Source organism: Neolamprologus multifasciatus, chromosome 3 (genome assembly GCF_963576455.1).
Source record: "Neolamprologus multifasciatus chromosome 3, fNeoMul1.2, whole genome shotgun sequence".
Taxonomy (NCBI): domain Eukaryota; kingdom Metazoa; phylum Chordata; class Actinopteri; order Cichliformes; family Cichlidae; genus Neolamprologus; species Neolamprologus multifasciatus.
The window spans coordinates 41,503,305-42,011,036 of record NC_140441.1 but is presented as its reverse complement, the minus strand read 5'-3'; the positions used below and the strand labels follow the sequence as shown (position 1 = coordinate 42,011,036).

Here is a 507,732-nt window from a genome sequence, read left to right as displayed (position 1 = left end):
TACACTTGAAAGTATAACATTTAAATATAGTTTAAATGAACGAACATAACTGACTGCAGGTTCCCCCAATCTTATAAACAGTACATTTGCACAATGACTGAAACTAGCACCACTGAATGAACAATGGGCTGTGAAGTCAGTTCCTTGATCAATATGCAAATTCTCATGACCAATGAAACAACCACTAATATCTAAGGTCAGCTGAGACTGAAGAAGTCACTTGGATAAGTGAGGAAATGTTTATCCCACTGAAAATGCTACGTCCAGATAAACAGAATCAACCTTTTGGGTTGGTTACATTCTCATTATCTATCAATAGATAGATGGATAGAGAGAGAGAGATAATTAGATAGACATATACATATATATCATATTTTGACCAACACTGACAGAGGATCTATTTACATTTCAAAACCTATAATTCTAAACATTTTGTTACATTGCTTTTACATGTTGGTACAAACATATGGCTTCTTCATAACTCAATGTTTGTAAATGAGGTTGTGTGCAGCTGCAGACCATAAGCAGACTGGTTAAGTTTGACATGGGAGACCTTTATGTGATCTCCCACGTGAAAGTGCTGCATTGCTGCCTCTCTCCACAGGGACACGGTCATGGTATAACAATCCTGAAATCACAAACATGACAGAACAAAATATGTTTTTATTAATTAATACGAAAAGCCACTAACACCAAAACCAAGCCTACAAGCTAATACAATCTGCTCATCTACCACCAATCTCAAATATGCCAAATGACTTTCACCACTTTCAGTTGTTTCTGTGAGACACCCTTCCTCACTGCCGAACACTGAAAATTCAATTAAAATACAATGTCAGGGATAGTGATTGTATAGATCTGTGATGGTTGTTTCTTTCTTAACTAATCTCAAACACTTACCTCCATGACCTCCCCGTCCACTGACATAAGCCCCCCCACAGTTGAGCTCATTCTCAGTGGCATTACAGGGGCAAAGGAATGCAGAAGGTCCTCCGCTTTTGCCATAAGCTACATTAGCCACTCCATCCTGCAGATCCCAGGTGATGACCCTGACCCTGTCCCGCACTTTTAAATCCCAGATGTGGATGGGTGGGGGCTGGAAGTAGGGTGTCTCCGGGAGGTTGTAAATTAGCTTCATCAAAGCCATTCTCAAAAATAAAAGCAACACAAACACATTAACAGTTTAATACTTTTCTGCTGGATCCAGTTTAGATATAATACAGTAACAGTGCCTGCCTGAGGAGAAGAGGGCTGTGAAGCAAAGTGGTTCAAGGTTATCAAGCAGTGACAGCATGTTTTTTTCAAATTTCACTGTTGAAGTGGGCCGTTGGCTGCATTCAGTGGGTGAAATAGGAGAGGACAGCAAGTTGGATGAAGGGGAATCCTTTGGAGAAGCAGGGGTGATCAGATTTAGTTTAGGTGTGGTGTAGATGTCTGAATGTTGAGAGGAGAGTAGATCAGGCTTTGGCGTGACGGGGAGCGAGTCAAACAGTGACCACATGTCTTCTTGAATTTCAGCAAAACAGATGGGCTCTTTTCTGTGTTCAAAGAATGTAACTGCAGATGAAAATTATGTAGATGAAGTAGAATTAACAGGAGAAGCAGGGCTGGTCTTTTTAAATAGAAGATCAGTGCCGGGGTCTGCACATGGACAGGGGGGCTGCTGAGATTGTGAGAAGGTGAAAGGATCAAGTTGAATTCAATGATCGCCTCCGTTAAAGGTGACCTCAGTGCGGAGCTGAACGGGTGCAGCAGAGGCAGCCAGTGACAGGAAGTGGGAACCTGATTTCCTTAACACACAGGTGTATTGAGTGATGTCTGTGTGTTTGGATTCTGCGCACACACTGACTGCTGGTGAGGCACTTTGCTAACATCTAGCTGTGGCTGCTGATCTGGGTCCTTCACAACTGAATAAGAGGAAGTGGATGGCTCTATCTCAGCTGGCCTCATACAAAGCCTCTTGGTTTGCTGTGCTTCATCTTTGGATTCAACTGCAGATGCCGCAAAACAAACAAAAACACCAAATTATTGTCTTGTTTTTATCACATTTTGCAATAAAAATAACTGAAATGTTTTTTTTCACTTGTGCTAGATGTGTGAGATGTCTTTTCCTCTTTTTGCCCTAAATACAAACACATTCGAATTTAAAAAAGTGATTCAAACGCTTTGCTGTGACTGTTTCATCATTTAGAGCAGTGATGGGCCCATGTATGAACTGCATATTGGCCCTTTGGACGTATGTAGTTGTCTTTGGTAGACCACGCTGGATTTTCTTTGGCATGACGACATCTTTCTGTTTCTGCCTGATCAAAATATTTCCTATGCTCATCCTTTGAAAGTGACTTCCACTGTGGACAGAAGAACACAAAAAAACACTCGGCACATAGAAATACACAGGTACACTGCTACTTCACATAGCTACAGCATGCATGCACAAACACAGGCATGAAACATTAGGAGATGCATAAATATATGGAGAGTTACAAACTTACTCTCTCTCCCACTTTTGCATTTAGAGTGACGTTTAGTTCAGCTTTGACCTTTGGCCTTTGCTCCTTAGGATAAAGCATGAAGACGTTTGGTGGCTTCTTGACGTATGGCCTGTCTTCATCTTGTTGGGACACAGAGTAAGAGCAAGCAGATTCTGCGTGAATCATTGTAGTCAGTTTCCAGAAAAAACAGCAGAGAAACTTACTTTGGAGTGGAGCTGTCGGGTGGAGGAGATACAAAATCACACACCTTCACACCGTGCTTACAGATATACAGAGAGACAGATATGAGATAACAGAAAGTTAATACAAATTTACAGATGTTCATCAGCTGTGTCCACTTGTGTATTTGTGTGTTTTACATACAGTTCTCCAACAGGATGCAGGTACTGGACTGTGTCATCAGAAATCATGAGGACATCACACTTGAAACGCACAAAACGTACAACAGACGATGAGAGAGATGCAACACTATGATTTCTCCACTAGAAGTGAGATCAGTGGGCTGTGCATAAAACTAAATTAATACATAGCTTCACTTTGCGCTGGTGAGTTATTCTTTTGAATTATGATTCGCTGGCAGTGATTTACTGATTAGCATCAGTACATACAAGGAAGGTGACCGCAGACTGATTTTAGAGTTAGGGTCCAGTGGGGAAAGGAGGAGGGCTGGGTAATGGCCCAAGAAAAAGGAGTACCTTCTGATCCCATGTTTACACAATATCGTCTAAATTTTCTCTGTTGTCCATTTTAATGACAGTTTAAGTGCTGTTCTTGTCAGCACTTAAACCTTGTGCAGAGTGGTGGTGATTTAACTAATTAAACTAAATCGTGCAGCAAAATAAACATGTATACATTTATATTTATAATATACATTTATAAGTGAAAGGTTACTGTGCAAATTTGAATTTTAAAGCCTTTCTTGGGATAAACTAATACAATATTAATTTTTGGAGAATAAAACATCTACAATTTTGATTAATCTCTCCCAACAGTTTACTGTGTGAAGGAAGTTGATGCTTACAGATATATTCAAATACTGCAGATACATTTTAAATACATTTTTCTTTAAATGTTAATGAAATTCTTGTGTTTTTGTATGATGTCAATTAATTTTTCACTGCTCGGTCACACAACATTACAATAATTCAAACTGAACTTTCTATACTTTTTGTTCAATTTGAAGGACAGTAAAACAACTACAGGATTCAAGAAAAATATTTATGCAGAAACAATAATTGTGGGGTTGAAAGAATTAAGTGTATAATTTCAGTGATCCACTGTATCAACCAATATTTAACCTTAATACTATCAGTACTTTCAAAAGAAGTTCAGTGATGGTTCGAACCATCACCATCACATCATCATCATTCAGCAGTGACGATCATTATGTTTGGATCAGACAGCCTGCAGGGAAGGACTTGGGTGAATTGGGATGAAAGATGTATGGAGCTCCTACTAGAAAGATTCCTCAAAGAACAAGTTTGGCATTGAATGAGACACATCAAACAAGAGTGTGACCCTAAATGGACAGAATATGCTGCCTGAAGAAACTGCTGTTTATTACTGTGTCCGATGCCACAGTAACACAAACCATCAGGGGATCTGAACTAAAGCTCCTTCGTGGCTGACAAATCGTAGCATGAAACCACAAGAGGAGGAACTTGAACACCAGTCATTTTGAAAGATTTTGCATTGTTTGTGTGTATGTGTGTCTCTAGGTTCTTGTTTATGTGCAACACCAAGGCTGGAGAGGTTCCCGCCCTGAAGTCAACCACACCTGCCAACAATCATACTCACCTGCTGCTGATGATCCTCGTCATAGGCTCACCATGAAACAGAGTGGCTGAGGTTTGGGATCACTGAGTGACACAGTCAGTAAACTCTGGCTCGCTCAGGTGAACCTGTCGTTCAGCTTTGTCAGTGAGATGTGAACTAAATTGTGTCTTGTTTTGCAAACAAACCAGAAGGGAGAGTGTGGAGGGAGCCGAGCACTTTTATAAATATTGCTGAGGGAGTTGTTTCTTGTACCACGGACCAAGAGGAGATGTCACTGTTCGGAAGTTGGGAGATTGTAATGGAGGAAACCATGTTATTCGAACTGTTTTTGCACATCTTTGCTTGTTTGTTCACTATTAAAAAAAATAAATAATTTTTTTTAACTCTCACCTATCCAGTCCTGTTTGGGTCCTATTTTCTCCAAAACCTGACAGGCTGAATTTTTTGGTAAAATGTTGCATATGACCTTGTTGTTTGCAAAACTTGTGCGTAACTTTTTAAAATTATAAGCAAATATAATTACAAAAAATTACACTCCAAGTTGACATCAAGGTTACTCACTGTTGGTTTCACATAGCTGGCATAGCACAGGCTTCAAGCGTGTGTGTGTGGGGGGGGGTTTCAGTCGGTTTTGTATCTTTCGATTCACTATTTTTCTTCTTTGCATGCAAGCTCTGTCCTAAGAGGTCTTTCTGGTCCATCATGAGTTTTGGTTTGCCCTCATGGATGAGGTGTTAGGACAGAGGCCTTTTACCAGGACTTCCAGTCCTAATGAACTACATCCAGGAAGACACTTCAGCTGCCCAGTTCAGCTGTGGGCAACCAAGTCCAAGCTCACAAAGAGCAGGAAGATGAGGGCCAGCTGGAGCCAAGAGCAGAAAGAAGGACAGGGATGATGAATTTTTTTGAAATGATAAGAGAGGCACTAGATTATTGGTAATTAACTTATCATTAAAGTCCAGGATTAACCTGAGTGTCCCAGTATGCACAGGCACTTTTAATCAGGCCTGATATTTGGCTGAGTATGAAGTCTCGAGCAGTGCTGCTGAATCTGCAGGACCAAAAAGATGAAGGAGGTGCCACAACTGAGACCCTTGGTTTGCGTTTCCAGCTACTGAGTGGAGCATCATACAGGGTGGTCTCCACTTGTGTTCAGGGATGCTCTTCTCCATTGTCCACTGCATCATGTATCACTTGGGTTTGCAGGGCTGATGTAACTAATGGCTGCCATGTCACTAAAATGTATTCAGAACGATGCAAGACCAAAGTGGTGCAAACAATCCTGTTAATAAAGATATGACACGTGACATTCTAGAACTACAAAAAAGCACTATTAAAGAATACCTGCCTGTTCACAACAATTGTGGTCCAGGGGTACCTCCTCCAGGGCAGACACCTCAGCAAATAGCTGGTCCTGCCAGAGAGCACCACTGACGGCCTCCAAACCAGTCTCCCCCTCATCTTGCACAACATCCTTGGGCTCATCCCCCGGGGCCACAATGTCACCAGCACCGAGGCAGATGTTATGCAGAACAGCACATGCTGCTATGAGCTGAAACAGATATTTCATTCTGTAAATAAAGTGTTTATACATGCACATACTCTAAAAACAATGACGATGTATTCTAATGACTTACATATGGTACAAAGGTGTGGTGCACCTCCAGCGCTTGGAGGAAGATGGCATGGAGCCTCGTCTTCATCATTCCAAAAGCATGCTCTATAATAGGCCATGCCCTGGAATGATGAGAGTTGAAGCGCTGGGCACCCACACCTTGGACTGGCCTCTTGTAGGGAGTGATGAGAGGGAGTGGATGTTGGAGACATGGGTACCCTCCATCTGTGAGAATTAAATGCACTGGAGGAGGGTAAATGGCCTGCCAGTACAGCACCCTGGAGTCATGCACTGACCCCAACCAGCCCACATATGTACTGATGAAGCGGTCCTGATGGTCACAAATCGCCTGCTGGAGTATGGATGGGAACAATTTCCTGTTCCTGTAGCACTGACCAATCAGGGCCTCTGGGAGGCTTGATGCGGACATGGCAGCAGTCAATTGCACCAGCAGCTTTCAAAAAGGCTATGTGTCTTGCCAGCCCTGCAAACCTATGAGACATGGCATCTAGATCTTCAGGAGTCCGAGGGAGGTGGATGACCTGATGGAGAATGGCCACCACCTCCTCTGTGACCCTGTGACACAATGCGGTGAACAGTGGAACGAGGTATTGCAAAAAGCAACACTGAAGGATGCTCTGCTGGCCAGCCAGAAAAGAAACATAAGGACCTCAATTGTGGCACCCCAACCATGTCTCTGATCCTGGTTAAGTAGATTCAGCAGCACTTTCAGAGACACCCTGCTCAGGCAAAAATCAGGCATAGTGTTTTCAATATTAAAAAACTTGTCCAGGACTTGGACACTCAGGTGAATCCTGCAGTACAGTAGTCTGGTCTGGTGAAGGAAATTATGGAAAATAATAAACATTCTTTTATTTTTGTCATCATTATGAATGTTGCTGTTGTTGTTCTTTACAGAAATGATTTTACATGTGAAAACATTATTGCACTTGAGTAAAATGCACTGAAATAACTCCTATAGTAAAATCAAGTCTACAGTGGTAAATATCGGAGTTTTAAGTTAGTAAACAAATACACACGTCAAATATATGAATCAAAAAAAAAAATGACGACATGTATTTTTCAATGTACGTGAAAGTGGTTATCTTTTAGTCGCAACAAAATCACTCGTCTGTGATGAGTGATTTGTTGTAGCCCTTCAATTACGACAAAGATGAGACAAGCGAGAAGGTTGTCCGAATTCACCGATCGGGAGAAATGGTAATGGCGGGAACAGCTGGTGACGCAAATCTGAAGGCTAGACCGTCCAATTTCACAAGCCTCGCACTTCCGGCCTTCTGAAGGATGCAGACCCTGAATTGGGACACAGCTAGTGTTTACACTGCAATCTGCCTTCGTGACATACACTACACAAGACAACACAACACACTAACTATACACTCCCAACATGCTAAAAACCACAAATCTCTAACATCTAAAAACTCTTTCTCCCTCTGGCTCTCGCTGCTGTCCAAAACGTTCCCCTCTACCTAAACAACCAAATCCTACATGTTGCTATTTTTTTTTATTGGTCAACATGGTACATTAAGGACTTGGCACTAAGTCACGATAGCGAAGATGGGTTTTTGGTGGGCAAATTAATAAACAGAATCCTAAACAACAACTTTTTAAAAATGTAGTCAGTTCTGTGTTAATGAATTTCACTTACCAAGGCTGAAGAGAAGTAAACCTATTACAAATGTGACGTTCCTCATTCTGCACACAAATGACACCTATAAATGGCGCTTTACAACAGTCAGTGCTTATAAGTGGTTTTGAAGAGGCGGGCTTTCAGCGTGTAGCTTCTGTCTATGTTGGGTTTATCTAGGCACAAACCCCACTGGAACACAAAACCATCAACTACACGGTAAACCAGAAGGCGCTCTTTGTGTTTTTGAAGTCAGCCAAGGTCAAGGAAAAGATCTCTTCACCCGAACTGCTATTTTTATTCTCAACAAGCAGTCATACATGAATATGCAATTATCAATACACGCGACAGTCTTAAGCAGGCGTGTGTGTGAGCAACATCAGTGTCTGTATTATGTGTGGGTGTGTGTAAGTGCATGTGTGTCTGTGTGTTTTCAGCCATAACATACATAGACATACAACCTTTCAATGAACTTAACTTGTGTGTATGAGGTATGCTCAAAAACAGAAATAAGCGTCTTGCTAAACTATAAAAACACGGACTTGCAATAGGTCATATCTCAAATGAACATTTAAAGGTGTGAAGTCTTGAATTTTAATAGAACAGTCTGGTTTCTAAAGTTATAATTATAACGTCGCGGCTGCTTCCTCTCATCTCATGGTACACAAGTGCACACAGGATCTTATCAGCTTATTTTATCATGCTTCCAAAGATCCAAGCTTTCTGAAAGTTTTTCAAACTTATTTTCGACCTTGGCTGTTTTACTCTCATTTTCAGTCAATAATTGTACCTGACAATTTTCAGAGGAGTGCTTTGTTTGTCAAGCCATTGAGCTATGAATTATTCAAACACAAAAAGGCACCTAACTCAAGGGATGAACCAGTGTTTGTCATGTAACATATAACATACATGCCATGATAATTCAGCCAAGAACCAATTTAAAGGGTGACTGTCAGGAAGCCAGTACAGAAGAACTGGACAGAAGATCAGTGGCAGTAGGTCTCGTGGAGTTGTCTTCTTCTGTCTGCTGCTTTAGTGCCACCACAGCAGATCATTTGCTGATCATTGATGTGAAAGCATCCCCCCCTTACACATCAACCCTCTGCATGTCCTTGTTCATTACATCCATGAACCTTCTATGAGGTCTTTCTCTTCTCCTCCTGCCTGGCAGCTCCATCTTCAACATCCATCCTGCCCAATATATGTAGAAAGAGAGAGAGAGACAAACACTGAAAGTGCAAAAATAATAGTACACAGCAACAGTCCGTAATCAATGGCCTTATTCCAGGTTTGATCAGCACCATGGACAACAACCTCAGTCAGAGGTTGGGTGAACAGACACATTTATTTAAACTTATGTTACACCATCTCCTTCATCTAGGCTACCACAATCCCCATTTGGTAAAATAACATAAAGACCACTGTAATGTATATTACCATAGAACAAAAGAGATATATAATTCCCAAACAAATGCTTCAAAGCAGATAACTCTAAGCCCGCCATAAAGCTATGACATCTTACTGTTCATCACTGATAACAGCACTGTAGCCACGGTGACACAAAGTCAGAACTCCCATAAATGGTAAACACGTGACTTCATGAATTTTTTCACAAATTAAACTTAACCCTTAGAGAAAAAATAATTATTAACTGCATGGTTCTCTGAGCAGAAACGTTGACAAACTTAACATATCTCCTGAAAACGGCAGCTCTCCGCGGATACTAAACTTTGAGAGCGTGTGTGGGAAACCGTCCAGAAGTGGTGGCTCGTCATTTGCGACCTCTCGAAAACTCACAAGTTGACGTTTTTGAACCGTAGCGGTGAGAGAGAGAGGAAGGACGCTAGCATCAACTAGCTAGCCGGTCGTCACGGCAACGCTACAAGCATGGGCCCGAAAAAAGTTCTGTCAGCAGAGGAAGGTGACGATATTAAGAAGTCGCTGGAGTTTATGACAGAGGAGATTTCTACTGTCAAACTGCAGCAGAAAGCCATCCTGGACCTGGTCGAGGAAGTTAAGGCTCTCCGCATCCAGAACGCCGAGAAGGATCGGCGGCTGGCGTACCTGGAGAACAGAGTGGCGGATTTGGAGCAGTACACCCGGATGAACGATGTCATCATCACGGGGCTTCGCATCAAACCCCGGTCATACGCCCGGGCGGTCGCCGCCGACAATGTAGGAGGGCCAGGAGAGGAAGATGTCAACTCCACGGAGCATCAAGTGGTTACCTTTCTACGGTCCAAATGTGTGGAAGTGGATTATAACAACATTGAGGCTTGCCACCCTCTACCCCGAAAAAATGACAGTGACAAACCAGCCATCATTGTGAGATTTGCAATACAGAAAACACAAAACAGCACTGTTAAAACAAGGAAAGAAACTGAAAGGATCCAATGTCTTCATGAATGAACATCTGATAAAAAGAAATGCGGACATTGCCAGGAAGGCACGTTACTTGAAGAAACAGGGAACAATTCAAAATACATGGACCACCAACTGCAAAGTATTCATTAAACTCAACGGAACACCGGAACAAGCCAAAGTGTTGGTCATCAGAAATATGGAGGAGCTGGACAAATACTGAGGTTCAACTTACTCTGGAGGTATGAATACACATGTGACGTGACACACAACACAACACATGGCACAGTCCAAAAGAACTTCATCTGCATCCAACAACAATATCAATATAACTCATTGGAATTCTCTTTATGATAATCTTGAACTGAAAACATTTCGATACACAGACCATAATGTTCTAGACTTAGAAAAGGATATAGACCCGGAAAATAACTTCTTCTACAACATCAGCAGTAACTGCTGCTACTTCACTGATGAACAGTTTAAGCACACCATCAACACGGAAAATAAATTATCAATAATCCATTTTAATAGCAGAAGTCTGTATGCCAACTTCAACAATATAAAGGAATATCTAAATGAGTTGACAAATCCATTTGGAATTATTGCCATTTCTGAAACATGGATCAATGCGGAGAAAGGACTGGACTTTGGACTGGAGGGATATGAAGTGAATTTTGTAAATAGAAGGAACAAGAGTGGAGGGGGAGTAGCTGTGTATGTGGATAAAAACCTAAATTACAAGGTGGTAGAAAGCATGACAACTGTAATTGATAATTTATTAGAATGTATAACAATTGAAATTTTTAAGGAAAAAGAGAAAAATGTAATAATTAGCTGTATATATAGAACACCTGGCTCTAGTATTCAAGTATTTAATGACTTCATAGAGGAAATGTTCTCTAAAACAAATCAAAAAGTTATGTTTATCTGTGGGGATTTTAATATTGACCTGTTGAATCCGAAAAAGCATAAAATGACCGACGAATTCCTAAACACTATGTACAGTTTGAGTTTACATCCTAAAATAACCAGGCCTAGTAGAATTACACCACATTGTGCCACCTTACTTGACAATATTTTCACTAACAATATGGAAAACAACATTGTGAGCGGAATATTAATTAATGACATCAGTGATCACCTACCAGTTTTTGCAGTTTATGACACTAATTATAAGAAAAATCAGCATGAAGAACAACTGAGATACAGACGTGTAAGGACAGAAGAAACTATGAATGCACTTAAGAATGATCTACTAAATCAGGACTGGGACAATGTGTACAAAGAAACTGATATTGATATTGCATATGGCATATTTTTAAGAATATTCATGGAATTGTACGATAAAAACTGTCCAACAATAAAATACAACAGAAAGCACGAATATTCAGATAGACCATGGATCACTAAGGGTTACAAAATGCATGTAAAAAGAAAAATACACTCTATAGGGAATTCCTAAAACAACGAACAAAAGATGCTGAAAATAAATATAAAAAATACAAAAATAAGTTGACCAATATTATACGTGTATGTAGAAAGGAGTATTATAGTAAAATATTGAACAACAATAAACATAATATGAAGGGAATATGGGATGTTTTAAATGGTATCATTAAAAATAATTCTGGACAGCAAAGTTATCCTCAATACTTTATCGACAATGGCAATATTATGGAAAACACTGCTGATAAGGTCAACAGCTTTAATCATTATTTTGTAAATATTGGACCAAAACTGGCAGAACAAATTCCTGAGTCACTGCCATCAGTAGACTGTAGTGAATACCTGATTGATAGGAACCCTAACTCAATGTTCCTCACATCAGTGGAGGAAAAAGAAATAATTGACATTGTACACATGTGTAAATATAAAACATCAACTGATTGTAATGATATTGACATGAAAATCGTCAAGAAGATCATTGAAGGAATTGTAGGACCTCTAACATATATTTGCAACTTATCATTTCAGACGGGAAAAGTGCCAAACAAAATGAAAATAGCTAAAGTTGTGCCGCTGTATAAAACTGGGGATAGACGCCACTTCACAAACTACAGGCCTGTTTCTTTACTACCACAATTCTCCAAAATCCTAGAAAACCTGTTTAATAAACGATTAGACAAATTCTTAGATAAATATAAATTACTCTCTGACAGTCAATATGGATTCAGATCAAAAAGATCAACATCTCTGGCATTAATCGAATCAATTGAGGAGATCACGAATGCTATAGATCAGAAACAGTATGCAGCTGGAGTATTTCTGGATCTCAAGAAAGCATTCGACACAATCAATCATGACATATTAATTAATAAACTGGAACGGTACGGGATCAGGTGGGTTGTACTGCAATGGGTGAAAAATTATTTAAGTGACAGGAAACAATTTGTGAAGCTGGGTGTCCATTCCTCATCATGCTTGGACATTGCTTGTGGTGTTCCACAAGGCTCTGTACTGGGTCCAAAATTATTTATTATTTATATAAATGATATTTGTAAGGCATCTGATATATTAAAATTAGTATTATTTGCAGATGACACAAATATTTTTTGTTCTGGGGGGAATCTAAAGGAGCTGCTGGATACAATTACATCAGAAATGTGCAAAATTAAAAAATGGTTTAACAGGAACAAACTATCGCTAAATCTAAGTAAAACTAAAATAATCTTATTTGGGAATTCCCTTAGAAATGCACAAGTGCAGATTCATATAGATGGTGTGGAAATTGAAAGAGTACTTGAACATAAGTTTCTTGGTGTGATTATAGATGATAAATTAAACTGGAAGTCTCATATAAATCATATACATAACAAAATTTCAAGAAGTGTCTCAATCTTGAGTAAAGTAAAACACATTCTGAACCACAAATCACTCCACATTCTCTATTGTTCCCTGATTGCACCGTATTTGAATTACTGTGCAGAGGTGTGAGGCAATATTTACAAATGTTCGCTATCATCAATCTTTATATTACAAAAAAGGGCCATAAGGATAATCCATAAAACCGGTTACAGAGATCATACAAATCCACTATTCTTAAAATCAAAAATTCTCAAATTCACAGATCTGGTTCATTTTCTCACTGCACAAATTATATATAAAGCAATAAATAACCTGCTTCCTGACAATATTCTAAAAATGTTTTCTAAAAGGGAACGGGGATACAATTTGAGGGGGGAATTAAATTTAAAACATCCTCGTATCCGTACAACATTAAAAAGTTTTTGCATCTCTGTGTGTGGAGTGAAACTGTGGAACAGACTAAGTAAAGATATAAAGCAATGTCCGAGCATGGCACAGTTTAAAAAGCGGTTTAAGGAGATGGTTTTTACAGGGTACAGGGAGGAGGTAGAGATTTGATAGGGTGTTCTTGTCTAATATTTTCATGTGTGTGCGGGTGCACGGGTATGTTGGTATGGGTATATATATATTTGTAGGTTGTGTATCCTTTGAGGTGTTAATGGGGTTATTGAAAATGTGTATATGTGCGTATGTGTAAATACGTACAGTGGGGCAAAAAAGTATTTAGTCAGCCACCGATTGTGCAAGTTCCCCCACTTAAAATGATGACAGAGGTCAGTAATTTGCACCAGAGGTACACTTCAACTGTGAGAGACAGAATGTGAAAAAAAAATCCATGAATTCACATGGTAGGATTTGTAAAGAATTTATTCGTAAATCAGGGTGGAAAATAAGTATTTGGTCACCTCAAACAAGGAAAATCCCTGGCTCTCACAGACCTGTAACGTCTTCTGTAAGAAGCTTTTCTGTCCCCCACTCGTTACCTGTATGAATGGCACCTGTTTGACCTCATCATCTGTATAAAAGACACCTGTCCACAGCCTCAACCAGTCAGACTCCAAACTCCGCCATGGCCAAGACCAAAGAGCTTTCGAAGGACACCAGGAAAAGAATTGTAGACCTGCACCAGACTGGGAAGAGTGAATCTACAATAGGCAAGCAGCTTGGTGTGAAAAAATCAACTGTGGGAGCAATCATCAGAAAATGGAAGACATACAAGACCACTGATAATCTCCCTCGATCTGGGGCTCCACGCAAGATCTCATCCCGTGGGGTCAAAATGATCATGAGAACGGTGAGCAAAGATCCCAGAACCACACGGGGGGACCTGGTGAATGACCTGCAGAGAGCTGGGACCAAAGTAACAAAGGTCACCATCAGTAACACACTACAACGGCAGGGAATCAAATCCCGCAGTGCCAGACATGTTCCGCTGCTGAAGCCAGTGCATGTCCAGGCCCGTCTGAAGTTTGCCAGAGAGCACATGGATGATACAGCAGAGGATTGGGAGAATGTCATGTGGTCAGATGAAACCAAAGTAGAACTTTTTGGTATAAACTCAACTCGTCGTGTTTGGAGGAAGAAGAATACTGAGTTGCATCCCAAGAACACCATACCTACTGTGAAGCATGGGGGTGGAAACATCATGCTATGGGGCTGTTTTTCTGCCAAGGGGACAGGACGACTGATCCGTGTTAAGGACAGAATGAATGGGGCCAAGTATCGTGAGATTTTGAGCCAAAACCTCCTTCCATCAGTGAGAACTTTGAAGATGAAACGAGGCTGGGTCTTCCAACATGACAATGATCCAAAACACACCGCCCGGGCAACAAAGGAGTGGCTCCGTAAGAAGCATTTGAAAGTCCTGGAGTGGCCTAGCCAGTCTCCAGACCTCAACCCCATAGAAAATCTGTGGCGGGAGTTGAAAGTCCGTGTTGCTCGGCGACAGCCCCAAAACATCACTGCTCTTGAGAAGATCTGCATGGAGGAATGGGCCAAAATACCAGCTACTGTGTGTGCAAACCTGGTAAAGCCTATAGTAAACGTTTGACCTCTGTTATTGCCAACAAAGGTTATGTTACAAAGTATTGAGTTGTATTTTTGTTATTGACCAAATACTTATTTTCCACCCTGATTTACGAATAAATTCTTTACAAATCCTACCATGTGAATTCATGGATTTTTTTTTTCACATTCTGTCTTTCACAGTTGAAGTGTACCTCTGGTGCAAATTACTGACCTCTGTCTTCATTTTAAGTGGGGGAACTTGCACAATCGGTGGCTGACTAAATACTTTTTTGCCCCACTGTATGTATGGATAGATAGAAACATATATGCCATTCAGGACATTTACCTCCAGCGATGCCTCCGTAAAGCACACAGCATCATCAAGGACCACAGCCACCCAGCACATCAGCTGTTCTCCTTGTTACCATCTGGCAGACGTTACAGGAGTCTGTCTGCTCGGACTACAAGACTTAAAAACAGTTTTTACCACCAAGCCGTACGACACCTCAACCACAACACTTAAACACACACAACACAGCACTCAGAAGCTACCCTGTAGCTTCACAAGTACTCTGTTTAATCTGCACTGGTCACTTCACTTTATTGTCATTGATATTTATATTTAAAGTGCAATACTGTAATTTTCTGCTGCTCATTCCTGTGCAATATCCCATCTGCCCTCCCGTCATATTTCTTTTCAAGATTTTCTTATTTAATCACTAGTGTACATATATTTATATTTATAGATACATATATATTTAGTCATCTTTTCTCTTTTACCATGTCTCTCTAATATTTAGCTCCTTACTATTTTTATATTTTTATATTTTATTTTATTATATTTTCTGTACTGTATCATGCTGCTGAGTGACTGCTGCTCGTCAAACACATTTCATTGCAATGTTGACCCTGTGCTAACTTGCATATGACAATAAAACTTGAAACTTGATATATGTATATATATTAAAAATAAAAAATAAAAAAATAAAATAAAATAAATAATAAAAAAAAATAAAAAAAAATAAAAAAAATAAAAATACACATGACATATAATGTGATTGCAAGGAGGTATTTCGGTAGTCTATAAATTACTAGATAGTGGAAAAGGGGTGGGATTAAATAAGCTCATGCTTCTTCCTGCTCCTTTTTGAACATAAAAGATATTTGTAGTTGTGGTTGCTCGTTTTCTTTTTGTTTTGCTTTGTTTATTTGTCTCTTTTAATTCTATGTTGTTGTACTTTTTTAACATGTTCAAAATAAAGATTCAATCAATCAATCAATCAATCAATGCCATCACATACATCAACTTTAATAATTGCCTGTATTGACTTAGACCGTTTGTCTCCAGTAAATCTTTCCAAGTTAACGTCATTAATTACTTTCTCTATGCCACTAACATGTCTGTTACACTCCATTACAAGAATGCTCAAAACCTCTTATCATTATTTACTGCTTTAATTTTAAATATCTCTTTCAAGACAGAATGGAGGAATGGTTCATTTGAATATTTTTAGAGTTTTAGAGTGAATCTTAGCACAGAAACAGCAGTAAAGGTTACTAATGACCTTGTTATGGCCTATGCCAGGTGGCTCATCTTTGTGCTTGTCCTGTTGGACATCAGTCCAGTATTCAATACCACTGATCTTATTACAAAGACTAGAACACACTTCATTGGTTTGAATAATTTGAATATCTGATATATTCCAATTTCTGCATGTAAATGGGGAGTCACACAAAAGGTTCATCTTTTTAATGTCTTTAAAACAAAATCAGCACAGAGCACGTTTGACATAAATTTTGTTTGATTTGAAGAAGGTGGGGGCAGGGCACTTCACTCACGTCTGTTAGACCTGTTTTATTTGACCCACACAAAATGTGGAAATTGGAAACAGCTAAAAACGAAAAAAAAAACCATGCCTGGAGCAATCCACTTATCAAATACATTGAAAGATTGTGTGCCAGTAAAGGTTCCCAAGGTTGTTCAGTCTGAAGCCGCATATAGATACTGTAGCTTCTTATTTGAAGCAGCAGCTTATAGGCAGACTGTGTACTTGTGCACCAGCACCTTTGCTGTGGCTATCACCCTGGTACAGACCGGAGAATATAATCTGAGGCTGTGCAACTGCCACGCGACATCTCACACTTATAGACAGGTTAAATAACAACAGGAAGTCCACCAAAAGATACAGCGGCTTGCTGTATGTGGGTGTGACTCAGGCAGCTGAAGACCTGATTCAAGATATAGATAGAAATACCGCACTGGTGTGAATGTTACCACAGAGTAAATGCAATAATGGACAGGTGAGGTCATATGCAAAAAATAGATAATCTCTTAGAAAAGCAAAAATGTTACACACCGGATAAAAGGTCAATAAATGCTCATTTGTACACAGAAATCTCAATAGGAGTTTAATCTGAAAGATTAATGGTTTATTCCTGAGCTGCAGTTACATTTATGGTGGAAAATAAATAATGGATGAAAAATAATGACTCTAGGGAAAAAAGAAACAATTAACCTATTCTGGTCCCCAAACAGACTTTTTGTGTCTTTTACCACTATCTTAGATATGTTTTAATTGCTGACCACTAGAGGGTGATATCTGTACAACTAGTAACTATATAAGTTGTAATTAAAGAGCAATTCCTGGGGCTGGAAAATGAAACCAAATAGTAAAGAGCTAAAAACTCCTCTTAAATATGGCTCTAAAAGGAGTAATTTCCCCAAGACTCCCTCATCCATTTAGACATTCTTAAGGCTTAAAATGATGGACTTGGTCACTTTGATTGACAGGTATGTGAGTGTAGGCAGCTCTGGCTTCTAGCTGACTGCTAGGCCTCACGTGACAGTACTAAACCCGACATGTCCATGATGTTCATCTTGTTGGAACATTTTTAATATAATTATCCAATAAATAATATACTATAAAAAAAGTTGCCATCCCATTGGTTTCTGTATTTTAACGCCTGAGCGTTTGCATTCTGTGGGTCACCACGTTGGGGTTTTAACATCTGAGGTGAGAAAGCACTGTGTGCTATTTCTCAAATAACGTTAGCTGGCTCTGTTAACTAGCTGGATTCATATACTGTGACTGTGTATTGCACTGACACAAACGTCATGGATATGCATCCGCAGCTATATTATTTATCGGATAATTATATTGAAAATGTTCCGACAAATGATATGAATCTCCAATAAACATTGCATACATAATTTCCTGGATTGTTATACTTTTATTATTATTATTATTAATTTTTGACCTTGAAATCACTGTGTTGCAGCATCAGAAAAGTTGTCCAAACTCAAAAAACACTCATTACACCAGCGTTACACCTGCTCTGTCATAGCATACTGAAGACAGGTGGTTCTGCTGAGAAACAAAATTTTTTTTATTCAGAAAAAACCCCCAAACAAGACAACAACAGACAAACAAGAGACAGATATTTGATGTGACAGACCTCACGATCTCTTTGCTCAGACCACACCGCGTTATTGTTTCCTGTTGCTCATGATGTATATCTCGCTCTCTCCTCGACTGCTGCAAACCTCCATCTTACTCTCAGCTTAAGAAACACTTGACAGTCTTTAATGTCCTGACTTATGTCCTTCAACATCAAAATTAATAAAGACAACAATATCATGTTCATCATATTTATTACAAGCTTAACTTTTAATCACAATACAGAAGCGATCTTATTTTTTTGGGACAGACACAACGTATCAACGCTATCTTAAAAAGTTGGTTGTGTTCAGGCTGTCTGGTCACAGCATGGATAACACGAGTTTCTTATTTCTCCCCTGATGCATGCCTCCTGGTTTTAATTGTTCCATGCGGATGAAGTGTTACATCCTGATGATCATCAGAGTCTAGATCAAGAGCTGAGTCATAAGAGTCAAACACGATTTCCCTTTATGAGATGCAACTAAACAACAGAGCTTAAATGCTCTCAGAAGAGAGCATTTAAGCTCATCATCTAATCCTCCTGGTGCCCTCACTGTCCTTTTACGCTAGCTTTCTATTGATTGGCCGCCCTTCATAAACAGTAGATTTTGACGACTTTTGTCCTCGCAACCAGACCTGTGTAGGTGAGATTAGTTATATCTGTGACATCAAACTGATGCATTTATCTCTGAACAGTCAGCCGTCTGTACTTATGACTCACGGGGGTTATTCATACATAAGACGACCTCATTATCTGAAATATGAACATACACAAATGTACCAGTATATGTGAGACAGATGGTAAGGAGATTTATGAAAGGTCTTCTTTAAAGATAAGCATTAATTTATTTCAAATGTCTGTGTTTGCTATGCTGTGTCACCTGTTTATTCTCATCTCTACATTGTTTGTTAAGATTCTTATTTCCACCTAAATGATAAAATTGATGTGCCCAGTTTATTACTTACTACAGCCATTATCACATTAATACTTTGAATACTTTGTTGAATGCACATAGGTCAGACAAATAGGACTGCTTCTGTTTATGTATCTAAGGCAGAATATCTGAGAAGAAGTTTGCAGTGGAGCAGTTTGAGTTCTTCACCAAACTGAACTGCCTGGGCTGAAACAAACAAAAGAGACATAAATTCTTTGGATAATAAAGAAAAAAAATTAGCAAAAGAAGAGAAGAATAATGAATAAAATCAGTGATTTGTAGGTATTTCAGTTCCAGGACTTACAGAAGCTGCAGAGAAGTAAATCTCGTACATGAAGTTTGAAGATCGCCACAGTGTGTGAAACAGTGGCTGCTTGTTATGCTTGATTTCTCAGAGAAGTCGTGTGTGTGAAATTAGGATATAACAAATTCAGTTTGCTGTTTGCTTAATTAGTAGAAATATCTTTTTAGTTTAAAAAAGAATATATATTTCATTTTACCTTTTATCTTATTACCTTAGAATAATACTTTAGAATAAAAATTTATACAAATTAATATTATTATATATTATTATAATAATATACATGCAAATAGAAACTGAATTTTCAGATAGTGCTAAAAAAAGGCATTTTCTCAGTTACAGTTACAACTAGAAAGTTGTGAAAATGGCCCAAAATTGGGTTGCTCTTTCTTTCTTTTTGATAGATAAAGTTTGAAAAGTGTAAATATTATTATCATTATTGTGTTATACAGTTGTAATATAATAAAATATAATATAATCATATGTTATATATTATAATCCTTGAGATATTCATGTTCATCCGTTCAGTTCATCAGATTTTAATACTCAAAAAACAGGACTGTGTGTGTGTGTGTATGGGTCAAATCCCTCACAGAGATCAGTGTGACAGCTTTCACTCTGTGCTGATGTTCCTGTTGTTTTTCAAGTGTTTCGTAGAAGCATACACCACATTTGTGTCCAGCTCACTCTGTGGTACAGGCCTTCTGATTTTAGCTTTGGGATGGAAATTCAGTGCTGCATAGTTCATGTCATCAGAGTCCACATTCTGTAAATGAAAATGTTCAAAGTCACTAATCCTGCACATTACTTGTTAACCTCTTAACATCCAGAAGGTCACAGGGAACCCATCTAGTGTTGGGGTCCAGCTACTGAACTTTCATCATTAAAATGAAAGAGCATTTGACAGAAAAACTACAATGCCAAAATGAATATATGAAACTTAATTTGGATGTTAGCATCCTGTAATTCCTTAAAATGTGCATATTCAAGCATGGTATGGTCAGGCACGGCTTCCAAGTGTTACCCTAAATGGGTTCAAGGCAGTTTAATATCTTGCTTGGTGAGAATAAATCTTAAATAGATTACCTCACTCTGTTGTGGATTCTGTCCATCATCTTGAGCTAAATTACAGGAACAATCCATCCGTCAGTAATTTGCTTTTGTATTTGTAATTTAAATGAAATCAAATCATATAAATACCTGAGTGAAATTTCCTGAGTTGGACAGCCAGACCAATGATGACCAGTAGAAGGAGAACAATTAAACTGCTCAGGATCACAGGCATCACATTTGTTAATCCACCAAACACATCTACAAAATGGACAATTTAAATAAAACTTTGTGTAATAAACTGCCTGTGACTGTAAAAAGTCATGCAAAATGACAAGATTTAAATGACAGAAAACATAAATACACTCTTACCTTGCACCTTTAAATATGTTCCACTTGAAATTACCGTCTTTTCATCTTTGTACTCTCCACAGAAATACAAGCCAGAGTCAGATGAATCCAGGTGTTTGATCTTGAGAAACAGCACAGAGGTGTTGGACGTCATGTTAAATTTGCCAGCTTGAAAACCATCTTGGAGAGAAGCATTTCCTTCAGCACTGACCAAAGATGAGATTCTGCTCACGTTGGGTCTGTTGGTCATTTTGAACCAGGATATGTGACCAGTATGTCTGCTAAAGTTGGAGCACTCCAGTGTGACTTCTTCACCAGGCTGAACCTCCACAGCATAAAACTGTGTGACTATGAAAGAGATCCAACCTGAACCAAACAACAAAATAAACTTCAAACTCCACCAAAACCAAACAACCAAACAATACCTATGAACTACACTGTCCATTCAGTGTCTCAAGATTCAGTTCTCTTCGATTACTCAACAAAAAGTAATTCTCGTATGAGGAAAATAAGTGATAGGTCTACTTACTGAAGGTGTAGAGTAAAACTGCAATCCACTTAAATTTCAGCATTGTGTGTATGACCACTGCAATGTTGCTAACTGAACTGTGCTCCAGCAAAAGTGATCTCTACATAAAGAGGCGGGCTGCTCTTTTATATGTACCGTTCCTCAGCCTGACGGTGCCACCAGATTTAGGAAAATGGTGCAAACCTACAGCTTTAGGAAGAACAGAATATCAGTATTTTATTGTTTGACAGCATTTCAGATAATGCTGGTTAATAGGATATATTTAATAGATGACGTATTTTAAAATACAGTCTTAGTTTTACAGTCTCAAGTTTAAAATACATCTACAAAAGCAGTCAGTCTGTATCATTTTGATATATTAGATATTTGTTGTCTTTACCATTGGATGTTTTAAATAAGACTTTGCGCTAGTGTTTACGCAGCTCTTTGAAAAGGTTTAACTCTACATTTTTCTGCTCAGTACCAGCCGTGTCAGTAATAATACGTGACAAAAATTCCTGATATCAAGCACTCACTGAGGTTCTCTGTTGATTCTGTAACTGCTAACATTGCATGAAGCAGACTGTTGGCCCCAAACTAAATAAAGTATTAATACTATAATCAAGTATCTTTTTTCATCATGCATGATTATATTATGTTAGCAAGGCTTAGTAGGTTCAAGTGCATCTCAGTGTGAAGCCTTTAGCTAGTGTGGGTTTGAAATGTACAGCCTGTGGAGGAGTAAACCCTTTGATATGAGGCTGTGCAAGTGTCACCCTGCTACAGCAGAGGGTAGTGATGTGAGTTTGTGTGAATAACAGCGTGAGATTGATTTACCACGAAGATGTGTCCTGATCTAGATTTGTTTAGCATGCAGCAACACAAATGCTCTTCGAGTGAACCGACTGAATCAGACCTGAATAAATTAGCAACTTAGTGAAGGTCCTTGTTGATCACAAAGACCTCAATTGTCAGGTCAGCTGGTGAACTCATCGTTTACTTTTTCGAATCAACAGGTCCTTTTTGTCCAGTCTGACAAAATTTGGGCAAAAATGTATTTAATCCGCTTTAACTTGGAATGATTGTTGGTACTAAACCCACTCATCTAAAAATTATGAAACTGCTTATCATTGTTAATTTTTGCATAGCGGTGATTAGAGCTCATTCAGAATGATGTGACCAATGTAAAACATTTGGCGTCTGGGTCTGTCTGAGGGATTTATTTCCTCCTCTTGATGCCTTTTTTTTTTTTTTTTTTGCTGCTTCTCTTTTAAAGTCCTTTCAGAGACGCAAAGATCCAACCAGGTAGCTCATTTAATGATGGAAGTGATGTTTCAGTCACAACACATGTCGGTTCTTCAGCATTAGTTAATGTTTGTGTTTTGACACATCATAGCAGTTTCTTTAGCAGACAGATTGCCTATAAACTATGTTCAGACATTCAGATGATGCATTCAGTCCACTGCATTGTGTTAAATAAATAATTTTATTGGAAATGAAAAAAATACACTTCAAACATGCAGTATGAAAAATGTCTCAACATAATAAAATAACATAATATTAACCTTTTTGTGCTGACCGTCAAGTCTACTTCATATAACAACAGAAGCTGACCCAGAGTGCTTTAAACACAGATTTGCATCACAGGTCTCCAAACAGGCATTTTCACAATGAAACTGAAAGGCGTGTTTTGTTGTCTTAACTCTGGAAAGTAAAAGTCACAGAGATTCAGTTGTCATTAAAATGTCTTCAGATTTGGCAAACTCATGATCTAATCAGTCATGACAGACCAGCCTCCCCTACATAAGCTGCCTTTATAAGTTGGAAGTATTGGTACCACTATTGTTTCATTAGGAATAAGACACATTGGAATATTCTCATTGTTTAACATAAATGACAGAATGTTACATAAATGTTATATAAATTAGCTTAGATACAAAACTGTAACGTTTGTGCACCACTACAACCCTGGTCCATAGCAACGAATCGTTGGCTGCCCTCTGCCACCCTTGGAAGCCATCGCTAGATCCTCTTGTTTCAGGAAAACCAGGGCCACAGGTGTCCTCACGTCAATCAGGTCCCAAACCTTCAGACTCACAAACTGGCCCATGCGTGGATTACCTCTGGCAAAATAAAGGGCCGTAATTTTTTGCGGTATGTGGGCCATGTGTAAGTTGTGTGCAGCCACGGGCCAGTTGCAGACACACTGCTGGACCTGTGCTGGCCCAGAACAGTTTCATCTCTGGCCCCAGATGTCAGCCTAATGTTTACCTTAATCAAGCCATGTAATAACAACATGTGCTGGAACATAATAGTGCAAAAGTAACACAATGAAACTCTATTCAGACAGTGAGTGGACTGACTCTTACGCAGAGCTTTTCTACTCTCCTGGATTACTTAAAGTGCTCCATATAACATTCACCCACTTTCTCTAAACTGAGTGCTTTCTAACTACATTCACACTCTTGACATGCAGACTGGAGGAGCCAGAGATCGAACCACTAACCTTCCGATTAGTAGGTGACCTACTCCTGAGCTACAGCCACCCAGTAGTAAACATGAGTAAACCCTCACTAGGTTTTGGATAAAGTGTACACTCAAACCTGTCAAACCTGCATTTGAAACTTCGGCTACCATAGCAGTATAGTATTGCAACATGGCATTTGGGTCTTCTAACTAAAATAGGAAAATAGGAACATAAATAGTGCCATCATTGCCAGACCTGGCCCACATCTGGTTGACATACACCCTCCATGACACCAGTCAGTCAGAAGTGCCAGCTTGATGCCGGATCCGGGCCAGACCTGTTTTCTATGAGCCTGGGCCACATACACCAAACCACAATCGGGCCAGATGTGGCATGCCATCACATAAACAGTGCCATCATTGCCAGACCTAGCCCATATCTGGATGAAATACCACTTACCAAAAATAACTGTACACCATCTGTGAATGTGCTATTGGGTTAGTTCATCATTTTGGTACAACGTAAATAGATCTAACCGTAGTCTTCATCAAGTACCTATCTGAAATCTCCAGAGTTTTGCAGCCATAGCAGTGATAACGGGGATGAGAACAACAGTCACAACAACCAGTTTCAGTTTCATTTGGCATGCTGAATTTAGCACATCAGACTTACAATTATCTCCTCCCAATCTGCCAGTCAGCAAGAGTTTGTGGGTCACATTCATAATGCAACTTTGTCTTCTGACTCTTCCAACACTGAAGACATAGCTCAAACCAAAGTTGTGGTAACATCGGCAAAGTCAGTTCATTTTTATTTTGGAGCTATGTTTTAACCATGACAAACAAAACATGAATGGCAGCTGATGGCGATTCAGAACTATGTGTCATGGTTCTGGGTCATTTGACCGACCACTTTGAGAGCGCGTTTTTGTGATTTATTTGTGTTGTAATGTAATTTCTGGTTTATGTTCTCTTGTTTGTTGGGTCCATTTTGTTACTTTTGTCTTTGTGTCTCCCTCTCTTGTAGTCTCTGTTTATGTGTCTGTATCGCTCCTCGCACTTCTGTGTGTCTTGGACGGGTCGTTGCGTTTTTTTTCCTTTTTCTGTTCACATTTCCCTCCTTGTGTTTCATTCCATCTTTCCCCTTCCGTCATGTGCATTCATGTGTCCCTCTCCCACAGTGTCTCGTCTCCCTTAACTGTTTTCTTGTCTCCCTCTTTGTGTCTCCTCCCTTTGTCTTCCCGGTCTGTCTTGTTTCCATGTGGGTTTCTTCCTTCCGGCCCCAGAGTCTGAACCAAAAGTTTGGTGCAGAAACCTGTGGTCGGGACTGTGCAGAGCTTGCAGCAGGCTCTGGATGCTGCGGCTGGATCTTGAGTTGAGGGCTTAGCCGTCTATTCCTGGGAACCGGAATGGGTGGAGGAACTGGCCAAACCCCATCCATTACCACCCGAGAAACAGGTATGGGTGCAGGGAAAGGTTCAGGTCCTGGCCACCCTCACCCTAGGAGCAGGCGCAGGCGCGGGAGCTAGCTGGACACCAGCCACCCCCACCCAAGGAACAGATACGAGTGCAGGAGTGGACTAAGTGTCAGCTGCCTTTGCCCTGGGAACTGGTGTGGGTACAGGAGCCTGCTGGACACCGGCCACCCTCACGCAAGGAACTGGTACAGGCCCAGAGGTGGACTGGCCTCACCCTAGGAGCAGGCAACGATGGACACCAGCTGCCCCCACCTGAAGAACTGGTATGGATGCGGGGACACACTGGGCCCTAGCTGCTCTAAGAGCCAGGACAGGGACCGGCTGGGCCCTGGCCACACTCACCCAGGTGCACCCACAATGGGTCCAGTGGAAGGCAGGGTCCAAGTCACACTGCCAGCAGGAACAGGCTGAGCGACATGTCTTGATGCATGCTCAGTCATCCAGGTAAGTAAATCCATAAAAGTTGATTCCATTCATCTGGACATACTGTTTTCAATGGGAGAAACGTTTCATCACTGATCCAAGTGACTTCTTCTGTCTTAGCTGACTGTAGGTTTCCCCAGACTTATAAACACAACATTTGCACAATGACTCAAACTAGCACCACTGAATGAACAATGGGCTGTGAGGTCAGTTCCTTGATCATTAATATGCAAATTGTCATGGCCACTGATCAATGGCCGTGAGCACCATCCACAGAGAGTTGGGAAATGGCTGCATTTTAAGATGGGGAATAATGTACCCTTAGGCCTCCTCCTCGATTCAGAGATGGTTTTTCCCTTTTCACGTAAATGGCCTCCTTGACTCCACGCTCAAACCAGCATTCCTCCCTGTCCAGGATGTGTACATCCTCACCATTGAAAGAGTGTCCAGTAGGTGTAAATAGACTGGGAGTCCTGGCCTGACGAGTTAGCTCTTCAAACGTGTTTACCATTGAAACCGCTGAGAGGCTGAGAGACAGGTTCTGAGATAAACACAGGAGATCAGAAATTATCAGTTTGAGAAACATAATGGTCTGTAATTAGAGTCTCAGAGGGCAGAATAGTTTTTATGGAAGCAGGATGAATACGACCAGTCTTCTGACAGCCCAGCACGGGCTAGTCATTAACCCTTTTGCAGAGTGAACAGGAGTTTTTGACTTTCACTCACCACAGGAAACTACTTTAAATTGTTCTTCCTGTGCTACTTCTGTTTCATTGGTGAGTGTTAACCTCACCTTTGTGTTTCAGGGGCGGGACCTTTCCTGGGTTTCCACCCTCTACATCCACACACTTTGAGGTAACAAGTTCACCAATTGAAAATCTCATTTCCAGCAATAACTTAAGATTAAGGAATTCCTTCAGTCTATACTGGATTGTTGAACTAACTGCTTTCATGAAGCTGGTTCTTGTTGCTTGAATGTTTGCTCAGTATTTGCCCTGTGAATTATTCACCCTTTTTTTCCTCTTCTGCACAGAAATCTTAGAGTTTTGTCTGAGACAGAAAGACAGAGAAAATGATTTGTGGTTTATTGCTGTGCTGTAAATAAACCTTTATTGAGTTACATCTGCATTCCAGAACTACAGTTATGATTCAGTGTGTTTCTGTCACGAAAGAGACAACTGACATACATGTAGCACTACAATTTTACTTGTAACTTAAATAAGAATATTCTCATAACGTTTGGTCTGCTGTGGTTTGAGGCAAGTAATTATCATAAAATTAGTAAAATATGAATGTGTATTTTATTGGGATGTCTTAAAAAAAGCTCTACCTTAAACCGTTAAATGTGTTGCATTAGTGTTAAATTCACCAAAGAAATACACTAAGTCAAATGAGTCCAGCTGTTTGATCTTAACAAACAGCACAGTGGACATCATGTTATATTTGCCAATTTGAAAACCAACAAGGAGAGAAGCATTGATATCAGCACTGCATATAAACAAGATGCAGCTCGTGTCGGGTCTGTTGATCATTTTGAACCAGAATATGTGACCAGGAGTTGGAGCACTCCAGTGTGACTTCTTCACCAGCCTGAAACTCCACAGCATGAAACTGTGTGACTATGGAAGAGCTCCAACCTGAACCAAACAACACGTTTTCATAAACTTCAAATTCCACAGGAACCAAACAATGCCTATGAATTATTGTCCAAGACGTATCTAGAGATGCAGTTCTCTTGAAATACTCAACAACAAGTAATTCTTTCATGAGGAAAAAAGTGATAGGTCTACTTACTTAAGGTGTAGATTAAAACTGCAATCCACTTAACTTCCAGCATCGTGTGTATGACCACTGCAATGTTGCTAACTGAACTGCGCTCCAGTAAAAGTCATCTCTTTGTAAAGAGGCGGGCTGCTTTGTTATATGTACAGTTCCTCATACTCACAGTGTCACCAGTTTTAGGAGAATGGTACAAACTGACAGCTTTAGGAACAAAATAATATAATAATTTTTTGACAGCATTTCAGATAATCTAGATAATATCTTTTTTTTAGAAGTTTACATACATGAAAAAGCTGTCGGTCTGCATAATTTTACCCAGCATTTGTTGTCGTCACCATTAGATGTCAAACATTTTTTAAAATAAAAATGTATACTAGTTGTTACACAAGTCTTTGCAGAGGTTCAGCCCTACTTTATGCCAGAAATAATAATCTGATATCAAGCACTCGCTGAGGTTGTCTGTTGATTTTGTAACTGCTAACACTGCATGAAGCTGACTATTGGCCCCACACTAAAACACAAATTAAACATGTTTTTTCACCATGCTTGATTATATTATGTTAGCAAGGCTTAGTAGGATCAAGTGCATGCTAGTGTGGACCCTTCACCTAGTGTGGCTTTGGTGTGCAGCACGTGGACGAGTAACCACATTGATTCGAGGGTGTGTAGGTGTCACCCTGAGAAGCAGAGGGTAGGGATGTGAGTTTGTATGAATAACAGAGTGAGGTTGACTTACAGTGAAGATTAATCCTAATTTAGGTTTTGTTAGCAAGCAGAAACACAAATGCTCTTCGATTTCTTCCAGCTGACTGAATCAGTCCTCACTCTCTGAACAAATTAGCAGCTTTTAACAGTGAAGCTCCTTGTTGACTATGAAGAGCTCCATTGTTACGTTGTCTGGTGCTCAGAGCACACTCACCATGTACGTTTTTTAATCAACTATTCATTTTCTATATATCCATTATCAAGCCAGATTAAGTCAGATTTCTAAGATTAAAGTGGGGCATATATACATATCATATATACATATATAGTCTCTCTCATAGATTATGGTATAATGGTGGATGTTAAATATTGGCCACAAAACTCAAATAATTTGTCTACAAGCGACCTTAGAAAAAATGAACTAAAACAGAATCAGATAGAAAACGAATGAAGTACATATATGTTGAGAGATTATATATATATATAATCTATATATGTTATTATATATATATATATATATATATATATATATAATTCTATAGATTTACTTTTATTAGCAGTAACATTTACAGATTTTATGATAGTTAAAATATTCAGTTTTGAATGTGCAGTGAATAACATGAATATTCTCAGCTGGTGTTTACTGCTTCCTTTTCAGGTTTGACTTTTGCTCTTACAGTCCTCATTCTCCTCACTTCAGTTGTGTTCGACCACACCATGTTGCCTCTTCCTGTCAAACACTCATTTCAGCCCTACTGCAAACTCCCCTCTAATTCTGACTTCTGACTCACTGCTTACTCATATGATTTGCATGTCCCGCATTGAAACACAAAAGCAGACAAAATTAATTAGAATAAACACAAATAAAGACAGGTGAGATCAAAAGCTGCTGCTGGTATAAAAATCATCTCTACTTCTCCACCTGCTACAGATCTCCTGCTTCTTATTATGGAACTGGACATGCTCAGTGCTTTCATTGGAGTCTAGGTTTTGTAAATAAAGTACATGCACTAAATAACTGAGTTGATGTAATTAAACAAGCCTGAAAGCACTACATTGAAAGAATATTATGTTAAAACATATGCAATAGATTAATCTTTATGATGCATGAAACTGTCTGCGAGTCTTTCCCCTGTGTGGAAGGGAAATTCTGTGGATGGGAAAACCAGCAAAATAACATCACGACTTTTATAAAGATGCAAATTGACACCCGGCAAGTGGATCATGATGTTGTCAGTATTGCTGACTGATACTCATCAATGTACCGTTGATGCGACTGTCCACATATTTATAAAGAAAGACATGAAATATAGCTCACCAATGACATTTTTCATCTCAACCTTGTATTAAGCAAATGTTTGGCAATGTACGTCTCATTTCAACAGCTGTAGTTAACTGTAGCTGTAGATGAAAATATTAACACCTACAAGCAATTAACAGTAACAAAGTTACTTGTCTCTAGTTTTCAGTGTGTTTTGGAAAGTGTATAAAATACAAAATAAATACAAAATAAAATAAAGTGTATAAAAGTTGTGATTCTATAAAAATAAAAAATAAAATAAAAAAATAAAACTGCTTACAATGATTTGCAATTTCATAAGCCCATATTTTATTAGCAGCAAAACACAGAAAACATCTAAATTTTTAAACTGAGACATTTTGTTGTTTCATGAAAACTATTAGCTCATTTTAAGTTGATTACAGCAGCACGTGTCAAAAAAGTTGAGAGAAGGTAAAAAAGGTTGGAAAAATAAGTAGCACCAAAATAAACATGGAGAAATATTTCACAGCTAATTATGTTAATTGGCAACAGATCAGTGACATGACTGGATACAAAACGAGCATCTTAGAGAGGCAGAAGATGGACAGAGTCTCACCAGTCACTCTCTATCTACCCCCCAAAACTATAACTGTTTCTATAAATTATTGAATACTTTAAGAATCATTTTTGAGTATCTCATTATCTACAGCAGCGGTCCCCAACCTTTTTTGCGCCACGGACCGGTTTATGCCCGACAATATTTTCATGGACCGGCCTTTAAGGTGTCGCAGATAAATACAACAAAATAAAACCAGTACCGGTACCAAAAAAAAGAAAATTTATTCATAACACACGTGAAAAGACCCAGGAAAACCGAGTAAACGATAAAAACGATAACAAAATAACGATGAAAACCGATAAAAACCCTGAAAACTATACATTTCACACCTGAGCCTCAACTCTTGCGGCCCGGTACCAAATGACTCACGGACCGGTACCGGTCCGAGGCCCAGGGGTTGGGGACCGCTGATCTACAGTACATAATATTATGATTATATTAAGGGAATATGGAAAATTGCAGAAGGGACAAGTCCAAAAATCAGTATTGGATATCCATCATCCTGAGACCCGTCAGGGCATGATTGTGTCATGGAAATCAATGTAGTGGCTCAGGAACACTTTCAGAAGTCATTATTTATTATTTATACAGGTAGTTCAATTGAGACTTTGTGTCTCATTTACAATAGACCTGTTTCAGACAAACATATTGAAAAAAGAAACAATGAAATAGCTAAGATTATCTAATGTTTACACAGTCATATCATAAACAGGAAGAAGTTCCCAGTAATTATTTCACAAGCTCATTTGTACATCTTTTAAAGTCTGGAAGTGAAAGCAGTTCAGAGAACTTCAACTTCCGTAATGTATACCATGAGGATGGAGGTTTGATGGAGCGGTGAATCCAAGGAATTCCAGAGATCACACACTATAAATAAAATGTTTATGTAACATCTAATATCTGTGAACACAGTTAAAGTTGGGAATTGTGGGGCAAAAAACATCTGGAGCTTCAAAATGGTCTTAATCATTTCAGTTTGATTAAGATCGAGTTTCCTCTTCTGTTTTGCTCGATGACAATCAATACTCGGGACTCGATTCGGATTCTGTAAGGAAGAGACAGATTTTTTATCCCCTAAAACAGTACAATATATCTTCCACTGAATATTACATTCGATATTGAATATTACAAACAGATTATCTGGTTGATCAGTTATTTAGGCACAGACAAATTTTGTTATCTATCTTTAAATTGAACTTATGCTGCTTTTTGATGTGCTGTTGATACAGAAATCTTTAAAGAAGAAAGAAAATGGAACAGATATTAACAAGTCCTTGAGCAGTACCTGTCTGAAGCCTCATTTTCACTACAAGGCAAATGATGACCTTAGTGAGAACGACAGTCACAGCACTCAGGATCAGGGTTGTCAGGTTTGTTGTTTCACCAGCTTCCTCTAGAAGAAACGTGCCTACACTTGATGTCATGAATGATATGTTTTGTTGCAAAGATTGACAGAATTCTTCAAATGTGATCCAAACTCTTTACATTACCACATTTCAATCTGACTGTGGTGAAATAAGCTGCGTATCTCATTCTCTTTGTTATTTCTTATCTCACCATTCTTACCTTGAACCTGCAGATCAGTTGAATTAACAATCACTGGGAGTCCGTTTGTGTAATATCCACAAAAATAAAACCCAGCATCAGACAAATCCACATGTTTGATTTTGAGGAAGATCGTTGAAAAGTTGGATGTCACTTCAAATTTTTCCTGATCAACTCCGTCGCAGAATGATGGTGGCTCAATAGAATTGTAAATGCTAATGCAACAAGGCTGGGTTCTGTTCACTAGTCTGAACCAAACTGTGTGAGTAGGAAAACTTGAAAGTTTGGAGCACAGCAGTGTGGCATTTTCTCCAGGCTGGACTTCCACAATCGAGGACTCTGAGCGGGAGATCCAGCCTGAAACAAATGGCAAAGAAATATATTTTTGATCCAGTAAAACCAAAACAGAAAAAGGTTTTGGTAGCTTTTAAATTCAGGTTTATTACTGGCTATTAAGTTAAACACACCTTTACCACAGACATTTTGAGATAAAATGAGGTCTGTTACTTACGGAGGCTGCAGACCAGCACAGCAGTTCTTATAGTAAAGCTCATCACTGTTGATATGAAATCACGGAGCTTCACTAAGGAAGGTTCAGTATAGAAGAAGGTTCCTATTTTTACCCTGTTGCTCAGACAAGATAAGTTGCCCACACAGCAGCTCTAAAATCACTCCCACGTTACGCGCCACAAGTACCAAAATGAGCCAGGGGTCGTGAGGTGCACCTTTCCTGTCTGGTATTATGAGTAACCAGTGTTTTCACCACTTCACAATTTTCCTTTTTTTGTTGTTGTTTTTTCTCCGAAGCAAAAAACAAAGAAATAAAAAAGATAAAAACTGTACATTAGTTTGGTAAAGGAGGTAATCGTTCGAGAAGATAATGAGTTTACTACTCATTCAAGGCTGTTTGATTAGGTATAGCTTGATGGTATCGAGCTGGACCAGATGCTTTAGTTTAGACACAGCAAGCGGCTGAAAACATTCCTCAGAGACTGTCATTGCTGTAGAACTGATGACAGGACCTTCATTTAGCAAATCTTCAGTTCCATCACATCTCCAAAAGATGTGATAGGTTGAGATATAGTCACCTTACTAACCATTTGACAGCAAAAAGATATGTTGACGAGAGCATTCTGAAATAATATAATCTTTGTGACACATTGCATTGTTGCATGCTGCAGTGGTTCTCAGACTATGGGGTGGACCCCTCTGATAGGGGCGCAGTGTGAAGGCAAAATAAACAAATGTAACTTTGCTGTTCTCCTGTTTGTAAAAATGCATTTTAAACCTTTTTTAATTGCTTATAATTAGCAAAAGATGTGGGGTCTGCTTCTGAATATAGCAAGAGGTGAAACCTCCTAAAAATGAAGGCCATTGTAGAAGTGCTCAAAACTGCTGTTTTTGAAGCAAATGCTGCACGGAAAGCACTGCAGCATTTGTTGCATGGGGTTTTATTGCAGAGCTAAATGCTTGCCTTTCTGTGGGTTTCAAGTTGGGTGACACACAGTGTTGTCACGGCGATGGAAAATGACAGTAGGAGGGGGCGCAAAAAATGTTGCTTGCCCACAAAGCTGCCCCCATTTTCTTTTGTATATGTATTCAATGTTACAGGTTACAATAAAATAAATAAATAAAATGAAAAGGGCAGTGTATACACCATTCATCCATCCTAAGTAAAATCATCTGTATGTGTGTCCTAAAACTTTACTTACTTTACTAAAACATCCCTTTTGGTTTAGATTCCATAATTTCTTTTTTTTTTTAAAGGAGACTCTTGTTCTTTATTCCTCATATATATATATAAGCAGAACAGTAATGAGATAACTGATAACATACACATTCTGAATACATATTGTAGATTGTAGCAGATGTTCACAAATCTTTTACAGGTTTACAGATGTATTTATACATTTACAAATCTACAAACATGTATGTGATGCGTGATATGCACAAATGAATCTCAGTGCACAGCATCTTGATACACATACACTAATTACAACATGCACACTCACAGATAGTTTTGTTATAAAAATAGACTCATATTCTTCTTGTGCACCTTGAAAATTGAATAATTTACAGAAATACCTGAACTTAAACATGCTCTGTTGGTGAATTTTAAATCACCATGATGGTGATTGAAAGTGCGTAGTACAGCACTTTCCATGCCTTTCATGATATAGCTGGTCTTTAAGTAATGACGTGATGAATCCTGCTTCTGGGCCCAAACTACTCCATGTTTAATAAGGCTTTTGTGTTTTTTTACATGTTTTAATGCTCTGTATCTTGTTCTATTTAATCTCAACAAGCCCCTAAAAGCAGTCAGTGATCACTGTTGGCCTCTCTCGGTTTTTATTACCGCTATTCATTTTAAATCTCATTTTTGTAAAACCTGTATGATGTAACTACACCCCAGCAGTATATTAATGACTAACCTCGTATTGTGAATGGATTATTGTCCCTAACCTTCGGGAACCCTCACATTAACTCTTGGAGTGGTAAGAAGGTTAGCATTCATCCTGCAGCTTCACTGTTTATATTATGCTAACATAGCTGTTTTGCTAGCGATCACGTAGCGCATTATTATATACCAGCTAGCCAAACTTCAGTAACCCTACAAACGTCACTGCTGTTTACTTTCCTGTCTTCATTTATGTTGGAAGTGATAGCGGAGCTGTATGTCTTAATTTTTTCAGAAATCCCTCAGTCAGAACATGCTATATTATATTTAGATGGAAACTAGCAAGCTAACTTCCTGCTAACTTCTAACTCCATTAAATTTCATGAATTCCATTTTCATGGATGCCTGGATGTTAAACTTAACTGTTACACCAGGTAGAGCAGCCATACTGATCATTTTATTACAGATGCAAGAATTTAGACAGCTTTTAACTCTCAGTTATGCCGCAGTGTTTGTGTGACTTAGGGATCTGCTGCGGAGTTTGGGTCCAGACATGGCTAATGACGTCAGACTTAAAGACCGGATTACTTGATAAAGTTTCATGACATTTTTTTTCCACGGTTAACTTTGACCTGCTACGCTAACAGTGAAACTCAAGGTCAAGTGCATAAGCCAACCTAGGTACTCATGTCCCCTAAGGCCTAGTATTTGGGTGAGAACTTTGAAGAATATCTAGAAAAAACTGTGGGTAATATGAACTTTTCACTGATTTTCACATTGTGGACTTTTACCGTTACCTGATTTTGAACAAAATAAATCAGCTCAAGCTGGTATTGGTATCTTGAAAAATGTGGATGCAGACAGACAGACAAAATTAACGTGGAACAAAAAACAAAACAAACAATTAACTATGAACAAAAAAATTTTTTTCATAACCTTTATTAAGCTCCTTTATTTATTCACCTCCATATTTCCAGCTATACAAAACTATCCCCGAGGGTCTGTTACTTTTAGAAGGCTGATGTATAAAAGTAAAGCTATTTATACTAATGTGGATTAATACTGAGGACTTTTACCTTTTGCTGTTTCACGAAGGGTTAAAAAGGGAACGTCCACAATTTAGACTTCTTTAATGCAGAAGATTTTATTAAAGCAATTTAGCAGGATCAAAGGAAAAGCAGATTTAAATAATAATAATCACAGAATCTAATCACTCGGATCACTAACCTATTTTAAGCTAATCCTGACTTTGTTCCAGTCTTTGGGAGCAGAGAAGTTGGAGAAGAGAATGAAGATGCCTTGACTGCAACACACTCTCTGTGTGGATATAATACAGTGGGAAAAGAGGCACTGCAAACCCATTAGTGGCAGGAAATTGCTGCCTCGGACAAGTTAAATGCATGATATGCAAATAAAACTTCTCTGCTTTTATATGCAAAACATTTGTGCTCTCGCTTATTTGCAAATCAGAGACTGCCTACCGCTCTCTCTCGACCCCTACCAGGTAGCTTACAAAGCAAATCGGTCCATGGAGGGTTTCATCACCTTTACGCTTTGCAAAGCACTGAGCCATCTGGAGAACAGGAAGAGCTACGTGAGGATGCACTTCGTGGACTATATTTCAGTGTTCACCACCATAATCCCAGACATCCTCACCACCAAACTGGACCACCTTAAGATTCCACCTGCTCCTGGATCAAAGATTTCCAGACTAACTGGCCCCAGTCAGTCAGACTCAGCCTGAACCTGAACCCCCCCCAGAGAATTTGTCCAACCGGTGCTCAGAAAACAACCTGACACTTAACATCCTTAAAACGAAAAAACCTATCATGGACTGGAGGAGACACAGAGAGGTCCACTCCCCTCTCAAATGGAGAATGGGTGTAATGTCTCCACCTTCAGGTTACTGGGCACCCAGATCTCTGCTTATCTCACCTGGACCCACAACACCAACACCCTGATAAAGAAGGCCCAGCATATTTTTCCTGTAACTGTAAATATAAAACAAGTGTATACAAAAGTTTACACGTGAAAAATACAAGTTCAAATTATTTCTACACATTCTCACTTTTTATTCTGCAAGCTCTCACATCACATCAAAGTATTTACCTTCATAAAGAGCAATTAAAACAATCAGTGCTATGTGAATGTCAATGGAGGTCATCATGGTTTGTGGAATTGTGCCTCTGGAATTACTGAGTACCAGAAAAAGTTTTTCATTCTTGAGACTTGAGCTTTTGTTTTTCTTTTGTTTTTATTCTGTCATTCAACTTTTGGAACTTGTTTGGATAAACCAGCATGAATGGATTAATAAGTTGTTTTTAAATTTATAATGTAGTAATGTTGTAGTGGTGGATGTTCATACTAAACATGGCCAACATGTTTAGTATGAACATGTTGGCCAAAGTTATAATTTGATCCAAAAGTTATAATCCAAAGTTATAATTTGATATGAAAATAAATTACCTCACTGTGTTGTGGATTTTTTTCATCATCTTGAGCTGAAAGAAACAGTACATCCTTAAGTTATGAGGGCAATACCTTTGTATCTGCTATTTAAATTAAATCATATGGATACCTGTAGGAAATTTCCTGATTTTGACAACCAGAACAATGATGACCAGCAGAAGGAAAACAGTTAGCCCACTCAAGATGATACTTAACGGATTTGTTAATCCATCAGATAATTCTAAAAAATAGAAAAAAGAAAATTATACTATCCTACCTGTTTTAACTAAACACATATATAAAAAGACAGAAACAGTGTTATTTACCTTGAACCTTTAAATATGTTCCAGTTACAATTACTAGCTTCTCATTGAGTTTCTCTCCACAGAAATACAGCCCCGAGTCAGATGAATTTACTTGTTTGATCTTGAGAAATACCACAGATGTGTTGGATGACGTGCAAAATTTTTTTCCATCACAGGAAAAAACCTTTTCAGAAGTTAACATAGACGAGATGCAACTGATGTTGGGACTGCTGGTCATTTTAAACCAAAATATCCGGGAGTGAAATCTGCTGAAATTGGAGCACTTCACTGTGACTTCTTCACCAGGCTGAACCTCCACAGTGTAAAACTGTGCGACTGAGGACGAGATCCAACCTAAAACAAACAAGGCATCCTAAATTTGAAATCCAACAGGAACCAAACATCGAATTACACCATCCATGAAGTGTCTACACGATTCTTTTTGGCTCGATTATCGTACAGAATAAAGGGTTGAAACTGTACTGAGAAAAAAGTGAAAAGTGTACTTACTAAAGATGCAGGGCAAAAGTAGCATCAAGGTAAAGTTCATCATTGTGCATACCACCACTACAAGGTCTGTAAGTGAACTGTGCTCCAGTAAAAGTTGTCTCTATGTAAAGAGGCTGGCTGCTCTTTCATATGGGCGGCTGCTCAGTGGCAATGCTTTTTTAGCAAATGGTGAAAACTGACAGCTGAAAACAAAAAGCAGAATATCATTATCATTATTGTATGACAGATTTTATATAATTTAGATCGTTTTTTTGCTGAAGCTTACATGTCTACAAAAGATATTTCACTCTACATATTTTTATACATTTTGTCTTCACCTGATATAAACACTGTTTAGTGAGGTTCTGTCGTGATTTTGTAACTACTAACATGGCATGAAGCAAAAATACTGATCTCATAATTGTACTATATTATATATGCTTGATCGGGTTGTAATTTATCTTTAGCACTAGACAGCCTGCGAGTCTGTATTTCCCTTTGTAATTTCGAACAGCTACTTGTGGAGTGATGCCTATGTTAATTATAGAAGTTATTAGCTCCATGGAATGAACACTGGTATGAATGCGCGTGACATTCAAGTTGATGACATGTTCACGAAAACCAGCAGAAATCTAACATGGTCAATGATAGCTACGAGAATAATGTCCTCAAGGCTTAGTAGATTCAAATGTGTGTTAGCATGGAAACTTCAGCTGATGTGGTGGCGTCATAGCTTGAAATGTGCAGCCTTTTAAGGAATACATGCTTTTGGTTGTTTGTCACCTTGCTGCACGATGTGAGTTAGTGATAGTAAGACAGTAAAGTGTAACCAAAAGCATAAGCTTGATTTAAAACAAGGATTTGACTGGATATATGTCCGTCTAGCACACAGAAGCAAAAAAGCCACAAAAAAGACGCTTTTAACTGTGGAGCTCCGTACAAAATACAGGCTCCACTGTCTGGTCAACTTGTACTGACAGCACACCCACAATACTTATTAGAAACAAATGTAGACCTTCCTGTTTTTGCATTAATAGAACCACTTTCCAGTTATGAAACCGTTGACCATCGTAAACGTCTGCAAAGCAGTCACGAAAGTTAACTCAGGATGACGTGACCAACAAAAAACATACAATAAGCAACAGCTTTGTAAGTCATCTGCTGACATCCTGTGGATGGGCACAAGGTGACCTTTGTGACTGATGCCTTAATGCACCAACTGTGGTGATATCTGACACTTAAAAATAACAATTCTCATTTCAGTAATTACTAAGTCAACATCAGAAGGATGGCAGTGGAGCAAGTAAAAAAAGTTATTATTATTATTATTATCATTTGTTTAAACAGGTAATTTCAGATTAAAACAGATTTTTTCAAATAGTGCTATTTGTATGTGTCTAAAATTCCTGTCCTTATATTGAAGTATGTCAAAATCATTCAGAATTCGGTCATGTGTTTCTTGTCTGCGTCACGCCTATGTCCCTCCATGTTTCCTGTTTTATTTTGAAAGTCTTCCATGTTCAGTGCGTTTAGTTTTACTTCCCGTGTGGCGTCATCATGTTCATTCGTATCAGCTGTTTCCCCATGTGTTTCCACTTCCCCTTTGATCACCTGCTGTGTGTATTTAGCCTCTGAGTTTTCATTCATTTTTTTTGTCCGATCATCTGCTATTCTGCCATGCTCATGCCATGTTTCAAGATCTTTATGTACTCATCCCAAGTCTTCACATTTCATGTTTTTCTGTGCCAGGTTTCCATGTTCACGTTCCAGGTTGTTTTTATGTTTTGCCTTAGTTCTCCCAGTTTATGTTATTGCTTAGTTTCACCTTTGCCCTTTTGTTTTGTACTGTTAACCAGCCTTAAATAAACGGCTCGCCTTCTGATAAGATGTGTTTTGTTTTTTGCGTGTCAGCACTTGGGTAAAACTTCCCATAAAATGTCATCAGATGCATCCTTTAAGTCTGCATCAGATATAAGGAAAAACAAATTGACCCACGTAGGATGAAGATGGATGTTTCTTTCAATTTTCATCAAGTTATCCATGACTACTTTGTAATGTTCATGGTGTATATTAGGACTGGGCGACCAAAATTCATATCTCAATATTTTTTAGCTGGATGGCGATATAAGATATATATCTCGATATTTTTTTAATCCCATGAAGTAAGAACAAAAAGAGAGTTCTTAGTCAAAGGTACTTGTCCCAGATGTCACACAGGCACTTTTATTAACATACAACTGTAGATGTACATGAAAAAATAGTCAAAAATAAATTGTCAGCATTTATTAAATAATAATGCTCCATTTTTTCTTTTCATGCATAGCAAAAAGCTAAAAATTGTAAACTAAATGTAAAATGTAAACTAAAAAGATGCAGATAGAAAGATAACAAAGGCAACTTGCTCTTTAAAAAGTGCTTACACTGAAGTAAAGTTTTCTAAAGTGCTTCTTTGTGTGTATTCCTGAACAATCATCTGGTACTTTGTGCAAAAAACACAAAACATTACAGATTGAACGAAATTAACAAAATTCCATTCTTTGGTCTTTGTGCAAATCTCCAATGACAATAAAAATATAGAAAGAACACAAACAATTGGCAAGGCCAACTACTGTACAGTTTACAGATTTTATGCCAGGACAACTAATCTGTCAACAGTATCAGGCTTCAAGGATGCCCTGTGGCAGGTTACAATGTTTCCACTGCAACTAAAAATCCTTTCAGAAGGGGAGCTGGTAGCTGGCACACAAAGGTATTTCTTGGCCGGGAGGCTCAGTGCTGGATAGGCAACTTCATGTTCCCTCCACCATTTGAGAGGGTCAGCACCACTCTCTACACAAACTGACAACAGGTAGCTAGAAAATCCATTTTCAATTGCCCCCCTCTGTGGGAGGCAAGCTTCTTCACTCCTGGAAGAAGCTTGCCAGTGATCTCTTTTTTTTTTTTTTGCTGTGTGTCCTACTGCTGCTTCTTCACGGTCTGCAGACTCAGGCATGGCTGGATCAGGCAGCTCAGACAAACAGCTACCCTGATAGCTGAGCAGACACTCTGCCTCCAAGATGAGTTTATGTTTCAGTGCATTAATTTTCTCACTTGGGATGTATTTCGCCCTGAACCGTAGATCCACAAAAGAAGCAATGTCCAACAGGTCACTGGTAGATGGATCTGCATATTTATTGTTGAGGTAATCCACAATGCGGGTCTTGATGGATTTACACAGCTCACTATCGTCCGCTCCAGGTGCCAGGAGACTAGTGTTAAACAGGTGTAGCACAAGTCTGACATATGACAGGGTCACATACTTCTCTCCTGAAAGTGCATCAGTGAAGTCCTGACAGGGTTTGAGAGCTTTCTGAACTGCTTCCAGGACCTCTATGTCCTGCCAAGTATGGACTAGAGGTCTGGTTTTCATGTTGACATAGAGGACTTTAGAAAGTGATCTTTCCTGCTCCAGAACCCTCTCTATCATGAGAAGCCTTGATCCCCAGTGAGTTGTTGCCTCTGTGATTAGCTGGTGACTTGGAAGACCCAGCTGTATTTGCACTTCAGCCAGCTCTCTTCTCTTCCTCCAGCTGTAGGAGAAGCTGCTGACGACTTTCTTACACAGAGAAATAACCCGGGTAATGCGGGCATCATCTATAGCATGTCCTGTGACACACAAAATACAAACTTTTAAAATCACTTTAATTGATATGTTAAGAGGCAAATTAACATCCATCTCAGTTGTATAGAATGTGATTCATAAGACTTAACAATATTTGCAAAATGTGTCGTGTAATGTATAACCTAGAAATGGTTCTCGTTAAACTATCTTGGTAAAATCACCAGCAAATGATTGGAACATGTATATTTTTACATCTTTTCAATCTCACTATGTATTTAAAAATGTATCCCTGTCTTGTCTTAGCTGGGGTCCTCATTTCATGTGTCACAATCTTCAATCTAATACAAGCACAAAATACACTCCAATACGTTTATTGGATTTAATAGGGATAGTTTATTTATTTATTCAACTAACTTTCAATTTCTAAGTGATAGATGTATATGCTGGCTATGACTTAGGCTTCATCTGGCCATTGGTCAGTGCAATACTGAATCTGTTGATTTGAAAAAAAAAAATGCTAATAAATGAAAAGTTTATAGAGTCACTTGCAGAGCTAAACATGCCTATGGACCACAAGACAAATATTTTTATGTGACCAAACCACTGGATCCTCGGCCACTTGTTCAGCTGAACTGCCTTGACAATATTTGCCCCGTTGTCAGTTGTTATAGCAACCAGTCCCGCCGGGCTGAGCTTCCAGGTTTTGAGGACATCCTGCAGGGCTTCAGCTATATGCTCTCCGGTGTGGCCTTGAGGAAAGTAGCTGGTCTGGAGCAGTGTTGGTCAAGTTACTTGAAAAAAGTAATCAGTAACTAATTACTGATTACTTCCCCAAAAAGGTAATCCCGTTACTTTACTGATTACTTATTTTCAAAAGTAATTAATTACTTAGTTACTTTTTAAAAACACGATTTACAACCTGAATAGGTGATAAAGCGATAGATAATTCAGCCCAATTCTACTTTTTCTACATAATCCATCATACAAAATGTAATCAAATGGAAAAGTCCCTTTTTAAAACTTGTTTTATTAGTTTTAATCTTTTAACTTTATGCATCAAGCAAAAACTTAATTATATGCAACATTCTCTGACTGGAAGAAATTTGTTTAACATTTAAACCTATTTTCTGCACATTCCAGCACATTAAAAAAATATATTTTTTGTGTGTTTACACTCACTCTTTCAAATAAATGCAAGTAAAACACAGCAGAAAATAAATAAAATCAAAGACTAGCAGTCCTGTTGCTCTATTTTCACCTATTTTCAGTAGGGTAGGCAGAGGTTTACCCTGGTGCAGGTGTGCCACAGCGGTCAGTTGAAGAATCCGCGAGTTTCTCTGTGAATTTCCCAATTACGTCATAGCGCACTCGATGCTTGCTTGGAAGTTTAGGGGTTTTTTTTCAATGTAAAAAGAAGTTTTCTTCCCACGCACAACAGACACTAATGTTTTTGTCACTTTTTATGGAATCAAACTCAAAATAAGGTCAGTACTTCCATGCTTTAAACACTGCACGCTCATACTCTCTCCCGCATTCGATATATGATCCACTGTTGATCTGTACACAGCTGTTGTCACGAACGTCGCACTCGCTTACGTCACTGTCATAAGACATTCTTGCAAAAAAATCATGGTTTTAGTAACACAGTAACGCAGCGTTCCTACGGGAAAGTAACGGCAATCGAATTACCGTTTTTGCAATAGTAATCCCTTACTTTACTCGTTACCTGAAAACGCGTTACTGCCCATCTCTGGTCTGGAGACAGGCAGTTTTCAGTGCCCAGTCTTCCATGAAATGTATAGTCACACTTATGTATGGCTCGCACGTCCTGCTGGACCACATGTCGGTGGTCAGTGCGAAGTGAGACACTTTGGTGAGCTGGGCAGCGAGACTAACTTCAGTATACATTTTTGGCAGTGCTTTTCTGGTAAAGTATTTCTGGCTAGGTAACTGGTATCTTCGGTCAAGAGTTTTTAGCAGCTGTATAAAGCCCTCTTGTTCCACAGTTGAGATGGGGACCACGTCTTTAGCGATATGATAGGCCACTGCTTTAGAAATTTCCCCCCACTTCTCACTTTTTCTATCATATGGCACAGCACGAGCATATGAGTGTTGTAAGGTGGTCTATTTCGCGGCAGGAACCTGGGAAGACTTTGCGGTCTGGGATACAGCACCCAGTTTCACACACTCTTCATACTGCACTTTATGGCGCTGTTGTAAATGGTGGAAAGGATTAGTAGTGCTCGAACCTTTCGTCGGGACGCTTTTTTGACATTCTCTACAGAATACATTATTCTGCTGCTCATCTGACACTTTGAACCCGAACCATCTCCAAATAATCGAACCATTGGTTTTCTTTTTCCGACGAGCTCCTCTTCGCTAGCTACCGTGTCCATCTTGTTGCCAACTGGAGGTGTAGCGATGGGGGAGGGGGTGTTGTGTTCAGTGAGGGAGAGAGGCGGGGCAGACAAACCCAGACGAGAGAGAGGCAAAATAGCGGCTCCACAAGTGTAATTATAACGCAACATATACTATATCGATATAAACAATATTGTCACATCTTATGTCTTGTATAAAAGTATATCGATATTTTTTAAAAACTCGATATATCACCCAGTCCTAGTGTACATCGTGAAGAAGTTGCCCATATGTCAAATTGTGCATATGTTCGTGCTTTTGGTTTTGTTTTGCATTCACAACACGTTCATCATGCCATCACGTTCATACCTTTTCTAACACTGCTGGTACTCCATGCAACACATGTCATTTTTTTTTATCATTTATGTCATTAAATGTGTTTAAGATTGAATAGTAAGAGTCCATTTTTCTTTTAAGCACACTCTGGATGTGACTACAGCCTCCTTATTTAATGTCTCCCGATATATGTTACGTATCTCAGCGGCAAGGTGGTTCAGATTTTAGCACTTGTGGTAAATGGGTTGGTTCTTATATAGCGTTTTTCTACTATATCTGAGCACTAAATGTGCTATTATGTTATTTCTATGCCCCATTTCAGTGCTTTCTAGCATTAACATGCATTCACACTCCATGGGATGGATTGGCGAGCAACTGCCAAGGATATTTGTCATGCAGACTGGAGCAGACAGGGATTGAAACGCCAGCCTTGTAATTATTAGGTGACCTGCTCTACCAAATGAGCTACAGCTACCCCATTGTGACTGACAGGAAGGTTCTATATTCAAAGCTTTGTGGGACCTTTCTACCTCCTGTGCTTACTGAGTTTTCTCCAAGTACTTTAGTTTCTTCCATCTCTACTTCCAGGAGCTCAGCAGCTATAAAGGTCATCTACCAACCAGAAGGTTGGTAGTTTAATCCCTGGCTGCTCTAAATATCCTTAGGCAAGATACTAACCCCAGATTGACCTCTAATGTATCCATTAGATTATGAATGTGTGTGAATGTTTAAACAGAAAGCACTTAAGCATAGAAAAAAAGTGCTTGTATGAGTGGGTGAATGAAGTTGAGTAAAGTAGAGACCGTATGAGGACCAGTTTCTCTCACAGCCCAAAGACATGCGCAGTTAACTACACATTCAAAACTGGATGCAGGTGTCAATAAATAAATAAAGTTTTAACTTCTTAGCATCAGCCAGATCTTCAGGTATCCATTTAAGGTTTGGTTATGTTTTGGATGTGTTTACTGTATATCTGAGTGTCAAACACATGAAATTTCCAAACATAAAAACACATGTTGATGTTATGAGGTTAGCAATATTTGAGAATAGTGGTCAGTAATACTAGAAAAATACCTGAAAGTATAAAACATCTCAAGCACAAGTTGTTGTGTTAACAAGGTATTTGATCTTCTAAGAATGAGCACATAAAAATGGATTTCATGCATGAGTGTAGAGTGTTGGAAAGCCTCATGGATGTAATTAGACTGACCCAAAGAAATCCATATAACTATAATCTAATATATATTGTTGGAATAATTGAATGTACTGTGAGGGGCGTGCATGTCACAGGGACTGCAGCTGCACCCGCTGCATCTTTCCTTTGATCTGTTACTGCTGGAACATTCACAGTGTGGACCAGAGTGAGTGGTTTCAGATGAGGCTGTAAACGTTTCACGCTGCTTTAAGCACTTCGCAAGTTCACAAGTTTTATGGACGCTTATACATGTTGAGTAAAGTTACTGTAAACCTGTTAGACTTTAACACGTATACATCTGACTAATGCAGACAGTGCCGAGTGTTACAACTGTCAAAATGCAACAGCAAGCTTGTGTCATTCATTTGATCTTTTTAAAATTCTGCAGATTATGCAGCTGTGACAATAGTGTTTGCACATTTCACCGTAAGGAGACTTCAGTCCCATATTCTTCTTTCTTCAAATAAAAGTTTTCGTTTTCAAAAATTATAAGGCCTCAAAATAAAAAAAATAAAAAAAGCCAGCTACCACAACAGCTTTCTGACAAAGAGCAGAGTAAAGGCACAGTTCCACTCTGAGCTGAGGTTCAGCTGCTTCCTGAACTGGTGGCAGCGAACACAACATTTAGCTCTGGGTCTCCAGAGTTTTAGTCCAAAAGCCACTGTGCCATAGTTCATCAAAGCACAGATTCTGTAAATTATTTTTAGACAGTATAGTTTGAGAGAGAAAGTGCAGGAAAAAAATCGTGTTGGATATCTATACTGATATGGACTGGGTAATATGTTAGGAGTGAAACGCTGCGACATTGTGTGATGGAAGACATCCTAAAAAATCAAATAAATACAATGATGGGGCATTTTTTCTCACACTTGGACAGTCGAACGTTCGTCCTGATGCCGTTGGATGGACTGAAACATAATGTCCCAGGGGTGTTCTAATGGATTTGGATTTGTTATGGAAAATGCCAATAGGGCTTCACAGTGAAAGGCAGTGATCAGAGGATCCACTACAGGACGTCGGCCCTCAGGGCAGTCTGTATATTTTGTTCAATTCAAGTTCTCCAATTAAAAAAATTATGAATATTACAACTGCCTATAAATGCAGTGTGTGAAAAATTACATTTGCATTGATTGTGACTGATGTTACAACATGGAGCTGCAAGTATTCATTTTTAATGACACAATTATGGAGCCTTTTCACTTAGTTTTAGGAATCAACAGCAAAATGTAATTAAAAAAACATAATTCAAAGTTGACTGTTTTGAGTTTTATCTGACTTGTCTTAGGCTTTAGAGAAGGAGGGTCTGATTAATAATTATATGCTCTCACTTTTATCAAACACTGCCTCAGATTTAGATTGTTACATTAACTGGGTAGCCATGACTAGCTATAGGATACAGAAAAATCATATCAGTCCTCCTTTAAACAGCAGCACAGTCCAAATTGGAGTTCTGAGGGGTGGCAGTGGATTAAGTCAAATAAAGCTGTTTGTTGCTATTCTTGAGAACATGTTTTTTCAGCTGGTTTTTACTGCTTTATTGTAGGTTTGGCTTTTGCTCTTACAGGCCTCATTCTCTTCACTCCATTTGTGTTCAAACCACACAGGGTTGCCTCTTCCTGTTAGACACTCACTTTGCCATTGCTGTAAACTCACATCAAACTCTTACTTTTGACTTACAACTTGTTTTTATGACTTCCTTGCTCATCATGTAAAATGCAAAAATAAGAACAGAACATCATTAAGAAAAAGCACAACAGCAGATGAGGTGGATCAGCTGCTGGTGTTAAAAAAAGTCTAAACTTTTGCTCCACCTAGAGGCCTCCACCTTTGAAGTCCAGTGGTTTCATAACTAATTATAAATCCTGGAAAACAGTACATTCAAACTCTGAAGCCTATCACAAAATATATATGCATTATTCCTTTTGATGCATGAAACAGACCTTAAGTCTTTTTATTGTATGGTCTTGTGATTTTTAGTGTTTCCTAAATGTGTGGATGGGATCATTTGTATAGACATGCAGCAAGTTACTGCAAAGCACACCAGCAATTCGACAGACACACACAATAATGATTAATGGCTATTCTTCACACTCACCTATGATATGTGAGCCTCATACTAAGTACGTGTGCAAGTGTTTGGTAATGGGCCTTTTGTTTCAGCAGATCAGATTTCAATGTGAAGACCAGTCAGGTGGTATAAATTCAGTTAAACACAGTGGTTGACTGTTACAGAGAGTGTTAAAGGTAAAGTAACTCTTTAAGTATCATCTGCCAGGCCTTTGATGTGTGTGGTTACAGGTACAAACTAGTCTTCCTGTGGTTTAGACTATTCCATTGCTATTTGTTGTCTTCTTAGTTTGTGCAATTCTTTTTCTTCCCCAGATGATTTGCACAAATATAGTCACTTTTTATGAACTACTTTCTCTTTCATTTTAGCTCTGCACATTTCTGACTTTAGTCATGCGCGGTTTTTACATTAGCTTTGCTCGACACACAAACTGTCAAATGATTCATAAAGAAAAGGGGGAAAAAAGCATCATAAAGAAAAAGATGCAGCTTTTACCACAACATCATGACCACATCATAGCTTTTAGGCAAGAAACAGGTTGACAACAAATGAGCAAAATCTATACTGATACTTGCTGTTTTAAGCGCGCGTGTGCGTTCAATCATTTGTGTCAGATTAAAAACAACTGTAAGACAATTTAAAAGAAAATGAAACACAATTTTTCAACAAAAAAGGCAGTTTTTATGCTGACTGCTAAGAGTGATCAAGGATTAATATAATCACTTTCAGTGTCCACACAATGTGTTAGCAGAGATCTGGCCTACCGATCAGCCACACTTCTTGTGATGAGGCACCTGTTAGTCATCCTCGACTGTAATTCCTGCTTCCAAATAGTTCAGATTGCTGCTCTGAGCCTGGTTCTGCTGCAGGTTTTCCTACCCACTGCAGCCAAAGTGCTTGCTCATTGGGGTTAAATGATTGTTGTTTTTTTTCTATGTATGTAGTATTTCAGGGTTTATCTTACAATATAAAGTGCCTTGAAGGGACTTTTTTTGTGATTTGGCGCTGTATAAATAAAATTGAATTGAATCGAATTGAATTAAAATCCCTCCCCAGGTGGTGGCTGAAATGTGTATAAGAACATGGACAGAGAAGAAAGCTGCATCTTTTGTATTTTTCATATAAACAACAAATGTTTTAGGATACAATAGAGACAATTTAAAAACTTAAATGTCAAAGTATCCATTGAAATTAAGAAATATATATTCTGATGAAAACACTTGTTTTAAATCACACCCAGACCACATAACCGTATTAGAAAGATTCATGTTGTGGCTTCATTATTTATTAGTCTCGGTAGAATGAAGTTGACGCCATAACCGCATTAACGCGACAAATCTCCGTTAGCGAGTTAGCGCGTATCGCCCCGTCTGTGCGGCTGGACGGTGCAAACGCGTTAAAGAGCTAGTCGCGCTATATCATTGATGCCGTACCTTTAATATTTAAGTGTATCACTCAAAACAAAGCAAAACCTGGACATCTACATAAAATCCATAGAAATACATTCCAGAGTCAAAAACATCCACATGTTTGATTAGGCAGAAGATGGTTGAGAAGCTGAAAGTCATTTCAGGTGATCCCCTTATTGAAACCCTTTGCACCATTCACTACTTTTACCAGGAGTAAACATGAGTCTGATCCAGCTGTACCAGTGAACCAGAATGTTATGGAACTGGATGTTGGAGCGCTGCAGCATGATTTCTTCTGGAACGGCCTCCAAAATCTGAGACCCACTGATGGAGATCCAGGTTGAATCAAATTAAATGCGTTCTTAAACAAGAAAATGCCATACATTCAGTAATAAAATATATAAAATAAGTCAGCACATACACAGGCTGCAGAAACGGTCTTAAGAGACAAAGCTGTTATCAAGTTGAAGTTAATCACTGCACACACGACTGAAGCTTTGCAATGTCTGGAATTATGTGAGACCCAGGAAGGAGGGGGGGGGGGTCTTTCAATAAAAAGAGGAGGGTGTTTTTCTCAAATGACAACAAAAACGCTACCAGGAAAAGCCACCGATACTACACTTTTACCCACATGACATACAAATGATATTTTCTTCAGTTTCTCAAGGTTAAAAAAGCAGCCACATAAAAACATCTTGTTAAAAAAGATCCAGTTCATTTCCATGCTCAAAAGACTTGCTAAATAAACTCAGATAATGAAAAAAAAATAGTGTAAAATAGACAAGAAATGTGTGTAGAGGTGTGTATAGGTTGTCAAAACATGGTTTCCTGTGTCAAACGTTAATTATTTCTTTGAACCTTTATCATGATGACTGACTTCTTCCTGTGTTATACAATAACTATGACCACTAGAAGGTGCTGTTATTATGAATAGAAATTATGTAAGTTGTAATTAAAGAGCAAACTCTTTGGCTGAAAACCCATAATTCATTAATAAACAATTAAAACAATTTCCCTTGGGATAAATAAAGTATTATCAATCAATTAATCAATACGGATACTGTTAAAGTTTAACTTACTGGCTGCTGCTAGTATTGGCAGCTCTCTACCCAGTCTACAGGATATTTACACCTCACGCTGCATTCATAAAGACACTAGCATCATGGCTAACCTGCATGACCCCTCCAACCAACTGTTTACTCCTCTTCCATCTGGAAGACTTGAAGGAAGACAGTTGCCGGAAACAGAGGGGGCTGGCAGCCCAGACAAGCCTCTAATTGCGACATCCCAGTGGCTGACTAAATGTGATTATTATGAGCGTACTTGACCTAGGAATGGTGTGTACTCCAGGTGTTTTGTTTAATGGATGCCAGGCAGGGTGGTTTCCAGCACTTGGTTAAGCCACTCCATCTGGCCATTAGTCTGGGAATGATAACCAGAGGACAGACTAACCTAGGCGCCAATCATCATCATTATCGTTTATTTATATAGCACTTTAAAAACACACCTGGTAGACCAAAGTGCTGTACAATACAAATATAAATATAGTAATAAAATAGCAGAAACCAGACATAGCAATAACTGTTAGGATGCCTGGGTCGTTGACCCAGGGTTTTGAGTTTATTGTATTATTTATCTTTTCTATTCTTTGGTTTCTTTGTTAGAGTTATGTCTTATGGTTTGTCTCTGTGTAATCCTTAGTTGCTATATCCCTGTGTCCAGTCAGTGTCTGTGTCTGCCCTGGTCCCACGTCTCTGTTCCCTCTGTTGCAGTGCACGCGTGTTAGTCTGTGTCTTTAGTTCAGTCTGTGTCATGTTTCCTGTTTTAGTTTGAAAGTCCATGTCTGATGTTAATGTGTCTGGTTTTGCTTCCCTTTGTCTCGTTAGGCCTGATTTGCCCCAGCTGTGTTTCCCTCCTGTTACCCATTCCCTGATTGCTCCCTCTGTGTATTTAAGCCCTGTGTTTCTTTGTGTCTGTGTCGTGATCTACTCTCATTTATGCTGTGTGTTCTGTCTGCCTGTTCATGTAAGTTTATTTGGATTTTTGGGTTTTTGTTACGTTTTGCAATCCAGCAATAAAAGCTGAGTTTTGAGTTACTTTCCGTCTCCGAGTGTCTGCACATTGGGTCCTTCTACTTCCACTCCTGCCTGCACACAGCCCTAACCTGACAATAACATTCATAAAAATGTCAGGTACCCACAGAGTAAGAATAAAAATAGGTTTTTAATCTGGACTTAAAAACTGGCACTAATGTAGCTTGTCTAATATGGAGAGGAAGGCTATTCCAAAGCGTTTGAGCTGCTACAGAGAATGCTCCGTCTCCTCTAAGTTTCATCTGTGACTTAGGGACAGAAAGCCACAGTTTCTCAGCTGACCAAAGCGAACGAATGGGGACATGGGGCTTCAACAAATCAGAAAAAATAAACAGGTGCCAGACCATTTAGAGATCTAAAAACCAATAAAAGGACTTTAAAACGAATCCCAAATTCAATTGGAAGCCGATGTAGAGAAGCTAAAACCAGAGTGATGTGGTCGAATTTCCTTCTGCCTCAAAAATATATCGGTTAAAGATCTGGAGCACATTCTACCAGATATTGTCCATATTTGTGGCGAATACAAAGGTATCACTACCTCAAATAGTACAAAATTTTAAGTCTTATTCTAATCAAAATAAACAGATACAAAAATGACATGAACAAGAGAAGTCTATTGAGAGTTTATTGAGCTTGTTTTAGAAAAGTGAATATGCTTGGCCTTGAAAATTTCAGCTTGAAAAACACTCATATCATTGAGGCCTAGACTGAAGATTAGTTTTTGCAATTTTTGAAAAGTTACTTTTGGATTTTTTATAGTTTAGTTTAAAATTGTGCACGGACTGCCAAAATAAACACATCTATCCACCCTTTTGAGGACATATGTAGGACAAAAGAATATTAATCATGTTCTTGATAATTGAAGGTTGTGGGTGGAGCTCATGTGGCAGATGGTGGGCCACAACCATCTCCCAGGCATCCACTAGATGGACATTCAGTTCTTTGAACATATCCCTGAGCACCTTGTCCTGCTGTAATGAGTACCAATCACTGTTAGTAGATGCATGAAGGAAGGTCGTCAAACTTTTGGGGTTTCCAGTCCGAATGACAATCATTGTGTCTGGAGCCCTGGACAGCAGCCGGACCATTGCTCTGCGGATGGTCTGCAGCCGGCGGATAAAGAACTCAATAGGGAAAGTGCCAAAGTGTGCCCAGATACCAAGTACTATGACCGTGTCCCTGCCTCCAGCCACCTCGTCGAGCTCATTGGCAATATAATGCAGCTCAATGGCTGGGACACTGACGGATCGTAGAGGAGGACCGTGGGTGCGGTATGTCACCAAAATGTTGTTTTTGTGGTCCAGGGACATCAAAGGTCCAATTGTTTTCTGGATATGCATGTTAAATGCCTTTAGATCTAAAAAGGATTACACAGGGAATAAGTTAAGCAGCAATAAATCAGTCGATGCCAGAAAGGTTTAGTAGATCTGCTACCTGGTAGTGCTGCATCAAGGTACTCAAACCACTGCCTCATGGTGGAATCTCCATACATATGAACGGTTTTTCCTTTTAGACACTGAGTGATGGCTGAGGAAGAGTTGAACTGATGAATTGGGGTCACACCTAGTCCTCTCCACACACCCTGAAAGTAATAGCCAGAGGGTCCAGACCCCACTCTGCTGCTAGGCACCTCTGACTCACCTGACCAATAAAACAAACAAACAATTGTATATTAGTGTATTTATTATATACACAATGTAAACATCAGATGATACAATGATACAATCACTAAAGAGAGAACACATTTTTACACTGCTAAAGTTAAAGATATTTCTCTATTCAGATTTGATATCTGATGTGTGATTAAGACATTATAGGGAGCAGCCCACAGTGGTCCTAAACCTAACTAGATTTTAATGTGGTCTATTATTCGTTGAAGAATTTCCAAGCACTTTTACCACTACTGTTGCTAAGTGTGGGTAACTTTCAGGAAGCTTTATCACTATGCTCTGCGATTTTATGTCCTGAATGTGCGCAGAGTGAAAAGAAGTGGTTATGTCTTAAATTTATTTTAATTTTAATTTTTTAATTTTGTGCGGAGGACCGAAGCTAGTAATGAGAGCTAGGATTCCAGCCGCAACTCAGGAGATTAACCCCCTGGTTTTGTGCATAACCTTGTGAGACAACTGAGGGAGAATGTTCAGGGGACAACCAGAACTGTGGTGCCTACCAGTGTGCCAACATGTGCTGGAACAGAGCACATTGAAAAAGTAGAAGATTTAACGACAACAATCCCTATACTTGCCTAATTTTGACTTATGTGAAGTTACTTAAAACTCAAGTTGAACAACCACTGTTTGACTAAGCGAGGGAAATCCGGAAGTCACTTCAAAGACAAATCCAAGAGAACTGAATGAGACTTCAAGGGAGCTATCTATGCCAAACAATATTACTGAAAGCAAGCTGAAGGTAATCTTACAAAACACAAAGGAAGATCAGCCTAATTCAAATCTGGGAAGGGGTTTAATTTTTACTGGCCTATTCCATATCTTGTATTTTCATAATAGACCTCCTTATTTTAGGAGATAATAGAATAGTAAAATGAATAATAAACTGCTTGCAATTAGTGCAACATCCATAGTGTTTTAGTTGAATACTGTAAGTACTCCACTTACTCCTTTCAGTTTTTTTTTTTGTTAGAGACACCAATAGTAAAGAATCAGGCTTTACCGTTCTGTTTGGGCAAAACGTTGACACTCGCCACTCCTGAAGGAGGAATAGCGACTTTCAGATTGACACCACTTAGGGAAAGAACACATATTGAAATATTTTAACAAAAATGGCAGAGAAATTTTATTTTTTCTAAACTAGAATTGAATCAAACACAGCAGTCAGCAAAAACACTTGGGTTTGACACATCAGCTGGTGACCCCCCCCCCCCCCCCCCTTCAGGCACATTACCATAAAAAGAACATCACAATACAGTTTAAAAGTAAACTTCTTTCACTGTCACAACAAATCGTGAGTTACTCATTTATGCTTTGCCCAACTCTGCTCACATCCTCTGGCTGTAGTTTGTTGCATTGCAAATGCATGTTGTTAATAGGGAAGTTGCAGTCTCTCTGGTGCCACATACATACTCATAACATGGTTGACAGTTGCTTCTCCCGTCTCTTCTTCACTATTTAAAATTTCACCTATCAGCCATCAGAAATGCCAATACTGATGATAATATCAGATAGCTAAATAATTGACAGCTGCCTGCTAATACATCAGTAGGGCTGTAATAAAATTCTTTTACTTTGATTCTAATTGATTAATTTTAGTTCTGCCTCTTCATACATAAAACTCCAGAGATTTACCACCTTTAGAATATAGGAAATGCTTACCTCTGAAAGAGCTTCTCCATGGTGCTAATTTTTTGTTTATATCCTCCATTGAAGTTGCTGATCCTGGTATCACAGCTTAGACTTTTTGGCTTGTAGCAGAACCATGGCTCATTTGTATGGAGGTCAGTGTAGTTGCACACAGGCTGCTGGGTTGGACGTAGACATACATTACAAGTGGTAGTTTCAGTGACTGAGCCTAAGTGGAACTGGCTCTTGAAGAAAATCCTGTCAGGATGTTCTGTGTTCAGCCTTCGCAGCTCTGTGACTGCCTCACTGGGGTGAACCAGTATCACCTAGTAGGACAAATAATTAGAATTTTGTAACCTGCTCTGTTTGTTTTATAGACCGCACTTGTCACCAACAGAACAATCAAATGAAATCAAGATTTATCACAGACTGGCAAATGGTCTGCAGATGAAAAATGAAGCTAATGTGAAGTGCCACAAAGTGAATCTTGTGATGTGACCACTTGATGTTAGCTTCAAAAGCAAACAAGCAATAATAGTTAACGTAGTAAGCGTCACCTGAACCTGTGCGTTTCCTTCCCAAAGTAAAGTGAATATAGCAGAGTAGGAGCCATTAAGATGATCTAACACTTGCCCTGCCACACCAGCACCAAGGGTTGGGTTATGCAGCCGGGCAAGTAAGACATCTCCCCCAGACCTCTTCAAGTGTCCCTGGAAATCATGCATTTGAATCATAACCTCAAGTTTGTCTCCCATGTGCCACTGTCCCCCTCCCCACCTTGGGAGAATGGTGAAGGCACTGTGGGCTGGGTGACTGGTACTGCTCAGGGAAAGAGGTGATGGTAAAGATGGAGTTTCAGGCCAAGCGATGGAATCTAATAGGCGTTGTTCTTCAAGAGCTTCCTTGGTGGATAGTGGTTTTAACTTGCAGAAGTCATAATGCATGTCAGCAGGTGGAGTGACAGTGGCAGTTCTTGGAATGATGAAGGTGGTGTTCACTTTAATCTGAAACTGGAAAAAGGAGAGAGTATGACATTGACAAAAGGACATTCAACCAGGTATACATCATACAGCTATTCATCTTTAGTTCCTAGCACAGTATGGTGGGCGTACATATTGGCTTTTCTAGCAGAGAGAGGAAGAGAGTGATGAGCCTTGGTAGGGTTATATAAAGTCTGCACAGGTTGAGACTAAATTTAATCCAACTGTTCCAAACCTGATAAAAGACATATTTCTGATTTCTAAAACTATATGTCAGCTTTTTCAATGTAAATATTTTTACAATATTACATCATGCCAATTATCTATTGTTCGTGGCCTCGAGCTTAGCCATTTTCTTGTAACAGTCTTTTTACTGCCCACCAATAGTGCCTGTAGTCTAAAGCAGGGGTGTCCAACTCCAGGCCTCAAGGTCCAGTGTGCTGCAGGTTTTAGGTGTGTCCTTGATCCAACACAGCTGATTTAAATGGCTAAAATACCTCCTCAACATGTCTTGAAGTTCAGAGACCTAGTAATGAACTAATCATTTGATTGAGGTGTGTTGACCTAGGGTGAGATCTAAAACCTGCAGGGACACCGGATTTCTGTTATGGCTGTGGTGGCTGACGCGTGGAGCATTGAGAGGAGGACCCAAGCGCAAGTACTGACTAGGAGTGAGCTTTTTTTGTTTTTTTTTTACAGTGGCCAAACGAAAAACAAATGACAGCTGAGCATGGCAGCGACTAAACTAACAAAACAACCTAAACTGGAAGGAGCAGGAAACATAAAAACCTGAAACGGGGAAACATGGAACATGCAGACCAACGGCGAGAGACACAGGACTGAGAACATGAAGAACTCAGCAGGTGATACACTTGAGAAATGCAAGAGAACATGCAGATGAACGAACAACAAACAGAAGAAGACACAGGGCTAAAATACACGAGGAAACAGGAGGGACTAATCAGGCATCACGAGAAAGGGAGGAGGCACACAGACATAAGACAAGGACTATCAAAGCATTATTTGTGACGAGCTCATCGGCTTACTAAAAAAGAATGGTAGCTAGCTTGTACTGTTGGGACGTAATATTGTTATAAGCTAAGATGACCTTAAAAGAGCGGGGCTACATGTGGTGATGCTAGCTAGCGTTACAGATGTGTTGATGACACCTGGGTCAAAATCAAAACCCAAGAAGTAGAATCCTTCACTGCACACATTAACTCTGTGGATAAAAACATAAAGTCCACCAGCAAAGACACAAAGGATAACTATTTGCCATTCCTGGACTGTGCCGTGTGCATCGAAGAGAATGGAAACCTCAACACTGAAGTTTACTGGAAGCCCACACACACGGACCAATACCTCGTCTTTGGCTCCCACCACCCTCTGGAACACAAACTTGGAGTAATCGGGACCCTACAACACCGAGCAGAAAATGTTCCCTTTAAGTCTGAGGCGAAACCCAGGGAACACACACATGTAAAGGAAGCTCTTAAAACATGCGGTTATCCTAATTGGGCTTTCATCAAGTCAGCAAAGAGGCACAGAAAAGAAGATCAGACACCAACTAGGGAGGATCAGAAAGACAAATGCAACAAAATTGTCATCCCCTATGTAGCCGGTGTATCAGAGAAACTCAGGAGAGTCTTCTCCAAGCACGACATCCCATTTTACTTCAGGCCCAGCAACACACTCAGACAGAAACTGGTTCATCCCAAAGACCAAACTCCTAAACACAAGCTCAACAACATATTGTAGCTGTACAGTGCAGCTTTCATACCTTGGCTCGTGTGATTAGGTAGAGGATCAAGAGGGGGTCCATGACCCTCCTGCGGACACTCCCATAGGGCTTAAAAGCTGGGACTCTCCACCAATTGTGCTCAGAACTGAAGAAGCTTCTCGAATGAGAGGTGAAACGTCTTCAAGAAAACTTAAAGAAGTCCAGACGCTTTTCTTTTCAAACTCCTTAGATTACGATGACCTGGATGACTGAGAACCTTCACAGACATATAGCTAGCGTTTGCCATTTTAGCTAATTACCTTCACCAGGTGGGCCACAGGTGTATAGTGGGAGGTTCAGCTCTCCATTTCACTGCAGTCCCTTCATTCTTTATATATCCGTGTTGGACTGAGTGTAAATACAGAGGCTGAATGGCCTTTGCACTGGTACGAAGTATGTGCGCTTGTACAAAGCTTTTGGCACCATCAGCACTGTAAAATAGCCAGGCAACAAGCCTGTGTCTGTCAAACCAATTAGAGAACTTACATTACACTGTATGGCTAATTTGCATTACTTTGGGATTTCTGAAATGAGATCCAATAGCTAATCTATTTTCAAACAGAGTCCCACAAATAACAGGTATCCCTTTAGAAATAAACAGTGATACTTCTAAAAACCGTGTATTCCCACACAGCATTTAATTTAGCTAGTTTAGGAAGATTTCACTTTTCTAATAGTTTCACAGGCTAATAGTTTTTAAACAGAATACCACAAACAACATGTATCCCTTTAGAAATAAACTGTGATACTTCTAAAAGCACATATTCACACCTAGCCACACTAGCACTGTATCAACCCCCAATGTTCCTTTAATGCAACTAGCCCTATAATTATCTACTAGTCACAAACACACTGCAACAGTAAGACTTGTTGATTACACATGGATGATTTAACTACTTTAGGGGCATTTTACTTTTTTCTTTAGCGCTCCGAAAAGACACAGAGGCTAATAGTTTTAAATAGAGCACAACAAACAACAGGTATTCCTTTAGAAATAAATTTTTCTTGTGTTACTTCTAAAAACTACAGATTCTTAACTCTGCAACAGTTAGACAGAGTGGGTTACAGTTAGGCCCCCAACAGTCAGCAAAACAAGTCATAAAACAATAAAAGAGGCTCCTTTTATCAAGAGCATCCCGGCACACATCTCAACTGTAGTTCCATAGTTTCCACATTTTTTAATTACAAACAGTTCCATTATCTTATCTTATCATATCAGAGGTCAACTGAAACCTTGTCCAACTGAACCTCCAAAGGTTTTTCACATTTTCTTACACCCCACACCTTTATCTCTACAGGCAGACAATTACACCTCCTACTGACCAACCGAACCACCATATCGTTTTAACTTTTTATTTTTTCACCTGAATGTGCGTTGGAGCTGACTTTGCTACCCGCACAGAGCATTTCTCACAGTCGGGCGCTGCTTATACAATAGAGAAAAGCAACAATACAGCGTGTTTCTCTGCTCCAAGAAATCCGAGGGCCTTTCACAAGCTAAGCATGTCTGTTATACCCAGCGCATAAATGTCTGTATGTCAGCGCTGATTATTCAAACCCTGTTTAAAATGTGACACACATATGTTGTCCGAAAACAATTCCTCTAAATTTGCAAAGTTACTGATTTTAAAAAAAGATATTTTCAAATTTTTAGTTGCATGTCAAACAACATGCATAGCTAAATTCACAATGGTATAACCGTGCTAAATAAAAGAGGCCCAGGCACCAAAGCACTCTAATGCAAACCTCTAAACTGTATGTTGATAAGTACATGAAGTGTATCTCTACCTCTACAGCTGAAAACAGTTTGTATCTGCACTCTGAGGGTCTGCTGAATTGTTTTTTAATACGGCACTTTTAGACGAACTGCAGATGAAGAAATCCTCTTTATTGTAGAAACTGTCCCTAAGCTATTGTTGCTCATACTTACTGAGTTCCCTAGCTACTTCTTTACTATGTCAGTAAACGTTTTGAAAAGGAAGCTGTTGTAGATTTAAAGAAACATCTTAATTGAAGCAAAGGCTAAAAATTGGAATAAATTTTATGTGACTGTTCATATTAAAGCCAACAACAAGTGAAAATCTAAAAACCGGCTCCAAGCCGTTGTATTAATAATCCCCCCCGCCCCCCTCTCTCTCTCTGTGTGTGTGTGAGTGTGAGTGTCCGCCCTCACAGACGGAAGGTCACAGCAGGAGGTTTTCTCAAACGCATTACCAATCAGTTTATTTTTTACAAGAAGTGTAGCTCATACAATGGTATAAATGTATTCTTTGCGATACTTTATAAATATGAAACTCTTTTGAGTTCAGGCACATTGTGAAACAAGAATCTAAATATTTGTGTCACAATTTCTATAAAAGCATGTTGTTTACGTGGATAATGCAACAAATCTTTTGTGCGTCCTATTAATGATCAATGGTAATTGAAGAGGAAGCTTGAACCCTGGCTCAGGACATTTTCATGACAAGTGTCAGCGCAGACATGTGCTAACGAGAGAACATGTTTTATCATCATAAAGACTGTGATATGAAGCATTGTTAAAGTGTCACTTCAGTAATGTTGACTCATGTTTTTTAATAATGACTTTAAAACACTAAACACTAATTTATGTGGTTTATTTTAAGTTTACAGAATAAAATGTGGTAAGACGATGAGTTTTACTTCTCACTGACCGTGTTATGTGTATCTATTTATCATGTATGCTACTTTGCTCTGTGGACTGTAAAATGTTTCATTGTGTTCATAAAATAAACCAGGCTTTCACTGTCTGCATCTTTTACTGTTTTTCTGCGTTTGTTCACTCCAAGTTTGACAAAACCTACAGATATCCAGAGTTAACTCGCTAACAAATGTGGAGCAGTCTCAGTGTATTTAGCTGCTTTTTCCCTAAACACAACCAACTGAGAGAAACGCCTGTAGTCCTCACTTTGGTCATTTGAATGTTGAAGGAGATTTGTTCCATAGACACCTAATACTAGTGTTTCCTGCACTTAATCCATCACTGCTATGTTCTATTTAGATCCAGATTCCTTTTATAGTTTGTAGTTTCTTTACTAACACATTTGTAGATGAGTTTATTGCTGAACAACACAGCTAGCAGTCTCACACACTCTTTAGGTTTTTCAAGTTTTGTGTGTAATGGTTTAGTCTCTCAAACCTTATCCTTTTCTCCCCAGTATCACAACAGTATGACTCCCAAAGTACGGCTCAGTAAACAACCTATGATTCTAAAGCCAGAACAGAAAGATACAGTTGGAAGATGAATGATTGTGTTTTTATGATGCATAGTAAAACTACCCCCTCTTGTTCTTCTCTGTGTTGTTGTTGTTCTTGTGTGTGTGTGTGTGTGTGTGTGTCTGGTTGTGTGTGTGTGCCTTAGAAGTCAAATAATACACTAGCCATACTTAAAAAAAACATCTGAATTTCATTTAGGTGTGAAGGGCAAGCTTTACTTACTTAAGTACTGAATATTATGTCACTTATTTATGCGCAAATGTTTTTATAATGAAGAACATTAAAACATTACTGTTGGCCACATGTCGGGAAATGGCCATCACACTGTCATTTAGAATTGTTTAAATAACTCGTGTCTTAAGTCCTTCCATCAAACAGAAAATAAAAAAAAAGTCGCATGGTTCACTTTTATATCACAAAATGTTAGAAATACAAGTCGTTCATAACAAACTGAAAGGCTGGGAGTTTAAAATGCAAACCAATGGAAGCAGAAGTAGAAGACTATAATGTCACAGAGCATACGGTGTCTATTATTGTGTAGACATGTATAAATAAGAGCTTAATTTCTTAAGAAATAAACAGGTGGAGTGATCTTTATCAAAAGTGGATGTTGCATCTGTGGCTAAACCACTGTACCCAAAAAACTTTAAAAATCTACTGCGTGTGAGGCTGTGTAAGTAAAGCTTGCCCTTCACACCCGCGTGTAACAAACCATTTGTTGGGGGTTGTGGATTTGGCACGCCAGCATTGTGAAAGTGGGGAAACATGTTTCTGGCTGAGCATAAGATTTCTGCTTACTACTTAGAATCTCAGTTCTAAATGAAATTCAGATGTTTTTTTTAAGTATGGCTAATGTATTATTTGACTTCTAAGACATACACACGCACACACACACACACACACAGACACACACACAGACACACACACACACAGACACACAGACACACACACACACACACAAGAACAACAACAACACAAAGAAGAACAAGAGGGGGTAGTTTTACTATGCATCATAAAAACGCAATCATTCATCTTCCAACTGTATCTTTCTGTTCTGGCTTTAGAATCATAGGTTGTTTACTGAGCCGTACTTTGGGAGTCATACTGTTGTGATACTGGGGAGAAAAGGATAAGGTTTGAGAGACTAAACCATTACACACAAAACTTGAAAAACCTAAAGAGTGTGTGAGACTGCTAGCTGTGTTGTTCAGCAATAAACTCATCTACAAATGTGTTAGTAAAGAAACTACAAACTATAAAAGGAATCTGGATTTAAATAGAACATAGTAGTGATGGATTAAGTGCAGGAAACACTAGTATTAGGTGTCTATGGAACAAATCTCCTTCAACGTTCAAATGACCAAAGTGAGGACTACAGGCGTTTCTCTCAGTTGGTTGTGTTTAGGGAAAAAGCAGCTAAATACACTGAGACTGCTCCACATTTGTTAGCGAGTTAACTCTGGATATCTGTAGGTTTTGTCAAACTTGGAGTGAACAAAAGCAGAAATAGGGGTTGGTACAGTGCTAGTGTGGCTAGGTGTGAATATGTGATTTTAGAAGTATCACAGTTTATTTCTAAAGGGATACATGTTGTTTGTGATATTCTGTTTAAAAACTATTAGCCTGTGAAACTATTAGAAAAGTGAAATCTTCCTAAACTAGCTAAATTAAATGCTGTGTGGGAATACACGGTTTTTAGAAGTATCACTGTTTATTTCTAAAGGGATACCTGTTATTTGTGGCACTCTGTTTGGAAACTATTTGCTTAGCTTAGTGCAACCACCCCAGAAAATTGCAAGGCAAAGAAATGGGCTATTGCACAATGGCCAAGTCAGTTACTGAATATGCTTTCCAGTTATTAAATACAAAACTAAAGGCAGAAAGACCTACAAACAAGCTGCAACAGAACTTGGCTGCAGTAAAAGCCTAGTTAGTAGAGCATCTGAGTGGGAACACAGCATTTTTATTTAATTTCTATGGGTTTTAAGCTTCTGGCAGTCACACACACACACACACACACACACACACACACACACACACACACACACACCTGCACATGCACATACACAAAGTAGTTTGAATTAAGCAAAAGTCCTCACCTCCAGGATATCCATGATGTACAGCATTAAGATAAAGATAAACACAACCAAGAAGAGGAAGATGTATCCATGCTTTGGAAGGCAAGTGCGAACTTTCTCGTTACAAAGGTTAAACTTCATGATTGCTAAACTCTCATCATCTCCGGCTGCAGTGTTGTACGGTGACCTGGTACTGGATTTGAGAACGAGAATATTAACTAATAACTGCTCAAAAAAATAATACATAACATTAAACAAAGGCAAGTACATTAACAATGCTAAATACATAAAAATCTTTCCTACCTCAAAGGAGGTGACTCTTTGAGTCCCTGTGACGAAGGTGATTGTGCTGCTTTACAAGTAATTATTAGTTCTCTTTGTTTGGACTTCTTGGTTTCCAGGTAGTTATTGCAAAAGGGTGGTAACATGAGACAAAATACATACAATATCTAATCCTTATGCAACAATGTAACAAGGTACTTTTATTACCAATGTTGTTATGTGTGAAAAGATTTTACCTTATTACCTCTATGTTTAGCTTATTTAAATTGCAGAGTAATGCCTGTACATAGCGTGTCAGCAAAAACAAAGTGTCTGCTCAAGTTTAGACAAACACCCACATGTATTGTTTTAACCCACTACAAGATCGTTAATCAACTTGTCCTCTTCGTCTTGCAAGCTTGCATCCTGTGCAGCCTCGTATGCACGCAGCAGATAAGAAGTTGTTTTTTTCCTAACTTGTACTCCACCCATGAGTGTTACGTGAGAGGGCAGTATATAATAAACTCTGAGTGAACGCCTGGCGCGCTTCCTGCATAGGATTCGCCCATGTACATGAATTAACTCTGGGCCCGTGGTTCTTTGCTTTCCTGAAGTTTTTCTCCTTACATTTCTTGGTCCTCCGAGTCGGACAGCCTCCTCAAGGGAGGAGCAAAAGCCCTGGAGCGTAAAAAAAAAGTTAAGCGGTCCACGACGCTGGGATCCAGTGTAAGACCTCAAACATAGATGGAGAGATCTTGGAAGGTAAAGATTCCACTCAATCACACTCGCGTAAAATGAAAGGGTTGACAGTCTAATCCACTGTACGGATTTCTACGTGTAATAAGGTTGACCCACTGTAAGAGCTCATAGGACTAATCCGCCGAAAGGATTGTAAAGTAAAACACGTTAAAGGTCTCACCCGCCGTAAGGGTTTAGGAGTGATCCGCCGTAAGGATCTGCGCGACTGTGTATAAATGTCTGTTTTCTGTGTGTCGGAAGTAAGTTAATTTTTTTTTTACAGCACAGTAAGATGCTGAACTACTTCCTTTGTTACTGTCAAGGAGCTCAAGTACTGGTGACAAAGCGGAAAGGTTGGGTTTCATCCCATAAAACTGACACCGCTTCCTGATTAGCAGGAAGTGAAGGGCGTGTCAGCAACCACCCCCGCGTCTCGTGCCAGAGACGGCTCTGCAGTTGTGTGATAATGGGTCTTCAGCCCACCAAATTCACTGCTGAGGAGCAGTGGCTAGAGAAAAAATGTCCAGGCGCCGGACAAATTAGTGTTTGTAGATGGAGAAATTCTAAGAAAACAAAATGTCCCAGCTGGGAAGGAAAATGCAACCCCCCAGCTGTAACTCAGCTAAAAGAAGCTTTAGTAGAGGAACTAAATGACACAAAGAACTTAAAAAAGAAAGGTAGACGTGCACACGAATTGCAGCTTCATGCAGCCTGGGAGGAGGAAGTAAATAGACGTCAAGAAAATAAAAATAAAAAACAGCAACGGAAAGCTAAGCAATCAAAAATGCAAAATCCCCTTTTAGGCGGAACTCAAGCTGTGTGCGCCACCCTCCACCTTATGCACCAGCATCGCTTCCTGCACCAACGGCAGCAATGCCTGCCATAAAAACATACGTAGAGAAACACTGGGTGACCAGGAACACAGGGCCTCTGCCTGAGGCTTTGCAGTATGCAGAACATGCTTTCCGTGTAGTTACAAAAAAAAGGAGAAAGACGCAGGTATTTTCACAGTAGATCCAGCCACAGGATTTATTGCATTTTCAGAAGGATTCAGGGGACAAAGGCAGGGACAGAGAAGAGGCAGAGGAAGTTACAGAGGGAGAGGTTACAGACGCTCAGAACAAGATGGTGAGGAGAAAGATAACAAATGCTGGACATGTGGAGAGGAAGGTCATTTCTCAAGGAATTGCAGGTCAGGGACAGGAAGGCGTCAGCATGAGGATGAATGACTAGAGGATAGAGAACAAGCTGAGGAAAGTGAGGAAGACACAGAGGTGTTCAATGTTCACCAATTAGTTTCACAAGCTGTAGACAAACCCGAGATCACAGTACACGTTCACTCTGTGATACGGGGGCGTGTAAAACAGTATTCAACGTAAAATCAGACGAGACACTGTGCAGTCCTCGAAATCCTTTTATTAATCCACCACCCGTTCCTGCAGCCGCATCTGCAGCACCACCCGTTATACATTCACCCATATCAGGAAGAACATAATAATCCCTCATCAAGTAAAAACTGGAGATCAAAGTAGTTTAAAAAGGGTTGGAAACAGACCCGACTGAATAGATATAAATACAAGAGGAATAATGAAAAATAAACGAACGGCAAAATTAAATTACAACTTATCATTAATGTATTCATACTAATATGCTGAACCCTGTATGAAATAGCTGTAAACTACATGACGGAGAAGCTGAATTGAATATGAAAGTGCAAGTCTTTGCCACTGTGGGGCAAAGCACGCAACCACTGTGTGAGGTTGCGTTTTGGTCTTTTCTGAGCTGATGAGCAAGCTACACATTATCAGATCAGGAGCTGGCTGAGAACTCTTCAAAGAGAGGGAAATAGAACTATGATAACTGGAGTGTGCAGAGTTTCCTGAGCAGTTTTCCTGCATCTTGACTCATGTGTGTGGAGTGTTCATAGCATCATGTTTTTGTTTATTTGTTTTGGAGGGTGGCACAGTGGTTAGCACTGTTGCCGCACAGCAAGAAGGTCCTGAGTTCAATTCCACCATCAGGCCGGGGTCTTTCTGTGTGGAGTTTGCATGTTCTCCCCGTGTTTGCGTGGGTTCCCTCCGGGTACTCTGGCTTCCTCCCACCGTCCAAAGACATGCAGCTTGTGGGGATAGGTTAATTGGATAATCCAAATTGCCACTAGGTGTGAATGTGCGAGTGAATGTGAGTGTGAATGGTTGTCTGTCCCTGTGTGTTGGCCCTGCGACAGACTGGCGACCTGTCCAGGGTGTACCCCGCCTCTCGCCCTATGACAGCTGGGATAGGCTCCAGCGACCCTGAAAAGGATAAGCGGAAGCGAATGGATGGATGGATGTTTTGGAGGGTTAAAAAATAGTTAAATAAATTTGTGATCATATTTATGAATCACGATAGTACATGCCATTGGCCAAATGATTTATTTACGCAGATGAAAAAGAAAAAAGTGAGTGTTAATGTGTCTGACGTCACAGTGTTTTTGTGCGCTGTGTAAAAATAATTGCCTCTGATTGTGAGAGCGGTGATTCTGCAGGTCACCAGCTATTACAAAAAAAAAAAAAAAAAGAGTAAAAAAGAGACAAAATTTACATTGTAGATGAAAAATAATCATAGGAAAAAGGTTTTGTGTTGATCAGCCAAGAGCAACTACAATCTCATTTTCTGATTTTAAGAAAGGACAATTCACAAAAAACAGAGAGAGAGAGAGTTGTGTGTGTTGGTTAAGCAGTGATAATAATAATGAACATGTTTTAGTTTGTCACTTTCAGGCGACAAACAGACCTGAATCAATTTTCCACATGCAGCGGTCGGAAGAAAGTTATAGTTTAACATCATTAGAAACATTCAGGCCAAGTTTCTGGCTAACTTATTTACAGCTCCATGTGTCCCTCAACCTCACAAGCGAGCTCTCACTCCTCCCTGAAGACAAGGAATGCAGCTCCAAAGAGCAATAACATGGCAGATAAAGAGACAGCAGCAGAGTCCTGGGCAAAGAGTCCCAGCAAGCAGCAGCAGTGTGGACAAACAGCATCACAGAAGAAGAGCAAACCCATCATCCTGAATGATTGGATGAATGGCACTGTGTTCCCAACAAGCTGCAAATTCACTGTGCATGTGAAAAGAACGTTTGAGGAGAACTGAGGAGACTGTTGGAGTTTGACATTTGCCACTTTTGGAGAAAATGGCAAGAAGAGACAGTGAAACACAGGACAAAGCTGAAGGAGAACTGCCGGCTATTGGACTGTTGAAGTGGGAGAGGACAACAGAGTGAGAGAAGTGGTGAGAACACATAGGAATTTTGTTGTTTAATCTGGGAAATCAAAATTTGGGTTAGCAAACCTGGGAAAAACAAAACTGACTGCTTAAGTGAGAAAATTGTGAAAGAGTCTGAAACACTGCAAAAAGAAACATACAAAAATCACACACACACAAGCAGAACATGCATTAACCCTACTAACACTTCCAAATACAAGAGAGCTCATGAAGATTAGACAACATCTTAAGCATGTGAGTCTGTTTACCATCTTATCCAAGTCACTTAGTGTGACGAGAAGTGATGCAAAGACCAGTGGACTCATAGCACATTAGTTACAAAATGATTAAATAATAGCAGAGAAATGTGTAGGAAAGGCAGTTTTAAGAACATGTTCTGCTGGATATGCAGCTCCACAGACATGCATTAAACCTGCCTAATAACACAAACACACATGCAATGAAAATTAGCTTGTTATCTCTCATCAGTGTTAAAATAGGGTAAATTTAACAGACACTTGTTATCAAATGCTGAATTTATCCAATAATAATAATAAAAAAAATGACTCTCTAGGTTGCAGGACAACAGTTTAACTTTTGTGGGAAAAAAGATTCTGGTTTGACCACCCAGTGATCAGACAATAAATTTAGTTGTTAATACAGTAAATTGGGAGATGTTTTCTGCTTGTTTTGATGCAGCACAAGTAATTTACTGTATGAGGGAAATTCTATTTTTGTGATAATATTTTGAACATGCATTTCTGTTGTCCTGTCATCTTAGTGGGTTAATAGCTGATATGCAAATTAGTTGATCGTTCTTAGATTGAGGAAAGGTGACTGAATTTTAGCACGAGTGAATGGGATGTGTTGGAGTTTGTTAGAGTGGAGACTCTAAAACACTGAGTTTCCTGTTTTGATGTGTGAGTGTATCCTGTACTTAGATACACAACTCTGAATACGTCAGAACAAACTTCTTTTGTGAAGTGCATGACAACATGTCACATGTTTTATGATGACAGGAAAAAAGGAAAACTGAATAAAATGGGTGTGTGTGGCCTAAATGAGTGAGAAGCACAGATCTGGGGATTAAACTCATAGCTAATAATATATTAGGCTTATGTTGTGTGTTGTGCAGCTGATGGTTGGTTCGGAGTGAATCTAGCTGATGATTTTTCTTTTGTTGTGAAGTTGAGCCTGCCAATTAGTATGATAGTATGATAAACCATGCTAATGGTATGATTTACCCTCCTGAGATGAGGAGCTTGTGTCATGACGTAACAAGGCCTTTTTTATTTTGATACTTTCACAGTGCACTGAAAGTTTTGTTCGATAATCTCTCTCAGCAGATCTGCACGATTAGAAGCGCTATACGATACGTCGTCAAGAAAATTGTTACAAGTGAGTTTCTCCACATTGAAATGGGCTCGGGAGAAAGCCACTTATTTGGGACGATTAGAAAATGAGAGTCCCTGCCCAAAAAGGATTCAGCGAGGTAATCCGATCTAAAATTCTTCTTTTTCTTTTGAAATGACGTCATTTTGCTGAGGGTGGAAATCAAATGCGGCGATAGTTTCCACTATCAGCAAAGAAAGAATGGATGAATGAATGAATGAATAAATGGAAATAAAAACAAACTGACTGACTGATAAAACCTGACAAGACTTGACTACGACTCAAAGTTAACCTCCACCTAGACAGGACAAAAGGGTGGATGAATTTATGTGTTTCTTTTTACAGGAGCAGAAAGATGCCAGCAACATCTGAGGTTGCATACCGATTTAACTTTTAAATGCCACTTTCTGTGTCTGTGAATCTACCAGGGGTGTGTTATTCATGGGTTTGTGTTGTTCATAGAGATTACTGTGAGAAAGTGTGTATACACCTGCGCAGCGTTAACATTTACATTTCTTTTCTACAGCATTACAGTTCTTCATGTGACTTGATCATGTGATTTATACCAGAACAACTAGTTAATGTTTTTCTACTACAAGATTTCTGGGTTTATGTGTGAAGAAACTGTGTTTATAGGTTATGAGTGGTGATGCTGTTACACTGTGTTTTAGGGAAAATGTGAAGGTTATTTTGATTTCACTTCCAGATCTTGTTTTTCAGGCCATGATGGTGTGTATGCAGGCTCCTGGCGGAGCCAGTTTTTAAAGCAAACTTAATATGCAAACACACTAACATCTTTTACTGCAGGATTATAGGTCCGAGGTGGTGCTGCTCCAGAGGGGGAGATGCCCTGATGTTGCCTGGGACATGATCTAGCTAACCTTTTTCTTTAAGACAGGAATCTGGTTTTGATGAGTTGACTCATGGGAGTGTCCATGCGTCAAGAGGAGGGGTCCAGGATTAACATGAAACAATGAATTAACATTAAACTATATTTTATATGATTTTTGCAGCGATTTGTGTGATTAATAGTTCATTCAACGGGTATCAAACCTATGCAAGTGGTGCAACCATGTTCAGATGAGGCTTTGATGGCCTGTAAGTGAAGTTCACTGAACTAAAGAATGTGGTTTGATGATTGTTGACATGCTCTCCAAATAGAAGTTTTCCTCATAGCAAGGAAATACAGGTGCAGCAGTCATCTCCTGAGAAATCTTCAGAGGCCCGGTGAGAAGCAAGAACCATTCCAGGCATAGCTGACAGCCCAGGCAGTGGTTGAGGTCAAAGGTCGAGCTGATTGGGGCCCATCATGAGATTAGACTTTGGAGCCGCAGCAAGGACCACGAAACTGTGTTGGAATGAGAGCTGTGCCAAGGGGGCTTTCCAGAGGCCAACAGAGGAGATTGTGGACAACAGACGGGCACCTGAAGGATGAGGGGAGCGTGCCAAGCTCCATCGACAGCGCAGAGGGAGTCCGAGGATGACATCATGATTCTGTGAAAAGCACAGGAACCAGAAGCTATGGTGGTGATGACAGCAGTTTCCTATGAACATCACCTAATGCTGTGTCACTGTACTGTGCATACGATGACACTCTGAAGACTGCTGGGATCATAACAGCAGTAAGATAACTGGACCCAGCACCCTTTCCACAGAGGGTTTTTTTTTCTGCAGTAGAAGAGTCATAGGTATTCCTATCACAGGACAGAAAGTTCTCCACGCCCTTTTCCCATGGGTAGGGACTGGAAAACATACTGGACTATAGATTCGGCTTGTTCCTCAATGAATCCTGCAAGGTCAATGAGGGACATAACCAAGAAATGGACGCTCTCTGAATTGCTGTAATGCAATATCGTGTAGCACTGGACATGATCCTGGCTGAGAAAGGAGGACTGTGTGTCTTATTCAACACCATGTGCTGCACCTACATACCAGATAATGTACATTCTTTAAACATGGCTTCAGATTCTAAAGAGACTGTTGATCGGCGTTGGAGTTTTCCTGGTTTTATTTTACTTTACTTTATTATATTTTATTTTATTTTGCTTTTCTTTACTTGTGTTATACCTTGTTTAAAGGCTGTAATTTCACAGATGATAAGTTTATCACTCACAACATACGCAGATGTACCACAAACCGATGAAGATCATGAAGACTTCTTTTCCTATTTGTTAAATGAAGATGAAGTGCAACTAATTATGTAGTAACTGAAAATGTGAAAGACAAGTAGTTACTTACTGATGACTATGATGTAGACTCTGATACAAGTATCTAAGTTGCCCATAAAAACCAGCAAATGCATTCTATGATAAACTAACTGAAAATACATGTTGTAAGAATTTATGTCCTGATAAATGATATGCGTTTTGCCGTACAATTCAAATTGCTAAACACAGGCTGGAATGTGAAAAGATTTTACCTTATTACCTCTATGTTTAGCTTATTTAAATTGCAGAGTAATGCCTGTACATAGCATGTCAGCAAAAACAAAGTGTCTGCTCAAGTTTAGACAAACACCCACATGTATTGTTTTAAGATAAGAAGTTGTTTTTTCCTAACTTGTACTCCACCCATGAGTGTTACGTGAGAGGGCAGTATATAATAAACTCTGAGTGAACGCCTGGCGCACTTCCTGCATAGGATTCGCCCATGTACATGAATTAACTCTGGGCCCGTGGTTCTTTGCTTTCCTGAAGTTTTTCTCCTTACATTATGTGGGTGGAGTTGGAGGAGGAGTTGGAGGTGGAGTGAATGAAAGAATAACTGATGACGTCCTATTAAAACAATGGCCTATGGCTAAAGAGATACGTTATGTATTTGTATGAATATATAAAATACATTTATAAGTATATGAAATAGTGTTACAGTGAAACAGTGACTAGCTATTCCTGTAACACTAAGCAACAAAACAGTCATATAAGTCAAACTTCACTCAACTCATTCTTCTCGCTTCCTCCACTTCCGTACCATTGATTCATTAATGTTGAATTCCCTTGCAGCTGCTCTATTCCCATGTTGTTGCAGTATATTAATGACTAACTTCGTACTGTGGATAGATTATCTCAGTTGTTCTCCTGACTGAAGTTTGGTCTGTTTACAGCATCCTGCCATGCGATTGCATTTGCCTTTGCATGTTATATATTTGTATGAATATATAAAATACATTTATAAGTATATGAAACAGCTATTCCTGTAACACTAAGCAAAACACTAAGCTGTACTAAGTAAAAACCCACAGTACACCCATACTAAGAGGGACAAAAAGTATATGCACAGACTAATTAGTAAGGTTTTATTCTAACACGTTGTAATAGGTATCCCTTTTAGGGCAATAAGTCATCCTACCACTAATTGTGTTTTCAGGAAAGCCAACATACCATTAAGAGGCAAGTTCCCCTAGCTCCCATGTATTTTGGTCCCTGAACAACAAATAGGTCACTAGATAGGAAGAGACAAAAATGTAAACCTGTGACTATTATAAAAGGCATTTCTACTCGTAATCTGGATATACACCTGTGGTAGAGTCTCAAAAAAGGCAATAATGCTGAAGCCCTCTACAGGAAAGGGCAGAGCAGGCTGTACCTGCTGCGGAGACTCAGGTCTTTTGGAGTGAAGGGCCCACTCCTGAAGACCTTCTATGACTCCGTGGTGGCCTCAGCCATTTTTTACAGTGTTGCCTGCTGGGGCGGCAGCATCTCTGCTGTAGACAGGAAGAGACTGAACAGGCTGATCCGCAGGGCCAGCTCTATTCTAGGATGCCCTCTGGACCCAGTGGAGGTGGTGAGTGACAGGAGTATGATGGCTAAGCTGTCATCCCTGATGGACAACATCTCCCACCCCATGCAGGAGACTGTGACAGCACTGAGCAGCTCCTTCAGTGGCAGGCTGCGGCACCCACGGTGTGGGACGGAGAGATTTCGCAGGTCTTTCCTCCCCACTGCTGTCAGACTCTACAACAAAGACTTTGCAGCTGATGTGCAATAAGACTATGTGCGATACTCTTTTTCTGACAAAGTTGTATTTTTACTCAGTTGTATATAGCATTTGTATTCTATTTTTATCCTATTGTACATATTGTTTTATTTTATTTTAATCTATTGTATATAGTATTTTAATTTTATTCTATTCTATACCGTACAGTTGTGTACAGTATCTTCTTCTTCTTCTTTCAGTGTTCTCTAATTTTTGATGTATAATTTTGCACTGTCTACTTTCTGCTGTAACAAAACAAATTGTTTGTCCTGACTCCGTGTGTGTGTGTGTGTATGACATTCTGCAGCTTGCTTGCAGTTGTAGGGTATTGCGATCTGATGACGTGCAGTTAACATACCAGACAGTGGTGCACCTGCTCAGGACACTGTCGATACTCCTTCTGTAGAAGGTGGTGAGAATAGATGGTGGGAGATGGGCTTTCCTCAGCTTCCGCAGGAAGTAGAGATGATCTTCACAGAGGATCTATCAATGTTCAGTGGACCATGATCTCTCCTTGCACCCAGGAAGTCAACAATCATTTCCTTTTTTTTGTCCATGTTTAAAGACAGGTTGTTTACTTTACACCAGTCTGTTAGCTGCTTCGCCTCGTCTCTGTATGCTGACTCGCCATTCTTGCTGATGAGACCCACTACAATCGTGTCATTGGCAAACTTGATGTGGTTCACACAGTGCATTGCTGCACAGTCGTGAGTTATCAGAGTGAACAGCAGTGGGCTGAGCACACAGCCTTCAGGGGCTCCATGGACATGCTGTTACCGATCCAGACTATCTGCCTACTCCCAGTAGGCAGCAGTTTGCCACATATTGGCAACCAACTCTTTGCAGGCTGTTTCTATTTATGCTTATTACACCTTAACTACCACAAGTGTTCCCAGGTAATAATCACACACTTTTTAAATTTGCTTTAATAGGTAGTTAATATGTTATTAAATAGAGATGGGCAGTTTTGCATTTTGGTTTTTTCCTAACTATAACTCAGAAGCTTTCACAGGTAATTGACAGTCTTTTATTTTAACAGAAGAAAACCGCCGTAGCTTTAGCATAACAACAACAAAAGCGCTCTCTCCACCCAAAAAAACCACACACAGTCGCAGGGAGAGAGCGTCACACTGTAACCATGGCAACATAACGCTGTCGCCTGGAACAACAGAACATAGCTGTTGAACCCCAAACAGTCTGGACCTGCTACAAGAATCCTGCTCATGTTGGTCAATTTAAATCGCTCATACTGTAAACTGTAAAGCTGCTACGCTGGTCTTTTTAAACCACTTCAAGGTCACTTTAAATGGTCACCACCCATCTTGAGGAGTTTGCCCCCTCACATATACTAATGTGCCACAAACAGGACTTTAATATCACCAACCATTCCCATTTTATTACGGTGTGTCCATATAAATGGCCCACCCTGTATATACTGTACCATGGCAATAAAAAAATAGAACTTTGCCTTTCTGTTTTGACGGCAAGTTGACATTATCAGACTAAAAAAGCTGTCAAGCTTGTCACCGTGACACCACTGGCACATAAAAAAAATAACTTTGCATTTATGATTTTACAACTTGTGTTTCATAGCAGATTGTACTAGACAGAGTAGGCAGCCACACAGCCCTACAGGACTGTTTTGATAACACTGTTTGGAGTGTATTTGCAGAAGAATCAGACTTGGAGGGCCACATATCTGCTGTCAAAGTTAAAAAGGGGCACATTGAACCAGGTTGAGTAACAACAACACCAATTCATCAAGAATCTAATATGGGATCGCATCATACTATATCACTGTTGTGAGGTGGCAACAAGGCAAAGCAAACGTAGCCTATGTTTTACCTGATGGGTACAATGTTGCTGTTGAGGGGTTTCTGCTGCTGATTGTGCAGGAGGGCAGGGCTGTGTTGATCTCAGACTGTAGACATTAAAAAGTCCATAGGAGAGATGGTAGCTGATTAAACAAGTGTTATGAGATAATAACAAATTGCAAAGATTGGTGACAGTGCTTGGAACCATAAGACAACAAAAACTGTGAGAAATAAACTAGGCTCTGCCTGTGAATCACTCTTTGTCTCTCTTCCTCTTTCATCTCCTCATCTCATCTATCACTCTCCACTTGCTGTCCATCTGAGAACAAGGCACAATTTGCTATTGCAATAAAATATCATGTAATTATCCACACTTAACAACTCTTGCACTTAATCTATAATAAAATGATGACAGAAAAATGTTATAGAAGCAAAGCATTCCTGGAATACCTCTCCAACAACTGGCATATGTATTAATGTTACCTGTGTCAAGTCAAGTCAACTTTATTTATATAGCACATTTAAAAGACATCAAGTGTCGGCCAAAGTGCTGAACAGAGGAATAATATAATAAAAGAATTAAAAAATTAAAAATTAAAAATTAAAAATTAAAAATTAAAAATTAAAAATTTAAAAATTTAAAATAAAAATAAAAATAAAAAATTGTAAGACATGTAATATCAACGAGATCCGAAAGCCTTGGAAAATAAGTAGGTCTTGAGATTCGATTTAAAGACTTCCAAGGATGAAGAGAATTTTATGAAGGGGGGGAGACTATTCCAGAGTCTCGGGGCGGCAATGGAGAAAGCCCTGTCACCTCTAGATTTGAGCTGGGAGCGTGGAACTGATAAAACCATCTGACTGGAGGAGCGCAGAGATCGAGTGGGCAAGTGCAGGCTAAGAAGATCTGAAATCTAACCTGGAGCCAAACCATGGAGGGCTTTAAAAACAAATAATAAAACCTTAAAATCAATTCTATGTTTAACTGGTAGCCAATGTAGAGATGCGAGTACCGGGGTAATATTCTCTCTCTTTCTAGTACCCGTCAGGAGACTTGCGGCTGCATTTTGAACAAGTTGCAGGCGTGACAGGCTTGAGTGACAAATGCCTAAATAGAGAGAGTTACAATAGTCAAGACGTGACGATATGAAAGCATGGATAACAGTTGTGTGCTCTTTGTAATCCAGCTGCTGAGGGATCCACTGCCTTTATTAGCCCCACACAGCTCCTACTGTTTCCTCCTCATGTCCTTACCAGGCATGTCTGGACAATATTATATCATGAGTAATAATTTAAAAAAACTATACACATAAAATACACACACGCACGCACACACAGTGACATTTTAGACCTTCTTCAGAAAACTGTATATACTATGGCTACAAGTTTCCATCATGGTGCTGATCCAGAATCCTTCCCTTATTATTTATTACTAGAGCCACAATAATACAGTAAAAGGAATACAAAAATAAATAATAAATATAAAATAATGTATGTTTGACTATCCACTCTGTACAGGCAGAAAGTTTATTAAATGTTTAAACTGTAGAGATACAATAATTTTGCTGCTGTAAAATAAACATTTTGTCATATTTAAAATATAAATCTAATATCATCTGTTTCTTAATGTATGTTCTTTAAAATACAGTGTGTGTGTTTTTTTTAAATATCGTAATTATAATCAATTCAATTCAATTCAATTTTATTTATATAGCGCCAAATCACAACAAAAGTTGCCTCAAGGCGCTTTATATTGTACAGTAGATACAGAGAAAAGCCCAACAATCATATGACCCCCTATGAGCAAGCACTTTGCTGCGACCGGTTGGGGTGAGAGAAGGAAAACAGGATAAAGACATGCTGTGGAAGAGAGACAGAGATTAATAACAGATATGATTCAATGCAGGGTCTATTAACACATAGTGAGTGAGAAAGGTGACTGGAAAGGAAAAACTCAACGCATCATGGGAATCAGGCACGTGCAGAGGGGGGGGCTAGAGGGGCTTGAGCACCCGCCCCTTTCCTGATGGGTGCCCAAAGTGCCCTTTTGCTGAGGCAACTTTTTAAAAAAAAAATTATTATTTTTTTTAATGTGTGTGTGCGTGTGGAGTCCTGTCTGTGCCCCTCAACAATAATATTTAACTATTAATCACAGTTTTGCTAAATAAAAGGATCTGGCTTGCATCAGTCACATGATCACATTTAACCAATGATCGCCCTTGACGGCAGAACGCGCTGGTTACGAGCCGGGAACGAGCTCACAAAGAGCACGCGCATTTTTAGCGGTCCGGAGCTGCAGGAGAAACACAAGTTAACTCAGAGACACAGACTGATGCGACAAAACCAGTAAGTAGGTGTACACTGTAGTGTGTAGCACACAGGAGTATTAGCTTATTATGTACACGTTGGTAAGCTGTCTTGTTGCAACTGACGAACTGAAACAAACGAGCGTGCTGTGTGTGCAACAGCCCGACAAACATTACCTGTCCTTTTATTAACTGCACAAGTAGTGCTGGTCATAGCTGCTGGCTACCTGTGTAAGGCTGTCATGGGTCTGTAGCTCTGTCACCGTTTTAGGGAACATATTTAGTTTTAAAGGAAGTTTCCGGGCTTTTTCTGCCTTTCTGGAGGGATTATATTTCACTAAAAAACGATCTAATATGCATGTCCACATAATTATGCAGTATTATAATTATAATATATTAAAAAACACACGCTGTATTTTAAAGAACATACATTAAGAAGCAGATTATATTAGATTTATATTTTAAATAAGACAAAATTTGGTTTTTACAGCAGTAAAATGATTGTATCTCTACAGTTTAAAAAAGCTTTGCCCCTGCACAGAGTGGATAGTGAAACAAATGGAATCATAAATACATTATTTCATATTTATTACTTCCCCCTCCTCATTGCTTTATTATTGTAGCTCTAGTAATAAATAATAATGTAAGGATTCTGGATCAGCACCGTGATGCCCATAGTATATACAGTATTCTGAAGAAGGTCTAAAATGTCACTGTGTGTGCGTGCATGTGTGTGTTTTATTTAGATGAATTAAAAATATATATATTACTCATGATATAACATTGTCCAGACATGCCTGGTAAGGACATGAGGAGGAAACAGTAGGAGCTGTGTGAGGCTACTAAAGGCAGGGCTATAACATTTTTCTGTCATCATTTTATTATAGATTAAGTGCAAGAGTTGTTAGGTGTGGATAATTAGATTATAGTTTATTGCAATAGCAAGTTGTGCCTTGTTCTCAGATAGACAGCAAGTGGAGAGTGATATATGAAATGATGGGATGGAAGGAAGAAGAGAAGCAAAGAGTGATTCACAGGCAGAGCCTAATTTATTTCTCACAGTTTTTGTTGTCTTATGGTTCCAAGTGCTGTCACCAATCTTTGCATTTTGTTATTATCTCATGACACTTGTTTAATCAGCTACCATCTCTCCTATGGACTTTTTAATGTCTACAGTCTCAGATCAACACAGCCCTGCCCTTCCCATATTAGATTCTTGATGAATGTCTGTTGTTGTTATTCAGCCTGGTTCAATGTGCCCCTTTTTAACTTTGAGCACCCGCCCCTTTAAACCTCTCTGCACGGCCCTGATGGGAATCCCCCTGCCTAGTCTATTGCAGCATAACTAAGGGAGGATTCAGGGTCACCTGGTCCAGCCCTAACTATATGCTTTAGCAAAAAGGAAAGTTTTAAGCCTAATTTTAAAAGTAGAGATAGTGTCTGTCTCCCGAATCCAAACTGGAAGCTGGTTCCACAGAAGAGGGGCCTGAAAACTGAAGGCTCTCCCTCCCATTCTACTTTTAAATACCCTAGGAACAACAAGTAGGCATGCAGTGCGAGAGCAAAGTGCTCTAATAGGGTGATCATCCATAATTATGTGGATATGCATATTACATCGTTTTTAGTGAAATATAAGCCTTCCAGAAAGGCAGGAAAAGCCCTGTAACTTACTTTAAAACTAAATATGTTCACTAAAATGGTGGACAGAGCTGCAGACCCATGACAGCCTTAACCAGTTAGCTAGCAGCTATGACCAGCACTACTTGTGCAGTTAATAAAAGGACAGGTAATGTTTGTCGCTGTTGCAAACACAGCACGCTCATTTGTTTCAACTCGTCAGTTGCCACAAGACAATTTACCAACGTGTCCGTAATAAGCTAATACTCCTGTGTGCTATACACTACAGTGTACGCTGTACACCTACTTATTGGTTTTGTTGCATCAGTCTGTGTCTCTGAGTTAATTTGTGTTTCTCCTATAGCTCCGGACCACCCAGGCAGCAAAAAATGCGCGTGCTCCTTGTGAGCTCGGTCCCGGCTCGTAACCGGCGTGCTCTGCCGTCAAGGGCGATCATTGGTTAATGGTCATCATGTGACTGATGCAAGCCAGATCCTTTTAAATATTAGTAGTTAAATATTATTGTTCAGGGTCACAGACAGGACTCCGCATGCACACACACATTTAAAAAAAACTGTAACAATTAATAAAAACCAATTGCCTCAACAAAAGGGCACTTTGTTATGGCAATTGTTGCCCCCCTTGCACGTGCCTGCTTTAATTGTCCCACGAGGGGAAATTTGGCTGTAACAGCGGCAAGAAAGACACATATACAAACAAACAATACACAGGACACAGAACAGAAACATACACAATTTCTTACATATTTACATCAAGGACAATAGTTACCTTCCTGCAGACCCACCACCTGCAGGATGCACCGTAGGGGTTGAATGCAATGTGAGTCGGGCGGCGGCCAGGAGCGGAGGTCCTGGCGGACCGATTCTTGGCTGCCAAGATTGGCAATTGGGACATGGAATGTCACCTCTCTGGTGGGGAAGAAGCCTGAGCTAGTGTGTGAGGTTGAGAGGTATCGGCTAGATCTAGTCGGGATCACCTCAACACATGGCCTGGGCTCTGGAACCAGTCTCCTGGAGAGGGGCTGGACTCTGTCTCAGTCTGGAGTTGCCCCTGGTGAGAGGTGTCGGACTAGGGTGGGTATCTTGGTATCCCCTCGGCTTGCTGCTGGTATGTTGGGGTTTCTCCCAGTGGACGAGAGGGTTTGTTCCCTTCGGCTTTGGGTCAGGGAATGGGTCCTGACTGTCATCTGTGCTTATGCGCTGAGTGGCAGATCAGAGTACCCAGCCTTCTTGTAGTCCCTGGGTGGGGCACTGGAGGGTGCTCCCCCTGGGGACTCTGTTGTCCTACTGGGAGACTTCAGTGCTCACATGTGCAACGACAGTGAGACCTGGAAGGGTATGATTGGGAGGAATGGCCTCCCTGATCTGAACCCGAGCGGTGCTTTGTTATTGGACTTCTGTGCAAACCACAGTTTGGCCATAACGAACACCATGTTAGAACATATGAGTGTCCATAAGTGCATGTGGCACTAGGACACTCTAGGCCACAGGTCGATGATCGATTTTGAGGCCACATGTTTTGGACAGAGGGGCTGAGCTGTCAACTGATCACCACCTGGTGGTGAGTTGGATCAGGTGGTGAGGGAAGACGCTGGACAGACCTGGCACGCCCAAACATACAGTGAGGGTGTGCTGTGAACGCCTAGCAGAGGCCCCGGTCCGCAAGATCTTCAACTCACACCTCCGGCAGAGCTTCAACCGCATTCTGAGGGAGACTGGGGACATTGATTACAAATGGACCATGTTCAGCACCTCCATTGCCGAAGCCGCTGGACTGAGTTGCGGCTGCAAGGTAATTGGTGCCCGTTGTGGTGGTAATCCCCAAGCCAAATGGTGGACATCAGAGGTGAGGGGAGCCACCAAGCTGAAGAAGGAGTCCTACCGGGCTTGGTTAGCCTGTGGGACTCTGGAGGCAACTGATAGGTACCGACAGGCCAAGCGGAATGCGGTGGCGGAAGCAAAAACTCAGGTGTGGGAGGAGTTCGGAGAGGCCATGGAAAAAGACTTTCGAACTGCCTCGAAGAGATTCTGGCAAACCGTCAGGCGACTCAGGAGGGGAAAGCAGTGTTCTACCTGCACTGTGCATAGTGCGAGTGGTGCTGCTGACTTCGACTGAGAAAATTGTCAGGCAGTGGAAGGAATACTTTGAGGATCTCCTCAATCCCACTGGCCCATCTTCCGCGGCGGAAACAGAGTCTGGGGACGAAGGGGATGATCCGCCAATCTCTGGGGGCGAGGTCACTGAGGCAGTTAAACAACTCCTTGGTGGCAGAGCCCCTGGGGTGGACGAGGCTCTGGATGTTGTAGGGTTGTCTTGGTTGACACTGTGAATGTTGCGTGGAGATCTGGGGCAGTACCCCTGGTCTGGCAGACCGGGTGGTGGTCCCCATAGTTAAGAAAGGGGACCGGAAGGTGTGTTCCAACTACAGGGGAATCACACTCCTCAGCCTCCCTGGGAAAGGTGGGTGCTGGAGAGGAGATTCCGTCCATTAGTCGAACCTCGGATACAGGAGGAACAATGCGGTTTTCGTCCTGGTCGTGGAACACTGGACCAACTCTTTATCCTCTCGACGATTCTCGAGGGTGCATGGGAGTTTGCCCAACCAGTCTACAAGTTGTGGACTTGGAGAAGGCATTCGACCGTGTCCCTCGGGGGGTCCTGTGGGGGGTGCTCTGGGAGTATGGGGTGTGTGGCCCATTGCTACGGGCCATTCAGTCCTTATACGACCGTTGCAAGAGCTTGGTTCGCATAGCCGGCAATAAGTCGGACTTGTTCCTGGTGGGTGATGGGTTCCGCCAGGGCTGCCCTTTTTCACCGATTCTGTTCATAATTTTTAAGGACAGAATTTCTAAGCGTAGCCAAGTGGTGAAAGGCTTTCAATTCGGTGGTCTCAGGATCTCATCTCTGCTTTTTGCAGATGATGTGGTCTTGTTGGCTTCATCAGGTGATGGCCTCCAGCTTGCCTTACCACTTCACACAGCCGAGTGTGCAGTGATGCTGTACCGGTCTGTTGTGGTGAAGAGAGAGCTGAGTGTAAAAGTGAAGCTCTCAATATACCAGTCGATCTACACCACTACCCTCACCTATGGTCACGAGCTGTGGGTAGTGACCGAAAGAACGAGATCGCAAATACAAGCGGTGGAAATGGGCTTCCTCTGACGGGTGGCTGGCCTCTCCCTTAGAGATAGGGTGAGAAATTTTGCCATTCGGGAGGGGCTCAGAATAGAGCCACTGCTCCTCCACATCGAATGGAGGGGTTTGGGCATCTGACAAGGATGCCCCCCTGGCGGCTCCTGGGTGAGGTTTTCCAGGCATGTCCAACCGGGAGGAGGGCCCGGGGCAGAGTCAGGACATGCTGGAGAGATTATATCTCTCAGCTGGCCTGGGAACGCCTTGGTGTTCCCCCGGATAAGCTGGAGGAGGTGGCTGGGGAGAGGGAGGTCTGGGCTTCTCTGCTTGGGCTGCCCCGGATAAGCGGAAGAAAATGGATGGAGGGGCAATAGTTACCAAAAGCAGAGTATTGTACAGTGTCAGGGACCAAGCAATAAAGCATAAAGGTGTTTATTTCAAAAAGGGGTTTTATTGACCCAAAAATATGAAAATATATTTAACAAAGCCAAAACTTAAACAGGCAGGCCAATAAAAGAGGTCAACTAAATAGACTAAACTCAAGATAACAATTAACAAAATCTCAAACAAACATAAGATAAACTGACCTGCTGAAATGACACACGGGGGAACTTAAATACTGGTTTAGCTAAACCAAATGACACACACGGGGGAAAACAAAATGGCTGCCATATAACCAACTAATACAAAACAATTAAACAAACATGAAACACCCCACAGGCAATGAAGCATGTGGTTCTATCCAATTAGGCTGTCAGTGGTACTTCAGCTCTCCCAGCCCTTTGCCACACCTTTTGCCAGACAGGAGGAGAATCCAAACCCCAGGTAACTCAAACAAAGAAAGATATATTAATATAACAAAACAGAACTTTGACCTTGCAGTGTTAATATGTGTGCACACCATATAAACATTGGAAGGTGTCATAGAAAAATAAATACACTTAATAAAGAAACAATATTGAACAATAAGTAGAATATATTAAAGTAGTGACTGTAAATTAACTGTGAATCAACTGGTGGTGAGGTGTGGAGCTTACCATGTGTGGCATGCCATCACATACAGTTATTATAATTAAATAAAATTAAATACAGATAAGAGGCAAACCCAGGTCGTAGTGTGAGAAAAATCTAAATTGCCTATATGTGTGAATGCGGGCGTGAATGTGAGTGCGAATGGTTGTCTGTCCCCAGTAGCGGTTTTTGATACGGGCGACACGGGCGTGTCATGGGCATCGGCAAAAAAATAAAATAAAAAATTGCTTGTACTCATGCTGCCCCGACATCAGCCAGCGCATATTGGGAATGGTACAGGCCCCGATTGGTTTTCTATCGCCCATTTGCTGGGAGTAAGGGCGCCCTCCGTTTGCGAGGTGCGCCTGCTGCTTGCGGCACAGGGAGGAGAGGGCGGGGCGGCGGGAAACATTTGGATCCAGCAGGCAGGCTCCTGCTGGTGTAGCATCAAACTGTGTGGAATCAGGATTAAGAATACCAGCAAACCATTCTCTTAAAGACTTCAGAAGCACTTGAGCTAAAGGATTCCTAAAAAGAACTCGTCAGCAGATGTGCCTCAAAGTTGAGCAGACATGGCACTACTTGTGAGAGTGACTGGCTGTCACTCTGAAGCTGGTCTGTATGAATGGCAAAGGGTTTAAACAGCTTGACAAGGTTCTCCATCTTGGTCCAATCACGTGTGAGAAGTGTATCCATCTCCAGCTGCTCAAGCAGTTGGTTTAGTTCAGCTCTGGTTTCTAGCAGTCGTCTCAACATGTCAAAAGTACTGTTCCAACGAGTGGTACAATCCCCGATCAGAGTTTTGCCACACCTTTTGATCATTTCTTCATTTGCCACTGATGATTTTCTTACAGCATGTACCAGTTTTCTTGCTTTAGTTATGACTGAACAGCAGTTGGGTGTTTCATGGCATCTTTGATTGTGAGCTGGAGAGTGTGTGCTAGGCACGGCATTCTGTGGAACTTGCTGCTCTCCCCATATTCTTGCAGCTCAAGGTCTTAAAAAAACAAAACAGACAATTATAAAACGTGTAAACATTATAAACATAGAAGCAATAGTCTAAAAATTTTGTTATATTTCCACTTGAGGTATGTATTTGATTTAATAAAAACGATTTCGTAAACTATGGACATTAGCTCTGTGCTGCAGGTATCTAAGTAAGCAGACCTGTTTCAATACATTTTATTTCTTAATAGTGTTATCCCCATAGCCATGAGTAGGATCACAGCAGAAGCACTGATTAAAGCTTTTACTGGGGATTGTGAGTCAAATAATGTGGGCAGCCGTTTATGTGAATAAAGCATAAACAGCATTGCAATTATTTAGTTTAAATTAAAAAAAAGTTAGGGAACTTTCGTTTACAAAAACATAGTGAACCTTTACCAGCTACAGCTAGTTTCCATTTCCAGCCTTTCTGCAGCATATATGCTGTCTGCAATGTAGCTACAGTAAATGAGAGGAAGTAGATTTCTTCTATATATTCACGTGCATCAGAACATTCACTAGGAAACTCTAACATTATAGCTGCAAATGCTGTTGATTAATGCAACTGTTTACATGAGTAAAAAGAAAAAAATGACAATGTGTTTGCTCCTATAAAAACACACCAAAATCTTCACGTTCCTCACACTCCGTGTCTGACTCCTCCGACTCAGACTACATCCACATTTCATTTTGGCCTTCTCCAGCAGCTCTTTGCTCATCCTGAGAACCGTTGGTATCATCAGTTCTCCTGCAATTCTGAAGAAGCCATACGGCTTTGACGATGTTGGCCCCGTTATCGGATACAACGAGCAGCACCTTCTCGTTCCCTACAGCCCACTCTTCTAATGTCTGATCAATGCAGCGGGCGATGGCCTCACCGGTATGTGGGTGCTCCAGTCGGTGCAGGTTAAGCAAAGCATGTTGGACCTGGCCTCCAGGTGGGTGGTAAAAACAAGCCGACACACCCATGAAAGATGCTGTTAATCCCCTTTTGCTCTAGCCATCTACACACACTGTTAGCTTCCTCGCTTCTTTTATTAGTTCTTTTAGTTTCTGCTTTGCTATATCCATCTTGGTCCCAATGAGACTATTACCTCTTGCAGCGCCTGGTGTTCGGAATTTTGGTTCAAGTGAATTGCTGAACTTTTTGAAGGCAATTGACTCACACAGTGGTGTAGATATCCCAGTCTCAATAAACATATTCACCAACGCTTCCTCTCGCTTGTGATGTTCCTGCGAATTGACCAACCAGCAGCCATCAGGTCGCCGTTGGAAGCACTGCATTAATGTTTTTTGTGGAGTTGTCTTGGGATGCATCACGCTGCCTTGCCTGGGGTTAGCTTCTGTTTCTGGGGATGAGGCTTGGGCGTGCTCCCTTACCTTCTCAAGGTAAGCTAGGTTAGCTTTCTTGTGCGAACTTTTCAAGTGCACTTTAAGGTTTGTGGGATTTTTCCCCTTTAGAAATGTCCCACATATTTTATCTCTTTCCACTACAAGACACTTGCTTTTATCTAAAACACAGTCATATTCAAAGTAATCCCAAATTGGACTCTGGCGCTTTCTCCCGACTTTTGCTGACATGATGCTACGCGTGGACGGAGCGGCAACACAGATGACCCGACTGAGGTACTTGCCACCTGCTGGCATAATGAGGCACAGCAAGAACATAAGCTGGAAACTACACTTCATTCTCACCCTAGACTAACGTATGACACATGACGCATGACAAAAACTAAACACATCTTCTCTATAAATTCAGTTAATTTTAGTTAGTTTTGTGAACCGTCATTTCAGTTTTAGTTTTTCTTTTTTTGCAAAGTCTCATTTTTATTTTTATTTCTGTTAACGAAAATGTTTTTTATTTCTAGTTTTCGCTATTTCGTTAGTTTTCGTTAACGATAATAACCTTGGTAATCATGAGAATTTGCATATTAATGATCAAGGAAATTACCTCCCAGCCCGTTATCCATTCATTGGTGCTAGTTTTAGTCATTGTGCAAATGTACTGTTTATAAGGTTGGGGAAGCCTGCAGTCAGCTAAGACTGAAGAAGTCACTTGGATTAGTGATGAAATGTTTCTCCCACTGAAAACAGTACATTCAGATGACCAGAGTCAACCTTTTGGGATTTACTTACCTGGATGCATCAAGACACCCCTACCTCTATTTACAGTGGGATGCAAAAGTTTGGGTAACCTTGTTAATAGTTATTATTGTCCTGTATAAATTGTTGGTTGTTACAATAAAAATGTCAGTTAAATAAATCATATAGGAGACACACACAGTAATATTTGAGAAGTGAAACAAAGTTTATTGGATTTACAGAAAGTGTGCAATAATTGTTTAAACAAAATCAGGCAGATGCATAAATTTGGGCACTGTTGTCATTTTAGTGATTCCAAAACCTTTAGAACTAATTGGAACTCAAATTGGCTTGGTAAGCTCAGTGACCCCTGACCTACATACACAGGTGAATCCAATAATGAGAAAGAGTATTTAAGGGGGTCAATTGTAAGTTTCCCTCCTCTTTTAATTTTCTCTGAAGAGTAGCAACATGGGCGTCTCAAAACAACTCCCAAATGACCTGAAGACAAAGATTGTTCACCATCATGGTTTAGGGGAAGGATACAGAAAGTTGTCTCAGAGATTTAAGCTGTCTGTTTCCAGAGTTAGGAACATATTGAGAAAATGATAGACCACAGGCTCAGTTCAAGTTAAGGCTCAAAGTGACAGACGAAGAAAAATCTCGGATAGACAGAAGCGACAAATGGTGAGAACAGTCAGTCAACTCACAGACCAGCACCAAAGACCTACAACATCATCTTGCAGCAGATGGAGTCACTGTGCATCGTTCAACCATTCGGGGCCCTTTACACAAGGAGATGCTGTATGCGAGAGTGATGCAGAGGAAGCCTTTTCTCCACCCACAGCACAAACAGAGATGCTTGAGGTATGCTAAAGCACATTTGGACAAGCCAGCTTCTTTCTGGAATAAGGTGCTGTGGACTGATGAAACTAAAATTGAGTTATTTGGGCATAACAAGGGGCGTTATGCATGGAGGAAAAAGAACACAGCATTCCAAGAAAAACACCTGCTACCTACAGTAAAATATGGTGGTGGTTCTGGAGACCAATGTCCAGGAATCAGTGACAAAGTTGAAGCTGCGCTTGGGCTGGATCTTTCAACAAGACAACGACCTGAAACACTGCTCAAAATCCACTAAGGCATTCATGCAGAGGAACAAGAACGGCCATCTCAGTCCCCAGACCTGAATATTATTGAAAATCTGTGATGTGAGTTAAAGAGAGCTGTCCATGCTCGGAAGCCATCAAACCTGAATGAACTAGAGATGTTTTCTAAAGAGGAATGGTCCAAAATACCTTCAACCACAATCCAGACTCTGGAACCTACAGGAAGCATTTCGAGGCTGTAATTTCTGCAAAAGGCCGATCAACTAAATATTGATTTCATTTCTTTTTTTGTGGTGCCCAAATTTATGCACCTGCCTGATTTTGGTTAAACAATTATTGCACTCTTTCTGTAAATCAAATAAACCTCATTTCACTTCTCAAATATCACTGTGTGTGTCTCATATATGATATATTTAACTGACCTTTTTTTTTTTTTTTTTTTTTTTGTAACAACTAACAATTTATACAGGAAAATAATGACTATTAACAAGGTTGGTAGGACTAAATTTGCTAAAAAAAGCAAATTTGCTTTTTTAGCAAATGGTGAAAACTGACAGCTGAAAACAAAAAGCAGAATATCATTATCATTATTGTATGATAGATTTTATATAATTTAGATCGTTTTTTTTGCTCAAGCTTACATGTCTACAAAAGATATTTTACTCTACATATTTTTATACATTTTGTCTTCACCTGATTTAAACACTATGTTTAGTGAGGTTCTGTCGTGATTTTGTAACTACTAACATGGCATGAAGCAAAATACTGATCTCATAATTGTACTATATTATAAATATGTTTGATCGGGTTGCAATTTATCTTTAGCACCAGACAGCCTGCAAGTCTGCATTTTCCTTTATAATTTAGAACAGCTACTTTTGCAGTGATGTTAATTATAGAAGTTATTAGCTCCATGGAATGAACACTGGTATGAATGCGCGTGACATTCAAGTTGATGACATGTTCAGTCTAACCTGGTCAATGATAGCTACGAGAATAATGTCCTCAAGGCTTAGTAGATTCAAATGTGTGTTAGCATGGAAACTTCAGCTGATGTGGTGGCGTCATAGCTTGAAATGTGCAGCCTTTAAGAAATAAATGCCTTTGGCTGTTTGTCATCTTGCTGCACTGTTCACCTTGGTGAACAATAATGTGAGTTAGTGATAGTCAGAAAGTAAAGTGTAACCAAAAGCATGAGCTTGATTTAATCATGATTATGCAAATTCTCATAAGCTTAATGCCCCAACCCTCAAACAATGTTGCAGAGGCATATCAGTCAGGGCAACCATACAAAATCCAGAGCCTTCAGGAACTTAGAGCAAATCTCATCCACCCCAAGGGCCCTGCCACTGTGCACTTGTTAAGCCACGTCAGTGACTTCCCCCTCAGTGATGGGCGAGTTGTCTCTCTCTGCTTTCTTGGTGGAAGGCATGACTATGGGATTGAGAAGTTTGTCAAAGTGTTCCTTCAACTGCTTGACTACATTCTCAGTCGAGGTCAGTGAGTGTGTGTGGGATACAAACATTGGCGTTAGTTATGGACAAACTGTGGTTCACACAGAAGTGAAATAACAGAACTCCATCAGACAGGCTGTTCCAATCACACCCATCCAGGCCACATTATCATTGCTGATGTGAGCATTTAAGTCCCAGAGCAGAACAACTTAGTTTCTGGGTGGAACGCTGAATTTTTATTTGGAGCACAAACAATACTCAGGACCTGAGGTACAGGGAACAGCCCTCTTGTACACTGGGGAAAAGCCCAACATATAGGCAGCAAACTGGGGGGATACAATTATACCCACCCTTGCCCGTTGTGTCTCCCCGAGGGTAACTGCAGAGTGAAACCACTCTCTAGGAAACATGTTCCAGAGCCTGAGCCATCTGTTGAGGTAAACTGACTATATCTAGTTGTTATCTCTCAACCTCATACACAAGCTGGGACTCCTTTCCTGTCAGTGTGGCAACATTCCATGTAGCACAAGACAGTTTTGGAAGCCAGGGATCAGCGTGCCAGGACCCCCGCATCTGACTGCCACCCAATCCACCAAGCATCAAACCCATGTGCCCACCCCTGTCGGTTGGGGCCCACAGAATGACAGATTCAGATTGCGTTTTCACACACACCAACACACCCACCCAATGTACCTTCAACACGAAACAAGGTGTTGTCATTTCTAAATAAAGATATACATACAGTTTTTTAAATACAGATATGTTTGTCCATCTGTTACTATTACACCAAGTTCAGCTATCTCTGCTGTATATGATGTAACCATGTATAAGGTATAAGGACCAGTCTCTCTCACAGTCCAAAGACATGCACAGTTAGACACACACATTCTAAACTGGATGCAGGTGCCAATAAATAAATAAAGTTTTAACTTCTTAACATCAGCCAGATCTTGTGCTCTGAGGGCCTCTGGATGTCTGGAGCCTGGATCTCCTCCATACCTGCTTCATGCCCTGGAGGACGGGGCCATGGCCCCCACACCCTCTAGCAGATCATGACATGAAGGAACCCTTTAAATACAAGCGCGCTCATGCTCACAGGTGTACACACGGGTGCTCATAGACACAAACTACACCCTTTTTGGCTACTACCTCAAAGCACACTGTGCACTGTCTATCCTTTGTGCTGCACAATAATATTCAATATTTAGTATTTACTGTTATATTCACATAGATTATTGTGATGATGTTGTTTATTATATTGCACTGAGGGTATAAACCGTCTCAAGCACAAGTTGTTGCGTTAACAAGGTATTTGATCTTCTAAGAATGAGCACATAAAAATGGATTTCGTACATGAGTGTAGAGTTGTTGAAAAGCTTCATGGATGTAATTAGACTGACCCAAAGAAATCCATATAACTATAATCTAATATATATTGTTGGAATAATTGAATGTACTGTGAGGGGAGTGCATGTCACAGGGGAGATGAACTGCAGCTGCACCCGCTGCATCTTTCCTTTGATCTGTTACTGCTGGAACATTCACAGTGTGGACCAGAGTGAGTGGTTTCAGATGAGATGTGTTACTGTAAACCTGTTAGACTTTAACACGTATACGTCTGACTAATGCAGACAGTGCCGAGTGTTACAACTGTCAAAATGAAACAGCAAGCTTGTGTCATTCATTTGATCTTTTTAAAATTCTGTGCATATTCACAGCTGCAGCTGTGACAATAGTGTTTGCACATTTCACCCTAAGGAGACTTCAGCCCCATATTCTTCTTTCCTCAAATCAAAGTTTTATTTTTCAAATATTATAAGGCCTCAAAATAAAAAAAATAAGCCAGGGTAACAACCAATGTTCCCTCTAAGCTGCGCACATGCGCGATTGCGCACTGCTGGCACGGTCTCTGCGCACAGAAAATTTGCGTTGCGCACAAAAAAAATCTAACATGAATTAAAATTAAAATTAATACTTTAACAATTCTGTTTTGCAGTATTAGTCAGAAAGTGACTGGCTGCTCCCGTATGGGATTAGAACGATGCCACCTTATCCCATAGTCCAGCCAATGATGCGATTCACATTCGCAGCTAATCAACGTCGCTGACAGGCTATGACAGCGTCTTTATGTGCCGACACCGGTGTTTTAGCTTGCAAAGCAGCGTGGCTGATGTGGAGTGAAGCCACATTAATGACAACGTGTACAACCATTGGAGATGTGAGCAGGACCGACGGAACAATTGACGGGAAAAGTGTGGACTTTATACCAGCTTTTAAATTGTGTTGATAGGCCACGTAAAACCAGATGTTGGCGTGACCACAGTGCACACGTCTGATGTCGCTCACAGTGCTCCAAGGGACCGCTCAGGGAGTTTGTGTGTTTGCTCAGACACATGAAAAATTAGAGGGAACATTGGTAACAACTACCACCACAGCTTTCTGACAAAGAACAGAGTATTTTTGACTTTTGACTATTTTGACTTTTGTTGCCATGATGCCAGGTCTCTCTTGAAAATGAGATTTTTAATCTCAATGAGATTTTTTACCTGGATAAATAAAGGACTAATAATAAAGGCAAAGTTCCACTCTGAGCTGAGGTTCAGCTGCTTCCTGAACTGGTGGCACTGAACACAACATATGGCTCAGGGTCTCCAGAGTTTTAGTCCAAAAATCACTGTGGCATAGTTCATGTCATCAACACGTAGATTCTGCTAATTATTTTTTTTGAAAGAGAAAGTGCAGGAAAAAAAAAATCATGTTGGATATCTATACTGATATGGACTGGATAATATGTTACTAGTGAAGGGCTGCCACATTGTGTGTTGGAAGACATGCCAAAAATTCAATGAGAAAAAATGTCAGTTAGTTCAAAACGCAGCTGTGCGTGTTAGGGTCCCTGGGTCGTCGACCCAGTGTTTTGTGTTTTTGGTTCTTTGATTTTGTTATTTCATTATATTCTAGCTTTGCTTTATGGGTTTAAGGATTATTCTTAGTTTAGGTTCTCTGGGTGGGGTTTGGTTAGAGTTTTAGTGTTCTGGTTTTCTGTGTTCCATAGTTGCAATCTACCCTTATCTAGCTGTGTGTTTTGTCTGCCTGTGTAAGTTATTTGGGTTCTTACTTTTGTTCTGTTTGAGTTCAGCATTAAAGCTGTTTGAGTTTACGTTTGTCTCTGGAGTCTGCACTTTGGGTCCTTTTCCTGCCTGCACACAGCCGTCACATAACAGTGCGTCTCTTAACTGGTACTAGAAATTATACCCACATCACACCAGTTTTAGCCAACCTACATTGGCTCCCTGTTGATTATTGTATCAATTTCAAAATTATTTTCCTTACCTTTAAAATTCTAAATAATTTGGCTCCCAGCTATTTATTTGAACTCCTTCATTTGTATATCCCTAATAAGGCACTTAGACCTTCCAATCAAATGCTCCTGACACAAGGTGGTTGGGTCTTTGCTGTCGTAGCTCCCAGACTCTGGAATAACCTTCCTCCTTATATTCGTTCCTTCCAGTCCATCCAGTCTTTTAAATTGCGTCTTAAAACGTATTATTTTAGTCTGGCTTTTGATACAAACTAGTATGTTATTTCGTGGCTAGTTTTGTTTCAAACAATTGTCATATTGTTTCCGGCCCTCCTTTTAACTGTTTCTTTTTATTCTGTCTTGTTTCCCTCCACTGACACGTTTCTCCAGACTGTCACTGACCCGCAACCAAACCGTTCATGCAAAAATGATGTTACAGGCAGTATAATGATCTCTCATTATCTTTCATGTCTGTCACATGTGCTCAGGGTGAACCTGCTGTCATCTGTAAAAAGCACAGGGGCCCAGTGGTATGTTATGGAAAATGCCAATAGGGCTCCACAGTGAAAGGCAGTGATCAGAGGGACCACTACAGGACGTCGGACCCTCAGGGCAGTCTGTATATTTTGTTCAATTCAAGTTCTCCAATTGAAAAAATTATGAATATTACAACTGCCTATAAATGCAGTGTGTGAAAAATTGCATTTGCATTGATTGTGACTGATGTTACAACATGGAGCTGCAAGTATTCATTCTTAATGACACAATTATGGAGCCTTTTCACTTAGTTTTAAGAGTCAACAGCAAAATTTAATTAAAAAAATATAATTCAAGTTGATTGTTTTGAATTTTATCAGTCTTATCTTAGGCTTTAGAGAGGGAGGGTCTGATTAGTAATTATATGCTCTCACTTTTATCAAACACTGCGTCAGAATTACTTTGGATTGTTCCTTTAACTGGGCAGCCACAAAGAAATCATATCAGTCCTCATTTAAACAGCAGCACAGTCCAAATTGGAGTTCTGAGGGGTGGCAGTGGATTAAGTCAAATAAAGCTGTTTGTTGCTATTCTTGAGAACATGTTTTTTCAGCTGGTTTTTACTGCTTTATTGTAGGTTTGGCTTTTGCTCTTACAGGCCTCATTCTCTTCACTAGGGATGGGTATCGAAAACCGGTTCTTGTTGAGAACCGGTTCCCACTGTTTCAATTCCTTGGAATCGTTTGCCATTTTTGCAAACGATTCCCTTATCGATTCCAGTCGCCCCGAATGACGTCACCACGTTGCGGAGCGTCATTTACCTGGCATGAAACATGGCGGCTCAAACGCTAAAAAGTTTGGTTATACTTTACGAGAACGGATGACAACAGGGCAACTTGCAATACTTGCACAGTAGATATTTCATTTAAGGGAGGAAACACTACGAATATGCAAAAGCATTTGCTCACAAAACACGCGATAACCTTAAATGAATGTCGTGTTTTTAATTCCGCTCCGGACTCGTGAATCTCAACCCAGCAGCAGCGGTAACGTTTGCACGTCCTCTCCCGTTAATGCGGCAGGTAAATCATCAACTAACGGTGCATATTATGTTAGCGCGATCTGCCTTATTACAAAACCTGCCATTACTGTGCATTTAGGTGACCATGATGAGACAGACAGACAGAGTCTGGCTCAGATGCTGGCAGTTCTCGCTGCAGTCTACCGGTAGCGTCTCCTTTCAGGCCAGGATAGACGAATGTCACCGAGCAGTGACTAAGTTTGTGGTAAAAGGCTTGCACCCATTTGCCACAGCAGATGCCCCCAATTTTCGGTAAGTGAATGTGTTTAATTGTAGGCAGGAACATTACTGGATATTCTTGTGTAATTGCTACAGAAGAATATTTATTTTATTATTTTACATTCACAATTTTCTTTCCTGGGGACCCTGTGACACCCCATTGAAGAGCGTTAGGTTGGATCTGTTAAGATCTCACTGTTGGGTTTGTAAGGCCATGTTACTCCTAAATTTCTATCTTGTTCAAAGAGAAGATATAAAACAAAGATCTAAGCTAATTGACCTTTGTGTTCTCCTTTTTTTTAAAAAAAATAATCGATAAGAGAATCGATAAAGAATCGAATCGTTAAACAGAATCGAAAATGGAATCGGAATCGTGAAAATCTTATCAATACCCATCCCTACTCTTCACTCCATTTGTGTTCAAACCACACAGGGTTGCCTCTTCCTGTTAGACACTCACTTTGCCACTGCTGCAAACTCACATCAAACTTTTACTTTTGACTTACAACTTGCTTTTCCCCCCTTGCTCATCATGTAAAATGCAAAAATAAGAACAGAACATCATTAAGAAAAAGCACAACAGCAGATGAGGTGGATCAGCTGCTGGTGTTAAAAAAAGGTCTAAACTTTTGCTCCACCTATAGACACCTTTAAAGTCCAGTGGTTTCATAACTAATTATAAATCCTGGAAACCAGTACATTCAAACTCTAAAGCATATCACAAAATATATAATGCATTATTCTTTTTGATGCATGAAACAGACCTTAAGTCTTTTTATTGTATGGTCTTGTGATTTTTAGTGTTTCCTAAATGTGTGGATGGGATCATTTGTATAGACATGCAGCAAGTTACTGCAAAGCACACCAGCAATTCGACAGACACACACAACAATGATTAATGGCTATTCTTCACACTCACCTATGATATGTGAGCCTCATACTAAGTACGTGTGCAAGTGTTTGGTAATGGGCCTTTTGTTTCAGCAGATCAGATTTCAATGTGAAGACCAGTCAGGTGGTATAAATTCAGTTAAACACAGTGGTTGACTGTTACAGAGAGTGTTAAAGGTAAAGTAACTCTTTAAGCATCATCTGCCAGGCCTTTGATGTGTGTGGTTACAGGTACAAACCAGTCTTCCTGTGGTTTAGACTATTCCATTGCTATTTGTTGTCTTCTTAGTTTGTGCACTTTTTTTTCTTCCCCAGATCATTTGCACAAATATAGTCACTTTTTATGAACTACTTTCTCTTTCATTTTAGCTCTGCACATTTCTGACTTTAGTCATGTGTGGTTTTTACATTAGCTTTGCTCGACACACAAACTGTCAAATGATTCATAAAGAAAAGGGGGAAAAAAGCATCATAAAGAAAAAGATGCAGCTTTTACCACAACATCATGACCACATCACAGCTTTTAGGCAAGAAACAGGTTGACAACAAATGAGCAAAATCTATACTGATACTTGCTGTTTTAAGCATGCGTGTGCGTTCACTCATTTGTGTCAGGTTAAAAACAACTGTAAGACAATTTAAAAGAAAATGAAACACAATTTCTTTATTAAAGGGGGAGGGGTGTTACAAATCAGTTTTTATGCTGACTGCTAACAGTGATCAAGGATTATGACAATGACTTTCATTATTCACACAATGTGTTAGCAGAGATCTGGCCTACCGATCAGCCACACTTGTTGTGATGAGGCACCTGTTAGTCATCCTCGACTGTAATTCCTGCATCCAAATAGTTCAGATTGCTGCTCTGAGCCTGGTTCTGCTGCAGGTTTCTTCCCGTTAAAAGGGAGTTTTTCCTTCCCATTGCAGCCAAAGTGCTTGCTCATCAGGGTTAAATGATTGTTGTTTTTTTTCTTTGTATGTATTATTTCAGGGTCTATCTTACAATATAAAGTGCCTTGAAGAGAATTTTTTTGTGATTTGGCGCTGTATAAATAAAATTGAATCGAATTGAATTAAAATCCCTCCCGAGGTGGTTGCTGAAATGTTTATAAGAACATGGACAGAGAAAAAAGCTGCATCTTTTGTATTTTTCATATAAACAACAAATGTGTCAGGATACAATAGAGACAATTTAAAAAAAAAATTACACCCAGACCACCTAACCATATTAGCAACATTCATGTTGTGTCTTCATTATTTATTAGTCCTTTCAATATATATATAATCCTTGTAAATACACCAGCAAAGATGAATTTAATTTTTGATATTACTTTTCCAAAACTTTGTACAACTACAAACACTGATTTTATCAAGTCAAACCAACTAGGTCAAGTTTCACTGTCTCTTCTTCTTCTAAAAGACTACTGACTGTTGATGCTGTGCAATTTCAGCTGAAGTGATAAGTATTTGTTCCTTTAGCCAGTTCTGCAGCTGGTGGCCAGGGGGATAAAGGACAGCATCTTAAGCACACAGTGCACTTAAAAGATGTATGTAGCTTTTGGGTCTGAAAATTGAAAACTGCTTATACTGGTATTTTTTCTAATGACCAGCAGGGTGTGACTTTTCCACCCATGTTCCAAAGACATGCATGTTTAGTTGCAGCCTACAGTACAAGTGAAAAAGCATTTACCTCTTTGCTGTTTCCTGTTTTGCATATTTGTCACACTTAATTTTCAGGTAATTTATTACTGACAACTCATACAAGTGGTCACAAAAGAACCCAGATCAATATCTAAAGAACCGCAGGCATCACTTGTTTCAGTTAAGCTCAGTGTTCATGATTCAACAACAAGAAGAGACTTTGCAAAAATGGCATCCATGGGGGTGTTTGAAAGTGAAAGCCACTGCTGATGTAAAACTAACCCATCATTTCATAGAAAGAACATCATACCAGCAGTCAAACATGGTGGCGGTAGTGCGATGGCCTGGAGAAAATACTTTTTCACAGCACGGAGGAATGATGATTGTCTGGTTATGTGATGGACTTGCAACCTTTTCAGGGTGTACCCTGCTTCTGTCCCTATGGCAGCTGTGGCCTTAAGGTTGAGCTCAGATCCACGTCCAGAACTTCATCTAACTCTCATTATAAGAGAATCAGGATAGACTGTTGTGATTGTTCCAGCCTCCTCCAACAAACAAAAATTGGATCTAATTCAGTGAAAAGCCAGGCAAGAGAGAAAATATTTAATGAAACATTTTCTTTACTCTGACTAATCAGTCACACACAAACAATATAAAACAACAATTTAACCCTGAGTTACATAAACAAGTATCCACTTCTTTATCTGATGCCGACTTCTGTTTCTTATTCCAGCTGCTTCAGGTGAGTCCAGATTCTTCAAAGTACAGTAACAACTCACTTAGCACTTAGTTCCTCCTACGCCGGGCGGCGCATCGGGCAGCTAGTGATCTCCATCGATGTCGGTCAGCAGCGACTGCTTCAGCTTCGTCCCAGGCAATGTCGACAGTTCTCAGATCGTCCATGAATGTTCAACGCCATGTGGTCTTTGGTCGGCCTTGCTTTCGCTTGCCAGTGCGTGGACGCCATGTCATGGCAATCTTAGCTGGGCGATGAGGGGGTAGGCGTAAAATATGGCCCGCAAAGCAGAAGTGCCTTTCTGCAACAACATCGGCTAATGGGCGGGTGCCTGCTCTTCGTAGGACCTCCTCATTTGTTATTCGGTCCCGGTAGGAAATTCTCAGGATTCGCCGCAGGCCACGTTGTTGAAGCACATTCAGGTGTTGAATAATTGCACTTGTTGAGCGCCAGGTTTCACTAGCGTAAAGTGCAGTAGGGAAGACGATAGAGTTCAATAGTCTGATCTTGACCCTAACATTCAGGGAGGTCGAGTTCCAAATAGGTTGGAGTCGTTGCAGGACACCAACTGCCTTCCCTACTCTGGTGTTGACATCCCGATCAGAGACCCCGTCATTCGAGATGATGCTGCCAAGATATGTAAAATTTTCCACCTCTTCAGCACGTTGTTGGTTGATCATGACAGGAATGCGGGCACGTGCATAGCCAACTCGGAGTACCTTGGTTTTTTTGGCGCTGATTCTTAATCCAACTTTCGTCGCCTCCCTCTGCAGGGCTGCGGTCAACACAGTAACAACTCGCAGTGTCTTAATTAATTAATGAAAAAATAGCATAAACAGTGAACAAAAAAAGAAAATAAAAATTTATGTAGTTTCTATCCTTCAGCAGCAGCAGCTACATTACAGAGACAGAACAACATGGCATCAGTGTAAATCATTATGCTAAAACCTCTTTCACACTTTGCAAAAAATGATCATATAAATCCTCTTGGTGCCCATATGGAGTTTCTTGACTTTAACAGCCATACCACTGATGATATTTACAAGGAAAACAGTCAGAGGAGCCAGAATCAGCTTTGCCATCAAATTATTCTATGACAGGATCATTTCATTGGTTCGAATTCAGGTCTCTCTGTCGGTCACTCTTTTCTTTGCTAGTTGTCCACATCATCAAATTCACTGTTGCCGTTTGATAAAATGACATCTTTTGACATCTGGATAAATTTTTTTTGTGCATTTTAACATTTAAAAAAATCTGATGAAAAGAAACTTTGAATTTTTCTTACCTTTAATATTTAAGTGTATCATTCTAAAACCTGGAATTACATCTGCATTAAATCCATAGAAATACATTCCAGAGCCAAATACATCCACATGTTTGGTTAGGAAGAAGATGGTTGAGATGCTGAAAGTCATTTCCGATGATCCACTCTGAAATCCTTCGCAGCATGCAGCACTTTTATCAGCTGCAAACATGACTCTGATCCAGCTGGATGAGTGAACCAGATTGTTAAGAAGTGGATGTTGGAGCGATGCAGCATGATTTCTTCTGGATGGATCTCCACAGTCTGAGACCCGCTGATGGAGATCCAGGATGAAACAAATCAAATGTGTTCTTAAACAAGAAAATGCCATGCAATTAAAATTAATCAATTAATTGAATTAAGTCTTAATTAAAGCTAGGTTAACAGAAATATGACGTCAAATGTAATTAAGTTAGCACAGGCTGCAGAGACTGTCTTAAGAGACAAAGCTGTTATCAAGGTAAAGTTAACCACTGCACACACGACTGAAGCTTCGCAATGTCTGGAATTGAAGTGAGACCCAGAAAGGGGGGTCTTACAATAAAAAGAGGAGGGTGTTTTCTCAACCGACCACAAAAACTCTACCAGGAAAAGACACTGATACTACACTTATACCCACATGATGTACAAATGACATTTTTTCCAGTATGTTGGAGCTGAGGATATATATATATATATATATATATATATATATATATATGTATATATATGTATGTATGTATGTGTATGTGTATATATATATATATATATATATGACTTTCTCCACACTATGCACTTGATGATGACCTCTTTCATTTAATTTTGAGTGTTTAAATCAACCTTGTTACATCTGTGGTGTCCGCCGTAGGAAATTAATGGGAATCCACCCCCAATTATGACTCAGTGCTTGTCTACATATTGTCAATTAAGGCTTTAAAAACCAGCATGGTAGTAGCAAAAATAAAAAACTCTGAGGCTTTAAAATATAAAGTTCAGAAACCAGTGGGTAACATCATGGTGAGTGCAACCATCCTTTATATATAGTCTGTGGTTTCAATAGATCAGGGGTCTCAAACATACAACTTCCAGCCCACTGCATGACTTTATAACGTGTGGAAATTGTGGTGAACGAGGCATCATTTCTTTGTCTTTGTGTGTTTATTGCACCAGGAAGCATTATGTTGTAAGTTATTACAAATTCATCTCTGTATGAGTAGTTGCCCACCTTTTTAATTCCACCCAAGTACAAATACAGGAGCATTCTTAATGTATTTCCTGTCAGCATAGCCATTTGATAATTACAGTTTCACTGACGAGACAAGTTAAGTCATCTCCAGCTGTGTACTCTCATTTTTTTTGGCAAAAAGAAAGGAAAATATTTATAGGTAATAATTTATGGTTTACTTGAAATAAAATGAGTTTGACACTGCTGATCTAAGGGTAAGGCCAGTTTCCACAGATGTTAGTTTTGTACTGCATACTGCAGATGGTGGGAGCTACTTCTGCTATGAGTCTTCAGAAGCACATGCTTTTACTTAAGGGTGAGAAAATGTCACACTGCTGCAAACATCTCTTCACAAGTTTGAACACGCGATGCAAGTCGTAGAGCTTTACTGGTGATGTGGGTCTAAGTAAGTGAAACCTGTTACAAACCCTCAGGCAGCTGTATGGTGATACAGCTTTAGAGAGGTTTGCGTTTCTTCTACAAACTTGCTCACTGTAAATACTATATGAAATATACTGTATCTTCACGTTAAGAGGTCTGACGTTGGTGTTTTTTTAATTCTCTGAAAACTTTTGTTGAAATGATTCTGTGGGTTCCAGACTTTAGACAGTCATCGACTGATGTTGTCTGATTTAAGTCTCTGTACGTGGTGAAAAGTGTACAAAAATGGCTCTAAAAAGTAGATTTTCAAAACTCTCAAATTAAATCTGAAAGTCTGCACTTCAATCACACAGTGATTGTTTGATCTCAGTTGGTGTACAGAGGCAAAACTACGAGAGATGCGTTTTTGTCCAAGAAATTATAGACTGTACTGTGCAAAATGTCAGAAAACAATGAGAAGCAATTAAAATACGTCTTCAAAATAAATATTTTAATTTAATGTTATAATGTGGTATAACATTAAATTAACCCATGGTTTGTCCTGTAGTTTCTCTGGAAATTAGAAAGTGTGAATGAGAAAAATAATTTCATGTATTTATTGATCTCCATATTTCTACCTAAATGGAAAAAATTATGAATCTTAATTATTTATCACTACCATGATCATATTCATATTTAAAATGCATTTTGTCAAATATATATCTGAGATTCTTTATTTAGAAGAATATAACAAGTGAATGAAAGCTCTTGCTCTTTTAACTTTTCACAGTTTGGTCATTTCGGCAACCAGACCAGTGATTCGCACTACAATGAAAGAACGATAAGCATCGGGCTTTGGATTCTGATAGAAATCTCTACAAGCAAAAGAACAAAAACAAAAACTCTTTACAATAAACCAACAGAAGAAAGGGACTTAAATATGTCTAAATATATGTATTGAAAATTACTTAATAGTTACTCATGTAATATATACAACAATATCGCCAAGAGAGGGTGTAGTGTAGTAGAACAGAAGGACAACGGCTTGAAATGTGCATTATAGGTCATCTTTAATCAACAGACTATAAAGTTCAGATAAAAGTTCTGTAACATTTGGGTTCTTGCCAAAATTGTATTTTGGAATGAAAATTTATTATTGTCTTATAAATCAATTAACAGTGGTGGCATAAATTTTACATAATTAATAATTACAACTCTTCTCACACACCAACGGTACAAAACCCCACAAGCAGTTCATGTTCCACTCTGAGCTAACGTTTGGTTTGGTTTGTGAGTCTATCTCGTAGCAGCGTACACAACATTAGGCTCCAGCTCCCTCGGTGGTTCAGGCCTTCTGATTTTAGCTTTGGGATGGAAACTCACTGATGTATAGGTCATGGCATCAGAATCCACATTCTGTAATTGAAAATGTTTAAATTCAATAATCCCAAAACATCATATGTTAACATCCACCAGGACAGCCATTATCTAAGTATCAGGTTCGGTTAAGGTTAAGGTTAGATTCAGCACTTTCCAATCAAATTTTCACCTTTTTTGGAAGCACCAATGAAAACTGTTGACAGAAAAACTGAATATAGAAAGAATATATGAAACCTAATCTGAAAAGTAACCGTTTCTAGTTTCTAAAAACAAAAACAACAAAAAAATCTAACATAATTAAATAAAAGCAACTCGAACCCTCAGTGGGTTCAATTTGAAAGTCTTTGTTATCCTCTTATGAATCTTAAAGTCAAAAACTAATATTAAAATAGATTACCTCACTCTGTTGTGGATTCTGTGGATCATCTTGAGCTAAATGACAGGGACAATGCATCGGTCAGTAATTTACCGTGAATGTTTGATTGGACAATTAAATGAAGTCATATAAATACCTGTATGAAATCTCCTGATTTTAACAGCCAGACTAATGATGACCAGCAGAAGGAAAACAGTTAAATTGCCCAGGATCACAGTCATCATTTGTTCATATGTTAATCCATCAGCCACGTCTACAAAATAGACAATTAATATGAAAACTTTACAAATTCTACTGCCTGTTTTTACAGTTACTCAAAATGGTATATAATTTTCTTTTCTATTTTTCTTTATTTTCTTTACAATAAAATACCATAAACAGCATTACTTACCTTGAACTTTTAAATATGTTCCACTTGAGATGATTGTCTTTCCATCTGACTGTTTCTCTCCACAGAAATAAAGCGCAGAGTCAGAAGAATTCACTTGTTTGATCTCAAGAAATAACATAGAGGTGTTGGATGTCATGTGAAATTTGCTTTTTTTAAATCCATCACAGAAAGAAACGTTGCTATCAGAGCTGGACATAGCTGAGATGCAGCTGGCATTGGGACTGCTCGTCAGTTTGAACCAAAATATGTGGGAGAGATATCTGCTGAAATTGGAGCACTTCACTGTGACTTCTTGACCAGGCTGAACCTCCGCTGTGTAAAACTGTGTGACCGAGGAAGAGATCCAACCTGAAACAAGCAAATATTCCTAAATGTCAAACTCCACACAAACCCAACAATGCCTATGAGTAAAGTTGGCTACAATATTTAAATCACTTGGATTGTGGTAAAGATTTAACCATTGTGTGAGAAAATAGTGAAACGTGTACTTACTCATTGTGCAGAATAAAACTGGCATCAAGGTAAAGTTCACCATTGTGTGTACCACCACTACTGCAATGTTTGTAAGTGAACTGTGCTCCAGTGAAAGCAATCTCTGCATAAAGAGGCGGGCTGTTCTTTTATATGTACAGCTGCTTTGACTGAGAGTGCCAGTGCTTTTAGACGAATAGCTGCAAACTGAAAGCTGTAACAAGAACAGAATATCAGTATTTTAGATTACCTAGCTTTTACACAAATTTGGACATCTACAAAAGATTAGTCACTGTATAATTTTATACAGTGTTATATAGCTGTGCCTTTACCATAAAATATCCAACATGTTTTAAAATAAAAGTTTATGTATTTACGTCTTTGGAACAATCTTTAACCACAGATATGTCAGCATAAGACAAATACTCCTGATATTAATACTTAAGTCAAAGTTCTCTGTTGATTTTGAAACTCATAACATGGCATAAAGTAAACTACTGACCACACAGTCAATACAATCTTCATGTTATAGATGAACATGTTCAAATAAAGCACATACAATTCTTAAAGGGGAAAGTCTACTGTTTACTTAGTAACTAATAAACAGTTATTTGTGTGGTGATGTTAACATTAATCATACATTATTAAGGGAGTACTTAAAATGCAATCTTGTATGAATGTGCACAACATGCAAATTAATGACATGATCAGAAAAAGCAGCAGAAACCTTACCTGGCCATTGATAACTACTGGAATAGACTTAGCAAGACTAGGGTTCACAAAGGCATGCTAGTCTGGAACCTTCACCTGGTGTGGTTTTAGTGTGTGATAACATCTTAAAATGTGTAACCAGGAGAAAACGCTTTGATATGAGATTGTGCAAGTTTCACCATGCTAGAGCAGCGAGTAGTGATGTCAGCAAGTTTTAAATCAGTTAAGTGTGACCAACAGTATTTACCACGCGGATGTGAACTGATCTATGTTTGTCTAGCACATGGAGATGCACAGTCTGAACAGCTCGTCCAAGTAAACTGACTGAATAAGTTTCCGCTGTCTTAACAAATTAATAGCCTTTAAATGTGGAGCTCCTTACTGAACACGAAGAGCCTCATTGTCAGGTCAATTGTGACTTACAGCACACTACTACTCTCGCCTAGTGACTGTAGGCAAGAGTAGAGATGTACATCAACTAGGAAATTGGCAGCTTTCCATTGATGCTCACCTCTTTCTTCACTGCAAAGCACTGATACATCCGTCTCTGCCTTCTCCAAGTCCACAAAGCACTTGTAGATTGATTAGGCAAATCAATGCAGACATAACTCAAACACATCCACTAAATCTTCCACTCCCCTCTTGTTCATCTGTGAACAAGAACGAGATACAGAAATCCTCCATTTAAGGAAGCAACTCGTCCCTGACCTGAAGTGGACTCTTTTCTAGCTGAGAACCATGGCCATCAAGTCGGAGGTGCTAGTCCTCATTCCCGCTGCTTCACACTTGACTGCAACACTGAAGATGTTGGCTACTGAACGCAACCCGATTATCTGCAAAAAGCTGAGACGAGATCAGAAACGAGATCAGAAAAGCCTTCTGTCACTTGGCTCCACCTAGAAATACTGTCCATAAAAATTATGGATAGAATAACAAAGGGCAGCCCAATTGGAACTAATCCAGTTTACTATCGGCAATGCAGGTCAGACTCTTTTTGCAGTTGTAAAGGGCCTGAATGGCTTGTAGCAATGGTATCCATACTTCTAAAAGACCCTTCCCAGCATCGCCTGACAGATAAAGTCAACTGCCTTCTCCAAGTCCACAAAGCACTTGTAGATTGATCAGGCAAATTGCTAGGCACCTCTGAATTTATTCGATAGGCTAAAGAGCTGCTCTAGCAGACTCCTCTTCAGTACTCTGGTGCAGACCTTTCCAGGGAAGTTGAGTAGTTTGAAGCCATTATAATCCGGTCGTTAAGTCTGACGTCACTAGCCGTGTCTGGGCCTAAACTCCGCTGCAGGTCCATATATCAAATGATCACTATGGCATTACTGAGAGTTGAAAAACTGTCTAAAGTCTTTCATCTTTAATAAAATGATCAGCTTTCTGCTCTACCAGGTGTAACAATTGAGTTTAACATCCAGGCATCCATGAAAACGGAATTTATGACATTTAACGGAGTTAGAAGTTAGCAGCAAGTTAGCTTGCTAGCTTCTATCTAAATACAATATAGCATGTCCTAACTGCGGGGTTTTGGAAACAAATTAAAACGTACAGCTCTGTTATCACTTCCAACATAAATGAAGACAGAAAACTAAACAGCAGTGACGTTTGTAGGGTTACTGAAGTTTGGCTAGCTGGTATTTAATGATGTGCTACGTGACCGCTAGCGACACAGCTATGTTAGCATAATATAAACATGCTAACTTTTTTTCCACTCGATAAAAGTTAACGTGAGTGTTCTCGGTGGTCAGGAACAAATGTAATCGCATGGCAGGATGCTGTAAAAGGACCAAACTTCAGCCAGGAGAACAACTGAGATAATCCATCCACAATACGAGGTTAGTCATTCATATACTGCTGCATGGGCTGGGCTGTAGTTACATCCTAAGGTTTTAAAAACTGAGCTTAAATAAATGATTAGCGGTAATAAAAGCCGAGGGAGGTCAACAGTGATCACTGACTGTTTTAGGAGCTTTTTGAGATTAAATAGAAGAAAATACAAAACATTAAACATGTTAACAACACAAAAGCCATATTAAACGCAGACTACTTTAGGCCCGGAAGATTCGTCACGTCATCACTTAATGACCGGATAGGAGCACACCCTCCGGTCACCACTCTTAAAGTTGGGAATGCCAATACACAGGCACTGCATCTGATCTCAACGCAATGGTGCAAAGGGCATACCAATCAAAACACCACCACCACTCCCAGAGCCTTAAGAAACTCAGGAGCGAATTTCATCCACCCTATGGGATGCAATTTTAAATGTGTTTATTTATTACTTATATTACGTACTTTTTGAATTATTGTTTTAGCAATGTGACCTTTCTTTTTGCAGAAAAATAAAAAATAGGTAGTTAACATTATTTGAGTATGATACAGGTAACTGTATTGGAAAAGTAGTTTGTTTCACAGAAGACCTGCATCTGACATGTTTATGTTATCAATCACTGTTAAGGCGTTAAAGCCTGGAGCAGGGTAAGTAGTTTACGATGAAGATCTAAAAGTTTCACAATGCTTTCACAAGTTTGCAAGTTGTAGTTGTAGATGTTTATACACTATGTAGATGAAATTGCTTTAAGTCACTTAGAAATGTAAAGAAGTGTCACAACTGTTAAAATGCAACCGTTCAAGAGTGGGCTTTTATGTGTCTTTCATTTAAAAAAGTACAACAATCAAGATTTTTTAAATGGACTGAATACTTTATTCAGGCATGCAGCACACTGACATTACAGTAAAACAAAAACCAACTTATTTCTAGGCCCTTTTAAATCTAAAAAAAAGTACCTGTTTAAACTCTGTGCAAACAAGCTACTACTGAGCTATTCTCAGGCCTCACTGTGATGTCATCTCTTCCTGTCAAACAAGCCTCACTACCTCACTAAACCCTCGACAGCTGCATATTCTCACAATACAGAAGGCCCTAAACAGATATCAGCTTCTTCAAACACAAATCTTATTGCAAAAGAAAAGTAAAAGTAAAAAATCCACCCACAGGTCTCTCACAAAGAGCAGAATAAAAAGGCATCAGTTCAACTTTGAGATGCAGATCTGGTGGCTGCATACACAACATTAGCCTGTGGCTCTATTCTTCGTGGTTTTTGTCCAAATGTCACTGTAGCATAGTTCACATTATCAGAGGCCGGATCCTGTAAGGTATAAAAAGTCATGATGTGGAGTTTGAGAGAAAATGTCATGTGTGGCTGTTTGGCAGGATGAAGGATCCCAATGCAGGACTCACAAGAAGCCAAGGAGTGGACTCAGGGAGCAGGGCTCTACACTAACCTTTTTTTATATAAAATGAAAAGAAAGTCAAAATTAAAAGTGCCTCAAAGGCTTCGAACTAAACATCTCAGTATCTGAACATCTTACCTTGGGCATGGGCATCTGAGAGGTTCCGCCCTTGACTAGCTCTGATTGGTCTAGACCACGATAATGTTGTCTGCTGCTGGCCACACAGAGACTTTCAGAGCTATGGAGACTTTTTTTTACTCAAATGGCTGGTTGCACTGGTGTGACACTGTGCACTGTTTTTTTTTGCAGAACATTGGCACATTGGCGGAATGCGCAGGTGCCGCTATCCACTATTTGATTATTGTGGAAATACCCTACGTCATTTCCCCTTTCTGTGCATGTGTGCACAGACACATGCGTGACACACAAATTGATCAAACAGCAGCAGCGGCAGCGGCACGTTCAGCTTCTCTAAGCAGCACCTTCATGATTGGTTTAGGGCCTAAACCAATCTCAGTGGGCAATCTCAGTCCACGAGGGCCGGTGTCCCTGCAGGTTTTAGATGTGTCCTCGAACCAACACAGCTGATTTAAATGGCTAAATTAGCTCCTCAACATGTCCTGAAGTTCTCCAGAGGCCTGGTAACGAACTAATCATGTGATTCAGGTGTGTTGACCCAGGGTGATATCTAAAACCTGCAGGGACACCAGCCCTCGTGGACTGAGATTGCCCACCCCTGGTTTAGGCCATGATATGGGCATAATGTTGTCTGCTGTTGGGCACACAGAGACTTTCAGATTTGCTGCGAATTTTTTTTTTTTTTTTTACTCGAACGGCTGGTTGAGTAGGATATTTTTAGTCACACCACTGAGAAATTTGGTCGCAAATGCGACCTAATTTCTCAATTGGTTGCACTCTAGAGTCCTGGGGAGGCAGCTTTAATGCTGAATATAACATGACATGCAGAAAACAATGAGAATCACAAACATGAAAACCAACAAATCCAAACATAAATAATCAAAAATACAACAGACCCCAAAGTCAGTCTTTCACTTTTATATATATACATATGAAATAGAAGGAAACACTGAAGCTGGACTCACCTCACTCTGCTGTGAATATTGTTCTTCACCATCAGCTTAGTGAGACACAGAACACATCAGGTCAGATAACTAGCAGCTATAAAATATTTAGTGGTACTTTCTGTGCTGGTTTCCTTTTGTTTAGGTTTTAATTAATGACCAGAGATCAGTTATCACACTTTGATAAACTACAGCAGGTTAACATTAAACTGTCATTGGTTTTCATTGATGTTACACAACGGAGCTGCATGATTTTACTCAATTTCGCAGTGATGCAATCAGAGTTTTTTCACTCAAAACTGGAGTTTCATCATTGTTCTTCCAATTAACAGCTTATTATATTTCTTTAAATAATAAATACAGTTATATAGCTTATACACTGCTATTACAAGACCACATTATTTGAATTATGTGAAAAATTTACCAATGTACGGTAGCCAGAGTAGTTTCTTGATTTTAATGACCAGCCCAATGACGACTGCTATGAGGAAAAAATTCAGAGCACCCAGGATCCCACACACCAGCTCCATTTTGTCATCTGACATTTATGCAACAAAAACAATTTAATCAGATAATTTAAAAAACCCCAATAACAACAACAATCTGTGACTTGACATTTGACGAACAATACATTTTTGCATGGCCCCGTTGTGCAGTCTGAACCAGAATGTTGCAGTATTACCTGTGGAAATGTTGGCGCACTGTAAGGTGACTTCTTCGCCTGGCTGGACCTCCACATTTTGAGAAACTGACATAGATATCCAGTCTGAAGAAAGCAGAGACGAGAAACAATTTACTTTCACTGAACCCAAGGCTGCATAAACAATTCATCTGAATAAACATTAAAAGAGTCGAGTTTATACAGTTTACATGTTCAGGACCAATACTCACTGAAGCTGCAGAGCAGTAAAGCTGTTATCAAGATAAAGGTCTTCATGGTGAATGACTGCAGCAAAGCAATGTGTACTAGTGAACTGTCCTCTGGTAAGTGCGTCTGATGTAAAGAAGCTGTGTGTGTGTGTGTGTGTGTGTGTGTGTGTGTGTGTGTGTGTTTGTGTGTTTAACACCCCCACACAAAGATGCTCATTCTGTATCTTTAATCAACCACATGAGTGCTTTCTGTAAAACAGAGGTCAAAGTTCAGAGTAGTGGTTTTATGTTTTATGTGACCATATTATTTGGAGCATGTTTAAAACAGAACTGTTATAAAACTTAATAAAAGAAAATATATAGGGTGCTTAAGTAACAAATCAATAAAATTCCTTAAATTAAGTCTCAAACTTGGAAAAAAGTTCTCTGAACTTGCAAAGTCCAGTTCAGTAAGTGATGAGGCCAGCAGATAGCTAGAAGCTATACCACTAGTGTATGTGCCAACACAAATATCAATCAAAGCTGCTGCCACACCACTAACTTTAAAGTAGTGATGTGCGGATCGATCCTGAAATATCGATTCCTCCGATACCAGTCATTTATGTTCTAGAATCGATTCTCACATTAAAATATCGATATTTTAGAAATTTAGGGTAAATTTGTAGTTTATCATTAACAGAAACACAGTGGAAAGAAACTATAACCTTCGGATTGTCTACATTCAAAGGAACTACTTCCTCTTCCGCCTTTCATAGTCATGTGCGAAATACGGCTGTCTGTCTCGCAGCCCTTTGGCGTGCGCACTCACAACAATGGCTGAGCATAATTGGAGTCATGTGCGAACGTATTTTACCTCCACAAAAGCTGAAACGTGGTTTGCGATACATGTGGCAAAAACGTGAGGTGTTGTGGCCACACTAAGCAGATATTCAAAAGGGCTGCTGGGGGGATAAAAACATTTTACAGTGTTTATTTATCGGATAAAATACGTTAAATGTCCGGAAACAGTGGGGGTGTCCAAATTCAGAGGCTGCTTCCACCTTAGGACCCGGCCTTCGCGGTCTAAAGAAAGCCGGGTAGTACGCCACGAACTCCCTCGGTGGAGTGAAACATTCATTAAGTGCATAGTAATTACATACATTGCAAAAAAGTGCAATAAACTACAAAAAAAAATGTAAAATCGTTTTTGTTTTTTTAACATATACCTCTAGTTAGAGAAATTTAAGAGGCTTATCCCTCAAAACTGTAAATACAAAAAAGTTGCACAAAATAGTTTCCCACCACAGGAAATTTATTTTAAGTGTCTTCATAGTTTTATTTTTGAAATACACCAATTTTCATATACTGCAGGAAAAACGAAAATAAATATTATAATGCAAATTTGCAAAAAAAGCAGCATGTGCATCAAAATAAACTATTTCCAGCAGCGCAATATGAGTCCTAAGCATCCCAGAAACGACACAGGAAGTCATAAAGTCAAAGATAACCTAACACCAGTATAGGCTCATGAGGCCCTGATGGTGAAAAAGTACATTTCCGCAAAATGACGTCACTTCTGGTTTCGGGCAGGTCATGGTGGACATGCGATAGTTCGTGCTGATGGACGTAGGAAGTGTTATGAACAGCTGATCGGATCGGCAAAGCGTGTTTCTGGAATATTATGTTTTTGTTGCTGCAAGTGCTTTTTATGCAGTTTTTGCAAAGCTATATGTGGAAGGAAATCGTGACTTAGGACAAGCTGATGGCATAAGATGTAAGTACAACTTCTCCGGTTTCATATGCAAAAAAGAAATATTGCGCTAGCTTACGTGGTTGCAGTGCTACCGGGATTTAAAAATAGTTACGCAAAACGCCCGCTCCCACCGGCTTTAAAGGGTTAATAGGTTTTGAATTTTGTGTCGTTAAAATATTTATTATATAGCACAGACAGTACACAGACAGTTACATCAGGGTTAAACATTAGTTACACCGTTTTTTCAAGATTGTTTGTAGTCAGCCACTATTCACTGCTTTGTTTGTGTGTTTTGTTAGTGTTGCCCTTTGTTATTTGTCTCCACCAAAGCCACACTAAGCTGCAAAACAGCACATGTAATATTATATGCATATTGTTTGTTCTTAGTCAAAATGTCACACAGTGTAGTTTTCATAATCAGAACTAATGTTCATTTCTTATTTTTTATCAATACACATAACTAATACATATCAATCTTAGAAGGCCCTGAGTAAATGTGGTCATCCCAGATGGACTTTTGTCACAGCTGGAAAGGCACCTAAAGAAAGCTCCAGCCGATCCAGGAGAGAAGGACGACTGCTGCCTAAGCGCAAACCTGTAGTGATCCCGTATGTATCAGGAGTATCGGAGCAGCTGAAACACATTTTTTCTAAACACCGGGACTCTGTGGCTTTTAGACCCCAAAACACGCTGCGCCAAAAATTGGTCCACCCCAAGGATCGTGTCCCCCGACACAAACAGAGTAACATAGTGTACGCTGTTAAGTGCCAGGAGGATTGCCAGGATTTATACATCGGGGAAACCAAACAACCTCTGGCGAAGCGGATGGCACAACACAGAAGAGCTACCTTGTCAGGCCAGGACTCTGCAGTCTATTTACACCTACAGGCCAGTGGACACTCTTTCAATCATGAGGATGTAACATCCTGGACAAGGAGGAACTGTCATGGTCCCTGTGCCTCCCCGGCCAGCCCAGTGTGGCCTCAAGTGTTGTTGTTTTTCTCTCGCTCTCTCTCTCCTACCTGTCTGCCTGGGCGGAGCTCTGATTGGGCTCCTGCCCTTGGCCACGCACCTGCAGCTGATCTCAAGCGATTGCAGTTCTCTGGCTCTTCTTAAGGCTGGGGCTCTGAGCTATTCGTCGCTGGAATATTGAGTAACTCTCGTTAGTATTGCCTGGCTTCTTTGCGATTCTACTGTTCCCGTGTTTGCCTTCGACTTACCCTCGTCTGTGTAAATAGGTTTACCTGGATCAGCCCTTCTGTGACCCCTGGACCCCGTGAGTGAGAGTGAGCTGCTTGTGTGGAGACTGTTTGGACGAGGAGCAGAGCGAGTGCGAAGAAGTGTGTCTCCCCAGCCTTTTGATCCCCGGGACCCTGGTGTTTTCCCCCACCCCTTCACGTGTATATAGCGCACCAGTGTGATTAATAAAGTGTCGTTGAACCGTGCTACCTCCGTCTGCGCCTGAGTCCGTTCCACTCCCGTGACAGGAACACTGGTTTGAGCGCGGAGTCAAGGAGGCCATTTACGTGAAAAGGGAAAGACCATCTCTGAATCGAGGAGGGGGCCTAAGGGTACATCTTTCGCCATCTTACAATGCTGTGATCGCAGACATTCCCCAACTCTCTGTGAATGGTACTCATGGCCATTGATCAGTGGTCTTTGATCAGTGGGTTTTGGTCAGTGGTTGTTGATCAATGGTCATGAGAATTTGCATAATTAAGATTAAGGAACTGACCTCCCAGCCCATTGTTCCTTCAGTGGGCTGGTTTCAGTCATTATGCAAATGTATTGTTTATAAGATTTGGGGAAACCTGCAGTCAGCTGAGACTGAAGAAGTCACTTGGATGATGACGAAATGTTTCTCCCACAAAACACTACGTCCAGATGAACAGAATCAACTTTTGGAGAAATACATATCAATAATAATAAAAGTGTTTCAAAAATACATTAACTCTCTTGCCAAACCAGTTTTGCATTGATTAAGACTAAAGTGAGGCGATTGTGGCTCTAGAGTTGGGAGTTCGCCTTGTAATCGGAAGGTTGCCGGCTCGAGCCCCGGCTTGGACAGTTTCGTTCGTTGTGGCCTTGGGTAAGACACTTCACCCGTTGCCTACTGGTGGTGGTCAGAGGGCCCGGTGGTGCCAGTGTTCGGCAGCCTCTCCTCTGTCAGTGCACCCCAGGGCGGCTGTGGCTATAATGTAGCTTACCATCACCAGTGTGTGAATGGGTGGATGACTGGATGTGTAAAGCGCTTTGGGGTCCTTAGGGACTAGTAAAAGCGCTACACAAATACAGGCCATTTACCATTTACCATGAACACAGGTTTTAGCTCCCTTAAAGTACAAGTCTGAATTTGAAATTTGGATTTTGCAAAAGAGATTCCAAGCTCCATAAACTGTAACGATAAACACTTTAAGTGCTCAAGAAAATAATGTCACAAATAGTTCAAGAAAAACTCTGAAGTTCAATTCCAATCCTGTTTCTAAAAAAATACTGTGGAGGTGTGTAAAATCAATATTCATGCAGAAAACAGAAATGACAATAATCCTGGATGTTGTGAACTAAGTTGCCCTTGTCTCCTGTTCTGTGATCCAGTGGAGACCTATGTATCTAAGTGGAGTTCAAGTTCGAATCTAATGGCACAGACCTTGTTTGCACTGTCTTTATTCTCAGACTCATTTTTCTCCTTAAACTTTGAATTCAGGGAAATTACTGGAAATGTGTTATAGTAGATTAAAAATACAAGCTTAGTGACCAAATACACTATACAAGATAATGTTCATAATTGTTAAGGAAATTGCTTTGTGGCAGCTGTGGTCCAGGCTGCATGGCTTTTTATTGTCATGGGCTTCTTTCAAAACGAGGACTGTTTTAGCACTGCTTTTTTTTTCTTTACACAAAAGAAGAGGTTTGAGCCAAAAGCAGACAGGTGAGGACCCACCAGTAGGGATGGGTACGGGTATCCATTATGCCATTATGGATTCTGACATAAACAGTAGTAACCAGACTGAAAAGCAGCGCACATTTCGGTGCTTTATTTCGGTGCTTTTCTTTCCTGAGATGTCATACACTTTGGATTCTAGCCAATCATTTTACGTTTCCGAGGATAGTAGGCGGGTCCAGGTACGTACGTTCTTTTAGAGCAGAGCTACAGATTAAAAACGCCCAAGGCGAAGCGGTCAAAGTCTGGCTGTACTTCACAGCAAAAGATGCAAACTCAGCAGCCTGCAACAAGTGCTTTAAGGTGATACTGTGATACTGTCAAAGGAGATAACTCCTCGAATCTGATGAAACACCTGGTGACGCATAGCGCTTTTTTAAAAGCTGAGAAATGCACCGTATTTGATAGCTTGCTGCAAGACCGAGCACCGAGTGCGGGTGGGTTGCCAGTTATCGGATCCGGAGTTTGCAACATCCCCCAAAAACCCGAAGAGTAGAGTCCTGGCCCCTAGCCCTGCCAGTGTAGCAGAAATGATGACGGATGATGATGACAGCAGCAGCCGTTCTTCTCTGAGTGAGTAGCTTAATGTTGTCCGTGTGTAATTTACGTTGAGTAGGCTAACCATGTTATTAAATTAATTAATTAATTAAATTAATAGGTGAACTAGCAAACACCGTCGTAGTTACATGCGGCTGTCTTCTTGTTTGATGGCAGATACTCCCTTCACCCTGGCAATAAAAGGCTAAAATGACCAAAGAAAAAGTGGAAAACAGTTAAACATGAGAGGTTTTTGGACAAAGTTTGTGTTTTTTCCATTGTTTAAGCACTGCTTCCAGCCAAGAGTGATACCATATATGCCCCATAGCTGCAGAAAAGGCTAACATTGTTATCTTTTGTTATCTAACATTCCACAGCACATCACGTATCTTCAGTCCACCTCATCCCTGTTCTTCATCTTGGGCCTAGCAGCTGTTTTTACCTGCTGTGTTCCTACCTTTTCCACTCACCTGACCTCCCACCTGCCTGGACATTAACCCTCATCCCATTATCCCTTACCTGCACCTTACAATAACTGGCAAAATTATTGCCAGTTATTGTAAGTGCTTGATTGTAGTTCTTCCTGCTAAGGGTGAAATAACCAGTTTTCAGACAAGTACTTTTAAACATCTGAATAGTTTCCCCCTACTTTCTGAAGTCATTATTTCCAAACTGCAATCTTTTCAATTTTTTCTTTTCTTTGTCTAAAATGAAATTTGTTTGATGACCTGAAACATGTAAGTGTGACACATATGCAAAATAAAGAAAAAACTCAGGAAGGATGAAAATAGTTTTTCACAGCACTGAAATTCATATAAAATAAATTTAATGTAATCCCTCCTTAAATTGTTGAGTAGTTGTTGTTAAATTGAACAGCAGAGTGCATGTCACAGAGGAGATGGACTGCAGCTGTATCCGCCATACTTTGCTTCGATCTGTCGTTGCTGAAACGCTCACAGTCTGGACCAGAGTGAGTGGTTTCAGATGAGGCGGTAAACATTTCACACTGCTTTGAGCATTCACAAGTTTCACAGAGACGTGTGGACTGTGTGAATTCAGTTGGTGTAAATCTGTTAGAAGTGTAAACCTGCAGACACCTCACTCATGCAGACAGTTGGCTTGTCCTTGTCATTATTTTTAGTAAGTACAACAAAAAAACGGTTTTAAAATATGTTGAATATTTTAATCAGACATGCAGCAAAATGACACAGTCATGGTGATTTTTGGATTTTCTCAGCTTTTCATACTTTTTATTCAAAAAAAGGCCTCAGGATTTTAATATCAGCTGTTCTTAGCCTTTACTGTGTTGATTCTCCCCATCAAATGCCACAAACCTCACGTGCACCTCACTAAATCTCCCACAGCTCCATATTCTATCACACAAGTGACCCTAAGCACACATGAGTAACTGAAGTCTTCCGTCTTAAAACACAAATCTCATTCTTCAGATCAAACAGGTCTTCAATGCAAAATGAAAAGTAAAGTAACAACTCCCCCCACAGGTCTGTCATAAAGAGCAGAGCAAAAGGACATTGGTTTCACTCGCAGCTGCAGTTCAGTTGCCTCCTGAATCTATCTGGTGGCTGCATACACAACATTTGGTTCAGGCTCTCTTCTTCGTGGTTTTCGACCAAAGGTCACTGTAGCATAGTTCACGTCATCAGAGTCCAGATTCTGTAAAGTGCAGAAATTCATCACATGTACTTTACAAGAGAAAATGCAGGTTTGACATGTGCAGCATCATATATATATATATATATATATATATATATATAGCAGGAAGCCGGACTCACCTCACTCTGTCGTTGATCTTGCAGTTCATCTTCAGCTTAGTGACAAACAGAGAGAAACAGAGTGAGAGGTACAAAACACATCTGCTCAAATAACTGTTAAAAATCTTCCAGAAGAATTTTCTTATTAGCTGTACTTCATATTAATTTAGGTTTTCCATTGCAAATTTACACAAAGTGACATCACATCAGCTTCACTGTAGTTTTTGTAAAATCCAAATTCTTAAATACTTAAAATATTAAAAGGTTATAGTAAATTTAGTAAATACTACATGGACCGCCTGAAATCTGGTGGATGCTGAGAGGTTAAATAGTAACTCTGCATGGCAAAAATTATGTTAACATAATGTTTTTACATGTGATGCTTACAGGTTGTCTTCAGTGACCGATCCATCACATTTTTGCCATAAACCTGGGTGTCACGGCAACAAAGTATTATGTATTTCTATGCCTCACGGGGTTTGATTAAACTGCAGTATTTGAAGTTCTAGACTTTAGAACAAAAGCCTACATTTTGGAAATAGTCACATTAGGAAGACTCTTGTTGTGATTTGGTGCTGCATGAAGAAAATTGAATAAAAAACTTGAATTAAATTGAACTGAACTGAATTGAGGAAGAAGCAGTTTCCATGTTCTGCTGTGACCCTCTACTGTGCTCTAAGTTTCTCATGTTCTAATGAAACAATGTGATTAAGCATGAAAGCCATGTGCAGTTAAAGATATTGGATTTTTTAAAAAAGATATTGGTGTTCTAATGAGTGGGTTTGTATAAAAAAAAGTTTTAGCTTTGAATTTTTGCTCTTTTGAAGAGTAAGGTCGCCTTTTTTATTGTTAGGCTAAATGGTTAACTAAATGGGCAAAACTATATTCTTCGTAGATGGTGATATTATAACGTTATTTTTTTGCATATTTCTTGTTCACGGCTTGTTTTAATAATAATAAATCCTGTTGTTCCAACCTTTCTGAAAAAGGCACAATGTTGGAAAGAAAAATTAAGACAGACATGAAAAAAGCCAGAGGAATACCTTTCTGATGCTTTTTGATTTTAACAAGCAGCCCAGCGATGATCAGTATGAGGAAAACAGTCAGAGTAGCAAAAATCGCACACATCACCTCCATTTTGTCACCAGATATGTCTGCAACAAAAATCGGTCATTATAATTTTTTTTTCTTTTTCTGGGTTTGGCTAACAGACTAAAGAAAGGACTCTTACTTTGAGACATGTTGTTGATGTCATCATCAAGTTCATCATAGCCTTTGAATGTAATGAGCAATTGTTACTTTGATGTCATTTGAAATAATCACAGTTTGGTTTTATACTGGTTTTAAGAAACATATTAAAGGAAGGAAAAACACAGAAATCTAAACAATCACACAGATTAAATATTACCTTGAACTTTTAAACGCTTCACGCTAAAAAGTGGACGTCCACTTGTGTAAAATCCACAGAAATAGAGTCCAGAGTCAGATACAGCCACCTGCTTGATTTTGAGAAAGACAGTAGAGATGTTGGAGCTCATTTCAAAGGACCCGTTTTGAAATCCATCGCAGTATGAAATGCTCTGTGTACTAAACATGACCGCGATACAGCTGACATTTGTTCTGTTGATCAGTCTGAACCAGAATGTAAAACCACTATATGAAGAAATGTTGGTGCTCTGCAACGTGACTTCTTCACCAGGCTGGACCTCAACAGTCTGAGAAACTGACATGGATATCCTGCCTGAAACAAGCACAGATGACAAAAAAATAACAATTTCTTTGAATAAACATGTAAATGTTTATTCCAGGTTAGCGTAATTAAAGACCAATACTCACTGAGCCTGCAGAAAAGTAATGTAGCTATCAAAGTAAATGTGTTCATGGTGTATGACTGCAACAAAGCAATGTCCGGTAATGAACTCTGCTCTAGAAAGTCTGCTTTTAATGTAAAGAGGCGGGGTGAACCTCTGTCTTTCCTTGTTCTTTCCTTTTTCTTTTCTTTTCTTTTCTTTTCTTTTCTTTTCTTTTCTTTTCTTTTCTTTTCTTTTCTTCTTGTTAAAAACACCCCCACAGGTTCTGTATTGTGCTTGTTAAAGTAAGCACATAAATGCTTTCAGGAAAAAGACATATTGAGTATGTTGGCTTTATTTTAAAGATGTGTTTGGTACTGTATTTACTATTGAAGTTAATTTTATTATTAAAAAAAATATATGCATATAACTTTTGTTGACCATAAATGGACTTTCGGATACTGCTCATATGCTGTACATAGTTCTTTAAGCCTGCCACATGTTCTTTTTTGCGCCACCCTATACACCACACAACACCAAGCTTTTGGCTAATAGCTCTTTGGAAATCACATTGTTGGTTTGTCAACCTGTGTTATCTTTTGAATTTTCCATTGAAATGGGAACATATTATGTGTTTATTTGACAGGTTGCTGCTAAAACAGTGCTTAAGAACAAAACAGAACAAAACCAAGCACACCATTGTTTTTCTTGTGACATTACCAACAAGTTTGATGTGTCACATGGCCCTCTTCCTATTGAAAAAACAAAGTTGTATCCAAGATGGCCGACTTCTAAATGGCCACCATGGTCACCACCCATCTTGAGGAGTTTGCCCCCTCACATATACTAATGTGCCACAAACATTCCAACCATTCCCATGTTATTACGGTGTATCCATATAAATGGCCCACCCTGTACTGTAAGTTGAAATGAAATGAAAAAAAAAACCCCCACTTAATTACAAAAATCCCAAATAATTAATGACAGTTTTATTATATTTAATACTGTTAAATTAAGATGTTTGCTTAACAATGCGAAGATTGGTTCTGGTACTTCAATAGAAGTGAAGGAATGAAAGCAACCAAAACACTGTCAAAAAGTTGGGAGTGACAACACTGAAAATAGATTTAACAAGCTGCCTTAATCCAAGATTTAGAACACAACATAAAAATAAAACGACACTGTGCTGCACACTGAATTAAAAACCATCAGCATGTAAAACATGGCTGTAGTCGCTGTGATGTCACTCACTCGTCATGTTTGGTTTGAGATCTGTTTCACTTTGTCAGCTCTTATGAGACATGCTACATCATTCTTACCATGAACCTTTAAATATGTTGAGTTGACTATCACTTGGTGTCTGCCACAATAAAATCCACAGAAATAAAACCCAAAGTCAGACAAATCTGTGTATTTGATTTTAAGGAAGACAGTTGAGATGTTGGATGTCACTTCAAACTTTTCGTGTTTAACTCCATTGCAGAATGAGATGGGAACAGTAGGGATATAAATGGATAAAATACAGCGAGCCTGGGTTTGGTTGACTAGTCTAAACCAAATAATTTGAGTAGGAGAACTGGAAAAGTTGGAGCACAGCAGTGTAGCATCTTCTCCAGGCCAGACTTCCACAGTCTGAGACTGTAAGAGAGAGATCCAGTCTGAAAAGAACAGGAAAGGAATGAAGTTCAGAGCTGGTAAGACCAAAACAGATACTAATACCTCCCAAAGGTTTTAGTAGACTTTAAATTCAGTTTTTAAAATTCAGTTCAACATGTTTTTGCATTTTGGATTTTGAGAGAAATTCAGTGCCAGTACTTACTGAGACTGCCGAGCAGTAAAGCTGTTCTTATACTAAAGCTCATCGCTGTGCATAAGAAATCTTTCAGCTTCAAATAAGAAAGTTTCATCATGAAGTGGTGTTATTTCCTATTTTGACCACATTGCTCAGACAAAAGAACTTGCCCACCACCAAAAAAACACCACAGCTTTGTGCGCTTCTTTTTCTTTTTCTTGCATTTATGCAGGTTTGCGTTGGAAGAGGATAAAGTTTGGGCCTAAGGACACTTTGTCATTGGGGAAGATTTGCAATTCTTTTCCCCCCCGGCTTGACCAGGGTGCTCCACCTAATGGCTGTGGTAGCTGGGATAGACTCCAGGCCCTCTTTGGGACCCTTGTAAGGATAAGCGAAAGAGAATAGATTCAATTCAATTCAATTTTATTTATATATATTTACAAATCACAACAACAGTCGCCTCAAAGCGCTTCATAGGTACAGAGAAAAACCCAACAATCATATGACCCCCTATGAGCAAGCGCTTTGGCGACAGTGGGAAGGAAAAACTCCCTTTTAACAGGAAGAAACCTCCGGCAGAACCAGGCTCAGGGAGGGGCGGGGCCATCTCCTGCGACCGGTTGGGGTGAGAGAAGGAAGACAGGATAAAGACATGCTGTGGAAGAGAGACAGAGGTTAATAACAGATATGATTCAATGCAGAGAGGTCTAGATGAATATACCAATGAGCTCCACTGGATCTAGATGACTGAATACGAATGACATGTTGCAGAAAGCGGTCTGAGATTCTATCAGCTTTGTGGCATCATGCCACCCTGCTGCACTGGTTCTCAGATAGTGGGGCGGGGCCAGTGGTGGGGGTGGGGTGGTGTGTGGATGACAGAATGAAAAATGTATGTCAAAGGGAAAGTAAATAAAAATTACTTTACTGGTCTTTTCTATAAATAAAGTACAATTTGGACCATTATGAAATTATGGCTCATTTTTAACAAAAGGTGAGGAGTGTGAAGATTTTGTCAGATGCGGAATGAAACAAGGGCAGACTCCTGCAAAATTTGGTCAATGTGAATAGTTGTTCCTTAGACTTTCTGTAGAAGTGACTCTGGCTAACTAATTTTCCATGGCTGTAATGGGAAAAAACTTTTCACTAAGAAAACAGCCTCTTACCGGATGTCCCTTTCTCTTTCTCTAAAATCTCCATCAGTGGTGACTGATAGTGATATTGGGTTGGCTAACAAATGCATTATATAGTTCACACTAACAGCAGCAGCATTGCATCCTCGATACCACATTGCAGCCACAACACCTCGTCACAGCAACACAAACAAAACTATATAGAGAAATACCCAGAATGCCACTCACACACACACATTCTCTCTCACACTTACCCACAAACCTTTTGACTATTTGTTTCTGTGCACACTAGCACATGGCATTTTTTTTCTAGGAAAAACTAAATATTCAAGAGTGATGTAATGATGGTTGAATGATCAGAATGCTACAATGCCAGAAAAATCTATTCACTTACTGTTGATGCTGCTAGGGATGTTATGCAAAATGTGTGGAACTGTAGAAACTGCCAATACACTGCAATTGCAATCACAACAATTTTGCAGCATAGTGACTCAAACAACTTGTTCCCAATAAAAGGAGTTGGTATGTACAGCAGAAAAAAATTGGTCTTTAAAGAAAAGTAGTAGGCAACAGGAGGGAAGCAAACCTACTGGAATGAAGGACGGCACTTTACTGATGAATTTTTAGGTTTAATGGCAATAAACCCTCAATCTCACCATCAGAACTGGGGATGTGTACACAAAAACAGTGTATAAGTCACAATCCATACACTTACAAGTGTTAACGTTTACAACATAAAATAACTTAACCTTCTACACAACATTTAACAAATGCGCAGTTTTGGTCACGCAAAATATTTCAACATGTACTTATTTACATCATTGTGTCTTTGTCAAGGGGGCTGCTAATGACAAAATAAACTTCCATAAACACAGTTACAACTCCCCCCTCCAACATCCCCTGATTGCTGCCAAATTGCGCTGCGACACCAGTTACACAGGAAGTCATTCCTTCAAAATAATAGCATTAAAACTCAAACGGGAAGTTAATCGCAGCTAATGGTAAATGAAGGCGATAAGCGCCAAAATAAGATGATAGCAAATAAATAAACATATTTAGGGTTATTTATAGAGTTTGTTACGGTATTTTATAGGGGGAGAGAGATGTCCAGCTTATCTGGCTAACATTATTTAGAGTGAAGCTCACATTGTCTTGCAGCTTTCTGGAATACATATTAATAACATAACATATTAATCACCTTGTGATTGAAGTCTGGTGGTTTTTTGGATTAAGTCCCACTCAGTACACAGTACACCCAGTGCATTCAGCCTGTCGCACCCTGTAGTACTTCAAAGAAAGGATTTGATCCTCTTCAGTGTACTAAAACACAGCTCTGCATCTGCTGATGTCAGATGGTTTCTGATGTTTCTGAAATGTGTTCACTTCAGCATTTCAGAAAAAGTGTCCTGAAGTTTGCTCTCTGTCAGCATCCTCAGAAGTGACACTGCAGAGTGTAATCCTGCAAACTCCGCTCCAGTGTAGGATACTTTCAGTTTCTCTTTACATATCAGTGGGAAATGTTTGATTGCAATGTCCAGCTGCTTCTGGGGGAGGCTTTCCTTAAACTGCAGAAAGAGCTCAGGATCAATAAGCTCAAACGACACTAAGTGCTGTGTTTGCTCAAAGTGAGCCTTTGACTGCTCCATCATTACATCACAGCACTGTGCTACTATACTGACACTTTGTCAGCCCACTGCGTCTTGCACGGCCTTGCTGCAGCTTCAGCTCTGGATGTGACGGTGCGGTATCTGTGGTCAGCTTGTTCTTCAGTTCACCGATGGAGCAGAAAAACCTCTCCAGGGCCTGTCTGCTTTGAGAGCATCTGTGGTCTGTTTTTCAAGAATGTTGTATAAAATATCAACAGTGCTTTAGTAAAGGTTTTACATTTGTTTCATACAATGTTCGTTATCCAACAGTGTGTTTTGATTTTCATATTATCGCACATATACTAGCAAAATCCCAGCCTTCTGGCATTTTTGCCAGACCTGTGGCACTAAAATTGTTCAGTCTGTTTTGTAGTCAGTCAAAATGCCATTATGGATACAAATTTCTTGACTTTGTAGTTACGTACAGGCATCCACTGAACATGACCTGTGAAGCAAATTCAAACCATATCCTGTTGTAGCAACCCTGGCTTCAACCTCCTGAAATAGCCAGGCACACCTTGAGTTTGTTTTACTTTTGCCTCGTATGTCCTGGAATCTTGTAGTTTGTTCAGATGTGACTTTGAAACCCTAAGCTGTTGTTTTTAAAGAGAAGAAGCTTTTATCCTGGCAGCCCTTCTGAACATGATGTAGTTGTTCACTGTCAAAGACTTTGACATGCTAACTGAGGCCTTCAGAAGCTGAGATGTAGCTCTTGGTTTTTTTTGTTAAATAATAATGTATACTTTATTGATCCCCGTGGAGAAATTACTTTATCTGCGTTTAACCCTTTCACTCAGTGAAGCAGTGGGCAGCCACCAATCAGGCGCCCGGGGAGCAGTTTGTAGGGACGGTAGCTTGCTCAGGGGTACCTCAGGATAGCCGTTCAGTGGATTTGAACCCACTACCTTCTGATCATGGGGCAACCATGCTACCTACGGAGCTACCCCTGCCCATTTTTTGGCCATTTCTAAGCATTGCACAGTCTGATTGTGGGGTTAGTTTGCTGCGACGTCCACTTCTGGGAAGATTGGCAGATGTCTTGAATGTTTTCCACTTGTGAATGATCTTTCTCGTTGAATGATGGACTTTTTGTTTACTCTAGAAATGGCCTCATAACTCTTGATGGGCAGCAACAATTGCTTCTTTAAATGCAAGATACTGCCGATGTGTTTCTTTCTTGGTTTGTGTTACAGTATCCTTGAATGATTCAGACCAAGAAGCTGTGAAAATGTGGGCCACTGATGATCAATTAATCATACACATTCCTCTGTCAGCACCTGACTGCTATGCTTTTGGTTCGGTTTTGTGCTTGTAATATATCACACAGATGCCAATCATACATTTCCCAACACTCCTGTTTTGGTGTGCAAAAAAATCAATCAAATAATAATTATTAAAATAATTAATAAACACATTAATTTTTTGTTTTAATGCTATTAACTCTGTAGGGTGTGTTTCTATGCCTACAATTCACACCAGTGTACCTTCTATGGCTAATTCTTGGACCTCATAGTGAGGAGCTTTTGTGTTTTTTGCCCTGGAAGCATCCATAACCTCCTGTTCACTGTTTAAGTGTGTTAAAGCTTCTCAAGTGGTCAAGATTATAAAAATGCTCTACAAATGCCTGTCACCATTCAAAGTCTACAAACCTAGACGAATACATTAATGTCTCTTCACCTATTTTTAAAGATTCATCTTACATTAAGGTACAGTGTTATCAACAGAGATTCAAAACTGGTCTCCAAAAGGTTCAAACCAAAAGTTAAAAACCTCACGCTTCAACAAAGCAACTTTCTTTTGATTGGCTGTCCCTTTAGAGGGTAAGAGGTCACACCTGTGATCACACAGTTAAAATGACATTTTCAGCTTTGTGGTGGTTTTTATTCTTCTACTTAACTTGTATAGAGGTCTTGAGAACATCTCAGCTGGTGTTTACCGCCGTCTTTCAGGTTTGACTTTTGCACATACAAACCTGATTCTCTTGACATCAGCTGACCACGCTGTGTTGCCTCTTCCTGCCAAACACTCACTTCGCGACTGCTGCAAACTCCCCTCCATTTTTGACTCCAACTTACTACTGGTATGAATTACTTGCTCGTCCCACATTCACACATAAGAACAGACAAAATTAGAACAAGCACCACAGCAGATGAGTTGAGTTAGCACCTGGTTTTATAAATAGAAACCATCTCAACTTCTCGTTCTTTTTCAGGCCTCAGTGTTTTGTGCACATTTACTGTTGAGCCAGTGGGGCCAAAACACTAACAACTTCAGGTGCTTTAACCTCTAAAGCATGCACGCCTAACCCCAAGTGCGATCTCCTCCCTTTTGTCCTGGTATCTGGGTGTTTAAACACCCTTCATGTCAACTATGAGCAATTAAATAATTGTCTGCAGTTATCACTATAGGAGGATTTTTCCACAAGTCTTTGCAAATATCGTTGTTTTTATTCAAGGTCAGTCAGTTTGTATACTTCAGTGTAGTAAAGTGTCAAATAAAAGGTTTAATCAGTAAAGTAAGAGTTTTAAACACAGCTAGGTCTTTGATGTGTGTGATTAAGCTCAAAACCAGTCTTCTTGTGGTTGAGATCATTTCCTTGCTGTTTGTTGCCTGCAGGTTAGTTTCTACACTGTTTTTCTTCTTCCGCATTTCTAAACATAGCCACAGACCGTACACTACTTTTTTTTCACTTTAGTTGTACATGTTTATAAAGCTTGTTCGTAATATCAGTAAGGAAGATCTGTGATCACTCATTTGCTTGCTTCTCTTGGTGTTCACGCTGCTAGTCTTTTTTTAACATTTGTCTTTCCCTCAACTCAACAATGATAAAATTACTCTAGTCTAATAATTTTCTTGCCTGCCTGCTGTAAACCAATCAGAACCTGTTGCTCTGATGGTATTGGGGTCTACTTGCCAAATAGTTTAATTAATTATGTATCTCAATAAATGCCCAGTTCTTAAACATTGATCTTTCCTAAATAAAGTGACTTTAGTCATACGATTTCCATCTCGGCTTTGCTCAAAAACATTCTCTTAAATAATGTCTCTCTATCTAAATTTTAGCAGTCATCAAAAGGCCAAAATATTAAAAGGGAAACCATCAATAACCATCAAAACTTCCTGAAACCAAATGGATGAGTTTTAGTTGACAGTAGTTACCAGGAGGTTAACAAGAAGCAAAACACATTAAAGAAGCTTGCATTTGTGGTTTAATCAATCATGTTCTCTTCACACAACACAGCGGGATCAATACTGAGCAGTATGGACGCAATTGCCCAGACCTGATAGATGAGAGCAGTGTAACTGAACTAGATGATGCCCAGGCAGCTGTAATGACAAGATTATGGCCAAACTCAAAGTAGCAACCCAGTCAAGAACACAACTCCCCCGCTCATTGAAAAAGTGCCATCAGAGGAAATGCTTGCAGATGTAAACACTACTTTATTAATACACAACATCTCATAAGTTTTTGCAAAACGGTTTTACTAGAACATTACACACATTTACATTTGTTGGCACATGTAAACAGAAAATAAATTTAAACTAAAATTTAAGCCAGCAATAGACAAATATCCTAACCCATTGCAGGCCTGAGCAGCTGATGCTTGAGTATGATGGATGTTAACAAACACACTGTCCTTTGTAGTGTGAAGCACAAGAAAACTGACCTCAGCAGTCCTCAGACCTTTATTGTTGTTAGCAGTTCTACAAACCACTCTGTTGTGTTGTGATGCCGAAGAGGGAAACCGCTCTGAAATGTGGTAGTGCAACACACAGCCCAACTGTGTTTCACTTGGTCTTCGGGAGAAACAATGTTAACAACCGATTTTTACTGTTTTTCTCAAGTGTTAGTAGCTAGTTGCTACTAGCTGCTCACTCAGGCTACGTTCACACTGCAGGTCTTAATGCTCAATTCCGATTTTTTGATCAAATCCGATTTTTTTGTCTGCTCGTTCACACTACAAATAAAATGCGACAGCAAACGCTCTCTAGTGTGAACGCTCAAAGCAGCCCGCATGCGCAAAAGAAGATGTCACACACAACGTGCTCTGTTTAGACCCAAAGCAAACAATATTGTTTGACTGATGGCCTTAATATAAAGACTTCGGACTTCACGTTTCCCAATTTTTGCTTTAAGTTATTTTGTTATTTACATAATAATGTAAATAACCTAATAATTATCCTTATTGCTGTTTTAGAGGAGCGGTGCTTCAAAGGATAGCTGCAGATTTCTGTCAGAATCTGCAGATTATACAGTACAAATAAAATGTTCACGTTTCTCCAACGTTGTCTTCCCAGCAGTTTCACGGGATGGCCAGGAAGCGTTCGCGATGTCTTCTCCGGCGCTGATAATTGGCATCTGTCTTGTGTCGGTGACGTAAAAGACGGATTTAATGCGACATGACCATTCAAACAGCAGTCGCTTTCTGAAACATCGGATTCAGTACCACATATGAAAGTGACCCAGATCGGATTTGAAAATATCGGATTTGTGCCGTTCACACTGTCACACCATGATCGGATATGGGTCGCATAGGGTAAAAAAAAATCAGATTTGATGCGCTTTCGCCTGCAGTGTGAACGTAGCCTCAGTCTGCCATAGAGCACCTTGGCCTATTCCTCTCTCAGGTAAATATACAAACAATTTACAATTGCAACAAAACAGTCAATCATGCAGTAAATGACATGATAGACATACCTTTTGTATATTGTTACACCAACAATGGAAACAAGGAAATCTTAAAGTGGTATAAATTATTCTTATTCAAACTGTAAGTTCAACATGTTAATGAGCTTTAAACAATGTGGTTTTAGCTGGTTATACCAATCACTAAGATTGGCCAAGTGGCCAGCTCTAGGAAAAGTCACGCTTGTGGTTTCACGCTTCATCCATGCATGGATGATGGAGACCACTATGCCCATTGGGACCTTTAATGGTCCAAAAATCCTTTTGTACCCATCCCCAGCCTAGGGTCTACAGACAATCCCTTGGACTTCAATGCTTGGTTTGTGCTCTGTCATATATTGTCAATAATAGGAGCATATGTAGATTAGTGTGTGTCTTTTCAAGTCATTTACAATCAACTGAATTTACCACAGGTGGATTCTTTCCACAGCTTTTAGACAAATAACAGGATGAATTAGTTAGCTTCTTTGGCCAAACTCCAGGAAGCGGCTTTCTAGAAAGGCTTGTCAAAGCAAGTTCAACCGACTTTGAGTATATTTATCCTGAGTTAAGCACATGCAGCAGTGCCAATACGGCTCTCATGTCAGAATTTACCATGGCAATGAGTAAATAAAGTACAAATCCTCCATTTCAATCCAGTGGTCTGAGGAATATGAAAATTGTTAGTGTTGATCGTTTAACCTAAAATTTGAAGATAAGAGGAGTCATACTAATCAGCTTGTGCTTATCTGTCATCAACATTTGCTCTGCTCTTAGCCTTTGTATCAACTTTATAAATCAGGAAATGTAACCAAGGCTCAGCCAGCTGGTTTAGGTGCAGCAGGAGGCGAGCAGGACAGCTATTTGTTTAAACTTTGTGAAACGTTGTGTCAAACTACTGCGTTGCTATTTGTTTAAATGAACATATGATAAGAAACGAGTAGGAACTTTGTGTCAAACTACTGAGCTTTGTTGCTTGTGGTTTCGTTGCAGAGTTGAAGGCTGTCTTTGTCTTGCTTTCGATTTTGCTGATACATAGTGTTGTCACCACAGTGGAAAATGGCGGGGGGAGGATGCACAAAACCTGCTTCCTGAAATAAACACAATAACAACTGTGGACAGGAAAAAAAAACGTGCCGGTAGAAAAGTTAATTAGAAATTTTAAAGATCTGATGAAATTAAAATAACGTCCAATGAAAACACATGTTATATGACTTTTGTAGAAATACACATGTTGCTACAGAACTCGGTTTCATCTTTTAATCAGTAAACTATATTTTGCTCTTGTTCATAAAATCTCCAGCAAAGATGATGTGCTTTATAAAAGTAACATTATTCTTGGTCTTACAGTCATGCCATTTGATGTTTGTGGTCAGGGTATTAAGTCTTCCTGTGGCACACTTCATTTTAGATTCATAACCTATTTTCATTCAATCCTACGATCCTTCAAGGGTGAAGGATTTTAATTTTCTTCATTATTTATCATTAAGTCTGTACAAATACAAAGACTAGTCAAAACTGAGGGGGGCAAGTTTCATTGCTCCTTTTTAAACTTTGTTCTAAAGCTGTATTGACTGTGGAGGCCATTTCAGTTGTGCTCAGACCACACTGCACTGTCTCTTCCTGTGAATGGGTGAGTATTTTCTATTTGACTCTCCCTGTGAGAGTTTGATATGCATCAAGTACGCCCTTATTCTGTTTAGATGCAGACCAATTAAGACAAAAAATAGATATAAAAAAAGAATAGATACACATTTTTATATTATAAACACAGAAAATCCATTTTACCTGCTGGCAGAATAAAGCAACATGAGTTTCAACATCATCTCTCTGTTGCTGGACTTCTGCTTCTTGTTGACAGAAGCCTTTGTGCTATTTCAGTTATTTCAGGGCACAAATTGTTTCAATTAGGAATTTTGAATCACATACAAGCACAATCTGCACTTGCTTAAGTGTCCTAAGTTCATGAAGGTCTCGTACTATAAGACAGCATGGGCTGTGATGTCCAAACGGCAAAAAATTCAGGAGTTTAAGAAAAGTCTCAAAGTCTTTATAATAACCAGTATTATAATATGGACTGAATATTCTTCAGCTAATTATATACTGTTTGTATACTGTATAAACTTGTGTTTGCAGATTTGAATTATAGGAACATATGCTTTCAGGCTTTGATCAGTGGACACCTTACAGAGGTGTCATTAAAGCTGGTTGAGAGCCATTTACTCCCACATAGGCACAACACACACTGTGGGCTACAAGAAAACCACAGACCATCTTCAACCAGCCTGCACTGTCCTAAAAGAAAGTTAAGGAGACATGAGATGAATTATCAGTGCTATTCAGTGTTTCATTAGTGACCTTTAGATTAGTGTGTCATACAACTGGCAAGAAGTAGGATGATTTACATTATTATTATTGAACATGATTTTTTAATCTTAATAATACTCTGTTATGACTTCTGCCACTAGTTTCATTTGGTGTACATAGTGTTTCCTGTCATGGAAATGTCTGTACTCTGTGGGGAGAGTATGATAATCTGACTGTGCAGCTGCCTCAGTGCGGTTAGACTACAGCTCAGAGACGATTAGCTCCAGCCTGATGTCCACACCCCATATAAGGAGATAAGATGGCCGCTCTCTCATTTGACTAGCCACATTAAAGACTGACGGCAGAATGGACTAAGCTACTTAAAATGACTTGTTGTCATCACTCTGGTTAAGTGGTGCAATCATTTTATTACCTGCTTGCTGCAGGACACCAACCCCTGCTTTATAGCTATTAGAAGATTGTGCTGATACGGCACGATCTATGCCAGGGGTTTGGCAACTCCAGGCCTCGAAGGCCGGTGTCCTGCAGGCTTTAGATGTGTCCTTGATCCAACACACCTGATATAAATGGCTAAAGGACCTCCTCAACATGTCTTGAAGTTCTCCAGAGGCCTGAAGAACTCATAATTTTTGCTATATAACTGCACTGTCCACTTCCTGCTGTGACAAAACTAATTTCCCACGTGTGGTACTAATAAAGGTTATCTTATCTTATCTTATCTTATCTTATCTTATCTTATCTTATCTTATCTTATCTTATCATTTGAGTCAGTTGTGTTGACCCAGGGTGAGATCTAAAAGCCGCAGGACACCGGCCTTTGAGGCCTGGAGTTGTCCACCCCTGCTCTACGCAAACCACCAACCAACATCAGCAGGCCAGCTCTCGGGTGGAACCCCCAAGATAAGTGAAAGAGAGGCTGCCCAAGAAACACCTGGCGACGAGACCTTGAGGCAGAAGCAAAAAAGATGGGTTACACCTGGAGCCAACTAGAAAGAAGGGCCTAGGGCAGAAATCTGTGGAGATCTACCTTTGGTGACCCATGCCCTGGGAGGAGTGACGGGCAGCAGTAGATGTAGATTACAGCTATTCTTATATAAATATTTATAAAAGTAGGCATTGGGACTGAAAATGCTGAAATTCAAAAATGAAGAAGAAGGCTCTTAACAAAGACACGAAAAAGAGAGCACATTAACCCAGTTTTACTCTCATTACACTGGCTTCCGGTACATTTTAGAATTCATTTTAAAATCTTAGTACTGACTTTTAAAACTCTGAGTTGTGACGCTCCTGCCTACATCTGATCTTTTAGATCCCCACGATTCCTTTGGCAGGCTGAGATCATCTAATAAGTCCCACGAACACGTTTTAAGACCAGAGGAGATCTTTTAGAGCAGATGGAAGCAAGATGCGTTGCCTTCCAGTTCTTAATACTGAAACAAAACCCATTAACTTTTTTACTAAATTATTATAGAATAATACTATATAGTAGTATATTAGAGTAGTATTTCTTTTACCTACTCACTCCTGCACAGCTGCAGATCTCCATCTCTTACAAAATGACAACCTGAACAGTCAGTTAATGTCATAATAGACACTTCCTGAAAGAAAAACCTGATTTTATTGTTCCAAACAAGACAACATTTCATTAAACGAAACTTTGTCAATGTATCAAACATTTTTTTTCTACATTACAGTAGACTCTTTAACTACACACAAAATCCCAGTTGTAGATTTATCGGAAACCTTATCAATGTTTCCCCGAGCATTTACTGGGCTACGTAAAAAACATGAGTCTCGACTTCTCTCTGTGATGCAGGCCTTCTCATTATTATTGCTGCTGGGTACAAAGTCATTGCTGCTTCATCAGAATCCAGGTTCTGAAAACAAGAACTCAGAGTTACAAAGGTCTCATCATTTCATTTCAAATATTGAAACACATTATCATGGACAGTAAAAATGGATTCACCTCACTTTGCTGTAGTATCTGTCCTTCAGCAGCAGCTTCGCCACAGAAATAAAACATCCAGTCAGTCATGGCAAAATCTTATTTATAAATTAACCAAAATTAACCAGTGGCTGTTTCTAGTACCTGTCTGTAGTGTCCAGATTTTAAAAGCCATGGCGATAACTGCATTTATAAGGAAAACAGTCAGAGGAGCCAAAATCAGACCGGCCAGCTTTGATATTCCATCACACTCTTCTACAAAGACAGAATCATTGCATTAGTTTAAGTTCAGCTCTCGGTCTTGGTCACTTTCTAACAAAATTAGCAAGCAAACATAGAAACCAGATGATTAGTAATTAGGCTAAACTTACTTTTGGTGATGCTCTCAGTCTCATCAGTATCACTGAAGTCTTTAAATAAAGCGAATATATAATTTGACAAATAAATAAATAAATACATACAGGACTGAAACCTCCCACAAAAACTTTTAAATGTTCTTACCTTTAACATTTAAATGTATCACATTAAAAACTGGAAAAATTGTGAAAAATCCACAGAAATAAGGTCCAGAGTCAGAAACACGCGCGTGTTTAATTTTCAAGAAGATAGTGGAGCTGTTGGAAGTCATTTCAAACGATCCGTTATGAAATCCATCACAGTATGCCACACTTTTATCAGCTCTGAACATGACAGAGATACAGCTGGCCATGGTTCTGTTGACCAGTCTGAACCAGAACGTTAAAGAACTGTGCTTGGAAATGTTGGAGCATTGCAGTGTGACTTCTTCACCTGGACGGACCTCCACAGTCTGAGCCCTGCAGACTGCAATCAACACTGAAACAATAAAAGTAATATAAAAGTACATTACCACTTAATTTAGGTAAATAATAAAAGCAACAGCTAGGTAAACATAACAAAAATAAGGTTAGCAGTGAAGTTGAATGTAATTACAAGTCAGTACGCACAGAGGTTGCAGAGACCTAAAGTCGAAATCAAACTAAAGTTCATTACTGCACAGACCAGTGAACCTTTGAAATGTCTGGGACTGAAGTGAGACCCAGGAAGTGTGTTTTTACACATAAATGGGTGGGTGTTTGTTTTTTCTTCTTCTATTTTTAGGTCTGCCCACAAAAGCTAGCATGATGTACTGGACTTTTGTCAACTGTCAGTATTGCATGAACACACTTTATAAAACTGTCCTCTAGCCTGAATGTCCAGGTTTTTTATTCACGTTTTTCTAAATAACATTATATACTTGTGAGCCATTTCATTGGGTGAACCTTGCTAGTACCAGATTTGATGCCCCTTTGGCTTCAGAGCTGCCTTAATACATCATCAGAGGTGGAAAAAGTAAGGACTTTCTTTACTTTGTCAGAACTTCTGACACCTGGCTTAATAAAATTCCAGGGAAATGGTAAATGGCCTGTATTTGTATAGCGCTTTTACTAGTCCCCTCTAGGGACCCCAAAGCGCTTCACACACCCAGTCATCCACCCATTCACACACTGGTGGAGGCAAGCTACAGTTGTAGCCACAGCTGCCCTGGGGCGCACTGACAGAAGCGAGGCTGCCATATTGCGCCATCGGCCCTCCTGGCCACCACCAGTAGGCGGTAGGTGAAGTGTCTTGCCCAAGGACACAACGACCGAGACTGTCCGAGCCCGGGCTCGAACCGGCAACCTTCCGATTACAAGGCTCCCAACTCTTGAGCCACGATCGCCTAGTGGTGGAGGACAGTGATGAACCCATGATAGGATTAATGTGTTATATTTGAGACACGATTAGTGTTTTGGAAACTGGGTCCAATTCACCAATCCAAAACATTACTTACAGTTGTAGCTGCTGTTATGTGTCATTGCTGCTTTTTTAAGTTTCAGATGAAATGCATTCTGGGCTACCTGACTGCACAAAGTACACACCAGTCACCACTGATGCATGCTCGATAGAATGGGCGGAGTGCGGACAAATCTGGACATTTGTAGCGTACCTGGCTTGATGCACACTTTGAATTTGAACAGTACTTGGAAAAACAGAAAAGTACACATACTAAGTAAAGTATAGTCTCAGTGTTTATTTCCAATCTTATTTTGATAGTCTCATCCTGTCTCATTATTTAGATTCTGTTCAGCTGTGTTGCTCAGTCGTGTCCCTTCTCATCTCATCTCATTTTCCTTGTCTTCTTTTTGTGTCCTCTCTCTGTGTTGTGTAAACCCCTGTTCAGAGGTTCCTCCTCAAGAGCTCTAGTTTGTGAATGCCTGCCTCATGTTCTGCACATGTTTTGTATTTTTTGCTTTTTGAAGTCTTCACCATTAAAGTTGCTTTTTTAAAAAAATCTGACTGTCACACAGTCATTACATGACAGATGTAGTCCACCTGTATCTACCTTCCTGCACTCTTATGCATTATCCAGTGTTCCTCTCTCATCACAGACATTTCCGTGCTGCTGGCAAAATCCATTACCATGTTTTCTCCTTATCACCTCTGTTCCCTTCACCTTTCTATTGAAGTCTCCTCCAATCATCAGTCTCTCCCTCAGGGGATACTTTCTACCACTTTGTCCATCTTAGTTCACAATTCCTTTCTCTTCTAGTACTTCTGGGACACGCACACTGACAACATTCAGTGTAGACCTTTTTATGTCCGGCTTCAAAGTCATGATCCTTTCTGACACTCTCTTCACCTTCACAACACTAACCACAAATTCTTCCTTAAAGGTTACTCCTACTCAGTTTCTCTTCCTGTCTACACCACCGAAGAACAGCTTGAGTCCACCTCTAGTGCCCCTTAGCGTTGCTTCCCTTCCACTTGATCTCCTGCACGCACAGTAAATGTGCCTCTCCTCTTATATAAATGTGAATTTTGTGGACTTTTTATTGCTAAAGGGTAAGGACAATGTTTGTAGTGGTTATTCAGTTCTGTAATGTTCTTGTTTTTTTCCCCGTTTCTATAAAATATGATTAATTCTTTCCAAAATGACCTGTTGGAGTATTTTGGATTCACGGTCAGTCTATGTTATGTCACTGACTGAGATGTTAGTAGAGTCAGTTTTGCATTGATGGGAGCTGCTCCTGCTGTGTGTTGCTAACAAAAGAACTGAGCCTGAAGCAGACAACATAAAGTTTGGGAGCTCAAAAGACACGTTTTAGAAGAGCGGGCTGTTTCAAGGTCATAGTGTAAGAAAAACAGCATATTTTCAACTGTGTATTTTGTAAAGCTACTCTAGTAAAATTCAAGAATGAAAATATGAACTTTGAAATTTTCCTAATAGGTTCATTTTAATTACCTTCATTTTAGTTTATTTGTTCCGCACATCAGACTTGGTGGTTCTTTTGTGTTTGTCTGACTTGTGTTCACACTACAGCTTATTAACTTTTGTGAAGTGCATTTTAACCCCGAGTTTAGCCAGGAGTCAGAACGTGTCTGTCAGACCACTGCATGCTCTCTCTTTCAGTTTCTCTCTGATTCTGATCTCTCTTTCTCTCTCTCTCTCTCTGTCTCTCTCTCTCACCATTAAGCAACGGCAGAGCCTCACTCACTCTCACTATGAGGTAATCTGGGCTGTTCATTTTCCACACTGGCTCCTTCTCCATCAACCACCACTTATACTGTTTTGCCCTTCGATAAAGAGCTACTGGAAACTGTGGGTGCAGGGTTAAAATAAGTACTTTCTGTTTGGAGACACCATTGATTCCTGTTCTGTTCATGGCTATAAATTTATATAGTCTTCACTACAAAGCAAAATATGTTGCTGCCGTGTCTAAAAGCTGCTCTGCTTCTTTGGTATTCTTGTATACAGGCATTGTACTGGGAAAGATTTGCAAGACGTGTTTTAATGGATTAAAGATTTGAACACTTAGTCAGCTAAGTGCAACATTTTTTTTGACTCTTAAGATGTATGATGATTTTCTTATAATAGATAAGGCTTTTCCCTTTTTGAAAATATGAAGGGTATAATTTTATAAAAGAATTAAGTGTACCAGAGACTGGACTTAAACTCAAAATGCAGCTTTATTTGCTGGAAACACGTTTCAAGGCATTAACTTTACAAAACAAACCAAAAACCTCAAACATGAGCTCGAAACTAAATCAGGGAATGGGAGACAGGAGGGAAACACAGATGAGAGAAACCAGACAAAAAAGGCAATATTGAGCAAAAACAGGTACATTATAACAAGTTAAAATGTTTGGTGACAAAAATATGTTGACGAGACCAATGTCACATATGAAACCATGTTCTTCTGCCTGTTTTTCTAAGTTTAAGCTGAATTTTTTTCTCCTGGCCACTGCAAGGTTCCAATCTAGATGCAACAAAGGAGTGCTAATCTGTACCCCAGTAACTTGGGTATCCCTCTCAGTGTATGTTAAATTTAGGAAAACATGGTCAAACGATCATCTTTTCCTTTACATTCACAACTTACCATTTAACTTGAGATACCTTTAGCCTGTTTAAATACACACACCACACAAGTGCACAGACCACAGGTAATAACAGAAGTGACCATAAAACAGTCTAGCTGTTGGGAGTGAATGAAAAGATTTGATTCTTTAAATATATATGTATGTATGTGTATATATACATATATGTGTATATATAATCTTTTCTCTAAGTTAGAGGAAAAAATAAGAACTCTCTTTACTACAAAGTGATTAAGAGATGAAAAACAATGACTATAGCTATAAAGTATAAATGCAGCCACTAAGATGTCACCGTTTAAGGTTTGAACTGAGGACATTTTGAAGCCACAGTGTTAGTGTTCTGGTAACAGACATGTCAGATACAGGCTACAGCTGCATGTGTTGGGAACGTTTAAATCCAAAATGTCAATATTCCAATGGAACAGTTTTATAAAGGGTAAACTTGATAAAAAGATTTAAGCCATTTTTTTAGCACTATATCCTGTTCTATATTTAAGATATAAACTATATGTTCTAATGCACTGATCATCTTTTTACTCTGTTGTCCAGCTTGCATCATTGTAAAATTATAATTATAAAATGTCAGATGGCTTGTCAGGAATGTGACAGCAGCATGACTAAGACTGATTCTCCTCTTCTTTTAGTTGATTCGATGAAAAAAAAAAAAAATCAATTCTCAGGCTGGATACTAGATTCTGTAAAAAGAAAAAAGATAATTTTCTTATAGATTTGTCTTTGACTATGTCTTTGAATTGCATAAGTGGACTTTTTAAATTAAACATGAAGAGATAGGACCGAGTTCCTGAGCAGTACCTGTCTGAAGCCTCATTTTGATAACAAGGCAAATGATGACCTTAGTAAGAACAACAATCACAGCGGTCAGAATTAAGCTCGTCAGGTTAGTTGTTTCATCAGCTCCTCCTACAAGAGAAATGCCCACATTTGACTTGAATAACACATTTTGTGCAAAAACTGAAAAGATTCTTCAAATGTGATCCAACCTCTTCACAGTACTGCATTACAATCTGACTGTAATGCAAGACACACATCTGTTTCCTGTGGTTAACTCTCATATGAAATGTTACATCATTCTTACCTTGAACCTTTAGATATGTTGAGTTAACGATCACTGGGTGTCCGTTTGTATAATATCCACAGAAGTACAACCCAGAATCAGACAAATCTACTTGTTTGATTTTGAGGAAGATAGTCGAGATGTTGGATGTCAATTCAACTTTTTCACGTTCAATTCCGTTGCAGAGAACACTGGGCTGAGCAAAATTATAAATTGATGAAATACAAATAGGCGAGGTTTGGTTGACTAGTCTAAACCAGATTGTGTGAGTAGGAAAACTGGAAAAGTTGGAGCACAGCAGTGTGGCATTTTTTCCAGGCTGGACTTCCACAGTCTGAGAATCTGAGTGGGAGATCCAGCCTGAAACAAACAGCAAAGAAATGTAGTTCTGAGCTGTTAAGACCAAAACAGATACTAATAGACCTCAACAGCTTTTCTTCTGGTTATTAAGTAAAACATTACCCTCACCCATGGAATTCATTTGGAGACTCATTGCCAGTACTTACCAAGGCTGAAGAGAAGTACAGCTGTTCTCATAATAAAGCTCATCGCTGTTCTTAATAACTGAGCTTCACTAAGGAAGTTTCAATAAAGAACAACTTCTATCTGTCTCGCCACTGAGATACAATAACTTGCCCACAAAATGTTGCAGCACAAACATCTGCAGGAGCACTAAAATGAATGAGGTGTGTTTTGCCTGTTTCGTAACACGCATTGTTAACACCTTCACCACTTCTTTGGATTGTGATCTCACTGCTTTGAAGCTCCGTCCCAGCATGTAATATTGTAGACTTTTAAAGTATGTACCAAGACTGAGGCCAACACTGTCATCAAGTCTTTACAAGATTTTTTTTCCAAGCACAGTTTTCCTGTAATATATAAGTAGAAGACAAATAAAATGCATTAACAGATTTGACAGAAGATAAAAGATCGGAATTAGTTTAACAAAATCATAATGAATACATGAATTTATCGCTGACGAGATTATGAGTAGTTTCTTTCTTATACATACAAATACAAATACTCTTACTTGGCATTTTATTAGGAATACCTTACCTGGTAGGACTCCCACCCCACACTTCCCCACCTGCCTTTGTGGTAACATTGCTGTGGTACAGATCCAGCAAGCTGCTAGAATCCGTCTTTCATGCACGTTAAGGCAGCATCATTTCACTGCTGCAGATTTAATGATGGAATCATGTCTGATATTTGGAGACTGTGGAAACCGTTCAAGTCATGTGGATGAAAGCAGTCCAAGATCATATGAAATTTGTGACATGCTGCATTATCCCACTGCCATGTTTCTCATAATGTGGGGAGGTGTGGGCAATGGACGATGGCTTATGGTGGGGTGCCACAGCTAAATGACCATCAACAGATTAATGCATATAATTCTGGTTATATGCATTAATCTGTTGATCTAAACAGCCAAAAAGAAAGACATCAAGCGTTTGTGCGAAAGCAACAGCTTATTTGCATGTGGTTTTAATGCAGAGCTTAATGTTTATCTTGCTGTGGCTTTCAGTTTAGCTGATGCACCGTTTTGCCACCAAGGCGGAAGATGGTGGGTGGAGGGGCACAATCTGTAGCATGTTCATGGAAAGAAAGCTGCACACTTTGTATTTCACTCTTACAGTCACTGTTAATCATAATTAAAAGTAAACTGAAATCACTTTTATGTTTCTTATCCTAAAACTTGATTACATGAATTTAGAAAAAGAAAGGAAAGGAAAACACTGTTGACTGTTGTTGTTGGCAAACAGAAGGCTGTACTCATACTAAGCAATTCACATTGTTCTTAACCATGGTTGCTTTCATGTTCATTCATCCACAAACAGTTGAACTGTCTTTCTGAGCTCATTGGCTTTACATAACAGGTTAAGAAAAGATTTGCTTGGGGTAAAATAAGTCCTTTCTTGAATGAGTATTGCTACAACCCTGTGCTTTTGATGCAGAACAGCAGCTTTGACACTGATTTTAATCATTGACCCGGGAATGCTACTTTGTTGTTTTTGATGCTGAGCTCGAAGGGAAACACATATCCTTTACATATCTGGATGCAGCCCAAAAAGAGTGACATGAACCCACACTTCTGTGGGCCCATAAACTGGACAGATATCGTATTGAGTGCCATGTGGAATGGGAAGCAGTCAGGGATGGAAGCCTGGCAATCAAATCAGTTTGCCAAGTTTGGCTTTAGATAAATGGAAAGTCATCTCTTTAGATGGAAATGATACTATGCTGGGTGAAGAAATGCTAGCTAGATATAATTGGGACAACGCTCATCTGTGCTTTTAGGACCAGGACATCCTTGTCATGGTCCGGGTGAGTGGCAGTTTTTTTCCACAGATATGTGGTCTCCACCTCTGGGCGGAGCCCTCATCATCTCACCTGTTGTCCACACCTGGTGGTGATTCTAGCCGGCTCTACTTAAGACCTGTGCATACAAATAGTCTTTGCAAGTTTGTCTGCTAACCCATGTTAGTGCTCCGACTTCAGGTTTCGTAGTGCTTCAAGTTCTACTTTATGTTTACCTTGTGTTTTAGTCTCTTCATTGATCTCCAATTCTCCAACCTGGATGCACTCTCACTTACCTGGACGCTGGTCATTGCTGTGCATCACAAGCTACAGTTTCATGCTCTTTTTGCCGTCTAACTTCATCTGCCTGCCCTCCTGTCACCATCGTCCTGGATGACTGGATCACCCAGGCTGGACTCACTGCTCACTCTCATGCCATCTCAATTGAAAAAGGCTTTCATGGCAAGGTTATTCTGAAATTCCAGTTTTTGGAAGCTATTACAAAAATAACAGTGAGGTTCTATACATGGAGTTTACAATAGCGACAGGATCATCCACAATTCATCAGTAAAGATATTATATCTGCTCATACAGACTGGTAGTTCAGTTCGGTTTTACACATATGTTGTGAGCAAACCAGAAAAAAACTCAAACACATTTTAGTGACGTCTGTTTTATTACAACCTGCAAGTCTGTTGCTTTAATGACTTTTTATGTGTGATTATATACATGCATTTTTGTAATAAGATTCAAGTTCAAAATTAATTAGAGCTTTAACGGCCCAGAGAAGAGTCTGTAGCTGTGGCAGGTGGATGTCACAGTGGCAAGGCTTTGCAGCAACCAAACAACCAAAAAAAAAAAAAAAGCCAATGCAGAGTCTGGCCTTACATGCTTGTAAAAAGTTGCAGGTCTTTTACCAGCAACAATGTCTGTAAAATTAGCATCAGAGATAAGATGAGATTTTCATTGACTGTCAGACCACAGTTGCTCTCTTTATCTGTCAAACAAGGCAAACTACATCTGTGTTATTATTTCAATACAGCAGAGCCTCACTCACTTTCAATGTAATATAATCTAAGATATACATCAAAGTCCTCACTAGCTCCACCCTCATCAACCATCAGTGACAATGTTTTTTTCTCAAGTAATGTCAACATGTGTGAGAGATCTTTTGTGTTGCATTTCCTGTGAGTCTATTTCGTAGCAGCGTACACAACATTTGGCTCCAGCTCTCTCTGTGGTACAGACCTTCTGATTTTTGCTCTGTGAGGGAAACTCAGTGCTGCATAGTTCATGGCATCAGAGTCCACATTCTGTAATGAAAATGTTCAAAGTCACTAATCTTACACATTATTTATCTCTTAACATCCACTAGGTCAGAGGCAATCTGTGTAGACTGATGTGTGGATGTTTTAGTTTCTAAAAATGTACATTTTCAGCAACATAACTCAAACCTAATTCAAGACTGATTGCTGGTGACTGGTGGATGTCAACAGATGAATGACTGAATCAAACAATATATAAATCAATCGATCTGAATCTACCGTTAAAACAGATTACCTCACTGCGTTGTGGATTCTGTCCATCATCTTCAGCTATTTGATAGAAAAGCTACATCTGTTAGTTATTCACTAAAAACCTTTGCATGTTTAGTTTATGTTTAAATAAGTCAATACCTGTATAAAATTTCCTGATCTTGATAATCAGACCAATGATGACCAGTAGAAGGAAAACAGTTAAACTGCCCAGGATCATAGTGGATGGATTTTGTGATCTACCTTCTACAAGAAAGAGAAAAAATTTACAATAGTTAATGAAAATAAATAATAATAAATATGAGTATCTGTAGTTTTTTGACAGGTACTAAAAATAGTACATATCCTAATTCAATTTATGCTGTTAATTAATCAACAGAGAAAAAAACAATCTTACCTTGAACCTTTAAATTTGTTGCACCATAAACTATCAACTTTTCATTCTTGAGTTCGCCACAGAAATACAGCCCAGAGTCAGATGAATCCACTTGTTTGATCTCAAGAAATAGCACAGAGATGTTGGATGTCATGCTGAATTTGCCATTTTGAAATCCTTCATAGAAAGATGCATTTTTATCAGAGCTTTCCATAGACGAGATCCTGCTAGCATTGGGTTTGTTGGTACTTCTGAACCAGGATAAGTGAACACGATAACTGCTAAGGTTGGAGCACTGCAGCGTGACTTCTTCACCAGGCTGAACCTCCACAGTGTGAAACTCAAAGGCTAAGACAGAGATCCAACCTGGAACAAACAACGAGTATTAATGACATGTGCGCAAAGTTCAGTTCTGCTGGATTACTGTATAGAAGTAAATGTAAAAAAAGTGATAGATGTACTTACTGAAGGTGCAGAGTAAAACTGGTTTCATGTTCATCATTCAGACAAGCACCACCTCAATGTCACTAACTGAACTGTGCTTCAGCAAAAGTGATCTGTAGGTAAAGAGGCGGGCTGTGCTTTTATATGTACAGTTAGTCAGACTGACAGTGACGGTGCTTTTACACTGAGGAAGAAAAACCAGGTTTCATTAAAATCCAGTTTGATACCATTTTTCATGTGAGTAAAGTTTTAGGGTAAAGGGCTAACTGTTTACTAGAGACATGTCAGTAAATTTATACAGTATTAGATATTCCTTGTTGTTGTATTCAAATATTTATGACAATCATTACTTAGTTGCTGATTTTGTTACTGTTCATAAGTTTTGGTGCAGGCTGTTTACTTCACATCTGTCTGCAGACATAGAGCACAGATAAAAACTGACACTTAGTAAGAAAAACTTTAATTAAATCCAGTTTGATACCATTTTTCATGGAAGTAGAGTTTTTACAAAAGGCTGACTGTTTATAAGAGTCATGCCAGTAAATGTATACAGTAATAGATATTCTTTGTTGTTGTATTAGAATATTTATCACCGTTTTTATTCAGTTGCTGATTTTTTAGTGCATCTGTCTACAGATCTAAAGTTCAAGTGTAACTTCAGTAAGTAAGCTCTGTTAATCACTCATTTGCTTTTCCGGCATTTGGCTGACGGTCTATTCTTTATCTCACCTCTACTTTCCCACACTGTAAAGCTCAATGCTGACATCATTGCTCCAGTCCAATCATCTTTTTGGCTGCCTACTTCAAGTCAGTCAGCCTCCACTCTGTGTACTTGAAATCACACTGCTCATCTTTCGTTCTTGCTTGCATCCTGCTTCATAGGGACCCTCCAAGTCTTTCAGTGCTCCCGCCAACCCTCCATCTTCCTTCAACACCACACTCTGGAGGGTCCTGTCCTAATTCCAAACCCCATTTTTATTTAGTTCTGCTGTAATGAGCCACAGAGTCTAACTGCCAAATACCACCATTGAATTCTGTTTATTAATAAATTATGTTCAGTGTCTTCTAATGACCTGTTCTTTTTTAAATGCTGTGCACATCATTTATCATATAGGTGTTACTGTACCCTTCATATTCCATGGGAGAGTCTGGAGATTTTTCAGGGTGTGTCAGAGGTGTCCAGATGATCCTCCAAGGCAGAGTTTTCGGCACCTCACCTGCTCCTCATCCAGGAGCAATCAGAAGGAGGGTTTTTAAACCAGCACTGCCTGCATCTCATTGCCAGTTCGTCCTGCTACCGTCCTGTATCTAACATTGCTCCCTGTCCCCAATTCCTACCCGATTCTCCTCCTGCAATGTTCACACTTCAGTGGTGGTCCAATCCAGTCCATGTACTACAATCAAATGTCAAACCAAAAACTTCCATACTCACCTCCTTCACCCGTCTGCCCTCCTTCCTGTCGTCACTCCTCTGGGACTGGATATCCTCCTTCACTGTGCTCACCCCACTGAACACTCTCATGGAAACCTCACCGAGACTCAATATCTCCAATATGCAAGTAAGCACAACCCACGGCTAATCATTCACTTGCCTTCCTGCCCAGTAACCTCCCTCTACTCTGATGCAGAGCTCCCCGTTCCTTGGCTCTCCATGTGCTCCCTGTGTTTAAGCGTTTCTCCGCCCTTGATCTTCCTCAGCTCTAGGTCCCCTGTTTAAGTTTCAGTTTCTAGCCATGTTATTGTTTAAGTTCACATTTTGTAAAAAAACATTGTAAATAATTCCACACATGTCATTGAGTTTGCTCTTGGGTCCCATTCTCATATTTCCTCCTGTTTATGATAAGATAAGATAACCTTTATATCCAAATGTTCCGCTAGTATTTTTATAAAGAGTTACCTGTGCAGTGATGCTAAAGTTAATGATACATTAAACCAGTAGCTCTATAAATGCACAGTGACTTGAGAGTTGATGACAGAAAGCTTGGCCATGATAATGCAAGTGAGGTTTAGTAGATTCAAATGCATCTTATTGTGACACTTTCACCTGGTGTGGTTTTGACATCTAACTTCACTTCCTGAAATGTTGTGCAAGTGTCACCTTACTATAGCTGAGAGCAGTGAAGTGAGTTTGTGAAGTTAGGTGGGACCAGTAATCTTGAGTGCAGTGAAATAATGTGAAGGTAATTTACCACCAGCATCATGTGACCTGGCCTATGTTTGCTGAGCACACAGGAAAAAACAGCAGCTTTTCTAACAGACTCAACTCAGTCTCCACTGTTTCTGAAAAAAGTAGCAGCTGCATAGTGACCATAACAAGTTCCATGATCATATCAACCCTAACTGACAGTATACACAGTCCTTATTAATATATATGTACATCTGCCTGTTTGATACTTCATGAGTCAACCTTTCCTGTCAGTTTAGTTTGAACCTGGACTGGATTGAAACAGACCCATTTCTTTCTTTGTTTCGACACAAAAACAAACCTAAATTAGAGGATGTAAAAATTTTGAGACCAAGATCACAATACAAATACAGCCGAACACATAGTAACAACCACAACACTGCAGGACCTAGTTCAACCTTTAAGCCAGCGAGTCATGATTGCGGATGCCACTCAGTGTGTCCGCCTTCCCTGCAGTGGGTCCGCAGACTATGCCCCGCCACATATATGTATATATGTAGATTATTATATATGAGGTTTTGGCCATGATAGAAGACATAGCATACATTTTCACTGCTATGCAGGCGACACCCAACTTTATCTATCTATGAAGCCAGATAACACACACCATTTAGTTAAACTGCAGGAATGTCTTAAAGAAATGGATGGCCGCTAACTTTCTGCTTCTTAACTCAGATAAAACTGAGGTTATTGTACTCGGCCCTGAAAATCTTAGAAATATGGTATCTAACCAGATTATTACTCTGGATGGCATTACCTTGGCCTCCAGTAACGCTGTGAGGAACCTTGGAGTCAGTTTTGACCAAGACATGTCCTTTAATGTACATATTAAACAAATATGTAAGACTGCGTTCTTCCATTTGCGCAACATCTCTAAAATTAGAAATATCCTGTCTCAGAGTGACGCTGAAAAACTAATTCATGCATTTATTACTTCCAGGCTGGACGACTGTAATTCATTAATATCAGGATGTCCAAAAAACTCCCTGAAAAGCCTTCAGCTAATCCAAAATGCTGCAGCAAGAGTCCTGACAGGGACTAGAAAGAGAGAGCATATTTCTCCTGTTTTGGCTTCCCTTCATTGGCTTCCTGTTAAATCCAGAATTGAATTCAAAATCCTGCTCCTCACATACAAGGTCTTAAATAAACAGGCCCCATCTTATCTTAATAACCTTGTAGTACCATATCACCCTATTAGAGCACTTTGCTCTTGCACTGCAGGCCTACTTGTTGTTCCTAGAGTATTTAAAAGTAGAATGGGAGGGAGCGCCTTCAGTTTTCAGGCCCCTCTTCTGTGGAACCAGCTTCCAGTTTGGATTCAGGAGACAGACACTATCTCTACTTTTAAGATTAGGCTTAAAACTTTCCTTTTTGCTAAAGCATATAGTTAGGGCTGGACCAGGTGACCCTGAATCCTCCCTTAGTTATGCTGCAATAGACGTAGGCTGCCGGGGGATTCCCATGATGCATTGAGTTTTTCCTTTCCAGTCACCTTTCTCACTCACTATGTGTTAATAGACCTCTCTGCATTGAATCATATCTGTTATTAATCTCTGTCTCTCTTCCACAGCATGTCTTTATCCCGTCTTCCTTCTCTCACCCCAACCGGTCGCAGCAGATGGCCGCCCCTCCCTGAGCCTGGTTCTGCCGGAGGTTTCTTCCTGTTAAAAGGGAGTTTTTCCTTCCCACTGTCGCCAAAGTGCTTGCACATAGGGGGTCATATGGTTGTTGGGTTTTTCTCTGTATCTATGAAGCGCCTTGAGGCGACTGTTGTTGTGATTTGGCGCTATATAAATAAAATTGAATTTAATTGAATTGAATAAGGAAAGCAATCAATTTGAATACATTACTGGTTTAATGTGTGTGTGTACTGTATGGCCGCATGTCTGGTTGTACATTAAATACATAAAGAAACTTACATACCAGGTAATATCAATCTACAGTTTACAGTCCCTCTGTCATTTCCTTATCGCACTACGTCTCCTGTGACTGAATCTATCTTGACTGAAAGGGGTGGTTATTTAGTTATATACAGTGGGGCAAAAAAGTATTTAGTCAGCCACCGATTGTGCAAGTTCCCCCACTTAAAATGATGACAGAGGTCAGTAATTTGCACCAGAGGTACACTTCAACTGTGAGAGACAGAATGTGAAAAAAAAATCCATGAATTCACATGGTAGGATTTGTAAAGAATTTATTCGTAAATCAGGGTGGAAAACAAGTATTTGGTCAATAACAAAAATACAACTCAATACTTTGTAAAATAACCTTTGTTGGCAATAACAGAGGTCAAACGTTTACTATAGGTCTTTACCAGGTTTGCTGGTATTTTGGCCCATTCCTCCATGCAGATCTTCTCAAGAGCAGTGATGTTTTGGGGCTGTCGCCGAGCAACACGGACTTTCAACTCCCGCCACAGATTTTCTATGGGGTTGAGGTCTGGAGACTGGCTAGGCCACTCCAGGACTTTCAAATGCTTCTTACGGAGCCACTGCTTTGTTGCCCGGGCGGTGTGTTTTGGATCATTGTCATGTTGGAAGACCCAGCCTCGTTTCATCTTCAAAGTTCTCACTGATGGAAGGAGGTTTTGGCTCAAAATCTCACGATACTTGGCCCCATTCATTCTGTCCTTAACACGGATCAGTCGTCCTGTCCCCTTGGCAGAAAAACAGCCCCATAGCATGATGTTTCCACCCCCATGCTTCACAGTAGGTATGGTGTTCTTGGGATGCAACTCAGTATTCTTCTTCCTCCAAACACGACGAGTTGAGTTTATACCAAAAAGTTCTACTTTGGTTTCATCTGACCACATGACATTCTCCCAATCCTCTGCTGTATCATCCATGTGCTCTCTGGCAAACTTCAGACGGGCCTGGACATGCACTGGCTTCAGCAGCGGAACATGTCTGGCACTGCGGGATTTGATTCCCTGCCATTGTAGTGTGTTACTGATGGTGACCTTTGTTACTTTGGTCCCAGCTCTCTGCAGGTCATTCACCAGGTCCCCCCGTGTGGTTCTGGGATCTTTGCTCACCGTTCTCATGATCATTTTGACCCCACGGGATGAGATCTTGCGTGGAGCCCCAGATCGAGGGAGATTATCAGTGGTCTTGTATGTCTTCCATTTTCTGATGATTGCTCCCACAGTTGATTTTTTCACACCAAGCTGCTTGCCTATTGTAGATTCACTCTTCCCAGTCTGGTGCAGGTCTACAATTCTTTTCCTGGTGTCCTTCGAAAGCTCTTTGGTCTTGGCCATGGCGGAGTTTGGAGTCTGACTGGTTGAGGCTGTGGACAGGTGTCTTTTATACAGATGATGAGGTCAAACAGGTGCCATTCATACAGGTAACAAGTGGGGGACAGAAAAGCTTCTTACAGAAGACGTTACAGGTCTGTGAGAGCCAGGGATTTTCCTTGTTTGAGGTGACCAAATACTTATTTTCCACCCTGATTTACGAATAAATTCTTTACAAATCCTACCATGTGAATTCATGGATTTTTTTTTTCACATTCTGTCTCTCACAGTTGAAGTGTACCTCTGGTGCAAATTACTGACCTCTGTCATCATTTTAAGTGGGGGAACTTGCACAATCGGTGGCTGACTAAATACTTTTTTGCCCCACTGTATAATCAGTTTACTGAAATACACTGACCAGTCTGTCTGGCACCAACAGCCATGCCATATTCAAAGTCACTTAAATCACATTTCTTCCCCTTTCCTATGCCCAGTTTAAACTTCAACAGGTTGCCTTGACTTTGACTATATGCCTATATCTGGTGGCGGCCATGTGCCATGTTGGCTGATTAGTCTAGTACAAGCAGCTGAACAGGTTTACCTACAGAGTAGTGAGTGAGTGTCTTTTCTTAATGTGTATACATTAGTTTTGATATTAAATATAGTAAATTAATATTAAACATGGCTAAATTAAAGAAGTCTGTGTCTGTAACAGTAACCCCTGTGAACCTTAACTTTAGGCTTCACATTTTGATTCAGACAGTTCTAGCATTGCACATATTTCACCTGCTCTTCAAACTCTTTGTTTAAGAGTGCTGATCGATGAACCAGCACCCCAAAACATGAAGTCTGGATCGGGTCTTTGTTTAAAAAGTCCTAATATCTAAACCTATTGGTATTACCCAGCAGGAAATGCAGAGTTCACTCAGTCAGGGCACTTGACCTGTGATAACTGCATCTGTTATCCATGTGTCTACCCTGCCACCTCTGATAAAAAGCTGATGCACCGTTTTGTCACCACGGCAGAAGATGATGGGTGGAGGGGCACAATCTGTAGCACGTTCATGATGGTCAGGAAAGAAAGCTGGCCCTTTGTATTTCACTCTTACAGTCACTGTTAAACAAAATTAACTGTTAAATCACTTTTATGCATTTTATCCTAAAACTTGACTACATGACTTTAGAAAAAAGAAAAGAAAGGAAAACACTGACATTGTTCTACTGATTTGTCTTTTTTTCAATGATCCTTTATTGTTCATTTCACCACATCAGCAAAGAGACAGACTTTCTGTGTTGGTTTTTACAAAGTCTTTACTCTTTTCTTTAAAGCTCTGACCTTGTGTTGTCACTGTGCTGCATCTTTCTCTAGTGTGATATGCACTTGTATCTCACTCAACTCTCCTCCCCCCTGCAGACCATTTGACTCACCCTATGACTAAGTTTGACAGTCTTAAGCCACTTTTGTGCCTCTTTGGCAAACATTACAGCTGTACTCATACTAAGCAATTCATATTGTTCTTCACCATGCTTGCTTTCATGTTCCTTCATCCACAAACTGTTGAACTGTTTTCTTTTTTGAGCTCATTGGCTTTACATAACAGGTTGGGAAAAGATTTGCTTGGGGTAAAAAAAAGTCCTTTTTTGAATGAGTATTGCTGTAACCCTGTGCTTTTGCTGCAGAACAGCAGCTTTGACATTGATTTTAATCACTGACCTGGGAATGCTGCTTTGCTGATTTTGATGCTGAGCTCAAAGGCAAACACATATCTGGATGCAGCCTGAAAAGAGTGACATCAACACACACGTTGGCCAACAAACTGGACACAATATCGTATTGAGTGCCATGTGGAATGGAAAGCAGTCACGGATGGAGGCCTGGCAATGAAATCACAGTTTGCCAGTTTGGCTTTAGATAAATGGAAAGTCATCTCTTTAGAGAGAAAATTATGTTGTTAGGTGATATTAGGTGAAGAGATCCTAGTTAGGAATAGTTGGGCTAAACTCTCATCTGTGTGTAACATGGTAGACTAATGTGCCTGTGTTAATTCAGCTCCATATTATTGTGTGAAGTTGCACTGGGTTGGGAGTGGTTGTGTGTGTGTGTTACATTTTTGGTGAGCCAATGGCTGGAATGGGGTTGGACTAATTAGAGGCAGGTGTACTTGATTGCACTGATACACTGGTCTACTTATAGCCCAAACTACAAACACTGCTGTGTCGTTTTGTCTCTCTGTGCAGGTATGTAATGTGATGATATCGGATATGTTTGGGATGCATGGGTTTTGCGCTATGAATTCTATAGTGAATGTGTCGTTTTGTCTCTCTGTGCAGGCCAGGGCCTATTATATGCCACAGCCTAAAGGCAGCAGAGTTGCTGAGGCTGGAGTGACCACTGGCTATATGCTTGGAGGGTGGTGGGTCTCAGAGGACAACTTCTAACCCTGTTAAAGGCAACACGTGGAGTGCAACTGGCCGTGTGGCATAGCTGGCTCTGGCCTTGGGACTTTGTGTTTTTATTTGATTCATAAATGGGACACTGGACTGTTTTATCTTTTATCTCTTGATTTTTTGTCAATAAATTATCTTTTAGAATTTTATTGACTGTCATCTTTTTGCCCATGACTGAGACGGTTGGTCAGACCTAGAATCTTTCTTTGGGTGTGTTACATGTGCTTTTAGGACCAGGACACCCTTGTTATGGTCCGGGTGAGTGGCAGTTTTTTTCCACAGATATGTGGTCTCCACCTCTGGGCGGAGCCCTCATCATCTCACCTGTTGTCCACACTTGGTGGTGATTCCAGCCGGCTGTACTTAAGACCAGCGCATACAACTGTAAAATAATATGTGTCTTTGCAAGTTTGTCTGTTAACCCACTTTAGTGCTTCAACTTCTAGTTTAGGTTTACCTTGTGTTTCCTTGTGTTTTAGTCTTTTCATGGATCTCCAATTCTCCAACCTGGATGCACTCTCACTTACCTGGACGCTGGTCATTGCTGTGCATCACAAGTCACAGTTTCATGTTCTGTTTGCCTTCTCGCTTCATCTGCCTGCCCTCCTGTCACCGTTGTCCCGGATGACTGGATCACCCAGGCTGGACTCACTGCTCACACACACAACGGGCTACGATTGCTATCATTCGCCGCCGCCAACAAACTGGTCCTCGGGAACACGCTATTCCAACACTCGCTCAAACACCGTACGGCTGAACGACAAGACTACAGGGTATTGTACCAGACCATACGTAGTCTCAGTGGCAAGTGCAAGACAATGAATGATAACATCAGGAAGGTGGATGGCTCGTTTGTAAAGTCAACTGCGGAGCGCCTGCAACGGTGGAAAGAATACTTTGATGAACTCTACAATCGCGATCCACCCCAAGGTCCGGCCGCAGCGCCGCCCATCATTGACCCTCCTGCGGCGCCGATGTCTGATGCAGAACCAACGGTAGAAGAAGTCGAACTCGCAATCCATTTGCTAAAGAACAACAGTCCTCGTCATATGTCTACACTCATTATTCAAACTGATCTGGACATCAAATGTGATACCAGCAAATTGAAAAAAGGCGGCTGTCATTCCCATCCTAAAGAAAGGCGACAACCGAGAATGTAAAAACTACTGGGGCATCAGCTTACTGTCCATCGTCGGCAAGGTCCTTATGAAAATAATTCAATCGCGCCTTCAAAAGCACCGTGAGATGACCAGCCGGGAAGAACAGGCTGGGTTCCGACCCAGACGAGGCTGCAGCGACCAGATCTTCACCCTACGTCGACTCATGGAGGAACGGATCAGATGCGGACGCCGAACAGTCATCATCTTCATTGATTTCAAGTCTGCGTTTGATTGCATCGACCGGCCGGCCTTGTGGAGGGCTTTGGCAGCCGAACACATACCCGTGAAGATCATCGAGCTACTACAAGCCGCCTACGATGGCTCGACCAGCCAGATACGTATTCATGACGAAGTGTCCGAAGAATTCCCCATCATGACTGGGGTCCGGCAAGGCGATGTGGTGTCACGGCTGTTGTTCAACATCGTCATCGATGCGATAATGCGCAAAACATTCGAGGGCCGCTGCGGAGTCCAAGCCTCGACCAGTCAATTTATCACCGATCTAATGTTCGCTGACGATAGCGCCATTTTTGCCGAAGACAACACCGAGGCAACTCACATCCTCTATGACATCAGAATTTAAATATCTGGGGTCCCTCGTTGAGGAGAAGAAAGTGGCATCATCAGTGGAGATACGCTCCAGAATTGGGAAGGCGGCGGCAGCGTTAGCTTCCCTGCACTGGTGCGTTTGGAAGAAGAACAACATCTCATTGGCGAAGCCTGATCCTGCCCATTCTACTTTACGGCATGAAGACAATGCTCAAACACGACCTGAGCAAGCTCGAAGTTTTCCAAATGCGTTGCCTTAGATGCGTTTCCCTTCGCGACCGTCATTCGAATGACACCATCCCCACCAGCTGCGGCAGCCAACCAACGATCAGCGACCTAATCCAGCGCCGCCGACTCCGTTGGTTTGGCCACATTTGTCGAATGGACCAGAGCCGCTACCCCCATGGCCTACTCTGGTTGACCCGCCCCACTGATGGGAGGGTGCATCGAAATGCACCAAAAAAGACATGGATGAAACAAATCCAGGATAATTTGAAGGCCCTTCGACTTCACCTCGAGCAGGCAAGAACCATCGCCTTAGATCGAAAAGAGTGGAAGATAATCGTTGGTCAAGCAAGAGAACCTGCGGCACCTACAGCAGCGTACTGGTTGTGCGGCCGACCACCGCCGCTGGTTGCCTGCTAAAGGACAAGAGTGCTCACACTCATGCCATCTCAATTGACAAAGGCTTTCATGGCAAAGTTAATCTGAAAATTCCAGTTTTCAGAAGCTATTAAAAGAATAACAGTGAGGTTAACTACATGGAGTTTACAAGAGCAAGAAGATTAGCCACAATTCATCAGTAAAGATATTATATCTGTTGATACAGAATGGTAGTTCAGTTCAGTTTTACACATAAGTTGTGAGCAAACCAGAAAAAAACTCAAACACATTTTGATGACTTCTGTTTTATTACAACCTGCAAGTCTGTTGCTTCAGCTTTAATGAGATTTTGTGTGTGATTATATACATGCATTTATGTACTAAGATTCAAGTTCAAAATTAATTAGAGCTTTAACTGCCCAGAGAAGAGTCTGTAGCTGTGGCAGGTGGATGTCACAGTGGCAAGACTTTGCATCGGCTTTTTAGATTATGAATTTGGATGTTTGGTTGCTGCAGAGTCTGGCCTCACATGCTTGTAAAAAGTTGCAGGTCTTTTACCAGCAACAATGCCTGTAAAATTAGCATATGAGATGAGATTTTCATTGACTGTCAGACCACAGTTACTGTCTCTTCATGTCAAACAAGGCAAACTACATCTGTGTTATTATTACAGTACAGCAGAGCCTCACTCACTTTCACTATAAGACAATCTAAGCTATACATCAAAGTCCTCACTAGCTCCACCCCCATCAACCATCAGTCACACTATTTTTATCAAGTAACAACAAAATGTGTGAGAGAGTTTCTGTGTTGCTTTTCTTGTGAGTCTATCTCGTAGCAGCGTACACAACATTTGGCTCCAGCTCTCTCTGTGGTACAGACCTGATTTTTGCTCATAGAGGGAAATTCAGTGCTGCATAGTTCATGGCATCAGAGTCCACATTCTGAAAATGAAAATGTTCAAAGTCACTAATCTTACATATTTATTTATCTCTTAACATCCACTAGGTCAGAGGCAATCTGTGTAGACTGATGTGTGGATGTTTTAGTTTCTAAAAATGTACATTTTCAGCAACATAACTCAAACCTAATTCAAGACTGATTGCTGGTGACCAGTGGATGTTAATAGATGAATGATTGAATCAAACAATATATAAATCAATCGATCTGAATCTACAGTTAAAACAGATTACCTCACTGCGTTGTGGATTCTGTCCATCATCTTCAGCTATTTAATAGAAAAGCTACATCTGTTAGTTATCCACTAAAAATTTTCTTTGTTTAGTTTAGTTTAAATAAATCAATACCTGTATAAAATTTCCTGATCTTGACAACCAGACCAGTGATGACCAGTATAAGGAAAACAGTTAAACTGCCCAGAATCATAGTGGATGGATTTTGTGATCTACCTTGTAGAAGAAAGAGAAATAAATACATTACTTAATAAGAACAAATAACAGGAATAATAATTAAGAGTATCTGTAGTTTTTTGACTGGTAATAAAAACAGTACATGTTTTAATTGCTGTTAATGAATCAATAGAGAAAAAAACAATCTTACCTTGAACCTTTAAATTTGTTGCACCATAAACTATCAACTTTTCATTCTTGAGTTCGCCACAGAAATACAGCCCAGAGTCAGATGAATCCACTTGTTTGATCTCAAGAAACAGCAAAGAGATGTTGGATGTCATGCTGAATTTGCCATTTTGAAATCCTTCATAGAAAGATGCATTGCTCTCAGGGCTGAACATAGATGAGATCCTGCTAGCGTTGGGTCTGTTTGTCACTCTGAACCAGGATAAGTGAACACGATAACTGCTAAGGTTGGAGCACTGCAGCGTGACTTCTTCATCAGGCTGAACCTCCACAGAGTGAAACTCGAAGGCTAAGACAGAGATCCAACCTGGAACAAACAACGAGCATTAATGACATGTACGTAAGGTTCAGTTCTGCTGGATTACTGTATAGAAGTAAATGTAAAAAAAGTGATAGATGTACTTACTGAAGGTGCAGAGTAAAACTGGTTTCATGTTCATCATTCAGACAAGCACCACCTCAATGTCACTAACTGAACTGTGCTTCAGTAAAAGTGATCTGTACGTAAAGAGGCGGGCTGTGCTTTTATATGTACAGTTATTCAGACTGACAGTGACGGTGCTTTTAGGAGCACGAGTGCAAATTGACACTGAGTAAGAAAAACTGTGTATCATTAAAATCCAGTTTGATACCATTTTTCAAGTAAAGTTTTTACAAAAGGCTGTTTACAAGAGACATGTCAGTAAATTTATACAGTATTAAATATTCTTTGTTGTAGTATTCAATATTTATCACAGTCATTATTCAGTTGCTGGTTTTGTTAATGTTCACAAGTTTTTGTGCAGACTGTTCACTTCACATCTGTCTACAGACATGAAGTCTAAGTGTAATTTCAATAACTAAGCTCTGTAATCACTCGTTTGCTTTCCCGGTGTTTGGCTGCTGGTCTATTCTTTGTCTCACCTCCACTTTCCCTCCACTGTAAAACTCAATACTGACATTATTACTCCAGTTCAATCATCTTTTTGGCTGCCTACTTCAAGTCAGCCAGCCTCCACTCTGTGTACTTAAAGTCACACTGCTCATCTTTCATTCTTGCTTGCAACCTGCTTCGTAGGGACCCTCCAAGTCTTTCAGTGCTCCAGCCAAGCCTCCATCCTACCTTCAACTCATGTATTGAGTTTGCTCTTGGGTCCCACTCTCATATTTCCACCAACTGGTGGAAATATGAGACAGTACCTTTATATCTAAAAGTTCTCTTAGTATTTTATGAGGAGTTACCTTTGCAGTGATGCTAAAGTTAATGATATATTATGATATATTAAACTAGTAGTTCTATAAATACACAGTGACTTGAGAGTTCATGACTGGCTTGGCCATGATAATGCAAGTGAAGTTTAGTAGATCAAATGTAGCTAATTGTGAAACTTTACCCTGATGTGGTTTTGACGTCTAATTTCACATCTTAAAATGTAAAAAAAAAAAAAGCAGACCAAAGGCTGTACACGTGTCACCTTACTATAGCTGAGAGCAGTGAAGTGAGTTTGTGAAGTTAGCTGTGACGAAGTACTGCAGAGTGCAGTGAAATAATGTGAAGGTAGTTTAACACCAGCATCATGTGACCTGGCCTATGTGTGGTTAGCACAGAGCTAAAAAAAACACTCTGAGCAGCTCTTCTAACCAACTCAACTCAGTCTCCACTGTCTCTGAACAAAGTAGCAGCTGCAAAGTGATCATCAACACATCCTATGATCATATCAACCATAACTGACAGTATATACAGTCCTTATTAGTATGTATGTACATCTGCCTGTTTAATACTTCATGAGTGCACCTTTCCTCTCAGTTCAGTTTTAACCTGGACTGGATCAGTTTAACGAGACCTGTTTGTTTCTTTGTTTTGACACAAAAACAAACTTAAATTAGAGGATGTATGAATTCTTAGACCAAGATCACAATAGAAAGACAAAAAACTATTTTTGGGGTCTCTTTAACCTTCTCTCTCTTTTTTTAAAAATTAATAACATAATGGAAACAACAACAACAACAACAACAACAACAATAATAATAAAATAATAATAATAATGACAATAGGCATTGTCATTGCCCTCCCCCCCCAAAAAAAACAACAAAAAAACAAACAAACCAAGAACTCAAAAAAGTCAGCAAAACAAAAAGCACAGAACACGTTATACGAACCCCTCCCACCATCCCCCCATCCCTTTACCCCTGTATGGCTCTCAACCCCATCACATTCGTATATCCAGACAGCCCATATTTACACCTATGTATAGAAACTCCCATGCACAGGAATTACAGATAAAACCACAGCATTCAGGAAGTCGAGTCAGGAAAGCCCAACCGAGGATCAACTCAAAGCAGACCCAGGGGGGTTTGCATCACCTCTATGATCTGTTAGGTTCAGAGACGGTAGTACTGCCAGGAAGGGGCCCCAGATTTTTTCAAAGGTTCCATATTTCCCTTTTACATTATACGATATCTTCTCAGGTGTGCAGTAGGACGCTAGCTTGTTAATCCAGTGTCTCAATGTTGGAGAATTTTCAGATTTCCATTGTAGCAGAATACATTTTTTCACTGCTGTACTCGTAAGTAAAATAAAATATTTCTTATGATAATTCACATTGATAGAACCTGTGTCACCTAGAATCCATAGTTTTGGGTCCAGTTCAATTTGGATTCCCATTACCTTTGATATTATTTCAATGGCCCCTCTCCAAAATTCTTCTATCACTGGGCAATTCCACAGCATGTGCAGGAGATCGCCATCTATCACCTTACATCTCAAGCATCTGGGGGAATAATTACTATCAATTTTATGTTGCCTGTAAGGGGTGTAATATATCCTATGAAATATATTAAATTGCATTTGCCTGTGTTTTGTAGTAATTAACATGGTCTGTGCCTGTTCCAATAAGTGGTGCCATTCTACCTCTTCATAGACATAGCCCAAGTCTGTCTCCCATTTTCTTTTTATAGACGCTTTGTTGTGATCAGGTAACTTTTCCTTGATAATAGCTTATATAGAAGATGCTATTCTTTTTATTGACTTCCATGGTTTGGTGCAAATATGGGTTTCAAGAAGAGTTTCTTTTGGTATCTTGGGGAAAGCCCCTTTGGATTTCTCTTTGACCCAATCTCTTATTTGTAGGAATTTGAAGAAACTTTTTCCTGGAAGTTTGAATTTTTCCTTTAGTTGTTGAAAGTCAATAAATGTATCATTATTGTATAAGTCAGCAGCAGTTCGAATATTCCTGTCCTTCTATTCCCACAATATTGGGTCGGCAATATGATGAGAGAGGCCAGGGTTGCCCCATAAGGGTGTCCTTCTAAGAAAAGAGATATTTATTTTCATACGCGAGTGAAATCCCTGCCATGTGCTGAAGGTGTTTAATATTATCAAATTGTTTGTGAGCTTGGATAGACATTTTTTTTGTACCTAAAAATGGAACATCTTTTAATGGTATGGGGTTCACCTCATGTTGTTCTATTGGAACTAGGGATGCACCGATGCCGATACTGGTATCGGGTATCGGGGCCAATACTGTAAAATGTGTGTGTACTCATACTTGTAAAAGTTAACCGATACCATGAACCGATACTAACTTATTTCATTAGTCAGAGGGTGGCTTGTCAATTCTGTTGTAGTTTTTTAGATTGGTCACTAGGGGGACATCCCACGCTAAACAGGCACAGGGTTAGGCGAGTGAGACTGGCGGCTCCAGATAAAAAAGAGAAAGTGGAGGCTGCTGTAGCTAGGCTAAACAAAATGTCAGCAGTGTGGACCGGGACACCAAACTTTAACTCAGGTTTTGGAAAAGCGATGAAAAATGTCAAGAGAAAATCCACTGGCAGTTAAAATAACAGAAGCTCTGACTCATTTTATTTCTCTGGATGACCAGCCAATGCCGGTCGTGGAAAGCATAGGATTGAACCGTCTTCTCAGCATACTCGAGCCGCGATATGAAATTGGACACTCTGCAATAATTGAAAAGTTTATTTTATTCTCAAACCTAATTTGTATTTATTTTATTCCAAACAGAAGTGTTTATTTATTATTCTGAAAGCTCGAGACAGTGCCCAATAGTTCAGTGATATTTTGTTAAATTACAATGTGGATACTCCGCAATATTTTAACAGAAGTGCTTATTTTTCACTTGAAAATTTTTTTGTGGTCATTTTTATTACGATTTTATTTTTTATCGGCAGAGAATAAAATAAGACCTGTCTTCCAATTCATTGCATTTGTGTATGTGTGTGTGTGTGTGTGGGGTAGAAGTATCGGTTTTTGTACTCAGTATCGGCAAGTACTCAGATCCAAGTATCGGTATCGTATCGGTTTGAAAAAATTGGTATCGTTGCATCCCTAATTGGAACCCATCTAACCTCACTCCTCTCTGCATGAAGCCAGATCCAAATTGATCGGTACTGGGAGGCAAGATAATAGTTCCTAAAGTTTGGTAAATTAAGTCCTCCCCTTGAATATGGGGCCTGTAGTGAGGAGAGTTTGACTCTTGGATTTTTCTTTTGCCATATGAAAGAAATTATGAGTTTATTAAGCTCTTTGAAGAAACTTTTGGGAACATTTGTAGGGAGACATTGAAATAAGTAAATGAACTTAGGCAAAGTATTCATTTTAATAACATTAATTCTACCTATGAGGGATAATGGGAAATCCATCCATCTCTGAATATTAAGTTTGGTTTGCTCCAACAGTTTGATATAATTTAGTTTGAATATTTGATCTTCGGATTTACCAATTTGTATACCCAAATACATGAAACCATTATTACGCCACTGTAATGGGTGAGTAAGAGCTCTAATACGGCTATCTTGTATATTTAATGGCATAATCTCACTTTTGGTATAGTTTAACTTGTATCCTGAGGCTGCACTGTATTCTTTGAGACACTTCATTAAGGAGGGAATTGATTTAAGTTGGTCCATTATGTATAGTAGGAGGTCATCTGCATATAGATAAAGTTTATGTTCACTTGTACCAAATTTGATTCCAGATATGGAGGCACTAGTACAAATGGCAGCGGCTAGTGGTTCGATCGCAATCGCGAAGAGCAAGGGGGAGCTTGGACAACCTTGTCTGCAGCCTCTGGTTAAAGAGAAAGTGCCTGAGAGCACATCATTTGTTATGATATTGGCTCTGGGGGCATTAAAAAGTGTCCTAACATAGCGGGTGAACTTCTCTCCAAAGCCCATAGCTTCCATTGCCCGAAATAGAAAGTTTGGCTCAATCCTGTCAAATGTTTTATTAGCATCCATAGAGATTATTAGCAGGGGGTCATGATTTTTTTGAGCAGTGTTCAATATATGGAGCAAACGTCTCACATTATCTGCTCTGTGCCTGTTTTTAATAAAGCCTGTTTGGTCAGTGTGTATTATCTTGTGTCGAAAGTGTCGAAAATTATAACTTGCTATACAGAAGTTTCCTTAGTAACTTTGCCTCTTGCATATGGTCCAGAATTATGTGAGGGCAAGTCAGGATAAAGATAGATACATTCCTGGGCCTACCACAGAGAGCTCACGAATACATGTTTACTCTCCTCCGCTGTATCCGGGAACTTCTTTAACCTTCTCTTTTTCTGTTTTCAGGATACATTGTGCATTAGAACTGTGTACAATAATACCCAGGATGGGGGCGCACCACTGTAATACTCACAGCAGATTCATCCACATTTCCATGCTTTTCAGCATTCTTTTTTCCACACACACAGTTGCAACTTTTCAGCCACCAGCCGAACACATACCAACAACAACACTGCAGGATCTAGTTCAGCTTTTAAGCCGGCGAGGCGTGACTCGCCACATATCTGTAGATTATTTAATTGAGTTTTTGGCCATGATTCTTTGTTAAATGTATTTTTTATGAGCTACATTTTGGGGTGGGTCATTCACGGATGTGTTCTGTGACGCAATTTGAGTTATTTTTGTTTGTTAGTGCTCAGAAGTCATCTGGTCTTCATATTGTCCTGGCTGTTTTCCTTGTTTTTTGCTGAAGATGGCTTATTGTCATGGTTGACTGAACGGATTCAGGCGTAGATTTGAGGAAAAGTGCAAAGATGGTTTATTTAAAAAACACTGAGTGACTATATACAGAACGTGAAGGGAGTTCAGGGGTTCAAGGGTTCCATGCGGTATGGTGAGGGAAATTACACACAGACTGTAACAATTTGTTTTGTTGCAGCAGAAAGTGGACAGTGCAAAGTTACATAGCAAAAATTAGAAAAACACTAGAATAGGATAAGAATAAGATACTGTACACGACTGTACACAATAGATACAATAAAATAAAATACTATATACAATTGAATAAAATAGAATACAAATGCTAAATACAACTGAGTATAATACAACGATGCCAGAAAAGAGTATTGCACTTAGTGTTATTGCACATGTGTGGATGTGTGTGTTTGGTCAGTTTGAAGTATTTGTTGTGGAGTCTGACAGCAGTGGGGAGGAAAGACCTGCAAAATCTCTCCGTCCCACATCGTGGTCAGTGCTGTCAGAGTCTCCTGCATGGGGTGGGAGATGTTGTCCATCAGGGATGACAGCTTAGCCATCATTCTCCTGTCACTCCCACCTCCACTGGGTCCAGAGGGCATCCTAGAACAGAGCTGGCCCTGCGGATCAGCCTGTTCAGTCTCTTTCTGTCCCCAGCAGAAATGCTGCTGCCCCAGCAGACCACACCGTAAAAAATGGCTGAGGCCACCACAGAGTCATAAAGGTCTTCAGGAGTGGGCCCTTCACTCCAAAAGACCTGAGTCTCCGCAACAGGTACAGCCTGCTCTGCCCTTTTCCGTAGAGGGAGTCTGGGGTCCAGTCCAGTTTATTGTTCAGATGAACACCAAGGTACCTGTAGCTGTCCACAGTCTCAATGTCCATGTCTTGGATGTTCAGTGGTTGCAGTGGAGGATGTTTGTGCCTGCGGAAGTCTACCACCAGCTCCTTGGTTTTACTAGTGGTGATCTGCAGGTAGTTCTGCTGGCACCAGTCCACAAAACCATGGAACAGTTCTCTGTACTCCCTGTCATCCCCATCAGTGATGAGGCCGACTATTGCAGAGTCATCAGAGAACTTCTGCAGGAAGCACTGGGTGGAGTTGTGGGAGAAGTCTGCAGTGTAGATGGTGAAGAGGAACGGAGCCAGAACCGTTCCCTGTGGGGCCCCCGTACTGCAGACGACCCTGTCCTACACACAGCCCTGAGTTTTCACATACTGTGGTTGGTTGGTGAGGCAGGCCAGTATCCAGGTAGTGAGGTGATGGTCCACTCCTGAGTTCTCCAGTTCTCCCTCCAGTGGGAAGAATGGTGTTAGAAGCACTGGAGAAATCAAAGAACATGATTCTCACAGTGCTCCCAGCGGTCTCCAGGTGAGCAAGGGAACGATGTAGGAGGTAAATGACGGCATCATCCGCTCCAATGCCAGGCTGGTAGGCAAACTGAAGTGGGTCCAATGATGAGCTCACCAGGTGCCGAAGCTGAGCCAGGACCAGCCGCTCCAGGGTCTTCATCAGGTGGGATGTCAGAGCCACCGGCCTGTAGCTGTTGAGGTCCTTGGGGCGTGAAGTCTTATGGTCTGGTACAACACAGGAGGTTTTTCAGAGCTGTGGGACTCTTCCCAGCCTTAGGCTCAGGTTGAAGAGGTGCTCCATCACCCCACACAGTTGGTCCGGCAGGACTTGACGACCCTTGAGCTGATGCCATCTGGACCGCTGCCTTCCTGGCTTTAATCCTCCTCAGTTCTCTCCTAACCTGGGTGGTTGAGAGAGAGGGGTGAGCAGGGTGGATAGAGGAGATGTGAAGTGTCTGAGGTGTCAGAGGTGGAACAGCAGCAGTGGGGGTGGGTGAGTCTGCAGCCGATGTTGAAGACTGCCTCATGGATGAACCAAATCCGTTAAACAAATGACTCAGATCATTTTCCCACCTCACAAATAATCCTTAAGAGCCTCCTTGCTCTCCTCTGAACATCTCTGCACTGTGTGGGTGTCTGGTGGCTCCCTGCGCACTAAGGGCTCATACACGGGAAAAAGGTGCACTAGGTTGTGATCAGATCTGCACAGGGGAGGGAGAGGTGATGAACTGTATGCCTCTTCTGCGTTGGCGTACAGTAAGTCCAGTGTTTTATTGTCTCTGGTTGGGCACTTGTAGGAATGTTTAGCTTATTTTAGAGTTTAGGAATGTGTTAGAAGGATATAGAATTAGTGTAAAGACACGGACACTGCCCTGGATGTAAATAAAGGCCTAACGGTGTGTTCACACCGAACGCGATGGACGCGAACAAAAACGCCCCAAACGCCCCTAATTTGATGCGTGCACATTCGCGTCTCAACGCGTGTCCAAGAAAAATCCATCGCGCTTCAAAATATGATATTTTGACGCGCGTGAACCGGAAATGTGGGAGGGATGTGGGAGGAAGTTGTGCCAGACCGGTATCTTTGCAAGATGGCAGCTGTCGAGTTAGCGCTTGAAGAGAGAGTCTCCCTTCTCTATGTACTGTGGAGAGCAGAGCAGCGGCGTAAAAGACGCCCTCGCCGTACCTGGGTCCATCAGGTCCTCCAGAGGCGTGAGCAGTTTGGTGAGTTTCACCATTTGCTCCAGGAGCTGCGCCTGGATGACGGCCGATTTCAGCGATATCACCGTCTTTCACTCAGCCAGTTTGAGGACCTGCTTTCCCGCGTCGGTCCCAGAATCGCCCGCCTAGACACCAACTACAGGCGCTCAATCCCACCTGCAGAGCGCCTGTCCATCTGCCTGAGGTTAGTAAAAGTATTTAATATGGTAGTCCTTTATTGATACCTGTGCTAATATATGCTAAACTATCCATTTATACACTGCTAACGTGGATGTGCTATGCTAACAGTGAATGCTCTCTGTGTTTACTGAAAGCAAACTGTGGTACGGAGACGACTGTTTATAATATTTCTAGTGATACTCAGAAGGTCTCATCAAGTCCCGATTTAATTCGATTTATGCTGTTATCAGTGTTTGCAATGATAGCATGGCTGTGGTGTCATATCAATGTATGCGCTCGGTGTTTGCTGATATCAAACTGTAGCATTAGGACCACTGAGTTAACCTTTGTAGTGATACTCACTCCTTTTTATTTAGACCTGGTTTAATTCTGGGATAGTTGAATATTTGTATATAATCACCGCAGACTGTTTTAGATTATATCTAATATATATCATGTAATTATTCTTATAATTACAAAATGTTTTATGTAAGATTTATGTTTTGTAATTTTGTAATTTCAATAATGTATTTTGTAACTGCAGTACACATAATACTCATTTTAAACAATTTTGTCCAGGTTCCTTGCCACCGGGGACTCCTTCAGGACCATTGCGTTCAGTTTTCGAGTTGGTGTGTCCACTGTGAGCCAGATCATCCCCCAGGTAGCGACGGCCATCTGGGACTGTCTAGTGGACGATTTCATGGCTGTGCCTTCAACTGAAGACTGGCAGTCCATCGCAGAGGGATTCCAGGAACGCTGGAACTTCCCTCTCTGCTGTGGAGCTCTGGATGGGAAGCACGTCCAGACGAAGGCACCCCCCAACTCAGGATCCATGTTCCACAACTACAAGGGAACTTTTTCCATTGTTCTCCTTGCGGTTGTGGATGCAGAGCATCGCTTCCGCGTCATTGATGTTGGGGGGTACGGGAGGACCAGCGATGGTGGTATTCTGGCCAACTCCACCTTTGGTCAGGCTCTTCGGGCTGGGACTCTCCATCTGCCTCCTGACCAGCCTCTACCCGGTGGAGAACACCGTGGAGCCCAGCCCCATGTCTTTGTGGCTGATGAAGCGTTCCCGCTGCGGCGTGAGCTCATGAGGCCTTTCCCTGGACGCCTCCTCCCTTTAGAGAAGAGGATCTTTAACTATCGCCTTTCCAGGGCCAGGATGATAGTGGAGGGTGCCTTCGGTATCCTCTCCTCACAGTGGAGGTTGTATCGGCGCTCCATGGAGCTCCGTCCTGAAATTGCGGAGAAGTGTGTGAAGGCGACGTGTGTTCTCCACAATTTTCTGCGCTGTGTGGACGAGAGAGGGGCACCTGCTGTGAGGGGTGTGGCACCTGCTGTGGTGGAGCCGTTGCAAGGCCTGGGTCGTATGGCAGCAAACAACTCCTCCAGAGAGGCTGTCCTGGTGAGGGAGAAATTCATGGCCCACTTCTCGGCGGAGGGAGCTGTGTCTTGGCAACCAAAGGAGTAGCCTGTTTGAAGTCCGAGTGACTTCCCCACAACGGCTCTTTTAAGAGCCACCCACAAACCTCTAAAGAGTGTTCCTGTCCTTTTAATTTTTTCTTAATAAATGGAGCTCTACTCCAAAATAAACTAACCTCTTTTTACTCTCTTAAGTAACTTGTCTTCACTATGTTCCTATATACAGTGTGGTGCACAAGTTTGGGAAACCTTATTAATAGTCATTATTTTCCTGTATGAATCACTGTTACAATGAAAAATGTCACTTACATATATCATATAGGAGACACACACATTGATATACACTAAATATTTATTTCATTTCTTTTTTTGTGTTGCCAATTTATGCACCTGCTTGATTTAAACAGTTATTGCACACTTTCTGTAAACTGCATTTCACTTCTCAAATATCACTGTGTGTGTCTCCTATATGATATTTAACTGACTATTTTTATTGTGACAACCAATGATTTGTACAAGAAAATAATTACTTTTCACAATGTTGCCCAAACTTTTGCATCCCACTGTATTAGTATGTTTTGTCATTAGTATATGAAATAAATTCTACTTGTGTCAAGTCGGGTGCCAATATTTGCTGTGTAGTAGAACAGAGACATTTTGTCATTATAAATGTTTATTTGAAAAAATATAAATTCATTAACAAAAACATTTATCATAAATATATGAAATTTAACTATTTACAGAGAGACAGGAATAAAAAGGACCCAGCTTGGAGTGGAAGAGCCTCAGGGAGAAGGAGGAGAAAAATAAGAACATTGTTTCTGCCCTGGAGAGCTGCTGCCTCATCAGAAAACTACTGATCATTAGGGTCCAATGTTTCCAAATTTAACACAGCTGTGCTGTTTTCAAAAACTAATTTATAAATTTGAAATTTCACGAATTCTCGTGTCTGAGGCGGCATGCTCTCCAGAGCAGGAACAAGGCCGAGGAGGAAATGTTCAGTTGGAGACGGGCGTGGCCTCTTTAGGGACTCCAGGATGGCCAGCTCCACCGCCGATGGACCGTCCTGGGACCCGTCCCTCGCCCGCCTTCGAGCTGTCCTCCTCTGTGGGCCTGTAAAACACAGCACAAAACAAACACAAAGTAATGAGAAGGCTGCTACTAGATTTTCATTTTCAAAATTGAAAAAAAAAACAGGATATAAACAGATTGGTTGTAGATATTTAGTAAAGGTGATCACAAGGGAATTCAAGCAAGTAAAAAGCTGTCAGTGCTTGATGTTCATACCTGTGGGTGCAGCAGCAGGAGCTGAGGGACCAGGGACTGGAGAGCCAGGAGAAGAGACAGCTGAGGACTCTGCTGCATGATTACTTGACTCTATGAAGACAATATTAAATGTTAATATTATTATTAATGTTAATATAGGTTGAAGACAATAGTCATAGAGAATATTATATTATTATATACTTATATACTTATTATTATATACAGTGGTCTCTCATTTATTGCAGCACATGAACAGTAGTCACAGTTCTCACAAGTTGATTCTCAAAGTGAAAACCTTTGTCGATTTTAAAACGTAAAAGTATTATGCCGCGCTTTTTCTCCGTCTGCGGCGCCACTTTTGTGCGCCTTTTTTGCTCCCGGTGCAGGTGTCTATTTCCGAATGAGGGTCATAGTTATGAGTGTTTTTGTGCTGTTTTTTTCTATTGGACGTGATGGTTATCAAAACCAAACATGATAAGTTTGGCAAGCGCAGGAGACACAACACGGAGGAGATTTGTCATTTGGGCTGCAGAATGCAATGCGCATTGTTGAAAGCTGTACGGTGCAATAAAAAAAATCAGCGAAAAGGCGAGGCAGTGACGGATGAACAGCGGGACTACTGTATACTGTTTATTAATAAACAAAATATGTTCCTGTATGACAACACGCATAAATTAACTGCCTACATTAACTCAATGTAAACATACCTTCTGACTGACACTCCCCTGCTGCCTCTTCGGGCTGTCCCTGGTCCTCGGGGGAGAAGTTCTCCACGGTCCGCACCATATTGCCGCTAGTCTCCCGCGGGATGAGGAAGGGGTCCAGAAACCCCATGACCGCGAAGAACTTCCATCTTCTCCCCGATCCTGCTGCAGACCCACTCCTCTTCTCCTTCTCTGCCTTCTTCTCCTTATTATAAGTGTCCCTGAGGCTCTTCCACTTTCTCCTGCAGATGTCCTCTGAATAAACGCATTATCTTGTTAGCGGAAAGGTATTTGTACATCAGTGGGAAAATAGCGGGACAGTAGGCGGGCTTGCTAGCTTTTGCGCGGGTTCATCGGGTCAGTCTGAAAATTAAAAAGAAGGAATGAACTTACCAGGTTGCCCGATCTCCTCACTTATGTGTCTCCAAGCTAGGTCCTTTTTATTCCTGTCTCGGTAAAAGTAGTAGCTAGCATCGTACAGCTCCGGGTGATTAGCCACGGCACTGATGAGCTTTTCCTCCATACTGAATGAAGAATGAAGGGCTTTGGCTGGATCTGCCCCTTTGACCTAGGTCAGAGCCACGTCACCAGGCTCCTGATTGGTTGTCGCGGCGCGATTTGATGCTGGAGTTCAGCTTTTTCCAACTCGAGCGGTAGACGCGAAACGCGCGTATGCACAAAATGCAACACAAAAACTCACGCGCGTGGTTTTATTCGCGAGTCAAACGCGCCAGACGCGCTACACTGACGCGCGTTTCACGCGTTTTGGCGTTTTCGCGACGCAAATCTGCTTCCGAATTTTCGCAGGACCCGCAATCGCGCGTCATCGCGCTTTTCCATTGACTTTACATGTAAACCTGACGCTCTATTCGCGTCCATCGCGTTCGGTGTGAACACACCGTAAGTGTGTCATAAGCTTAGGAGTAGATTTCTAGGAGACCCTCCCCAGTTGAACTGTGAAAGTAAGACAAAGAGGAGTGAATACTGAGTGGAAATTCCCCAGAGGATACCTGGGTGGGGGTCTCAACATTTGTAACTGGATAACTGTGGTCTGGAAGGGAGATGGACTTTTATGACCGGCAGGGAGTCACCTACGCAGAGACACACACACACAGTGCTTAAACTGTTACACTCACACATCGACACGCACACTCACTCACGTGCACTCACACATACACACAGGTACGCGCATATGCTCAGTCACTCACGTGCACTCACATAGGCATACGGATATGCGCACACACAGGCACTCACGTGCTCGTGCATACACACACAGACACACAGAGTTTGCAGCACACCATGGGGGGTTTATGATGGGGTCGCTTCTATAAAGCTGGCTGTAACTAACAAAGGGGTGAAGATTTTGCAGAGGGACACACCGGCCTCGTCTTCCCTTCTAGAAGTGCATGCTTAAATGAAGATGAATAAAGATGAATAAAGGTTTTGTGAAATAACTACTGAGTTCCGGTGCTGTCTCTGGAAGTTTCGACGAATAAAAGAACCGGGGTAAAACTGATTTCGCAACACATGTCACATACTGGGTGAAGGTGGGCAGTGTGGAATTCAGTGAGAGATGATTAAAGTCCCCTGATATTAGAAGGGCTCTCAGATATTGTGTATGCAGTCTGCTGACCACAGAGTGGCTGACAGCACAAATTTAAGTTGGTATGACGGTTTGCCACTTAATTCTGCCCATCAGAGTATGCTTGTAGCTCATATTCACGAAGGTAGGATGGCTTGGCACTAAACTTTACCCGTCAGAGTATTTTTCTGGCTAATATTCACAAAGGTAGTACGGTTCACCACTTATTTTCGTGTTGTGCGCATGCACAGAAACAACGGGTAGGATGGTTTGTCAGGTAGGATGGATTCCCAGAACACACTCCCTCTGTGACTAGGTTAGCGATGTGAGCTCATCCATCTTATTGGGCAGCGATCTTACATTTCCAGTGATTAAAGAAGGGAGAGACGGTCTATAATGTCTTCTTCTTGGGCGACAGCACTCCCTCTCAGCACGACACACACATCTTTTAGCAGCATAACAAGCCACAGGTGAGTAACTGCTTCGAGATGTTTTGTCCAACGGAAGCCCACAATGAGCTCCGCCCAGGCAAGGAGGAGACAGTAGAAATAGTGAGAGAGAAGAAAAACCCTCATGAATACCTGTAGCCTTATTGAGCTGGCCGGGCAGACACAGCGACTGTGAAACTTATAGCTGAAATGTGTCCAGTTATTGTGTGACACACTGTAATGTGTGGTCACATTATGTGATTTAATTTTTGTATATTGTATAAGCTTTTAGGTGTAGTTTTGTTAAGGAAGGACCTTAATCTTGTGATTTTTGTTGGAGAGCCAACATGTGGTGTGATCCCTAGTTATGCCACAAGGGGGCACTTCCGCCCAGTGAGATGGTTTAGTGCAGGGGTGTCAAACTCAAATACACAGTGGGCCAAAATTCAAAACTGGAACAAAGTCGCGGGCTAACGTTAATATTTATTGAAAAAAAAATCTTCCTCCAGATTTAAGAATGAATCTCTTCTTATGGACTCAAACAAGTTTTGCTGAAAAACTGAATATGGAACAAGCAAAGCTTAATACTAAACAATATATATATTAGCTGTATAATACCAGTAGGCCAGCTCTGATAGTAATAATAATAATTTGGTATGGGCTTCGCGGGCCAAATGTAATTAGGCTGCGGGCCAAATTTGGCCCACGGGCCAGAGTTTGACACCTATGGGTTAGTGTGACGCTACTGCTTGTCTTCTGATCTGGCAAAAGCGAGAGAGGAAACACACTACCTGTCGTCCATCTCATGATTTATCTGTTTTTTTCAGGTTAGTAAGTAATAAGGCCACACATTTGGTCCACATAATTTACATGACAAATAAGGGTAAAACCCAACCAGTAGTTTGTTTTGCTGAGATCTGTATTCGTCTGTTTCGCTCATTGAAATGTGTTACGATCGAGAGTAGGAGCTAGCTTAGCTCGCCACATCCTGGAGTAGCTGTCAGCTTTGTTGTTTTCTAAACTTAAGGCACCCTCTTGTAACAAAAGTACACCATGGCTCCTGTATATTTGAGTTAATGTGTTCGCAGAGACAGTTTGATGTGTTGTCACTGTTATTGTCTAAAGTTAGTGTAATAACCTATAATAATTCTGATCGCTCTGCAATGTTGATGTGGAGATTTCCACTATACAGATACGCCATTAGTATATGGTACAGTACCGGAATGTTTGCTTTATCAAACTATGTGTGAAAAAAGTGTGATTTATAGCTCTTAGTAACAAACAACAGAGATGACTGTTTAGATTTTTGTTTATAGTATTTTAGTTTATTCTGATTTTGGGCTTTGGGAATGTGAGACAGAGATGTTAAGAAGTTTTTGCAACCTGTTGTGAACGCATGAATGTGTTTAAATAAAGATCTGGCAGAAGCGAGAGAGGAAACACACTACCTGTCGTCCATCTCATGATTTATCTGTTTTTTTCAGAACCAGACATAATCTGTCAGCCGCCCTCTTGCTTGGGGTGTGTTACAATTGCACTATAAGAAATATAGTGATGTGTCTTCATTCATTTTTTTCTGATGTGTGAACTAAACTAAAGGTTTTTAACCCGTATCACTCCTTGCACTACTGCTTGACCAATGGCTGATTGGATGCTTAGACTAATAAGCAAAAAAGTCCAAGTGCTCCTAAAAATACCAATTATCAGCTTTATAGGGAAAGCAATCAAATTCAATACATTACTGGTTTAATGTGTGCGTGTACTGTATGTCCACATGTCTGGTTGTACATTAAACACATGAAGAAACTTACATAGCAGGTAGAATCAATCTACAGTTATCAGCCCCTCTGTTATTTCTGGTTGGCTCAATACTTTCTATCTGTGTCTCTCTCCTTATCGCTCTAACTCTCCTCTGATTGACTCTATCTGGACTGAAAGGTGTGGTTATTTAGTTAAACATCAGCAGATTATTGAAATACATTGACCAGTCTGTCTGGCACCAACAACCATGCCATATTCAAAGTCCCTTAAATCACCTTTCTTCCCCTTTTCTTAAAATTGTTAAGTATTATTATTATTTTAACTAACACACGTAAATATACTTAAACTGTTGAATTATTTTTCTGATATAGTTGGGCTGAACTCACTGAACAGCACAGGATTCTGGAATATATTGTTAATAAGGTTGCAGGCAAACATCTCTGGCTGTGAGTACAGCTCCACATACCACACGGTTGTCTTTTGGTTTTAATATAGGTTGTAATCACATGTTAATTAATTTACTTTTGTGTGGTGATTTTAACAGAGGATTAGCCAGAATTCATCAATAAAGATATTATATCTGTTCAAACATAATGGTAGTTCAGTTTAGTTTTTACACATAAGTTGTGAGCAAACCAGAAAAAATTACAAATTTTTATGACTGCATCAGCTTTAATGAGATTTTATGTGTGAAAATATACATGCATTTTTGTCTTTACCCATATGGAAAAGAAATAGTAAAAACTTACAAAAGACTTGCATAAGACGTGGCCTACTTCATATAGTAATCATAGAAGGCTTATATGATTTACTCATGAAAGTGGCCACTTCCTCATTACTTTCATATATTGTTTTAGTAAGTATCCAAAACATACAAGTTTCATTTATGTAATTTTTCAAGGGATCTTACATCTGTTTTCACTCTTGTATGCTTTTCATTTAAGTTTCACACAAGACAGATACAAACTTTATAAGATTTATATATATCTTTTCCATTTAGATTCAAGTTAATTAATTAAAGCTTTAACTGCACAGAGAAGAGACTGTAGCAGTGGCAGGCAGATGTCACAGTGAGGAAACCCAACAACAAAGTGCAGCAATCAAACAACCAAATTCATAGTCTAAAAAGCTGATGGAGAGTCTGGCCACACATGCTTGTACAATGGTGCAGGACTTTTACCAGCAACAATGGTCTGACAGTCAATGAAAATCTCATTTCATCGTTTTACAGACACAGTCGCTGTCTCTTCCTGTTAAATAAGGTAAACTGCATCTGTGTTACGATTACACTACAGCAGAGCCTCACTCACTTTAACTGTAAGACAATCTAAGCTATACATCAAAGTCCTCACTAGCTCGTCCGCCATCAACCATCAGTCACATTTTTTTTTTGTCAAGCAACGTCAACATGTGTGAGAGATCTTTTGTGTTGCTTTTCTTGTGAGTCTATCTCGTAGCAGCGTACACAACATTTGGCTCCAGCTCTCTCTGTGGTACAGACCTTCTGATCTTTGCTCTGTGAGGGAAACTCAGTGCTGCATAGTTCATGGCATCAGAGTCCACATTCTGTCAAAATGTTCAAAGTCACTAATCCTGCACATTATTTATCTCTTAACATCCACTAGGTCAGATACAATCTGTGTAGACTGATGTGTGGATGTTTTAGTTTCTAAAAATGTACATTTTCAGCAACATAACTCAAACCTAATTCAAGACTGATTGCTGGTGACTGGTGGATGTTAATCGATGAATGATTGAATCAAACAATATATAAATCAATCGATCTGAATCTACGGTTTAAACAGATTACCTCACTGCGTTGTGGATTCTGTCCATCATCTTCAGCTATTTAATAGAAAAGCTGCATCAGTTAGTTATTCACTAAAAACTGTTGCATGTTTAGTTTAAGTTTAAATAAGTCAGTACCTGTATAAAATTTCCTGATCTTGATAATCAGACCGATGATGACCAGGAGAAGGAAAACAGTTAAACTGCCCAGAATCATAGTGGATGGATTTTGTGATGAATCTTCTACAAGAAAGAGAAATAAATACATTATTTAATACAAATAAATAATAGGAATAATAAACAAGAGTATCCTTAGTTTTTTGACAGGTAATAAAAATAGTACATGTTTTAATTGCTGTAAATGAATCAATAGAGAAAATATAAAAACAATCTTACCTTGAACCTTTAAATTTGTTGCACCATAAACTATGAACTTTTCATTCTTCGGCTCGCCACAGAAATACAGCCCAGAGTCAGATGAATCCACTTGTTTGATCTCAAGAAATAGCACAGAGATGTTGGATGCCATGCTGAACTTGCCATTTTGAAATCCTTCATTGAAAGTCACATTGCTCTCAGGGCTGAACATAGACGAGATCTTACTAGCTTTCGGTCTGTTGGTACTTCTGAACCAGGATAAGTGAACACGATAACTGCTAAGGTTGGAGCACTGCAGCGTGACTTCTTCACCAGGCTGAACCTCCACAGAGTGAAACTCGAAGGCTAAGACAGAGATCCAACCTGGAACAAACAACGAGCATTAATGACATGTACGTAAGGTTCAGTTCTGCTGGATTACTGTATCGAACTAAATGTGAAAAAGTTATAGATGTACTTACTGAAGGTGCAGAGTAATATTGGTTTCATGTTCATCACTGTGGCAAGCACCACCTCAATGTCACTAACTGAACTGTGCTCCAGTAAAAGTGATCTGCACGTAAAGAGGCGGGCTGTCCTTTTATATGTACAGTTAGTCAGACTGACAGTGACGGAGTGCAAACTGACACTGAGTAAGAAAAACTGGGTATTATTAAAATCCTGTTTAATGAGATAATCTGGGTAATGTTGCAAAAGTCTGTCTACAAAAGATGTCAGCCTGAATAATTATAAACAGTATTAGTCTTTATCTTTCTCTGAATAGGACTCCCTAAAGTCTTATCATTTCCCATCCTACGCAGTAGTGTTGTTAAATAATAATAATAATGTTGATTTACCTCGAGCAAGAAGTGACGTCATTTAGATTTGTTTGACACACAGGAGCACGTATGCTCTGAGCAGCTCTTCCAAATGAACTAACTGAATCGCCTCGTCTTTAAACAAATAGTAGCATTTAACAGTTGAACTGCTTACTGATCAGGAAGAGCCCCATCATGTGGTCAACTGTTATTCACAGCACATGCAGTACTTATTAGAAACATCTATGCATGTCCCCAATAATACATTAATCCAGGCAGTCAATCATCTTGTTAAAAATAAAAATCTTTCACAATGGTTCATGGCTTCTAAAAGTTTGCTAGTTTAATCAGATTGGGGCAGACAAAATCCTTTAGTAGGAAAAAAAAATGCTTTATTGATGAGGGCATCAAATACTCTCATTTTGTCAGATATTGAAATTATGAAATGAGCAAATTTTTATGCTCAGAAAACAATTTTCATGTCACAGTTGGTGACCATATAGAAATACGGCTGCTTTCCCTCTATGTTGTTGAATTAAAATTGCGTATACATGCTGAATGTTGTTCTTGTATCACCATTTATGTTTCTCTACTTGACTCACTGATATTTAAACTGGTAAGATCCATTTGTAAAGCATTTTTTCTAACTCTTTTAAATACAAGCAGCATTTTGTTGTAAACCATCATGTGTGTAAATATATCCTTTGTGCTATGTGACTACCTGATTAGATATTTCTGTTAACTAGCAGTTCAACAGGCCTACTAACAAAGTATGCTAACAATAAAGACATTACAGAATATCTATTTATAAACTCAATTTTAATACTAGAATATTAAAATACAGTTGAACTACTCCTTGTATAATTCCTACAGTGGTTTCAACCTTTATGTTCAAAGGCACTGCATGACCATAACCACAGTCATTTTAAGACAGTCATGGCGCTCAGAAGATTATGACCTAAAAAACAAATGTTTGCAAGACAGCCCTGTGATATTTTCCGTGGTATTCAGACCACAGAGTTTTGTCTCTTCCTGTTGAACATATCTCACACACCTTTATGCCCCTCTCACTATTAAACTAAAGCAGAGCCTCTTAATACAAAAAATAGTCTCCATTATTTATCAGTCTTCACTAACTCCTCCTCCATTACCTACCAATCACAATGGTTTGCTCTCAGATAAAGTCATAGCAGCTGTGGTGGGAGACGGAGAGATAGCTAGAAAGTGAGAAAGTATTAGAAGTTACTGCATTGTATTAATCTTTATTAGAAAAAGTGTTTTTTTGTTAAAAGTGGTTGTAAAGATTTGCATACACCAACTGTACAGAACATTACAAGCAGATAAATATGATAGCTGTCACTTTGTGCTGATGTTCCTGTTATTTTGTGAGTCTATCTCGTAGCAGCGTACAAAACATTTGGCTCCAGCTCCCTCTGTGGTGGAGGCCTTCTCATGTTTGTTCTGGTTTGGAAACTCAGTGCTGCATAGTTCATGGCGTCAGACTCTGCATTCTGTAATGGAAAATGTTTGAAGTCACTAATCTCAAAGCATTAAATGTTAACCTGTTGACATCCACCAGGTCACAGGCAGCCCATCAATAGATAAGATTAACATCCAACTGCTATTTATTGAAATTTAATCTTTTGGCAACGTCCAAATGGGAGAGATGGAAATATGGTAACATTTTCTGTTTTCTGCATTTTCAGCATAGCTAAAACAATTAAACCTAAACTTAGATGGATTGCTGTTGACTGATGGAAGCTAACAGTTTAAATAACTGAATCAGACGATATATCAATAAATCAACTGGAATCCAAGGTTAAAATAGATTACCTCACTGTGTTGCAAATTCTGCATCTTGTCATGAGCTAAATGACAGAAACAGTACATCTATCAGTTCTTTTCTCAAAACCTTTGCAATTTCAGTTTAAATTCAAACACATAAATACCTGTATGAAGTTTCCTGATGCTAACAACCAGACCAATGATGACCAGTAAAAGGAAAACAGTTAAACTCCCAAGGATCACAGTTGATAGATTGGTTAATCCATCTTCTAAAAAACCGTCAACTGAAAAAAAAGTAGCACATATAGGATATTCTGCCTTTTTGACAATTACTCAAAAATTAAAGTAAAAGAACAATCTTACCTTGAACCTTCAAATATGTTGCAGTGAAAACACTTGGCCTTCCCATGTGCAACTCTCCACAGAAATATAACCCAGAGTCAGATGGATCCACTTGTTTAATTTTGAGAAATACCACAGAGGTGTTGGATGTCATGTTAAATTTAGTATCTTGAAATCCATCACAGAAGGTAGCACGACTATTAGCAGTAGACATAAAAGAGATGCGACTGGCATTGAGTCTGTCGGCCAGTCTGAACCAGAATATGTGGGTTGCAAAACTGCTGAAGTTGGAGCACTGCAGTGTGACTTCTTGTCCAGGGTCAACCACCACAGTGTAAAACTGTGCGAGTGAAACAGATATCCAACCTGAAACAATCAACAAGTATTCATAAAAGACAAATTTCCAAAGAACAAAACAAAACCTAAAACTTATGTTGTCAATAAACTTTTGTGAATTTAATTTAATGGCAACAACAAATCTAAACTAACTACTGATAAAAATAGATAGGTGTACTTACTGAGAGTATAGAGTAAAAATGATAGCAAGTTGAAGTTCACCATTGTGCACATGGCCACTGCAACGGCACTAACTGAATGGTGCTCCAGCAAAAGTGATCTCTAGACAAAGAGGTGGGCTGTTCTTATATGTGTAGACTGACTGCAGACCAACTGCACTGGTGCTTGTAGAAAAGCGCAGCAACAAAAATCAGGATATCATCGCTTCTTTGTTAGGTTTGTTTGTTAGACAGTCTCAGTAATGCTTTTGTAAACCTTTCCTGACACTGGCACATTAAGTTTGTCTTTGATTTTTATAACTGCAGGACATGATAATAGTCTATGTGATTAAGCTTTGACTAAACCAGCATCTCTCTATCTAGCTAGCTGGATAGCTACTGCAGTTAAAACTTTATATTCAGGTTAGTATTTTAGAAACAGTTATGCAATAAGAAAGCCAGTTGCTTCATAAATTGCAGGCTGGCGTGCATGTGCACAAATATCACAAGTAAATTAACAACATGATTATATCTTTAGTGGATATCTGACCTCTATAAAAGTGATTAATTGATAGCAATTGAATGATACCAGTATAAGTTTAACATTGAGGGTAGTGATGTTAGTTTATGCAAGTCTTACAGTGGCTTGCAAAAGTATTCGGCCCCCTTGAACTTCCACATTTTGTCACATTACAGCCACAAACATGAATCAATTTTATTGGAATTCCACGTGATAGACCAACACAAAGTGGTGTACACGTGAGAAGTGGAACGAAAATCATACATGATTCCAAACATTTTTTACAAATAAATAACTGAAAAGTGGGGTGTGCGTAATTATTCAGCCCCCTGAGTCAATACTTTGTAGAACCACCTTTTGCTGCCATTACAGCTGCCAGTCTTTTAGGGTATGTCTCTACAAGCTTTGCACATCTAGAGACTGAAACCCTTGTCCCTTCTTCTTTGCAAAAGAGCTCCACAACTGCCCTGTAACGGCCTCTAAGGTTGTCTAAGAGAAAATTGGGAGCAACAACACCATGAAGTCCAAAGAACACACCAGACAGGTCAGGGATAAAATTATTGAGAAATTTAAAGCAGGTTTAGGCTACAAAAAGATTTCCCAAGCCTTGAACATCCCACGGAGCACTGTTCAAGCGATCATTCAGAAATGGAAGGAGTATGGCACAACTGTAAACCTACCAAGGCAAGGCCGTTCACCTAAACTCACAGGCAGAACAAGGAGAGCGCTCATCAGAAATGCAGCCAAGAGGCCCATGGTGACTCTGGACGAGCTGCAGAGATCTACGGCTCAGGTGGGGGAATCTGTCCATAGGACAACTATTAGTCGAGCACTGCACAAAGTTGGCCTTTATGGAAGAGTGGCAAGAAGAAAGCCATTGTTAAAAGAAAACCATAAGTAGTCCCATTTGCAGTTTGCCACAAGCCATTTGGGGGACATAGCAAACATGTGGAAGAAGGTGCTCTGGTCAGATGAGACCAAAATGGAACTTTTTGGCCAAAATGCAAAACGCTATGTGTGGCGGAAAACTAACACTGCACATCACTCTGAACACATCATCCCCACTGTCAAATATGGTGGTGGCAGTATCACGCTTTGGGGGTGCTTCTCTTCAGCAGGGACAGGGAAGCTAGTCAGAGTTGATGGGAAGATGGATGGAGCCAAATACAGGGCAATCTTGGAAGAAAACCTCTTGGAGTCTGCAAAAGACTTGAGACTGGGGCGGAGGTTCACCTTCCAGCAGGACAACAACCCTAAACATAAAGCCAGGACAACAGAGGAGTGGTTTAAAACAAAACATATCCATGTGTTAGAATGGCCCAGTCAAAGTCCAGATCTAAATCCAATCGAGAATCTGTGGCAAGATCTGAAAACTGCTGTTCACAAACGCTGTCCATCTAATCTGACTGAGCTGGAGCTGTTTAGCAAAGAAGAATGGGCAAAGATTTCAGTCTCTAGATGTGCAAAGCTGGTAGAGACATACCCTAAAAGACTGGCAGCTGTAATTACAGCAAAAGGTGGTTCTACAAAGTATTGACTCAGGGGGCTGAATAATTACGTACACCCCACTTTTCAGTTATTTATTTGTAAAAAATGTTTGGAATCATGTATGATTTTCGTTCCACTTCTCACGTGTACACCACTTTGTACTGGTCTTTCACGTGGAAATCCAATAAAATTGATTCATGTTTGTGGCTGTAATATGACAAAATGTGGAAAAGTTCAAGGGGGCCGAATACTTTTGCAAGCCACTGTAAGTCGGTTAAGTGTGATCCGTACTCAGGATGTTGTGAGACAATGTAAGGCTGACTTACCAAGAGTGTGAAGTGATGTCAAAAAGTTGTTTATTGTGTAGGAATAGATAATTTCTGAGCAGCTTTTCCAGATGAACTGACTGAATCAATCTCCTGAACAAATTAGTAGAATCAGCAATAAAACTGAGATACCTTACAGACCATGAAAAACCCAATTTTCACGTCTGTATGTCTCTTGATGCATGAATCCAATCAGACAATCATTGGATGAAAAAAACACCTTCATTAACTTTGACCTTGCCATGATTGTTGGTGGCAGAACAGTTAGTTCTGGTTAAAAATAAAAAAGACCCAATTACAACAGGTCAAACAACTCCTTTATTGAAGAGGATAATAATTCCAATATATCCTCACGTTTTTCTTGATAGAGTATACAAGATGGGCATGTCGAGATTATTAGGAAGCTGCACTGACTGTCAAAAATACAGATAACATATACCTTCAATGGTGTTTGTGTAAGGCCCACAGTATAATCAAGAATTACAGACATCTAGCAAAAACACTCACAAAGCGCATGGAAATTTAATTACTTTAGTTATTTTTTATCCTGTGACAATTTCTGATGCAGACTTTTTGTCTCATCAGACACACATTATTGCAATTTGGACTCTTTGCTTACTTGCGCACAACAAAAAAAACTGAACTGAACCTGCCAACATGATGCTGACACTTTCTACCTCAGACCAATAGACCAAGCAGGAAGTTTAGCTCACACCCTTCATTCTTCACCGTAGTTGTTCAGCTCTCCAGCCTCATCTGTCCAATCTTATTTCACCACTCAGCATATTGCATGTATATGTGTATTGCATATAGAAAAATTAAACCCAGCAACTTTTGCCTCCATTCCCTATCAACAGCTCCAATGTCTACACCACACAGTGTTACAACCTCCAGTGTTAGAACCCAGGTTCCAGCAGCTGTTCCTGCACCAGAACTGCCAGCCTACTACTCATCCATTTACTTCCACTTTCTCTTGTGACCTTGGGTACCAAGCTCTCATCAAACAAATATCAGATCATATACATCATCAGCAGGTGAACCTGAGGCTTTGAGCAGATTCCATTTGTAGTTCACAAAACAGGAACGCTTTATTTTTATTAGTAAGTATTTGACTATGGTGTCCACAGTTATCTGTTCTGTTCAGTCTACACCATAGGTACATCATAACCAGAAACTCTTCTGAAAAACATGTGATATACCCTATGTTGTAACCTATAACATTGTAACCTTTTCTTATTCCTAGATCTATATCAATCAATCAATCAATCAATCAATCAATCAACCAACCAATCAATCAATCAAGGCTTTATTCGCCACGTGCAGGTTGCCCTGCAGTGAAATGGGACACCCCCTCTACTTTACACACACAACACAGAGATTACATGGGGATACAGGCCGGAGATCGGTAGCGTTACAGAAAAAACACTGAAATATACACTACAATGGGAAAGTACAAGAGGAAAAAAAGAGACCTCTACTCATGCTGGGCTCCTGGGAGGACAGCATGAGAACAGGAAACAAAAAAACTCCTCTGCACAAAAAAGCACAAAAATGTCCACAGCACAACATTATGAAACACGTGACAAGCCACAGGGTTGGGTGGGGAGTGAGTAGTAATCCGTAGCAAACACAGCAGCCATCCTGCCCAGCGCTACCATTCCAGCGCGGGCTCAGACACACGGCGGGAACATTGAAAAATACTTGGTCAACTTTACTGTTATACCACAAATTAATGCTACCTGAACTTTTCTGCCCCGACACTGCAAATGTCCAAGTCAACAATATGTAAGATTTACATGTGGTAGTTTGTTTAAGCTAGCTATGTAGCACTGACCTTTGCTTTAACAATGAACATTTCTTTTGTTCTTTTCCAACACAGTGGAATTACTTACATAATCAGACTGAAAATACATGTAGCTGTCTGTACTTGCTTGACTCTCACTCTTACACACACAACTTAAAGCATTTAACACAAAATCTGATGAGGTTTACACTCATTTAAAAAATCATCAATTGGCCAGGAAAAGCTGTTTGTTAGCTATTAAAAAAGCCCTCAGCAAAGCAAAGTCATCTTATTATTTATCACCGATAAAAGGAAATAAAGATAACCCAAGGTTTTTTTTAGTGCTGTACCCAGGCTGACAAGGAGTAAGTCTGTCTGAAGTTTTAAGTGTTGAACATGCATGCATTTATCCTGTTGTGTAGAGATATTTACACCAGAAGTATCAATGAGAATTAAAAAAAAAAAAACACATTTGTTATGAGGATGATCTAATTATTGGATATTGCTTCTAAATATGTTTATTTAGGCTTTCACAGTTTTTTTTCCCTACACAGAAAAGCTGCCTGTTTTATCATCTACTTGAAACCACAGACTGTTTCTATTGTGATTGTCATACTGCAGTTTGCTGCTCTCTGCTGATAGAAGCCAATGGAACTCACCCATTTGTCTCTTTCTTTCTGCAAATTAGGATGTCCGGTGCAAAATGAAAAGCAGAAGTGACAACTCCACCCACAGGTGTCTCACAAACAGCAGGGGGGAAATAGCCATTCGTTACACTCTGAGCAGCAATTCACTTCCCTTCTGAACCTGTCTGGTGGCAACATACACAACAGTTGCCTGTGGCCCTCTTTTGTTTTTGATAAAAAGTTAGTGTGGCATCGTCCCTAAATATAGCATGTTTAAGGTATGTTAGTTTTGTTTAACTAAGTTGTATGTTTAAAATATCAATAAAAGACAGTATGCAATAACTTGCAAATATCATAAAACTGCATTTTATTTGACACAGAACACAGAAACACACATGTTTAAGCTTTTTAAGTAAAAAAGAAAGGTAATTTTTTTTAACAAGTTAGGTATAAACAAAGTAAGTGTATGAGTGTAAAAGACAGCATAAAATCTTTTCAGTCATGAAGACAGATATATATCTAACTGACACACAGCGCTGTGTGCTACCACATCGGTTCACATGTATTTGTATTAACTGGTAGCTTTGATTCAGATTCAGACATGTGGTTGCACATGTAGTATGCACAATATACATGTCAAAATTTGATCCAGGTTCCACAATGAAATACTCTGTTGTTCAGAAATATAGGTGGCATTTACTGTTTTATTAGAGATTCTGTAACAAGAAAAATGCAAGTTAACAAGTGTCAGAATTTTCATCACAGTTATGTTTAAACCATGCACCAAAAAAGTGCCACTAAAAAAGGCGAAAAACTAGAGACTATCTGGTAGCAGCATAGATCACATTTGACTCCATTTGGTTTCTTTTTGCTTTCGGCTGAAACGTTACTGTAGCATAGTTCAAGTCATCATTGTCTCGACTCTGTGAAAAGAACATTCACAATGAATAACAATTACTTATAAGGTGATTATTTGCTTAGTAGATCATATATTTGCAATACAACATACAGACAATGCAAATATATTTACTATAACACATATAGGAACACATCAAATGTTAGTGGTATGTGAGCTAGTTTTGTTTGGGCCTTGTCAAAGTACAAAAGTACATTTTAAATTTAGTCACCTCATTTTGGTCAAGATTTTGTTGTTCTTTAGAAGCTAGAAGGCAAAAACACCACAGTTACTCTGTCTGTTCATTAGTGCACATCATGAAGATTAAATACAGGAAAAGCTGTTGTATGTTTTAAAAAGTACCTTGCTTAAGTTTCCTGTTTTGAACAACCAGTCCAATGATGACCATTAGGAGGAAAACAGACAGAACTCCCAAGGTGACGCTCGTCAGCTTAGCTGCAACGTCAGGCTCTTCTACAAGACAAATGCAGAAAATTAAAGCCTCCAAAACTGTTTTTGGCTTTTAAATCATGTGCACATGCACAATAAAATACATTTTTAGAAAAATCTTACGTTTACATTTGCTGTCCATGTCATCCGCAGGCTCATCAGTGTCTTTTGAAAACAAGACACTGAATTAGTTTTTTATTGATTCAATAATTATAATTATAAAAATATAGAGCATCCACATTGTTGTACAGTGGAACCCCGACTTACGAAATAAATTCGTTCCAGAGGGTCTTTCGTACGTCAAAATTTTCACAAGTTAAAGCACCTTTTTCCATCGCCTTTTGAGTGAGGCGATGCTGGCTAAAGACGAAGTTCTTGGTGGAGGAGGACTTCGCTCATATTTATCAATAATTCAATATCAATAATCTCTTTGTTTCCATCGAGAGCACTTTATGCTTCTTTTTTTCACTCGGATCACTTGCAGAAAGTTTTTTCCGCACTATGAATGAACGATAGGCTAATTGCAAACGAAAAGCACACAAAATAGCGCAATGCAACAACAATATGTCTTTCATGTGGAACAGCGAAGCGCAAGTACAAAAGCCAAGGAGTTATCACATCATTCGGAAGGCATTGTGGGCATTCTGAGCTCAGCCAGCGGATTTCGTTACTTGGGCATTTTGCCGTACCACGGGCAGAAATATTACCGTTAAGTGCCTTTGTAACTTGAATTTTTCATTTAATGGGGTCTTTGTGAGCCGGGGTTCAACTGTATATGCAATGTAGGAAGTGTAGCTTAATGATAAAGAGAAATATTCAAACAGTGGGAACCAAATCAAAACAAAGACTACAATAATACAATAATCTTACCACCAACGTTTAAATGCGTCACACTGAAAACCAGACATCCATCATAAAATCCACAGAAATACAGCCCAGAGTCAGATTGATCCACTTTCTTGATTTTGAGGAAAAGAGTGGAGATGTTGGTTGTCATTTCAAATTTTCCATTTTGGAATCCATCACTGTATGTAACCTCACGTTCAGAATTTAAAGAAAGAGAGATGCAGCTGACTGTGGTACTGTTGACCATTCTGAACCAGAAAGTCAAAGAGTCCCATTTGGAGTTGTTAGTGCACTGCAGAGTCACATCTTCACCTGGCTGGACTTCTACAGTCTGAAAATCAGAAGCTGAAATGGAAATTCCCCCTGAAACAATGGAACAAAACAGACAAATGTTCTTTAGAGACTTACTGTAAGATAACATGATGGGGAATTCGATATCTCTAAATAGTAAAGTTGGTAATAAGCAAATGTAGTTGATGATGGGTTAAACAAACAATAATAAGTTAATATTGATGTTAAGTGTAATAAACTATACTTACAGAAGCTACAAAGACTTAAAGCTGTTATAAAGCTGAAGTTCATCGTTGTGTGTCTAACGCTCTTCAAGCCCGCAGTTGTTGTGTTCACTAGAAAGGTTGCTCTCAGTGTACTACTGTGAATGCGATAGAGGCGGAGTGTCATGTTTTACTTAAATCATTTCAAAGGGGCCATGTGAGCTTTCTCAAGACAGTGTTTATTCCTGTTTGGCCATTTTGTAGATAGCAACATCGACCCACACATTACTGTTAACAAGTAACAGCAAATTTAATTTAATCTTCATTTCATTTCACTTCATTTCCCAAGATGAATATCTATTTGATTTACCACTTTCTAAATACAGATGTTTGCCAATAGGGTCAAGAAAGACTCAGCACAAAATAAGAATATATTAGATGTGAGCAAACAGGTCAGTAACTGCACCCTAATTTAATTACCCTGCTAACCCTGATAATACTAGCAAGTTTTAGAGCTTGAGCATGTTTGGATCACTTCCTCGAAGTCCTTTCTTGATACTTAGAAGAATTTACTCCACTATTCAAAATGAGCTTTGTAGCAGGGTACCTCAGTCAAACATTGCATTTCTGTACTGAAAAATCAATGAAAGTGTTGTGAGAACTGCAGAAGGTGTATAGCCAGCTTCTGTCTTCAAGTAACTGGTAGTGATGGGATTTCCGGCTCTTTTTAGAGAACCGGCTCTTTCGGCTCGGCTCACTAAAAAGAGCCGGCTCTTTCGGCTCCCAACCGGATCTTCAGGTTGTTTTGCTACTTTACAGTGGCTTGCAAAAGTATTCGGCCCCCTTGAACTTTTCCACATTTTGTCACATTACAGCCACAAACATGAATATATCACTGAAAATCCACATGAAAGACCAATACACAGTGATGTACACGTGTGGTGCTATATTAAAAAGCTGGCAGTTGTTACAATGCTGATAGTGTCATGGTTGGCTGTGTGGCAGGCAAAGGTTGGACCCAAATGAAGGACGCAGAACACAAAGGGATGTACAAAAGGAGGGAGTTTTATTGCTGTAAAGTTATAAACCATAGCTAAACAAAAAACTTTAAAATGAGAAACTAAGAACTGGAAACAAAGAGCTAGAATAAAGGAGCAGCAATGGAAACAAGGGAAACAAGGAAACAAACAGCTATGTGAACGACACGTAAGCAGAGGAAAACATGGAACACAAGTAGAAATAATCAAACCAACAGGATAGTAGGAAGCAAAACTGAACAGAACCTGTCAACCCCCCCCCCCCAAAAAAAACCCCCAACCAAACAAACAAACAAACAAACAAACAAAAACCCAAAACAAACAACAAACAACAAACAAAACAGGAAACAAACATAGAAACACTGTGTCATGGACCGGGAACCATGACAGATCTTTAGTCAAAGAGTCCTTCAGTTAAGATAAGTCAACACTTTTTTGACAACAAAAGATATGCTGTTATATAATGAAGTTGTGCTTCAACTTCCATTTGATTTACAACTTCATGGGACATAGCAAATGTTTTTTAAAAAAAGAATACATGATCAAAAAATGCCATCTACAAAAGACAGAAACACAGTGACAGGAGGTCACTGAAAAAACTGTTCTCCATCATGGACAACCCATCACACCCAGTCCACTGTGGTCTGAAACTTAGAACCTAAGACAGAAATCCAGCCTGAAACAGTAGAAAGATGTTTCAAATGAACATGATGCAAAATCTGTTGTAAATTTACTTTACAGCTACCACCTCCATGCTTAAAAGCTGGTACAGTTTGAAAGACTCACCAGTCCTCCAAACATACCTCAGTTTTTGTCTTATCTGCCCATAAGACCTTTCTCCAGAAAGCAATTATTCTTTATTATTCTGATAAATCACTAGAAAGAAAAAAAAAAACAGAGAAACATTTTAGCAGGTGTGGTCTGCGATGCTGCTGCATGTGAGATGGATGCACCTGTGTGGTGGCCGAAACCTGCACAGCCCGACGTTGGGGAGATGGAGGGACTGACGCTGGCCGAGCCGCCTGGGAGCCCCGGTGCACTTCCACGGCTCCTGCGCCTCCGCTGCCACTGGATGCACGGGCAGCCCAACAGAATCCAGGCAGCACAAACAGCCAAGAAAAGGATCCAGCAGCACAAGAGTCAAGGGACAGTGAACTGACCAGAGGCCCATGAGGAACACCAGTCGGGTTAATGTGACACGATGAGATAGAGATGATGCTCTTATTTCCCTTTCTTGCAAATAAGATGCAGGTGCAGTAGCAATAACCTTACTACATAAACTTGATGACATGACTTTAATAGAAATACCATAGATCCAAGTAGAGCCATCATAGAGTTCATGTTATTTTTTATTAGGAGACTCAAAAACACATCAGGGTGTTTAGTTTTTAAGTACCATCACTTTTGTATCTGAAATCAACAAAGTCATTTGATAGTTGTTGTCAGTGGTTAAGTTCTCCTGTGACAGACAGACTTTGATATCAAAGCATAAGTAATAAATAAAGTTTTAGAGGTGCAGGAAATTTAATTTTGTATTACTTGACTTAAATTTAATTATATCCCAAATATTTATACGCATACAAAGTCTCATATTATCGGGTCATAGTGTACATTTGTTTTGAACTTGGCTATAATGCTCTGCTGTATGTAGAGGCCTTGTGAGTTCACTTGTGCTCAGGCCACAGTGAGCTGTCTCTTCCTGTGGTATGATGTCTCTCACTCAGCCCTGGAGGATTTGACTTGATTTTGACTTTGATTTTGATTTGACTTTGATTTGATTTGACTCTCCTTTTGAGTACAAATAACAATTATCATTTTCCATTTTGTCTGCTCACCAAAAAAATGAATATGCCCTTTTTTTCTTCTTCTCTTTTTTCAAATAAAGATCAGGGGCAAAAAAAAATATGAAACTAAATAGAAAAAGGGACACTAACATTGAAAATTTTGGACACACATTCTCATATAATGGTAAATGGCCTGTATTTATATAGCGCTTTACTAGTCCCTAAGGACCCCAAAGCGCTTTACATATCCAGTCATCCACCCATTCACACACTGGTGATAGCAAGCTACATTGTAGCCACAGCCACCCTGGGGCGCACTGACAGAGGCGAGGCTGCCGGACACTGGTGCCACCGGGCCCTCTGACCACCACCAGTAGGCAACGGGTGAAGTGTCTTGCCCAAGGACACAATGACCGAGACGGTTCAAGCCAGGGCTTGAACCGGCAACCTTCCGATTACAAGGCAAACTCCCAACTCTTGAGCCACGATTGATATAATGGTTTTTCTTTATTTTCGTGACTATTTACATTATAGATTATCAATGAAGGCATCAAAACTATGAATGAACATATTATGTAGTAAACAAAAAAGTGTGAATTAACTCAAAACACATTTTATATTTTATATTCGTCAAAATAGCCACCCTTTGCTTTGATTACTGCTTTGCACACTCATTCCCTAATGAGCTTCATGAAGTAGTCACCTGAAATGTTTTTCCAACAGTCTTAAAGGAGTTCCCAGAGATGCTGAGCACTTATTGGCCCATTTGCCTTCAATCTGCGGTCCATCTCATCCCAAAAAATCTCGACTGGGTTTAATCTGAGCAAAACCTTCCTTAATTGTATTTGCAACATATCCTGCTGTGAATTCTTTATCTTGTGACACGTGGATGATGCATTTAGTCTTTCTGAGGTTTTAACTGCTGAACCTGCATACATTTATCCTGTTGTTTAGAGATATTTACACCAGAAGTCTCAATGGGAATAAAAAGAAACCAAACCCGCATTTGTTATGTGGATGATCTAATTATTGGATATTTCTTTTCTTGAATGTTTATTTATGTTTTTACACTGTTTTTTTCCCCACACAGAATATGAGTAATGGGTTAAAGTGAGAATTCAGTTACTTCTCAGGTTTAATTGTTTGAACATGTAAAAAAAATGGAATAGATGGGAGTTAGAGCTAAAAGTCCTGCCTGTTTTATCATATCTACTCGAAACCACAGGCTGTTTCTACTGTGATAATTTTATGAATTCATACTGCAGTGTGCTGCTCTCTGCTAATAGAAGTCAATGGAACTCACCCAGATGTCTCATTCTTTCTCTAGATGTCATCAATCATTTGAATATGACAATATTTATGTAATTACCTTTTGAATCTCAACGTTTAAATAATTTGATTGCCTATATTGTTTTCTACGGAGCCCCGCAAGGGACATGGGAGAAAAAGAAATTAAGATAAACTTTCGCGAGATCTTGCAAAAGTTTTAGCTGCATTCGGAGGCTGCCAGGTCGAAGACGACCGGGAGGTCGAGGCAGGATGTGCCGGGAGAGCGGTGTTCCCCCCGGCTATAGTAGGTCTCTACCTAGCTTCTTGACTTAGCTTCGAGATGGTGGGTGTCAGATGTCTCCGAAAACGTCGGAGCACTTTTGCAAATATGTGATGTGTTGTAAATCGAGCAGATATTTGACATTTACACAGCTACATTCACGCCTCAAAATATCTTAAAAGTTTATTTTGTGACCCAGAAAGAGTAATATTACAGCTAAGTAGCTGCCGCCATTGTTGGAATTCAACTTTTGCGAGACCCCGAGTTACCTTTGCGAGATCCCGCAAAACTTTTGCAAGATCCCGAGTTTGTTTTGCGAGATCTCGCAAAAGTTCATCTTAATTTTTTTTCTCCCATGTCCCCTGCGGGGCTCCGTAGTTTTCAGAGTCTACAGTAAAAAAGTCAGAAATTGGGTAGTTTTTTAATTTGTGTGCACACGTGTGCACAAAATCAAATCCTTGCTCCTCACCAGCTGTGAGCACCAAGCATCTTGTTTCTCTATAGTAGTTTGTTCACGTCTGAGGTGACTCTGGGGTAAAAACTCAGACTATTACATGGACACAGAACTGTTTTTTATTCCTGATTTATTGCTAAGTGTAGATATTATTAAAGTTACAATATTGTGTGGACAAGAAAGTGTTTTCTTGCACTTTGAATGTGCACAAAGAGAAATTAGGATCTCCAGTGCATTATGAAAAGTAACAACCTCATCCACAGGGGTCTCACAAACAGCAGGTGGGAAAAGGCATTTCTTCTACTCTGAGCAGCAATTCACTTCACCCTGAACAAATCTGGTGGCATACACAACAGTTGATTAAAAGTCACTGTGGCATAGTTCATATGTGTAGCATGTTTAGGTTATGTTAGTTATGTTTAACATATAAATAAAAGAAGTATGCAATAACTTGCAAATCTCATAAAACTGCATTTTATTTGCAACAGAACACAGAAACATAGCATGTTTAAACTTTTTAAGTAAAACTTTAAAAACTCCGCAGTTGGTGTGTTCACTAGAAAGGTTGCTCTCAGTGTACTACTGTCAATGCAATAGTGGCAGAGTGTCACGTGGTGCTTAAACTATTTCAAACTGGCTCTCTCAAGACAGTGTTTATTTCTGTTCAGCCATTTTATAGATAATAAAATGAACCCACACATAACTGTTAACAAGTAACAGCAAATTTATTTTAATCTTCGTTTCATTTCACTTCCTTTCCCAAGATGAATCTATTTCAGTTATCACGTTCTAAATACAGATGTTCGCCAATAGGATCAAGAAAGACTCAAACAGCACAAAATAAGCTTTAGGTTTTCCTGCCAGAAGAGCAGGAAAACACGAGGGACATAACTGGATTTAACAAAAAGCAAGCCTTTAATTATGGCTGACAGAGAAACATAGAAACAAAAGGCAATGATGAAACTAAACTATAGCCTAAACTGGGGAAGCTAGGATTAACTATGAGAACAGTGACATGAAACATAAACATGAACATGAATCTGAACCCAAGCTTGAAAGTAATCCTGTGACTTGAAGTACATGATGCTAGAAAAACAGATGACCCAACACTTAACAGAGGAAGACAGGGGCTGTGTCCCAATTCAGGGTCTGCACGCTTGAAGTACGCATTTTAAGTGTGACTACGTCACCGCCACACGACAACGTATGTCCCAATCCGAAGTATACTTCAAATGCATACTCCAAATGCGCCGTCGATTTCCCTAAATATCAAGCGTGGTCCGGTGCACGCTTCGTGGTCCCATATATCCCACAATTCATAGCGCAACGGTGGGTGTGGATAATTTTGCTGCAAAATACGGCAGAAGGGTACGGAGCCCCGCAGGGGACATGGGAGAAAAAAAAATTAAGACGGAACTAAACGGAACAAAACAAACTCGGGATCTCGCAAAAAAGTTTTAGCCGCATTCTTCAAAGCCGACCGGGAGGTCAAGGCACGATGTGCCAGAAGAGCGGTGTTCCTCCCGGCTGTAGTAGATCTCGACCTCTGGTTAGCTTCGAGATGGTGGGTGTATATATATATATATATATTAGGGGTGCAACGATACTCGTATCGATATCGAACCGTTCGATACAGTGCTTTCGGTTCGGTACGCACATGTATCGAACGATACAACATTTTTAATTTATTTTATCAACTTTCCTTCTGACGATGCTGTCTGTGTTGAGCGCTCAGTGGATCTGCGCTCGACAGTGCAGCCTAGGCGGAGTAGTCGAACACAGATTCACTGAGCGCAGGGCAAGCTAGCGAGACAGAAGCTAGGCTAGTTGCAACATGGCAAATTGAACCTCCCCCACCCTCATTCAGATCTGGCGTTTGGAACTATTTTGGTTTTCATGTGACGTATGATCCTGAAGGTAAGCGCGTCATGGACAAAAGTAAAACAGTATGTTGGATGTGCCAGCAATGCTCAATTGGTGGGAACTAGGGTGTTAGCGCAGTTAGCTCGTTAATGTGTTGACGTCTTCCAGCCCCACTCATGAGGCGATCCGCTCGTTAACGGAGATTTGCCGTGTTGTGACATTAATGTCATTTCAGATTAACGCTGACAGCACTAGTGGGAACACAACCAATATGACTGCACATTTACTCCGACATCATCCTAGTGCAAAGACAAGTGGAAGCAGACAAAAACAAGCATGCATGCTACAAACTTTACCCGAGTCATTTAGACAGCCGTTAGCACATGATTCTCCTTATGGGGACCTGATATGTTTAATATGCTGCTGAGAATATAGCCCAGAAGAAGCGTATAGTATAGCTTTTATTTTGGAAAGAGACATTTCTCTGTAATAAACTCTCTTTCCCAAAGATGAGTGATTCCTCAATCAGATACAGGGCTCGCAAAATCGCTAGCCCGACGTCCTGGGGCTTTTTTCCAGTCGGGCTACCAAAATCTCTCTCTGCCCTGCCCGTCGGCCTATCGTAGGAAGGAAAAATATATGTCAATGCTTTTGCATTCTTTCGGAAATGTAGCTGGGTAATTATGTCATTGGCATCGGCCACTGTCAATATGTGACATACTGAAATCGCGTTTGAATTTGCGCTTTTTTTTTGCTTTCACTTTGCAATCGCGTGAACTGTGTATAGAGAGCGACAGTACTGATTGGTGAGTGATGATAATTTGCGCACCAATTCCTCTGACATCGTCTTATCAATCGTTAGCTTACTATGCAAACATGACAAGTGAAATCTCCCCCAGCTTAAACATGTGAGAGGTTGATCACGCAGAGAATCGCTGAGCGTTATGTTAGTGCGTGTGTAAAAGCAGCAGGATATATATTTTAGTTCTGCTGAGCCAAATAAGACAGGTCAGGGTGAAGAAGTGACAAAACGCAAAAGTTATGACAAATCAGACTATAAGACAAAAAGAAAGTGCAGCTTTATGGTTTCATGGACAAAAGAATTTCTGTGGCTGCAATATGACGAGCTAAATAACCAGGGCTGCACATAAGTGGTCCGCAGGTGCGCATTCGCTGTCAAAATAAAAACCCGCACAAGATAAGAAGTTGCAACGCGTGTTTGCGTACATAAGATTTTCAGGAGGAGGACAGACATTTGTTTTGAACTCTTAAAGATGTCGAAGAAGCTCCTTTAAGCAGTTACTGTGATGTTCCTCCACCTCCAAAGAAATGTCAGGAGTCCGAACCACAAAAGAAGCGCGTATTCTCGGAAAAGTGGTTGCAGGAGGTGAGCTGGCTTCAAACAAATGATGAACGCACAGAGAGGTGGTGCAGAATGTGCCGTGAAAATTTAATAAATGACAAATTAATAAAAAGGCATGAACATTTTTTTTGTATCGAAAAAATATCGAACCGTGACACCAAAGTATCGAACCGAACCGAACCGTGAATTTTGTGTATCGTTGCACCCCTAATATATATATATATATATATATATATATATATATATATGGCCAACAAAACATTTTTTCTCCTTCATTTATGTCACACAATGCTGTATGTAACGTTTCTCGCGGTTAGTGTCATGGTTGCTAGGCAACCTGAACAGCGCCACGAAGGCTAGACCGTCCCATTTCACAAGCCTCTTACTTCCGCACTTCTCGTACTCATAGTACGCACCGTACGTAGTACGTGTAGTGGGTGTACTTCAAGCGTGTGGTCTCTTAATTGGGACACAGCCAGAGGACTTAAACACACAAAGGTAATGTGGGTAGTGGAAACACCTGGAGAAACACAGCTGACACAAATCAACATGACGCTACAGGGAAAGCAAAACTAAACACACTGAACATGGAAACACAAGACTTTCAAAATAAAATAGGAAGCATAATGAGACATTATGAGCATAATAGACAGGACAACACAAGCTCGACACCTCTGTCAACCACTGCATTTCTGTACTGAAAAATCAAGAACTACAGAAGGTGTATACTCTTAAATCAATTCAATTCAATTCAATTCAATTTTATTTATATAGCGCCAAATCACAACAAATGTCGCCTCAAGGCGCTTCATAGATACAGAGAAAAGCCCAACAATCATATGACCCCCTATGAGCAAGCACTTTGGCGACAGTGGGAAGGAAAAACTCCCTTTTAACAGGAAGAAACCTCCGGCAGAACCAGGCTCAGGGAGGGGCGGCCATCTGCTGCGACCGGTTGGGGTGAGAGAAGGAAGACAGGATAAAGACATGCTGTGGAAGAGAGACAGAGATTAATAACAGATACGATTCAATACAGAGAGGTCTGTTAATACATAGTGAGTGAGAAAGGTGACTGGAAAGGAAAAACTCAATGCATCATGGGAATCCCCCGGCAGCCTACATCTATTGCAGCATAACTAAGGGAGGATTCAGGGTCACCTGGTCCAGCCCTAACTATATGCTTTAGCAAAAAGGAAAGTTTTAAGCCTAATCTTAAAAGTAGAGATAGTGTCTGTCTCCCGAATCCAAACTGGAAGCTGGTTCCACAGAAGAGGGGCCTGAAAACTGAAGGCTCTCCCTCCCATTCTACTTTTAAATACTCTAGGAACAACAAGTAGGCCTGCAGAGCGAGAGCGAAGTGCTCTAATAGGGTGATATGGTACTACAAGGTCATTAAGATAAGATGGGGCCTGATTATTTAAGACCTTGTATGTGAGGAGCAGGATTTTGAATTCAATTCTGGATTTAACAGGAAGCCAATGAAGGGAAGCCAAAACAGGAGAAATATGCTCTCTCTTTCTAGTCCCTGTCAGTACTCTTGCTGCAGCATTTTGGATTAACTGAAGGCTTTTCAGTGAGTTTTTTGGACATCCTGATAATAATGAATTGCAGTAGTCCAGCCTGGAAGTAATAAATGCATGAACTAGTTTTTCAGCGTCACTCTGAGACAGGATATTTCTAATTTTAGAGATGTTGCGCAAATGGAAGAACGCAGTCTTACATATTTGTTTAATATGTGCGTTGAAGGACATATCCTGGTCAAAAATGACTCCAAGGTTCCTCACAGTGTTACTGGAGGCCAAGGTAATGCCATCCAGAGTAAGAATCTGGTTAGATACCAAATTTCAAAGCTTTTCAGCGCCGAGTACAATGACCTCAGTTTTATCTGAGTTGAGAAGCAGAAAGTTAGTGGCCATCGAAGTCTTTATGTCTTTAAGACATTCCTGCAGTTTAACTAATTGGTGTGTGTTATCTGGCTTCATGGACAGATAGAGCTGGGTGTCATCTGCATAGCAGTGAAAATGTATGCTATGTCTTCTAATGATGCTGCCTAGGGGAAGCATGTATAATGTAAACAGAATTGGTCCTAGCACTGAACCCTGTGGAACTCCATAATTAACCTCAGTGTGTGAAGAGGACTCTCCATTTACATGCACAAATTGGAGTCTATTAGATAGATATGATACAAACCACTGCAGTGCAATACCTGTAATACCTACAGCATGTTCTAATCGCTCTAATAGAATATTATGGTCAACAGTATCGAATGCTGCACTAAGGTCTAGAAGGACAAGCACAGAGATGAGTCCACTGTCAGAGGCCATAAGAAGATCATTTGTAACCTTCACTAAAGCTGTTTCTGTGCTGTGATGAGCTCTGAAACCTGACTGAAACTCTTAAAATAAACCATTCCTCTGCAGATGATCTGTTAGCTGTTTGACAACTACTCTTTCAAGGATTTTTGATATGAAAGGAAGGTTGGAGATTGGCCTATAATTAGCTAAGACTGCTGGGTCTAGAGATGGCTTTTTGAGTAAAGGTTTAACTGCAGCCACCTTGAAGGCCTGTGGTACATAGCCGATTATTAGAGATAGGTTGATCATATATAAGATCGAAGAATTAATCAATCGCAGAACTTCTTTGAGCAGTTTTGTAGGAATGGGGTCTAAAAGACACGTTGATGGTTTGGAGGAAGTAATTATTGACGTTAACTCAGAAAGATCGATTGGAAAAAAAGAGTCTAACTTAACATCAATGGAACTACAAGTAGCTGTAGATAATATTACATCTGTGGGATGATTATTGGTAATTTTTTCTCTAATGATAAAAATTTTATTTGTGAAGAAGTTCATGAAGTCATCACTAGTTAACGTTAAAGGGATGGTTGGCTCAAAAGAGCTCTGGCTTTTTGTCAGCCTGGCTACAGTGCTGAAGAGAAACCTGGGGTTGTTCTTATTTTCTTCAATCAGTGACGAATAGTAAGCTGTTCTGGCTTTGCGGACGGCTTTCTTATAAAGCAACAAACTATTTCTCCAGGCTAAATGATGATCCTCTAAATTTGTGACACGCCATTTCCTCTCCAGATTACGAGTCGTCTGCTTGAGGGTACGTGTTTGAGAATTATACCACGGGGTCATGTACTTCTGATTAGAGACCTTAGTTTTCACTGGAGCTACAGTATCCAGAGTCGTACGTAGTGAGGAGGTGAAATTATTAACAAGATAATCGACCTCTGTTGGGGTAGCGTTCAGATAGCTGCTCTGCTCTGTGTTGGTACAGGGCATTGACGATGATAACAGTGGCTGGATTATATTCTTAAACTTAGTTACAGCGCTTTCAGAAAGACATCTACTTTGATAAAGTCCACTCTCCACTGCTGCGTAATCAATTATTGTAAATGTAAATGTTATCAAGAAATGATCAGACAGGAGAGGGTTTTCAGGAAACACTGTTAAATGTTCAGTTTCTATGCCATATGTTAAAACAAGATCTAGAGTGTGATTAAAGTGGTGGGTGGGTTCTTTTACATTTTGAGAGAAACCAATTGAGTCTAACAACAGATTAAATGCCATGTTGAGGCTGTCATTTTTAGCATCTACATGGATGTTAAAATCACCCACAATAATTATTTTATCTGAGCTCAGAACTAAATTAGATATAAAGTCTGAGAAATCAGACAGAAACTCTGTGTAAGGCCCAGGTGGACGATAGATGATAACAAGTAAGACTGGTTTCTGAGTTTCACAGCTGGGGTGGATAATGTTAAGCATCAGGCTTTCAAATGAATTAAAAGTCTGTCTTGGTCTTTCGTTAATTAATAGACTGGTGTGAAAAATTGCTGCCACACCGCCCTGTGCTTCGAGATTTCTGGTAGTTAGAATGACTCGGGGGTGTTGATTCATTTAAGCTAACATAATCATCCTGTTGCAACCAGGTTTCTGTAAGGCAGAGTAAATCAATTTGTTGATCAATTATTAAGTCATGTACTAACAGAGACTTGGAAGAGAGAGACCTAATATTTAATAATCCACATTTCACTGTTTTACTCTTTGGTTCAGATGTGGATACTGTATTGTTCTTTCTTTGTAAATGTTTAAGTTGTTTGTTGCTGGTTTTTAGTTTGTTTTTTGTCTTTTTGGAAGCAGACACAGTCTCTATGGAGATGGGTTTTTGGGGGGGTAGCAGGAGGAGAGAAGCTGCAGAGAGGCGTGTAAGACTGCAACTCTGCTTCCTGGTCCCAACTCTGGATAGTCATGTTTTGAGGGGTTTAATAAATTTGTCGATATTTCTAGAAATGAGAGCTGCTCCATCCAAAGTGGGATGGATGCCATCTCTCCTACCAAGACCAGGTTTCCTCCAGAAGGTTTGCCAATTATCTATGAAGCCCACATCGTTTCTGGGACACCACTCAGACAGCCAGCAATTTAAGGAGAACATGCGGCTAAACATGTCACTCCTGGTCTGATTGGGGAGGGGACCAGAGAAAACTACAGAGTCCGACATTGTTTTGGCAAAGTTGCACACCGATTCAATATTGATTTTAGTGACCTCCGATTGGCGTAACCGGGTGTCATTACTGCCGACGTGAATTATGATTTTATTGAATTTACGTTTACCCTTAGCCAGCAGTTTTAAATTTCCTTCAATGTCGCCTGCTCTGGCCCCTGGAAGACAATTGACTATGGTTGCCGGTGTCTCTAGCTTCACATGTCTGAGAACAGAATCACCAATTACCAGAGTTTGACCCCCAGCGGGTGTGTCACCGAGTGGGGAAAAACGGTTAGACACATGAACGGGTTGGTGGTGTACCTGGGGCTTCTGTTTAGGACTACGCTTCCTCCTCACCGTTACCCAGCCTTTCCCCAGCTGCTTGGGGTCTGCCGGGGAACAGCTAGCGGGGCCTATGCTATCTTCGGCTGCACCAGCTACAGGGGCCTGGCTAGCTAAGGGTGAGTGCAAGGTGCGAAGCCGAGTCTCCAGATCAGTAATCCTGGCCTCCAGAGCTGCAAATATGCTACATTTGTTACAGATATCATTACCGCTAAAGGAGGCCGAGGAGTAACTAAACATCTGACACAATGAGCAAGAAAGTGCAGAAGGGACAGGTGAAGTAGCCATGGTGCTAACGGGTCGGCTACGAGCTAAGCTAGCGAAACAGTACAGAGACAGTGAGTGAATACTTTGGCTATAAATTAGGTAGTGAGTACACAGAAAGTGTGCTTCGGATGAAGCACGTGAAGATTATACTGTGAAAAAAAGAATGTATTTAGAAGTTGTTAATTAAACTGCTAAGCAAATAAGCTACTCAGAAACACCACTGTGTTTGAGCAGGAACAGGAAGCGATACTATACCACAGAGCGAGCGAACACCAAGTGAACACCAAGAGCGCTGAAATGTTGATGGCAATGTGTTCAGCTGGTGCTAATTGGCCACACCTAGTCAGGTGTGGATAAAAGCATACCTGAGGCAAGCTTCCCAGAAGCACACTTGTCTTTGCCTTGGTGGCACCAGCCATTTCAGCCAACCTGCTACGCATTTTAGGATTAAAACCTCTTCTCACCTACAATCTGATGTTCGTCTCCTTATTTATTTTGCGGCTTTTGAGCCGGGTCGAAAAACACACACACACACACACACACACACACACACACACACACACACACACACACACACACACACACACACACACACACACCATTAGTTTTTGTGACCATACCAACAGTAGGAGTCAGACCATGTTTCTTTTTAGCTGAAGAACATTACATCCAGGTAACCTACAGTGTTGAAAACGTGTTTTCCGACGATGTTTGCTACCCTACAATCCGTCCTGTTCTGTAGTAAAATCAGTGACGTTTGACCGTCCCGTTGCTCCCATTGAAATTTATATAGCCTATTTACAATCTAAAAATCTAAATCTCTGCACTGTTTGAAATAGAATGAGAGAAGTTATTTTGTCATATGCACACGTGCCTATATCAAACCCAAGGTACTAACTAGCTAACTGACTGGATGCCCATTAACCTGCTAACTCCTGTTCTGTGTGTGTGTGTGTGTGTGTGTGTGTGTGTGTGTTTGTGTACAGAGAGACAGCAGGGCTTTTTCAAAAAAAGGAGCCACATTCAAGTAAAAGTGTAAGATCAAATGATCTGTCAGTCAAGAAAAATGTTGGATCAGTGTCTCACTATTTATATCTTTTATTAGATGTACACGTGTGTGAAGAGACAACGCCGGTCTCTCTCCGATTCTTTATATCTTGGTAGAGATCACGCAGAGATGTTTCCATGTGTTACACAATCCTTTTATTATCCATTTTCCTTACAGATGCATCTGGAGATCAGCACACTGCAGTCCTATGCTAAAGGCTGATCTAAAGAATTCCACACAACAGTTACAGTTTGTGAAGGTTCTCAGTCATCCAGGTCTAAGGAGCTTGGAAAGAAAAGCGTCTGGACTTCTTTAAGTTGCTTGAAGACGTTTCACCTCTCATCCGAGAAGCTTCTTCAGTTCTAAGGGTCAAATGGTGGAGAGTCCCAGATTTAAACCCCGTGGGAGTTTCTCCTCAAAGAGGGACAAAAGGACCTCCTGATGATCCTCTACCTTATCACATGAGCCAAGGTGTGAAAACGGGTGTGGGTCACAATCAGCCAGGGTTTCGGGTGAGCTCATTGTGAAACCTGGCCCCACCTTATCATGTGATTTCCTGAATGTATAAAATGAAACATTATCCAGTGTCACTAAGTCATCCTTACCTTTAAACATAACCTCATTTCTTACTCTTCTGCCAAGTATCCTTGGCCGAGTTGCTCTATGTGTGTATATGTATGAATGTATATGAATATTAAATAGAAAGCACTTACCTGGAGGAAGCTTATAAAAAAGTGCTTTTATGAATGTGTGAATGAAGCAAGTTGTACAAAGCGCTATAGAAGAACCAGGCCATTTACCATCTCTGAGTAAAATTATCTCACACTTTTTTCTCTCCCCGGAAACACAGCAGCTGTACCTTTTGCTAGCATATGGAAATGACACAGATGTACAGTCTGAAACAAGCAGAAGCAACAAACAGTTTAGCTTCAACTAACCAAAAGATGCATGAACAGTTCCTGAACAGCACTAGAGAATTTCTACATTTGATAGTAATTCATGACAAGAAGTTACTGAAGCTTAAGGAAAGTAAAGTTGTTATAAAGATGAAACACTTCCTAATGAATGATTGTTGGAAAGCAATGAAACACTTCAGAATTGTGCTGTTAAATTTTTATAAGATTATGTTATTTTGGAGCATGTTTACAAATGTATTTATATTACCAGAAATGATGAGAATTAATAAAACAGCACATACAAATGTACAATTACAGTAGCATTGTTTCTTCACTGGAGAGTTAGATTTTTTTTGTTTTATCAAGAGTTGCTGCACTATATCATTAATATGATAAAGCAGCATTTCCATTTACACAGCGAGTCCATCTGGTGGCAGCATAGATCATATCTGACTCGATCTCTCTTCTTTTTGCTTTTGGTCAAAATATGCTGCAGCGACATTTTGACCAATAGCGAAAAGAAGAGCGATGTTCAATTTTTTATGATTAGTAATACAATAAGTAAAATAAGTCAACTGAACCCATCACTAATTTATTGATCTTTAGGCTAATTTTTGGTAAACAAAAACAGAAGCTGCCAGAACTCTTGCTAAGTCACCACCAACAAGGACAAGCTGAGACATCTCAGCTTATTTTTATCTGCATAGATAGCAAGGTTTCAACCAGAGGAAATGTTTCATATAAGTGTGAAGTCAGCAGTAATAAAAAACAGGTCTTTTGCAGGAAGATGAAGTATAATCTTGCGTTGTTTTGTCTTTTGATCAAGACATATAAGAGCATAAGATAATACATACGGTATCCAGTCACAGTTATATCCATGTACCACATGAATGTAGTCTTTATTTTTCAAGAACATTTGTAGTCACCAAGAATCGACTGTTTCTGTTCAGGTCGTGTGCAGATTTCCATTTCATTAAAAATCACGTTACATGTTTGTTTGGCTAAATAGACTTTGATGGATGAAGTAAGAACTCAGAATTAACAGGAAAACGCATATGAAAATTCAGTTAGCATTGGTTCACCACAGCAAAGTTGTTTTTTGTTTCTTAACAAGAGTTTTTCATTTCCCCAATAAGTCATGATAACCTCATCAGTCAGTTTAAGTCGCCTGCTGATTCTATCTGGTGGAAGCATAGATCACATTCGGCTCGATCTCTCTTCTTTTTGGTTTTGGTCGAACTGTCACTGCAGCATAGTTCACCTCATCAGATCCATGATTCTGTGAAAAGCACATTCATAGTCAGTGTTCATTTATGAGCACTATATACATATTAATTATAATTATAGACAGATATAAGCAATAACAGTGAAGTGTTTATGTTACATTTCTAAAGGAAAGAGGATAATTAGTTAACAGCTACTTGGAAAATACAAACCAAAAATCTTATTTCTTCCTTTATACGATATGTAATGTAATGGTGTACAATAACATTTTGTTTAAGCGCTGCCAATCAGACCATAAAAGTACATTTTTAGACTGACTCACCGTGTTCTGGTCCAGATTCTGTTCTTCTTTATTTGCTAATCCATGAATAAAACAACATACTTACTCTATTTCAAAAAGCAATTATAAATTTAAGAAGATCAATAAAAAGTAAAGATTTTGAGAGAGATTGTGTAGATGTTAAAAAGTACCCGTCTGAAGTTTCCTGTTTTGAACAGCCAGACCAGTGATGACCATTAACAGGAAAACAGACAGAACACCCAGGGTGACACTCGTCAGCTTTGCTACTTCGTGAGCCTCTAATAAAAAAATAAAATAATTTACATTCAAATGTTTCTAATCATCTGCGCAATAAAAGAAATGTTAACTTACGTTTAGAGATGCAGTCCATGTCATGCTGATGCTCATAGGTGCCTATTAAAAAAAGCTTTGATTTTATTCGTCCTCATTTCTATATTTATCTTGATATAGAACCACCATATACACAGTGTGTTGACAATAATTACACTGTACATGCAATATAAACAGAAAGAGCAAATAACCAAAGAATGAGGAGGCAAAGACTTTACAATAATCTTACCTCCAACCTTTAATTGCATGACGCTTAAATTTAGATGTCCTTCTGAGAAATATCCACAGAAATACAGCGCGGAGTCAGACACATCCACTTGTTTGATTTTGAGAACGACATCAGAGGTGTTTTGTGTCATTTCAAATTTTCCAGGTTGAAATTCAGCATTGTAGTTAACATCGTTATTAGACATAGCAACAATAGAGTTGACTGTGGTTCCGTTGACCAGTCTGAACCAGAAGGTCAAAACGTCACGTCTGTAAATCCTGGCACACCGCAGAGTCACAGTTTCACCTGCCTGCCCCTCTGAGGTTTGAAACTCAGAACCTGAGACAGCAATCCAGCCTGAAACAGTGGAAACAATGAGATGTTTAATTACTTCAAAAGAACATGAGGCTAAACCTGTAAAGTTACTAATAAGCAAATGTGTTTAAATTATTACAGGTTAAAAATGCAATAATAGATTAGCTAATGATGTCAAAGAGTAATAAAGAATACTTACAGAAACAAGAAAGGGCTAACGCTGTTATTACATTCACCATCCTGCACATGACTGCTGCCCTGCAATTTCCGCAGATGGTGTGTTCACCAGGAAGGGTGCTCTCAGTGTGATAAATGTGATAGAGGTGGGAGTTTTGTGTTGCTTTCAAAGCTAAATGCATTTAGGTCATAGGGTCATGACACACGTGTTTAGTCATAAGTGTTATTTCAAGGTTTTATGTTGTCTTTATTTTAAAAAAGAAGAACAAGAGTGATGTTTCAGTTTTCTCAGTTTTAAAAACATGCATTATTAAAAACCTGGCTGTTGTTACAATGCTGATAGTGTCAGGGTTGGCTGTTTGGCTGGCAAAGGCTGGACCCAAATGAAGGACTGAGAACACAAAGGGTTTAATAAAAGGAAGGAGTTTTATTGTTGTAAAGTTAGAAACCATAGCTAAACACAAAACTCTAAAACTATAACTAACAAAGAACTGGAAACAAAAAGCTAGAAACCACGAGCTAGGAAGGAGTAGCGATGGAAACAAGGAGAACAAGGAAACACACAGCAATGTCACTGACATGACAATAAGCAGAGGAAAGCAGGGAACATAGCTGGAAGCAATCAAACTAACAGGATATTAGGAAGCAAAACTGAACACAGAATGAGAGCCTGTCAAAAATAAAACAGGAAACGCATGGAGACGCAAACCAAGACACACAGGCTTAACACTTGGGTAAGAAACAGGCATAGGTGAGTGACATGACAGGCTGAGGAGAACACAGACGACACCAATACAACCAGATCACAAAAGGGAGCAGATTAAATGAAGAAGACACTAAGAAGTAGAAAAACATGATTAAAGTAGGAAGAGCAAGAAAATATCAAATGAGAACTAAAAAATGTAGAAACACTGGGTCACGGACTGGGAACCATTAAAGTCACAGTCAAAGAGTCCTTGAGTTAAGATAAGTCAACACTTTTATGACAACAAAAGCTGCTATAAGACAAAGTTGGGTTTCAACTTCCATTTGACTTAAAACTTCATAGGCCATAGTACTTTTATTATTTTAATTTTTTAAAAGAATACATCAAATAATAATCAAATAATGCCACCTACAGATGCACACAAGAAAGAACCTAACTTGAACTAAACTGGGAAAACTAAATGCTAAACACAAAAGGTAAAGAACAAAACCTTGAACATTGCAAAAAACCTCCATCCATCCTTATCCGCTTTATCCGAGGCTGGGTCGCAGGGGCAGCAGCCTAAGCAAAGAGGCCCAGACCTCCCTCTCCCCAGCCACCTCCTCCAGCTTATCCGGGGGAACACCAAGGCGTTCCCAGGCCAGCTGAGAGATATAATCTCTCCAGCGTGTCCTGGGTCTGCCCCGGGGCCTCCTCCCAGTGGGGAACACCTCACCCAGGAGGCGCCCAGGGGGCATCCTTGTCAGATGCCCAAACCACCTCAACTGGCTCCTTTCGATGTGGAGCAGCAGCGGCTCTACTCTGAGCCCCTCCCGGATGGCCGAACTTCTCACCCTATTTCTAAGGGAGAGGCCAGCCACCCTTCGGAGGAAGCTCATTTCCGCCGCTTGTATCCGCGATCTCGTTCTTTCGGTTACTACCCACAGCTCGTGGCCATAGGTGAGGGTAGGGACGTAGATCGACCGGTAAATTGAGAGCTTCGCTTTTACACTCAGCTCCCTCTTCACCACAACGGACCGGTGCAGCGTCTGCATTACTGCAGCTGCAGCCCCAATCCGTCTGTCGATCTCTGGCTCCCTTCTCCCATCACTCGCGAACAAGACCCCGAGATACTTGAACTCCTCCACTTGGGGCAGGAACTCATCCCCGACCCGGAGTGGGCACTCCACCCTTTTCCGGCTGAGAACCATGGCCTCAGATTTGGAGGTGCTGATCCTCATTCCTGCTGCTTCACACTTGGCTGCGAACCGCTCCAGTGCGAGCTGGAGGCCCTCACCCGATGAAGCCAACAGAACCACATCATCCGCAAAAATCAGAGATGAGATTCTGAGGCCACCAAAGCGAAAGCCCTCCGCCACTTGGCTGCGCCTAGAAATCCTGTCTATAAAAATTATGAACAGAACCGGTGACAAAGGGCAGCCCTGGCGGAGCCCATCACCCACCGGGAACGAGTCCGACTTATTGCCGGCAATGCGAACCAAGCTCTTGCAACGGTTGTATAGGGATCGAATGGCCCGTAGCAATGGGCCAGACACCCCACACTCCCGCAACACCTCCCACAGGACACGCCGAGGGACACGTTCGAATGCCTTCTCCAAGTCCACAAAACACATGTAGACTGGTTGGGCAAACTCCCATGCACCCTCAAGTATCCTCGAGAGGATGAACAGCTTGTCCAGTGTTCCACGACCAGGACGAAAACCGCATTGTTCCTCCTGTATCCGAGGTTCGACTAGCGGACGAACTCTCCTTTCCAGCACCCTGGCATAGACTTTCCCGGGGAGGCTGAGGAGTGTGATCCCCCTGTAGTTGGAACACACCCTCTGGTCCCCCTTCTTAAAGATGGGGACCACCACCCCGGTCTGCCAGTCCACGGGTACTGCCCGTGATCTCCACGCAACATTGCAGAGGCGTGTCAACCAGGACAGCCCTACAACGTCCAGAGCCTTCAGGAACTCGGGGCGGACCTCATCAACACCAGGGGCTCTGCCACCAAGGAGTTGTTTAACTGCCTCAGTGACCTCGCCCCCGGAAATTGGCGGGTCATTCCCCTCATCCCCAGACTCTGCTTCCTCCTCGGAAGATGCGTCAGTGGGATTAAGGAGGTCCTCGAAGTATTCCTTCCACCGCCTGACAATTTTCTCAGTCGACGTCAGCAGCGCTCCGCCAGCACTATACACAGTGCAGGTAGAGCACCACTTTCTCCCCTCCTGAGATGCCTGACGGTTTGCCAGAATCTCTTCGAGGCAGTCCGAAAGTCTTTTTCCATGGCCTCTCCGAACTCCTCCCACACCCGAGTTTTTGCTTCAGCCACTTCCCGAGCCGCATTCCGCTTGGCCTGTCGATACCTGTCGGCTGCCTCCGGAGTCCCACAGGCTAACCAAGCCCGATAGGACTCCTTCTTCAGCCTGGTGGCTCCCTTCACCTCTGGTGTCCACCATTTGGTTCGGGGATTACCACCACGGCAGGCACCAACCACCTTGCAGCCGCAGCTCAATGCAGCAGCTTCGGCAATGGAGACGCTGAACATGGTCCATTCGGACTCAATGTCCCCCGCCTCCCTCGGAATGCTGTTGAAGCTCTGCCGGAGGTGTGCGTTGAAGATCTCGCGGACTGGGGCCTCTGCTAGTCGTTCCCAGCACACCCTCACTACGCATTTAGGTGCACCAGGTCTGTCCAGCGTCCTCCCCCGCCACCTGATCCAACTCACCACCAGGTGGTGATCAGTTGACAGCTCAGCCCCTCTCTTTACCCGAGTGTCCAGAACATATGATCGCAGGTCTGGTGATACGATTACAAAATCGATCATCGACCTACGGCCTAGAGTGTCCTGGTGCCACGTGCACTTATGGACACTCTTATGTTTGAACAAGGTGTTCGTTATGGCCAAACTGTGATTAGCACAGAAGTCCAATAACAAAGCACCGCTCGGGTTCAGATCAGGGAGGCCGTTCCTCCCAATCACACCCCTCCAGGTCTCGCTGTCGTTACCCACGTGAGCATTGAAGTCTCCCAGCAGGACAACAGAGTCTCCAGGTGGAGCACCTTCCAGCACCCCCCCCCCCCCCCCCAGGGACTCTAAGAAGGCTGGGTACTCCGATCTGCCACTCGGCGCATAAGCGCAGATGACAGTCAAGACCCGTTCCCCGACCCTAAGGCGCAGGGAACAAACCCTCTCGTCCACCGGGAAAAACCCCAACGTACCGGCAGCAAGCCGAGGGGATATTAGAATACCCACCCCAGCCCGCCGCCTCTCACCAGGGGCAACTCCAGACTGAGACAGAGTCCAGCCCCTCTCCAGGAGACTGGTTCCAGAGCCCAAGCCATGCGTAGAGGTGAGCCCGACTATATCTAGCCGGTACCTCTCAACCTCACGCACTAACTCAGGCTCCTTCCCCACCAGAGAGGTGACATTCCATGTCCCTATTGCCAGTCTTGGCAGCCGGGGGTCAGTTCGCCAGGGCCTCCGCTCCTGGCCGCCACCCGGCACACAATGCACTCAACCCCTATGGCGCCTCCTGCGGGTGGTGGGCCTGCGGGAGGATGGGCCCATGTCTCCTCTTCGGGCTGTGCCCGGCCGGGCCCCAGGGTCTTCTGAATCGCTCTTTGTCTGGTCCCTCACCCAGGACCAATTTGCCATGGGAGACACTACCAGGGGGCAAAAGCCCCCAGACAACATAGCCCCTGGGATCCCTGGGACACACAAACCCCTCCACCACGATAAGGTTGCGATTCACAGAGGAGGAGGAGAAAAAACCTAATCATGGAAAATTCTGGAAACATGACATGGAACAACAGACGACCTGACAAGGAATGAACAGAAACACACAGACGACACACAAGGGTGATTAGGGGAAGTGGAAACACATGGGGAAACAGCTGACACTAATCTGACATAACGAGACAAAGGAAGCAAAGCTGACTACGCTGAACTAGGACAGACTTTCACAATAAAACAGGAAACATGAGACGCAGACATATAAACTTGATACTTGACAACATAAGACATGCAGCTTGAACACATAAAGGAGACTAAAACACAGGGGTAGAAGACACAAGGGGAATCGAAATAAACAAATGAGCTTAGATAATCTAATGAACTTAAAAATAAACATCAAACAGACTAAAACTTAAAGTGCTGGGTCAAAAGACCCAGGATCGTGACACAGTGAAATCCAAAAACCAAACACTAAAGCAGGCACAGAGAAACAGGGAGTGTGGTGGTCCACACTGTGGTAGGTGTGGTCTGCAGTGCTGCATGTGAGATGGACGCATCTGTGCATCCCAGGACTGGGCCTGCCAGGGAAGGAGCTGGCCCAAATGGTGGCCACATTGCGGGACCAGTGTCATGCCATCAGTGGTTGGGAGTCCAAGACCAGCTTGAGCACGGTGAGCAGAGGTTCAAGAATCTAGCAGCTCCCGGCTGCCACTGCTGCTACCCCCAATGGCGTTTCCTGGAGGAAGGGGAGTGGAGGGTGTTCGGACCGTTCTGACGCCACCCAGTCTGCTGCCGCACCCATCCCCACTCCTCGGGTGGGATGACTCTGCCTGGCATGGGCCTGCCATGCTGTAGCTGGAGGCGCCTGCCAGAGGTAGAGGAGGAGCTGCGCGAGGGGCTGCTCCAGCCGGAAGTAGATGAAGAGCTGCACAGGTGGTGGTGGAGGAGGTGTGCGAGGCGCAGATCCAGCCGGGAGCGGTGGAGGAGCTCTGCGAGGAGACAGAGGTCCACTTGCCAGGGGGGGCTGCTTGGCCTGAGCCTGAGGTCAAGGCGCCCGAAAGACCTGCGCGGTCCGAGGTTGGGGAGATGGAGGGACTGACGCCGGCTGGGAGCCCCAGTGCACTTCCACGGCTGCTGTACCACCTTAAGGGAGTCCAGCTCCATCCCCACGACATTACTGGCCTTACGGATCAGTTTATTGAGTCTGTTAGCATCAGCAACCTTCAATCTGCTCCCCCAGCATGCAATGGCGTAGAGGATTGCACTGGCCACAACAGACTCGTAGAAAATCCTGAGCATAGTCTGGCAGATGTTGAAGGACCTCAGTCGCCTCAAAAAATAGAGACGACTCTGGCCCTTTCTGTAAAGTGCTGTGGTGTTTTTAGCCCAGTCCAGTTATTGTCAATGTATACTCTGCGGTATTTATAGTCCTCCACAATGTCAACACTGACCCCCTGGATTGAAACAGGGGTCAAGTGTTTCCTGGTCTTCCTGAAATCCACTATCAGTTCCTTGGTCTTTGCCATGTTGAGCTGCAGATGATTCTGCTCGCACCACGTGACAAAGGAGTCGACCACAGCCCGGTACGCTGTCTCATCATCCCTGCTGATGCATCCAACCACTGCAGAGTCATCAGAAAACTCCTGAAGATGGCAGGTCTCTGTGCAGTGGCTGAAGTCTGTGGTGTAGAGGGTGAAGAGGAAGGGAGAGAGGACGGTCCCTTGTGGTGCCCCTGTGTTGCTGATTACCTTGTCAGACATACACTGCGGAAGACACACATATTGTGGTCTTCCTGTCAGGTAATCAACAATCCAGGACACCAGAGAAGCATCCACCTGCATCGTTGTTAGCTTATCACCCAGGAGGGTCGGCCTGATGGTGTTGAAAGTAGAGATGGCACGATACCACTTTTTTATGTTCAATACCGATACCATAAATTTGGAAATCGGCCGATACCGATATGAATCTGATATAGTGTGTTTTTTAATCAATAAAACTGTTTTTTAAATATCTTGCTGCATTTTGTATAAGTTCAAACTCAAGTTTAAAAAAAACACACTAAAGCTATTCTGTTATACCTGTATGCAAAAAATACACTGCACCCAAAGTATTTCATAGTTCAGCAATACTGATCAATCTAATAAACTTAACCTACTCCATCCTCCCTATTCTGGTATTTTAAAGAGTAAGTAACCTAACTAATAGGGTTGCAAACTCCCAGCAAAAAAAAAAATAGGGAACCAACCACCCCCACCTCATGATGCTTAATCGACGTAATCAACTTTAATTTGATGCAATGTGAAAAAAAATGCACAGAAATAAATTATTTTTCTACAATATTTAAATAGATTCAACATCTTTCTTCAACAGAACTGCAGACTGCACAGATGGTACCTTTCCAAAGGAAAAAGTACTATAGCTTACTAGGGTATATTAGACTTAATAGTTACTATATACAGTGATGGACTTCTATACATTTTACATCAGATGAAAACTTTGGGTGTAAAATTCAGATAATTTTTTATTAAAAGCTAGACATTTTAAATGAGAATAAGAAAGAAAAGTATGTCTTTGTGCCCCCTTTTCCCTGTTCATGCCCTATCGGCACCCCTGGCTAAACTTTGCTAGATCCGCTCCTGCACAGTTACCAGCCGTCAGCTACGTAGAAAAAGATCCTGGTGTAGAAAGTAATATTAAATAAATTCAATCAATCAATCAATCAAGGCTTTATTCGTCACGTGCAGCTTGCCCTGCAGTGAAATGGGACCCCCCCCCCCCCCCCCCGACCTTACACACACAACACAGACATCACATGGGGATACAAGTCGGAGATAGTTAGCGTTACAGAAAAACACTAAAATATACACAACAATGGGAAAGTACAAGAGGAAAAAAAGAGACCTCTACTCATGCTGGGCTCCTGGGAGGACAGCATGAGAACAGGAAACAAAAAAACTCCTCTGCACAAAAAAGCACATAAATGTCCACAGCACAACATTATGGAACACGTGACAAGCCACAGGGTTGGGTGGGGGGTGAGGAGTAATCCAAAGCAAACACAGCAGCCATCCTGCCCAGCGCTACCATTCCAGCGTGGGCTCAGACCCGCCGTGTTCCCAGGAGGGAACAAGCATCGAAGGTGTTTGGAAAGGGAGGGGGGATGAGTGTGTGCATATCAGTGTATATGTATGTGTGTGCCTGTCCAGAGTTCAGCTGAGACAGTGTCCTTCGCCTAACAACAGCTTATCAAGCTTAAACGTGCTGCTGTTGTTCAGCCGCTGGTTTCCTCTTTCTGGCGTGAAGTGGGCGATGAACAAACAAGAGAGACGGACTCGCGACAGTAAAGCCGATCAGCTGATCATTAATCAGTTTTAGTCGCCCCATATATCGGTTGTTAAGCTTAACGCTGGAATACTTTACAAACATTCAGAGATGAACTTACACGCTTGCTTTACTTCTCTCTGGGATTGGTAGCGAGGCTCTGAATGCTCAACCAGACCGCCAACAGGTCCCGCACGCCACAGCCGCTCTATCACGTGATGCATAATGCTCCAACGTGCTACAGTTATGAGCCAAGTTATGCCATGTCACAAGTTTTGTGAGGTGCTTTATTGATAATTAATGGATCGGATTATATTTTTTATTTCTCTCCGATATCCGATCCGGTAATTTAGATCAGTATCGGACCGATACCTATACTAATATCGGATCAGTCCATCTCTAGTTGAAAGCACTGGAAAAGTCAAAAAACATGACCTTAACAGTGCTCGCCGGCTGGTCCAGATGGGTGTAGACACGATTAAGCAGGTAGATGATGGCGTCCTCAGTTCCAAGACGGGGCTGGTAAGCGAACTGAAGGGGATGCAGATTTGGTCTGACAATGGGTCGGAGCTGGTCCAGGATGAGCCTTTCCAGGGTCTTCGTCTTTGGTACGAGGCATGATGTCTTCCACAGCAGTGAGACCCTCTGCAGACTCAGAATGAACAGTTTATGGAAGACTCCACACAGCTGGGGGGCAGAGGCCTTGAGGACATGGGGACACACGTCTCCAGTAGACTTGCCTGAGTAACATTGTAAATGATTAACCTTTACAAGCTCATTGAGTATGAGGAACAATTTAAAGGACTCAAAGAGGCACAACTTAGTTTTGCTGCTTTGTGTCAAATGAAACCAGCCTGGCCTTTCTTCTCTAAACTCTGTCGCTAATGAGGCATTTGGATTCAGAGTAGAGCCTCTTACTGGACCAGTATGTTTTTTCTCTAAAACCCTGTCACCCTTTTCAAATGCATTAAAGCAGTTAACCTAAACAGCTGAAAGAGAGATGTGAAACTTTTGTGTGAAAGCAGTTCAGCTATTTTTGTGTGTGGTTTCATTGCAATGCTAAAGGCCTTTGATAAACAGTGTTGCTACAAACTTTCTGTTTGTTCAAATGTCAAGAAAGACAACTTCCCTTTTTCTCATACAAGATAATAGAAACTGTGAAACAATTACAAATGTCAATGTATTCAAACTAAAATCACTTTTGTGTTTTATATAAAACGTGATGGGATTAATTTAAGAGAAACATACCTTACACCATAGCTCCTATGATTTCATTATTTTTGTTTTTTGCGTTACTCATATAAGACCAGCAAGAGGAAAGTTTTGTAAATAACGTCTCTCTTAGTCTTTGAATCAATAAAGTAATTTCATATTTGTTGTTAGTGCTGAAATCTTCCTGTGGCACAGGCTTTCTCCGTTACCTGCAACATTTGTCTTCAAAGGGTGCATGGCTGCAGTTTTAATTACTTTCATTAAATAATTGTAATTATTCTTCTCAAAGTCTGCAATCTTGGACATTATGTAATCAAAACAAGTAGATGAGGTTTCACAGCTTCTTTTTAAACTTTACTATCACGTTACTATCTGCTGGCAGCTTAAACAACATCAATTTTACTTCTCTCTCAACTGCAAGCTCTCTGTCTCCTGTTGGTTTGAGGTTGAGGTAAACAGAACAAAAAATCTAGAATCACATACTGAAAAAAAATGTCTGATCATGTCTTTTAAAGGACAGTGTACAGCAGCTCCCTCCATACAGTGGCAGGCAGTCTATGTAGCAAACAAAACAAATAGTGGCTGATGGGATGCAGATGCAGCCGAAACACACTGTGCTAAATAATTAGCAGAAGTGCTGAGATAAAGTTTAAAAACTAGCTGAGGACCTGCTTGCTATATAACTCTCTTGTCAGGTGAGGAACATAGGTACTGCAGAAAATGGACAAGAAACAGAAACATAAGCAGAAATTATGTTTATGTGGGGTGGCTGTAGCTCAGGCCCCTGGTCAAGGGCTGAGCGGATCAGCCCCTAACCAGAAGGTTGGTGGTTCAATCCCAGGCTGCTCCAGTCTGCATGCCAAATATCCTTGGGCAAGATACTAACCCCACGTTGCTCTCCAAAGCATCCATCGGAGTGTGAATGTGTATGAATGTTAGATACTGAGCACTTAAGCTTAGTAGTGAATGGATGTGATTGGGTGAATGAATTAGCTGTATAAAGCGCTTTGAGTGCTCGGACAGAGTAGAAAAGCGCTATATAAGAACCAGTCCATTTACCAAATTAGTATTAGCTACAACAAAACATGGCAATGAATTTTAAAATAAAAAATGTTTATGCACAGTCATAAAAGGACTATACTGGCAGATGTAGATATCCATTCTAGACTCCCATCCTGAAAAAAAGTTAAGATTATTCTTTCCTCACGGTGCCAGAGTCTAAATTTCATAAAAGAATGTACACTGACTTGAACTGGACTAATGGTACAAGCATCAAAATATTTAAACATTAAAACCAGTATAAAATGGACCCCAACTGTTGTTTCAGATACTTGTCTTCTTCTTTAGTTGCTAATCTAAAGAGACAGTATAACTGATGAGTTAACAGAGCCATGTGGTGACATTAAAAGATAAAACTTTGGTCTGTTTTTGCAGCAACATTCATACTTTTTCCATTTGTAGGTTGTAGATCTAAAACATGTCTGTCTGAATGTTCTTTGTTTAAACAACCAAACCAGCGCATATCGTTAACAGGAAAATAGTCAGACCACTCAGCTTAACACTCATCAGCTTTAAGGGATCTCACAATTTTTATTTACTCTCTCAACCTTCTGGGCAAGAAGGAATTTCAAGAAACCCAACCTGAAAGTTTAAGATATCCATCCATCCATTCTCTTCCGTTTCGCAAGGGAGCTGGAGCCTATCCCAGCTAACATAGGGCGAGAGGCAATGTACACTCTGAAAAGTCTGTCACAGGACTAACACATACAGATAAACAACACTAACATACATTCACCAATTAACCTAACCCCACTAACTGTCTTTGGACTGTGAGAGGAAGCCTGAGGACCCGTAGAAAACCCATGCAACCACGAGGAGAACATACCACCCACCAGGTGGTGACATCGAACTCAGGACCTTTTTGCTGTGAGGCAATAACTAAACCACTGTACAGCGAACTGTGAGATAATTATCAAAATTTATAAAATGATTGCCTGAAATTTAACTTACAGATGGAAAAAATACTGTTCAAAGTGCTAATGTTGGAAAAAATAAATACATACAAAGTTATCATTGAATTAATTCAGTTCAGTTAAATTCAATTACATTTTTTTCATTGTTTGTTTAAAGGACTAGGTACATTATTTATATCACTAAACTGTATACATGAAACCTGCAAGTTAGACTCTATGGAGCTGTCGACTGAGTGGTGGAGTCTTTTTCGATTATCAAATGGGCGCCCTCCTTCCTTGATGTTTCGCTGATAAGCCCACCACATCTCCGGAAGGTTTAGCGGTCAATCCCAGTGTCCCAGGCTCACCCCCAAAACACCATCTACCCAGTAGACGCCTGGCTGAAGTCCGGCAAGTGTTTATGTTTCTTACACAATGGAGACCAAACTAAATGTCTGTGAAGGTTCTCAGTCATCCAGGTCATCGTAGTCAAAGGAGCTTGCAAAGAAAAGCGTCTGGACTTCTTTAAGTTGCTTGAAGACGTTTCACCTCTCATCCGAGAAGCTTCTTCAGTTCTAAGGTCAAATGGTGGGGAGTCCCAGATTTAAACCTAGTGGGAGTATCCCCCCACAGAGGGACAAAAGGACCCCCTGATGATCCTCTAATCGCCTGAGCCAAGGTGTGAAACTGGGTGTGGGTCCAATCAGCCAGAGTTTCGGGTGAGTTCATTGTGAAACCTGGCCCCACCTTATCATGCGAATTCCTGAGGTCAGATGGCCCAGGATGTGAGTGGGCGTTAAGGCATCTGGGAAGGGATCTCAAAACTGGATTATAGATGGCAGAGAGTTGGTGTCGTAAACCACCGCCTCTGTTCAAAGATGGTCGCTCACAGTGGACATAGATGGCTTCTTTCACTCCTCTTTCAAACCATCTGCCCTCTCTGTCCAAAATGTGAACATTGGCATCCTCGAAAGAGTGACCTTTGTCCTTTAGATGCAGATGGACAGCCGAGTCTTGTCCTGTGGAGGTGGCTCTTCTATGTTGTGCCATGCGCTTGTGAAGTGGCTGTTTGGTCTCTCCGATGTAGAGGTCTGGGCTCCCCACCATTTGACCTTAGAACTGAAGAAGCTTCTCGGATGAGAGGTGAACATCTTCAAGCAACTTAAAGAAGTCCAGATGCTTTTCTTTGCAAGCTCCTTTGAAGACCAAACTAAAGTTCAGTCTTTTGAGCCAGAACCAATGACTGCCTTTATCAGCACTTCTGGATAGTTTCTTCACCACTTGCTGATCTACTCTCACACTCCCAACTCCCGGAAAAGCCTTGCAACCTGTTCATCAGCCTCCTCCAGTGCATCATCTTATGGTACAGTAAGGTCAATGATATAAACAAACTGGAGTGATGCCCACCATTGCACAATGTCAGGTCTCAGGTTAGTGTAGACAATCTCAGGTGTGAAGTACAGTTTTTGGCCCAGGTCCTCCAGCAGCTACCAGTCCTGTGTACCACTTGGCTAACCAATGTCTGCTTCAGTGTTGATGGTGATGAGTAAAACAAGCATGTGAATCTCCTCCATACCACTGGCTAAGATTTTTGGAGATGGAAATATATCATAGCTAAGCAGCCGCTCCAGCTTCTCCAACTTGGTGACCAGAACCTCACATGAGGTTAGTGGCCACATGAGACATGGAAAGAGGCAAAGGTCCGAAGCACCAGAGGTTCGGTTTGCCAGGGAGACTAGTTTGTCAGTAGATTCCAGGTCATTGATGGCATCCTTCCTACCCTGCTCTACCTGGTCAGTGTGCTTGAGGGGTGCATCATAGTAAAACCCTAAGCTCTTCACAAGGTTATCACATGGGAATCAAATCTTCACCAATGTGAAAGTATTTTTCAGTCAACATTTCAGCCATCTCGATGTTATCTTGGAGCTTACCGAGAAGGCTCTGAGTACACATATTGGTTGTGGTAAGAGTTGTGAGGTCTTGGTGAGATCCAGACACACCACATGAAAATTTCTTCCCTCTTTCTCTGCAACCTCTGCAGATGAACACAGATCTGGTGAAGGTCAAAGTGGTGGAGGATTGGCCGGTCACTGAGTCTCAGAAAGAACTCCAATGTTTCCTAGGGTTTGCAAATGTCTATAGGTTGTTCATCAAGAACTACAGTCAAGTACCTCCTCCAGTTACCAGTCTCACCTCCGCTAAGGTACCGTTCACTTGGTATTCTGAGGCCCACACAGCCTTCAAAGTATTAAAGCAGCTTTTTAGAACCACTTCAACTGTAATCCACCCAGACACCAGTAATTAATTCATCAGATATTCAGATTTTCCTCAAAGGTCAGAGCCACAAGGTAAACTCCAGCCGTACGCCTTCTTCTCCCGTCACCAGCCCAAGGAGCAGAATTACGACGTGGGGGGTAGAGAGCTCCTGGTAATAGAACTAGCCTTGGTAGAATGGCATCACTGGCTGGAGGGAGCTGAGCACCTGTTTCTCATTTGGACAGACCCAAGAACAGTCACTCAGTGTCATTGTCAGCCTTGAGTAGTCTAACCATGTGCGTTCAGTCTGCATTTGGATACAAGCCAAAAATATATGTAATATTTTTCCTGTACACTATAGTGAAGTTTACTGTCTGTCTGTCTGTTAATCTGTGCTTGTGAGCACCCCCCCCAAGAACCAAAACACCCCTTTCCCAATCAAAACATTATATAACAACTTGTGACATTTGGTTGTTCAGGAGGAGGGAGAAATTGAGGGAGTGAGGGCAGAGAGAGAGAGACTGAGTGAGTAAAAGAGAGAGTAGATGAGGTTTCACAGCTTCTTTTAAAACTTTACTATCACGTTACTATCTGCTGGCAGCTTAAACAACATCAATTTTACTTCTCTCTCAACTGCAGGCTCTCTGTCTCCCGTTGGTTCGAGGTTGAGGTAAACACAACAAAAAATCTAGAATCACATACTGAAAAAAATGTCTGATCATGTCTGTTAAAGGACAGTGTACAGCAGCTTCCTGCATACAGTAGCAGGCAGTTTATGTAGCGTAGGGAGAAACTGAGGGAGTGACGGCAGAGAGAGAGAGAGACTGAGTGAGTAAAAGAGAGAGATGGCAAGCTTTGAGATGTTTGAGATTTGTGACATTGAGCGTGTTTGGAGTGTGTAGTTAGTGTGTTTTCTTGTTTAGTTAGTGTGTAGTGCAGTCGAGTGTTTTGCTTTGTGTGTGTACACACACACACACACATATATATATATATATGTATACATATTGCTCGCTTTTTCAATAATACTGTAATGTCCTCTGCCTGTAACACATTGCTAGAGTCGACATTCAGACAAAACTCTTATTCAAAATGACCACGCAGACAAGAGGGTTTGACTTCACTCCCTTTACTTAGGCCAGTTGAAGTAGGGTAAAACTGAGAAAACAACATGAAATGCTCTTAGAAATCATAGACAACGACAAATACACAATGACAGTACAAATGACTTGTTTAGCCAAAAGCATTAGAGAATCCTCTCTTTACAAATACTTCTATTAAGCAAACACTGCAATCGCATTTCTTCAAGTAGATTTTGTTCATCAGTAAGGATGGAACAGAATGACATACCGACAATGCCCTTAAAGACCATTTTAAGGGAGACAATTGTCACTACAGCAGAGAACAGGAGTGTCACTACCCGATCCGTACCGGAAACCCGATCGGTACCCCGCATGCGCGAAAGATGTCTACTTCCGGTCGTAGCGTTTTACGATAGTTATGGGTCAGAGTATCTGTTAAGATGTTAAGAATAATAAGTATATCTTAAAATGTTTGCAATAATGAAGCATTTCAGTACAATGTAGACAAAAACGAAAAATAAAAAGATAGTTACGGATCGGGACTCCCCGATCCTTACTGCGCATGTGCAAAGTCGGACCGTACAAATCGGGTCTACCCGATCCGTACGGCGCATGTGCAGGGGTTTTCTTCTTCTTCTGTTCGTTTAATAGCAGTTTACTCCACAGTGTACAAGGATACTGCCACCTGCTGACTGAGCGAATGAACCCTATTGTAAACTGAATTAGCGTCATTACAAACGTGTGTTTAATTTGATTTAGTGATAATCGAGTGTGTTTATGCTTGTCTGTGTGGAGAGGATTGTTGGAATAGTGATGATGATGTCCGCTATCACTGTCAGTTGTCAGTAAACACTTCATCTGGCTGCTGAATCTTCACGTGACATATTACAAAGTCTGTATTATTAACTCTGTAATTAGGCGCCATTCTTCTTATTTTACGGCGCTGTTATTCAATCGGGAAACGCTCTCTGTTCAGGAGAAAAGCATGAATTTGTTTGTATACGGATTATCCATTGTTTAAATGTCCCGGTAGTCGGAAAGGAGGCAGAGCTGCTGAGAAATGCTAGGAGCTAACTGGGCGCTAACCGTATCATTCAAATATATTGAATGTCGCAATGTTGGCAAAGAGAGGAAGTGACGTAAGATTTGCGCATGCGGGGTACCGATCGGGTTTCCGGTACGGATCGGGTAGTGACAAGGAGAACAGGAGAAGTCTTTTCCCCAAACAATAGCATGCACTTTCTGATGACATCATAGAATAGAGACAGATTCGCGCACGTTACATCAGGTCATGCCAGAAGGAGGCACTAAAGAGCAACTTTCTCAGGGAAAATCTATTTAAACAGAACACGGTTACATGGTAACAGAACAAATACGATAATTACAATCTCTTTTTTTTCATACAGTACTTGATGTATTTAAAATATGTATACATTTTGTGGTCTGCTGCGAGACCAGTTTTACAATGTATGCCTGCTCTTAAAATGTAGGCAGTGAGTTTTTGACTATCTGTTACTGTTAGGAGTTGGTGGGGTTTCTCTGGTGTGGTGTCACGGGGTCTGCTTCTGTTTTCAGCTCAGGTAGGCGGGGTGGTGTGTCACGGGATACTGACACACCGGCGGTGCATCAGACGTCATTTGATGGACCGTTACTTAGGAGCAGCGCGACTGACGTCTGGTGTCGGAGTATTGCCACCTCCTTCAGTGGTAACGTGTTTAATTCTCCGCGGTGTGCATTACGGCCAACCTATGTCTTGGATTTTGTTTGCTTACCTGTTATCCTGTATCCTCAGCCGGATCCATCACCCGCTTACCTGTCAGCTGTTTGTGAAGCCGCATTTCCGGGATCACTACGGAGATCAATTACAGCGTTTCTCCCACATCCTGAGATGTGGGAGAAACCCTAAAGTTTTGTTTTTCTTTGATGCGTTGATGTATTTGGTTGATAAATTTTTCCAGTAGTTATATGTTTTTTGTAATCATTTCAAAAGTTTAAACATGTTTTTCTTGAGAAAGCTAAAGGCAACATTGATAAAATTATCAGAGTAATTCTCACATCAGCCTATACCTTTCAAATCTGAGCAAAACATTCCTAAGTTTATTTGCAACATATCCTGCTGTGAATTCTTTATCTTGTCACAAATGCATGTCGCATTCAGTCTTTCTAAGGATTTAACAGTTGAACCTGCATGCATTTCTCCTGTTGTTTAGAGATATTTACGCCAGACGTCTCAATAGGAATAAAGAGAAATCAAATGAGGATGATCTAATTATTCGATATTGCCTTTTTGAATGTTTTTTTTATGAATGTTTTTTTTAGGATTTCACAGTTTTCCCCCCCCACACAGAATATGGGTAATGGGTTAAAGTGAGGATTCAGTTACTTGATGCAGCAAATAAGTTTAATTGTTGATCGTCTGTATTGTTTTCAGAGTCTATAGTAAAAATAGTGAGAGATAGTGTAGTTTTTTTATATACATGTGCATGTGTCCACCGCACATGTGTTCACAAAATTGAATTCTTGCTCCTCACCAGCTATCGAAAATGTTGAAATATCAGCACCAAGCATGCTGATTCTCTATAGTAGTTTATTCACTTAGTGCTTGAGTCTGATAACGTTAGATCCTGTCCTAAGAAAGTTTCACCAAAGTTCAGCAAATCCTCAATAACTCACCTAAGTGTCAGGGGGTTGGGAAGCGCATCTGTAACCGGAAGGTCACCAGTTCGATCCCTGGGCTCTCTGTCCTGGTCGTTGTGTCCTTGGGCAAGACACTTCACCTACCGCCTACTGGTGTTGGCCAGAGGGGCCGATGGCGCAATATGGCAGCCTCGCTTCTGTCAGTCTGCACCAGGGCAGCTGTGGCTACAACTGTAGCTTTCCTCCACCAGTGTGTGAATGTGAGAGTGAATGAATAATGGTATTGTAAAGCGCTTTGGGTGCCTTGAAAAGCGCTATATAAATCCAATCTATTATTATTATTATTATTATTATTATTATTATTATTATTATTATTATTATTATTATTCACTGACTCATCGACCTGTTTTACAAATAAATCGACGTGTACACCCATCATATAGACAGCTGAGGTAAACAGTGGATTGGCAGGCTGTCTTCACTACTGATGAACACTGGCCAGTAGGGGTGGGGGAAAAAATCGATACTGTGTAGTATCGCGATATTTTGTTTGCTAATAATGTATCGATACAGGGACAGCAGACATCGATATTTTGTTCCAAAAACTTCCAGTCCACCAGATGGTGCGGTTGAGGTTGAGGAAGAGAAAGAGATCAGGAAAGCGCCATCTGCATTTAAATCAAACGTCTGGACGTACTTTGGATTTTTTAACAAGGATGGAACAAATGAGATGGATATGACACACGGGATTTGCAAGGCGTGTCGTATGAAAATAAAGTACTCTGGGAATACTACGAACATGATGGCCCATCTTACACGGCTCCATCCAAAAATAGCATTAACCGCGGACGGGAAAGCTAGCTCTAAATCAGCTCCACTGAAAAATCAACCAACGCTGGACACTCTTAGCTTAGCAAAGCTATCTCCCAATTCAGAGCGAGCTAAGAAAATAACACAATCTATCACGTACTTCATCTGCAAAGACCTGCGTCCTTACAACATTGTGGAAAACGAGGACTTTCCTACATGATCAAGACGCTGGACCCAGGTACAGTGGGGCAAAAAAGTATTTAGTCAGCCACCGATTGTGCAAGTTCCCCCACTTAAAATGATGACAGAGGTCAGTAATTTGCACCAGAGGTACACTTCAACTGTGAGAGACAGAATGTGAAAAAAAAATCCATGAATTCACATGGTAGGATTTGTAAAGAATTTATTCGTAAATCAGGGTGGAAAATAAGTATTTGGTCACCTCAAACAAGGAAAATCCCTGGCTCTCACAGACCTGTAACGTCTTCTGTAAGAAGCTTTTCTGTCCCCCACTCGTTACCTGTATGAATGGCACCTGTTTGACCTCATCATCTGTATAAAAGACACCTGTCCACAGCCTCAACCAGTCAGACTCCAAACTCCGCCATGGCCAAGACCAAAGAGCTTTCGAAGGACACCAGGAAAAGAATTGTAGACCTGCACCAGACTGGGAAGAGTGAATCTACAATAGGCAAGCAGCTTGGTGTGAAAAAATCAACTGTGGGAGCAATCATCAGAAAATGGAAGCCATACAAGACCACTGATAATCTCCCTCGATCTGGGGCTCCACGCAAGATCTCATCCCGTGGGGTCAAAATGATCATGAGAACGGTGAGCAAAGATCCCAGAACCACACGGGGGGACCTGGTGAATGACCTGCAGAGAGCTGGGACCAAAGTAACAAAGGTCACCATCAGTAACACACTACAACGGCAGGGAATCAAATCCCGCAGTGCCAGACGTGTTCCGCTGCTGAAGCCAGTGCATGTCCAGGCCCGTCTGAAGTTTGCCAGAGAGCACATGGATGATACAGCAGAGGATTGGGAGAATGTCATGTGGTCAGATGAAACCAAAGTAGAACTTTTTGGTATAAACTCAACTCGTCGTGTTTGGAGGAAGAAGAATACTGAGTTGCATCCCAAGAACACCATACCTACTGTGAAGCATGGGGGTGGAAACATCATGCTATGGGGCTGTTTTTCTGCCAAGGGGACAGGACGACTGATCCGTGTTAAGGACAGAATGAATGGGGCCAAGTATCGTGAGATTTTGAGCCAAAACCTCCTTCCAACAGTGAGAACTTTGAAGATGAAACGAGGCTGGGTCTTCCAACATGACAATGATCCAAAACACACCGCCCGGGCAACAAAGGAGTGGCTCCGTAAGAAGCATTTGAAAGTCCTGGAGTGGCCTAGCCAGTCTCCAGACCTCAACCCCATAGAAAATCTGTGGCGGGAGTTGAAAGTCCGTGTTGCTCGGCGACAGCCCCAAAACATCACTGCTCTTGAGAAGATCTGCATGGAGGAATGGGCCAAAATACCAGCTACTGTGTGTGCAAACCTGGTAAAGACCTATAGTAAACGTTTGACCTCTGTTATTGCCAACAAAGGTTATGTTACAAAGTACTGAGTTGTATTTTTGTTATTGACCAAATACTTATTTTCCACCCTGATTTACGAATAAATTCTTTACAAATCCTACCATGTGAATTCATGGATTTTTTTTTCACATTCTGTCTCTCACAGTTGAAGTGTACCTCTGGTGCAAATTACTGACCTCTGTCATCATTTTAAGTGGGGGAACTTGCACAATCGGTGGCTGACTAAATACTTTTTTGCCCCACTGTATGTGATACCATCACGACGTTTTTTCGCGGACACAGCCGTACCCAATCTCTACATAGATGTGAAGCGTAAAGTTGAGGAAAGTTTGAGCACAGCAGAAAGGGCTGCATTAACTTGCGACGCATGGACCTCGCGGGCTGTTGATTCATATGTGACTATAACAGCTCATTATCTCACAGCGGACTGGCAACTGCTGTCTTACGTTCTCCAAACTCGAACATTACATGAAAGTCACACCGGAGCGAACATTGCAAATCTCCTGCAAAATGCAGCACAGGAATGGGGGATTGCCGACAAAAATCTGGTGGTTGTCACTGACAATGCTTCTAATATGACAATTGCCACTCAGCTAGCGGGATACCTGCATGTGAAGTGTTTCGCCCATACGCTCAATCTGGCATCACAACGAGCCTTAAACCTGCCTGCAGTAGCCATGGTCTTGGGGAGAGTGCGGCGCATAACTGGGTTTTTCAATAGAAGCACAGTGGCAAACCATGCTCTGGAGCAAAAACAGAGAATGTTACAGCTCCCGACTCACAAGCTCAAGACCGACGTCTGCACGAGATGCAACAGTGCTTATGACATGCTCCAGCGTTTCCTTGAACAACAACCTGCGATTTGTGGAGCGTTGCTGTCTCCCGAAGTCAGAAAGAGTAGCACAGATATCTTTACTCTAAATGAGACGGATATTGGGAACACTGAAGAAATTGAAGTCAATGCAAGTCGCGACTACTGTGATGTCTGAGGAAAAGAATCCTACTCTGTCTCTCGTAGCACCGCTGCTAGCACAGCTGTTGCACGACACCCAAGACAACATTGGTGACACAGCGCTGGTCAGAAACATCAAGCAAAGTATCAGTCAAGACCTTAAGAAGAGATATGCCAGCACAGTCGAGAGGAACACCCTCTACACAGCATCAGCTCTCAACCCACGCTTTAAAACCCTGCCGTTCCTGTCACTGGAGGAAAGACAGGAAACCTATGCCAGAGTGGTTGCTGAGGCTATAACCCTTCAGGTAAGCAAACATTCTGGTGTTATAATTTAAATAACTTACTTACAATATTAGTAGATCGGTAATATTTTTGTCATATTGGTAATATTCTATTTAACAATTAAATACATTAATTATAATTTGCTAACATATTACTGCATACTAAAAGATATAAAATATTTATTTTCTCCCTCTCTCTGTATGTGTGTGGGTTTTCTACAGGAGGAAAAGAGGCAGCAACCCATCTGTGAGCCAGAAGCCCATGAACATCATGAGAAACCTGACGAGACTGAACAAAATCCCAGACCCCCTCTCATACCAGCCAAGATGAGGAAGTCTTGTGGGTTAACAGACTTTCTTGGTCAGACTTATGGTGATGTTGGAGCCCCACCAAAATCATTATCTGCCACAGCTGAGGAGGAGGTGAAAAGATACCAGGAGGTCACATCACTGGCACTCACAGAAGACCCACTAAGCTGGTGGAGATCCCATGAAGAAGTCTATCCTTTCCTGGCCACGCTGGCAAAAAGATACCTTTGTATCCCAGGTACTAGTGTCTCGGCTGAAAGAGTCTTCTCAACCGCTGGAGACATCGTCACAGCAAAACGGAGCACTCTGACTTCAGAGCATGTTGATCAGCTCCTTTTTCTGAGCAAGAATGCTGACATTGCTTCACTGTCCAAATGTGTTTAACTTTTTAGGGCAGCAACAAACAGGACAGTTTACTTATTTTAATTTAAGAAATGTTTTATTTTATTTAAATTTAAAACTTTTTTATTTAATGTAAAATTATATTTTGTTTTAAGCTATAATTGTACCAGATAGTTACGTTCAGTTAAGTTGGACTAGACTGTTATACAAACCGTTCACTTTGTCAGCAATAAAACTGACTGACATGAGAGAAAGACTGAGTGTGAGACTTTATTATTAGATAAAATGAATATTGATAAAATTTACCTTTATGGACAAAATCTGCAGTAGAAAAAATATGTGATAAATCACAAAATGTCGTATTGCAATACTCAGAATATTGCAAAAATATATATATAAAAAAAATCGCAATAATATCGTATCGTGAGTTAAGTATTGTGATAATATCGTATCGTGGGGTGTATGGTGATTCCCACCTCTACTGGCCAGAGTGTTTGAGGTGATTCTGGGGTAAAAACGCAAAATATTGCACAATATTGCAAAATATTACATTGGCACATAACTGTTTTTTATTCCTGATTTATTGCTAAGTGTAGATATTATTCAAGTAAAAATATAGTGTGGGCAAGAATATTTTTTCTTGCACTTTCACAAAGACAAATTTAGGATCTCCAGTGCATTATGAAAAGCAAAAGTAACAACTCCACCCACAGGGGTCTCACAAACAGCAGAGGGGAAAAGGCATTTGAGCAGCAATTCAATTCCCTCCTGAACCTATGTAGTGGCAGCATACACAGCAGTTATGGTTCTCTTTGTGGTTTTTGATAAAAGGTCACTTTATAGTTTATTTTAAAAAAAAAAGTAAAAAAAAGAAAAGTAAAAAAAAAAAAAAAGTAATTAATTGTCCAATTTTGTGTCAGTAAATATGACCGTGGTAGACTTACTGAGTCCCCGATGCTCCGTGAGTGGTTTGTCGCAAGCTGGGTGAGGCGTTACTCAGAGTCCTAGCGGCATCTCCGACTAACGCATGCTTCGCGTCAATGTGATATTTCAAGCTGGAAGTGCTTTGGTGACAAGAAAATTCCTTCTTCCACAATGTGCATAATGTCGGTCGACTGTTCCGTCTTGTAATTTTTTTAATACTCAAATTTCCCATCGAGAGGGCCAATGTGCGTTTATCATCTTCCATACTGAGTTGACTGGTTCAGCTGCCCGTCACTACCCGATCAACTACCCATTTGCGCATGTGTGAAGGCAACTGTACTTGGACAAACTGCCGGAAATGCGTTGACAGTAACATTTCAGGGATTTTGAGTCATTCTGCACTCCAGATGCGTTAATTGTGTTAAAAATTTTAATTGCGTTGACCGTGATGGAGGATAAATTTGCGTTAACACGTTAATTTTGACAGCACTAGTATGTTTCAGTTATGTTAAACCAAGTTATATGTTTCAAATATAAATAAAAAAAAGTGTACAATAACTTGCAAACCTCATAAAACGGCATTTTATTTGCAACAGAAACATAGCATGTTTAAACTTTTTAAGCAAAGATAGAAAGATATATTTTTTTAAAAGTGTATGACTCAAACTATATAAGACAGCATTAAATCTTTCCAGTCATGAACAAAGATATATATTTAACTCAAACACAGTGCTGTGTGTTACCTCATCGGTTCACATGCGTTTGTATTATTTGGTACCATATGAACTTTTACCATATGGTTCCACACATGATATAAACAATATACAACTCAAAGTCTGATCCAGGTTCCACAACAAAATACTCCCTGTTGTTCAGAAATATAAGCGGTATTTACTGTTTTATTAGAGATTCTGTAACAAGAAAGATGCAACTTAACAGGTGTCAGGATTTTCATCTCAGTTGTGTTTAAACCATGCACAAAAAAGTGCCACTATAAAAGGCGAAAAACTAGAGACTATCTGGTAGCAGCATAGATCACATTTGACTCCATTTGGTTTCTTTTTGCTTTCGGCTGAAACGTTACTGTAGCATAGTTCAAGTCATCATTGTCTCGACTCTGTGAAAAGAACATTCACAATGAATAATAATTACTTATAAAGTAATTATTATTTTTCATTAATTATTTTAAGTATATGATGGATAAACATCCATTAAGTTTTGCTTAGTAGAACATGTGCAATACAACATACAGACATACACAAATAGATTTACCATAATACATATAGCAACACATCAAATGTTAGTTTGTGGTATATGAGCTAGTTTTGTTTTGGCCTTGTCAAAGTACAAAAGTGCATTTTAAATTTAATCACCTCACTTTGGTCGAGATTTTGTTGTTCTTTAAAAGCTAGGAGGCAAAAACAACACAGTTACTCTGTCTGTTCAGTAGAGCGCATAATAAAGATTAAATACAAAAAAAGTTTTGTAGGTTTTAAAAAGTACCTTGCTGAAGTTTCCCATTTTGAACAACCAGACCAATGATGACCATTAGGAGCAAAACAGACAGACCACCCAGGGTGACGCTCGTCAGCTTAGCTACAACGTCAGGTTCTTCTGCTAGAAAAATCCAGAAAATTAAAACCTCCAAAACTGTTTTATGGCTTTCAAATCATGTGCACATGCACAATAAAATACATTTTTAGGAAAATCTTACGTTTAAATTTGCTGTCCATGTCATCTGCAGGCTCATCAGTGTCTTTTCAAAAACAAGACACTAAATTTGTTTTTTTATTGATTCAATAATAATCAAATTATAGAAAATCCACATTATTGTATATGCAATGCAGGAAGTGTAGCATAATTAGAAAAAGAAATATTCAAACAATGGGAACCAAAACAAAGACTACAATAATAGTCTACAGAACAATAATGCAATAATCTTACCACCAACGTTTAAACGCGTCACACTGAAAAGCAGACGTCCAGCTGAGTGAAATCCACAGAAATACAGCCCAGAGTTAGATTGATCCACTTTCTTGATTTTGAGGAAAAGAGTTATGATGTTGGTTGTCATTTCAAATTTTCCATTTCGAAATCCATCACTGTATGTAGCTTCACTTTTAGAATTTACCAAACGAGAGATATATCGGACTGTGGTACTGTTGACCAATCTAAACCAGAAAGTCATAGAGTCCATTTTTGAGTTGTTAGCGCACTGCAGAGTCACATCTTCACCTGGGTGGACCTTTGTGGTCTGAAAATCTGAAGCTGAAATGGAAATTCTCCCTGAAACAATGAAAAAAAACCAGACAAATGTTCTTTAGAGACTTACTGTAAGATAACATGATGGGGAATTCGATATCTCTAAATAGTAAAGTTGGTAATAAGCAAATGTAGTTGATGATGGGTTCAACAAACAATAATAAGTTAATATTGATGTTAAGTGTAAGAAACTATACTTACAGAAGCTACAAAGACTTAAAGCTGTTATAAAGCTGAAGTTCATCGTTGTGTGTTTGATGCTCTGCAAGCCCGCCGTTGGTGTGTTCACTAGAAAGGTTGCTCTCAGTTTCCTACTGTGAATGCGATAGAGGCGGAGTGTCACCCGGTGCTTTTTTTTAAACTTGCTTTTGGTTGATTTTTATTTTTAGGTTTTAGCTTCTGTGCAGCACTTTGTGATTTTTATCTTGAAAGGTGCTATATAAATAAAGTTTTACTTACTTACTTACTTACTTAAGTAATTTCAAACTGGCTCACAGACAGTGTTTATTCCTGTTCAGCCATTTTATAGATAGTAACATGAACCCACACATTACTGTTAACAAGTAACAGCTAATTTAATTTAATCTTCATTTAATTTCACTTCATTTCCCAAGATGAATCTATTTCAGTTATCAATCAGATTTGAAAAAACCTCCATAGTGCTGAGTCAGCACTCTTAAAGGTTATTAATGGGTGTGAATGGGTGAATGACTGAATGTAGTGTAAAGCGCTTTGGGGTCCTTAGGGACTAAGTAAAGCGCTATACAAATACAGACCATTTAAATTATATTTTCCTTCTCTGTTTAGGTTTTGTTAGTTTAATTATTGTATTTCTGAGTTTTTGTTTATGTTTGCTCTGCCTCAATTAAAGGCATGTTTTCAGTTTAAGAATGTTGTCAGTGTTTGCTTATGGTCAACATTTTCTCTACTATATGGCAGATGTGACACTGGCAGATTTATCTGCCTCTGAAGCAGAAAGATATTTCTACTTGTCTATTAAACCGCTTCTGGCATGTCTAGAAGATACCAAAACTTTGATGGCCCTAAACTTTTTTAAAATGTAATTCATTCAAGCAGAGGTGATTGTGTTTGGTCCGAGCGGACCTTGTGATTCTTTTTCGTCTCAGGTTCAGAATGTATTGAATATAATCTTTTTTGGACCTTCCTCCCAGTTTTGCTTAACCCTTTATGGCTGGTCAGAGCAGGCACGCTCCATTTTACGTAACTATTTTTAAATCCCGGTAGAACTGCAACCACATAAGCAAGCGCAATAAAGTTTTTTTTACATATGAAACCGGAGGAAGTGTACTTCCAATTTATGCATTCAGCTTGTTCTAGGTCACGGTTTCCTTCCACATATGGCTTTGCAAAAGTTGTCTAAAAAGCATTTGCAGCAACAAAAACATAATATTCCAGAAACACCTTTTGCCGATCTGATCAACTATACATAACTCTTCCTACGTTGGAATAAATGTCAGCACGATCTGTCTCATGTCCGCAATTACCTGCCCGAAACCGGAAATGACGTCATTTTTGTGGAATATCCTTCAGAGGCATCTTTCTGGCTCTGAAGCAGAAAGATATTTCTGCTTGTCTATTAAACCACTTCTGGCATGTCTAGAAGATATTAAAACTTTGATGGCCCTAAATTTTTTCAAATGTAATTCATTCAAACAGAGGTGATTGTGTTTGGTCCTAGCAGACCTTGTGATTCTTTCTCTATTGATTTGGGACCCCTGGCAAAGTATTTTAAACTTGTTGTTACTAACCTGGGTTTTAAGATGGACTGGGATTTTAAACTGGACACTCGAATTAGGGCTACTGTCAAGTCCACTTTTTACCATTCAAGGCATTTGGCAGAGGTAAGACCTATTTTATCCAGGCCTCATTTTGAAACAACAATCCATGCTCCTGTTTCATACAGAGTGTACACCTCAGTTTGTTTTTTGGATGTTTTACAATATGAAAAAGATGTAATTTCACATACTGTAAAGATTCAATACCGGATTTAAAAATGATGTATTATCCAATGTCACTAAGTCCTAAGTCCTTACCTTTAAACATAACCTCACTTATTCCTCTTCTGCCAAGTATCCTTGGCCGAGTTGCTGTGTGTGTGTATGTATGAATGTATATGAATGTTAGATAGAAAGCACTTACTTGGAGGAAGCTTATAAAAAAGTGCTTTTTGAATGTGTGAATGAGGCAAGTTGTACAAAGCACTTGTTCTCAGAGTAGAAAAGTGCTATAGAAGAACCATCTCTGAGTAAAATGATCTCACACTTTTTTCTCTCCCTGGGAAACACAACAGCTGTACCTTTTACAAGCAGACACACTGTGACAAACTACTACAGACGCAACAAACAGTTTACTTTCAAATAACCAAAAGAAGCATGAACAATTCCTGAATAGCACTGGAGAATTTATACACTTGATAGTAATTCATGACAAACTGTTTCTGAAGCTTAAGGAGAGTAAAGTTGTTATACAGATGAAACACTTTATAACTGTTGGAAAGCAATGACCACTAATGAACACTTCAGGATTGTGCTGTTATTTTGCAGCATGTTTACAGCAGGAATCAATGTTATGTACAAATGGATATAAAAGCAATATGCAACAAGGGTGATATTGTCACCCTGTGTTTTTGTTTTTTGTACTTTTACTTTTTTTATTATTATGAATCATGACTGTTGGTGTTTTGGTTTCCCAGAGTTTATTCTGTGCTCCCTCTGTTTTGTGTCATCCCTGCCTGTGTGTCCCCTCTAGTGTAGTCAGGTCTCTGTGTTAAGCGTCTCTGAGTTTGTGTCTTTGCGTGTTTCCTGTTTTACTTTGAAGGTCTGTGTCTGATGTCAGTGTGTTTACGTTTCCCCCTGTCGTGTCTGATTACTCCCAGCTGTGCCCTCCTTCTTTGTCTCATTCCCTCGTTATCACTCTGTGTATTTAAGCCTTGTGTCTGCGTCCTTTAGTTGCTGGTTCGTCTGCGTTATCCCCCTCCGTCATCCGAAGTGGTTTCCCTGCATCTGTCTACGTCTCCTTGCATCTCCATTTGTGTCTCTAGGTTTCAGGTTTGTTTAATGTGTAGTTTTCCCAGTTTGGGTCCAGGCTCAGTTCTGTTTTTCGCCACCCTTGCCTTTTTCTATTGTCAACCTCCATTAATAAAGCTCCCTCACATCAGACGTGCCTGCATCTTGGGTCCTTTAATAATTCCACACAGCTTGCCCCGCGAGCCTTGACAGATATATGAGACCTTATGTTGTATCGTCTGATGAAAGAGTTTCAGATGTATTTATATTAACTGGACTCTATTGTATTTATATATGTTGTGTTTGTTCAAGACATTTAGCATCATGTTTGTTTGGCGACAAAGATTTTAAATGAGCAAGAAAATATTAAGAATTAATAAAACAGAACATACAAATGTACAATTACAGTAGCATTGTTTCTTCACTGCAGAGTTAGAATTGCTGCATCATATCATTAATATGATACAGCATCATTTCCAGTTACATAGTGAGTCCGTCTGGTGGCAGCATAGATCGTGTCTGTCTCGATCGCTCTTCTTTTTGCATTTGGTCGAAATGTCGCTGCAGCATATTTTGGGCCGTCAGAGCCATGAATCTGATATGAATAATCATAACCAGTGTTCAGTTTTTTATGATTGATAATACAATAAGTTAAATAGTTCAACTGAACCCATCACCAATTTATTGATCTTGAGGCTAATTTTCGGTAAACAAAAATGAAGCTGCCAGAACTCTTGCTAAGTCACCAACAGCAAGGACAAGCTGAGAAAACTCAGCTGATTTTATCTGCATAGATAGCAAGGTTTCAACCAGAGGAAATGTTTCATATACGTGTGAAGTCAGCAGTAATAAAAAACAGAAGGTCTTTTGCAGGAAGAGGAAGTATAATTTTGTGTTGTTTTGTCTTTTGATCAAGACATATAAGAGCATAAGATAATACATACAATATCCAGTCACAGTTATATCCATGTGCCACATGAATGTAGTCTTTATTTTTCAAGAACATTTATAGTCAGCAAGTATCGACTGTTTCTGTTCAGGTCGTGTGCAGATTTCCATTTCATTAATAATCACGTTACATGTTTGTTTGGCTAAATACACTTTGATGGACAAAGTAAGAACTCAGAATTAACAGGAAAACACATATGAAAATTCAGTTAGCATTGGTTCACCACAGCAAAGTATTTTTTTTTTCTTAACAAGAGTTTTTCATTTCCCCAATAAGTCATGATAACATCATCAGGCAGTTCAAGTCGCCTGCTGATTCTATCTGGTGGAAGCATAGATCACATTCGGCTCGATCTCTCTTCTTTTTGGTTTTGGTCGAACTGTCACTGCAGCGTAGTTCACATCATCAGATCCATGATTCTGTGAAAAGCACATTTATTATGAGTATTATATACATATTAATTATAATTATAGACAAATGTAAGCAATAAGAATGAAGTGTTTATGTTACATTTCTAAAGGAAAGAGGATAATTAGTCAACAGCTACTTGCAACACACAAACTAAAAATCTTATTTCTCCCTTTATACGATATGTAATTTGCACTGTAATGCTGTAAAGGCACATTTTGTTTAAGCGCTGCTAATCAGAGCATAAAAGTACATTTTTAGATTGACTCACCGTGCTGTGGTCCGGATTCTGTTCTTCTTTATTTGCTGATCCACAAAAAACAAATTAGTGTTATTCTAAGAGCGATTTTGTAGCTGTAAAAAGTACCCATCTGAAGTTTCCTGTTTTGAACAACCAGACCAATGATGACCATTAAGAGGAAAACAGACAGACCACCCAGGGTGACGCTCGTCAGCTTTGCTACTTCGTGAGCCTCTAATACAAAAATAAAGGTAAAAAGCAACATGGCTGAAATTTATTTCACATTCATGTGTTTTTAATCATCTGCACAATAAAAGAAATGTTGACTTACGTTGAGAGATGAAGTCCATGTCATCCTGAGGCTCATCGGTGCCTATTCAAAAATAAAGCTTTGATTTTTTTTAGTCCTTATTTATATATTTATCTTAATCTATAACCACCATAGTCTTTGTATACAGAGTGTTGACAATAATTACATTGCATATGTAATATAAATTAAAAGAGGAACAACCGAAGAATGAGGAGGCAAAGATTTTACAATAATCTTACCTCCAACCTTTAATTGCATGACGCTTAAATTTAGACGTCCCTCTGAGAAATATCCACAGAAATACTGCCCAGAGTCAGACACATCCACTTGTTTGATTTTGAGAACGACATCAGAGGTGTTTTGTGTCATTTCAAATTTTCCAGGTTGAAATTCAGCATTGTACTCAACATCGTTATTATACATAAAAACAATAGAGTTGACTGTGGTTCCGTTGACCAGTCTGAACAAGAAGGTCATAACGTCATATTTGTAAATCCTGGGCCACTGCAGAGTCACATTTTCACCTGCCTGCACCTCTGAGGTCTGAAACTGAGAACCTGAGGCAGCAATCCAGCCTGAAACTGTGGAAACAATGAGATGTTTAATTGCTCTACATGGTGCTACACCTGTGAGTGTAAAGTTACTAATAAGCAAATGTGTTTAAATTATTATAGGTTAAAAATGCAATAAAAGATTAACTAATGATGTCAAAGAGTAATGGAGCAAACTTACAGAAACAAGAAAGAGCTAAAGCTTGTATCACGTTCATCATCGTGCACATGACTGCTGCCCTGCAATGTTCGCAGATGGTGTGTTCACCAGGAAGGGTGACACAGTGTGATAAATGTGATAGAGGGAGGAGTTTTGTGTTGCTTTCAAAGCTAAATGCGTTTAGGTCATAGAGTCATGACACAAGTGTTTAGATGTAGCTGCCATCACCAGTGTGTGACTGTGTGCGTGAATGGGTGGATGACTGGATATGTAAAGCGCTTTGGGGTCCTTAGGGACTAGTAAAAGCGCTATATAAATACAGGCCATTTACCATTTACCATAGTCTTAAAGGGCTTTTTGGAAGATTTTTATTTATTTTTTGTCTTTACTTTAAAGAAGAAGAAGAAGAAGAAGAGTGATGTTTCATTTTTTCTCAGCTTTAAAAACATGCATTATTAAAAAATTGGTTGTTGTTAAAATGCTGATACTGTCAGGGTTGGCTGTGTGGCAGGCAAAGGGTAGACCCAAAAGAAGGGAGTTTTATTGCTGTAAAGTTATAAACCATAGCTAAACACAAAACTCTAAAACTAGAAACTAAGAACTGGAAACAAAAAGCTAGAAACAAGGAGTAGCGATGGAAACAAAGGGAATAAGGAAACACACTGCAGCAGGAATGACACGACAATAAGCAGAGGAAAACAGGGAACACAGCTGGAAATAAACAAACTAACAGGACAGTAGGAAGCAAAACTGAACACAGGATGAGAGCCTGTCAAAATAAAACAGGAACCACGCAGACCAAGACGCACAGGCTTGACACTTGGGGAAGAAACAGGCATGGGTGATAGACATGACGGGCTGGGGAGAACACAGACGACACCAAAACAACCAGAGCACAAAAGGGAGCAGATTAAATGAAGAAGAAACTAAGAACTAGAAAACTAAATGTTTAAACTAGGAAGAACAAGCAACCTAAACAAAATATCAAATGAGACCTAAGAAACATTTACTATCTGTCATGGGAACCATGAAAGATAGTAAAAGTCAAAGAGTCCTTGAGTCAACACTTTTATGACAACAAAAGACATGCTGTTATATGACAAAGTTGGGTTTTAACTTCCATTTGATTTACTACTTCATGGGCCATCGTACTTGTATTTTTGTTTTTTAAAGAATACATCAAATAATAATCAAATAATGCAACCTACAAAGAACAGAAGGTAACTGAAAAAACGGTTCTCCATCATGGACAACCAATCACACCCACTCCACTGTGGTCTGAAACTTACAACCCAAGACAGAAAATACAGCCTGAAGCAGTAGAAACAACAAGATGTTAGTTTGCAGCCTGCTGCTGCCTCCTTTAAACCTGCCTGGCAGCGGCTTGTGCCTGGCGGGGGCCTGCCACGCAGTCACTGGAGGTGGAGGTGCGTCAGGGTCTATGCCTGCCGGAGGTGGAGGAGGAGCTGCTCCAGCCGGAGGTAGATGAAGAACTGGACCAGCTGATGGTGGGGGAGCTGTGCGAGGAGATGGAGGTCCACGTGCCACAGAGGGCTGCTCGGCCTGAGCCTGAGGTCAGGCTGCTGCGCCGCCGCTGCCACTGGATACGCGGGTGGCCCCAAACCTACGACACCGGCACCGCTGGATGCGCGGGCGGCCACCAAGAACGACACCTCCCCATTGCTGGGCCAGAAGCTGGGGGCGCCAACGGTCCGGGCCAATTCAATCTCTGGCTTGCAGGAGGAGGGAGTAGGTTCACCTGGATGTTTTCCTCGGCCTCAGTTGGATGATGGAGGTATGTGGCGGGGCGTGGTCTGCAATGCAGCTGCAGGCGAGATGCGCTGCTGGCAGCTGGAAAGTTGCTGCCGTGTTGTAACAGCAACATTGAGCGTTAATAAAGCGTGTGAGATTCTGAAAAGCATGAACATGTGGACGGGTCTGTCATAGTTTTGTTACACGAAGGCTTCTCAAATCACTAGAGTTTGAACACCAACACATAAAGTGTTAACAAAAACCCAGATGAGGCAAGAAACCCCAGGTGGCCCCAACAAAAACAAAGACCAAATCGCAGTGCATGCCATCAGCATGTCAAGCTTGAAACATACAGGAAGACCAGTGCCCAGGGCCCCTGCTGAGAACCAACAGAACCCAGACAGCACAAGAGTCAAGGGCAGTGAACAAACCAAAGGCTCATGAAGGACACCAGCCAGCTTAATGTGACACGATGAGTTAGAGATGATGCTCTTATCATGCTACACTGACACATGGAAAGAACCATGTATTAAAAGGAGGGATTTTACAACAAATACAGCAACAGTGGTTTACAAAGAGATTCTGTAATTACCCTTTCAATAATCTTTTAACTCTTGTATGATTTGTGCAGTAATAATACAAGCAGAGGAATTCAAAGGCTACAGGCAGCACATCCACACCCAGATAAGCCTTTTTATCATCAACACATGGACTTTGACATTGATCTCAGGCCATGTGAACGTAAAAAATAATGCTCAGTGTTTGCTGACATGTTCTCAAATTAAGCAGCAGATTTCCTTGCAAATAAGATGCAGGTGCAGAAGCAAAAACCTTGCTCAAAGAAACCCTTTCAAAGTGGCGAATTCCAGATAAGCTCAGCACTAGTTTTGAAACAGTAGGTTAAGGCACAATGTGCATAAAAAACCCCACACCCTTACAAACCAGAACACTGATAAGAGATCTTCAAAGACGATTCCAGATACTTCTGTGAACCCAGACTGAGGTTAAAGTCAAAGTTGCACAGCTTAAGATTCATGCCAGCAATAACAAGAGGATTCAAGAACCACAAAACTTACTCAGAGTTTTAAAGATTTGCACACTGATGCTGAGGAAGACAACAAGGTTGATCAACGCGCTTTGGCCTTTCAATCTACAGCTGCGTTGGAACAAAAGTAAGAGTGTTGGGTGAAAAAGTGCCCCAACAAGAGCTTATCAAGCTCCAACTAAGTGACACACGGGGGGAAAGTCTGTCACCAGGTATCAGCAGTTGAACACAGACAATAGCTGTTTAGGATGGTGTGACCTGAGAAGTTTTTCAGTTGTGTTGTTTTTTCTGTGATTCGTGATCATTTTCACATATGATCAACATCCACATAAACACAAACGCTGGAAAGGCTTGAAGACTCAGTCAAGGTGCTTTCTTCCTGAGAGTTTCAGCTTCTTCTCTAGTCCTAAATTTTATCCAAATAAATTTGTGCGTACATTATTTGAATCTCACAACTACTTCACTAATAAATTCTTAGTGAATTTTCTGTATGGCAGTTAGACCTACTTATAATGGTCAACCCTAATAATAATAACAATTACTGCTGTGAGTTCATTTGTTATATCAACCACACAAATTTTGACTCATCATCTTAAATTCCAGTCATTTCATTCCCACAAGTGATTTTGCGAGGCCTCCAAAATGCTTTGAACCCCCACAGGGTGTATTTACTCCTTCAGAGATAAATGTGACTGATTGTTTCATCTCCCCCTGTCATGTGTTTGCTGGGAGCTCTCCAGGTCTCCAACAGATTCATGCATGCAGTGCAGACATTGATGATTTCATTGTCAGTCTTCTGTCTCCTACCAACAGCACTGAGTCAATGGGCATGACAGAGCTGGCCTTCCTGATGAGCTTATCCAACCACTTCCTCTCAGCTGCAGATAAGCTGCTGTTTCAACAGATATCATAGAAGATGGCTGATGCCACCACAGAGTCAGAAAAGGTCTTCAGGAGCACCTGCTGCACTCCAAAGGCTTCCTGAGCAGGTAGAGTCTGACCTGACCCTTCCTGTAATGAGCATCATTCCACTATCCCACTGTCAGTTCCCCAGATGTTCACTGGTGTCGGTGTGGTGGGTCTGCACCTGTGGAAATCCACCACCAGCATCAGCATGATGGTAAGAATTCCAAACCATGGAAAAGAAAGATCCTTTATGCCCACTCTATCCACACAATGAGTATAAAGGAGCTGTTATAATTTTGCTTTTTGGCCAATCCTTGTGATAAGACTGTTCATGCAGTATTGATGTCTTTACAAAGGCTTCAACAATCTTTCAATAAATATCTGAAAATCAGTTTGATTTTGGTTCTTAGTCAATTTGTTTCACATCACATGTCTTACCCAGTCTGACACATACTTGCAGTAATCCTCTCTAAATATGATGATTAACCTTTACAAGCTCATTGAGTATGAGGAACAATTTAAAAGACTCAAAGAGGCCAAACTTAGTTTTTGCTGCTTTCTGTCAAATGAAACCAGCCTGGCCTTCAGAGTAGAGCCTCTTACTGGATCAGTGTTTTTTCCACTAAAAGCATGTCACCCTTTTCAAATACATTAAAGCAGTTGACCTAAACAGCTGAAAGAGAGATGTGAAACTTTTATGTGAAAGCAGTTCAGCTATTTTTGCGTGTGGTTTCATTGCAATGCTAAAAGCCTTTGATAAACAGTGTTGCTACAAACTTTCTGTTTGTTCAAATGTCAAGAAAGACAACTTCTCCTTTCTCATATAAGAGAATAGAAACTGTGAAACAATTACTAATGTCAGTGTATTCAAACTAAAATCATGTTTATGTTTTATATAAAACTTGATGGAATTAATTTCAGAGAAACATACCTTACACCATAGCTCCAATGATTTCATTATTTTTGTTTTTGCATATAAGACCAGTGTAGCCCAGTCATAGATTACATATTGTTATAATTACACAAAACGTGTTCTTTATACCTGACTGTTAGGACCTTCAAGCCTGTAGTTATATTCATTATCAGTTAGAGCCCCTCCTCATTGTTCTTCTTCTTCTTTGGTGCAACCCTATGAATACAGTGTCCGTCCCTTTGGCCCCTCCCCTTTTTCTAAAATTCCCCTGTGGGGGAGGAGCTGGAGCGAGTAAGTTATTTACTTGGAGGTCTTTCTTTTTTTTACCCTTCTTTGTCAGACACAACACAGAAACACACCGGTTACACCAGCAAGACGAGAGTTTTGTAAATAACGTCTCTATTAGTATTTGAATTAATGAAGTCATTTCATATTTGTTGTTAGTGCTGAAATCTTCCTGTGGTGCAGACTTTGTCCATTTATTTGTCTTCAAAGGGTGCATGGCTGCAGTTTTAATCACTTTCATTAAATAATTGTAATTATTTTTCTACAAATCTGCAAAGTCTGACATTATGTAATCAGTGTTGGGAAGGTTACTTTTAAAATGTATTCCACTACAGATTACAGAGTACATGCCCCAAAATGTATTTTGTAATGTATTCTGAATACTTTGGATTACTTAATATATTATCATGCTTTTTACAACTACATGAATGTACTATTGCTTTGTGCGGGCGACCGTGGCTCAGGGGGTTGGGAAGCACATCTGTAACCGGAAGGTCGCCGGTAGTCCTGGTAGTTGTGTCCTTGGGCAAGACCCTACTGCCTACTGGTGTTGGCCAGAGAGGCCGATGACGCGATATGGCAGCCTCGCTTCTGTCAGTCTGCCCCAGGGCAGCTGTGGCTACAACCGTAGCTTGCCTCCACCAGTGTGTGAATGCGAGAGTGCATGAATAGTGGCATTGTAAAGCGCTTTGGGTGCCTTGAAAAGCGCTATATAAATCCAATCCATTATTATTTATTACTATTACTGAAGGTCTGCGGCTCCGAACCGTAGCAAAGGGACCTCTGGCTAATACGTCGGATTCGTAGCCGAAAAATAGCTTTACTTTGTTGTCTGGGTCAACTTTGCTTGTGAGGCGAGAGACAGAGAGAGGCGTTGAAAGGCTGCTCCAACAGAACTTATTGTTTCGGAGGAAACAAGCCAAACATACTGTGGCAAGCTCAGACAAGGAGGAGACAGATGTGTCGTTTGGTCTTGCTACCCTGAGTTGCCAGGGAGCACAGCCATTTATTTTCCAACAGAAACACACTGCTGTTACCAAACTGCTCGGCATAGCTTAGCACAACAACAACAAAAAGGCGCTCTCTCACACAGGAAGCACACAGTCGCAGAGAAAGCGCGTCGCCCTGTAAATATGGCAACCGTAACGCTGCCGCCTGGAACAACAGAACGTAGCTGTCAAACAAAACCCAAACAGTCCTGACCCGCCACAATATGAAACAGGAAAATACCGCCGTGTAATCCATTTATTTCAACAAAGTAACTGTATTCTATTGTAATTATTAACTGTTTTCTAAATACCACAAAACAAATAGGGGCTGAGGGCGTGAAGATGCAGCTGAAAGTATAGAGGAAATAGAAATAAAAACAAGAAGCAGTACGAACACCAGTCAAACAGGGAAATGAGTTTATCTGTTTGTAGTATAAATAACATGAGTTTCTGCTGCAGGCCTCCTGCGTCTTTTTACTGCTGATTGCAGTGCTGGATCCTTCAGGGTGCCAGGGTCCAGACTCTGTAATTAAAAGTACAGAAATAAAATAACTGAACTGGCTTAAAGCTGCAAGCATCAAAATATTCAAACATTACAGCATACTGTATAAAAAGGCTCCCACCTCAAATTGTTCTGGATTCTTATTTTCATGTTCTTTAGCTGATAATTCAAAGACATGATCATCAATTCAGTGAACAATACAGTGACATTAAAAGCTAAGACTTTGTGGCAACATTTGTATTTTTTCATATAGTTGACGTTTCACCAAATATGAGAAACACCGAGTTGAAGTAAAAAGTACCTGATTTCCCGAGTTGAACAACCAGACCAACGATCTGGTTAAGAGGACAACAGACAGACCACCCAGGGTGACGCTCGTCAGCTTTGCTACTTCGTAAGCCTCTAATACAAAAATAAAGGTAAAAAGCAACACGGCTGAAATTTATTACACATTCAAATGTTTCTAATCATCTGCACAATAAAAGAAATGTTGACTTACGTTTAGAGATGAAGTCCATGTCATCCTGAGGCTCGTCGGGGCCTATTCAAAAATAAAGCCTTGATTCTTTTAGTCCTTATTTATGTATTTATCTTAATCTATAACCACCATAGTCTTTGTATACAGAGTGTTGACAATAATTACATTGCATATGTAATATAAATTAAAAGAGGAACAACCGAAGAATGAGGAGGCAAAGACTTTACAATAATCTTACCTCCAACCTTTAATTGCATGACGCTTAAATTTAGACGTCCTTCTGAGAAATATCGACAGAAATACAGCCCAGAGTCATACACATCCACTTGTTTGATTTTGAGAACGACATAAGAGGTGTTTTGTGTCATTTCAAATTTTCCAGGTTGAAATTCAGCATTGTACTTAACAACGTTATTAGACTTAACAACAATAGAGTTGACTGTGGTTCCGTTGACCAGTCTGAACAATAAAGTCATAACATCATATTCGTAAATCCTGGGCCACTGCAGAGTCACAGTTTCACCTGCCTGCACCTCTGAGGTCTGAAACTCAGAACCTGAGGCAGCAATCCAGCCTGAAACTGTGGAAACAATGAGATGTTTAATTGCTCTACATGGTGCTACACCTGTGAGTGTAAAGTTACTAATAAGCAAATGTGTTTAAATTATTATAGGTTAAAAATGCAATAAAAGATTAGCTAATGATGTCAAAGAGTAATAGAGCAAACTTACAGAAACAAGCAAGAGCTAAAGCTTGTATCACGTTCATCATCGTACACATGACTGCTGCCCTGCAATGTCCGCAGATGGTGTGTTCACCAGGAAGGGTGACACAGTGTGATAAATGTGATAGAGGGAGGAGTTTTGTGTTGCTTTCAAAGCTAAATGCGTTTAGGTCATAGAGTCATGACACACGTGTTTAGTCTTAAAGGGCTTTTTGCAAGAATTTTATTTATTTTTTGTCTTTACTTTAAAGAAGAAGAAGAGGAAGAATGATGTTTCATTTTTTCTCAGCTTTAAAAACATGCATTATTAAAAAGCTGGTTGTTGTTAAAATGCTGATAGTGTCAGGGTTGGCTGTGTGGCAGGCAAAGGGTAGACCCAAAAGAAGGGAGTTTTATTGCTGTAAAGTTAAAAACCATAGCTAAACACAAAACTATAAAACCAGAAACTAAGAACTGGAAACAAAAAGCTAGAAACAAGGAGTAGCGATGGAAACAAGGGGAACAAGGAAACACACTGCAACAGGAATGACACGACAATAAGCAGAGGAAAAGAGGGAACACAGCTGGAAATAATCAAACTAACAGGACAGTAGGAAGCAAAACTGAACACAGGATGAGAGCCTGTCAAAATAAAACAGGAACCACGCAGACCAAGACGCACAGGCTTGACACTTGGGGAAGAAACAGGCATGGGTGATAGACATGACGGGCTGGGAGAACACAGACGACACCAAAACAACCAGAGCACAAAAGGGAGCAGATTAAATGAAGAAGAAACTAAGAAGTAGAAAACTAAATGTTTAAATTAAGAAGAACAAGCAACCTAAACATAGGTTCAAATGCGACCTAAGAAACATTTACCATCTGTCATGGGAACCATGAAAGATAGTGAAAGTCAAAGAGTCCTTGAGTCAACACTTTTGTGACAACAAAAGACATGCTGTTATATGACAAAGTTGGGTTTTAACTTCCATTTGATTTACTACTTCATGGGCCATCCTACTTGTATTTTTTGTTTTTTAAGAATACATCAAATAATAATCAAATAATGCAACCTACAAAGAACAGAAGGTAACTGAAAAAACGGTTCTCCATCATGGAAAACCAATCACACCCACTCCACTGTGGTCTGAAACAGGGGACTGGAGGGCAGGAGGAGACTGAACTACAGGGGACTGGAGTGAAGGCTGAACAGCAGGTGGGACTGGAGCAGGAGTGTGAACTGATTGGACTGAGGAGGCTAATGGATAAACAGAGGTCGGTGAGGCTAATGGTTGAGCTACAGACTGAGCTAGCGAAGGAGATAGAGCTATAGCCTGGGCTAGTAAAGCTGGTGCCTGAGCAGGGGACAGGTCAGCTAATCTAACTAGGGACAGTGCGAGGGCGTGAAAGGCTGGGTCAGGAGGTGGAGGAAGTGGTGAAGTGGCCGGTGGACAAGTTAGGTATTCCATGCCTCCAGAGCATGAGGGCGCCGGCTGCGGAGCCTCAGCTGAGTCTCTAGGGGGGTCAGGTCGGATCCTGGCCGCCCTCAGCCTGGGCGCTGGGACAGGCATGGGAGGTGGCTGGACACCAGTCACCCCCACCCGAGAAACAGAAGCGGGTGTGGAGGTAGACTGGGTCGCAGCTGCCCTCCTCCTGGGAGCTGGCACTGGTGTGGGTGTAGACTGGGCCCTAGCCATCTGAGGAGGTGAAACGGGTGAAGGGGAAGGCTGAATCTGGGCCGCCGTGCTGGTGGGAAATGGCTTCCATTTGATTTACTACTTCATGGGCCATCCTACTTGTATTTTTTGTTTTTTAAGAATACATCAAATAATAATCAAATAATGCAACCTACAAAGAACAGAAGGTAACTGAAAAAACGGTTCTCCATCATGGAAAACCAATCACACCCACTCCACTGTGGTCTGAAACAGGGGACTGGAGGGCAGGAGGAGACTGAACTACAGGGGACTGGAGTGAAGGCTGAACAGCAGGTGGGACTGGAGCAGACTGGACTACAGGCTGGACTGGAGCAGGAGTGTGAACTGATTGGACTTAGGAGGCTAATGGATAAACAGAGGTTGGTGAGGCTAATGGCTGAGCTACAGACTGAGTTAGCGAAGGAGATAGAGCTATAGCCTGGGCTAGTAAAGCTGGTGCCTGAGCAGGGGACAGGTCAGCTAATCTAACTAGGGACAGTGCGAGGGTGTGAAAGGCTGGGTCAGGAGGTGGAGGAAGTGGTGAAGTGGCCGGTGGACAAGTTAGGTATTCCGTGCCTCCAGAGCGTGAGGGCGCTCTAGGGGGGTCAGGTCGGATCCTGGCCGCCCTCAGCCTGGGCGCTGGGACAGGCATGGGAGGTGGCTGGACACCAGTCACCCCCACCCGAGAAACAGAAGCGGGTGTGGGTGTAGACTGGGCCCTAGCCATCTGAGGAGGTGAAACGGGTGAAGGGGAAGGCCGAATCTGGGTCATTCTGTCAGGGGTTGTGTCGTGGATGAGAAGGAGGACCCAAACGCTGGACTCACAGGTAGGTAGGTGAAGGTTGGTGTTTTATTATGAAGGAGTGAACAAACAGAACAGAGGAAGGAAATGGCTGGCTGGACGACTGACTGAAAGACTGACTGAATGGCTGGCTGACTGAACGAAGGCGGAAACGACAACATAACATCACAGGAACATCAATGACACGACAAGGGCTGAAGGGAAAAGAGGGCTTAGATACATGACTAGTAATGATAACGACTGGAGACAGGTGAGTGAACAGCTGAACATAATGAACTAATGATAAATGGGAAGAGGACTGAACATAATGCACAAAGACTAAGGCTAACACAATAAAACAGGAAGTGGAACAGGCAGTAGATAAACGGTGAATGTGAACTGAAAATACTGGGTCAACGACCCAGAAACCCTGACACCCGTCATGTATGCAGCTGAGATGAACAGTGGACTGGCAGGCTGCGTTCACTACTGAAGAACAGAAGGTTTGAGGTGACTCTGGGGTAAAAATGCAAAATATTACATTGACACAGAACTGTTTTTTATTCCTGATTTATTGCTAAGTGTAGATATTATTCAAGTTAAAATACAGTGTGGGCAAAAATATTTTTTCTTGCACTTTCAAGGTCCAAAAAGAAAAATGAGGATGTTCAGTGCAAAATGAGAAGCAACAGTAACAACTGCACCCACAGTTGTCTCACAAACAGCAGGGGGAAAACGTCATTCAGTCCACTCTGAGCAGGATATCACTTCCCTCCTGAACCTGTGTGGTGGCAGCATACACAACAGTTTCCTGTGGCCCTGATGAGAGACAAAAGAGCCTTTTGTCTCTTCCTGTTGAACACATCTCACACACTTTTATGCCTCTCTCACTATTACATTGAACGAGTCTCACTCACTCTCAATATAATTCAATTAAATTTTTCAATTCAATTTTATTTATATAGCGCCAAATCACAACAAAGGTCGCCTCAAGGCGCTTCATAGATACAGAGAAAAACCCAACAATCATATGAGCCCCTATGAGCAAGCACTTTGGCGACATAAAATAGTGGCAATATAAAATAGTCTGCATTATTTATCAGTCTTCACTAACTCCTCCTCCATTACCTACCATCTACAGTGGTTTGCTCTCAGATAAAGTCATAGCAACTGTGGTGGGAGACGGAGATATAGCTAGAAAATCAGAAAGTATTAGCAGTTACAGCACATTTTGTTTAAATCTTTATTAGAAAAAATGTCTTTTTTGTTAAAGGTGGTTGTAAAGATTTACATACACCAACTGTACACAACTCTGCAAACAGAAAATAACAGAAATATGATAGCTTTCACTTTGTGCTGATGTTCCTGTTATTTTGGGAGTCTATCTCGTAGCAGCGTACAAAACATTTGGCTCCAGCTCCCTCTGTGGTGCAGGCCTTCTCATGTTTGTTCTGGTATGGAAACTCAGTGCTGCATAGTTCATGGCATCAGACTCTGCATTCTGTAATGGAAAATGTTTGAAGTCACTAATCTCAAAGCATTAAATGTTAACCTGTTGACATCCACCAGGTCACAGGCAGTCAATCTATGGATAGAGGCGTGCTTACTATAAGATTAACATCCAACTGGTATTTATTGAAGTAACGCCCAAATGGGAGAGATGGAAATATGGTAACATTTTCTGTTTTCTGCATTTTCAGCATAGCTAAAACAATTAAACCTAAACTTAGATGGATTGCTGTTGACTGATGGAAGCTAACAGTTTAAATAACTGAATCAGACGATATATCAATAAATCAACTGGAATCCAAGGTTAAAATAGATTACCTCACTGTGTTGCAAATTCTGCATCTCGTCATGAGCTAAATGACAGAAACAGTACATCTATCAGTTCTTTGCTCAAAACATTTGCAATTTCAGTTTAAATTCAAACACATAAATACCTGTATGAAGTTTCCTGATGCTAACGACCAGACCAATGATGACCAGTAAAAGGAAAACAGTTAAACTGCCGAGGATCACAGTTGATAGATTGGTTAACCCATCTTCTAAAAGAACATCAACTGCAAAAAAAGTAGCACATATAGGATATTCTGCCTTTTTAACAATTACTCAAAAATTAAAGTAAAAGAACAATCTTACCTTGAACCTTCAAATATGTTGCAGTGAAAACACTTGGCCTTCCCATGTGCAACTCTCCACAGAAATATAACAGAGTCAGATGGATCCACTTGTTTGATTTTGAGAAATAGCACAGAGGTGTTGGATGTCATGTTAAATTTAGTATCTTGAAATCCGTCACAGAATGTAGCACGACTATTTGCAGTAGATATAAAAGAGATGCGACTGGCATTGAGTCTGTCGGCCAGTCTGAACCAGAATATGTGGGTTGCAAAACTGCTGAAGTTGGAGCACTGCAGTGTGACTTCTTGTCCAGGCTCAACCACCACAGTGTAAAACTGTGCGACTGAAACAGATATCCAGCCTGAAACAATCAACAAGTATTCATAAAAGACAAATTTCCAAAGAACGAAACAAAACCTAAAACTTATGTTGTCAATTAACTTTTGTAAATTTAATTTAATGGCAATAACAAATCTAAACTAACTACTGATAAAAATAGATAGGTGTACTTACTGAGAGTATAGAGTAAAAATGATAGCAAGTTGAAGTTAACCATTGTGCACACGGCCACTGCAACGGCACTAACTGAATGGTGCTCCAGCAAAAGTGATCTCTAGACAAAGAGGTGGGCTGTTCTTATATGTGTAGACTGACTGCAGACCAACTGCACTGGTGCTTGTAGAAAAGCGCAGCAACAAAAATCAGGATATCATCGCTTCTTTGTTAGGTTTGTTTGTTACTCAATCTCAGTAATGCTTTTGTAAACCTTTCCATAACACTGGCACATTAAGTTTTTCTTTGATTATTATAAATGCAGATCATGACGATAACTACTGACTTCACAGTCTATGTCATTAAGCTTTTTTACTAAACTAGCAGCTTTGTCATTATAAAGGTACAGTATCCAGCTAGCTAACTAGATAGCTCCTGCAGTTAAAAGTTTATGTTCAGGTTAATATTTTTAAAACAGTCATGCAATAAGAAAGATATATGATTATATCTTTAGTGGATATCTGACCTTTATGAAAGTGATAATTAATTGACAGCAATGGAATAATACCAGTATAAGTTTAACCTTGCTATAGCAGAGGGTGATGTGAGTTTATGCAAGTCTTAAGTCAGTTAAGTGTGATCAGTACTCAGGATGCTGCGAAACAATGTAAGACTGGTTTACCGTGTGTGAAGTCACGTCAACAAGTTTTGTTTACTGTGTAGAAATAAATTCACTCTGAGCAAGTTTTCCAGATAAACTGACTGAATCAATCCCATTTGTGCCTGAAGAAATGAGAAGAATCAGCAATAAAACTAAGACTCCTTAAGACCATGAAAAACCCAATCTTCAGGTCAACTGTATGTCTATTTATGCATGAATCCAAACAGCCAAACATTGGATGAAAAAAACTCACCTTGATTAACTTTGACCTTGGCATGATTGTTGGTGGCAGAACAACACGGCATTATTTTCCTGTTTGATATGTTCGGCTATGCTCTCTCTATTTTTGGTAATTCCATGCTGGTGGAAACGCAAACAGAAGACGCATTAAGAGGCTCAAATGCCTGTGTTTTATCTGGCAGCCCATGTCACTAGGGGTGCAACGATACACGGCCAACACGTTAACGAGCTAACTGCGCTAACGCAGTAGTTCCCACCCTTGTAATTGAGCATTGCGTGGCACATCCAACATACTGTTTTACTTTAGCCCATGACGCGCTTACCTTCAGGGTCATACTTCACATGAAAACCAAAATAGTTCCAAACGCCACATCTGAATGAGGGTGGGGGGGGGTTCAATTTGCCATGTTGCAATGACAGCTTAACTTCTGTCTCGCTAGCTTGCCCTGCGCTCAGTGAATCTGCGTTCGACTACTCCGCCTAGGCTGCACTGTCGAGCGCAGATCCACTGAGCGCTCAACACAGACAGCATCGTCAGAAGGAAAGTTGATAAAATAAATAAAAAATTTTGTATTGTTCAATTCATATGTGTACCGAACCGAAAGCACTGTATTGAACGGTTCAATATCGATACGAGTATCGTTGCCCCCCCCACATGTAACCTCTACTTGCGGCCGCATAATGACGTGAAGAAATATTTTTAAAAATTATTGCTCAAAAACTGATTTAATATGAAGGCAATAGGCAAAGTGTTACAGGCATAGCCCTAAAGAATGTAGCCTCATGGGCAGTGTAGTCCAGTTGTAAGTAAGCTATTAAGACTCGACTGTACACCGTGTTCGTGTTTTCCTCTGAAACAATAAGTTTCGTTGGTGCAGCCTTTCAACGCCTCTCTCTGTCTCTCGCTAGCAAATTTGAACCAGACAACAAAGTAAAGCTAGTTTTCATCTAAGAGCCCAACACGGAGCCCGACGTATTAACCAGAGGTCCCTCTACTACAGTTTGAAGCTGCGGACCTGTTTTATATACGCGTGGAATAGTTTTCTATACGAGATCGCTGCAAAAACCCACCCAACAGTCCACCCTACTGTTTCTCATTTTTATTATTTATAAGATTTAAAAATCCAGTTGTTATTGGTATGGCGATTCACCTTCAGTAATTGTAATAAATCACACAGCAATAGTATATTCACCTAATTGTAAAAAGCATGATAATATATTAAGTAATCCAAAGTATTCAGAATAACGTAACGGAATATGTTACAAAATACATTTTGGTGCATGTATTCTGTAATCTGTAGTGGAATATGTTGAAAAGTCACCTTCCAAACACTGCGTATAGATTACTTTTTTGTTGAGAAAAAACTTCATCCTAATATCAAGACTTGTAAATATGATAGTATTGTAATGTCTGATAGTCCACTTGTTTTGAACTCAGCTTCAGCTTCAACCTTTTGTGTACTTCTGGGGATTCAATCCTCTTCTTTTGTCAGATAAAGAGTTTGTGGAATATATTTCCAAACAAACTGATATCTTTATAAGAATAAACATTACGCCTGACATGGCCTACAGTACGGTTTGGGAAAGCCATATGATACCATACTGTTCATATACTAGAAAACAGAAACAGAAAAACAGAAACAGAAATCTGAATTGATGTACCTTATTTCGCAATTGGAAGAGCAACACTCTACAACCCCCTCTCCAGATACGTATAAACAAAGATTAACTTAAAAAACGGAATTTAATTGAATTGAAGCAGTAGTGACACTTTTCTTTGGTAACCACTGGCTGTCTCAGTGATGCCCATAACACAATGTAGGCTGTGTTTGCATTAGGATCCACACTCTCTCCACTCTATTGCAGATGTGACACTGCCCGATTTATCTGCCTCTGAAGCAGAAAAATATTTCTGCTTGTCTATTAAACCGCTTCTAGCATGTCTAGAAGATATCAAAACTTTGATGGCCCTAAACTTTTTAAAATGTAATTCATTCAAACAGATGTGGTAGTGTTTGGTCCGAGCAGACCTTGTGATTCTTTCTGTACTGATTTGGGACCCCTGGCACAGTATTTTTAAACTTGTTACTAACCTGGGTTTTAAGATGGACTGGGATTTTAAACTGGACACTCGAATTCGGGCTACAGTCAAGTCCACTTTTTTTTTTTTTTTTTTTTTTTTATCATTTAAGGCGTTTAGCATAGATAAGACCTATTTTATCCAGGCCTCTTTTTGAAACAATAATCCATGCTCCTGTTTCATACAGAGTATACACCTCAGTTTGTTTTTTGGATGTTTAACAATATAAAAAAGATGTAACTTCACATACTATGAAGATCCAATACCTGATTTAAAAATCATTTATTATCCAATCTCAATAAGCTGTCCTTACTTTTAAACATAACCTCGCTTCTTCCTCTTCTGCCAAGTATCCTTGGCTGAGTTGCTCTGTGTGTATGTATGAATGTATATGAATGTTAGATAGAAAGCACTTACCTGGAGGAAGCTTATAAAAAAGTGCTTTTTGAATGTGTGAATTAGGCAAGTTGTACAAAGCACTTGTTCTCAGAGTAGAAAAGTGCTATATAAGAACCATCTCTGAATAAAATGATCTCACACTTTTTTCTCTCCCTGGGAAACACAGCAGCTGTACCTTTTAGAAGCAGATACACTGTGACAAACTACACACAAGCAGTTTGTGTGTTTGTACTGATTTCTTGAGCGCTTCAGTTTGTTGTCCACATGGAGCTGACACACATGTACTGTCTGAAACAAGCAGAAGCAACAAACAGTTTACTTTCAAATAACCAAAAGAAGCATGAACAATTCCTGAATAGCAATGGAGAATTCACACATTTGAGAATAATTCATGACAAAACGTTACTCAAGCTTAAGGAGAGTAAAGTTATTATAAAGATGAAACACTTTATAATGAATGACTGTTGGAAAGCAATGACCACTAATGAACACTTCAGGATTGTGCTGTTATTTTGCAGCATGTTTAAAGCAGGAATCAATGTTATGTACAAATGAATATAAAAGCAATATGCAACAAGGGTGATATTGTCACGGTCCTGGGTCGGAGACCAAGTGTTTTTGTTTTTTGTACTTTTACTTTTGATTTTATTATGAATCATGACTGTTGGTGTTTTGGTTTCCCAGTGTTTATTCTGTGCTCCCTCTGTTTTGTGTCATCCCTGCCTGTGTGTCCCCTCTAGTGTAGTCAGGTCTCTGTGTTAAGCGTCTCTGAGTCTGTGTCTTTGCGTGTGTGTGTTTCCTGTTTTACTTTGAAGGTCTGTGTCTGATGTCAGTGTGTTTATGTTTCCCCCTGTCCTGTCGTGTCTGGTTACTCCCAGCTGTGCCCTCCTTTTGTGTCTCATTCCCTCGTTATCACTCCGTGTATTTAAGCCTTGTGTCTGCGTCTGTTAGTTGCTGGTTCGTCTGCGTTATCCCCCTCCATCATCCGAAGTGGTTTCCCTGCATCTGTCTACGTCTCCTTGCATCTCCATTTGTGTCTCTAGGTTTCAGGTTTGTTTAATGTGTAGTTTTCCCAGTTTGGGTCCAGGCTCAGTTCTGTTTTTCGCCACCCTTGCCTTTTTCTATTTTCAACCTCCATTAATAAAGCTCCCTCACATCAGACGTGCCTGCATCTTGGGTCCTTTAATAATTCCACACACCTTGCCCCGCGAGCCTTGACAGATATATGAGACCTTATGTTGTATCGTCTGATGAAAGCGTTTCAGATGTATTTATATTAACTGGACTCTATTGTATTTATATATGTTGTGTTTGTTCAAGACATTTAGCATCATGTTTGTTTGGCGACAAAGATTTTAAATGAACAAGAAAATATTGAGAATTAATAAAACAGAACATACAAATGTACAATTACAGTAGCATTGTTTCTTCACTGCAGAGTTAGAATTGCTGCATCATATCATTAATATGATACAGCATCATTTCCAGTTACATAGTGAGTCCGTCTGGTGGCAGCATAGATCGTGTCTGTCTCGATCGCTCTTCTTTTTGCATTTGGTCGAAATGTCGCTGCAGCATATTTTGGGCCGTCAGGGCCATGAATCTGATATGAATAATCATAGCCAGTGTTCAGTTTTTTATGATTGATAATACAATAAGTTAAATAGTTCAACTGAACCCATCACCAATTTATTGATCATGTGCCACATGAATGTAGTCTTTATTTTTCAAGAACATTTATAGTCACCAAGTATCGACTGTTTCTGTTCAGGTCGTGTGCAGATTTCCATTTCATTAAAAATCACGTTACATGTTTGTTTGGCTAAATACACTTTGATGGACAAAGTAAGAACTCAGAATTAACAGGAAAACACATACAAAAATTCAGTAAGCATTGGTTCACCACAGCAAAGTATTTTTTTCTTAACAAGAGTTTTTCATTTCCCCAATAAGTCATGATAACATCATCAGGCAGTTCAAGTCGCCTGCTGATTCTATCTGGTGGAAGCATAGATCACATTCGGCTCGATCCCTCTTCTTTTTGGTTTTGGTCGAACTGTCACTGCAGCGTAGTTCACCTCATCAAATCCATTATTCTGTGAAAAGCACATTTATTATGAGTATTATATACATATTAATTATAATTATAGACAGATATAAGCATTAACAGTGAAGTGTTTATGTTACATTTCTAAAGGAAAGGAGACAATTAGTCAACAGCTAATTGCAACATACGAACTAAAAATCTCGATATGTAATGTGCACTGTAATGCTGTAAAGGCACATTTTGTTTAAGTGCTGCTAATCAGAGCATAAAAGTACATTTTTAGATTGACTCACCGTGCTGTGGTCCGGATTCTGTTCTTCTTTATTTGCTGAGCCACAAAAAACAAATTAGTGTTATTCTATTTCATAAACAAATTATACATTTGTGAAGAGTAAAGATTATAAGAGCGATTTTGTAGCTGTAAAAAATACCCGTCTGAAGTTTTATGTTTTGAACAACCAGACCAATGATGACCATTACAAACATTACAGCATACTGTATAAAAAGGCTCCAACCTCAAATTGTTCTGGATTCTTATTTTCATGTTCTTTAGCTGATAATTCAAAGACATGATCATCAATTCAGTGAACAATACAGTGGCATTAAAAGCCTTTGTGGCAACATTTGTATTTTTTCATATAGTTGACGTTTCACCAAATATGAGAAACACAGAGTTGAAGTAAAAAGTACCTGATTTCCCGAGTTGAACAACCAGACCAATGATGACCATTAAGAGGAAAACAGACAGACCACCCAGGGTGATGCTCGTCAGCTTTGCTACTTCGTGAGCCTCTAATACAACAATAAAGGTAAAAAGCAACACGGCTGAAATTTATTTCACATTCATGTGTTTTTAATCATCTGCGCAATAAAAGAAATGTTGACTTACGTTTAGAGATGCAGTCCATGTCATCCTGAGGCTCATCGGTGCCTATTCAAAAATAAAGCCTTGATTTTTTTTTGTCCTTATTTATATATTTATCTTAATCTATAACCACCATAGTCTTTCTATACAGAGTGTTGACAATAATTACATTGCATATGTAATATAAATTAAAAGAGGAACAACCGAAGAATGAGTAGGCAAAGACTTTACAATAATCTTACCTCCAACCTTTAATTGCATGACGCTTAAATTTAGACATCTTTCTGAGAAATATCCACAGAAATACAGCCCAGAGTCAGACACATCCACTTGTTTGATTTTGAGAACGACATAAGAGGTGTTTTGTGTCATTTCAAATTTTCCAGGTTGAAATTCAGCATTGTAGTTAACAACGTTATTAGACTTAACAACAATAGAGTTGACTGTGGTTCCGTTGACCAGTCTGAACAAGAAAGTCATAACATCATATTCGTAAATCCTGGGCCACTGCAGAGTCACTTTTTCACCTGCCTGCACCTCTGAGGTCTGAAACTCAGAACCTGAGGCAGCAATCCAGCCTGAAACTGTGGAAACAATGAGATGTTTAATTGCTCTACATGGTGCTACACCAGTGAGTGTAAAGTTAATAATAAGCAAATGTGTTTAAATTATTATAGGTTAAAAATGCAATAAAAGATTAGCTAATGATGTCAAAGAGTAATAGAGCAAACTTACAGAAACAAGAAAGAGCTAAAGCTTGTATCACGTTCATCATCGTGCACATGACTGCTGCCCTGCAATGTCCACAAATGGTGTGTTCACCAGGAAGGGTGCCACAGTGTGATAAATGTGATAGAGGGAGGAGTTTTGTGTTGCTTTCAAAGCTAAATGCGTTTAGGTCATAGAGTCATGACACACGTGTTTAGATGTAGCTGCAATCACCAGTGTGTGACTCTGTGCGTGAATGGGTGGATGACTGGATATGTAAAGTGCTTTGGGGTGCTTAGGGACTAGTGAAACCGCTATATAAATACAGGCCATTTACCATTTACCATAGTCTTAAAGGGCTTTTTGGAAGATTTTTATTTATTTTTTGTCTTTACTTTAAAGAAGAAGAAGAAGAGTGATGTTTCATTTTTTTCTCAGCTTTAAAAACATGCATTATTAAAAAGCTGGTTGTTGTTAAAATGCTGATAGTGTCAGGGTTGGCTGTGTGGCAGGCAAAGGGTAGACCCAAAAGAAGGGAGTTTTATTGCTGTAAAGTTATAAACTATAGCTAAACACAAAACTCTAAAACTAGAAACTAAGAACTGGAAACAAAAAGCTAGAAACAAGGAGTAGCGATGGAAACAAGGGGAACAAGGAAACACTGCAACAGGAATGACACGACAATAAGCAGAGGAAAACAGGGAACACAGCTGGAAATAATCAAACTAACAGGACAGTAGGAAGCAAAACTGAACACAGGATGAGACCCTGTCAAAATAAAACAGGAACCACGCAGACCAAGACGCACAGGCTTGACACTTGGGGAAGAAACAGGCATGGGTGATAGACATGACGGGCTGGGGAGAACACAGACGACACCAAAACAACCAGAGCACAAAAGGGAGCAGATTAAATGAAGAAGAAACTAAGAACTAGAAAAACAAATGTTTAAACTAAGAAGAACAAACAACCTAAACATAGTAAATGTTTCCTAGGTCTCATTTGAACCTATCTGTCATGGGAACCATGAAAGATAGTAAAAGTCAAAGAGTCCTTGAGTCAACACTTTTATGACAACAAAAGACATGCTGTTATATGACAAAGTTGGGTTTTAACTTCCATTTGATTTACTACTTCATGGGCCATCGTACTTGTATTTTTGTTTTTTAAGAATACATCAAATAATAATCAAATAATGCAACCTACAAAGAACAGAAGGTAACTGAAAAAACGGTTCTCCATCATGGACAACCAATCACACCCATTCCACTGTGGTCTGAAACAGGGGACTGGAGGGCAGGAGGAGACTGAACTACAGGGGACTGGAGTGAAGGCTGAACAGCAGGTGGGACTGGAGCAGGAGTGTGAACTGATTGGACTGAGGAGGCTAATGGATAAACAGAGGTCGGTGAGGCTAATGGTTGAGCTACAGACTGAGCTAGCGAAGGAGATAGAGCTATAGCCTGGGCTAGTAAAGCTGGTGCCTGAGCAGGGGACAGGTCAGCTAATCTAACTAGGGACAGTGCGAGGGCGTGAAAGGCTGGGTCAGGAGGTGGAGGAAGTGGTGAAGTGGCCGGTGGACAAGTTAGGTATTCCATGCCTCCAGAGCATGAGGGCGCCGGCTGCGGAGCCTCAGCTGAGTCTCTAGGGGGGTCAGGTCGGATCCTGGCCGCCCTCAGCCTGGGCGCTGGGACAGGCATGGGAGGTGGCTGGACACCAGTCACCCCCACCCGAGAAACAGAAGCGGGTGTGGAGGTAGACTGGGTCGCAGCTGCCCTCCTCCTGGGAGCTGGCACTGGTGTGGGTGTAGACTGGGCCCTAGCCATCTGAGGAGGTGAAACGGGTGAAGGGGAAGGCTGAATCTGGGCCGCCGTGCTGGTGGGAAATGGCTGAGTAATGGGTGTGGAAATGGGGCGGGGTACACAGCCGAGCCTCCGGCGCGGGCGCCTCTGTTGAGCCGAGGTGGGAGGCGGAGCTGCTGTGCCATGGCGAGGTTAAAGGTCCGGTGAATGAGGCAGGTGGCGTGTGAGCGAGGAGCGGATCCGCGAGAGGGGGAGCCGCCGAAACGCGGCGCGAAACGCCCACTCTCCGCGGCAGATGCTCCGGTGCATGGGAGGTAGCAGGTGGGTGAACGCGGCGTCTCCGAGGCCCGCCTAGAGCCAAGCGAGTGCCCTCGAAGACGTGCTCTCGCTCCGCGAAGAGCCGCTGTCTCTCCTTGAGCTTTTCCGCCCACAAGGAGAGCGCTGCCTCCTGCCGCTCAAAAAGGTCCGAGTCCGCTGGGTCCACAACGCGGGGTCGTGTCATTCTGTCAGGGGTTGTGTCGTGGATGAGAAGGAGGACCCAAACGCTGGACTCACAGGTAGGTAGGTGAAGGTTGGTGTTTTATTATCGATGGAGTGAACAAATAGAACACAGGAAGGAAATGGCTGGCTGGCTGGACGACTGACTGAAAGACTGACTGAATGGCTGGCTGACTGACTGAACGAAGGCGGAAACGACAACATAACATCACAGGAACATCAATGACACGACAAGGGCTGAAGGGAAGAGAGTGCTTAAATACATGACTAGTAATGATAACGATTGGAGACAGGTGAGTGAACAGCTGAACATAATGAACTAATGATAAATGGGAAGAGGACTGAACATAATGCACAAAGACTAAGGCTAGCACAATAAAACAGGAAGTGGAACAGGCAGTAGATAAACGGTGAACGTGAACTGAAAATACTGGGTCAACGACCCAGAAACCCTGACACCCGTCATGTATGCAGCTGAGATGAACAGTGGACTGACAGGCTGCGTTCACTACTGAAGAACAGAAGGTTTGAGGTGACTCTGGGGTAAAAATGCAAAATATTACATTGACACAGAACTGTTTTTTATTCCTGATTTATTGCTAAGTGTAGATATTATTCAAGTTAAAATACAGTGTGGGCAAAAATATTTTTTCTTGCACTTTCAAGGTCCAAAAAGAAAAATGAGGATGTTCAGTGCAAAATGAGAAGCAACAGTAACAACTGCACCCACAGTTGTCTCACAAACAGCAGGGGGAAAACGTCATTCAGTCCACTCTGAGCAGGATATCACTTCCCTCCTGAACCTGTGTGGTGGCAGCATACACAACAGTTTCCTGTGGCCCTGATGAGAGACAAAAGAGCCTTTTGTCTCTTCCTGTTGAACACATCTCACACACTTTTATGCCTCTCTCACTATTACATTGAACGAGTCTCACTCACTCTCAATATAATTCAATTAAATTTTTCAATTCAATTTTATTTATATAGCGCCAAATCACAACAAAGGTCGCCTCAAGGCGCTTCATAGATACAGAGAAAAACCCAACAATCATATGAGCCCCTATGAGCAAGCACTTTGGCGACATAAAATAGTGGCAATATAAAATAGTCTGCATTATTTATCAGTCTTCACTAACTCCTCCTCCATTACCTACCATCTACAGTGGTTTGCTCTCAGATAAAGTCATAGCAACTGTGGTGGGAGACGGAGATATAGCTAGAAAATCAGAAAGTATTAGCAGTTACAGCACATTTTGTTTAAATCTTTATTAGAAAAAATGTATTTTTTGTTAAAGGTGGTTGTAAAGATTTACATACACCAACTGTACAAACAGAAAATAACAGAAATATGATAGCTTTCACTTTGTGCTGGTGTTCGTTTATTTTGTGAGTCTATCTCGTAGCAGCGTACAAAACATTTGGCTCCAGCTCCCTCTGTGCTGCAGGCCTTCTCATGTTTGTTCTGGTATGGAAACTCAGTGCTGCATAGTTCATGGAGTCAGACTTTGCATTCTGTAATGGAAAATGTTTGAAGTCACTAATCTCAAAGCATTAAATGTTAACCTGTTGACATCCACCAGGTCACAGGCAGCCCATCAATAGATAAGATTAACATCCAACTGCTATTTATTGAAATTTAATCTTTTGGCAACGTCCAAATGGGAGAGATGGAAATATGGTAACATTTTCTGTTTTCTGCATTTTCGGCATAGCTAAAACAATTAAACCTAAACTTCGATGGATTGCTGTTGACTGATGGAAGCTAACAGTTTAAATAACTGAATCAGACGATATAACAATAAATCAACTGGAATCCAAGGTTAAAATAGATTACCTCACTGTGTTGCAAATTCTGCATCTCGTCATGAGCTAAATGACAGAAACAGTACATCTATCAGTTCTTTTCTCAAAACATTTGCAATTTCAGTTTAAATTCAAACACATAAATACCTGTATGAAGTTTCCTGATGCTAACAACCAGACCAATGATGACCAGTAAAAGGAAAACAGTTAAACTGCTGAGGATCAGAGTTGATAGATTAGTTAATCCATCTTCTAAAAGAACATCAACTGCAAAAAAAGTAGCACATATAGGTTATTCTGCCTTTTTGACAATTACTCAAAAATTAAAGTAAAAGAACAATCTTACCTTGAACCTTCAAATATGTTGCAGTGAAAACACTTGGCCTTCCCATGTGCAACTCTCCACAGAATTATAACCCAGAGTCAGATGGATCCACTTGTTTGATTTCGAGAAATACCACAGAGGTGTTGGATGTCATGTTAAATTTAGTATCTTGAAATCCATCACAGAAGGTAGCACAACTATTAGCAGTCGGCATAAAAGAGATGCGACTGGCATTGAGTCTGTTGGCCAGTCTGAACCAGAATATGTGGGTTGCAAAACTGCTGAAGTTGGAGCACTGCAGTGTGACTTCTTGTCCAGGCTCAACCACCACAGTGTAAAACTGTGCGAGTGAAACAGATATCCAACCTGAAACAATCAACAAGTATTCATAAAAGACAAATTTCCAAAGAACGAAACAAAACCTAAAACTTATGTTGTCAATTAACTTTTGTAAATTTAATTTAATGGCAACAACAAAATGCAACTAACTACTGATAAAAAAATAGATAGGTGTACTTACTGAGAGTATAGAGTAAAAATGATAGCAAGTTGAAGTTAACCATTGTGCACACGGCCACTGCAACGGCACTAACTGAATGGTGCTCCAGCAAAAGTGATCTCTAGACAAAGAGGTGGGCTGTTCTTATATGTGAAGACTGACTGCAGACCAACTGCACGGGAGCTTGTAGAAAAGCGCAGCAACAAAAATCAGGATATCATCGCTTCTTTGTTAGATTTGTTTGTTACTCAATCTCAGTAATGCTTTTGTAAACCTTTCAATAACACTGGCACATTAAGTTTTTCTTTGATTATTATAAATGCAGATCATGACAATAACTACTGACTTCACAGTCTATGTCATTAAGCTTTTTTACTAAACTAGCAGCTTTGTCATTACAAAGGTACAGTATCCAGCTAGCTAACTAGATAGCTCCTGCAGTTAAAAGTTTATGTTCAGGTTAATATTTTTAAAACAGTCATGCAATAAGAAAGATATATGATTATATCTTTAGTGGATATCTGACCTCTATAAAAGTGATAATTAATTGACAGCAATGGAATAATACCAGTATAAGTTTAACCTTGCTATAGCAGAGGGTGATGTGAGTTTATGCAAGTCTTAAGTCAGTTAAGTGTGATCAGTACTCAGGATGCTGCGAAACAATGTAAGACTGGTTTACCGTGTGTGAAGTCACGTCAACAAGTTTTGTTTACTGTGTAGAAATAAATTCACTCTGAGCAACTTTTCCAGATAAACTGACTGAATCAATCCCATTTGTGCCTGAAGAAATGAGAAGAATCAGCAATAAAACTAAGACTCCTTAAGACCATGAAAAACCCAATCTTCAGGTCAACTGTATGTCTATTTATGCATGAATCCAAACAGCCAAACATTGGATGAAAAAAACTCACCTTGATTAACTTTGACCTTGGCATGATTGTTGGTGGCAGAACAATTAGTTCGGGTTAAAAACAAAAAAGATCCAGCTACCCCTCCACTAAACAATATTCCTTTTTTTCTGCAGTGCAGCAAACATATTCTCGTATAGACAGTGTTGGGGAGTAACAGAATACATGTACCAGCGTTAAGTATTTAAAATACAAAATATGAGTAACTGTATTCTGTTACAGTTACCGTTTAAAAAGGTGGTATTTAGAATACAGTTACTTTGTTGAAATAAAGGCATTACACGGCAGTATTTTCCTGTTTGATATGTTAAGCTACGCTCTCTCTATTTTTGGTAATTCCACGCTGGTGGAAACGCAAACAGAACACACATTAAGAGGCTCAAATGCCTGTGTTTTTTCTCTGGCGGCCCATGTCACTAGGGGTGCAACGATACACGGCCAACACGTTAACGAGCTAACTGCGCTAACGCACTAGTTCCCACCCTTGTAATTGAGCACTGCGTGGCACATCCAACATACTGTTTTACTTTAGTCCATGACGCGCTTACCTTCAGGGTCATACTTCACATGAAAACCAAAATAGTTCCAAACGTCACATCTGAATGAGGGTGGGGGAGGTTCAATTTGCCATGTTGCAATGACAGCTTAACTTGCCCTGCGCTCAGTGAATCTGCGTTCGACTACTCCGCCTAGGCTGCACTGTCGAACGCAGATCCACTGAGCGCTCAACACAGACAGCATCGTCAGAAGGAAAGTTGATAAAATAAATAAAAAATTTTGTATTGTTCAATTCATATGTGTACCAAACCGAAAGCACTGTATCGAACGGTTCAATATCGATACGAGTATTGTTGCCCCCCCACATGTAACCTCAACGTGAAGAAATATTTTTAAAAATTATTGCTCAAAAACTGATTTAATATGAAGGCAATAGGCAAAGTGTTACAGGCATAGCCCTAAAGAATGTAGCCTCATGGGCAGTGTAGTCCAGTTGTAAGTAAGCTATTAAGACTCGACTGTACACCGTGTTCGTGTTTTCCTCTGAAACAATAAGTTCCGTTGGTGCAGCCTTTCAACGCCTCTCTGTCTCTCACTAGCAAAGTTGAACCAGACAACAAAGTAAAGCTAGTTTTCATCTAAGAGCCCAACACGGAAACTGACGTATTAGCCAGAGGTCCCTTTACTACAGTTCGGAGCCGTGGACCTGTTTTATATACGCGTGGAATAGTTTTCTATACGAGATCGCTGCAAAAAGTGCAGCCTTACCTACTGTCCACCCTACTGTTACTCATTTTCATTGAGATTTAAAAATCCAGTTGTTATTGGTATGGCGATTCACCTTCAGTAATTGTAATAAATCACATAGCAATAGAATATTCACCTAATTGTAAAAAGCATGATAGTATATTAAGTAATCCAAAGTATTCAGAATACGTTACTCTCATTGAGTAACGTAACGGAATATGTTACAAAATACATTTTGGTGCATGTATTCTGTAATCTGTAGTGGAATATGTTGAAAAGTCACCTTCCCAACACTGTGTATAGATTACTTTTTTGTTGACAAAAAACTTCATCCTAATATCAAGACTTGTAAATATGATAGTATTGTAATGTCTGATAGTCCACTTGTTTCGAACTCAGCTTCAGCTTCAACCTTTTGTGTACTTCTGGGGATTCAATCCTCTTCTTTTGTCAGATAAAGAGTTTGTGGAATATATTTCCAAACAAACTGATATCTTTATAAGAATAAACATTACGCCTGGCATGGCCTACAGTACGGTTTGGGAAAGCCATATGATATCATACTGTTCATATACTAGAAAACAGAAACAGAAAAACAGAAACAGAAATCTGAATTGATGTACCTTATTTCGCAATTGGATGAGCAACACTCTACAACCCCCTCTCCAGATACGTATAAACAAAGATTAACTTAAAAAACGGAATTTAATTGAATTGAAGCAGTAGTGACACTTTTCTTTGGTAACCACTGGCTGTCTCAGTGATGCCCATAACACAATGTAGGCTTGACTCTTTGGTATCACTCTTAAACACACAACTTAAAGCATATAATGCATAATCTGATGAGGTTTACACTCATTTAGAAGATCTTCAATTGGCCAGGAAAACTTGTTTTTTAGCTATTAAAAAAGCTTTCTGCAAAGCTAAGTTATCTTATTATTCATCACTGATAAATGAAAATATAAATAACCCAAGATTTTTTTTTCAGTGCTGTACCCAGGCTAACAAGGAGTCAGTCTGTCTGAGGTTTTAACTGCTCAACCTGCATGTATTTTGCCCTGTTGTTTGGAGATATTTACACCAGAAGTGTCAACGGGAATAAAAAGAAACCAAACCCATATTTGTTATGAGGATGATCTAATTATTGGATATTGCTTTTCTTGAATGTTTATTTAGGCTTTCAGTTTCAGACTCAGATAATTTTGCAGTGGTACCTGAAGTGCTTGTGTAACTCTCTTCCTTCTGTCTCTTCTAGCTTAAAACCCCTTGCCTGTTAGTGAAGATCCTTTATGGTCACATGAGTGAAGGGATGCTGACAATTAAATTTCAACAGCTGTCCTGTCAAATATACTACATCTACATACATAAAACCTGGAGAGAAGCAGGGAACAGATGTTGCCATCCAGCACAACAGCTTTTCCTCATGTACTATGCCCCTAGAGCATACAACCTTTATACAGCACAATGTTGATACTGCCCAGGTGTGATGGTGCATTTGTTGCCCAAATGTGCCTGAATACTGAAGGAATCGGATGCTTCCCTGGAGATATGAGTAACAGAAGAGCTTTTGGTGCAGCCCACAATCGTGACTCCACACATCCATCAGGCTGTTTGGAGGCCTCTCTGAAAATACCTAATCATTTTATGTTTTTTGATAGGTTGGAACTACGCAGCCTCTCATCTCTGCCCCCGAGTCTGACCCCTCTGTCTCGATCCCTTGCTCTGCTGTTTTTGACCAGTTTGAGCTTGTGAGCCTGTCAGATTTTGAAAACCTCCATAGCACTGAGTCAGGACTCTTAAAGGTTTTTAATGATATTTTCCTTTCCTGTTTAGGTTTTGTTAGTTTAGTTATTGTATTTCTGGGTTTTTGTTTATGTTTGCTCTGCCTCAATTAAAGACGTGTTTTCAGTTTCAGTATGTTGTGTTTGCATTAGGATCCACACTCTCTCCACTCTATGGCAGACGTGACACTGCCAGATTTATCTGGCTCTGAAGCAGAAAGATATTTCTGCTTGTCTATTAAACCGCTTCTGGCATGTCTAGAAGATATCAAAACTTTGATGGCCCTAAACTTTTTAAAATGTAATTCATTCAAACAGATGTGGTCGTGTTTGGTCCGAGCGGACATTGTGATTCTTTCTGTACTGATTTGGGACCCCTGGCAGTATTTTTAAACTTGTTACTAACCTGGGTTTTACAAACTACACACAAGCAGTTTGTGTGTTTGTACTGCTCTCTTGAGCGCTTCAGTTGACACAGTTATACAGTCTGAAACAAGCAGAAGCAACAAACAGTTTAGTTTCAACTAACCAAAAGATGCATGAACAATTCCTGAATAGCACTGGAGAATTTATACATTTGAGAATAATTCATGACAAAAAGTTACTGAAGCTTAAGGAAAGTAAAGTTGTTATAAAGATGAAACACTTTATAATGAATGACTGTTGGAATGCAATGACCACTAATGAACACTTCAGGATTGTGCTGTTATTTTGCAGCAGAAATCAATGTTATGTACAAATGAATATAAAAGCAATATGCAACAAGGGTGATATTGTCACGGTCCTGGGTCGGAGACGAAGTGTTTTTGCTATTTGTACTTTTACTTTTGATTTTATTATGAATCATGACTGTTGGTGTTTTGGTTTCCCAGTGTTTATTCTGTGCTCCCTCTGTTTTTGTTAGGATGCCTGGGTCGTTGACCCAGGGCTTTTGAGTTTATGATATTATTTATAATTTCTAGTCTTTGGGTTTTTGTGAGTCATGTCTTATGGTTTGTCTCTGTGTAATCCTTGGTTGCTGTCTCCCCTGTCTGCTGTATCCCCGTGTCCAGTCTGTGTCTGCCCTGGTCCCACATCTCTGTTCCCTCTGTTGTAGTGCCTGCATGTGAGTCCGTGTCTTTTGTTCAGTCTGTGTTTTGTGTTTCCTGTTTTACTTTGAAGGTTTCTGTCTCTTCTCAGTGTGTTCAGTTTACGCTTCCTTGTCTCGTCAGTTCTGATTTGCCCCAGCTGTGTTTCCCTCCTGTTGTCCATTCCCTGATTGCTCCCTCTATGTATTTAAGCCCTGTGTTTCAGTTTGTCTGTGTCGCGATCTACCGTTTAGTTAGCTGCGTGGTTTTTTCCATTCCTTCGGTGTAAGTGTATTTTGTTTTTCCCTGTTATGTTATTTGAGTTTAAGATTAAAGCAGTTTTTGAGTTTAAGTTTTGTCTCCGGAGTCTGCACTTTGGGTCCTTCTCCTGCCTGCACGCAGCCCCCACATAACAGAAGATCGCGACCATAACATGGACCCCGCAGACTCTTTTTCCTCGGAGTTCGACGGCGAGATGATGCGGATGGTGAGTCTGCTCGACCACATTGCCCAGTCGCAGGATTTACGGACTATGGCAGTTGGGCTAAGTGCAGTCGATGCCATCATTCGTTATAACCCTCAGCTCTCTCAGTTTGCTAAGGACACTCAGTTGGATGGCACCATTACTGCCTGGAGAGAGCAAGTCAAGGCTGGTGAGCTTGCTCTCTCACTCACTACATCTTCCCAACCGCTGCCCCAGGACAACACACACTCTCCACCTGTCTCAACACTGCCACGGACTTCCTCCCCCTCCCCACACCAGCCGGGTCCTCGTTCGCCTGCCTTTTTCCTGGCGGCTATGTGGTCAGAGGATGAGGGGGAGGTCTCCTTTTCTCCACCAGTTCCTGTTTCCTCATCCCGAAGGAAACGGCGTTCAGGCCGCCGCCGCTCCAGGACAGTTGAGTATTCTGACTCTGGACATTCTGACATCACACCCACTTCATCTGTTCTGCAACCTGGTCCTGCTGGAGGGTCCCAGGGGCCCGTCCGGCCTTCATCTGTTGGTCCCGCTGGGGGTTCTGGAGAATCGCTCCAGCCATCTTCAGTCTCCACTGGAGGGGCTGAGTGGCCCGTTCAGCTTTCTGTCTCCACTGGAGGGTCCGAGGGACCAGTCCGGCCGCCTGCCTCTGCTGGAGGGTCCGAGGGACCGCTTCAGCCGCCTGTTCCTGCTGGAGGGTCCAAGGGGCCCGTCCAGCCGCCTGTTCCCGCTGGAGGGTCCGAGGGGCCCGTCCAGCCGCCTGTTTCCGCTGGAGGGTCTGAGGGGCCCGTCCAGCCGCCTGTTCCCGCTGGAGGGTCCGAGGGGCCCGTCCAGCCGCCTGTTCCCGCTGGAGGGTCCGCGGGGCCCGTCCAGCCTCCTGTTCCCGCTGGAGGGTCCGAGGGACCGCTTCAGCCGCCTGTTCCCGCTGGAGGGTCCGAGGGACCGCTTCAGCCGCCTGTTCCCGCTGGAGGGTCCGAGGGGCCCGTCCAGCCGCCTGTTCCCGCTGGAGGGTCCGAGGGGCCCGTCCTGCCGCCTGTTCCCGCTGGAGGGTCCGAGGGGCCCGTCCTGCCGCCTGTTCCCGCTGGAGGGTCCGAGGGGCCCGTCCTGCCGCCTGTTCCCGCTGGAGGGTCCGAGGGGCCCGTCCTGCCGCCTGCCTCCGCTGGAGGGTCTGAGAGGCCCGTCCTGCCGCCTGTTCCCGCTGGAGGGTCTGAGGGGCCCGTCCAGCCTCCTGCCTCCGCTGGAGGGTCCGAGGGGCCCGTCCAGCGACCTGCGGCGCCACCACCTGCGGCTCCCACGCCGTTCCCTGCAGCTTCGCCCTCGCCTGGTCCGGCCTCCGAGTCTTCGCCCTCGCCTGGTCCGGCCTCCGAGTCTTCGCCTGGTCCTGCCTCGCTCCGTCTATCTTCGCCTGTGCCTGAGGTCCCCGTGCCGTCTGGTCCTGTCCGGCCTGCTCGTCCTGCACGTCCTGTCCGGCCTGCTCGTCCTGCACGTCCTGTCCGGCCAGTTCGGCCACTTTCCGGGCCGATGACTGAACATCATTGCCGTCACGGACAGCCCCCTGACCTGCGTCGCCGCCGGCGTCTCCCGCCCGGCCGGCCTCCTGACCTGCTCGGTCGCCGCCGGCGCCTCCCGCCCGGCCGGCCTCCTGGCCTGCTCCGCCGGCGCCTCCCGCCCGGCCGGCCTCCTGGCCTGCTCCGCCGGCGCCTCCCGCCCGGCCGGCCTCCTGACCTGCTCCGCCGGCGCCTCCCGCCCGGCCGGCCTCCTGACCTGCTCCGCCGGCGCCTCCCGCCCGGCCGGCCCCCTGAACTACCCGGGTTTGGACTGTTGTGCCGTCAGCCTCCGGGCCGGCGTCCTGAACTTTTTCGGGACTGTTGCCTGGGCCTCTGCGCCTTTCATGGGCTTTTGTCTGTTTTCGTTTGGACTGTTGCTGGGCCGCAGTGCTGTTTTGTTCTGTTTTGGGTTTTTTGCTTCCTGTATTTTTTGTCTTTGGCTCCGTGTGTTTGTTTCGTTTCGGTCCCTCCATCCTGTTCCCCCGCCGCCCGCCCTGGTTGGGTTGTTTTTTTTTGTTTTGGTGTTTCGGGTTGGGCTGTCTGGGAGCCAGCCCTTTAGGGGGGGATACTGTTAGGATGCCTGGGTCGTTGACCCAGGGCTTTTGAGTTTATGATATTATTTATAATTTCTAGTCTTTGGGTTTTTGTGAGTCATGTCTTATGGTTTGTCTCTGTGTAATCCTTGGTTGCTGTCTCCCCTGTCTGCTGTATCCCCGTGTCCAGTCTGTGTCTGCCCTGGTCCCACATCTCTGTTCCCTCTGTTGTAGTGCCTGCATGTGAGTCCGTGTCTTTTGTTCAGTCTGTGTTTTGTGTTTCCTGTTTTACTTTGAAGGTTTCTGTCTCTTCTCAGTGTGTTCAGTTTACGCTTCCTTGTCTCGTCAGTTCTGATTTGCCCCAGCTGTGTTTCCCTCCTGTTGTCCATTCCCTGATTGCTCCCTCTATGTATTTAAGCCCTGTGTTTCAGTTTGTCTGTGTCGCGATCTACCGTTTAGTTAGCTGCGTGGTTTTTTCCATTCCTTCGGTGTAAGTGTATTTTGTTTTTCCCTGTTATGTTATTTGAGTTTGAGATTAAAGCAGTTTTTGAGTTTAAGTTTTGTCTCCGGAGTCTGCACTTTGGGTCCTTCTCCTGCCTGCACGCAGCCCCCACATAACAGTTTTGTGTCATCCCTGCCTGTGTGTCCCCTCTAGTGTAGTCAGGTCTCTGTGTTAAGCGTCTCTGAGTCTGTGTCTTTGCGTGTGTGTGTGTGTGTGTGTGTGTGTTTCCTGTTTTACTTTGAAGGTCTGTGTCTGATGTCAGTGTGTTTATGTTTCCCCATGTCCTGTCGTGTCTGGTTACTCCCAGCTGTGCCCTCCTTCTGTGTCTCATTCCCTCTTTGTATACACTCTGTGTATTTAAGCCTTGTGTCTGCGTCTGTTAGTTGCTGGTTCGTCTGCGTTATCCCCCTCCGTCATCCGAAGTGGTTTCCCTGCATCTGTCTACGTCTCCTTGCATCTTCATTTTTTGTCTCTAGGTTTCAGGTTTGTTTAATGTGTAGTTTTCCCAGTTTGGGTCCAGGCTCAGTTCTGTTTTTCGCCACCCTTGCCTTTTTGTATTTTCAACCTCCATTAATAAAGCTCCCTCACATCAGAAGTGCCTGCATCTTGGGTCCTTTAATAATTCCACACAGCTTGCCCCGCGGGCGTTGACAGATATATGAGACCTTAGGTTGTATCATCTGATGAAAGAGTTTCAGATGTATTTATATTAACTGGACTCTATTGTATTTATATATGTTGTGTTTGTTCAAGACATTTAGCATCATGTTTGTTTGGCGACAAAGATTTTAAATGAACAAGAAAATATTGAGAATTAATAAAACAGAACATACAAATGTACAATTACAGTAGCATTGTTTCTTCACTGCAGAGTTAGAATTGCTGCATCATATCATTAATATGCTACAGCATCATTTCCAGTTACATAGTGAGTCCGTCTGGTGGCAGTATAGATCGTGTCTGTCTCGATCGCTCTTATTTTTGCATTTGGTCGAAATGTCGCTGCAGCATATTTTGGGCCGTCAGGGCCATGAATCTGATATGAATAATCATAACCAGTGTTCAGTTTTTTATGATTGATAATACAATAAGTTAAATAGTTCAACTGAACCCATCACCAATTTATTGATCTTGAGGCTAATTTTCGGTAAACAAAAATGAAGCTGCCAGAACTTTGGCTAAGTCACCAACAGCAAGGACAAGCTGAGAAAACTCAGCTGATTTTATCTGCATAGATAGCAAGGTTTCAACCAGAGGAAATGTTTCATATACGTGTGAAGTCAGCAGTAATAAAAAACAGGTCTTTTGCAGGAAGAGGAAGAATAATTTTGTGTTGTTTTGTCTTTTGATCAAGACATATAAGAGCATAACATAATACATACAGTATCCAGTCACAGTTATATCCATGTGCCACATGAATGTAGTCTTTATTTTTCAAGAACATTTGTAGTCACCAAGTATCGACTGTTTCTGTTCAGGTCGTGTGCAGATTTCCATTTCATTAATAATCACGTTACATGTTTGTTTGGCCAAATACACTTTGATGGACAAAGTAAGAACTCAGAATTAACAGGAAAACACATACAAAAATTCAGTAAGCATTGGTTCACCACAGCAAAGTATTTTTTTCTTAACAAGAGTTTTTCATTTCCCCAATAAGTCATGATAACCTCACCAGGCAGTTCAAGTCGCCTGCTGATTCTATCTGGTGGAAGCATAGATCACATTCGGCTCGATCTCTCTTCTTTTTGGTTTTGGTCGAACTGTCACTGCAGCATAGTTCACCTCATCAGATCCATGATTCTGTGAAAAGCACATTTATTATGAGTATTATATACATATTAATTATAATTATAGACAGATATAAGCATTAACAGTGAAGTGTTTATGTTACATTTCTAAAGGAAAGGAGACAATTAGTCAACAGCTAATTGCAACATACGAACTAAAAATCTCAATATGTAATTTGCACTGTAATGCTGTAAAGGCACATTTTGTTTAAGGGCTGCTAATCAGAGCATAAAAGTACATTTTTAGATTGACTCACCGTGCTGTGGTCCGGATTCTGTTCTTCTTTATTTGCTGATCCACAAAAAACAAATTAGTGTTATTCTATTTCATAAACCAATTAAACATTTGTGAAGAGTAAAGATTATAAGAGCGATTTTGTAGCTGTAAAAAGTACCCGTCTGAAGTTTTATGTTTTGAACAACCAGACCAATGATGACCATTACAAACATTACAGCATACTGTATAAAAAGGCTCCCACCTCAAATTGTTCTGGATTCTTATTTTCATGTTCTTTAGCTGATAATTCAAAGACATGATCATCAATTCAGTGAACAATACAGTGACATTAAAAGCCTTTGTGGCAACATTTGTATTTTTTCATATAGTTGACGTTTCACCAAATATGAGAAACACAGAGTTGAAGTAAAAAGTACCTGATTTCCCGAGTTGAACAACCAGACCAATGATGACCATTAAGAGGAAAACAGACAGACCACCCAGGGTGATGCTCGTCAGCTTTGCTACTTCGTGAGCCTCTAATACTACAATAATGGTAAAAAGCAACACGGCTGAAATTTATTACACATTCATGTGTTTTTAATCATCTGCACAATAAAAGAAATGTTGACTTACGTTGAGAGATGAAGTCCATGTCATCCTGAGGCTCATCGGTGCCTATTCAAAAATAAAGCCTTGATTTTTTTTAGTCCTTATTTATGTATTTATCTTAATCTATAACCACCATAGTCTTTGTATACAGAGTGTTGACAATAATTACATTGCATATGTAATATAAATTAAAAGAGGAACAACCGAAGAATGAGGAGGCAAAGACTTTACAATAATCTTACCTCCAACCTTTAATTGCATGACGCTTAAATTTAGACGTCCTTCTGAGAAATATTCACAGAAATACAGCCCAGAGTCAGAACCATCCACTTGTTTGATTTTGAGAACGACATGAGTGGTGTTTTGTGTCATGTTAAATTTTCCACGTTGAAATTCACCATAGTAGTTAACAACGTTATTAGACTTAACAGCAATAGAGTTGACTGTGGTTCCGTTGACCAGTCTGAACCAGAAGGTCATAACGTCATAGTTGTAAATCCTGGGCCACTGCAGAGTGACATCTTCACCTGCCTGCACCTCTGAGGTCTGAAACTCAGAACCTGAGGCAGCAATCCAGCCTGAAACTGTGGAAACAATGAGATGTTTAATTGCTCTACATGGTGCTACACCTGTGAGTGTAAAGTTACTAATAAGCAAATGTGTTTAAATTATTATGGGTTAAAAATGCAATAAAAGATTAGCTAATGATGTCAAAGAGTAATAGAGCAAACTTACAGAAACAAGAAAGAGCTAAAGCTTGTATCACGTTCATCATCGTGCACATGCATTATTAAAAAATTGGTTGTTGTTAAAATGCTGATAGTGTCAGGGTTAGCTGTGTGGCAGGCAAAGGGTAGACCCAAAAGAGGGAAGTTTTATTGCTGTAAAGTTATAAACCATAGCTAAACACAAAACTCTAAAACTAGAAACTAAGAACCGGAAACAAAAAGCTAGAAACAAGGAGTAGCGATGGAAACAAAGGGAACAAGGAAACTCACTGCAACAGGAATGACACGACAATAAGCAGAGGAAAAGAGGGAACACAGCTGGAAATAATCAAACTAACAGGACAGTAGGAAGCAAAACTGAACACAGGATGAGCGCCTGTCAAAATAATACAGGAACCACGCAGACCAAGACGCACAGGCTTGACACTTGGGGAAGAAACAGGCATGGGTGATAGACATGACGGGCTGGGGAGAACACAGACGACACCAAAACAACCAGAGCACAAAAGGGAGCAGATTAAATGAAGAAGAAACTAAGAATTAGAAAAACAAATGTTTAAACTAAGAAGAACAAGCAACCTAAACATAGGTTCAAATGAGACCTAAGAAACATTTACTATCTGTCATGGGAACCATGAAAGATAGTAAAAGTCAAAGAGTCCTTGAGTCAACACTTTTATGACAACAAAAGACATGCTGTTATATGACAAAGTCGGGTTTTAACTTCCATTTGATTTACTACTTTATGGGCCATCCTACTTGTATTTTTTTTTTTAGGAATACATCAAATAATAATCAAATAATGCAACCTACAAAGAACAGAAGGTAACTGAAAAAACGGTTCTCCATCATGGAAAACCAATCACACCCACTCCACTGTGGTCTGAAACTTACAACCCAACACAGAAAATACAGCCTGAAGCAGTAGAAACAACAAGATGTTAGTTTGCAGCCTGCTGCTGCCTCCTTTAAACCTGCCTGGCAGCGGCTTGTGCCTGGCGGGGGCCTGCCACGCAGTCTCTGGAGGTGGAGGTGCGTCAGGGTCTACGCCTGCTGGAGGTGGAGGAGGAGCTGCTCCAGCCGGAAGTAGATGAAAAACTGGACCCCTCGATGGTGGAGGAGGCGTGCGAGGGGCTGCTCTAGCTGAGAGTGGTGGATGAGCTGTGCGAGGAGATGGAGGTCCACAAGCCACAAAGGGCTGCTCGGCCTGAGCCTGAGGTCAATTAGTCTGGAGGATCTGCGCAGTCCAAAATTGGGGAGATGCAGCATGACACCGGCCGAACCACCTGGGAGCCTCAGTGCACTTCCACGGCTGCTGTGCCGCCGCTGGATATGCGGGTGGCCCCAAACCTACGACACCGGCACCGCTGGATGCACGGGCGGCCACCAAGAACGACACCTCCCCATTGCTGGGCCAGAAGCTGGGGGCGCCAACGGTCCGGGCCAATTCAATCTCTCGCTTGCAGGGGGAGGGAGTAGGTTCACCTGGATGTTTTCTTTGGCCTCAGTCGGATGATGGAGGTATGTGGCGGGGCGTGGTCTGCAATGCAGCTGCAGGCGAGATGCGCTGCTGGCAGCTGGAAAACTGCAGCCGTGCTGTAACAGCAACATTGAGTGTTGATAAAGTGTGTGAGATTCTGAAAAGCATGAACATGTGGACGGGTCTTTCATAGTTGTTACACAAATCAAGGCTTCTCAAATCACTAGAGTTTGAACACTAACACATAAAGTGTTAACAAAAACCCAGATGAGCCCAGAAACCCCAGGTGGCCCCAACAAAAACAAAGACCAAATCGCAGTGCATGCCATCAGTACGCCAAGCCTGAAACATACAGGAAGACCAGTGCCCAGGGCCCCTGCTGAGAACCAACAGAACCCAGACAGCACAAGAGTCAAGGGCAGTGAACAAACCAAAGGCTCATGAAGGACACCAGCCAGCTTAATGTGACACGATGAGATAGAGATGATGCTCTTATCATGCTACACTGACACATGAAAAGAACCATGTATTAAAAGGAGGGATTTTACAACAAATACAGCAACAGTGGTTTACAAAGAGATTATGTAATTACCCTTTCAATAATCTTTTAACTCTTGTATGATTTGTGCAGTAATAATACAAGCAGAGGCATTCAAAGGCTACAGGCAGCACATCCACACCCAGATAAGCCTTTTTATCATCAACACATGGACTTTAACATTGATCTCAGGCCATGTGAACATAAAAAATAATGCTCGGTGTTTGCTGACATGTTCTCAAAATAAGCAGCAGATTTCCTTTCTTCCAAATAGGATGCAGGTGCAGAAGCAAAAACCTTGCTCAAAGAAACCCTTTCAAAGTGGTGAAATCCAGATAAGCTCAGCACTAGTTTTGAAACAGTAGGTTAAGGCACAATGTGCATAAAAAAACCCCACACCCTAACAAACCAGAAAAGTGATAAGAGATCTTCAAAGATGATTCCAGATACTTCTGTGAACCCAGACTGAGGTTAAAGTCAAAGTTGCACCGCTCAAGATTCATGCCGGCAATTACAAGAGGATTCCAGAACCACAAAACTTACTCAGAGTTTTAAAGATTTGCACACTGATGCTGAGGAAGACAACAAGGTTGATCAACGTGCTTTGGCCTTTCAATCTACAGCTGCGTTGGAACAAACGTGAGAGTGTTGGGTGAAAAAGTGCCCCAACAAGAGCTTATCAAGCTCCAACTAAGTGACACATGAGGGGAAAGTCTGTCACCAGGTATCAGCAGCTAAACACAGACAATACCTGTTTAGGATGGTGTGACCTGAGAGGTTTTTCAGTTGTGTTGTGTTTTCTGTGATTCGTGATCATTTTCACATATGATCAACATCCACATAAACACAAACGCTGGAAAGGCTTGAAGAATCACTCAAGGTGCTTTCTTCCTGAGAGTTTCAGCTTCTTCTCTAGTCCTAAATTTTATCCAAATAAATTTGTGCGTACATTATTTGAATCTCACAACTACTTCACTAATAAATTATTAGTGCATTTTCTGTATGGCAGTTAGACCTACTTATAATGGTCAACCCTAATAATAATAACAATTACTGCTGTGAGTTCATTTGTTATATCAACCACACAAATTTTCACTCATCGTCTTAAATTCCTGGATTGAAGTGATTTTGCGATGCCTCCAATATGCTTTGAACCCCCACAGGGTGTATTTACTCCTTCAGAGATAAATGTGACTGATTGTTTCATCTCCCCCTGTCATGTGTTTGCTGGGAGCTCTCCAGGTCTCCAACAGATTCATGCATGTAGTGCAGACATTGATGATTTCATTGCCAGTCTTCTGTCTCCTACCACCAGCACTGAGTCAATGGGCATGACAGAGCTGGCCTTCTGGCTTTCTGTCAAATGAAACCAGCCTGGCCTTCAGAGTAGAGCCTCTTACTGGATCAGTGTTTTTTCCACTAAAAGCATGTCACCCTTTTCAAATGCATTAAAGCAGTTGACCTAAACAGCTGAAAGAGAGATGTGAAACTTTTATGTGAAAGCAGTTCAGCTATTTTTGCGTGTGGTTTCATTGCAATGCTAAAAGCTTTTGATAAACAGTGTTGCTACAAACTTTCTCTTTGTTCAAATGTCAAGAAAGACAACTTCCCCTTTTCTCATACAAGATAATAGAAACTGTGAAACAATTACTAATGTCAGTGTATTCAAACTAAAATCATGTTTGTGTTTTATATAAAACTTTCAGAGAAAACATACCTTACACCATAGCTCCAATGATTTCATTATTTTTGTTTTTGCATATAAGACCAGTGTAGCCCAGTCATAGATTACATATTGTTATAATTACACAAAATGTGTTCTTTATACCTGACTGTTAGGACCTTCAAGCCTGTAGTTATATTCATTATCAGTTAGAGCCCCTCCTCATTGTTCTTCTTCTTCTTTGGTGCAACCCTATGAATACAGTGTCCCCCTTTGGCCCCTCCCTTTTTTCTACAATTCCCCTGTGGGGGAGGAGCTGGAGCGAGTAAGTTATTTACTTGGAGGTCTTTCTTTTTTTTTTACCCTTCTTTGTCAGACACAACACAGAAACACACCGGTTACACCATCAAGACAGGAGTTTTTTTTAAAATAACGTCTCTCTTAGCATTTGAATTAATGAAGTAATTTCATATTTGTTGTTAGTGCTGAAATCTTCCTGTGGTGCAGACTTTGTCCATTTATTTGTCTTCAAAGGGTGCATGGCTGCAGTTTTAATCACTTTCATTAAATAATTGTAATTATTTTTCTACAAATCCGCAAAGTCTGACATTATGTAATCAGTGTTGGGAAGGTTACTTTTAAAATGTATTCCACTACAGATTACAGAGTACATGCCCCAAAATGTATTTTGTAATGTATTCTGAATACTTTGGATTACTTAATATATTATCATGCTTTTTACAACTACATGAATGTACTATTGCTTTGTGCGGGTGACCATGGCTAAGGGGGTTGGGAAGCACATCTGTAACCGGAAGGTCGCCGGTAGTCCTGGTAGTTGTGTCCTTGGGCAAGACACTTTACCCTACCGCATACTGGTGTTGGCCAGAGGGGCCGATGGCGCGATATGGCAGACTTGCTTCTGTCAGTCTGCCCCAGGGCAGCTGTGGCTACAACCGTAGCTTGCCTCCACCAGTGTGTGAATGCGAGAGTGCATGAATAGTGGCATTGTAAAGCGCTTTGGGTGCCTAGAAAAGCGCTATATAAATCCAATCCATTATTATTTATTACTATTACTTAAGGTCTGCGGCTCCGAACCGTAGTAAAGGGACCTCTGGCTAATACGTCGGGTTCGTAGCCGAAAAATAGCTTTACTTTGTTGTCTGGGTCAACTTTGCTTGTGAGGCGAGAGACAGAGAGAGGCGTTGAAAGGCTGCTCCAACGGAACTTATTGTTTTGGAGAAAACAAGCCAAACATACTGTGGCAAGCTCAGACAAGGAGGAGACAGATGTGTCGTTTGGTCTTGCTACCTTGAGTTTGCAGGGAGCACAGCCGTTTATTTTCCAACAGAAACACACCGCTGCTAACCAAACTGCTCGGCATAGCTTAGCACAACAACAACAACAAAAAGGCGCTCTCTCACCCAGGAAACACAAAGTCGCAGAGAAAGCGCGTCGCCCTGTAAATATGGCAACCGTAACGCTGCCGCCTGGAACAACAGAACGTGGCTGTCAAACAAAACCCAAACAGTCCTGACCCGCCACAATATGAAACAGGAAAATACCGCCGTGTAATCCATTTATTTCAACAAAGTAACTGTATTCTAAATACCACCTTTTTAAACGGTAACTGTAACGGAATACAGTTACTCATATTTTGTATTTTAAACACGTAACGGCGGTACATGTATCCCGTTACTCCCCAACACTGTATGTAATCAAAACAAGTAGATGAGGTGTCACAGCTTCTTTTAAAACTTTACTATCACATTACTATCTGCTGGCAGCTTAAGCAACATGAACTTTACTTCTCTCTCAGCTGCAGGCTCTCTGTCTCCTGCTGGTTTGAGGTTGAGGTAAACGCAACAAAAAATCTAGAATCACATACTGAAAAAAAGTGTCTGATCATATATGTTAAAGGACAGTGTACAGCAGCTTCCTGCATACAGTGGCAGGCAGTCTATGTAGGAAACAAAACAAATAGGGGCTGATGGGGTGAAGATGCAGCTGAAAGTATAGAGGAAATAGAAATAAAAACAAGAAGCAGCACGAACACCAGTCAAACAGGGAAATGAGTTTATCTGTTTGTAGTATAAATAACATGAGTTTCTGCTGCAGGCCTCCTGCGTCTTTTTACTGCTGATTGTAGTGCTGGATCCTTCAGGGTGCCAGGGTCCAGACTCTGTAAATCAAAAGTACAGAAATAAAATAACTGGCTTAAAGCTGCAAGCATCAAAATATTCAAACATTACAGCATACTGTATAAAAAGGCTCCCACCTCAAATTGTTCTGGATTCTTATTTTCATGTTCTTTAGCTGATAATTCAAAGACATGATCATCAATTCAGTGAACAATACAGTGACATTAAAAGCTAAGACTTTGTGGCAACATTTGTATTTTTTCATATAGTTGACGTTTCACCAAATATGAGAAACACAGAGTTGAAGTAAAAAGTACCTGATTTCCCGAGTTGAACAACCAGACCAATGATGACCATTAAGAGGACAACAGACAGACCACCCAGGGTGATGATCGTCAGCTTTGCTACTTTGTGAGCCTCTAATACTACAATAATGGTAAAAAGCAACACGGCTATAATTTATTACACATTCAAATGTTTCTAATCATCTGCACAATAAAAGAAATGTTGACTTACGTTTAGAGATGCAGTCCATGTCATCCTGAGGCTCATCGGTGCCTATTCAAAAATAAAGCCTTGATTTTTTTAGTCCTTATTTATGTATTTATCTTAATCTATAACCACCATAGTCTTTGTATACAGAGTGTTGACAATAATTACATTGCATATGTAATATAAATTAAAAGAGGAATAACCGAAGAATGAGGAGGCAAAGACTTTACAATAATCTTACCTCCAACCTTTAATTGCATGACGCTTAAATTTAGACGTGCCTCTGAGACAAATCCACAGAAATACAGCGCAGAGTCATACACATCCACTTGTTTGATTTTGAGAACGACATGAGTGGTGTTTTGTGTCATGTTAAATTTTCCACGTTGAAATTTAGCATTGAAGTTAACAGTGTCACCCCCTGGCTTAACAGCAATAGAGTTGGCTGTGGTTCCGTTGACCAGTCTGAACCAGAAGGTCATAACGTCATAGTTGTAAATCCTGGGCCACTGCAGAGTGACATCTTCACCTGCCTGCACCTCTGAGGTCTGAAACTCAGAACCTGAGGCAGCAATCCAGCCTGAAACAGTGGAAACAATGAGATGTTTAATTGCTCTACATGGTGCTACACCTGTGAGTGTAAAGTTACTAATAAGCAAATGTGTTTAAATTATTATAGGTTAAAAATGCAATAAAAGATTAGCTAATGATGTCAAAGAGTAATAGAGCAAACTTACAGAAACAAGCAAGAGCTAAAGCTGTTCTCACGTTCATCATCGTGCACATGACTGCTGCCCTGCAATGTCCGCAGATGGTGTGTTCACCAGGAAGGGTGACACAGTGTGATAAATGTGATAGAGGTGGCTAAATGCATTTAGGTCATAGAGTCATGATACACGTGTTTAGTCTTAAAGTGTTATTTTGAAGTTATTCTATATCAAAATGTCAATCATATAGATTTCACCTCTGTCATATTCTCAACATTTATAACTGAGCTACTCGTGTATATAAGAGGTCTTTCTTATACTTTGTAAACATTGTAATATTGTAATATTTAATTTAGTCCATTCTGTTACTGTTCTTATTGTCTTGGAGCAATAGTAACCTTCATCATCCTGAGTGTTTATCTTTTATTATTAATATTCTTTGTTTCATTCTCGTCCTAGTTCTTTGGTTTTGTCCCTATGCGTCTCCTGTGTTTCACGCCTCTTCTTTAGTTTCCTGTCTAGCGTCTCCCGTGTGTCCCCAGCCAGCCGTGTCCCTGTGTTGCAGTTTGTTACTCTTGTCTCTCTGCTCCATGTTCGCTCTGTCTCCCCTCTTTGTGTCTGTCTCCTGTTTCCTTTTTTTCTTTGATAGTCCTGTGTCCTTTGTTCAGTCTTGTGAGTTCTGCTTTTCCCCTGTCTCTTTACGTCTGACTAGTCTCAGCTGTGTTTCCACCTGTTCCCCATCCTCTTGTTATCCTACCGGTGTATTTTAGTCCTCAGTCTTCCCCTGCTTGTTGTTGTGTCATTAACATTCATGTGGTCTCTTGGCTCTGTGTTTTCCTCTGCACTTCCTAGTTCTCCTCCTTCTCCTGCCTCCCATACAGACGAATCATGATAGGTAACCACATAATTTTCTTAGGAATTAATAAAGCATTCTGAGTCTGATTATTTTCAGAAAATGCAACTCTACATATAATGATTAACACGCACAGTAGTTGGAAATTTAATCTTATTTTAAAGAAGAAGATTTGTCAGTTTATTTCAGCTTTGAAAACGAGACTCATTAATATAATGCCACCTACAAAAGACAGAAAATAACCTACTGCAGAAGCAGGGTCTGGCAAAATAGCCACCTGATTTATGAAAGTTGAGAGATGACAGAGAAAAGGATGGGCATTCCATGAAAAATTAACCTCCCATCTGACATACTGACTTTATTTATTACTTACGCGTTCAAATCAAAGTGTCAGAGCTGCAGCAGTCAACAATCTCTTTATAATTATATCCCAAATATCTATACGTGTATGCAGTCTCATGTTATCTGGCAATAGTGTATTTAGTTATTTGGTCTTGAACTCGGCTATAAAGCTCTGCTGACTGTAGAGGCCTTGTGATTTCACTTGGTCTCGGGCCACAGCGAGCTTTCCTCCTGTGGTATGATGTCTCTCACTCAGCCCTACCTCCCCCTGGAGTATTTGACTCTCCTTCTGAGTACAAATAACAGTAATTTTCCATTTTTGACCAATTCAAATAGGAGACAGTATTGTCTCAAAGGTCAGAGCCACAAGGTCAACTCCAGTCATTGTGCCTTTTTCTCCTGTTGCCTGCCCAACGAGCAGAATTATAACATGGGGGATAGTGAGCTCCTACCAATGGGAAGAATGGCGTCACTGGCTGAAGGGAGACGAACACCCATTTCTCATTGGACAGACCTGAAATCAGTCACTCAGTGGCAAACGATTTTCCTTTGGTTTCTGCTCTCTGCTGACATTTTTAGCTCTAGCCACATTCTTCATTCCTTCCGTGTAAATAAAGTCTGGTAAACAGTTTAATTGTGTGCACCGAGTCTGCATTTGGGTCCAAGCCTTGTGTGAACCACGGGTTCATGAAAAAATGTATGTGATGTTTTTTCATGTATACTAATGTCACTTTTAAAAACAGCATTTTCGAAGCACTCTCTACTTGCGAGCAAAAAGACCCCATCCCTTTCCTATTGGTGGAAAAATGTAATATGACAACCAATCAAAAATTATGAGAAATTGTGGCAGTTGGTTGTTTAGGAAGAGGGGAAAGATGTGGGAGTGACGGAGGTGAGAGAGATGGTGAGTTTTGAGATGTGAGAGATTTGTGGCATTTAGCATGTTTGGAGTGTGTAGTAAGTGTGTTCTTTAATTGTGTGTACCACTGTCGATTGTTTTGTTTTGTGTGTCAAAACAATGAGGTGACTGCTGAAAAGTTGCTAGCCGAAAAGCCACCAAAGGCAGTTTTTGAAGTGCTATATAAGAATCAGTCAATTCACCATTTACCTACGGCAACCAGCTGGGGGTGAGGGGCAAGGACAGGGCAAAGGAATGATCACTGACACTGTGGAAGTGTCAGTGATTAATAATAACTAACTGCAACATGTTATAATAAACTGTGAGATTATCCTTTTTTATTATGGTTTGGTATTATGATCCTTTTGTTATGCTTTGTTTATTAGTATTATTCTATGTTCTTTGTGAGGGGTTAGTTCTTGGGTTGTGTCTCGTGTTTAGTATAGGTTCAGTTCAGTGTCAAGTCTGTGTCTGTTTCTTGTTTCCTGTTTTATTGTGAAAGGTTGTGCCTCATGTCAGTGTGTCTAGCTTTGCTCCCCGCGTCTCGTTAGCCCAAACCGTCTCAGCTGTGTCTCCCTCCTGTTTCTCATTCCTTGATGACTCCCTCAGTGTATTTAAGCCCAGTGTGTGTTTGTGTCAGTGTCGCGTCGTCAATGTCTACTCACCCCCAGTTTCCGCTTTGTGTTCTGTTACCTGTTTTTGCCTGCCTGTTAGTTTATATTTTCCAGTTTAGTTAGTCTTCTGTTTGATCAGCAGCCTGCAATAAAGCAGTTTATTCTGAGTTTACTTTCGCCTTCGTGAGTCCTGCATTTTGGGTCCTTCCTCTCTGCCTGCCTGCACACAGCCATGACAGAACGACGCGACCATAACCTGGACCCAGCGGGCTCGTCCCGGGACAGCGATCTCGCCCGCATCATGAGCTTAATGAAACGGATTTCCCACACAGAGGATACTAAGGCGATGGCAATTAGGATAAATGAATGACCCACCCATTCTGGTTGACTCCGACTGTCGTTCACCTGCCTCTTTTCTGGCAACAATGTGGTCGGGGGACGAGGAGCCAGCTTCCACTAATTCGCCATTACCGGTCTCCTCTACATCTCCAGCCCCTGTTTCCAGGAGAAAGCGACATAAGCCCCACCTGCGCTCCACCCCTCAGCCGCATTCCAGAACTTCCGAACCGCCAGTTGTGGTGAGTGAGAAAGACTCTCTCGGTTCTCTCCCTAAGAGCAGGAATGCAAACACCAATGTATCTGGGTCCACAGACTCCAGCTCAGAGGATTTAAGGACTGATTTTCACCCAGATGCTAAAGTTGAGGGGCTAAAGGACTTATCTTGTGTTACTTTTCCTAATCTTGGGACAAATCCCTCTGAGACAGCCAGCCCGGATTGTGTTAACCCTGAGTCAGTTTCTCCTCTATGTGACAACCCCATATCGGACTTTTCAGGTTGTGCCAAAACTGAACTTAGAGGTCTCAAAACTGTCTCAGCTGACATATCCGTCTCAGACACTGATAGTTCAGATGCTGTTTATTCCCATTCTTTGGACGTTAAAGACTCTTCTTTTTGTGCTCTTTTGGGGCCTGGGAATATAAAAACTATCATCCCAGAAACTGTTTCTTTTGCCGGGGAAGCCCAGCCAAAAACTGTTTTTTCAGAGGCTGCGTTGGGGTTAAGGGACGGTGTGTATTCTGCTCCCCCTGAGCCAGGGAATATTACTATGAGTACTACCACACACCTGTCACTCTGGTCATCAGCTCAGTTAGACGCTCAGCAGCCCTCAGCTCAGTTAGCCGCTAAGCAGCCCCCTAGGAACTGCACCGTGCCAGCGCTGCCTGAGCAGAGCCAGCGCCCAGTTCTGTGACTTTTTTCACTGGGGGGCCCGAGGAGCCTGTCCAGTCCCATGCCACGTCAGCTGGGGGGCCCGAGGAGCCCGTCCAGCAACCTTCCTCGTCAGCTGGGGGGCCCGAGGAGCCCGTCCAGCAACCTTCCTCGTCAGCTGGGGGGCCCGAGGAGCCCGTCCAGCCACCAGCTGCTCCACCACCTGCAACATCCACGTCGCCTGCAGCAGCAGCAGTTTCATCCACGTCGCCTGCAGCAGCAGCAGTTTCATCCACGTCGCCTGCAGCAGCAGCAGTTTCATCCACGCCGCCTGCAGCAGCAGTTTCATCCACGCCTGCAAGCAGCAGTTTCATCCACGCCTGCAGCAGCAGCAGTTCCATCCACGCCTGCAGCAGCAGTTTCATCCACACCTGCAGCAGCTGCTGCTTCCGCCTCGCCTGGTCCAGCTGCAGCCTCTTCCTCCTCGCCTGCAGCCGCCTCCTCATCACCTTCAGCGTCGCCTGCAGCAGCCTCCTCATCAGCTTCAGCGTCGCCTGCAGGAGCCTCCTCATCAGCTTCTGCGTCGCCTGGTCCAGCTTCCGCATCAGCCTCGCCTGGTCCAGCTTCCGCATCAGCCTCGCCTGGTCCAGCCTCCGCATCAGCCTCGCCTGGTCCAGCCTCCGCATCAGCCTCGCCTGGTCCAGCCTCCGCATCAGCCTCACCTGGTCCAGCCTCCACATCAGCCTCACCTGCATCGGCTTCAGCTTTGCCTGGTGCAGCCTCCGCTTCAGCTTCTGCCTCTGCCTCATCTGGCCCAGCCTCTGCATTGCCTGGTGCTGCAGGGGCCACGCCGTCTTCAGTACCCCAACTGCCACCTCAGCGTCGCCAGCCACTTTCCAGGCCTTTGGTCGGACGTCATCGCCGTCAAGGGCGGCCCCCTGAACGAGGCCGTCTCCGCCACAGCCTTTGGCGTGGCCGGCCTCCGGACCTGCTCTGTCACCGCCGCCACTGCCTTCAGTGTGGTCGGCCTCCGGACCTGTTCTTTCACTGCTGCCACTGCCGCCACTGCCTTCTGCGTGGCCGCTCCCCGGATTTGTTCCACCGGTGCCGCTGCTGCTGCTTTTCGCAAGGTCGGCCCCCAGAACTGTTTGCCCGTCGCCACCGTTGCTGTCCGCACGGTCGATTCCCAGAACTGTTTCACCGTCGCCGCCGCTGCCGTCCGCACGGTCGGCCCGTGGAACTTTCTCGTGGAATTATGATGGATCTGGTTCTGTGTTGAACTGTTTTCTTGTTTATGAACTGCTCTGGACTCATGCTCCTTGTTTTCTGTGTTGTTCTTCCTTCAGTCCAAAGATCAAAGAATTGAGAATTTAACAAAACACATAGTAAGTGAAAAAGGTGAGTGAAGAAGAAAAACTCATGGGAAGCTCCCAGCAGCCTAGACCTATTGCAGTATAACTAACCCTCCAGTTTTGTGCACCCCCACCTTATTATTTTGTAAATTGTTGTTTGTTGTTGTTGTTGCTTGTGTACAGCGTCCTTGAGGGTTTTGAAATAAAATGTATTACTATTAATATTTTATTATTAACTCTATAAAAACAGAATGTTTTCAGCCTAATCTTAAAAGTAGAGACAGAGTCTGTCTCCCGAATTCAAACTGGGAGCTGGTTCCAAGTAAGCCTGCAGTGTGAGAGCGACATGCTCTATATGGTGATATTGCACTACGAGGTCTTTAATATAAGATGGGGCCTGATTATTTAGGACCTTGAAAATGAGTAGAAGGATTTTAAATTAACTTCAGGGTTTAACAGGGAGCCAATGAAGAGAAGCCTGTATGGGAGAAATATGCTCTCTTTCTAGTGCCTGTCAGAACCCTCACTGCAACATTTTGGATCAACTGAAGGGCTTTTCAGGAAACTTTTAGGTCATCCTGATCCAGCCTTCTCTGGCCTAGAAGTAATCCATGCATGAACTAGTTTCTCAGCATCACTCTGTGAGGATGTTATGCTGTTGTACATGACAATAAAACATTATAGCAACTTTACACCTCTGATGAAAAAAATGTCTTGACAACACATTCACTGTCTCTAAAGCAGAGTGCTTGCACTTCTCATTTTAACTGCATATGAACATTCACACTGACAATTGCAGGAAGTGAAAACACTTTATTTATATAGCACATTTAAATAAAACAGGCCTGCTGACAACTGAAATCATTTAAGCCATTGACAAACATTAAAAACATTAAAATACAAATATGAAAAATAAAAGCAATTTAACAATTAAGAAAAAATTAGAGAGATTTGGACATTGGCGTAACAATGCAAATCAACTGCCATGGGAATGTTAATTTCTTTAGAGTAATCTACAGGGTGGGCCATTTATATGGATACACCGTAATAACATGGGAATGGTTGGTGATATTAAAGTCCTGTTTGTGGCACGTTAGTGTATGTGGGGGGGGGCAAACTCCTCAAGATGGGTGGTGACCATGGTGGCCATTTAGAAGTCGGCCATCTTGGATATAACTTTTTTCAATAGGAAGAGGGCCATGTGACACATCAAACTTATTGGTAATGTCACAAGAAAAACAATGGTGAGCTTGGTTTCAACGTAACTTTATTCTTTCATGAGTTATTTACACGTTTCTGACCACTCATAACATGTGTTCAATGTGCTGCCCATTGTGTTGGATTGTCAATGCAACCGTCTTCTCCCACTCTTCACACACTGATAGCAACAAGGGAAGCAAAACTAATCACACTGAGAATGGAAAACGAGACTGTGAAAATAAAACAGGAAACATAATGAGATGTAGAAATGACAACACAAGCTTGAGAATAAGATGTGGAACACGCAGACATGAAATACATAACAGACTGGGAACACAAGGAGAGGAACATGGGATCAGATAACAGGGACAAGGGACGGACATAACTAAAAGTATAGCGGAAAAGAGAGAATTAGACAGGAAACGGGAAAATGACACAAGCGAGGGAGCATGGAAGATAATATTAACTAAAACCTATGACACACTAAATAATAACTCGAGAACTTAATATCCTAGTACATCATAAGAACTCAAAAATACAAAATAAACTCACATTGTCGAGCGCCCTGATAAGTGCGCTTAATCAGTATGAAGTCATACTCTGCCTCTTGTTGTCCCTGGGTTTTTTTGGGAGTTTTGCTTGTTGAATGTTTCTTTTGTCTGCCCCTTTTCGCTTTGCCTGTTACAAAGACTGTCTTCCCGTATGACTGTATGAAGGAAGCTGCCATATACTGGCCTTTAACAGACTGGATTAGCCACTTTTTAAAAAACTTATGGCTCTAAATTATTCATTGAGAGAGCTATAGCTCTGTTCAAATCACACAAAAACAACAAGAGTCAGAAGACATGAGGGAGGCTGAAATTCATGTTGCTTAAACTGCCAACAGATATTAGCTCTATAGTATTATTTATTAAAACAAATAAAAAAAATATTTTACTAAAATCCATATATCTATCAAAATTACATTTTTATGGTTGTTTCTTCAGTTGTTTTTCCTCTGATTTTCATCTGAAAGGAACCTATTATTAACCTATTTTTATTAAATGTGTGGTAAACAGAAACAATGGAACCTGATGACTGTCATACTTAGAGTGAGAGTCAAATGGTCTGAAGGGGGAGGAAGAGAGGGTGAAATGACTTATCACTTCACAGGAAGAAACAGCACAGTGTGGTCTGAGAGCAGCTGAAATCACAAGGCCTCTGCAGCCAGTAATGCTATAGTGAAACCTGGCCTACCTATTGTTTGGTTTTATAGGAACAAGACAGATGTTGCAGGTAATGAACAAAGTCTATGCAACAGTAAGACTTCACCAATAATAAGAAATTTCAGATGTTGTTATTGATTTCAACGGAAGTGCTCCTTGAAAAAGCTTTCCACTTGCTGATCTACTTATGAATGTGACTTAATATTATATCCAGTATCTAATAAGTGTATGTATGTATGTATGAATGACAAAAAGGATAGCTTTCTCCCTTGATATTTGAACATGTGTAGTGGCCCACCCCATTTCCTGCTGTGTTGACAACACTGTACAATGAAGCCCACACACAGAAATAGCATTAACTGCTTTCACATTAAAGTTTCACATCTTTCTTTTGGTTGTTTAAATCAACTTTTTGAATACATGTAGACAAGATCAAAACAGTCAGTTGAGGTTTAAGTATCACAAGGTATTATTACCACTGCACTCAGTGGTAATAATACACTGGTTATAAACACTTCAGTACATGAAGATTTGTCCTACATAATAAACTCTACTATCAGCAAGTATTTTTAAGAGTAAGGGTACAGCCTCGGACTGGATCCATTTTTTTATTCACCAGAAGGATGCCACACTTTTCCTCCCCATTGTGATACTTAAACCTCAAACTGACTGTTTTGATCTTGTCTACATGTATTCACTATTTCTGTATGTGGGTTTCATTATACAGTGTTGTCAACACAGCAGGAAATGGGGTGGGCCACTACGCATGTTCAAATATCAAGGGAGAAAGCTATCCTTTTTGTCATACATGCATGCATACATACATACATACATTTATTAGATACTATTTATTAAATACGTTTTTTAAAAAGTGGCTAATCCAGTCTGTTAAAGGCCAGTATATGGCAGCTTCCTTCATACAGTCATACGGGAAGACAGTCTTTGTAACAGGACAAGCGAAAAGGGGCAGACAAAAGAAACATTCAACAAGCAAAACTCACAAACAAACCCAGGGAAAACAAGAGGCAGAGTATGACTTCATGCTGATTAAGCGCACTTATCAGGGCACTGGGCAATGTGAGTTTATTTTGTATTTTTGAGTTCTTGTGATGTACTAGGATATTAAGTTCTCGTGTTATTATTTAGTGTGTCTTGGGTTTTAGTTAATATTATCTTCCATGCTCCCTCGCTTGTGTCATTTTCCCGTTTCCTGTCTAATTCTCTCTTTTCCGCTATACTTTTAGTTATGTCCGTCCCTTGTCCCTGTTATCTGATCCCATGTTCCTCTCCTTGTGTTCCCAGTCTGTTATGTATTTCATGTCTGCATGTTCCAGATCCTATTGTCAAGTTCGTGTTGTCATTTCTACATCTCATTATGTTTCCTGTTTTATTTTCACAGTCTCGTTTTCCATTCTCAGTGTGATTAGTTTTGCTTCCCTCGTGGCATCATGTTTATTTGTGTCATCTGTGTTTGCTATGTGTTTCCACTTCCCTCATTACTCTTCTGTGTATTTATGTCTTCTGCCTCCAGTTGGGGTGGCTGTGGCTCAGGTGGTAGAGCAGATCAGCTATTGAGTGGAAGTTTGGTAGTTAAATCCTTGGCTTCCCCAGTCTGCATGCCAAATATCCTTGGGCAAAATCTTAACTAAATACTGCTCTCCAATGTGGCCATCAGAGTATGATTGTTGGTTAGATTGCACTTGATTATAGAAGGAAGTGATTGGGTGAATGAGGCATGTTGTATACAGCACTCTGGCAGAGTAGACAAAAGTGCTATATGAGAATCAGTCTATTTACCACTTTGTTCATTTTTGGGTCCCTTGTCCATCTTATCCTATTTCTTTCTAGTCAAAAACTACATTGTCGGGTTTATATTGTTGAACACACACACACTTACCTACACAACGCACAGACTGGTACTCTTTATTCACATGTATACCTATGTAAGACGTCATATGTTAATAAACCTATGCATATTCATGTAACCTCAATAAAGAGCAGTGTTATGAGGGAGCAGACGAGAGCAACTGAGGTCAAGCAAAGGAACAGCGCTCGTCCAGTTCTCTCCTTCATGCATGAGTAACACAAAGAACTTTGCCTACTTGTGTCTTGCTTTGCTGTGCAGTAGAATTTTCTTGTTCCAGTGGTGGGGTTGTGCTAGACAGACCCATCATACATATAGACAACAAAAACTACAACAGAATAAGTGAAAATTATTTTCTTTACAAATAACTCTCACTAAACTAACACAGCCAATCACTCAATATGTTTGTACTCTCGGCTCAAATTGACTTCATAGTCAGTGATTTTTTTGCTTTTTTAAGAACTTATTTTAACATTGCACTCAAAAACAAACAAATCCACCCTAACAAAAAAAAAGTAAGTTCAAGGACCAAATTGCATTAGATTTCTTCACGTCAAGGTAGGGGTGACATGGAAGTGGCCCCCGGGTCACGAGTTTGAGACCCCTGCTTTAAATGAAACATTCAGGATGCCATTGTTTCGCACTTTATCTGCCAACATAATAAACAACGTGAGTTTCCACTTTTCTCTCTATTGCAGGCCTTCTGCTTCTTGTTTTGGCAAGAAGCCACAATGCTGCAGAGTCCAGGTGAAGAGAGCCCTCATCCTGTAAATGAACAGTTTAGAGTCACATACAAAAACAAAAGCAAAAAAAGAGACTGTCATTGAACCCATCTTTTTCATGACAGTCTGGTGCTCTGTAAACAGATAATTTTGGACTTTTAAAAAGCCATGACTGAGTGCACATCTGAGTGATACTGCCGAACAAGTACAAAAATTGCTTTCCTTGAGTGTCATCTACTTAAATCAGAGATATCAGAGAAAAATCTGATGAAGCTCTAAAAAGAGTAGAAGAAATCTAACATCAAAAGTCAGAATGAGTGCTACAAACAGGATAAGACAGCTTTGCTGGCAATACACGGTTAATGTTGCAAAATCATACTTATGTATATATATATATATACATATATATATTGAAATTACTCCTTTTTTCTAATATAAAGGCTATCATAGTTATAAATTACCTGTAACACAGCTTTCGAGTAACAAAAAATGTGCTCCATCTTGTTTCTTTCAAGATGCAGCTCGTTCTTTGAAGCTAAAACACAAAGTAAAAAGTTAGAAGTTTGTACATGATTGTTACAGATATATGAGGATGTTTAATAAATCACTTGTTTCTGTACCTGCATGAAGCTGCCTGACTTTAATAGCCAAAGCAGCAGAAGTCATCATGAAGAAAACAGCCATGCTGATAAACATCACAGTGCCAGCTTTTGTATTTCCATTACACTCTTCTGCAGTAAAGATTGAAAAGGTATTTAAATGGTGTTAGAAAGTTACCCTAGCATGCCAAACTGTTTAAGTGGATGTTTATCAATTGCAAATACAAAACCAATCAGACCAGGAGTGACATATTTAGCCGCATGTTCGCCTTAAATTGCAGGCTGTCTAAGTGGTGTCCAAAGTGGTGTTTCCAGAAAACCCTCTCCTGTCTGATCATTTCCTGATAACATTTACATTTACAATAATGGATTACACAGCAGTGGAGAGTAGACTTTATCAAAGTAGATGTCTTTCTGAAAGCAAAGACATCTTAACTCAGTTTAAGAATATAATCCACCCACTGTTATCATCTTCAATGCCCTGTACCAACACAGAGCAGAGCAGCTACCTGAATGCTATTCCAAACGAGGTCGATTATCTTGTTAATAATGTTACCTCCTCACTATGTACAACTCTGGATACTGTAGCTCCAGTGAAAACTAAGGCCTCAAATCAGAAGTACTTGACTCCGTGGTATAATTCTCAAAAACGTAGCCTAAAGCAGATGACTCGTAATCTGGAGAGGAAATGGCGTGTCACAAATTTAGAGGATCATCATTTAGCCTGGAGAAATAGTTTGTTGCTTTATAAATTCAAATTCAAATTCAAATTTTATTTGTCACACACACACAACCATACACAGTATGACATGGGGGTACAATGCCCGACCATTAAATGACAGAAAAAAGTTTTACAGTATTTACAATTTACTACAAAATTTACAAATTAACTTAGGAATTTACAGTAAAAATAAAAATAAAAAAATAAATAAAAATGTGCAAACAGCAGAAAGAGATTATAAAGATTATAAATTATAGGAAATGTGTGGTGGTGCGTGTGGTGATGTGATGTGTGTGAGAGTCCAGTCTTATAGTGATGTGTGTGGGAGAGTCCAGTCCTACACCTGGTTCAGGGCCCGAATAGCCTGGGGGAAGAAGCTCCTCCTCATTCTCTCTGTTTTGGCCTTAAGGGAGCGGAAGCGCTTCCCAGACCTCAACAGTGAGAAGAGTCCATTGTTGGGATGGGAGAGGTCCATCATAATCTTCCTAGCTTTGGACTTGCACCGCTTGGTGTAGATGGACAGCAGGTCAGGGAGCTCTGATTGAATGATGCGTTCGGCTGAGCGCACCACTCTTTGCAGATCTCGTCTGTCCTGCTTGGTGCTGTTCCCATACCAGGTGCAGATGTTTGCCGTCAGGACGCTCTCGATGGTGCAGCAGTAGAAGTTCTTGAGCACCTTCAGTGGCAGATGGAAGTCTCTAAGTCTTCTGAGGAAGAAGAGACGCTGACGGGCTTTCTTAACCTGGGTGTTGATGTGGCAGGACCATGACAGGTCCTGAGTGATGTGGACACCCAGGTATCGGACACTGTCCACTCTCTCCACTGGCGTGCCACTGATGATGAGGGGTTTGTAGTTCCTCGCCTGCTTTTTGGTGAAGTCCACGATCAGCTCCTTAGTCTTGCTGATGTTTAGGAGGAGGTTATTCTCCTGGCACCAGGTCTCCAGGTTCCTAATCTCCTCCAGGTAGGCCGTCTCGATGTTGTCGGAGATCAGGCCTACAACAACAGTGTCATCAGAAAACTTGACAATGGAGGTGGTGTCTGATGTGGCTACACAGTCATAAGTGTACAGTGAGGACAGCAGGGGGCTTAAAACGCAGCCCTGAGGCACTCCAGTGCTGAGTGAGATGGAGGGGGAGACTTGTTTGCCCACCCTCACTGATTGGGGTCTGTCTGTGAGGAAGTTGAGGATCCACTGACACAGTGATGAGCTGAGTCCTAGATCCGTCAACTTGGTGAAAAGCTTAGAGGGAATTATTGTGTTGAATGCTGAACTGTAGTCCACGAACAGCATCCTAACATAATTCCCGCTGCCAGTGTCCAGGTGACTCAGGGATGTGTGGAGCAGGTGAGATATGGCATTGTCTGTGGAACGATTAGTCCGGTAAGCAAACTGAAGTGAGTCGATGGTGGCAGCAAGTGAAAAAGTGATGTGATCTCTCATCAGTCTTTCAAAACACTTCATCACAATTGAAGTCAGTGCTACTGGACGGTAGTCATTGTGGCAAGCGGGCTGTTGTTTCTTTGGAACAGGAACTATAATGGACTGTTTGAAGCACGTGGGAACCACAGCTTGGGCCAGGGAGAGGTTGAAGATCTCCGTGAACACCGGTGCTAGCTGGTCAGCGCAGGCTCTCAGGACCCGGCCAGGGATTGGATCTGGTCCTGCTGCCTTCCTGGTGTTCACCCTCCTGAAGGTGTTCCTCACGGCATGCTCTGTGATGATGAATGCATTTTCTTCACTGGTGCACTCCAAGCGCGCGCAGCCATTTGTTGTTTTAATTGCTGCGGCGTCAAAGTGAGCATAAAACGTGTTCAGCTCATCAGCCAGTGAAGCATCGGCATTCATCATTGAAGAAGCTGGTTGTTTATAGTCCGTTATAGTCCGCAGTCCTTTCCACAGACTCCTAGAGTCGCACTGTCGTAGCTGTGACTCTAGTTTCCCCCCGTAGCTCCGTTTTGCCTTTCTGACCGTGCTGTGCACGTTGTAGGACGCAGCCTTGTATAGGTCCATATTACCGGAGACGAGCCCTTCATTGTAGGCAGCGGTGTGTGATCTCAGAGCGTCACGGCTTCTGGTTGGGAAACGTTCGGATGATAGTTCTTTCTGCTGTGTCGTCCGCTAGTTTCCCGATAAATCCCACAACCGCTTCCGTAAACATGTTGATGTCATCAGAGCTGCGCCGAAACATGTCCCAGTCTGCATCATCCAGTGCGTCCTGCAGTGCGGCTACTGATTAGTCCGTCCAGCGAGCGACCTCCCTCCTGATTGGTGGTTGCTGCTTTAGCCTTTGTTTGTAAGCAGGCATGAGGTAGATGCCGACCATGCCGAAAGTCGGCATGGTCCGACTTTCCAAATGCCGGCAGGGGCTAAACCTTGTAACAGTTCTTGAACGGGATGTAGCAGTGGTCTAATGTCCTAGTGCCCCGGGTGGGGCAGTTGATGTGCTGGTGAAGGTTGTGAAATGTCCGTTTGAGATTCACTCTATTAAAATCTCCCATAACAATGAATGCGACATTTTGGTGAAGTGTTTGTTGATGTGTGAGAGCCTCATGTAGCTCACATAAGGCAGTGTCCGAGTCCGCGTGAGGCGGAATGTAAACAGTGCAGGCAATGACCGCAGTGAATTCCCGAGGGAGATAGAAAGGGCGACATTTAATGATCAAAAGTTCCAGATTGGGCGAGCAAGAGCGTGTGAGTGGGGAGATGTTTGTGCTGTCGCACCATCTGTTGTTCACCATCAAACACACTCCACCACCTCTTTTCTTCCCCGACTCCATTGTCCTGTCCATGCGGTAAACCGAAAAGAACCCCGTCGGCTGCATGGCGTGGTCTGGTATCGCTGGGTTCAGCCAAGTCTCGGTGAAGCAGAGGAGGTTGCAGTCCCGAATGTCTCTCTGGAACTTGATTCTGGCTCTGAGGTCATCAAGCTTGTTCTCGATGGATTGAACATTGGCTAGCAGGATACTGGGCATGGGTGCGCGGTGTGCGCGAGCCTGTAGCCTGTTTCTGATGCCGGCTCGTTTACCTCGAGGCCGTCGCTTAGGGTCACGTCCTTTGTTCTCTCTCAGGATCTCCTTTGGCCAGGTTGGGTCCGGAGTTAAACATGGTGAAATGTTCGTGTATTGTAGACCAATAGAAACCAAAGTGTCTCTACTGTAGCAAATTTGTGTGTTTTGCATGATGCCCATGCAAGATTATGGCAGATATAGCAAAAAATGACGAAAAACTGCAAAAAGTGGAGAAGTTGGGGCAGAGCATCCAACACGGCAGCCGACCTCACCGGTGCCATTTTAGCCCTCCGCAAAGCCAGAACATCTTACTATTCGTCACTGATTGAAGAAAATAAGAACAACCCCAGGTTTCTCTTCAGCATTGTAGCCAGGCTGACAAAAAGTCAGAGCTCTTTTGAGCCAACCATCCCTTTAACGCTAACTAGTGATGACTTCATGAACTTCTTCACAAATAAAATTTTTATCATTAGAGAAAAAATTACCAATAATCATCCCACAGATGTAACATTATCTACAGCTACTCTTAGTACCATTGATGTTAAGTTAGACTCTTTTTCTCCAATTGATCTTTCTGAGTTAACTTCAATAATTACTTCCTCCAAACCGTCTTTTAGACCGCATTCCTACAAAACTGCTCAAAGAAGAAGAAGAAAGAAGAACCTTCCTTTCATATCAAACATCCTTGAAAGAGTAGTTGTCAAACAGCTAAAAGATCATCTGCAGAGGAATGGTTTATTTGAAGAGTTTCAGTCAGGTTTCAGAGCTCATCACAGCACATAAACAGCTTTAGTGAAGGTTACAAATGATCTTCTTATGGCCTCTGACAGTGGACTCATCTCTGTGCTTGTCCTGCTAGACCTTAGTGCAGCGTTCGATACTGTTGACCATAATATCCTATTAGAGCGATTAGAACATGCTGTAGGTATTACAGGTACTGTGCTGCAGTGGTTTGTATCATATCTATCTAATAGACTCCAATTTGTGCATGTAAATGGAGAGTCCTCTTCACACACTGAGGTTAATTATGGAGTTCCACAGGGTTCAGTGCTAGGACCAGTTCTGTTTACATTATACATGCTTCCCTTAGGCAGCATCATTAGAAGACATAGCATAAATTTTCACTGCTATGCAGATGAAACCCAACTCTATCTATCCGTGAAGCCAGATAACACACACCAATTAGTTAAACTGCAGGAATGTCTTAAAGACATAAAGACCTGGATGGCCGCTAACTTTCTGCTTCTTAATTCAGATAAAACTGAGGTTATTTTACTCGGCCCTGAAAATCTTAGAAATATGGTATCTAACCAGATTCTTACTCTGGATGGCATTACCTTGGCCTCCAGTAACACTGTGAGGAACCTTGGAGTCATTTTTGACCAGGATATGTCCTTCAACACACATATTAAACAAATATGTAAGACTGCGTTCTTCCATTTGCACAACATCTCTAAAATTAGAAATATCCTGTCTCAGAGTGACGCTGAAAAACTAGTTCATACATTTGTTATTTCTAGGCTGGACTACTGTAATTCATTATTATCAGGATGTTCTAAAAACTTGCTGAAAAGCCTTCAATTAATCCAAAATGCTGCAGCAAGAGTCCTGACAGGGACTAGAAAGAGTACTCTCCTGTACTGGCTTCCCTTCATTTGCTCCCTGGTAAATCCAGAATTGAATTCAAAATCCTGCTCCTCACATAATAACATACTCATAAATATCTTAATGACCTTATGTACCACATCACCCTAATAGCGCATTCTTTCCTTTTTGCTAAAGCATATAGTTAAGGCTGGACCAGGTGACCCTAAATCCTCCCTTAGTTATGCTGCAATAGGCATAGACTGCTGGGGGATTCCCACGATGCATTGAGTTTTTCCTTTTCAGTCAACTTTCTCACTCACTGTGTGTCAATCCGGTCTTTAAGTCCGATGACATTAGCCATGCCTGGGCTCAAACTCTGCTGCAGGTCCCTAACTGTGGCATCACTGAGAGTTAAAAACTGTCTAAATCCTTTCATCTGTAATAAAATGATCACAGTTGCTGCTCTAAGTTTAACATCCAGGCATCCACGAAAACAGAGTTTAAGGAATTTAGCAGAGTTAGAAGTTAGCAGGAAGTTAGCTCGCTAGTTTGCATCTACGTGATTGCTAGTGACACAGCTATGTTAGCATAATATAAACAGTGAAGCTGGAGGATGAACGCTAACTTTTTTCCACTCGATAAAAGTTAAGGTGAGGATTCCCGAAGGCTCGGGACAAATGCAATCGCATGTCAGGATGCTGAAAATGGACTGAACTTCAAGTGGAAGAACAACTGAGATAATCCATGAACGATACGAGCTTAGTTATCAATACACTGCTACATGGGCTGAGCTGTAATTATATCGTAAGGTTTTAAAAAATGAGCTTTAAAATGATTAGCGATAATAAAAACCGAGAGGGGCTGCCAGTGATCACTGACTGCTTTTAGGGGCTTGTTGAGATTAAATAGAACAACAAATAAAGCATCAAAACATGCAAAGAACACAAAAGCCTTATTAAACGTGGAATTGTTTGGGCCCAGAAGGAGAATTCATCACGTCATCACTTAAAGATACAGAGCTCTCTGCATTGAATCATGCTTGTTATTAATCTCTGTCTCTCTTCCACAGCATGTCTTTTATCCTGTCTTCCTTCTCTCACCCCAACCGGTCGCAGCAGATGGCCCTGCCCATTCCTGAGCCTGGTTCTGCAGGAGGTTTGTTCCTGTTAAAAGGGAGTTTTTCCTTCCCACTGTTGCCAAAGTGCTTGCTCATAGGGCGTCATTTGATTGTTGGGATTTTCTCTGTATGTATTATTATAGGGTCTACCTTACAATATAAAGCACCTTGAGGTGACTGTTGTTGTGATTTGGCTATATAGATAAAATTTATTTGAAAAATTGAATTGAATTGAATAGTTAGGATTATGTATTTCAGTTGCACATAAAAGTTTCATACATTTGGATTTGATAGTTTAAAAAAAAGATGTAATACACTTGGTCAATCAAAAATTAATAATGAAGTAACCTAAATTGATGTTAAATATTTTTACACAGCAAATGTATTTAAAACGAAATATGTGGGTTTATTTGCTTGATTATTGCTGTGTTTTAAAACATAGAAAACAGATGCTTAGTTTATCTTTAAATGGCAAATATACACATTGAGTTACACTGTTACACTCTTTATGTTAAAATCATATAATCCAAATTTGATAGTCTAATATAAGATTTTAGATACGCTGACCTGTACAATAACTGTTGATAAAAAAAAAAAAAAAAAAAAAAAAACTTAATAAGTTACAAAACTTAAATAGTGCTGAACTAAATCTAGTGAACTACTGTTTAATGTATCGGTCTCCTTGAAATAATATTGACATGGAATTGATTAATTAAAGCAAATCACTACACAGGAAATAACAGATATAAGATCATGACTAACCGAGCCTGATTATAAGAGTAACTTAATTAGCTTTAAGCTACACCGAGACAGACCATCAGATCCATAATAATATTTACTTATATGGAAATAAGATTATAAATAAATACACTGAAAGACATGGAATTACATCACCCAAGTTCTGTATGCTTAAAACGTATTTTAAGCTACTCACTCTTAAACAGATCTTTTGCCCAGGACTCTGGAATGACCTGTCTGACATGCAGCTCACAAGTCATCAGTGCATTTTCTAAATACTTGTCATTACATGACATATCTCTTATACTATTTTATTCTCTGTTATAGAGGCTAAGACCACAGTTGAAGCCACGGTGGTGTTCATTGGTGGGGGTGACACAATGCCACTGTTATGAATGAAACTTGTAACCAAGTCCAATAACTCCAGCCGTACTTATGTTGTCCATTTAACATCTTTATGGAGTTCCTTCAGTTGCATTTGTTTTTGAACACAGTTCTCTTTATCCAAAAACATTTATCACAACAGCACGACAGTCACAAACTGGTTCTTCTTGCGACCAATAACACCTGGCGCCAATTACGTATGTCTACCTTAAATATGGTCCCATAAACACACCATACTGTTAAACACATTAACACCTAGCAGCGCATATAAGGTAACAACACAAAAGTGGCTTCTACATCAGTTTTCTTGTTTCAGTTGTCTTGTTCAATATTCATTAAATATTTTATGTTTTATTTTCAAAGGTGATATATAAATACATTTTTACGAGATCCTTTTTTTACTCATCCATGTATGTGTTACTGTGAATGTGTTTCTAATTTTTACTTCTTTTAAATTTGAGGAAATAAAGTGCAAAGTCATATTAATCCACTTGTATTACTTTAGGAATGAAAATTATGCTACAAAACAGGTCAACAAAAGAAAAACATTTTAGAGAGATAAAATTAACCATACCTTGACTACTGAGTTTCACTTCATCATTGGGTTCACCATTTCCTGTAGGCATGGTGTAACTTTATACATGACAATTTGATGATAAATCATGTGCAAGAAATAAGCCTTCACCCCACAAGCTTACCTTGAATTCTTAACTCTACTGCATCCGAAATAACTGTGTGTTTATTTGTGTAAAATCCACAGAAATACAGCCCAACATCAGATAAATTCACTTCCTTGATTTGAAGAAAGACAAAGGTGATGTTGGAACTCATAATAAATTTTCCATTTTGAAATCCATCGCAGAACGATGCTGGGCCACAAGATCCAAACATAGAAGAGACACAAGTGGGCTTAGTTTGGTTGACCACTTTAAACCAGTCTGCCTGTGTTTGATGGTTGGAGGTGTTGGTGCACTGCAGTGTCACTTCTTCACCGGGCTGGACCTCCACAGTCTGAAACCCTGAACCTGAGACAGAGATCCAGCCTGAAACAAACACCACAGACAAATTAGTATTAAATTAACTGTAATCATTTTCACAGGGTTCCAAAAATATTTAAATTCTGGTAGGAACCATGTCTTAGACTGAGAATCATTAGATGCCAGTACTTACAGTGAATACAGAAAAACAACGCTGTTATAACGGTGAAGCGCCCCATTGTATGCTTAATCCAGCTGCTACTCGGACATTTAGTAAACCACACAGCTATTACAAAGGCTTTTAGAGGGCGAGGTGTTTCTAGTTTTTCATCCTGTCAGTGACCTGTTAACACATTGCAGTACCTTGGCTTAAAAATCATCAAGCCACTTCCTCTTGGTGGTGACGTGCTATTGGATCACAGTCTTGTCATATGACTTCCTTTGCTACACACAGTGGTGTTTTTTCTAATCAGCGCATTTAGTTGCAAACCTTAACATAACAATTTAGTAACAATGTTTATTTACTCCTTGGCCACCTATAATAAATTTAGCCTGGTTGTACCTTTGGAGATCACACTCAGTTAACTGAAGACCCAGCTCTGCACCGTTGACAACCCTGTAACCAGCCAGGCCCCTGTGATTGGTGCAGGTGAAGGAAGCTAAGCCACTGTTAGGTATTCTCCACCAGATTATGTGTGGGCCTGGACCTTCTCCCTGTATGTTGCTGAATTGTTGTTGATTATCATCTCTGCCATGGATATGTTATCTGCAAAGTTATATATGAAATTTGTGCTATGAATGGGATTGTAGTCATGTGTGAACACTGAATATAAGAGTCGACTGAGACCACAGCCTTGAAGGGTGCCAGTGTTAAGGATGGTATGACTGAAGAAGAGAGAATGAAGGAAAATAGCATTATTTCATTCATTTTTTGCTAAAAAGAAGAAGAGGGTTTTGTTGCTCTGTACAAATTATTATAAAACATCCCTAAAGCTAAGAAGCCCATAAAGCCAGGACAGCTTACTGTTGAATAAAATAAGAATTACTGAAGAAAGTAAGAACTCCAGGTTTCATTTCAGCACCGTGTGAAAACTCAGAGTCAGAGATCTGTTGAACCAAGTATTACTTTACTTTACTTTATGAAGCTTAAAAGCCAAATACTACTAGCCCTCAAGGTAGCTGTAAATAAATCATTACCTAACGCATCACTTGATCTGTTTTTTATATACTGTGGCCCACACTGGGATGAAGAGAGGCCTGCTGCTGTGTGTCCACTGATTTTACTGCTGCATTTTGTCTTTTGTAAAATAAAACCATATTTTGCAACCAGTCCCTGTTTTTCATCACAAGGCAGTCTGCCATTTGAAATCTGCTACACAAGCAGAAAGATAACATCCTGAAACAGGATGAACAGCTTAAAAGGAAAGCAGTTTTGGATGTGACTCTACACATACTCAAATCACAGAAAGCAGCTGCAGCTGTATTAGGTGAGGCTCAAGCTTGGGAAAATTCTGATCAAGAAAGTGAACATCCAAAACAGCCCCAGCTGGGCAATATGCAGCAAACCAACCCAACAGAACAAGTGCAAGAGTATGTTTGGCAACAATCAGTACTCAATAATGATCTGCAGACTCCACAATTGGGCAGCCACTGCCACCGAGGCAACAGCAAAAGCTTGCAAAGAACCAAGTATCTGTCAGCCCAGTATGACCAACAACCAAGAGTTCACTCCTTTGCCAGTCATCTGTGTTTTGAACCCAAAGAGAGAATCTTGCAACTGGAGTTATGGTGAACAACCAGCAAATAATGATCGATTTCACCATCATCAGTCCAAGATTTGGGCACCCATACATGTAAGGGGTAGACATGCTGACTCTTCAGATCTAACAGGATATCTGATATGAAAGGGAAATGAGCTCCACTCCAGCATCTGCCCCACGGTGTGTGGTTCTCCAGCTGCACCACAGCACAGAGAAAGGCACTCCAGAGGGTCATCAATATGGCCCAAAAAATTCATTGGACATCCTCTTCCCTCCCTGAAGGACCTGTACAGCACTCGCTGTCTCAAGAGGGCACGCAGCATCCTACGGGACGGCACACACCCAGGACACCGGGTGTTTAAGCTGCTGCCGTCCGGCAGGAGGTTCAGGCTGCTGAGGTCCCGAACAAATAGACTCAAGGACAGCTTTTACAACAGGGCAATAGCCCTGATCAATGCAAATAGCTGACCTGACTGGCTACCTCCCTGGACTTTTTTTGGGGGGGTTAACAATGTTTAAAACAATAACAATAATAATATTTATATTTATAACAAGGTGCAATAATAATTAATGTGCAATAATAACAGTGTGCAATACAAATACACTTATTCTTCTTTTTATTGCTAAGTTATTATACTGTGTTGTGTTGTTTGTGTTGCGTTGTGATGTGTCGTATCGTGTCGTGTTGTGTTACATGTAGTGCCGACGTAGGACAGTTTTCCAATTTCATTGTACTATGTATGACTGTGCAATGACAATAAAGAGTTATCTTATCTTATCTTACTTCCTTCTTCCACTTTATGGTATGATGCTAGTATGTCTTTGCATGTGATTATCCAGATAGGCCCTTAGAGCTGATCATTCACAAATGACACATTTGCTATACAGTAGGGGAGTTAGTTTTGCAACATGCATTCAGACAACACGAGTGGTTATTTGAGTTGCCTTTCTGCCACTTTGGTACTTTGTAGTTTTTGGCAAAGGAACCTACCAGTTAAAAAACATGCTGTTAAAAAATGTAGAAAAAGAAATTGTGTGCAAATAGTACAGGATGTGTTGTTTGTGGTTTGAAAGGCTAGTCCGTCTGTGGCTTTTTATTTGGCTTATACACAGAGCCACTGCAGTGGAAAAAGACAGGGGGAGGTGCATAAAACTTGCCAAGCTTTGCACATAGACCATGGTCAGGGAAGAAAGCTGCCCATATAAACACTGCCTGTGTCTTTATTTGCCCCTTTTGCCAGTATGCAACAGAGGTAAATAAAAAAAACAAATTACAATTTCAACATATCTAGTTAAAGAACACATCTAAAAACATATGAAAGGATATACCCACACAAAATAATTCTAGCAAAAACACTGATGTTGCCACAGAATTTATGGTTTTATCATTTACATCAAGAATGAAACAACAGCGTTCTTTTTAATGTAGCATTATTCTCGGTGTTGAAATCAACAGTTATTTGATATTTGTGATGAGTGAAAAGTCTTTTTCCTTAACTGTCTACAAGTACAAAGGCTGATGCGAACTAGTAAAAAGCAGAAAGTCAAATTTCACCAGCTGTAGAGGCCTTGTGAGTTCAGCTGTGCTCAGACCACACTGTGAAGTCTCTTCCTGTGAAGTGATCAGTATCTCACTCATGCCTCCACCCAAAGACTGCCTGACTCCCCCTATGAGTAACTTTGTGTACTCTCATTTTATTGAGATGAAGACAAATTAAAGCAGAAAAAAAGACATAAATGTTTAGTACAGGGTTAAAAAAAAAAACTTAACCACTAAACGTGCTTTCTCATCATGAACACAGAGAATCAGCTCTATGCACTGGCAGCATAAACAACATGAGTTTCCACTTGTGTCTCTTTTGCAGGCCTTCTGCTTCTTGGTGTTTGTGGGTGGAGTCTCAACGCTGCAGAGTTCAGGTCAACAGAGTCCACATTCTGCAGGTGAAAAATTTACAGTCACATAGCAAAACAACCACAGACTCAGTACTTTCACTATCCTTGACTGTGACAGGCTTAGCATATGCTAGATTATTCTAGGCTAGACTCCAAAAAAGACAGAAAGAGAGCCAAATGAGTTTTGTTTTAAATGTACCTCTGAGTGATACACTACCAAATAAGTGTGGCATTCATTCATTACATTCATTTGAAACCTTCAGATAGAGATAATAGGGATTGGGACTATCAACATTGTTTTACAATAACTCCAGGTTTCTACTTCAGACTTTGTGTCCACTCACACTAAATGTGGTGTTTGAGGTACAATATTTTCTTCACAAAATTGACCCAGGGCTACCTGCTTCTTAGTGGTTGGTAGATATCTTCAGAACAGAAGAAATGTAACATAAAAATAAGATAAGAGATCTTTTCTTCAATTTTTTTCCAGCCCTTATCCTATTCAGGGTTGTAGAGCACCTGGAATCTATCCCAGTTATCACTGGACAAGATCTGGCTAGGCTTTCCTTTCATACATAGAAGGAGCCAAGCCACTGGATTCAAACACTTCATTAAGTGAATTTATGACTATATGATATATACAATTCATGCTGTAACTTTACAACAGAGCGTCTTTTCGTGGTCAACAAGGAGCAATGCAATAAGCTGCACATGTGAAATAAATGCATCTCCAAAGTGCAACTTTTTCATTTAGTGAAAAAGTTGCACCTAATTTGCAACTTAATTTGAGGTGACCATTGTTTTGATTTGCTGCTATATAACTAAAACTGAACAAAATAATAGATGTAAGAGGTTTCAAGCAAAAGGTTTCCAAGCACCATAGTGTTCCAGCAGGGTACAAAGAGCCATGATAATGATAATTCCAGCCCATTCACACTCAATATGCTGTTTGGATCACCTTCTCTAACATCGTCAATGCTGCTCTGCACTGACCTTAGTAGCTTCCTTGGGATATTTGAAGACTTTGAAGTGATTATGATTATTTCTTACACAGCATTATAATCACAATCTATTCTTAGCTTTTTTTAGTAAATGTAATTTGCATTTTTTTTTAAGCGTCACCTTGTTCCTAGGAGTATGCTGTTCTTTGTCCACTGCTGAAAGATAATATAAAAAGTTACATTTTGAGTCATTGTATTTAAAAGTCATTGTATCACATGTAATAACTCTTAATAAATCACGTGTTGTATGTACCTGAAAAAAGCGGCACAATCTTAACAGCCAAACCAACGACAGCCATCACAAAGAAAACAGCCAGTGTGGCAAAGACCACAGGCACAAAGCTGGACTCTGCAACATAAAACAGCATTGACTGATAAAATATGTTGTTAAAATGCTATAATATATATAATAATGTGTATTTGCAAAATACTTTTTAATGTGCTTTCATGCAAAAAGTCACATTTACTAACTTAAATACAAATCCATACACTGAAAAATAACAAAATAGGAAATGCCTTTAAAAAAATAGATTAGATAGTTTTAATGTAATCAAAATAATAATGGATTGGATTTATATAGTGCTTTTCAAGGCACCCAAAGCGCTTTACAATGCCACTATTCATGCACTCTCGCATTCACACACTGGTGGAGGCAAGCTACGGTTGTAGCCACAGCTGCCCTGGGGCAGACTGACAGAAGCGAGGCTGCCATATCGCGCCATCGGCCCCTCTGGCCAACACCAGTAGGCGGTAGGGTAAAGTGTCTTGCCCAAGGACACAAGAAGCAGGACAGAGAGCCCGGGGATCGAACCGGTGACCTTCCGGTTATAGATACGCTTCCCAACCCCCTGAGCCACGGTCGCCCTATCAAAACTGATGTGGTTATTTATTAGTCCAAACTGAAACTGGTAAAACAAACATTATTACATGTTTAAAACACTTGCGTTTATTTGTTTAGTTCATGATTTATTATCATTAGTAATGGTTATGGTTATGAATATTCATACTGAGTACACTGAATACTATATGTAAAAACTTCCATTAATATGTTTTATTAATGTTTATGTCTTTAATTAAAAAAAACAAAACTGTAAATAATGACCAAAATCAAAGTCACTCTCACTGTAAAGCAACCACAAATGTAATTTTACTTTGTAGTATGACTATTATAAATATAGCAAATTAAAATTAATGTAAACTGAAATTTAAGACCACTCTCTTGGGCCTCTTCTGCTTTCAGCAGACAGCTACTTCTGCTGGCTCCCTTTCAAATTGTTACAAATAATTTTAAAGCACATTAATTTCTCTGTCAAAACACTTGAACCTATAAACTGAAGTTTATTATAGCTGTGTTATTGTGTATCATCTTATAATGTCGATTAATAATATTATTAGCGATGATTAGATGCTTATTTATGTAAAGTTCAAAGAAACATGTACATGAAATGAAGGAAAGAAAACTGGAACTCATTTCAAATGTTGATATAATTAAAAACCTAAACCTAACTTTTAAGAGAAAGGAAAAGATGCCTACTTTCCACTCCATTCACTTGATCATTAAATTCCACTCCATCATTTGTTTCATCCGTATCTGTGAAGAACCATGGCCATTAATTTATTTTTATGCATAAAAATATTCTGTTACTCTTTCAGCTCATTTCATGCTACTGGAAAAATAAAATTGATGAGAAAAAACTAAACATTACACAAACGCATAGGAACAAATAAATATATCATTAACTCCAATCTTACCTTGAATTCTTAACTCGACTGCATTAGAAATGACTGTGTGCCCACTCATGTAAAATCCACAGAAATACAGCCCAGCATCAGATAAATCCACTCGTTTGATTTGAAGGAAGACAAAAGAGACGTTGGAACTCATATTAAAATTTCTGATTCTAAATCCATGACAGAAAGAAGCTTCGCTGTCCGATCCATACATAGAAGAAACACAGCTGGGCTTAGTTTTATTGACCACTCTGAACCAGTCTGTCTGCGTTGGATAGGCAGATATGTTGGAACACTGCAGTGTGACCTCGTCTCTGTGCTGGACCTCCACAGTCTGAAACTCAGAAGCTGAGATAGAGATCCCACCTGAAATGAAAGAGCACATAATTTATTTCTGTCTCTACAGTGTTAAAGTTATTGTGACTGGAAAATTGTCAATTAGTTCTGTTTAATGACGTTTAACAATTTACAAGGTAACAAGAAGACATACCGAGGCAGAGAAACAAAGTTGTTATCACGACAAAGCTCTTCATCATGCGTTTAATCCTGTCACTGCTTTGATAGTTTCTAACACACAGCTCTTATAAAAGGGTTCAGAGGGGCGGAGTGTTTCTTTTCTTCTTCATCCCACCAATGACCTGCAAACATTTTCACTTTTGTCCCTCGTTCAACAGGTTCTTTTTAGGGTCTTCCAGCTGTGTGGTGCATGTGAAACCTGATATCTAGTTGTAGTTACCTGTGACAGTAAACAGGAAAGCAGACAGATGACTTTTATTACTCAATTTACAATACTGGAGAACGTCTAACATAGGTTGGTAGCTGGATTTTGACACAGCACTTGATTGTAAATAACTGCTGCAAATTGATGTTTACAAGTTCATTATATTGTGCAGAGAAACACAGTTGTGAGCTACTCCTGTGTCTGTGTTGTCCTTATACAATTATTGGTTTGCCATACACCTTTCAATTTTTCTAACCTGCCACTCATCTTGCATTTGTAACAGTAAGGTGGTCTTTACTGGTATTTTAATGGGCTCGGAGAATCTCAGATTATGTAGAACAAAACTGCAATCTTGGAAAGATTAAAGTTTTTTGAGAAAACTTTAAAAAACCTCAGAAATGTATTTGTTTCTTTGAACTTCTTTTTTGAACATCTGCATCATTTTGTGATTAAACAAGAGCTTCAGACAGCTGACAGGGTTCTTGCGTTATTGGTATTATCTGGTACACCTACAACTCTGCTAGACTTGCCTATACAAAGTCCTCAGACAGCAGGCCGAAGCTAACCATGTTATCAGCAATCCTCACAAGAAACACACAAAACATGCTGAAATTATATCGCTCCCGCAGAGCCAATACTGAGTCAACTTCAATAACTAGACTCAGCTGTAATTCAGACTGAAACAGATAAGCATAACCAGTTATCCACAATTTAACTTATTTCCTGAATTACAAATTGAACTTACCAGCATCCATACCAGCATGATTTTGAGAGGTTAAAGTTCCTCCTCGTTTTGCTCCCAATGCTCGGTTCCATTGACAGTTGATGTCGGTGTTGTAGGGACATGCACGGTGCTCTTGAGCATGCTCAAAAAGTAGACCACCCAGTTCCTTATTTTTCTCACAAATAAATAACCAACATGTCAAATAATCTACTACTGACAACGAGACAAGACTCAGGTTCATGATGTCAGGAAAAAACTCAGTAAATTATTCTTAAAATTAGGAACGTGTTCATGCTTTAGCAAAATCTGTTCTTGCTGTTTATTTTTTAACAAAAAAGACATCATGTTTGTGTGAATTTTAAAAAGCTTGTGCAATGTAATGGTCTGTGAAGTGATTGACAATGCCAGATGCGACTGATGGAGGGAACTCTTTGCTCATACCTCAAGGCACCGACTTATTGTATTGTTACACAATTAAGATGTGGAAACACAGCAGCTGGTTTAAATAGATCATAATTCTGTTGCTTTTATGCTGTTTAAGAAACTCCAACTTTAGATTTTCAACGCAGTTCTGCTCAGATCACACTGTGCTGTCTCTTCCTTACTACCTGACTCGTTCCACAGCAGACATTTAGACTCTCCCTATGAGATGTTTTCACAGTCATCAGTGTCATTTCTGACTTCTCCTCTATATTTACACTTTAACACATGTTTTTTCTCACACAAACGGTAGACAAAGAGAAATAAAGCAATGGATGAAAAGCTGGAAAAAATGTTTTTATTTTCCAAGGACTCGTGTCAAAAAATATATCAGCATGTCTATTCCTCTCCTCCCAGAACAGACAATGAGACATTCCTCATAAGAAAAGTTCATACTCAGCGTCAGATCAATAACTTTTCCATCATCAACACACTTAAAAGAAAAGATGCACAATAAAAAAGACAGAGGCACAAAAGTAAAGATACAAAGACAACTTCAATGCAAATTTTGTTATTTTTATTTTTGTTAGTACGTTTTGCCACATCATCCACAACACATACACAAAACTACATCAGTGGGTTATTATGATAAAGCATGAGCTCCACTTCCTTGTCTACCGTGTGGCAGCATACACAACATGAGACTCCAGCTCTCTGTGTGTCGCAGGCCTGAGACTTCTTTTGAGTTTTGTCTGGAAACTCATAGCTGCGTAGTTCAGGTCATCTGAGCTCTTATTCTGAAAATCAAAATATTGTAGTAGTGGATTTGTGGGTTACATGACGAAAGATTTGATTTAAAGTAACATTTTAAGAGTTTTAAAGTAAAATATGAAAACAAGATGAATAATGACACTTGGATTCCAAATAATGGGTTTAAATACTGTTTTAATTTGTCAGTGCGCCCCAGGGTGGCTGTGGCTACAATGTAGCTTGCCATCACCAGTGTGTGAATGTGTGTGTGAATGGGTGGATGACTGGATGTGTAAAGCGCTTTGGGGTCCTTAGGGACTAGTAAAGCGCTATACAAATACAGACCATTAACCATTTAACTTGAAGGCTTTATGTACAGCACTTTTCTACTCTACTGAGCATTTTAAACAATTTGCGTCATTCACACTAGCACTTTTCTTTATGCCTTTCTATGTCACACTCCATTGAACACACTAGAGTGCAACTTGAGATACTTGGCATGCACACTGGGAAAGCCGGGCATCAATCTACCAACATTCTTGCTAGTAGATGGCCTTCTCCTGAGCTACGGCCACCCTAAATTATACTTTTTCAAATTCAACTATTATTTTAATGTTATCACTGAGTCGTTTCCGTGCATGCATGTTTTGATTATCCACGTACTTTTCAGCTGAGTTAAATGAATGAAATGAAAGGATAACATTACTTGCTTGCCTGAAAAAAATGTTCAGGCTGATATAATTCACAGAATAATTACAAGGTTAAATGGTCTAAGGAGCTTGGAAAGAAAAGCGTCTGGACTTGTTTAAGTTGCTTGAAGACGTTTCACCTCTTATTCGAGAAGCTTCTTCAGTTCTAAGGTCAAATGGCAGAGAGTCCCAGATTTAAACTCAGTGGGAGTTTCCCCCCAAAGAGGGACAAAGGACCCCCTGATGATCCTCTATTTGTCCCTTTTTGGGGGGACAAATAGAGGATCGTCTTCAAGCAACTTAAACAAGTCCAGACGCTTTGCTTTGCAAGCTCCTTAGACTACGTTGACCTGGATGACTGAGAACCTTCACAGACATACAAGGTTAAATTAATCTTTTCAGTCATGACATACAGTGTGAGTAAAAACACATTTACCTTGATGTTTCCTGGTTGGGGATCTGGAGTTAAATTGAAAATATAAAAGTGTGTTTAGTTTCTTTCTAGCAACCATAGAAATTGTCTTTTAAAAGCAACTTTACCTGTCTGAGGTGTTTTGATTTTTAAAACCAGAATGATGACCAGTATAATGAGTAAACCAGTCAGACTACCTGGGATGATGTTCAGTGGGTGTATCATTCTATCAGACTCTGCAAAAAAATTACACTGACACATTTCAGGCTGTGTACTTCAGGTATAATACTGACAATAGTGAAATAACTATGATCCCAATAAAAATCTAATTTTTTATAGACAGGAAAATAATCTTACTTTCAGTCTTAAAGTCTTCATCATTGGTTTCACCACCTGTAAAGAAACATGGGTATTATAATAATTTGTGACTTCCCGTTCTTATTGAAAGTCTCATCATGTTGTTCTGCTACTAAGGAAAGCTTACCTTCAAATCTTAACTCTACTGCATTGGAAATAATAATATGCACATCCATGTAAAATCCACAGAAATACAGCCCAACATCAGATAAACCCACTTGTGTGATTTTAAGAAAGACAGAAGTGACATTCGAACTCATATTGAATTTTCCATTTTGAAATCCATCACAGAAAGAAGCTTGGCCATGAGACCCAAACATGGAGGAGATGCAGCTCGTTTTAGTTGTGTTGATCACTCTGAACCACTCTGTATGTGTTGGACTTCTGGAAATGTTGGAGCACTGCAGTGTGACGTCTTCACCAGGCTGGACCGTCACAGTGTGAACCCCAGAGCCAGAGACAAAGATCCATCCTGAAACAAACAACAAAGACAAAATGAGATTCAACTCAAAGTGTACGGTACAACAGACGCTGTAACAGGGCAACAACTTTTCGTCACTGCTTTCTAAACTCAAATTTAAAATCTGTTGTGCTCCTCGTTCCATTACTTATTTTAAGCTGTGAGTAGCAATGTGCCAGTACTTACTGAGGCTGCAGGAAATCAAAGCTGTTATCAAGACGAAGCTCCTCATCGTGTGTTTAATCCTTCACTGCTCGGACAGTTAGTGAACCACACAGCTTTTATAAAGGGGTTTAGAGGGGCGGGGTGATTTAGTTTGTCATCTTGCCAATGACCTGCCAAAGCAATGCAATGCATTTGTAGATATTTTAGCTTTATTCACTATGAGATAACTGAAAGATTTTCACTTGTGATTTCTGAGCTTTGAGACTCACGGACTTATAATACCATGTTACATCCATTTCAGAACATATTAAACAGAGTCAAACAATGAGTCACTGATCAATGAGCTTCCTCAAAAACTCAAAATATTCTATTTTAGTCCCTAAAAGTCTGGTGTGAAACATAAAAGAAAGGAAAGGGGGATTTACAGAGGTCTCCCCCTTTTTTGGCAGTTATCCAAGGATGCCATTTAGATTTGATCATAGAGATGAGATAAGGAAGTAACTTTGTATCCTAAAGTTGTAAAATTGTTTAAAGTCTTACTGTTTTCTTGGTGATTTTTGTGCTCATTCTTGACATGACAACATCTAACATTTTTAGATTTCTGTATGAAATTCAGCTTCTTTTTTCAGACTTTTTAAACTGCTTTTTTGATTACATGTAAAGCTGGTGTGGAAACTTGAGTTATAGTTATAGTTATACAACAAACAGCAAAAGATGAGTTTTTGATCTTTCTATTTAATGGTTATAAATGTTATATATAGAGAGGTCTTTTTTCTGAATTACTGGTTGAAAGTGGCACAATGCTCTTTATAAACGTAATTATTTTATGCACGCTTTCATGGTCTATAAATGTTTAACTGAGATGAAAATCAAAGCGTGAGTTTAAAGATGTGTGTGGTCAGACCCATGATTACTAAAAATTGGCTGCATGTACATGTCACCATTGTGTTGTCACCAATGGTGACCACTAGTTTCTGGAGTCAGTAAAAGATTTTGGTCACAATCATGTTGTTTTAATTCGGGCTGGATGTTACTGTATTTAAAAGAGAGGTTGGATTTCTAAGTTCATCAGCTAATATTCTGAAGCTCGGTAAGCATGCTGCATGAAGACATGTTGGAATGTAGACATGTAAATATGCTGACTGACAATTAAAAGAACACCAACTTTGAGTTAAAGCCCTATAATAATTCAAATAATTGAGTTACTAACAAAAAAAATCACTCACAGCATTTACAAAGGGCAATAACGAGCCTACTCCTACTCCTACTGGCAGTTCCAAGCCCAGACTAGTAGGATTGAGTCAGAATGCTTTACCAAATCAAACTTGCAGCTCATCAAGAATGAAATTTCAGTATTAGATATTTGGGTCTAAGTTAACAACAATAACCACCTCTAGTGCTGTTGGCCAACAGGCTGCAAGTGGAAACTGTGCTACAGTTGGCCAAAGACAAAAGAAGAAGAAAGGGGGTGTCCTGCTAGGAGGCAGTGGTAGAGAAGAAAAGGCAGGAGTGTGGAGGTGAGAGTAAGAGTTTAACGCCTGATCCCTGTTTCAATCCAGGGGGTCAATGTTGACATTGTAGATGACTATAAATACCTCGGAGTATACATTGACAATAAACCGGACTGGGCTAAAACGCCTCAGCACTTTACAGGAAAGGCCAGGGCCGACTCTATTTTCTGAGGCGGCTGAGGTCCTTCAACATCTGCCAGACAATGCTCAGGATTACGAGCTGGATTCTCTTAGGGTGGTGATGGAGAGGCGAATGTTATCCAGGATAAAGACAATGTTGGATAATTCCTTCCACCCACTGCATGACGTGCTGGCTAGCCACGGGAGCACGTTCAGTAAGAGGCTAAGATTACCAGAAAGCACCACTGAACGACACAGGAAATCATTCCTGCCTGTGGCCATCTCCATGTACAACTCCTCCATCTAACATGTACTGCTACTGCTAATAGCTACACCTTTTTTGCACATGCACTTCTTTCTTATTCAGATATTTATTAGTAAGTGACTTATATATATATATATATATATATATATATATATATATATATATATATATATATATATATATATATATATATATATATATATATATTGTGCTATTTCTTATTTCTTGTATTGTCTGTTTTGGTTACTGTTTGTACTGGAGCATCGTAACCAGCATAATTTCCCCTAGGGATCAATAAAGTATACTGATTCTGATTTAAATGTTGGGCCCATGACTGGTAAAAGGAGAGATCCAGCTGATGTAATGGTGAGAAGGAAGAGAAATGGGCTGAGAAGAACTTGTCTACTCTCCTGGAGTACTCAAAGCGCTTAATACACCACACCGCTTCCCTCTATGATTTTTAAGTGCTTATTAACTAACATTCACACATAGAGCAACTTATAGTTACGCCAGGGATTGAACTACCAACCTATCAATCAGTAGATGATCTGCTCTGCCTCCTGAGCTACAGCCACCCATCAGTAAGCCGCATTTACACGAGAGCAGCTGTGAAGTAAGGCCAGGAACACTGGAGGTGGGTTCAATCTGTTCTACAGCGTAGATATAAAGATAAATGGAGTAATGGTAATCTTTAAGGAAGAATATGTGACTAGTGTTGTGGAGATTGTCAGACAGGATCATGAGTTTGAAAAGGGTTGATGTTGAATATTGTCAGTGTGTCCCACAGGTTAGATGCCAATTCTCGTGATTATCTAAATGAAATTGAATTGAATTGAATAACATTGAAAAAAAGGTATCTATGCTTTAATCACATGCAAACTGGAAACTGCTGCTTCTGTATATATGTTGGCTTGGGCAACAGGATTGGAGCTGATGTTGCTGCACCATCTCCTGACTGGTAGACAAAAATATTGTTGGCAATGTTACACTGGCTGCCTTATGAAGTTATTTTCAAAAACTCCTACTTGTGAATAATAATTCAAAAGGTCATCAGCTTTTCAAGTTTGCCTCATAGCTGTGTCTTACTGTGAACAGCAGAAGTTGTATATGTTAATTTATTGTCTTTATTGATTTTATAGCTTGTTGTGTATTTATCGCTGTGTCTTTTTCTATGGATTGTACAATACAGTAATAATGTCCATCTATAGCTTAACTAACAGAACTCACTGCTAAATGGAGTCATAGTTTCCACACAATAAAGGGCGGTACCTAAGATGGGAATGCCACACCCCCTCACAGGCACCTCCCATAGGAGACCAGATAGTGCAGTTAGGGTCACAACATGTGTTCGGAGAACCTGAGTTGTTATTTCAGTTGTGTGTCTGTCACCTCAAGCTAGTCTGGCACTAATAATGTACTGTGACAAAGAGTACTGCTTCTCACTCGCGTTTTATGTTATGAAGTTGTTTTTAATCTCTAAAACTCTATCAGTGAATCCATTTGAAAACGGTGAAACCAGCTCGTGGTTAAAGTCACACCTTTGTTCATTCCTCTGTTGCAGGCAAAAAAAGGAGAACGAAAGCAACACATTTCTGTGAAAACAGCAAAGCATTTGTTGCGTGTGGTTTTAAAGGCTAGTGTCTGTGTGGTTTTCAGTTCATCTGATACACAGTGCTGTCACCGCAGTGGAAAATAACAGGGGGGGATGCATGAGATTTGTTTCACCCCACAATGTGCACAAGAACGTGGTCAAGCAAGAAAGCTGCCCATATACACACTGACTGTGTCAGGGTGTGATAGAGGTGTAATTAACATTTACAAAGTTAAAATAAATTTAGATGGCATCCATTTAGTACCACTTATGTGGGAGTAATGTTGTATTAAATCTGTGGTTTTTCCATCAGCAAAGAGAAAACTGTTGCAAGATTTTCTGTGTTTCTTAATCATCTGTAGTCTTAAAATCAGCAAATTCTTACTGTTCCACAGATTTTATTCGTGACTCTTACACTGCTTTTCATCAAAGTTTGCAGGATCAAAAAGTATATTTTCAATTACATTTCATTATAAAACATATTACTGTCTTGGAATATTTTTCTAAAGTCTGTGAAAGTACAAAGCCTGACGTTATCTAGCTCATGCTTCAATGCCTCTTCTTAAACTTTACTGTGAACCATTACTGACTGTACTGAGCTGTGCTCAGACCACACTGTGAAGTCTCTTCCTGTGAAGTGATCAGTATCTCGCTCATGCCTCCTTCCCCCTGAAGACGACATGACTCTCCCTATGAGTAACTTTATATGCCCATATTTTATTTGATATGAAGACAAATTAAGGCTGAAAAACAAACATAAAAATGTTTAGTCAAGGGTTATAAAGACTAAACCACTAAACACGTTTTCCCATCACAAACACAGAGAATCAGCTCTATGCACTGGCAGCATAAACAACATGAGTTTCACTTCTGTCTCTATTGCAGGCCTTCTGCTTTTTGGTGTTTGTGGGTGGAGTCTCAACACTGCAGAGTTCAGGTAAACGGAGTCCACATTCTGCAGGTGAAAACATTTACAGTCACAGACCAAAAAAAACACAGAGTCAATACTTTCACTATTCTCGACTGTGTCAGTTTGATAGCGAGAGATAATTGGACTTGGCTTCAAAAAAGTAGGGTGAGAACCAGTTGATGTTAGATTTCAGATGCTTGTGATTTAGGAAGCATCTGATATCTACCACAGGTGTCAGTGGTCAAGAGGCTAGGTAGAACCTGACCAGGCTTTCATTATGTAGAAGTGGCCCAGCCAGGCAGGGGAATCAAACCCCACATTTGAGCTGCAAAAGTTTAACCATGATACATGAGCTTACTCAGTGTGACTGAATTACAGTCTAATGAAGACAATGCAGAAACAGGAGAAGGTGTTGGGTAATGATAAGGAAAGAAATGCAGACTGCCAGATAGCAGTGGATTTTTCAAAGGGATAAAAAAATAAAAGCTGTGGTGATGACATACACAAAGAGGGAGGAACATAAGATGATGCAAAAAGGCAAATGATGATTTTTATGTGAGGCTGTACACTAAGGAAACTGTAAATGACTTCTGTTGGTTGCCAAGGCAAAGATCTTGAGGTGGAAAGGGCCCAGGCAACATGCACATATGGGCCTCACCTGGGATTTGCTCGGGGTGGATGGGTACCATGTGGGCACTGGCTCAAAATGGGCTTTTTGTATGGGTTCCACTTGGGTTCCTCACATTAAACCAGTATGGACAATCCAAAGTGGGCACATATAGTAGGTCCTTGCTGGGTCAAAGATGGGAAATACTTAACTTGGTTCGAAATGGGAAAGACACGTTCACGGACTCACTGGGGTCAGTTGGGGCCCATTTAGTTTCAGATTTCCCCAACATAACACCAATATGAGTTTATAAAATTGGGGCCATTATGGAACCCGTGTACAATCCCACTTAAAACTCAATTTTTAGCTGTTGTGTTACCCAAATGGTACCCACACAAATTTGAAAGATGGGACCCGGATGGGTTTTTGTGTACTTTGCCCAGTTGGGGCTCATTTAGTGACCAAATTTTCTCAACATAACACTTATATGGACATTTAACATGGGGCCATTACAGATCCGTGGTCATTCCTGTATGGGTCCATTTTTCAGCCCATTTCTAAACCATATGGGCCCCACATGTAAATGTTGGCTAGAGACGTGCAGCAGGTTAGGGTGATTTAGACGTAAATGTCATGTACGGTTTTAAATACTTTTTATACACAATAAATATTGAACACTTTGAGGCAAGTTAGTTGCATCAAGAAGCCCTTTTTGTTGAAGACTCATTTCTTCTGTTCATTAGCTAGGTTACAAAATTGTCTTTTGTTTGCCTTTGGTTCACATTTTGTGATATTGCAAAATGTGAGCTTGCTCCTGAGGAAATACATTGAGACATTTTCATTATGTGTCAATTATTGAGCAGAAATGAGACTAAAAGTCTTAAATACTCAAATTACATCATCTGCTTAAAAAAAATAGATGATGCATATTTTTGCATTTTGTTTTCACCAAGTGAAAAAAAAGTAGAGCACGAGAAATGACTGGGACTCTTTGCTAAGAATCCAGGATAAGGAGACAGGTAAAAGTTACAGGACACAGCCAGAGCTCAGGCACCACAATCTCTCAATCTCTCAATCTCACAATCTCTAATCAAATCACCTGGTAGCAACTATCACAGCCACATCAGGCTGCTTTTATGGCATTAAATTCGGTGCAATTTGCAGAAAATCATTTAAATAATATTTTATTATGATTTAAATAATAAAATGTAAAAATACAGCAGCCTGTTTAAATGGTAAATGGCCTGTATTTGTATAGCACTTTACACATTCAGTCATCCACCCATTCACACACTGGTGATGGTGATGGCAGCTACATTGTAGCCACAGCTGCCCTGGGGCACACTGACAGAGGCGAGGCTGCTGGACACTGGTGCCACCGGGCCCTCTGACCACCACCAGTAGGTAACGGTAAACAGTAAGTGTCTTGCCCAAGGAGACAACGACCAAGACTGTCCAAACCGGGGCTTGAACCGGCAACCTTCCGATTACAAGGCGAACTCCCAACCTAAATCACAACCTTGCCATCTTTATGCTTCCTAAAGAGCTCTGACTTCAAAAATTGCATGAATTTCATCTCAGTTGTTGTCAGACAACACTGTGTATTGCTTGCAAGGAAATGTGTATTGCTCTTCTCCCAGAGCAGACCATGAAACATTCCTTGAAAGAAAATTTCACTATCAGCGTTAGACCATTGTCTGACTTCTGCTATATCTACACATTTGAAGCTTAGTGTTTTTCCTTTCAAACAAATGTGCACAATAAAAAAGACAGAAACACTAAAGTAAAGAGACAAAGACTTTAGTAAAAATTTTATTATTTTTATTTTTTGCCAGCCAGTTTTTGCCATGTCATCCACAAAACATACACAAAACTACATCAGCAGGTTACTATCATAAAGCATGAGCTCCACTTATTGAGTCTATCTGGCGGCAGCATACACAACATGTGTCTCCAGCTCTGTCTGTGCCACAGACCTGCAGCTGTTTTTGACCTTCATCTGTATATTCATCCCCGTGTACTTCAGATTTTCTGAGCTCACTTTCTGAAAATCAAATAGTTACACAGACTTTACAACACATATGTGAAATGTTATTGAGTTGTGGTTTGTACCAAAAAAATATTGTGCATTAAATGGGATTTTTTAATTTTAATTCCCTAATAATACCTTATCTATACCAGCTGGGCAGCACAGTATTAAACAAAATTAAATTAAGAATCCAAGTTAAGTTAAAATATTATCATATCCAGTGAACTAAAAGAAATGAGGAGAATTTTAATGACATAAGTCCTACTGATGTTACAGTACTAAAACGTTTCCCTGCTGTGAGTAATAACATTTTGCCTGATTCAGATAATATTTGGGATATTTGTTTTCAACTCATAACATTAAGCTTATAAATTCTAATTTAAGACAATTTAAGACATTTTTTTTTACCTTGTTTCTCTCTGGTTTAGGTTCTGCAGATAAGGAGCAAATATAAACATGTGATTAGCTCTTTAATACCACCATACTTTGCTTTGAATTTCAAATCAACTTATAAGAGGAGGCACAACAATTACAGCAAATTTTACCTGTTTGAAGTTTCCAGATTTCTAGAACCAGAACAATGACCACCACAGCGAGTAAACCAGTCACACCACTCAGGACGATGCTCATCACATGTGTATTACCAGGCTCTTCTGTAAAAGAGATTATAATAGAACATCACTTTAATTCAATCTGTTTGATTTACACGTAATATTAATAATAATAATGATCACAATGAAAAACAAAAAAGTGTCAGAAAAGTAATTTTACTTTCAGTCTTAAAATCCTCTCCTTCATTGGTTTCACCGCCTGTAAAGAAACATGGCTATTATAATATTTTGTGATTTCCTTTATGTCTGTGAGCTGATTTTGGATTACGCATGACAAGACAAAAGTCCTCCTTACAAGCTTACCTTGAATTCTTAACTCAACTGCATTGGAAATGACTGTATGCTTATTCACATAAAATCCACAGAAATACAGCCCAACATCAGATAAATCCACTTGTGTGATTTTAAGAAACACAGAGGTGTTGTTGGAACTCATATTGAATTTTCCATTTCGAAATCCATCACAGAATGAAGCTTTGCCCTGAGATCCAAACATAGCAGCAATACAGCTGGGCTTAGTTCTGTTGATAACCTTGAACCAGTCTGTCTGTGTTGGATGACTCGAAATGTTGGAGCACTTCAACGTGACTTCTTCATCAAGTTGGACCTCCACAGTCTGAAACTCAAAACCTGAAACAGAGATCCAGCCTGGAATGAAAGAACATAATGTTCATGTTTGAGCCTACAGTGTTACAGGACAACAACATCCATTGTATCTGTTTAATGACTTTACTTATTCCATTATTTGAGAGTACTGTGGTGCCAGTACTTACTGAGGCTGGAGAGAAATAAAGCTGTGCTCAAGACGAAGCTCCTCATCATGTGTTTAATCCTGTAACTGCATGGATATGTTGTACAACACAACTCATATAAAGGGGTTCAGAGGGGCGGAGTGTATTTTTCTTTTTTTATCTTACCAGTGATCTGCCTATACAATGTAATGCTTTTGCATACATTTCTGTTTATAAAACCAGTTACAAAGTTTCCAAATGTTACCAAAGTGTGGTAGAAATTCATAAAAAGTAACTCAGAAACTCCCACAGTCCTCTTCTCGGCCCTAAAATGGTTTACATTTAAAACGAAACAAGAATGTGGTACTTTGGCATCATAGTGAATTTGTTGTTGAATTTCAGCTTTACTGAAAATGCGTTGGAACAGACATTTATGAGAGATGTCCTGAAACATGTCATAAGTTCTTATTTGCAGTGTGAGCTAAGTATTTATTCACTCAGTCAGAGGCAAAACCATGTGCTTTGTTTGTGGAGAACAGATTAATGTATTTAAAGTGGACACTTTACACCACATTTATTAAGGCTATTTTACACCATAGAGCCCTACTCTCAAAAACTGTCATAGATGTAACACTGTCTGTGCAGCTGGATTTAAGAAATAAGTGCTTAAAGTCAAAGTTTTCAAAACATGTTTAGTTGGTTGGTTGCAGTCAATAGACTTACTTTATTTATGTTAGCTAACTAATAATAGAACCAATAACACGACGACCCCAAAACTAAGGATATACTGTCCACTTTCACTCTCTGTCTTATTAAGAGGTTCTTCATGGTTTGGCTAGCAGAACTGAGACAGAAAAACCTAACTGTTAGCTGTAATTTTCGGTTTGTAAAACACTTTATAACACAATGTCTTTTCAGCTACTCCAAGCCGCTCTGCTCTTCCCAACCCGAGAAGAAACAATAGACGTTCGTCTTTATATATATATGTGTATATATATATATATATATATATATATATATAAGAAATCCTACCAGTGGCTGGACAAAGCTGGACTGAAAGATAGCACAGAGGCACTAATCATGGCAGCACAAGAGCAAGCTCTGAGTACAAGATCCATAGAGGCTGGGGTCTATCACACCAGGCAAGACCCCAGGTGCAGGCTGTGTAAAGATGCCCCAGAGACAATCCAGCACATAACAGCAGGGTGCAAGATGCTAGCAGGCAAGGCATACATGGAACGCCATAACCAAGTGGCCGGCATACTGTACAGGAACATCTGTGCCGAGTATAACCTGGAAGTCCCGAGGTCAAAATGGGAAATGCCCCCAAGGGTGGTGGAGAATGACCGAGCTAAGATCCTGTGGGACTTCCAGATACAGATGGACAAAATGGTGGTGGCTAACCAACCGGACATAGTGGTGGTAGACAAACAGAAGAAGACGGCCGTAGTGATCGATGTAGCGGTTCCGAATGACAGCAATATCAGGAAGAAGGAGCACAAGAAGCTGGAGAAATACCAACGGCTCAGAGAAGAGCTCGAGAGGATGTGGAGGATGTATATATATTTATATATATATATATATATATATATATATATATATATATATATAGTCACTTATTAATAAATAGCTGAAAAAGAAACGTGTAGTTGTAGCAGTAAACAGTGTGTTAAGTGGATGCATTGTACAGGGAGATGGCCACAGGCAGGAAAGATTTACTGTGTCGTTCAGTGGTGCTTTTCGGTAATCTCAGTCTCTCACTGAACGTGCTCCTGTGACTGACCAGTATGTCATGGAGTGGGTGGGAGGTGTTATCCAACATTGTCTTTATTTTGGACAACATCCGCCTCTCCGACACCACCTTGAGGGAGTCCAGCTCCATCCCCACAACATTACTGGCCTTACGGATTAGTTTATTGAGTCTGTTGGCATCTGCTACCCTCAGCCTGCTCCCCCAGCATGAAACAGCATAGAGGATCGCACTGACCACAACAGACTCGTAGAAAATCCTGAGCATTTTCTGGCAGATGTTGAAGGACCTCAGTCGTCTCAAAAAATAGAGGTGACTCTGGCCCTTTCTGTAAAGTGCTGTGGTGAAATTTGGTATATGTTTAAATTTCTTCAGTACTGAACAGCAGAAATAAGGATTTCTTGTTGGAGGTCATTTTTGAAAAAAAAATAAAAAAAATAAAAACAGCGGTCGACACTCGACAGCACTGAACACGGCAGCAGACTGGTGCTTAGTAAGCGAGTGAATAATGCAGAAAATAGACATTTTTAATGGGAAACTGGTCTTGAAGTACACTGAGAAGGAAGTGTGATTTTATCATGGTGGAAGCAAACAGCAAAAGTAAGAGCGAATTCAAGCATAGTTTTGATCTTCTTTAGCCGCTGGTTGAGTGAATTTTGGTCGGAGAGTGACGAAACCTGCTGTTTCGGAACCTGTAAGATTTCAGTTTTCAGCACCCGATAGTATATATATATATATATATATATATATATATATATATATATATATATATATATATATATATATATATATATATATATATATATATATATATACCTTTCCACATATAAGCATACATGATCAGAAGATGTTAGTTTTCTTTGAACCTCCCTTCATATTTGAATAAGCAATGATGAAACAGTTCTAAGTGATGAAGTCTAATAAATCCAGATATAGATCTTCTTTCAGTAACAATCACTGTCCACTATGCTTCGCATTTACAGCTCAGACATTGTCCAAAACACACTCAATTTCACCCACTGTAAATGAAAAACGAAAAAAAGATAGCAATGGTAGCTAAAGTTAAGCGCTTTAAGATTTTGTCAAAACCTGCAAATTTTTGTGTTGTCCTCGGGTCAAAAATGACCCCAGGTGTATGGCAAACAAGTGTATGGGAATCCCGAGGACATTACAAGGGTTAACTAGTGATAAAATATTGGCTAATTCATATTTTCATTGTGTAATTGTAACATCTACCCATACCTGTAGGGGATTTTTGAGCCTGATGTTTATATAACTCTAAATATTTATATAATCAATAAATTATCAAAAATAGAAGAAGATTTTAAGACCGCTCCTTGCTGAATATCTTTTGCACACACACACATGTACTGAATGTGTTCTGTGAACATGGCAGATACATAACTTGCCTCTCTAAATATTCAAGGCTTGTGGTCCCTCTTGGTTAAAACACATTCAGACTGCTGTCATGCTGTCTGTATTGCTGTTTGTTGTCTTTGTAAAGATGAATAAAACTCATAAAGAGATCTTGGTTTGTGAAGTGCATTGAAGATGTCCACAACAAACTCTCAAGCACCTGTGTGATGATACAGCTTGAGGGAAGATCAGTTTACTTCCACTACCATCTTCACTAACCACACACTTTTTTGGCTTTTATGGCAATGGTTCTCATGCAGAAGGCTGATGGCCAAACTTTCTGCACCTTCCTGATAGAGACTCTTGTTCAGATTCAGTAGCACACTAGACTTATATACTCTCCTTTAGCAATCAAAGTGCTTTATACTGCATGTATCTATTTACACAAGCACTTTTTTCTACACTTAAGTGTTTTCCATCCAATATTCACGCTCCAGTAAAACATTGGGAATCAATGCGGGGTTCAGTATCTTGCCCAAGGATACTTTGGCATGCAGACTGGAACAACAAGGGATTGAATTACGAACCTTCTCAAGAGTTGATGACCTGCCTCCTGATCTACAATTACCTTGTTTTTACATGCTATGATTAGTGTATGATAGGTGGTTTTTAAGGGTACATCTATAGCCTTAAATTGAAGACTGACTATATCTATCTATCTATCTATCTATCTATCTATCTATCTATCTATCTATCTATCTATCTATCTATCTATCTATCTATCTATCTATCTTCATAACTACACTGGAGAAAGGAAGAGTGTCATCGTGTTTCACTTCCTGCCTACCTGAATGTGGAACTGTGCATTCTATGTACAATGCATGAAGTTGAGTGGAGTGAGCATGTCAGTGGCAGCAGAATAAAGGGCGGAGCCTAAGATAAGAATGCCACACCTTCACACTGGCACCTCCCACAGTAGAACATTTAGGAAAGTTAAAGTCATAGCATACATTCAGAGAACATGAGTGCTTAACTGAGTTGAATTTTTGTCACCTCAAGTCAGCCTAGCATTTTGAGGCATTTTGACAAAAGGAAGCGCTGCTCACTGAAGTTTTCTCTCAGAGCCCTTTTTTTCCCCTACCCCTATCAGTAACCCTATCAGTAACCCTATCAGTAACACTATTAGTAAGCCTATCAGTAACCCTATCAGTAAATGCATGTGAAAACAGTGAATCCAACCTCTGCTCATGGTTACAGTCACTTAGATCAACTATATTCATTGTTCTGATGCATGCAAAGAAAGAATGAAGTGAAATAAGTGTGAAAACAACACAGTATTTGTTGCGTGTGGTTTTAAAGGCTAGCGTTTCTGTGGCTTTCAATTCGGCTGATAAACAGCGCTGTCACCACAGTGGAAAATAACAGGGGGAGGTGCACAAGACCTGTTGCGCGCCAGAATGTGCTCAAGAATATGGTCAGGCAAGAAAACTGTTGATATACACACTGACTGTGTCAGGTTGTAATAGAGGAAAATGAAAAAAAAAAGTTAAAATAAATTTAGATGATGTAACTTTAGTATAACTAATGTACTTTTAAATCTGTGATTTCATCGTTTCCATCATTAAAGAGGTAACTGTTGCAGGATTCTCATACGCTGTTTTTCATGAAAGCTTGCAGGATTGAAAAAAATGTTTTAATTACATTTCATTATAAAACATATCATTATATTTTTCTAAAGTCTGTGAAAATACAAAGGTTAGTGTTATCTAGTCAAAAGACAGTACTTTAATATTCGCTGCCTCTTCTTAAACTTTGCTGTGAACCATTACTGACTGTACAGGCCGTGTGAGTTCACCACACTGTGAAGTCTCTTCCTGTCAAGTGATCAGTATCTCGCTCATGCGTCCTTCCCACTGAACAACACTTGACTCTCCCTATTAGTAAACTTTATATGCCCTTCTTTTATTTGATATGAAGACAAATTAAGGCAGAAAAAAACAAACATAAAAACGTTTAGTCCAGGGTAAAAAAACTTAACCACTAAACATGCTTTCTCATCATGAACACAGAGAATCAGCTCTATGCACTGGCAGCATAAACAACATGAGTTTCCACTTGTGTCTCTATTGCAGGCCTTCTGCTTCTGGGTGTTTGTGGGTGGAGTCTCAACACTGCAGAGTAAACAGAGCCCACATTCTGTAGGTGAAAACATTTACAGTCACATACAAAAACAACCACAGTCATTACTTTCCTTATTCTCGACTGTGACAGTCTGATAGCATGTGAGAGATCATTCTGGGCTTGGCTTCAAAAAATGTAGGGTGGTCAAGAGGCTAGGTAGAGTCTGATCACGCTTTCATATGCAGAAGTAGCCCAGTCAAGGCAGGCGAATCAAACCTCACTGCTATGAGGCAACAGTAGCAACACTGCACCACTAGATATACTGTAGCACTACTTTAACATACTAGCTGCACATTTGAGCTGGAAAAGTTTAACCATGATACATGAGGTTACTCAGTGTGTTGAGATTTGACACAGTGCCACAGCCTAATGAAGAAAATGCTAAAAACACATTAGTCTGGTTCATTTTTAACTGTGACATTTGTTCTTTACATTAATTTGAAGCCACAGTCAGTGATAACAGGTGTCATGATGGTGTTTACCAGCTACAATGTCTACATCTCTGTGTACACTTACACTAAATGTGATGTTTGATACATATTTTTTTTCTGGACACAATTGATAGATACGGTATCGAAGTGTCGTGAACTGGCTGTGTGAAGCAGGCAAGATAGGACCCAAAACAGACTCACGGAGGCTCAGAATGCAGCTTTATTGCTAAAAACCAGAAATACAAAAACTAACTAAACAGATAAGCATGCAGGTAGAACACACGGCGGGGAATGAGGGAGATTGCAAAGCAGCATAGAGTGTGTCATAAAACAGTGTGTCGGATTTTATTTTTTAATAATTTTGTTGCTTCAGCAACATTAAATTTAAAAACTGTACTTTTGAGTTAAAATATATATTTATAATTTTAATAAATGATAAATTAAAAAGGCATGAACATTTTTTTGTATCGTAAAAATATCGAACCGTGACACCAAAGTATCGAACCGAACCATGAATTTTGTGTATCGTTGCACCGCTAATATATATATACTTCATTAAGCTAACCCCACTTAGCTTCTGAGAGCAGATGAGATCAGACATCCATGAGTGTGTATGTGATTGTACATTTAGTTGATTCTCTATGTGCATGAGGGTAAAACATGTATGTTAGTGAAGTCATTATAACATTTTTGTGTCCGTTTTTCTGCTGGTTTGTTTGTTTCTATCTTAATGAAACAAGAGCATACAAAGTTACTCATAGGGGGAGTCAAAAAGTCTTTGGGGGAGGGAGTTGTGAGCAAAATACTCGTCGCCTTACAGGAAGAGAGTGCACAGTGTGGTCTGAGTACAGTCAAAAGAGGTTCACATGAAGTTTAAGAAGAAGAAATGAAACTTGAACTACTTGCTTTTGACTAGATAAATCCAGCCTTTGTACATTTACAGATTTTTGTTTTACCTATTTTAGAAAAAACATTGAGAATGAGAAATTACACACACATACACACACACACACACACACACACACACTCCTCGTGCCTATGGTACAACAACTTTTCTCCGTGCCCCTGGTACACTGCGCAGGAACACCTTGCCGCACACACACAGACACACACACATATGTCTATATATATATCTATATATACATATATATAGATATATATAGATATACTTTTTAAAAGAACAATCTGGCATGCTTTGATGAAAAATTATGTGTTGGTCATGACACTTAGCACAACGGCTAATGAAAATTATGCAGCCAGGGATTGCACTAGAGCTGTTTCTTAGTACTGAATTAAATAATATCTTATGTGTATTCATTTTCATTTATTTTAACTTCATCACGTGTTTTCATTTTTCATTGTCCTCTATTACATCCTGACACAGTCGGTGTGTGTATGGGCAGCTTTCTTGCCTGACGATGTTCTTGTGTAGTCTTACGCTCCTCCCCCTGTAATTTTCCACTGTGGTGACAGCATGTTCTATCAGCTAAAACGAAAGCCTTTTTCTTGCCTGCATCGGAAGGATAAATAAACAAAGGTGATCTGAGTAACTTTGACCATGAGTAGAGGCTAGTTTCACTGTTTTCAAATTTGAGGGTGTTTTTGTTTGACTGATACTTGATCATTTTGCTTCATCTGTTTTTATTTATCATCTGTTTGTTATTTATGTTCCTTTCTCTCCATCATTCCCTGAATGTGCATTATGCCACTTTACAATATGTGTGGTTACATCTGGTTATAAACATTCCAATATTATGTCGTCTGCAGAGAGAACGAGAGGGGCAGGTATGTGGTGCATCATGTGTCTTTGAGGAGTGGATGAAAACTGTTGCAAGAGCATTCAGTTTATGTCTCTAGGTGAGGGTGGCAGACTCATGCCTGATGGATGGAGAGGTTTATCAGTTTCATTCATACATCCTCTTCTTCTTATCCTTGTGAGGGTCGCTGGAGGGGTGGGGGGGACTCCGAACCAAAAGCACTGTATCAAACGGTTCAATACTGATACGAGTATTGTTGCACCCCTAATATATTTATCAGATTACCCTGAATTTCCAATTTAGCTATGTTGCAATAGGCCTAGACTTCTGGGGAGGCTTCCCATGATGCATGTTTGTGTTTTTGTTCACTTTCTATAGGCTTATAGATCACTGTGGATTTAGTCATTAGTAGGGATGGGTATCATTTAGGTTTTATCCGATACCGGTGCCAAACTGGTACTTTTGAAACGGTGCCGGTGCTTAAACGGTGCTCGAACCGGTGCTTAAAGAATGGAATACACAAAATTGGTCCAAAAACCTCTCATGTTCAGCAGGTTTTTTGTAAAAAGATAACAATGTTAGCCTTTTCTGCAGCTATGGGGCATATATGGTATCATTCTTGGCTGGAAGCAGTGCTTAAACAATGGAAAAAACACAAACTTTGTCCAAAAACCTCTCATGTTTAACTGTTTTCCACTTTTTCTTTGGTCATTTTAGCCTTTTTGGCCAGGGTGAAGGGAGTATCTGCCATCAAACAAGAAGACAGCTGCATGTAACTACGACGGTGTTTGCTAGTTCACCTTACATGCATTAATGTAATAACGTGGTTAGCCTACTCAACGTAAATTACACACAAGCAACATTAAGCTACTCACGCAGAGAAGAACGGCTGCTGCTGCCATCATCCTCATCATTTCTGCTACACTGGCAGGGCTAGGGGCCAGGACTCTCCTCTTCGGGTTTTTGGGGGATGTTGCTAACTCCGGCTCCGATAACAGGCACCACACCTGCAGTAGATGTGCACGGTGTGAGGTCTCGCAGCAAGCTATCAAATACGGCGCATTTCTCGGCTTTTAAAAAAAATGCTATGCGTCGCCAGGTGTTTCATCGGATTTGAGGTGTTACCTCCTTTGACAGTATCACATTATCAGCTTAAAGCACTTGTTGCAGGCTGCTGAGTTTGCATATTTTGCAGTGAAGTACAGCCAGACTTTTGACCGCTTCGCCTTGGGCATTTTTAATCTGTAGCTCTGCTCTGAAAGAACGTACGTACCTGGACCCGCCTACTATCCTCGGAAACGTGGCTAGAATCTAAAGTGTATCACAGCTCAGGAAAAAAAGCACCGAAATGTGCACTGCTTTTCGGTCTGGTTACTACCGTTTATGGACCCATCCCTAGTCATTAGTCATTTTTACTCCACAGCATGTCTTTGTCCTGTTTTCTAACCATGGCAGATGGCTGATCCCTGAGCCTGGTCGACACAGGTTTATTAGTGTTAAAAGAGAGTTTCTCCTTCCCACTGCTGCTTACTCATTCCCTTATGCGTAAGCAGCAGTATCTTGAGCTGAATATTGGAAAAAGTTTGCCAGTCTAATGAATCTTGGTTCCTGTTATGACATTTTGATAGTAATGTCCGAATTTGTTAGAAACAACATGAAAGAATTAATGCGTCCTGCCTTATTTAAGGATTCAGGCTGTGGGTGGCTGTAGCTCAGGTGGCAGAGCAGGTCAGCCACTAATCAGAAGGTCGGTGGTTCAATCCCAGGCTGCCTCCTGGCTGCATGCCAAATATCCTTGGGCAAGATACTAACCCCATCTTTGCCTACTGGTTGTGGTCAGAAGGCACGGTGGCGCCAGTGTCTGGCAGCCTCGACTCTGTCAGTGCGCCCCAGGGCAGCTGTGGCTACAATGTAGCTTGCCATCGCCAGCATGTGAATGAATGGGTGAATGACTGAATGTAGTGTGAAGCGCTTTGGGGTCCTTAGGGACTGAGTAAAGCGCTATACAAATGCAGGCCATTTACCATTTTACCCTGGTATAAAATGGGTATCATTTGAACACTACGGCTTATCTCAGTTTGTCCAGTCCACCTATCTTTTCATGGCTGCTTCCATCAGGATAATGTTCTACAACAAAAAGCTCAGATCATCTCAAACTAGTTTGTTAAACATGCCAGTGAGTTCATTAATGCTTTCTTCCATCTCCAAATCCCAATCAAGTTGTGCACTGCTGGATATGGTGGAACAGGAGATTTGTATATAGATGTGCAGTCAGCACATCTGTAACAATTTTGTGATGCTTTTTATGTTAATATGGACCAAAATCTCTGAGGAAAGTTTCCAGCACCTTGTAGAATGCCACAGAAAATTGAGGCACATCCAAAGGCCGACATGGCTCAGAGCTAGCTGTACCTAAAATGTCTCCCACACACCCACGGGAGCTTTTCACCTCAGCTGTACTGTCAGGCGCTGTGATGTTGCTTCCTTTCAGTGGTCTCTTAGACCACTATGGTCTACATTTTTCGACTCAGACAAACGTCTGACAAATAAGAAAGACACAGAAACACAATAAGGAGTACCCAAACATGGCCCAAATGCAAGTTTTATTTATGCTTTATTTATTCTTAATTCTTTGCAGGCAGGCAGACAAAGGCTATCCTGTGAGTCTATCTTGTGGCAGCATAGATAACATGTGGCTCCAGGTCTCGTGTGGTAGGTCCACAGCTTCTTTTGGCTTTTTTTTTGGAAACTTAGAGCTGCATAGTTCAGATCGCTTGAACTCATATTCTGAAATATCAAAGAATTTAGGTGAACGCTGTGTTTGTTAAAAATATGAAAGGTTGGTGGAGTTATAATATCTCAATAATAATACCAGATATACATAACATCATTACATATGCAAATCTGTAACACTCAGATTAATGACTATAGAGTCACCATATTATCATATACAGAAAACCATTGAGTGGAGATGGAATGACCCAAGCCATCACTGTGACATACAGTTCTTCCTTTCTTCTTCTTCGACTTGACAAACTTCATGCTAATGCTTCTGCTTTCTAAAAACAGAAGAACTAAGAACAGAGTTATAACTAGCATTTTATTGTTATTGCATTTCATTTATAATCTTCGACTAATTGATTATATATAATACAATAAAATTTCTTTATTCTTTTATAATTTACAACTTTGACAGTTTTAAGTGACAACTACTACACAATATCTCTGCTGGGATCAATAGTGTTATATTGTTATAATAATTCATTTTTGTTCATTAAAATAAATGGTTTAGAGTTCTTTTTTCTTGCTTGAAGGTCGAGGTTTTCATAGAGTCATCAAATGTCTAATGGTTCTGTTAAATCATAAACATTTTATATATAGAGAGAAAAGATGCATTTACCTCACTGCTTTGCTCTGGTTGCTGTTGTGGACCTAAAGGCCAAATATGAAATTGTAATTAGTTTATTAGGAACACAGTACTTTGCTTTGGGTTTGTTGATCAGCAGCAAGAGAAGGTGAAACTAATCATAGCCACATTTACTTGTTTGAGGTTTACTGATTTTTAAAACCAGAACAATGACGACCATAGTGAGTAAACCAGTCAGACCAGCCAGGATGATGCTCAATGGTTGGGTCGTTCTGTTGGACTCTTCTAAAAAGTGTGGTTAAGATATATTTTTACAAGATGCTGAACGTACTGCACAGTGAAGATTAAAATCTTTCCACTCATCACAGAATCTCACCTTCAGTCTTAAAATCCTCTCCTTCACTGGTTTCACCACCTGTGACCACGATTGTTGTATTATTTTACAATTTGCTGTTTGTAGTTACTGTGTTTCCACATTACATGATGAGAAACACGAAAGTTGCAGAGAAAGGTTTTTAACCAAAACTCACCTTGAATTCTCAACTCTACCCTAGTGGAAATAATTATATGATAGTCCATGAAAAATCCACAGAAATACAGGCCAGCATCAGACAGATCCACTGGCTTTATTTGAAGAAAGACGGTGACGTTGTTGGAAGTCATATTGAATTTTCCATTTTGAAATCCATCACAGAATAAAGCTTGTCCATTGGAGCCATACATAGAGGCAATGCAGCTCAACGTAGCTCTGCTGACCACTCTGAACCACTCTGTATGTGTTGAACTTCTGGAAATGTTGGAGCACTGCAGTGTGACTTCTTCACCAGACTGGACCTCCACAGTCTGAAATTCAGAACCAGAGACAGAGCGCCAGCCTGAAACAAACACAAGATTCATCCTAGAGAGTGCAGTACCAGAATATTGTAACAGTGAAACTGTTTTAATGAATTTGCGGTGTCCTAATAATCAAATTGAAATACTGGAAGGTTAGCTGTTGCATAATTTGGAGTAGAGAGTAGTAAGGTACCACTACTTACTTATGCCGCATTGAAACAAAGCTGTTATAAAGATGAGGCTCCTCATTGTGTGATTAAATCTGCCACTGATCGGATAGTTTGTAACACACAGCTCATATAAGGGGTTTAGAGGGGCGGGGTGTTTTTGTTTAACTTGCCAATGACCTATCGGTAGTGTGCAATGCATCTGCATGTAGTCAAGTTTCATCTGTTATCAATAGATACATAAAGGTTTTGTACATGGAGATTGGAGAATATCTCCTATGACATTTTTATTCTTTTAAACTATTATCCTTTTCTAGTCCCTAAGCATCTGGTATAACATGGAAAAGAATACCTGCAGTATCATTATGTTATATTGGGTACAGTTTTCTATGGTTTCTATTTGGAGTTTTCTTGTTGAGGCTGATATGTGTCCCTGGTGAAGCACCAACATTTTCACATTTCTGGTGCACACTCAGCTCTTTCTTAAATTTTACATGTAAAACAAGTGTGTTCTGGTTACATACTTGTTTCAACTTAGTACATAGTTTAGCCAAGGTACATTATATAACTGTGTGTGTGTGTCTACATCTAAGGTAAAATTTGATTTTGTCTGACGGACGCAAAAGTAGGTTTACATAGTTTTCTGGGCGATACAGTCATGAAACTTTACAGGCGTCTAGCTCAGTACAGAGAACTTCTGAACATTAACATTAGCATTTTAATTATGCTGGTATTTTTGCCCCAGAAGTGACAACATTTAGACAGGAGTGGATAGTGCTATGTTATGAATGCTAACATTAGCAGGCTTGATTATTCAGCAGCATTTAAAAGTTACAGACAAGAATTACAAAAAGTACAATTTACATTCATACCTGCCAACTACTAAACCTTTTTTTTTAGTTCATAGTGACTCCATGACCACAGAATCACATACCTGTTTTAGTGTTTTTCACATGGTTCTTCATACAGCATTGTAGTTACACAAAGACCAAATCCTTAACACTGCAATTTTAAGCATGTTTTCATATAAGGGTCTAACACTGAGGCAGAGACAGAGTTTGCAGTTTATATTTTCTGACAGAAAAGACTGTCTGAAGAGGGACTATTCAGACGTTAAGTGGGAATAACTGAGCTTAATAACTTTTGTGTTTCTCTCAGGGCAGCAATGACTACAGTTGTGGTTTCAACGTGTGCTATATTAGATACCAAAGGTTTAGTCCAGACTTATTGAAAGGACCGATTTTATCTGGTTATTTTGTCCCATTTATAAACGCCTGTTTAAAGTTATTTTTAGAGCAATGCAGCATTTCCCTTTTTATCTATTTTTTAACTCAAGTCCAAGCTTGGCGAAGCCAAAAGTTATGGGTTTAATCCAATTTAATACAACTGAATCCTACAAAAGTGAGAACTCACCAGATGCTTTTGAAACCTCTCAGCTTTGATGGCTTTTATTGTACTCTGTACTTCCTGTAATTTCTGGTTTGTGGAATGATGATACTGTGTTTTTTCCACCTTTGTCAGGAATGGGAATGCATCTTCCACACAACAGATAGAGGTGTTAAAGCATCCACAAACCTGATACAATGGGTTAGATGTCATGGTCTCTTAGACATGCTTTTAGAGGAGTGGTACTCACTCCAGTTCATTTTCTTTTCTTTTGCTGAATAAAATATTTAAGGATAGCTTTTAAACAGCATCAGATTAAGAGTAGTGGTAATTTATTTGCTGATCACCTGAGTGATTACTAGTTGATGGACTGGGACAAAAAATCAGCCCTGGCATTTTTGGTCCTGGCAGCCCACCATGGTCACTCAAAAAAAGTTAAAAGTTTGGACACACCTTCTCATTTAATGATTTTGCTTTCATACATCGAATATATGATGCAAAATATATGTAGCAAAGATTGATAAATAACTCTAAATATGTCTTACATTTTAGATTGCTGAAAGTAGCCACCCTTTGCTTTGTTGACAGCATTGCAAACCCTCGGCCTGCCTCAGTGAGCTTCATGATGTGGTCACCTGAAATGGTTTTCCCTTCAAAATTTCAATCAATGTCGCCTGCTCTGGCACCTGGAAGAAAATTGACTATGGTTGCTGGTGTCTCTAGCTTCACATGTCTCAGAACAGAATTGTCAAAAACCTAAGTTTGATCTCAGTCAAGTGTGTCGCCGAGTGGGGAAAAGCGTTTAGAGGCTGAGGAGTAACTAAACATCTGACACATGAAAGTGCAGGAGAGACCGGTAAAGAGGCCATGCTGCTAGCTAGTCGGCTATGAGCTAAGCTAGGCTAGCAAAACCCTAAAGACACAGTGGGTGAATACTGTAACTATACATTTACGAGTGAAGCGAGTATGCTACGGTTGAAGCACATGAAGATTACACTGCTACGCAGATAAGCTACCCAGCACATCACCGTTTGATGGAAAAGGCAGGAAGTGATACTCTACCACAGAAAGAGTGAACACCAAGTGACAGCGCCTCAACCTAGAAATTTATACACACAGAAAGGTTTCTGAAAGTCAAAATTATTGGATTTATGAAGCTGAATTTAATAAATTGTGCATAAATTAGTATTTATTTTCCGATTTGGATATACGCATTTGTAAAATAGTTTTACGTGTAACCAAATTGCTGTGTATTTGTGGGTGGATTCAAGCATGTGCTTGGGAGTCTTCAGAAGTTGCACACAAATAATTGTACACATTCTTAAAGCTTATATATGTTGCACATTTGCAACCCTTTTGAGACATATTTCTCTCAATACAGCAGCAGCATACTGTCACTGTGAGGCCAGGTTACTAGCTGTAGCTGGTACTACTAGCCGCACTGACAGCTAACATGCAGGTTAATTTTGTACATTTTGCTGAATCTATTTTTAGTTTAGTTTCTTTTTATTGTTTTCTGTCAGCTTTTGACCTCCACCTTTTCATCACTTCTTCTAGAAGCTGCGTAAGCTGAGGTTTGATTAGGCATTGTCCAGTGTAAGTAATGAAAAAGAAGGAATGGATTGCTGTCAGTGCTTGTACGGCCAGTACATCAGCCCAAAAGTGTGTAGGCCCACCATGAAAATGCCCAGTAAGCCACATTACCAGTTCAGACCTGGTGATGCCCTGACTTTAAATCTATTTTCACAGTGCTTTTCATTTATGTTGATCTGATGTCTCAGCAACTCGTCCATGAATTTCAATGATATTTTATGACCCTGACACTTGGATTGTGATGACACTAATCATTGATAAAGAGCATCACTGAGAACACTGAGATATCTTTTTAAATTAAAAACTTGTTCATAATATGGCCAAAATATGTTCTGTGTTTAATCTCTAACCATAGGCATTATGATTGTATAAAACTGAAGCAACTCATGTAATAAAATGTTGAGTGACGTTGTTATTATTGCCCAGTAAGTTTCTTTGACAGCCTAAGGAATTTAAAGGACATTGAAGATAAAGTTAAGACATGTAAACACAGAAAGCTAGTTTGAATCGATCGATCATTATTCTGTTGCTTTTATATCGTCCACGAGCTCTGATTTTAGAGCCTTTGTGGTTTTCACCTCAGCTCTGCTCACACCACACTGTGCTTTTCTTATTATCTGTCTCCTCCAGAGCATTAGACTCTGAGAAAATTGCATTAATCAGTTATTTCTGAATCTTCTTTATCATGTCTACGTTTTTCTTCTCAGACAACATGTGAAAAAATAAGAAAAACAAAGAGGCACAAAGCAGGGATTTAGAAGAAAAAACAACCTTGAATGCAAATTTTATTCATAATTGTATTTTTTTTCCAAGATTCATGTCACCCACTACACACACACAGAAATATATCAGCAGGTTATATTAATAAGAACTAATTCTTCTTTCCAAGTCTATCGTGTGGCAGCATACACAACGTTAGGCTCCGGTTCTCTCTGTGTCGCAGGCCTGCGGCTTCTTTTAGCTTTTGTCTGGAAACTCAGAGCTGCATAGTTCAAATCATCTGAGTTCATGTTCTGGAAATTAAAATACTTTTTTAAACAGATGAACACAACACAATTTGTGAGTTACATGACATATATTTCAGTAAGATTTTATTAGTTGAATTAAACAAGAATCAATAATGATTCTAACGTCTTAGAGTGGTTGCATTAATTTTCTTTAAAACACTGTTTTGCAACTGCTTTACTGGTTTCATCTGCATTTCACAAACTACACACAACTAGCTTTAATGTAAAGAACAGCAGAGCAGAAACAGACATTTTTATCCTCCCCAACAAAGTAACTTCTAACCAACCAGGAACATTTATTTTGAGACATACTTTCGAAGAATAATTTATAATAATAATAATAATATAATATATTTATACGTTTTTCTACACTAACTTTTAAAGTTACAATTGGTGTTAGAAATCTAATTTCGCAGACAGTGTATCATAATGGTTTATGTATTCCTTGTATTTTTGTGTGTAATTTTTAAACTAAACTTACTTATTTGCAGCTATCATCAAGCTTTTTTTCTGCTGGGATTTTGTTTTACTTTTAAAAATGTCTGTCAGATACAGATTACTGCAGTTAATGAGGAGAAAAGACTGCTTTCTCGCTTGAATAACATGTGGATGCCATAGGTTGATATTAGTCATAGAACAATTACATGTTTAAATGCATCTTTTTAAATTCAGTTCACACAATATGAGTAAAAACACATTTACCTTGTGTTCTTCACCCCTAGGTTCCGTAGCTAAACAGCGAATAGAAAATTGAGATGAGTTAATTTTCACAAACATATTTTTTATCTTCTTGTTTCAGTTTACTATGGCAGGTGAAACATTTACAGCCAAGTCTACCTGTTTGTAGGTGCCTGACTTTTAGAACCAGAACAATGACCACCATGGTAAGTAAACCAGTCAGACTACCCAGCACGATGCTCATCAGGTTTATGCCTCTTTCAGGCTCTTCTACAAACATAATTGGAGTGGAATATTTCAGTCTGGGTGAAGTCTGAGCTCAACAACAATCAAAATGCTTACAGACGCTGAGAGAAATAATCTTACTTTCAGCCTTAAATTCTTCATCATTCGTTTCACCACCTGTAAAGAAACATGGGTATTATAATACTTTGTGACTTCCAGTTCTCATTGAAAGTCTCATCATGTTGTTCTGCTACTAAGGAAACTTACCTTTAAATCTTAACTCTACTGCATTGGAAATAATAATATGCACATCCATGTAAAATCCACAGAAATACAGCCCAACATCAGATAAACCCACTTGCGTGATTTTAAGAAAGACAGAAGTGACATTCGAACTCATATTGAATTTTCCATTTTGAAATCCATCACAGAAAGAAACTTGGCCATGAGACCCAAACATAGAGGAGATGCAGCTCGTTTTAGTCGTGTTGATCACTCTGAACCACTCTGTATGGGTTTGACTTCTGGAAATGTTGGAGCACTGCAGTGTGACGTCTTCACCAGGCTGGACCGTCACAGTGTGAACTTCAGAGCCCGAGACAAAGATCCATCCTGAATCAAACAACAAAGACAAAATGAGATTCAACTCAAAATGTATGGTACAACAGACGCTGTAACAGGGCAACAACTTTTCATTTGATTTAATTACGTCACTGCTTTCTAAACTCAAATTTAAAATATGTTGGGCTCCTCGTTCCATTACTTTTTTTAAGGTCGGAGTAGTAATGTAATCTCAATACTTACTGAGGCTGCAGAAAATCAAAGCTGTTATCAAGACAAAGCTCCTCATCGTGTGTTTAATCCTTCACTGCTCGGACAGCAGTGAACCACACAGCTTTTATAAAGGGGTTTAGAGGGGCGGGGTGATTTTAGTTTGTCATCTTGCCAATGACCTGCCAAAGCAATGCAATGCATTTACATATCTTTTAGCACTGGCTAATATCAAACAACATTAAAGTAGTTTGTTTATTTGTTTGTTTATTTCTTATTTTGTGCTAGGATATTCACACTCCTAGGATCCAGTGTTATATCTGTTTTTGATCAAGTATCCTATTTTAGTCCCTTAAGACCTGGTGAAGCATATAAAGGAAAACAAAAATGGGGATCAATAGTTTTTAAAATTTAATATACTTTTCACATATGATGTTTGCATTCAGTAGACCTAAGTTAAAGCTAATTTTATATATCTTAAAGGGTTAGGGTTAGGCTGTTTAACCCTGTAGTTGTTTTCCCATACTTTCTGTCAGCTTTTGCAATCAGAATTATGCAGATAACCCTGCAAAGTTGACAAACGATGCATGCAAATCACATGACCAATTTAAGATGATATAGCAGCAAGATCCACCCTTGATAAGTCTTTGTTTTAACTTGTGTTGAAAGTGCAGAGTCAAACTACCAAGTAATAAAGGCCAAATAAAAACAAAGTTATGATAAATGATTTACACCATACTTTGTCTCAATACTATCATCATTTAGTACAAGAAAAAACTAAAACCAAAAGTATTTTCTAAGAAACATGACTTAGTTAATGACTTTAAAGATGTAGGGATGTAGATCGGTAAACCAGTAACCAGTAAATTGAGAGCTTCACTCTTGCGCTCAGCTCTCTTATCACCACAACTGACCAGTACAGCATCTGTGTCACTGCAGCCGTAGCACCTATCTATCCGTTGATTTCCCCTCTCTCCTCACTTGTGGACAAGATCCAGAGAACTCTTCCACTTGAGGCAACAGCTCATCTCTTATCCGGTGTGGGCACTCAACCCTTTTCCGGTTGAGGACCATGGCATCAGACTTGGAGATGCTGATTCTCATTCCCACCATTTCACACTCGGTGTTAGGATGCCTGGGTCGTTGACCCAGGGTTTTGAGTTTATTGTATTATTTAGCATTTCTATTCTTTGGTTTCTTCATTAGAGTTATGTCTTATGGTTTATGTCTCTGTGTAATCCTTAGTTGCTATATCCCCGTGTCCAGTCAGTGTCTGTGTCTGCCCTGGTCCCATGTCTCTGTTCCCTCTGTTGCAGTGCCTGCATGTGTCTTTAGTTCAGTCTGTGTTATGTTTCCTGTTTTATTTTGAAGGTCCATGTCTGATGTTGATGTATCTGGTTTTGCTTCCCTTTGTCTCGTTAGGCCTGATTTGCCCCAGCTGTGTTACCCATTCCCTGATTGCTCCCTCTGTGTATTTAAGCCCTGTGTTTCTCTGTGTCCGTGTTGTGATCTACTCTCATCTTGCTGTGTGTTCTGTCTGTTTGCCAGTTCAGACTGTCTGCACTTTGGGTCCTCCTACTACCACTCCTGCCTGCACACAGCCCTCACACGACAGAAGATCACGACCATACTATGGACCCAGCAGACAATGAACTTCAGGAGCGACGCCGAGCAGCCTTTGCTCAGCTGGAGGAGGAACTCCGCTGGAAGCCATGGCTCACCCCGGACGTCGGGCGTATTTTCCATGGCTCTCGGTGGTCCCCGGAGCTGCCAGAAGTCTCCACCTGTTGCTCCGCTGGCACTCAAGATGCGGCCGCTTCAGTTGGGAGTCCTCCATGTGGTTTCAGGCGCTCACGCTCCAGCCCCAGCGTCACCTTTCTGTGCACCAGAGGCTCAGTTGCTCACATCGCCAGCTACCTCTGCCCAAAGGAAACGGCGCTCACGTCGCCGTCATATGGACACTTCTGAGCAACCTCCGGTGGTGAGTCAAAGGAACTCTTTTCAAAAGGACACTTTCCACACTCCACCTGAGCCGTTAAACAGTAAAGACTATGAACTCACCTCAGACACTTTCGGGATTTCTTTTCTCGACAAGGATTTGGATTCGGAGGCCAGTTTTGGTTTGAATCCTCCCGCGCTAGTTCATCACAATAAGCATTCTGTCACGGTCCTGGGTCAGTGACCCAGTGTTTTGAGTTTCTTGTGCCTCTGAGTTTTTTGTATTATGTTCTTAGTTCACTTTGTTGTCCCAGCTTATTCTTTTGTGTAGTGTCTTTGTTTGGTTTTCTTTTATTCTGTTTAGTTCTGAGTATTTAGTAGCTCCCCTCTGTGTCTCTTTGTTGTTGGTATTGTCTATGTTTCTTAGTTGCTCTGTCTCCCCTAGTCTAGTTTGCGTCTTCCTGTTTTACTTTGAAGGTCTGTGTCTCATGTGAGTGTATCCTACTTTGTTCCCTGTCTCGTCAGTTCTGATTTCCCCCAGCTGTGCTCTCCTTCTGTGTCTCATTCCCCTCGTTACTTCCCAGTGTATTTAAACCCCATGTTTCTCTGAGTCAGTGTTGCGTCGTCCCTCTTGATGTGTGGATCTCCCTGTGTCTCCCTTGTGAATTTAGTTTGAGTTTCCGGTTTAGTTTACTTTGTATGCCTTTCTCCCGTCAGCTAATAAAGCTGAGTTCTTTGTGTTTAAACCTCGTGCCTGAGTGTCTGCATTTTGGGTCCAACTCCTGCCTGCCACACTGCAATCCATGACACATTCATCTGAGATTTTTAGTTCGAGGTCTGCTCGTTGGGGTGGGAACAAATAAAACCCAAGTTTGCCGAGTCTGTTTTTTCTGAGACTGTGAACACTGCTAAACCTAAGACTGTACAGACTGTTAAACGTGGTGGGAAAGGGTTGTCACCTTTTTTTGATGGGCAGGTTTTCATTGAGCCTGCTCCTTTGCCTTCCTGTGCTCCTCCGCCCAGGAACCGCTCAAACATTAGCTCACCTATCGGCTCAGTTACCACCTCAGTCGTTCACTCAGCCAACTGTTCCTGCTGGAGGGTCCGAGGGGCCCGTCCAGCCACAGCCACCTGCCCCCGCTGGAGGGTCCCATCCAGCCTTCGTTGCCTGCAGCGCCACCACCTGCGGCTCCCACGCCGTCGCCTGCAGCGGCTTCCTCCTCGTCTGGTCCAGCTTCAGCTACGGCTTCAGCTTCACCTGGTTCTGCCTCACCTCGTCCTCCACGTCCTGTCTGGCAACTTTCCAGGCCAATGGCTGGACGTCATCGCCATCATGGACGCTCTCCTGAACGGTGTTGTTCTGTGCCGGCCTAGGGCCTGCTCCACCATGGTCACTGGCTTTTTGGACTTTTGTGTTGTTGACCTCTGGGCCGGCCCCCTGAACTGCCTGGTTCTGGACACTTGGGCCGTCGTCCTCCAGGCCGGCCTCCTGAACCTTTTCAAGACTGTTACCTGGGCCTCTGCACCTTTCATGGGCTTTTTTTGTCTGTTTTCTTTTGGACTGTTGCTGGGCCTCAGTGCTGTTGTTTTAGGCTTTTGTTCCCTGTATTTTGGTTTCTGGCTCCGTGTGTTTGTTTTGTTTCGGCTGCAGTGGGAGATGGAGGCCACCACCTGCTGAAACCAACAGAACCACATCATCTGTGAAAAGTAGAAACAACATTCTGAAACTACCCAAGCAAACTCTTTCTGCCCCTTGGCTACACCTAGAAATTCTGTCCATAAAAAATATTTTAATAAGTCAGAAAGTCCTAGCAGTCCAGGAACAAGTCTACATCGCCACTGACACTGACCTCCCACTAAGCCACCTGTGGCTCTGTTGTCACCATTCTCCTGTCAAGCCACCCGAGGCTTCCTGTTTCTGATGATGGCAACTTGCCAAACCCGAAGATCAGGACTCAGAGTCCTCAGCCTTTGAATGCTACTCTGTGGCCTGCAGACCACCTGAACTGACTTTGGGTTCTTTGGGTTTTTTTGGACTCTTGTGCTTCAGATTGTCTTTGTTCCATTCTTAATCTAACAAATGTACTTCTGGAAGAATGGTCAAAACTACCCATAAATACGCACCTAAACCTTGTAAAAGCCTTCCCAGAAGGTGCAAAGGGTGGGTTGGCATCACATTAGAGTGACAGCCAGTTAAGGCTTTGTCAGGAGAGGAAGGAGGAGTAATGCTGACTCTGGCATGCTGGATTTTATTAACAAAGAAAGAATGTGAAAAAACAAAAACAGTTCTTTCAGAAATAAAAAGTTTGGACCAGTTGGGTGGCATACTATACACAGTATATAGATTACCAGTCAAAAGTTGAAAAGCTGAAAGAGCAGTTCAACACACTGTTCTCCCGTAGAAGCTTGGATGTGCAGTAGAGGCTGACAATCATACACCTGGTAAGCAGAAATGCTATTACACCACCAGCAGGAAAACCAACAACCGAACAAAAACAACAACTGAGTAAAACCCGGGTCTTTTACCCCAACAGAGCAAACAGGCAGAGAGGTTTTCATTACTCTGTCAATTATTGCGTACCCTAAACATTTAGGATAAAGTATGGCAGTGAGAGAGAGACAGTGAAGAGTTATAGAATCTCTGCTTTGAGCCACTAAAACTCCTAATATTAGCTATTCCCGCCACATCAGGCAGCTTTTTGGGGATTAAATTTACTGCAACTGGAAATTCACTTTAATATCCAGTAAATTACAAGTGACTAATGTTACTGAATGAAACTCTGATGTTATCAAAATGTCTAAACATAACAACTGGTTTAAATTAGAACTATGTCACCTTTATACTTCCTGAAGGGCTTGGAAACCTTGTGATTTTAACCTCAGTTGGGCTCAGACCACACAGTGCTGTCTCTTCCTGTTAAAATGTATTTCTACTCTCCCACAACAGAGCATTAGACTCTCCCCCAAAAGAAAGTTCCACAATCGGTGTAAGACCATTGACTTCTCCTTCATCAACATACTTTAAATGTAGTGTTTTTCCTCTCCAACAAAAGGTGGACAAATAAAAAAGACAACGACACAAAAGTAAAGATACAAACACAACTTGAATGCAAATTTTATTTGTTTTATTTTTTGCCATATCCTCCACAAAACCACAAAGAACGAGTCTATCTGGTGGCAGCGTACACAACATGAGGCTCCAGCTCTCTCTGTGTCACAGGCCTCCGGTTTCTTTGGACGTTTTTCTGGAAGTTCAGAGCTGCGTAGTTCAGATCGTCTGAGCTCACATTCTGAAAACCAGAATATTTACACAGCTGAGTTTGCTACATATATATCATGCATTTGCTGATATGTTGGTTAAACAAAAAATGATTTTACATAAAATGTGATTTTTAGAGTTTAATACTAAAACATCATACTGGAAGAACACCTGTGCTGTTCAGTGTTAAACATAATTCAACTAGATTATACAGTAAAAAAAGAGTTTAGCTTCAGTAACATAGGCCAGAAATTGAAACTAATGCGGCTATCTATCTAGGTAAAGATGTCTTTAAAAAAACATTTTCAGAGAAGAAAACAAAAATTCAGAAGAAGGAAACTACTGAGCAGGGATAGCTCAGTAGGTAGAGTGGTTGCCCTACAATTGGGAGGTCGGGGGTTCAAATCCACTGAACGGCTACCCTGAGATACCCTTGAGCAAGGTACCGTCCCTACACACTGCTCCCCGGGCGCCTGCTTAGTGGCTGCCCACTGCTTCACTGAGTGAATGGGTCAAATGCAGAGAAAAACAAGCAATTTCCCCATGGGGATCAATAAAGTATACATTATTAATTCTACAGTTACCATGACCTTAACAAACTCTTAGACACTTCTCTTTCCAACATTAATATATCCTGACATATTGGTTGTGCATTCTAAGGAAAAAGAAAACAACAGTAACAACAAAAAACAAATAAACATTTACCTTGTTGCTTTTTGGTTCTTGTTCTGCCACTAAATACCAAATACAAAAGTGTCATTAGTTCATTATTACCAGCGTACAAGAGGAGGAACAAGATTTACCTGCCAAAAAGAGGTGAAACAAATTAAAGCCATGTGTACCTTTTTGAAGTTTCCAGATTTTAAAAGCCAGAATAATAACCACTATAGTGAGTAAACCAGCCAGACTACCCAGGATGGTGCTTAGCAGGTGTGTCATTCTGTCAGACTCTTCTGCAAAAAACAAATCAAAACAAAAACCCATGAGTCCACTTTAGTCGGGTTGATTGAAACATAATATTGATATTAACTATGAGCACATTGAAAAGCAAAATTTTAGAAGCCATAAAATATTTTTACTTTCAGTCTTAAAATCCTCTTCTTCATTGGTTTCACCGCCTGTAAAGAAACATGGCTATTATAATATTTTGTGATTTCCTTTTTGTCTGTGAGCTGATTTTGGATTACGTATGAACATAAAACTAACCTGGAAGACTAAAGTCCTCCCTACAAGCTTACCTTGAATTCTTAACTCGACTGCATTGGAAATGACCGTATGCTTATTCACGTAAAATCCACAGAAATACAGCCCGACATCAGATAAATCCACTTGTGTGATTTTAAGAAACACAGAGGTGTTGTTGGAACTCATATTGAATTTTCCATTTCGAAATCCATCACAGAATGAAGCTTTGCCCTGAGATCCATACATAGCAGCAATACAGCTGGGCTTAGTTCTGTTGATAACCTTGAACCAGTCTGTCTGTGTTGGATGACTCGAAATGTTGGAGCACTTCAACGTGACTTCTTCATCAAGTTGGACCTCCACAGTCTGAAACTCAAAACTTAAAACAGAGATCCAGCCTGTAATGACAGAACATAATGTTTATGTTTGAGCCTACAGTGTTACAGGACAACAACATCCATTATATCTGTTTAATGACTTTACTTATTCCATTATTTGAGAGTACTGAGGTGCCAGTACTTACTGAGGCTGGAGAGAAATAAAGCTGTGCTCAAGACGAAGCTCCTCATCATGCGTTTAATCCTGTAACTGCATGGATAGTTTGTATCACACAGCTCTTATATGGGGGTTAAGAGGGGCGGGGAGTCTTTTGTTTGTGTGTGTGTGTGTGTGTGTGTGTGTTGGTTTTATATTTTGTGTTTCATCTTGCCAGTGCCGCCCTATACAATGCACTAGCTTTGCATGTTTTAGCTTAAGCGAATATCCATTAACATAAAATTTCCACTTTATCATTTTACATTATGTCTGCTTGAGATAAGATTTTCAGAAAATTTTACAAATACTTAAAAATCCAGTCTGCAGCTTCTGCAGTTAGAAGTATTTATGCGTTTCTAGTCCTTAAAGGTTTAAAAAGGAAGCAAGAAGGGGGTGCATTAGTTTTATGCTTGGTGCATTTATTAAGGATCCCATTTATCATGTATTATAATGTATTATAATCCAAACTTCAACTCTAAATTGTCTTAGAGTTTTATTGTTAGTAGTGGTCTTTGATCTAGTGACACAGGACATATTCACATTTCCCTTTTACATGCCGCATCTCTTTTACATACATCTCTTTTACATGAGCTTATGTAATGGTGAGGAGCTGCAGCAAGAGTACTGACAGGGACTAGAAAGAGAGAGCATATTTCTCCTGTTTTGGCTTCCCTTCATTGGCTTCCTGTTAAATCCAGAATTGAATTCAAAATCCTGCTCCTCACATACAAGGTCTTAAATAATCAGGCCCCATCTTATCTTAATGACCTTGTAGTACCATATCACCCTATTAGAGCACTTCGCTCCCGCTCTGCAGGCCTACTTGTTGTTCCTAGAGTATTTAAAAGTAGAATGGGAGGCAGAGCCTTCAGTTTTCAGGCCCCTCTTCTGTGGAACCAGCTTCCAGTTTGGATTCGGGAGACAGACACTATCTCTACTTTTAAGATTAGGCTTAAAACTTTCCTTTTTGCTAAGGCATATAGTTAGGGCTGGACCAGGTGACCCTGAATCCTCCCTTAGTTATGCTGCAATAGATGTAGGCTGCCGGGGGATTCCCATGATGCATTGAGTTTTTCCTTTCCAGTCACCTTTCTCACTCACTATGTGCTAACAGACCTCTCTGTATTGAATCATATCTGTTACTAACCTCTGTCTCTCTTCCACAGCATGTCTTTATCCTGTCTTCCTTCTCTCACCCCAACCGGTCGCAGCAGATGGCCGCCCCTCCCTGAGCCTGGTTCTGCCGGAGGTTTCTTCCTGTTAAAAGGGAGTTTTTCCTTCCCACTGTCGCCAAAGTGCTTGCTCATAGGGGGTCATATGATTGTTGGGTTTTTCTCTGTATCTATGAAGCGCCTTGAGGCGACTTTTGTTGTGATTTGGCGCTATATAAATAAAATTGAATTGAATTGAATTGAATTGAGCCATTGCCTATCAGTCCAAAATTTACACTGGACACTACAAAATGTACATAAGTATTCAAAATAGAAAATATGAAATGTACACAAGTATTCACGACCTTTCCTCAATACTTGAAGCATTTTTGGCAAGCTCAAGCTGCATCAGATTGGACGGGGAGGATTGTGCACAGTGTTTAAAGACATATGTCTGAATACAGACAGTGGAAAAATGTCAGTCTTAGTTTTACTGGATCTGAGTGTGTTAGGGTACCTGGGTCGGTGACCCAGTGTTTTCAGTTTTCCCACATCAGTGTTTTCAATTCCTGTTTTTTCCCCATGTCAGCTTGTCTCTCGTGTCATTAGTCAGATTATGTTCAGCCCTGTACTCACCTGTTTCCAATCGGTGTCATCATTCAACCTGTGTATTTAAGTTCCTCGGTTTCACCAGTCCTTTGTCGTGTCATTGATGTTATGTTGTCGTTTCCGCCAGCCAGCCAGCCAGCCACTCAGTCCGTCCGTCCTTCCTTCCTTCATTCAGTCAGTCGTCCAGCCAGCCAGCCAGCCATTTCCTACCTCTGTTCTGTTTGCTCACGCCATCACAATAAACACCAGTCTTCACCTACCTGTGAGTCCTGCATTTGGGTTCCTTCTTCCTCGCCTCAGCAACCCCTGACAGAGTGCAGCAGACCACAACACGTTACTCAAACGACTGGAGAACTGGGCAGGTCTTTCAGGAACTGTACTAAACTGGTTCAAAACATACTTCGAAAACAGGAAATACTTTGTATCAATAGGTAACTTCACATCTGAGCAGACAAGTATCACATGTGGAGTTCCCCAAGGTTCCATCCTGGGACCCCTTCTGTTTAACATTTACATGCTCCCACTGGCACAGATTATAAAGAACAACAAAATAAACTATTATAGCTATGCAGATGACACACAAATATATATCACAATGTCACCAGGAGACCGAGGCCCTGTACAGGCTCTTGGTAAATGCATTGAGGAAATTAATGACTGGTTGTGCCACAATTTTCTCCAGATAAACAAAAACAAAACTGAGGTAATAGTCTTTGGTGCCAAAGAAAAACGATTACAGGTCACCAGAGAACTTCAGTCTATACACCTAAAAACCACAAACCAGGCGAGAAATTTGGGTGTAGTGATGGATGCAGACCTAAACTTAGAAAAACACATTAAGACAATAACAAAATCAACTTACTATCACCTCAAGAATATATCAAGGATAAAAGATCTGATGTCTCAACAGGACCTGGAAAAACTAGTCCATGCATTCATCTTTAGTAGGCTTGATTACTGTAACGGCATCTTTACAGGTCTACCTAAAAAATCAGTCAGACATCTACAGCTCATTCAGAACTCTGCTGCTCGAGTCCTCACTAAGACCAAAAAAGTGGACCACATCAGTCCAGCTCTGAGGTCTTTACACTGGCTGCCTGTCCATCAGAGGATAGACTTTAAAGTTCTGATGCTTGTCTATAAAGCTCTGAATGGTTTAGGACCAAAATACATCAGTGACCTCCTGACCCAGTATCAACCTTCCAGATCCCTCAAGTCATCTGGATCTGGGTTTTTATCAGTTCCCAGAGTCAGAACCAGACACGGAGAAGCTGCATTCAGCTTTTATGCTCCATATATCTGGAACAAACTCCCAGAAAGCGTCAGATCAGCTGAAACACTCAGTTTATTTAAATCCAGGTTGAAGACTCACTTATTCTCAGCTGCATTTGAATAAAACACCAAATCCACACTTTTAAGCTTAAATTTCAAAACTTACATTTTAACTACTGATTTTATCTTTTATTTTTTAGTTGTTTTTTTTTTAATCAGTTTTAAATCATGCTTTTTATTTGTTTTTGTTTTTTAATGTCTCTGTAAAGCACTTTGAATCACCTTGTTGTTGAATTGTGCTATATAAATAAACTTGCCTTGCCTTGCCTATTTTCAGATCTCTCCAAAAACATTTGGTCGAGTTCAAGTCTGGGCTCTGGCTGAGCTACTCAAAGACATTCGCAGAGTGGTCCAGAAGCCACTGCTTTCTTGTCTTGGATTTCTGTTTAAGTTTTTTGGCCTGTTGGAAGATGAGCCTTTGCTCCAGTCCGAGGACCACAGTGCTCTAGAGCAAGTTAATATCAATGATGACTATGTACATTGCTGCATTTATCTTTCCCTCAACCTTGACAAGTTTCCCAGTTCCCACAATATAATGTTGCCACAACCATGCTTCATTGTAGGGATAGTATTGTCCAGCTGTGCCTGGTTTCCTCCAGATATAACCCTTAGCATTCAGGCCAAAGAGTTCAATCCTTGTTTCATCAGATTAGAGAATTTTGTTTCTCGGGTTATGGGAGTCCTTCAGGTGTCTGTTGGCAAACTGTCTGTTGGCAGGCTGTCATGTGCTTTTTCCTGAGGAGTGGCTTCCATCTGGTCACTACCAAACAGGCCTAATTGCTGGAGTGCTGCAGAAATAGTTGTTCTTCTGGAAAGTTCTCCTCTCTTTACAGAGAAATCCCAGAGTGACCATCAGGTTCTTGGTCACCTCCCTGAGTAATAGCCTTCTAAAGCGATTCATCATGTTGGGAATATCTGATAGAATCGGTGGAAACAGGATGGAGCTAAGCATCCTTGTAGCATTATTCTCAAAAAGACTTGTGGCTGTAACTGCTGCCAAAGGTCCTTCAACAAAGTATGGAGCAAAGGCTATAAATTCTTATGTATATGTTATCCTTGACCCAATATTGGTCATGTGAAGCATCACATAAGCCAAGATGAGAAAAAAGGCATGAGCAGTTACCATCACTCATAGTCAAGGGTGAAACATCTGTGAGACCTTGCCCTACCTCATCATGTGACTTGTTAAAGTTACTGGAGGCAAGATATGAAGAAGAGGTTGAATTTGAAGGGAAGGGATCGTAAGACTGCATTGCAAGTGGCTGACAGCTGGTGTTGTAAGCCACCACCTCTGTTCAATGATGGCATTCTTGAAAATATTCCTTTGCATTTTTGTACAGATATGACCTTTTTACTCTAGTATCACCATGAACATGACTTTTGTGGTTCTAATATGTCCTTAACCTGCTGTTTGAGCTCTTAGTTATAAGAATACAAGTCCTTTATTCTACAGGGTGGGCCATTTATATGGATACACTGTAATAACATGGGAATGGTTGGTGATATTAAAGTCCTGTTTGTGGCACATTAGTATATGTGAGGGGACAAACTCCTCAAGATGGGTGGTGACCATGGTGGCCATTTAGCAGTCGGCCATCTTGGATACAACTTTTGTTTTTTTCAATAGGAAGAGGGCCATGTGACACATCAAACTTAGTGGTAATGTCACAAGAAAAACAATGGTGTGCTTTGTTTCAACGTAACTTTTTTCTTTCATGAGTTCTTAAGGTAGCAAGGCTGAGAATGCAAGACTGTTAATTAAAACACTTAATTTAAAAAAACAGTGATTAAAACGACAAGGCTCTGCCACAGTGCTATCCTAGTAAAATAGCAGCTCGATAAAATAACTAAACAAAATGGTGGAGACCGGCCACTTGAGGAGGCAGCCTACAGAGAGGAGTGCCCAAGGGTGCCACCAATTACTCACCCGTGTAACTTCACTGCAAACCTCACTGTCACTCACACTGCAATCTAAATGGTGCACTCTCATGCATCGGGGGAGTTTTCCACTTCACGTGGCTAGCCCCACAGCAAGTGGCCGTACCTCCACTAAAGCAACAAAACAACAAAACATATAAAACATTAAACAAGTCAGTAAAAGAGACGAAACAAAATACACCCTAAGATACAGTTCTTTATAAAAGCATGATTGAAATATATCAAACAATGCAGAGTAAAAGACCATGAAACCAGGAGTCAGTCAAGGCCAGTCCATAAATATTTATAAAATGACAACAAGACTACACAAGACAGCAGCAGTGGCACAATCCACTCTCTAGAGGGCAATACTAAAATGAGCAGCTTTCCTGAAGAAATCAAACCGCTCTGCAGTGCTTAGCCATCTAACACGCTCGGCCAGCTTGGATGTGAAAAGAATGCCAAATTCTCCGTGTGGTAAACGTAGCTGTTTCTTATAAGGCCTCTAATTATCTGCTGGGAAGGTGTGGATGTTAGCGCTGCATTTGTGGACATCATGTAAAAGCCTACCCAAAATCTACTTCACTACAACAAGCTAGACAATTTCAGTGAATACCTGATAATATTTGGCTCTTGACCAGACTATGGACAAAGGTCTTCGCTTTGTATAAGTTCGAAGCATAAATACTTTTCATGTTTACCTTCACACAAGTAATGTGACAATGAGTGAAGTGATTTACCATTGTCAGATGAGACTGGTATATCCTTTAAAGGGAACTGTGTGTTTGTGGTTTCTGGTGAATACGTTATTTTTGGGTCACATAGTATTCGCACATAGTCACTTCTGGGCACTGGAATATTCTGTGATTATTTTATAGTATTTCAGATGTATAAATATAGCCGATGGTTTTAATAGATCACATTAATGTTGATTTATATTTTTTTAAGCATTTTTTACTATTGAAGCCTCATGATTGTCACCTCAGTTGCGCCCAGACCACATGTTGCTGTTTCTTCCTGTCAGATGTCAGACTGACATATGTATGTCACTCCACCCACAGCAGACCATTAAATTCTCCCACGAGGAAGTCAACAGACATCACTCTCATTTCTGACTCACTCACTATAATCACTTAAAGCTTTTTTTAATTTTATTTTTTTTTATCTCATAAAAAATCATCTGAAAATAACAAAAAAGCAGAGGATGCAAACATGGACTGAATGCACATTTATTTAGTTATTTTAGACATTTATGTGAACCGCAACACATACAAACAAAAAGAAAAAAATCATCAGAAAATTAACAGGAATAAGGTATATTCTGTTCAGAGCTGGAGCTGCAGTCTATCTTGTAGCAGCATACACAACATGAGGCTCCTGCTCTCTCTGCGTCACAGACCTGCAGCTTCTTTTGGTCTTTTTCTGGAAATTCAGAGCTGCGTAGTTCAGATTGTCTGAAGTCATGTTCTGAAAATCAGGATATTTAGTTAAACACTGCACAAAACAACCAAGGTGGATTTGTGGTTTATGTGAGTTTCACAGTGAGATTTTCAGAGGTAAATATAAATATAAAGGAGAAATCACATATACAGTACAAATTATTTTCTTTCTTTTTTTTTCGTTTTGATTACAAAAGTAAAAAAAAAGGTCCTTTTGGAAAAATAAACGTGTTTAAAAAGCTTCCCAGACAGCAAATATGTCATAAGGACCAACTCTTCACAGTGAACGCTTCAGCTAGCATTTTACCCACATTACATTTTAGAGTTATAATTAGAGTTTTGCAAACTATAGATTTTGTCTGTTTAAAAAAAACTTTTTATTTAGTCTAGATGAACTGTTACTAAATAATTTAAAGTTATTAAGTTTTTCTACCTTTCTGATATTACTTAAAGTCAAAGAAAATAAAAGATTACAATTGCTTGCTTGAGTTTACTCTATGATGCAACAGGTCGAGGCTATTCACTGAGTAATTTTGCGTTTCAATGAAGCTTTTGAATCACAGAAAACTGTTGTCAGTTGAAAAAAAAGTGAGTTTACCTTGTTATTTTCTTCTTGCTCTCCAGCAGCTAAATGGAAATACCAAAAATACTTGTTATTAACAACCAAATACATTGTTTTGGACAGGTTAATCAGAAGATGAGTGAAGTAATTTGTAAGTAACCTCACCTTTTTGAGATTTCCAGATTTTTAGAACCAGAATAACGACCACTAAAGTGAGCAGACCTGTCAGACCTCCGAGGGCGATGATTATGAGGTTTGTCGTTCCACTGGGCTCTTCTACAAAAATAATTAGATAAAAACATAATTTTTAAACCATCCTGACTGCTTTAGGTGTACTATTAATGATAGTGAAGTAACTACATGGAAACTGAAAAACATCTTTTGAAACAAAAAAATCAATCTTACGATCAGTCTTATTAAAATCCTCCTCTTCTCTGGGTTCACTGTCTGTAAAGAATCATCGTTATCATAACATTTTGTGATTGCATGACATGTTTTCATGCTAAGCATGATGAAGAAACGAAACAAAAATATCTAAATCATGAACAAAAGCTTACCTTGAATTCTTAACTCAACTGCATTGGAAATGACTGTGTGCCCACTCATGTAAAATCCACAGAAATACAGCCCGGCATCAGATAAATCCACTCGTTTGATTTGAAGGAAGACAAAAGAGACATTGGAACTCATATTAAAATTTCTGTTTCCAAATCCATGACAGAATGACGCTTCACTGTCAGATCCATACATAGAAGAAACACAGCTGGGCTTAGTTTTATTGACCACTCTGAACCAGTCTGTCTGCGTTGGATAGGCTGAAATGTTGGAGCATTGCAGTGTGACCTCGTCTCTGTTCTGGACCTCCACAGTCTGAAACTCAGAAGCTGAGATCCAGCCTGAAACAGAAAAACAGATACAACATAACACTTATTTATGTAACGGACAGAGAGAATTACATTAGTTTAACATTAAATTAGATTTTTCTTTCAAATGTAGAGAATAATACTTACTGCGGCTGCAGAAAACCACTGCTGTTATTAAAGTGAACCTCCTCATTCTGCGTGTAACCGTCTTACAGTCAGGAAACTTTATGTTCTGTAGGGGGGTTTCATTTCATTAGAAAGGGGTGTGGTATTGAATACATCATGCCAGAAGATTTGAATCTACACAGCCTATTTTCATCAGTACCGTTTAAAATGTCAGGCAGCAATTCATTCACACTCGTGCAGGTTTATAGAAGAGATATCGACGCCTTGTGTGCAAGTAACAGCACACCAGAAAGTGAGACAATAAACATGAATCTGGTGCTGTGCTTTATTGGCAAGAGAAGTTGTTTTGAAGATATGTAAGACTCTTATTTAGGTACTCCCCCCACGTGCTAAGAAACCAGCTGATACCACTTATATTTAATTGAAAATAGTCGCTTCTGCTTCTTATTGCAGCTCATGAGCGTCTTATTTGTCCTCATAAAGATTCAGGTTATCCATTCTTTGCTACACAAGTAGATGATAATACTTCCTCTTTCTGTTTACTGCTGATCATTATCAAACTTACCAAAGCTGCATAGTGTCAATAGTACTAGTGATGGTAAATTTGATTATTTTTACTGAATCGAGTTTTAATGAGTCACTCACCAAAGTGAATTGGATTTTTGGGTCATTTGATTCACTGAGTCAGTTGACCAGAGAGTGCAAAAAATGTACATTTTCACTCAAACTTAATTTGTTTCTCTTTTCATGTAAATCCCACTGCTAAGATGAATGATTCTAAAAAAAAACCAAAACTATTTTATAGAGCAAAAAAGAGCAAAAACATTTCTAAAGTTAAGCAATTTCCTATCAAAATTGCTTAATAAACATTTATTTTGTTTATTTGTATTTTATTAGTATTTTCCTTAAATGTGTCAAATATATATTTTCTCATCTAAATGTCCACAGAGCTGTGAGCCAGGGGGCGGTAATGCGCCTTAACATTGGTTGCCAACCAAGAAGAAGAAGAAGCTGTGAGCCAGGAGGGAGGGGTTGTCACTACCCGATCCGTACCGGAAACCCGATCGGTACCCCGCATGCGCGAAAGGTTTACGATAGTTACGGGTCAGAGTATCTGTTAAGATGTTAAGAATAACAAGTATCTCTTAAAATGTTTGCAATAATGAAGCATTTCAGTACAATGTAGACAAAAACGAAAAATAAAAAGATAGTTACGGATCAGGACTCCCGATCCTTACTGCGCATGTGCAAAGTCGGACCGTACAAATCGTGTCTATCCGATCCGTACCGCGCATGTGCAGATGTTTTCTTCTTCTTCTGTTCGTTTAATGGCAGTTTACTCCCCAGTGTACGAGGATACCGCCACCTGCTGACCGAGCGAATGAACCCTATTGTAAACTGAATTGGTGTCATTACAAACGTGTGTTAAATTTGATTTAGTGATAGTCGAGTGTGTTTATGCTTGTCTGTGTGGAGAGGATTGACTGGAATAGTGTTGATGATGTCCGCTATCACTGTCAATTGTCAGTAAACACTTAATCTGGCTGCTGAATCTTCACGTGACACATTGCTAAGTCAATATTATTAAGTCTGTAATTAGGCGCCATTCTTCTTATTTTACGGCGCTGTTGTTCAATCGGGGGACGCTCTCTGTTGAGGAGAAAAGCATGAATTTGTTTGTATACGGATTATCCATTGTTTAAATGTCCCGGGCAGTCGAAAAGGAGGCAGAGCTGCTGAGAAATGCTAAGAGCTAACTGGGCGCTAACTGTATCATTCAAATATATTGAGTGTCGCAATGTTGGCAAAGAGAGGAAGTGACGTAAGATTTGCGCATGCGGGATACGGATCGGGTTTCCGGTACGGATCGGGTAGTGACAGGGGGTGAGTGAGTGAGTGATTCGTTCGCTCTATGATTCAGCACAGGAAGGGAGGGGGTGAGTAGCTCAAATGTGCTGTTAGCATGTTAGCAGAGCGATGCTACTGTTAACCGAGGAGCTATTTTCTTGATGTGAGCTTCTACTCAGGGTTTTTTCTTCCAGTTCAGAGCAGAAATGCTTTTGTTAAGAAACTGGCTGTTGTCCCCCCACCCCACAATTTTAATTATAAGCTAGATATATTTCTACTAATGGAATTAGTTTGCTAACAGCAACAGGGATGAGTCAGTGAGTCAGTTGGGCTTATGAATCATCATTCACGAGTCAGTAAAGTGATTCTCGAGTATTGAACGATTCGTTCACAAATCGAACATCACTAAATAGTACTCAGTCAGCTATGTAGCCTTTTGGGATACCAGTGCCCAGTATGGAGGGGGTCAAAGGTGTACAGCCACAAACGCTCTGAGGCACTAATGTTTATTCAATATTTGTTAGTAAGAACGCTTTTTAATAGTTCATTCTGTTCTATCTCGTGTTTCATGAACACAAAGTCTTCCAACATGTTCTTTTGTTCAGCTCTTTTTTAATGTAGTTATCACAGCCTCTGTTTCCTTGTCATGTCTAAGTTATATCACTTAACTAAACAGTGGATGTATAAAAAACACTGACCCCTCTAGCTGATGTGTGTGTTTGAATGGGAGACTGACCAGGAATTGGATGTTAATGAGGCCAGGAAGTTACGTTACGTGCTTTCATGAATAAATGACAAATTTATTATCAGCTATATTAAAAACAAATTGTTATGCTCACTTCTAGCTCTGGTATTTTATTCTTTAATACCAAATAATCTGTATTTATCTTTTACTGGGTCTGATAGGCCCTTGGTTCATCCACCGTCTGAAATGAGTCTGCAGATTTTCTTGGGAGTTGCTGCCTTTTCTAAACAGAAAACTGACCTGAATGTGGGGCTTCTGTTCTTTTAGGGAGATCAGTTCTTGCTCACAGGTAGAAAACACTGGAGTGGAAGGAGCATTTTTACATTCAATAATCTAATTTTATAAAACTTTGGATTTGTTTGATATGAGCATTCATATCAAACATATAATGCTATATACATGGAAGAAAATGGGAAAAGGGTTTATAGGCCTAGTGGAATATATGCAAATTTAGGTCTGTTAGAAAATCAGACAGTTTATATCACAAATAGCTCTGTTCGTGGATGCAGCTTCTAAAACTCTATAAGACCTCCAAGAGTCTTCTTTGTCAGCTGATCCTCTGAGATCATAGTCTGCCTCTATGAGTCAATCTCAGCGACACGACCACCAGACTCACCACACATTTCAGCTTGTTAGCTCTAGGAGGCACTCCAGATCTCTGTATACTTAAGAAGAGCTGAATTCCACTGCAGTAAATATTTAGCCTGAGTCAGTTTTACTGATGTTTTGAACAGTTTGAACAACTTTTCACTAGGACATCATTCTTGTTGGTCTGAAAAGAACTTTGAATTTGCTCTCTGTGTCAAGTTCAATTAAACTGCATATAACTACATATAACTGACAAACAATATTAAATGTTTAGTAAACAAATGACTTCATGAGGACTTAAATATAAATTTGTTTCTCAAATATAAGTGTTTTGTCTCATATACATAGTTACAGTCAGGTATTACAAAAAAAGACTTCCACATATTTATTTTATTATTATTTTTTATTTTAAAATTAGATAATATAACTGCATAACTATTTAAAAAGTGGAGAAATGTAGAATATTCTGTATTTGACATGTGTGGCTTTGCTGTAAAACTGATTTATTTTTCTATGACACTGAGACGGAAGTTTAAAACAACACACGGGGTGACCCTTTTAAGAACCAATCAAGAGTAACCCAGTTTTTATGCTGTTGGCCGCTCTTTTCCTCCAAATCTTCAGTTGACAAGACCTCTGAAAAGATGCATCTCTGTGTCATCCTCTGTGGGATATGTAAGTGTCTCAGTAGAAGATTCATGTATATTCAGGTAGGGTTATATTTTCACACCTGATTATGCTTCTTTAACAATGTGTATTTTTCTGACACAGTTCATCTGTCAGCTGTGATCCAGTCAGCTACAGTCAAGCAGGAGACTGGGGTGAGATTTGCTGCTGTTGGGGACGATGTGACTTTGCGTTGCTTTTATGAAAGCCAAGTGTCGATGCACTTCTCCTGGTACCGACAATTCTTAGGAAGCCAACCTAAGCGCCTCTCTACAATTTACAAATATGATAAGCCATCTGAAGTCCTCCACACATTGGAGAACCCTCGTTTCTCTGTGGAAAGAAAGGAAGGGACCAATCATCTACAAATCTCTGGTGTCCGCCTCTCAGATTCAGCTACATACTACTGCGGGAGCTCACACTCCAACATGGTGGAATTTGGAGAAGGGATCTTTCTGAGTGTTCGAGGTATTTGCTTCTTTTTCATGAACACCTTTTATTCCATGTCCCTTTAGCGTTCCCATGCTTAGAGTCTAGGGCCGATGTGCCAGGTCCGCCCAGTCACTCCCTCCAGCTCTTCCAAGGGGACACTGGGGCCTTCACAAACCAGACAAAAGATTTACTCTTTCCATTGAGTCTTTGGTCTGCCTTGTCTGAATGACCTCAACTGGCTGCCTTTTTTATTTTCTTTTTTTAAAATCCTTGCCATCCAAAAAGATTCGTGTTTTATTGTCTAAATATTATAATTGGTAAATGGACTGGTTCTTATATGGAGCTTTTCTACTGTAACTGAGCACACAAATCGCTTTAAACCAGCGGTCCCCAACCTTTTTTGCGCACGGACCGGTTTATGTCCGACAATGTTTTCACAGACTGGCATTTAAGGTGGTGCAGATAAATACAACAAAATAAAACCAGTACCAGTACCAACCCCCCCCCCAATATTTATTCATAACACACGGGAAAAGACCTATGGAAACCGATCAAACAATAAAAACCAATAAAAACCCTGAAAACCATAAATTTCACACATGATGTGGATTTTTATATTTCTACTTACCTCCTTTGTTTTTTGTCCTCTCCACTTATTATTATTATTATTTTATTTGGGTTCCTTATCCGCCTTTGTCTATTCAGTCTAGCCTAATGTGCATTTAGCTTATATTTTTTTTTCATCTTGCCAGTTAGCTAGTATATTTTTTTACCTGCTGTTATTGTGCATTTTTTTGTTTTTTGTTTATTTTGCAGTGTCCTTTTCTTTGAAACCCTGCTAATGTTTTGTTGGTGTAGATTGGGAAGATCATCAACAGTATGCTCATTAATACATGCATATACATTCCAGATCTACAAAAATGACCCATAAAGCTACTTTCTCAAATTTCTACTTTTTTTCAGGAGCTAATCACCAGACAATTGACCAAGAACCAGCATCCATGACCATCCAAGTTGGCGACTCAGTGATGTTCAACTGTACAGTACACACTGGAACCTGTGACGAAGAACATAGCGTCTACTGGTTTAGACGCGGATCTCACCCAGGAATTGTTCACACACATATAAATAAAGGTAAACCAGTCTCTGTGAAGTCTCCTTCACAGAGCTGTGTGTACCATTTGCATAAAATGAACCTTAGCTCCATTGATACTGGGACCTATTACTGTGCTGTGTCCTCCTGTGGGGAGATACTGTTTGGTAATGGAAGCAAGCTTATCATCAGCGATGATGTTAAAGACCGAGATGCTGAGGTAAAAACTTTGGTGTGGCTCTCTATCATTAGAGCCGGGATTCTCTTGATCTTTCTACCCTCGTGTATTTGTGTATTTGTCAGAAAGAGCTGTTAATTCAGCAAACTCGTGTTACGCAAAACGTAAACACAAGTTTATTTGTTCAAGAAGAAAATAGATGGAGATGAACGGGTGTCAACATGTTCATGTACTCAGTCGCATTATTTGCCGTTGTACATTTTTATTTTTAGAATATAAGTTTATTACTGTAAAGACTTTTAAAAAATTGGACGCAATTAGTAACACCCACCCAGACATAGGGCATTTCAAAATCTGTATTATAGATTTCATACATTCTTTGTCATAATGATTGATTACATTTTCGAGTTTGTTTCATTTATATTCATTTTTTACATGACTGTATAAGTACTCTAAAGCAGCGGTCCCCAACCTTTTTTGCGCCACGGACCGGTTTATGCCCGACAATATTTTCATGGACCGGCCTTTAAGGTGTCGCGGATAAATACAACAAAATAAAACTAGTACCGGTACCGAAAAAAGAAGATTTATTCATAACACACGTGAAATGACCCAGGAAAACCGAGTTAACGATAAAAACGATAACAAAATAACGCTGAAAACCGATAAAAACCCTGAAAACCACACATTACACACCCGAGCCTCAACTTTCGCGGCCCGGTACCAAACGACTCAAGGACCGGTACCGGTCCAAGGCCCGGGGGTTGGGGACCGCTGCTCTAAAGTGTGTAGTTAGTTTGTTGACCATCCCCGTGTATACACAGATAGTTGTAACTGGAGTGATAATATGTTTGTTGTTTAATAATTGTTAAAAATAAAGATGTATCAAGAAACTTGAAATTTCTTGTTTGTCTTGTTTCTTTTAGTAAATGAATTTAACCCCTTCGTTCCTAATTCACAAACCATAAGCTCACACACACACACACACACACACACACACAGCAAAATAATGCAAAGAACCAATTTTTTAAGACTGATAATCCTTTGCAAACAGTAATAGTTAATTAGTAATCAGTAAGTTTCTAAGCAAAAAGGTAGCTTACTTTTCTTTACTCGTTGTCTATGAGGGGGAGATGTCATTGTATTGCATATCATGCTTAAAACCACCGATATGTAAGAATAGAGTGAATGTGGAGTTTCAAACAAGCACATAACGTTTGACTAGGACTATGATAAGATCACTACTACCATTATTTTTTTATATGTATTGAACAAAAAACTGATGACAACATAACATATAGAAATGAGACTGATACCTAAATTCATTATACATCTCTAATGTAAATGCATAAACAAAGTACAGTAGCACCTTATATTTTCAGATACAAGCATAATGTTAAATAGGATCTTGCTGATACTTCTGTAAGGATCTTTCCAAGTCACAGTGATACAAATCCAACTTTTTTTTCCCGGTGTATTTCGATTCAGGCCTTTCAGTCTCTTTGACAGACCATGACATCAGAATAAACCACTGTGTCCTGACTGTTTTTCACTGGAGATCTGCAGGTGGAAATTCTGGGAGCAGAAGACACTGAAGCATAGATGACTCCAGATCTACTCTGAAAAAACATGAAATTTATATAGATACGTCACACATGTTCTGACTGCGTGGACAAAGAGAGACAACAGCTCACATTTTATTTTATGAGCTAAGTAAAGCACCATTGGTCCTCATGTAGTTATAGTGCAAATAAAATGTCAACACTTTTATGCTTGAAATCCCCTGTCTGTAATAGCATAGCAGTACGTCTATTTATTCCCAAATAGCTAACATATTGCACTATAAAGCCAGTATTTACGTTGTTTTTGATTATGTAAAAGGGCTGAAAACTTTGACCACAAATCTGGCACAATGCTCACAACATTTTTCAAATTCTTAACTCTGAGGTTGCATTTCCCAAAATAGCTGACGCATGCAAACAGGAGCAAACAGGAATTTCTTTACAGCAATAACACTAAATTAAGTCAGCAGTGTAATGCATATGCATGTATAGATAGGTGGCAGTGTAAAGAGAAAGCAAAATCAAGAAAGCCAAAGAGCTTGCTGTAGGTGTGTTTGAGAGTCATAGAGACAAGCAGCAGGAAGGAGGGAGCTGAGCACCCCAAGCCCACACCAAACCAACGAAGCTTGTGCAGCCAATGAATCTTCAGTTAAGTCCTGCATGACAAAATATAGCACAAAACAAAACAAAAGAGAGACACCTAGTGCCAGGATGATCTTGAGATAACCAAACGTGCAACAGGTGTACCTCTCTCACAACCTTTAATTCATGTTTCAAAATGCCAATTTTCTTTGTATGAGAATAAACCATTGCAATGATTGTAATACACTGTCTACTAGGGAATAATCTTCCACCTAACAAAGCAGGAAATATAAGCCCTGTTTTCCTGACAAGAAATTTAAAGCTTTACGCTAATAAAATCTCAATTTCAAGAGATTAACTTGATTGACAGAGTCTGCAAAGACATTTAGAACAAGCCTAACAGACACACAAAAGTTCACTATTCTGAGAAAGTTTCTAAAAACTGATGACTCCAGTTTCCATAATGTCAAGGAACCATGTTTGTTACTGCTGATGATTTATTCATCATCACTGAAATAAAGATTTTGAGTGACTTCAGGGATTTTGGAGACTAACTATAGTTTTTAGTTAAGTGTTTTGGTAAATGCAAAGTCACACTTATTTAGTGTTAACACTCCACAGTAGTATGTACCAGTGTCATCCCGTATAGTCTTGGATATGGTCAGATGACTCTTGAAGCTTTTAGATTTTAATAAAAAATGCTGAGACAGTTCTTTGAATGTTGTCAGATTATACAGAGTATCCGTGAAGCCACTAGCTGCAGTCTTTTGCTAGTGGTCAGTTCCACACTCTCAATCTTGGAGCATCGTGTTGAATGTGACACGTGATAGTAACTCTGTCTCCTAGTTTTACTGCTTGAAAGGAAACAGGCTGAGAGATGTCACTTAACAGTGCTTCACCTGAAATAAGCAGAGGAATAAGTAGCATAGCAATCAGTTTTATGTATATGATGCCAAATAAAAAGATATATTATGAGTGGACTTTTGTAACTTACACAGAGACCAGAGTTGGAATACATTAAGAATGTAAACCATCATTTCTGCTGCTTCAAGCTTCCACACAGCAGATCTGACTTACTGAAGTGTCAGTGACAGCACTCATAACAGATTCAGCCTTGCAGGGCTAGCCAGTGCGAAACCAAGCTGCTAACTACAGACACCGATATCTACACTTTAGCAAATTTTACAAAGTAAGATTGAATGAAACAAAAACAGAACTCCACTCACCAAAACTGAAAGACTAACTTTCTGGAAGAGCTATACCACGAACAAGCCAGTTACTAAAGGACCATTAGGTACACATAGAAACGTCCACTCCAAACTTACCCACCGTACACCTCCTATCAAGGGGAAGCAGCTGAAAAAAACAAACTGTAGGAAGTACTACCTCAAAGCCACACTTAAAGGTTGGAAAGTCAGATTATGCTGGTAAATAACCGATTACATCATTTTACAACGGAGACAAATACTTTTACTGAATTTTTCCATTTTTGTGTTTTGCACATTATATAGAAGCTAGTTTGTCACATCTATGAAATGCTGGCTTGCCATGTGCCATAATGTTGTCATAATGTTGTCATAATGTTGTCATAATGTTGTCATAATGTTGTCATAATGTTGCTATCTAAGGTCATTTAGAATACCGCAGAACAGGCCAGGAGAAAACAGAATGACATTATGGGTAAATGGTTTAAATGCATGGTTCTCATAAACCATTTTTACTCTAATGACTATATACTGCATTCACCTGACTTTTAGCACATACAACAAATCAACCTCAGCAAACTGAGAGCCACAGATGCTTAGACATCCTGCTTAAACCACAAGGCATTTTTACTGTTAACAGCAAAGAGTCTATAAAAGCATCCTGCTTCTATAGTTAGAGTCAACAAGTAGAAAAAACATGTCAAGACATATTTAGAAGACTTGACCTAATGTATGTTAACACCTTACACGTAATATCTGTGTGACAGAACCTGTTGGCTAACCTCACCAGTGCACAGAGGTTTAAGTGATTTCTTGTTCTAAGAAAAGGTCCACCCATTTGTGGTAAGTGCTTAAATTTGAGCTCCACTGCACCTAGCATTTGTTAGAAACTCTTTCAATTAGCAATGAATCAAATGTCATGAGTTACATTACTCTGATGAACCCTTGTCTTTTATTAATAGGATAAATAGTAATCTGTAACATATTGCATATCAAAAGTAACCCTACACATGTAGAAACATATGTTTCTGCACATGTAGAAATCATGGAGATTGTGCAAACAGCTGTCACCATCCTTGTATCTTCTTCTGTGGTTCCCTATTACACACCCTCCTTTTTTCTTTTTTGAGGGTTTGTTTCTTTTGTTTTTACTTCCTGACTTTGTTCTTTGGGTTCCCTTTTAAGGTCTATTTTACAAAGAAAGTTTAACATGCACTGCATCTTTTGCTAATCTGCTTTCATAATTGTAACAAGTTACTTAAAATTCCAAGGAAACTTTCACCAATGAAATTGTACCATAATATAATCCTTTATAATTAGCTGATAACGTCTGTGGCCCATTAGCCACTACTACCCAAGACTCTGTGAAACAGCCATTTCAAAATGCTTGTCTAAGTGTGGTTGCCTATAGACCACTAATTTGCACCTCCTCTTGTCTGCATGTTGAAGTGTCCTTAGAAAAGATACTTATCCTCAGTACCTCCAGGTTGTTTGTACACTTTACTTAAAAGGTCATTTTTAAATCATGTCTTATGTTTGCTGCCTGCCTTGTGGAGTTCATTTGCCATTACAGTACAATGTTAGGCCAGTATAACATTATGATGAAGTGCTTCTCTTGCATGGCTCTCATAAACCACACATCAGAGCCCTTTTTTTTTTAAACATGAGACAACAAGTCAACCTCGGGGTTCTGTGAACTACTGATGCTACAACATCCTGGTGAAACCACAGAGTATATTTTACTGTTAACTCCAAAGAGACGATAGAAAAGCATCTCTTCTTTTTGATGGTACACATCAGCAAGAGGAAAGATGTTTCTCTGTGTAGCAAACAGAAAAATAGCCCACCAAGAATTGCTCATAATGACTTTGACCTGGTATTTAGTAGATGTTATGCCAGTTAAGCAGCACTGAAGCATGCAGTGTGTTGAGGGGGCAGAATGCACAGCTGTGAATGTGAATCTTCTCTGTCAAATGTTGAGCTTGGTTGTTGACATGCACCATCATCATTCTGTGTTGAAACAGCATTGGTCACTTCATGCAAAACCCCCGACATATATTTTCAAAGAGTTTTTATTAATAAAGGGCAAACCTGTAATTTATACAATTTCAAACAAATTTAAAGTACATTCTTCTGAAACCTCCAGAGCAACTTAAATAAAGACAGTTTTGGTCCATTTCTTCACCTCTGTTCCTTCACACCGGAGTATACACACTCACTCTGGGCTTGATCTGTTTTTTTTCTTGATCTGTTAGTCTTGTGGTTGCGCAAAGCAGCGTAATGAAGGTTTTCTTTGTATTCACTGTCTTGATGTAACTGGTGATAAAAAAAGAAAAAATGGTCCACCATTATTGTATAAGATGTTATAAGAAATTATTGTATAAAGAGCTAGGCTGCAGCAGCTTACAGGAGAGAAAGAATAAAGATGCTATGCTATTATTTATTTTTATAGTAGAAAATGATTCTTACCTCTGTGCTAGTTGTAGAAGTTTCTGAAGGTTTTACAAAAGAAATTAAAACATTATTTTGATTTCAATGGAACAGGACGATCAAAACTTAATGTTGCCTTAAAAGAGTAACACTTACCTGCGCACCGCCTGTGCTGTTTGCTCAGTTTGTACAACGTGAATGCCAGAAAACCAGTCAGGATGGCAGTTAATGCCAAGGCTCCACTGAAGAAATGCACCAAGAGAAGAGATTCTGCTTTTTCTGCAGAGAGCAACAGATATGACACTGCTTTTGGTCTTTTTTTTCTGGTTTAGGAAAAAAAAAGGACTTAAACAATACCAACGTTCAAACAGTACTAACATGCCTGTTTCTACTGGTTGATAGAGGTTGTTGCAAATTGTTGGTCTTAATCATGATTATCACAAAAAGACACCAAATTAAAGGAATTTACTTTAGGCTGATATAGGACAGAATTCCAAAGTATCCATGAAAATGCATTTTACAATAATCTCCAGCTAATATGGATACAGCAAGTCGGTGAAGTGGTCAGCAGTTATGCCTCACAGCAAGAAATGTAAACCTGCTGATAAAGAGGAACCCTTCTGTCTGCAACAGAAAGGTTTATATGTTCTCCCTGAACCTGCATGTTTTCCTTTGGTTTCTCCAGCATCCTCACGCAATTCATTTTTAATGGTTAGATAAGAAAGGCTAACAGCAGCCTGAGTTGGAAAATATGTTTATGAAAAATCATAATTCTTGATGGGTTGTATGTATTATATCTAGATCTACTTTTATGCTTTAAGGAATTAATCCTACAAAGTTACTTACCCTTCACTGCACTCCCACTTCCATACAGTATGTGTCCACATGAGGCCACAGCGCAATGGTGCTGAGAAAGATTCAGGCTCTTCATCGGCAAGTTGTACACACAGGTGTTACCTTGTGTGTTGGGTTTCCTCTCACAGGGATCGTTCCTGCTTCCATTGGTGTAAATGATTCCTGGAAGAGTTGCTTCAGACTTTCTGAACCAGTAAACACTGTGTTCTTCATCACAGGTCCCAGGTTGTACTGTACAGTTCAGAACCATAGAGAGCACTGGCTGTAGGGTTTCAGATGACAGCTGGTAGACTAAAGCTCGGATGTTCTGATCTGAACCCTTTACACTGACAATTGTGCCTTCACAAAATTTAAAGTCATATAAATTGCTCATTACGCAGTAGTAAGTAGCTGAGTCTGAAGTTCTCAAATCTGATATCTTCAGTAAGTTTCCAGTAAGCAGTGAAAAACGGGAAATGTTGAACGGATCCTGAAAAGTACCATTACGACTGTGCTTGTAGTATGTAGACATCAGCCTGGGTCTATTTCCTAAACTTTGCTTATACCAGTAAAGCATCACTGCTGATTTGTCTTCACATTGGCATTCCAAAGTCAGAGTTTCCCCAACATGGGCTGGTTTAAAATGTAATGCTGTATTTTTCAAGAGCGTTGTATGAGCTGAGGAGAAAAAAATGAGGACACAAATCACATAATTGTGAAAATAAATGTAATATATATCCAAAATATGCATCTTCCCGCCATAAGAATGCAACAAGCAAACATGTTGGTTTTAGGTTAAAATGAACAAGAAGAAGGTCCAAAGCATAACTTACCCATATTTGCCACAAACAGACAGATGAAATACAAAGCACAGGTTGGAGGTGTCATCGTGCTTCAAATGCTGTGAGGAATGAACACAATCTGTATACGTTTTCCACTCTTCACAGAGAAGACTGTGTCTGATTGGCCAGTCAGTCTGAAGGTCCTATTTTGGAAACAGTCAACATCAACAACATCTCTCCTTGGCAATAGATTGCATGGTTTATATATTTATACAATTCAATATCTATTTGCAATTCTAACAATATTTCTATTGAGTCAATTAACTATGATTACATGTATAAAATATAAAACTTTATAAAGTTATATCCAACTTCATAAAAGCTTCAAAATGTAAGGTTTTGTAATAAAAAAACACAGCATTTAACTTTGTTATAACCCACAAATAAAGGAGAAATGAGGAAATTGAAAAAATTTACATCCCTGCTTGGTAATGTTGGTACGGTCCAGCAGCGGGACAAGCAGTGTTTTCATTGAATTGGCATTGTTAGCAGTGTAACTTTAATTTTTACACTTGGTAAAGTTATTTGGTGGATTAGATTAAACCTTCAGGTCAGGCAATATGTTTGACAGCTCTGCACTAGAATAAGAATCACATAGAAATAATATACCACATACCACACAATATATCAAAATATCACAGTGGCCCATAGCGAGGGTGGGAGTAGGAGTCGATGCAACTACTGTTGGTTTGATTAGCTTAGCAGCATCAGAAATGTTCATGATTCAAGAGCAAATCTCTGAAGTAGTTTAGGACATGAATGTCTGTTTTTAAAAAATTAGTCACCTTCATTTTTCAATGAACACATTTGAGTTGGTTATGGGTACACATGATTGAAATGAGACAACTGACATCTGACCCATTTGGATAATCTCAAGAAGCCAGTGCACAATTCAAGCAACATAGCAACCACTTATAACTGCTGTAAGTGATTGCATTGGTAAAGGAACGCCTAAGACTGTTCACTGGTCGATAGACATCAACAGTATGATGCCTGTGATGCCCAACTCTTGGTTTTATTTCATCACTTTATAAACCACTTCACTATAAATAATGTTAAGAAGTATCAAGTACATTTAGTGATTAAAACACTGTTAAGTGTTTGCCAAAGTAAATAAAGGAACGCTTCAGCTCATGGAAAGCTGAATGTAACATGGTATTCACTTCAATACTGCATCTCCCACTGCATTAAACATGAACGTGCTACTCCGTTCAGACATTTTCTAAACAGGGTTGTTGCCACTAATGAGGTAACACGAAATACACAAAATGGCTTCTCTTGACTCTTCTGTCTGAACTTGAGCACACTGTGGCCTAGAAGCCACAGGCCAGCCTTCCTGTACACAAGCTAGGTCTCAAGTTTCCACCAGTGGAAACCTGTTCTCACCTTATTCACCACAGCACTCAAAACAAAAGTCAACTGCTGTGAGCTGGCTACTTTAAAGGTTGCACCCTCCACTCAAGTCACTGGTTACATGAGAGTATTAATAGATCAGATGGGTTTTTTGTGTTTGTCTGTGTCAGCATCTATTTCTCACCATTACATTACCTTCTTTCTACTCAGTGGTTTCGTTTGGTTTTGCTTTTTTTTAACAGTAGTAAACAAACTGTACACTAATTTCTTTGTGTTGTGTCATACCTTTTGCAAAGTGTAAAGCCTCCAGTGGTCGTGGGCGACTGTTTTCACACATTTATTCCTGTTCACACTTCACTAACTACATTTAAGGTGTAGTTGAAAAATACTTTCACCACTGCATTTCATGCTGTTTTGGTTTTACTTCCTGGAGTTTTAAGATATGCATCTATAAGAGACATCATATTTTAAGATGGTCAAAACTTTGTAAAATTGCATTAGATCTTCCACACAGCTACAGTGGAGCATAAAAGTACTTAGTCAGCCATCAATTGTGCGAGTTCTCCCACGTTAAAAGATGAGCGAGGGCTGTAATTTTCATCATAGTCTCAACTATGAGAGACAGAATTAGAAAAAAACCCCTCAAAAAATCACATTGTCTGATTTTTAAAGAATTTATTTGCAAATCAGGGTGGAAAATAAGTATTTTCTCAATAACAAAACTTAATGTCACCACTTTATTACATATCCTTCAAATGGTTAAATGTTTTCTTTAAGTCTTCAGAAGGTTTTCACACATTGTTGCTGGTATTTTGGCCCATTCCTCCATGCAGATCTCCTCTAGAGCAGTAATGTTTTGGGGCTGTCGCTGGGCTAGACGGACTTTCAACTCCCTCCAAAGATTTTCTATGGGGTTGGGATCTGGAGACTTACTAGGCAACTCCAGGACCTTAAAATGCTTCTTATGAAGTGACTCCTTTGTTACCCGGGTGGTGTGTTTGGGATCACTGTCATGCTGAAAGACCCAGCCATGTTTCATCTTCAATGCTTTTGCTGATGGAAAGAGGTTTTCAATCAAAATCTGACGATACATTGTCCCATTCATTCTTTCCTTTACATGGATCAGTCATCCTGGTCCCTTTACAGAAAAACAGCCCAAAGCATGATGTTTCCACCCCCATGCTTCACAGTAGGTATGGTGTTCTTTGGATGCAACTCAGCATTCTTTCTCCTCCAAACATGTAGAGTTTTTACCAAAAAGTTCTATTTTGGTTTCATCTGACCATGTGACATTTTCCCCATCCTCTTCTCGATCATCCAAATGCTGTTGACAGCATTTGACCTTTTCAGTTTCAGGTCCCAGTTTCAGTTTTCAGGTTCAACCGTCCCACAAAGACGACGGTTTACTGTGTTAACATCCCATCTGAGTGGGGTTTGAAAGTTTTTGTCCTTCTGTGGGAGATGTGACCAAATAATCTGTCGTATTACTAATGATGGCCTGTGCTGTCTGACCTGTACGTTCTTAAAACTATGATGGCAATTTTTCAAACAATTTTTTTACACTAAGGTGTGGACCCTCCTCTTTTGGAGTGCCCATTTTAAAGCACACTTTTGGAGGAGAGATGTAAAATGAATAATAGAAATAGTTTTTGTGGACAATGTATCAATCACGTGAGAATAAGTGTGATAGCTGCCTATGAGTGGCTTTTTATTTGAAAAGTCAGTAATGAGTGTGCAGTTTATACAGATGTGTTTTCAGGAGCTGAGCTCCACAACCTATTTCTGCCTCTCAGTAATATTGGTATTTGAATGTAACAGTGCAAAGAAGAGTATTTGCCCAACACAATCAATAATTGCCATGTATGTATTAAAGTTATTTTTATAGCGAGCAAAGTGGTTTGTAGAGTCACAGCAAAGAATTCCACACGTTCACATCTCAGTCACCCACAAAAAGAAAGGTAGCACAGCATTCTTCAGGACAATTTGTGAAATGGAAAGACTTTCATCCAAAAGTAGCATTATTTTAAAACAGTACATTTTGTCTCTACAGTGCAGCGTACAGTAAATAACTGAAGAGAAATACATTCTGTTAGTGATAAGCAGGGTTTTAAATATGACATACCATGGAAATCATGCTGGTTTTTGAATCTTAAGTATATAAAAATACAGTTTACAGTTACAGTTAAAGCTTCAGTGACTGAGAAAGATCTCCAATCAGGAAGAACCTGCAGAAACTCTTAAAGGCACAAGACACACACAGAACAAAATCCAGCAACCATCATGAGCATTGCAAGACATCCTTTAGCCATTATTTGTCATAGCTTGGTCGTATTCCCCTGATGAAATGATGATGTTCTGTTGTCAAGGTTTGAGTGTAGAGTAAATTACAGCGTCTCCATTGGCTTTTACTGTAGGTTGTCTGGGCCTGATACTACTGTGAGCCAAACTCACAGATGTATAGATGACTGTATCATCAGTCTGTGAAAAAAGGAAATTCCAATAAATAAATATATAATAAATATAGACATGTCCTGACAAACAAATTAAAATATGTGAAATAATCTATTTCTATTTGATGACTAGGATATGCTGCCATGGATGGATGGACTAAGACAAACACTCACCTGATCGCCTTCATCGGCTGCTTCTGTGAAAAACACAAACATTAAAAGATACCTATAGTTAGTAGTTACTGCAGAATAACAGAATGTGGATCTCGTCCTGCATAAAGTTTTACACACCTGCAGATTTTTTCATTCTTGTCTTGCAAAATGTCACTACAAGGAGGAGCGTCACAGATCCAAGAACCATGTTTGACAGCATCAGTGCAATAACGGTCGGACTCAGTGGTATGCTTTCTGTGTCTGCTGTAAATATGATACATGATACATGATTTAACATTTAATATTTGATTTAGAGAAAACGAATTGTGACAAATTCGATTTTTGTAAGTTTAGCTACTTACTCTGACCACAGCATTTCTTTTTCTACATAAATGAGCCAAATTCAAACAGCAGAGAAACAGATAAAAATGAATAAATAAATACATTAAACACCATATTTAGAATTTTATAACGTTCTCTGTGATAACCTGTTGGCAAGTGAAAACCTCATCTCATCTCTGATCTCTTCAAAGCTACAATATTTCTTTGACAAACACTTATCTCGGAGAGGAGGATCTGCCACTTGACTTGATCTTGATCTGCCACTGAGCGGTTTGTGTGGTTTTGGGGTTGTTATTTTTAAAGGATTAATTTGATCTGACATTCTGATAAAAAGGACAAATCTGGCAAAGTTTCACAAAAAGACAAAGTTGTCTTTGGATCTAATCTACTGGAAACTACACTTTAAAGAAACACATTTAAAAACCGTTGAAACTTAAAGTGGAAGCCTTAAAAAGTTTAAAAATGTACTGCAAGTGTCTTACCATTATTGATTGTTGTCCCATTTCCAAGCAGTATTTGTCCACATGCATTGACAGCACAGTAGTAGACCCCAGCGTCATCCCGGCTCCTGACGACAAAGTTGTACTCGCAGGTAGTTCGTCCTCTGTCAGTTCTCTGGGAGATGTTGTTCTTATTATCAGAGCAATAAATCATCTCTGGAGCAGAATGATCCGAGTTTTTCAGCCACATGAAACTAGTGAGTTCTGCTGTGCATTGAGCAGAGTGAACAGAACAGCTGAGAGTCACAGAGTCTCCGGACCTCACTGACTTTGATTCTGGCTGCTGGACGACAGAGTCGCTGATTGTCTTTGCACCTTGGAAAACAAACCATTTGGACTGAGATTATTAGCATTGTGTTCACATTCAGTTGAAATTACTTGAAATGCAAACATGTCCAAACATACCTGTCAACATCAGAAATGTTCCTGACCCAAACTGAACCTCACTTATGTGTAAGACTCCACAGAAGTATGTCCCAACATCTTCCCATGATGTTTTATTTATGGTCAGATGATTGTTAGTCATGTCAAATTTAACTGAAGAACGGTTAACAAATCCATCACTGAACTCTCTCACATTATACTGAGAATCAGTTTTTACCACCAGCTGTAGTTTCCTCCCTGTAGTCACCTTGTACCACACAGTTTTGGTCGATGCGCTCTTTATGAAGCATTTAATAGTAGCTGAGTCGCCGATCTTCACTGTTTTCAAAGATTCAGGCTGAGAGACGTCACTTAACTGTGCTGCACCTGAAATAATTCAGACAGACTCAGTTTCACACAAATGAAGATCAAAAGTTTACACAAGTAAATTTGTTTTACTTACATAAAGAGCAGAGCAGGAAAACATTCACAAAGGACATCTTCATCTTGTCTCCTTCTTCAGTACAGCACCTAATGAAGCAGCAGTATACTTCTCAGATTTAAAAACGCCAGCTTGTCCTACATTTTGCCACATCTGACAGGTCTGATTGGTTCATCACCATCACACTGCAGAACATGATTGGCTCTGTCGAGTAACGTGGCGTAGCGAGAGATTGAGGTCCCCCTGGCCGCCCCCTGCCATCAAAGCTGAGGGGGTAAAAGGACTTGACATTCAGCCTTGTGTGTTTATAAACATCAGTGCTAAAACAGAACTTTGTCCTTTACTATGGTCATCATCTTCATTTGTAATCAAAGACAAATAAAAAATGTAAGTGATCAGTATGCAGAGAAATCCAGTTTGAGTTGTGGAAATGTCTGTTCTAATGTTTTGTGTGTAGACATGAGCCATAATCAACCTTTTGTGTGTTTTGAAAAGATAAGGACTGTGTCACTAACCCATCATTATACTTTTGAACAACAAAAACAATGTTAAATGTTGTAAACGTCAAACACTGAATGATGGTTCATTGTCATTGTGCTGACAGTTAGTTGTGCTCAATACTAATCAGAAAATAATCTGTTAACGTTAATTATGTTTAATTTGACAATTTTAATATTGTGAAAAACAATTATGACTTTAAACAGAGGTTTAATCCAGGCTGTGCTGAAAACCTATGTAGAAAATGCCTTGAGAGAGAAAAAGTATTCAGATTGAAAGGGTTGATGCTAAAGTGAATGTGAAGAATGGAGCTTATTCAGATATGATTGAATGTTCAAATGTAACAGAATTGTGTTTGATAAAAGAGAGAAATAGAGAGAGAATGATAACGTGTGGGGGCGAGTGGGCACTTGACAAAGTCTAAACTGGGATGTATGGAGGTGTTTTGGGTCTGTTCCCAGCAGTCCTGTAACATTAACAGTTTAGATCATTGGATCTCAGAATTCCAGCAGAAGTGCATAGAGGGAGAGGACTGCCCATATTCAGTCATCCATAAAAACAAAGCAAATCCAGGCATATTTTGAATATTCTTCCTGAGCTAATTATTACTACAGCTGTAGTTTGTGGCTACACACATTCAGTGGTGTGATAAAGCATTTGTCCCCTTCCTGATTTCCTGTTTTTTTGTATGTTTGTCACACTTAATGTTTTAGATCATCAAACACATTTAAATATTAGACAAAGATAACACATATAAACAAACAAGGGAGTTTCCAAGTGGTGTTTACTATTAAGAAGAATAAACCTACATGGCCCTGTGTGAAAAAGTGTTCACCCCGTAAAGCCTAATAACTGGTTGGGCCACGCTTAGCAACAACAACAACTGCAGTCAAACGTTTGAGGGCAATGAGTCTTTTACAGTGCGGTGGAAGGGAAGGGGGCGGGCACTTCAAACCACTGTATTCACGCTCCACTCATACTCACGTCTGATCTCAACACACAAACGTCAGAATATTCAAAATATTTTTATTATTTTGGTTGAGAGGGGGGAGGGACTAAAATTCACGTTCCAAAAAAAAAGTGATCATTATTATCATGATATTAAAATACAAATACACATAATTCTTTTATGTACATAACAGACACTTTTAATAGTCTGAAACACAAATGTAATTATTGTCCATGTTAAATTGTGTTGTGAGGAAATGAATGAAATAGTAACTAGTAACATGTCTTTTATAAGGGAAGTCATGCTTCAAAGAGAACCTCACAAGGTCCTGTGTTTATACACAGAGACCAAAAGCCTGTCCACTTTACTGCTTTACACTAGAATAGACACATTTACTCCAGGTGTTGTCCATCTGCATTTCTGATCTGTTCATCTTCATGTCCCTCAAAGGTTTGAAATAGAGGTAGCCTCCTTCTTGGTCACCCTGGGGATGAGAAACAGTACAACAGCTGAGTCACTTTCACATTTATTAAAAAAAAAAAAAAACGAATATGGATTCAAAAGAAAATGGACTTACATTTGCTTTGAAAAAGGGGGAGTTTTTTGCTGGATAATCTGGAAAACAGAAAACTGTGTCAATATAATGTTATATTCACCAGAGGATAAAAACAAACAAACATAAGACATACTAAGAAATACTAAACCACTTGCCTGTGTATGTGCTGCTGTTTTTTTTTCTTGTCATGCACATTAAGGAAGCCAGTAAAACACTCAGGATGCTGGTGAAAGCTGAAACCCCCCTCCAGAAATACAACAAGAGAAGAGTGTCCCCTTCATCTACTGAGATAGTAACCCAACAAATAAAGTTAAAACACAGATATTGTCTTATCAGTAAAACTGGCTTGGTTGGTAAAATGATAAATGGCCTGTATTTATATAGCGCTTTTCTAGTCCCTAAGGACCCCAAAAGACACAACCAGTCATCCACCCATTCACACACTGGTGATGGCAAGCTACATTGTAGCCACAGCCACCCTGGGGCGCACTGACAGAGGCGAAGCTGCCGCACACTGGCGCCACCGGGCCCTCTGACCACCACCAGTAGGCAACGGGTGAAGTGTCTTGCCCAAGGACACAGCGACCGAGACTGGCTTGAACCGGCAACCTTACGATTACAAGGCAGACTCCCAACTTTTGAGCCACGACCGCCCAGTAAATAGACTGATTCTTATAGAGCACTTTTGTACTCTCCAGGAGCACTCTATACAACATGCCTCATACAGACAAGCACGTTTTTTCTATGTTTAAGTGTTTTCGAATTTCTGTAACACACTCACTCATTGACGCATCAGAGAGCAATTTGGGGTTAATGTGTTACATGCAGACTGAAGCAGCCAGGGATTGAACCACTCATACACCCACCTCATACAACACAAACTGTGCCATAGACAAACAGATGTCGACCATGTCTGGTAATACTGATGACACTATTTTTTTTATTATGGGTCAATGTCTGCTACAAGTAGCGGACAGAGATTAACAATACTGTGTGGACATTTTTAAATTTATTTATTGTTAAACAATTCTACCTAATAACATGCGACCATTTAAATATACCATTTGATAGCGTGCTGGATTATAAGCATATTTGTCTGTACTGTTTGAAAGGCTGTCTCCCTCCTTATATCAGTATTATAACAGTGTTGCCTAGCCTTATTTGTGTCTTAATCAGTTCAGTTATAATGCAAAAGGTCATTAAGATAGGCACCGAATACGTATTTACCTGTAAATGTCTGAACAATATGTTTAAAGGTTTTCCCATGATTATTTTTATGTTGGCTGGAAAGAAAATATTTTTATTTTCCGCTGTTAGTGCTACTTAGTGGAACTTAGTGGAACTTAGTGGAACTGCAACTTCTGCATGAATGTCCATTTCATGCTTTGGAAAGGCAAAGTGGGAAATGCTTTAAAAAGCAAAAGGTCAATAAGATAAGCAGCTAATATGTATTTACATGGTGGACTGGCCTGCCTTTACACTCTTTGACATGATAGTGAGTTGCTTATTCAGATAATAGAACCTTTCCCAAAATTACTTACCCTCAACATTCAGCTTGGTCCCATTACCAAACAGTAAGCGTCCACATAAAGCAACAGCGCAGTAGTAGGACCCAACATGAGAGACATTCAAGTTCTTCATTGGCAGGTTGTACACACAGGTGTGTGCTTGTGCCTGTGAGTTCTTCTTGCACTCATCATTCCTGCCTCCATGGGTGTATATGAGCCCTGGATGAGATTCTTCGGAGTCTTTGAACCAGTAAACCTTGTGGTCTTCCTCACAGGTCCCAGTGTGGACTGTACAGTTCAGAGTCACAGAGCCTCCTGGCTGGATGGTCTCAGATACCGATTGTAGGACAAAAGTCTGGATGTCCAAACTGGAACCTTTTACATTGAGATATGTTTCTTTGGTAAACTCTAAAATAAAAGTAAAGCTTGTTGCGCAGTAGTAAGTAGCTGAATCTGAGACACGCAGGTCTGTTATTTTTAAATGATTTTTACTGATGCCAGTAACTAACGTAAAGCGTGGATTACTTTTGAATTCATTATAAAATATGCCATTTCCCTCATATCTGTAGTAGGTAGAGATGAGCCTTGGTTTTTGTCCCAGAGTTTGTTTGTACCAGTAAAGTCTTGCAGCTTCACCTTCGTAAGAACAGTGCAGAGTTACTTCGTCACCAACATCAGCAGAAACAAAATCAGCCTCTTGATGAAGAGATGAGTGCGGTTCAGCCGGCTGAGCTGAAACAAGATACAAGACAACGCACACACATTTATTTCATTGCATATATATTTAGTGCAGTGGACATCTGAAACCTAATTGAGAAATGACATCTCAAAACAGCAAAATTAGAACTCACCTATTATTCCTACGCACGCACGTATCAGATAAACTACAAATATTAAATGTGTCATTATGGTAAAATAATTTTTCTGCTCTTCAAAGAGAAAATTTCATGTGACCGGCCAACCACAGAATATGTCTAATGTCCCGTAAAGGAAACATGCTCATCGCTGTCATGTTTAGCGCTTGACAAATGAAAAACCACAGACATCCTTGGTTGTGCAACGTTGTGGACGTAAAATGGGTCGTGCTTTCTTTGAAGATTTGCTTCAGTTTCCATTTAGAGAAAGAAAACTACGCTCGTCTGGTTTGCTTTGTTTCAGATGTGACACTGTGTGGCACTAACATTAAAGTGGTCCTGTCATTACTAATTTAAAACTCAACTCTATTTATCTTCTATTCTTTGACTCACATAAAATAGATGGTTATTTTGACCACCTGGGATTAGTTTAAAAGGGTGGGGAGGAGCCGTGGTTTAAACTCGGCCTCCCTATTGGTCTTTCTTCCCGTGCCTAACTCATACTTTGCCTTCTGCAGCAGGCTTCTCCCTGTAATGATAAGAGCATTAAAATAACACAAACACACCACATGTTTTCCTCTAGGTTATCCTGACACCTTAAAGTTTCTGTGCCTTGCTGCGTCAGGACACCATCACCCTATATTCGTGGTGATGGTGGGAAGTCTTTGAGACAAAGCTGTGTGAAAGGTATAGCCGCGTTGCTCGGTGATAGCATAATAGCCTGTTTTAGCTAGCTGAAACGTATTGTTTGGGGGCAAATACGATAGTGTTAAAAAATTCTTATATATGAATATTCAGTCCAATACACCTAAAACTATATTGAGATCGTGAAATGTTGGCATAAAACTATGGCGCTACTCGAAGCCTGAAAACGTCCCACAAAAACTGAGCAAACAGGTTTTTTTAACCTTTTTTTTAACTCTCTCCACACAGGATGTGCTTACGAAGATGGAATATGGGGGCGAGCAGAAGTATGTTAAAGTTCCACAAAGTGATGAATGGAGGACATGCATACTGTATTGAAGAAAAGAGTAATGAACATGCTGTTATTTGCATTGACCAGCGCACCTATGTCAGACCCTTTGATAAACAAAATTCCAATGAGAGCATGTACGCTGTTCCATGTTTTAGAAAAATGTTCACAGTTCAAAATAAATGTTTTTCAGAAAAACATTGGCTTTTTTAATAAATGTGTATTTCCCAAGGAATTTCTGAAAGTTCAGAAGAGTAAAATTTAAACCTTTTAGAATTAATTAGAAGATAACTCTTATTTAGTTAAAATAAAATACTCTGTGAAACTTAATATCTAAACTCTTAACTCCTAGTTAGCATTAATAAGTGTTAAATTATCAACTCCAGACAGATTTGGTATTTAACACTAAATCTGAGTTAAGATACCAACTCTCCAAAAAGAGTTAAATTCACACTCTTTGGTGTGGGCCCATATAGACACTTTAATAGTGTTGAAATCAAATCTGACAGTGTTAATTTGGGTATGCTGGATTTGCTGTGTACCAGGTACTTTTTTAGTTCATGCTTGCCCGGGGTTTCCAAGAGTCTGACTAAAAGCCACAGACTGAGCAGCATTTATATTGTTGCCTCAACGGTTACCTTTGTGGTAGTGTTCCTGTCGCATATTAATTATGACGCCGGACTTGGTAATCTAGAGCTGAATGATCAAAATTTGACAGTTTCAGGCCTGAGCAGAAGAGCCGAGGAGGTGAAGCTGTCGACTGAGGCAGAACAGCGTGCATTGCAGAGGAGAAGCTGCCGGGTTAATAGTCAGGCAGATGTGGATGAGACGATAAACCCTGACTGTCGTAGTTTTATAATAATCATTTAACATTTTAAAACCAGCTGTAAGGTCAGTTTTAAAATAAAGCCATTCAGATAGTTGCAAATAAAATAAAGATGGTATAAAAACAGAACATTTATTGTGAAACAAATTCCACAAATTATTCAAAATCAATTTTGAATTTTTCATAATGTTCTTCTGTAAAAATAACATCTTCAGATGTGTTAGCTGTGGTGTTGGTATACCGTTTATTTATTCTATTCTAATTTTAATTTTACGATCTATAATAGAATGATCAAAATCAGTGATAAAACTAAAAAAAACCTCCAAATACTTAAGTACTTTTTTGTCAAATATTATTATACTCATACTTATACAAATGTTATCATTATTATTATAAATAAGTATAAAACTTCTGAAAATTAACAACTTAACTTAGAAATGTTGGTTGCTCAGATCGACACTTTAATAGAAACTGTTTGTCTTTGACATGAACTGTAATGATATTCTGTACAACTTGATACAACTCTAACTGAACACTCAAAGCACTTTACACAACTTGCCATATTCACACATTTACACAATGTAAATGCTTTCTATTTAACATTCACACACATTCATACTTCAGTGAATGCATTGGGGAGCAACTTGGCGTTAGTATCTTGCCCAAGATTATTTGTTACATATATTTATGTATGTAGTAAATACTGGATATTGACATAACAGATTTCAACTTAAAATGATACTGTTTTAGTATGTCAATAATTTATCAGCCAATCATGAAATATAGACTCTGTGAATAAAAAAAAAAAGCATTTAATGTTCGGACATTCAGCAAATACTGCGATGTTATAATCAACTTTTCAGTTGAAAGGTTTATTTATATTAGCAGTAAATAAGAAAAAGAAGAGAAATACAGCAACCAATGTACTTTTAAACTAGTCATATGTGAGACAAAATTACACATGCTAAGCTTAAGCCCTATTACACAGACGTAAACATGTAAAGTTTTATTATTTGATACTAGAATATAGACATTTATCCTCTGGATTCTCTCTTTTTCTTGTAGGTCTGCTGGTCTTTTTTACCCTCAAAGCAGCATAATGAAGGGCTTCTTCAGGTTCACAATTCTGATAATGAAATAAATCCACAAATCACAATATGGCACGTGGTATAAAATGTTAAAAATGACAGATATTTGTCATAATAACAAAAATGATTTAGAATTGCATTATTCTACCTCTGTGTTTGTTATAGAGGAAGCTGAAAATCTTGCATTAGATCCTGAAACAAACACACACAGACACACAAATCATATTTCAACCATACTGGATGGCAATTTTATATAAACAATATATGAACAGCAACATTTACCTGTGCACTGCCGTCTGCTTATACCATAAATTAAGAAAGCCAGTATAAAGATCAGGATTGTGGTGAATGCCAAGGCAGCAATTAAGAAATACACAGAGAGAAGCAAAGTCTCCTGAGCTGCAGTAACAAATATGACAATAAGATATTATGTTAGCAGCTTTTCCAATTTGTAATAACATTTTAATTGTAAAGTAAACAGAACTATTTATCAGTAGAAAAAAGGTTTGCTAAGCTTCTACTCACACCCAAAATCCAGCTTGATCCCGTTTCCAAAAAGCATGGATCCACATGAGGCAACAGCACAGTAGTAGATCCCAGCATGAGAAACATCCAGGTTCTTCATTGGCAAGCTGTACACACAAGTGTTTGTGTGTGTCTTTAGTTTTCTCTCACACTCATCATTCCTGCCACCATGGCTGTAAATGAGTCCTGAATGAGACTCTTCAGAGTCTCTGAACCAGTAAACACTGTGTTCTTCATCACAGGTCCCAGTGTGGACTGTACAGTTCAGAGTCACAGAGCCTCCTGGTTGGATGGTCTCAGATGCAGACTGCTGAATTAAAGGCCGGCTGTTCAAACCTGAACCTTTAACACTCACAGTGATTCCTTCTGCAAATTCAAAACTTACCGAAAAGCTACTCGCGCAGAAATAGGTAGCTGAGTCCGAAACCTGAAGATCTGTGATCGTCAAATGGTTTTGAGCTTTTTCAGTAGACAGTGTGAAGCGTGGATTGTTCTCACATTCATCATAGAAAGTGCCATTTTTATCATACGAATAGAAGCTAGAAATGAGTCTTGGCTTCTCTCCCAGTGTTTGCTTATACCAGTAAAACCTTGCTACCACTTCACCTTCATAGAAACACTGCATAGTTACACTCTCCCCGACATTAGTGGATATAAACCCTCTGTCTTGACGAACAGACGAGGACTGATGACTCTTCTGAGCTGAAATGATAGAAGGAAAAAAAAACCCAAAGACAACTGATTTAGAAAAAAGTAGAACTCATGTCACTGAGTGACCTTAATCTCTAAAAGATAAACGTTACTGAGGAAAAAACACAACTCACCCATTTCCCCAAAGAACAACAGCATCAAATAGAAAACAGATGGTGGCGATATCATCATGTTCAAATCTGTGACTTGAATGGAAAGAATCTTTCTGTTCATAGTGTCTTCAGGGGCAAGACTGTATTTGATTGGCTGATTTAAAGTCACACTGTATGCAAGGAAACAGCTTCACATTCACAGCATAGTGTCAAAACATGATGAGAGATTCACATGGAGAACAAAGTGGCTCTTGAACTTTCCACTGAACTTCAAGTTATTGAAATTTAACTGACCACTCAGTCTTACTCGGATTGCACTTCACGGATCTCACTGATCTAAATATTATTTTTTAATATCTAGTCTAGTACAGGAAAATGTAGCAACATCAACTTAGTGTAAGTGTTGTTTGTACAACAAATAGCTCAATGGTGAAGGAAACTGCTGGCAGTACCAATTTCCTTCGCCACTGCCTAAACTTATAATCGTTACCCCTTTCTGTGTGCATGTTCTTACATGTTGTTATTGACATTTTTTGTAACTAGTTCAAATCAAGAGAGGAGATTCATTGAAAAAAAATGCATATTAAACAAAAAACACCTTGTATCAAATAAGAGCATAAGGAAACTTTCAGATAAGCATGTCTGAAGTGGCTTTGGATTTGCACTAGTGGCTAATAATAATGTATTTCTATCACCATCTTTACTATATAAGAAAGTGATCAATTCGCCACTCTTACATGTAACCTACATATCAAGGAAGTGTACAGTTTCTTTATTGTATTCATAAGTAAACTGAAAGTTATTTTTTAAATGTATTTAAGAGATTTACAATTTTTTTCAGTTCTTCATTTCCTTGAAAAATGCAAAATATTTCATGGAGCTTTTTGGAAAGAAAAGTGTCTGGACTTCTTTGAGTTGCTTGAATAAAAATAAATGAATAATCAAATGTGATTATTCATTTATTTTTATTCAAGCAACTCAAAGAAGTCCAGACACTTTTCTTTCCAAAAAGCTCCTTAGACTACGATGACCTGGATGACTGAGAACCTTCACAGACAAAATATTTCACGCTTTAACCTGCAATATTTTGTGTATCTTAAAACTAGCTTATTTTTAACAGGGTTAAAAATAAATCCATACTGGTTCCAGTAATATAAATCATATTTATCCACAATTATTCATGATGACCAATTTTATCAATGGTTTTTTTTCCGATCTTTGATGCATTTGTCAAATATTATATTAATTGACATTACTCTAAAACCATGAGTATAGTACTGCTAGATGTGAGGAGATGAGTCAAAGAAAGAAATCAACATGAGGAACTGAAGAAGTGCCATTTGGGAAATGTCACTGTATGATCCTGTGGTTTTTTCTTTGTGCTCTTTACTACACTGTAAAAAAAAAAGTAATATAAAAGTATTTTATAGTTTTGTACTGTTTTTCTAGAATATCATTAAAATTACATAAAGAAACTGTGATTTTACATTTTGAATGTAAATTAACATAAAATCACTGTAAATGTAATAAAACATAATTTTCTTGTTTTTTAAACCTATTTGTCTGTACATATGGATATTTAGATTGTTAAAATACATTCACAAATGTATCCTAATTTCACAAATATTTGTCCGTTATCTCAAAGATTGAACTGTTAAATTCAAATGAAATGCTATGGAAAATATATACCATGATTCTAACTGATGATTACATGATTGTAACTTTTTTTTTTACATCAAATAATTATTATTATTATTGTTATTTAGGGCGATCGTGGCTCAAGAGTTGGCAGTTCGCCTTGTAATCAGAAGGTTGCCTGTTCGAGCCCCGGCTCGGACCCTCTCGGTCGTTGTGTCCTTGGTCAAGACACTTCACCTACCACCTATATATATTTATATTCTCATGAAAATACAGTTATTTTCAGTAATGACAATACAGTTGACAATATATTTTTATGAGAAAGTTATTTTCTGTTATTTTATGCTTTTATTTTGGCGGCCCAGCTGCTGAAATATTACTGTTTTTTTAGGATTTTTTTTTTTTACAGTGTAGTGTAGATCTGCAGAACCATCACCCCAATGCAACATGCCTGTGTCGGCTCTCTGTTTAAAACATCCCATCCTCTGACCCTATGAGTACTAGCCAAGGCAATGCAGAGTTCAGATGGAACTGGTGTGGGTGAGAGGACTCGCCCAGTTCTCACTGCCTAGAAGTCCAGGTGTGTCTTCCCTGTTTCATCTGATAAGCCACACCCGTTAGCAGGAACTCCCCTCTCAGTAGTGGTCCTTGGAATTTCTGGGCTGATTTTAGAGGCCTGGATTTGTATGGCTATGGGACTGTTATTTTTAAAGGGCTGGTGTAGGATTCATAAGATTCATATTTTTACTTTTACTTGGAAAAAGCTTGGAGGAGAGAGCACTAGAGAGGTGTTTTATCTCATTGTTCAATGTTAAACAAAATAATCTAACAGGAATGCAGGACTTTGTGGATATTCAGCCCTTCAGGAATACAGTGGGATCCCAAATCTTCACATAGTTGGGAAAAGCTGCGAGAAGCTTGGGAAGCTGCAATCCACCATGTAAGCAATGAAAGTACAAATTCTTCTCAGAATTACAATCCAAAACACCAATGATGATGATGAGCAGAGCCAAAGTCCAATTTGGAGATCCACCATCTGGGCAGCGAATGATCCCACTGGCATCTCTGCTGGAATTTCCAACTGCTCATCTTACAGAAGGCGCAGGGAACTGTTCAAGAATGTCTATGGGTGCTTTAATGTATGCTCTGTCAAGAGCCCACACACCTCTCCCCCTTATCTAGACAGACAATCATGTTGTTTACATGAAATCTTCCGGTGTCCAGCCAAACCCTATCATTCTCTCTATATATATCTCTATTTCCCCACATACATGTTTTAAAAGAAAGTTTAAACTTGAAAATCGTTTCATCCCTTTTTTCATCACTACTTCAATTAGATTTGTCTTTAGCGCATTCTCACATGAACATTAGTTTTAGCATAATTCCTTTTCAACTAAATCACAGAGGAATTCATTCTTTTATGTTTTCTCCTTACAACTCTGTTTGACTTCAACCTCTCTTGATGCCACCTTTGATATGTATTCAAAGTGTAGTCGCCTTCACATATACTGGGACTGTTGCAAATCCCAGCCCAATCACTTTCTATCCCACCTTCAATGAGTCGGTCAGTTTCATTTCAATGTGCTTTACTGATCTTCGTGCAGTCACTCATTATTGGTGGGATTGTTGCACTGCAGCAATTCATGGATATTTGGATGTTAGTCTGTTCTTCTTATTCAATACTGACATTATTACTGTAGTCCAATATTTTTTGTCAGTCAGCTTCTATTCTGTGTGCTTTACATTTATGTGCTCTTCTTCCCCATCCTCATCTCACTCTGGTCCCTCAGAGAACCACCCAAGCCTTCATCTTTATATCTGAGATGACAGCATAGCTACAGTCTTTTACATTTAACACCGCATTCAAGGTAAACTGATGGCATGCTAGGCAAGCTGGGAATGGCTCTGTTTCCATCACACACTGTTCAAACCATTTCATTCAACTGATTTTGTTGTTATTTATATATTTTAATGAACTCAAAATCCAGGTCTGTGTTTCTGAGCTCATGAAAGTGGTCAGTGGTGGTTCGGCTGTAATCGTCATGCTTACCTTTCTGTAAAAGTCACCACACACTAGGATTAATCATACATTTATTCGTGTCAGACAGGGTATTTATACATTTTAATTGATCTGTAGCTCAAAATCTGTTGTAGACATTTATGAGTCTTGTGAAGGCCTAGAATATAAACAGCATGTAAGGTTAAAGGCAGCTCTGAAGGCCAAAAGTCGTCTCCAACTGACAAGTGAGTGTAGATCAGAAATCCACTTGCGTTCATTTTTTTTGAAAGGTTTGTTTAATAATTTTTTGACACAAAACTCTACAATCTTCACAGATGTCTGAAAACTTCACCATGATATACTTTAAAATGAGAAAGCATGATCTCTTGTTCTGTTAAACACAGATGAAACATTAGTTTTACTAATTTACACTGAAATACACACATTCACTCCAGGTGTCATCCCCCTGTCTTCCTGCATTGTTGATCTTGTTCGCCCTTAAAACACTTTCGTAGCCCTGGTTAAGAAAAGATGAAAATCACAAATGTGGTTAGTGGGAAAAAACAACAACACAATTTCCCATCAATCCAAGAAGACATTACCATTTTATTTGTCATGGTGAGATCTGAAAATCTTCTGTAAGATTCTGGAAAGCCAAAGAATAGATTTGATATCAAAGTAACATGAAATTCAGTGTATATGCATCTTGTATATATGCATACATTACATCACAAGTTACCTGTGCAGAGACAGTGTTTTATCTTCTTCAAACTCATTGAGGAAATTAGAAATACAATCAGGATTGTATTGAATGCGACTGCTCCATTTAAGACATACGCCAAGAGAAGATAGTCCAGCTTGTCTACATATTCAAACAGCAGGAGACATTACGGAGTTTTTAACTTTGTTAAAGTATTGACTTCAAAGTGGGAGTAAGAACTTTTCTGAAATGTACTTACCCTCAAAGTCCAGCTTGGTCCCGTTTCCAAAAAGCATGGATCCACATGAGGCAACAGCACAGTAGTAGATCCCAGCATGAGAAACATCTAGGTTCTTCATTGGCAGGCTGTACACACAAGTGTTTGTGTGTGTCTTTGGTTTCCTCTCACACTCATCATTCCTGGCTCCATGGCTGTAAATGAGTCCTGAATGAGACTCTTCAGAGTCTCTGAACCAGTAAACACTGTGTTCTTCATCACAGGTCCCAGTGTGGACTGTACAGTTCAGAGTCACAGAGCCTCCTGGTTGGATGGTCTCAGATGCAGACTGCTGAATTAAAGGCCGGCTGTTCAAACCTGAACCTTTAACACTCACAGTGATTCCTTCTGCAAATTCAAGACTTACCGAAAAGCTACTCGCGCAGAAATAGGTAGCTGAGTCCGAAACCTGAAGATCTGTGATCGTCAAATGGTTTTGAGCTTTTTCAGTAGACAGTGTGAAGCGTGGATTGTTCTCACATTCATCATAGAAAGTGCCAGTTTTATCATATGAATAGAAGCTAGAAATGAGCCTTGGCTTCTCTCCCAGGGTTTGCTTATACCAGTAAAACCTTGCTACCACTTCACCTTCATAGAAACACTGCAAAGTTACAGTCTCCCCGACATTAGTGGATATAAAAACTCTGTCTTGACGAACAGACGAGGACTGATGACTCTTCTGAGCTGAAATGATAGAAGGAAAAAAGCAAAGACAACTGATTTAGAAACACGTAGAAGGAACATCACTGAGAGTGACCTTGATCTCTAAAAGATAAACGCTACTGAGGAAAAAACACAACTCACCCATTTCCCCAAAGAACAACAGCATCAAATAGAAAACAGATGGTGGAGATATCATCATGTTCAAATCCGTGACTTGAATGGAAAGAATCTTTCTGTTCATAGTGTCTTCAGGGGCAAGACTGTATTTGATTGGCTGATTTAAAGTCACACTGTATGCAAGGAAACAGCCTCGCATTCATAGCATAATGTCAAAACGTGATGAGAGATACACATGGAGAACAAAGTGTGTGACCTGAGCGGCGCATAGTGCATGAAGGTTGCTAATGCTCTACATAATCAAGAAGAGTTTCAATCCTCGTCTAGCATTAATGCTGACAGAACAAATGCGTACTGGGAGTTTTGTGGCATGTATTTCCATGGATGAGCAGCTCCTGCAGCTCATCCTAATGCTTAGGCAGCCCTGCATTTTAATCCATATAGTGCATATAAAGCAATATGAAGTCCTGAATGTTTCACAAAATTAACTGAGTGAGGAGAAACACCTAAAACTAAAAGCTGTCAGAAGCTTAATTTGAATTTGCAAAGCCTTTGTGCTCAACACTGTACACCAACCACCCTCCACAGGTCAGCTTTCTGACTGTGTCAGAGCTTTGTCAGTTGAAATAAACTGAAATAACATTTTTATTACTCCTTAAGCTCCATTATATAAAAAAGTAATTCATCTATTTTCTTTCAGCAGGATACAGTACTGAACCCCAAATTGCTCCCAAAGTACCTACTGCTTTGTCACTGTGTGTATGTAATAAAGTCCTCTGCATATATGAAGCTGAGATCTCTTAGAGATCAGTTGGCCTGGAAAACTACCCCCCCCCCCCAAAAAAAAAAAAACCCCAAAAAACAACAACAACAACAACAAACAAACAAACAACGCTCCCCCCCAAAAAAAAAAAAAAGAATTAACCCCCCCCCCCCAAAAAAAAAAAAAAAAAACCCACTTCAATCAGTAAAAAGCAGTGTCCATTTTAAAGGTTTAAAGCATTTTGCTTGGTCAGATGATAAGAAATATGGTAAAAATAATGAGAAAGATTACAGAAGATTACAGTTCTAAACCACAATGTTAAAAATTCATGAAATTCATGCTCTCAAACTTTGTGTTTAGTAGGTTTATGAAAACAGTTTTAAAAGGAAATATACATTTTTTTGTTAACTCTAGTTTTACACATTTTTTAATAATTTCACTTTGGAAATGTAAACAAAACATCAAACAAGTAAAAACAGAGCAGAACAAAACTGCTCGCCAGGTTTAATCGAATAAAATGCACATTCAATAGCTGATCACATAATATTGTATAATTTTAGTCTCATAAAAAAGATGAGTGTCCCCAACGCCAGTATAATCAGTGCCCAATGTAACCATGTAAAAAAGAAAATCCTAAATTTGGGAAGGTTGTATTTTCATCTATGTAAAAATACAGGTCATGTATAACAGTAATACCGTTAAATTGTGCATGAACTTTTGTAGTGAAAAATTATGAGTCTTGTTAAATACATTTTCCAATTCAAATAGATTTAAATCATGAATATGAAACACTGCCCGATGCAGATTCTCTGCACACATAACAGTAATTTATACAGTGTACAGACTGCGATCAGTCGATCTGGGCTCCTGCTGCTCTGACATTTACTGCTCTTTGTGAATGTACACAACTGAATTTGTATCCTCTACACAGACACATTTTATGCTGTCTTTTATCTAGATAGTATAAAGTTGGTAGAATTCAGTGAATGAATCTAAGCATCATCAGTTAAAAGTCATATTAACCGTTGCTACACGTTATCTGATCTAGCTCTGACCTCCAGTCCAGATTCAAAACTCTTACCTATGATAAAAGCAAAAACTGTTTTGTATTTGGTAGAGACTGATACAGAGCTGACTGCTCATATTATGAACAGACAAACAAACAACAAATGTTTTCAAGACATCGAAAGTATAGATATAGAAACACGTCCACTTCTACTGCTTTATGCTTGAGTAGACACATTCAGCCTTGCTGTTGTTTCTCAGTCTTCTTGGTCTGTCAGCCTTGTGGTGCTTCAAAGCGGCATAATGGAGGTTTTCTTCATTTAGAGCTTCCTGATTATAAAATATCAAATGCAAAATTATTTAAAATTGCTCAAAATAAATAAAAATGAAAACAAACTGAGTCCAAAATGTTCTGCTTATGTTAATATTTTAATGTTAACCCCCCCAAAAAAATTACCTCTGCGACTGCTGAAGAAACAGGAGAAATTCTTGAACGAGACTCTGAAGAGAAACAAATAAAATGTTCTTACTGTAAAACTGTGTCAGTACTGAGTAGTTAATGTCAATAACAATAAAGGTTGCAGTACCTGCGTGTTTGGTGCTGTTTCTCTTGTGGGTCACATACAATAATAAAGCCAATAAAACACTCAGAAGTGTGGTGAATGCCAACGCTCCACTCAAGAGATACACAAAGACACAACAGTTCCTCTCATCTGTGGACAGACACCACGAAACATTATAGATCCTGTAGCTTGCTGCTATGTAAGATTGTAATATATAAACAAAAAAGTTACTCACACTCCAGCTTGGTCCCGTTTCCAAACAGTATGTGTCCACATGAGGCAACAGCACAGTAGTACGTCCCAACATGAGCCGTATTCAGGCTCTTCATTGGCAGGTTGTAGACACAGGTGTGTGTCTGTGTGTTGGGTTTCCTCTCACACTGATCATTCCTGCCTCCATGGGTGTAAATGATTCTTGGGAAAGACTCTTCAGAGTCTCTGAACCAGTAAACACTGTGTTCTTCATCACAGGTCCCAGTGTGTACTGTACAGTTCAGAGTCACAGAGCCTCCTGGCTGGATGGTCTCAGATGCTGACTGCTGCACTAAAGTTGGGATGTCCATATCTGAACCTTTTACATCAATGACAGTACCCTCTGCAAATGCAAACATGTACCCATAGCTGCTTGCACAATAGTAAGTAGCAGAGTCTGAAACTTGCAGATCTCTTATCTTTAAGTCAATTTTTCCTTTTTCAAAATTAACAGTGAACCGTGGATCAGTGTTGAATTCATCATGAAACATGGCTTGATTGTCCACTGTGATAGTGCAAATGAGCTTTGATTCCTTTCCCAAAGTTAACTTATACCAGTAAAACCTTGACACATCGTTACCTTCATACAAACAGCGCAGAGTCACATCGTCCCCAGTATTAGCTGATACAAAATGTCTTTCTTGATGAAGAGATAACGAGAATTTGAGGTCATTTGTGTGAGCTGAAATAAAATGAAAGAACGTAAATGAACATTTGAGACACAAGGAAGGATGGTAAACGTTTCTTACTGCAGTTTTAAAAAACTCACCCATTTCCCCCAAGAACAAACATGTCAAATAGAAGACAAACTGCGCAGATGCCATCGTGTTCAGACTCTGGTGCTGAATGAAAAGATTCTTCAGCCTCACTTTGCTTTTCAAAGAAGACTGTGTTTGACTGGCCAACCACATATGACACAGCATGTCCTATTTAGGGAGCTTGATCACGTGTCAACTGACACAAAAGACCAATCTAGTCTTCCCTAGTAATCTAAAACCCATGTTCTAGATGACCTTTGTTCCCATTATACCACTCTATTCCATGTTTTTTGCAGAATACTTTTAGTAAGTGTCATTTCCTGTTTGAAATATGGTGTTCAATACCAGCTGCTTTTCATAGTATAAACTTTTACCATATGACAAACAGCAGCTCCATGTTTTTTTGTTCAAAGACAATTTTTGTAGTTTACCTCTCTAGTCCAACACAGTTTTTAAGGGTTTGTTGCATTAGCTGTAAAGGAATTAAATATATTTTTATAATATACAAATTCCATATTTTCAGAGGGTCAAAAATAATGGATTAATTGACTAACAAGCAGTTTCATGTCTGTCCCCTTGTTATACAATTCTAAATTAAGCAGCAAATTAATCAAGCAAGTGTTTGTAGAAGCTTGTAGTTTGTAGTTGTAGTTTGCAGTCTGCCCCAGGGCAGCTGTGGCTACAACTGTAGCTTGCCTCCACCAGTGTGTGAATGTGTGTATGAATGGGTGGATGACTGGGTGTGTAAAGCGCTTTGGGGTCCCTAGGTGGGACTAGTAAAGGCGCTATACAAATACAGGCCATTTACCATTTACCATTTTGTATATGGCAAGCATCAAAGTAAACACTGAACATGGTAGCTCTCCCAGAGCTAAAGCAGAGATACAGTTACAACCAAAGCACACATAGGTCCTGGTGTATTGTGAATGTCCTCAGCCAACAACACTGGCCCTGGTGTAATGTGGATCTGCCAATATACCCTCACGTCCCTCACTGCTACACTGTCATCACACACATGCAGTGTTGGGGAGTAACGGAATACATGTACCGCCGTTACGTATTTAAAATACAAAATATGAGTAACTGTATTCCGTTACAGTTACCGTTTAAAAAGGTGGTATTTAGAATACAGTTACTTTGTTGAAATAAATGGATTACACGGCAGTACTTCCCTGTTTCATATTGTGGCGGGTCAGGCCTGTTTGGGTTTTATTTGACAGCTACGTTCTGTTGTTCCAGGTGGCAGCGTTACGGTTGCCATGGTTACAGGGTGACGCTCTCTCTCTGCGTGTGTCCTGGGTGAGAGAGCGCCTTTTTGTTGTTGTTGTGCTAAGCTAATAGGCAGAATGCTACAGGTATAGCTCTAAAGAATGTAGCATCATAGGCAGTGTAGTCCGTGCTGCAGGGAGAATGGACTGCGATACCCGTTATGTGTCTGTGAGCGAGGGATGGAGAAAAAGGAAAAGTACGAGCTGTCATCGAGCAAAAACGGGAGCTGGAAGCATGTAAATATAATAATAACCACTGCAGCCAAGAAGAGAGCCTGACGAGCCCAGTTGTAAGTAAGCTATTAAGACTCGACTGTACACCGTGTTCGTGTTTTCCTCCAAAAACAATAAGTTCCGTTGGAGCAGCCTTTCAACGCCTCTCTCTGTCTCTCGCTAACAAACTTGACCCAGACAACAAAGTAAGGCTAGTTTTCAGCTACGAGCTCGACACAAACCTGACGTATTAGCCAGAGGTCCCTTTACTACGGTTCGGAGCCGCGGACCTTCAGTAACAGTAATAAATCACAGCAATAGTACATTGATGTAGTTGTAAACAGCATGATAATATATTAAGTAATCCAAAGTATTCAGAATACGTTACTCTCATTGAGTAACGTAATGGAATACGTTACAGCAGTAGCGGTTTTAGATACGGGCGACACGGGCGGTTGCCCGGGGCGGCATCGTGGTGGGGGGCGGCATCATCGGCAAAAAAAAGAAAAAAAGAAAAAAGAATTGCTCGTACTGATGCTGCCCCGACGTCATGCCAGCGCATACTGGGGATGGCATAGGCACTGAACGGTTTTCTATCGCCCATTTGCTGGGAGTAAGGGCGCCCTCCGTTTGCGAGGTGCGCCTGCTGCTTGCGGCACAGGGAGGAGAGGGCGGGGCGGCGGGGGATTCACTGACCAGCTGGAGCAGCGTCTAATAACCAACTCGCAAAATAAAACAAAAATAATAACAAACCAACAAACACGAAAACAGGAGACATTATGATACAGACTTGCACCAATGTTTTCCCTCGGCGCACCTGCTCGCTGCTGAAGTCAAAGTAAACTTTATTGTCATCTCCGCTACAGTCCAGTATATAGAGAGACGAGACGACGAGGCTCCAGTTACAGCAGTGCAAGTAAACAAACAATAAACATAAGAAGAGTAAGAAAATAAATATACACTTTAGGACTCGGGGTAAAGGGATCAATAACAATTTAAAATTCATATTTTATATTTTGATGATTTAAAGTCTCACACACAACCCGGTGAAAGGGGAGGGAGACCTGCTGCTTCCAAATAGAGCACATTTCATTCATAATGTTGTAAATTCAAGCCCATTATGTATTCACGATTTGAATCCTGGGTTCAAAGCCATCAGGTGCTCAGTTTAGAAAAAAGAGAAAAGAAGAGGAGGAGAAACGAGCAAAAGATGCAGGTAAGCAGATGTGTAATTGGATAATGGCAGGTCACCCTGAGACAATCAGAATCAGAATACTTTATGATCCCTAAGGAAATTATGTGGGTTACAGTCGCCAGAGGGAGTCTTCGCCCAGGGCGCCAAACAGGCTAGGACCGCCACTGCGTTACAGAATACATTTTGGGGCATGTAATCTGTAATCTGTAATGGAATACATTTTAAAAGTAACCTTCCCAACACTGCACACATGCAGCCATTTATCCCCACCATTGAGGTGCAAGAAGCCACTGCAGTTCATTACATTTTTTATTTATACAGCACCAAATCACAGCAACAGTCGACTCAAGGTGCTTTATATTATAAGTTAGACCTCTATGAGCAAGCAATTTGGCAACACTGGGACGGAAAACTCCCTTTTAACAGGAAGAAAACCTAATCTTAAAAGTAGAGATAGTGTCTGTCTCCTGAATCCAAACTGGAAGCTGGTTCCACAGAAGAGGGGCCTGAAAACTGAAGGCTCTGCCTCCCATTCTACTTTTAAATACTCTAGGAACAACAAGTAGGCCTGCAGTGCGAGTGCGAAGTGCTCTAATAGGGTGATATGGTACTACAAGGTCATTAAGATAAGATGGGGCCTGATTATTTAAGACCTTGTATGTGAGGAGCAGGATTTTGAATTCAATTCTGGATTTAACAGGAAGCCAATGAAGGGAAGCAAATACAGGAGAAATATGCTCTCATGTTAGCTTTTACATTTTGCCCAATGCCTGTACAAGATTTTTTTGTTGCATTTTTTATGTTGCCTGAAATGCAATGGGGTTTTTTTGTTTTGTTTTTTAACCTTGAACCAGTATTTTTCACAAAGCACCTATGAAAGTAAAAACCTTACATCCTGTAAAACCACAATACTTGCCACACTGAAAGGAAAAGAACAATGTATAGGGGGTCAGCAGATCTCAGAGTGATAAACAAAAGACTGACTGCCATATCTGCAAACGAGCTGTATCAACAGAACTAGTAAAGCCACATGTATTAAAATTCCAAAGAAGGTTTAACTCACTGGTTGGGTTGTCAAACACTAAAATCAAATTCTTTCGTAGGTAACCAGCAACAGCCATGTCCTGCATCACTCTGCTATTTTTACCAAATTCTGTTAAAGTCTGCAATTTGTATGAATCTACATAGACATGCTTATAAATTGCAAGATGACCACTTGGTAGTTGGCAAACATCAAGTGGTCTTTTTCTAGCAGCTTTTTCTTCATTCAAGGTAAAACATTTTCACACAGTGGAGACTTGAGCTTAAAAGTTACTTACTCCATATGTTGTTAGTTTGGCAGTCTATGCAACAGACTTACTAAGTAACTAATTACTTAGTTACTTTTTTGAAAACATGATTTACAACCTGAATAAATAAAGAATAAAGAAACAGATCTTTCAGCCCAATTCTACTTTTTCTGCATAATCCATCACACAAAATGTAATCAAATGGAAAAGTCTCTTTTTAAAACTTGTTTTATTAGTTTTAATCTTTTGACTTTATGCATCAAGCAAACATTAAATTATATGCAACATTCTCTGACTGGAAGAAATTTGTTTAACATTTAAACCTATTTCCTGCACATTCCAGCACATAAAATATATATTTGTTTTGTTTACACTCAGTCTTTCAAATAGATGGAAGTAAAACACAGCAGAAAATAAATAACATCAAAGACTATCGGTCCTTTTGCTCTATTTTCACCTGTAAAGCAGGAGTGGGGTAGGCGGAGGTTTTTCCTGGTGCAGGTGTGCCGCAGCGGTCAGTAGAAGAATCTGCGAGTTTCTCTGTGAATTTCCCATTACGTGGTCGCGTACTTGGTGCTTGCTTGGAAGTTTAGGGGGTTTTTCTTCCCACGCACAACGGACACTAATGTTTTTGTCACTTTTTACGAAATCAAACTCAAAGTAAGGTCAGCACTTCCACGCTTGAAACACTTTTTGTCGAATCTGATAAAAACACCTGGCAACGCAATGTTTTTTTAAAAGCCGAGAAATGCACCGTATTTTCTAGCTTGCTGCGAGACCTCACACCGTGCACATCTACTGCGGGTGGGTTGCCTGTTATCGGACCCGGAGTTAGCAACATCCCCCAAGAACCCTAAGAGGAGAGTCCTGGCCCCTAGCCCTGCCAGTGTAGCAGAAATGATGACGCATGATGATGCAGCAGCAGTCGTTCTTCTCTGCGTGAGTAGCTTAATGTTGATCGTGTGTAATTTACATTGAGTAGGTTAACCACGTTATTAAATTAATGCATGTAAGGTGAACTAGCAAACACCGTCGTAGCTACATGCGGCTGTCTTCTTGTTTGATGGCAGATACTCCCTTCACCCTTTTTTTTCCAAACTGATGACCTGTCATAATGTCTTCAGTTTTTGTGTTTGTTGTAGGGCTGTCAACGTTAACGCTTTAACGCCGTCATCACGATTAATGCGATTAAAATTTTTTAAGGCAATCAACCCATCTGGAGTGCAAAATGGACAAACTTTGGACGAACTGCCCGAAATGCGTTGTCAGAGGCATGTCGGGGATTTTGAGTCATTCTACGCTCCATATGGATTAATTGAGTTAACATTTTTAATCGTGTTAATAGTGTTGATGGCGTTAACGTTGACAGCCCTAATTTGTTGGTTTGTTTTTATTTTGTTTTATTTTAGTTATTAGATGCCACTCCAGCCAGCCAGAGAATCCCCCGCTGCCCCGCCCCTCTCCTACCTGTGCAGCAAGCAGCAGGAGCACCTCACAAACAGAGGGTGCCCTTACTCCTCGCAAATGGATAATAGAAAACCAATCAGTGCCTATGCAATCCCCAAAATGCGCTTGCATGCTATCGGGGCAGCATAGGCGTGAGTAACTTTTTTTTCACCGATGCCATGATGCCACGTCGCCATCCTGGGCAACCGACCATGTCGCCCATATCAAAAACCGCCACTGTTTACACTGTTCCTGCAGCAGGGGATGGGAAAGGTCTAAACCTCTTCTCGCTCTCCCTTTTCAAGACACTTTAAATCCTTAAAGCGTGGGACAAGCACAGTAGCTATCTTGAGCCACTGACAGTTGAGTGTAGCTACACGTTAGGGTAGGTCCTCTGTGAAGGCGGTCTTAAATTTGACCATATAGTTTGAGTCTTCATCGAAGACCTCCATGGTGTGACGCAGGTGGCAGAAAGCAGGTAAAACCACTGAACATGAGACATATATCTCACCTCCAAGACGCTCAGTCAAAACCTGCAGTAGACAGTTTAAGAAAGTAATTATTAATAATCCTCTGGGTTGACGGACACGCCGGCACGTCAACATCACATGACCAATTTAAGATGACACAGCAACAAGATGCAGAGCAGCTCCTGGCCCCTGCCACCCTGGCAGCTGTGCCTCCATGATTTTAAAGTGGGTTTCAGCAGGTGCAGGAGCCCTAAGAGTGACTTCAAACTGCTCACATAATAAGTTGTTTTGGAATCTCTAGTAGTTTTTAGTCATTTAAAGACTGTGATCAACTGACCTGTGCTGCTGCAGTTTTCCTGCTGTTCATTGATTAAACCATCTAAATTCAACAAAATATAAAGATATAACAGTTATGTAAGCTTTGTGGCTGATTTCCAGCCCCTGGACACTATAAGGACAGTATAACAGGCAGAATTTGGTGAGTGAATCTTATCAGCTTCATTATATTAAATACGTATTGATGTCTGCTATGCTTGATGTAACCGCACAGCGACCATCAACACCACAGCCTGTTCTGTACAAGCTGAGTATAGTGCATGTCTGTAAACCTCACTACAGTACAGTAATTTAAACTTGCCTGCATAGCTGTCAACCTTTGATTAATTAGTGACCAAATTAGTGTACTACAGGTTGCTTCAGAAGTTATCTGCAAACGTGTTTCTTCCTAACAGGCAAGACAGACAACAGCTCATGGCCCAAGGCCAGTGTGTGGACCTGAGGACCGACAAACATTAAACTACAGCAGTGACAATGTGCAAAACTTAACTAGCAAGAAAACATAATGTGTTCAACTCAGCTGGCTGCGGTGTGAAAGACTGTGTTGTGCAATAGAAGTGGCGTTGACTTGTTAGCTTAGCTCACACGGCTGAAAATGCATATAAGCTAGCAGATAGTGTATGAATATTTTCTAATCAGTCAACAGGATCTTTGGCATTGTTCCTGAAATAATCTCTGTCATTTACAATAATATTTTACCTGCTGCTTTATAAGACTGTGGTTGGTATTTATGTTTCTGTTTAAAGTTAGATTCCGCACAGATCTGGAGAAGTTTACAGAAAAAAATCCACCAATGAAGATCCCAGTGACACAATGGCTTGTATAAAAGTAACTGCCAGGAAGAATATTTCAAACGAACAGGTTAGAAACTTCAGATATATTATGAGGCTGTTGTTAGTAGTCCAATTAATGAGGCCCCAGGACTACACTTTTAACAACAAATTAGGTTCAGATGTGAGGAATTATTTGATAGCTGTTAAAGGCTTAAATCTATATGAATCAATGAAACAAGAAGAATGTGCAAGAAGACAATCCTCTGAGACAGGACTGCATCGGATAATAATAATCTGAATAATAAACTTGACTGGAGCCTCAACAATAATGCTCTTTACAGGAAGGGTCAGAGCAGACTCTACCTGCTGAGGTGCCTGAGGTCATTTGGAGTCCAGGGAGCACTTTTAAAGACCTTCTATGACTCTGTGGTGACATCTGTCATTTTTTACAGTGATGTATGTTGGAGCAGCGGTTTATCGGCAGCTGAGAGGAAGAGGTAGGATAAACTCATTAGGAAGGTCAGCTCTGTTCTGGGATGCACCCTGGACCCAGTGCAGGTGGTGGGAGACAGAAGGACTCTGGCCAAAATAACATCTCTGATGGACAGAGTCTCCCACCCCATGCATGTAAATGTTGCTGAACTGCAGAGCTCCTTCAGTGACAGACTGCTGCATCCTCGATGCATGAAGGAGCGTTTCTGCAGGTCCTTCCTCCCTGCAGCTGTCAGACTGTACAATCAAAACTGCTCCCAACAAACAGAGGTTTACATCAGCGCTGTAACTGCACTATTTATCAACTGATTCACACTACAACCTTGATTTGCTTCTTATCTGTATTTAATTTAATTTAATTTAATAACGGGACAGTACTCTGTCTTCGGTAACCATTGTCCTTGATGTAAATATGTAAAAAAAAAAAAAAAAAAACGTGTTTATGTTTCTGTTCTGTGTCTTGTGTACTAATTGTTTGTATATGTGTCTTTCTGGCTGCTGTTCCATACAAATTTCCCCTTGTGGGACAATTAAAGGATTATTCTATTCTATTCTATCTGGGGTCTTAGTCAAGGAGGTGACCAAGAACCCAATGGTCACTCTGACAGAGCTCCAGCATTGCTCTGTGGAGAAAGGAAAACCTTCCAGAAAAATAACCATTTCTGCCTGAAAATGTCTATGGGGGATCTTCTAAGAAAAAACTGTTTTTTGACCCCTTAAGCACGATTATATAAAAGAATAATTAATCTATTATCTTTCAAGAGCATACTCAAAAAAGAAATTGCTCCCAAAGTCAATACTGTAATACTGTTTTGTCACTGTGTATGTGATAAAATCCTCCATCTAAATATAAAGCTGAGCTGTATTAGAGGTCAGTAAGCCTGGAAAAACTAAAAAACTAAATAAATAAATAACGCTTAAATCAAGTGAAAGCAGTGTCAATTGTAAAGGATTGAAGCATTCTGCTTGGCAAGAAATATATACAAACATATACAAAATTACACTTCTACAGCATAATGTAAAAAAAAAAAACAGTTTTCTTTTTCTAAATTCACACTCAAACTTAGGAAGCATCTTTGCTTAAAATTTGTGGTTAGCAGCTTTATGAAAGAGTTTGAAAGGATTTTTTTTTCCTTAACTGTATTTTTACATTTTTTATTTGTTTTTTATAATTTCACTTTGAAAAAGTAAACAAAGACAAAAGACAAGCAAGAACAGAGCAGAACAAAACAGCTCATTGGGTTTAATATTGCCTATATGCAAATTATACATTACTATTTGATCAGCTATTGAACGTCTCATTAAAGAAACCAGCAGATAGTCATGTAGAGAAAATCTACAGTCATTTGTAATACTCACACGTCTAATTTCAAACTAGTCCAAAAAGGTCCATCCACTCCACAGATGAAGCAATTGCTCTCAATGACATTTGCGAACACATACAAATCCAGTATAATCAGTGTCCGATGTCCAATGTTACCATGGGGAAAATCCCCTAAACTTTATTATATAAATATAATAAAGTGTGTCGTAAAGTTTTCATTAAAAAAATGGATCTAAAGGTAAATATGGCGTCACTTCTGTGTATTCAACCTCAAAATGCACTGCAAATTTCTGAATTCTGCCCAGATTTAAAACTCTTCCCTATGTTAAAAGCAAAAACTGTTTTGTGTTTGGTAAAAAATTTATAACCTGAATAAATAAAGAATAAAGAAACAGATCTTTCAGCCCAATTCTACTTTTTCTGCATAATCCATCACACAAAATGTAATCAAATGGAAAAGTCTCTTTTTAAAACTTGTTTTATTAGTTTTAATCTTTTGACTTTATGCATCAAGCAAACATTAAATTATATGCAACATTCTCTGACTGGAAGAAATTTGTTTAACATTTAAACCTATTTCCTGCACATTCCAGCACATAAAATATATATTTGTTTTGTTTACACTCAGTCTTTCAAATAGATGGAAGTAAAACACAGCAGAAAATAAATAACATCAAAGACTATCGGTCCTTTTGCTCTATTTTCACCTGTAAAGCAGGAGTGGGGTAGGCGGAGGTTTTTCCTGGTGCAGGTGTGCCGCAGCGGTCAGTAGAAGAATCTGCGAGTTTCTCTGTGAATTTCCCATTACGTGGTCGCGTACTTGGTGCTTGCTTGGAAGTTTAGGGGGTTTTTCTTCCCACGCACAACGGACACTAATGTTTTTGTCACTTTTTACGAAATCAAACTCAAAGTAAGGTCAGCACTTCCACGCTTGAAACACTTTTTGTCGAATCTGATAAAAACACCTGGCAACGCAATGTTTTTTTAAAAGCCGAGAAATGCACCGTATTTTCTAGCTTGCTGCGAGACCTCACACCGTGCACATCTACTGCGGGTGGGTTGCCTGTTATCGGACCCGGAGTTAGCAACATCCCCCAAGAACCCTAAGAGGAGAGTCCTGGCCCCTAGCCCTGCCAGTGTAGCAGAAATGATGACGCATGATGATGCAGCAGCAGTCGTTCTTCTCTGCGTGAGTAGCTTAATGTTGATCGTGTGTAATTTACATTGAGTAGGTTAACCACGTTATTAAATTAATGCATGTAAGGTGAACTAGCAAACACCGTCGTAGCTACATGCGGCTGTCTTCTTGTTTGATGGCAGATACTCCCTTCACCCTTTTTTTTCCAAACTGATGACCTGTCATAATGTCTTCAGTTTTTGTGTTTGTTGTAGGGCTGTCAACGTTAACGCTTTAACGCCGTCATCACGATTAATGCGATTAAAATTTTTTAAGGCAATCAACCCATCTGGAGTGCAAAATGGACAAACTTTGGACGAACTGCCCGAAATGCGTTGTCAGAGGCATGTCGGGGATTTTGAGTCATTCTACGCTCCATATGGATTAATTGAGTTAACATTTTTAATCGTGTTAATAGTGTTGATGGCGTTAACGTTGACAGCCCTAATTTGTTGGTTTGTTTTTATTTTGTTTTATTTTAGTTATTAGATGCCACTCCAGCCAGCCAGAGAATCCCCCGCTGCCCCGCCCCTCTCCTACCTGTGCAGCAAGCAGCAGGAGCACCTCACAAACAGAGGGTGCCCTTACTCCTCGCAAATGGATAATAGAAAACCAATCAGTGCCTATGCAATCCCCAAAATGCGCTTGCATGCTATCGGGGCAGCATAGGCGTGAGTAACTTTTTTTTCACCGATGCCATGATGCCACGTCGCCATCCTGGGCAACCGACCATGTCGCCCATATCAAAAACCGCCACTGTTTACACTGTTCCTGCAGCAGGGGATGGGAAAGGTCTAAACCTCTTCTCGCTCTCCCTTTTCAAGACACTTTAAATCCTTAAAGCGTGGGACAAGCACAGTAGCTATCTTGAGCCACTGACAGTTGAGTGTAGCTACACGTTAGGGTAGGTCCTCTGTGAAGGCGGTCTTAAATTTGACCATATAGTTTGAGTCTTCATCGAAGACCTCCATGGTGTGACGCAGGTGGCAGAAAGCAGGTAAAACCACTGAACATGAGACATATATCTCACCTCCAAGACGCTCAGTCAAAACCTGCAGTAGACAGTTTAAGAAAGTAATTATTAATAATCCTCTGGGTTGACGGACACGCCGGCACGTCAACATCACATGACCAATTTAAGATGACACAGCAACAAGATGCAGAGCAGCTCCTGGCCCCTGCCACCCTGGCAGCTGTGCCTCCATGATTTTAAAGTGGGTTTCAGCAGGTGCAGGAGCCCTAAGAGTGACTTCAAACTGCTCACATAATAAGTTGTTTTGGAATCTCTAGTAGTTTTTAGTCATTTAAAGACTGTGATCAACTGACCTGTGCTGCTGCAGTTTTCCTGCTGTTCATTGATTAAACCATCTAAATTCAACAAAATATAAAGATATAACAGTTATGTAAGCTTTGTGGCTGATTTCCAGCCCCTGGACACTATAAGGACAGTATAACAGGCAGAATTTGGTGAGTGAATCTTATCAGCTTCATTATATTAAATACGTATTGATGTCTGCTATGCTTGATGTAACCGCACAGCGACCATCAACACCACAGCCTGTTCTGTACAAGCTGAGTATAGTGCATGTCTGTAAACCTCACTACAGTACAGTAATTTAAACTTGCCTGCATAGCTGTCAACCTTTGATTAATTAGTGACCAAATTAGTGTACTACAGGTTGCTTCAGAAGTTATCTGCAAACGTGTTTCTTCCTAACAGGCAAGACAGACAACAGCTCATGGCCCAAGGCCAGTGTGTGGACCTGAGGACCGACAAACATTAAACTACAGCAGTGACAATGTGCAAAACTTAACTAGCAAGAAAACATAATGTGTTCAACTCAGCTGGCTGCGGTGTGAAAGACTGTGTTGTGCAATAGAAGTGGCGTTGACTTGTTAGCTTAGCTCACACGGCTGAAAATGCATATAAGCTAGCAGATAGTGTATGAATATTTTCTAATCAGTCAACAGGATCTTTGGCATTGTTCCTGAAATAATCTCTGTCATTTACAATAATATTTTACCTGCTGCTTTATAAGACTGTGGTTGGTATTTATGTTTCTGTTTAAAGTTAGATTCCGCACAGATCTGGAGAAGTTTACAGAAAAAAATCCACCAATGAAGATCCCAGTGACACAATGGCTTGTATAAAAGTAACTGCCAGGAAGAATATTTCAAACGAACAGGTTAGAAACTTCAGATATATTATGAGGCTGTTGTTAGTAGTCCAATTAATGAGGCCCCAGGACTACACTTTTAACAACAAATTAGGTTCAGATGTGAGGAATTATTTGATAGCTGTTAAAGGCTTAAATCTATATGAATCAATGAAACAAGAAGAATGTGCAAGAAGACAATCCTCTGAGACAGGACTGCATCGGATAATAATAATCTGAATAATAAACTTGACTGGAGCCTCAACAATAATGCTCTTTACAGGAAGGGTCAGAGCAGACTCTACCTGCTGAGGTGCCTGAGGTCATTTGGAGTCCAGGGAGCACTTTTAAAGACCTTCTATGACTCTGTGGTGACATCTGTCATTTTTTACAGTGATGTATGTTGGAGCAGCGGTTTATCGGCAGCTGAGAGGAAGAGGTAGGATAAACTCATTAGGAAGGTCAGCTCTGTTCTGGGATGCACCCTGGACCCAGTGCAGGTGGTGGGAGACAGAAGGACTCTGGCCAAAATAACATCTCTGATGGACAGAGTCTCCCACCCCATGCATGTAAATGTTGCTGAACTGCAGAGCTCCTTCAGTGACAGACTGCTGCATCCTCGATGCATGAAGGAGCGTTTCTGCAGGTCCTTCCTCCCTGCAGCTGTCAGACTGTACAATCAAAACTGCTCCCAACAAACAGAGGTTTACATCAGCGCTGTAACTGCACTATTTATCAACTGATTCACACTACAACCTTGATTTGCTTCTTATCTGTATTTAATTTAATTTAATTTAATAACGGGACAGTACTCTGTCTTCGGTAACCATTGTCCTTGATGTAAATATGTAAAAAAAAAAAAAAAAAACGTGTTTATGTTTCTGTTCTGTGTCTTGTGTACTAATTGTTTGTATATGTGTCTTTCTGGCTGCTGTTCCATACAAATTTCCCCTTGTGGGACAATTAAAGGATTATTCTATTCTATTCTATCTGGGGTCTTAGTCAAGGAGGTGACCAAGAACCCAATGGTCACTCTGACAGAGCTCCAGCATTGCTCTGTGGAGAAAGGAAAACCTTCCAGAAAAATAACCATTTCTGCCTGAAAATGTCTATGGGGGATCTTCTAAGAAAAAACTGTTTTTTGACCCCTTAAGCACGATTATATAAAAGAATAATTAATCTATTATCTTTCAAGAGCATACTCAAAAAAGAAATTGCTCCCAAAGTCAATACTGTAATACTGTTTTGTCACTGTGTATGTGATAAAATCCTCCATCTAAATATAAAGCTGAGCTGTATTAGAGGTCAGTAAGCCTGGAAAAACTAAAAAACTAAATAAATAAATAACGCTTAAATCAAGTGAAAGCAGTGTCAATTGTAAAGGATTGAAGCATTCTGCTTGGCAAGAAATATATACAAACATATACAAAATTACACTTCTACAGCATAATGTAAAAAAAAAAACAGTTTTCTTTTTCTAAATTCACACTCAAACTTAGGAAGCATCTTTGCTTAAAATTTGTGGTTAGCAGCTTTATGAAAGAGTTTGAAAGGATTTTTTTTTCCTTAACTGTATTTTTACATTTTTTATTTGTTTTTTATAATTTCACTTTGAAAAAGTAAACAAAGACAAAAGACAAGCAAGAACAGAGCAGAACAAAACAGCTCATTGGGTTTAATATTGCCTATATGCAAATTATACATTACTATTTGATCAGCTATTGAACGTCTCATTAAAGAAACCAGCAGATAGTCATGTAGAGAAAATCTACAGTCATTTGTAATACTCACACGTCTAATTTCAAACTAGTCCAAAAAGGTCCATCCACTCCACAGATGAAGCAATTGCTCTCAATGACATTTGCGAACACATACAAATCCAGTATAATCAGTGTCCGATGTCCAATGTTACCATGGGGAAAATCCCCTAAACTTTATTATATAAATATAATAAAGTGTGTCGTAAAGTTTTCATTAAAAAAATGGATCTAAAGGTAAATATGGCGTCACTTCTGTGTATTCAACCTCAAAATGCACTGCAAATTTCTGAATTCTGCCCAGATTTAAAACTCTTCCCTATGTTAAAAGCAAAAACTGTTTTGTGTTTGGTAAAAAATTTAACTAAGGTTAATACAGAGCTGGACTGCTCATATTATGTACAGACAAACAGAAATCAAATGTTTTCAAGACATCGAAAGTATAGATAAGAAACACGTCCACTTCTACTGCTTTATGCTTGAGTAGACATATTCAGCCTTGCTGTTGTTTCTCAGTCTTCTTGGCCTCTCAGCCTTGTGGTGCTTCAAAGCGGCATAATGGAGGTTTTCTTCATTTTGAGCTTCCTGATTATAAAATATCAAATGCAAAATTATTTAAAATTGCTCAAAATAAATAAAAATGAAAACAAACTGAGTCCAAAATGTTCCAGTTATGTTAACATTTTAATGTTAACCCCCCAAAAAATTACCTGTGCGACTGCTGAAGAAACAGGAGAAATTCTTGAACAAGACTCTGAAGAGAAACAAATAAAATGTTCTTACTGTAAAGCTGTGTCAGTACTGAGTAGTTAATGTCAATAACAATAAAAGTTGCAGTACCTGCACATTTGACGTTGCTTCTCTTGTGGATCACATACAATAATAAAGCCAATAAAACACTCAGAAGTGTGGTGAATGCCAACGCTCCACTCAAGAGATACACAAAGACACAACAGTTCCTCTCATCTGTGGACAGACACCACGAAACATTATAGATCCTGTAGCTTGCTGCTATGTAAGATTGTGTTACATAAAATAAAAGTTACTCACACTCCAGCTTGGTCCCGTTTCCAAACAGTATGTGTCCACATGAGGCGACAGCACAGTAGTAGGTCCCAGCATGTGACATATTCAGGCTTTTCATTGGCAGGTTGTAGACACAGGTGTGTGTCTGTGTGTTGGGTTTCCTCTCACACTGATCATTCCTGCCTCCATGGGTGTAAATGATTCTTGGGAAAGACTCTTCAGAGTCTCTGAACCAGTAAACACTGTGTTCTTCATCACAGGTCCCAGTGTGTACTGTACAGTTCAGAGTCACAGAGCCTCCTGGCTGGATGGTCTCAGATGCTGACTGCTGCACTAAAGTTGGGATGTTTGACCCTGAACCTTTTACATCAATGACAGTACCCTCTGCAAATGCAAACATGTACCCATAGCTGCTTGCACAATAGTAAGTAGCAGAGTCTGAAACTTGCAGATCTCTTATCTTTATGTCAATTTTTCCTTTTTCAGAATTCACTGTGAACCGTGGATCAGTGTTGAATTCATCATGAAGCGTGGGTTGGGTGTCCACTTTGTTGAGAACAAATGAGGAAATGAGCTTTGATTCCTTTCCCAAAGTTAACTTATACCAGTAAAACCTTGCCACATCGTTACCTTCATACAAACAGCGCAGAGTCACATCATCCCCAGTATTAGCTGATACAAAATGTCTTTCTTGATGAAGAGATAACGAGAATTTGAGGTCATTTGTGTGAGCTGAAATAAAATGAAAGAACGTAAATGACACAAGGAAGAGCGGAAAAAGTTTCAGGCTCCAGTTTTAAAAAACTCACCCATTTCCCCCAAGAACAAACATGTCAAATAGAAGATAAACTGCGCAGATGCCATCGTGTTCAGACTCTGGTGCTGAATGAAAAGATTCTTCAACCTCACTTTGCTGTTCAAAGATGACTGTGTTTGATTGGCCAACCACATATGACACAGAATGTTCTATTTAGGGAGTTTGATCACGTGTCAACTGACGTCTATATGTTAAGCTCAGTGTCTGGACTGTTAGGAAACAACATAAATGAGGGTAAAAGACTAGTTCGGTAAAGGAAGACCAATCTAGTCTTCCCTGGCAATCTAAAACCCATGTTCTAGTTGACCTTTGTTTCCATTATACCACTCTATTCGATGTTTTTTGCAGCATACTTTAGGAAAATGTCATTTCCTGTTTGAAATATGGTGTTCAGTACCCCCTGCTTTAGGGTATTATGGTACTATAAGGACATTAAGATAAGATGGGGCCTGATTATTTAAGACCTTGTATGTAATATAGTATGTCTAAATGAAAAAAATGGTAAATGGCCTGTATTTATATAGCGCTTTACTCATCCCTAAGGACCCCAAAGAGCTTTACACATTCAGTCATCCACCCATTCACACACACATTCACTGGTGATGGCAAGCTACATTGTAGCTACAGCCGCCCTGGGGCGCACTGACAGAGGAGAGGCTGCTGGACACTAGCGCCACCGGGCCCCCTGAACACCACCAGTAGGCATCGGGTGAAGTGTCTTGTCCAAAGACACAACGACCGAGACTCTCCGAGCCGGGGCTCGAACCGGCAACCTTCCAATTACAAGACGAACTGCCAACTCTTGAGCCAAGATCGTCCATAAAAGAAATTCAATTTTAGATATTTGAGTTTGTGCCAGCTGTTTATCTTGCCAAACAAGGCAAGATAAACAGCTGGCAGCATCTATGGTTGGTACTTGGACTGCTAGCGCTAACAGTTCCCACAGTTTCTGTGTTCACTGCAGCATGTTTTGCATTTAGATGGTACCGTAGGTTGAAGTGCTTCAGTGCTATGGAAACTCCTTTTTGCACAGTGTGCACAAACCCATGCTTTTATCAAGGCTTCTGTCGAGTAGTCTTTTGAAATTAAATTTGCCTGCGATCAGTCCTAGCAACGCGCTTTCTTATGATTCTCTGATGTAGTTCTAATGTGTTCGTCAGTTTAACTGTTATACCAGGAAATTGTGCACTGACAAAAGTTCCCTTTTGCTTGGAATGCAAGGTGCAATAAAATGCGTTATTTTTTTTTTAATTAATTAATCGCAATTATCATGTTAAATTCCCACCCCTAGTGTTTATGTGTTTAGCTGTCATGCATTCATTGTCTTAGTTTACCTTGTTTAGGTTGTTCAGTTTCTCCTTGGTTCGCCTTTGCCATTTTTGTTTTATCTATGCAACTTCCCCTCAGTCTGCATCCGCTGACTGTGACAAAAAGACTGCAAGATGCACAGGAAATCTTTGGCAGTATTATCAGATAAATCATCAACATGAACGTTGAAGTCTCTGGCAATGATGATCGCGCACAGTTTATTAGTGGAAGCTAAAAAGTCTCAAATGTCTGACAGAAAAAAGGTGGCAAACATAGGTGGATGATATATTAAAACACCATACAAAGGCTGATCATGTCTGATTTAAGTCATTATCATATCAAATGTGCTATAAGAGCTATAAGAGTGTGGCATAAAAATCTGAGTCTGGAAACTATCCATGGTAAATTTGATCACCATTAGTGAATGGGCCATGTCTACCTGGGTTGCACTCTGAGCAGTGACAGGGACGCTGAGTCAAGTGCTGAATTGGAAAAGCATGGGTAGCCTTTCAACGATTACGACCAATATGGACGACCACCGGACTGCCTTTACCAACCAAGTTGTGGCTCCTGAAGACCATTTTTATACCGATGGCACTGTGCGCAGAGAAGACTTGGAAATCGACTAGAAACATCAACCGCCATCTAGACGTCTTCCAACACCGTTGCCGGCTGCTCAAGATCACATATTGGGTAGTCACATCCGCCGGTCACATCCTTCGGCTACTGGACCCAAGAACCGCCCTGGTCACGGTTCTGTGGAACCTGAGGAATGAAAAGAGACAGCAAGGAAGACCCAAAATAACGTGGAGGAGTACGTTGCTTGAAGATTTATGCTCGATCGAACTGTCATGGGATGAGCAGTAATTGCCGCGATGGACCGAGATGGCGTTCTCTTGTTGCCGATCGGTGTGGGAGGATCTAAGTCTAAGTCTAAGTCGTATGTCTGCAACAATGTGAGACCAGGCAAACATGCAAAACTAATACTGATAAAATATCTGAAATAAACAAACAAACATACAGAGAGAGTAAGAGGGAAAATAATGATAGAGCAGATCCTGGCTCCTGCCACCCTGGCAGCTGTGCCTCCATGATTTTAAAGTGGGTTTCAGCAGGTGCAGGAGCCCTAAGAGTGACTTCAAACTGCTCACATAATAAGTTGTTTTGGAATCTCTAGTAGTTTTTAGTCATTTAAAGACTGTGATCAACTGACCTGTGCTGCTGCATTTTTCCTGATGTTCATTGATTAAACCATCTAAATTCAACAAAATATAAAGATATAACAGTTATGTAAGCTTTGTGGCTGATTTCCAGCCCCTGGACACTATAAGGACAGTATAACAGGCAGAATTTGGAGAGTGAATCTTATCAGCTTCAATATATTAAATATGTATTGCTGTCTGCTATGCTTGATATAACTGCACAGCGACCATCAACACCACAGCCTGCTCTGTACAAGCTGAGTATAGTGCATGTCTGTAAACCTCACTACAGTACAGTAATTTAAACTTGCCTGCATAGCTGTCAACCTTTGAACAACACCAAATTAGTGTACTACAGGTTGCTTCAGAAGTTATCTGCAAACGTGTTTCTTCCTAACAGGCAAGACAGACAACAGCTCATGGCCCAAGGCCAGTGTGTGGACCTGAGGACCGACAAACATTAAACTACAGCAGTGACAATGTGCAAAACTTAACTAGCAAGAAAACATAATGTGTTCAACTCACCTGGCTGCGGTGTGAAAGACTGTGTTGTGCAATAGAAGTGGTGTTGAATTGTTAGCTTAGCTCACAGGCTGAAAAGGCATATAAGCTAGCAGATAGTGTATGAATATTTTCTAATCAGTCAACAGGATCTTTGGCATTGTTCTTGAAATAATCTCTGTCATTTACAATAATATTTTACCTGCTGCTTTATAAGATTGTGGTTGGTATTTATGTTTCTGTTTAAGGATCTGGAGAAGTTTACAGAAAAAAAATGCAGCAATGAAGATCCCAGTGACACAATGGCTTTTATAAAAGTAACTGCCAGGATGAATATTTCAAATGAACAGGTTAGAAACCTCAGATATATTATGAGGCTATAATTAGTAGTCAAATTAATGAGGCCCCAGGACTGCACTTTTAACAACAAATTAGGTTCAGATGTGGGGAATTATTTGATAGCTGTTAAAGGCCTAAATCTATATGAATCAATGAAACAAGAAGAATGTGCAAGAAGACAATCCTCTGAGACAGGACTGCATCTAACAATAATAACCTGGAACAATAAGAAACCGGACTGGAGCCTCAAAAATTATGCTATTTACAGGAAGGGTCAGACCAGACTCTACCTGCTGAGGCGCCTGAGGTTATTTGGAGTCCAGGGAGCACTTTTAAAGATCTTCTATGACTCTGTGGTGGCATCTGTCATTTTTTACAGTGTTGTATGTTGGAGCAGCAGTTTATTGGCAGCTGAGAGGAAGAGGTTGGATAAACTCATCAGGAAGGCCAGCTCTGTTCTGGGATGCACCCTGGACCCAGTGCAGGTGGTGGGAGACAGAAGGACTCTGGCCAAAATAACATCTCTGATGGACAGAGTCTCCCACCCCATGCATGTAAATGTTGCTGAACTGCAGAGCTCCTTCAATGACAGACTGCTGCATCCTAGATGCATGAAGGAGCGTTTCTGCAGGTCCTTCCTCCCTGCAGCTGTCAGACTGTACAATCAAAACTGCTCCCAACAAACAGAGGTTTACATCAGCGCTGTAACTGCACTATTTTATCAACTGATTCACACTTCAACATGGATTTGCCTCTTATCTGTATTTGATTTTATTTAATTTAATAACGGGACAGTACTCTGTCTTCGGTAACCATTGTCCTTGATGTAAATATGTAAAAAAAAACCACGTGTATGTTTCTGTTCCGTGTCCTGTGGTACTGTTAGTTTGTATATGTGTCTTTCTGGCTGCTGTTACATCCAAATTTCCCCTTTTGGGACAATTGAAGGATTATTCTATTCTATTCTATTCTATTCTATTCTATTCTATTCTATTCTATCTGGGGTCTTTGTCAAGGAGGTGACCAAGAACCCAATGGTCACTCTGACAGAGCTCCAGCATTGCTCTGTAGAGAAAGGAGAACCTTCCAGAAAAACAACCATTTCCACCAGCTCATTGCTTAAAATATGCTGTAATTATATAATATAAAGTTTTCATAATTTCACAGAAATTAAAAAAAGAAGACTTTCAGAGCCGGAGGTGGAAAAACAAAATGTTATGATTATTAATTATTGTGGTGTTTTGAAAATGTCTATGGGGGATCTTCTAAGAAAAACCTGTTTTTTGACCCCTTAAGCACGATTATATAACAGAATAATTAATCTATTTTCTTTCAAGAGCATACTCAAAAAACAAATTGCTCCCAAAGTATCTACTGTTTTGTCACTGTGTATGTGAAAAAATCCTCCATATAAATATAAAGCTGAGCTGTATTAGAGGTCAGTAAGCCTGAAAAAACTAAAAAATAAATAAATAACGCTTAAATCAAGTGAAAGCAGTGTCAATTGTAAAGGATTGAAGCATTCTGCTTGGCTGGATGGTAAGAAATATATACAAACATATACAAAATTACACTTCTAAAGCATAGTGTAAAAAAAAAACAGTTTTCTTTTTCTAAATTCACACTCTCAAACTTAGGAAGCATCTTTGCTTAAAATTTGTGGTTAGCAGCTTTATGAACAGCGTTTTAAAGGGAAAAAAGACAACAGACAAGCAAAAACAGAGCAGAACAAAACAGCTCATCAGGTTTAATACAATAAAATGCAAATTATACATTACTATGTGATCAGCTATTGAACGTCTCATTAAAAAGACATGTCCTTTCCTTGTTTTACATCTGAGAGAATAGACAGTTTTAATCACTCATCACTACTTCACAACTGCTACAGTAAAAATAAGTTTTCATTTTAAAAAATGGATTTAAAAGTAAATATGGCGTCACTTCTGTGTATTCAATCTCAAAAATGCACTGCAAATCTTTGATACCTGCCCAGATTTAAAGTTCTTCCCTATGTTAAAAGCAAAAACTGTTTTGTATTTGGTAAAAATTTAACTAAGTTTAATACAGAGCTTGCCTGCTCATATTATGAACAGACAAACAAACAACAAATGTTTTCAAGACATCGAAAGTATAGATAAGAAACACGTCCACTTCTACTGTTTTATACTTGAGTAGACACATTCAGCCTTGCTGTTGTTTCTCAGTCTTCTTGGTCTGTCAGCCTTGTGGTGCTTCAAAGCAGCATAATGGAGGTTTTCTTCATTTTGAGCTTCCTGATTATAAAATATCAAATGCAAAATTATTTAAAATTGCTCAAAATAAATAAAAATGAAAACAAACTGAGTCCAAAATGTTCCAGTTATGTTAATATTTTAATGTTAACCCCCCAAAAAATTACCTGTGCGACTGCTGAAGAAACAGGAGAAATTTTTGAACAAGACTCTGAAGAGAAAGAAATAAAATGTTCTTACTGTAAAGCTGTGTCAGTACTGAGTAGTTAATGTCAATAACAATAAAAGTTGCAGAACCTGCACATTTGAAGTTGTTTCTCTTGTGGGTCACATACAATAATAAAGCCATTAAAACACTCAGAAGTGTGGTGAATGCCAACGCTCCACTCAAGAAATACACAAAGACACAACAGTTCCTCTCATCTGTGGACAGACACCACGAAACATTATAGATCCTGTAGCTTGCTGATATGTAAGATTGGAATATATAAACAAAACAGTTACTCACACTCCAGCTTGGTCCCGTTTCCAAACAGTATGTGTCCACATGAGGCAACAGCACAGTAGTAGGTCCCAGCATGAGACATATTCAGGCTCTTCATTGGCAGGTTGTAGACACAGGTGTGTGTCTGTGTGTTGGGTTTCCTCTCACACTGATCATTCCTGCCTCCATGGCTGTAAATGATTCTTGGGAAAGACTCTTCAGAGTCTCTGAACCAGTAAACACTGTGTTCTTCATCACAGGTCCCAGTGTGTACTGTACAGTTCAGAGTCACAGAGCCTCCTGGTTGGATGGTCTCAGATGCTGACTGCTGCACTAAAGTTGGGATGTCCATATCTGAACCTTTTACATCAATGACAGTACCCTCTGCAAATGTAAACATGTACCCATAGCTGCTTGCACAATAGTAAGTAGCAGAGTCTGAAATTTGCAGATCTCTTATCTTTAAGTCAATTTTTCCTTTTTCAAAATTCACAGTGAACCGTAGATCACTCTTGAATTCATCATGAAACATGGCTTGATTGTCCACTGTGTTGACAGTACAAATGATCTTTGATTCCTTTCCCAAATTTAACTTATACCAGTAAAGCCTTGCCACATCGTTACCTTCATAGAAACAGCGCAGAGTCACATCGTCCAAAGTATTAGCTGATACAAAATGTCTTTGTTGATGGACAGACAAGGAGAATTTGAGGTCATTTGTGTGAGCTGAAATAAAATGAACGTAAATGAACATTTGAGACACAAGGAAGAACGGTAAAAGTTTCTTACTGCAGTTTTAAAAAACTCACCTGTTTCCCCCAAGAACAAACATGTCAAATAGAAGACAAACTGCGCAGAAGCCATCGTGTTCAGACTCTGGTGCTGAATGAAAAGATTCTTCAGCCTCACTTTGCTTTTCAAAGAAGACTGTGTTTGATTGGCCAACCACAAATGACACAGCATGTCCTATTTAGGGAGCTTGATCACGTGTCAACTGACACCTATATGTTAAGCTCAGTGTCTGGACTGTTAGGAAACAACATAAATGATCGTAAAAGAGTATAGCTCAGTAAGGGACGGCAGGTTTTTGCATTTTCGAGGACCTGTGTTTCTTGTTAACCATTTTATTCCATGTTTTTTTGCAGCTTACTTTTACTAAGCTTCATTTTCTTTTTTAGATATGATGTTCAGTATTGGCTGTTTTTATATAAGAACCTTTAAATTAAACAATCAACGTGTCATTAAAGTTTAGACTTTCAACAGGTGCAAGGCCAGGTGCATCTTCTGATGGGCTAACTCTGGCTAACCCTCTGTCTTGTTTTGTCACAATCAGTGTTGGTCAAGTTACTTGAAAAAAGTAATCAGTAACTAATTACTGATTACTCCCCCAAAAGTAATCCCATTACTTTACTAATTACTTTACTAATTACTCATTTTTAAAAGGAAATAATTACTTAGTTACTTTTTAAAAACACGATTTACAACCTGAATAGGTGATAAAGCGATAGATCTTTCAGCCCAATTCTACTTTTTCTACATAATCCATCATACAAAATGTAATCAAATGGAAAAAGTCTCTCTTTAAAACTTGTTTTATTAGTTGTTATGTGAATTTTCTGCACATTCCAGCACATAATATAAAATAGGTTTTTGTGTTTACACTCAGTCTTTCAAATAAATGCAAGTGAAACACAGCAGAAAATAAATTAAATCAAAGACTCAGCGGTCCTGTTGCTCTATTCACCGGTATAGTAGGCGGAGGTTTGCCCTGGTGCAGGTGTGCCGCAGCGGTCAGTGGAAGAATCCGCAAGTTTGTCTGTGAATTTCCCATTACGTGGTAACGTACTCTGTGCTTGCTCGGAAGTTACGGGGTTTTTTGCTGTAAAAAGAAGTTTTCTTCCCTTGTAGTGAACAGCGGACGCTAATGTTTTTGTCACTTTTTACGGAATCAAACTCAAAGTAAGGTCAGTACTTCCACGCTTTAAACACTGCACGCTCATACTCTCTCCCGCACTCGATATATTATCCATTGTTGATCTGCACACAGCTGTTGTCACAAACGTCGCACTCGCTTACGTCACTGTCATGAGACACACTCGCAAAAAAATCACGGTATTAGTAACACATTAGTAATGCAGCGTGCTTACGGGAAAGTAACGGTAATCCAGTTACCTTTTTTCCAATAGTAATCCCTTAATATCCTCGTTACTTGAAAAAAAGTAATCAGATTACAGTAATATGTTACTGTACCCTGCCCATCTCTTGCCCATCTCTGGTCACAATAAGCAATAACATGATTAAAGGTTATATATTAATAATCTTAATCAACAAGTGCTCATACAACAAGTGGTACAAACTTTTGATCTAAATGTGTTTAAATTTATGTGTTACATAAAATTAGAATGTATGGGTTAAATGCAGTATAACCACTGGACACACCTTCTCATTAAATTTATGATTTACTCATGAAAGTGGCCACTTTCTCATTACTTTCATATATTTTTTTAGTAAGTATCCAAAACATACAAGTTTCATTATATAATTTTTCAAGGGATCTTATATCTGTTTTTACTCTTGTATGCTTTTCATACAAGTTTCACACAAGACAGATAAGATAAGATTTATATATATCTTTTCCATATGGGAAATGGTCTGTATTTGTATAGCGCTTTACTAGTCCCTAAGGACCCCAAAGCGCTTATACACATTCAGTCATCCACCCATTCCCACACTGGTGATGGCAAGCTACATTGTAGAGGCTGCCGGTCACTAACGCCACCGGGCCCTCTGACCACCACCAGTAGGCAACGGGTGAAGGAGACAATGACCGAGACTGTCCAAGCTGGGACTCGAACCGGCAACCTTCCGATTACAAGGCGAGCTCCCAACTCTTGAGCCATGATAGTAGTGGTAGTGACAGGCAGGTGAACCAATCAACTCAATATGGAAGATGATAAATGCACATTGGCCCTCTCGATGGGAAATTTGAGTATTAAAAAAATAACAAGACTGCATGTTTGTGGCTGTAATGTGACAAAATGTGGAAAAGTTCAGAAGTTCCGAATACTTTTGTAAGCCACTGTATTGCATGAATGTCAGTTACAAGCTTAAGTATAAAGTTGAAAAACTGTAATTGCAGCCAGGCTATTGATCAAGTAATTGCAATTAATTGTGATTAATGATAGAAAATTGTGAGATTCATTAGTTTTTTTTTATTATTATTGACAGCACTAGTCATTACATAATTTACCTATATTGCCAAAGATAAAACATTTCAGATTTATGCCTGACAATAACACTGTGTTGCTGTGTTGAAACAAAATACATTTTACTGCCATTAAATCTTTACACAAGATAGTTAGCTAATCATGCGCCCATATAGAAAATGTCACAAGTTTACTCACACCTCCAGATGTTCTTCCCTCCACATCTGCCACATTAAAAGAAGAAAACAAAAGAATGTTAAGGTGGTTAGCAGGTCTCAGTGAAACAAGACTATGTTTCTCCAACACCATGATGCTACATATGACATATAACAGACAATCAACACAGGACCACATAAAGTGCAATCTGCAAAAATTACAAAAAAGCAAAACAAAGACAGTGTAAAACCACATGATACAGACACAACAGTGCAGTAGAAATGTGCAAAAGACTGAGTATTGTGCAAAAAGTCTTGCTTTGCAATAAGTGTCTGTGATGGATTGGTAGAGAGGCTCCAATGAGCTTCTCAGTGTTCTCACTTTCCGTTGTAAGGTATTGCGATCCGGAACTGAACTCTTTGAAAGTCTAAAATTTGTATGAATCTGTGTGGACATGCATAGTAACAGCAAGATGACCACTTCACATTTGGCAAACATCAAGTGGTCTTTTTCTGGCAGCTTTCTGTGCATTCAAGGTAAAACACACTGTGGAGGCTCGTTCTTAAAAGTTACTGTATATATTGTTAGCTTAGCAGTCCATGCAACAGATAATCATTTTTTTCCAATCTGCAAATTTTCCCATGCTCCAACAGTAATGATCCTGCCTAGTTTAATAGTGGAACATAAAGGTTCTTGAAAATCTGAGAGAAAAGAGGTAGCAGACCCAGATGGACAATATATTAAAACACTTTACAAAAGCTCATTGCTTCCAATTTTAGTCATTATCATCCCAACACTGATATAAGAGCTTCTGAGAACAGTGTGGCATAAAAATGTCTTTTTAAAAATAACAGCAGTTCTGCCTCAAAATGAACCGTCTCCAGGACACAGTCCTAAGAGATGTGCAACTTCATTCTCACGCTGCCACATCTTAGAGATAAAAATAAAATCCAACTTCTCACGACAGAACAAGTCATTTAAAAGAAAGGACTTGTTAGCAATAGAGCATTAGTCATTTTAGCAGAGAAATGCAGCGAAGCAGCTGGAGCCAGGTACGGTGGCACAAAAGCGAAGCTCCCATGAATCTGTATTTTCATAAACCCACTGAAACCAACAAAGTAGGACAAGAAAGCCGGCTTTCTTGCTCAGCTTTTCTGTCAAAGTTTCTGAAGGGAAGTCGGGATCCTGACTTTTAGCAACAGAGGTACACCGAGGTCTGCCGCATGCTCTAACCACAGTGGAAAAACAAACTTGTTTTGATGAGTCTGGAAACTACCCATGGCAAATGTGATTGCTATTAGTGAATGGTACTCATATGTCTAATGATGTGAAGAGGCAACCTTTTCATATCAGTGACTTTAGTCTCTGACACAGTTTTGTTCTATCAAATCAAGTCAGGAGTTTTTAAGAAGCTGATGGTCTTGTCTGCATGTGGTCTTTATATTGAAATATTCTCTAAGACTTACCAGTGTCCTTCTTTCTGCCCTCCTCACCTGTTTTGTGTAGTTTGGCCCCCGACACTATTTTATGGACCAGAGATTTTTTTCTGAAACATTTCTAGTTCTGCAGTGGAGCTGGTAGAGCTGCAAACACTTTCTTGAGTAATACAGTTGCACCCAGTTTATTTCAGAAGTTAGTGTTTATTTTTTCTGTCAGTATCCTGAGGTAAATATAAACTGCAAACACACTTGTATGAATTGTTTAAGAGTTTTATTGAAAAGCAGCAATCTAAAGTCATCACATTTATCTGAAATCTTAAAAAATAAAACTTTAGAAAAGTCATGATAAACTTTAAAAAGTGAAAATATGAGGTTCTGCTCTGTTGTAAAGAAACAAAGATGAAACATTTTCAGTTTTACTGCTTGAAGCTAAAGTACACACATTCACTCCAGAAGTCACCAGTCTTGCTCTTGCTCTCCTGGTAACAACAAAGTACAAAGATTGAATTACACATTCGATGGTAAATGCAACTCAGAGCGCTTTTTATACAATATGCCACATTTACCCATTCACACAAGCACCTTTTTTCTATGTTCAAGTGTTATAGTTTCTAACATTTACATATTCGTACTCTGTTGTGACTTATGAAACAAAGTTGTTTTTTAACCCAAGAGTTACCTCTTTGTGTTTTATGGAGAAATTTGAAAAGCTTGGATGACACTCTGGGCAGCAGCAGCTGTTTATCTTGATGATCACACACAAAGTGGAAACCAGTGATATAGTCAGAACGGTCATGAATGCAGCAGCTCCTTTCAAGACAATGGAGTCTATGTTATCTGCAGATAAAGGAGGGGAAATAAAATCGCATTCAGCTGTATGAATTTAGAGTTCTTCTTGAATGTACTCACTTTCAAAGTCCAGCTTGGTCCCGTTTACAAACACTATGTGTCCACATGAATCAACAGCACAGTAGTAGGTCCCAGCATGAGACATGTTCACATCCTTCATTGGCAGGTTGTAGACACAGGCGTCTGCTTGTGGGTTAGTTTTCGTCCTAAAATGATCATTTTTGCCTCCATAAGTGTAAATCAGTCCTGGACGAGATGCTTCTGTTTCTTTGAACCAGTAAACACTGTGTTCTTCATCACAGGTCCCAGTTTGTACTGTGCAGTTCAAAGTCACAGAGCCTCCTGGCTGGATGGTCTCAGATGGTGGCTGATGGACTAAAGCTGTGTTTTTCAAACCTGCTTCCCTTACTTTGACAATGGTACCCTCTGCAAAAGTTAACACAAATCTATAGCTGCATGAATAGTAGTAGCTGAGTCATTGATTTTCAAATCTAAAATGTTCAAGTTATTTCTTCCGTTTTCTCTATCCAGTGTAAACTGTGGATTGTTCTGGAATTCATCCTAAAAAGTGATTTTTGTATCATAGACATAGAAGGTAGAGATTAGCCTCGGTTTCTGTCCCTGTGCTTATACCACAAGATCCATGCTGAATCATCACCTTCATAGAAACATTGCAAACTCACATTTTCTCCAACAATAGCTAAGATAAAATCTTTGTCTTGATGAACAGATGCCAGTAGTTGCAGATTAGTCTTCTGGACTACATTAAAATCAGAAAAAAAGAAAATGACTTCAATGCAAAGTCAAGTTTTCAACGACATTAGCTGTCCTGATTGGTAATATTACGTGATAGGAAATGATGTAAATACAGCGTAATCCAAATTACTAACACATAACTCACCTATATTCCCTAAGATCAGACATGTCAGATATGAAGCACGCGTGACATATACCATCGTGTTCAAACTGCTAGTCTGAAAGAAAATAACCTTCCTCCACTCTTTTGAGATCCGACTGAATCATGTGATCTGCCTCATATAGGAAATGTGGTCACAGGTATGCGAGCACTTTTTGCTTCTTTGAATAGAACCAAAGACAACATGCACCGATAATATAATTGATTAAAAGGTTTTTGTGTTTCCTTTTTCTAGTCAGGGGAAGGTTTGTGCTCATCATGTTATCATGTTCTCAGGTTGCTCAAACGCTGAAACTAAACACTAATAAAAGCACCAAAATAGAGACACTAGATTAAAAACGAAAGGTGACAGAGCTTTTGTTTCTGTGGCTCCCAGACTCTGGAACTCTCTTCCACTGAATTTGAGATCTGTAGACTCGGTCAGTTCTTTTAAAAAACAGTTAAAAACCCATCTTTTTAAACTTGACTTTGGTTGATGTTGTTTTATGTTCTAGCTTCTGTGAAGCACTTTGTGATTTTATCTTGAAAGGTGCTATATAAATAAAATTTTACTTACTTTACATGTATTAAATTCAGCTAAGTGTTAGAACACATCTTATGATATTTTTACAGCTGTTGGTCTTAAAGGAACAAATTCAAAGTTGCTGTGTGGTTTTCAGTGCACTCCACTCATGTGTGAACGTAGCTGAAAGTGGCCTCAGGGAAAACGTACAGGCATACAGTGGAGCGAGAGTTTAACTTCTTCAGTAAAGCACCTTTGTTGTGCAGGTGTCTTCAACACAGCCTCCCCACTCGAATTCTGAGCAGGCATCACCATCTGACATCAAGGAAACACTCACTATTGCTTTTAAGTCATTGAACTTCAAACACTGCTCGCTTCAGTTTTAAGCGCTACATCAAAAGGTCCTAATTAATGATGAACAGCAGTTTGGTAGTGAAATCTAAAATAAAATTCATCCTTAATTACTATAAGAGGATATGAGAGGATTAAAGCTGTGTCATAAGGCTGACACCAAGCCTCTTGTGATCAGGTTTCATTGCTGGACTGTGCACTGGCTTCACCCTGTGAAGAGTATGCGAACGTGCAGGTAATCATGCACAGTGCAGGAGAGAACAAACATCACAGGTGGTGTGAAAGATGAGGTTTTTAGAGCTAACAGCCTCTGCCAATTAGAGATCTTTATCATACCTTCTGTTTAATCTACTTAAACATGCAGAAAAGCAAATTTTCTGCTTGCATGCGATGCAGATTTTAATTGTTTCAATTGTTGTCATTTCTTTACGCAGACTTGTAAAGAAGTATAATTTAGCATGTTCTTATAAATTTTGCTACTGGTTGATTTGGTAGCTTTAAACACTTATTGAAAGGCTGGCATAGTTTCACCCAATCGTTATTCTAAAGTATAGCACTTATATCTACACCAGTTCTGATATATGTGTTACAAAGAAGCTTCAAACTAGTGTGCGCTAACTTGTAGGTTATAGTGGAAAGTGCCAGGAGTGACAACAGCAGAATTGTTTTCTTTGGGGATGGCTGTGCTTACTTGTGCTGCTGCTGAGGTTTCTTTTTGGATTTAGCTGGCGTGATCTGCTAAATCTACATAAACAGGTGTTACATCAGCTATTATGGGTTCTTTAGAAACAAATGACCTGAATAAAACAAGTGCAAAAGTGGAACATGGCAGGGGATACAAAAGAGAAGCTTCTATGCGAACATGACTACTGTTATGTCAACATAGTGAAGGACACTTTCCACCCCTCACATGCACTGTTCTCCCTCCTTCCATCTGCCAGACGCTTTTGAAGGATCAAAACTATAATACTCTGCCACCTGGCTGTAGCTCAGGTGGCAGAGCAGGTCAGCCACTAATCAGAAGGTCGGTGGTTCGATCCCAGGCTGGCTCCTGGCTGCATGTCAAATATCCTTGGGCAAGATACTAACCCCATGTTTGCCTACTGGTGGTGGTCAGAGGGCCCGGTGGCGCCTGTGTCTGGCAGCCTCGCCTCTGTCAGTGTGCCCCAGGGCAGCTGTGGCTACAATGTAGCTTGCCATCGCCAGTATGTGAGTGTGAATGGGTGAATGACTGAATGTAGTGTAAAGCGCTTTGGGGTCCTTAAGGACTAGAAAAGTGCTATACAAATGCAGGCCATTTACCATTTTTACCATAATGGCCAGACACTGCAAGAAGTTTTTCCCTCAAGTATTCAATACCTACTACACAACACACTTCGTATTGTCTCTCTCCTGTCTCTGCGTATTGTACATAGATGTAGCTAGTAATATTACCTATGAATAAGCTTCACATAACGATTTATTCAGTTTAGATTCCATTAGCACATTCACTTTAGCATAATCCTTTTAATCCACATACTTTTTCTCTTTAAAACTGTTTGTCAATCACAATTTGAGCCTGAATTAAGCCTGTCTTTAAAATCCTTCTTAACTTTTCGCATTATTATATTGCTCAACTTAAACATAATTCTGTGTTTAACCATTACAACATTTAACACAATTCTTCTTTTTCAAAAGTATAATGATGGGTTGGCGACACAGTCCTTCTCAGTCCCACACATGAATAAAAAGTTAAACTGTGGATCATGTCTACACACCTAAAATCTAGAAATTAAAGAAATCGTTTCCACTACTCAATCTGCATTTCTTTGATAAGATATTGAGCAGACATATATTTCTGATTTATTTTTGATTAAAAAAAGATTATCTAGATACTAGCAGATAGAAAAGCTTTGTTTTAGCACTAATTTTCATTTTTAACACATAAAGCTGGGTGTCAAGTCGTTTTACCACCTCAGCTGTGATGGCAGGGGGCGGCCACGGGGACTTCAATCTCTCACCCAGGTCTGGTTAGGTCTGGCTAGGGAAATTCCACTCAGCTGTCCAAAAGATCTCGTTAATCATAGTTAATATGTTTGTATTGTATTGTAATTTGATTGTATTTACTTAAAAAAATCTTTGACTAATGTTAAAAGACTAACGCTAAAAGAAACAAAATCAGGAAAGTGGAAAATACTTTTTTACAGCACTGTTTATAAGCATTCAAATCAAATGCAGAGCTGAGTACAGGATCTACTACATATAAACATTGTGAATTTCAGATTCCAGCACACAGGCTAAAAACTGTTTTGTTTGGGACAAAATCGAACTCATCTTAAAATAAAGTTGCAAAACTCATATCAGGAAGTTCACAGACAAACAAAATGTCTTTAAGTCTTTAAATGCTGAAGCCTGTTAAAAATAACAAAAGCACAAAAACAGATAAGAAACTCATCCAGTTCTACTGCCTCATACTAGAGTAGACACATTCAGCCTTGCTGTTGTTACTCTTTCTTCTTGGTCTGTCAGCTCTCGGATGCCTTAAAGCTGCATAATGGATGTCTCCTTCATTGTGCTGATAATAAAATATAAAATATATACAGTTGCATAAAATTACTTAAAAAAATAAAAGACTGAAAATAAATTGAGTCAGTTGTTAACATTTGAATGTCAACACAAAAATTACCTGTGTGTCTGCTGAGGAAAGAGGTGACGTTCTTGGATGAGACTCTAAAGAAGAACAGATGAAGTTCTCTAACTATGATGCTGGGTTGATTCAGTTTATATTGATAGTAACAATAGCAGTTGCAGTACCTGTGCACGTGGCGCTGTTTCTCTTGTGGGTTACACACAATAAAAAAGCCATTAAAACACTCAGAAGTGTGGTGAATGCCAACGCTCCACTCAAGAAATACACAGAGACACAACAGTTCCCCTCATCTGTGGACAGACACCAGGAAACATTAAAGATCCTTGACTATACTATTATGTACTTTATAATAATATTACCAAGTTACTCACCCTTAAAGTCCAGCTTGGTCCTGTTTCCAAACAGTATGTGTCCACATGAGGCAACAGCACAGTAGTACGTCCCAGCATGAGCCATATTCAGGCTCTTCATTGGCAGGTTGTAGACACATGTGTGTGTCTGTGTGTTGGGTTTCCTCTCACACTGATCATTCCTGCCTCCGTGGCTGTAAATGATTCTTGGGAAAGACGCTTCAGAGTCTCTGAACCAGTAAACACTGTGTTCTTCATCACAGGTCCCAGTGTGTACTGTACAGTTCAGAGTCACAGAGCCTCCTGGTTGGATGGTCTCAGATACTGACTGATGCACTAAGGTTGGGATGTCCAAACCTGAACCTTTTACATCAACAAAAGTACCCTCTCCAAACTCAAACATGTAGCCATAAGCTCCACAGTAGTAAATGGCAGAGTCTGAAATTTGCACATTTGTTATCTTTAAGTAGATTTTTCTTTCCTCAGTAGCCGCTGTGAATCGTGAATCATTCTTGAATTCATCATGAAATGTAGCATTGGTGTCGTACTTATACAAAGTAGAAATGAGCTTCAGTTTCAGTCCCAAGTTCAGCTTGTACCAGAAAAACTTTGCCACATCGTTACCGTTATAAAAACAATTCAGAGTCACACTTTGCCCAGTATTAACTGATATAAAACGTCTTTCTTGATGAACAGACAATTTCAAATCATTTGTGTGAGCTGAAATAAAATAAGAAAAAGTAAGTACACAGGACAAATGAAGGCATGGCAAAAAGGTTCAGACGGTAGTTTAAAGAGAAACTTACCCATTTGCCCCAGAAACAAACATGTGAGATAAAAGGTAAACTGTGTCAATGTCATCATGTTGTGGTGAATGGAAAGAGTCTCAATCCTGTCTTCACTTTTAAGAGAGAAGAATGCATTTTATTGGCCAACCAGTGATGACTCAGCATGTGCTATTTAGGGAGCTTGATCACATGTCCACTGAGACCTATAGTGTTAAGCTTTGATTCTGGATTGATGAGAAACAAAATTAACGCTTTTTCATTTGAACATCAAATATTTTATTTACAAATCCAACTCCCGTAGTGTGATTTCTTTACACAGAATCACACACTAAGACATGCAAGAGGAAGATAATAGCATTTAAATGAAAACACAGGAAGATGTATAGTTATGGACAGATTTTATATTTTTACGTGACCATTTTTAAAAAAAAATAAATAAAAAAAAGGCTTTAAATAAATGTTATCTTTACTCTTAATTTGTGGTTCAAATACTGGTTTTGAATAAAATATTTTCAATCTTCACTTAAAATTCACATCTTTTTGCAGCGTTATTCATTTTGAACTATTTTACATGAAATACATATGTTTCACATATGTGTGAACTACAGGACTAATATGGGTGCAGACTACAACTTCATGAGGTGATGGGTGCATACAAATTTGTCTACAGTCAGGACACAGCCATCAGTATGTGGGACACGCTCTACCAGGTGAGTATGCTTGGTGAGGGATTCTTGATGACAATGCACCAGAAGAAGAGACAATTGTTTTCCTGACTTATCCATTATTCTTTACTTCTTTTCAGAATTTTCATTTGCTAGCACAATTCAATTCAATTCAATTTTATTTATATAGCGCCAAATCACAACAAAAGTCGCCTCAAGGCGCTTCATAGATACAGAGAAAAACCCAACAATCATATGACCCCCTATGAGCAAGCACTTTGGCGACAGTGGGAAGGAAAAACTCCCTTTTAATAGGAAGAAACCTCCGGCAGAACCAGGCTCAGGGAGGGGCGGGGCCATCTGCTGCGACCGGTTGGGGTGAGAGAAGGAAGACAGGACAGTTGAACTGTCATGAGCAACAATTGTGATGTGGTTATGAAAGCATGCTGATGTCAGTAGGGGTGGGTTTTTATAATCGATTTATCGATTAAAATCAATTCTGGCTTGGATAACGTAAAATCGATTCATTAAAATCCTGAATCGATTTTTTAATATAAATTTATTTTGCCCGAAATGCCAGAATCTCAGGTGAAAGATCAAAAAAATTCCAACAACCACCAAACAGCTAAGACAGTAAATGAGAGCAGGTACACGGATTCTGCACAAAGACTTAAACACACCTGCCCACGGATCAGAATCAGTGAGATGTCGCCTTTCTCAGCTGACGGTTGGGGCTGAAAGCCGACAGCTCGCTGATTCTGCGCTGTGTGTTTACGCCCTTTTTGCGCTGATTCTAAAGCTGTTAGTTTTATCGCTCTCCAAACAATGCTGACTGAACCAGTAGCAAAAGAAGATCCAAACTACGCTTCACATAAACATCGTCATGAATTCCCTCTGACTTTTGCTGTTTTGCTTCCACCAGGATAAAATCACACTTCATGCACAGCTCTCTCTCTCTCTCCCTCTCTGTCTCTCTCTGTCTGTCTGTTTTCTGCATTATTCGCTTGCTTGTTACGCACAAGTCTACTGTTGTTTACAGCGCTGTCAGCCGACGTTTTTTTTTTCGTTTTACATACTTCCGAAAAGAAAACCTAATTTCTGCCGTTCAATATTGAACAAATTTCAACTTTTTAAAATTATACAAAATGCAAAACGCTGTGTCTCTAATAAAACCGCTGTAACTTCAGAGGTAATGTTCATGTGTTGATTAATGGTTTTCTTTCGTTTTTGATGTACTGCAGAATATTTGTATAAAATCCCAGGCCAGGAAAATCACCTTCATGTTTTTCTGTGTTTTATCTTCAGCTACTTTGACACAAAGGCATCTGCTGTGATGCTCACACCTTTGATAAAGTCTGGAAAGTGTCAGCTTCCTTTTTATAGATACAAAAATATGTAAATGTACTGATCTGAATTATAATATTTCTGATTGTCAAAATTTCCCAGATTCAAATCGAATTGAATCGAATCGAATTAAATCGAATCATGGATCGAATCGATTCGGGACCTTGTGAATCGGGAATTGAATCGATTCTAGAAATCAGTGACGATACAAAGCCCTAGATGTCAGCATATGTCCATCCATAAGCCAATTCAAGGTCATGGTGTTGCAGGCTGGCTCTCTCAGGGGATGGACCCAAAGGCAGGACTCCAGAAAGAAAGCAAAAACTCTGATGATAACTTTCAGTAATGGGATGTACAGTGGCGAAGCTTTGGAGTGTGTTAAATCCAGGAAGTCTTCGATGAAACATGTATTGACGTCGCAAACAGGTGAGCTTGATTGCTTCAGGTGCGTCCAGTAGGAGGATGGAGATCCCAGAAGGATCCCACCACACATCCATACAGACAGAGAGAGAGGCAGGAGGACTAGAGGGCCATGACAGTTGGTGTGATTCATGAACATATATATATTCCTTCAAATTTTGTGTGAAAAATGCTGACACGTGAAAGGACATTTACCGTTCCAGGACCTGAAGCTCAATAAAGCACTCCTTCGACAGCCACACCCATCTGTTCTCTGATTGGATTGTTAAAATTGGGATTGACATTACATTGACCAATCACCAGCAAGGAAGAAAAACTGGGTCAAAATTCATACTTGCAAGTAATGACGGAATTTCGGGCTCTTTTTTTGAGAGCCGGCTCTTTTGGCTCAGCTCACTAAAAAGAGCTCTTCAGGTTGTTTTGTTGCTTTAATTAATTAATTATTAACAATAATATAAAAATATGCACAAAAGGAATTACTAATGTACAAAAGAAACATGGTTTTATTTATTTATGTTTATATATAAATATATGTGGTGGCCCCTAGAGACAAAGCACGTACAAACTCCAAACCACATTTGTAGCGTTAACTGAACTTCCAAAACAGAGCTACCGAGATCAATTAAATTACACAATTGAAAGCATGTGTGTATTGTTTGTGTATTTATACACAAGCAATCATATATATTCAAATAATTAAAAAAATGTTTATTTACCTGTTACTACCACACAACAAATCTGGTCGTTGGTACTTCCTGGCTGTGTAGCCACTAGGTAACAAAAGCTCAACACTGACACTAGCATCCTGGAGCACTTCTGTTGTGTTTTGTACGTGTTTTGGAGGTTTTTCGTGCTTCTGAGTTTTTACGTTTTGGAGTTTTTATGTGCTTCAGAGTTTGTATGTACTATGGAGTTCGTATGTGCTTTGTCTCTAGCGGCCACAGTAAATATACTTTTATTTATTCACTCCACATAAAATGTAATAAATAAATCTGTCATGATGTGGGATGGACTCAAGCGCAGACGGGGCAGCTAAAATACAGTTCAGTTTATTGGTATACAACACCAGGTGCCCTCTCATACAAGTGAGAGGGCAAGGGGGATCCAGGGCACAGGGGAAAAGGAAAAGGAGCTCTTCACACACGAGGGACTCCACAAAACACAGCACATCACCAATCTTGCACACCAAGGGCTCCAAGGGAAACGGAATTCCTGTTCCGATTAATCTCATCAATCAGCGACGTGAAAAGACAACAAGAAACTAGTACTCCGGAGCTTACTACCAAGGTTACTCAATAGTCCAGCGACGAGATGTTTCCAGCCACTGCCTTAAGTAGTGGATGAGGTTACGCGATGAGCCACAGGTGTGTGATTAATCTCAGGTGCGAGGGCCAGGGCAGGAGCTCGCAATAAGCTCCGCCCCGGCGAGACACGGCAAGCGTGAGAGAGGTAGATGTAAACAAGAAACATATGTAGCCAACCTGAGTCAGCCAGGCAGACACGGGGACCATGAGAAATTCATATAATACAAAAACCAACTATTCACATTTCAACTTTTAATTATTTAAATTTTCAGCTCTTTCCTTTTAAACAAGTTTAAAGTGAAACAACACAAAACACTGCAAACAACAACACAATTAAACATAAATGAAAATATGAAAACAAATTGAAGAAGCATATTCTCTGTCATATGAGCCTGCATGAATAAACTTTCTGAATCCTTTATCATCCGCAACTGAAAATAGTTGTGGATGATTACTATACCTTTCTAATGTGACGTTATTGTCCCTGGCTCTCTTTCTCTCTCTCTCCCTCCCGCTCTGTTCCTGTGCTACTGTGAGTGTAACTACCGCCCCTCCCCCCTCTGCCCAGTGCAAAGCACAAGGCTTGCATGCGGAGTGAAGCGGAAAAAAGTGCGAGAGAGAGGGTGAGAGAAAGAAAAAAACAAACAAACCACGAGTCGGCTCGTTCAGTTCAAAGACTCGGCTCTAAGAGCCAGTTTGTTCGCGACCGACACATCACTACTTGCAAGCTGGAAGTCACACACAGCCAGGGAACTGGAGCGTGGAGTTTTACACATAGTTTTTTGCTATGCATCTGTTACCAGACCTTAACAAAAATAATTTGCAACTTGTGTAAATATTTTTTGCAAACACACACAAAGAAGACATACAAACAGGATGTATGTAGATGCACAAAAATAACACTTTCAGTTTACATGGTTACAAAACTCAGTTCACAACTACGCATTTGATTTACAAGAACAAAATATTTATGACCACAATTTGAGCCCATAGAGCGCCACCCCAAGGCCGATCAGCAAATATAGTCCATAAACACACATGAACCATGGATCCCCAGACTAAATCTGTCCTACAACATCTTTCAATCTGAAGAGCACATGATGACCAAAACCCCCTCTCTTTCCTGTTCAGGGTGATGTTGTGATGCACAAAAACAATTTAAATAAACAGGTTGGAAAGCTCGGGCTCATTATAAATATGTTATTATCAGGAGAACTAAAAAGACAGCAGTGGTGTACTCTTTACAGTCCTTTATTTTTATGATATACTGGAACAAGAGGCTTTCATTGACAGCTGATGCAAAGAATTGGAGATAAAATTTTACTCTCCGGTACTGTTAAAAATATGATTGTTCTTACAGCCTGATATCACAGTTGCTCATTACATTATGGAAAAGTCAAATCATGGATCATGAAGTGTGGAGGCTGATCTTTGTTATCCCGTAATTATTATTTTTATTTTAATTTAATGTTGATGAATGACTACACAGAGTAGCATCCCTGGCTGAATGATGGTCTCTTATACTGATGCTTCACAGAGGTTTTATTGGAAAGGTTTTTATTGAAACATTCAGTGAAGACACCGTAAGAGCTAGAAGCAAAACAAAACCAGCAATATTAATACCATAACATCAAAGGAAACAAATTTCTCCTGCTCACATATAGCATATACATCAAATTTACATTACTCAATTCATTATATCACCTCACTAACTTACAACTACACATAAAGGTCAAGGTCAAGGTTAACAACACATAAACTCTATTAAACGACATTTTGATTGCACGTAATTTATTCCGTTAAAGGAAACATTAACAAACCTTGTGCCACTGTCAGCCAGGAACTAATTGGCAAAGGAAACATACATATTTTTCACTTTAAGGCACACTATTTACCATATCCTAAAAGAAACGTTACTAACAAGCCCTTTAACGGTTTTGTGCCAGTTTCCTGTTTCAAAATAAAAGTATGGATTTCAAAATGACCGAAGTACCTTTCAAACAAACATAAAAATGTTTACCAAATTTAAACACACAGGTATGATGGGTCACATGAAGATAGTTCTCAAAATCTGCGAAACCTCACAAAAAACAATAAAGCATCAGCTTTTGACACTGAAACAAAGAATGATCCTAACAGCTCTATGTCGTTTGACAGTGTGCCATGCTTAATATTTAAAGTAAGTAGTTGTTTGCCAGTGAATAACAGTATTTGTGTTCATTTTTTTCTGTCTATAAAACAGTACCAGAATAGCTGGGATGGGTATAAACTGGAAACACATGTGCATGTTTGTTTTTAAAAAGCTTCTTCAGTAGATTTATTGGAAAGAACATCTCTACAGTTACCACATTTAGGTGAAATCGTAAAACCAAAACTATAGATAAAGGAATCCTGTACTTTGTCTCTGAATATCACATATTTTAAAACAAAGATGAAACATTTTCAGCTCTTCTGCTTTACCGTAAAGTAGACACATTCACTCCAGGTGTCATCCCGCTGTCTTCTTGATCGGTTTGTTTTGTTCTCCCTTAAAATGTTCTGGTGATCCTAGTAAAGGAAAAAAGTAAATCACAAATGTGCTTCTTTGAAAGATAAAAATTGCTGAACCAAAACAGAAGTTACATCTTCATTTCTTTAGTTACCTCTGAAAAGCTTCCATGAGACTCTGAAAAACAGAAGAAAATCTTTTTAGCACATGACATTCAATGCATGAATCAGCTTTACAACAACACTTACCTGTGAAGTGGATGCTTTTCTTTTTGATCATTACAAACAGTACGGACATCAAACACAAACTAAGGACACAAGTGAATGCAACAATTCCATTCAGGACATGCACCAAGTAAAGAAATCCCACCTCATCTGCAAAGTGAAAGAGAAGAAGAACATGCAGAATCATCAGCTGTATTATAGGAATGAGCCGAGAATTGAATTGAATGTATTTTTGAATGTGACTCACCTTCTAAGTTCAGCTTGGTCCTGTTTCCAAACAGTATGTGTCCACATGAGGCAACAGCACAGTAGTACGTCCCAGCATGAGTCGTATTCAGGCTCTTCATTGGCAGGTTGTAGACACAGGTGTGTGTCTGTGTGTTGGGTTTCCTCTCACACTGATCATTCCTGCCTCCATGGCTGTAAATGATTCTTGGGAAAGACTCTTCAGAGTCTCTGAACCAGTAAACACTGTGTTCTTCATCACAGGTCCCAGTGTGTACTGTACAGTTCAGAGTCACAGAGCCTCCTGGTTGGATGGTCTCAGAAGCTGACTGCTGCACTAAAGTTGGGATATCCAGCTCTGAACCTCTTACGTTGATGATAGTGCCCTCTCCAAATTCAAACTTAAATGAATAGCTACTTGCACAATAGTAAGTAGCAGAGTCTGAAATGTCCAGATTTGTTATCTTTAAGTAGATTTTTCCTTTTTCGGCATCAGCTGTGAATCGTGGATCATTCTTGAATTCATCACTAAAGGTGGCGTTGGTGTCAAACTTGTAAAGAGTAGAAATGAGCTTTGGTTTCTGTCCCAAAGTCAGCTTGTACCAGTAAAACCTCGCAGCAACATCTCCTTCATAGAAACAAGTCAAAGTCACGCTGTCCCCTCTGTTAGCTGTTATGAAACGTCTTTCTTGATGAACAGAAAAGGAGAATTTGAGGTCTTTCGTCAGAGCTGAAGTGAAATGAAAGACAAAGTAAACACAATTATGGTCTCATGAAATCATCGTCATTCATGTTAAAAGATTCAAACTGCATTTTATAACACACACATACACGCACAAACACACACACACAAACAAAAAAAAACTTACCCATTTTTCCTAAGCACAAACATGTCAGATAGAAGGCGAACTGTGCAGATGTCATTGTGCTCATATCGCTCTGCTCGTTGTAAAGAGCATTGACCCTTTCTCCTCTTTTAAGAGAGAAGAGTGAGTCTGATTGGCCAAGCAGAAGTGACACGGTATGTCCTGTTAAGGAAACTTGATCACATGTCACCTGCTACCTATAGTGTTGAGCTCAGTGTCTCAGAAATATTGCATGGTGAGAGCTATATAAAATGTAATCTCTTGACATATATACATATCTTACAGTCAGTCACTTTGCTATACCTGTGGATTTCAACTGAATGCTCTGTAAGCAACAACGAAGAATCTGATGTTGGTTTAAAGAAATAAATAAACCATTTTCTTTGTTGATTTAAAGTCAATAAATATTCATCTCTGCATACATGTGCTAATGAAAAGGAACACACTGAAAGTAAATATTGTAATTCTGTATTAATTTATGTATTTATTTATTACTTTATTATTCAAACAATAGAGACCAAAAACATACCTGATTTAAATTTGGCCAATCTCATTCAAGGATGTGTTTCTATACTGTCAGACTCTCACATTAAATCTAATATCTACTTGCATGTATAAATCTTCAGTGCATGCTGGATCTCCTCAAGTGCAGCATAAATTATATAGGTCTGAAAACCCTCAGCGAGAACTGGCTACAGATACAGACTACGGATTGGAGCAGCTGTCAGCCACCTCCTGCATACAGCTTGATGACATCAAGCTGTATGCCAAGAGCGAATGAGACATTGATTCACTGATCCACACCAGCAGGATATACAGCAATGACATCGGAATATCATTCGGATTGAAGAAGTATAGTCGGATAATAACAAAGAGAGGGAAGGTAGTCAAAGCTGAGGAGATCGAACTACCAGAAGGCAACATTGCAGATATTGAGGACAGCTACAAGTACCTGCAGACCCCACAGCCAAATGGGAACCATGATGAGAATGATATGCAAGCTGCAACCACTGAGTCAGGCAAGTCCTGAGGAGTCAGCTGAACGGTAAGAACAAGATCCGAGCTATAAACACCTACGCCCTGCCCGTGATCAGGTACCCTGCTGGGATAATAAGATGGCCAAAGGAGGAGATAGAACCCACCGACACCAAGACCAGGAAGCTCCTGATCATGCATGGAGGGTTTCACCCCAAGTCCAGCGCCCTGAGGGTGTATGCTAACTGGAAGGAAGGAAGGAGGCCGGGGACTGGTGAGAGTCAGCACCACAGTCCAGGATGAGACAGTTTACATCCACGAATACATCAGGAAGATGGCCCCAACTGACCGTGTGCTCAGTGAATACCTCAGGCAACAGAAACCCTAGAAAGAGGAGAAAGAGGAGGAAGAGGAGGAACCGTATGTACCGCAGGCAAACAGAGGAGGTGGCTTTTTTTTAAACATCAGGGACACATATTATTCCAAGCTAATCTCTTACAGCTATTTATTGTAGCATGTATTTATTTCAGTACTTACTTCAGATACACCATATTTATTAATGTAAATTTGAACATATAGGATTCTGTAGTTTTAAGAATGCAGGGATTTTCCATTGTTTAAACATCAACACAAAGACCTAAGCCTGGACGTAATTTGCTTTCCAAAATTCAGCAACAGTGCTGCACGTCGCTGACAGCTCCACATTTTCTCCCTCTGTACCAGGATGGTGCCTCTCTGCAGCACCAAAGGACTCCACGAGTGAAATCTCTCTCACCCTGGCAGCACCTGTCTCTCGCCTCCTCTCCAGTTCGCCTTATCATAAACTCATCATCATATCCTGTGTTATGATTTACTTATGGTCTTTCAACATGTGTCACAAACCGTGTCCTAGCTGTTTGTGATCAGCCATTATCAACTGAATGAGCCGTACAGATGATTTCAATACTATAGTACTTTCCACTGTGTTCTTGTTAATGGTGAAGAACAAAATTTGCCCAAATTACTAAAATATCAATATTTTAATATAAGAATCAATTCTAGAAGATAAACATCTCTATGTGAAGAATCGGTTTTTCAACATCGATTCTCACACCACTAATTCAAAGTGTAATGAGTTGACAATTGTGTTTGATATTAAATCTCTTTTTGTCATTTGTTTTGCCGAAACTTCTTAAATATTTATTTAATGTGTCACCTGTTTACAACAACACTGTCTCTTTTCTAATTATTTTGCTCTATGATGCCAGGTTTGGTACTTGTACTTGAATTTGTTATTGTTAGTATTATTATTATGTTATTATTACTAGTAGTAGTGATAGTGTTGGAATAATGTTCATTTTGAAGATGCATTTCTACTACTACTACTAATATGATTATTATTATGCTCATAATTACAATTAAATACATAAACATAAAAAAAATTCAATTCCATGTAAAGGAAACAAAATAAGAAATGAAAAGCAGTAGGCAGTAACTCTTTCATTTAAACATGCTCTAATAGGATTCCTTCCTTAACCCTTTATGACGTACCATAGAACCAAGTCAGAGTTATCTTTATATTTTTACATGCTGTAGTGCCATTTTTGGGAGCATTTCAAGTTGCTATACATCAATATAACCGTTATAGCCCACATTTTGATAATATGTATATAATAACTACATAAATTGCAAAGAAGAGCAACAAACTACAAAAAATTTAAAATCGTTTTTGTTTTGTTTTTTTTTACATATATTTCTAGTTAGATAAATTTAAGAGGTTTGTCCCTCAAAACTGTAAATACAAAAAAGTTGCACAAAATAGTTTCTAACAACAGGAAATTTATTTTGAGTGTTTTCATAGTTTTATTGTTGAGATACACCAATTTTAATATACTGCAGAAAAAACAAAAATAAATATTATAATGCAAATTTGCCAAAAAACAGCATGTGCATCAAAATAAACTATGACCTGCAGTGCAATTTGAGATCTAAGCATCCCAGAAACTATTCAGAAAAGCATAAAGCCAAATATGAGTTTTAAAAACACCAGTATAGGCTTATAAGGCCCCGAATGTAAAAAAACTACATTTTCCGCGAAAATGATGTCACTTCCGGTTTTGGCAAGGTAATGGTGGACACGCAATAGTTCACGCTGACCTCTATTCCAACAAGAACAAGAATAGCCGATTGGATCAGCAGAGCGTGTTTCTGGAATATTATGTTTTTGTTGCTCCTTGTGCTTTTTATGTTGTTTTTGCCAAGCCATATGTGGAAAGAAACCCTGACTTAGGACAAGCTGATGGCATAAGATAAGATAAGTACAATTCCTCTGGTTTCATGTGCAAAAAAAATTATTGCGCTCGCTTACGTTCCAGTTCTACAGGGATTTAAAAATAATTACACAAAACAGAGCGTGCCGCTCCGACCAGTTTTAAAGGGTTAAAAATGTCTCACTTCTACTATTACTGGATGTCGTCACAAGAGCTGGCTTTTCTATGAGGTGCCCTGTGTTTATGTGTTTATGGAGTGACTGTTTAGTTTCTCCAATGTAGAGGTCTGAGCACTCCTCGCTGCACTGCACAGCATACACTATGTTACTTTTAGTTTGCTCAGAAGTAAAGCACCATAGAAAGCGACCATCATTGAACAGAGGGGGTGGTTTACGACAACAACTGTCCGCCACCTACAATTTAGTCTTGAGATCCTGTCCCAGGTATCTAAACCCCCACTCATATCTTTTGTCCGGTCACCTCAATGGGTCACATGATAGGGTGATGCAAAGTCTCACAATGGTTTCACCCAAGACCTATGGCGATAATGATCCACGTCTTTTTTCATACCTTGGCTCATGTGACAACCCCCACTAGGGTTTAAGTACCTGGAACACTCCCCCATTTGGTTTTAGAACCAAAGAAGCCTGTTGGATGAGAGGTGAAATGTCTTCATGAAACTTAAAGAAGTCCAGTCGCTTTCTATCCAAGCTCTTTAGACTGCCATCGGCCTAACCGGGGGGCTCTTGAACTGGCAGGGAGGTTGTTCCATCTTTGCAGGAGTCCACTCTGCAGGTGGGGGAGAGACATAGGAGAGGTGGAGAATAAACTTAACCTGGGTGTCTGTGTCTTGTGTAGTCTGGGAGATGATTGAATGTTGGGGTGGGTACAGTTTCCTCTGCGGTGGGGTAGAGTGGGCTGCCCCGGGTCCTGTGGGGCTTGGCGGTGTTGCTGCCGTAGGCCCCGGTCTGGATGGGCCTGGGCTCCCTTGCCTTGGTGGATACCAGAGGACGGGGGTGCATATTGGGGTCAGCGGGGGAGCTGGCCCTAGGGAGGGACACCCTCCCCTCCCTTCTTTTCCTCCCCATCCCCGTCTGCCTCCCTCTTCACGCTCCACCACACCCACCCACACAGGTAGGGCTTTGGGGTGCGGGTGTGTCACCAGGGTGCAGGGGAGACATTCCCCCCCCCTCTGTCCTCTTCTGGCCACCTGTGCCTCAATTTTATCTCACAACTTAGACATCCACATTACTTACACTCTCATAACACACACATATATATATATATAGGGCCTTGAGGGTGGGCACGTTAACGGCGTCCAGTAGACGGTCTGTGTATTCAAACCTGCCTCTGGCGCCGGTGCCCACCTCTCAATTTTAAATCCATGTAGACATTGAGGGTTCTCGGGAGGGGCCGTGCTAACACCTGCTGCTCTCTGGCAGCAGCACCATGCTCTCCCTTGTTTTAAATACACTTTAGAGCAACACGCAGCAACACTACACTTGAGCGGGAGGAGGGAGGTATGGGGTCTTAACACACCCCTGTTCTCTGCTAGCCATCGGGGCGGGGGGGCTGGGAAGAGATGCTGGCTGTCCGATTGGCCTCCCTGCTGCTGCGGAGCCTGGGGCGGTCTGCTTGCCTCCACCCCGGAGGGAAGGGTAACATCTCTTGGGTCTAGGTGCCGTTTCCATCTCTGGGGGTGAGGATACCTGGACCCGGGATATAGAGTATGTTTGGGGAGTGTGATTGTGTGTACATGTCCATTTACGTTTATTCCTGCGTTGGGTGAGTGCTGAGTGTTTGTATATGTGTGCATGAGGGTGGGAATGCATGTCTGTGTCTGTGTGTGCCTGTTTGTCTGTGTCTATATGTCAGGTCGGGTCTTAGACTTCACCTCTCTGGGAACTCCAAGGCCCTCCAAAGTGTGGAGGCCTATCTCCCCTCACCACACTCCCTGCCGGTGACTGATGCCCTCAGGGGTCGGTGCGTTGGTGGTTCTTGGTGTCCGGGGCTGGGCGCTCAGGTATGTACCAGCTCACTCCCGGTGACTACTTGGCGGGGCCTGGCGCCTGCTGCTCGGTCAGGCCTCTTACGGGGCGCGGGGGGCCCTCGGGCCTCCGGCCTCTGTGCCTGCGGCTCGGTTCACTCTGGCACAGCTGGCTGCCGGCAGAGCCGGCGGGCACGCCGGTGCAGCCCCCTCTAGCTTCTGCCCGGTGGCTACTGGGTGACCCCTCATCTGGGGATCCTCAGCCCTTCCCATGAAGGTGGCACGGATGCCCCTCCGTTGGTCCTCCTTGGGCTCTTGCACTCTGGGGCCTCTGGATGTCTGGGGCCTGGATCTCCTCCATGCCTGCTTCATGCCCTGGGGGACGGGGCTATGGCTCTCTACATCCTCTAGCAGACCATTACATGGGGAAACCATTTGAATACAAGCGCGCCGATCCACACAGGTGTGCACATGGGTGTTCACTATTCGTAGACTTAAATCACACCTTTCTTGGCTGCTACTTCAAAGCACATTGTGCGCTGTCTGTCCTGCGTGCTGCACAACAACATTCAATATTTAGTATTTACTGCTGTTTTCACTTAGCTAGATTAATGCGATGGTGTTGTGTATAGTATGTTGTATTGTTTTGTTTTTTTTTTTGCTTGTTTTCTATTCTTTTTCTCTCAACAGGTGATCCCGGAGATATTTTTTCTTCCCCCCTTTCTCACTGTCCCTCTCCCCTTCTGTTTTTCTTTTCCTTCCTCTTTCTTTCTCCCTTTCCTATCCCTCACTCATGTCTGTCCCGTCTGTAACAACTGAAAATAAAATAAATAATAAAAACAAAGGTCGATCAAATGGACCAATACGGCAATGCCATGATGATCCATTTGGCAAAATAAATCCATTGGGTATCCTTGTTGGTCTTCAGACAACAATTCTGACGGCTAAAGAACCAAATGGGACAGGCGAAAAAAAAAAAAAAAAAAAAAAAAAAAAAAAAAAAGACTGCCATTAGTACCTGCTTCAATCAGCTCAGCACAGCTCCACACCGTTTTTAGGATTTTCCATTAGGCGATAATACTTGATACCAGGTACCACAGATTAAGCAGCAGGTATAAAATCACCTTGACACCTGTCACGGTGCTGGTCTTTGACCAAGCATTTTGAGTTTATTTTTTCATATTCATTATTCTAGGTTTGAGGAAGATTATATAGGTTTAAGTTCGGTTTTATTTAGTCTTCAGTTTAGTTCTTGTTATGTCTCTGAGTTTATTTGTACTCTGGTTTATGGGTTCTTGTTAGCTAGGCTGCTTTTGCGTCTTTGTCTAATCCCCATGTCTCCAGTGAGAGTTTGTTGTCTCCTCTGTGTTTATTTGTTTCCCCCCAGTCATGTCTCTGTTTTTTATGTTTGTGTTGGTGTCCTGTGTCCTGTCCCCCCCACCCCACATGTTCGATGTTCATGTATCCCCATCTGGTTGTCAAGCTTGTGTGTGTTTTTGAGTCTCTGTGTTCATGCTACTTCCTGTTTTATTTTGACAGTGTCTCGCCCTGTATTTAGTATTCAGTGCATTCAGTTTTGCTTCCCCTGTCTTGTTATTTGTCCCTCCTGTGCTCCCATGTGCCTCCACTCTCCCTAATCACCCTTTTGTGTATATATTGTGTGGGTTTCCTTGTTGTTCCTTCTCAGGTCATCTGTTCTTACCCCCCTGTGTCTCTATTCCTTCGTGTTTCCAAGTTTCGATTAGTTATTAGTTGGGTTGTCTGATTTGTACTTTTACATTCAACCTAATAAACGGCACGTCTTTGGTTAAAACTAGTTCCTGTTTTCTTGTGTTATTGCACCTTGGTCCTCTCTCTGCTTCACACAATCTGCAGCTGCAGATCATGACAACGCCTACCTTTGTTGTAGCGTTCGTGTCACATACAAGTGACGTTGTGGGGTAAGTCACAGAGCTTCCTGGCTGGATGGTTTCAGATGCTGACTGTTGAACCACAGCCTTGATGTCCAAATCTGAATCTTTAACACCAACAGTAATGCTCTCTGAAAATGTTCATGTGTACAAATAGGAACATATACAGTAGTACGTTCCTGAGTCAGAAATGCGCACATCCGAGATTATTAAGTCGTTTTGACCTGTTTCAGAATCCAGGGAGAAGCGTGGATCACTCTTGATTGTATCATAAAATGTGGGATTGTTTTCATATACATAGAAGGTAGAAATGAGTCTTGGTTTCTCTCCCAAAGTTTGCTTATAGCAGTAAAACCGTGGAGCTCAATCACCTTTACTGTAACAATGCAAAGTCACGCTGTCCCCAGTTTTAACTGATATGAAACGTCTTTCTTGAGGAACAGAAGAAGAGGTATTCAGGTTGTTTGTCTGAGCTGAAGTGAAATAAAAGACAGACCAAATGCAGGTTATGGACTCTTTAAAGCATGAAAATATATTGAAACTTTCAAAATCAAACTCACCCATTTCCCCCAAGAACAAACATGAGAGATAGATGACAAACTTCACAGATGTCATCTTCTTGAAATAATCGTGCTGAATGAAAAGAATCTCAAACCTTTTTTTCCACTCTTCTTACAGAAGACTGTGCCTGATTGGCCAAGCAGAAGTGACACAGCATGTCTTTTTAAGGAAACATGATCACATGGCTATAGTGGGAAAAAACAAAGACTCATCAATTTTGTAATATCATATGAGCGTGTTATTACACTTGTTACTTGTTGGTTTTACAACTGACAGCACAGCTGCCAGGAGCCAATAGAGAGCAGCTGAGACACTGACCTCTGTGCATAGACAGACATAGAAGTTTCCTCCTTCTCTGTCTGGTGAAATAATATGGTTACTGTTGTAAGGTTGACTGAGCTAAGTATTTCAGAAACTGCTTATCTGGAAGGTTTTTCAGCACAATCATCTCTAGCGTTGCCAGAGGTCAAGGAGCTGATAGAAAACAGTAGCTGTATTTGAACATGCTGAAGAGCATCTCTGAACAACAACCTATGTTTTTACAGTTATAAGAGATTCAAGATGAATATGACACATAACCTGTCTAATCCAAATCGGCCAAATGTTGGAGGCAAAACGTCCTTTATTTAGTCTTCCAGCCAGCAGAGAACATCATCCTCACTAAGAGAGATATCTAATGGGATGCCCCTTTACACTGAAATCTCAAAGAGTATGGAGATGGATTCACTGTTTGTACAAATATTTCAAAAAAAGACTCAAAAATTGATTTCTAAAACATATGTAGTTTTGGATATAGTGAAAATATATGAAGCAGTTTGACTGTAGATCCATCTATGTGGATTTGTGATAACCTGTCCATGGACTAATGAAGGTGAAACAACCTTAAACTGTATTACAGCTTCGATGTCACCAATGTTCCCTCTAAGCTGTGCGTGTGCGCAATTGCGCACTGCTGGCACGGTCTCTGCGCACAGAAAATCTGTGTTGCGCACAAAAAACCCCAAAACAACCGGAAGTGAAATTAAAATGAATACTTTAACAATTCTGTTTTGCAGTGTTAGTCAGTAAGTGACTGGCTGCTCCCGTATGGGATCAGAACGATGTCACCTCATCCCATAGTCCAGCCAATAATGTGATTCACATTTGTATATACGCAGCTAATCAACGTCATTGACAGGCTATGACATCGTCCTTATGTGCCGACACCGGTGTTTTAGCTAGCAAAGCGGCGTAGCTGATGTGGAGTGAAGCCACGTTAATGACAACGTGTAAAACCATTGGAAATGTGAGCAGGACAGACAGAACAATTGACGGAAAAATTGGGGACTTTATACCAGTTTTCAAATTGTGTTGATCGGCCACATAAAACCAGAGTTATGATAAAAAATATGCAGTGTTTGGTTTTCTTCCTGAACACTATCGTTGTTTATATTTACTGCAGGAAGAAACGGTAAAAACAGCATTTAATAAGGAAAATGCTTGAAAGCACTCTCCGCCTGTGAGCAAAAACAAAACCAGAAAACCCCACCCTTTCCTATTGTTCGAAAAAGGACCATATCGACCAATATCATGTCGACCAATATCATATCATTCTTTCGATCAAAAAATGATATGGCAACATGGTATTTAGATGTTTAGGAAGGGGGGAAGTTTTAGGAGTGACGGCGGTGTTTTGAGATGTGTGAGATTTGCTACGTTTAGCGCAAATCTTGTGTAGTTAGTGTGTAGTGTAGTCAATAGTTTTGTTGTGTGTGTCAGAACAACAAGGCGACTGCTGAATGTTACAGGTGTTACAGGAGTGATACATCTCCTGTTGTCAGGCCTGCAGGTATCAGGCTGTTGTTCTCCTTTATCTCATAGTGGACAGAAATTATTTTTTGGAGTGACACAAATAATTTGTGTGGCATCAGATTTGATGCAGAACAGTTGATTGTTCTGTAAATAGTTTGAAATGTTTATTTAAAAAAACGCCTTGGCTGCATTTTTAGGTAAACAGCTGCAAAAAACTTTGTTGTTTGCAAAACTCAGTTACTTTTTGAAGAAGTAACTATATAATTAATTACCCAACATTGGTCATTATATACTGTATTTTGCAGACAGAGAGTTACAGGACTCTCTCCCAGACCACAGACTCATTGCTCGTTGCTCACAGTGGTCCAAGGGAGTTTGTGTGTTCGCTCAGACACATGAAAAATTAGAGGGAACATTGGATGTCACCCATAAGATATACTAAGTTTGGAAGTGATATGCTGGCCTTTATTTGGGTAACTGTAAGGTGCTTTTAGATATCATTGTCTGCATTTTTCCATTTGAAGCTTGATATCTGAGAATTACGAAAGAATTAAGAAAGAATCTCTGTCTGAGGACCAATGGTCAAACTGTTTGTCTAATATTCAGAAAGGCTCAATAAGTGCCAGATATAAACTAATCCAGTTTACAGTCATTCACAGATTACATTTTTCTAAACTTAAACTTAACCGGATCTATAATTCTGTATCCCCCTTATGTGATAGATGTAATATCGGTGAAGGTTCCCTTGCACATCTATTTTGGCATTGCCCTGTCTTGAAAGCTTTTTGGAGCCAGATTTTTATGTGGTTTTCAAACCAATTTAGGAAAAAAGTACCACTTGATGGTACACTGGCTATACTTGGATCATTTGCATCTATTGAATCTTTTTCCTTTTCACAAAAACAGATAATTATAATGGGTATGCTGGCTGCAAAAAAACGTATTCTTTTACAGTGGCGGTCTTCTTCGGCCCCGTGTTTTAAAAGGTGGCTTAATGAGATGGTGCCTGTGGCCAGGGAACAGATAAGATTTGATAGAAAGGGGAAACTGGCGAGTTTTTGTATGATTTGGCAGCCATTTCTAGAATTCTTAAAAATTAACTGATCATAATACATGCCTCACACTCCACGTGAATTTTCTTATGTTATTTTACTCCTTATTTAGTTAATATTGTTAGAATTTTTTCTTCCTCTTTTTTCTCCTTCTTTTTTTTTCATGCTTATAAGTTCACAAATGCTAAATGTAGTAATTGCCCTCAGTTGAATCTGTATAAGCATGTTGTGTTTAATTTAAAAGCAAAAAATAAAAATAATAATAGAATTAAGAAAGAAAGAGGCAGACCAGACCTCATCAGTAATATTACGTCCGGCAATCACACTGAAACCATTTCCTTTTTCACATTCCCCTCCCCTGACACTCCGCTCATCAATGGGTTCCCAGGGTTACAAAAGCACAACCCACAGATTGACTGGGCCAGGAAAACGATTGCTAGCTGGAGTCTTTTTGTCTCGCTAACCGCACTAAGATCACTCGTTCCCATAAACACAGGGTTCTCCTTCCCACAGATCTCACAGCCACCTGGTCTTTCCCGGGTACCCTCTGAGTATCATGATTATGGATAAAATGCTCTAACTCCCACCTCACCGTCCATATGATTGTGCTATTGACCGTTGCTGGCTTCTTTTTTGTGCCTAAAAGGGATGGGTTTCTCCGGACACGTATTGATTATAGAGGGATGATGACATCACAATAAAGAATAAATACCCACTCCCACTCATTTAGTCAGCTTTCGAGTCAATCCAGGGAGCCAATGTCTTCACCAAGTTAGACCTCCACAATGCTTACCACCTCGTCCGGATACGGAAAGTAGATGAATGGAAGACAGCGTTTAACACACCTCTGGGACATTTTGAATACCTCGTTATGCCATTTGGGTTAACTAATTCTCCCGCTGTCTTCCAGGCGCTTGTGAATGACGTGCTCAGAGACTTTTTGGATGTATTCATTTTTGTCTATCTTAAGGACACTCCTAAGGACATTTTATGACACTGTGGTGGTGTCTGCTATTTTCTATGTTGTGGTCTGCTGGAGTGGTGGAATGGCAGAGAGGGACAGGGGGAAACTCAACAAACTGGTCAGGAGGTTCAGCTCTGTCCTGGACTATCCGCTGAAGTCCATCAAGCAGGTTGGGGAGGAGAGGATGTTGTCTAAGCTAACATCTATCATGAACAACACCTCCCACCCCCTGCATGAGACTGTACGAGCGCTGAGTAGCTCGCTCAGCAGTAGACTTTTACACCCACAGTGTAGGAATGAGCGCTACCGCAGGTCATTCTTACCAGCAGCTGTCAGACTCTATAATGCAGCTTAACATTCTTTTGGTCATCTTACTCACCAGCTTGTTCGTTTACTGTACATTTTATACATAGCTCTGTAGGTTTTATACATAACCCTGTACATTTTAAACATATCTCCGTACAATTCTTTTAAATTTTTCTATAGATATTCTGTATATTGTTACCTGTATATACCTGCACAGCAAATTCAAAAGTGTTAAATGTTTTGGTGTTAGTAGTCTTAGAGTTAATTTTACTCTAAGTAGAGTCACATTCTTTTAATGTAACTCTGAGGTGTAAAATGATAGTAGTTAAAATCGAGTGTTAAAAATGAGTGTTTCTATTTCAAATCTGGAGGTGTTACAATGGAAACATTAACTCTTGACCTCTTGACCTCTTAACTCTGAACTCCTACAGGGGCTATGACACCAATAGAGTAAATTCACAGACTCCGCCCCCAGCACGGCTCCAATCGAAGCTGAAGTGAAGCCGTTTCAGAACATTTTGCTCTACATATTTGAGTTGTTTGCCATGCTTGGTAAGTCATGTTTTCAAAGATTGTTTCAATTATTGTTATTAGCTTTTACTTCTGTGGCTCTTTGGAGTTGAGACAAAGCTGTGTGAAAGGCATTAGCCATGTTGCTCGCTGATAGCATAATATTCTGTTTTAGCTAGCTGAAAGGTATTGTTTGCGGGCAAATACCACAGCCTTGAAAAAAAGCTTGCATGTGAATTTTCAGTCAAATTTCTTGGTCAAATACACTTAAAACAATGTCTAGAATGTGAAATGTTGATATAATGGTGCTACTTGAAGCCTGAAAACGATCTCCCATAAAAAACGAGCAAACAGCAGTAGCAGATGTCCCGAGTCCCGACTGAGTTCTACGTTAGCACTTAGATTCCTCCAGAGTTTTGTGCACACGGTTTAGGTAAAAATGAAAAAGGCTGAGGTTTTACATTTAGTTCAGTATTACCTGTTGTCTGTGTCCTTGTCTTTTGGGAAAATACTTTACACAAGTAATGGCTAAAAAAGGATTCCTTTTTTTTTTTACTGTGCTGCAATTGATTTGTGCCATTAATTAGTGTCAACTAATTTTTATTCAATCTCCACATAGGATATGCTTGTGAAGACGGAATATGGGGGAGAGCAGAAGTGCGCTGAAGTTCCACAAAGTGATGAATGAAGGACATGCATATTGTATTTTGTATTTATTGAAATAAGTGATGAGAATGCTGTTATTTGCATTTACCAGCTCACCTATGTCAGACCTTTTGATAAACGAAATTCTAATGAAAGTAAGAACATGTACACTGTTACATCTTTCAGAAAATGTTTTGAAATTGTGGTGCACAGTTCAGAATAAATGTTTTTCAAAAACCATTGCGTCTTTTTAGTAAATGTTTATTTCCAAAAGAAATTTCTAGAAGTTCAGAACAGTAAAATTCCCGCTTTTTAGAATTAATTAGAAGATAACTCTTACGTAGTTAAACTAAAATACTCTTTGAGAGTTAATATATAAACTCTTAACACCAAGTGTTAAATTATCAACTCCAGAGAGATTTGGTGTTTAACACTAAATCAGAGTTAACATACCAACTCTCCAAAAAGAGTTAAATTAACACTCTCTGGTGTGGACCCATATAGACACTTTAAAAGTGTTGAAATCAAATCTGACAGTGTTAATTTGGACATGCTGGATTTGCTGTGTGTGCATGCAAACTTCGGTTGCTTATGTTTATAGGACCACTTTGTGTCCTCCTTTTATATTTTATTTTCCCTTACTGTAAGAGCTCTGTAACACCGAAATTTCTCATCCGTGGGATAATAAAGGTTTATTCTATTCTATTCTATTCTATTTCAATCAGGTATTAAAGCACTTCACAGCCGAGTCTGCACTTTTGAGAGTTTTTAATGATATCTTACTGACTGCTGACTCTGGGAATTCCGTCTTACTTGTGCTTTTGGTTCTCACAGCAGGTTTTGATACAGTAGATCACAACATTTTAATTTCTCACCTAGAACATCATGTTGGAATTAGAGGCACTCTCTTGGAGTTATTCAAGTCATACCAGTGTGACAGAAGTTTCATGACTCTAATGGGAAATTTTAATTATCCTCCGCCCCCTCCCATGTGGTGTACCTCAAGGATCCATCCTCGGGCCCCTTCTTTTTTAGCATTTACTTCCCCGTGGCCATATTATTAAAAAACATAAAGTCTCATTTAATTTTAATGCAGACGACTGTCAGATTTATCTACCCCTGAAACACAATGACCGTAAAATAAATACAGTGGTGAGAAATAGCTTCTTTCAGCTGAGGCTGCTCTCTAAAGTCAAACCTTTTATTTCTTTTTGTCATGGTCCTGGGTCGTTGACCCAGTGTTTTGAGTTTATTATTATTATTTTCCAGTTTCTGCTGTTTTGTATTTGTTCTTATGGTTTGAGTTGTGTGTTTAGTGTTTCTATCATCCCTACCTGTGTCCTTCCTCTGTGTTCTGTTCATGTCCCCGAGTTGGTGTTGTGAAACAGTCTGTGAGTTTCCTGTTTTACTTTGTAGGTTTGTGTCTTGTTATGCCCATTAGTTCCAGCTGTGTCCCATCCTGTGTGCCATTTCCTGATTACCTGGTGTGTGTATTTATACTGCGTGTCTGCCTGTGCTCCTCGTCTCGTCGTCTGCATTTCTCTGCATAATTTTGGTATGTCTCCGTGTTTCTCTGTTCCTCGCTTTGTGTCCTCTGTTTGTGTTAGTTTCACCAGTTTAGGTTTATGTTTAGTTCTGCCCTCACCTTGGATTTTTCACCTTAAATAAATCTCCACTTGCATCTCCACTGCCATCTGCATCTTGGGTCCTCTTTCATTCCACCACACGACTGCTGCCCAGCCGTGACACTTTTTGTGACTTAGAGAGTTTTAGATGGATTTGTGACCACACACCTTGATTATTGTAAGGCATTTTATTGTGGTTTATATTATATCAGGCTTCACTATCACGCTGCTGCTCGCCTGCTGACAGGGACACTCAAAAATGAGCACATTACCCTTGTTCTTGCCTCTTTACACTGGTTGCCTGTCCATTTTAGAATTCATTTAAAAATTCAATTGTTTGCTTTTAAAATTTTAAATGGCCTGGCTCCAACTCACCTGTCAGACCTTCTACACCTATATACTTCGCAACTGACCAGTCACTCCTTGGTGTCCCCATGCCAAAACTGAAACAATGGGGGTACTGAGCTTTTGCTGTTGTGGCCCCCAAATTATGGAATAAGATGCCCCTGCATATTAGGCTGGCCCCAACTGGCCCCATCACTTTTACAAAAACATATTTTTTCCAATGCTTTTTAGGAGTAGTACTAGAGTCAGCTACTCAGTTTTAGTCAGTTTTTGGTCACTGTTAATCATTTTTTATTTTGTCAATTTTATTTATTGTATACTTTATTGTCTATTTTAAATTTAATTTAAATTAAAATTAAATTTAATATATACTGATTTATTTTTAACTTATTTTTTCATTTATGTATTTATTTATTGTTATTTATATTTATTTCTTTGTCTGTTTAATGTATGACAGTTTTTTGCTGGAAAGCACTTTGGTCAACCATGTTGTTTTAAATTGCTCTATAAATAAAGTGGGATTGGATTGGAATGTTAAACAGGTGAGAAAAAACATGCAGTGGAAAGTCATTGTCAACGGGAACACTTGGGAGACTACTCCTCACAATAATGTTATACATTTTTACACAAAAACTAAGCCTCATCATGTGAATACAGTAAATACCGCCACAAAAACCTAATCTTATCACAAGCATTCAACAATAAAATATGGAATCAAAACAAGTGTCCAATACTGAACCCACCATAATAAAGAATCAAAACTTCAAATGGTTAAAAAAAAACCTCAACACAACAACAAATCCAAAAAGAAAACTAAAACTTTGAAACTTCAAAAATAAATTAAACCCAAAATCCAAAACAAATTATCTGCTGGAATTACATTTACATGACTTTCAAAAATATGCAAGTGATCAAATGCTGTTAGCAGTTAAATCATTTTTCTTTCAGACCAAAGAGAAGATGCCAAAATCATCACTACAGCAGAAAGGTAATACTAAAAATCCTCATTTCTACTATGTTTGCTTCATACCGGAGTACACACATTCCTCCTGGGTGTTGCTCGTCTGTCTTCTTGCTTCTTTCGTCCTAATTTTTCTCAAAGCAGCATAATGAAGGTTGTCCTCTTGGGTGCTCTGGACACCAAAAGAATCAAGATAACAATTCAACAAGAAATGTAGTTTCCTACAAACACATGAACTTCCACACTTTAAAACTCACCTCTAAATTTACAGAATCATTCGCGTTTGAGTCTGCTGAGAAAAAAAGGAAATAATTTAAACTTAAATGATTGTTTTAAAACCACAAGAGTAAAATATGAAAACATATTCTAACCTCTGGATTGGCAGTTGTTCCTCTTTTTCATTTTATACACTGACAAAGTTGATAACACGCTGATGATGGTGGTGAGCGTTAAAGCTGCGCTTAAGAAATACATCAGGGCAGCAGAATCCTGCCAAACTGTAAAACCAAGAAATGACAGACCTTTTTAGCTCTGAGTTCATCAAATAGGATCTGCTCCTATTTATAATAGCATGTGAGTCACCTCTGCTAGAAAACTGACTTACCCCCAATGTCCAGCTTGGTCCCGTTTCCAAACAGTATGTGTCCACATAGGGCGACAGCACAGTAGATCCCAGAGTGAGACACATTCAGGCTCTCAATTCTCAAGTTATAGACACAGGTGTGTGTGCTTTTGTTTTCTTTCCTCTCACACTGATCATTTCTGACTCCATGGGTGTAAATGAGTCCTGGTTGAGAGTCTTCAGAGTCTTTGAACCAGTAAACACTGTGTTCTGCATCACAGCTCAGCATAGTGTGCACCATACAGTGCAGACTTACAGAGCCTCCTGGCTGGATGGTCTCAGATGCTGACTGATGAACTAAAGCTTGTATGTTTAAATCTGAATCATTGACACTGACAATAATGGTCTCTAAGAATGTTGATGTGCGGAAATAGGAACGTATACAGTAGTAAGTTGCTGAGTCTGAAACATTTAAGTCTGAGATAATCAAATGTTTTTTTCTTTTTTCATTATCTAGTCTGAAACGTGCACTATTGTTGAATGGATGATGAAATTTTACAAAATCGGTTTCTGACTTATAGAAGGTAGAAATGAGTTTTGGTTTCCCTCCTAAAGTTTGTTTATACCAGTAAAAAATTGCAGCAACATTCTGTTCATAGTAACAATGTAAAGTCACACTGAATCCAGATTTAGCTGATATAAAACGTGCTTCCTCATGAACAGAGGAGGATAAATGCATGTTGTTCTTCTGAGCTGTGGTGAAATGAAAGACAAAGCAAATACACATTGTGGAACATGACAGCCGAGAAAAAAGACCTTAAAAGAATTAGATTGTGGTTAAACACAAACTTACCAATTACACCCAAGAAGAAACATATCAGATAGAAGACAATGTGTGCAGATGCCATTGTTCCAACAGTCGTACTGAATAAAAGAATGGCGACTCTTCACTTTTAAGAGTGAAGATTAGATTTTACTGGCCAATCAGAAGTTACACAGTATATGGAAAACTAGATCACATGATCAATGACATCTGTAGTGTTAAACTTAGTAGCTGAGAAAAAAAAACAGAAGAACATCATGATTTAGATCAGAGGTGAGATATATTAGATGTCAACTCACTAAATATCCTGTACACAATGTGTTTGTGTGGGGCAGTGTGAGACCCATAGTTTATCACTTTGAAATATTTAATGTATTAAACCATGAAAAATAATACACAAGCACACAAAATATACCATTACCTTTTTAATGTTTGTTATGTTAGATACATTTTGGGAAGTTTTGATCTTTTTATATTTTTGAGTTTGTGTTTAGGATTTTATGTCATGAAGTTTTGACTCCTGTTTGTGCCAGGTTCTGTTTTGGATATCTGTTTTTTATTTCTTTGTTATTTTACTGTGACTTTCCATCCATTTTCTTCCACTTTTCCGTGACTGGGTCACGGGGGCAGCAACCTAAGCAGAGAAGCCCAGACCTCTCTCTTCCCTGGCCACCTCCTCCAGCTTGTCCCAGGAAACACCAAGGCATTCCTAGACCAGCGAAGAGAAATAATTGTTCAAGCATGTCTTGGCCTCCTCCCAGTGGGAGGTGCCCGGAACATCTCCCCCATAAACCAACCATAAGTAAAGGTAGGGATGTAGAACGACCAGTAAATTGAGCTGTAGCACCAATCTGTCTGTCGATCTCCCACTCGTTTCTCCCAGAATGTTGTCAAAGCTCTGCCGGAGTCAAGAGTTAAGGATCTCGCATACGGGACTTCTGCCAGGCATTCCTCCCCTGCTACATGATCCATCTCACCACCAGTTAGTGATCAGTTGACAACTCAGCACCTCTCTTCACAGTACTGATAACTACAATATTATTAGGTCTTTCCCTTTCATAAATTTACTGTTTTCTAGCAATGCGGCATAGTTTTTTTGCTTTCTTGTGTTTGGGTAGTTTGCACTTTACTTTGATTTGTATTGCACTAAAGGATGAGAGCATGATGGTAAAGTTCATATGCATGCTTTAGACTAGAGATGGCACGATACCACTTTTTAATGTCCGATACTGATTCCGATATCATAAATTTGGATATCTGCCGATACCGATATGAATCTGATATAGCGTATTTGGTAATCAATAAAACTGTTTTTTTTATAAATATCTTGCTGCATTTTGTATAAGTTCATACTCAAGTTTTAAAAAACAACAGACTGGAGCTATTCTGTTATACCTGCATGCGAAAAATGTACTCCACCCAAAACATTTTATAGTTCAGCAACACTGATCAATCTAATAAATTTAAACCTACACCATCCTCCCTATTCTGGTATTTTAAAGAGTACTTACCTACCTAACTAATAGGGTTGCCAACTCCCAGCAACTCCCAGGATTCATAGCGTGGCCCAGCCAAACTCCAGTTTCCAACAATGGTGGCCGCTACTAAGTTTTAAAATTACTCTTATTAATCTTTCTGGGCTACAAAATAAACTTTTGACATATTTTCAGTGGGTGTGTAAACTTCAAATATCTGCTCGGTTTATCAAGATATTACATATTTGCAAAAGTGCTTTGACGTTTTCGGAGACGTCTGTTACCCACCAGCTCGATAGCTAGCTGAGAGCTTTAGGGTCACTGAAGCCGCCAAGAACGCCACAACTCCCAGCACATCATTTTCAGTACACTGGTTACATTTTTTTACACTAGTTGCCTGTCGATTTTAGAATTCATTTTAAAATGTTATTGTTTGCTTTTAAAGTTTTAAATGGCCTGACTCCCACTTACCTGTCAATTCAATTCAATTTTATTTATATAGCGCCAAATCACAACAAAAGTCGCCTCAAGGCGCTTCATAGATACGGAGAAAAACCCAACAATCATATGACCCCCTATGAGCAAGCACTTTGGCGACAGTGGGAAGGAAAAACTCCCTTTTAACAGGAAGAAACCTCCGGCAGAACCAGGCTCAGGGAGGGGCGGCCATCTACACCGATACACTCCACAAAGGTCTCTTAGATCAACTGACCAGTCACTTCTTGCTGTCCCCATGCCGAGACTGAAACACCAGAGGGACCAAGCTTTTGCTGTTGTGTCCCCCAAATTATGGAATAAGCTTCCCCTCCATATGGGGGCGATTGTGGCCTTTCAATGAACTTAAACTGTATGCAGAAAAGTAAACGTCTTGCTAAAATATAAAAACATGAACTTGCAATAGGACATTTAAAGGTGTGAAGTCTTACAGTTTGAGATAACGAACAAGACAGTCTGGTTTCTACAGCTATAATGAAAATTATAACGTCAAGGCTGCTTCCGCTCATCTCATGGTACACAAGTGCACATAGACTCTTATCAGACCTACTAAGGATAAGATACTTTATCAGCACACAAATGATTATATATATATATCTAAGCATAAATGATTATATGTTTCTAAGCACAAATGACAAGACAAAAAATATCAATTCCAACAGTGTGTGTGAATGGGTGGATGACTGGATGTGTAAAAGTTCATCTTGACAGGAAGTTAGGGGATTATTGAACTTGTTATTGTGGCGAATGTGGCTCAAGAGTTGGCAGTTTGTCTTGTAATCAGAAGGTTGGCAATTCGAGCCCCAGCTCCGACAGTCTCTGTCGTTGTGTCCTTGGGCAAGACGCTTCACCCGTTGCCTACTGGTGGTGGTCAGAGGGCCTGGTGGTACCAGTGTTCGACTGGATGTGTAAACGCTTTGGGGTCCTTAGGGACTAGTAAAGCACTATACAAATACAGGCCATTTACCATTTTACCATCCATATTACAATGGCCCCAACACTTGAAATCTTATAATCACTTTAAAAAAAAAAAACACACCTTTTTTCCAAGGCTTTTTAAGAGCACTACCAGAGTAAGCTTGAAGTCAGTTTTGATCTTCTTGTTTCATTCATGTATTTATTTTATTGTTATTGATATTTATTTATTTGTCTGTTTAATGTATGGCTTTTAACTTTTATCTGAGTTTTTTGCTGGAAAGCACTTTGGTCAATGATGTTGTTTTAAATTCATCTATTAATAAAGTGGGATTGGATTGGAATGTTAAAAAACAACATGCAGGTGAAAGTCATCATCAACAGGAACACATGTGAGGCTAATATTATACATTCTAACACAAAAACTAAGCCTAAGCATTTTAAATACAGTAAATACCACCACAAAAACCTAATCATATCACGAACACAAAACCATAAAATAGGGAGTCAAAACAAATATCCAATACTGAGCCCACCATAATAAAGAATCAAAACTTCAAATGATAAAAAAAACCTCAACCCCAACAACAAATGTAAACAGACAACTAAAAATGACTTCAAAACTTCAAAAATACATAAAACCCAAAATCAAATTTTCTACTGGAATTACATTTACAGGAATTTCAAAAATACGCAAGTAATCAAATGCTGTTAGCAGTTAAATCATTTTTCTTTCAGACCAAAGAGAAGATGCCAAAATCATCACTATAGCAGAAAGGTAATACTATAAAACTTAATTTCTACTGTTTACTTTATACCGGAGTACACACATGTATCCTGGGTGTTGCTCGTCTGTCTTCTTGCTCCTTTCGTCCTAATTTTTCTCAAGACAACATAATGAAGGTTGTCCTCTTGGGTGCTCTGGACACCAAAAGAATCAAAATAAAAATTCAACAAGAAATGTAGTTTCCTAAAAACACATGAACTTCCACACTTTAAAACTCACCTCTAAATTTACAGAATCATTTGCGTTTGAGTCTGCTGAGAAATAAAAGGAAATGATTTAAACTTAAATGCCACTATTTTTAAACACAAGAGTAAAATATGAAAACAGATTCTAACCTCTGGATTGGCAGTTGTTCCTCTTTTTCATCTTATACACTAAAAAAGTTGATAACACACTGATGATGGTGGTGAGCGTTAAAGCTGCGCTTAAGAAATGCATCAGGGCAGGAGAATCTATAAATCCTACAAATGACAGAGCTTTTTAGCTTTTCTTCCTGAGTTCATCAAATATGATCTGCTCCTATTTATAATACCATGTGAGTCACCTCTGCTGGAAAACTGACTTACCCCCAAAGTCCAGCTTGGTCCCGTTTTCAAACAGTATGTGTCCACATAGGGCGACAGCACAGTAGTAGATCCCAGCGTGAGACACATTCAGGCTCTCAATTCTCAAGTTATAGACACAGGTGTGTGTGCTTTTGTTTTCTTTCCTCTCACACTGATCATTCCTGACTCCACGGGTGTAAATGAGTCCTGGTTGGTCACAGCTCAGCATAGTGTGAACCATACAGTGCAGACTTACAGAGCCTCCTGGCTGAATGGTCTCAGATGCTGACTGATGAACTAAAGCTTGTACGTTTAAATCTGAATCATTGACACTGACAATAATGGTCTCTAAGAATGTTGGTCTGTACCAGTTGGAACGTATACAGTAGTAAGTTGCTGAGTCTGAAACACTTAAGTCTGAGATAATCAAATGTTTTTTTCTTTTTTCATTATCTAGTCTGAAACGTGCACTATTGTTGAATGGATGATGAAATTGTACAAAATTTGTTTCTGACTTATAGAAGGTAGAAATGAGTTTTGGTTTCCCTCCTAAAGTTTGCTTATACCAGTAAAAACGTGCAGCAACATTCTGTTCATAGTAACAATGTAAAGTCACACTGTCTCCAGATTTAGCTGATATAAAACGTGCATCTTCATGAACAGAGGAGGATAAATGCATGTTGTTCTTCTGAGCTGTGGTGAAATGAAAGACAAAGCAAATACACATTGTGGAACATGACAGCCGAGAAAAAAGACCTTAAAAGAATTAGATTGTAGTTAAACACAAACTTACCAATTACACCCAAGAACAAACATATCAGATAGAAGACAATGTGTGCAGATGCCATTGTTCCAAACAGTCGTACTGAATAAAAGAATGGCGACTTTTCACTTTTAAGAGTGAAGATTAGATTTTACTGGCCAATCAGAAGTTACACAGTATATGGAAAACTAGATCACATGATCAATGACATCTGTAGTGTTAAACTTAGCAGCTGAGAAAAAAAACAGAAGAACATCATGCTTTACATCAGAGGTGAGATATATCAGATGTCAACTCGCTAAATATCCTGTAGACAATGTGTGTGTGTGGGGCAGTGTGAGACCCATAGTTTATCGTTTTGAAATATTTAATGTATTAAACCATGAAAAATAATACACAAGCACACAAAATATACCATTACCTTTTTAATGTTTGTTATGTTAGATACATTTTGGGAAGTTTGATCTTTTTATATTTTTGAGTTTGTGTTTAGGATTTTATGTCATGAAGTTTTGACTCCTGTTTGTGCCAGGTTCTGTTTTGGATATCTGTTTTTTATTTCTTTGTTATTTTACTGTGACTTTCCATCCATTTTCTTCCACTTTTCCGTGACTGGGTCACGGGGGCAGCAACCTAAGCAGAGAAGCCCAGACCTCTCTCTTCCCTGGCCACCTCCTCCAGCTTGTCCCAGGAAACACCAAGGCATTCCTAGACCAGCGAAGAGAAATAATTGTTCAAGCATGTCTTGGCCTCCTCCCAGTGGGAGGTGCCCGGAACATCTCCCCCATAAACCAACCATAAGTAAAGGTAGGGATGTAGAACGACCAGTAAATTGAGCTGTAGCACCAATCTGTCTGTCGATCTCCCACTCGTTTCTCCCAGAATGTTGTCAAAGCTCTGCCGGAGTCAAGAGTTAAGGATCTCGCATACGGGACTTCTGCCAGGCATTCCTCCCCTGCTACATGATCCATCTCACCACCAGTTAGTCATCAGTTGACAACTCAGCACCTCTCTTCACAGTACTGATAACTACAATATTATTAGGTCTTTCCCTTTCATAAATTTACTGTTTTCTAGCAATGCGGCATAGTTTTTTTGCTTTCTTGTGTTTGGGTAGTTTGCACTTTACTTTGATTTGTATTGCACTAAAGGATGAGAGCATGATGGTAAAGTTCATATGCATGCTTTAGACTAGAGATGGCACGATACCACTTTTTAATGTCCGATACTGATTCCAATATCATAAATTTGGATATCTGCCGATACCGATATGAATCTGATATAACGTATTTGGTAATCAATAAAACTGTTTTTTTTATAAATATCTTGCTGCATTTTGTATAAGTTCATACTCAAGTTTTAAAAAACAAGAGACTGAAGCTATTCTGTTATACCTGCATGCGAAAAATGGACTCCACCCAACACTGATCAATCTAATAAATTTAAACCTACACCATCCTCCCTATTCTGGTATTTTAAAGAGTACTTACCTACCTAACTAATAGGGTTGCCAACTCCCAGCAAAAATATTAGTATATAATTGATGTAATCAACTTTAATTTAATGCAAGTGTAAATAGATTGAGCATCTTTCTTCAAAAGAATTGCAGACTGCACAGATGGTATCTTCCCAAAGTAAAAAGTTCTATAGCTTACTAGGGTATATTAGACTTATTAGTTACTATACACAATAATGGATTTCTATACATTTAATCAGATGACCACTTTTGTTGTATGATTCAGATAATTATTTATTCAAAGAAAAATATTTATTTGTGACCTCTTTTCCCTGTTAATGCCCAACCTGCCCCCCCGACAAAACTTTGTTAGACCCGCCCCTGCACAGTTACCAACCATCAGCTGTGTAGAAAAGTATCCTGGTGTTAGTTGTCAGAAACAGTTCATAACTTCCCTTCAACTCATTCATGTCAGCTAAAAAGTAAACTTGTTTCTCCATCACCTGCTCAGCTCTGATGATTCAGTAAGGACATCTCCTGGTTTCATTTTCATGTTTCCCTCTCACCACATATCCAAACCGACATCATGACCAGCAGCTTTTACAGCCATGGCTCCAGCAAACATCAGCTGATACTAGAAAGTAATATTAAATACATTCTAACAACAGCTTATCACGCTTAAATGTGCTGCTGTTGTTTATCCGCTGGTCTCCTGTTTCTAGCACAAAGTGGGCGATAAACAAACAAGAAAGACGGGACTTGCGGCAGAAAAGCCGATCAGCTGATCGTTGATCAGTTTCATGTCTGAAGTAATAACAGGAGAGGAAGGGGGAGAGAATGCGAGAAGTAGATGCAACTGCGCAGCAGAGACAGAATAACTCCAGCTTTGTGTCTATTTTTTAATTCTAGCTGAAGTACGGGACAAATCGCTTCCTTTTCACCTCAATATGGAACTCCGATGTCCAGTCCAGCTGTGGCTCAATATATCAGTTGTTAAGCTTAACGTGGAAATACTATGCAAACATTCAGGGATGAATTTACACACTTGCTTTACTTCTCTGGGATAGTTTTCACCGAGATGAAATGCAGCGGTTAGGAAGCATGTAGTGAGGCTCCAAATGCTCCAACAGACCGCCAACAGGTCTCACAGACAACAGCCGCTCTATCACATGACACATACTGCTCCGATGCGCCGAGCTGAGTTATGCCAAGTAGTGTGTTTTGTGAGATGATTTTGTGATACTTTGGATCGGATTACATTTTTTATTTCTCTCCGATATCCGATCCAGCAATTTAGGTCAGTATCAGACCGATAAGTAATATCGGATCGATCCATCTCTACTTTAGACTGTGCCACTATTTTCCCATGTTGGCCCCCAGGGTGAGGACAGCCACGACACAACCTGCTGCCGCGCCTGTAACCACTCCTTGGGTGGGAGCAGCTGGTGCTTGGCAGGGGCCTGCACCCGTTCTGGTTCCCCAGAGAAGGGTCACTAAGCAACCATCAGACTTACCAACGTCTCACGCACCTCGCCAGCTGGAGGTGGAGAGAGGGTGGAGAGACCCCGGTCTCTAAGGACCAGGGAAGACCTGGGTCGCCGCCCCAGTGGAGCCTGCTCTGCCTGAGTGTAGACAATGCCCGGGGAGGACTGGCTCAGCGTGAGCTGGCGGGACCTGCCAAGCTGGAGACGGAGGTGGATGTGCTGCCCGGTCTGGCCTCTCTTCCATCAGACATGCGGCGGCCACTTGGATGGACACTTTCCTGTCGCTGGACCGGGGGGGCCTGACTGTCCGTTCACTGTTCACTCTCCCGCTCATGCGCAGGATGGGGGAGCTCAGTCGGGCGATGGGGGTATGTGGCATGGCGTGGTCTGAAGTGCTGCTGCAGGGGAGGCAGACGCACCTAAGCGGCATTCACAATCACACTTCTCCATCTTCAAAGCTGAACTACGTCCTGCAACGTTATTGTTGTTGTTAGTGTGTGTGGCTGCAAGCTGCAAAGCTGCAGCCGGTGTGTAAAACAGGAAACGTGAGAGTTAATACAAGTAAATGCTGAAAAGCATGAGATGGTCATCGGGTCTGCCGTGGTATGTTTACAAGTAGAAAAATAAAGAAGTGAAAAAGAGTGCAGTAGAGAATACATGCTAACTGTCATGAAACAGCTGTGCAGGCAGGCAGGAAAGGACCCAAATGCAAACTCACAGAAAATGGGATTTACACTCAAAATACAGCTTTATTAGCTGAAAGGGAAAAAAGGCAATACAAAAATAAACTGGGACTCTATAAACATGAATACACGAGGAAACACAGGGAGAGACACACTGCCATGAGGGAGATTGCGACACGAGATTGAGGGAGACGCTGACATAAATACGCAGAAGGATAATGAGGAAATGAGAACACACGAGCAACACAGCTGACACAAATAACCCTAACAAGACAGGGGAAGTAAAGCTGAACAAAACATGGAAACACAAGACCTTTACAATAAAACAGGAAACAGAGGAACATGATGCAGGAGTGGAGGAGAGGCAGACGGGATAGAGCGAGGGAACACGAGGGAGTGTGAGGGAGGACGGGAGAGAGACATGACGCGAAGGGAGACAAAACATCATAACATGTCACTTGGACTGGGAAGACACAACACTCGGGAAAACAAGAAAGTATAAGGAGATAAACATAGATGGGAAACATGGAATGACACACACAAGGAAGGGAACATGGGCATGGTGTGTATGTGTTTAGGACTAACACACCTAAACACATACACACAGAAGGGGGCACAGAGGGCAAAGACATGAGGGGAGCCTAAATGTACAAAGGTCGACATAGACACAACATAGACCACTAAGAATAATAAAGCATAACCAGTGTTGGGAAGGTTACTTTTAAAATGTATTGCATTACAGAATACAGAATACATGCCCTAAAATGTATTCTGTAACGTATTCTGAATACTTTGGATTACTTAACATATTATCATGCATTTTACAACTACATGAATGTACTATTTCTGTGTGATTTATCACTATTACTGAAGGTCCGTGGCTCCGAACTGTAGCCGAAAACTAGCTTTACTTTGTTGTCTGGGTCAACTCTGCTTGCGAGAGACAGAGAGAGGCGCTGAAAGGCTGCTCCAACGGAACTTATTGTTTTTGGAGGAAAACACGAACACGGTGTACAGTCGAGTCTTAATAGCGTACTTACAACTGGGCTCGTCAGGCACTCTTCTTGGTTGCAGTGGTTATTATTATATTTACATGCTTCCAGCTCCCGTTTTTGCTCGATGACAGCTCATACTTTTCCTTTTTCTCCCTCCCTCGCTCACAGACACATAACGAGTATGGCAGTCCATTCTCCCTGCAACACGGACTACACTGCCCATGAGGCTACATTCTTTAGAGCCTGTAGCATTCTGCCTATTAGCTTAGCAAAACAACAACAACAAAAAGGTGCTCTCTCTCACCCAGGAAACACGCAGAGCGAGAGCGTCACCCTGTAACCATGGCAACCGCAACGCTGCCGCCTTGAACTACAGACCGTAGCTGTCAAACAAAACCTAAACAGTCCTGACCCGCGACAATATGAAGCAGGAAAGTACCACTGTGTAATCCATTTATTTCAACAAAGTAACTGTATTCTGAATACCACCTTTTTAAACGGTAACTGTAACGGAATACAGTTACTCATATTTTGTATTTTAAATACGTAACGGCGGTACATGTATTCCGTTACTCCCCAACACTGAGCATAACACACAAAGTCATAAAAACACAAGAAACACAAAATGATGAGTTGCAGAGAATATCCTGACTGCCAAAAGGTGAAAGGAGGGTTACACCCTAAAAAGGTTGCCATTTTTCCACTAGGTTAACACGGAGCTGTTTTTGGACAGTGAATGATGCCCTTCTCTGAGTGGCAGGCAAACTAGGATGTAAATGAAGGACTAAGTGAACTCAAAAAGGCAGCTTTAATACTGAACGCTTTCCAGAAAACAGAACAACACAAAACTCACATAAAGCAAGAGCCACATATTCACAGTGTAGGAACGAGGTGATTTGGAGCAGAACAAAACAAGAAGTATGTTTTGTACTGGCTTATTTCTTCAAAACATTGATTCAGCAAGGTAAATGGTAAATGGCCTGTATTTGTATAGTGCTTTTCTAGTCCCTAAGGACCCCAAAGCGCTTTACACATTCAGGCCGCATTTGTAGGCCGATTACATCACAGCAACGCACTAAAGGCTGTCCAAATTCGTAGACTCCTCCGAATGCAGCCAACAAATGCGTCCTCCTTTTCCCGGAATTTGAAGGATGGGTCTGGTGTGTCCTTCGTGGCCCACCCAGGATTCATAGCGTGGCCCAGCCAAACTCCAGTTTCCAACAATGGTGGCCGCTACTAAGTTTTAAAATTACTCTTATTAATCTTTCTGGGCAACAAAATAAACTTTTAACATATTTTCAGTGGGTGTGTAAACTTCAAATATCTGCTCGGTTTATCAAGATATTGCATATTTGCAAAAGTGCTTCGACGTTTTCGGAGACATCTGTTACCCACCAGCTCGATAGCTAGCTGAGAGCTTTAGGGTCACTGAAGCCGCCGAGAACGGCACAACTCCCGGCACATCATTTTCAGATCACCGCAGACTTTTGCTACTCAGGTTAAACATAATATATAAGTCACTTAGACAACCTAAAAATGTTATTGTTTGGCTTATTTCAGTGTTTTATTTGTTCGTGAGTAAATCGGTTTGGCTGAGATTAAAGTTATTAGATTAAATTAGATAAAATAAAACTTTATTTATCCCCGGGGTGGGTTCTCTTTCGATACAGTAGATCACAACATTTTAATTTCTCGCCTAGAACATCATGTTGGAATTACAGGCACTGCCTTGGAGTGATTCAAGTCATACCTGTCTGACAGAAGTTTCTCTGTGTCACTTGGGAAATTTCATTCATCCTCCGCCCCTCTCCCATGTGGTGTACCTCAGGGGTCCATCCTCGGGCCCCTTCTTTTTAGCATTTATTTACTTCCCCATTGACCATATTATTAAAAAACACAAATCCAATTTTTATGCAGACAACTGTCAGATTCATCTATCCCTGAAAAACAATGACCTTAACCCCCCAAGGCCCTGGTGTCCCACCATCTCTTGGGTCCTCTCACATCCTGTGTCAAACCAATTGTCATCAACCTTGGACTAAAAATTCCTCTTTATATTGTTTTATATTATATCAGACTTCACTATCACGCTTGCAAATGGTCCAGAATGCTGCTGCTTGGGAAACGCAAACATGAGCACATTACATCTGTTCTTGCCTCTTTACACTGGTTGCCTGTCGATTTTAGAATTCATTTTAAAATTTTATTGTTTGCTTTTAAAGTTTTAAATGGCCTGACTCCCACTTACCTGTCAGACCATCTACACCGATACACTCCACAAAGGTCTCTTAGATCAACTGACCAGTCACTTCTTGCTGTCCCCATGCCGAGACTGAAACACCAGAGGGACCAAGCTTTTGCTGTTGTGTCCCCTAAATTATGGAATAAGCTTCCCCTCCATATGGGGGCGATTGTGGCCTTTCAATGAACTTAAACTGTATGCAGAAAAGTAAACGTCTTGCTAAAATATAAAAACATGAACTTGCAATAGGACATTTAAAGGTGTGAAGACCTAGAGTTTGAGATAACGAACAAGACAGTCTGGTTTCTACAGCTATAATGAAAATTATAACGTCATGGCTGCTTCCGCTCATCTCATGGTACACAAGTGCACATAGACTCTTATCAGACCTACTAAGGATAAGATACTTTATCAGCACTTAAATGATTATATATATATCTAAGCATAAATGATTATATGTTTCTAAGCACAAATGACAAGACAAAAAATATCAATTCCAACAGTGTGTGTGAATGGGTGGATGGCTGGATGTGTAAAAGTTCATCTTGACAGGAAGTTAGGGGATCATTGAACTTATTATCGTGGCGAATGTGGCTCAAGGGTTGGCAGTTCGTCTTGTAATCAGAAGGTTGGCGATTCGAGCGTCTCTGTCGTTGTGTCCTTGGGCAAGACGCTTCACCCGTTGCCTACTGGTGGTAGTCAGAGGGCCTGGTGGTACCAGTGTCCGACTGGATGTGTAAACGCTTTGGGGTCCTTAGGGACTAGTAAAGCACTATACAAATACAGGCCATTTACCATTTTACCATCCATATTACGATGGCCCCAAAACTTGAAATCTTATAATCACTTTAAAAAAACACACACCTTTTTTCCAAGGCTTTTTAAGAGCACTACCAGAGTAAGCTTGAAGTCAGTTTTGATCTTCTTTTTTCATTCATGTATTTATTTTATTGTTATTGATATTTATTTGTCTGTTTAATGTATGGCTTTTAACTTTTATCTGAGTTTTTTGCTGGAAAACACTTTGGTCAACGATGCTGTTTTAAATTCATCTATAAATAAAGTGGGATTGGATTGGAATGTTAAAAAACAACATGCAGGTGAAAGTCATCATCAACAGGAACACATGTGAGACTACTACTCACAATAATATTATACATTCTAACACAAAAACTAAGCCTAAGCATTTTAAATACAGTAAATACCACCACAAAAACCTAATCATATCACGAACACAAAACCATAAAATAGGGAGTCAAAACAAATATCCAATTCTGAACCCACCATAATAAAGAATCAAAACTTCAAATGATAAAAAAAACCTCAACCCCAACAACAAATGTAAACAGACAACTAAAAATGACTTCAAAACTTAAAAAATACATAAAACCCAAAATCAAATTTTCTACTGGAATTACATTTACAGGAATTTCAAAAATACGCAAGTGATCAAATGCTGTTAGCAGTTAAATCATTTTTCTTTCAGACCAAAGAGAAGATGCCAAAATCATCACTATAGCAGAAAGGTAATACTATAAATCTTAATTTCTACTGTTTACTTTATACCGGAGTACACACATGTATCCTGGGTGTTGCTCGTCTGTCTTCTTGCTCCTTTCGTCCTAATTTTTCTCAAAGCAGCATAATGAAGGTTGTCCTCTTGGGTGCTCTGGATACCAAAAGACTCAAAATAACAATTCAACAAGAAATGTAGTTTCCTACAAACACATGAACTTCCACACTTTAAAACTCACCTCTAAATTTACAGAATCATTTGCGTTTGAGTCTGCTGAGAAAAAAAGGAAATAATTTAAACTTAAATGATTGTTTTAAAACTACAAGAGTAAAATATGAAAACAGATTCTAACCTCTGGATTGGCAGTTGTTCCTCTTTTTCATCTTATACACTAAAAAAGTTGATAACACGCTGATGATGGTGGTGAGCGTTAAAGCTGCGCTTAAGAAATACATCAGGGCAGCAGAATCCTGCCAAACTGTAAAACCAAGAAATGACAGACCTTTTTAGCTCTGAGTTCATCAAATATGATCTGCTCCTATTTAAAATAGCATGTGAGTCACCTCTGCTGGAAAAGTGACTTACCCCCAATGTCCAGCTTGGTCCCGTTTCCAAACATTATGTGTCCACATAGGGCGACAGCACAGTAGTAGATCCCAGCGTGAGACACATTCAGGCTCTCTATTCTCAAGTTATAGACACAGGTGTGTGTGCTTTTGTTTTCTTTCCTCTCACACTGATCATTCCTGACTCCACGGGTGTAAATGAGTCCTGGTTGAGAGTCTTCAGAGTCTTTGAACCAGTAAACACTGTGTTCTCCATCACAGCTCAGCATAGTGTGCACCATACAGTGCAGACTTACAGAGCTTCCTGGCTGGATGGTCTCAGATGCTGACTGATGAACTAAAGTTCGTATGTTTAAATCTGAATCATTGACACTGACAATAATGGTCTCTAAGAATGTTGGTGTGTAGAAATAGGAACGTATACAGTAGTAAGTTGCTGAGTCTGAAACATTTAAGTCTGAGATAATCAAATGTTTTTCTCCTTTTTCATTATCTAGTCTGAAACGTGCACTATTGTTGAATGGATGATGAAATTTTACAAAATCGGTTTCTGACTCATAGAAGGTAGAAATGAGTTTTGGTTTCTCTCCTAAAGTTTGTTTGTACCAGTAAAAACGTGCAGCAACATTCTGTTCATAGTAACAATGTAAAGTCACACTGTTTCCAGATTTAGCTGATATAAAACGTGCTTCTTCGTGAACAGAGGAGGATAAATGCAGTTTGTTCTTCTGAGCTGTGGTGAAAGGAAAGACAAAGCAAATACACATTGTGGAAAATGACAGCTGAGAAAAAAGAGCTTAGAATAGAATTAAAATTAGATTGTGGTTAAAGACAAACTTACCAATTACACCCAAGAACAAACATATCAGATAGAAGACAATGTGTGCAGATGCCATTGTTCCAGACAGTCGTACTGAATAAAAGAATGGCGACTCTTCACTTTTAAGATTGAAGATTAGAAGTTTAAGATTGAAGTTCTCTGCTAGCCATCGGGGCGGGGGGGCTGGGAAGAGATGCTGGCTGTCCGATTGGCCTCCCTGCTGCTGCGGAGCCTGGGGCGGTCTGCTTGCCTCCACCCCGGAGGGAAGGGTAACATCTCTTGGGTCTGGGTGCCGTTTCCATCTCTGGGGGTGAGGATACCTGGACCCGGGATATAGAGTATGTTTGGGGAGTGTGATTGTGTGTACATGTCCATTTACGTTTATTCCTGCGTTGGGTGAGTGCTGAGTGTTTGTATATGTGTGCATGAGGGTGGGAATGCATGTCTGTGTCTGTGTGTGCCTGTTTGTCTGTGTCTATATGTCAGGTCGGGTCTTAGACTTCACCTCTCTGGGAACTCCAAGGCCCTCCAAAGTGTGGAGGCCTATCTCCCCTCACCACACTCCCTGCCGGTGACTGATGCCCTCAGGGGTCGGTGCGTTGGTGGTTCTTGGTGTCCGGGGCTGGGCGCTCAGGTATGTACCAGCTCACTCCCGGTGACTACTTGGCGGGGCCTGGCGCCTGCTGCTCGGTCAGGCCTCTTCCGGGGCGCGGGGGGCCCTCGGGCCTCCGGCCTCTGTGCCTGTGGCTCGGTTCACTCTGGCACAGCTGGCTGCCGGCAGAGCCGGCGGGCACGCCGGTGCAGCCCCCTCTAGCTTCTGCCCGGTGGCTACTGGGTGACCCCTCATCTGGGGATCCTCAGCCCTTCCCATGAAGGTGGCACGGATGCCCCTCCGGTGGTCCTCCTTGGGCTCTTGCACTCTGGGGCCTCTGGATGTCTGGGGCCTGGATCTCCTCCATGCCTGCTTCATGCCCTGGGGGACGGGGCTATGGCTCTCTACATCCTCTAGCAGACCATTACATGGGGAAACCATTTGAATACAAGCGCGCCGATCCACACAGGTGTGCACATGGGTGTTCACTATTCGTAGACTTAAATCACACCTTTCTTGGCTGCTACTTCAAAGCACATTGTGCGCTGTCTGTCCTGCGTGCTGCACAACAACATTCAATATTTAGTATTTACTGCTGTTTTCACTTAGCTAGATTAATGCGATGGTGTTGTGTATAGTATGTTGCATTGTCTTGTTTTTTTTTTTTGCTTGTTTTCTATTCTTTTTCTCTCAACAGGTGATCCCGGAGATATTTTTTCTTCCCCCCTTTCTCACTGTCCCTCTCCCCTTCTGTTTTTCTTTTCCTTCCTCTTTCTTTCTCCCTTTCCTATCCCTCACTCATGTCTGTCCCGTCTGTAACAACTGAAAATAAAATAAATAATAAAAACAAAGGTCGATCAAATGGACCAATACGGCAATGCCATGATGATCCATTTGGCAAAATAAATCCATTGGGTATCCTTGTTGGTCTTCAGACAACAATTCTGACGGCTAAAGAACCAAATGGGACAGGCGGGAAAAAAAAAAAAAAAAAAAAAAAAAAAAGATTGAAGATTAGATTTTACTGGCCAATCAGAAGTTACACAGTATATGGAAAACTAGATCACATGATCAGTGACATCTGTAGTGTTAAACTTAGTAGCTGAGATGATGTCAACTCACTAAATATCCTGTAGACAATGTGTTTGTGTGGGGCAGTGTGAGACCCATAGTTAATATCTTTGAAATATTTCATGTATATAAAAATGGTGAATAAACTACACAACCACACAAGATACGCCACTATCTTTTTTAATAGTTTTCTTGTTAAAAACATTGTAGGATTTTTTTTTTATCTTTTTGAATTTGTGTTTAGGATTTTCTGTCATTTGAAGTTGTGACTCTTGTTTGTGTCAGGTTGAGTTTTGGATATTCATTTTTATTCCTTTGTATTTAATTGGTACTTTCCATCCATCCATTCATTTTCATCCGTTTATCTTTGACTGGGTCGTGGGTGCAGAAGCCTAAGAAGAGAAACCCAGACCTCACTCTCCCCGGCCATCTCCTCCAGCCTGTCCCGGGAAATACCAAGGCGTTCTTAGCCTAGCCAAGAGACATAATATCTCAAGCATGTCCTGGTCTCCTCCCAGTGGGAGGTGCTGGGAACACCTCACCCATAAACCAACCATAAGTGAGGGTAGGGACATAGAACGACCAGTAAACTGAGCCACCATACCAATCCATCTCTCGATCTCCTGCTCCTCACACCTCTGTTGGATTCTGGAGTTGATGATCTCTTGTGCAGAGGCTTCTGCCAGGCATTATACGTTTCGGTGCACCAGGTCTGTCCAGCATACTTCCCCACCACCTGATCCAACTCACCACCAGTTGGTGATCAGTTGACAGCTCAGCACCTCTCTTGACCGTAATTATAACTACAATATTATTAGGTCTTTCCTTTTCCTATATTTACTGTTTTCTAGCAATGAGGCCTAGTTTTTTTTTTTTTTTTGTTATCTTGTGTTTGGGCAGTTTGCACTTTACCATCACAATCTCATCCTTTAGTGCAACACAAATAAAAGTAAAGTTCATATCCATGCTGTACACTGCACCACAATTTTCCAGACAGACTAACAATTCTTGTTTGGCTCTCGGAGGAGGCGGGCGCACTTTTTCTCCTCTCCCTTATCTTCCCTGCTTATGTCCTTGTCTAGTCTCGTGTTTTTTTTGTATTTTCCCTGGAACATTCTCTCAAAGTCTGTTCTCTAAAACCTAAAAGAAGAATTATGGATTGGATCAACTGGTCCCTAAATGCAATTGACACCCCTTTCTCAACGAGAAGTTTGGGCTCGGGTGAGCCTGAGTGCTGAAGATATCTACCTATTCGGAACCATGGTAACAGGGTTCTGGTTCTGACTTATTGATGAATTAAGGAAGCGGAACCGGCTGTTCAAACCCCCACAAGGCTGCCCGCTGGGATTGGAACGATGGGAGAGGCGTGAGTTTCTCAAAATGGGCTCATTGAGTCAGCACGGATAAGATCTTGGAGAGGCTACGGCTGCTGTGAATACTGTGAATAAGATCTCTGACTGCAGACTGGATACATCTCGGAAGGGCTAGCTCGGAATAACATCTCTCTGGGCGCAAATTGGATGACATCTCGGGGAGGCACACTGCCGTGAGTTCTCAGAAATCGGCTCCTTGAGCACAAGAAATGACAACATCACAGAACGCAAGTATGGCGAAGCTCGCGGCTCTCCAACGGGAGATTGAGAGACCAGTGTTGGACTGTAGAACTGCTTTGAAATTCATATGAGCTGTTCGCACTAAAGTAAAAAGCACCATCACTTATGCGGATACCCTCTCGGCGCCAGCTGCGGTCTCAAGGCCGGAGCTGAACAAAACTCCCTGATAACGACTGTGTTTAGTCTGTTCCTTCCCATTCCATGCAAGGCCACCTGGGTTGGCTGGAAGACTGTTTACTTAGCCTGGCAGGGCGAAGGACACTGTCTCAGCTGAACTATGGACACACACACATACATATACTGATACTGATAAGCACTCACTGACGCATCACCCTCCCTACCCCAGATCCAATGCCACCTCCAACGCTTACCTCCCCTCTGATGTGGACATCGGGTCAGTTGGAGGCGCAGTCGAAAGATTGCAGCGGTCCCAGATCAGATGTACACACTGGAACTCTTTCCCATGTTGCTGTCTGTGTTTATTGTGCTATGGTGTGTTGATATCTGTGCATTCCTGTATTATCCTTCTGTGTTACACATTTCGATGTTTTTTTTCCCCTTGCTACCTAGCCTGACCTGTCTCCCCAATGTGATATTTGTGTATTGTATGTACGGTCGGCAAGGTCTGTCATCTCGGTTGTGGGCAAAAGACGTGCAACTGACAAATAAAGGCTATCTCATCATCAATTCCAAGAAATTGAAGTACTGAATGACATAATTTTAATGGAGTGGGTTTTTTTTATTCATGGAAACCAGCTGCATCAAAGCCTTACATCATACATCTAAATGCACCGCATCAGATGCAGTGGCGTAAGGCATGCCACCACTGGATGCCAGAGGAGTGGAGATGTCTTCTCTGCAGGGACAGATCACACTTCTCCGTCGGACAATCTGATGGTAAAGTCTGGACTTCACAGGTGTGAAGAGAACAGTACTTGCCTGACTGCCCTCTACCAAGTGTAAAGTTTAGTGGAGGGGGATTATGATGTAGGGTTGTTTTTCAGGATCTCAACACAGCCTCAGTGATAGAACTGTTAATGCTTCAGCACACCAAGACATGTTGGACAATTTCATGCTTCCAACTTTGTGGGAACAGTTTAGGATGGTGATCATTAATCACAGTGCAGATATATGAGATTTTTTGCCTCATGGGATCTGTACACGTTTTAGTGGTTAATTTATCTCTCATAGTAATTTATGCCATGTATACACCACAGAGAGCCTTGGTTCCCAATCAGCTTACTCTGCCAAAATCCCCCAAAATTACACAACGTAATCAGCCACACTCTTTTGCTCTTGTTGCAAACGGAACAAATAAGCTGTTGTCGCAGGCATAGTCTGCAGCATTGGGCTCATTTCCTCATCAAAGACACTTCTGAACTCACTGGTAAACTCAGCACAACACAAATCCTTGCTGTAGTTGAGAATGGCCTAAGCCCATCTGAGAGTCCTTCCTCTGAGGAGGTAAACAAGGTAAGAACTCTTTCATTCATCTGCCGAGTAAGTGAGACAAATGTGTGTAAATACCAGTGCACACTGTGTGAGGAAACACACAGTGGTTTTTACACACTCACACTGATATATGAGAGAGGGAAAACGTGGAGGAGACAGAAAGAAAATGCCATGTCAATCCGAGATATACAAGAATAATAGAAAAAAAAGCATACCATAATAAGACAACCACAAGACACAAACTATGGGAAAGAGTAGAAAAATACAGAAGTGGAAAGAGTGTAGTGGAGAAGACATGTTAAGTTCACTATGGGAAATCTCCCAGGAGCCTGAACCTATAGGAGTGTAACTGAGGGTTGGCTCTTGGTCTCTGGTTTCTACATTTCTTTCTTTTCCTTCACTTTCCAGTTCATAGTTGCAGAGAATATCCCAACTGCCATTGGCTGAAAGGAGGGTTACACCCTGAACAGGTTGCCATTTTTCCGCCAGGTTAACGCAGAGCCATTTTTGGACACTGAATAATTGTCACAGTCTCGTTGAGGCAGACTGCATGGAGTGAGGAGTGGACCCAAAATGCAGACACAAATAAACATGAAACAAAACTTGATATAAACAAAAAGTGAGCTGTTTATTGAGGGCTGGCAAAAAAACGACAAACAAAGAGGGCAAGGGAAAAACTGAAACCTAAACTGGGTGAACTAAAGCACAACATAAAAGACACTGATAAGAACACAGATAATCTTGGACATGAATACGTGAGTCGTGGAACATGGAAACCTTGAAGCATGGCATTGAAAACAACAGACGACCTGACAAAGACTGAAAGAGAAAACACAGACTAAATACACACAGCAGACTAATGAGGGAAGAGGGAACACATGGGGAAACAGCATAAACAAATGACCATAACGATGTCACAGGGGAAGTGCAAAACTAAACACAATGAACACAGGAGCTCTTAAAAATAAAACAGGAAACGTAATGAAAAGCAGACATGACAACATGAACTTGATAACAAAAGACATGCAGACGTGAAACACATAAAGGACAATGGAGATGTAACACTGGGGTTGAAAACATAAAGGGAATCTAATAAACAAATGAACTTAGTGCACCTATATAACTTAATTATAAACATCAACATCCAAATAAAGTAAAACATAAAACTCTGGGTCAACAGACCCAGGAACGTGACAATGATGTCCATCTCTGAGTGGCAGGCAACGGAGGACGTAAATGAAGGACTCATTAAGCATTAAGTGAACTCAAAAAGGCAGCTTTAATACTGAACACTTTCCAAAAAACAGAAAAATACAAAACTCAGATAAACCAGGAGGAAGTCACATATTCACAATATAGGAACGAGGTGGGATACATAAGGCTGGAGACTGAAGTGGGGACTACGTGGACTGGTGGTAGTGCAGGTGAGCGGGGAGGCTGAGGCCCAGGAAAATGAACTGAGGTAAAATAGAAAGTTAGGCAGATTGATGCACAGAAAACTTGGGAAAACTGGGAATGGCTGGGCAGTGAGCGTCAAGAACTAGCAGGAAGCAGAAGAGAAGGCGATCGTGAATGTCCTGCTAATCAAAGTAGCACAAAAAAGATGGTTGATGTGTTACCAGCTCAGACTGAGACAATAATTTGACACCCAAGAGCTGTCACACTACTACTTAAATAGAAGAGGTAAGAGAGAGGGAAGGACCTGTCCCGGCCAACTTAGTCTTTCTGTGCTCTTCCATTTTCTCCTCTATAGCTCCTCTTTTCCAAAGCCTTCCTCAGCTTGGTTCTGCTGGAGATCTCTTCCTTTTAAAAGTGAGCATTGCTGCTCATTGGGGATTATTGTTGGGATACTCTCTATTAAAGCAGGATCTTTACATTTTAAAGCACCTTGAGTTGACTGTTGAATTGAATTGGCAATATTTACATAAAACTGAATTGACATTGAATTTAATTCTGTGTAACAGTATCCAACACTGATTTGTACTGCTTTAACTGTTCAAAACATGGATTCAACAAGGTGCTGAAAACCTTGCTCAGACATATTGGTCCATACTGATATGATAGCATCTGCTGTATATTTGGAATCTGCACATCCCCAATGTGAATCTCCCATTCCACCACATCCTAAAAATGCTCTTTGCGACTGGAATCTGATGACTGAGGAGGCCATTTGAGTACAGTTTTATGTTTCCATGTTTCAAGTACTTTACAAATACAGTGTGTTTATCCTTCATGTGAATGATGCCAAGCCTGTCACACTTTGAAGAATTAATAATGCAAGTGTAGGCCTGAAGGCTGACAGAAAGCTAATCTTTTATCAGTTTGCAAACAGAATTACAAAATAGAAAAAAATCCAAAAATCATTTTAGAGATCCTCAGAAACCAGAAGGAGCAGAGGGTGGAGATAGACAGCGACAGAGACAAAGAAGAAAGGGAAGACAGGATTATAAATACTAACTGGGAATGTTAAACTGGTCAGAAATAACATGCAGGTGAAAGTCTTATAAACGGGAACACTTGGGAGACTTCTACTTCTACAATAATGTTTTACATTTTTACACAAAAACTAAGCCTCATCATTTGAATACAGTAAATACCGCCACAAAAACCTAATCATATCACAAGCATACAACAATAAAATATAGAAGTATCCAATATTAAACTTACCAAAATTAAGAATCAAAACTTCAAATGATAAAAAACAGTCAACACAACAACAACTTCAAAGAGACAACTAAAAATTACAGAACCTCAAAAATACATCAAACCCAAAATCCAAAACAAATTATCTACTGGAATTACATTTACATGACTTTCAAAAATATGCAAATGATCAAATGCTGTTAGCAGTTAAATCATTTTTCTTTCAGACCAAAGAGAAGATGCCAAAATCATCACTATAGCAGAAAAGTAATACTATAAATCTTAATTTCTACTGTTTACTTTATACCGGAATACACACATGTATCCTGGGTGTTGCTCGTCTGTCTTCTTGCTCCTTTCGTCCTAATTTTTCTCAAAGCAGCATAATGAAGGTTGTCCTCTTGGGTGCTCTGGACACCAAAAGAATCAAGATAACAATTCAACAAGAAATGTCATTTCCTACAAACACATGAACTTCCACACTTTAACACTCACCTCTAAATTTACAGAATCATTTGCGTTTGAGTCTGCTGAGAAAAAAAGGAAATGATTTAAACTTAAATGCCACTATTTTTAAACACAAGAGTAAAATATGAAAACAGATTCTAACCTCTGGATTGGCAGTTGTTCCTCTTTTTCATCTTATACACTAAAAAAGTTGATAACACGCTGATGATGGTGGTGAGCGTTAAAGCTGCGCTTAAGAAATACATCAGGGCAGGAGAATCTGTAAATCCTACAAATGACAGAGCTTTTTAGCTTTTCTTCCTGAGTTCATCAAATATGATCTTCTCCTATTTATAATACCATGTGAGTCACCTCTGCTGGAAAACTGACTTACCCCCAAAGTCCAGCTTGGTCCCGTTTCCAAACAGTATGTGTCCACATAGGGCGACAGCACAGTAGATCCCAGAGTGAGACACATTCAGGCTCTCAATTCTCAAGTTATAGACACAGGTGTGTGTGCTTTTGTTTTCTTTCCTCTCACACTGATCATTCCTGACTCCATGGGTGTAAATGAGTCCTGGTTGAGAGTCTTCAGAGTCTTTGAACCAGTAAACACTGTGTTCTCCATCACAGCTCAGCATAGTGTGCACCATACAGTGCAGACTTACAGAGCCTCCTGGCTGGATGGTCTCAGATGCTGACTGATAAACCAAAGTTCGTGTGTTTAAATCTGAATCATTGACACTGACAATAATGGTCTCTAAGAATGTTGATGTGTAGAAATAGGAACGTATACAGTAGTAAGTTGCTGAGTCTGAAACACTTAAGTCTGAGATAATCAAATGTTTTTTTTATTTTTTCATTATCTAGTCTGAAACGTGCACTATTGTTGAATGGATGATGAAATTGTACAAAATTGGTTTGTGACTTATAGAAGGTAGAAATGAGTTTTGGTTTCTCTCCTAAAGTTTGTTTATACCAGTAAAAATTTGCAAAAATATTATGTTCATAGTAACAATGTAAAGTCACACTGTCTCCAGATTTAGCTGATATAAAACGTGCTTCTTCATGAACAGAGGAGGATAAATGCAGGTTGTTCTTCTGAGCTGTGGTGAAATGAAAGACAAAGCAAATACACATTGTGGAACATGACAGCTGAGAAAAAAGACCTTAAAAGAATTAGATTGTGGTTAAACACAAACTTACCAATTACACCCAAGAAGAAACATATCAGATAGAAGACAATGTGTGCAGATGCCATTGTTCCAAACAGTCGTACTGAATAAAAGAATGGGGACTCTTCACTTTTAAGAGTGAAGATTAGATTTTACTGGCCAATCAGAAGTTACACAGTACATGGAAAACTAGATCACATGATCAATGACCTCTGTAGTGTTAAACTTAGTAGCTGAGAAAAAAACAGAAGAACATCATGATTTAGATCAGAGGTGAGATATATTAGATGTCAACTCGCTAAATATCCTGTACACATTGTGTGTGTGGGGAGCAGTGTGAGACCCATAGTTTATCACTTTGAAATATTTAATATATTTTAAAAAAACATGAATAAAAAAACATAACCACGCAAAGTATGCTAGTAGCTTTTTTAATGGTTTTCATGTTAAATAAATGGTTGGAATTTTTGAAGTTTGTGTTTAGGATTTTCTGTCATTTGAAGTTGTGACTCCTGTTTGTGCCAGGTTCTGTTTTGGATATCTGTTTTTATTTCTTTGTTATTTTACTGTGACTTTCCATCCATCCATTTTCTTCCACTTATCCGGGACTGGGACGCATGGGCAAAAGCCTAAGTAGAGAAGCCCAGACCTTACTCTCCCTGGCCACCTCCTCCAGGTTGTCCTGGGAAATACCAAGGCGTTCTCAGCCGAGCGACGTAATCTCTCAAGCTTGTCCTGGTCTCCTCCCAGTGGGAGGTGCCCGGAACACCTCACCCGTAAACCAACCATAAATGAGGGTAGGCACGTAGAATGACCAGTAAATTGAGCTGTAGCACCAATCCATCTGTCGATCTCCCGTTCCCTTCCCCCAGGATGTTTTCGAAGCTCTGCCACAGTCTGGAGTTAAAGATCACACGGACGGGTCTTCTGCCAGGCATTCTTCCCCCACCACCTGATCCAACTCACCAACAGCTGGTGATCAGTTGACAGCTGAGCACCTCTTTTCACCGTAGTGATAACTACAATATTATTAGGTCTTTCCCTTTCCTATATTTACTGTTTTCTAGCACTTAATTATCTCAGACCTAAGTGTTTCAGGCTACACTCTGAACAGGTTGCCATTTTTCCGCTAAGTCAACACAGAGCTGTTTTTGGACAGTGAATGATGTCCTTCTCTGTGTGGCAGGCAAAGTAGGACGTAAATGAAGGACTCATTAAACATTAAGTGAACTCAAAAAGGAAGCTTTAATCCTGACCACTTTGCAAAAAACAGAAAAATACAAAACTCAGATAAAGCAGGAGCCACGAATTTACAGTCTAGGAACGAGGTGGGATACATAAGGCTGGAGATTTTAGTGGGGACCACGTGGACCGGTGGTAGTGCAGGTGAGCGGGTAGCCTGAGGCCCAGAAGAAATGAACTGAGGTAAAATAGAAAGGTAGACAGGTTGATGCCCAGATAACTTCAGGCTTAGAATGGCTGGACAGTGAGCATCACAAACTGCCAGAAAACCGAAGGCGATCCATGAATGTCCTGCTAATCAAAGTAGTACATAAAAGATGGTTGGCCTGTTACCACTTGAGAATGAGACAATAATCCGACACCCAAGAGCTGTCACACTACTCCTTAAATAGCCTAGCAAATGATGCCTGATGCTCTGCAGGTGCATCAGGAAAACCCTGATGATCACAACCATGACCGCCTGCACTAAAAAAGGAAAAGACACACAAGACAATAGAACACATGCAGTCCCAAATCCTAACATAAACTGATGAAAACATGATGAAAGGCATGGGAAACACAGGGTAACTAAGAAAGAACTAAGAAAAAGTCTATAAAGTGTTGGGTTTTTTGTGTGTTTCTTTGAGAAAAGACAAAGGTGCTCAAATGATAAGTTTTCACAATTTATTATTAAATGGTTAGAATGTCAAATTAGTTTTACATGGCATGGTGGACTGCCGTCTCTCTGGCTTGGAGGCAAAAGCTGCCACACGCAAGCAGTAAACACTTTTATTGCGTGTGGTAAAAACAGAGCGTTAACATGATTGGTCAAAAGTTGGAGAAAATCCTTTAGACCCCATGTCCTGCATATGTTTCATCTCCTGCACCTTTCAGACATCTCCCTTTATGGAGATGACAGTTCTGCAGGCAATACTCCCATCACCATGGCAACCACCTCTTTTCCTTTCTGTAGAGTTAGAAAAGGGGGAAAAGAGCATTCCCTAATAACCAAAATGTATTGCCCTGTTTTCCTCTAGCAGAGTCAGCCTTAAAGTTTTATACCTTCTGGTGCCATCACCAGCCTTAGCAGACCCCTCACACATTCCTTAGAGACAGGACTAGACCAATTCAATTCAATTCAATTCAATTTTATTTATATAGCGCCAAATCACAACAAAAGTCGCCTCTAAGCGCTTCATAGATACAGAGAAAAACCCAACAATCATATGACCCCCTATGAACAAGCACTGTGGCGACAGTGGGAAGGAAAAACTCCCTTTTAACAGGAAGAAACCTCCGGCAGAACCAGGCTCAGGGAGGGGCGGCCATCTGCTGCGACCGGTTGGGGTGAGAGAAGGAAGACAGGATAAAAGACATGCTGTGGAAGAGAGACAGAGGTTAATAACAGATATGATTCAATACAGAGAGGTCTGTTAATACATAGTGAGCGAGAAAGGTGACTGGAAAGGAAAAACTCAATGCATCATGGGAATCCCCCGGCAGCCTACATCTATTGCAGCCTAACTAAGGGAGGATTCAGGGTCACCTGGTCCAGCCCTAACTATATGCTTTAGCAAAAAGGAAAGTTTTAAGCCTAATCTTAAAAGTAGAGATAGTGTCTGTCTCCCGAATCCAAACTGGAAGCTGGTTCCACAGAAGAGGGGCCTGAAAACTGAAGGCTCTCCCTCCCATTCTACTTTTAAATACTCTAGGAACAACAAGTAGGCCTGCAGAGCGGGAGCGAAGTGCTCTAATAGGGTGATATGGTACTACAAGGTCATTAAGATAAGATGGGGCCTGATTATTTAAGACCTTGTATGTGAGGAGCAGGATTTTGAATTCAATTCTGGATTTAACAGGAAGCCAATGAAGGGAAGCCAAAACAGGAGAAATATGCTCTCTCTTTCTAGTCCCTGTCAGTACTCTTGCTGCAGCATTTTGGATTAGCTGAAGGCTTTTCAGTGAGTTTTTTGGACATCCTGATAATAATGAATTGCAGTAGTCCAGCCTGGAAGTAATAAATGCGTGAACTAGTTTTTCAGCGTCACTCTGAGACAGGATATTTCTAATTTTAGAGATGTTGCGCAAATGGAAGAACGCAGTCTTACATATTTGTTTAATATGTGCGTTGAAGGACATATCCTGGTCAAAAATGACTCCAAGGTTCCTCACAGTGTTACTGGAGGCCAAGGTAATGCCATCCAGAGTAAGAATCTGGTTAGATACCATATTTCTAAGCTTTTCAGCGCCGAGTACAATGACCTCAGTTTTATCTGAATTAAGAAGCAGAAAGTTAGTGGCCATCCAAGTCTTTATGTCTTTAAGACATTCCTGCAGTCTAACTAATTGGTGTGTGTTATCTGGCTTCATGGACAGATAGAGCTGGGTGTCATCTGCATAGCAGTGAAAATGTATGCTGTGTCTTCTAATGATGCTGCCTAGGGGAAGCATGTATAATGTAAACAGAATTGGTCCTAGCACTGAACCCTGTGGAACTCCATAATTAACCTCAGTGTGTGAAGAGGACTCTCCATTTACATGCACAAATTGGAGTCTATTAGATAGATATGATACAAACCACTGCAGTGCAGTGCCTGTAATACCTACAGCATGTTCTAATCGCTCTAATAGGATATTATGGTCAACAGTATCGAATGCTGCACTAAGGTCAAGAAGGACAAGCACAGAGATGAGTCCACTGTCAGAGGCCATAAGAAGATCATTTGTAACCTTCACTAAAGCTGTTTCTGTGCTGTGATGAGCTCTGAAACCTGACTGAAACTCTTCAAATAAGCCATTCCTCTGCAGATGATCTGTTAGCTGTTTGACAACTACTCTTTCAAGGATTTTTGATATGAAAGGAAGGTTGGAGATTGGCCTATAATTAGCTAAGACTGCTGGGTCTAGAGATGGCTTTTTGAGTAAAGGTTTAACTGCAGCCACCTTAAAGGCCTGTGGTACATAGTCGATTATTAGAGATAGGTTGATCATATATAAGATCGAAGAATTAATCAATGGCAGGACTTCTTTGAGCAGTTTTGTAGGAATGGGGTCTAAAAGACACGTTGATGGTTTGGAGGAAGTAATTATTGAAGTTAACTCAGAAAGATCGATTGGAGAAAAAGAGTCTAATTTAACATCAATGGTACTAAGAGTAGCTGTAGATAATATTACATCTGTGGGATGATTATTGGTAATTTTTTCTCTAATGATAAAAATTTTATTTGTGAAGAAGTTCATGAAGTCATTACTAGTTAACGTTAAAGGGATGGTTGGCTCAAAAGAGCTCTGACTTTTTGTCAGCCTGGCTACAGTGCTGAAGAGAAACCTGGCGTTGTTCTTATTTTCTTCAATCAGTGATGAGTGGTAAGCTGTTCTGACTTTGCGGAGGGCTTTCTTATAAAGCAACAAACTATTTCTCCAGGCTAAATGATGATCCTCTAAATTTGTGACACGCCATTTCCTCTCCAGATTACGAGTCATCTGCTTTAGGGTACGTGTTTGAGAATTATACCACGGGGTCAGGTACTTCTGATTAGAGACCTTAGTTTTCACTGGAGCTACAGTATCCAGAGTCGTACGTAGTGAGGAGGTGAAATTATTAACAAGATAATCGACCTCTGTTGGGTTAGCGTTCAGATAGCTGCTCTGCTCTGTGTTGGTACAGGGCATTGACGATGATAACAGTGGCTGGATTATATTCTTAAACTTAGTTACAGCGCTTTCAGAAAGACATCTACTTTGATAAAGTCCACTCTCCACTGCTGCGTAATCAATTATTGTAAATGTAAATGTTATCAAGAAATGATCAGACAGGAGAGGGTTTTCAGAAAACACTGTTAAATGTTCAGTTTCTATGCCATATGTTAAAACAACATCTAGAGTGTGATTAAAGTGGTGGGTGGGTTCTTTTACATTTTGAGAGAAACCAATTGAGTCTAACAACAGATTAAATGCCATGTTGAGGCTGTCATTTTTAGCATCAACATGGATGTTAAAATCACCCACAATAATTATTTTATCTGAGCTCAGAACTAAATTAGATATAAAGTCTGAGAAATCAGACAGAAACTCTGTGTAAGGCCCAGGTGGACGATAGATGATAACAAGCAAGACTGGTTTCTGAGTTTCACAGCTGGGGTGGACAATGTTAAGCATCAGGCTTTCAAATGAATTAAAAGTCTGTCTTGGTCTTTCATTAATTAATAGACTGGTGTGAAAAATTGCTGCCACACCGCCCCCTCGACCTGTGCTTCGAGATTTCTGGTAGTTAGAATGACTCGGGGGTGTTGGTTCATTTAAACTAACATAATCATCCTGCTGCAACCAGGTTTCTGTAAGGCAGAGTAAATCAATTTGTTGATCAATTATTAAGTCATGTACTAACAGAGACTTGGAGGAGAGAGACCTAATATTTAATAATCCACATTTCACTGTTTTACTCTTTGGTTCAGATGTGGATACTGTATTGTTCTTTCTTTGTAAATGTTTAAGTTGTTTGTTGCTGGTTTTTAGTTTGTTTTTTGTCTTTTTGGAAGCTGACACAGTCTCTATGGAGATGGGTTTTTGGGGGGGTAGCAGGAGGAGAGAAGCTGCAGAGAGGCGTGTAAGACTGCAACCTGGTCCCAACTCTGGATAGTCATATTTTGAGGGGTTTAATAAATTTGTCGATATTTCTAGAAATGAGAGCTGCTCCATCCAAAGTGGGATGGATGCCATCTCTCCTAACAAGACCAGGTTTCCTCCAGAAGGTTTGCCAATTATCTATGAAGCCCACATCATTTCTGGGACACCACTCAGACAGCCAGCAATTTAAGGAGAACATGCGGCTAAACATGTCACTCCTGGTCTGATTGGGGAGGGGACCCGAGAAAACTACAGAGTCCGACATTGTTTTGGCAAAGTTACACACCGATTCAATATTGATTTTAGTGACCTCCGATTGGCGTAACCGGGTGTCATTACTGCCGACGTGAATTATGATTTTACTGAATTTACGTTTACCCTTAGCCAGCAGTTTTAAATTTCCTTCAATGTCGCCTGCTCTGGCCCCTGGAAGACAATTGACTATGGTTGCCGGTGTCTCTAGCTTCACATGTCTGAGAACAGAATCACCAATTACCAGAGTTTGACCCCCGGCGGGTGTGTCACCGAGTGGGGAAAAACGGTTAGACACATGAACGGGTTGGTGGTGTACCTGGGGCTTCTGTTTAGGACTATGCTTCCTCCTCACTGTTACTCAGCCGCCCTCTTTCCGCAGCTGCTTGGGATCTGCCGGGGAACAGCTGCGGTGAGTGAAGGGTGCGAAGCCGAGTCTCCAATTCAGTAATCCTGGCCTCCAGAGCTGCAAATATGCTACATTTGTTATAGATATCATTACTGCTAAAGGAGGCAGAGGAGTAACTAAACATCTGACACAATGAGCAAGAAAGTGCAGGAGGGACAGGTGAAGTAGCCATGGTGCTAACGAGTTGGCTACGAGCTAAGCTAGTGAAACAGTACAGAGACAGTGAGTGAATACTTTGGCTATAAATTAGGTAGTGAGTACACAGAAAGTGTGCTTCGGATGAAGCACGTGAAGATTATACTATGAAAAAAGAATGTATTTAAAAGTTGTTAATTAAACTGCTAAGCAAATAAGCTACTCAGAAACACAACTGTGTTTGAGCAGGAACAGGAAGTGATACTCTACCACAGAGCGATCGAACACCATAAGAAGAGGCCATAAGAAGATCATTTGTAACCTTCACTAAAGCTGTTTCTGTGCTGTGATGAACTCTGAAACCTGACTGAAACTCTTCAAATAAACCATTCCTCTGCAGATGATCTGTTAGCTGTTTGACAACTACTCTTTCAAGGATTTTTGATATGAAAGGAAGGTTGGAGATTGGCCTATAATTAGCTAAGACTGCTGGGTCTAGAGATGCTTTTTGAGTAAAGGTTTAACTACAGCCAGCTTGAAGGCCTGTGGTACATCAATGGTACTAAGAGTAGCTGTAGATAATATTAGATCTGTGGGATGATTATTGGTAATTTTTTCTCTAATGATAAAAATTTTATTTGTGAAGAAGTTCATGAAGTCATTACTGGTTAATGTTAAAGGGACCAGGGGCATGAACACAAGGGAGGTAAGAATACACAGGGATTCAAAGAATACAGTATAGACTGAAACTAAGAAAAGGCTCAATATAAAAGAAAAAAGAAAATTGGGAATCTAAATATAACTGAGAAGAAGAACCAGGAAATGTCAAAATCAGGTAGACTCGAAACACCAAGTGTTAGAACCAGTGTTTGGAGGCGTGACATTGGTGTTTGACCTTTTTGTTTTTTAGATTAGATTAGATTAGGAGAAACTTTATTAATCTCTCAGGTTCCTCCTGGAAATTCAGTTTCCAGTAGCACAGCACCGACAGAAGTTGCATGTTACAGATACAATAAAGAGGAATGAGAGTAAGGATATGAGCATAAATATACCATATATACACATATACACATATATAAATACAGAATAAATAATAGCAATAAATAGGAATACCAGCGTATTGCACATTTGAGTGAGTCTATTGCACAGTGATTATTGCACAGTCGAATATAAGAAAAAATATTGCAAATATTGCACAGTGAAGAAAAGCACTACAGCTCAGTTGTTCCCGCCCTCCTTTGTCCTCCTTTTCCCCCTCCCCTCTCCTCCAACGAGGAGTTAAACAGTTTGATGGCGTGTGGCGTGTGACTTGACACACTGTTCTTAAGATAGACAATTGGTACAGTTTTTTTTCCACCTTTAAATTGAGAAAAGACAGTTATTGTTATCATAAAAATCTCATACATATTCTGTTTAACCAGTACTAACTCTAAATGGCATTACTAATACCTAATACAGGTCCTAGTTTGGATTTGGGTGACCTCTACTTTTAAGATTAGGCGACAAACTTTCGTTTTTGGTCAAGTTTAGAGTTATGAACGGATCAGGTGACACCAAACCATCTCTTACTTATGCTTTTATTTTCATTCCCATGTGGTGATTCACCACTACAGCATGTCATAGTTTGTATGTTGACATTGTCTCTCTGTGCTCTTCCATTTTCTCCTCTATAGCTCCTCTTTTCCAAAGCCTTCCTCAGCTTGGTTCTGCTGGAGATTTCTTCCTTTTAAAAGTGAGTATTGCTGCTCATTGGGGATTATCTTATTCTTGGGATAATCTCTATTAAAGCTGGATCTTTACATTTTAAATATGCAATATCCATTCAGTATCCAACACTCATTTGTACAGTTTTAATTCTTCAAAACAAAACCTTGCTCAGACATATTAGTTATACTGATATAATAGCATCTGCTGCAGATTTGGTATCTGCACATCCCCAATATGAATCTCCCATCCCAAAGATGCTCTGTGGAACTGGAATCTGGTGACTGTGGAGGCCATGTGAGTACAGTGTGATGTTTCCATGATTCAGTGTATTCGTCCTTCACATGATTGATGCCAAACCTGTCACAGTTTGAAGAATTAATGATGCAAGTGTAGGACTGAAGGCAGACAGAAAGCTAATATTTTATTAGGTTGCAAACAGAATTACAAAATAGAAAAAAACAGAAATCCAAAAGTCATTTTAGAGATCCTCAGAAACCAGAAGGAGCAGAGGGTGGAGATAGACCGCCACAGAGACAAAGAACAAAGGGAAGACAGGACTATAAATACTAACTGGGAATGTTAAACTGGTATGAAATAACATGCAGGTGAAAGTCATTATAAACAGGAATACTTGGGAGACTACTACTCACAATAATACTATACATTATTACACAAAAACTACAAAAAAATACATCAAACCCAACAATCCAAAACAAAGTATCTACTGGAATTACATTTACAGGAATTTCAAAATTATACAAGTGATCAAATGCTGTTAGCAGTTAAATCATTTTTTAAATATCTTTTCTTTCAGACCAAAAAATGAAAAGACTACAGCAGAAAGGTAATACTATAGATCTTAATTTCTATTGTTTACTTTATACCGGAGTACACACATTCATCCTGGGTGTTGCTCGTCTGTCTTCTTGCTTCTTTCGTCCTAAATTTTCTCAAAGCAACATAATGAAGGTTGTCCTCTTGGGTGCTCTGGACACCAAAAGAATCAAGATAACAATTCAACAAGAAATGTCATTTCCTAAAAACACATGAACTTCCACACTTTAAAACTCACCTCTAAATTTACAGAATCATTTGTGTTTGAGTCTGCTGAGAAAAAAAGGAAATGATTTAAACTTAAATGCCACTATTTTTAAACACAAGAGTAAAATATGAAAACAGATTCTAACCTCTGGATTGGCAGTTGTTCCTCTTTTTCATCTTATACACTAAAAAAGTTGATAACACGCTGATGATGGTGGTGAGCGTTAAAGCTGCGCTTAAGAAATACATCAGGGCAGGAGAATCTGTAAATCCTAGAAATGACAGAGCTATTTAGCTTTTCATCTTCAGTTCATCAAATATGATCTGCTCCTATCTATAATACCATGTGAGTTAGTGATGGAATTTCCGGCTCTTTTTAGAAATCCGGCTCTTTTGGCTCCGAACCGGCTCTTCAGGTTGTTTTGTTGCTTTAATTATTTAATCATTAACAATAATATAAAATTATGCAGAAAAGGAATAACTAATGTAGAAAAAGTGGTTTTATTTATATATGTTTATATATGGCCCCTAGAGACAAAGCACGTAAAAACTCTAAAGCATATACAAACTCCAAAAAGCACGTACAAACTCCAAAACACATTTCTAGCGTTTACTGAACTTCCAAAACAGAGCTACCCAGATCACTTAAATTACACAATTGAAAGCATGTGTGTATTGTTTGTGTATTTATAGACAAGCACTCATATTTATTCAAATAATTTTAAAAAAAAGTTCATTTACCTGTTACTACCACACACCAAATCCGGTTGTTGATACTTCCTGGCTTGTGTAGCCACTAGGTAACAAAAGCTCAACACTGCGCCCTAGCATCCTGGAGCACTTCTGTTGTCTTTTGTACGTGATTCTGAGTTTGTACGTGTTTTGGAGTTTGTACGTGCTTTGTCTCTAAGGTCCACCATAAATATACTTTATTTATTCACTCCACATAAAATGTAATAAATAAATCATATAATACAAAAACAACTATTTACATTTTAAACTTTTAACTATTTAAATTTTCAGCTTTTTCCTTTTAAACAAATTTAACGTGAAACAACTCAAAACGTGAAACAACACAAGCCTCTGGCTCTGTTCCTGTGCTACTGCGAGTGTAACTAACGCCCCTCCCCCCTCTGCCCAGCGCAAAGTACAGGCCGCGCATGTGGAGTTTAGCGGAAAAAAGGCCGAGAGAGAGGGTGAGAGAAAGAAAAAAAAAAAAAAACCCTCACGGCTCCCAATAAGGAGCCGGCTCGCGTCGTTCACTTCAAAGAGCCGGCTCTAAGAGCCATTTCGTTCGCGAACGACCCATCACTAATGTGAGTCACCTCTGCTGGAAAAGCGACTTACCCCCAAAGTCCAGCTTGGTCCCGTTTCCAAACAGTATGTGTCCACATAGGGCGACAGCACAGTAGATCCCAGAGTGAGACACATTCAGGCTCTCAATTCTCAAGTTATAGACACAGGTGTGTGTGCTTTTGTTTTCTTTCCTCTCACACTGATCATTTCTGACTCCATGGGTGTAAATGAGTCCTGGTTGAGAATCTTCAGAGTCTTTGAACCAGTAAACACTGTGTTCTGCATCACAGCTCAGCATAGTGTGCACCATACAGTGCAGACTTACAGAGCCTCCTGGCTGGATGGTCTCAGATGCTGACTGATGAACTAAAGCTTGTATGTTTAAATCTGAATCATTGACACTGACAATAATGGTCTCTAAGAATGTTGATGTGCGGAAATAGGAACATATACAGTAGTAAGTTGCTGAGTCTGAAACACTTAAGTCTGAGATAATCAAATGTTTTTTTCCTTTTTCATTATCTAGTCTGAAACGTGCACTATTGTTGAATGGATGATGAAATTGTACAAAATTGGTTTCTGACTTATAGAAAGTAGAAATGAGTTTTGGTTTCTCTCCTAAAGTTTGTTTATACCAGTAAAAACGTGCATAAACATTCTGTTCATTGTAACAATGTAAAGTCACTCTGTCTCCAGATTTAGCTGATATAAAACGTGCTTCCTCATGAACAGAGGAGGATAAATGCATGTTGTTCTTCTGAGCTGTGGTGAAATGAAAGACAAAGCAAATACACATTGTGGAACATGACAGCTGAGAAAAAAGACCTTAAAAGAATTAGATTGTAGTTAAACACAAACTTACCAATTACACCCAAGAACAAACATATCAGATAGAAGACAATGTGTGCAGATGCCATTGTTCCAACAGTCGTACTGAATAAAAGAATGGCGACTCTTCACTTTTAAGAGTGAAGATTACATTTCATTGGCCAATCAGAAGCTATACAGTATATGGAAAACTAGATCACGTGATCATTGACGTCTGTAGTGGTAAACTTAGTAGCTGAGAAAAGAAAATAGAAGGACATCATGATTTAGATCAGAGGTGAGATATACTAGATGTTAACTCATTAACCCTTTAAGACCTACCATAGAACCAAGTCCTCCAGAGCTTACTTTATATTTTTACATGCTGTGGAGCCATTTTTGGGAGCATTTCAAGTTGCTATACATCAATACAACTGTTATAGCCCATATTTTAATAATATGTATGTGTGACAAAGTGGGTGAGAAGACCATTTGTCCATATTCTTAGTTAACATTCTTGTTTTGATTTAACCATATTTCACATGTAATCTGCAATAGGCAAACATCTACTATCCCGGGTTTGTTTATGTTTTGCACTTTTACAGATTATATAATATAACATCTTGGTTTAAATCAATTCCTACAAGTTTGTTAAGTTAAAATGTTATTTATTTCAACTGTTAAGTTGTATTGTTTAGAACTTACCTTACCTACCTGTCTTCCAGAAACAAAAGGAGGAAATGTAGTTTTACTTCCTGCTTTATAGCTTCTGGGTTCATCTGAGGTCACAGGAAGAGACCAAGTGCAGAAGGGGAAGAACTCTTATAATTTAATAAAGTTGATTTTAGAGGGTTTATGAAGAAAGTAGATTTATTGTTATAATATGTATTGATTACACTACAGAGTTCATGTTGCCAGTAAAGAGGAGTAGTAGAGGTTTAAATATATTCATGTTCATCGTATCTACCTACTGAATGGAATAGTCCAGAGGAGAAATTGTTTGATTAAGTGGACTATTTAAGCAGAAGAACTCAGGTGTTTCAAGAACAAAGGTTCGGGTCAGTGTAGCTGTGTGCAGTTTGACCTTAATTTCCGTTGATTTAAGTTCAGTTATGTTTATTTGAACTGAGTTAATTATAGAGTTGATTTTTTTTATTTGTTTCTTTGTAAATATTGTTTGGGTCACAAAATGGTGACTAAATCACTTGCTACACTGGACAGCATCAGTCTCCTGCACTTCTTTGACCGCATAAGTCGAGTCCTACCACAGTATGCCATAGTAACTACATTAATTGCAAAAAAGTGCAATAAACTACAAAAAAAGTGAAAATCGTTTCATCGCAAAACTTTCCTAGACCCGCCCCTGCACAGTTACTAGTTGTCAGCTACAAAGGAGCCTGGTGTTATTTGTCTCTCAGAAACAGTTCATAACTTCCCTTCAACTCATTCATGTCACCTGAAAGGTAAACCTGTTTCTCAGAGCTGTTCAGCTCTGATGATTCAGTAAGGACATCTCCTGGTTTCATCTTCATGTTTCCCTCTCACCAGATAACCAAACCGATATCATGACCAGCAGCTTTTACAGCTGTGGCTCCAGCAAACATCAGCTGATACTAGAAATTAATATTAAATAAATTCTAACAACAGCTGATCAAGCTTAAACGTGCTGCTGTTGTTTAGCGCGACATCCGCTGGTTTCTTCTTTCTGGCGCAAAGTGGGCGATCAATAAACAAGAGAGAAAAGCCGATCAGCTGATCATCAGTTTCATGATTGAAGTAGAAACAGGGGAGGGAGAGAATGAGAGAAGAAGAGGCAGCTGTGCAGCGTAAAGACAGAATAAATCCAGCTTTGTGTCTTTTTTTCATTATAGCTAAAGTACGGGACAAACTGCGTCTCTTCTCAGCTCAATACGAAACACGTAATATTTTCTCTGAATGAGGGACCATTCCATTTTTTAAGGAGCCGTTGGCAACTCTACTAACTAATCTTATGAATAAAATAAAGTTCACTATCAGTAACATCAAAGAACCCACCCAGCTGTATAGAAACTCCGTCATGCTAGCTAGTAGCAGTACGAGTTATTGTAACTGACTGTCAGCACAACGAAAATAAACTCCACCTAAACTTGGTTTATATCTGACCCAGATAGACTGCAGGTCATAACTTCTTACCTGAAGTTCAGTTCACCTGATACTCAGACTGGCGGCTGCCTCGGGCCTCTCCTCCTGCCTCCCCTTCCCTCATCCACCTGCTGGCCTCTGTGGAAGCTCCGCCATAGCCACCACCAAACAACTGAGTTATTTTAACACATCGACCTGCATCTGGCCAATCCACCACCTTTCATTGTTCATGCCGTTACAAATTATTTTTTAAAAATAAGTCACCGGGCATATGCCCGGTATGCCCGATGGCCAGTCCAGCTACGTTAACCTGCAACCAAATCTGCAGCTCCATACAGCAATGTTACGACTTGGATTATATCTTATAACTCATAACTCTTATGTTACCTCCCCTCAGTAGCATACTGTCTGAAATACTCGACGGCTGCAATAATTCTTTAAGTGTTATTTTTTCCTTGGTATTCTAATTTCACCAAAGTTTACTAAACTCAACAAACTTAATATTACTTACCGGGACATTTATTCTGTCCTCATTGTCTTTCACCGAAAAATTGTTTCCTGCGGTGCCGTCTTTCGTGCTTGGCTCTCTTACCTTTGCTAACGTGATGCACATAGTGCAGAAGCCGATGCTGCATTCACTTACACTCGGATATCTGAGCTTCACCGTGAAAACATAATCGTACATTTGATATTTGATTGAATTTTATTGTTTTGGCTTAAGGGGGGACATGGGGTGGCCAGTCTGGTTGGGGGGGTGGCCTGTGCCCCCCCAGGCCACCCCGCTGGACACGCCACTGATACTATTAGGCCTCTGTCTATATTTACTGTTTTTTTAGTAATTAGACCTAGTTTTGGTGTAATTTTGTTCTCGGGAAGTTTGCACTTTACCATCGTGCTCTTGTCCGTTTGTGCAATACAGGTAAAAGTAATACCCATATTCATGTTGTAGACTGTTCTCTATGTTCTTCCTCTGGCACATTAATTGAAATCAGCTGATTAAAGTGCAAATACAAGTTGGTATTTGGAGGTGAAGGTGGAGAGTGAAGAGAAGTGTGTGGCGTGGAGCGTGGACGGAGTGTACTCCTAGGAGCGTGTGTTGAGTGCAAGCGTCGTGTGGATTCCCGGAACCCATCTTTTCCCCCACTTTGTAAATAGCTCACCTGGTGTTTCTGTAAATAAAGACTCTTTACTGTTCCCAACCCAGAGCTTGTGCGTGAGTCCATCCAGTCTCGTTGTGACACTAACAATTAAACTACTGAACTACTTTTTCAAGTAATGGGTTCCATGCCTAAGCAGCTGCATCAAAGCCTTATATAACCTATTTCACTCCAATGTGTCAGATGCAGTGGCATAAGACACTGTGTAGTGGAGTGGGATTATGATGTGGGGTTGTTTTTTCAGGAGCTCAGCACAGCCCCAGTGATAGAACTGTTAATGCTTCAGCACACCAAGACATGCTGGACAATTTCATGCTTCCAACTTTGTGGGAACAGTTTAAGGATGGTGATCATTAATCACAGTGCAGATAAATCAGAAGAATGTTTGCATCATGGGATTTGTACAGGTTTTAGTGGTTAATTTATCTCTCATATGAGGATTTATGCCATGTATACACCACAAAGAGCCTTATCTTACCAACCAGTGTACTCCAGAATGTAATCAGCCACACTCATCTGCTCTTGTTGCTAACTGAACAAACAAGCTGTTGTTGCAGCCATATGGTGCAGCATTGGGTTAATTTCCTTATCAAAGACACTTTTGAAATCCCTGGTAAACTCAGCACAACACAAATCCTTGCTGCAGTTGAGAATGGCCTAAGCCCATCTGACAGTCCTTCAGACTTAAGAATCAGGAAACTGATTCTTAAGGAAACTTAAGAATCAGGAAGTTTCTTAAGTTTCTTAAGGAAACTTAAGAATCAGGTCTGGTTGAAGATCTGGTTTTCTTTTTTCCCATCCAAAACTCACTTGGAGGACCACAACTGGTGGAGTCAAATTGTTGAATGTTGTCAATGTGTTTCATAAATTTGTAGTCTTAGTTCAAACTGTAGGATCAAAGACATTTCTTTGTCTCTGACCACTTCTCCAGCCAATTTGGTGCTGGAGGAGGCTGACGTGGGTTTTATTAGGCACATCCTATCTGAAAGATCTGTTTCTTGTGTTGTAAGCTTCTTGCTTTTATGATCCTTTCGGTAAGCAGGAGGTCACACAAACGCACCCCCATGCCACACACACACACACACACACATGTTCTTGCACATGCATACACACACACACATAGTGTCTTGTCTTTTGTAACCAAGGGGGGGGGTTTACGGTGGGAGGTGATTGTGTTGTGTTGTGTATTGTAACAGTTTGTCAATAAAAAGGCTACGAGGAGAGCTGCTCTTTGAAGGACTTGGTTTGGAGACAGGTGAGGAGCGTTTAGCTCCACAGCCTGGCTCTGACCAAGCTCTTCCTCATTAGCGAGTAAAAGACCGGTTGAAGATGTTCTGTCTTATTTTCGTTCTTCATGAGGAATAAGTCTCTAAACTAGCGGGGCCTGTGGAAGCACAGACTCAACAACAACCACAAATCATTTTCTTTAAGTGAGTTCAAGAATATTGATTACAAAATAGAAAGAGGTGACTATAATATACAACAACATAACTACAGGTTTATTTAAAAAAAGAAACACAAAAGCCCCAGATCATATTACACATTGTTAAAGATTGAAAAATGTAGTAAACTTTATTGTGCACACAATTTGGATGTCAACATCTAATGAATGCATGTGTCACAGCTGCAGTGGCCGACGTGGAGTGATGAGGGAAGGCCCCAAGTGCAGGAACTGATAACTGGCATACTGTGCGCGAGCTTTATTTTCCAGTGTGGATGAAGTACAAAGAAAAGTAGAGAATGGCAGTGACTTAAACTAAGAAAGACCTAAACTGGGAAAGCTAATGAGAAACCCACAAGCTGAGACAAAGAACTAGAAAAAACCTAATCCACAGAGGGAACAACGCAAATGAACAGAGAGGATGACAAGCAGACATACCAGCAACAGAGGAATACACAGGGCTTAAATACAAGGGCAGGAAAACAAGAGGATGGGGAACAGGTGGGAACACACTCAAGTCTAAAAAAAGCATGTTACTACGTGGAGATCTGGAAGGCTGCTCCAAAAATGATCCGATTATATTTGAAATATTTGTTCTATTCTCTTCCAAACCCCAGCTGTGTATAGTAGGTTTTGAATGTTTACTAAAATAAAAATAAAAGCATCCTAACCTAACATCTCACTTGTTTGTTTTTATCCAGGCATACATGTGTACTATGTTTATTAAGAGCAGTGTTGGGGAGGTTACTTTTAAAATATATTCCACTACAGATTACAGAATACATGCCCCAAAATGTATTTTGTAACGTATTCAGTTACATTACTCAATGAGAGTAACGTATTCTGAATACATTGGATTACTTAATATATTATCATGCTGTTTGCAACTACATGAATGTACTATTGCTGTGTAATTTATTACTATTACTGAAGATTACTCGCCATACCAATAACAACTGGATTTTTAAATCTTAATATAAAATGAGTAACAGTAGGGTCGACATTAGGTAAGGCTGCACTTTTTGCAGTGATCTCGTATAGAAAACTGTTTCACGCGTATATAAAACAGGTCTTAAACCAAACTTAAACCAAAAATACAAACCCTGTGACAGTATGGATTTTTTGTCTCACTAGAGTGGAAAAAATGTAACCTACTGCTTGACACTAGAGTAAACACATTCATTCTGAGTTTTCCTCTGTCTTTTCAATCTGTTGGGAAGGTTAATGCTTAAAGCAGCGTAGTGGAGGTTGTCTGCATCATGGCTGCCCTTGTAAAAACAAATTTGAGAGGTAGATCAAATTACAGTTTCTGGAAAAAAATATTTCAACGTAATATGTGCTAAAATATTTTTCAATATTACTTTAATCTGAACAGAAGAAACGTACCTCTGCAGAGGGAGTTGAAAGTCTTGCTTGTTGATGGCCTGAATGTAAAATACAAAAACAGCAGTCTCACTTAAAAGTCCAAATCAGTGAATAAAAGCTGTCAAATAGAGCACTTTTTTCCAGTACCTGATTTGAAGTAGTTTCTTTTGCTCATCTTGTAGAGAAGAAAAGCCAGCAAAACAACCAAGGTGGAGGTAAAAGTCAATGCTCCACTCAAGACGTACACCAAGACAAGAGATTTTACCTCATCTGTAAAGAGCCAAGTATTCTGAGCACAGACTTCTCTATATGTTAGGTTTTCTTTTCAGATAGATAATAAAATAACAGTCACATATTTGGGTTCTATACTGCTACTTACCTCCAAACACCAGCGTGGTTCCTCCTCCAAACAGTATGTGTCCACATGAGGCGACAGCACAGTAGTAGGTCCCAGCATGAGACACATTCAGGCTTTCCATTGTCAAGTTAGAGACACAGGTGTGTGTTCTTTCATTAGCTTTCCTCTCACACTGATCATTCCTGCCACCACGGGTGTAAATGAGTCCTGGCTGAGATTCTTCAGAGTCTTTGAACCAGTAAATACTGTGTTCTCCATCACAAGTCCCAGTGTACACTGTACAGTTCAGAGTCACAGAGCCTCCTGGCTGGATGGTCTCAGAAGCTGATTGTTGGACCACAGCCTTGATGTTCAAATCTGAATCTTTAACACCAACAGTAATGCTCTCTGAAAATGTTGATGTGTGTAAATAGGAACATATACAGTAGTACGTTCCTGAGTCTGAAATGTGCACATCCGAGATTATTAAGTTGTTTTGACCTGTTTGAGTATCCAGGGTGAAGCGTGGATCACTCTTGAATTCACTGTGAAATGTGGCATTTTGTTCATATACATAGAAGGTAGAAATGAGTCTTGGCTTCTCTCCCAATGTTTGCTTATACCAGTAAAACCGTGGAGTTACACCTTTTTTACTGTAACAATGCAAAGTCACGCTGTCCCCAGTTCTAACTGATATGAAACGTCTTTCTTGAGCAACAGATGAGAAGAACTCCTGGTTGTTCACCTAAGCTGAAGTAAAATAAAAGACAGAGCAAATACATTTTATAGAACCTTAAAAGCATGGAAATATATTCAGACTGCAGTTTCAAAACCATAAACTCACCCATTTCCCCTAAGAGCAAACATGTTAGACAAAAGACAAACGTCGCAGGTGTCATTGTCTTTAAATAATCCTGCTGAATGAAAAGAATCTCAAACCCGTCTCCACTCTTGTTAGAGAAGACTGTGTGTGATTGGCCAAGCAGAAGTGTCACAGTATGTCTTTTAAGGAAAGATGATCACATGTTCAGAGCAGCCAATAGTGTTAGACTTCATGATTGAGGCAAAAAAGAAAACTAAAACTGTTTATAAATAAAGAAAACAGCACTGATCAATCAACTCTTTGTACACATTTTTCTTAAAAATTCTAAAGGCCCGTCTTTCATATGAGTATGTGGACCAGGGATTACCCCCATCTCTATCTGTTGATTTTCAGGCATGGAGGAACAAATGAACCCTCCATAGGAAAAAAGCAAAGACGATATCAGACACGGTGGTTGAGGCCTGATGGACCGGTTTGAGTGTTTCCGAACTGCTGACTTAATACAACAATATGATAGTGAGTGATTTTACCATTCACGTAGATGCTGAAAACAACAGCCTAAACACTGCATTTAATTAGCTAGACTCAAAATGTAAATGAGCCCACCCACCGCTTTAATCATATTCTGTATCTTGTGCTATATGGTGTAGAAACCAAGCACTTAAGAGTATCCCCTAAAAAGTCAGATCATTGCTTAATAACATTGAAACTTACAAAAATAGGCTACACAGCAGTGGGGAATAACTTTCATTAGAGTAGATATATTTCTGAAAGTGCTGTAAGCAGATTTAAGGATATAATTTGTCCACTTCTTCAGTGCCATGTGCCAACACAATAGAGAGCAGCTACCTAAACTTTCCTCCCACAGAGGTCTGTGATGTTGTAAACAGTGCTGCATTCTCACTCCATATGACTCTGGATACTCTGGAACTTATAACTTATAACTTCTAAGTATAATAATACTAAGTTCTAAGTATAATAACATCATGAGGTCATTCAACACCACTCAACCACAAACTCGAGACAAGTAATTGTTAATGGCTGCACACATTCAGATTTGGAGCAATGCTTTTCATTGATGTGCTCGTTGCAATTTCCTCTTTCTCTGGTAGAAAGAACCGCCAACTCACAGGAAGAAGGTTGTGGGTTTGAATGGTCTTTGAATGGAGTTAACACAGTCTCTGCCTATATGGGACCTCTAGCCACATGGTAGATAAATCTATTGAACGTGTGCTCTAAATTGCTGTGTGAAAATGTGTGCTTATGTGATTTAGAATACCAGGTTATTCTGAGCTGAAGTAAAAAAAATAAAGAAAGAAAGAAAACACATCAGAAACCAGTGAAAGCATGAGAATACTTGTATCACTGCAGTTTCAAAAACACAAACACTTATCCATTTCTATCAGGAATAAACATCTCAGCTAAAACTCTGCAGATCTACTATCATGTTAAAATATTGTCAACCCTTTCTTCACTTTTGAGATATTTGCATTTGATTGGCTATTCAGAAGTTACACAGTACTGTATACCATATTTACATAACCTGAACATGAACAACAATGTTTATATAACAACAGTTATCTGTTACTTATGTCTGAGGAAGACACTCCATGGTTTGGGTTTACTATGGTTTTGGTGTTTGAGTAATTGAGTTGGGCGGGGGGATTGTGGTGGCTAAGCTCGAGATTCACATTTTTACATTGGGAATGACCAAGATGGACAAGATTAGAAATGAAAACATCGGAGGGAGAGTTCAAATAAGTTAGACAGACAAAACTGAGACGGCTATGTCTGTCAAAAGCTGACAGGCATGACAAAATCAGGAAGACCAGGGAGAAAATTAATGGATATGGTGAAAAAGGGATGCAGAGGGTTGGTGTGATGGATACCAACAAATATTAAAATGTACAAAGAACTCTATTCACTAGAAGAAAATCCTACTCACAGAAGCTCAATCATGGACAATAAAGAGTGTAAAGAATACATCAGTACAATGTCACGCCAATTCTACATCTATAACATAATAACTAACGGTGAATTTGCAACTCACAAAGCTCATTACATATACAAACATGGGCTTTTGGTATCTCCATAGTTCTAGTTGTGGCACAAAAGGAACCATTATTGATCGGCGACACCTCAGAAACACTGCTTTAGGACAGGAAATAATACCTCACGTTATAGTTGACACACGTCAGACATCATAACTATTATTGATTTCCAGACACTGTAATGTCAGTGTGATCCTTAAAGACGTGGATTTGCTTATCAGTAAATTAGACCTTTTAAATTTGACCTCAAAACCTTACAGCAATAAACCACTGTGGTATGGAGGACCACAAGAGCCGCATGCATAGAAATAAAGAATTTCTGCTTAAATAATGAATTGTACAATAAATTATGCAATTGTAAACCTTACTAAAGTAATTTCTTATTTAAAAAATGTAATTTAAAAACACTATTTTTAAGTCAATATTTTAAAATGACTTTTCAATCCATTAATAAATACTTCAAATCCAGCTCTCAAGAAAAATCTAATTTCAAAAATCATTTTCAATTTCCAAATTAAAAAACTGATTTTCAAAATCTTTTTTAAAACACAACTTATATAAGAGAAATAAGTAAACAGATTAAAAAATCTAAGAATTATTTCTGACAATTCCAATGGCCAATGGTGATTCCACTCCTCATTTGAAAATCCATGTCCCTTTCCTGTTAGCTCACGTCTTAGCTATTATTTTTGCAAATAGACTAGCTTTGGGATTAACTATTGGATTACCTTCTGGATTAGCTATCAGATTAGATTTTAGATTTTTTTTATCTCATTTATGAGATCCTAAAGCAATGCAAATTAGCCACACGGCGCAATGTAAGGAGCTCTGAGATTGGTTGGACAGACATAGACTTGTTGCCTGGATTTTTCTACTCTGCTATTTGTGCTCATAGCTTTGCTCTGCTAAGAAGTGCGTGTGCTTGTACAAAGGCCAACCAGCTTTGAAATGCCACTTTACACTCTGCCTGACAAAGATTTAATAGAGATATGTGATTGAGAGGTGAACAAGGAAAGGGACCCTGCAGTGAAACAGCTGAACCTCCGAGTGCGCGCCTGTGGACTCAGCCTGACCACCTGTTGAAGCTAACGTGCTAACATGGCTAATGCTAGCATCAGCGCATGTAACCCCGCTCCATTAAGGGCCATTTCTCAATACTCACGTACGCAACTCTGTACTCATGTTCTCGCAAACTTCATAAGTTCACACGGGAGTCCGGACTTCCTGAGAACGTAGCACGATTTTTGTACAATTTGAACACGAGTGTACTTGATGATGTCACAGGTTAGCCTAACATGACCGGGCTGGATCAGCCCACTCAAATATCAGATCAGAATTTTACAGTAAACATATATATAAATGTTACTGTGTCAGTTTTCTTTGAAAAATAATAAAGGAAAAATATTTAATAAATTACTTTACCTGTACTATAGCAGGATGTGCTATAGTACAGAATAGGATGGTGCACATATTTCAGAAATTTAACTATAATTTTACATGCAAGCTCACTTTTTCCGCAGGTTAATTTGCAAGCGATATTTGTATCGATTTCATACAAATACCAGCATGTGAGGCCCAATGTCTTTTGACCAGACAAGAGCAAAGTAATGCCATAATGAGCAGTGCTAACAAACCACAGCATTTCACACTCAGTTTTAGGACGTTGCAACAAAGAACAAAGGGAGAGTCAGACAAACTTGCACCACAAAAATGAGCTTTGATGGTGACTGTGCTCTGCACTAAAGCACACGAGCCACTCTACATCACAACTTTCTTTTGATGACTCTATTATCTTAAAATTAAAGGTTTTCAGTCATAAGATTGAATAACTGTTATTCAGTATTCTCTAGTTCTTCTCCATTACTAAGGCCATAATGTAAACTGCCTACAATTTTAATACAGTGAATATATATAAAAAAACACCCAGCACGCCCCTGCGGGCGGTTTTATCCTTCAAGCTCGGGTCCTCTACCAGAGGCCTGGGACCTTGAGGGTCCTGCGCAGTATCTTAGCTGTTCCCAGGACTGCGCTCTTCTGGACAGAGATCTCCGATGTTATTCCCGGGATCTGCTGGAGCCACTCGCCTAGCTTGGGAGTCACCGCACCTAGTGCTCCGATTACCACGGGGACCACCGTTACCTTCACCCTCCACATCCTCTCGAGCTCTTCTCTGAGCTCTTGGTATTTCTCCAGCTTCTCGTGTTCCTTCTTCCTGATATTGCTGTCATTCGGAACCGCTACATCGATCACTACGGCCGTCTTCTTCTGTTTGTCTACCACCACTATGTCCGGTTGGTGAGTATATATATATATATATATATATATATATATATATATATATATATATATATATATATATATATATATGTATATATACTCTGAAAAGCAAAAAAGACGTCTGACAAACCTACATTTTCAAAGCTTCAGAAGGGTTGTGCAAATCAAACAACAGGTGTTTCAATTTTTATTTTCTGACAAAATATAGACATGAAAATTTATTATATACACAGCAATGTTGAAACTAGTCCTATAATGCCACTTTCTGTCACTATCTATCTATCGATCTATCTTCTGACAGAGAAATTGTGCACTGTTGTGGACAGAAAACAGTGTTATCACAAGGATAACATAATGTCCACTTGACACTCCACTTGAGATTCTATGTACTTTCCATCTTATGGACCATGAAGATTTCGGACAAGTCCTACTGCTTCACACTGGAGTAAACACATTCGGTCTTGCTGTTCCTCTCTTTCTTTGATTTTCTGGAAATGTTAACATTTATAGAAGCATAGTGGAGGTTGTCTGTATGAGCATTCTGTCAAAAAAAGGAAATGTATATGAAAAAATGCCTTCTAATAAAAAGTGCTGTGAAAAATGTGTTTTATGTTATTTAAATTGTAAAATTGTTTAAACAGATGAAACATACCTCTACAGAGGGAGCCGAAAATCTTGCTTGAGCCTCTAAATGTGAAATATACACAATTGAAATCTGATTGAAAAGCCAAATAAATGAATACAAGCTGTTAGATGTAAGTAGCACCAATGGTCCATACCTGATTGGAAGCTTTTTCTTTTATTCATCTTGTAGAGTACGAAAGTCAGAGAAACCACCACGGTGAAGGTGAAAGCCAATGCTCCACTCAAGAAATACACCAAGAAGTGAGATTTATTCTTGTCTGTAAAGACCCAGAATTCCAGAACAAGGATTTCAGAATGTTTTTTGCACTTTTTAGAGTTTTATTAGCGCAATATTGTATTTGTTGTGACAATGTTCCTTACCCTTATATTTCAGAGTAGTTCCTTCTCCAAACAGTATGTGTCCACATGAGGCAACAGCACAGTAGTAGGTTCCAGCATTAGACATATTTATGCTCTCCATAGGCAGGTTGTAAGTGCAGTTGTATGTTTGTTCGTTCTTCTCACACTGATCGTTCCTGCCTCCATGGGTGTAAAGGAGTCCTGGGTAAAAATCTCTAGAGTCTTTGAACCAGTAAACACTATGATCTTCATCACAGGTCCCAGTGTGTACTGTACAGTTCAGAGTCACAGAGCCTCCTGGTTGGATGGTCTCAGACGCTGACTGCTGCACTAAAGCTTTGATGTTTAAACCTGAACCTTTTACACTGACAGTAGTGCCTTCTGCAAATTCTAGGACTAAAGAAACCCGCCTTGCACAGTAGTAAAAACCTGAGTCTGACTTCTGCAAGTTTGTTATATACAAGTGGTTTTTCCCTATTTCTGTATCCAGGTTGAAGCGTGGATTGTTCTTAAATTCATCATGAAAAGTCCCATTTGCTTTAAATACATACTGAGTAGAGATGGGCTTTGGTTTCTGTCCAAGACTCTGCTTGTACCAGTAGAACCTCGTTGCATCGTTGGCTTCATAGAAACATTGTAAAGTCAAGTCTTCACCAACAATAGCTGATACAAACCGTCTCTCTTGCTTATGAGTTACGGAGAAATTCTGGTGAGTCAACTGAACTGATAGAGAATGAGACAATGCAGACACAGCATTAATTTTACAGGAAACATTTCATTAACATATGTGTATAGAGGAGCAGTCATAACCACTGATAGATTAAAAAAATCATAACTCACCTAAATTTCCAAAGATCAGACATGTCACATAGAAAACAAAATTGGCAGGTGTCATCGTGTGCAAACCTCAGTGTTAAATGAAATGAACCTTGACTTTTTTCCACTCTTTAGAAACAAGACAGCTTTTGATTGGCCATTGCAAAGTCATGTGATCTGCCCCCAGGATGAAATGTGTCTCCTGTGCATTTAACACAGAGATTTGTTGCCTTTGGTAGAATGATATAGCAACAGGTCCATAATGGTTGTGTCATGTTTTTTTTGTTTTTAAAAAATATATTTTTAGTCTAAAACTGATCATTACATTGAGTGTAAACACAAGTGACAACATACAGTGGAACTTATTCCTGTTCATCATTTACAGACTTGTGTACAAAAGAGACAGACTAAGGCACCTGGCACTTGCTGGATGTTTGCATGATATCGATCTCTTTGTGACAGTATGACTGACACACTTCTCATGCTGCCCAGAAGAGGCAGACTGTAATGAGGTCTGTATACACTTTTTTGATGCTGTGAAAACTGCAAACAAATTTCCACTCACTTTCATCCTAGAAGTGAGAATAAAAGCAAATGTAACATGGTAACTCTTTATGTTAAAAGGTAGCATGTGTTTTGTGTTCTTATTATTTTGGAAGGTCTGTTACCATTACTGTTATTTGAAATGGACTGTAGGTAATATGTCTGTGTTACCTAAAGGGTACTGACAGTGCCATTCAGGTAACACTATTGAAATTGACTTTGCTGCTATTTCTCTCAGGTAGCATCTATTTTTGGTCAGACTAACACACTAACATCCTCCCAAAAACCACAACCTGACACAGAGAGGAAAGAGTAAATCATTGCACTTTGAATGTCTGAGTCAGGACTAAGACTGACAGGGAGTAACAGCAGAGCTAGTAGTACTTAATGCATTGCAAAGAGCTAAGAAAAAAATACATTTATATATATCCCAACTTATGGTATGGAAGACATTTTTTTTTATTCTTTAACATTTTTAGATTTAAATTCATTCTTTATGGACTTCCAAATGAGTCTCTTTGCTCCTGAAAACCAAATACTTTGCAATCAGAATACATTTAAGAAGAGACATTGGTGGGCATGGTTTGTGGCGCAGCTGCAGGGGAGTGGAACTCCGTCAGCAATCATGGCTCACCTACATAAAAAGAATGAACTGGGTCCTGAGTTCATTGTTGTGTGTGTGTAAGTGCAGCTGCAGCCGAGTGCTGAAAGTAATAGCAACACAATAAAGTTGCCGAAGTGTACGAACTTTGTGGTGGGGTCCGTCATGCTTGCTACAGACATGTCAAGCATGCAAAGGAAAAATCAAATGTTATTTTATTTAGCTAACGTCCCCATTATGTTCAGTCCTTTAGACATCTCTGTATACAGTCTAATTTCTGTGTGAGTCAGCCTCCCCTGACACTACACCCTGAACCCACTGCTCCACGTCTCTGGGCATTAAGCCAGGCACGAACCAACTCCAATAACTACCTCACCTCATTTTTGCTCTTGGGATGCGTGCTTCTTCAGGTTGGAGTCCCGCTTGCCTCACTGACTCACTGAAAATCTCTCTTTTCTGTGATTCCAAACGCCGTTTACATGTGGACGAAACAGCTGTGTTTTCAAAATCACCCGTGTACGTGCGGACGTAGTGTAAAAGAGTTAGTAGTTTATTTTCTTACTACCTGCAGATTACTTGTATTTGCTTAATTGTTTACTAAAAGTTTGAGGTGTGAAATAAACCGCAATGGAGCAAAATATGGGTGTGTGTGGTTGGAGGATGTTCGTGTGTGTGTGCGCACGCGAGGGGTGGGGACGGCGAATGTTTTTCTTGTAAAACAAAGGGGGGGCCAGCAAAAAAAGTTTGGGAACCACCGTAGTAGTCGATGCAAAACCTATGGGACTACACCACATATTGTGTGACTCTTCTATTGCTACCATTTTTAGCATTTCGGCCAATTGTCTCTCGATAATTTGTCTCTTATGCTGGGGTAAGCTATAGGGCTGTGAATGCAACCTCACGCAAGGGCACGTTACAAAATGGTGCTCTATGACACTGGTATGACAGGTCAGGGGGGATACACATCTGCAAAAGGCTTTCGCAAAGCAGCAACAGCTGCTCTCTGAGCCTGTGTGAGATGGTCATCATAATGGAAAGAGGTGGGAATGGTGGAATTAGGCAACTCCAACTTATTTCTCACCAGGCTTACTAGAAAAGCTATTTCAGCCTCTCTCCATGCTTTTAGGAGGTTGAGGTGATATATTTGTGTGGCTCCTCCCCTGTTTGAATGCACCACATCATAGTCAACGTCATCCACTCACAGTGTGACACAAAGGGTTCTTGCTACTTGGTGAGTAACTTGGAGCTAGAAGAAGGGAGTAATACAACCACTTAGGCAATTTTCACCAGGAGACAGAAGCTGCGTCCAAATTCAGGGGCTGCATCCTTCGGACGCTGCATTTGTAGACCGATTACATGACAGCCAGGCGATGCAGGCTGTCTCAGACTCCTCCAAATGCGTCCTTCATTTCCCGGGTTTGAAGGATGGGTCAGGTGTATCCTTTGTTGCCCAACCTATCCCAGAATTCAAACAAAAGCGACGCTACTTGGTTTTAATCTTACTCTTTCTGAGTCTCAAAATAAACTTTTAAGATATTTTCAGGTGAGAATGTAGCTGTGTAAACTATAAATATCTGCTCGATTTATAAAGACTTCGCATATTTGCAAAAGTGCTCTAATGCTTTTGCTTTTCGCAGTCTTTTGCTTCTCAGGTTAAACATGATGATATATAAGTCACTTAGATAACTTAATGTTATTGTTTGGCTTTTTTTAAGTGTTGTATTTGGTCCAGAGTAAATGGGTTTGGCTGTGATTAAAGTTATAGTTTTTACACATCTGAATAAATGTCAAACAGAAAACGGATTAAACTGAAGTGTGAGATGGTCGAGAATTTACTCCAGTATCCTGTTATATTTTAGATAGCAAGGAGCAGATGGCTGACTTTATGAAACTCCACAGAGACAGCTGGTGATGCAAATCAGAGGCTAGACAGTCCCATTTTACAGCCTTGCACTTCCGGCCTTCTCGGTCTTTGAAGGACATGGCCCACGGTGTTCCTCAATTTTAAGTCATATCATATCATATATCATGTCCCCATAATCATATTAGTGGACAGCGGGGGGTTTGGAGCCTCTACTGTATTCTACAGGAACAAATCAATTCTTTTCAAACATGCTTTACCAAGCTAAAATAGATTTATTTGATCTTCAGTGAATTTGTCCATAATGTCTCCATAATTACATGAAATGCAATAAGGATAAAAACAAGCACATTGTTTCATATATTAAACTTGTAGAAAAGTATCACTAAATATCTCCTACAAATGTATTGGTACATAGAAAAAACGATGAAAGAACAAGAAAGAAAGGGGGAATCCTTGACATCACAAAAACAACAAACAGGGCAGAAGTTCCTAAATTTGTATCATTACAATTTTACCACAGTGAAAGTACAAAAATGTCTATGCTAAGAGACACCAATACAGCATTTCTCTAATAGATAAAGAAAATTGGCCACCTCATTTGCAAATGCCCATCTTTATTTGTTTATAGCAGAGTAAACACATTCATCGTCGGTGTTGTTTCTCTGCGTTCTTGATCTCTTGGGGATTTTAATGCTTAAAGCAGCATAATGAAGGCTGTCAGCATGCTGGTAACCCTGTTGAAAATGTGTAAAAGTAGATAAGAACATGAGTTCAAATTTAAACAATGACCATAACACAGAAGACTGTAAAAAGTTTGTTGAAGAGCGCTTTAACAAGTCATTAAAACATATATTCACCTCCGAACTTGTTGTTGCAGGGCCTGAAAATCTTGCTTGAGATTCTGTTTGTGAAACACAAAGTTACTGATTTAATTGAAAATCCAACTTTAGCTAAAACCAGTCTACGCTTTTACCTAAAAGACTCCACTTACCTGTCGATTGGTGTCTGTTACTTTTGTTTATCTTGTACAGCAAGTATCCCAGTAAAACACTGAGGATGGAGCTGAATGTCAAAGCTCCGCTCAAGAAATACACCAAGCCCTGAGAATTAAAGGTGCCTGCAACACAACAGAAAAAGAGCTTTTTCTTATATCGTATATCTCTATATCTTTAAATATTGATAAAGTGAGCAACAGATAGAAAAGGTTACTCACCTTTAGGCTCCAGCTTGGTCCCATTTCCAAATAGTATGCATCCACATGAGGCAACAGCACAGTAGTAGGTCCCAGCATGAGAAACACTCAGGTTACTCATTGGCAAGCTGTAGACACAGGTGTGCGTTTGTGTGCTGAGTTTGTTATCACACTGATCATTTCTGCCCAAATGTTTGTAAATGAGTCCAGGATGGGATTCGTCTGAGTCTTTGAACCAGTAAACACTGTGTTCTCCATCACAGGTCCCAGTGTGTACTGTACAGTTCAGGGTCACGGAGCCTCCTGGCTGGATGGTCTCAGATGCCGACTGCTGGACCACAGCTTTGATGTTCACACCTGAACCTTTTACACTGATGATGATGTTTTCTAAAAAGCTTAAAGTGTATAAATAGTAAACACAGTAGTAAGTAGCTGAGTCTGAAACTTGCAAATCTTTGATTGTCAAGTGATATTTGCCGTCTTGTGTATCCAGTGTGAAGCGTGGGTTGTTCTTGAGCTCATCATTAGAAGAGTTGTTCACATTATATTTGAAAAAGTGAGAGATGATCTTTGGTTTTTGTCCCAGATTTTGCTTAAACCAGTAAAGTCTTGCAGACCTGTCACCATCATGGAAACATTTTAATGTCAGATTTCCACCAACTTGAGCTGATATGAAACGAGACTCTGGATGAACAGATGAGAACATTTGCGCCTCTGTCATCTGAACTGTAGTGGAATTAGAAAAAAACAAACAAATGTACATTCAGTTCAATGTAATAACTTCACAACACAAAAATCTGAATTCATGATAATGGAACTTACCCATTTTTCCCAAGAACAGGCACAGAAGACCGAAGGCAAACACTGAAGACACCATTGTGGTGAGATTCTCGTGTAAAATGAAGGTTGCTGTGCTGCTTTTGAGAGGCAAGAATGTGTTTGATTGGCCAGCCAGAGGTGACACAGTATCTACTGTATGGAAGTCACGATCACGTGTTTACTGCAGCCTGTAGTGGAAAATACAGTATGATATCTAAGAAGAATTACATGGTTAGACATAGCCTATATTCAAAAATTATGAATCGTAATCAGATCTAAAACTTTAGAAAATGCAGGTTGGTCTGCATTAAATATGTTATATAAACTTGATCATTTTTTCTTTTTATTGGACCAGTTTTCCTGCATTTCCAGTATACCCCACGCTGTAATGAAAACACATTTAATTAAAAACATGCGTTGAGTAATAACTTGAGTATACAGAATATTGATTCTGGCAGTGAGCTCATTATAGATAATAAAAGGTTAAACAAGAAAACGGCAACCTCTGGGTCCAGAAAGAGATAATCAGGAATATTTTTATTAATGTATTCACACAGGATTTTGATGTTTAACATTCAGGATTAGGAAACCGTTGCTCTTAAGTTATAAATGCAATGTTACATTTTTAATTTATATCATTTTTACTGAGTTTCAGCATCTGTGTCAGATTATTTTACTCTGTACTCAACTGCTGTTTGAATAGTCACTGTTATACAATAATGGTTTTGCATTCCTGATAAAAGAACTATTCTGAGCTCATATGAGTTGCAGCATGAAATAAACAAGACCTGTTGAAAACTACAGTTTTGTTGGGTGTTTACAGCAAGTGGTCCTTGGGTCATGAGGTATGTGTGAGCGTAAGAGCACATCCTGCTGAAACCACAGAGGCCGTTGCACTGACACATCTAAATAGAAAGATGGTAAAAGGCACTGTGTTTGACAGGATGCAACCACTGTTACCTTTCTGTGCCTGTTTGTCCTTGTAACACACGTGTAGGACTAGTGCAGTGTTCAGACTTTTCATTGTCATATATTTAAATGTTTACAGTTGTGAACTCACGACGTATGAACCCTGCTTCTGGGTCCATTAAGGCTGTTGTGTTTTTAACATGTTTTAATGCTTTGTATCTTGTTCTATTTAATCTGAACAATCCCCTAACAAAGAGCAGTGATCAGTCAGTCCTTCTGTTTTTTATTACCACTAATTATTTTAAAGCTCAGTTTTTAAAACCCTACAATGTAGCTACAGCCCAGCCCATGCAGCAGAATATTAATGACTAACTTCATATTGTAGATGGATTATCTCAGTTGTTCTCCTGACTAAAGTTTTGTCCATTTACAGCATCCTGCCGTGTGATTGCATTTGTCCCTGACCATTGGGAACCCTCATGTTAACTTTAGTTACAGAGTTCACCCTCCAGCTTAACTGTGTTTATATTATGCTAACTATAGCTGTGTAGCTAGCCAACAAGTAGCACATCATTATATACCAGCTAGGCCAACTTCAGTAATCCTACAAACATCACTGCTGTTTAGTTTTCTGTCTTTATTTATGTCGGAGGTGATAGCTAGCTGTACGTTTTAATTTCTCAAAAATCCCTCAGTCAGAACATGGTATATCATCTTTAGATGGAAACTAGTGAGCTAACTCAATGCTAACTTCATAAATTCTATTTTGGCAGATAATTGGATGTTAAAATTAATTGTTACACCTGGTAGAGCAGCCACACTGTTCATTTTATTACAGATGAAAGAATTCAGACAGTTTTTAACTCTCAGTGACGCTGCAGTGTTCGTTTGACTTTGGGACCTGAAGTGGAGTTTGGATCCAGCTAATGATGTCAGACTTAAGGACCGTATTTACTTGACTCAGTTTTGTTCCACCTCTTTGCTCTCCGACTACCTACCTGGACTTGGTCAGGATTGTTGCATTCGGTTGTTCAGGACTGAGTAGATGATATCTGACTGCTTCATCTTCTACGATCAGACATAACATTGATACCAACTGTCTAATATTGTGGTAGTTCATCTTTTGCTGCCAACGCGTGAAATGGACACGCATGCAGAAGTACCAGCAGAAGGAGTTATTTTATTTCAACCACACATGAAAAATAATCACGAGAAAGCAACACTGTTACAGCGGGAAATGACGTTGTGTTTTATGGAACGGACCCAAATTGCAGACGGGAGAAATGAACTGTTGTCTAAACAAAAAACATTATTGCAGCTGATAGAAAAAACAGAAAAACAAGGCGAGGCAAAACAAGGGTGAAACTAAACTGAAACCTGGGATATGACGATGGCCAAGAACATGAAACTGGACAGGAGCATGCGAGAACGTAACTATGAAACAAACCAAACATGAAACAGAACATTAGGATAAAACTCTCAGACTCTATGTAACTTGACACGAAAACAAACAGATGACCCAACAAAGAACAGAAGGAGAAAGAGGACTTAAATACACAGAAGAGTAATGAGGGAAGTGGAAACTCCTGGAGAGACACTGTCACTACCCGATCCGTACCGGAAACCCGATCGGTACCCCGCATGCGCGAAAGGTGTCTACTTCCGGTCGAAGCATTTTACGATAGTTACGGGTCAGAGTATCTGTTAAGATGTTAAGAATAATAAGTATATCTTAACATGTTTCCAATAATGAAGCATTTCAATATAATGTAGACAAAAATGAAAAATAAAAAGATAGTTACGGATTAGGACTCCCCGGTCCTTACTGCGCATGTGCAAAGTTGGACCGTACAAATCGGGTCTACCCGATCCGTACGGCGCATGTGCAGGGGTTTTCTTCTTCTTCTGTTTGTTTAATGGCTGCTGAAGTAGGCCACAGCCATCAGAGAATACAGTTTCCATGAAAGGATGTGTATGGTTGCAACAATGCTTAAGAAGGTGGTACGTCTCAAAGCAACATCCACATTAATGACAGGACACAAGATTTCCCAGCAGAACATTGCCAAAGCATCACACTGCCTTCATTTACTTGCCTCCTTCCCATAGTTCACCTGGTGACAGGTGTTCTCCAGGTAAGCAAGGCGCACACACCTGGCTGTCCATGTGATGTAACAGAAATTCGATTCATCAAACCAGACTGTGATTGTTTGCTTAGCCAAGGAGACTCAACATGCAAGGTTTCTTCAGAGTTTAAAGTCAAAATACACAAAGGATGTTTTACATTTAAGACACAAACCCTTCTTACATTGCTTCGTGGTCCAGTTCTGATAACCAGGATCAAGATGGCACCCTGACAGATCTGCGGCTATGCAGCCCCATATTCAGATAAATGTGATGCACTGTGAAATCAGACACATTTCTATCAGAACCCGGATTAGCAGTTTGAGGTATAGTAGGACATCTGTTGGATGGGACCAAAAGGACCAGCCTACACACCCCACATATATCAGTGAGCTTTGACCACCTGCAAATCGTGACAAGAGCTGCAGTTTTGCAGATGCTCTGACCCAGTTGTCTTGCTATCACAATTTGGCCCACAACTCAGACTCACTCAAATACTCGCCTATTTTTCCTGCTTCTAACACATCAACTTTGAGAACAAAGTGTTTACTTGCTCCCAAATATCGTGACACTCACATGTATCACTTCACCTGTTAGTACTTATAATATCATGCATGATCAGTGTATATTATTAATACAAATAGCAGACACTTCCATTTTCAATATGATGAATAATAAAAAATAATTATGTATGTTTTTTTACATGCAGATCTTTTATGCAGTCTCAAAGTTGATTTGAACCAGAGATTTAAGTGAAAAATTTCATTTGAAAAGTGACGTTTTTATATGATACTGGGACAATCAGTGTGGAGCTTGAATGTTCTTCTTGTATTCATGTACTGTGTAGGGTTTATTTCTTTAATTTGGTACCAGAACAACTACAGTTCTTTATTATCAAGAGTTAAGCTGAATTCCCTGACACACACAATACTAACTGTCACTAACAGTTACTCGGGTCTGTGTTATCACTGGATTGAACGTGCACACACATATAAAGTCAAGCTTTGAATGTCTTTCAATTTTTATTGTGGTTTATCTTCAATAACATATGACTTACAAAAAAATCTTATAGAACATTTTGTTGAGAGAAGAATTTCGAATACAGTAAAATTACAAAAATCATTTACCAGCAGAAAAATCACCCCAACAAATAAAACAGAAACCACAAATGCATGTATTATATTTTATCTACACACCACAAACAGCACAAATAATCTATGAAAGAAAGAAATGTTCAAATCTGAATTTTATTCTACAGTTAACCTCAAAAGCAGAACATTGTGTCTTAATAACAAAAGAAACACATCCAGTTTTACTGTTGTTTGTACCACTGTAGCTGCACACTGTAGTACACACATTCACTCCAGGTCTGATCTCTCTGACTTTTTGATTGGTTGTACAGGTTGACAGTTGAAGCAGCAAAAATGAGCTTCTCTGTTTGAAAACCCTAAAAACAAGAAACGTATTAAAAAAAATATTTCCACAGATGTAACTGAACATTATTAACTCACCTTTGCATCTGCTCTGGAAGGGATTGCTTGAGGCTCTGCAGCATAGAAAACAATATATTAACATTCTAATTTCTAGAAGAAGTTGTGAGCTAAAAACAAAACCGTTACCTGAAGATTCACAGCCACAGTTATTGCTCATACACAGTAAGAAAGCCAGCAGTACACTCAGGATGGAGGTAAATGCAAAGGCGCCGCTCCAGAAAGTCCAGAAAGAAGCACGATTATCTGCATAAAGTGACACATCAGAAACAGATTTGCATCCATTAGTTGTTTTGGTTTTAGACGTGTGAATTGGAACAACTTTCACTAAGCTCAGTCATAATGTTATTTACCTTCAAAGTCCAGTTTTTTCCCACGTCCAAACAGTATGTGTCCACATGAGGCAACAGCACAGTAGTAGGTTCCAGCATTATACACATTTATGCTCTTCACTGGCAGGTTGTAAGTGCAGTTGTATGTTTGTTCGTTCTTCTCACACTGATCGTTTCTGCCTCCATGGGTGTAAAGAAGTCCTGGGTAAAAGTCTCCAGAGTCTTTGAACCAGTAAACACTATGATCTTCATCACAGGTCCCAGTGTGTACTGTACAGTTCAGAGTCACAGAGCCTCCTGGTTGGATGGTCTCAGACGCTGACTGCTGCACTAAAGCTTTGATGTTTAAACCTGAACCTTTTACACTGACAGTAGTGCCTTCTGCAAATTCCAGGACTAAATAAACCCGCCTTGCACAGTAGTAAGAACCTGAGTCTGACTTCTGCAAGTTTGTTATATACAAGTGGTTTTTCCCTATTTCTGTATCCAAGTTGAAGCGTGGATTGTTCTTGAATTCATCATGAAAAGTCCCATTTGCTTTAAATACAAACTGAGTAGAGATGGGCTTTGGTTTCTGTCCAAGACTCTGCTTGTACCAGTAGAACCTTGTTGCATCGTTGGCTTCATAGAAACATTGTAAAGTCAAGCGTTCACCAACAATAGCTGATACAAACCGTCTCTCTTGCTTATGAGTTACGGAGAAATTCTGGTGAGTCAACTGAACTGATAGAGAATGAGACAACGCAGACACAGCATTAATTTTACAGGAAACATTTCATTAACATCTGTGTATAGAGGAGCAATCATAGCCACTGATAGATTAAAAAAAAAATCATAACTCACCTAAATTTCCAAAGATCAGACATGTCACATAGAAAAGAAAGTTGGCAGGTGTCATCGTGTGCAAACCTCAGTGTTAAATGAAATAACCCTCTACTTTTTTCCGCTCTTTAAAGACGAGACAGCTTTTGATTGGCCATTGCAAAGTCATGTGATCTGTCCCCAATATGAAATGCGTCTTCTGTGCATTTTACGTAGAGGGTTGTTTCCTTTGATAGGATGATATAGCGACAGGTCCATAATGGTTGTGTATGTTTGTTTTTTTAATATTTTCAGTCTAAAACTGATCATTATAAAGAGTGTAAACACAAGTGAGGACACACAGTGGAACTTATTTCTATTCATCATTTACAGACTTGTGTACAAAAGAGACACAGTAAGGCACCCGGCGCTTGCTAGATGTTTGCATGATATCGATCTCTTTGTGACAGTATGACTGACACACTTCTCATGCTGCCCAGAAGAGGCAGACTGTAATGAGGTCTGTATACACTTTTTTGATGCTGTGAAAACTAAAAAGAAATGTCCACTCACTTTCATCATAGAAGTGAGAATAAAAGCAAATGTAATGTGGTAAGTTTGGACCGGCATTTGACCTTGCAATCCCCTCACTCTTTATGTTAACATGTAGCTTCTGGAATATGTTTTTTAGCTAATTATTTAGCTGCCTGAAATGGACTGTTGGTACAGCGCACATTCAGGTAACAGCATGAAAATAACTGTTATCTGATATTTCTTTCAGGTAGCATCTATTTTTGGTCAAACACCCAAACATTATCCTAAAAACAACAACTGGCTACTTAAAGAGGCAGAAAATAAATAGCAAAGGGGTTGAGATGCTGTGCTGTTTCAGTAGTGCCTCATGCATCAAAAATGAGCAAACACAGATTCAAAAGCAAGATCTTTCTGGAAGCTTATGTCATGAAAGTTTGGCACAGCTCCTTCAGTCATCAGCCTGTTCTTATATTAATGTTTTGTGAGCTGAAAACCAGGGCGTCATTGCCTTTTAGGAGAAGGAGAGATTATAGGAGTGATCACGGAAAGTCAGGATGCCTGTAACTTGTAACTGGCTTACTGTCCGCAGCACTTGCAGTGAAGCTAATGCCCAACATATTGCTTTGCTTTCCTTTGAAACACATCAGTGGATGACTGAGACCCTTATATTTAGAAGCCAGTCTGGGAAAGTCCCTCCAGAATGCTGTAGAATAGCATCAGACAGAATGGTTCATTGTCTTAGTAGCAGTGACAAAGACACCCCCAAAATAAAGAAAAAGAAAAAACATGCAGCAGGCTAGTCCTCGTTGCCTTAGTTTCATTGCAGCAATTCAAAAGTTTCTCAGCACTTTGTATGGCCCCCATGTGCTTGTATGCATGCCTGAAAATTCTGGGCCATACTCCTGATGAGATGATGGATGATGTCCTTCTTCCAGATCTGGACCAGGACATCACTGGGCTACCGGACTGTCTGTGGTGCAACCTGGTGGTGTCAAAAGGACTGAAACATAATGTTCAAGAGGCAAGTGTTGGTGCCTGTCAGTGTTATCAAGTCCAAGGAACTATCTGCACACTCTCGCATTGTTGTGCACCAGGAGGAACCCAGGACCCACTGCACCAGTGTAAGGTCTAAGAATGAGTCAGAGTATTTCATCCCAATACCTTATGACAATCAGGTATCCAAAAGTAACTGCCTGTCCCCTCTAATCTCTTCCTTGCTCTTGAAACTGTGCTGGGAGTGAGCAAGTATTGATTTGCCATCCTGGAGGAATTGGACTACTTGTGCAATCTTTACAGTCCATGTATCACATCATGCTACCATTAGTATAGCATAGAGCTGGGCGATATAAGATTTTTTCATATCACGATATGTTTTTTTCATTTCAGGCGATAACGATATATATCACGATATAAGCCAAATAACTATATTTGTAAGATTTAAATGTGCCGTTGCTCACAAGTAAAATGTGAAATAATCAGCAGCTTGTTTTGATTTAAATATTTATTTCCCATAATAAGTTCAACAGGGTAGATGTACTTAAGGAACATGAGACTTTTTCAGATAAATAAAGGCAAATATTGCAAACTACACAAAAGGCAGCCGCTAAAGCGTTTAAGTTTCAAAATAGAACAAACGAAACAGACTACTAAATTGTCAATTCCACTTAGAAACAAAATATTAATTCTAAAAATAAATCTTAGTTTGTTTTACAGAAGAACAGACAAAATTGACTAACTTTTGTCAATATCAAATAAACTGAGAACTAAAAGGAAATTCCCAATCTCTCTTTGTTGTATAGCTTAGCTTTTCAAACAGTTTTAACAGTTACTTTAGTCTGACAAAAGCCGAATGACGAATTAGCGCTTCCAGTCAGAGATTGAGTATGCACCGGTTTATTGTATTTCCAGACTTGCTTTCAGCACAATTTACAGTGCGCGCTACTCTGTTTTTTGTCAGACTTAAAGTAGCCGAAATACCTTCACACTACAGAACTTCTGTGGCTCTTCCGTTCGAGAATCTCTCCGGCGTTGGAACAATCATCGGTTTTCTCTTCGGTAACCTTCGGTCACGCTCTCGGTTGATTTCTCTCTAGTCGGCGCACTCATTTCCTCCATTACCCGGGCGGCACGGCGGCTGGCTGCTTCCCAAAACAAATACACATGTGCGGCTTGGCACTTGTGCTGTACGTAACAAGTCACGTGACGTGACGCTGCGGCTGTTATTGGTTCGGCTCTGCGCTAGTTAATTTGGATTGGCTGTTCTTCTTTCTTTTTTTTAAGAGGACAAGAGAGATGAGACCTATCGCAATAGTTTAACTTTTCTATCGAGAAAAAGTTATTTCGCAATACATATCGTTATCGTTCTATCGCCCAGCTCTAGTATAGCATATAACATTATGTATTACTGCTGACCCTGGCCAAATGTAAAACTAGTGAAAAAACAGTCAGAAAAGATGAGGACATTGCATTAACTTGCTTGTTTGCACATTGTAGAGTAATCCCATGTGAAAAGAAGACGTCGGTTCAGCATACGGATGACAAATGGTAAGTAAATGATGTTTATTTTAGGGCAAGCAAATTGTTGTTTATAGTGACAATTGCAGGGCTGCATAGTTTGCAGTGCATTTACACGATTTGCAGTTTTTAATGTATTCTTTGAAAAGAGAAATGCAGTTTTGCATGTATCGTCTAACATACATAGCTGTCAGTTTGTGCCATGTGTATGCCGATCTGACAATGTATGTTGATTGGACAGAACACCACCTTGCCTACTTCTCATAGTGCATGTGTCAGTTGTTTCCCAGGTAAGCGATGCATACACAATCTGCGTTATCACTGGATTGAACTTGCACACATATAGAGTCAAGGTTTGAAGGTTTTTAAATACAGTATGTTATTGTGGTTGAGCTTCAGTAACATAAGATTTACAAAAAACAGACAAATTCAAAATAAATTGAAGTTACAAAAAACATTACAAGCGAAATTAAAAAAAGACATTGTGAACATGACCCCACAGGAAAAACAAAACCCTAAAAGTGAAAGTATTATGCTTTATAAAGAAAGCGTGTTATTCAAGCATGTTTTAGAACACCACAAATAAACACGTTCAGTTTTACTGCTCTGTGTACCGCTGTAGCTTCACACTGTAGTACACACATTCAGTCCAGGTCTGATCCCTCTGACTTCTTGACCTGTTATCCAGCTTGACACTTGAAGGAGCAAAAAGGAACTTTTCTGCCTCTTGGAAATCCTGACAACAAAAGATTTATTATCTTATATTATCTTGTCATATTGTTAATATTGGAGGTTGATTTTCTTTAGGAAAATGGCAACTGACCAGTATTAACTCACCTTTGCATCTTCATTGGAGGCTCTTGTTTGAGACTCTGCAACATTAAAAAAAAAAAAAAAACATTCAAAATTCTGGAATAAGTTTTGAGGTAAAAACAAAACATTAGTTACCTGAAGATTTACATCCACAGTTTTTGCTCATCATACACTGTAAGAAAGCCACCAGTACACTCAGGATGGAGGTGAATGCAAAGGCGCAGGTCCAAAAAAGCGAGAGAGGAACACCAACATTATCTGCATAAACTACACATCAGAAATAGATTTTCATTACATTACATTTCAGAGGTTAGAATTAAAACTACTTTCAATAAACTCACTCATGATGTTACTCACGTTCAAGGTCCAGCTTGGTCCCGTTTCCAAATAGTATGCGTCCACATGAGGCAACAGCACAGTAGTAGGTCCCAGCATGAGAAACATTCAGGTTACTCATTGGCAAGCTGTAGACACAGGTGTGCGTTTGTGTGCTGGGTTTGTTAACACACTGATCATTTCTGCCCAAATGTGTGTAAATGAGTCCAGGATGGGATTCGTCTGAGTCTTTGAACCAGTAAACACTGTGCTCTCCATCACAGGTCCCAGTGTGTACTGTACAGTTCAGGGTCACGGAGCCTCCTGGCTGGATGGTCTCAGATGCTGACTGCTGGACCACAGCTTTGATGTTCACACCTGAACCTTTTACACTGATGATGATGGTCTCTAAAAAGGTTAAAGTGTATAAATAGTAAACACAGTAGTAAATAGCTGAGTCTGAACATTTCAAATCTCTGATTGTCAAGTGATATGTGCCGTCTTGTGTATCCAGTGTCAAGCGTGGGTTGTTCTTGAGCTCTTCATTAGAAGAGTTGTTCACATTATATTTGAAAAAGTGAGAGATGATCTTTGGTTTTCGTCCCAGATTTTGCTTAAACCAGTAAAGTCTTGCAGACCTGTCACCATCATGGAAACATTTTAATGTCAGGTTTCCACCAACTTGAGCTGATATGAAACGAGACTCTGGATGAACAGATGAGAACATTTGCGACTCTGTCATCTGAACTGTAGTGGAATCGAAGAAAAAGCAAATGTTGAATCAATTCAATATAATGATCTCACAACACCTTAATAGAGAGACATAATAATGATAATGGAACTTACCCATTCTGTCAAAGAACAGGCACAGAAGACAAAAGGCAAACACACAAGACACCATTGTGGTGAGATTCTCATGTAAAATGAAGGTTACTGATAGCTGCTCCACTTTTAAGAGGCAAGAATGTGTTTGATTGGCCAGCCAGAAGTGACACAGTATCTATTGTATGGAACTCACGATCACGTGTTCACTGCAGCCTGTAGTATGATATCTAAGATGAATTACATGGTCAGATAAAGCCTGTGTGTGAATATTATAAATCGTAATCATTTGGTCTACATTAAATATGCTATAGTAACCACATCAAAGCAGAAGCTGAGGTTCTTTTATCTTCTTTTTATTGTAATAGTTGACCCTCTTTTTTCAGCATATCCCATGTTGTGATTAAAGTATGTAGGATACTGACTATGGCAGTGAGCCCAACGTAGGTAAGAAAAACAATATCATCTGGGTCCAGAAACAGTGAGTATTAGGAATACTGGCATAAATCCTTGCACCCCGGATTTTGGTGTTTAGCATTCAGGTTCTATATAATAGCTATAAGAGCTACCATAGCTCTGAAGTTGCATAAATGCAATTTAAATGGTCATTTTTATCATTTTTACTCAGTTTACCTGCATCTGTGAAATTATTTTACTCTGCATTGTACTGCTTGTTAAATAATAACTGATATATATAATAATGGTTTTGCATTCCAGGTGAAAGCAGTATTCTGAGCTCATATAAGTCGTAGCACGGAGTACATGCTGCTCTTTACATTAGGTGGTCCTTTGGTCCTGAGATATTTGTGAGGGTAAGAGCACATCCTGCTAAAAACCACAGCTGTTGCATTGATGCATCTAAACAGAAAAATGGTAAGAGGCCCTGTGTTGTCAGCATCTGAGCCCTGCCAAAGGATCATTGTACAGTCCCAATCAAAAGTTTAAGACCACTTGAAAAATGGCAAAAAATCATATTTTGCATGGTTGGATCTTAACGAGGTTCCAAGTAGAGCTTCAACTTGAAACAAGAAAATATGGGAGTGAGTGTTTAAGTGTTTAAACATGCAATTTACTGAAAACAATGCATAATGCAACAGTTTAAGACCACAATCCAAAAAAACCCTGAACCATAAGTGGTCTTCAGTCATGTGATCATTTGATGAAAAGATTAGAAGGATAAAAAATGTTGGTGGCCTCCACCTTTACAACCATTCTGGAGGTTGTCTTATCATTGCCTCTCTAGGGCACCTGTTGTTAATTTCATTAATACCGAAGTGCCTGAAATTTATCAACAACACGCTCTGCTACCTCACTGTGTGGATCAGTATCCCGAAAGTTAACCTGATCCTATAGTCTGATTAAAAAGTCTTTGTGCCACCTTGTCTCAAATTTTATGTTCCAGCTGATTCATATGACTGGCTATTGTGTTTTAGATTCTACTATACTATGTTGTAAATCACCACGGCAGACCCGATGGCATGAACATGCTTTGCAGCATACTTTATTAGCACACACAAGGTTGCAGTAACAGTACTCTCAACGGCTGCAGCTCTCCCACTGCCAGTCGTACATATCACCAACAACAACAAACATGGGACCCAGTACAATATTTAAGTCAGCGGGGCACGATTGCAGATGCAGTGCCGGTGCATCCGCCTTCCCTGCACGGCACCGCATAGAACGCCCCACCACATATGTGTTAAAAAGACCATCTGGAGATAGTGTTGCTAGTTGGATCATGGTCTTTGAGTCTCTGTGGTTATGGATTTGACTGGGTGTACTGTATCTTTAATTATTACTGTTTTGACCAATAAGTGCTCAGTACATTACATTTCAATGCAGTAACCTTAGTAAGTGGCTTCAGCCACAATCACAATGACACGTCTGACAAAAAAAAGTGTAGCTATTCACTGTCTACAGGCCTCACTTCCACTAATTAGAGTTGCTGAATTAAACTTCTACAAACTGTATTGCTGGGGGATTTTGGTGACTGTTTTATTTATTTTTTCTCTTCTCCCTTTCTATTTTTTAATTATCTGATAAAAAAAAAAAAAGTGATCTGCTGTGTGGTACACTAGTTTAGATGAAATACATTCTATTTTTATTCCCCTGTTGTTTAGCTATCTGTGCATTTTACCCCAACAGTTTTGTGACCCCACACAGCATTCAGGTGACTGTTTTTTTTTTTTATTTAGTGCACAGAAATGTTCCTTTGTGGTTTGGCACCAATATCTTTTACTGGCAGTCAGCTTTGCAGCTGACTAAACACTCGACATACCTTCATCTCAGGTCGCCAGCTTCACTAAAAGGAAGTAGACCTTTCTAACACAATCATCTCCACCTGCCCCATCAGCGTACTTGGCACAGCCACTGAGCCCACTGCAACACCTCTGCACTGCAGCGGAGCTAGAGACTACACCTCTGCCACAAGTTTATCGATTACTAACCAAGCTTGTAACACAGCACCACTCTGTTTTGCAAATATGGTCACTGGCTTACAAAAAAACATCTCACCCTCCTCCTCCCCCGGCACTTCTAGAACTGCTATACGTTTGAGTGTCTGTGAAGGTTCTCAGTGATCCAGGTCGTCGTAATCTATAAGCGTATGGACTTGGTTTGAAAGAGGAGTGAAAGAAACCATCAATGTCCACTGTGAACAACCATCTTTGAACAGAGGTAGTGGTTTACGACACCAACCGTCTGCCATCTATAAACCAGTTTTGAGATCCCTTCCTAGACGCCTTAACACCCACTCACATCCTGAACCTTTTGACCTCAAGAAATCACATGATAGTGTTCGACTAGGCTTCACAGCGGGTTCACCGGAAGCCTTGGCTGATTGTGACCTATATCCGTTTTCACACCTTGGCTCATTAGTCAGAGAATCAACAGGGGGTCCAATGTCCCTCTTGGGGGACACTCCCATAGAGCTTTAATCTGGCACTCGCCACCAATTGACCCTAGAACTGAAGAAGCTTCTTGAATGAGAGGTGAAACATATTCAAGCAACTTAAAGAAGTCCAGACGCTTTTCTTTCCAAGCTCTTTAGACTAAATGTTTGTGTGTTTCTCTGCATTACTATTCAATACATGAATAAACACTTTTCACTCTTCAATTAGCACACCTGTAATATGATCAATATGACAGAACTGACCCGGGTAAGTAGTTGGATCTCTTGTCGCAAATATGATTTAGTCATAATTGAATTAAATTGAAATAATTGAATAGTTGTATATCATCCTAGTTAGGGGTGGGCGATATAAACGATATAAATTTGGCCAACGATAGACATTTTGACTATATCGCTCTATCGCGATAGCGGATGTTGATGATGTCATCAAGCTGCGCCTGTTTTGGTCGACAGCATGGCAGCGGCTAAAACCATTATCATCTGCAAATTATGGCGGGCGACAGTCATAGCAAAGAGATGAAGCACTTTTGAAATATGGGGAAAGACAAAAACTGCGTTTCCTCCACTTCCGTAACATTGATTCATTAATGTTGAATTCTCTCGCAGCTGCTCTATTCCCATGTTGTTGCAGTATATTAATAACTAACCTCGTATTGTGGATGAATAATCTCAGTTGTTCTCCTGACTGAAGTTTGCCCCGTGTATAGCATCCTGCTATGTGATTGCATTTGTCTCTAACCACCAGAATCCCTCACGATAACTTTTATCGAGTGGAAAAAAAGTTGGCGTTCATCCTCCAGCTTCACTGTGCTAATGTTATGCTAACATAGCTGTGTCGCTAGCAATCACGTAGCACTACATTATATACCAGGTAGTCCAACTTCATTAACCCTGCAAACGCCATTGCTGTTTAGTTTTCTGTCTTCATTTATGTTGGAAGTGGTAGCAGAGCTGTACGTTTTAATTAGTTTCAAAAATCTCTCAGTCAGAACATGATATGTCATGTTTAGGTGTAAACTAGCAAGCTAACTTCCTGCTAACTTCTAACTACGTTAAATTTAATAAATTCTGTTTTCATGGATGCATGGATGTTAAACTTAATTGTTACACCCGATAAAGCAGCAACGCTGATGATTTAATTAAAGATGAAACCGTTTTTAACTCTTAGTGTTCGTTTGACTTTGGGGCCTGAAGGGACGGAGTTTTGGACCCAGATTACTCCTCACTACGGCAGCCGTAATGCTCTGACAATCCATCAAGCAGTGCGGCTTACCAAAGTTGTACTAAAACATTTTTTTAACAGATTTCTGCTCGCCAAAATCGGTTCGAGGTCAGTAAGCACAACTAGAATTCATACATAAGGCACACTCTCGATTTTTGAGAAAATTAAAGGATTTTAAGTGTGCCTTATAGTGCAGAAAATATGTTATACAGAAGAAAAGAATATATTGTGATATATATCGTTACCGCACATGCTTCAAATTATATCGCGATATGAATTTTTCGCCATATAGCCCAGCCCTAATAAAAATGAATATTCTGTTTCCCCTGTAGGCTGTACACCAATGGTTAAAAGGCCTGCTTTCTTTGTCAATTTACTGTTATTTGTGGATGGAGTAGGTGAATGGCATTTGTCCTCCAGTACGTATGTGTGACAAAGCCAGATAAAGCACAAACAGGGCACATTCCTCACACACATCCTCTCAAACTGGCAGTCAGTGCTGCTGCTGTCCTGCATCGCATGTTTGAATCTCTATATCAAACGTTTTTGTAAGGAGTTGTTAGTTTGGGGCATCTGCTGCTGTAATAAATCTAATTTAAACCTGAGTTGTCTGACTGAAATAGATTTATGTGATTATCAATGGTTGTGCTGGTTAATTACCTGAAAATCACAAAGGAAAAATAATTACCACTTGTTTGTCTTGTGAAACTTGTGGAATATTATCAATGAATCCACCCCACTAAAAAGTAGATGGGTTAGTAATTTCCACTCAAAGTGCATCTTTCTAGAAGTGTCACAGCCGGGCGCGCTGGTGTGTTTGTGGAGTGGACCCAAAAGCAGACAACGGAGAAATAACTTGATGTTTCAACAAAAAGCGAGCCTTTATCACAGCTATTACAAGAAAAGAGAACAACAAGGCGAGGCAAAATAAGGGCAAAACTAAACCTAAACTGGGACTGAACACTGGCACAAATAATCATGACGCCACAGGGGAAGCAAAACTAAACACAATGAACATGGAAACAAGACTTTCAAAATAAAACAGGAAACAAGGGAAACCTACATAGACAAGGAGGTAACACATGACAAATGGAAAAAGACTCAAAAACAAGGAGACATTGACAATAACCTAAACTAGACTAAACTTCAACTAAGATGAACTAATAATAACCTCAGAACTTAACATTATCTCATAAGTAATCCAAAACAGCAACAAAAAAAATAACTCAAAAATGGTGGGTCAGAGATCCAGCCCTCTGACAAGAAGTCTTATACATTTAATGAAGCATATTCAGAGAACACTTATTTTCACTAAGCCTTCTTCTAGTATTCACACTCTGTAACTCTGTCACACTCTGATGGATACATTGGAGGTTCAGTGTCATGGAATACCTGGGTAACTAATCTTCCAATTGGCAGACAAAACATTCTACCACCTGAGCCACAGCAGCAGAAAGAGCATACATTTACAGTATGCCATACAGGTAAAATCACAAATGCAGTTCCTAAGTGGGAATCATTCCAATTTAACCAGTATGAAACTACAAAAACATCTATATAACAAGATAAGACTACAGCCAGGAGAGTCAAAGACATAACTACATGATTTACAAATGTCCATCTTTATTTGTTTATAGCCGAGTAAACACATTCATCGTCGGTGTTGTTTCTCTGTGTTCTTGATCTCTTGGGGATTTTAATGCTTAAAGCAGCATAATGAAGGCTGTCAGCATGCTGGTACCCCTGTCAAAATGTGTAAAAGTAGATAAGAACATGATTTCAGATTTAAACAATGGCCATAAGACAGAAGACTGTAAAAGTTTGTTGAAGAGCGCTTTAAAAGTCATTTAAAAAAATATATTCACCTCCAAACTTGTTGTTGCGGGGCCTGAAAATCTTGCTTGAGGTTCTGTTTGTGAAACATTGATTTAATTGATTTAATTGAAAAGCCAACTTTAGCTAAAACCGGTCTAAGCTGTTACCTAAAAGACTCCACTTACCTGTCGATTGGTGTCTGTTACTTTTGTTTATCTTGTACAGCAAGTATCCCAGTAAAACACTGAGGATGGAGCTGAATGTCAAAGCTCCGCTCAAGAAATACACCAAGCCCTGAGAATTAAACGTGCCTGCAACACACCAAAAACAGAGCTTTTTCTTGCCTATATCTTTAAATATTGATAAAGTGAGAAACAGGTAGAAAAGGTTACTCACCTTTAGGCTCCAGCTTGGTCCCGTTTCCAAATAGTATGCGTCCACAAGAGGCAACAGCACAGTAGTAGGTCCCAGCATGAGAAACATTCAGGTTACTCATTGGCAAGCTGTAGACACAGGTGTGCGTTTGTGTGCTGGGTTTGTTATCACACTGATCATTTCTGCCCAAATGTGTGTAAATGAGTCCAGGATGGGATTCGTCTGAGTCTTTGAACCAGTAAACACTGTGCTCTCCATCACAGGTCCCAGTGTGTACTGTACAGTTCAGGGTCACGGAGCCTCCTGGCTGGATGGTCTCAGATGCTGACTGCTGGACCACAGCTTTGATGTTCACACCTGAACCTTTTACACTAATGATGATGTTTTCTAAAAAGGTTAAAGTGTATGAATACTGAACACAGTAGTAAGTAGCTGAGTCTGAAACTTGCAAATCTTTGATTGTCAAGTGATATTTGCCGTCTTGTGTATCCAGTGTGAAGCGAGGGTTGTTCTTGAGCTCCTCACTAAAAGAGTTGTTCACATTATATTTGAAAAAGTGAGAGATGATCTTTGGTTTTTGTCCCAGATTTTGCTTAAACCAGAACACTCTTGCAGAAACGTGAGCATCATATAAACATGTAAATGTCACTTTTCCACCAACTTGAGCTGATATGAAACGAGACTCTTGATGTTCAGATGAGAACATTTGCGACTCTTTCATCTGAACTGTAGGGGAATCAAAGAAAAAAACAAATCCACTTTCAGTTAAACGTAAAAACCTAACAACACAAAAATCTGAATCCACAGTAATGGAACTTACCCATTTTTCCAAATAACAGGCACAGAAGACTGAAGAAAAACACTGAAGACACCATTGTGGTGAGATTCTCGTGTAAAATGAAGGTTACTGATAGCTGCTCCACTTTTGAGAGGCAACAATGTGTTTGATTGGCCAGCCAAAGGTGACACAGTATCTACTGTATGGAAGTCACGATCACGCGTTCACTGCCGCCTGTAGTGGAAAATACAGTATGATATCTGAGAGGAATTATATGTTTTTTGGAATTACAAACAGATCTAAAAGTATTGAAAGTTGAGTTTGGTCTACATTAGGTTTGTTATACTGTATAAATGGGATCAAAGAAGAAGCTGCTCTGATCCAATAATGATGTGTTTTTCATTGTAACAGTTGATTCTCATTTTTAGGATATACCATGCTGTGAAACACATTTAATTTGAGATGTGATGAGTAATAATCGAATTGAGCTCATTGTGGATAACAGTAGGGTTAACCAGAAAACAGTAGCACACGGGCCCAGTAAGAGATCATTAGGAATATCGACATGAATACTTTCACACAGGATTTTGGTATTTTACATTCAGTATTATAATATCTTTGCTCTTAAGTTGCAGGAATGCAATGTAACATTTGTAATTTATGTTATTTTACTCTTTACTCTACTGCTGTTTGAATAATGATTATCATGCATCATTTTCAATAATGGTTTTGCATTCTGGATAAAAGGTTTCTGAGCTCATGAGTTGCAGCGTGAAATAAACAAGACCTGTGGAAAACTTAAGTTTTGGGGTGTTTACAGCAAGTGGACCTTAGGTCGTGATGTATGTGCGAGCGTAACAACACATCCTGCTGAAACCACAAAGGCCGTTGCACTGACACGTCTAAACAGAAAAATGGTAAAAGGCACTGTGTTTGACAGGATGCACCCACTTTTAGCTTTCTGTGCCTGTTTGTCATAGACTCAAATGTTTACAGCAAAGACATTTTCAATTTGTGTCAAAGGTGTCTGTCAATGATCTTATTGTCCTTCAATTGACAATAATTTGTCAGCTCTCCTTGTCCTATTTTAACTGAC

The 507,732-nt window shown here is 40.0% G+C and overlaps 35 protein-coding genes, 9 long non-coding RNA genes and 4 pseudogenes across 53 annotated transcripts; 4 read left to right on the top strand and 44 right to left on the bottom strand.

The window, feature by feature from the left end:
- Positions 1-19,648: 19,648 nt before the first annotated feature.
- Positions 19,649-21,557, bottom strand: LOC146523283 (uncharacterized). Of its 2 annotated transcripts, XM_085153812.1 has the most exons (5): positions 21,314-21,557; positions 20,806-21,150; positions 20,584-20,694; positions 20,470-20,504; positions 19,650-20,149 (listed from the first exon to the last, which is right to left on the bottom strand). In XM_085153812.1, the coding sequence occupies exons 1-5, from the start codon at positions 21,354-21,356 to the stop codon at positions 19,997-19,999; spliced, it is 687 nt and encodes a 228-aa protein (XP_085009938.1). In that variant the 5' UTR covers positions 21,357-21,557; the 3' UTR covers positions 19,650-19,996. The 2 variants fall into 2 exon arrangements, with proteins under 2 accessions (XP_085009937.1, XP_085009938.1); XM_085153811.1 differs by lacking the exon at positions 21,314-21,557 and having other exon boundaries at positions 19,649-20,149; positions 20,806-21,298.
- Positions 21,558-29,756: 8,199 nt separating this feature from the next.
- On the bottom strand, positions 29,757-34,949 carry LOC146523282 (uncharacterized). The gene is made up of 3 exons (XR_014870862.1): positions 32,083-34,949; positions 31,312-31,928; positions 29,757-31,071 (listed from the first exon to the last, which is right to left on the bottom strand). It is a non-coding gene; the product is annotated as an uncharacterized LOC146523282 (long non-coding RNA).
- Positions 34,950-39,533: 4,584 nt separating this feature from the next.
- Positions 39,534-45,070, bottom strand: LOC146523281 (E3 SUMO-protein ligase ZBED1-like). Its single transcript, XM_085139491.1, has one exon. It carries the CDS (start codon positions 40,924-40,926, stop codon positions 39,838-39,840), a length of 1,089 nt encoding a protein of 362 aa, XP_084995617.1. The 5' UTR covers positions 40,927-45,070; the 3' UTR covers positions 39,534-39,837.
- Positions 45,071-50,882: 5,812 nt separating this feature from the next.
- On the bottom strand, positions 50,883-62,955 carry LOC146523280 (NXPE family member 3-like). Of its 3 annotated transcripts, XM_085153667.1 has the most exons (8): positions 62,279-62,955; positions 61,943-62,233; positions 61,661-61,832; positions 54,125-54,577; positions 53,601-53,893; positions 52,942-53,012; positions 51,706-51,912; positions 50,883-51,628 (listed from the first exon to the last, which is right to left on the bottom strand). In XM_085153667.1, exons 2-8 carry the CDS (start codon positions 62,065-62,067, stop codon positions 51,072-51,074), a joined length of 1,878 nt encoding a protein of 625 aa, XP_085009793.1. In that variant the 5' UTR covers positions 62,068-62,233; positions 62,279-62,955; the 3' UTR covers positions 50,883-51,071. The 3 variants fall into 3 exon arrangements, with proteins under 3 accessions (XP_085009793.1, XP_085009792.1, XP_085009795.1); XM_085153666.1 differs by having other exon boundaries at positions 61,943-62,955; XM_085153669.1 differs by having other exon boundaries at positions 54,125-54,571; positions 61,943-62,955.
- Positions 62,590-69,940, top strand: LOC146523279 (uncharacterized). The gene is made up of 2 exons (XR_014873028.1): positions 62,590-62,662; positions 68,453-69,940. It is a non-coding gene; the product is annotated as an uncharacterized LOC146523279 (long non-coding RNA).
- LOC146523278 (uncharacterized) lies at positions 64,969-72,761 on the bottom strand. Its single transcript, XR_014873029.1, has 2 exons — positions 71,607-72,761; positions 64,969-70,072 (listed from the first exon to the last, which is right to left on the bottom strand). It is a non-coding gene; the product is annotated as an uncharacterized LOC146523278 (long non-coding RNA).
- Positions 72,762-88,634: 15,873 nt separating this feature from the next.
- On the top strand, positions 88,635-427,664 carry LOC146523247 (uncharacterized). Its single transcript, XR_014871552.1, has 2 exons — positions 88,635-88,947; positions 426,915-427,664. It is a non-coding gene; the product is annotated as an uncharacterized LOC146523247 (long non-coding RNA).
- LOC146523277 (uncharacterized) lies at positions 91,215-92,262 on the top strand. The gene is made up of 2 exons (XR_014871551.1): positions 91,215-91,635; positions 91,714-92,262. It is a non-coding gene; the product is annotated as an uncharacterized LOC146523277 (long non-coding RNA).
- On the bottom strand, positions 98,668-102,562 carry LOC146523276 (uncharacterized). The gene is made up of 5 exons (XM_085139903.1): positions 100,628-102,562; positions 100,136-100,483; positions 99,881-99,997; positions 99,766-99,800; positions 98,668-99,404 (listed from the first exon to the last, which is right to left on the bottom strand). The coding sequence occupies exons 1-5, from the start codon at positions 100,734-100,736 to the stop codon at positions 99,285-99,287; spliced, it is 729 nt and encodes a 242-aa protein (XP_084996029.1). The 5' UTR covers positions 100,737-102,562; the 3' UTR covers positions 98,668-99,284.
- Positions 124,638-129,277, bottom strand: LOC146523275 (uncharacterized). The gene is made up of 3 exons (XR_014873296.1): positions 128,936-129,277; positions 128,813-128,847; positions 124,638-128,723 (listed from the first exon to the last, which is right to left on the bottom strand). It is a non-coding gene; the product is annotated as an uncharacterized LOC146523275 (long non-coding RNA).
- LOC146523274 (T-cell surface glycoprotein CD8 beta chain-like) lies at positions 130,224-135,359 on the bottom strand. Its single transcript, XM_085154884.1, has 4 exons — positions 134,789-135,359; positions 134,304-134,642; positions 134,021-134,128; positions 130,224-133,902 (listed from the first exon to the last, which is right to left on the bottom strand). The coding sequence occupies exons 1-4, from the start codon at positions 134,829-134,831 to the stop codon at positions 133,877-133,879; spliced, it is 516 nt and encodes a 171-aa protein (XP_085011010.1). The 5' UTR covers positions 134,832-135,359; the 3' UTR covers positions 130,224-133,876.
- LOC146523273 (uncharacterized) lies at positions 135,361-138,851 on the bottom strand. The gene is made up of 3 exons (XR_014873297.1): positions 138,513-138,851; positions 138,141-138,361; positions 135,361-137,893 (listed from the first exon to the last, which is right to left on the bottom strand). It is a non-coding gene; the product is annotated as an uncharacterized LOC146523273 (long non-coding RNA).
- Positions 161,500-163,718, bottom strand: LOC146523272 (uncharacterized). The gene is made up of 4 exons (XM_085154893.1): positions 163,208-163,718; positions 162,818-163,069; positions 162,132-162,221; positions 161,500-161,957 (listed from the first exon to the last, which is right to left on the bottom strand). Exons 1-4 carry the CDS (start codon positions 163,335-163,337, stop codon positions 161,698-161,700), a joined length of 732 nt encoding a protein of 243 aa, XP_085011019.1. The 5' UTR covers positions 163,338-163,718; the 3' UTR covers positions 161,500-161,697.
- On the bottom strand, positions 167,963-169,133 carry LOC146523271 (uncharacterized; annotated as a pseudogene). Its single transcript, XR_014871878.1, has 3 exons — positions 168,770-169,133; positions 168,468-168,616; positions 167,963-168,151 (listed from the first exon to the last, which is right to left on the bottom strand). The product of XR_014871878.1 is annotated as an uncharacterized LOC146523271 (transcript).
- On the bottom strand, positions 194,885-197,187 carry LOC146523270 (uncharacterized; the record flags this gene model as incomplete). Its single annotated transcript, XM_085148262.1, has 4 exons — positions 194,885-195,967; positions 196,235-196,269; positions 196,384-196,528; positions 196,621-197,187. Coding segments are annotated over 4 exons (849 nt in total), but the record flags the coding sequence as incomplete, so codon positions are not given.
- LOC146523269 (uncharacterized) lies at positions 224,476-228,757 on the bottom strand. 3 transcript variants are annotated; one of them, XM_085153848.1, is made up of 6 exons: positions 227,274-228,641; positions 226,781-227,122; positions 226,563-226,604; positions 226,358-226,465; positions 226,262-226,296; positions 224,476-226,001 (listed from the first exon to the last, which is right to left on the bottom strand). In XM_085153848.1, the coding sequence occupies exons 1-6, from the start codon at positions 227,320-227,322 to the stop codon at positions 225,900-225,902; spliced, it is 678 nt and encodes a 225-aa protein (XP_085009974.1). In that variant the 5' UTR covers positions 227,323-228,641; the 3' UTR covers positions 224,476-225,899. The 3 variants fall into 3 exon arrangements, with proteins under 3 accessions (XP_085009974.1, XP_085009975.1, XP_085009977.1); XM_085153849.1 differs by having other exon boundaries at positions 226,781-227,116; positions 227,274-228,635; XM_085153851.1 differs by lacking the exon at positions 226,358-226,465 and having other exon boundaries at positions 227,274-228,757.
- LOC146523268 (uncharacterized) lies at positions 237,827-239,495 on the bottom strand. Its single transcript, XR_014871573.1, has 3 exons — positions 239,250-239,495; positions 239,134-239,168; positions 237,827-238,807 (listed from the first exon to the last, which is right to left on the bottom strand). It is a non-coding gene; the product is annotated as an uncharacterized LOC146523268 (long non-coding RNA).
- On the bottom strand, positions 245,936-247,104 carry LOC146523267 (uncharacterized). Of its 2 annotated transcripts, none has more exons than XR_014870606.1 (4): positions 246,950-247,104; positions 246,457-246,798; positions 246,239-246,280; positions 245,936-246,141 (listed from the first exon to the last, which is right to left on the bottom strand). It is a non-coding gene; the product is annotated as an uncharacterized LOC146523267 (long non-coding RNA). The 2 variants fall into 2 exon arrangements; XR_014870605.1 differs by having other exon boundaries at positions 245,937-246,141; positions 246,457-246,792; positions 246,950-247,101.
- On the bottom strand, positions 260,949-263,311 carry LOC146523266 (uncharacterized). Its single transcript, XM_085153671.1, has 6 exons — positions 263,268-263,311; positions 262,775-263,116; positions 262,557-262,598; positions 262,358-262,459; positions 261,961-261,995; positions 260,949-261,716 (listed from the first exon to the last, which is right to left on the bottom strand). The coding sequence occupies exons 1-6, from the start codon at positions 263,305-263,307 to the stop codon at positions 261,615-261,617; spliced, it is 663 nt and encodes a 220-aa protein (XP_085009797.1). The 5' UTR covers positions 263,308-263,311; the 3' UTR covers positions 260,949-261,614.
- Positions 270,056-277,474, bottom strand: LOC146523265 (uncharacterized). Its single transcript, XM_085148247.1, has 3 exons — positions 277,300-277,474; positions 270,312-275,435; positions 270,056-270,154 (listed from the first exon to the last, which is right to left on the bottom strand). The coding sequence occupies exons 1-2, from the start codon at positions 277,472-277,474 to the stop codon at positions 274,183-274,185; spliced, it is 1,428 nt and encodes a 475-aa protein (XP_085004373.1). The 3' UTR covers positions 270,056-270,154; positions 270,312-274,182.
- On the bottom strand, positions 278,844-290,219 carry LOC146523264 (uncharacterized). The gene is made up of 6 exons (XM_085153670.1): positions 289,867-290,219; positions 289,395-289,739; positions 289,271-289,312; positions 281,159-281,269; positions 281,000-281,073; positions 278,844-280,581 (listed from the first exon to the last, which is right to left on the bottom strand). The coding sequence occupies exons 1-6, from the start codon at positions 289,910-289,912 to the stop codon at positions 280,462-280,464; spliced, it is 738 nt and encodes a 245-aa protein (XP_085009796.1). The 5' UTR covers positions 289,913-290,219; the 3' UTR covers positions 278,844-280,461.
- LOC146523263 (uncharacterized) lies at positions 296,465-301,337 on the bottom strand. The gene is made up of 5 exons (XM_085148237.1): positions 300,778-301,337; positions 300,162-300,603; positions 299,903-300,048; positions 299,799-299,821; positions 296,465-298,720 (listed from the first exon to the last, which is right to left on the bottom strand). Exons 1-5 carry the CDS (start codon positions 300,821-300,823, stop codon positions 298,598-298,600), a joined length of 780 nt encoding a protein of 259 aa, XP_085004363.1. The 5' UTR covers positions 300,824-301,337; the 3' UTR covers positions 296,465-298,597.
- LOC146523262 (uncharacterized) lies at positions 324,582-327,054 on the bottom strand. Its single transcript, XM_085143841.1, has 6 exons — positions 326,668-327,054; positions 326,131-326,475; positions 326,005-326,040; positions 325,798-325,908; positions 325,663-325,691; positions 324,582-324,966 (listed from the first exon to the last, which is right to left on the bottom strand). The coding sequence occupies exons 1-6, from the start codon at positions 326,711-326,713 to the stop codon at positions 324,844-324,846; spliced, it is 690 nt and encodes a 229-aa protein (XP_084999967.1). The 5' UTR covers positions 326,714-327,054; the 3' UTR covers positions 324,582-324,843.
- Positions 329,983-333,920, bottom strand: LOC146523261 (uncharacterized). The gene is made up of 5 exons (XM_085154624.1): positions 333,070-333,920; positions 332,911-332,949; positions 332,674-332,784; positions 332,537-332,565; positions 329,983-331,862 (listed from the first exon to the last, which is right to left on the bottom strand). Exons 1-5 carry the CDS (start codon positions 333,260-333,262, stop codon positions 331,740-331,742), a joined length of 495 nt encoding a protein of 164 aa, XP_085010750.1. The 5' UTR covers positions 333,263-333,920; the 3' UTR covers positions 329,983-331,739.
- LOC146523260 (uncharacterized) lies at positions 339,762-341,927 on the bottom strand. The gene is made up of 6 exons (XM_085154623.1): positions 341,571-341,927; positions 341,118-341,456; positions 340,966-341,007; positions 340,726-340,836; positions 340,597-340,625; positions 339,762-340,026 (listed from the first exon to the last, which is right to left on the bottom strand). Exons 1-6 carry the CDS (start codon positions 341,614-341,616, stop codon positions 339,904-339,906), a joined length of 690 nt encoding a protein of 229 aa, XP_085010749.1. The 5' UTR covers positions 341,617-341,927; the 3' UTR covers positions 339,762-339,903.
- LOC146523259 (protein sax-3-like) lies at positions 345,492-348,383 on the top strand. The gene is made up of 2 exons (XM_085154625.1): positions 345,492-345,864; positions 346,792-348,383. Exons 1-2 carry the CDS (start codon positions 345,615-345,617, stop codon positions 347,235-347,237), a joined length of 696 nt encoding a protein of 231 aa, XP_085010751.1. The 5' UTR covers positions 345,492-345,614; the 3' UTR covers positions 347,238-348,383.
- Positions 349,866-354,730, bottom strand: LOC146523258 (uncharacterized). The gene is made up of 5 exons (XM_085154622.1): positions 354,546-354,730; positions 353,725-354,390; positions 353,035-353,157; positions 352,918-352,940; positions 349,866-352,764 (listed from the first exon to the last, which is right to left on the bottom strand). Exons 1-5 carry the CDS (start codon positions 354,598-354,600, stop codon positions 352,630-352,632), a joined length of 1,002 nt encoding a protein of 333 aa, XP_085010748.1. The 5' UTR covers positions 354,601-354,730; the 3' UTR covers positions 349,866-352,629.
- LOC146523257 (uncharacterized) lies at positions 357,332-363,071 on the bottom strand (annotated as a pseudogene).
- LOC146523256 (uncharacterized) lies at positions 362,300-364,437 on the bottom strand (the record flags this gene model as incomplete). Its single annotated transcript, XM_085153853.1, has 1 exon — positions 362,300-364,437. A coding segment is annotated over one exon (744 nt), but the record flags the coding sequence as incomplete, so codon positions are not given.
- Positions 365,653-369,265, bottom strand: LOC146523255 (immunoglobulin kappa light chain-like). The gene is made up of 5 exons (XM_085153854.1): positions 368,759-369,265; positions 367,935-368,636; positions 367,692-367,808; positions 367,558-367,601; positions 365,653-367,447 (listed from the first exon to the last, which is right to left on the bottom strand). The coding sequence occupies exons 1-5, from the start codon at positions 368,856-368,858 to the stop codon at positions 367,331-367,333; spliced, it is 1,080 nt and encodes a 359-aa protein (XP_085009980.1). The 5' UTR covers positions 368,859-369,265; the 3' UTR covers positions 365,653-367,330.
- LOC146523254 (immunoglobulin kappa light chain-like) lies at positions 372,833-374,432 on the bottom strand. The gene is made up of 4 exons (XM_085148202.1): positions 374,156-374,432; positions 373,334-374,035; positions 373,114-373,236; positions 372,833-372,891 (listed from the first exon to the last, which is right to left on the bottom strand). The coding sequence occupies exons 1-4, from the start codon at positions 374,328-374,330 to the stop codon at positions 372,833-372,835; spliced, it is 1,059 nt and encodes a 352-aa protein (XP_085004328.1). The 5' UTR covers positions 374,331-374,432.
- Positions 375,194-377,646, bottom strand: LOC146523253 (immunoglobulin kappa light chain-like). The gene has a single exon (XM_085153852.1). It carries the CDS (start codon positions 377,635-377,637, stop codon positions 376,690-376,692), a length of 948 nt encoding a protein of 315 aa, XP_085009978.1. The 5' UTR covers positions 377,638-377,646; the 3' UTR covers positions 375,194-376,689.
- Positions 391,274-393,258, bottom strand: LOC146523252 (immunoglobulin kappa light chain-like). The gene is made up of 5 exons (XM_085153855.1): positions 393,204-393,258; positions 392,419-393,126; positions 392,209-392,334; positions 392,079-392,122; positions 391,274-391,953 (listed from the first exon to the last, which is right to left on the bottom strand). Exons 1-5 carry the CDS (start codon positions 393,256-393,258, stop codon positions 391,834-391,836), a joined length of 1,053 nt encoding a protein of 350 aa, XP_085009981.1. The 3' UTR covers positions 391,274-391,833.
- Positions 395,243-400,614, bottom strand: LOC146523251 (uncharacterized). The gene is made up of 5 exons (XM_085148192.1): positions 399,301-400,614; positions 399,090-399,215; positions 398,960-398,970; positions 395,367-395,465; positions 395,243-395,284 (listed from the first exon to the last, which is right to left on the bottom strand). The coding sequence occupies exons 1-5, from the start codon at positions 400,028-400,030 to the stop codon at positions 395,243-395,245; spliced, it is 1,008 nt and encodes a 335-aa protein (XP_085004318.1). The 5' UTR covers positions 400,031-400,614.
- On the bottom strand, positions 404,780-405,882 carry LOC146523250 (uncharacterized; annotated as a pseudogene).
- Positions 408,137-410,794, bottom strand: LOC146523249 (uncharacterized). Its single transcript, XM_085145918.1, has 5 exons — positions 410,481-410,794; positions 409,696-410,394; positions 409,489-409,614; positions 409,361-409,404; positions 408,137-409,249 (listed from the first exon to the last, which is right to left on the bottom strand). Exons 1-5 carry the CDS (start codon positions 410,536-410,538, stop codon positions 409,136-409,138), a joined length of 1,041 nt encoding a protein of 346 aa, XP_085002044.1. The 5' UTR covers positions 410,539-410,794; the 3' UTR covers positions 408,137-409,135.
- LOC146523248 (immunoglobulin kappa light chain-like) lies at positions 415,615-425,816 on the bottom strand. Its single transcript, XM_085148171.1, has 4 exons — positions 425,680-425,816; positions 417,155-417,862; positions 416,837-417,057; positions 415,615-416,742 (listed from the first exon to the last, which is right to left on the bottom strand). The coding sequence occupies exons 1-4, from the start codon at positions 425,732-425,734 to the stop codon at positions 416,638-416,640; spliced, it is 1,089 nt and encodes a 362-aa protein (XP_085004297.1). The 5' UTR covers positions 425,735-425,816; the 3' UTR covers positions 415,615-416,637.
- A 5,697-nt stretch (positions 427,665-433,361) lies between the features above and the next one.
- On the bottom strand, positions 433,362-435,349 carry LOC146523246 (uncharacterized). The gene is made up of 5 exons (XM_085145900.1): positions 435,295-435,349; positions 434,484-435,194; positions 434,251-434,376; positions 434,137-434,168; positions 433,362-434,051 (listed from the first exon to the last, which is right to left on the bottom strand). Exons 1-5 carry the CDS (start codon positions 435,347-435,349, stop codon positions 433,932-433,934), a joined length of 1,044 nt encoding a protein of 347 aa, XP_085002026.1. The 3' UTR covers positions 433,362-433,931.
- Positions 435,350-437,140: 1,791 nt separating this feature from the next.
- LOC146523245 (uncharacterized) lies at positions 437,141-440,650 on the bottom strand. The gene is made up of 3 exons (XM_085145978.1): positions 440,275-440,650; positions 439,503-440,174; positions 437,141-439,397 (listed from the first exon to the last, which is right to left on the bottom strand). Exons 1-3 carry the CDS (start codon positions 440,327-440,329, stop codon positions 439,267-439,269), a joined length of 858 nt encoding a protein of 285 aa, XP_085002104.1. The 5' UTR covers positions 440,330-440,650; the 3' UTR covers positions 437,141-439,266.
- Positions 440,651-445,453: 4,803 nt separating this feature from the next.
- Positions 445,454-450,049, bottom strand: LOC146523244 (uncharacterized). Of its 2 annotated transcripts, none has more exons than XM_085145939.1 (4): positions 449,206-450,049; positions 448,973-449,098; positions 448,859-448,893; positions 445,454-448,773 (listed from the first exon to the last, which is right to left on the bottom strand). In XM_085145939.1, the coding sequence occupies exons 1-4, from the start codon at positions 449,951-449,953 to the stop codon at positions 448,660-448,662; spliced, it is 1,023 nt and encodes a 340-aa protein (XP_085002065.1). In that variant the 5' UTR covers positions 449,954-450,049; the 3' UTR covers positions 445,454-448,659. The 2 variants fall into 2 exon arrangements, with proteins under 2 accessions (XP_085002065.1, XP_085002075.1); XM_085145949.1 differs by having other exon boundaries at positions 448,859-448,890.
- A 4,747-nt stretch (positions 450,050-454,796) lies between these two features.
- Positions 454,797-460,008, bottom strand: LOC146523243 (uncharacterized; annotated as a pseudogene). The gene is made up of 5 exons (XR_014871533.1): positions 459,031-460,008; positions 458,219-458,930; positions 457,988-458,113; positions 457,873-457,907; positions 454,797-457,787 (listed from the first exon to the last, which is right to left on the bottom strand). The product of XR_014871533.1 is annotated as an uncharacterized LOC146523243 (transcript).
- Positions 460,009-468,657: 8,649 nt separating this feature from the next.
- LOC146523242 (uncharacterized) lies at positions 468,658-473,345 on the bottom strand. The gene is made up of 2 exons (XM_085145991.1): positions 470,549-473,345; positions 468,658-470,448 (listed from the first exon to the last, which is right to left on the bottom strand). The coding sequence occupies exons 1-2, from the start codon at positions 470,601-470,603 to the stop codon at positions 469,712-469,714; spliced, it is 792 nt and encodes a 263-aa protein (XP_085002117.1). The 5' UTR covers positions 470,604-473,345; the 3' UTR covers positions 468,658-469,711.
- A 1,859-nt stretch (positions 473,346-475,204) lies between these two features.
- On the bottom strand, positions 475,205-478,110 carry LOC146523241 (uncharacterized). The gene is made up of 6 exons (XM_085154199.1): positions 478,105-478,110; positions 477,759-477,767; positions 476,957-477,659; positions 476,725-476,847; positions 476,599-476,636; positions 475,205-476,480 (listed from the first exon to the last, which is right to left on the bottom strand). Exons 1-6 carry the CDS (start codon positions 478,108-478,110, stop codon positions 476,364-476,366), a joined length of 996 nt encoding a protein of 331 aa, XP_085010325.1. The 3' UTR covers positions 475,205-476,363.
- A 4,086-nt stretch (positions 478,111-482,196) lies between these two features.
- LOC146523240 (uncharacterized) lies at positions 482,197-483,982 on the bottom strand. Its single transcript, XM_085145928.1, has 5 exons — positions 483,890-483,982; positions 483,071-483,772; positions 482,845-482,967; positions 482,718-482,752; positions 482,197-482,606 (listed from the first exon to the last, which is right to left on the bottom strand). Exons 1-5 carry the CDS (start codon positions 483,942-483,944, stop codon positions 482,493-482,495), a joined length of 1,029 nt encoding a protein of 342 aa, XP_085002054.1. The 5' UTR covers positions 483,945-483,982; the 3' UTR covers positions 482,197-482,492.
- Positions 483,983-486,680: 2,698 nt separating this feature from the next.
- LOC146523239 (uncharacterized) lies at positions 486,681-489,255 on the bottom strand. Its single transcript, XM_085146012.1, has 5 exons — positions 488,888-489,255; positions 488,087-488,791; positions 487,865-487,990; positions 487,731-487,774; positions 486,681-487,607 (listed from the first exon to the last, which is right to left on the bottom strand). Exons 1-5 carry the CDS (start codon positions 488,940-488,942, stop codon positions 487,488-487,490), a joined length of 1,050 nt encoding a protein of 349 aa, XP_085002138.1. The 5' UTR covers positions 488,943-489,255; the 3' UTR covers positions 486,681-487,487.
- Positions 489,256-492,649: 3,394 nt separating this feature from the next.
- Positions 492,650-494,693, bottom strand: LOC146523238 (immunoglobulin kappa light chain-like). Its single transcript, XM_085145999.1, has 4 exons — positions 494,580-494,693; positions 493,534-494,459; positions 493,426-493,460; positions 492,650-493,361 (listed from the first exon to the last, which is right to left on the bottom strand). Exons 1-2 carry the CDS (start codon positions 494,632-494,634, stop codon positions 493,750-493,752), a joined length of 765 nt encoding a protein of 254 aa, XP_085002125.1. The 5' UTR covers positions 494,635-494,693; the 3' UTR covers positions 492,650-493,361; positions 493,426-493,460; positions 493,534-493,749.
- A 3,760-nt stretch (positions 494,694-498,453) lies between these two features.
- On the bottom strand, positions 498,454-499,518 carry LOC146523237 (uncharacterized). Its single transcript, XM_085146007.1, has one exon. It carries the CDS (start codon positions 499,453-499,455, stop codon positions 498,748-498,750), a length of 708 nt encoding a protein of 235 aa, XP_085002133.1. The 5' UTR covers positions 499,456-499,518; the 3' UTR covers positions 498,454-498,747.
- Positions 499,519-505,289: 5,771 nt separating this feature from the next.
- On the bottom strand, positions 505,290-506,976 carry LOC146523236 (immunoglobulin kappa light chain-like). Its single transcript, XM_085145965.1, has 2 exons — positions 505,880-506,976; positions 505,290-505,794 (listed from the first exon to the last, which is right to left on the bottom strand). Exons 1-2 carry the CDS (start codon positions 506,577-506,579, stop codon positions 505,628-505,630), a joined length of 867 nt encoding a protein of 288 aa, XP_085002091.1. The 5' UTR covers positions 506,580-506,976; the 3' UTR covers positions 505,290-505,627.
- Positions 506,977-507,732: the final 756 nt, after the last annotated feature.

Bases quoted from the DNA above. Each gene is read 5' to 3' on its own strand.
- LOC146523283 (XM_085153811.1), bottom strand. From the start codon at position 21,229: ATGGACAGTGTAGTTCATAGGTATTGTTTGGTTGTTTGGTTTTGGTGG. The intron at 20,505-20,583 runs GTATTTATATGA...CCTGTAATTTAG, and splicing joins ACTCAGGAAATTTCACTCAG to CTCAAGATGATGGACAGAAT. The intron at 20,150-20,469 runs GTAATCTATTTA...TTTCATTTACAG, and splicing joins AGAATCCACAACAGAGTGAG to AATGTGGACTCTGATGACAT.
- LOC146523281 (XM_085139491.1), bottom strand. From the start codon at position 40,926: ATGGATGTTAATTTGCCTCTTAACATATCAATTAAAGTGATTTTAAAA.
- LOC146523280 (XM_085153666.1), bottom strand. From the start codon at position 62,067: ATGTTACCACCCTTTTGCAATAACTACCTGGAAACCAAGAAGTCCAAA. The intron at 61,833-61,942 runs GTAGGAAAGATT...TCTCAAATCCAG, and splicing joins AAAGAGTCACCTCCTTTGAG to TACCAGGTCACCGTACAACA. The intron at 53,013-53,600 runs GTAAGCATTTCC...TCTTTCCCTAAG, and splicing joins ATGGAGAAGCTCTTTCAGAG to TGGTGTCAATCTGAAAGTCG.
- LOC146523276 (XM_085139903.1), bottom strand. From the start codon at position 100,736: ATGCAGAGATTGCTTTCACTGGAGCACAGTTCACTTACAAACATTGCA. The intron at 99,801-99,880 runs GTATTTATATGA...CCTGTCATTTAG, and splicing joins AATCAGGAGATTTCATACAG to CTCAAGATGATCCACAGAAT. The intron at 99,405-99,765 runs GTAATCTATTTT...TTTCAATTACAG, and splicing joins AGAATCCACAACAGAGTGAG to AATGTGGATTCTGATGCCAT.
- LOC146523274 (XM_085154884.1), bottom strand. From the start codon at position 134,831: ATGAGCTTTATTATGAGAACAGCTGTACTTCTCTTCAGCCTTG. The intron at 134,129-134,303 runs GTAAGAATGATG...TTTCTCTTGTAG, and splicing joins AACATATCTAAAGGTTCAAG to GAGGAGCTGATGAAACAACT. The intron at 133,903-134,020 runs GTACTGCTCAGG...TTCTTTTTACAG, and splicing joins CAAAATGAGGCTTCAGACAG to AATCTAGTATCCAGCCTGAG.
- LOC146523272 (XM_085154893.1), bottom strand. From the start codon at position 163,337: ATGGAGGAAAAGCTCATCAGTGCCGTGGCTAATCACCCGGAGCTGTAC. The intron at 162,222-162,817 runs GTATGTTTACAT...TTGTCTTCATAG, and splicing joins AGGGGAGTGTCAGTCAGAAG to AGTCAAGTAATCATGCAGCA. The intron at 161,958-162,131 runs GTATGAACATCA...TGTGTTTTACAG, and splicing joins TCCTGCTGCTGCACCCACAG to GCCCACAGAGGAGGACAGCT.
- LOC146523269 (XM_085153848.1), bottom strand. From the start codon at position 227,322: ATGTGCACGATGATGAACGTGATACAAGCTTTAGCTCTTTCTTGTTTC. The intron at 226,605-226,780 runs GTAAGATTATTG...ATTTTTGAATAG, and splicing joins CATGCAATTAAAGGTTGGAG to GCACCGATGAGCCTCAGGAT. The intron at 226,466-226,562 runs GTAAGTCAACAT...TTTTTGTATTAG, and splicing joins CATGGACTTCATCTCTCAAC to AGGCTCACGAAGTAGCAAAG.
- LOC146523266 (XM_085153671.1), bottom strand. From the start codon at position 263,307: ATGATGAACGTGATACAAGCTTTAGCTCTTTCTTGTTTCT. The intron at 263,117-263,267 runs GTAAGTTTGCTC...TTGTTTCCACAG, and splicing joins TTTAGCTCTTTCTTGTTTCT to TTTCAGGCTGGATTGCTGCC. The intron at 262,460-262,556 runs GTAAGTCAACAT...TTGTAGTATTAG, and splicing joins CATGGACTTCATCTCTCAAC to AGGCTCACGAAGTAGCAAAG.
- LOC146523265 (XM_085148247.1), bottom strand. From the start codon at position 277,474: ATGGCAGCTTCCTTCATACAGTCATACGGGAAGACAGTCTTTGTAACA. The intron at 275,436-277,299 runs GTGAGTTTATTT...TCCACGAGAAAG, and splicing joins TTATCAGGGCGCTCGACAAT to TTCCACGGGCCGACCGTGCG.
- LOC146523264 (XM_085153670.1), bottom strand. From the start codon at position 289,912: ATGGGGCGCTTCACCGTTATAACAGCGTTGTTTTTCTGTATTCACT. The intron at 281,074-281,158 runs GTACAGAAACAA...TTTGTGTTTTAG, and splicing joins AGTCAGGCAGCTTCATGCAG to CTTCAAAGAACGAGCTGCAT. The intron at 280,582-280,999 runs GTAATTTATAAC...GTTCATTTACAG, and splicing joins ACTCGAAAGCTGTGTTACAG to GATGAGGGCTCTCTTCACCT.
- LOC146523263 (XM_085148237.1), bottom strand. From the start codon at position 300,823: ATGAGGAGCTTCGTCTTGATAACAGCTTTGATTTCCTGCAGCCTCA. The intron at 300,604-300,777 runs GTAAGTACTGGC...TGTTTGTTTCAG, and splicing joins TTTGATTTCCTGCAGCCTCA to GATGGATCTTTGTCTCTGGC. The intron at 298,721-299,798 runs GTAAATGTGTTT...TTTGATTTTCAG, and splicing joins CCCAACCAGGAAACATCAAG to AATAAGAGCTCAGATGACCT.
- LOC146523262 (XM_085143841.1), bottom strand. From the start codon at position 326,713: ATGAGGAGCTTTGTCTTGATAACAGCTTTGATTTTCTGCAGCCTCA. The intron at 326,476-326,667 runs GTAAGTATTGAG...TGTTTGATTCAG, and splicing joins TTTGATTTTCTGCAGCCTCA to GATGGATCTTTGTCTCGGGC. The intron at 326,041-326,130 runs GTAAGTTTCCTT...GTTTCTTTACAG, and splicing joins AGTAGAGTTAAGATTTAAAG to GTGGTGAAACGAATGATGAA.
- LOC146523261 (XM_085154624.1), bottom strand. From the start codon at position 333,262: ATGTATGGATCTCAGGGCAAAGCTTCATTCTGTGATGGATTTCGAAAT. The intron at 332,566-332,673 runs GTACACATGGCT...TTTGGTATTTAG, and splicing joins AATCTGGAAACTTCAAAAAG to TGGCAGAACAAGAACCAAAA. The intron at 331,863-332,536 runs GTAAATGTTTAT...TCTGGTTTTCAG, and splicing joins AAGAACCAAAAAGCAACAAG to AATGTGAGCTCAGACGATCT.
- LOC146523260 (XM_085154623.1), bottom strand. From the start codon at position 341,616: ATGAGGAGGTTCACTTTAATAACAGCAGTGGTTTTCTGCAGCCGCA. The intron at 340,837-340,965 runs GTAAGATTGATT...TTATTTTTGTAG, and splicing joins GGATTTTAATAAGACTGATC to AAGAGCCCAGTGGAACGACA. The intron at 340,027-340,596 runs GTAAACTCACTT...CCTGATTTTCAG, and splicing joins AGCAAGAAGAAAATAACAAG to AACATGACTTCAGACAATCT.
- LOC146523259 (XM_085154625.1), top strand. From the start codon at position 345,615: ATGCACTTCTCCTGGTACCGACAATTCTTAGGAAGCCAACCTAAGCGC. The intron at 345,865-346,791 runs GTATTTGCTTCT...ACTTTTTTTCAG, and splicing joins GATCTTTCTGAGTGTTCGAG to GAGCTAATCACCAGACAATT.
- LOC146523258 (XM_085154622.1), bottom strand. From the start codon at position 354,600: ATGACACCTCCAACCTGTGCTTTGTATTTCATCTGTCTGTTTGTGGCA. The intron at 353,158-353,724 runs GTAAGTAACTTT...TGCTCTCTGCAG, and splicing joins AAGTGGGAGTGCAGTGAAGG to AAAAAGCAGAATCTCTTCTC. The intron at 352,941-353,034 runs GTAAGTGTTACT...TAAAACCTTCAG, and splicing joins ACAGCACAGGCGGTGCGCAG to AAACTTCTACAACTAGCACA.
- LOC146523255 (XM_085153854.1), bottom strand. From the start codon at position 368,858: ATGAACAGAAAGATTCTTTCCATTCAAGTCACAGATTTGAACATGATG. The intron at 368,637-368,758 runs GTGAGTTGTGTT...CTATCATTTCAG, and splicing joins GTTGTTCTTTGGGGAAATGG to CTCAGAAGAGTCATCAGTCC. The intron at 367,602-367,691 runs GTAAATGTTGCT...TGTTTGTTTCAG, and splicing joins AAGCAGACGGCAGTGCACAG to GATCTAATGCAAGATTTTCA.
- LOC146523254 (XM_085148202.1), bottom strand. From the start codon at position 374,330: ATGCGAGGCTGTTTCCTTGCATACAGTGTGACTTTAAATCAGCCAATC. The intron at 374,036-374,155 runs GTGAGTTGTGTT...CTATCATTTCAG, and splicing joins GTTGTTCTTTGGGGAAATGG to CTCAGAAGAGTCATCAGTCC. The intron at 372,892-373,113 runs GTAACTTGTGAT...TTTCTTAACCAG, and splicing joins AAAACACTGTCTCTGCACAG to GGCTACGAAAGTGTTTTAAG.
- LOC146523253 (XM_085153852.1), bottom strand. From the start codon at position 377,637: ATGCTGTGTCATATGTGGTTGGCCAGTCAAACACAGTCTTCTTTGAAA.
- LOC146523252 (XM_085153855.1), bottom strand. From the start codon at position 393,258: ATGGCATCTGCGCAGTTTATCTTCTATTTGACATGTTTGTTCTTGGGG. The intron at 392,123-392,208 runs GTACTGCAACTT...GTTTCTCTTCAG, and splicing joins AAGCAACGTCAAATGTGCAG to AGTCTTGTTCAAGAATTTCT. The intron at 391,954-392,078 runs GTAATTTTTTGG...TTTTATAATCAG, and splicing joins TTTCTTCAGCAGTCGCACAG to GAAGCTCAAAATGAAGAAAA.
- LOC146523251 (XM_085148192.1), bottom strand. From the start codon at position 400,030: ATGTTCATTTACGTTCATTTTATTTCAGCTCACACAAATGACCTCAAA. The intron at 399,216-399,300 runs GTGAGTAACTGT...GTCTGTCCACAG, and splicing joins AAACGGGACCAAGCTGGAGT to ATGAGAGGAACTGTTGTGTC. The intron at 395,285-395,366 runs GTTCGATCGAGC...TTCATTCCTCAG, and splicing joins TTACTGCTCATCCCATGACA to GTTCCACAGAACCGTGACCA.
- LOC146523249 (XM_085145918.1), bottom strand. From the start codon at position 410,538: ATGATGACATTGACACAGTTTACCTTTTATCTCACATGTTTGTTTCTG. The intron at 409,615-409,695 runs GTGAGTAACTTG...GTCTGTCCACAG, and splicing joins GACCAAGCTGGACTTTAAGG to ATGAGGGGAACTGTTGTGTC. The intron at 409,405-409,488 runs GTACTGCAACTG...GTTCTTCTTTAG, and splicing joins AAACAGCGCCACGTGCACAG to AGTCTCATCCAAGAACGTCA.
- LOC146523248 (XM_085148171.1), bottom strand. From the start codon at position 425,734: ATGACATCTGTGAAGTTTGTCATCTATCTCTCATGTTTGTTCTTGGGG. The intron at 417,058-417,154 runs GTGAGTCACATT...TTCACTTTGCAG, and splicing joins GACCAAGCTGAACTTAGAAG to ATGAGGTGGGATTTCTTTAC. The intron at 416,743-416,836 runs TAACTAAAGAAA...TTCCTTTACTAG, and splicing joins TCATGGAAGCTTTTCAGAGG to GATCACCAGAACATTTTAAG.
- LOC146523246 (XM_085145900.1), bottom strand. From the start codon at position 435,349: ATGGCATCTGCACACATTGTCTTCTATCTGATATGTTTCTTCTTGGGT. The intron at 435,195-435,294 runs GTAAGTTTGTGT...ATTTCACCACAG, and splicing joins TTTCTTCTTGGGTGTAATTG to CTCAGAAGAACAACATGCAT. The intron at 434,377-434,483 runs GTAAGTCAGTTT...TTGGTTTTACAG, and splicing joins GACCAAGCTGGACATTGGGG to TTTGGCAGGATTCTGCTGCC.
- LOC146523245 (XM_085145978.1), bottom strand. From the start codon at position 440,329: ATGGCATCTGCACACATTGTCTTCTATCTGATATGTTTGTTCTTGGGT. The intron at 440,175-440,274 runs GTAAGTTTGTGT...ATTTCACCACAG, and splicing joins TTTGTTCTTGGGTGTAATTG to CTCAGAAGAACAACATGCAT. The intron at 439,398-439,502 runs GTAAGTCAGTTT...TGTCATTTGTAG, and splicing joins GACCAAGCTGGACTTTGGGG to GATTTATAGATTCTCCTGCC.
- LOC146523244 (XM_085145939.1), bottom strand. From the start codon at position 449,953: ATGTGTATTTGCTTTGTCTTTCCTTTCACCACAGCTCAGAAGAACAAA. The intron at 449,099-449,205 runs GTAAGTCACTTT...TTGGTTTTACAG, and splicing joins GACCAAGCTGGACATTGGGG to TTTGGCAGGATTCTGCTGCC. The intron at 448,774-448,858 runs GTGAGTTTTAAA...TTTGGTATCCAG, and splicing joins ATGATTCTGTAAATTTAGAG to AGCACCCAAGAGGACAACCT.
- LOC146523242 (XM_085145991.1), bottom strand. From the start codon at position 470,603: ATGGCATCTGCACACATTGTCTTCTATCTGATATGTTTGTTCTTGGGT. The intron at 470,449-470,548 runs GTAAGTTTGTGT...ATTTCACCACAG, and splicing joins TTTGTTCTTGGGTGTAATTG to CTCAGAAGAACAACATGCAT.
- LOC146523241 (XM_085154199.1), bottom strand. The intron at 476,637-476,724 runs GTACTGGAAAAA...TTTTACATTCAG, and splicing joins AAGAAACTACTTCAAATCAG to GCCATCAACAAGCAAGACTT. The intron at 476,481-476,598 runs GTACGTTTCTTC...TGTTTTTACAAG, and splicing joins TTTCAACTCCCTCTGCAGAG to GGCAGCCATGATGCAGACAA.
- LOC146523240 (XM_085145928.1), bottom strand. From the start codon at position 483,944: ATGACACCTGCCAATTTTGTTTTCTATGTGACATGTCTGATCTTTGGA. The intron at 483,773-483,889 runs GTGAGTTATGAT...ATTCTCTATCAG, and splicing joins TCTGATCTTTGGAAATTTAG to TTCAGTTGACTCACCAGAAT. The intron at 482,968-483,070 runs GTAAGGAACATT...GGGTCTTTACAG, and splicing joins AACTACTCTGAAATATAAGG to ACAAGAATAAATCTCACTTC.
- LOC146523239 (XM_085146012.1), bottom strand. From the start codon at position 488,942: ATGGTGTCTTCAGTGTTTGCCTTCGGTCTTCTGTGCCTGTTCTTGGGA. The intron at 487,991-488,086 runs GTGAGTAACCTT...GTTGTGTTGCAG, and splicing joins GACCAAGCTGGAGCCTAAAG to GCACCTTTAATTCTCAGGGC. The intron at 487,608-487,730 runs GTGAATATATGT...CATTTTCAACAG, and splicing joins CTGCAACAACAAGTTCGGAG to GGTTACCAGCATGCTGACAG.
- LOC146523238 (XM_085145999.1), bottom strand. From the start codon at position 494,634: ATGACACCTGCCAACTTTCTTTTCTATGTGACATGTCTGATCTTTGGA. The intron at 494,460-494,579 runs GTGAGTTATGAT...ATTCTCTATCAG, and splicing joins TCTGATCTTTGGAAATTTAG to TTCAGTTGACTCACCAGAAT.
- LOC146523237 (XM_085146007.1), bottom strand. From the start codon at position 499,455: ATGACAGAGTCGCAAATGTTCTCATCTGTTCATCCAGAGTCTCGTTTC.
- LOC146523236 (XM_085145965.1), bottom strand. From the start codon at position 506,579: ATGAAAGAGTCGCAAATGTTCTCATCTGAACATCAAGAGTCTCGTTTC. The intron at 505,795-505,879 runs GTGAGTAACCTT...GGTGTGTTGCAG, and splicing joins GACCAAGCTGGAGCCTAAAG to GCACGTTTAATTCTCAGGGC.